Genomic DNA, 576,716 nt, shown 5'->3' with positions numbered 1-576,716 from the left:
GCCCTGAATGCCAGCGGCGTTACAGGCAAATCATAGTCATACTCTAATGATCCCGGGGGGAATTGGTTTTCGTTACAGTTGCACCATAAATAATAAATAGTAATAAAACCATAAATGAAACCATGTGACAAAGTTTCCTACCGTAGCCTTGTACTCAGCCTCATCTCCCTTGCTGATGCATCCAACTATGGCAGAATCATCCGAAAACTTCTGAAGATGACAAGACTCTGTGCAGTAGTTGAAGTCTGAGGTGTAAATGGTCAAGAGAAAGGGAGACAAGACAGTCCCCTGTGGAGCCCCAGTGCTGCTGATCACTTTGTCGGACACACAGTGTTGCAAGCACACGTACTGTGGTCTGCCAGTCAGGTAATCAAGAATCCATGACACCAGGGAAGCATCCACCTGCATCGCTGTCAGCTTCTCGAGAGAGAGAGAGATACTGATGTGATGGAATAATCTGTGAGGATGACACGCAGGAGTTTGTGACAATCACAAACCAATATGCCGGCATGGGACATTTCACTGAAGCTTCACACTGATTTCGGGTGGTTCTCTCCCAAGCCACCAGATGGTTTGCAACCTTTAGCTAATGATCGACTCTTTCAAAGACAACGATTAAGAATTAGCTTTATTTCTCACATGTGCGGTGAGATATCGAACCCCCCAGTGAAAGCTGTTGCTTTGCACCTTCGGCCAGCGCGATCCGAGGATTGTGCTCCGGCGGCCCATAAGTGTCGCCACATTTCTGTCGCCAGCATAGCACAGCTCACTAGCCCTAAACCGCCACATCTTTGGAACGTGGGGGAAACCGGAGCTCCCGGAGGAAACCCACGTAGTTGCAGGGAGAATGTACAAACCCCTGAGAGAAAAGCGGCGGGGATCAAACCCCGATCGGGGGTCACTGGCGTTGTTAAGTGATTGAGCTAACTGCCGCACGCCTCTGCCAGCACTATTCATTGCCGGAGAGTTCAAGGAACAGCTTACCCGATAGATTTGGTAAAACCATGAAACTCACGAGGTCCCTCGTTATGATCTTGCACCTTATTGCCTGCCTGCACTGCGCTTTCTCAGTAGCTGTAGCACTTTATTCTGCACTCTCTTACCACCCACCCGGCTCACGGACTGTTTGTCCCACTCCCGTCGGGGAATAATCCCACCCACCCGGCTCACGGACTGTTTGTCTCACTCCCATCGGGAAATAATCCCACCCACCCGGCTCACGGACTGTTTGTCCCATCGGGGAATAATCCCACCCACCCGGCTCACGGACTGTTTGTCCCACTCCCATCGGGAAATAATCCCACCCACCCGGCTCACGGACTGTTTGTCCCACTCCCATCGGGGAATAATCCCACCCACCCGGCTCACGGACTGTTTGTCCCACTCCCATCGGGGAATAATCCCACCCACCCGGCTCACGGACTGTTTGTCCCACTCCCATCGGGGAATAATTCCACCCACCCGTCTGACGGACTGTTTGTCCCAACGGGGAATGATCCCACCCACCCGGCTCACGGACTGTTTGTCCCACCGGGGAATAATCCCACCCACCCGGCTCACAGACTGTTTGTCCCGCTCCCATCGGGGAATAACCCCACCCACCCGGCTCACGGACTGTCTGGCCCACTCCCATCGGGGAATAATTCCACCCACCCGGCTCACGGACTGTCTGGCCCACTCCCATCGGGGAATAGTTCCACCCACCCGTCTCACGGACTGTTTGTTCCACCATCGGGGAATAATCCCACCCACCCGGCTCACGGGCTGTTTGTACCACTCCAATCGGGGAGGAGGCTGCCCTGCATCCACGCCTGGACCACCGGACACAAAGACAGTTCTATCCCCCCAAGCTGTTAGGCTGATCAACACATAGAACATAGAACAGGAACAGGCCCTTCGGCCCGTCATAATGCGCGGATCACCTCTTCCCATTAACCGACCCCACCACACACACACACCCGCCACCACTTTATCATTCCTGTTAGAGTCACCATACGAACACATGCTATAGCGTCACTATACGTACATACCATCAGTCTATGTATATAAGCTAATCTAATGTATTTATTTATTATTGTGTTCTTCATAGATCTGTTTGTCCCACCATCGGATGCATCGGGTCCAGAGTAACGAATCATGTTAACACACACAAAACTCAGCGGGTCGGGCAGCATCTATGGAGATGAATAAATAGCCGACGTTTTGGGCTGAGACCCTTCTTCAGGACTGGAACGGAGGGGGGAAGACGCCAGAATAAAAAGGCGGTGTGGGGGGAGGGAAAGAAGGACCAGTTAGATGGTGAATGGTGAATTATAAACACGAGATTCTGCAGATGCCAGAAATCCAGAGCGATGCGCACAAAGTGCTGGAAGAACTCGGCAGCTCAGGCAGCGTTTACGGCTGCGGTCCACGAACCCCTCGGTTAATGGGAGGGGCCCATAGCGTTAAAAATGTTGGTGGCCTCTGATCTATGGTGATCGGTGAAGTCAGGTGGTAGGAAAGGAAACGGGCTGGAGAAGAAGGAATGTGACGGGAGGGGAGAGTGGACCGTGGGTGAAGGGGAAAAGGAAGGACGAGGGGCATCAGAGGGAGGTGATAGGCAGGTGAGAGGCCAGAGTGGGAAATAGAGGAGGAGGGGAGGATTGGGGGTGAATACCGGAGGGAGAAATTGATGTTCATGTCATAATATCGGAGGGTACCTAGACGGAATATGAGGTGTTGTTCCTCCACCCGGAGAGACGCCATAACGTGACAGAGGAGGAAGTCATGGAACGACCTGTTGGAACGAGAATGGGGATAGGAATTAAAATGGTTGGCCACCAGGAAATTTCGCTGTTTGCAGACGGAGCAGAGGTGATCGACAAAAGTGGCTCCCCAGCTTACGTCGGGTCTCACCAGCATAGAGGAGCCTGCCCCGGGAGCACTGGGTACAGAGGCCGATCCCGACAGATTGGCAGGTGTAGTGTTGCCTCCTCCGGAGGGACGACTTGGGGCTCTGAATGGAAGCAAGAGGGGAGGTGAACGGGCCAGTGGAGCATTTCTGTCGCTGGCAGGGAGAAGTGCCGGGTGGAAGATTAGTGGGGAGGGACGAATGGACACGGGAATCGCAGAGGGAGCGATCCCTGTGGAAAGCGGGGGCGGGGTGTGGATTGTTGGGGAGATAAAGACGCGCCTGGTGGTAGAATTCCGGCTTGATTTCCAGCAATCATTTTGTTCTCTTCTGCCCTTGTGTACTGAAAAATGCCGACGAACAGCCTTGAATCTGGAATCCTCCCAGTTCTTTTCGCAATGGTCCTGGTGTCATCTGCCGGGCCAGCCTCCTGACATGCAACGGTCTCTAACCACTTTGATGCCCCTTCTCTGTCAAGTGTGGAGCTGGTCAATCTCCACGGTAGCCTCCCTCGCCTCTTTGGTAGCCCTCCTGTGTACCACTACTACCACTGGGTTCAAAGTAAATTCATTGTCAGATTCATGTAAATTCATGTCAGTACATACTACCTTGGGATTCGTCTTCTTGCAGAAATATTCAACTATATAGAATTATGCAAAAAAAAAGTTAAAATACGGGTACGGAGTAAATACGATCAGGGACTCGGCAGTGCCAGCTGAGAAAGGTTCCCAGTCCCTGAATGATTCAAGATGAATTGTCGTCGCCCACAATGTATGGGGGGGAGGGGATGTGACTAACTTATATTGAAAGGTGCGTGCGTCTGACGGCAGCGTCACTAGCAGGAGAAAACGCGACTATTTAAGGGGTCTGGGCTTAAAGTTTGCAGCTCTGAGTTCCTGCCAGACAGCGGGCGGACAGGCGGGAGAGCACAGACTGCGAGCCGGCCAGACACGGTGCAGACTCGGACAAAAAACATGCCTGCACTCGAGACATCGCTGAAGATGACCCTGGTGTGCGTGATCCTCTCTAGTCTAGTGCCCAGCCCGGCAGAGGCGTGGTACAAGCAGGCGACGGGACCCAGTTACTACTCGGTGGGGAGAGCTTCCGGACTCCTGTCCGGGATCCGCCGCTCACCCTACGTCCGCAGGTCGGAGGCAAGCGAAGCGGCAGACTCGGCGGAGAACAGCGTGATGTCGGAGCAGGCTGTTCAAGGCAGAGCGACGATGTTCGTCAAAAACATGGTGAGAAGCGGGAAAGGCGGGGAACGAGGGACGCAGGAGAGGTGTAATAATGAATCGAGAGAGAGGGAATGGGAGAGGAGAGGTAGAGAATGGGAGATAATAAGAAAGGAGGGGGAACGGGGAGAGAGAAAGAGGGGGATGAGAGAGTTGTGTAGAAGAGACAGGAATACTGGGGGAGACGCAGAGAGACTGGGGCAGAGCGATGGAATGAGAGAGAAAATGGCAAGAGGTAGAGAAGGAATGAGAAAGGAAGGTAGAGAGAGAAAGAGGTAGAGAGAAAATAATGAGGCAGAGATAGGGGAGAGTTAGAGAGAGATTGTGAGACGATGAGGGGGAATGAGAGAAGAGAGTGGGGAAAAGAGCGGGGCAGATAGCGAATGGGACGGAAAGAGGGAATGGGTGAGGTGGGGGACGATAGATCGCGAGTCAGGGAGTGAATGGGAGGGTCAGAGAAAAGGAGAAAAAATAAATATACGGACCAGATGTTCGGCATCTGCGGAGCGAGAAACGGTCCAGACTCGCCCACTCTTCATCGGATGAACGGGAAGCTGGGATGATCCCGGGAGAGCGGGAGAAGACAGAAATAAGGAGAGTGAGCAAAGAAAGTCGAAGGCATAGAGAGAGGGAGAGGGGGGAGGGGGCAGAGGGAGGGGGGGAGAGAGGTGGGGGGAGAGAGTAAAGGAGGGATAAGGAGACGGACAGAGACCTCAACGGGGGAAACCAACAGAGAGGGTGAAGGCCAGTCGAGGGTCGGAGGGGAATGAGGGGGATGAACAGGTGGAGACAATGTATGCAAGTACGCGAGAGGGCAAACTGAAAGCTGTCAATGTCCCACACACATCAAACCCACGCACACACCCACAATGCGCGGACACGAGGAGGTCATTCCTCCCACACACGCCACACTCACAGACCTCCAACAACACCCCCCCACCACCACCACCACCCTTCCACACAGACAGACCACACACAACGATTAGAGTAACACCGGCAAAATACCGAATCGGCAGTCCTGATGAAGGGTCTCGGTCCGAAACGTCGACTGTTTACTCCTTTCCACAGATGCAAGCTGACCTGCTGTGTTCCTCCAGCATTTTGTAGGTGCTACTCTGGATTTTCAGCGTCTGCAGAATCTGAGTTTACAACGATTAGAAAGAGAGAGAGAGAGAGAGACGGGAGTCTCAGAAATTCAAAATAACTTTATCAGTTACTTTAAAGACACATTATCCTAAGCTTGAGGGGCATTCCTAGACTATGGCGGTGTTTTCACCAAAGTAAATATTTTAACTGAATCTCTATATAAAATAGAGCAGATGTCACTGTTCCCTCTAAATTACGCCGTGCGCGACCGCACAGTAACAGAAATGCTCGCGCGCACATAGCCTTTAACTACGCAGCCGGAATTTGCTTTTATATAATGTTAATATAATTGCAAAATACCCCATAATTAATTATATATTACTGAATATAATCTATGTATTTTTCTAAATAATAAACCTACCACAAACCTTTACTTTGAAACATTTTAGAGCCTCAATGTATTTACATTGTCAGTGTTTCAAGTTAAGGTGTGTACATACATCTATTGATGCATCTGGACACATCTTCAGTGATGTGTTATAATACTGTTACAAATTATAACAATAAAAACAGAATGGAAGCTGGTAGCTGACGCCGTCTAGTCAAAACATTTTATTTTTGCCATTGTGCCTGTCAGTGGCTTTGATTGCCTGACAGACTTACTTGTGTTGTGATGTATGCTTTGTGTTTGTTTGATGTGAAAAAATTCTATATTCTGACTTTGTTGGTAAGTAATCTGTCAAAAAATCATAACCTAATAAGTATTTATACTATGCATATTACACAAAAAAAGCATTTAGCGTGCCACGCATTTTTCGGGCCATATAAAAATGTCCTACTTAGTACAATGGTCACACCGCTCAGCTGTAAAAAAAATAAAGAGAACTTTGGTAGACGCGGAGAGAGGATGTTGCCAATAGTCGGGGAGTCCAGGATCAGAGGGCACAGCAGAGGGACGTCCTTTACAACAGGGATGAGCAGGGATTTCTTTAGCCAATGGGTGGTGAATTCATGGAATCTGTTGCCACAGACGGCTGCGGTGGGCAAGTCATTGGGTATATTTAAAGCGGAGGTTGATAGGTTCTTGAATTGTAAGGTCGTTGTAGGTTACGCTGAGAAGGCAGGTGAATGGGGTTGAGAGGGATAATAGATCAGCCACGATAGAATGGCGGACTAGACGCGTTGGGCCGTCCGCTCATGTTTTTTGGTCTAAAATCTGGGAAACTATCCTTTGTTTTCCGCACATTCAGTGGGCTTTAGGACCACGCGAGAGCCCCTCAGTGCCAAGGGGGCTATCGGACTCGGAGCAGTGATAGCAAGTACTAAACTTATTTGCTGGTTAACATGAGTGTTCGGAATGCAGCTATAACGCATTTACATTAACTAACTCAAATATTTTGTATTTAAAGTGGCGGTCAACGTGATTGGACTCTTACCGAACTCAAAATATTCATTCTATCCCGCGACGCAAACCAACATAGGCGCCGTTCTCTCGTCTGGCGTGGAGTAAAGATCTGGGGTGCGAGAGCCGGGACGACACAGGGATAGGAAGGGAAAGGGAGCAGAGGGGGAGGAGGAGGGGTGGGTGGGGTTAAGGGCAGAGGCGTAGAAGGCAGATGGGTTAAAGATGAAAGGTGAAATATTTAGGGGGAACTTCTTCACTCATTGGATGGAACGAGCTGCCAGCGGAAGTGACGGATATGGGTTCGACTGTAGCACCCAAGAGAAGCTTGGATAAGCACACTGCATGGACGGGAGGGCTATGGAGGGATACAGTCCAGGCAAAATAATAGGTCGGAAGGGACTGGATGGGCCGGAAGGCCTGTTTCTTTAATGTAGTGTTCTATGACTCTATGGCTGGTTTGGAGAGGGTGCGAGCGAACCAAAAGGCGCTGAAGTGCAGTGGGGCGAGGGATTTCCAGAAATTTCCCGGGGATGAAAGGGCCCCAGATATGCCGCAGGGGGCGAGGGGTTTCGGATACGCGCAGACTCCGAGCAGGTTTGCAGAGCATCCCACCGTGAGGTGACCCCTATGGGGACACAATCTTCCGCAATTCCAGTCCCTGAAAATATCGCAAAACATCCGAAGGAAAGAGTTAATGAATTTCCTAGTTAAACTCGCTAGTTTAATAAATAACCTGCCGGTCTCTCGTGTATAACCCGCATTCAGTAATTTCTCCTGCGGACTGAGAAAGACTGGCCGATCTGAAACGTTAATGGTTTCACGCTCACAGGTGCTGCCCGATGTGGCGACCGGTTCGAGTGTGGTCCGATTTTATTTCTGGAATTCGGTATTCATCGCCAACTCCTCTTGCAGACTGGCTGTCCTGGGGCTAGAGGACCGTGACAGTGCGTGGGAGGGCAAACTCGCGTTTTGTTGCTCGAGTTATGTTTTGTCCCGCGTGGGCACGCCTTGTTGGCGACACCTGCGGGCGGCCCGCCAGCACACCCTCGGGTGTGTTGTTGGTTTGTTGCAAACACACAGTCCGCCGTAATAGTGTCGATGTACACGAGATAAATGCACTTCACACTGAGTGTACAGTTTGTCCTTCCGGTAGCGGCCGGGCTGAATCTCTTCTCCGTCTCTGTTGCAGGCCGTGTGTGTGAAAGACATCTCTCCCAGTCTGCAAACCTGCCAGCTTCTCCCAGACGGCCTCAACACTTTTCAGTGCAAGGCGGACGTTTTCCTTTCGCTGGACAGTCGAGAGTGTGCAAATGTCTGATCCGCCTCTCCACCAGGGCCACCAACTCCCCGAACCCCACCCGGCGCCGAATGTTTTTACTTTCAGAGGATTCAGACGACCAACCCCAGATATCACCGTAATTTCCATCTTGACGTCCAGTCAAACTCTTAAGTTAAAAAAAAACTTGTTTGTGACTGAGCGGTTGCTGAATGTTTTTTTTAATTGTCCATAAGTAAACACCCCACGGTATGTATGCAGAATCATTGTATAAATGGTATTAATATCTGTAATGGAACAAATTATTAAATTTCAGCCATAAAATACGCGAGTCTCCGACTATTTGCATTCCATCCTTTCGGAACCCCACAGATACTGTTTCAACTTTTTGGTATGTTACAGCCAGACAGTTCATGCCTAAACAAATCAACTTGAGAGAAAAAAAGTTGAAAAACGACTGGACATGTCTTAGCGCAACACTTTACAGCGCCCAGCCACAAGATTCCCGCCGCTGCCTGTACGTTCTCCTCGTGACCGCGTGGGTTTCCCCCGGGTGCTCCGGTTTCCTCCCGCGTTCCAAAGTCATACGGTTAGGATTAGTGAGTTGTGGACATTGCTGTATCGACGCCGGAAGCGTGGCGGTACTTGCGGGCTGCCCAACGTAATCCTCGGTGATTTGATTTGACGAAAACGACGCAGACCACAGTATGTTTCGACGTGCAAGTAAAGCGAATCATTAATATTTAGTCAGACTAGTACCACGGGCGCAGTTTCGGCACCCGGGTTTGAAGGCACAGTGGGAATGGTCGTAGAGGTAGCCGATGTCCTCTTTCCGCGGGTGTGATTGCGCAAATGTGAGTGAAAGAGAGACAGAGACTTAATCTGAACCAAATGGCAGCAAGCCATCAGACTCCTTAATAGCCAGAGACTAGACTGACATCTACATCGTTTATTATTACATTGTAATTTGTCCTCTACTGTGCCTGTTGTCTTGTTTATTATTTATTGTATTGCCCTGCACTGTTATGTGCACTTTATGTAGTCCTGTGTAGGTCTGTCGTCTAGTGTAGTTTTTGTGTTGTCTCACTTAGTCTAGTGTAGTTTTGTGTTGTTTCATGTAGCACCATGGTCCTGGAGGAACGTTGTTTCGTTTTTACTGTGTACCGTACCAGCAGTTGATGGTCGAAATGACAATAAAAAGCGACTTGACTTGACTTGAGATGGAGGATGAAGATAACTGACCAGATCTAAGACAGACGAGTTTCCTGAAGTCAGTAGAGTTCCGCACCGAGTCGGAACAGCGCAACGTGCTCAGGTGGGGAGTGAGGCGCTGTTCCTGGCGCCGGAAACGGAGACAGATAGGGGGGGATGGATTGCGCTGGGGGTTTCCACCAGCAGGCGACGGGAAGCGAGCGAGGTGCCTCACATAGCCGTTCCCCAGGCGGTGTTTGGTTCCTCCCGGCGCTGGAGGCCGTGGCGGCGATGGTGCTACTGGGGATAACGAGGTGTGTCGGTTGAAGTTTAATATTAACGGAGGAGCACAAGCGGTAACCGTACTCCTGGAAGGTTCCTCAATAACCCCGAGCGTGTCCACAGGAGAGTCAGATCATGACCATTCTTGCTGCACCGAACACTGACTTACCGTGCCCAGACCCTCTCCATTTTGTCTATCGTCCACACTCTCTCGACACAAACCGATTTTAAAAAGTGTACATCTCTGCATCAGTAACACAGACCAAGCGAACTTAACCAGAATTGCCGGGAGTTAACTACCTCGCAAACTGATTAAGTCGAGTGTTTCTACTTCGACCAGAAACAACTGCCATCAGATCAAGTTTACTGTCGTCTGGCTGTACACATATACAACCAAACGAAACGACGTCCCTGCGAACCACAGAGCCCCACAAAACATATATCGCACACAGCATTACCACAAATAAGTTAATAAAATATAATTTAAAACGCTTGTGAAGTGCGCAGCCCGGATAAACAAAAACAGGAGTCCTGACGAAGGGTCCCGGCCCGAAAAGTCGACGGTAGACGGTACCTGGCCTGCTGAGTTCCTCCAGCATTGTGTGTGTGTTGTTACAGGTAAACAGTAAACAGCCCGTTGTCCTAGCGACGACACCCCGGTGGTGACAGGATAGTCATTAATCCCACAGCCTGGTGGGAAGAAGCTGTTACTCAGTCTGGCAGTCCTAGTCCTGATGCTCCTGTACCTCCTTCCTGATGGTAGTGCGTCAAAGAGACGGCGGGGTGGGTGGTAGGGATCACTAAGGCTGCAAAACACCACCAAGTTGCCGAAATGTCCCACTTCTTACAACATGGGTGCAGAAAGCTCAAGATTCCAAACTCTGCCTTATTTTATTTATTATTATTATTATTAGTGTCTCTCTCTGTTAGATTATTTATTGCATTGAACTGCTGCTGCTAAGTTAACACATTTCACGTCACGCGCCGGTGAGAATAAACCCGATTGTGATTCTGATATTTATGTCTCGCGATATTTCCCCTAATATGCAGGGCGTGAATTGTTCTCAACACAAAATACTCTGCAGACGCTGGGATCAAAGCTACACTCACAACACGCTGGAGGAACTCAGCAGGTCGGGCAGCTGAGTTCCTCCAGCGTGTTGTGAGTGTGAATTGTTCTCAGCTTTGGCGATGACCAGCAGCCAGCGATAGTATCGTCTCTCACAGACACCGGATCTGCCGCTTCTGACCCCGTAGCTCTTTGCGTTTATAAAACACCCCAGATGTTCCCAAAGAACTTTACGCAAAAAATAGTGCAGAACCTTCGAGTGGGAGAGTTCATCAGCGGGTGGGGTGGGAGGGGGCAGCTCTTTCAGCCCAACCCATCCATCCCTGTCCGGTTGCCTGGGCTGCCCGCATTTTCCTGCGTTTGGTCCGCATCCTGTTCAACTCTTTCTCTCCACGTACGCCGGGGTGTTCGTTGCGACTCTCTGCAAGTCACCGCCTACTAACCTATTAATTACTTCTATTATAAACTCTCTACTCTACTAAATACTAAATACTGGGGTGTATGGGGTGTCAGTGAAGGGTAGCACCTCTGGTGGGGGAACATTTTCAAGGCGGTTAGTCCACCTTTGGTCCCCACCTGGCACTCAGCTCTCACTTGTGGCTCCCCGTAGCTGTTTGCATGCTACAGCGGCCACACCCCGGGCAACGGCTTTGACAGGCCGGCTAAACCAGGTGAGGGTAGCCGACGGGTCTCAAACCCTCGGTGTGATAGGGAGTTGCCTATCCCAGCATGTGAAGACAGACTCCGGCGGATTGAGCGGACGAGACCTATGGAAGGTCCAACGGTCAAGAAGGCGGTCTCTGCAAGCGTCGTGGAACGTGTAGAGCAGGACAAGACACAGAAGACGTCCTGGTCATCCACTGCGCCTAGTCCCATCTTCAGCCGTCTAGACTCTGTCTTGCTACTGGACCCAGATGAGAATTGGGAAGAGAGAGTGAGACTGACGCTGCGCAACTCTCCCTCACTTAAATCCAAATCACGCGCTAGTCTTGACACCATCAATAATGGTGTCGAGGTCCTCATCGACGTCAACGATGGACGAACAACAACAATAACTCTACTAAATCTAAATTGGGGGGAGAGTCTATGACAAGGGCGGCGCAGCCTCAGAAAAGAGTGACGCCGCTTTGGAACAGAGATGAGGAGGAATTTCTTCAACCCCAGGGCGATGAATCTGTGGAACTGATTACCACAGACGGCTGTGGGGCCAGTCTTTGAGTGTACTGTGGGTTCCGGTTAATTGGCTCAGGGTAAATCGAGGCAGCTGCTTATTTTGGACAACTCTTAAAGGACAAAAACTAACAGAGAAAACAGCCGGCATTCCTTTAGTGTATTCGCGGTTTTGTGCCGCTTAATTGGAACAGGAGTCCTGCCGAAGGATTTCGGCCCGAAACGTCGACTGTACTTTTTTTTCCCCATGGATGCTGCCTGGCCTGCTGAGTTCCTCCAGCATTTTGTGTGTGTTAGTTGGAACAGGAGATTGTTGCGGAACGGTTTCTAATCAGTGTCAGACACGTGCGCCTGTGTGGCCGTCAGACACTACATGTGCTTAGAGATTTTAAATACTGTCAATTGCGTGTCCAAAAAAGCAGTGTTTTTTTTTCACTGATAGTTGGCGAGAAATAAGCAGTAAGACAATTCAGAGCTGTTTGGTTCTCTGTAGTTTCAAGCGTTCAGCCTTGGAGATGCCGGAACCGGCTGCGAGTGAAAATGGAACGATTACAGAGTTTGAAGGTATCGACGATCATCTTGAAGGTGACAATGAAAATGAAGATTTGGATGATGCAATCATTGAAAGCATTGTATGAACGTAGTTCAATATCTACACCAGGTGTCTGCACTGATTTTGTTCATTTGCAATCAATCAAGAGAATGCCCTGCACACTGGATGAATTCCCCTAACGATAACAATTAAAACTAATACACAGGTTTACAGGACTGTAGTCAAATTGATAGTGTTCTAATTTGTTCTGTATTTTCATTTAAGTACATAATTTGTTGCTCAGTTAAGTGGGAGTCTGCCTTTTTAAACACACACACACACACACATATTTTTTTTAAAAATATTTTTCCATGAAACTTCAGCTAAATGTGGCAGCTGCTTAACTGGGATAAAATGCACAGGTCCCAATGAACAGGAATTTAAAGCAGAGGATGGGGAGAGGAAAAAACTAGTTAAGACCAAAGTTGGGCCCTTGAAGACAGAAACGGGTGAAATTATTATGGGGAACAAAGAAATGGCAGACGAGTTGAACGGGTACTTTGGATCTGTCTTCACTAGGAAAGACACAAACAATCTCCCAGATGTAATAGTGGCCGGAGGACCTAGGGTAACAGAGGAACTGAAGGAGATTCACATTAGGCAGAAAATGGTGTTGGATAGACTGATGGGACTGAAGGCTGATAAATCCCCAGTCCTGATAGTCTGCACCCCAGGGTACTTAAGGAGGTGGCTATAGAAATTGTGGACGCATTGGTAATCATTTTTCAATGTTCTATAGATTCAGGACCTGTTCCTGTGGATTGGAGGGTAACTAATGTAATCCCACTTTTTAAGAAAGGAGGGAGGGAGAAAACAGGGAATTATAGTCCAGTTAGCCTGACACCAGTGGTGGGGAAGATGCTGGAGTCAATTATAAAAGATGAAATAGCGACACATTTGGATAGCAATAGCAGGATAGGTCCGAGTCAGCATGGATTTACCAAGGAGAAATCATGCTTGACTAATCTTCTGGAATTTTTTGAGGATATAACTATGAGCCAGTGGATGTAGTGTACCTGGAATTTCAGAAAGCCTTTGATAAGGTCCCACATAGGAGGTTAGAGTGCAAAATTAGAGCAAATGGTATTGGGGGTAGGGTACTGACATGGATAGAAAATTGGTTGGCGGACAGGAAACAAAGAGTAGGGATTAAGGGGTCCCTTTCAGAACGGCAGGTAGTGACTAGTGGGGTACTGCAAGGCTCGGTGCTGGGACCACAACTATTTACAATATACATTAATGATTTAGATGAAGGGATTAAAAGTAACATTAGCAAATTTGCAGATGACACAAAGCTGGGTGGCAGTGTGAAATGTGAGGAGGATGTTATGAGAATGCAGGGTGACTTGGACAGGTTGGGTGAGTGGGCAGGTTAATGTGAATAAATGTGAGGTTATCCACTTTGGTGGCAAGAACAGGAAGGCAGATTACTATCTGAATGGTGTCAAGTTAGGAAAAGGGGAAGTACAATGAAATCTGGGTGTCCTTGCTCATCAGTCACTGAAAGTAAGCATGCAGGTACAGCAGGCAGTGAAGAAAGCTAATGGCATGCTGGCCTTCATAACAAGGGGAGTTGAGTATAGGAGCAAAGAGGTCCTTCTGCAGTTGTACAGGGCCCTGGTGAGACCACACCTGGAGTATTATGTGCAGTTTTGGTCTCCAAATTTGAGGAAGGACATTCTTGCTATTGAGGGAGTGCAGCGTAGGTTCACGAGGTTAATTCCCGGGATGGCAGGACTGTCATATGTTGAAAGATTGGAGCGACTGGGCTTGTATACACTCGAATTTAGAAGGATGAGAGGGGATCTGATTGAAACATATAAGATTATTAAGGGATTGGACATGCTAGAGGCAGGAAACATGTTCCCGATGTTGGGGGAGTCCAGAACCAGAGGCCGCAGTTTAAGTTTAAGAACAAGGGGTAGGCCATTTAGAACGGAGTTGAGGAAAAAAGAATTTCGCCCAGAGAGTTGTGGATCTGTGGAATGCTCTGCCTCAGAAGGCAGTGGAGGCCAATTCTCTGGATGCTTTCAAGAAAGAGTTAGATAGAGCTCTTAAAGATAGTGGAGTGAAGGGATATGGGGAGAAGGCAGGAACGGGGTACTGATTGTGAATGATCAGCCATGATCACAGTGAGTGGTGGTGCTGACTCGAAGGGCTGAATGGCCTACTCCTGCACCGATTGTCTATTGTCTATTGTCCTTGATTAGTGAGAGTGCCAAAGGCAGAAGAATGGCACTGAGAGGGAAAATAAATCAGCCATGACTCGATGGGCTGAATGGGCTAATTCTGTATGGTCTAAATTCCAGGACTCTCAGCATTACAACATATTCTGCATTTTGTTATTGCTTTCCTTTGCAGAGAGAGAGAAAAATTGAGAGATAGAGAGAGATTAGGTTTATTTTTCACATGCACAGTGAAATATTGAAACATAATGTGAAATGCATCGTTTGCATTAATGACCAATGCAGTCCAATGATGAGCTGGTAGTAGCCCCCAAGTGTTGCCATGTTTCTGGTGCCAACATAGCAAGCCCACAACTTACTAACCCTAAAAAAATCTACTCCTCAGTTTTTGGTTTCTCCAGTCTTGCCGAAGGTCTTCGGCCCAAAACATCGACTGCACTTTTTTCCATAGATGCTGAGTTCCTCCAGCATTTTGTGTGTGTTGCTCGGATTTCCAGCATCTGCAGATTTTCTCTTATTCGTGTTTTGAATGCTAAACCATGCATCTTTGTAATGCAGGAGGAAACCCACAGAGTAACTGGGAGAACATACGAACTCCTTACAGATGGCATGGGAATTGAACCCTGATCACTGGCATTATGCCAGACAGTACACTTTGTTTTCCCCAAATCTCAGCAGGGAAGGATAAAGTCAGGCAGAGTGAAACTGATAGGAGAATCGATAGTTAGGGGGATGGACAGGAGGTTCTATATCCACAAAAGAGGCGGTCAGATTGTGCATTGCCTCCTTGGTGCTAGGGTCCATGTTGACTCAGAGGGGCTGCAGAAGATTCCCAAGAAGGATGATGAGCAGTCAAAGGTCATGGTGCACATTGGCACTAATGACAAAGGTACAAAAGGCAAAGAGGTCCTGCACAGTGAGTATAGGGAGTTTGAGAAGAGGCTGAAGAGTGGGATATCCATGGTGGTGATCTCTCGATTACTCCCAGTACTGTGTGCTACCCAGAGCTCATTGGGACCACTTCTGGCAAAGGTATGAGCTGCACAAAAAGTTCAGGTTACACCTAAACACGAGGGGGGCCACTATCCTTGTGGGCAGGTTTGCTAGAACTGTTGTGGAGGGAGTAAACTAATTTGACAGGGGGATGGGAACCATGGTGATAGGGCTGAGGATGAGGCAGTTGGCATTCAGTTTAATGGAGTGTGTAGTGAGACTGTGAGGAGACCACACCTGGAGTATTGTGTGCAGTTTTGGTCCCCTAATCTGAGGAAAGACATTCTTGCCATAGAGGGAGTACAAAGAAGGTTCACCAGATTGATTCCTGGGATGGCCGGACTTTCATATGAGGAAAGACTGGATTGACTAGGCTTATACTCTCTGGAATTTAGAAGATTGAGGGAGGATCTTATAGAAACGTATAAAATTCTAAAGGGATTGGACAGGCTAGATGCAGGAAGATTGTTCCTGATGTTGGGGAAGTCCAGAACGAGGGGTCACAGTTTGAGGATAAAGGGGAAGCCTTTTAGGACCGAGATTAGGAAAAACTTCCTCACACAGAGAGTGGGGAACCTGTGGAATTCTCTGCCACAGGAAACAGTTGAGGCCAGGTCATTGGCTATATTTAAGAGGGAGTTAGATAAGGCCCTTGTGGCTAAAGGAATCAGGAGGTATGGAGAGAAGGCAGGTACAGGGTTCTGAGTTGGATGATCAGCCATGATCATACTGAATGGCGGTGCAGGCTCGAAGGGCTGAATAACCTACTCCTGCACCTATTTTCTATGTTTCTATGAAGGGCAGGCTGATGATAGGGAAAATTTTCAGTCAGTGGAGTGAGTTGAGGTGTAACATGGGGGCAAAATCAAAAAGGGTGAAGAATATGGGACTGGAGGTGTAATATTTGAATGCATGCAGTATATGGAAAAAGGTAGATGGTCTTGTAGTGCAGCCAGAGATTGGCAGGCGTGACATTCTGGGCATCACTGAGTCATGGTTGAAAAAAGATCATAGTTGGGAGTTAACATCCAAGGATTCACATTGTATCAAAAAGGCAGGCAGGTAGACAGAGGGTGGGGTGGCTCTGTTTGTAAAAAAATTAAAACAAGTCCTTAGCATGTAGAACCCTCGTGGGTAGAGTTAAGAAATGGCAAGGATAAAAAGATAGAATTCCTCTTGTCCTTACCTACCACCCCATCAGCCTCCACATCCAACACACTATCCTCCACAACTTCCGCCGTCTCCAAAAAAATCCTACCACTAAACGTATCTTTACCTCCCCCCCAGCCCCGCTTTCCACACGGATCACACCTTCCACAATTCCCTTGTCCATTCATCCCTCCCAGCACTTAACCCAACAAGTGGACTAAGTGCAACACCTGCCTATACACTTCGTCCTTCACCTCCACTCAGGGCTCAACATAGTCCTTCCAGGTGAGGCAACATCTCACCTGTGAACCTACTGGGATCATCTATTCTGTCCGGTGCTCCCAATGCAGCCCCCTCTACATTGGTGAGACCTGTTGTAAATCGGAGGATCACTTTGTTGAGCACCTCCACACCATCCGTCACAAGCTGGACTTCCTGGTGGCCAAACATTTTAATTCCGATTTGCATTCCCATTCCAACTGTGTTGGTCCAAGACCCCTTCTTGTGCCAAGGTGAGGTCACCATCAGGGTGGAACAACAGCACCTTATATTCAGTCTGCCTGAGTAGTCACCAACCTGATTGCATAAGTATTGATTTTTCCTGCCAGTAAACAAATTTCCTCCCTTCTCCGCTGTTCCCCACTCTGACTTTTTATCTCTTCTCACCTGCCTATCACTTTCCCTTTCTCCTACAGTCTACTCTCCTATCCAATCAGATTCCTTCTTTTCCAGCCCTTGACCTTTCCCACCCCCCTGGCTCCACCTATCACCTTTCCCCTCTTTCCCCTCCCCCCGCCTTTTTATTCTGACTTCTTCCCTCTTTCTTCTCAGTCCCGAAGGAGGGTCTTGTCCCAAAACGTCAACTATCATTTCATTTCCATATGCTGCCTGACCTGCTGAGTTCCTCCAGCATTTTGTGTTTGTTGCTTTGGATTTCTAGCGACTGCAGGCTTTCTAATATTTAAGGGTGAAAAGACCCTGATGGGAATTATATACAGGCCTCTGAACAGTAGCCAGGATGGGGGATATATATTACAATGGGAGATAGAAAATGCATATAAAGAAGGACAATGTTATGAAAGTCATGGGGGATTTCAATATGCAGGTAGAGTGGGAAAATTAGATTGGTGCTGTACCCAAGAGAGAGAATTTGTAGAGCACCTATGAGATGACTTTTTAGAACAGCTTGTGGTTGAACCCACAAGGGTAAAAGCAATTCTGGATTGGGTGTTGTTTAATGAACCAGATTTGATTAGGGAGCTTAAGGTAAAGGAACCCTTAGGAGCCTGTGACCATAATATGATAGAATTCATCCTGCAATTTGAAAGGCAGAAGATAAAGTTAGATGAATCAGTATTACAGTGGAGTAAAGGGAATTACAGATAGAGCAGCTGGTTGAAGTTGATTGGAAGGGGACACTAGCAGAACAGCAATGACTGGAGTTTCTGGCAGCTCTTTGGAAAACACGGGATAATACAGTTTATAAGAAGTATTTTAAAGGGAGGATAAGGCAACCGTGGCTGAGGTGGGAAGTCGAAGACAGCATAAAAGCAAAAAAAAGGGCATAATATAGCAAAAATTCGTTGAAAGTTAGAGGATTGGGAAGCTTTTGAAAATCAACAGAAAGCAAAAAGCCACAAGGAGAAAAAAGATGAAATATGAAGGTTAAGCTAGCCAATAACATAAAAAAAGGATACCAAGTTTACTCAGCTAGATAAAAAGGGAAATGAAAGTGAATATGGCACTGCTGGAAAATGATGTACGAAAGGTAATAATGGGGGATAAACAAAAGGCCAATAAACTTAATAAGTATTTTGTGTCAGTCTTCACAGTGGAACACTAGCAGTATGCCAGATATTCGAGAGTGTCAAGGGGCAGAAGTGACTACCATTGTTACTACTAAGGAAAAGGCACTTAGAAAACTCAAAGGTCTGAAGGTAGATAAGTCACCTGTTCCAGATGGACTACAACCCAGAGTTCTAAAAGAGGCATTAGTAATGATCTTTCAACGATTACTAGAGTCAGAAGGAAGAAAATTATAAGCTGGTTAGCCTGTCTTCAGTAGTTGGGAAGGTACTGGAGTCCATTATTAAGGATGAGGTTTTGGGGCACTTGGAGGATCATGGGAAAAATAGGCTGAAGTCAGCATGGCTTCCTCAAGGGAAAATCTTGCCTGAGAAATCTGTTGGAATTCTTTGAGGAGATAACAGGCAGGATAGAAAAGGAGAATTGGTAGATGTTGTGTACTTGGATTTTCAGAAGGCCTTTGACAAGGAGCCACTCATGAGGCTGCTAAGCAAAATGAGACCCCATGGTGTTACAGGAAAGATACTGGTATGGATAGATGATTGGCTGATTAGCAGGAGAAAAAGAGTGGGAATGAAGGGGTCCTATTCTGGTTGGCTTCTGGTGACTAATTGTGTTCTGCAGGGATCAGTATTGGAATGGATTGCTTTCACATTAAATGTCAGTGATAGGTGATGGAATTGATAGCTTTGTAGCCAATTTTACAAATGATACAAAGATAGGTGCAAGGGCAGGTAGTATTGAGGAAGTAGACAGACTTCAGGGAAAATGGACAAAGAGGCAAATGGAATATAATGTGGGGAAGTGTACAGTCATGCATTTTGGTAGAAGGAATAAAGGCATAGATTATTTTCCAAACAGGCAGAAAATTCAAAAATCAGATAGGCAAAGGGGATTGGCAGTTCTTATGCAGAAATCACTGAAGGTTAAATTGCAGGTTGAGTTGGGGATAAGGAAGGCAAATGCAATGTTAGCATTCATTTTCAAGAGGACTTGAATCTAAGAGCAAGGATGTAATGCTGAGGCTACATAAAGCACTGGTCAGACCACATTTGGAGTATTGTGAGCAGTTTGGGGCCCCTTATCTAAGAAAAGATGTTATGGCATTGGAGAGGGTCCAGAGGAGGTTCATGAGAATGATTCTGGGAATGAAGGAGTTAATGTATGAGGAGTGTTTGATGGCCTGGGCCTGTATTTGCTGGAATCTAGAAGAATGAGGGGTGAGAACTCATTGAAACCTATCGAACATTGAGGGGCCTAGGTAGAGTGGATGTGGTGGGGGAGTCAAGGACTGGAGGGCACAGCCTCAGAATAGAAGGATGTCAATTTAAAAATGAGATGAGGAGGAACTTCTTCAGTTAGAGGGTGGTGAATCTGTGGAATCCATTGCTGCAGACGGCTCTGAAGGCCAAATGATTGAATATATTTAAAGTGGAGGTTGATAGTTCTGGATTAATCAGGGTGTCAAAGGTTACAGGGAGAAGGCAGGAGAATGGGGTTGAGAGGGATAACAAATCAGCCATGATGGAATGGTGGAACGAACTTGATGGGCCAAATGGCCTAATTGCTCCTATGACTTATGGTCTAATACACTGATGTGATGAGATGATCTGTATGGATGGTACGCCAAAGATTTTCACTGTCCCTTGGTACACGTGACTATAATAAAATAATTTACCCGTCTAAATATCTTTTAAACCTGTATGGGGTTTCCAGTACATTGGGGTGGGGAGCAAGTTTAAAATGTTTCTTCTTTTAGGAGGTGCACATTGAACAAACTCACACTCAGCTTTTAATGTGCTTGATGTTGTTCCTGAATCTCTGCACAGTCTTGTACTGTTCCAACCAAATGATCCTCTGAGTTATCCACACTAGTCTCCTGGTCTCCATGCACACCACACTGGTCTCCTGATCTCCACCAACAATGGTCTCCCGGTCTCCATTTCTCCACACCACACTGATCTCCCGATCTCCACCCACACTGATCTCCCGATCTCCACACCACACTGGTCTCCATATCTCCACCCACACTGGTCTCCCGATCTCCACCCACTCTGGTCTCCCGGTCTCCACCCACACTGGTCTCCCGGTCTCCACTCATACTGATCGCCCGGTCTCCACCCACTCTGATCTCCCGGTCTCCTCCCACACTGGTCTCCATATCTCCACTCATACTGATCTCCCGATCTCCACCCACTCTGGTCTCCCGATCTCCACTCATACTGGTCTCCCGGTCTCCACCCACACTGGGTGGTGGTGGTGGGGCTTGACATGCTAGCTGGATACCCAGTGCTCACACCCCTTGGTCACAATAAGGCAGGGTCCTAAATGGAAAAGCACATCCCCAGAAGCAAAAATGATGCATTTCACTGTATGTGTAATAAATAAATCGGAATCTGAAAGTCCACATTTTACCGGATATCCACTGACCTTCGAGGAGGAGGATCGAATGTTTGATAATCACTGATGTATCTGAAGGAGGTGGATGAGAGAGCACAGTGCGAAGAAAACAAAAATGACTTTGAGAGACACAAGAGATTCTGCAGGTGCAGGAAATCCAGATTGACACACACAAAATGCTGGATGGACCCAGCAGGACAGGCAGCATCTATATCTACATATTTAAGTCCTTCACCCTTACAGGGGCAAAGGCCGCTGACAGCAGCTCTGTCTTGGGCCAGTCTTTCAAGTTGTCCCCACGTGTCACCCTTTGAAGACCCTTTCTCTCCTGGGGATGAGGACTTTGGAGCTTCTGCTGGTGTTTCTGTAGCTCTGGCTTTTCATGGGATGGGGCTGCTAAGCTCCTGGCCAGCTCTCCCCCGTCTAGGACCGAGTTAGGCAGCAAGTACGGAGGGGAATAAACAGTTGAGGTTTCGGGTCAAGACCCATCACCAGGACTGGAAAGGACAGGGAAGAAGTCAGAATGTGGTGGGGGAGGGGGTAAATAATAAGCTATAAGGTGATAGGTGAAGCCAGGAGGGTGGGGGAGCGAGCTGAGGAAGGAAGTCGGAAGGTGATAGGTGAAAAGGCAAAGGGCTGGAGAAGAAGGCGATTTCATCCTAAACACAAGAGACTCTGCAGATGCTGGAAAAACAGTAACACACACAAAATGCTGGAAGAACTCAGCAGGACAGGCAGCATTTATGGAGAGGAATTTTTTTTAAAAATCGGTTTCAGATGGAGACCCTTCATCGTGACTGTAAAGGAAAGGGGGAAGATGGCAGAATAAGAAGGGGTGGTGGGGGGATGGAGAGGAGTCCAAGCTGGAAGGTGATGGGTGCAGCCAGGTGAGGGGAAAGGTGTGTGTGTGTGTGGTGGGGTGATGAAGTGAGATGCTGGGAGGTGATAGGTGATAAAGATAAAGAGCTGAAGAAAAAGCAATCTGACAGAAGAGGAGTGGACCATTGGAGAAAAAGGAGGAGGAGGGGCACCAGGAGGAGATGATAGGCAGGTCAGGAGATGAGGTAAGAAGCCATAGTGGGCAATTGAAGAGGGAATGGGGAGGAGAAAAAACTACCGGAAGTTGGAGAAATCAACGACCCTTTACATCGGCGATACACCAATGGAAACGGCAAGCTGTTCAAACTCCTGTGAGCGCACATGGCAAACAACCCCTCATGGTCCCAGGACACATCCGACAGGGTCAGGAAAGCTCACCAATGCTTCTACTTTCTGAGGAGGCTGAAGAAAGTTGGAATTTGCACATCTATACTCACATCATTCTACAGATGCGCGGCAGAGAGCATCCCAACGAGTTGCATTACTGCTTGGTTCAGAAGCTGCACTGGAGAGGACAGGAAGGCTCTACAACAGGTAGTTAATACTGCAACACGGACACCAGCCTAACCTCCTTCAAGGACACACATACAGAAAGGTGCTGGAAAGGGCCAGTAACACCATAAAGGATCCCACCCACCCACCCTGCTCATGGACTGTTTGTCCCACTCCCATCAGGGAGCATCCACGTCAGGACCACCAGACTCAAAACAGTAACTTTCCCCAAGCAGTAAGGCTGATCAACACCTCCACCCACTAACTCCACCACTATTTTATTATTTCCTATTAGTCACCTTTATGGATATACAATCAATGTACAAGGGGTGATTGATAAGTTCGTGGCCTAAGGGAGAAGGAGTCAATTTTAGAAAACCTAGCAGATTTATTTTTCAACATAGTCCCCTCCTACATTTACACACTTAGTCCAGCGGTTGTGGAGCATACAGATCTTGGACTTCCAGAAAGTATCCACAGCAGGGGTGATTGATAAGTTCGTGGCCTAAGGTAGAAGGAGATGAGTTATACAGCTCTTGTTACATGCACATGCAGTTCAGGTTTGAAGTTTCTCCCTACCTCCTTCTATTTTAGGCTACGAACTTATCAATCACCCCTGCTGCGGACCACTTTCTGGAGGTCCAAGACACCAACTTCTACCAAGGGATCCGTATGCTCCACAACCGCTGGAATAAGTGTGTAAATGTAGGAAAAATAAATGTGCTAGGTTTTCTAAAATTGACTCCTTCTACCTTACGCCACGAACTTATCAATCACCCCTCGTATAATAGCTATCTTATGCATTCATATTTATTGTGCATTGATTATTATTATTGTGTTCTTTATCTTTTATGGTTGTTTTCCTGCTGCATCGGATCCAGAGTAACAGTTATTTCATTCCCCCTCTCCAAGATGAGTACCCTTTACCCAGAAGAGTTTCAGAATTTGGACTTTGGAATATATAATGAGACAGATTGGGATTGTCATCACACGTGTGTACTTAACAGTAAAACTTATTACATATCGCTAATATAATGAATATGTAATGTGTGCAGGGTAACAAAATCAGCATCGGGAGAATACCTGAATCAGATGTTAAAAAATTGTAGGCATTCAGTCTCCACTTACGATGCCGTGTTTTGATTAAAATATTACAGTACACTATATTTGTATTTTACGGTTTTTAGGTTTTATATAAGGTGGTGGGGTGGAGATACGTCTCTACCAAAAGAGATGCAAAGCAGTCCCTGGCTGCAGTAGCCTGCAGGTCACCCTCGGGCAAGGTGTAGCACCTGCTTAGCTTCCCCTCCAGTCCCCCGATCAGGCTCACGTGAAGCCATTGGTTGTATGAGTAGCTGGTGCATATTGCAAGTTCTGGTTATGTGGCCTTTGACGTCAGGCAGACAGTCTCTGAACAGTATTGATAATGGTAATGGCCTTCACGTGTGGTTTAGCTGCTAGGCCCAGCGGAACTGTTTCAACTGACAAGAGAAGGGACAAAGTTGGACCACAGTTGAAATCTGGAGCCCGGGTCCCTAAGGCAGTTTGATGTCGTTCACAACTTCACTCTAGCAACCTCTGCGACAACACTGGTGTCAAGCTGTATCGGCGCTTGCCCTTCCCTTGGACTACATCAGTGATGTGCAGAGGGGGAGCCCACTGCATGGGCAACAGCCGGTTCTTCAAATCTTCCCATCCAAGAGAGGACACAGTCCACCAGAGGCGCAAACCCATGATGCCCTGGGATTGACAGCTGACTACTAAAATGGCTAGGATCACCCGTCTTGTAAAGACACTCTCCAGAAGACGATGGGAAAACACTCCAGTAGAAACATTTTCCAAGAGCAATTATGGTCATAAGACCATGATTGCCCATGTCACATGGGGCACATAATGACCATGATGATAAAACAATCAGGATTGGAGACTCGTTCTGGGTGTTGGATTTTCATCAGCAATGATCTTCACAAACTCATCAATAAATTTCTCTACTGCTTCATATCAGCAGACGTTTAAACTTAAAAAATTTTAATATCTTAAATTAAGGTCATCCCTTTTTCTTAAATTTCTACAACCAGCCTGCTAGATATTCACAATTCCCTTCAATTTTCAGTTTGTCGTGATCGATCTTTGCGTGTTTCATGATCAGCATATTAAGCTGCATATGTTCACTCACTGATGAATCCACTCTTTCAATACACAATCGAGACCTTCACTTTTCACATCATGCAGTGCTTTTCTGTTTTTCATTATCGTCTGTTCATCAATTGCCTGTGGTGTGGAGAGACCTGCACACCGCCTGGGAACCTTCCCAGCACCTTGTGGAATTCCATGCCAGTGCTTGAAAAAATTTGGTTTTCAGATTTTGGAATTTTGGATAAGGGGTGCTCAACCTGTAATTGTGTACGGGAAATGACACTGAACACATTTGAATCTTGAGTCAGGTCAGAGGCTATAATCCTCGGCGGATTTTGAAGCGTTGCTCCTCCAACCTGAGAGAGGCTTCATCGTGGCGCAAGAGGAGGTCATGGACCGATGTGAGAGAGTATAGGAACTAAAACGGTTGGCCACCGGGAAGTTTTGCTTTTTGTGGATGGAGCGGAGGGACTCAACAAAGTGGTTGTCCAATCTATGTTGGGTCTCACAGATATAGAGGAGGCCGCATTAGGAATACTGGATATCATAGATGATCCCAAAAGATTCATGGGTGAAGTGTTGCCTTGTCTGGGAGGAAGGCTTGGGGTCCTGAATGGAGGTGGTGAACGGGCAAGTGTAGCATTTCTGCTGCACGCAGGGGTAACCACCAGGAGGGAGATCAGTGGGGAGGGATGAATGGATGAGTGAATCACAGAGGAAGTGATCCCTGCAGAAAGCAGAGAGTGGAATAGAGGTAAAGGTGTGTTTGGGGGTAGGGTCCTGTTGAAGATTGCGGAAGTTGCAGAGAATAATGCAGAGGGTTGTAAGTGAGAACAAGAGAAATTATATCCCTGTTGAGGTGGTGGGAAGTTGGGGTGAGTGTGGAGGTCCAGGGAATGGAGATGTGGGTGAGAGCAGCATCAATGGTGGAGGAAAGGAAACTCCGTTCTTTGAAGGAGGAGGACATCTCTGGTGTCCTGGAAAGGAAAGCTTCATCTTGATAACAGATGCAATGGAGATGAAGGAACTGAGAAAAGGGAACTGCATTTTTACAAGGGACGGTGTGGGAAGAGGTACTGTCCAGGTAGCCATGGGAATCAGTAGGTTTATAAACGTTGGTAGAAAGTCTGTCTCCAGAGATGGAGCCAGAGAGATCGAGAAAGGGGAGAGAGGTGCCAGAAATGAACCAAGTGAGTTTAAGGTCAGAGTGGAAGTTGGAGACGAGCTCAGTAAGCATGCATGAAGCAGCGCCAGTGCAGTTGTCAATGTAGTGAAGGAGGAGTTGAGGAGCATTGCCAGGGAAGGCTTGGAACATGGACTGTTCCATATAGCCAATGAAGAGGCAGGCATAGTCAGGGCCCATGGCTACTCCCTGAGTTCGGAGAATGTGGGAGGAGCTAGAAGAGAAGTTGTTGAAGGTGAGGACCAGTTCTGCCTGGTGGAGGGGAACTGGCTGGCTCTCTTGGGAGTGCTGTAAGGCCTTCTTGACGGGTGACAGATGCGTGTAGGCAGCGGACATCCACGGTGAAAATGAGGCGGTCAGGGCTAGGGAATCGAAAGTCGTTGAGGAGATCCAGCGCATAGGAAGTGTCACGGATGTGCGTGGGAAGGGACTGAACCGAGAGGGATAATATGGAGTCGCGATAAGGGGACGCGGGTTCAGCGGGGCAGGAGCAGGCCGAGACAAGGTGCCTACCTGGACAGTCAGGTTTATGATCTTGGGCAGTAGACAGAACTATGAGCACCACGGTGGCGTGGCGGCTAGCGTGATGCTATTACAGCTCGGGGCATCACAGTTTGGAGTTCAATCCCGGTGCCCTCCCCCGTGCAACACGTGGGCTTTCCCCTGGGTGCTCCGCTTTCCTCCCGCAGTCCAAAGACGTACCGGATAGATGAACTGGTCATTGTAAGTCGCCCCGTGATGAGGTTAGGGTTAAATCGAGGTTGCTGGTCAGTCACCTCGAAGGGCCGGAACAGCCAGCTGGTGCTGCCTCTCTAAATAAAATGTCTTGAGCTTACGATGGTGTGGGAGACCACGGCCTGACGGTCCTTTCCAAGCGGTAAGAGGAGGTGTCTGAGAGTTGTCGCCTGGCCTCAGCGAGGTCCGTCCATCACACTGCAACGGCACCCCCTTTGTCTGTGGGTTTGACGGTAAAGTTGGCAGTGATGCAGGGAGAGTGCAGGCTGGTGCAATCGGAGGGTTAAGGTTTGAAGAGGAGAGAGGAGTGAGGAAGTCTAGCTGGTTGATGTCTCGTCATCAATTAGAGATGATAAGATCCAGAGCTGGCAGAAAACCAAAACAGGGTGTTCAAGAGGAGGAGAATTGGGGACAGGAGAAAGGGGTCATCGATGTTGGGTGGGGAATACTTGCCAAAGCGGGCTCGGAGATGGATGAAGAGCCCAGTGTTGTGGAGCGTGCAGAGGTCAGTGAGGTGCGGTTAAAGGGAGACAAAGCCAAGGCCCTTGCTGAGGACAGAATGTTTCACCTCAGAGAGGGGAGGGTCGGAGGGGATGGTGAAGATACAGGAGGGATTAGCGCTGGGGTCAGAGAGTTGGTGGCACCAGAGGAGGGGGAGAGTTGGCATGTTCACGGAAGGAAGGGCGGGAGGAAGATGGCAGCTCTGAGCACCCAGCAGGTCGGGGAAGGGGAGCCCAAGGGCCCGGCACCAATGAGAAAGTTCTTGGCCTGAACGTGGAGCTGGAGGCCGCAGGGAATTCTCCATCAGTCAGTGTCCCAAGGATGTCGGAACCAGAGTAGGAGAAGGCGGAATCTATGGTCTGGAGGCATCAGATCGAATCGACGTTGACTACTCTCCTTCCACACCTTCTTCCTCCTTCCTTTCCAGTCCTGATGAAGGGTCTCGGCTCAAAGCATCAACTGTTGATTCAAGCCCTACGCCTTTGGAACGTGGGAGGAGAGCCACACGGGGAAAAAGTTCGCACTGCGGTGGGGATAGAACCGATCCGCGATCGCTGGGGTGTAGTGGCGTTACGCTACCGTGCCGAAAACAGAAGATTTTTGAAACAAAAGATTTCAAACCAGATCTTTCCAGAACAGTCAGAAACAAGACTTTATTGGACTTCAGTTTTTTTTCCTTTCCTAGGTATGCCAGGTTTGTATGATGAATGTTCATATGTTTTACTTAATTTAGCGTTACAGCTCGGTAACAGGTCGTTCTGGCCCATGAGCCCGTGCTGCCTAATTACACCCACGTGACCAATTACCTTACTGACCCGTATGTGGGAGGGAGCCCACATGGTCTCGAGGGGATTGTGGGAACTCCTTCCAGCAGTCGGAATTGGACACCGGCCACTGGCGCCATGGTCACTGCTACACTTCCGCGCCACCCATTCCTTTACTGTGAAACAGCAGACGTGGACAGGACACTGGGGCTTTTAACTGTGCTTTATTCCGAACATGGAACCAGTGCAACTTCCTTCTTGTTGAGGAACATCAAGGCAACAAAACGCATCAAAATGCAAAGCTTCATCAGAAATGTTTAAACAAAACTTTCCTCTTTTTTTAAAAAAGAAAACAATGCACAGCCAGTAGAAGCCGGGAGAGGCGTGGATGGAGAGACAGCTGCACTCCTGAACAGGCTCGGCCGGCCGCGGGATTGTACCGACCAGAGGAGCCTGGCTCTCGTGCGGCGTCGACTGCTAGTCCTGGTGGGCCGGTCCGTTTTACTCTCAGGCCAAATCTGAAGAAGCTTCATTGGGACTATTAACCTGCAGAAAAGTCAAGGGGACCCTCCCCTCTTGGTGTCTTGCATCCCTGCCCAGATCCTCGGGGACTGGAAGCAGAAATGGTGCCGATGGAGAGATTTAAAAATGTATTCACTTTCTTGGGACTGGATCGGGTCCTCAGGGCCTCCTCCTCGGAGGGAGGGTGCAGGTTTTAAATATCCTTCATAGTTGTTCAGCCCGGAGGTGGGGTGGGGAGTGTAATTGAAGCACAGAGATTTCAAAGCCCCATCGTTTCTCCTGCATGGCTTGCTTTTCCACAGCGTGTCCTGTGAACCGTTCACTCAGTGGGGCCTCTGACCTTCTGCCTCGCCCAGTGGTGCTGGTGGTGGGGGGAGTGACCGCCACCCTGGTGGACAGGGCGTCTGCGGATCAAAGCAGGGAGACGGCTTCCAGGTTCTCCTTCACGATGGTGTCGATCACCACCTGGAAGACCACCTGGATGTTGGAGGTGTCGGTGGCCGTGGTAAAGTGGTGGTACACCAGCTTGGCCGGGTTCCGGTTCAGCAACAGGAACTGACTGGCGATGTACCGGGCAGCTGAATCCACGTCGCAGTTGGCACCTGGGCGGGCGAGGGAGGGAGGCAGGAATAAAACCAGTCACTGGCAGCCAATCGAGACTTCCACTTCCCCCGCTGACCCAAACCCGGGAGGGGGAAGTTCCAGACCAGGGATTCCCAACCGTTTCTTTGCCATTGACCAATATAGACCCCAGGTCGGGAACCCCTGTTCTGCACTGAAGGCTGCTGCGGCAGAAACCAGGTCCACTGCTTGACCTGGTCACCTCACAACACTGCAGGTATTGGCCACCTGACTACACCAGGGGCCAACCTGGTGTGGACGGGCCAAATGTCCACACCAAATACAGGTAGAAGTGTAGAGTGCCAGGGTCCAAACACTGGGACGATGGGGATAGAAGATGCTGGAATCTGGAGCCCGAGGGACTCTGCAGGGCAGGTGGCATCCGTGGAGGGAAGTGGACAGTCGACCTTTAGGGTTGAGACAAATGAAAGGCCTCAACCCTAAGCGTTGACTGCCCACTTCCTCCCACAGACACCACCTCACCCCCTGAGTCCCACCAGCACTGTGCATGTTGCCACAGGCAAGTAGGACCAGCACAGTGAGGCAGCTCGGTCAGCATGGAAGAGAGGGGCCGAAGAGCCTGCTTTCAGTGCTGTACAGCTTTCTGCTAACTCCTGTCCAGGGGAGAGACGTGGCTTTGAGTGACGAGCGGTAGCCAGTGCATTTTGCAAAAATGGATGTGTTGTGTGATGTGAAGAGGAGACTGACATTTCTAACGTACAACATAAGCACCAGTATGTATAAGATGGGCTGAATGGCCTGCTCTTCTAGGTAATAACTGGCCAGTACTGGGAGCCTGGGAAGCTCTACACTGGCATCACCCATAGGTGAGGGTGTTTCACAAAGCCTACAGACTTGGCTAAATGATCGTTGTTGAAACCTCCCCTCCCATGCCGGTGTCTCTAACTCCCAAAGTCTCAAAGTCTGTGGAGACCCCAACCCTCGTGGTCCGGGTGACCCTAAAACACCGCAGTGGGCTGTGTCTCAAATAACGATGAGTCGGAATACAGGGAGGAGATACAGAGTCACGTGACACGGTGTCATGGCAACCTTACCCTCAACATCAACAGTACGTTGACCGGCGAGGGGGTGGGGTGCAGTGCACGTGCTCTTGTCTACGTCCGTATGAATAGTACACAAGCCAAACTTTTCACTGTATCTCGATACGTGTGACAATATAAACCAATAACCAATACCATCCTGATGAAGGGTCTCGGCCCGAAATGTCAACTGCACTCTTTTCCATCGATGCTGCCTGGCCTGCTGAGTTCCTCCAGCATCTCATGTGTGTTGCTTTGGATGTCCAGCATCTGCAGATTTTCTCTTGTTTGGGAAATATGGACTGATGCTGAGGTACTGACACCAGTGGGAGAGTTTTTTTTTTACAAGGGGGCACAGATACCAGGGAGGGGGCAATCATTTAAAAGGGGAGGAGGTTCTGGCAAGTGACTTTGGGTCTCTGAGACCGTCTCCACCAGGACATGAGCTGGATGGGTGAAAGGGGACACAGGTCACGAGGGGTAGCAAACACCTGCCCCCCCAGGCGAGGGGATGATCTGTCTGAAACAGCTCCTGGAAAGTGGATGTATTAGCTAAAGATCACGGAACCGAGGGCTGAGAACAGACCGTGACGAATTTGGGGAAGATTTTTTTAAAGATGCAAAGAGATTGTAGAGATTATTAGTCAGATGCACGACATAGCATCAAAACACAGTGAAATGCATTGTCTGTGTCAGGGACCGGCATGGTCCGAGGGTGTGCTGCGGGCAGCCCGGAAGCGTGCCCACATTTTGAGCGTCACACCTCACTAACCATGCAGAGTGGGAGGAAACGGGAGCACCCAGAGGAACCCCGCGAGCGGTCACGGGGAGGACGAGGAGAACTCTTTAGAGGCAGCAGTGGGAGTTGAACCCGGACCGCTGGCACTGTAACACATTGCGCTGTTGCGCGACCTCGCCACCCCGGCAGCTTAACATCTGCAGCTGAAAGGGGCGAGACAGAGGTCAGGGAGGCATGGATCGAGTGCATAGCCAGAGACACTTCCCCAGGGCGGAACTAGCCAACACAAGCGTGTTTAACCTCAGGTGTTTTGAGGAAAGTTTAGGCAGACAACCACATAAGAGTATTGATAATGGCTGGGGTCACCTGCCTTGTAAAGACACTGCCCAGAAGAAGGCAATGGCAAACAACTTCTGTAGAAAAATTTGCCAAGAACAATCATGGTCATGGAAAGACCGAGATCGCCCACGTCACACGACACGGCACTTAATGAAGGGACAAAGTGATTATCGAATCCTTGCTGGTTGGGTAAACCAGGTCTGCAAGGGTTAATGGCACGTTTGAATTGAATTGACTTTATTACTTACATACAGGAGGAGTAAAAATCTTTACGTTACATCTCCGACTAAATGTGCAATGTGGAAGAACTGGCTGCAGAATACGCCAGAATGCTTCGGACTGTGGCAGGCACTACAGCAATGCCAGTGCAATTGAAGGAGAATGCCATCCCTGCCCGCGCAGCGCTGGCCAATTGGACTGATTGGACTACACAGCCGGGGGTGGTAGCGAGCAGCTGAGATCTCTGAACTGATACCGCCGTCAATCCACCGAGGAGATAGACTGGAGAATTACACAAAACTGATGGCCGTTTTCCATCAAAATCCATTATCAATGCTTTTATATTCTTCCCCAGCAAACCGGCTGTGCTGTCCCGGATGTCACTGCTGGCCTCAATGTGGGTTTAAATGTTTTCAGCCACAAAGTGAGGAGAATGTGGAAACTGCTTTTCTAAACCATCCTGTGGACTTGTTCCTCATTATTTCAGCAAACTCTTCAACCCTCAGATCTCTGTGCTAGAATCATGGAGTTGTTCAGCACAGAAAGAGGCCCTTCGGCCCATTGAGCCCGTGCTGACCAGCAAGCAGCCTTTCCTACACGAGCCTCATTTTGTTCTCCCCAAACCCCTGACCTAACCACCTAGCTGGTGATTGTGCTGTCTGCCCGCATTGGATTTCCTCTGTAATGCCTGACGTGTTTACACTGCGTTTTTACTACTTCTCCCTTGCGCTGCCTCGTGCAACAAGATTATCTCAAACAGAAGATATTCTGCAGATGCTGTAAGTCGAGAGTGAAACACATGAAAAGCAGGAGGAACTCAGTAGGCCAAGCAGAACCAATTGAGAAGAATCTACGGTTCAGGCTGAGACCCTTCATCAGATGAACAGACAGAGGAGGAAGGGGAGAGAGGGGGCAGGGAGAGAGGGGGAGGGGAGAGAGGGGGTAGGGAGAGAGGGGGAGGGGAGAGGGGGGGTGGGGAGAGTGGGGAAGGGAGAGAGGAGGAAGGGGAGAGAGGGGGTAGGGAGAGAGGGGGAAGGGAGAGAGGGGAGGGGGAAGGGAGAGGGGGGAAGGGGAAGGGAGAAGGGGAAGGGGAAGCAAGAGAGGGGGAAGGGGAAGCGAGAGAGGGGAAGGGTAAGGGAGAGGGGGTAGGGGAAGCGAGAGGGGGGAAAGGGTAAGGGAGAGAGGGGGAGGGGAAGGGGAAGGGAGAGAGGGGAAGGGGAAGGGAGGGGGGAGGGGTAAGGGTAAGAGAGAGGGGGAAGGGGAAGGGAGAGAGGGGGAAGGGAAAGGGAGGGGGAGGGAAAGTGAGGGAGAGACAGAAAAGATAGAAAGAGATACAAAGGAGAGAGAACGACAGAGAAAAAGATAGTGAAACAGTGACGGAAAGATAGTGAGTGAGGGGGTAAGGGGGAGAGAGAGAGAGAGTGGGAGGGAGGGATAGAAAGAGGGAGATCAATAGAAAGATAAAAGCAGATGTGAAGGAGACCGAGAGGAAGAGGGAGAGATTGTGATTGCCAAGCACACCCACGTACCTCTGTATTGTGTGAAATACAGCCGCAGGTGTCTCCCCGAGTGCAGAATCTTCTCTTGAAACAAATCAATCTTATTCAGGAACAAAATCTAAACAAAGCATTTCATTATAAAAGCAAACATGTTAGCTTCTGATATCTCAAATAATATTAGGAATTAAATTAATCCCAGTCCCTAAATTCCACATTGCACACTGAATTGAGTTTTGTGGTTTGATGTTCTGGAATTTTATCATGAATAATTCAGTTCTTCACTGACATGACTCGTTAGCTTGAGAACGGGGGTGCGAGGGACCCCCTGACAGAGTCGTGGCTCTCCAATGTACAACATGAGGGGTGTAACAGGCTGACCCCAGGTGTGTCAGTAAGCAACCCATATCAGGGAACAAAATAAAACTTACTAAATGAATCTATTAACTGGACAATAACGTTAAGTAGAATTGTCAAGCATGGCAGAGCTGACCATTTGTCACCAGTTATTTTCTGCTTTTTAATTACAAATGTCAGATAGCGCTGGTAATGAGCAGAACTGAAATAATTAGAGGTCAGAGGTGGACAGGCTGAAAATAACTTTCACAATGAGAGGAGGTTTCAGAATAATTCCTTGGGCATGGGGGAGACTTCGCCAAGGCAACCAGCACTTTTCAAAACCTGCTTGTCTCGTTTCTCCTCCTCTCTATCCCCACCTTCCCGTTTTGCGGAACTTCCCGGCCCTCGCAAACCACCACCTTCCGCTTGCCATTCTCCGTTCAGACCATGGCTGCCGCCTTTGAATTGTCCCCTAACTCGTTCCCCTGGCGTTTCCTCACCTCGCCCTTCCCAGGGCCCAGCAATCCCCGACTCCATCCCCTCCGAGAGAGCACATCCACCCACTCAGTCCTTGGGAGCCCCACAGCACCGTGTTTCTTCGCCTCCCAGCAATACCTCCCTCTCTGTGGCACCATCGGCTGGCTGTACCTCTCACTGGATCCCTGCCCCTTTCAACCGACAGACTCAACTCTTGTTCTGGCCTTCTTTACGACACAGGAGCCCACTGAGTCCATGCTGGGTCACAGAGACATCGCAATTCTTTCGGTAACCTCCCCTGCCAATTAAGTAAGTGAAATTCTACAGTCATTACCCTTGGTAATGATGACAGATACCTGGGGATACGAATTGACAATGAACTGGACTGGTCAAAGAACACTGAGGCTGCCTACAAGAAGGGTCAGAGCCGTCTCTATTTCCTGAGGAGACTGAGGTCCTTTAACATCTGCCGGACGATGCTGAGGATGTTCTACGAGTCTGTGGTGGCCAGTGCGATCATGTTTGCTGTTGTGTGCTGGGGCAGCAGGCTGAGGGTAGCAGACACCAACAGAATCAACAAACTCATTCGTAAGGCCAGTGATTTTGTGGGGATGGAACTGGACTCTCTGACGGTGGTGTCTGAAAAGAGGATGCTGTCCAAGTTGCATGCCATCTTGGTCAATGTCTCTCATCCACTACATAATGTACTGAGTGGGCACAGGAGTACGTTCAGCCAGAGACTCATTCCTCCGAGATGCAACACAGAGCGTCATAGGAAGTCATTCCTGCCTGTGGCCATCAAACTTTACAACTCCTCCCTTGGAGGGTCAGACACTCTGAACCAATAGGCTGGTCCTGGACTTATTTCATAATTTACTGGCATAATTTACATATTACTATTTAACTACTTATGGTTCTATTACTATTTATTATTTATGGTGCAACTGTAACGAAAACCAATTTCCCCCGGGATCAATAAAGTATGACTATGACTATGGTGGAGGGTTACAGGAACTTATTAAGTAAGGGGTGCAGTCAGTTGTTGGTGAGACCATCACCCCGACTGGGGCACAGGCTGCCGACAGCGGCTCACCACGGTCCTCTATCCTGCGCCAGCCTTCTTAAGTTGCCCCCCAGCTGTAGCCCATCTTCTTGGCGTCAGCCTCAAGTCCGTGTCGCCAGGCGTTCTTTGCCCAGTCTCTCCAGCTTTCCCTGGGATTCCATGATAACGTTTCCCCCCGGTGATGTTGGTGCTTGGCTGACACAACGTAGATCCGTCCTGCTGATAACTTTGGGCCAGAGATCCGGAGGATTTTTCTCAGGCAGCTGTTGAGAAAGGCCTACACCTCCCTGATGACAGTCTCTGCCATCCTCCAAGTCCCCGCCCCGCACAGAACTGACTTCACGCTGGAGTCGGACAGTCAGATCTTAGTGAATTGCGACATTTCCCTGGAGCATCGGAGCTCTTGAGCTGGATGAAAGCTGGCTTAGCTTTGCCGGTCCTTTCCCTGACATTCGCATCGATGAGGCCCTGGCCATCAATGGCACTACCTAGGTAGGTGAAAGCCTTTATCTGCTCAACTGGACTTTCCCTCAGACCAATTTGACCAACGCAGGCTGAGTGATATTGAGGGCTTTCGTTTTCCCTTTGTGGATGTTAAGGCCATGGTCATGGTAGGGTAACACTATTACAGCCGGGTTCAGTTCCGCTGCTGTCTGTAAGGGGTTTGTACGCTCTCTCCGTGACCGTGTGTTTCCTCCGGGTGCTCCGGTTTCCTCCCACAGTCCAAAGGCGTACAGTTAAGGACAGGGTTAGTGAGTTGTGGGCATGCTTTGTTGCTGCTGAAAGTGTAGTGACAATTGTGGGCAGCTACCCAGCACATCTTTGCTGATTTGATTTGATGCAAATGGCGTATTTCGCTGCACGTTTCGATGTACGTGTGACAAGTAAAGATTATCTGATCCTGACGTCTCCTCACAGCCTCTTCCATCACCTATCCAGTTCCCTCACCATTCTGCCCACAAGTTACATCTCTCTCTTCTTGTCCTGCTCCCAGACCAGAGACGCTCCCCACCTACTCCCAGACCAGAGACGCTCCCTACTGGCTCCCAGACCAGAGACGCTCCCCACCTACTCCCAGACCAGAGACGCTCCCCACCTACTCTCAGACCAGACGGCTCCCCACTGACTCTCAGACCAGACAGTTCCCCACCTACTCCCAGACCAGAGACGCTCCCCACTGGCTCCCAGACCAGAGACAGCTCCCAGGTCAGAGACGCTCCCCACCTACTCCCAGACCAGACTGTTCCCCAGCTGCTCCCAGACTACAGATGGCTCCCCGCTGTATACCAGACCAGAGACGCTCCCCACTTGCATCTACTAGAGCAAACTCATACATTGGAAGGAGCATATGACACAGGCTGTGGACTACCACATCTTCTGTTTTACACAATAAACCACCTCACCACAGGTCTGAGGAGACATCAGGTCTGGACAAAAGGTGGCTCTTCTCCTGGCCCCAACATCCCCTCTCCCCTCCCCTCTCTTCTCTCCAGCTCAAAGATGTCCACGGAAACACACAGAGAAGTGTGATGATCAACACGACACGAGGACTGCGTTGGAAGCAGCCTGCGAGCGTCACCATGCCTCTGACACCAACAAGGCATCCCCACAACAGAACTGCAATCAGCCAAACACAGCAAAAAGTCACAGACTTCAGGTGAAAACCGTTTCCTACATCTCTGAAACACAAGAGATCCCGCAGATGCTGGAAGATAATAAACTACAGAGGACAATATCTCTGGAGGGAAATAACCCACTGAATTAAAGATTTAGAGATTAGAATTACTTGTCACATATACAGTACTGTGCAATAGTCTCAGGCACGTATATATAGCTAGGGTGCCTAAGACTTTTACACAGCACTGTATTTGTCAACCTGGAGCGGAGAGCAAGTGTGTAAATCTGGTGGGAGCAAAGGTTGTGGGGAACGGCGAGGGAGGCGTGCCGTGGGAGGGGTGTGAGACACCCAGCCCTGAGACACCGGGCAAGGTCATTTGATTCCAAACAATCATGTTACTGATCATTTCAGAATGTCTCTCACTCTCTCACCTCCCTCCCCTTTTTCCCAAACCAGGACTCCCCTCTCCCTGTCCCCCTTCCCACTCTCAGTCTACATTGGGACTCATATCGGAATCAGGTTTGTCTTCACTCACACACGTCATGAAATTTGCTTTTTCTCTTTGCGGCAGCAGTACAGTGCAAGGCATAAAATTACTAGGTATTACACAAAAGTCTGAGGCACCTGAGCTAAATACTGTATGTGCCTAGGACTTCCACACAGTCCTGTACCTGGTGGCCGATTAGGAAAAGGGGAGGTGCAATGAGACCTGGGTGTCATTGTACACCAGTCATTGAAAGTGGGCATGCAGGTACAGCAGGTGGTGAAAAAGGCGAATGGTGTGCTGGCATTTATAGCAAGAGGATTTGAGTACAGGAGCAGGGAGGTACTACTGCAGTTGTACAAGGCCGTGGTGAGACCACACCTGGAGTATTGTGTGCAGTTTTGGTCCCCTAATCTGAGGAAAGACATCCTTGCCATAGAGGGAGTACAAAGAAGGTTCACCAGATTGATTCCTGGGATGGGAGGACTTTCATATTATGAAAGACTGGATCAACTAGGCTTATACTCTCTGGAATTTAGAAGATTGAGGGGGGATCTGATTGAAACGTATAAAATTCTAAAGGAATTGGACAGGCTAGATGCAGGAAGATTGTTCCCGATGTTGGGGAAGTCCAGGACAAGGGGTCACAGTTTGAGGATAAAGGGGAAGCCTTTTAGGACCGAGATAAGGAAAAACTTCACACAGGGAGTGGTGAATCTGTGGAATTCTCTGCCACAGGAAACAGTTGAGGCCAGTTCATTGGCTACATTTAAGAGGGAGTTAGATAAGGCCCTTGTGGCTGAAGGGATCAGGGGGTATGGAGAGAAGGCAGGTACAGGGTTCTGAGTTGGATGATCTGCCATGATCATACTGAATGGCGGTGCAGGCTCGAAGGGCCAAATGGCATACTCCTGCACCTATTTTCTATGTTTCTGTGAAACATAACGTGAAATACTGTACGTCATAAATACAAAATAATCTGCAGACGCTGGGGTCAAAGCAACACTCACAACACGCTGGAGGAACTCAGCAGGTCAGGCAGCATCCATGGAAATGATGAGTCAACATTTCAGGCCAGAACCTGACGAAGGGTTCCAGCCCAAAACATTGACTCATCGTTTCCACAGATGCTGCCTGACCTGCTGAGTTCCTCCAGCGTGTTGTGAGTGATACTGTACGTCATTTGTGTCAATGACCAACACAGTCTGAGGATTATGCTGGGGGCAGCCCACAAGCGTTGCCACGCTTCCTGCGCCAATGTAGCATGCCCGCAACTTACTGTCCCACACCCTAACTGTACGTCTTTGGAGTGTGGGGGGCAGTCCGGGGCACTCGGAGGAAACCCACACGGGCACAGGGAACTCCTTACAGAGCACGGTGGGAACTGAGCCCAGTTCGCCGGTGCTGTGAAGCGTTACACTAGCCACCACAGTACCACGGCACCTACAGCTTTGGAGAGCAATCTCACTCATTCACCCACTCCCCTCTTCCTCTTCTCAATGAAAGGTCACCCACAGTTGCTCTCTCCACAGATGCTGCCTGGCCTGCTGAGTGTTTCCACATTGTCCTCTTTTCATTTATCGACCTGAGTTATTTGCATGGACGTGATCAATTTCTCATGAAGGTGACCTACCATGGAGGTGTTCCTGAAGAAGATGTTGTTGCAGATGGAGGAAAAGAGCCTCAAACTCTCCTGCAGCCGGTTCTGGAATGGAAGGAAGGTATAGAGAGAGAGAGGGAGGTTAGAGTCACATCACCAGAGTGTCTCCTGAACTCAGGCAGCCACACAGAGTCTTGCCTGGAGTTTACAGTCAGCCGTGGAAAACGGCTTCAGGAATGTACGTCACTTAATTGTATCCTGATAACAGAGACGGCTTTTAGTTCTGAAGAGTATTCTGAAATTAGGAAGAGAGATGAGAACATAGAACACCACAGCACAGTACAGGCCCTTTGGCCCATGATGTTGTGCCAGTCTTTCAACCTACACTAAGAATATTCTAATCTAGGGGTTCCCAACCTGGGGTGCAATGCACCCCTCAGTTAATGGGAGGGCTCCATGGCAAAAGGGTTGGGAACTCTGTTCTAATCCTACCCTCCTATAGAGCTGTGAATGAAGGTGAGGGACCTCTTCCTGTACAACCATCATATCATCATCACCATTATGTGCCGTCATATGACATCATTATGTGCTGTGTCATATGACATCATCATGTGCCGTGTCATATGACATCATTATGTGCTGTGTCATATGACATCATTATGTGCTGTGTCATATGAAGTGGGTGATCATGGTGTCATGACCATGATTGTTCTTGGGAAAATTTTCTACAGAAGTGGTTTGCCATTGTCTTCTTCTGGGCAGTGTCTTTACAAGACGGGTGACCCCATCCATTATTGATACTCGTCGGAGATTGTCTGCCTGGTGTCAGTGGTCGCATAACCAGGACTTGTGATCTGCACCAGCTGCTCATACAACCATCCACCATCTGATTCCACCTGATCCCATGGCTTCATGTCAACCTGATCGGGAGGTGAGGGGGGGCTAAGCAGGTGCTACACCCTGCCCGGGGGGGGGGGGGGGACCTGCAGACTAGAGGACGGAGGAATGCCTTACCCCTCCTTTGGTAGGGACGTAACTCCCTCGCATTACCAGTGATGCCAAAAAGCAGGGGCAGAGTAATTGGCAAAAGCAACAGAGGTAAAATATTTCTACCCGGGGGCCCCGGAACTCACTGCCCAAGGGAGCAGTAAACCCCCTCCACATTTAAACAGGACAACCAGCCATGACCTGCAGGGTTATAAGGAAAATAGCAGGTAAGCTAGCACAGACCAGATGGGCTGAATGGCCCTGTAAGATTAACTTTGTCATGTGACCGTACATGGAAATGCATAGCTTGTGTCAAATCAAATCAATTCAGTGAGGATTTTGCCGGGCACTGCCCGCAAGTGTTGCCAGGCTTCCGATGTCAATGTAGCACACCCTCAACCCACTAACCCTAACTTTGGACTGTGGGAGGAAACCCACACGGTCACAGGGAGAATGTACAAACTCCTTACGGACAGTGGCGGGAATCGAACCCCGACCTTTGCAACTGGCTCTGTGAAGTGTCGTACTAACCGCTCGGCTATTTAAATAGGGAGCATTTAAACACGGTTACGGAGCCAGAGCCGGGAAGGGCAGGATTAGACAGAGAGATCTCTCTCCAACAGCACGGGAAACGATGGGCTGAGCAGCCTCCTCTCAGCATCGTGAATTTTCTAATGATTCAACGATGACACAAAGCTGGGAGGAGTGGTGGGCAGCGAGGTGTATTGAAGCTGACTACAAAGAGCTGCAGGAAGGGGCGGACAGGTGGGAGATGAAATGTGACGGCGAGGAGTTCAAAGCGTTGCTGATGGGTGGGAAAAGCAAGCCGAGCGAGTCAACCCGATAAACAGGGTAGAGTAGAAGCGGTGCCAGAACAGGGAGACTGGAGCAGGCGGGTCGCAGGCGCAAAATCGGCATTTGAAGGAGAGACAGGAGACTGGAAGGCTTTGGCAAATCAGACAGCCTCAGTGCAGAGAGAGACAGTCAGCCTTTGGGGACTTCTCATTGGAAATGGACGTGTAAATTGGGCAGGGGGAGAATACGGGGGGTGGGGAAAGTCTGTGATAAGGTGGAAAAAATAAAATTAAAACAGCCCATTAAAACAGCGCATAATTGTGGGAAGAAAAGGGGCACACAGCAGAAATAGTTTGATTCGATATCAAACCCTGCAGGTTCCAATGTTCCTCCGCCACATCACTATACGCCTAAAGAAAACAGTACTTCCTCTGGCTAACACACACACAATGCCAGAGGAACCCTACAAAGGAACAAACAGTTGACGTTTTGGGCCGAAGCCCTTCACCAGGACTGGAGAGGGAGGGGGAAGAAGCCAGAATAAGTTGGGGGGAGGGGAAGCAGGACAAGCTGGCGGGTGAGGGGGAAGCTCGGTAGGTGTGGGTGGGGGAGGGGTGAAGTAAGAGGCTGGGAGGGGATAGGTGGCGAAGGTAAAGGGCTGAAGAAGGAGGAATCTGATTGGAGAGGACAATCGATCATGGGAGAAAGGGAAAGGAGGGGCACCACATGGAGGTGATGGGTAGGTGAGGAGGTAAAAGGGAGGTCAGAAAGGGGAATGGAAAAAGAGAGATAAGGGGGAGAGGCAGAAATCACCAGAAGTTAGAGATATCGATGTTCATGCCGTCAGGTTGGAGGCTACCCACTCGGAATATGAGGTGTTGCTCCTCCGCACCAGCACCCTTGGGTGCGTGTGACGGGTGCTATAGAAATTTAGGTTCACCCCTTTTCAAAAGCTCCTCTTTCAGATCAGCAGCTCAGCCGCTGTCGCCTGCGGGCACCTTCCAGGCCCCGTACCTGCCACTGGTCCAGTGGGACGACGAGGTGTTGAACAAATACAACAGGTCAGAGCCGGAGCGTGCTGCAGAATTAGAGCGAAAGGCGGCTGGGAATTCAGGGCTGCCCTCGCAATCTGAATGGAAGTCACATGCAGAGCAACCACCCAACGTATGCCGACTAGAAAGAGTAATCCTACACGGCCAACCATTTTAATTCCCCGCCCCATTCCCATCCCGACATGTCGGTCCCCGGCCTCCTCTTTTGCCCCGATGGGGCCACGCTCAGTGTGGAGAAGCAATACCTCATATCCTGTCTAGTCAGCCTCCAAACTGGTGGCAGGAACATCAATTTCTCCCTCCGGTAATTTACTTTCTTCTCTCTTCCCCCTTCTTCTATTCCCCTCGCTGGCCTCTTAATTCTTCACCCCCTCCGCCGGATGCCCCTCATCCTTCCCCTTCTCCTGAGGTCCACTCTCCTCCCCTATCAGATTCTTTCACCTCTGGCCCTTTAACCTTTCCCACCCACCTGGCTTCACCTATCGCCGTCCAGCTATCCTCCTTCCTCCCACCTATTCCGGCATCTTCCCCTTTCCTTTCCCGTGCTGAAGAAGGGTCTCGGCCCGAAACGACCACGCTTTATGCTTTTCCACAGATGCTGCCTGACCTGCTGAGTTCCTCCAGCATTTTGTGTGTGTTAATTCTGCCTGTGCAGGCAGTGGGCATACAGTCACAGAGCTGAATTACGGAAATACATAGGGCTGTATAATTTTTTGGCCTGCTTCTATGACCTTGTGATGGAACTGACAGATAAGGGGAGACAGGCCTCCCCCAAGCCAGAGGGACAGAAGCTGGGCACTGGGATGGGGGGGAAGAGACTGAACCCCAGTGGACAGACTGAACAGAGGGAGGAACTAATCACTAGAGCTCAAGAGCAGACACACCCAGCCCTGAGACACCGGGCAAGGTCATTTAATGCCAAACAAATGGTTTATCGATCATTACAGAATATCTCTCCGGTGCTTCCTGCTCCCTTCCCCTTTTCCCAACCATGATTCCCCTCTCCCTGCCCCCTTCCCACTCTCAGTCCACAATAGAGACCCAGATCGGAATCAGGTTTATCATCACTCACATATGTCATGAAATGTGTTTTTGTTGTGGCAGCAGTACAGTGCGATACATAAAATTACTGCAGTACTGTGCAAAAGTCTTACGCACCCTAACTATACATTAGTGTGCCATAGAATTTTGCACAGTAGCGTACATACAATAAGTTCACTTTGAACTTTGAACCAGGCTACAGGCAGATTCCTGACAAAGAACGTTACCACGGACGGCTCCTCCAGCAGCGTCATGTCGTATCCGCTCAAGGCTGCCACGAAGAGCACCGCTCTCACGTCCTCGAAGCAGCTAATCCATTTCCTCCGCTCCGTCCGCTGTCCCCCAACGTCGTACAGCCTGGAATCCGTAAGGACAAAGAGCGGTTACTGTCCCATCCCCGCCGGGAGTGGAGAAAGGGAGCTCCCTGGGTCAGAGGTCACCACCCCACGCAGCCTTGGGGGAACTATCACATGGGGCTATAAAACTTGGTAAGAAGTTTTAAGTTATAGGTGTGAACATCCCGACCTGATCCAACCATGTTAACGTCACGACCAAGCAAGCTCACCGACGGCTCCTACTTCCTCAGGCGGCTAAAGAAATTCAGCTTGTTCATGTTAACTCCTGACAAGTTTTACCAGTGCACAGACCACCCTTTTGTGTGCTCTTTCGTTCCCAATAACTCAACTGATCTCGATCTCCAGAAACCTCCCACAGCGCACTCTCATCGTCAGATTATGAATGGCCCAATTTGCAGACAGTAACTTAAATGCTTCCAGTAATTCAAATAAAATGCTTCATGGTTTTCATTAAGGACTAGATACAGTCTGTATGGCATGAGTTTAATCATGGGTAGTGTTACCGGCAGACTATTATTTAGATGGGGAGAGAATTCAAAATGCAGAGATGCAAAGTGACTTGGGAGTCCTCCAGCAGGATACCCTAAAGGTTAACCTCCAGGTTGAGTCACTGGTGAAGAAGCCAAATGCAATGTTGGCATTCATTTCTAGAGGTATTAGAATATAAGAGCAGGGATGTTGAGGTTTTATAAGGCATTCCTGAGACCACACCTGGAGTATTGTGTGCATTTTTGGGCTCCTTATCTTAGAAAGGATTATACTGACATTGGAGAGGGTTCAGAGAAGATTTGCGAGAATGATTCCAGGAATGAAGGGATTACCATATGAGGAATGTCTGGCAACTCTTGGGATGTATTCCCTGGAGCTCAGGAGAATGAGGGGGGATCTCATAGAAACATTCCAAATGTTAAAAGGCCTGAACAGATTAGATATGGCAAAATTATTTCCCATGGTAGGGAAGTATGGGACAAGGCACAACTTCAGGATTGAAGGACGTCCTTTTAGAACTGAGATGCGGAGAAATTACTTTAATCAGAGGGTGGTAAATCTGTGGAATTTGTTGCCACGAGCAGCTGTGGAGGCCAAATCATTGGGTGCATTTAAGGCAGAGATAGATGGGTTCTTGATTAGCCAGGACATCAAAGGGTATGGGGAGAAGGCAGGGGAATGGGGATGACTGGAAGAATTGGATCAGCCCATGATTGAATGGCGGGGCAGACTCGATGGGCTGAATGGCCTACTTCTGCTCCGGTATGGTCTTATTAGGGCAATAATTCAACAAGTGAAAGAATGGTAGGAGGTTCACGAACAATGACATTGGCAGTGGCAGATCAGCCACTCCAGTTTCCATCCCCCTCCTCCATCCCCCTCCTCCTCCAGCCATTGCACTGTACACACTTTAAACCACTTTTTATAATCCATGCTAGTATTTAAATATTTATTTCACTAGTTATGTTCTGGAAGACCATAATCTGTGCGGACTGGAAATAATACCTCTGCTTCGCTGACAATCAACACTGGTGCACCTCAGGGGGCTCTACTCTCTCTACACCATGACTGTGGCCAGGCACAGCTCAAATTCCATCTATAAATTTGCTGTTGATACAACCACTGTTGGTAGAATCTCAGATGGAGACGAGAGGGCGTACAGGTATACCAGCTAGCGGAGTGGTGCTGCAGCAACAACCTGGCACTCAAGGTCAGCAAGACCAAAGTGCTGATTGTGGACTTCAGGAAGAGTAAGATGAGGGAACACGAACCAATCCTCAAGGACGGATCAGAAGTGGAGAGTGAGCAGTTTCAAGATCTTGGGTGTCAATGTCTCTGAGGACCTAATGTGGTCCCAACATATCGATGTAGCGGCAATTTGAGGAGATTTGTTTTGTCATCTAAATCACCCAAAAACCTCTACAGATGTACTGTGGAGAGCATTTCTGCCTGGCTGCATCACCATCTAGTATGGTGGGGGGGCTGCCAAACACTATCGAAGTAAGCTGCAGGAAGTTGTAAAGTTAGTCAGCTCCATCACAGGCACAAGCCTCTGTAGAGTCCAGGACATCTTCAGGAGGTGATGCCTCAAAAAATGACATCCATTATTGAGGACCCCCAGCACCCAGGGCATGCCCCTTTCTCACTGTTACCATCAGGAGCCTGAGGGCACACACTCAGCGATTCAGGAACAGCTTCTTCCCCTCTGCCATCCGACTTCTGAATGGACATTGAACACATGAATACTACCTACTTTTGTTTTATTTGTTTTTGCACAACTTATTTAACTATTTAATATACACTGCTGTATACTTACTGTAATTCAGTTTTTTCCCCTATAGTATCATGTATAGCGTTGTACTGCGTCCACAAAGTTAACAAATTTCACAACATGTACTGGTGATATTAAACCTGATTCTGATTCTTTCTACACATTCTATTCCAGATCCATACTTTAACCTCCAACATTATTTTTTATGTTTCTTTGTTCTCTATAATTGTTGAATGTTGTTTTTGTGACATGTGAAATCTGTTGTTTTTGGGGCAGCCCTCCACTGGTCGGGGCTGCCCACAGATGTTGGATCCCAGCTGACTACACAATAGGCAAGCCAGAGTAATACCAGAATTAGGCCACTCGGCCCATCGAGTCTGCCCCACCATTTGATCGTGGCTGATCCATTTCCCTCTCAGTCCCATTCTCCTGCCTACTCCCCATAACCTTTAACGTCCTGACTTAGCAAGCATCTATAAACCTCTGCCTTAAATATACATAAAGATTGGCCTCCACAGCTACCTGTGGCAACAAATTCCACGGATTCACCATTGTCTGGCTAAACAAATTCCTCATCTCCGTTCTAAATGGTCATCTCTCTATTCTGAAGCTGTGTCTTCATATGATAAGCCTTTCATCCCTGGAATCATTCTCATGAACCTCTCCAATGTCAGCACATATTTCTCAGATGAGGGACCCAAAACTGCTCACAATAAGGCCTCACCAGCGCCTTATAAGCCCTCAGCATCACATCCTTATTTTATATTCCAGTCCTCTCAAAACAAATGCTAACATTGCATTTGCCTTCCTCACCACCAACGCAACCCGCAAGAGGACTCCCAAGTCCCTTTGCACCTTGGATTTTTGAATCTTCTCCCCATTTAGAAAATAGTCCATGCTTTTATCCCTTCCACCAAAGAGCGTGACCATACACTTCCTGACACTGCATTCCATCTGCCAATCCTCCTGATCGGTGTAAGTCCTTCTGTAGTCCCCGTTTCTGTCTAAGCCCCCGCTTCTCCAAATGATAAGTACGATGTGGAGAGCGAGCTGTTGCCCGTGCAGTAGGCGCCCCCTCTCCACGAAGCCGATGAATCGAAAGGAACGGCAGAGACCGATACGGTTTGGCACTGGCAGCGAAGCAGGAGTTGCCCGTCAGCGTTGAGCTCAACTTAGGGACTCCATCCAGCTCTGGAGTTTTCCTCGCGGTTCACTCCCGAAGCCTTTCCCGTGAGTGGGTACAGCCGCAAGGCAACGGAGGCAGGAGATCAGTTTTCCTTCTGCTAGATCAGCCGCCAGCCATGGCTGACCATCCCCACTTTCCCACATGAGGCAGCAGGACAATGCAATACATGTAAAGCTTTAAATTACAATAAGACACTGTACATATACAGTCCTGTGCAAAAGTCTTAGACACATGCTAGGGTGCCTAAGACTTTTTGCACAGTACTGTAGTAATTTTATGTACTGCACTGTACTGCTGCCATAAAAACAAAATCATGACATACGTGATTGATGATAAACCTGATTCCGATATGGGTCTCCATTGTGGACTGAGAGTGGGAAGGGACAGGAAAAGGAGAGGAAGTGGGAGAGATTCCGTAATGAGCGATGAACCAGTTGCTTGAAATCAAATGACCCTTGCCTGGCGTCCCAGGGCTGGGTGTGGCTGCACCCGTGGCAAATCCTGCCCCGGTATTCCTTCTCTGCCACCTGTCCCACACCCCTCCCGCAGTGCTCCACCCTCGCCATCCCCAAAATCCCTTTTGCTCCTGACAGATTCACAGAACTCGCTCCTCGCCTCATGGTGACAACTGCACACCTGTGCAAAAGTCTTAGGCACCCTAGCTACACATACTTGCCTAAAACTTCCACATACTGTGTGTGTGTTTATATATATATATATATATACACACACACACACTTTAAATTTAATTTATACATAAATTTTATGTATTTATATATTTAACTAAATATATATGTGTGCATGTACATATATATATAATTACATAAATAGAAATAGTACTGAGGTAGAGTTCGTGGACTGGTTCATTGTTCAGAAACCCTGATGGCTGTTCATTTTCTTGCAGTCATTCACAGAAGTGTGATAGAATCAATGAAAAATTGCACACAAAGGAAGACTGGAATGTCAGGTTAGGCCCAGACTGAACGCTGCGGAATTCCCTCTCGGAAATCTGGAAACTGCCTCCGGTATTGCCGGCTGCCACCCGAGCCATGCACATTCCACCACATCCTGAAACTGCGAGGACAACGACAGACGCCATCTGGAAGCAGCACAGAAGCCAGCTATTGCCGTTCATTACAGATACCCAGGGGAAATTTCCACTTCAGTCTGGGATGAGAATGAATCGAAAAGAAAGCTGTAATAATCAAAAGCCTATCGTGCTCATTAGCAGTGGATTGAGAGGAGGAGGAGTGCAGATTAATTTCCTGCTTTGTATAAACTCGCTTCACTTGGTGGCACACAATAACCTCTGTAATTAAAAGCTGAGTATTCCTTTCTCCCCGCAATCATGTAACTGGGATCAAAGCTAACACACTGACAAGCCGCTGCTGAAAGGAGCAACAGCACAGGAAAACGCTGCAGCACCCAGCTGATCTGCAGCGTCACAGGTCAATCGTTCTCACCTTCCACCCCAAGAGAGTCGCAAACAGGGGTTCCCAGCCTGGGGTCTACAGACCCCTGGTTAATGGTGGGGGTCCGTGTCATAGAAAAGGCTGGGAACTGCTAGCCGAAAGGCTGACAAAGCACTCTAACAGCAGGGCAGAAGAGAGGTCACGGGGAACCAGAGATTGAAGATAAGCTTTATTTGACACATGTACATTGAAACATACAGTGAAATGCACCGTTTGCGTCAAATCAACGGGGGGGGGGGGGACCGTGCTGGGCAGCCCGTAAATGTCGCCACACTCCCAGCACCAAACATCACGCCCACAACTTACTAGTCCTAACTGTCCCGATGAAGGATCTCGGCCTGAAACGTCGACCGTTTAGCCTTGTGCTGCCTGACCTGCCGAGCTCCCCCGGCATCTTCTCTGCGCGACCTGAACCGTACGTCTCTGTTCTGTGGGGGGAAGCTACGCGGTCACGGGGAGAATGTACAAACCCCTCAGAGAGCAGCAGGAATTGAACCCAGGCCGGTGATCGCTGGCGCTGAACAGCGGTGAGCTAACCAGTACACCAGCGTCCCGGGTCAGTAAGGTGGGTAATCCTCTGCGGGTCCGATCTTGTTAAGCAGTGACGCCATTTTTTGACGATCATTTGGCCCAGCCTGTCGGTGATGGTCCTCTGTTTAAACGCTCACGCTGGCTCCCATTTTAACCACCCAGTCCCTCTTTCTCATCAATCACCAATGCAACATCCCGAGATGGGGGTAGCACTTCTCTTTACAGCCCCCTAACACTGAGGCAATGTGGGAGCAACAGGCCATTCGCCCCTCGAGTCGGTTCTACCATCCACAGCTGACCCTTAATCTCAGCGTCATTTTCCTGCCACCGGGTGTGGCCGTTAGTACAATTGTTTTAAACGCCAGCTGTAAGAGCGAGTTCAATTCCAGCCACTGTTTCTAAGGAGGTTGTACGTTCCGCTCGTGACCGCGGGGGATTCCTCTGGCTGCTCCGGATTTCTCACGCATTCCAAAGACGTAAAGACAGGGTTAGTGAATTGTGGGTGTGCTATGTTGGCACTGGAAGTGTGACGATGCTAATGAGCTGCCCAGGTCAATCCTTGTTGGTTTGATCTGACACAAACAATGCACTTCACTGTATGTTTTGATGTAAATATGACAAATTAAAAAAAACTCGAGGCTAAAGACCTGCTTGACTAAATACCTTTCTTACGTCAACCCCACTATCCTGGGAGCTGATCTGGTAAACTTTTGCTCAACTTCTTCTGAGGTACAATCTTTCTATGGCAAACAGACCAAAACTGTACACCACATAGAAGAGATACAGGTCCATAAAACTATGAAGACTTAGGTGCAGAAGTAGGCCATTCAGCCCATCAAATTTTCCCTACCATTCCATTGTGGCTGATTTATTTTCCCTCTCAACCACGATTCTCCTGCCCTCTCTCCATGGCCTTTGATGTCCTTCCTGATCAAACATACCCAATGACTTTGCCTCCACAGCCGTCTGTGGCAACAAATTCCATAGATTCACCACCCTCTGGCTAAAGAAATTACCTCTCAGCTTAGTTCAAAAGGAACATCCTCTACTCTGAGGTTGCACCCTCTGGACCTAGACCCTCCACCCGCGCACCCCCCCCACCCCCGCTGGAAACATCCACATGTTGATCTTTGAACAGGAAAGACATGGATTGACTTTCCATGGAACCACGTACAAAACCCAGGTTGAGACTTGAGATGGGTGCTGGGGGGAGGCTACACCTTGAAGAGCAGTTGGTCAGATATACAACCTGTCCAAGACCGGAAGCAGCTGCAGAAGATCATGAACACGGTACAGCACATCACACAAACCAATCTTCAGTCCGTGGACTCACTTTACACCACACGCTGTCGGAGCAGTGCTGCCAGGATAATCAAGGACACGACCCACCCAGCCAACACACTTTTCGTCCCTCTTCCCTCCGGGAGAAGGTTCAGGAGCTTGAAGACTCGTACGGCCAGATTTGGGAACAGCTTCTTTCCAACTGTGATAAGACTGCTGAACGGATCCTGACCCGGATCTGGGCCGTACCCTCCAAATATCCGGACCTGCCTCTCGGTTTTTTTGCACTACCTCACTTTCCATTTTTCTATTTTCTATTTGTGATTTATAATTTAAATTTTTAATATTTACTATCGATTTGTAATCCAGGGAGCGGGAAGCGCAGAATCAAATATCGCTGTGATGATTGTACGCCCTAGTATCAATTGTTTGGCAACAATAAAGTATAAAGAATAAAGTACATGGCAGGTGGATGTACAAGATGTCACAGTGGGGTTAATTCATTCTAATCTCCCAGCTAATACTTTTCCCTCAGTCACATCTCCATGCGAGAGCAGCTGGTCATTATGAGATTGTGGTATATCAACTGCCAACTGTGTACCAGCTGAGGAACAGACATACCACGCTGGAGGAACTCAACAAGCCAGGCGGCATCTATGGAGGGGAAGAAACAGTCAACGTTTCAGGCCAAGACCCTCCATCAGGACTGGAAAGGAAGGGGGCAGACACCAGAATAAGAAGGTGACGAGGAGTACAAGCCGGCAGGTGATAGGTGGAAGAGGTAAGGGGATGAAGAAGGACTCTGACAGGAGAGGAGGGTGAACCATGGGGTAAAGGGAAGGAGGTGAGGAAGCAGATGAGGAGAAGGGGTGAGAGTGTAACAGCATCAGGAGTGGAAAAAGAGAAAGGGAAATTAGCATAAGTTCTCTGCCGCTGTGCACTCTGAAGGTTACTGGGAGGAGGGTTGTTGATTTTATAGTCAGTTTAACCGGGACCTCACTGATTGGTGGAGCAAGATTGAGGATCGAAGTGCCCACCCCTTGCTCCCGAACAGATCATAAGACCTAGGAGCAGAATTGGGCCATTGGGCCCATTGAGTCTGCTTTACCATTCCATCATGGCTGATACATTATCCCTCTCAACCCCATTCTCCTGCCTTCTCCTCATAGCCTTTGATGCCCTGATAAATCAACAACCTATCAACCTCCAATTTAAACATACCTAATGACTTGGCCTCCACAGCTGACTGTGGCATTGAATCCCACAGATTCATTGCCCTCTGGATAAAGAAATTCCTCCTCATCTCTGTTCTAAAGGGACGTCCTTCTACTCTGAATCTGTGCCCTCTGGCCCTAGATGTCCCCAGCACAGGAATTAATCTACTTGTGTAGGGGAAGCACTTAGAAGTGTACTCCATTGCTTGTGAAGCACTTTGGGGCACTGAAGTTGTGAAAGGCACTACCAAATGCAGCTTAATCCTTTCCACTTTCACCACACGGAAGGGGGGGTGGGTGGGGAGGAAGATATCTATCACCTCCCTCCAGGCAAACAAGGAGCTAATTCATTCTGTAGTATCCAGTAATGCCTCAGGAAGTCAGTGTCCATCATTAAGGACCTCCACCACCCAGGACATACCCTCTCCTCATTGTTACCATTGGGAAAGAGGTACAGGAGCCTGAAGGCACACACTCAACGATTCAGGAACAGCTTCTTCCCCTCTGCCACTGATTTCTGAATGGACGTTGAACCCATGACTACTACACCTTTATTATTATTATTTATTTCTATTTTTGCACTACTTATTTTAATATATATATATATATATATACTTACTGTAATTCAATTTCTTTCCTATATTTATCATGTATTGCATTGTTCTGCTGCCGCAATGTTAACAAATTTCAAGACATGCTGGTGATGTTAAACCTGATTCTGACCAAGATCCCACTCTGTTAGCTACGTTAAAAGGTGTACTGAAAAGGAATTGCAGATGAAAATGAAGGCATGTAAGGAGAGACAGATTATTCGATTAGATTGACGTCGTTCTGTGCAGTGATCTGGAATCTGAAAGTTAATTCCCGAATAAAAATGAGAAAACACAAATGACATCGTAAAGATCAAAATGATCCCAATCGGGACTTAAACGATTTATGCCATACATTAGTGATCCCCCTGGACTCTGCTTTGTTGCGTCAATAAATGCAACGTTAAAATGTACAGCAAACTAACAACGTAATGGCTATGGTTTTAACATTTAACGCTGAATTAACCTCGTCTGAGACCTTGCCTACTGTTTGGAACTTATCACAAGATAATATAGGAATATAGATAATTATGCATACAATAGACTTTGTTCATTCTTCTAAATTAGTTGCTTTAAGCACTGAAGAATAAGCAATTTATTGCTAAATACTAGAACTTTTACAAACTTGAGTTGGTAAATTCCTTAAAATTATTGAAGCATTTTAACACACATTGGCTTTCTGGGCTCAAGGGACATCTCTTGAACCAAGCTCTGTTGTCATCTCTCTCTGCAAACAGTAGTTTCAGCCGTATCGGCTTGTAATAGTTTAAAAGTCAAGGAGAGACGGCCTGAACATCAATTTCTCTAACTACTGATAGCTTCTAGACCCTCCCCTTCTCTCTTTTTTTCCATTTCCCATTCAGGCTCACCAGTTACCCCTTCCCTTGATACCACCCCCATTTTCCTTTCTCCTCCTCCTGGACCCCACTTCCTTTCCCTTTCTCCATGATTCATTGTCCTCTCCTATCAGAGTCCTTCTTCTTCAGCCCTTCCACCTATCACCTTCCAACTTCTTACTTCATCCCGCCTCCCCCATTCAGCCACTTGACTTCAGCTATCACCTACCAGCTTGCACCCCTTCCCTTCCCTTCCCTCCTCCTACCTTTCTTATTCTGTCGTCCTTTACAGTCCAGGTGAAGGGTCCCGGTCTAAAACATCGCCAATTTAGATAAATACTTATAGAAACATAGAAAACCTACAGCACAATACAGGCCTTTCAGCCCACAAAGCTGTGCAGAACATGTCCTTACCTTAGAACTACCTAGGCTTTACCCATAGCCCTCTATTTATCTAAGCTCCATGTAGCCATCCAGGAGTCTCAAAAGACCCTGGCAACACACATCAAAGTTGCTGGTGAACGCAGCAGGCCAGGCAGCATCTCTAGGAAGAGGTACAGTTGACGTTTCCGGCCGAGACCCTTCGTCAGGACTAACTGAAGGAAGAGCTAAAAGACCCTATCGTTTCTGCCTCCACCACCGTCGCCAGCAGCCCATTCCACACACTCACCACTCTCTGCGTAAAAAATTTACCCCTGACATCTCCTCTGTGCCTACTTCCAAACAACTTAAAACTGTGCCCTCTCATGTTAGCCATTTCAGCCCTGGGGAAAAAGCCTCTGACTATCCACACGATCAATGCCTCTCATTATCTTGTACACCTCTATCAGGCTTTATCAAATTTATTGATCCCAAAGGAAATTACAGTGTCATGGTAGTATTACAAGTGCACAGATGTATAAATATACAAATATTAAAAGATAAGTATGAAAGAATAAAAAAATAAGACAGTCAGACAGTCTAACAGGAGGGGTCATCACTTCCCCAGCTCTAGGTTGACTCATTATAGAGCCTAATGGCCGAGGGCAAGAATGGCATCTTTGGAGCAGCACAGTTGTCTTAGTCTGTGACTAAAAATGCTCCTCTGTTCAGCCAACATGGCATGCCGAGGGTGAGAAACATTGTCTGGGATTGCCAGGATTTAACGTAGGGTCCATTGTTCTACCACAGCCCCCAGTGTGTCCAGTTTGACTCCTATAACAGAGCCAGCCTTTCTAATCAGTTTATTGAGTATGTTGGCATCACCCGTGTTGACGCATTGCCTCAGCACATCACCATATGGAAGACTGCACTAGCGACAACAGACTGGTAGAACATATGAAAGAGAGGCCTGCATACTCCAAAGATACCTCAGTCCCCCCAGGAAGTAGAGTGACTCTGGCCCTTCTCATACACGGGCTGTGTTGGTGCTCCTCTCAAGTCTGTCATCCAGGTGGACCCCTAGGTACTTGTAGGTCCTCACCACTTTCACGTCCTCACCATCAATAGTAACTCTTACTCTTCCTAAAGTCCATCACCATCTCCTTTGTCTACTGATGTTGAGCTGCAGATGATTCAGCTTGCACCATTTGACAAAGTCCTCCACCAGGGCCCAATATTTATTCTCCTGACCTCCCTTTATACACCCAACTATTGCTGAGTCATTAGAGAATTTCTGCAGATGATATGACTCAGTGTTGTATCTAAAGTCTGAGGTATACAGGGTAAACAGGAAGGGAGTCAATACAGTCCCCTGTGGGGTCCCAGTGCTGCTTATAGCCATGTTTGACACACAACTCTGAAGCCGTGCAAACTGGTCTGTACCAGTCAGGTGGTCCAGTGTCCAAGATACAATGGAAGTGCCAACCTGCATTGAGCGGAGCTTTCCCCCCCAGCAATGAGGGCTGTATGGTATTGAAGGCGCTTGAGAAATCAAAAACATGATCCTCACAGTACTGCCGTGCCTATCCAAATGGGAGTAGGTTCTGTTCAGCAGGTAGATGACAGCATCCATAGGTATTCCCCTCCATAGATACTGCTTCACTTGCTGAGTTCAAAGTTCAAAGTAAATTTATTATCAAAGTACATATATATCACTATATACAACCCTTTTCTTGCGGGCATACTCAATAAGTCTACAGAATAATAACTGTCACACAAGAATGAAGGATTGCTCAACTAGGGCGTTCAACCAGAGTGTGAAAGACAACAAACTGAGCAAATATGAAAAGAAAGAAATAATAATAAACAAATAAATAAATAGAAAATAAATATTGAGAACATGAGTTGAAGAGTCCCTGAAAGTGAGTCAGCTGGTTGTGGGAACATCTCAATGATGGGGCAAGTGAAGTTGAGTGTAGTTATCCACCCCCCTCCCGGTCCAAGAGCCTGAGGGGTAGCGACAGTTCCCGATCCCGAGGCTCCTGCACCAACTTCTGCGTGTTTGTGAAGAGCGTGAACAGCATGGCCACGGTGAGCGGTGAAGTGGGCTTGAAGGGCTGAATGGCCTACTTCTAGCATCAGTGTGGTGTCAAAGGTTATGGGGAGAAGGCAGGAGAGTGGGGTTGAGAGGGATAATAAATCAGCCATGATGGGATGGCGGGGCAGACTCAATGGCCTAATTCTGCTCCTATGTTTGATTGTCTTATGGTCTAAGTTATACAGTACCTGGTAATCACCAAATAATACTGAGTTAATTGTTTCATGAATTGTTATAGTTGAAATGTTGTCTTGATATATTTCTGGCCAAAGGGCTTCATTATCTTTAATAAAAGAAAATACAAGTTGATATAAAGCCCATTTAGAGTGATCATCACTGGAAGCTTTTACATTAGGAGGGATTTAATGATACTTTACAACTCTTGTCAGTGATAAAGGAATATTTAAGTTATTCTCTCAGAGATATCTGTGATTCAGGCAATCTTCATCTCAGAAAAAAATATAATTGAGTTCCTCTTCTGACATGTCACCATTTCACACCAGTAAACCACTATCAATTTTGCCGGAATTGTTAATAATTTATCCATTTGAGATGTAATTGCCTTAACATCATGTGCTCTTTTTCATTTCAAACTACTAATTATTCCTTTGCACTTTCAGACAACACAATGAAAAACTATTCCAGGCTTGTTCACTGGAGAGTTTTACAACTTTTCAGACAGCAACTTATTTGTTCTGTTATGTACTAAGTGGCCACTTTATTAGGCACACCTACCTGTACACCTGCTCGTTAATGCGAATATCGAATCAGCCAATCACGTGGCAGCAACTTCATGCAGAAAAGCATGCAGGCATGGTCAAGAGGTTCAGCTGTTGTTCAGACCAAACATCACAATGGGGAAAATATGTGATCTACAATGCCTTGAAAAAGTACTCAGCCCCCAAACATAATTGAGATTTACAACCAGGGACTTTAATCAATTTAACTGAGAATTTTTATTCATGAATCACGTGCTCCCTTTTTTCCCCCACACTGCAGCCCAAAAAAAAAAAACAGGGAAAACTGTAAAGCATGAAAGACTAAAAATTCAAAACCTGAAATGTCAGCAGTTTGAAAGTATTCATCCTCCTTGGCTCAGTACTTAGTTGAACCACCTCGCACAGCTATTACAGCCAGTAGTCTACCTGGATAAGTCTCTATTAGCTTTGCACAACATGATAGAGCAAGATTTGCCCATTCTTCCTAGCTAAGTTGCTCAAGTTGTGCCAGGTTCGCTGGGGAGTGACAGTGGGCAGAAACCTTGAGGTCTTGCCGAAGATGTTCGATGGGGTTACGATCAGGACTCGGGACATCAATTTTCTTCATTTGAAGCCAGTCCGTGGTTGCTATGGCAGTAGGCTTTGGGTCATTGTCCTGCTGGAAGATGAATTCCTCCCCAGTTCAAGCTTTCCAGCAGAGGCTAGCAGTTTTTTTTAATATTAGAAATCTCCTTGTATTTAGGCAGCACTCATCCTCCCATCGATCCTGACCAGATTTCTGGTCCCTGCTGCTGAAAGGCATCTCCATAGCGTGATGCAAACTCCACCGTATTTACAGTGGGGATGGAGTGACACAGCTGATGTGAATTATTAGATTCATGCCACCTATACCGCTAGTGTTGAGGGCTAAAAGTTCCACTTCCGTCTCATCCGACCACAAGACCTTCTACTGCATCTTTAAGGTATCTCCTAAGTGACGCTTTGCAAGGTCTTCACAGGCAAGGATGTGCTTTTTTAGGTGGTACGTGTGGTGTGAATCTCATACTGCAGGCCAGCCAGGTAACACCGTCCCTCCTGTAGCATCAAAGACTGATGGGAAGCTGAATGTTGCTAACTACGTAGAGATCCTGGATAAAAACCTCATAGTCTCTGCCAGAACTCTTAAACTGGGGAGGAAGTCTGTCTTTCAACAGGACAATGACCCAAAGCACACTGCCAGAGCAAACATGGAGTGGCTTCAAATGGAGAAAATTGATGTCCTTGGGTGGCCCAGTCAGAATCCTCACCCTAACCTCTGGCAAGACTGCTGCCCACCGCCACTCCCTAACTAACCTGGAGGAATGGGCAAATCTTGCTCCATCACATTGTGCAAAGCTAGAAGAGACTTGCCCAAATACACTATTGACTATTGCAGCTGTGAGAGACAGGCAGGAGCTACGGGGAGGCAGTCACCCCCAGGCTGCAGGACAAGGAGGGGAAATTCACAGCCAGTGCGGAGTACACCTGTGGCTGTTCCCCTTGATAATTCGTATATAAGTTTAGATACTACTGAGAGGGACGAGCTACCAGGGGGCAGCCACAGTGACCAGGTCTCTGGCACCGAGTCTGGTGCTGTGGCTCAGAAGAGCAGAGAGGTGAAGAGGACTGCAGTGTTAATAGGAGATTCCTTAGTCAGAGGAACAGAGATGAGGTTCTACGGGTGCAATAGAGACACCCGGATGGTATGTTGCCTCCCTGGTGCCAGAATCAAGGACGTCTCAGATCGGGCCCATGGCATTCTCAAGGGTGTCAGTGAGCAGCCAGAAGTCTTGGAACATATTAGCACCAATGTTACAGGTGGACAAGATGAGGAGGTCCTGAAGGGAGATTTTAGGGAGCTGGGTAGAAAGCTGAAAAACAGAATCTCCAAAGTAGTAATCTCTGGATGGCTGCCTGTGCCACATGCCAGTGAGGGTAGGAATAGGATGACTTGGCAGGTGAATGTGTGGCTGAGGAACTGGTGCAGGGGATAGGGATTCAGATTTATTCATCATTGGGATCTCTTCTGGGGAAGATACGACCTGTACGAAGGGGACAGGTTACACCTTGTGAGCAGTTTGGCTAGAGTTGTTCAGGTGGGTTTAATCTAATTAGACAGGGAGATGGGAACCAGAATGATAGTGCTGAAGATGAGGTAGTTGGTTTACAAACAGAGGCGGTGTGTAGTGAGAATCCCAGCAAGGGGAGGCTGATAATAGGACAAAATTGCAGTCAATAGGATGAGTTGCAACATAAAAGGTGGACACAATCAAAAAGGGAGAATACAGGACTGAAGGTGTTATATCTCAATGTGCAAAGTTTCCAAAATAAGGTAGGTGAACTTGCAGCACAGTTGCAGATTGGCAGGTATGATGTTGTATGCATCACTGAATCATGGCTGAAAGAAGATTATAGCTGGGAGCTTAATGTCCAAGGATACACATTGTATCGAAAGGATGGCAGGAAGGCAGAGGGGGTGGAGTTGCTCTTTTAATAAAAAGTAAAATCATATCATTAGAAAGAGGTTACATGGGGTCGGAAGGTGTTGAATCATTGTGGACAGAGCTAAGGAACTGCAAGGGTAAAAAGACCCTGATGGGAGTTATATGCAGACCCCCAAACAGAAGTAAGGATGTGGTCCGCAAATTACAAAGGGAGATAGTAGAGGGCAATGTTACAATAGCCATGGGGGAATTTCTAGAGTGCCTAAAAGATGGCTTTTTAGAGCAGCTCGTGGTTGAGCCCACGAGGGGATCGGCTATTCTGGATTGGGTGTTGTGCAATGAGCCAGAAATGATTAGAGAGCTTAAGGTAAAAGAACCCTTAGGGGAAAATGATCATAATACGATTGAATTCACCCTGAATTTTGAGGAGAAAGTAGTCAGATGTATCAGTATTACAGTGGAGTAAACAGAATTATAGAGGCATGAAAGAAGAGATGGCCAGAATTGATTGGAAAAGAACACTGGCAAGGATGACGGCAGAGCAGGAATGGCTAAAATTTCTGGAAGCAATTTGAAAGGCACAGGATATATACATCCCAAAGAGGAAGAAGTATTCTAAGGAAAGAAGACACGACTGTGGCTAACAAGAGAAGTCAAAGCCAACAGAAAATCAAAGAGAGGGCATATAACAGAGCAAAAATTAGTGGGAAGTTAGAGGATTGGGAAGCTGTCAAATACCAATAGAAGGCAACTAAAAAGTCATTAAGAAGGTACGGATGGAATGAACAGGAAAGTAAGTTAGCCAATAATGTAAAGAAGTTTCTTCAGATACATGAAGTGTAAAAGAGAGGTGAGGGTGGATATCGGACCACTGGAAAATGATGCTGGAAAGGGCAAGATATTGGGACTGAGAGGAAAGTTGGATCGGCCAAGATGAAATGGCAGAGCGGACTCAATGGGCCAATTGGCCTAATTCTGTTCCTATATCTTATGGTCTATGGTCTAAGAGAGGATGGGGAGGGGGTAAAATTACTGGAGGTTAGAGAAATCGATGTTCATACTGTCAGGTTGGAGGCTACCCACAATCTGAGGTGTTACTCCTCAATGTGGCAAAAAGGCCGGCCATGGACCCTCATGTCGGAATGGGAAACAGAATCAAAGTGGGTGGCCACCAGGAGATCCCGGCTGTTGTGCGGATGGAGCAAAGGAGCTCGACGAAGCACTGGGGGAATTCTGTGGCAGCCGCCTGACCCACTGCGTCGCAACGGGCAGAGGAGCCAAGCAGCAGCGGCCCAGGCAACGCAGGTCACGTGTACCAAACGGCAGGAGGGTAGGGGAAAGAATGGAGGTGGATTTGATTGAAGGGCTCCAAGTGCACGCGTCTGATACGAAAGAATTCTGAGGGCGAGAGGGTGTGTGGGACTGGCTGGATTGTCCTAACACAGCCCAGCGGGGGCTCTGTCAGCTGAGAATACTCATTACTGCTGTAACCTCTTTGTGACTTGAATAGACTGTCAGCAAAGCTTTGCCCTGCCCATTCACACTTCAGAGTAATTTGAGGGATGGGTTATAGCCATAGAACACAAAAGCACAGAAAGAGGCCCTTCGGTCTATCTAGTCTGTGCTAAATTATTATTCTGCCTTCTTCCATCGACCTGCACCTCAATCATAGCCCTCCGTACCCCTCCCATCCACGTACCTATCCAAACTTCTCTTAAGCATTGAAATCGAACCTGCAACCACCACTTCCTCTAACAGCTAGTTCCACACTCGCACCACCCTCTGAGTGAAGAAGCTCCCCCTTCAAATAATTCCTCTGGGTGCTCTGGTTTCCTCCCACATTCCAAAGAGGCATGGGTGGGTAGTTTACTTGGTCAAATGGCTGTAACTGGTCTCGTTGAGCTGTCACTGTGCTGTATGCCTCAATAAGTAAATGAATTGTCAAGTCAGGCGGAGAAAGCAAGAAAGCTTAAACTGAGAACGAGTGGTCAGAACTGGACCACAGCAAGGGGCAGAACAGGTTTCTACCCTGACAGTTAAAACCTGAATGAAATGCATCACATTGTTCAGAGCACCCAAAGCCTGAAATGGTGACAATCCCTGCCTCTGTATTCTTTGAATTTGGCACAAGTAATTCCAGAATGTCAGAGATGTCCTCCTTCTCCAACGAATGGGGTTTCCCTTCCTCTACCATTGATGCTGCCTCCATCTGCAACTCTTCCATTTTCCGGACATCCGTGCTCATTCCATCTTCCCGCCACCCCTCACAGGGACAGAGTTCCTCCTGTCCTTACCTACCACCCCGTGAGCCTCCGCATCCAACACATCATCCTCTGCAACTACTGCCAACTTCAATGGGATCCATCACCAAACACAGCTTTATCTCCCCCCCTGTTCTCCGCTTTCCGCAGGGGTCGCTCTCTGTGTGACTCCCTTGTCCAATCGCCACTCCTCACTAATTTCCTTCCTGGCACTTACCCCCGCAAGTGGAAGAAGTGCAACACCTGCCCATTCACCTCCTCCCTCACCTCCATTCAAGGACCCAAACAGTCCTTCCAGGTGAGGCAACACTTCACCTGCAAAAATATGTTTGGGGTCATCAACTGTATCCAGTGGTCCTGATGTGGTCTGCACTGCATTGGTGAGATCCGGCGTAGACTGGGGGACTGCTTTGTTGAGCATCTTCGGGTTAGAATTAGACCATAAGATATAGGAGCAGAAGTAGGCTATTTGGCCCATCGAGTCTGCTTTGCTATTTGAACGTGGCTGATTTATTTTCCCTATCAACCCCATTCTCCAGTCTTCGCCCCATATCCTTTGTCACCCTTACTAATCAAAAATTATCAAATTCCGCTTTAAGTACACCGAGTGACTTGGCCTCCATAGCTGTCTGTGGCAATGAATTCCACAGATTCTCCAAACTCTGGCTAAAGAAATCCCTCCTCATCTCTGTTCTAAATGGATGCCCTTCTGTTCTGAGGCTGTGTCCTCTGGTCCTAGACTCTCCCACCAAAGGGAATATCCTCTCCACATCCACTCTATCAAGGCCTCTTAATATTCGATGTTTCAATGAGATCCTCCCTCATTCGTCTAAATTCCAACGAGTATGGGCCCAGAGCTATCAATTGCTCTTCATACATTAACTCTTTCATTCCTGAGATCATTCTCACGAATCTCCCCTGGACCCTCTCCAATGCCAGCACGTCCTTTCTTAGATAAGTGGCCCAAAATTGCTCACAATATTTCAAAAGCAGTCTGACCAATGTCTAATACAGCCTCAGCATTACATCCATGGTTTTATAGTCTAGTCCTCTGGAAATGAACGATAACATTGCATTTGCCTTCCTTATCGTCGAGTCAACCCTCAAGTTAACCTTCAGGGAATCCTGCACGGGGACTCTCAAATCCCTTTGCGCCTCAGATTTTTGGATTTTCTCCCCCTTTAGAAAACAGTCTCTCCTTTTATTCCTTCTACCAAAGTGTATGACCATACACTTGCCTACACTATATTCCATTTGCTAATTCTTTGCCCATCCTCCTAATTTGCTGGGCGGATAGCCCCTGAACATATTGAACAGCAGGGCCAGACTGAGGGGCCGAGTGGTCTGCTCCAGCTACCCACCACCCCCCCCTCGATTTCCTTGTTTTCCATCAGCAGTCAAGGGAGCACCAGGTGCACACTCACTGTGGCTGGAAACTCACAAATCTCATTCCGATGTAACAAGCATTTCTCACCGAAGGGTTTGCCAGCACCTGGAGGCTGATGGCCTGTCTAAATGACAAGCAACAAAGGAACTTAGCATTCAAATGAAAGCAAGAACCAGAAAGTGCCATTCCATCAGTGGCATGAATGAAATCACAGTTGACAATATTACTTCCTGGAGACAGTTAATAAACAGTCTATCAAATCATTCTTATCTGACAAGCTCCAGAGAATAAACTTCCCTGATGAAGCAGGTAAATATTTAAGGCCACTGCTTCTCCCTACCTCACAGAATGCCAGTCATCTCTCCGCTGCCAACCTTCCACTCTCTGTTTTCAATGCTTTGATGGACACATGACAAATAAAGCTAATCTTGCCAATGTATAAAATGAAAGCCAAAAGCGTTTGATGCTGGAAACCCAAAACAGAAACAGGAAAAATATGGAGATACCACTAAGATTGAAAGTCACAGGGAGAACTTCAAGGGGTGCTGCCAGAACCTGAGTTATAGGGAAAGGGTGAGTAGGTTAGCACTTTATTCCCTGGAGCGTAGGAGAATCAGAGGAGATTTGATATACAAAATTATGAGGGGTATAGATAGGGTAGATGCAAGCAGGCTTTTTCCACTGAGGTCGGGTGAGACTAGAACTAGAGGTCTTGGGTTAAGGGTCAAAAGTGAAGTATTTAAGGGGAGCTTCTTCACTCAGAGGATGAAATCTCATACTCAAGAGGTATGGCAATTGTCCCGTACGGACCACAAAGCAATCCAGCGGGTACTGAAAACTGCCCAACGGATTACCGGCACCCAATTGCCCACCATTGAAAACACCTACCATAAACGCTGCCTGGCAGGGCAAAAAGCATTATCAAGCATGCATCTTACCTTAACCAAGGACTGTTTACTCTCCTCCCATCCGGTAGGCGCTACAGGAGCCTCCGCTCCCGCACCAGCAGGCACAGGAAGAGCTTCTTCCCTGAGGCTGTGACCCTGCTGAACCTCACATCACAGCGCTAAGCAGTATTGCACCCATATTGGACTGTCTCAGTACTTTTATATTTGTGTGCTGTAGCACTTACTTTTTATTCACAGTTATTTTGTAAATAACACTATTCTTTTGGACTTCTGGTCAGACGCTAATTACATTTCATTGAATTTGTACCTGTACTCAGCACAATGACAATAAAGTTGAATCTAATCTAATCTAATCTAAATGAGCTGCCAGTGGAGATGGTGGATGTGGTTTTGATTGCAACATTTAAGTTTGGGTAAGTACATGGATTGGTGGGGTGTGGAGAACAATGGTCCAGCTGCAGGTTGATGGGACTAGGTAGAATAACAGATTAGCATGGGCCGTAAGGCCTGGTGGGCGGCAGGGGTCTAGAACTATATGAAAGACTGATCAGAAGCAGAAGGGATGAAACTTGAAACAGCACAGCTCTTGTCAGGAGAGGATAGCTGTCACCCTGTTTCTCCCCCCGGATGCTGCCCAACGTGGCCAGCTCCTCCCACATTTTCTGCTTTCATAGTGGCAGAGCTTAGACACAGTTAGGGACGAAAACTGGAATCCTGGTGTTGGATCTGAAACGTTAACCGTATTTCTCTTCCTGCAGATGCTGCCTGACCTGGTGTGTGTTTTCAGCATTCTCTGTTTCGTTTCAGATTTTCATCGTCTGCGACATTTTCATTTCAACGTTTCTCCTGGCCGTGGTTTGTGGAAGGGACAATGATTTGTCCTGCACACAAGGAAAGGTTTAAAGACTCTTCACAGGGCTCCTTGCCACAACACATTTGAGGAGTTTCTAGATCTCTGGAGCTTGAGGCTCCTGGAGATGAAGACAATGGCAAAAATTAACTCCGCACCCTGCATAACCTCTCCCCAAAACTCAACTCCCACAGCATCCTAGTACATCTCAAGCAACAAAAGTCAGGAAGTCAGACAGCACCTATGGGTGGGCATCAGCTGTCGATGTTTCGGGCTGAGATCCTTCATCGGGAGTGGAAAGGAAGGGGGAAGAAGCCAGAATAAGAAGGGGAGGGGGAAGGGAAGAAGTACAAGGTGGCGAGTGAGAAGGAAGGAGACTGGGTGGATGAGAGGGAGACAAGAGTGAAGAAGGAAGGTGAGAGGTGGACAAGGTAAAGGGCAGGAGAAGAAATCTGAGAGCAAGTGAGTGGACCATGGGAGAAAGGGAAGGGGAAGGGGCACCAGGTGAGGAGAAAAGAGAAGAGGCGAGCCAGAGTGAAGAATGGAAAAGAGGAGAAAGGGGAGGGGGCACAAATACCAGAAGTTGGAGAAATCAATGTTCATGCCATCAGTTTTGGAGGCAACCCTAATGAGTGCGTGGTGTTGCTCCTCCAACCCGAGGATGGCCTCACCGTGAGAGTGGAGAGACCGTGGAATGGGACAAACCTCTAACCTGTTTTAGTTCTGAGATGAGGAGGCACAAATTTGCAATACACTGCTGCAAAGACCAAAGTGCTGAGCAAACCTAAGGCGGTCGATAAACTTCTGGAAGCTGAAGGGTGTATGGGGAGATGGTGGGAGCATGGTACTGAGGCAGATGACTGGGCGCGGCTGTACTGAATGGAAGAGTCATAGAACACTACAGCACAGTCACAGGCCCTTTGGCCCATCTAGTCTGTGCCAAACTATTATGCTGCCTAATTCCATCGACTGGCATCCAGAACATAGCCCTCCATACCCCCCCCCAACATCCATATACCTATCCAAATTTCTCAAGTGTCGAAATGAAACTCAGATCCAAGGGACCACTGGCAATGTTCCCTGTGAGGAGTGTGCGGCGCGCACTCATCTTTCGCTACTATTGCACAAAGAATTTGCTTCTTGAGGATGAACTTTAGGACCCGGGGGAGCCGGGGAGCTCAGGAGCCACCGTCCTCGGCTGCTGCTGAGTCCTGAGTAAGCCAGTGTAAGTAGAAATTTGCAGAGAGTGAAATAAACATGATTTGAGAATTATCGATTCATTAATTTTAATCCATTAACGGCATCCGTCAGTGGAACAAAAATACTGCGGGTTCAGCAGCAGCCAAGGTCGGTGGTTCCCGGCTCCCCGGCTCCCCGGCTCCCCCGGGTCCTAAAGTTCATCCTCAAGAAGCAAATTCTTTGTGCAACAGTAGCAAAAGATGAGTGTGTGGCAAACACCTCAGAGGGAACATTGCTGGCTGGTCTGTTCCTATTTTCTGTTATGGAAGCCACAGTTCCCTTTACAATGAACCTTGGAGCCTTGTGCTGGAGAAGACCAACTCAGTCCAGCCCATCATCCCACTGCCAGCTTCAGGTGTCACAGTGAGTTAACCCATTCCTCCCTGCCCCTTCTCCACAGCCCTGCCAACCTGTTTCCTGGGCAAGTACTTGCCGATCCGTAATAAATTATGCCAGCTTTTCCAGAATGCCATTCAACACAAGGCAATGGAACAGCCATGTACGTGCTAATCCCTGATAAACCTTGCTACCTTTTCCAGGATACCAGTCAACATATCGCCGGCTGGTGGCTAGTGGCATCAGCGCCGGACTTCAGAGCGAAGGCTCCTGAGTTCGAATCCAGCCGGCTCCCTTGCACGCTTTCCATCCATGCCCGGTTGAGCGCCGAGCTAGCAACTCGGCCTCGTAAAAACAAGAAAGCCTGCTTTAAAAAAAGCCGTCGTGATGGCGTCCCGATGACTCCACTCGGAGTTAAGGGCTTTCTTCTTCATTCAACACAAGGCAGTGGATTGATTAGTCATGTACTTGCCAATCCACGCCAGCTTTTCCAGAATACCATACAATGGTTTCTCCCTAACCAGAGGACAGAATAAAATAAAATCACAGAGAAGGGAGGAAGAAAGCACAATCCCGCAGCTGAGGGTGATGTTGAACCAGAATCCACTAATTACTGCGAGGGAGATTTAGAAGTTTTCCCCAACAAAAGGACGATCCGAAAGGTGTGCGGCTAGACTGAATGGATCGTGACGGCAGGAATGAAGAACGGGCCAAATGCCCTGCTCCCTGTGACTCTGCAGCTAGCCTGTAATCAAGGTTTACGCTGGTCAGATAACCACAACCTTCATCTAGCACAGTAATTACCCCATCTGAAGGAAAACTGGCTGTTATCATTAACTATGCAAAAAGCAGAGAAGTACACTAGGGCGAAGATCACTGACCTTCAACAGACTCAATCATCACTGCCCTTTACTCAAATATACTTTACAATGGGAACTAATTTAGATGAAAATAAACGTTCCATCTGAGTAGGCTTCATCAATCACAGGTAATTATGCTCTATTAATGACTGGCTCTGTGACATGACAGGCTGACGTCCTTGGCTAGCTGACTAATATACGACACCACGAGGCAGTAAGCTGAAGACAGTGTACCCAGCTGTAGCACCCCTGTCCATCTCACGGAGATTACACTGAATGTCACACACGGTTAGGCTTCAACAGGTGAACTCGGTGACTTGAACTCCCCTGGCTGTTTCATGCAACACCTGATGTTATACTGTGGTAGACCAGAGGGAACAGAAACAGAGAGGCCACTTCATCAGGTCCATCTGCTCGTTAATGCAAATATCTAATCACCCAATTATGTGGCAGCAACTCAACTCATAAAAGCATGCAGACATGGTCAAGAGGTTCAGTTGCTGCTCAGACCAAACATCGGAGTGGGGGAAGAAATGTGCTCTAAGTGATTTGACAGTGGAATGATATTTGGTGCCAGATGGGGTGGTTTGAGTATCTCAGAAACCGTTGATCTCCTGGGATTCTTCCACGCTCAACAGTCTCTAAGTGTGGGGGGGGGGGGTTCCCAATTATTTTTACGTCACAGGCCCCTACCATTCACTGAGGGGCCCGTGGACTGCAGGTTTGGGAGCCATGCTCTAGAGTTTACAAAGAATGGTGTGATGAAATCGTTCGGTGAGCGTCAGAATAGGAGAGGTCAGAGGAGAAAGGCCAGACGGGTTCAAGCTCACAGGAAGACAACAGTAACTCAAGTAACCACAGGTTACAACAGTGGTTGTAGGAGAGCACAACAGTGGTTGAATGCACAACACGTCAAACCCTAGAGTGGACGGGCTACAGCAGCAGCAGACCATGAACATACACACAGTGGCCACTTTACTAGGTACAAGAGGTAGGTGATAAAGTGGTCAGAGTGTATATGTACTGTGACAATGGTGATTCTTTCCACACTGTCCAGGAACCACCATGTCACTTTAACAGAATATAACATCCAATTTTCCATTGTTAAGGTACTTGCCCCCCACCCCAAAAAAAAATTAAATTCAGCTGTTAAAACAATGTAAAGAGGGTCATGGTGTCTGAATTCCAGGCAGTGAACAGTTTAACCAAACCTCACAACGGATGTGGCCTCTCCATCGCGATCCTTTTCTGATATGAACAGGAACATCAAAATCCCTCTGTTCAGCCGGAACCGGATTTTGGACGACGAGCAGGATGCGTTTCCAGCGTTCAGGATCTGCACGGAACCGGAAGGAGCAATACCCCTCTCCAGGCTGTCACACGCTGACGCCCACTTCACCCAATACAAAAGAAGTTTCTCACGGCTAACACCCGCAGAGGGCTGTGGAGATGTACCCACCTACCCTGTGAAGTGAAGTCAGTGCAGAAGAGCTTCCAAGCCTAATGTGGAGACAATCCTATGGAGGTTGAAGCCTTTTTTAATTCCATGCAGAAACACAAAGAGATTCTGAAGATGTTGGAAATCCAGAACAGCACACACAGACAGAATACTGGAGGAACTCAGCAGGTCAGGCAGCATCTATGGAGAGGAATAAACAGTTAACGTTTCAGGCCGAAACCCTTCATCAGGACTCATCAGTTCCCATGAAAGGTCTCGGTCCGAAACACCGACTGTTTATTCCCCTCCCCAGATGCTGCCTGACTTGCGGAGTAATTCCATTCAGAGGATATTGTTGTTGTGTTGTTCATTACGGGGATGCTGTGTTGGCGACATTTGCACATCCTCAGGTGTGGTGGTTCTGAATGCAAACGATGCATTTTGCTGTATGTTCCGTATGATAAATAAACCTGAATCGTAATCTGATCATTAAACACAAGTTCAACGGCGCGTTACAAACCAGCTCATCTGTTCATTCCCCTTTGAACAAGGACACGGCCAGATACAGAGGTCGGTAGCCCGACCAGAGGCACGTCCATAGATCCCTCAAAGTTGCCGCGCAGGTTGATCGGCTGGTCAAGGTGGCGCACGGTGCATTGGCCTTCATAGTGGGCTCTGAGTTCAAGAGCCACGAGGTGTATTGCAGATTTATAAAATTCTGGTTAGACCAACCGGGAGTTTTCTGTTCATTTCTGGTTGCCTCGGTATAGGAAGGATGTGGAGGCAGCAGAGAGAGTTGGAGATTTACCACAGGATGCTGCCTGGATTGGAGGGCATGTCTGATGAGGATAGGTGGGGCTTCTCTCTTTTAGAGAGGAGGACGAGAGGCGCCTTGATGGAGGTGTACGGGATGATCGGAGCAAATGGCTATTTCAAGGGCCGGTTGGATGTTTTCTGATAGACAGGAAATGAAGAGGATGTTTCCTATGGTGGGGGAGTCCTGGGCCAGATGACACACCCTCAGAACAGAGAGATGTCCTTTTAGAACAGAGATGAGGAGGAATTTCTTTAGCCAGGGAGTGGTGAATCCGTGGAATTCACTGCCACAGGCGGCTATGGAGGCCAAGTCTTCATGTATATTCAATGCAGAGGTTGATAGATTCTATATTGATCAGGGCATGAAGGGATATGGGGAGAAAGCAGGAGATTGGGAATGAGAGGAAAAAATGGGATTAGCCTTGATGAAATGGTGGAGCAGACTCGATGGAACAAATGGCCTAATTCTGATCTTATATCTTATGGTCTTATGGCATAATTTTCAGGTGTTTGGAGGAAAATATAAGGGCATTGCCAGAGGAGGATTTTACACACCCTACCAGGGGGAGGTGGTGGAGGCAGTAATATTAGGGACACTTAACAGGCTTTTGGATGGGCGCATGGATGAAAGAAAAATACAGAGCTATGTGTGAGGGAAGGGTTAAATTGATCTTGGAGTAGGTTAGGGGTCAGCACAACATTGTGGGCCGAAGGGCCTGTGCTGCGCTTTACCGTTCTATGTTAATGTTTAATAAAACAGCCCACACCAGGCAATATCCTGCACTGCAGACTTCAGCTATGCCTGTGTTAGCTTATTGTATCGTGTGTTTAATCAGCGTCCTTGCACTGGTGATTTTTCCATTAAGGGAAGATGTTAATTCAACTGTAGTACTGCAGTTTTAATTGTCGGTTTCACAAACAATACATTCAGAGACATTGTAAACGCGTTCCAGTATTTCCTCTCTCTCCCCAGGGCTGTACACTTACGTACCAGCCCGACGTTATCCAGCGTGCATTCCACACACACGGCCCCAGCAGCACATCAGCTACTCGGACACTGGGCAGAGTCAGTCACCGACTGCAGGCCACTCACTCCGTTGCTGCCATTGCAGACCGCGCCCCCCCCCGGTCAGAGTTTTGCTTGTAATTGACTCAAATGCGTCACGCGCCATTACAAATGAAGAACAAGCTGATTTTTTTTGTGATTATAGCATCAAACACCTAACCTCCCGGCGCCTTTTAACCTGCTCCAGGACCAATCTAATCATTAGATTCTAACCCTTCCCTCCCACATAGCCCTGCATTTTTCCATCACTCGTGTGCACATCTAAGAGCCTCTTAAATGTCCCGAATGTACCTGCCTCCACCACCACCCCGGCAGTGTGTTCCACACACTCACCACTCTGATATCACCCCTATACGTCCCTCCAATCACCTTAAAATTATGCCCCCTCGAATTGGCCATTTTCGCCCTGGGGAAAGTCTCTGGCTGTCCACTCGATCTATGCCTCCTATCATCTTGTACACCTCCATTGAAATAACGCTCATCCTCCTCCACTCCAAAGAGAAAAGCCCTCGCTCACTCAACCTTTCCTCAAAAGATACACCCTCCATTCCTGATAAACCTGGCCAAACGTGACCTGATAGATTGGGAGGCAAGGAGAGGGTTAATGATCAAAATGTTTTTCTCAATCGTGGAGCATAGGTTTAAAACAAGTTTTACAGGGCATAAGGGGAAGTTCTTTGTGTGGACACAGAGAGTGGTTGATATTGGGAAATGCACTGATGGAAGAAGTGGTGGGATCAGGTATAATTACGTTTAAGACGCATTTAGACATACACTGCACAAATTGGGTGACTCCAAGCAGGGTTCCCCTCCCCCTCCGGTTGGGTGAGGGCTAGAACTCGAGGTCATGGGTTAAGGGTGAAAGGTGAAATGTCCAAGGGGAACCTGAGGGGGAGCTTCTTCACTCAGAGGGTGGCATGAAGTGCCACTGGAAGTGGCAGATACAGATTGAGAGAAGCTTGGATAGATGCGGGCAGGGCAGTAACCTGGCAGTTAGCGCAATCTCTTCACTGATCACCAATTGGGTTTCGATTCCCACCTCTGCCTGTAAGAAGTTGGCATGACCGTGTGGGTTTCCTCCCAGTGCTCCAGTTTCCTCCCACTCTCCAAAGACGTACGGGTCAGTCGTGGGCGTGTTACATTGGCACCGGAAGCGCGGCGACACTTGCGGGTTGCCCAGCGCCACCCTTGCCGATCTGATTTGACGCAGAGCGGCACAGGGCGCCTGCGACAAGTAAAGCTAATCTCTAAATGGATGAGAAGCGATCGGAGGGTCGCGGTCCGGGTGCGAGCGGATGGGACTAGCAGGGACGTGACGGATCAAAAGGCCTTTCTTCGCTTGTGCAGTCTGACTCTACGAGAAGCACTGAAGCGGAAACCTCTCTGCACACAGCAAGATCCCGCCGCAAGCGGTCGTGCGCGCCTCAGCGGACAACTCTCCCGCTGGGTTCGAACACCGTGACAGGTGCTGCGACAAACAGAAAGCTGCCTCTGTCGTAGGTGGGACATTCAATGAGAGGTGTGGAGAAGTAATTACAATTTTTATCTGAATGCTGGGATATTCTGAGAAAATAATGACGCTGGAAATGTGCAAATGAAGATAATTCAGAAACTACAAAGCAAGACTCACGTTCAAAAGGATCAACACGTCACCCGGTGACGGGGAGAAAAACTAAACTGAACGACACTTCAAACACATCACGCTGAACAGTGATGGCTAGAAATTCATTAGGGACTGGTTTGAGTGGACCACCAGTCACCAGGAGCCTTAGATATCGTTTATACTGAGCTCTGGGGAGTTCACAAGTGTCACAAAAGCCAACTAATAAATCTGGTCCCGGATTCACGGAGGTCCAGGGGGAGACGAGGAGAAGCTCGGCTCACGCTGAACAGGAGAGAGCCACAGACTCTGCCCGAACAGTATTCCATGCCCACAGCCTGCGTTTCCACAGGCCCTTCAGCTTCCTGACAGCAGTGCACATCTGAAGTGAAAAAAAAGGCTGTGTGTGGGACAGGGAGACTGCAGAGGAGTTGGGTGGTTGGGTGGGAGGGGGGTCGTGGTTAGATTTGGGGAGAGGAGTCAGGGGGTGGAAATGAGGGTAAAGGAGTTTGGGAGAGTGGGGGTGAGGGTAAAGGATTTTGGGAGAGTGGGGGCATGGAGAAGGGGTTTTGGGGGGAGGAGAGGAAATGGGGGGGAATGCCGGGAAGGGGCTTTGGGAGATTTGGAGGTACAGGGATGGAGTTCATGAGAAGACTTCAGTATTACATCTTCAAGCAGTTGGTGCTGAAGTAACAGGCAGGGGTGTCCCTGGGGGGTGACCACTGTGAACACCCACCCTCTGCACCCAGCTGGGCGAGACTCGTTCCCCCACCCCTTCACCCAAACTCACCCTGGGACTGAGAAACGGGTTCCCGCCACCCTACCGGCTGAACACCCGGGGGTGGGGGGGGGGCAGAACAACGCACTCACTGTGCCCCCCTCGGGTCCCCCGTGCTGCAAGCGGCTGTCCCGTGGATCACGTCTGCCCAATTTGCGCAAGGGTGGGCCCGGCGGCGGTGAACTGCGAGCTGGCGCTTACCGGATGACCAGGCTGCTGATCTTGAACTGGGTTTCGATCACACCGCTGGTGCGCAGGCGGACCCTCAGGATGTCTGTCTGCGTCGGCTTGTACTCGGGGGCAGTGATCCTGTTTATGTTGAGGAAGAAACTGCGGAAAGAAGAGAAGTGAGGTCTCACGAGAGTAGGGCACAATCCACGGACACAGACCCCGCTCCCTCGGCCCCTCTCTGACTACCCACCAGCAGGGCAAACCGCGCCCCCCCCCCCCCCCGCCATGGACTCTTCCTATCGGCCTGTTGTCCCGACATGTCCTCCTCTCTCCCACCCCACCACTCACAATGTTCTCTCACCCACCAACACAATCCACTTCCCCCGCCTTACTATCCGGTTCTGGTGAAGAGCCTCGGGCTGAAACGTTGACTGTCTGTTCATTTCCATGGGTGCTGCCCAACCCACTGAGTTCTTCCAGCACGTCAGACCATAAGATACAGGAGCAGAATTAGGCCATTAGCCCATCAGTCATACCCTGGGCTCTGAACTTGGTAAGCAGCCTCGTGTGTGGCACCTTGTCAAAGGCCTTTGAAAATCCAGCTCCAACACTTTCAACTGGTTCAATTTAATATCAGAAAATGTATATGGTATACAACCTGAGATTTTTACTCTTCACAGACTTCCAAGAAAAAATGAACGCCGAAGAATGAATGACAGAAGCATCAGAACTCCAAAGCCCTCCTGCCCCCCAACACAGCAGCTAAAGTACTGACCCCCCTTCCCCCACCATGCAAGGAGCAGCGTAGCAAACAGACCCTGATCTGGAGCCCATCAAAACCTGTATGATCTCTCGTCTCAGTGCTCCCCTTCGCCAATGTGACCTCCTCTCTCACTCCACCCTCTCATTCTATTCACTCCCGGCTTCCCTCGTCCACCAAATCCCACTTCCTTCTCCGGCCCCAAACACTGCCCCCTTGACCCCACACCAGCACCGAGGTCCCACTCACTGCTGGTTCCAGTACCCAGACGTTGCCCATGATCCTCCCCAGCCAAGGCAGGACTGAAGGGCGCTTCTCACCCACTCCCACAGTTTGCCACCCACCAATCCCCGGATGACAGGAATATTCTCAGAATCAGAGTTACGCCATTCAGCCCATCCAGTCTGTTCTGCCACTTCACCATGCTTGATTTATTAACCCTCTTAACTCCATTCTCTTGCTTTCTCTGCATAACCTTTCACTCTCTGATGAATCAGGAACCTATCAACCTCCACCTTAAACATACCCAACTGGCTTGGCCTGCACAGCCCACTGTGGCAATGAATTCCACAGATTCACCACCCTCTGGCTAAAGAAATTGTTCATCATCTCTGTTCTAAATGGATGTCCCTCTATTCAGAGGCTGTGCCCTCTGTTCCTATACTCCCCACGATAAGAGACATCCTCTTCACGGCCAGTCTCTCTAGGTCTTTCAATAAAAGATAAGTTTCAATAAGATCCCCCATCCCCGTTCTTCTGAACTCCAGTGAGTACAGGCCCAGAGCTATCACATGCTCCGCATACGTCAACCCTTGTACTCCTGGGATCATTCTCGCGAATCTCCTCCAGGACTCTCTCCAATGCTAGCACGTCTTTTCTTAATACCATTCACAATACCCCAAGTGTGCTCTGACCAGTGCCTTACAAAGCCTCAGCACCACATCCTTGCTTTTATATTCTAGTCCCCTGGAAATGAATGCTAACTTCACATCTGCCTTCCACACCGCCAACTCAACCTGCAAGTTAACCTTCGGGGGACCTTGCACAAGGAATCAGGTTTAACATCACTGGCATAATGTTGTGAGATTTGCAATTTTGCTGAAGTACAGAAGACTACTTAAAAGTAACATAAATACCCCCCCCCACCCACACACAAAGTGAATAAAAAGTAGTGCAAACAGAGCCAAGGTACTGAGGTAGTGTTCATGGCTCGGTTTATTGTCTATACAGAAATCTAAACCCTTTGGGCAGGAGACACAAAAGCCTGAAGGGACGTACCATCAGGCTCAAGGACAGATTCTACCCCGTGGTTATCAGACTCTTCAGCACACCCTCCTACAATAAGCCTCGCAGTCTACCTCGTTACGATCTTGTACTTTATCCTTTACCTCTCTGTACTTCTTCCTGCAACTTTTGCACTCTATCCTGCGTTGTTGTTGTCGTACCTTGCTCTACCCCAGTGAACAGTCCGCAGGAGAAGCCTTTCACCGTATCGGGGTACACATGATAACAAGAGGCCAATGGCAATGCACTGCCTCAGTTCAAGCAGGGCATAACCAGTCAGGTTGGAATGAAAGGGAAACATCTCCACGGTGTCACGTAAAACCTGTCCCCTTAAGGCCCTTTCGTGAATTCACCTGTCAGAGTGAATCAGCCGTCAAGCCTTTTCTTGCAATGCATTTGGCTCATGACATGCAACTGACGGTGCATTGATCCACACTGTAATTATTACATCAGCCCGCCACCTCGGGGGTGGTACCCAGGACCTTGAGCTTCTGTGTGGGGAGACAGAAGAATTAGCGCTTCTGGTTTCAAATTCGCCTGTCAAAACATCAGCTACCTGGTGCTTTTAAATTCTGCGTGATGATCAAGCAGCCCCTGGGCAAGAGGACGGTTTAGGTGCAAAGTGCCAGCTGTCAGCTCTATCCTTCAGCCAGACATGATGCCCTGTCACTTCAAGAGTTTTTTGAACTCATTATCAGGGGGGGAAGTCTCACCCGCTGAGGTCACTGTCCATTCAACGCCATGATGGCATTACTGGCTCAACCACTTTGTTAAACACGGGTTGGGGGGGGTGATATCAGGAAACAAGTTTGTGAAAACCCAGGCTCGTCCCGAAATATTGACTGTTCACTCCCCTCCATAGATGCTGCCTGACCTGCTGAGCTCCACCAGCACCTTGTGTGCGTTGCTCCAGGACCTTCGCCCCTTCGCCAGCTGCTGCCCACTCAGGGGCCACTTGCGTTTCCAAGGCGAAGGTGGATGCAGTTCAAGCACTGACCAGGAAGCAGGGTGGGCAAACAGAATCCAAGTGAGGAGCAGCCAGGGGTTTGTTGAAACAGAGAAGGAACCAGCCCCTTCACAGGAGCCAGCCTCCCCACCATTGAGAACATCTTCAAAGAGTGATGCCTCGAGAAGACAGGACCCTCACCGCCCAGGACATGACCTCGTCTCATAACAGCCATCAGGGAGAAGACGCACACTCAACACTTTCGGAACAGCTTCTGCCCCATCCATTATCAGGTTTCTGAACAGGCAATGGACCCATGAAAATTATTACCATACCAGCGCACACACGCAAAGTGCCGCAGGAACTCAGCGAGTCAGGCAGAGTCTGTGCAGGGGAATAAACAGGCGACGTTTCGGGCCAGAAGCCTTCATCAGAACTGGAAAGGAAGGGGGAAGGTCCCAGAATAGGAAGGTAGGGCGAGGGGAAGGAGACAAAGCTAGGTCGGTGGGGGAGAGGGGCTAATCACGGGACAGTTCACAAATTAACCTACCAACCGGCAAGTCTTTGGACTGTGGGAGGAGGAGACCCACGCGGTCACGGGGAGAACATACGAACTCCTTACGGGCAGCGGTGGGAATTGAACCCGGGTCGCTGGTACCGTAAAGTGCTGTGCTAACCACTACGCCACCATTCCACCCCTACGCTTTCCCATCAGCGCACCGACGGCGTCTCCTCTCACGGCGACGGAACATCTGCGAGTAAATTGCCGAGACTGGAGGACAACGCAACCCAGCCTTCAGCCACCCGAGCTACACCCTTTCCGGATCTACTTCCAACATACAGGCTCCTTAGACGCAGCTGACGCTGTGCAGCGATCTGCCAGCCGCGCCCGATCACCCTCCCCTTGTAGAATCCCACCCCCCAACCCCCGCCCGAGTGTTGGGAATTCCTTCCCAGCCCTGAATGCCTGTTAGGTCTGACAAGCTCTTCCTCTGGAAACACCGCAGCCATTTCAAGGCCTCCTCCTTGACCTAAATCCCTGCTCACTCATTCTGGCAGGGTTTTGGTGCAAGTCTCAGGTGTCTGCTGACCTGCGCTGACGTTCACTTTGTGTTTAACACTCTACCAACGGCCCCGGAGGCAATACAGCGCCGAGCTGGCCTCTCCGGGCCTTTGAGCTGCACCACGCCAGCAACTCTGCTTAACCCTAAGCTAATTAGGGGACAATTTACAATGACTAGTTAACCTACCCAGTTTGTCTTTGGACTGTGGGAGGAAACCAGAGCGCCCGGGGAAATCCCACGCACTCCACAGGGAGGACGTACAGAGGCTCCTTATAAAGCGTCGGGAATGACCTCTGACCTCCGACACCCCGGGCTGTAATAGTGCCCGCGCTACCATGGCAACATTTCTTTCTTAGTGAGTGACCTGATTGCACCAACAGCCGCCCTCCATCTTACACTGCAGACAGAAAATCAACCGAGACGTGGCTATTCTCCCCTGCTCCTCCGGGTCTTCCTGCGCACCCCCCCCCCCCACCTCCTCTTTCCCACAGCATTACAACTCTGCTGTGCTGGAAATGATGCATGCTGGGCTCCTTTGAAGTGGAGCTAATGAATAGAGATCAGATGTGCATCTCCTGTGAGTCAGCCTGCTCAGAATTCACCGGATGTGACAGATAATGGCCGTGCGTTCCGCATCCTCCCCCCACCCTTCGCTTCGGGGGGGGGTCCACGGTGATATCTGCAACTGTGGAGCCAGGGCTGCTGGTTGTGCTCGGGATAAACCGGGACATCATTATTACAGTTTATACATTCTCCGGTGTCTGCCCAACTGCGCTCACAGAACATTCCTAGTTGCCCTTAGGGTAGGAGAGGGTGAGCCCCTCACCTCAAACCACCTGACATACAGTACTGTGCCAGGGTGCCTAAGACTTTTGCACAGTACTCTAATTGCCAACGTGGAGCAGAGAGCGAGCTTGTATATCTGGTGGGGGCGGAGTGCCGCGGGAGGGGTTGGGACAGGTGGCAGCGAGGGAGTGCCAGGGGCGGATGGTGGCACACATGCAGACACACCCAGCCCTGAGACACCAGGGAAGGCCATTTGATTCCAAACAATTGGCTTATTGATCATTACAGAATGTCTCTCTGGTGCTCCCCTCTCCCTTCTTTTCCCAACCATGATTCCCTCTCCCTGTCCCCCTTCCCGCCCTCAGTCCACAATAGAGACCCATATCAGAGTCAGGTTTATCATCACTCACAGATGTCATGAAATTTTGTTTGTTTCCCCATCAGCACTACAGTGCAATACATAAAACTACAGCAGTACTGTGCAAAAGTCTTAGGCATCCGAGCTATCTGCATATACCCAAGACTTTTGCACAGTAACTATAGGAGCAGAAATAGGCCAATCGGCCCAGTGAGTCTGCGTCACAATTTCATCATGGCTGATTTATTATCCCTCTCAAGCCACTCTCCTGCCTTCTCCCCGTAACCTCTGATGGCCTCATTAATCAAGAACCTATCACCCTCGGCTTTAAATACACCCAGTGACCCTCCACAGACAGCTGAATTCTACAGATTCACCACCTTCCGGCTAAAGAAATGCCTCTTCATCTCTGTCCTTCTATTCTGAGGCTGTGCCCTCAGGTCCTGGACCCTCTTGGAAACATTCTCTCTGTCTGGGCTTTTCAATACTTGACAGGTGTCTGAGTTCTCCCTCATTCTTCTAAACTCTAGTGAGTACAGGCCCAGAATCATCAGAGGCTCCTCATATGTTAACCCCTTCATTCCTGGGGTCATTCTAGTGAACCTCCTCTGGACCCTCTCCAATGCCAGCACATCCTTTCTTAGGTAAGGAGTTCCAACACCGTTCACAATATTCCAAATGTCTAACCAATGCCTACTAAAGCCTCGCATTAGGGCTAGGGTTGACACTACATTCTTGTTTTTACATTCCAGTCCTCTCGAAATGAGTGCTAACTTCGCATTCGCCTTCCTCACCACTGATTCAACCTGCAAGTTAACCTTCAGGAAATCCTGCATGAAGACTCCCACATCCCTCTGTACCTCCAATTTCTGAATTCGCTCCCCGTTTAGAAAACAGTCTACACCGTTACTCCTTCTACCACACACTTCCCTACACTGTCCAAATCCGTCCAAGTCCTTCTGCAGACAGCCTGCATCCTCGACACTGTCTGACCCTCCACCACAACCAGCCAGGGGATTATTTAATGAATTGAATAATTAATCCAGATGACATCTGCCTGCTGGTGGATGCTGATTAGATTTATTCACTCAAATGCAGATTATATTATTAATCTCTGCGGTGTGGAACAGCTTCTGATTTCATGTCTGGCAGCTGAATTGTGCATGAGACCAACGGCCCAGTCGTGCCTTTCTCTGCGGTATCTGATGCTGCTTTCATATTACCCTTAGTTACCGGAGGTGGTGAGGGGAAATCTTTTCCACATTCCATATCACCGTCAGACTGGGATTTAGATTGATTAGTTTATCACACGTACAGGGAAATGGCGTTGCTGGCATGAACAGCCATCACAAGCTGAGGATGCGCGGGGGCGGGGGGGGGGGCCAGCCCGCGCGTTCCGGTTTGAACACAGCGTGCCCGCAGTGCTCAGCAGAACACAACAACGACAACGACAGGACAAGTCCCTTTCCTCCCACCCTCTCACACACACAGACAGTCCTCCAGCTGCAGGACAGGCCGGGGTTCTGGCCTCTGTCTGGCTCACGGACATCGACCTCCGACCTTCGCAGACAGGAGGAAGGTGCTTATTTCTTTAAGGAGCTGAAGGGTGAAGGGAAAGACTGAGAAAGCAGGAACGGGATACAGAATCCTGACAACCAGCCGAGGTCGTACTGACTGACAGCAGAGCCATGAAGGACAGAATGGTTTCCTTCTAGTATGTCTGTCACCTGCTTTGTACTTCATGATGAGGTGACCCTGTCTGTTGACGTGTAACAGTACATTGTGCCCACACCAGTAGCTATTGCTATTGTTGTAAGAAATACCTCTTAGAACGGTGATCAGTGAAGCACAGAGAGATCTCTATTTACCGACAAGTACCTTTATTGTTTAAACTAACAAGTACGTGAATTAATACACTAAATATCCTGTGTGCACACCAGCTAAGTATCCCTGACTCTCCTGAATAGTCAAAGAATAGCGAAGGTATTACCCGGGCAAAGGAGTTTATGCTGGCCAGGCGTTCCTCGTCGTCCGATTACTCGCCACGTGCTCAATGTGGGGTTGCTCATGCTTGTATCTGCGATGGTTATTCTTCAAAGTTACCACTGCCAGCACACACAAAGCACCCACTTTTATATCCATTCCTCATCAATTCAAATATCGCATTCCAGTGTCATTGGCCACAGGTCATGCGTGTCTGTCCTTTAACACCTTGTTATCGGCTCTGGTCCAAGCCAGCATCTATTTATTGCTCTTTTCCCATCAAGTAACAGTCGATAATTTATGGCTCTTTGTTCTCAATCAGCAAGGAACTCGGATCACTCCAGGCAAGCACCAGCCCCAACATTCACAAACCTGCATGTTATATCCAACCAAAGAACATCTCACAAATAACTTCTAATTTGGAAATGATCTCCAGTCCAGCAGATTACCCAAAGTATCATTGTGTCTGCTTTAAATCATTGATCAAGCCCAGCATCTCAAACTCACAAAATGGGAGAATAGAGTGTCTTCACAAAATGGCAGCCTCCATCCCCAAGCACGCGGCAAGAACAAAGACAATTAGTCTGTCTGTTTCCACTGTCCTCGATTCATTCAAGTTCACTGATTTGTAGAATGTGGTTCTTTCTGGCTGACACTATCCCACAAGCTTCTCAACTCTGAAGCTGAGAACTTGTTAACTCTGTTGGAGATCACTGATTTGCTGAACTTGATTCCTTTTGTTGTCTCGTTGAAGGGGGTAAATCCCTCAGCTTGCTCCACAGCCCGCAGCCCAGGGGAGGGGAGTGAAGAGTGAACGTAACAGCACAGCACAGGCTCTTCAGCTTGTGTCTGTCAAAGAGTTTCTTAAATGCCCCTATCATCACCCCGGCAGCAATTTCCCACCACTCTCTGTGTAAAAACAGCTTACCTCTGATCCCCACTAAACTTTCCTCCAATTAAAATGATACTACCCTCGTATTAGCCAGTTCCACCCTGGGAAAAATCTCTGGCTGTCCACTCGTTCTCTGCCTCCAATGATCTCTTTCACAGACATCACACATTGAATTGAATTGACTTAATTACTTCCATCCTTCATATAGATGAGGAGTAAAAATCTTCACATTACATCTCCGCCTAAATGTACAACGTGCAATTTATAGCAGTTTATAATGAATAGTATGTACAACAGGACAGTCAACATAACATAGAAATACAGTTGCCTCAGCATGAATTAATCAGTCCGATGGCCTGGTGGAAGAAGCTGTCCCGGAGTGTGTTAGTCCTGGTTTTTATGCTGCGCTACCATTTTCCCGGATGGTAGCAGCACATTTTCAATGTCCCGTTGGGATTTAATCCGGGATTTTATCAGCATTGAATCCATAGATTAAATCTGCTCTGGTAGATCACACTGCCAGGGACTGCAGTGTCCTTTAAGGCTGCATTTTGAGCTTCCAGTTTGAACACAAGCAGACACCCCTCAGTATTTATAAATTAATCACAGATCCACCTTGCCTGAGAAGCATTTCATAAATACAATAACTCATTTTACACTCGCCCTTAAGCACCAACTCACTTTAACCCAACCTGTCGGTTGCCCGCTGAAACCTACACGCAGGGTGTTAATCATAAGGTGACAATCACATTAATGAACACTTTTCATAGCTCGAGCTGTCACCATCTTTTGCTGCAAAAGAAAGCACTTCCCCTCTCCTCCCCCCCCCCCCCCCATCTCCCACTCTGTGCTGGCTGAACTTCTCATCGACACACTGTTTCCAACCTTAACTTCGACCAACTGTATAAAGTTGGAGGAAGACGTGTTCTGTTCCGGGCTGACTTCTCCCCACCCCTTGCCGACAATAATGTTATTATCAAAGTACATACACTCAGTGGCCACTTTATTAGGTACCCCTGTACACCTCGCTAATGCAAATATCTAATCAGCCAATCGTGTGGCAGCAATTCAATGCATAAAAGCATGCAGGCGTGGTCAAGAGGTTTAGTTGTTGTTCAGACCAAACATCAGAATGGGGAAGAAATGAGATCTAAGTGACTTTGACTCTGGAATGATTGTTGGTGCCAGACAGGGTGGTTTGAGTATCTCAGAAACCGCTGATCTGAGATTTTCATGCACAACCGTCTCTAGAATTTGCAGAGAACGGGGCAGGAAACACCTAGTGAGTGGCAGTTCTGTGGGCGAAAACAGCTTGTCAGTGAGAGAGGTCAGAGGTGAACGGCCAGACTGGTTCAGGCTGACAGGAAAGTCACAGTAACTCAAATATCCACACGTTACAACATCAGTGTGCAGAAGAGCTTCTCTGAACACACATGTTGAACCTTGAAGCAGGTGGGTTACAGCAGCAGAAAACCACGAACATACACTCAATGACCACTCTATTAGATCCCTCCTGTACCTAATAAAGTGGCCACTGAGTGCATATGTTTACCCTGAGATTCATTTTCTTGCAGGCATTTACAGGGTAAAAAAACAATAGAATTTTATAAAAGATTATACATAAACAGGCGCAGACTGACATACAACCCAAGTTCAAACTACATTTGCTATGAATGTGTCACTATTCACTACCTTGGGATTCATATCCTGGTTAGGCATCTACAGGAAAATAAAAAAATACAATAGAATTTATGGAAATCTATCTGTAAACAAGAACTAACTAGTGTGTAATAGAGGGTAACTTATACAAATAATATATGTTCAAAGGTTCATTTATTCTCAAAGTATACAACTCTGAAATTCTTCTTCTCCGGGTAGCCAGGAAACCCAGAAAGGCAGCACGATCATCAACCCCCGAATCCTCCCTCCCCCCACAGAAAAATGAACAAAACTGGAACAGGCACATCAACCCCACCCCCCAAAAAAACAAGAAAGATCAGGCGAAAAACACAGAATATAAAAAGCTATGAGACTGAAAAAAGAAGTCTATAGTCCAAGTCCACATCCAAAACGCAGAAAACCTGGGCAACACCCTCCAGGCCCAACCGCAGACTTTCCCCTCTCTGGTAGCAGAGACATCAAAAGTCACCAGCCAGCGCTCCCCCTCTGCACCCATGTCGATGTTCCTGTCTCCCTTGTCGCTTTAATTGGCGGCAAATGGAAGCTTTAATCAGCAAAATGGGAGTCGAACATCGGATCACGCCCTGTCCCACCGCGAGGTTCCCGCACTGCTGCCTCTGCCTCCCAAAATCCTCTCGGAGACTGCAGAGCTCTGGAGCACACAAACGATCTCCAAACAGCAAATCACAGGCTCCAACAGTTCCAGAATCACATCCAAGACGAAAACCAAACGTAAAGGACGTAAAAGAAGTGAAATATATCCAGGAGCTGTTGACCAAAGATAGCCTTATATGCAGATGCCATCTTGGCCGGAAAATTGCAGGTATTGTTACGGATACTTGCTTTATCCAGGGTAAACCGGAAAACGTATCCCATTCCCCGGATAAAATAAGAAAAGAGAAAATCTATCCTAGTAGCTGAAATAGTGTAATTTGTACTGGATCTTTATCTTGAAATAAAGATTAAACTTCTTTCAGCTTTATTACAAGATTACTTTTGTTTAACGTATGTACATTGGGTTGGCAGGGTGGAGATACGTCTCTATCAAAGAAGGTGCAAAGTGCTCCTTCCCTCCACTAGCCTGCAGGTCACCCTTCATCACCGTCCCGCATCACCAGGACTTGTGATATGCACCAGCTGCTCGTTCGACCTTCCTCCACCACCTCCCCCAAATCAGGGTCATGTGAAGCCATGGGAGCAGGTGGTGGAAGGTCATATGAGCAGCCGGTGCAAATCACAAGTCCTGGTGACGCGAACTCTGACACCAGGCAGACAATCTCTGAAGAGTATTGATAATGGCTTCCGGTTTAAGATGGCGCTGCTGAAGATTGGTGACAGTTTACCGGCAGATCATAAAGCAAGAAATACAACTAAATATTTTATTAATAACATTTTTTCTGTGGAAAACTGTGGTGAACGATCGCCGCAAACAGTGAAGAGGCAGATGAAGGTGAGCTGACCCAAGGGTTGAGGCGTGCAGGTGCAAGATGGAGTTGGAGCGAGTTGGAGCAAGAGGGATTCTGCGGGCTCAGTTCTTGTCTTGTATCACTCAGGAGCCTACCCACTCTCAGTACGACGGGTGCCAGGGCAGCTGGGCACAACTGTCAGTCCTAGTGCACTCTATGTGCTCAGACATGGTCATGACACACCTGGGGTAGCTGTTACTCAAGAGCTCTGATGGAGTCCGTTCCAGCCAATCAAAACCGCTCTTCCAAAGAACGACACACACAATGGAGGATTGAACTTCCCAGTCAGCAGGTCAGGCGGCATCTACGGAGGGGAGTAAACACTGGTACGACACAACATGGACTGGGGGACCACCTTGCTCTGTCCACCAAAAAAGGCGGAGTTTCCCCAGTGACTACCCACTTCCATTCAACGTCCCGCTCCCATTCTGACCCGTCGGTCCACAGCTTCCTCCACAGTCACGGTGAGGCCACTCTCAGATTGAGCAGCACCTCATATTCCGTCTGGGTTGCCTCCAACCTGATGGCATGAACATCATTTTAACTAACTTCTGATAATTCCCCCCCCCACTCCCCATCTCACTTTTCTCTCCCCGTTCTGCCTCCCCTCTTACCTCGTCCCCCCCCCCACCTGCCCATCAGCTTCCTCCGGCGCCCCTCCTCCTTCCTACTCTCCCATGGTCCACTCTCCTCTCCTATCAGATTCCTCCTTCTCCAGCCCTTTACCTCTTCCACCAATCACCTCCCAGCTTCTTACCTCATCTCCCCTCCCCATCCACCCGGTTTCACCTATCACCAGCCAGCTTGTTCTCCTTCCCCTCCACCCCCCCACCTTCTTATTCTGGCTTCTGCCCGCTTCCTTTCCAGTCCTGATGAAACGTCGACTGATTATTCCCCTCTAGAGATCCAGCATCTTGAGGACTCGAGTTATGGGGAAAGATTGAATAGGTTAGGATTTTATTCCCTGAGTAGATAACTAGACGGGCTGAAGGGCTATAGTGTTCTGTGTCTCTATTTTATTCTGTGGCTCCATTTGGTGTGTATTTCTCTGTTACTGCTGAATCTTGCGCTGATTCTTTCAAAGAACTGACTGCAGTTCTCAGCTTCAAGTGGGAATGTAGGCACGGGGGACTAAATAGAACCACAGAAACTCAGTTCCTTCGACGTATAGAGGATCCGATTTAAAAGACAGCAGAGGCGAGAGAGGATTGGGCATGAAGTAGAGAAGATGACAATGGCATGGTACAGGACAAGGTTCTCCGCGCCATTTGGATGCACTACGGAGCAGAGGCAGCGGCCTGAGCTTTGCTGCCTCTGTGTGGGAGCTGGACGAGCTGTCTGCCCAGGATTGACCGTTAGTTATATGATCCAGCCTGTCAAGCCACCGTTCATTCCAACAGAAAGCCTGGATCGAGACTGGGATGCAGTTGCAGCCCTGAATGCAGGAGCACGAGCACGCGTCTAAAAGACGCCTAAGCACAGGAGGTTCCGCAGACGCTGGAAATCTTCAGCGTAGCACGCGCGGAACGCTGGAGGAACCCTGCAGGTCAGGCAGCCCCTACGGTTGACGTTTGGGGCTGAGATTCCTGGAAAGGAAGGGGAGGAGAGAAAGCAGAATAAAAAGGTGGAGTGGGGGGAAGGAATCCAAGCTGGAAGGTGATAGGTGAGGCCTGGCCAGGGGGAAGGTGGGATGAAGCACGGAGGTGTTAGGTGGAAGAGGAAAAGGGTGGAGGACAGGACAGGAGAGTGGCCCATGGGAGAAGGGGGAGGGGATGAGCAAGTGAGGAGGGAAGGGTGAGGAGGAATGAGAAAAGGGTGAAGGAGGGGAGAGGGGTGAGGAATCACCGGAAGATGGAGAAATCAACGTTCAGGCCGTCAGGTCAGAGGTTACACAGACGGAATGTAAGGTGTTGCTCCTCCCTCCTGAGTGTGGCCTCATCTTGGTAGGAGGGGAGGCCATAGACGGCCTTGTTGAAATGGAACCTGAAAGTGATCTGGAAATAGGAAATCCCATCTTTAGTGGCAGATGGAGCGACGGCATTTTGCTAAAAATATCTGTTCTTCTGCTGGTATTTTTAACACACAGAGGCCTGGGAGATGTTACCAGCTTCCCAGTTTTCCTCTCTCCCACTTCCCCTCCCCACAACGTTCCATTATTTATCTTCAATACTTCTCCTCAGAGGGCAGAACAGCAGGAAGAGTCTGACGCCCAGCTCCAGTGACCCTGGGTTCGATCCAGCCCACGTGGAGTTTATGTGACTGACAACCCCCCCCTACAACTGGTGCTCCCCTTTCCTCTCACACCCCAGACACACGTGGGCTGCTGGTTAGTTAGTCACGGTAAACTACCCTGGTGTGGCTGGGCGGGTGGACATAACGGGGACAGAATAGGTCGCAAGGGGATAGCGGAGGGAATTAGAAATGATGGGCGTGCACCGGAGACAGCATCGGCTTGATGGGTGAATGGCCTTTGTTCGAACAAGATATGAAATATAATAGCCTTCGATCACCTGAGGAAGTTCTGAAGAGTTTCCCAGCCAATGAGGCACAGCATAGAATGCTGGTGCAGATTTAATTCAGATTCAGATTTACTTACCGCGTGTATTTCAAAGCATACGGTGAAATGTGTCACTGGCGTTAACAACCAATGCCCGCGCGAAACACTAAAGCACGCAGTGAAATGCATTGCCTTGCGCCAACACCCAACACACCTAATGATGTGCTGGGGACAGCCCAGCAAATGTCACCACGCATTCCAGCGACAACCCAACACCCCCACAAAGCTGAGCAGAACAACGTGAGTGGCAACAACCAAACAGGACAACAGCAAAACCAGACCTTCTCCCACCCACATAGACAGGCCTTCAACCACAGGCCAGGCCATCTCTGGTCAACCACGGGTGTCCCAGCTGTCCACGTGTTACGCATGGAGAGAAAGCTGCTGCCCATGCAGGTAACAGGCTCCCCCTCTCCACGCAGCTGATGAATCCAAAGGAATGGCAGAGACCGATAGATTGGCACCAGTGGCGTCACAGGAGTTGCCAGTCAGCGTCCAACTGACTGTAGGACTGCCTTAGGGACCCCAAGCTCAGGGTCTTTCTTTGGGGTTTACTCCCAAAGCCTTCCCCATGAGTGGGTGTAGCCACAAGGCAGCGTAGGTTTGAAATCAGAATTTTCCTTCCCCATGAGTGGGTGTAGCCACAAGGCAGTGGAGGTTTCAGATCAGAGGCTTCCTTCTCCTGGATGAGCTGCCGACCACGACTGATGAGCCCCATCTGCCCGAAGCGACTGGTTTTAAGGTGCCAGTGATCCGCCCTTGCCCTTCTCCAGTCAGTAGAATCGGTTCAGCCGAGCTTAGCAGCTAAGCCCCATGTGAAGGCCAGGAGATGGACTAGGATGTCAGCTTATTTGAGACACTCAACACTGGGAGCATTTAGTAGGTAGTGGGAGCTTGTCCCCACTACCACCCCAGCTATGAAAACCTCAAGCAACCAGAGGAACTGTTAAGACTGGCCAACGACTGGAGTTAAAAGCCTGCTCCCCCTCAGCTCACACGCAGGCAGTGTTCCTGATATAGCGCCAAGGCGTTACCAAACACAATCCGACACTGTGCCAAGAGGGCACAAGACTGGGTAACGAATTAGACAGGTGAGGGGGGGGGGGCTTACAGAGGGAATGAGTAGGTTACAGCGGGAGTCACGTTTGCTGGTGATCCACTGATTCTGTTATGATTATTATTCTATCGTGGAATTATTGAGAATGCCCGCAAGAAAATGAATCTCAGGGTTGTATGTGGTGACATACATGTACCTCAGCGACAAACTTACTTTGAACTTTGGCGGTCAGCGTATCATCACCAGTGGCCGAACCACAAGCCAGGTTCGAATCTGGCCTCCGTGCGGAGTCCGCACATTCTTCCCGAGGCGGCGCGAGTTTCTGCTGACTGCCGGTGCTCCATGCCCGCGATGCGACTGCAAGTGCGTTTTTCAGTGCACCCGACAATAAACTTGCCTTTGGGTTGACTCTCACGTCCCGAGAAACAGCAGGTCGGACTGACCGATTGTTAATGGCCACCAATGTGTGGGGGAGGTTTATTTTTAGTTTTTATTCTATCTCAGGGATACACCATGGTAACAGGCCCCTTCAGGCCCAGCGAGCCCGTGCCGCCCAATCACACCCGCGTAACCAATTAACCTACTAACCGGTACGAGTTTGATGGGGATGATAACGGGTTTCAGGTAGGACGAGGTAGTTGACCGTCAGTGCTGACTCAGCGGAACAAGCACCCCTTTCCTTGCCATGCACCGTAAGTCAGAATTGATCCCTGGCTTTGCCTCTAAAACTTGGTTCACCAAATTATTACCGTACGGAAACCACACCGCAGCGGACAAGAGGGTAGCTAAAACTACCCAGCACACCCTGCTCGTGGACAGTGTTATCCCACTCCTGTCAGGCAGGACCACCCGAATGGAGAACAGTTACTTTCCCCAAGCCGTCAGACTGATCAAACACCTCCACCCACCGCCGCTACATACACACCAGCCACAACCCCTCAGAAACTTTCACCCTCCCCATGCACGGCCACTTTACGCTCACACTCCATTCCTCATACCTACTCCGATACAGTCACCGTCCCACTGCGTTTCCACATGCCCTGCGGCTACCTGGACGAGCTCCTCCTGTCAAGAGTCTCTCTGTCCTTTTATCATTTCCTGTCAGTCACCTTATGTTCAGACACTCCTGCATCTAGTGTCACTTTATGTACATTCAATCAGTCGATGTACATAAGCTCATCGTACATATATAGAGCCACTCAGCCATACTCAACAGTTACTTGTACATTGTGTTTTGTAGGATTGCTTTTATGTTTTAATCGATTGTGTACTTTATGCTGCATCAGATCCGGAGAGAGTATCACTCAGCTCATCGTTACACTGGCGTACTGAAGAACAACAATGAACAGCCTTGAATCTTATTCCAACTCTTTGCCTTTTCCTGGTTAATAACGTCAGAGCTGCATTCCCTCGCTAGCTAATCAAATAATGTTGAAATCAAGTGTTGGGTCCACTTTGGAGCTGGAGGCTGGTTTTCAATTACAAAAGCCCTTGTGGGAAGTATATTGATGTAAGAAACAAAATTTTGTGGCCAGCAAGCAGGCAGCGATGAGTGAAAACCCCAAGAGTGCAAAATAACCTCAGACCAGGTAGGTTATTAAAATGCTTAAAATCATTTGACTTCAGATTACTAATGCCTTCAGGACGGCAGAGAGTGGAGTAATTTTTAAAGTTATGCCCATGTTTCATAAATGTACATTTTTAATAAAGACCTTGTCTGAAAACATTTGAGTTTGCATTTTTAAATAAAGATTTCACACACTTTGTGTCTTGCTCATTCGACTTTGATCCCCATCCTCAGTATGTGGGCTTACAAACAAGGCCAACTCCGAAAAGATACCCTGACACAGAAGGGAGCAGATGTGCACATCACCTCTGAAGGCCATTCCTGCCCTACACCGGAGGACTTAAAAAATTTATTTCAGGACAGAGCACAGTAAAGGGCTATTCCGACCCAACGAGCCCACCCATATGACCAATTAATCTACTAACCCGCATGTCTTTGGGCTGTGGAAGGAACTGGAGCACCTGGCGGAAGCCCATGAGGTCACCGGGAGAACGCACAAACTCCTTACAGACAGCGGAGGGAATTGAGCCTGGGTCGGTGGCGCTGTTATAGCGTTACACTAACCGCTATGCCACCGCGCCGCCCTAATGATCTGGAACATCAACCTCACCGTCAAAGAGGCTCAAAGGTTCATTTCTTACCACAGTATACAACTCTGAAACTCTTCTTCCCCAGATAGCCACGAAACCAAAAAAGAAAAGATGGCAGCAGGATCACCGGCCCCCACATTGCCCCTCCCCTGCACAAAAACATGAACAAAAATGGAAAAGGAACATCGACTCCCAAATCCCCCTCCCCTGCACACAAAAATGAGAAAGATCGGGTTAAAAACACAGAATAAAAAAAATTATAAGACTGAAAACAGTCTATAGTCTCAAGTCCATATTCAAAACGCAGAAAACCTGGCTAACATTCTCTGGGCACAGTGGCAGGTCTTTCCCTCTCTGGCAACAGAGCGATCCCCCAGCATTCAACAGGCAGTCTCTCCTCTCCAGCAGCAGAGCGATCCCACCAGTGATCAAAAGGCAGTCTCTCCTCTCCAGCAGCAGTCCAGTGCTACTCTGGGGGATTGCTACTCAGGCAGAGGAGACATCTTTTGGGAACTCAGGCAATTTGGACGACTTGCGGCTGGCATGGGCCGTCGGGCTGAATGGTTGGCTTCCATTGCTGACTCTCTATGATAAGTGCTTGTTGACTCTTAGAGGATTAAACAGCGCCTCCGGGCATTACAGTGAGGAAGTTGTTACCTATGCCCCAACCTTCATTTGCACAGTGAAATGTGTTGCTTGCATCAATGACTGACACGGTCCGAGGATGTGCTGGGGGCTGCCCGCGAATGTTGCGCTGCTTCTTGCCCACGGCTCACTAACCCTAACTCGTCCACCTCTGGAATGTGGGAGATAACTGGAGCACCCAGCTGTACAAACTCCTTACCAACAGTGATGAAATGGAACCTGGGTCACAGGCGTTGTAAAGTGTCACACTAACCACTACGCCACAGTGCCGCCCAGAAAAAGACTGTTCGTTATCGGCTGTGTCGTATTAGCTCAGCAATCATTATCTTTGACCATGATTATTGCTCTTGGCAAATTTTTCTACAGAAGTGGTTTGCCATTGCCTTCTTTACAAGTCGGGTGATCCCAGCCATTATCAATACTCTTCAACGATTGTCTGCCTGGCGTCAGCGGTCGCATAACCAGGGGTTGAGATATGCACCAGCAGCTCATACGACCATCCACCACCTGCCCCCATGGCTTCACGTGACCCTGATCGGTGGGCTAAGCAGGTGCTACACCTCGCCCAAGGGTGACCTGCAGGCTAGTGGAGGGAAGGAGCGCCTTTCACCTCCTTTGGTAGAGACGCATCTCCACCCCGCCACCCCCAAAAGAAGATAATTTGATTAAATATCAGCAATTTTCTTGCCTCGTGTCAGTACAATGGACAGTCCGAGGATGTGCTGGGTGAGCTCGCAAGTGAACCTATGCGTCCAGTGCTCACAGCTCACTCACCTTAATACTTCTGTCTTTGGAAGCGGGGAGGAGACTAGAGCGTCACTAAACACCCCCTCCCGACCCCAACCTTACTGCTCTGACATCTTCCCCCTTCCTTTCCAGTCCTGATGAAGGGTCTCAGCCCGAAATGTCGACTCCTTAGTCCCTCCATAGATGCTGAGTTCCTCCAGTAGTGTGTGTGTGTGTGTGTGTGTGTGTGTGAGAGAAAGAGAGAGACAGACAGACACGCTTAAGGTTTCCAGCATCTGCAGAACGTCTTGTGTTTATTAACACATCCCTGTTAGTTGGAGCCTCCTGTTTGTAAGATGGCTGCGACCTCCCAGAGCAATGGCTCTGTCACAATTGTTAAGACGTCAGCTGTAGAGAACTTGTAGTACCCTAAGATGCTGAAGAGAGTTTTATATAAACGCACCTATTTATGGATGACAGCATCGCCCAACACCCACTCAACTGTAGTTTGACTGCAAAGTGAGTCACCGTCTTTCTCAGGGAGATGATTTGTTACTGTTGCACTGGAACTTGGTTAGAACTCACTGCAACCCCGTTGCAGGCAGAGTCCCTGCATTTTGTCCACGTAATTAACTTCACAGGCACCAGTAGTCAACACGGAGGCATTTTTGGTTTGATCTGAGCTGTGAGCAAAACAAACCTAAATTACCATCATAACTTTTAAATTTTATTTATTGAGATACAGTGTGGGATGGGCCATTTCAGCCCTTCGAGCTGCACTGCCCACCAATCCATCCAATTTAACCCTAGCCAGATTACGGGACAGTTTACAAGGACCAATTAACCTACCGGTCTTTGGACTGTGGGAGGAGGAGACCCACGCGATCATGGGGAGAACGTACAAGCTCCTCACAGGCAGCGGTGGGAATTGAACCCGGGTCGCTGGTACTGTAGAGCGCTGTGCTAACCACTATGCCACCGTGCCACCTCATCACATCAACGTGGTCCAGACAATTCTGAGATACAAAGTCAAAGTAACTTTATTATCGAAGAATGCATGCGTCACTACACATCAGCTTGAGAATCATTTTCTTGCAGGAAAAATAAAGAAATAAAGTGGAATTTATGGAAAACACGACGTAAATAAAGACTGACAAGCAGTCAATGCTGCAAAGACAATCGTGCCAATAAAAAATAAACATCGTACGCGGGAACAGATGGAACTGGAACTTGCCCGGGCCGATGAGAATATTAAACAACATATTAATGTGAGCAGCTCCCCACAACGTACACATTTTATACATGCGTATTAAATTAGAGGGCTCTTAAAACATTTTGGGACTTGAGTTGTGTCTACCGGCTCACAGAACACGTCCAGCACCTGACAACACTGTTGCTGTCCCTGAGCTACTTTCATTGCTAAGACGTCATGCAGAGACATTTCCCACCCACTCTGAAGGTTGAACACGTAAGGGGATTTGCCCGGGGACCAGCGCGTTAGTGTCATCGCAAAGAAGGCACAACAGCACCTCTACTTTCTTAGAAGTTTGCGCAGAGTCGGCACGTCACCTAAAACTTTGACAGACTTCTATAAATGCAGAATGGAGAAGACCCTGACTGGTTGCATCATGACCTGGTATGGAAACACCATATAGTTGTGTATCTGTGCACTTGCAATGCTACTGTGACAATGTGATTTCCTTTGGGATCAATAAAGTATCTATCTTTCTACAGGAAGTGTTAGACACAGCCCAGCCCATCACAGGCAGAGCCCTCCCCAACATTGAGCGCATCTACAAGAATCGCAGCATCCGTCATCAAGGAACCCCACCATCCAGGCCATGCTCTCTTCTCACGGCTACCATCGGGCAGGAGGTACTAGAGCCTTAGATCCCACAGCAACAGGTTCAGGAACAGCTATTAACCCTTCAGCCATCAGGCTCTTGAACCAGCATGGGTAACTTCACTCACCTCAACTCTGAACTGATTCCACAACCTATGGACTCACTTTCAAGGACTTGACAACTCATGCTCTCAGTATTATTTATTGACTTAATTTTTTTTTTTGGTTTTGCAGTTTGTCTTCTTCTGTACACTGGTTGCTTGTCAGTCTTTGTGTGCAGATTTTCATTGATTCTATTGTCTTTCTTTGTTCTACTGTGAATGCCTGCTAGAAAATGAATTTCAAGGCAGCATTTGGTGATAAATATGTATTTTAGTGATAAATTTACTTTGAACTTTGCTGCAATGTCAAGGGCTTTGCGGGCAGAATGGTTGAGTGATGGTGCATTCAGAAGTGAGGGAATTGCACAGGATTAAGGGGCTTTATTTTTGGTTCCCACAAGATGGTAGTCATCATGGTTTAATTCCCACCGCCGACTCTAAGGAGTTTGCACATCCTCCCTGTCCGCGACCGTGCGAGGAGAGTGCGGGTGCTCCGGTTTCCTGCTACATCCTAAAGACATACATTTCGGGTTAGAGTCGGTGAGCTGTGGGCGGACTGTACTGGTGCTGGAAGTGTGGCGACACCGCAGACTGCAGCCAGCACATCCTCAGACCGTGCTGGTCGCTCGGGCAAATGGCACATTCAGAACCAGGCTTAATACACGGTGAAATTTGTTGCTTTGCAGCAGCAGTGCTCTGCAATACATAATAACAAAAACTGAACTCCAGTAAGAATATATATAATTGCCTGGCTGTGGACAAGGAGAGTCCGTGACAGTTCATTACCAATGTTGCTCATTTAGTTAAAGAGTGATATTTTTCCCTTCTTTTTTTAAACCCATTTATTTAAATGATTTGGATTGGACTGATTTGTTACTGTCACATAGAGTGAGGTACAGTGAAAACTTGTCTTGCGTACAATTTATACACAATTCACCCCATCGTTATGTTCCATATTGTATGTCGTAGGCAATCATGGTCTTTCCAGGACCATGATTGTTCTTGGCAAATTTTTCTTCAGAAGTGGTTTGCCATTGCCCTCTTCTGGGCAGTGACTTCACAAGATGGGTGACCCCAGACAGGCGCAAAAAAAAATTTAAGTGTACATGCGACAAATAAAGTTCAAGGTAAATTTATTATCAAGGTGCACATATGTCACCATATACAACTCGGAGATCCATTTTCTTGGGGGCATACTCAATAAATCTATAGAATAATAAGCATAAACTTGATCTTTAGATAAATTTTATTTTTACAATCCTTTCCCTTGGCTGCTTCACCTCAGGTCTTGGCAACATTGGGAAGTATTGGTGGAGAAAGAGAGAAGGAAAACCTGCCACTCCATAAATCTTTCAACAGGTGTCTGAGGTGACCTTGCGGTATCCCCAGATTCACCACTCGGGGGGGGGGGGGGGGGGTGTCCCAGAAACATATATACTACCAAATCATTGCAGGCGACCTTTGCCCTGGCAACAACTCCTTCAATGACCGACAATTCTTCACGACATCAGCCGATACATCAATGGAGTCCTGCCTTCCCTCCTCCACTGACTAGTCCCATGCTCAGAATCTGAATCAGAACCAGCATATGCTGGGAAATTTGTTGTTTTGTGGCAGTAATACATAGAAATAAGAACTATAAATTACAATAAGTAAATATAAAAAAGTAAATTAAATTAGTGCAAAAGAAAAGGGAGAAAAAGAAATACTGAGGTAGTGTTCATGGGTTCAACGTCCATTCAGAAATCAGATGGCAGAGGGGAAGAAGCTGTTCCTGAATCGTTGAGTGTGCCTTCAGGCTCCTGTACCACCTCCTGTTTCTGTGCTGTGTGACTGATACGGCTGACCACACGTCGATGGTTTGGCGCTCTGGCAGTGTAGAAGTTAGCAGGACGCTATTACAGCTCAGTGTGTTCTGGAGTTCAGAGTTCGATTCTGGTGCTATTCTGTAAGAAGTTTGTGCATCCTCCCTGTAGAATGTGTGTGTTTTTCCCCTGGGTGCTTCCCACCATCCAAAGACGACCTGGGGAGGTTAACTGGTCATTGTAAATCATCCCGGGATTAGGTTAGGGTTAATTGGGGTTGTGGGGTTGCTGGGGCAGCATATTTCACACTGTATGTTAAATAAATAACTTTTCATAGTACTGCTAGGCCCTTTATGTTCCTGCTCAGCAATTCCTCCTCCTCCTCACCCTTCCACACCTCCCTCTTCTCCCCATCTATTTATCATCCACCTGCCACCACCTCCCCACTCTACACCCCATCTCCTGCCCAGCGTAAAATGCCTGTCACCTTTCACCCCCCCCCCCCCATCCACCAATCACCTCCGGCCTCCTCCCCTCTCCACTGTCAGCCCCGAAACGCTGGCAATTTCCTTTCATCCCCAAGGATGCTGCTCGACCCGCTGTGTTCCCCCAGTAGACTGATCGATTGTCGCTCTCTTGTGTCTCCAGCTCCGAAACTGACCCAGATGAGGTGCGAGGTGTATTGGGGTGGGGTGTAGGTGAAACAATCGCAGACCCATGGCCCCCTCCCAGATCCTGGGCTCCCAGTGGCTGTATGCATACTACGTGACCAGTTGTGTGAGGTGTAAGGATCAAATCCTCAGTTATGTACCTCCACCTCTCCACATCCACCCTTCAGAAGATAAATCGTCATTTTTTTTTTCTGGGCGATACAGTCGTGGAGAGACAGAGCTGCTGCCTCTCAACAGCAGAGACCGGGGTTCAATCCTAACCCCAAGGTCCTATCTGCGTGGGGTTCACACATTTGCCCTGAGTGAGCGTACATCCTCCAGTTCACAGCAACGTGCAGATGCATCCAGTGGCTATTTTACCATGCGAAGCATGTGGCAGCAACTCAATGCACAAAAGCACACAGACATCTTTAATATCTCTCTTAAACAGTCCGCCGTCCCTGCAGGCTTCAAGGCAGTTCCCCACCATTTCAGCGGCCAAGAGCCCGACAGTAACTGGTCCAAATGATTACTGGCTATGGGCACTGGCTTCCACAATCATAAAGTGCTGTTAATGAATGGTGTAAAATCCCACCTCGGACCATTTCCCACTGACCCACCGCTCAAACCGGTCCACTCATGATGCCATAACCTCGGCCCTCCACTCCACCCCTGTTCCACCTAGAAAACGATGCCCCGCATGCCAAGATGTCACTCATCGACTTCAGCTCGGTGTTTAAACACGATTAGCCCTCAGAGCCTGTGGGGTGGGGGGGAGGGGGGGGGAGAGAGAGAAAACGATCCTCTCTGTGACCGGATCTCGGACTTCTGGACAGAAAGACCCCAGTCAGTCCGAGTTGGCAGCAACATCTCAAGCCCCATCGTGCTGAGCACTGATGTCCCCCAGGGTTGCTCAGATCCAGCTCACACCCCAGCATCAACTACACTGATACCACCACAGTGGCTGGCCTCATTAGCAACCGTGACAAGCTGGCATACAGAGAGGCAGGGAGGCTTATCAAATGGTGCGTGGGGATCTCACTGAAACCTATCACATGGTGAAAGGACTAGACAGGGCGGATGCGGAGAGGATGTTTCCTGTGGTGGAGATATCCAGAACTGGAGGATATACCCTCAAAATTGAGGGGAGACCCTTTAAAACAGAAGTAGGGGGGAGTTTTTTCAGCAAGAGAATAGTGAGTCTATGGAATACTTTGCCACAGACTGCGACGGAGACCGTCAGTGGGTATATTTAAGGTGGAAGTTGATCATTTGCTGATCGGTCAGGACATCAAAGGATACAGCGAGAAAGCAGGTTAAAGGGGTTGAGTGGGATCTGGGATCAGCCATCATAGAATAGCAGAGCAGACACCATGGGCTGAATGGCCTAATTCTGCTCCTGTGTCCTATGGTCTACCAACCTGAGTCTCAATCTGGACAAGGCTGAAGAGATGAGCGCGGACAAGGCTGAAGAGATGAGGAGCGCGGACAAGGCTGAAGAGACGAGGAGTGCGGACAAGGCTGAAGAGACGAGTGCGGACAAGGCTGAAGAGATGAGGAGTGCGGACAAGGCTGAAGAGACGAGTGTGGACAAGGCTGAAGAGGTGAGGAGTGTGGACTTCAGGAAAGGCGCAGGTCACCCACTCTCTGTTGCACATCAGTGGCTCTGCCGTGGAGAGAGTGAAGAGCACAAAGTCCCTTGGAGAGACAATCTAACCTGGACCCACAGCACCTCCTCACTGGTCAAGTGAAGGGATTAAAGGGCATTGGTAGAAAATGGGTGGCCAGCACTGACTCAGTGGGCCGAAGGGTTTGCCTCCAGGCTGTATCTCCTCAACAGCTCTGAGCTCCCATCCACCCGAGGCCCAGCTTACAGACAATCAGCTCACAGAACACCAATCACAGACATCAGCCTGCCCTCTGCGGACGCTGCTCCTGCATCGGTAAAAGAGCCAGCATAATCAAAGACCCCATCCACCCCGGGCAGTCCCCTCTCCCATCGGGCAGAAGATACAAAAGCCTTGCCCCTATGGTCAAGGACATTTCTGGTAGATTATTGAATGGTGCACTCCTGACCTCAACATCGACTTTATTATGATCCCGGTTACCGGCACTGCACTCTCTCTCTGCAGCTGTCACCCTCTATTCTGCATTGTTATTGTTATACCTTGTTCTCCCTCAATACACTGTGTAATGCATATGTGTTGGGTGGCAGGGTGGAGATGCGTCTCGACTGAAGAGGAGACAGGGTGCTCCTTCCCTCTGCTAGCCTGCAGGTCACCCTTGGGCGAGGTGTAGCACCCGCTTAGCCCCCGATCAGGGTGATGTGAAGCCGTGGAAGCAGCTGGTGCACATCACAAGTCCTGGTTATGTGACCACTGACACCAGGCAATCTCTGAAGAGTATTGATCACCCATCTTGCAAGAAGGCGGCAGCGATGACAAACCACTTCTGGAGAAAAATTTGCCAAGAACAATCATGGTCCTGGAAAGAAGTGATCGCTCACGTCATGCGACACGGCGCATGACGATGATGAGTGGTGTGTAAACTGTCCCTCACAAACCAGTAACAATAACAAACCAGTCTAATCCAAACCATTTAAATAAATGGGTTTATTAAAAAAAGGGAAAGATATGGCATTCGTAACTAAAAATGAGCAACACTGACAATAAACTGTCACGGACTCTCCTTGTCCACAGCCAGGCAGCTTGCGGAGTTACTCTGTGCTCTCTGCCTCTCTCCGGCAGAACAGGCTCTCCGATTAGAGCACCTCGCTCCCTCATTAGCTCTAATTGAGGCTGTCAGTGTGCCGGGACTCACTCACTCCGGAATGCCAGGAGACCTCTGGTTACGGCAGACCTGACCTTCTCGCTCCGCGACTGGGCCTTAATGTCAGCGACAGTAATTAGTGCTCTGCGTGTTAAAGAGAAAAGTAACGCTGACCTCGTTACGCAACAGCAATGAATACAAGCCGATTTCTGGAAATGTCACTCCCAGCCCTTTCCAGCTATTAACCAACTAGCTTCCTAGCACTCACCGTTAAGACACAGTAATTAGACGCATATCATTATTTTAAATCTTTCAGATCAGGACTTGTCACTCTACACAACCTCGCCTCCCTTCCTCTGCCCCATTCCCATCTAGGACCCTTGTCCACTAGTAAGGGGCGGCGCAGGCCCTTCGGCCCAACTAGTCCATGCTGGCCAAGATGCCCTTTTATGCTAGTCCCATTTGCCGGCATTTAACCTTGCAGACCTTTCCAATCCATGTACCAGTCTGAATATCTTCACCCTGCCCCAACCACCTCCTTTGTCAGCTCGCGATGTTAGTACCACATAACTTCTGATGGGAGGTGCCCCTCAGTTTCCTGTTAAATCTTTCAGCCCTCACCTATGCCCTCTATATTTTTGATTCCTTCTTTCCTGAGGAAAGAGAGAGAGAGAGAATTAGTCTCACTTGTCACACATACATTGAGACGTGCAGTGAAATGTGCCATTCTGCGTCAGACCAAATCAGCAAGAATCGTGCTGGTGACGTCACAGCGTGGCCCACAAATCAGTGACCCTAACCAGTACGTCTTTGGACCGTGGCAGGAAACCAGGTCACCCGGAGGAAACCCACGCGGTCAAAGGGGGAAGGTACAAACTCCTTACAGGCCCGGGGGGGGGGTACTGAACTCCGATCGGTGATCACTGATGCCTTATCCGCTACGCGGCTCTGAATGCAAGCGTTGTCGTGTCTACGAGCCTCATGATGTTACACTTGTATAAGATTAATGTCAATCTCCCCCACCTCAAGTGCCAGCCTGCCCAACCTCTCCCGGCAACGTGCCGGTAAGCCATCTTTGTTCCAGTTTATCTCACAGAGAGTGGTGGGTGTATGGAACACCCTGCCATTAAAATTCCTCTTTTTAATGCCTTTTTTTTTTTAAAATCCCCTTTTCAAGGTGGTTGGAGTTCTATCGAGGTCCTGATCTGCACCGGCACTCAAACTGCAGTTTGATTTTACAGCGGATGGGTTCCTGCTCCTGGAGCTCGGTGGCTGACTGCTTCCTGATATTCTCCGGGTGCAGGACGGAAGATGGCGCCTCGGGGGTGCGGTGCTGTGGACGACCGATTCCAGGCCGGTGTTGCTGACCGAGGTGTCGCGGGAGAAGGAACGTCGGGATTTCGCTGCGGAGCACGTATGGGCGGAGGTCTCTGTAATCCAGCGATCTCGCATTCTCTTGCTCTCTTTCTCTCAATGCTGGGGAGAGTTTGCTGCCGATTCTCGATTCGCAGAATCTCACGGCAGGTGGTAATATCCTAACAGTGACCGTCAGTCTCCCCCTTCACTGTGAAAATGGGCAATATCTCTCTGTAACACATATCAAAGTTGCTGGTGAACGCAGCAGGCCAGGCAGCATCTCTAGGAAGAGGTACAGTCGACGTTTCGGGCTGAGACCCTTCAGTTAGTCCTGACGAAGGGTCTCGGCCTGAAACGTCGACTGCACCTCTTCCTACAGATGCTGCCTGGCCTGCTGCGTTCACCAGCAACTTTGATGTGTGTTGCTTGAATTTCCAGCATCTGCAGAATTCCTGTTGTTTGATATCTCTATGTGCCTTGTTAGCGAGAGAGAGAGAGAGAGAGAGTCTGTGACATGTCGAACTGTCGGGTAAACAGTAGTTTAACTGACTGCAGATCTTGGTCTCTCTTTGGTGTTTTGCTGTTGCTTGGCGGGTGATGGACACTGACGCGTTTTGCTGAAACAGACGGGGGAGAGGTTGAGGCGTTAATGATTGCTGGGGCTTGCGTGGGGGGAGGGGGGTCTTTGGGGTTCTAACAGTCATTCTTTTGGAGTTCGGTTTCTCGTGGATTTCAGGTTGTGTACTGTACACGTTCTCCAACAACAAACGCAGTTTAACTCCACGCCACCTGCTAATCCGACACCCAGCTGCGTGTTAACGGTAACGAGGGTCAAGCTGAGGTCAGTGCTCAGCTCGCTGCTTACGAGGTTAACTTGTCTCTGCGCTGGACCGGGATGAGGCCCGCCACTAACGGGGCCCCTGGACCTGCTGCAGAGATGAACGGGCTTCGTGGCCGTGAACTCACTTTACTGTTTGCACGATTTGTTCTTTCTTTCCCCCACGTTGGGTGTTTGATGGTATTTTATTAAAAATAGGTTCTATTGGGCTTCTTTTCTTCGCAGCTGCCTGTAAGAAGATGAACCTCAGGGTTCTATATAGTATACATACTTTGATGATAAATGTACTTTGAATATACTGTACGTTGAAACATACAGTGAAACATACCATTAAGACACATTTGTGTTAACAGCAAACACACCTACTGACGTGCTGGGGGGGGCACACATCCTGGTGCCGACACAGCAAGCCCACAATGTTCCGCAGAACCACACAGAGAAGGACTCAAACAGCAACAACAACAGGACAAAAGGCGGCTCTTTTCCACCTTCTCAGAGACACACACACACACACACACACACACACACACACACACACACACACACACACACACACACACGTTGGCCTTTAACCACAGGACAGGCTGCCTCCAGGCCTCCAGTCCCTGGGCCCCCGAGGGGTGCATCAGAGGGATTTGGAAGGCAAGCCTCCCCCGCACAGCGGCGGAGAAAGAGTTAAGTACGCACAACATGGGGCTGAAATTGCGTGCACAGAGCCACTGACTCGACCCCTCACGGGACTCCGACTGCGAGTATATTGTGCAGCAACTGAGTGCAGGATATAATCTACATTTTGTGCTTCTTTAATGACCTTTTAAAGGGAAATTTTATTAAAAAAATTGTTTCAACATCTGCAATTATAATTAAATATCACTCACATCCTGAAAAAATAATAGTAATGTTCTGTATAAGGTGAGTCATTTTTTTTAAATTAAGCACTGAAAAGCAAAACGTTACACCTTTTCCTTTATGCTAGTGCTACAAGTGAGTACTCACGTCCGGTTATTAAATACCTTCCTCCAAGAGGACACAACCTTGTCCTAGGGTTTGGAGGCTGGCGTATCTCAATGACCCGGCTGGAGTCAGGGCTTTAGGCTTTTTCTCTTGGTAGGGTCAACCATGCCAAACAGGTCAAAGGGTAGAGGTCAGGCTAAGAGTGGTCCGCCAGTCCTCCAGGTTCAGGGGTTTAGCTCAGGGCTAACAACCTGACCTGTTGAACAAAACTGTTACAGAAACAGCAATGAAGAATCCTTCTACATCTGAGCGTGACAGTATTCCTGAGTCTCCACCCGGGACTTGTGTAACTGACAGTAGTGAAAACCGACAGGAAGTTACTGACATGATGAAGGAAGCCCTGAACACTGCCAGAGATGGGAGACCTTCATTGCTGCCCCGATCGCCAGCGGCGTACCGGACAGTAAACAGTAGCACATAAACACCTTGGTGTGAGACACGAGGCCAGCACTACACTACTGGCTGTTCTTGTCTTGTACGTGAGCACCTTGGTGTGAGAGACTAAAGATTAGCATCAAAACGTACAGTGAAAACGGGGGCCTTGTGTCAAATCAAATCAGTGAGGATTGTGCTGCGCTGCCCGCAAGTTTTGCCAAGTTTCCGGCACCCTCCGTTCACGAGCCGTAATTGTACGTTTTTGAAATGTGGAAGGAAAGCACAGCCCCTGGAGGTGATGGGGAAAGAGTGCCCAGAGCCCTTACCAGCAGTGGCAGGATTCGAACTCCAATCTTACAGCCAGTGCTGTAAAGCATTAGGCTAACTGCTTCGATGCTGTTAAGACTTTAAACTTTATCAGCACACTCCTTCCTTAAACACCACCCCGCATTGTTTGACAAGCATGAACAGAAGTCTTTGGAATGTGGGAGAAAACCAGAGCATTCGGTGGAAACTCAGCACAGTCACAGGGAGAACGTACAAAACACCAGACAGCCGGCGGTAGGAATCGAACCCTGATCTCACAGCTGGCACGGTAAAGTGTTGCGCTAACCGCTATGGTACTGTGCTACCCAGTGCCCAGCAGACCGGCTCCCGATCTGAGCGCGTCAGCTCCTGACACCCGATTTCTTCCCATGGCCTCCCAAGTCAGGAGCAGGGTGACACACCCTCCCCCTCACCGGGGTGAACGCTGTTCCAACAACTCCCTGCAACACGCTCAGCAGGCCAGGCAGCATCTGTGGAAAAGAGTACAGTCGATGCTTCAGGCCGAGACCCTTCAGCAGAACTGGTCCTGACGTTGTGTCTCAGCCCAGAATGGCAACCGTTTACTCTTTCCCAGAGATGCTGCCTGGCCTGCTGAGTTCCTCCAGCATTGTGTGTTTGTGTGTCTGTGTCTGTTGGTTGCTTGGATTTCCAGCATCTGCAGACTTCAAGATTCAGGATTATTTATTATCAAAGGATACAAACATGAGATTTGCTTGCTCACAGGTAGCCACAAAGAAAGAAACTCAGAAGACAAAAAATAATAGAAATAATAAAAAAAACAACACTTGAAGCGCAAGAGAAAGATTAAAAAACCCAAGTCATTCAAACAATTGAAACGAACAACCGCATTCGGTATCAAATCTGAATCCTCAGATCCGACCCCCGGAAAAGCCTGGAGTAGGCCCAAAGCCTCAGTATCAATTCATCATATTAGTGGGCAAGGAGCACAACAGCCAGGGCAGTCTGCAAAACCTCAGCACCATGGAGATGACCATCGTGGAGAGTGAGCGAAACAGGCTCGTCTCCGATCCCGACTCCCTGTCTTTTCACTCTATCTGCAATGCACCCTCTCAGGCCATTCCCCGAACTCTCCACGCCATCCCTCGCCCCTTCACTGTTTCCGGCGAAATTTTAACACAATTTACCTCAGAAAAGACATTTTAGCGATGTTTTCTTGCCTGATTTTCTCGTGTTTTGTGTTCAATACCATCTATATAGGGCCAAGCAGCCCAGTTGAATGGCGTCCTGTCCACCACTGTAATTACTTGTTTCCATCACCACCGGCACAGAGTTTGTGGTATGGATGGTGTACAAATGCACCTCGGTTACCAAATAGCACACTCTAAATCTGCCATCTACTGCCAAGGTCAGCATGTTGGTATTCATTTCGAGAGGACTAGAATATAAAAGCAAGAATGTAACGCTGAGGTTTTATAAAGCACTGGTGAGGCCTCACTTATGGTACTGTGAGCCGTTTTGGGCCCCTCATCTTAGAAAAGATGCGCTGGCATTGGAGAGAGTAAAGAGAAGGTTTACAAGAACGATCCCAGGAATGAAAGGGTTATTAGGGAGAGAGGGAGCCTGTGGTATGTCAAATACCGGGTGAACGAGCAGTCTATGGAGTACTGCAAGTCTGGGTATTTGTGTTGCTTTGCTGCATGGGTGAGTGCTCGGTGGCAGTGCCAATGCTTTTCTGCCAGTGGGGGGAGGGGGGTGGATTGTTGCTTGCTTCCGCTTAAGCGTGGGAGGGAGGGGAGCTGGGGGGAGGTCTTTGGGGTTCTAACATTTAACTGTTGCTCATTCTCTGGGGCACTCCTCTGTTTTCGTGGATGGTTGCGACGAAAAGGTATTTCAGGATGTATATTGTATACATTTCTCTGACATGAAATGTACCTTTGAAACATATGAGGAGCGTTTGATGGTTCTGGGCCTGTGCTCGCTGGAGTTTAGAAGAATGGGGTTGGGAGGGGAAAATCTTTCATTGAGACCTACTGAATACTGAAAGGCCTAGATAGAGTGGACATGGAGAGAATGCTTTCTATAGTGGGAGAGTCTAGGACTAGAGGGCACGGCCTCAGAATAGAAGGACGTACCCTTGGAGGAATCTCTTTAGCCAAAGGATGGTGAATCTGTGGAATTCACTACCACGCACAGCCGAGGAGGCCAAGTCACTGGGTATATTTAAAGCGGAGCCAGATAGGTAATGGATTAGTGAGGGCATCAAAGGTTACTGGGAGAAGGCAGAGAGTGGGGTTGAGGGGGCAAGTAAATCAGCCGTGATGGAATGGGCTAATTCTGCTCCTATGTCCCTGGGTCTCCAGGGCAACACACTACAGCCAGTTCACCCCCTCAGTCACACAGGGCGACAGGTGACTTGTTAAAGGAGCATAAGATGATAAGCAGGCCAGGGGCCTTTTCCTGGTACAAGAGGGCATAATTTTAAGGTAGATGGAGGAAATTACAGGGGGATGCAGAAGTTCATCTTGTTTTATAACACAGGGAGTGGTAGACGTGTGGAACACACTGCCAGTGGGGGTGGGAGAGACAGATACATTAGGTACAGTTACAAGACTCTTAGACAGGCACAAGGACGACAGAAAAATGGAGGGCTAAGGGCTAAAGTGGGAGCGAAACGTTAGATCCATCTTAAAAAGGTTGAAACAACACCGTTAGCGGGAGGGTTTCTACGGCGCCGTAAATGTTTCACGTTCTTACTAGTGAGCAGAGTCGTTCAGTTCAAACTCGTAGCCGCGCGCTGCCGCCAGCTTTACGTGTGGGTCGGCCCACAGGCAGCGGAGGGCGTGAGCGATGAACGGGAAGAGGGCGCAATCCTCATCAACGCACTGGCCGCACGATAGCACCGTCTGAGCGTGGATCTGGAAGACAAGGAGCAGAGCGGTCAGCACCTGCCAAGGACGGGTCACGGGTCTCAGAGCGGCGGCGAGGGGCCAGGACGCTGGCGGGGGGGGGGGGGCGGCGAGGGGAGGGAAGGAGGGCGGGGCACTCCAGATATCAACGTGTCAGTTGTCTTTGAGTACGAATCTCCAGTAAACAAGAAATCAGAGTCAATCAGGTTTATATAGTTATAGTCATACTTTATTGATCCCGGGGGAAATTGGTTTTCGTTACAGTTGCTCCATAAATAATAAACAGTAATAAAACCATAAATAGTTAAACAGTAATATGTAAATTATGCCAGTAAATTATGAAATAAGTCCAGGACCAGCCTATTGGCACAGGGTGTCTGACCCTCCAAGGGAGGAGTTGTAAAGTTTGATGGCCACAGGCAGGAATGACTTCCTATGATGCTCAGTGTTGCATCTCGGTGGAATGAGTCTCTGGCTGAATGTACTCCTGTGCCCAACCAGTACATTATGTAGTGGATGGGAGACATTGTCCAAGATGGCATGCAACTTAGACAGCATCCTCTTTTCAGACACCACCGTCAGAGAGTCCAGTTCCATCCCCACAACATCACTGGCCTTACGAATGAGTTTGTTGATTGTCAATGTACTCCTGCTGCACAGTAACTAATCTCACGACATCTGCGAGTGATATTAAACCTGATTCTGACAAATATTGTGAAAATTGCTGTTTTGCAGCAGCAGTACAGTGCAATACATAAAACTAAATTAGAATAAGAAATATTACACAAGTACTTTAAAAAGAGAGCAAAAATACTGAGGTAGCATTCACTGGTTCATTGTCAATTCAGAAACCTGATGGCGGAGGGGAAGAAGATGCCCCTGAGGTGCTGAGTGAGTGTCTTCACTCTCCTGAAACTCCCCCCTGAGGGTAGCAATGAGAAGGGGCCAATTCTGGGTGGTGGGGGTCTTTAATGATTGATGCTGCCTTTTTGAGGCATTGCGTTGTGAAGATGTCCTCAAGGCCGGGGACAGATTCAACAAATGTCCGGTTTGCTATCACGGACACACGCCATGAAATTTGTTGTTTTCCGGCAGTGGTACGTTTCTGGCCGAGACCCTTCATCTGGGCTGGAGAAAAAAAGCTGAGGAGTAGATTTAAAAGGCTGGAGCTCCAAGCGTCTCGGCCCGAAAGGTCGACTGTACTCTTTTTCCATGGATGCTGCCTGAGCTGTTGAGTTTCTCCAGCATTTTGTGTGTGTTGCTCGGATTTCCAGCATCTGCAGATTTTGTGTCTGTGATTGGATTATTACACTGCAAAGCCTCTTCCAGGGTTGCCAACAATGAAGACGTTTAAATCTTCTCTTCGACAGGAGTTCAGTGAAACCCTCTCCCACTGCTCCCCCTCTGGGATCTCTGCACCCCTCTGACTCTTCACTCCCTCTCCTCCCCCAACCTTTTAAATCTACTCATCTTTTTCTCTCCAGTCCTGCTGAAGGGTCTCCGCCCGAGACTTCGACTGTACCCTTTTCCATAGGTGCTGCCTGGTCTGCTGAGGTCCTCCAGCATTTTGTGGAAGAAAATGGTGAGAGTGGAAGGTTAAAGATAGCAACTTTATCATCCAGATACTTCCCCGAAGGAGGTACAGTCAAGGGTCAAAAGTGAACAAAGTTCAATGGGGGCGAGTGTAAAATCCTAGATCCACAGAACTTTACCATGGGAGAGCATGGGAGGAACAGGGATGTGTTGATAGAACTGGTCCCACAAACCAGGAACAACCTCCGGCGCTGGCGCAATGCTGCCACCTGCTGGCATCACACGTCCATACAGCTCACAGTCCATCCCACTGGAGCAGATAGCAAACACAAGAGATTCTGCCTGTGACGGAAATCTTGAGCGACACACACAGAATACCGGAGGAACTCAGCAGGTCAGGCAGCATCTTTGGAAGGGAGTAAACAGTCGACTTTTTGGACCTCGTCTCAGCCGAAATGTCGGCCATGTTATTCCCCTTCACAGACGCTGCCTGACTTGCTGAGGTCCTCCAAGCACTGTACGTGTTGGACCAGATTCCAAGGTACCCATCCGTACCTCTGTACTTGTGATCTGCACCAAGGCTTGTATCACTGCAGAAAGACAGCAGAACATGGATGGGAGAAAAATAGAGGCTCTATGGGAGGGAAGGGTTAGATTGCTCCTCGATCGGTTAAATGGTTGGCACACCATAGGTCAAAGGGCAAGTACTGAGCTGTGGCGTTCTATGCTCCAAACAGAGCTGATAGGTTGATGTAAATAATTTTACACCTTAACTGTTCCAAATCTGCCTCCTCCATAAGAACTGATCCACAATTCCCTCTTCATCTTTATCCAGTTTCTTTTCTTCAATCTTTATCTGCAACTTGCCACAGTGACTCCCAGTGGGAGGAAGCTTCTCCCTGGGCTACAGACCTTCTCCCGTGACAACAAGATACCGATAATTACATAGAACCTACAGCACACGACAGGCCTTTTAGCCCCTCGATACTGTGCTGACCTTTTCACCTACTCTAAAATCAATCTAATCCTTCCTTCCCACAGAACCCTCCAATTTTTCTTTCATCCATTTGGCGCCTGTCTTCTATTTTTCAGAGTATAACAAAGAGTCAGAGAGCAGAAACGGGCTCCTGAGCCTGTCTGGTCTGAGCTTAAATATTATTTAGCCTAGTTGCATCGACATGCACCCAGAAAATAGCCCTGCCATCCACGTACTTATCCAAATTTCCCTTAAATGTTGTAATCAAACCCGCATCCACCACTTCCGCTGGCAACTCGTTTCTTTGATTTTGGCATGTGCCTGCACGTGCGCGTGTCTGCGTGTCCATGCGTGTGTCGGTGATGACGGATTTTTCCGTGGAGGGAGAGGGGGAGGGGGGGAGGGGGGAAGGGGGGGAGGAGGAGGAGGGGTGCCACTCCCCACACAGACATTTTTCACGGTATTTTTCCCTTTGTTTTACGAGGTCGAGTTGCATTCTGGCACGGATGGAAAGCGTACTCGGGAGCGGACCCGACTGGTTTCGAACCTGGGATCTTCTGCTCCCGGGTCTGGCGCCGATGACATTGCGCCACCAGCCAGTCCAAGGCAACTCGTTTCACCCCGAGTGAAGAGGTTTCCCCTCAAGGCGCCCTTAAACATTTCACCTTTCACCCTTAGTCCATGACCTCTAGTTCTAGCGTCACCCAACCTCAGTGGAAAGAGCTTGCTTGTATTTACCCTATCCACAGTCCTCACAATTTTGTATACCTCTATTAATCTCCCTCATTCCTCTACACTCCAGGGAATGAAGTTCTAATTCAGCCTTCCCCATTTCTCAGGTTCTCAAGTCCCAGCCACACCCTTGTAAATATTCTCTGTATGCTTTCAATCTTACCTATATCGTTCTTGCACGTAGGTGACCAGACCTGCACATTAATTATCTCCCAAATAAATTTCAGTAAGACCCTATCGCTCAGATTCAGAATTGTTCACGTGTACAGAGTAGAATGCGTCTTTTACAACCAATACAATCTAAAGATGCACTGGGGGCAGCCCGTGGGTGCCACCACACATTCCAGCGCCAACGTAGCACACCCACGATGCTGGGCAGAACAACACAGAGCACAACAACGGGGAAGCAAGCCCCATTCCCCTCTCCCACCCATGCACACAGTCCTCCCAGTTTCCAGGCTTCAGCTGTCGATCACCTCTGGTTCCTCGTGGAAACTGTCTCCGTGATCCACCCCCAACGTTCCCCGTTGTTGTGTTGGGCCACAGTCCCAGACTCAACTTCACATTCACCGGGCAAACACAGAAGTTTAAACATTCTTCACACTCCGGGGGGAGAGGGAGAGACAGAGCTCTGGACTGATTGGGGTCTCCAAACACACCTCTGCCCCTCCAGAGGGCCCAGACATGGTTGTAACCATGGACGATCTCCGGGAGTGGAGTGTTTCTGCGACCTCGGATCACCTACGAGAAATATACTGGAGAGGGTCTGAGCCCAGTGGCCTGAGGGCCACTCTGCTGAGGAATCTCTGCGAGTCTACTGGGGAAGTCGAAGGCCCAGTGTCTGCCAGTCAACAGAGGTCCAACAGAGGTTGGAGGCCAAAATGGCTTGTCCTGGGATTGGAGGGCAGTGTATGTGCCTAGGTGAGTGTGAGGGAAGAATGGGGCTTGTTTTGCTAGATATATGTACATCCATACACACATCAGTATGCTCTTTATCGACTACAGTTTGGCATTCAATACCATCACCCCCTCAAAACTAATCAGTAAGCTTCAAGACCCTGACCTCAATACCTCCCCTGTGCAATTGGATCCTTGATTTCCTCTCTTGTAGACCCCAGGTCAGTTTGGATTGGCAACAACATTTCTTCCATGAACTCGATCGGCACAGACGTACCACAAGGCTGTGTGCTCAGTCCCCTGCTCTACTCGCTTTGTGTGGCTAAGCACAGCTCCAATGCCATATTCAAGTTTGCTGATGACTCCACTGTCCCACAGGCCAAATCAAAGGTGGTGATGAATCAGCATGTAGGAGGGAGACTGGAAATCTGGCTGAAGGATGCCACAACAACCTCTCACTCAATGTTGGCAAGACCAAGGAGCTGATGATTGACTTCAGGAGGAGGAAACCAGAGGTCCATGAGCCAGTCCTGATCAGAGGATCGGAGGTGGAGAGAGTCAGCCACTTTAAATTCCTCTGTTTTATAATTTCAGCGGAACGTCCTGGGCCCAGCAGGTAAAGGCAATTATGAAGAAAGCCCAGCAACACCTCCACTTCCATAGGAGTTTGTGGAGATTCGGCATGACATTAAAACTTCTATAGATGTGTAGTGAAGAGTATATTGACTGACTGCAGTAGAAACACCAATGCCCTTGAATGGAAAATCCTACAAAAGGTAGTGGATTTGGCCCAGTATATCACGGGTAAAGCCCTCCCAACCATTGAGCACATCTACATGAAACATTGCTGTAGAAAAGCAGCAACAATCATCAGAGATCCTCACCACCCAGGCCATGCTCTTTTCTCACTGCTACCATCGGGTAGAAGGTACCAGAGCCTTAAGTCTCACACCACCAGGTTCAAGAACAGTTACTACCCCTCAACCATCAGGCTCTTGAACAAAGGAGGAAAATTACATTCATCTACTGAGATGTTCCCACAACCAATGATCTCACTTTAAGGACTCTTTATCTCGTTATTTCAGGCTTTCATTATTTGTTGCTATTTATTTATATTTGCAATTCCACAGTTTGTTGTCTTCTATGCTCTTGCTCTTCCATTGATCCTGTTAAAGTTACTGTTCTATACATCTGCTGAGTATGCCCGCAGGAAAATGAATCTCGGGGTTGTATGTGGTGCCATGTAGATACTCTGATAATAAATTTTACTTTGAACTCTGATAATAAATTTACTTTGAACTTTGATAATAAATAATTTACTTTGAACTTCAGTCTGTTCTGTGCTGCTCTGTTGAACATTGTGGACATGCAATGCTGGCGTCAAAATGTGTGGCAATACTTGCGGGCTGCCCCCAGCGCATTCTGGTTAACACCATTGACTCATTCCACTCTATGTTTCATTTATATCTGATGAATAAATCTTAAACACAAGAGATCCTGCAGATGTGGAAATCCACAGTAACACACACACACACACAGACACAAGAGGAATTTCCCAGATCAGGAAGTATCTGTGGAGAGGAATAAACAGTTGACATTTCAGGCCAAGATCTTTCATCAGAATTTGAACCTGAGCTTCATGGTGAAAGAGAACTTCCGTTCATGAGGCCAGTCGGCTCAGCAGCTCTTTCGAAGGAGGATCTAATCTGCCCGCAACCTCTTCTATCTCATAGCTGTGGGAAGTGTTACCCAGCCCTTCGCAAAGCTCCCGTCAAGTCAGCCCCATTCAGGCCGCGTGTCCCAGATCAGCACAACTCAGCGTCGAACACACACCTCATTCACCCCCTCGCGGTGGGTCATCTCAAACCCACGGGCACCACATTCTCACCGTGTTTTTGGGGTTGGCCAGGTTGATCCGCAAGATGCCCATGCCTTGTAGCACGAACTTCATTGAACTGAGGAGGTTGTCTAGGACGGCAGGCTGGAGGGAGGAAGAAGAGACAAACCAGTGGTTAGCCATCAGATGTCAAAAAGACTGGAGAACGAGGCAACAAAAACTTTTAATTTCTTTGAACATCACCTGGAGTTTCACAGGAGTGGTCTGAATCCTACTAATAGGAAAGCCAACCACACACTGGTACCAGGTACAAGGTAAATGACTTATTCTACTTAATACCCATGATTATCCAAGATTTTCTCAGGGGGCTTGTCAACTTGAAATTATGTCGCTTTTTTTTTCACGTAGAGATACAACACAGGACATTATAGCCCAGTACAGGCTCTTCGGCTCATGGTGTTGTGCCTACCTTTCACCCTTCTCAAAGACTAATCTAACCCTTCCCTCTGACATCCGGTAGTCTTGCGAGACCATGGATCTGCGCCTGGAAAGTCTTCACTCTCCAGGGCGCAGGCCTGGCCAAGGTTGTATGGAAGACCAGCAGTTGCCCATGCTGCGAGTCTCCCCTCCCCACGACACCAATGTCGTCCAAGGGAAGGGCATCAGAACCCATATAGCTTGGCACCAGTGTCGTCGCAGAGCAATGTGTGATTAAGTGCCTTGCTCAAGGACACAACACGCTGCCTCGGCCGGGGCTCGAACTCACGACCTTCAGGTCGCCAGTCCAATGCCTTAACCACTTGGCCACGTGCCCACAGAGGGAGAGTTGTCTTCCCTCAGCCTCGGACGAGTTCTTTACGGCTCTCAGTTCCAATGGAAAGAGCATCAAGGTCTTGAAATGGAAATCAAATATCCAAATTCCTGGTGAAATCACACCTTGTCCCTTCCTTTACAGTCCTGATGAAAAGTCTCAGCCTGAGGCATCGACTGTTTATTCCTCCAGTACTCTTATGTGTCTTGCTCCTAACCCACTTTCACAGGAAAACTTCTCACTGTGGACTCTGTGATGATTGAAAAGCCAACTTCCACCAGTCTCGCGAAGTGAGCACTGAACCTCAGCATCCCGTCCAACTGTCTGGGAAAAGGGAGGTCAAGGGCCCAATTCTAGAGCAAGTTCATGGGATCGGGACCAGGCGGTAAACAAAGAACATACAAACATTCAGTGGCCACTTTACTAGGTACCTCCCGTACACAACAAAATGGCCATCGAGTATATATCCGTGGTCTTCTGCTGCTGCAGCTCCATCCCTGTCCAGGTTCGACGTGTTATGCATTCAGAGACACTTGGCTATTTGAGCTACTGTTCCCTTCCTGTCAACTTGAAGCAGTCTGGCCCTTCTCCTCTGATCTCATTAACAAGGTGCTTTCACCCACTGGACTTTGTTTTTTTGTTTTTCACACCACTCTCTGTCAACTCTGGAGCAGGGATTCCCAACCTGGGGTCTACCGACCCCCTGGATAATGGTATTGGTCAATGGTATAAAAGACATTGGAAACCCCTGCTCTAGAGACTTGCTGTGCATGAAAATCCCAGGAGACCGGCAGCTTCTGAGATACTCGAACCACCCCGTCTGGCACCGACAATTGTTCCACAGTCAACATCATATTTCTTCCCCATTCCTAACAGCTGAACTTCTTGACCATGTCTGCATGATTGAGTTGCTGCCACGTGACTGGCTGATTAGATACTTGCATCAATGAGCAAGTGTACAGGTGTCCTTATAATGTGGCCACTGACTATAAAATAGCACAGGTCCTTCACTCCCAGATCAATCCTACCCTTCCTTCCTAAACAGGCCCTTCACTCCTAGATCAATCCTACCCTTCCCTCACAAACAGGCCCTTCACTCCCAGATCAATCCTACCCTTCCCACCCAAACAAGCCCTTCACTCCCAGATCAATCCTACCCTTCCCACCCAAACAAGCCCTTCACTCCCAGATCAATCCTACCCTTCCCACCCAAACAAGCCCTTCACTCCCAGATCAATCCTACCCTTCCCATCCAAACAAGCCCTTCACTCCCAGATCAATCCTACCCTTCCCACCCAAACAAGCCCTTCACTCCCAGATCAATCCTACCTTTCCCACCCAAACAGCCCTCCATTTTTCTTTCATCTACGTACCTATCTAAGAGTTTCTTAAATGACGCTGCTGTATCTGACTCTGCCGCCACCCGGTTGGCAGCATAGTCCTGGTGACAACTCAGCACAACAGAATCCGCTGGAAGACTGTAAAAGGGAAAAGTAAGTACGGCCTCCCACCCTGTGCAGAGGCACAAAATTTGTATTCAAAGCCTCCAGCTCACAGAATTCAGTAATGCGAGGTTTTGTGATTGCAACAATACCAATCCATCTGTGACCTCTGAATGATAATACCATATTATCAGGTTGTTATAACTGGGACAATAATAGATTAAAGCGTCAGGGCCGCAACAAACCAACCCATTGTAAACAGAACAATCCCAATCTATTGTCGCCTCATGAAAGGCACAAAGCTCCCACGGCTGGAACCGACTGTCTGCCCTCAGCAATCAGCCCTTCATTTCTTCATGAACGGTACTGTCACCAGGATTTCGTGAACGGGGGCAACGCTCATCCTTAATGGCACGGTTAGCGTGACGCCAGCGATCCGGGTTCGATTCCTGCCAGGAGCTTTTTCACGCTCGCCCCGTGACCGCGTGGGCTTGGTAAGAGCCACTCCGGTTTCTCCTCACGGCCCAAACACGTACCAGTCGGCAGGTCAGTACCGGTCGGTACCGTGGACCAGCTGAGCTGTTACCGGGCTAGGGGGCATAACTTAAAGGTGATTGGGTGAAAGTAAAGAAGGGATGTCAGAGACAAGTTGTTTTTGCTCACTCACAGAGTGAGTGAAACACCCTGCCAGGGGAGGTGGTTCAGGCAGATAATTACTGATTGATTGAATGAGATACAATGCAGAATAGACTTTCTCAGCAATCCCCCGATTTAACCTGAGCCTAATCACAGGAAAATTTACAATGAGCATGTCCTTGGACTGTGGGAGAAAACGGGGAGAACGTACAGACTTCCTACGAGCAACGGTGGGAATTGAACCCAGGTCGCAGGTACTGTAAAGCGTCGTGCTAACCACTCCGCCAGGGTTCCACCCCACCATGCACATGATGACCGTAAAATGGAAGGGAAGTGTCAGATTGATCTTAGAGTACGTTAAAAGGTCAGCACAACATTGTGGGCCGAAGGGCCTGTACTGTGCTGTACTGTTCTACGTTGTATCTCTAAATTTAAAGAGTGGCATAACTTCAAACTGACAAATCCCCGAAAGAATCTCTATGACTATCATGCAAATTGATTAAAATAAACCGTTTGCCATGTAAGTAAATGCTTCACACTCCAGGTGGTGAACAGAAGCAGTAACAGGTAATGGATTGCCAGCGACACACACTAAATGCTGCAGAACTCAGCAGCATCCGTGCAAACGGATAAAGAGTCGACGTTTCGGGCTGAGACCCCTCGCCAGGACAGGAAAGGAAGGGGAGAAGTCAGATTAAGGTGGTTGGAGGGGGAGCGACGGGAGGAAGAAGGACAAGGTGGCAGGTGGTAGGTGAAAGCGGGAGAGGGGGAGGGGCTGAAGTAAAGAGCTGGGAAGTTGATTGCTGGAAGAGATAAACAGCTGGACAAGGGGGGCTGATAGGAGAGGACAGAAGACTGTGGAAGAAAGGGAAGGGGGAGGATCACCAGACGGAGGTGGGGCAGGTAAGGAGATAAGGTGAGAGAGGGGAAAGGGGGATGGGGACTGGTGAAGGATGAAGCTAGAGAAATTGATGTTTGGGTCATCAGGTTGGAGGCTATCCAGACGGAATACAAAGTGTTGCTCCTCCAACCCGAGTGCGGCCTCATGGCGACAGTAGAGGAGGACATGAACTGACATGTTGGAACGGGAATGGGAAGTAGAATGTGTATAGCCACTGGGAGATCCTGCTTTTCTGGCGGATGGAGCGTAGATGCTTGGCGAAGAAGCCTACCAATCTACACCAGGTCTCACTGATATACAGGAGGCCACACCGGGACCACCAGATACAGTAAATGACCCCAACAGACTTGCAGGTGAAGTGTCGCCTCACCTGGAAGGACTGTTTGGGGCCCTGAACGGTAGTGTGGGGAGAGGTCCAGGGGCGGGTGTGTAGCACTTGTTCCGCTTGCACGGATAAATACCTGGAGGGAGGTCAGTGGGGAGGGACAGGTTGACAAGGGACTGACAGCACTCGCCACCAATCTCCTTCCACAACAAGTTTCACAAGAGGAAGGGAGAAGGTGGATGAATCGTGACCAGGGTGGAAGGTGGCTGGCTGATCCACAGGGAGAGAAACATTCCCCCCGGTGGGGCCCTCCAGAACTTGCTTGAGAGAGCGGGCAGCACCCCTCCCTCACCCCCACCGAATGTGACTACCTCCGCTGACACACTGCTTGCTCAGTAATGTTACGGGTCAAAGGCCGACGGAGAGAAAACAAGTTGGTGTCCACACATTCCCACTTCATCGTGAAACATTAACTTCGAAACTCAAGTCCTCGTTACACTCCATAAACCTCCGCATCCGAAGGTCAGGGTTAACGAACCAGAAGGAAATCCACCTCACAGCAGTACAAACAAACAAAGTCCAGCAGCAAGCCACAAGATGTAGCGTCGGGGCCTGGAAACCGGAGAAAAATAAAATCTCTCTGGCTTGGAGAGGGGGAGAGGCGATGGAGGAACTGATGGGCGAGTCTCATTGGGCATGGCAAGCAGCCATTTGTAGCTCCCAGCTCACAGCAGTGAGATAGATCAGCTGGTAACAACAGCCTCACACTGCCAAGGAACTGACTCCGGACGTCGGGAAGGGGAAATCCAGGGAACAGACACCAGACCTCAGCGAGGGCTCAGCAGTGGGAAGAGGGAGCAGTTTCAAGTTTCTGGGTGTCAGCATCTCTGAACATCTATCCTGGGCCCAACATACTAATGCAGTTCTGAAGGAGACACCCCAGAGGCTCCATTCCAGTACAAGTTTGAGGAGATCTGGTGTGCCACTAAAGACTCGAGCAAACTTCTGCAGATGTGCGGTGGAGGTCAGCCTGACTGTTCGCATCACCGTCCGGTACAGTGGGCGGGCACTGCGCAGGATCGGAAAAAGTTGCGGAGCGTTGTAAACTCACACAACTCTATCGCGGGCCCCAGCTTCCCCAGGACGGAGGACTTGGTCAAAAGGCAATGTCTCAGGAAGGCAGTGTCCATCGTTAAGGATCTTCACCACCCAGGACCTGCCCTCGTCACATTGCTACCACTGAAGCCTGAGAGGACACACTCAGTGTTTTTAGGAGCAGCCTCTTTCCCTCCACCGTGATTTCTGTGAACACTACCTTGCTATTTTTCTCTCTCTTTGCACTATTTATATATTTCTATTGTAACATCATTTTTTTAATGTATTGCACTGTACTGCTGCTTCAAAACGTCGGATTTCACAACATACATCAGTGATAATAAACCTGATTCTGATTATTGTCACAGTTCACCATCACTGAAAACAAATACACGAGATTGCTCCCTGCAATATCCTTACAGACAAGGCTCTACTATAAATTACATCAGAATATATATATAAAAAAAATAAGACATGCTCTCTGATCCAGGCAGCATCCTGGCGAATCTCCTCTGCACCCTCCCTAAAGCTTCTGAATCCTTCCTATAATGAGGTGACTAGAATGGAACACAATATTCCAAGTGTGGTCTAACCAGTTTTATAGACCAGCAAAATTACCCTGTGGCTCAGGAACTCAATCTTAACCTTCTTAACCACCCTATCAACTTGTGTGGGGTTGGGGAGGTGGAGATACGTCTCTAGCAAAGGAGGTGTAAGGTGCTCCTTCCCTCCGCTAGCCTGCAGGTCACCCTTAGGGGAGGTGTAGCATCTGCCCAGCCCCCCCTGATCAGGGTCACGTGAAGCCATGGGCTCAGGTGATGGATGGTCATACGAGCAGCTGGTGCAGATCACAAGTCCTGGTTATGCAACCACTGACGCCAGGCAGACAATCTCTGAAGAGTATTGATAGTAGCTGGGGTCACCCATCTTGCAAAGACACTGCCCAGAAGAAGACAATGGCAAACCACTTCTGTAGAAAAATTTGCCAAGAACGTTCATGGTCATGGAAAGACATGATGGTCCACATTACCCAACATGGCACATAACAAATGATCAACTTGCCTGGCAACTTTGAGGGATCTGCAGATGCGAATCCCAAGATCCTTCTGTTCCGCCACACTGCCTAGAATCCGGCCATTAACCCTGTATTCGGCCATTAAGTTCAACCTTCCAAAAGAGAATCACTTCGCACTTCTCTGAATTGAACTCTATCTGCTGCTCCTCAGCCCAGATCTGTATCCAATCAAAATCCCTCCCTAACTCGATGAGCTGAAGGGCCTATTCCCACTCTATGCCGAGATGAACGGATGTTTGTCGAGGGCTAGGGGAGGATTGTGGCTTTAAATCAGCCCAGTGGCCTGTTCCTGATTCAATCTCCCTGTGTCGACTGGGAGGACATTAGGAATTGATTGGGGAGGGGGTGGGGAGGTGGCAGGAAAAAGAACTCTAGGTCGGGGGGGGGGGGTTACTGCACAGAAAGGGTCACACAGTTCTCAACACCCTTCCTGGGACGGCCCTGGCGCTCCGGATCCCGCTCAAGCTGACAAGGTGGGTACGGCGGCATATCGTGTGTTGGCCTTCGTTAGCTAGCAGACTGCGTTCAAGAGCCGAGAGGCCACTCTATAAAACCCTGGTGAGACCACACTTGGCATACTCACGGACGGTTCTGGTCGCCTCATTATAGGAAGGATGTGGAAGCTTTCGAGAGGGTGCAGCGATGGACCAGGACGTTGCCTCGATTAGAGAGCACATCTCTTGAGGAAAGGCTGAGCAATCTCTGGCTTTCCTCTTTGGAATGAAGGAGGATGAGGGGTGAATTGATACAGGTGTATGAAATGATAAAAGGCATTGATAGCGTGGACAGCCAGCGACTTCTTTCCATGAGAGGGCATATTGTTGAAGTGATTGAAGGGAATCATAGGCTGGGTGTCAGAGGTAGTGTTTTTTTTTTAAAACACAGAGTGGTGGGTGTGTGGATGGTCATAGAGGCTCATATGTTAGGACACTGAAGAGACTCTTAGATTGGTACAAGGTTGATAGACAAGTGGAGGCTATGAAGGAGGGATGCTTCAGTTTACTTCATTGTCGCCAAACAATTGATACGAGAGTGTACAATCATCACAGCGACATTTCATTCTGCGCCTCGTGCTCCCTGGAGTACAAATCGATAGTAAATAGTAAAAATTTAAATTATAAATCATAAATAGAAAATAGAAAAGGGAAAGTAAGGTAGTGCAAAACAAGAACCGGGTGGCATGGTGCAAAGATAATAACCTGTCCCTCAACGTCAGCGAGACAAAGGAATTGGTTGTTGACTTCAGAAGGAGTAGCGGACCGCACAACCCCATCTATGTTGGTGGTGCACAAGTGGAACAGGTCAAAAGCTTTAAGTTCTTCAGGGTCAATATCACAAATGACCTGACTTAGTCCAACCAAGCAGAGTTCACTGCCAAGAAGGCCCACCAGCGCCTTTACTTCCTGAGAAAGCTAAAGAAATTTGGCTTCAAGTATCCAGTTTGATCTTGGTATAGGGTAAAAGGTCAAGGGTCAGCACAACACTGTGGGCCGAAGTTGTCCTGCACTGTGCTGTAGTGTTCTGTGTTCTATGTTCAGTCCCAGTCTCCAAGGGTTGGCAGCTCCATGACAGGGACAGACCACCCAGGCCAACACCATCTCAGCCAGACACAACAGAGTGTCTGTTTTCATCCCGGCCGTAATGCAGGCAGTCAGGAGAACTGGATTAGTAAAGCTCTAATCCTGCCCTTCTCTGGCTGAACGCACAGCTGGCGAGGCAGGGATCAGCACAGCGTGACTGCACAAAGGCCGGGAGGTGGGACAAAGGGCCGCTGTTCCACACCGGTCAGCTGAGTGGCCGCACCCCAACCCAAACTACGCCAGGCAAAGCAGCCTACCAACTCGCACCGGCCGGAAACCGCGGAGATTTCTCAGCACAGAAAATCACCTACTCATTGACTTAATCCTGGGTGACAAGAGAGTTGACCGATAGTCCGTGCGCATTGCAACGTGCAGAAAGAAAGAGTCACTGCTTTCTAGCTCCAGAGTCCCTGGTTCCATTCCGAGCTCCACTGCTGTTTGTGTGGAGTTTGCACGCTCTCCGCTCTCTCTGTGACCATGTGGATCTCCCTTCGGTGCTCCAGTTAGACAGACACCATCTGCCTCACACACACACACCCTAGGGTGCCCAAGAGTTCTGCACAGTACTGTAGTAATTTTACATATTGCACTGCACTACTGCAGCAAAAAAACCTCACAAATTTCATGACGTATATGAGTGATGATAAATCTGATTCTGATACGGGTCTCTATTGTGGACTGAGAGTGGGAAGGGGGCAGGGAGAGGGGAGGGAGCGGGAAGCACCAGAGGGACATTTTCTGATGATCAATAAACAAAACTATTTGGAATCAAACGACCTTGCCTGACGCCTCAGGGCTGGGTGTGTCTGCACCCATGCCACTCCTCCGCCCCCCCCCGCCCCTGGCACTCCTCCTCTGCCACCTGTCCCTCACCCCTCCTGCGGCGCTCCACCCTCGCCATTCCCAACATCCTCTGCTCCAGCTAGATTTACAAACTCGCTCTGCACTCCACGTTGACAAATACAGCACTGTGCAAAAGTCTTAGGCACATTAGCTATACACATGTGCCTGGACTTTTGCACAGTACCGCATGTAAACAACAAAAAATCTAACTCTTCCCTCCTACACAGCATTATGTAAGACCCCACCCAGCCTCGACATTCCCTTTTCTCCCCTCTCCCACCGTACAAAAGCCTGAAGGCATGTACCATCATGCTCCAGGCCATCCCACTGTTATAAGACTCTTAAACAGACCTCATGTACGATAAGATGCACTCTTGACCTTACAATCTACCTTGTTATCATTATGCACTTTATGGCTTACCTGCACTGCAAATCTAAAAAGTTTCTTTCCCTTTGATCTGCCCTACACCCCTCTCTGTATTACTCCTGTCACGGTACAGCACACATCTTAAACCACTTTTTGTACTGCTGTTAATTGTATATTTTTTATCTATAGTGAAATGATTCTCAGAGAAATATAAGACCTAGATGGGATAAAAATTGGAGGTGTTAACATCAACAATATAAGATGTGCAGACGATACCACCCTAATAGCAAGTGCTGCAGAAGACCAACAAATCCTCCCAGACAAGGTAGTACAAACGAGTGCAGATTTTGGTCTAACCACCAATTGTAAAAAAAACCAAATGGATGGAAATATCAAAACAGCTGGATACTCCCAACTGCCAATTGTACATTGGTAACCAAGAGATTGAACAAAAGACCAGCTTTAATTACCTTGGTAACTTTATATCACAAGATGCTATAAGTAGAAATAAAAAGAATTGCCATTGCCAAAACCAACTTCCAAAAAATGAAACCCATTTTTACTAACAGACACATTTCTATGACAACAAGGCTTAGGTTCTAAAATATAACATCTGGCCAATCTTGCTGTATGCTTCCGAAACATGGACCATAACACCAGAACTCCAAAGAAACTTAGAAGCAACAGAAATGTGGTGTCTTAGAAGAAGGCTGAAAATATAATACAGAGATAGGGTAACTAATGAGATGGTACTCCAACCTGCCCATACAAAAAGATCTTTAATGAGAACAGTAAATGAGAGGAAACTTAAACTCCTGGGCCATGTCATCAGAAAGGGAGAAATAGAATGCCTTACATTACAAGGCCGTATGCCTGGGAAACGCAGAAGACGAAGGCAAAGAAGAAAATACATGGACACTGTGAAAGAACTAACAGATCTAAGTGTGCGAGATATCATTGACGCTGCGAAGGGTCGTTCGATGTGGAAAGCCATGATCACCCAAGTGTGTAACATGCAAGGCACACGAAGAAGAAATTAATTGTAAATACATGCTGGTATTTATGTATCACAGACACTCTGAACTTTCTGCACTGAGCGGGAATTGAACCTGGGTCTCCCACATGGCAGGCGAGAATTCTACCCCTAAACCTACCCCTAAGGGCTGAGGTAGAGGTGGGACAGACACTTGCTCTCCCAGGTGAGACAAGTCAAAAGCAAGTTACTCAGCACGTCAGTCAGCCTCAGTGTGAGAGGGACAGGGTTAACATTACAGGTCACAGACCTTTCGTCAGAACTGAAGGAACAAGACAGGATTTGGGGAGGAGTGGGGAGAGCAGAGGGAATTCTGGGATACGGTCCGATTGATAAACACGAGCGGCACTCAGCGACTGAGGTTCAATTCCCGCCACTGTCCGTAAGGAGTTCGTATGTTTACTCTGTGACCGCTTGTGCTTCCTCCCACATTCCAAAGATGTACGGGATAGGGTTAGTGAGCGGTGGGCACGCTATATTGGCGCTGGAAGCATGGTGAAACTTGCAAGCTGTCAACACAATCCTCGTACTGTGCTGGTTGCTGATGCAAACGATGCATTGTACTGTATGCTTCGATAAGCACGTGACAAATAAAGCTCATCATTTTTAATCTAAATTTTTCCACCCAACAAGCCTCTGTTCTCCAGGGCAAGCCCTGTCCCGTGGAACCGACCTTCTGCAGAATTTAACCCATCAGTTCCAGCTACTTGCAAAGACTCCCAAGAATGTTATTGGTTTGGGGACTGCCCCCATCACTGAAGTGTGGGTTCCCCAGTTACCCCTAACACTGAGGGGATTACAATCGACCAGATGGCATGCATGGTAGAGCCACTTCCTCGTGACCCCAGAGACCCCTGTTCAATCCCAGCCTTGGGAGCAGTTTGTATGGAATCTGCACGTCCTCTCTGTAACTGCACAGGACCCCACATCTGAAAGTCGTGCTGGTTGGCGGTTTCACTAAACCATCTGTAACTTTGTCAAAGGGTAGAATCTGGGGTTGGTAGGGGGCGGTGGGGAGAGAAAGGGAGGCAGAGGGGCAATGGACTAAAATCTGGGGAGAATAAGAAGCCAGAACTCATTAGGGGATCAGAGGTGGAGAGGGTCAGTAACTTTAAATTCCTTGGTGTTACCATGTCAGAGAATCCTGAGACCAGCGTGTAAATGCCATCGCACAAGAAGGCACAACAGCATCTCTACTTTCTTAGAAGTTTGCGTAGATTCAGCAAGTCACCTGAAACTCTGACAAAATTCCACAGAAGTTGAGATTATCCTGACCGGTTGCATCATGGCCTGGTGCAGAAACACCAATGCCCACTAACGGAAAACTCTACAGATACAGCCCAGTCCATCGCCTGCTATAGCCACCCAGGGAAGGTGGTGTCAGAGGCAGTGCGTGGCCCAACAAAGGGTGTAAATGATTCCCTTGGACATTTTTCTTGGGATTGCAAGACTCTGTTGGATATTGTTAATTTAGAACCCAGTGGAAAGACGGATGGCGGGGGAACTGTGTGGCCTCAGTTATCGGACAGACCAGGCCTTTGTGGCGTCACGTTCCCTGTAGAAGCCACCTGCAGAGGAGGCGCTGGAGGCGGTGTGGGAGGGAGCAGCGGCTCTGAAGTCCATGCTGGGTTGTGGCCTGGTCCCTTCCTTCGGTGCTGCCCTCTAGTGTTCGCTCACTGAAAGACAAGCTGGGCTGAGTTTGTCTGTGGCTACACTAGTGAGATGAGGAACTGCAGCGTACTTGTTCTTGCAGAAACATGGCTCAAGGTTAACAGCCTGTGCACCATCAATCTTTAGCCCATGCCACTCAGGGACTTGTGCTAATATTATTTTTTTTGACTATTTTTTTTCTGCTATTGACATCATATGTGCTTTGTGCTGTGTATGACTGTTGGTATGGTATTTTGAATTGGTATGGAGGAACACTGTTTAGTTTGGTTGTATGTGTATGGTTGAATGACAATTAAACGTGAACTTGAACTCTTCAACAGTGAGTGCAAAAGATCCACCGTACGGTAGGAACCACCAGCAGGATGGGTGAGTTACCGCTGGAACCCACGTTCAGTCCAGCCCCGGGTGCACACCCCTGTGCGCAGTCCGCTTGCTGTACAGGAAGTGAGTGGATCCTTCAGCAGAATTTCAGTAACTAGCCCAGGTAAACGAACTCTGGTATGCGTGTCACTGACATTCCAGGTTTGTGTACATTTCTGGGATGTCAGACAGATCGAAACAAAGACATTTCCTCCCTCCCAGAGCGCCACACACATACAGGTGTGATGAGAGGATTTGAGTTACAGGTGAAATTACGTCTTTGTGCAATGGTACAGGAGGCTGTACTTGCATTGTGTACAGTTTTAAGTCAGACAGTCTGGATTGCACTGGCTGGGCTGGTTCCTTAGAAGAACGAGGCCATTCAACCTGGGGCACGGGACAATCTACAGTGACCAATTAAACTACTAACCAGGACGACTTTGGACTGTGGGAGGAAACCGGAGCACCCAGAGGAAACCCACACAGTCACGAGGAGAACGTACAAACCCCTCACAGACGGCGCCAGCATTAAACTCCAAACTCCAATGCCCCAAGCCAATGGTGTCACGCTAACCCCTACACCACCGTGACATCCCCAGAGAGAACCTCCATGGTTCCTGCTGGTGGTGCGTTCAACATTACAGAGGATGCACAGCCCAGAAGCAGGCCATTCAGCCCAGCGAGCTCAGGCTAGTACTTACACACATCCCAAACTCTCAGAAACACTTTGTCCAAATTTCTGTCACACAACTACCCCCCCCCCCACCCAAAGCTGCCTTTAAAAGAAACTTCAGCATCTCTCCTTTCATGGCTAATGTCTGAACCAGGTTTATTGTCGCTTAATAAAGTGGCCACTCTGTTAGGTGCAGGAGTGGAGCCTGGTGGGATCTCTGCATTAGCATCTACTTCAAGGTTTGACCTGGTATGCAATCAGAGATGCTCTTCTGCACACCGCTGTTGTAACTTGTGGCTAGCTGAGTTACTGTCGCCTTCCTGTCAGCTTCAACCAGTCTGGCCACTGTCCTCTGACCTCTCTCATTATCAAGGTGGTTTTGCTCACAGAACTGGATGCTTTTTGATTTTCCACGCCATTCTCTGTAAACTCTAGAAACCGTTGTCATGAAAACCCCAGGAGATCAGCAGTTTCTGAGATACTCAAACCACCCCATTTGGCACCAACAATTATTCCATGGTCAATGTCACTAAGATCAGATTTCTTCCTCATTCTGATGTTTGGTCTGAACAACAACTGAACCTCTTGACCATGTCTGCATGCTTTTATGCATTGAGTGGTGAGCAGGTGTACAGGTATAAACATATTCAGTGGCCACTGAATATACATTTTCAGAAGGAGCAAATGTGAAGCAGGTTCAGCAGCAAAGCTCTCAAAGTAAGTTAAGCCAGTGAATAAAATCATCACGTTGTTGTCTTTGGAGTGAAGGAGGGTGAGAAGTGAGTTGGCAGAGGTGTGTAATATGACAGGCATTCACAGAGTGGACAGCCAGTGAAGTTTTCCCAGGGCAGAAACGGCTATCACGAGAGGGCGCAGATTTAAGGTGACTGGAAGAAAGGATGGGGGTGGGGGAGGTAGGTTTTTCTTTTATACACGGAGTGGAGGGCGCATGGAATGTGTTGCCAGCGGTGATGATAGAGGCAGGTACATTGAGAACATTTTTAAAAATTCTTAGATAGGCATATAAAATAAGGGCTATGTAGGAGGGAAAGGTTAGACACAGACTCTGCAGATGCTGGAAATCCAGGGTAACACATGAACAAAATGCTGGAGGAACTCAGCAAGCCAGCCAGCATCTATGGAAAGGAATAAGGAATTAACCTTTTTGCTGAGACCCTTCATCAGGACGGGAAAGGAAGTGGTGGTGGGGGAGCCAGAATAAAGTGGGAGGAGGGAAAGAAGTACGAGAAGGCTTAGATTGGTCAAAGAGTAGATTGAAGGGTCAATACAGAATCATGGGCTGAAGGATCTATACTGTACTGCCCTGTTTACTATGTGCTCAGTGCAAAAGTACTCCAAAGACATTTGGAACATCCTGAAAAGGATGAGAGAGGAACCATATAAATGCAAATGTGAGCTTACAAGTAGCCCACGGTGTGCTGTGCGGGGGGTAATAGGGTGGGGAGAAGCTCCCCTGCAGAGCTAGCACAAGCGTAAATGTCCGAATGGCCTCAACAGGTTTTTTTTAAACAGAACAAGAATTCCTCCTGGTGATCAGACCAACTTCTGTGCCTCAACCATCTCAGTTTAAAAAAAAATGTTGTAACACTCTGCCCAAACAGACTGCATTGAGGAAGATCTAAACAGAAGAGATTCTGTAGATGCTGGAAATCTAGAGTAACACACACAAAATGCTGGAGGAACTCAGCAGGTCAGGTAGATTCCATGGATGAGAATAGACAGTTGATGTTTTGGGCCAAGATTCTTCTTCGGGACTGGAAAAGGAAGGGGGTACAAGCCAGAATAAGGAGGTGGGGGAGGGAGGGGAAAACCTACAGCACAATACAGGCCCTTTGGCCCACAAATCTGTGCTGAACATGTCCCTACCTTAGAACTACCTAGGCTTTACACATAGCCCTCTATTTTTCTAAGCTCCACATAGCCATCCAGGAGTCTCTTAAAAGACCCTATCATTTTCGCCTCCACCACCGCCGCTGGCAGCCCATTCCACGCACTCACCACTCTCTGTAAAAAACATCTCTGTACCTACTTCCAAGCAACTTAAAACTGTGCCCTCTCGTGCTAGCCATTTCAGCCCTGGGAAAAGGCCTCGGACTATCCACACGATCAATGCCTCCCATTATCTTGTACACCTCTATCAGGTCAGCTCTCATCCTCCGGAAAAGAACACAAGCTGGCTGGTGATAGGTGAGACCAGGTGAGGGGAAGAGATATGTGGATGTGGGAGTGAAGTGAGAAGTCTCTTTGGGCTTTCCTCCCCACAACTCAGGGTCTTGGCCCGAAACACTGACTACTTACATACATCACAACGACGTTCCCACCACTGAGCACATCTACAAGGAGCACTGACACGAGAAAGCAGCGTCCGTTATTAAGGACCCCCACCATCCAGACCACGTTCTCTTCTCACTACTATCAGACAGGAGGTACAGGAGCCTTGGGTCCCACACCACCAGGTTCAGGAACAGTTATTACCCCTCAACCATCAGGCTCCTGAACCTGCTTGGATAACTTCACTCACCTGGACCGGCTACGCAACCTAGAGTCTCACTTTTAAGGATTCTACAACTCATGTTCTCAGAATTACTAATTTACTTTTTAAAAATTTATTATTCACACATTGCACATTGGTGGTTTGTCAGAATATGTTATGTATAGTTTTTCATAAATTCTATTGTTTTTCTTTATTTTCCTGCAAGAAAATGAATCTCACGGTAGTATACGGTGAGATAAGCATACTTTGATAACAAATTCACTCTGAATTTGGTCTGTTTCCCTCCTGACCTGCTGTCCCACCAGCATTCTGTGTGTGTTCCTCTCATGCAGATGCTCCTGGATGTTCTTCGTGCAAGCGTGGCAGCCAATTTGCACGTTCTAACAGGGACAGAGCTTTGAAAACTGTACCTCAAAGGGAGGAGAGCTGAACAGGAAAGTCTTCCATCCCTCAACAAGGGAAAGCGGAGCTCTCCACAGACGAGGTTAATTGCTCCCAGTCTGGTTCCAGCCGTGACAGGCTCTCAAATAATTCCTGGTATGCCTCAGGAATGCACCCAGGAAAAAGTCTGCACCCCTCCCTCCCAAGAGCGCCACTGTCCACTATCATCACTGCCTGCAGTCTCAGACTCCTCTCTTCAGCTTTAATTCTGATGCACTTCAGTGAATCGAAGAATAGAGATTACAGTTTAAAGGTCAGCTTACTGCTCACACACACATTGAAACAGAGTGAAATGTGTCATTTGCGCCGACATTCGAGGAATGCTGGGGGCAGCCGGCAAGGGTCGCCATGCTTCCTGCGCCAACACAGCCCACTCTCCAACTCTCACGTCTTGGTAGAAACCAGGGCACCCAGTGGAAATCTGTGTGGTCACGGGAGACCTCACAGACAACACTGGAAATTAATCTCCAATCCTCTGGTTGCTGGTGCTGAGAAGGTTACACTAACCACCACACCACCGTGCTGCCTTTCCACAGCGTCCCAGAGTCAAGATTCATGTCACTGGCGTATGTCGTGAAATTTGTTGTCTTTGTGGCAGCAGTACAGTGCAATACATAGTAACAGGAAAAAAAACTGAAATGCAGTAAATATATATTTATATATTAAAAAGTTAAATCAGTACAAAAGCTAAAAATTAGAAAAAAGTAGTGAGCGTGTTCATGGGTTCGATGTTCAGTCAGAAACCGAATGGCAGAGGGGAAGAAGCTGTTCCTGGATCGTTGAGTGTGTGTCTTCAGGCTCCTGTACCTCCTCCCTGATGGTAGCAATGAGAAGAGGGCCTGTCTTGGGTGATGGGGGTCCTTAATGATGGATGACGCCTTTTTGAGGCATTGCTCCTTGAAGATTTTATTTAAAGTCTGTGTGAATGAGTGTGTGCCTACAAGAACACACTGTATATATCCAAATTCCCCGTTGGGAAAACCTCCTGTTTTGTACTGCTGGGAAAACCAGCTTTGCTTATTTTTAGTTTTACGAATATAAATGGACTCAGATCACTTTGTCTCTTCTGTTTTCCTGAAGCTACCCCAGCATGGGACCACTCTCGGCCCACTGGCCTCACGGCTAAACCCCTCTGCTGCTCCTCACCCAACACAAAAGCCTTCTCTAAGCCTTGGAGATTCGTTTGCACATCCAAGATGCTTGTTAACTGTTGAAGGTCTCAGTCTCTGCTCCAAATTGCAACCACCCTCTGGATGAAATTCCTCACGCCCTCTTGAGTCGCGTTCTATGACTGTCTGGAGAAACAGGGACTGGAGGGGTATGGTCCAGACGCACATCTAAGGGACCAGGCAGGCTAATGGTCTGGCATGAACTCGATGGGCTGAAGGGCCTGCTTCTGTGCTGTGCTGTTCCGTGACTCTAATTCTGCCACTTGGATCCATGTCCTCCGCCACAAGGAAAACATTTCTGATCATCTGCCCTCCACGGGCCCCCACCCCACCCCTCAGCCTCCTCTGCTTGAAGGTGCCCCACCCTGGTGAATATCTACCATATTTTCTTCAGTGCAATGATGAGAAATGGATCACCCCAATCCCCCCCCCCCCCCCCGTGGGGAGATGTACAGACAGAAAAAGCACCTCTCAAACATGGCCAGCTGAAATAAACAACAACCTTCCACCCAAGGTGAATCCCATCCCACTGACTAACGACTAAGGCAGTCAGTCCTTCCCTACCACAGAGGACTGAACCACTGACAAACTTCGGCATAAGAAAAAAGCATAAATCTTTTGCAACATACACCAAATGCTGGTGGAACTCAGCAAGTTGTCTGGCACCTACGGAAGGGAATAAACCGTTGACATTTTGGCCCGAGACCCCCCTCCAGGAGTCCAGAGATTCTGCTTGACTTGCCGAGTTCCTCCAGCATTTTGTGTGTTGCTCAAGATTTTCGACATCTGCAGAATCTCTTGTGAGTATAAATGAGAATCAGTTTTCATCACTGGAATATATCATGAAATTTGTTATGCGGCAGCAGAAGGTTGCAACACATAATAAATTGTAGATTACAGAAAGTATATATATTAAGAAAATTAAATTAAATAGTGCAAAGAGAGAAAATATGTAGTGAGGTAGGGTTCATGCGTTCGATGTCCATTCAGGCATCAGATGGCAGAGGGGAAGAAGCTTTCTTGAATCGCTGACTGTCTGCCTTCAGGCTTCTGAACTTCTTTCCTGATGGTAGCAATGAGAAGAGGGCATGTCCTGTTGATGAGGTCCTTAATGATGGATGCTGCCTTTTCGAGACATCGCTCTTTGACGATATCCTGGCTGCTGGGGAGGCTAGCGCTCATGATGCAGCTGGCTGAGTTCACAACTTTCTGCAGCTTATTTCAATCTTTTATTCGTATAAATATTTAAAATCTTTCATCTGCACTCTTATTAAACTAGAAAGAGTGCCAAAAGAGCTACAGGGATGTTGCCAAGACTTGAGAGGACCTGGGTTACTGGGAGAGGTTGGTCAGGCTGGGACGTTATTGTTTGCGGTGTAGGAGACTTGGGGGGGGCAATCTCATCGAGATGGTGAGGAGCACGGATAGGTTGAATGCACGGCATTCTTCCCAGGGATAGAGGAAATCAGGAACTCGGCAGCATTGGGTTCAGATGAGAGGGGAAAGGAGGATTTAATAGGAATCCAAGGGGCAACTTATTCACCCAGAGGGTGGTCAATATACGGAACGAGCTGCCAGAGGTTGAGACGGCTGTGTTGAAGGGTACTTGGACGGGTTTTAAAGACCAAGATTAGAAGTTACCTTTGTCTGTCACATGTACGTACATAAAAATACAGTGACACACACCACTCACCTCAACGACCAACACAGCCCAAGCACGTACTGGGAGCAGCCCGCCAGTCTCGCTACACCTCTGGCGCCGACGCTGCACGCCCTCAAGCTTAACAACCCCAGGAAACCCGAGCAGCCTCAGGGAGACTCCCCTGAAAGCTCCTCACAGCCAGCGACAGGAATGGAAATGGGCCAAACGCAAGAAAGTGGGACAGGCTTAGATGGGGACCTTGGTCAGCACAGACCAGATGGGCTGATAGGCCTTGCTTGCCTGCTGTACAATGATAAACTCCAGTGTAAACGGAACACAACCAACACAAAGGAAAGCTCAGCCATTGAGAATCTACAGCATGAGCATTAGAACATAGAAATCCAGTGCACATTACAGGCCCTTCGGCCCACAATGTTGTGCTGACCATGTAACCTACTCTAGAAACCGCCTAGAATTTCCCTACTGCATAACCCTCTACTTTTCTCAGCTCCATGTACCTATCCCAAGAGTCTCTTAAAAGATCCTATTGTATCTGCCTCTACCACCTTCACCGGTAGTGCATTCCATACATCCACCACTCTCTGTGTGACAAATTTACCTCTGACATCCCCCCTGTACCCACTTCCAAGCACCTTAAAACTATGCCCCCTCGTGTTAGCCATTTCAGCCCCGGGAAAAAAAGCCTCTGGCTATCTACACGATCAATGCCTCTCAGCACCTTATACACCTCTGTCAGGTCACCTCTCATCTTCTGTCACTCCAAGGACAAGTTCACTCAACCTGTCCCCATAAGGTACGCTCTCCAATCCGGGCGACATCCTTGTAAATTTCCCCTGCACTCTCTCTACAGTATCCACATCCTTCCTGAAGTGAGGTAACCAGAACTGAACACAGTACTCCAGGTGGGGTCTTACATAGCTGTAACATTACTTCACAGCTCTGGAACTCAATCCCATGGTTGATGAAGGCCAACACACCATACGCCTGCTAAATATCACGTGTTTAGCAACACACACCAAATGCTGGAGGAACTCAGCAGGTCACACAGCACCTATGGAAATGAATGAACAGTCGACAGACCCTTCATGAGGGCGGAAAAAAGGGGAGAAGTCAGGGCAGGAGGGGAGGAAGTTGGTAGGCAACAGGTGAAACAGAGAGAGGGGAGGGGTGAAGTCAAGAGCTGGGAAGTTGATTGGCGAAGGAGGTAAAGAAAGAACTGGAGAAGGGGTAGTCTGATAGGCGGGGGCAGGAAACCAAGGCAAGGAGGAGAACCAGAGGGAGGTGATGGGCAGGTAAGGAGATAAGGTGAGGGGGGGAAACAAGAATGGGGACTAGTGAAGGGCGGGAGGGAGGGAGTTGTGGTTGGCAATTACCGGAAGTTAGAGAGATTAAACCAGCATTACTTAGTTCACCAACTCCTTCATCTGCAACTGACCGAAGGGATCCGAATGAGGTTTATCATCACTGACATGTGCCGTCTTGTGGCAGCAGTGCGGTACGTAACAACTATAAACTACAACAAGAGAGAAAAACTAAGTGAACAGGTAGTGTTCCCGGGTTCACTGCCCATTCAGAAATCGGACGGCAGAGGGGAAGAAGCTGCCCCTAAAGAGCTTGCACGCACCGCACGCCTTCCGGCGTCTGTACCACTTCTTGACGGCAGTAATGGGAAGGGGGCATGTCCTGGGTGGTGGGGGCCATTGACGATGGATGCTGCCATTTTGAGGTATCCCCTTTTGAAGATGTCCTTGACGGTGGTGCTCGTGAGGAAGCTGGCTGAGTTTGCAACTTTTCCACTCCTGTGTGGTGACCCCCCTCCCGTACTGGACGGGAGATGCAACCAGTTAGGATCTCTCCGTGATACTTTGGTGACATTCAGTACTACATCTCCTCAAACTACTTTGGAAGGAAACTGACATCAGACAGTAGCCCTGCCCTCTGCCTGAGGTATTTAAGCACCGGCTGAGTTGTACTCAGCTCTGTGGAACTGGATGGGCCCAGACCTGCTGGAAGTGTACAACGCTATGCTTCTGGCCGGCAGTATGTCTGAGTCCATGAGGAAGGGCATCATCACCCTCATCTACAAGCAGAAGGGGGAAAGGGAGGACATTAGAAATTGGAGACCCATCTCTCTCCTGAATGTGGATTACAAGATCCTGTTCAAGGCTATCGCCAACAGGGTCAAGTCTGCTGTGGGACAGGTGATCCACCCGGACCAAACCTGTGCCATACCAGGCAGGAAGATCTCAGACAGCCTCGCGCTGCTGAGGGACACCATCGCCTACATGCAGGACAGGGGGGTGGACGCCTGCCTGGTCAGCTTGGACCAGGAGAAAGCCTTCGACAGGATATCGCACACGTACATGGCGGACGTGCTCTCCAAAATGGGATTTGGAGAGGGAATCCGGAATTGGATTAGACTGCTCTACACAGACATCCGTAGTGCAGTCCAGGTCAACGGGTGGGAAACAGACAGCTTCCCCATCAGGTCTGGAGTCAGGCAGAGCTGTCCCCTCTCCCCTGTCTTGTTTATCTGCTGCATAGAACCCTTTGCGGAAGCCATCAGGAGGGATGAGGGCATAAGAGGGGTGACGCTGCCAGGCAGTGGAGGGACCCAAGTGAAAACCTCCCTGTACATGGACGACGTCACCGTCTTCTGCTCTGATCCGAGGTCAGTTCGCAGGTTGATTGGCATCTGCGAACAGTTCCAGCTGGCGTCGGGGGCCAGGGTCAACCGCATGAAGAGCGAAGCCATGCTCTTCGGCAAATGGACCGACCGATCCAGCGTCCCCTTCAACCATCAGGTCTGACCACGTGAAGGTGTTGGGGATCTGGTTCAGAGGGGCTGAGGCGTACAACAAGAACTGGCAGGAGTGGACTGCCAAGGTGAAACAGAAACTGGGACTGTGGGGAGGGCGCTCCCTGTCGATAACGGGCAAGAACCTGGTCATCAGGTGTGAGGTGCTCTCAGGGCTGCTGTACTTGGCGCAGGTCTGGCCCGTCCCCCGCTCCTACAGCTCGGAAATCACCCGGGCTGTCTTCAGATTCGTCTGGGGATCCAAGATGGAGCGGGTGAGACGGACCGTCATGCACAAGTCCCTGGACAACGGGGGCAAGAACGTCCCCAATGTTGCCCTCACCCTGATGGCCAGCTTCGTATGTGGCTGCATCAGGTTGTGTGTAGAGCCCACGTATGTGGGCGCCAAGTACCACTATGTGCCCAGGTTCTACTTGTCGCCCTGGCTACGAAGGATGGGTCTGGCCCCACTCCCGCGCAACGCCCCAGTCAGCTGGTCGTTGCCGGCATACCTGTCCTACGTAGCAAAGTTCTTCCAGGAGAACGCCTTTGATCACAGGGCCATCAGGCAGTGGTCGGCACGTAATGTCCTGCAGGCACTGCAGGAGAAGGACGTGATGGACACGGTGGGGTGGTTCCCTGAGCAGACCGTCCAGTTCATCTGGCAAAATGCCTCATCGCCAGATCTCACCAACAGGCACCAAGACCTCGCCTGGCTGGCGGTGAGAGGGGCCCTCCCAGTCAGAGCCCTCCTGTACGCCCGGAATGTCGTCTCCACACCCCACTGCCCACGGGAGGACCGCAGTGAGGAGGAGTCTGTGACCCACCTCATTGCACACTGCCAGTTCGCAAAGAGGGTGTGGAGGAGGATGGATGGGCTAGTGTCACGTTTTATCCCCAACAGCTGCGTAACAGAGGACTCTCTGATCTACGGGCTGTTCCCGGGGACACACATGGAGACCAACATCCGGTGCTGCTGGCAGATCATCAACTCGGTGAAAGACGCTCTTTGGTTGGCCCGAAACTTGATGATCTACCAGCACATGGAGACGTCTGTGGGAGAATGCTGCCGACTGGCACATTCTCGGCTGCAGGAGTACGTGCTGAGGGACGCACTGAAACTCGGTGCAGCCACCACAAGGGCCCGGTGGGGAAGGACCACAGTATAGGTTCCTCCACCCACGGGAGTGGGGGGGGGTCGGTGGGCGGGGAGTATACCCCTCAACAATGATATGGTAAGCTGAACTACTGGAGTGCCACGTGGGTGGCTATTAATACGGATATTTACTGAGTATAATGGAAACGTATGTAAAGGATGAAAAGTTATTGAATGGTTTATTGTATATTTTATTTTTGAATAAAGTATATTTTGAAATTTAAAAAAATTTAAGCATTTTAATTATTTAGGAAACAAAAGGCACAAGTAGAAAGGACAGTCTGCCAGACTTTGGTTGAGTCAACAGGCAGGCTCACAGACGAATGCTAAATAGGCTAATCCACATCGACTGGAGTAAACTGTCTGGGGGAATTTTTGGCTGCCAGTCCTTCCAAAATCCTTCATCAGAATCAGGTTTGTTATCTAAACGAGATGCCACCTCCTTGAACGAGGAAGATGGAATCTTCAGGGAAGCCAGAGGCAGTTTGAGCAAGTTTATTCCAGACGCTAGACAAGCTCTTCCTTAGCTCTGCAGAGTGGGTGTAAAAGCAGAACTGCTCCCAAGCGGGATTTTGGCGATGGTGAGAAATTTGTTGTTTTGTAGCAGCAGGAGTACGGAGAGATAAAAATTACCAGAAGATGACTCCACCCTGCTAGCTGCAAAATTGCACACCAACATCTGGGGCTTATTTCTTTTCCAAAAAAAGTTTATAACAGTGCACTTCACTGACTTCACCGAGCCTATCATTATGTTTGTGTACAAAGCGTCAACAACCCATCAACCCTTCAATCCCAATTATTTCGACAGCAGTAAATCTGGGCAGTTACGACACAGTGCAGACGGAGGTCACCATACCGCAGACTTTCTCCACACTGCTTTTGAGATTCTACCTATCGCCTGTTTCACAAAAGTGAAGGGCGGAGGTTTAAAGCAACCAGCAGAAGGATTAGGAAATTATATCCCCCATTGCGAGTGTCTGGGAGAGGCAGAAACACTTAGGTATCTTCTGTGCCTAATGAAGTGGCCAGTGAGTTTATGTTCATGATCTGCTGCTGTAGCCCGTCCACTTCAAGGTTCAATGTGTTGTGCGTTCAGAGATGCCCTTCTGCACACTACTGTTGTAACATGTGGTTATTTCAGTTACTGTCGCCTTCCTGTCAGCCTGAACCAGGCTCGCCATTTTCCTCTGACCTCTCTCATTAAGAAGGCATTTTTGCCCACATAACTGCTGCTCACTGGATTTTTTTTTTTTGTTTTTCCTGCACATGTTCTCTGTAAAATCTAGAGACTGGTGTGTGTGAAAATCCCCGGAGATCGGCAGTTTCTGGGATACTCAAACCACCCCATCTGGAACCAACAATCATCCCACGGTGAAAGTCACTTAGATCACATTTCTTACCCATTCTGACATTTGGTCCGAACAACAACTGAACCTGTTGATCGTGTCTGCATGCTTTTAGGCATTGAGTTGCTGCCACATCATTGGTTGATTAGATATTTGCATTAACAACTTGATGACTGCTGCATGCAGAACAGTACAGGCCATACAGCCCACAATGTTGTGCTGACCTTTTAACCTACCCCAAGATCAATTTAACCCTTCCCTACCACGTGGCCCTCCATTTTTCTTTGTGACCTTGGTCATGTGACCTTTCTACTCCCTTTCTCCACCAGAAGCCTCAGTAATTAAACTGTGGTTCTGTGCTTTGTAAACCCAAAACATTTTTAAAGACAATCTGCTCATAATATTTATTTACTGAGACCCAGTGCGGAATAGGTCCTTCCAGGCCTCAAAGTGGCGCTGCTAGGCACCCCACCCGATTTAATTCCAGCCTAATCACGGGACAATAACCAATTAACCTACCATCCAGTACAACTTTGGACTATGGGCGGAAACTGGAGCACCTGGAGGAAACCCACTTGGTCATGGGGAGAATGTACAAACTCCTTACGGTCTGCAGCAGGAAATGAACACAGCTCACTAGTAAAGTGTTGTACCAACCACTAAATCACAGCAAACAAACAATAAACTGCTTGGTTTAGCCAGTTTATACTAGGATTTCTTGACAGTATATTCCTCTTCTCATCCCCTTACAATCACAACATCAATACCTACAATGTCTTCTTCAAGATAACCAGCAACACACATCAAAGTTGCTGGTGAACGCAGCAGGCCAGGCAGCATCTCTAGGAAGAGGTGCAGTCGACGTTTCAGGCCGAGACCCTTCGTCAGGACTAACTGAAGGAAGAGTGAGTAAGAGATTTGAAAGTTGGAGGGGGAGGGGGAGATCCAAAATGATAGGAGAAGACAGGAGGGGGAGAGATGGAGCCAAGAGCTGGACAGGTGATTGGCAAAAGGGGATACGAGGGGATCATGGGACAGGAGATCTGGGAAGAAAGACAAGGGGGGTGGGGGGGAGAAACCCAGAGGATGGGCAACGGGTATATTCAGAGGGACAGAGGGAGAAAAAGGAGAGTGAGAGAAAGAATGTGTGTATAAAAATAAATAACAGATGGGGTACGAGGGGGAGGTGGGGCATTAGCGGACGTTAGAGAAGTCGATGTTCATGCCATCAGGTTGGAGGCTACCCAGACGGAATATAAGGTGTTGTTCCTCCAACCTGAGTGTGGCATTCAAGATAACGAGTTCACTTAATCCCACATTGAATCCAGTTTACTACCACGTTCTGAGTTCCAAGTGACTGAAAGTTCTTGAGCAACCTCCCATGTGGGACTTTGTCAAAGGCCTTGCTAAAGTCCATGTAGACAACATCCACTGCCTTGCCTCCATTAACTTTCCTGGTAACCTCCTTGAAAAAGAGCACTCCCCAGTGCCCCACCCTTCCACTGTGCAAGTCAATTATATATCCGGTAGGAGTGTAAACGAGAGGAAAACGGCGTATTACAAGGGCACGGAATGTGGTTGGACAGGTTCCCCGATTTCAGATCGATTGCACCACGGTTAATCCTTCCAGCAAAAATGTTCCCTCCCCTTCCCCTCGTTTCCCATTCGCCACTCTGGCCTCTTCCCAGCTGCCCCCTCCTCCTTCCCTTTCTCCCATCGTCCACTCTCCCTCTCCTGTCAGATTCTTTCTTCTCCAGCCCTTTATCTTTTCCACCCACCTGGCTTCACCCATTACCTTCCAGCTAGTCCTTCCCCTCCCCCCCCATCTTTTTATTCTGGCATCTTCCCTCTCCCTTTCCAGTGTCTTGGCTCGAAACACTGACTGTGTATTCATTTCCCTATGCGCTGCCTGACCTGCCGAGTTCCTCCAGCACTTTGTGTGTGACACATCAGTTAATGCCTTTAGTTTTCAGTAATTGAACCTTATTTTAGAGGAGAGGGCGTATTGAGGGAGAAAGGGAGGGGCAAGTCTTTCTTCCCCCCGCACAGTCAGCATCAAGGCGCAGACTGATTTGGGGAAACAAGGGGGTACGACAGAGTTGGAAGTTGGTACCTGCAAACAGTCAGCAGGCATCTTGGGTCATGTGTGGGGGGGGGGGTGTAATTACTTGCTAGATCTGATGGTATCCGAACCACGCAGCCTGCACTGTGCAGCCCTGCGCAGGAGACCCCCTTCCTCAACGTTTAATGAGCTACAGCAGGATGAAATGGGAAACCACAAACAATACAGATGTCTTTGCTAAAGCAGAGGAAATTAAGAAAAATGTGTTTCTAGTTGAGACTCCCCTATTCCGAATGGTTATGATTACAATCTGCCTAGCGGTATTTACCTCCAAAAGGACCCCAACCTCATCCTGGATTGGAGGCTCGCGTGTCTCAATGACCTGGAGAGCTGTGCTGGCTGGAGTCAGGGCCTCATGCTTTGACTCTCGGTAGGGTCACCCATACCAAACAGGTCAAAGGGGAGAGGCCTGACTAAGAGTGGTCCGCTGGTCCTCCAGGTTCCGGGTGAGGGAGAAGGGCTAACAACCTTGATTGGTCAAAAGAAATTGTTATGGAAACAGCAACGAAGAATCCTTCGAAACCTGTGTGCAATATGGACAGAAAGAGATGGGGGACCTTCATTGCTGCCCTGAACACCAGCAGTGTAATGCGCAGTAACTCACAGTATGAGAGGAATTAAGATAATGAGTCCTATATATTGGTTGTGTGTTAGCTGTTAAAGCAATACATTTCACCATATGTTTCAATGTAAACCCGATAAACTTGAACCTTGAAAATTCTTCAAATACTTCACAGTGCCAGGCCCTTCGGCCCATTGATACCATGCTGACCAACTTTACTATGTGTATCTATAGACGTTAGTCCCAGTTTACTCTCCCCACAGATTCATCGACTCACTCCCAGTTCTATCACGTACCTACACACTAGGGGACAACCGACAAGGGCAAATTAACCTGCCAACCTGCACATGTTTGGGATGTAGGAGGGAAATGAAACACCCAGAAGTCGTTATGGGACAACTTCATATGGAATATTGTGTTCAGTTCTGGTTGCCTTGTTATAGGAAGCTTTAGCGAAGTTGCGGAAGAGATTTACCAGCATGCTGCCTGGATTACTGTGTTAGGACGTATTCTGGAACTAGGGAATGTAGCAAATATTAATTTCAGCAGGAACCGATCTTCCGATCTGAATGTGGATTGCAGATGGAATTTACAAAGCAGGTCCCAGCTGTGGACTGGGGTAGACTGCAAACCAGAAAACACCTCACTGACCTGCAACTTAATACAAGATGTGAAGAGGCACAGACAGAGTGGACAGCCAGCAGCTTCTTCCCAGGACGGCAGAGGACATCCCTTTGAGGCAAGTGGAGGGAGGTACAGGAGAGATATCAGAGGTTTTTAAAAAAATATACACAGAAAGCAGCATGTGCTAGAATGCGCTATCAGGGTTGCTGGTACAGCCTGGTACATTAGGGGCATTTACGAGACTCTTAACTCAGTACATGAATGAAAGAAAAATGGAGGGATATGCAGACGTGTCAGATTGATTGTGGAGTATGTTAAAGGGTCAGCACAACATTGTGGGCCGAAGGGCCTGTACCTGGCTGTACTGTTCTAAGTTCACACAGACAGCAGCCAACGGCAGGACTGAACCAGGGCTGCCAGAGCTTTGAGCTAGCAGCTCCAGTGCGCCTCATCTCACAGCTTCCCATCTTTTCAATTCCTATTCCCGTTCTGACTTGTCGGTCCACGGCCTCCTCTTGTGCCATGATGAGACCTTCCTCAGGGCGGAGGAGCAACACCTCACACTCCACCTGGGTAGCGTCCAGCCTGACGGGTATGAAGATTGCATCCTCCTTCCGGTAAACAAATCTTCTCCTTCCCTTCCTTTACTCCCCACTCTGACCTTTCACTTCTTCTTACCTGCCTATTACTTCCCCCCTGGGTCCTCTCTCCTCTCCTCCACCCTTTCACCTTTCCCACCCACTTGGCATCCAGCTAGTCTCTTTCCCGCCCCCCCCCCAACTTTTTATTCTGGCATCTCCCCCCTTCCTTCTCAGTCCTGAAGAAGGGTCTTTGCCCGAAACGTTGACTATCTACCCATTTCCATAGATGCTGCCTGACCTGCTGAGTTCCTCCAGCATTTCCTGTGTGTTGCAGACTTTCTCCTGCTTAAAAGCTTCCCATCTACCCCTTGGATACGCAAGGCTCGATTCCTGAACAAAATTAAAAGCCAGGATTCCACAGAACACCACCTGGCTTGCCAGACTGACGAAGAGCTTTTCATTTCTACTAAGGATCCCTCAATACCTCAATTTCCCGATGAAACACTACCAATGCAAAGCCTGTGGTATAATCACACTTCCCATTTTTTCCCCAAATGAAGCAATTCCGATGCATCATGGTTAAGGATTATAAACACAAGAGGTTCTGCAGATACTGGAAATCCAGAGTGACACACACACACACGAGATACTGGAGGAACTCAGCAGGTCAGGCAGCATCTACGGAGGGGAATAAACAGTCGACGTTTTGGGCCGATATCAAGACTTTTTTTTTATATAAAGAAAGAGAAAAATCTGCAGATGCTGGAAATCTGAGCAAAACACACACACACACACAAAATGGCAGAAGAACTCAGCAGGCCAGGCAGCATCTATGGAAAAAAAAAGTACAGTCAACGTTTTGGGCCAAAACCCTTCAGCAGGACACAGATGCTGCCTGGCCTGCTGAGTTCCTCCGGCATTTTGTGTGTGTTACTCTGTGTTTTATATTTTATTTCACTTATTTTAACATTGTGCATAAACTGTACAGTCAATACGTAGAGTGAAATAAGTCATTTACACCAAACCTAATCAGCGAGAGTTGTGCTGGGCAGCCCGCAAGTGTCACCATGCTTCTGGCAAACATGACATTCCCACCACTCACAAACCCTAACCGTACACGACATTCCCACCACTCACAAACCCTAACCGTACACTGTTGGAACGTGGGAGGAAACCCACGCGGACACACGTGCGAATTACTCTACGACTCCAATGATGTGGCCACTTGCTTCCGCTCTTGTTATAGCAAAGTTATCAAGTTCTGCAGGATGTCACTGGGTTTTGCCTGCCAGGCAAGCAGAAGAAATTGGTTCCCCTTCTCCTTCATGACCCGGCTGGTGGCGTAGTGGCATCGGTGCCAGACTTCGGGATGAAAGGTCCCGAGTTCGAATCCAGCCGGCTCCCCTGCACACTTTCCATCCGTGCTGGGTTACGGTCTTTGGAAACTCACCCGGCAGAAGGCAATGGCAAACCACTGCTGTAACTTACCTCGTACGCGGTTCCCCACTGCGTCAGAGAGGCGTGGAGGGAAATCCTCCGCTAACCGGAGAAACTCCGGATGTGATGTACCTTTCCTTTCCTTCAGCTTTACTTCATTTATCAGTAATTCATGAAAGTCACAAATACAAGATGTGGGCTGAAAGGCCTGTACTGTGCTGTACTCTTCTATGTTCAATAGACAACTCTCAAATGGCTTCATGTCTCTCTGATAAAACTTCAGTTCTGAATTCAGGTCTTACTTTTATCATTTGCACGATTTTCTTTCTCTGTGCACTGGGTGTTTGATGGTCTTTTTTTAAAAAAACAGGTTCTCTAGGGTTTCTTTGTTCTGTGACTGCCTGTAAGGAGACAATTCTCAAGGTTGTATACTGTATATATACTTTGAACCTTGAAATGAGGGGCGCTCACATTTGAAAGGCTCGACATGGCAATGGGATTGGAGTTCTGATGGATAAATCACTGATGCGATTGCCTCCCAGCTTCAGGGTTCGGTAGATGAGCCACACTGTCCGCCGTGGAAAGACTAATCACCCCCACCCAAACACCACTGTGCGGCTCACAGACGCATTTCATAATTTGCAGTGTAAACAACTTACCTAAGAGGAGGGTGTTTTCTTGGCACCGTGCAATATTTTTTAATCAAAATAATCTTTATGCACAATAAAAATATTTACAAGAATAAAAAGTGTGCAATGCCTTTTCATTCTTTACATTCACAATGAATGCTTTCAGGACTGTTTGATTACATTCCTACAAATCAACAGCATAGCCAGCACGCACGTGGTCCTCCGGAAGATACACTTCTAGGGTAATTGAGGGGCTTTCTCACCCAACTTGGTCCCTCCCTGTCCAGTAGCAGAGGAATCCTACTCTGCGGCTCTCCCCATCGCGATGGCTGCACCTAGCTCCAGTGCGTCCCTGAGCAGCCTGGAACGTGCCAGTCAGCAGCGTTCCTCTGCGCTACGGACATCTCCATGTGCTAGCAGACCAGCGGGCGTCCCTGGGAACTGCCCGTGGATCAGAGGGTCCTACCCGGGGTGAACTGCGATGCAGGCCCTCTCATCTTCCTCCACAAACCCACAGTCTGCAAAGAGATGAGCTGCTGCCTCCCCCCCCCCCACCCAAAGCAGTCATCCCCGCGGGGGAGTTCCGCGCACGCGGGAAGGATGTGCCTGAGAGGGGCACTCTCACCGCCAGCCAGGCAAGGTCTCTGTGACCTGGCTTCCTTCTCAGCCTACGGGAATGCAGCCAAAGAAAACACAGATATTGCTAGTACCCAACCAGCACAACGCACTTTTTTTCCAAAAGGGTGGAAAGGACGTCCACTAAAATACCTGGCTGACAGTGAACAGTTGCTGTGCAGTTATCTGCACCCACTTTTAACTCTTACACAGATAACAGCAAGAATTAGCACCAAACCTGCCAAACACATTACCAGAAATAATGAAGGAATGACTACATTAATAGACCATTGGACACTGGAGCAAAATGGGGCCATTCGGCCCATCAAGTCTGCTCTGGCGTTCAATCAGGACTGATATTCCCCCCAACCCCATTCTCTGCCTTCTCCCCATAATCTTTGACGTCCTTACTAATCAAGAAGTTATCAATCCCTGTTGTAAATATACCCAGTGTCTTGGCCTCCACAGCTGTCTGTGGCAATGAATTCCACAGATTCACCACCCTCTGGCTAAAGAAATTCCTCCTCATCTCTGTTCCAAAGGGGTGTCCCAAGTATGCTGAGGCAGTGCCCTCCGATCCCAGACTCTCCCCACTATGGAAGAAGCGGTTAGCGAGACGCCGTTACAGCCTGGGGCAACGAAGTTCAGAGTTCAATCCCAGCATCCTCGGGGGAGTCCCTGTACATCCTCCCCGTGAGAAGCGCGGGTTTCCTCCGGGTGCTCTGGTTTCCTCCCACAGTCCAAAGGCACACTGGGTGGGTTAATTGGTCATTGTGAATAGGTTAGGGTTAAATCGGGGTTGTCGGGGGGGGGGTGACTCGGAGGGCCTATTCCGCGCTGTATCCCTAAGTAAATAAATTAACTATAGGAAACATTATGTCCGTTCTACCGCGGCCTTGTTTCAATGAGATCCCACCTCATCCCCAAGTACAGGCCCAAAGAATCAAAACACCCCTCATCCATTAACCCCTTCATGCCTGGAGTCATTCTCGTGAACCCTCTCTGGACCCCTTCCAAAGCCAGCCCATCTCTCCTTAAATACGGGATCCAAGACTGCTCACAACACCCTGAGTGCGGTCTGACCAACGCCTGACAAGCTCTTCAGCTTACAAGAACTAAAAGATCATTCTCATGCGCGTTATCTATTTTTTTTTATTTACTGTATTGAGATACGGCGCAGAATAGGCCTTTCCAACAGTGCGGATTTAATCTGTGCCCAGTCACAGGACAATTCACAACGACCAATTAACCTACCAACCCGTACGCCTTTGGACTGTGGGAGGAAACCAGAGCACCCGGAGGAAACCCACGCGGTCACGGGGAGAACATACAAACTCCTTTCAGGCAGTGGCGGGAATCGAACTCGAATCACCTGTACTGTATGACATTGTGCTAACCACTACACTACCATGCCGCCCCAATCGAGCAGGTATAACAGCCTGCCCAGGTGACTCTTTTACGTCCGGAAACTGAATAAAATATATTTGCAAGTTTACCCCATCAATCTTATAATGCAAAATGCCCACTCGTATATGACTTTATCTTTTTGTCATACCTTGAAACTGCTAAGTTCTTGCTCGGTAAATCCATGACTGTGAATGATCTTCATCTGCTTCACCAGTGTGCTCTTCCCGCTTTCCGCCGCCCCTGCAACACAAGGACACGGACATTAAACCGGAGGATGGGTAGCTCCGCCTTTCCCCGAGCTTGTTCAGCCTCTGGAAAGCCAATGTACCCCAGCCCCATCCTGCAACAGAAGAGCGCTTAACTTTGTCACACGCACATGGCAACACACAAACGTACAGTGAAATGCATCATTTTGCACCAACCACCAACGCAGTCCGAGGATTTGTAACCCGCAAATCTCGCCAACGTAGCATCCCATGGTTTATTAACCCCGACCGTGGTCTTTGCAATGTGGGAGGAAAACGGTGCACCCGGTCACGTACAAACTCCTTACCGATTACCAGTGGGAAATGACCCCTCATCGGTAATGGCCGGTGCTGTTAAGCTACGTGTTAACTGCTCCGTTGTCACCCATCCAAACAGGAAGGAAGCTCCCAAAATCTCCGCACGTACAAGTTTTACTTTTAGACCACAAGACATTGGAGGAGCAGGCCATTCGGCCCATCAAGTCTGCTCCACCATTTTATTGTGGCTGAACCATTTCCCTCTCAACCCCATTCTTCCCCGTATCCTTACCCACCCTGACTTATCAGAAATCTATCAACCTCCGCTTTAAATACACCCAATGTCCTGGCCTCCACAGCCGTCTGCGGCAACGAATTTCACAGATTCACCACCCTCTGGCTAAAGAAATTCCTCCTCATCGCCGTTCTAAATTGACACCCCTCTACTTGAAGTTGTGCCCTCTGGTCCTAGACTCCCCCACTACAAGAAACATTCTTTCCCCATCCACTCTATCTGGGCCTCTCAATATTCAAGAGGTTTCAATGAGAATCCCCCCGTCATTCTTCTAAATTTCAGTGAGTACAGGCCCAAAGCCATCAAACACTCCTCATATAAGATTTTCAATCCGGAATCATTTTTGTCAATCTCCTCAGAGCCCGCTCCAGTTTCAGCACATCCTTTCTTAGATAAGGGGCCCAAAACTGCTCACAATACTCCAAGTGAGGCCTCGCCAGGGCCTTTTAAAGCCTCAGAATTTCATCCTTGTGTTGAAGTGGTCGGTGAGGCGCTGGCACCGTTTAGAACTGCTGCAACCCGGGTTCGATCTGACCTCCGCTGCTGAGCTGATCCGATCCGTTTCGCTCTGTGACCATGTGGGTGGCCCCCGGGTACCACATCCCAAGGACATGGAGCTTGGCAAGTTAACAGTCTACTGTAAACTGCACTGAGTGTGTGCTGGATAGAATCTGATGGGGGTTCTGACGGGAACGTAGGGAGAATGCAAAAGGACTCGCGTATTGCATTCTTGATGGGGTTGTTTCTCCAGTCCAATGGAAGATTCATCACAGTACTCAAAATGTGAATTACACAGACACTATAGAAGAGTACAGGCCCTTCGGCCCACAATTTTATGATGACCTTTTAACCTACTCCAAGATCAATCTAACCCTTCCCTCCTACCTAGCCCTCTGTTTTTCTTCCATCAATTTGCCCTCCAAAATCAACCTAACCCTTCCTTCCTACACAGCCTCACACAAAACACTGGAGGAAGTCAGTAGACCAGGCAGCAGGTCTGAATGAAGTCCTGCTGAAGGGTCTCAGCCTGAAACGTCAACTGTACTTTCTTTTTCCCCCATAGATATTGCCTGGCCTACATCAGTTCATATTGGCCTTTCTCAGTTCTATATATTTTTTTTTAAATTTGTGTTCTCGCCCATTCCTTCCTGTTGCTGTGTTGCTGATTGGTGGGTGAGAAGAGGTGGGTGAGAAGAGTTTATTCGTTCCTCCAATTACTTTTAATTCATGCCCTCTCGTATTTGCCATTTCATTCCTGGGAGAAGGTCTCTAGCCGTCCACTTGATCTAAGCCTCCCATCACCTTGCACACCTTCATCAAGCCACCTCTCATCCTCTGCTCCAAAGAGAAAAGCTTCAGCTCACTCACCCTACCTTGATACATGCTCTCTAATCCAGGCAGCAGCCTGCACCCTCTCTAAAGCTTCCACATCTTCCCTACAACCAGACAATCAGAACTGAACATAATACTCTAAGTGTACGTTGGACTACAGGGTTTTGTAGAGCAGCAACATTACCTTGTGCATCTTGAACTCAATCCCCTGACTAATAAAGACCAACACACCATACATCTCCTTAACTATAAACCACATTAGTCATTCTCCCAGGTCACCTCCCTCCCCTCCCAATCTATCTGACTACCCTTGGGAATTCATCCCAATGATGTTATCCCACAACTGGGTAAAGGTACAGAGCTGCTGTTTCATCCTCAACAGATTGACACGGCACGGTAGCGCAGCTGTTGCTGGCGCTGTAAGATCAGGGTTCAATTCCCACCGCCGTACGCAAAGAGTTTGTACGTTCTCCCTGTGACCACGTGCTCCAGTTTCCTCCCACGTACAGGTTAGAGCTAGTAAGTTGTGTGCAGGATACGGTGGCACCGAAATGTGTGGTGACATTTGCGTTTCCTCAGATTGCGTTGGTTGTGGACGTAACTGATGCATTTCACTCAAAATTTTGTTGTCCCAACGGACACATGACATACAAAACTAATCTTTACGCGTCCAAAATTAGACCCTGCAAGGAGGGGAAGGTCAGCGGTAAATCTAGTGATGAATTTGGGAGGAATCTTCTTAGCAGAATGTGGTTGGCAAGTGAAACTTACATTAGACACAAAACCAAGATGGATGAAAGAGGAAACAATAGGAATTCTGCAGATGCTGGAAATTCAAGCAACACACATCAAAGTTGCTGGTGAACGCAGCAGGCCAGGCAGCATCTCTAGGAAGAGGTACAATCGACGTTTCAGGCCGAGACCCTTCGTCAAGACTAACTGAAGGAAGAGTTAGTAAGAGATTTGAAAGTGGGAGGGGGAGGGGGAGATCCAAAATGATGGGAGAAGACAGGAGGGGGAGGGATAGAGCCGAGAGCTGGACAGGTGATTGGCAAAGGGGATACGAGAGGATCATGGGACAGGAGGCCCAGGGAGAAAGACGGAGGGTTGGAACCAGAGGATGGGGGAGGAGGGGAGGAGGGGAGGAGGGGAGGAGGGGAGGAGGGGAGGAGGGGAGGAGGGGAGGAGGGGAGGAGGGGAGGAGGGGAGGAGGGGAGGAGGGGAGGAGGGGAGGAGGGGAGGAGGGGAGGAGGGGAGGAGGGGAGGAGGGGAGGAGGGGAGAGGGAATATGAGTGTATATAAATAAATAATGGATGGGGTACGAGGGGGAGGTGGGGCATTAGCGGAAGTTAGAGAAGTCAATGTTCATGCCATCAGGTTGGAGGCTACCCAGACGGAATATAAGGTGTTGTTCCTCCAACCTGAGTGTGGCTTCATCTTTACAGTAGAGGAGGCCGTGGATAGACATGTCGGAATGGGAATGGGATGTGGAATTAAAATGTGTGGCCACTGGGCGATCCTGCTTTCTCTGGCGGACAGAGCGTAGGTGTTCAGCAAAGCGCTCTCCCAGTCTGCGTCGGGTCTCGCCAATATATAGAAGGCCACATCGGGAGCACCGGACGCAGTATATCACCCCAGTCGACTCACAGGTAAAGTGTCGCCTCACCTGGAAGGACTGTCTGGGGCCCTGAATGGTGGTAAGGGAGGAAGTGTAAGGGCATGTGTAGCACTTGTTCCGCCAGGAGGGAGATCAGTGGGGAGGGATGGGGGGGACGAATGGCCAAGGGAGTCGCGTAGGGAGCGATCCCTGCGGAAAGCGGGGGGGGGGGGGAGGGAAAGATGTACTTAGTGGTGGGATCCCGTTGTCAGATAAAATGGAAGGAGAAGGGAACAGACGGTAATGTTGATAGGCTGAGCTAAAGCGGGACATAAAGAGACTTGCAAATGGATTACAACCACCAGCCAGTGGTCAGAATGTGTTTTTGTTTGGAAGGAGTTGTTCATTCATCATGTGCCATGTCACATGCTGACAGTGACCGTATCCAGTCACAGCAAATTACAGTGCGGTACGGTGGCGTAGTGGTCAGCACGACACTTTACAGCACCAGCGACCCAGGTTCAATTCCTGCAACTGCCTGCAAGGAGTTTGTGCGTTCTCCCTGTGTGGGTTTCCTTTGGGTGCTCTGGTTTCCTCCCACAGTCCAAAGACGTACTGGTCGGTAGGTTAATTGGTCAGTATAAATTGTCCTGTGATTAGGCTCAGGTTAAATCGGGCGTTGCTGGGTGGCGTGGCTCAAAGGGCCGGAAGGGCCTATTCCACGTTGTATCTCAATAAATAAAATATAGTTTATGAAAAACTCCAACCAATGTGCAAATGACACCACCAAAGCTCCCTCTCACGGGCAACCAAGGATAAAGCACAAACTCTGAGAGGTGAAGGTCAAGGGGCAGGTTCATGGAGAGAGCTGGAGCAACCTTGGAGGGGTTTAGCATAAACTGTACAAGGAATCCAGATAGAGCAGCTACTCAAACAGACCAACACCGTTTAGAGACTAGGCCTGGGGTAATCCTGGTTGAAACACTGTTTACAGACTGGGGGTTTGGGATAATCCTGGTTGAAACACCGTTTAGAGACTAGGCCTGGGGTAATCCTGGTTGAAACACTGTTTCGGAACTAGGCCTGGGGTAATCCTGGTTGAAACGCCATTTAGAGACTGGGAGTGTGGGGTAATCCTGGTTGAAACACTGTTTAGAGACTGGGGGTGTGGGGTAATCCTGGTTGGTGTGTCTTCTATGGAATCCAATAATGTTTTTATTTATTGAGATACAGTATGGAATAGGCCCTTCGAGCCACACTGCCCAGCAAACCCCCCCCTCCCCCCCAATTTAACCATAGCCTAATCACGGGACAATTTACAATGACCAATTATTCTACCAACCAGTCCATTTTTGGACTCTGGGAGGAAACTGGAGCACCCGGAGGAAACCCTCACGGTCAGGGGGAGAACGTACAAATGCCTTACAGGCAGCGGTGGGAATTGAACCCGGGTTGTGCTGACCACTATGCCACCCTGCTGATGAAGTCAAGGAAATGTATTCAATCCTTTATTAAGAAACTGGCAAAACTATAATAATTACTCAATGACAATAAAAGAGGACTGCTTGTCCTTATAATCTAATCTAAAAAAAACAAACAATCTGTCCTACTCCCTAATTCTAAACTAACCAGAACGACTCTAAACAGCATGAACACGTAATTAAATCTCTTCACTTCTACCACGCCCCTACCCACGTGCCTAACTACTAATAACAAACATAATGAAGGCGGAACACAACACAATGCGATCAAAAACAGGCGCATGCCTCCTATACCACAGTACCGCACACAAAATGCTGGAGGAACTCAGCAGCTCAGGCAGCATCTATGGAAATGAACAATCAGTCGACGTTTTGGGCAGAGTCCCTTTATCAGTCAAGCTGATTAAATATAGTTGCACGTGAAACAGCCACTTAGCCCTATTGTCTCTGATCTCATCCAGAATCCATTGCTTTGGGCTGTCCGAGTAAATTGAGATTGCTTAGCAGGCAATTAATGGATTAACATGAACACAAGAAAGTCTGCAGATGCTGGAAATCCAAAGCAACACACGCAAAAATTCCGGAGGAACTCAGCAAGTCAAACAGCACCTACGGAAATGAATAAGCAGTTAATGCCTGTGTGTTACTAATGGGTTAACACTTGAACCATTTCATTTTCTTCTTCTCCTCCTAAAAGTTTGTATTTTTTGGCATTTTTAATGCATTGAATTAAATACTGAATGACGAACTTTAAAGACAAATTTTGAGAGGAAGTGAAGTTTGAGTTGAGCGGCAAGACAGTGCCCCTCACAAGTTTCTCATTTAGTCCTATACCGTGTCAGTCATGCTTTTCACCATCACTGGTATTTACTGAATGTTTATCTGAGATACACACAATAGTCTCCCTTATTGCCTCATTTGATTATTCTAGTCAATGAGACAGAAAAGTCAGACGAAGCTGGTTGACTCAAATTAATAAGTAACAAGAGATTCTGCAGATGACCGAAATCCAGAGCAACATACAAAATGCAGGAAGAACTCAGCAGGTCAGGCACAAGCGGGACTTCCCGGGGGCCAAACATTTCAATTCCGATGTGTTGGTCAATGGCCTCCTCTGGTGCCAAGATGAGGCCACCCCGATCTTTTACCACTTCTCACCTGCCCATTACTTCCCTGGGGTGCCCCTCCTCCTTCCCTTTCGCCCATGATCCACTCTCCTCTCCTATCCGATTCCTCCTTCTCCAGCCCTTGACCTTTCCCACCCATCACCTTCCCCTCCCGACACCTTTCTATTCTGGCATCCTTTACAGCCCCGGAAAAGGGTCTCAGCCCGAAATATCAGCTTTCTATTCACTTCCGCAGATACTGCCTGACCTGCTGAGTTCCTACAGCATTTTGCGCGTTACTTCGGAATTCCAGTGTCGGCAGTTTACCAGAAAGCCAGCAGCCGTGGCGAGGGTCAGGCCGAGACCCTTCATCAAGTCCTTCCCCCTCACCTGGTCTCACTCATCACCCGCCAGCTTGCCCCCTTCCCCTCCCCCACCTTCTTATTCTGACTTCCACCCCCACCTCTCCAGTCCCGATGAAGGGTCCGGGCACGAAACGTGAACTATTTATTCCCCTCCATAGATGGTGCCTGACCGAGTTCCCCCAACATTTTGTGTGTTGACCCAAATTTATGTTTAGCGACTTGAAGAAACCGAGTCTTTATAATTGAAGGAAAGTTTTTAAACAACTTTCTAATCATAAACGATACACACAAACTCAAACATTGGCTACAATACAAAAGTTCTATTATCACCGTCGCCCTTATCACAATGGCAAGATCACCGCTAAATGACGAATGTTTCCACTGTCAATATTTTCCAATTCATTCACTCGACGGGAGGTCCTTTCCCCTGTTTAAATAATTGGGGTTGTGCATCAAACGACATACACGTCACCATATGACAACCCTGCGATTCATTTTCTTGCGGGCTTTTACAGGAAACACGATAGAATCAATTAAAGACCACGCCCAACAAGACGGAGCAACAGCCATTGCGCAAAAAAAATCACCTGCAAACACAATAAATAAATAAATAAGCAAGCAAGCAACAGATATGGAGAACATGAGACGAAGAGTCTTTTAAATTGTGGGAGAAATTCAGTGAAGTTCAAGAGCCCGACGATTGAGGGGTGATAACTCTCCTTGAACCTGACGGGGCGGGTCGGGTCCCGAGGCTCCTGTACCACCTTCCCGGTGGCAGCAGCGAGATACGAGCACAACCTGGAGGTGGAGAGGGGTCCCTGACGATAGAGGCCCCCTTTTTTTCCTGCGACAGTGCTCCGTGTAGGTGTGCTCAGTGGTGGAGAGGGCTTTGCTTCACGTACGCAAAAATACATGCAATAATTTCAGAAAGAATGCAAAGCGAGAAGGAGCGAGCTTTCAGTGGGAAAAAAATTCATTGGAAACCTCGCCTCAGCCACTCCAATGAAAACCAAATTGTGACGAGAGTCAAACCGTAACTATGTATATTGAACTAAAAATAGCAGGGTAAAAGTAATCTATAGCACTGCTGGCAACCAGGGTTCGCCCTACAGATTGGAACCAACAATCTTTTTACTGACCTAGCAGCAAAATTTTCACCACGTTCAACTCCTGTTTGGCATATTCATACAGAGCGCGGTCAATCTTGTCGCTGCGGAGCCGCGCCTGCCGCTCCTCGGCGCTGCTCTCCGAACCCAGGCACAGTCCCATTGCCGCCGACCATTTCTTCCCCAAGTGGAAGGCAGCGAGCTGAGGTGGAAATGCGAAGGAACGGGAAGCCGGCGAGAGGCGAATCTCTCCTGTGCCCCTGCACCCCACCCTCCCTGACTTCAGGAGCAGTCCCTCACTTCCCCGGACTCGCACGTGTCCTCATGTCGCCCCGTCGCGCATCAAAACTTTGTTCGTTTCTCCGCCCGCGCCTCCCGAAAGTTTAAACCGCTGGCGCCGTAGTTACACTAGGAAACATCCCTGGGTCACATTCAGAGGAAATGACGTCTGCCTGTGGAGGCTTCTCATTTTGGGAATGCTGAGGACTAGTTTGCAAAATAATGATTCTCAGTTTAAAAAATTGCCTGTCCTCTAGCTGGATACAAATCTACCTGATGCTGCGTCATTAAAACAGAAAACTCACTGCAGGACAGGCAGCCTCTGTGGAAAGGGAAACGGAGATAACTGTTCAGGCCAGTTCAGAGGAAGAGTCTCGGACCTTAAACACCGTCTGTTCGTATTTCTGTATATGTAGCCTGGCGTGCTGAGTGTTTCCAGCATTTTCAGGCATTTTCTAAATTTGAGTTTTCGAGCTTTTGCGATTTTATTTTGCTTTTTATTTACTGCACGAACGTCGTACAATCGATCTTGTAGTACTTTGGAAGCAAGCAGTCCAAAATAATTTACAGCCAAATATGATCATTGTGGTAGGAAAAGCAGCTGCCAATTTTCACGAAGCACACTCCCAAACACTATTGTGAGAATGTCTCAATAACTCTCAGTAAGGTACAAGGCAATTGCTCACTTTCAAAACAGTGGGATCTTCCAGCAAATGAAAAAGTACCAGTAAAAATGGCCGCAAGTGTCAATTCAATTTAAACTGTAGGAGGATGTCAAAATGCACCAGTAATTCCCTGCTGGACCCCATGCATAGTAGCTGGGATCGAGGACGGTGTATGAAGATACTGTTGCTGAACTTTTCAAGAAATCCCGTTATTTCAGCAGAAACACTTGTGGAAATAGTAAGAAATGTGAGATAGAGTACTGTGCCAATGTCTTAGGCAGCCTAGATTTAAAAAAAATATATTGATAGTATGGCCCAACATCATCGAGGATGTCTGGGATTAGTTGGAGAGAGAGAAACAAGTGAGACAGCCAAAGTTTGCAGAAGAACTGTAGCAAATTGTCCAAGATGCTTGGAACAATCCACCAGCTGACTTTGTTATTAGAACTGTAGGACATTGTACCTAAGAGAATTGATGTAGTTTTAAAGATCATACCAAATATTGATTTGATTTAGTTTTTTGCTGTTTACTGCTCTTTATAGTATTTTTTTCATACTTAGAAACATCTCATTTCATTACTTTTGAAAGCATCTTCACTTGACAGAATTTTTTACGTGTGTAAGACTTTTGCTCTGTACTGTATATCTTATGTACAGTGATTTTAAACAAAACCAAATGGTCAGATTGATGCAAGCTGTTCTTTGCAAGTGCATTTTCCTAAGCAGGCGGATCCATAAGCAAATGATCTTCAACACAGCATAAGATCCGCACCAAATATTTACACTAGTTAGATAGAAGGTACAAGAGCCTCAGGACTTGCACCACCAGGTTCAAGAACAATTACTACCTCTCAACCACCAGGCTCCCAAATTAAAGGGGTAACTACACTCACTTGCCCCGTCATTGAGATGTTTCTCACAACCACCGGTCTCACTTTAAGGACTTATTGCTATTTACCCTTATTTTCATTTGCAGTTTGTTGTCTTCTGCACTCTAGTTGATCTTTCATTGATCCTGTTATAGTTACTATTCTACAGATTTGCTGAGAATGCCCACAGGAAAGTGAATCTTGGGGTTGTATGTGGTGACATATTTGTACTTTAATAATAAAATTTACTCAGAATTTATTTTGAAGTATGTTCTTCCTGCACAAGAAAAACTCATTTAGGTCTACTGTCTTTCAACCTGTTTCAGATGCATTTATGTTACCTGTAGAACTGACATTCAAGACTTCATAAACAAAAAGGCAAGAATCAGTAGATATGTACTATTCATTTCAACCTATCATTCCCATTTTCTGAGATTACGGAGGGCAGAACAGTGTTTTAAATCCACTAGTATCCTATAGCCCAATATATATATACACACAGCTACAGTAAAGTTATATTTTAGACACGATGATATTTGACAGTGGAGAAACGAGGTATTATGGAATATTACCAGTTGTCTATCCAGTTTTCTTCTTCCTTTATACATTCTCCCCCATGTACTTCTGTTATGTTTTGTGACTCAAAAAACACCAAAAAACCCCTAATTGGATTGAAAACAAGAGAGCCGGAAGTGCAAGTCTAACTTCACTTTCACTTCAAGTGAGGCACACATGTGACATATACAACTCCTGTGTTTTTACATATAACCTGCAATGAATTATTTAAATGAACAAGAATGCTCAAATATATTTACAATATTACTGAAATATTAAATGCACAACAATTTCTATCCGCCCATCAACATCTCCCCTATCACCTACCTGCCTCTATCCCACCATTCACTATATACTGCTGTTCACTGGCGATCTTTCCCTCTCCTGTGTCAGTCCTGATGCGGGCTTTGACCCAAAACGGCAATGGTATCTTTTGCTTCCACAGATGCTGCAGACTTGCTGAGTTCTTCCAGCATTGTGCTTCTTTTTGTAGATTCCTGTAAAATCCGAATTTGGTGTAATATGGTATGGTGTAATATCATAAAAATTAGACTAAGTTACAGTAAGAAATATAAAAAAAAGTCCTGCAAAAAATGAGACAGTATTTATGATCCGTTCAGAAATCTGTTGGTGGAGAGAAAGCTGTTATTAAACACTGAGTGCATGTCTTAAGGCTTCTTTCTCTCCTGCTTGATGGCAGGAATGAGATGTGGGCACGCCCTGAATGATAAGGGTCCTTATTGAAGGATGCTGCTGCCATGTGCAGTTTCTTGGCTGAATCTTGATTTGTGTTTATAACGGACCGAAAATAGATATATAAAAAAAACTTTTAAATAGATACACAAGTTGCATGCAGCCCAAGTAACTGAAAGGGAGCTGGAAGAACAGCCCATCATAGTAAGAAGATTGAGTATTACTATTATAGTCAAAGTTAAATTAAATTTATTATCAAAGTACATGTATGTTACCATATACTTAACTTGAAATTCAATTTCTTGCAGGCATTTACAGGAAAATAAAGAAATACAATAGAATTTTGAGTTCAAGCCCCAGCCGAGGCAACGTGCTGTGTCCTTGAGCAAGGCACTTAATCACACATTGCTCTGCGACGACACCGGTGCCAAGCTGTGTGGGTCCTAATGCCCTTCTCTTGGACAACATCGGTGTCGTGGAGAGGGGAGACTTGCAGCATGGGCAACCGCTGGTCTTCCACACAACCTTGCCCAGGCCTGCGCCCTGGAGAATGAAGGCTTTCCAGGCGCAGATCCATGGTCTCGCAAGACTAACGGATGCCTTTACTTTACAATAGAATTTAAGAAAATTATACATAAAAAAGACTGTTAAAAAACCAATGAGCAAAATAAGACGAATTGTGCAAGTAAAAAACAAATACTGAGAATATGTGTTGTAGAGTCCTTGAAAGTGAGTATACGGGTTGTGGAATCAGTTCAGGGTTATGGTGAGTGAAGTTATACATGCCGGTGAAGACCCCAGACATACAAAGAATTTATGGAATAAGCCACGAATTTGAGGAGTCACAGATTTCTATTTGATCATCACACAGCCCTTCCATAGCACAGACTGGTTATCAGGGTTTATTCTTGCCCAATACAATATTAATGAATCCAATTACAGCAGTTATGCTGTAATTGTATGTAAAAACATGCTTCAATGTTGTCACCTAATTGCAGTGCTGAAGGGATTTTGCATTCTTGGGAGTTTCTGGTGAGGTGTTGAAATATCGTCCCATGAAGTATGAAGAACAGGTAAATTCTTCAGTATCCTGACCAATCCCTTCACTCAAAAGCAGAAAAATAGTTCAGTCGTTATTTGATCCCACATCCAAAGATCCTCCAAAGTTGCTGCACAAGTTGATATGATTGTTAAGAAAGTTGGCTTTCATTAGTCGGGAGTTTGAGTCAAGAGCCACGAGGTAATGTTGCAGCTCTGTAACTCTATAAAACTTTGGTTAGACCACTCTTGGGATATTGTGCTTAGTGCTGGTCGCCTCAATATAGGAAGAATGTCGAAGCTTTGGAGAGGGTGTAGGGGAGATTTACCAGGATGCCGCCTGGACTGGAGGTCATGTCTTATGAGAGGATAGGTTGAGCCAACTGGGGCTTTTTTCTTTGGAGCAAAGGAGGACGAGAGGTGATTTGGTAAGCGGCATGATTGAATGGACGACAGACTTTTCTCCCCAGGGTGAAAATTACTAATACAAGGAGTTATAATTTTAAGGTGATTGCAGGAAAGTAGAGGGGGGATATCAGAGATAGTATTTTCTTTTACACAGAGAGTGGAGGGTGCATGGAATGCTCTGGTGGGGGAAAGTATGTTAGGGACATTTAATACACTCTTAGGCACATGCATGAAAGAAAAATGGAGGGCTATGTAGGAGGGAAGGGTAGGTTATAAGTTTGGCAGAACATCATGGGCTGAGGGGCTTGTCCTGTTCCATTATCAGATTGTTTATGGAAGCTTGCTGTGCATAAACTAGCTGCCACAGTTCCCCCATCATAATAGTGACATTCAAAGTATTCTTAAACACCTGGTAAAATTGGTATATTTATCATGGGCAAATTTATTATTCTTTATTATTAATGACTTTACACTTTCAAGAAAAGTGGTTTTTATAATCTGGCTAAGAAAACTTACAAAACAGGAAACTAAATTCTCACAGAGAATTTGCACTAAGAGAAATGCAGAGAGTTAAGTCCAAAACAAGTCTACTTATTCTTTAATTAGTCATGTCCCCTTCCTTATCCCACAATGGAGAACGTACGTGACAATGGAAAATATGCATTAGAGTGCAGTCATTTTATAGTCCATTATTTGTTAGCCTGTTGGAGCTTTCTTCTGAATTCTTAACACAAATCTCCTGAGAGTTGTACTTTATAATAGCTTCCATTTTGCAGGAGGTGTTCAATGAAGCCCAAGCCAAATATTCATGGTTTCATGCAATTATATTTTCCTGAGCAGGGCAATCCACTGGTAAAAAGACTTATTATAGCAGTATGAACAAAGCAAGCCTTCGATTATGGTGCATTATTATCAGAGTTTGAAGTTAAATCACAGAAACAACTTAACTTATTTTGTGTAATTACCATTCAGAACTAAGACAACTCCCTATTTAAACATCAACTTTCCCTATCCCTGTGTCATCATCTTTTAATTACCATGATTCAGAGAGTAATAGAAATGCAGATCTGAATAGTGATAATAACTTATTGAAAAGAAAATCAGCTGAGTAAAACTTCCACACAAAAATTGTTTGAAATACAAAGGTTAATGAAAGGGGCACATGAAAGCAAATTAACAATAAACATTTACAATGATTTTTGAAGTCCACACTTCACTAATTCAGAAGCATACCAAATAAAACGAGTATTAGTTTTTATTTGTTGACTTCCAGCAATTTTTACCATTAGACAAGACATTTAATTCTTCACTGGTGTGAAGTGGACATTCAATTTAAAAGTTTTATGGTCACAGGTTTGTCAGGACATACATTCGTTAAAGATGTAACTTTTAGAAACAAACATGAAACAGAATACTTAAATTAATTCAAGCAAAATCACCATATTAAAAAGCAAACAAAAATAATGGTAAAACAAATTTACAAAACATCATAAAATATCACAGAAAAATATTTTCTCTAAGTATGGAACAAAGGAAAAAAATGAGCAAATATTAATTACTTCTGCTTGTGCAGAACACCTGATAACATAAATCAATAAAATACCCTAACATTATAACGTTACTGGTTCAGTTGCAAAGGTCATTCACTCTCAATGTTACTAATTATAGAAATCTGGACATTGAGGACATCTGGACATTATAGAAATCATGTACGTTTCAAATGAAAATAATTCCATAATTTCTACATAAATTATGAAATAATATTCCATAATTTACAGGTAAATTTCTAAGAAAGAAATTTATTTGAGCTGCTAACATGGTTAAGTGCTGGAATACAAACCAGATCTAAAGAAAAATGCATGAATTTGAAATGTTTGATTTTTAAATCCTGACTAAACAGAGCTAAGAAATAACAGATTTACTATCAGCCCATTGTATATACGGGTAATTATACTGGACAGTATGTATTACAGACCCCTTTGAAATACTATATGGTCCCTTGAAATAACAGTTACCTAAATGAATTTTGCCTCGGAATAATCAGAACTACCAAATATGCCAAGAGAAGAAGAATTACCAAGTCCATTAGTGCCAAGTTATTCTTCAAACCACTGAGGACTATTTGTTGTTGGGGATGTGGGTCAGTGGTGAAATGGCCACAAAAGTTCATAATCTTTATTAAATAAACTTGAGATTTAAACTTGCTTCCTGCACTATGTCTGAGGACCACAGGTTAATGTAGAGCCATAGAGCACTACAGCACCGAAACAAGCTATTCAGCTCATCTACTTCATGCCCAACTATTATTCTAACTCGTCCCATTGACCTGCCCTTCCATACATGTTCCAATCCAAATTTCTCTTAAATGTTGAAATCAAACCCACATCCACCACTGCCGCTGGCAGCTCGTTCCACACTCTCACCACCCTCATGTTCCAGTCTCACCCAACCACAGTGGAAAAAGCCTGCTTGCATTTACCCTATCGATATCCCTCATAATCTTGAATACCTCTATCAAACATCTCCTCATTCCCCTACACTCCACGGAATAAAGTCCTAACTCTATTCAACCTTTCCCTATAACTCAGGCCTCAAGTCTCAGCAACAGCCTTATTAATTTTCTCTGCACTCTTTCAACCTCATTGATCTCTGCAAATTAAATTGATACCATTGTTTAGTTAGTAAACACTAAAATAGTTTTAATTTTAATTGCACCTTAAATATCCTTATAAATAGAAAAGCAGCATGATACATAAATAAATCTAAATTACCACAAGTATGACAGATTTTTGAAAAGTCTACAATAGCAGATCTTTTACAGGTCAATTAAATGAAAATAGAATATGCAATTTTAAATTATATACTTAAAGATTTTACTGCACTGGACTGTAAACACACTCACTAACCATCTGGATATTTACAAGCAGCTGCTTTAGTACACCCAAATGTTCAGACCATTCCTTTGGTGCATCCCATAATTTTAAATTAAAACTATTATTAAAAGTTTTGCCAAGCAAACGCACTGCAAATCTAAAGCACTTAAATCTGGTAAACATAAAGAGAAAACAGTGCCGACATAAGATCATTCATTAAATTTAGTGTACTGATGTAAATGCCCATCCTGAATGCATGCTTCAGCATTGCATTACTGACAGTCTTTCTCATCCGGGATTTCCTTAATTTCTTCATCAGCTCTCTTCTTGATTGCCTCTATCGCAGCCAGCTCTTTAGCTTCTTTCTTTTGGTTCCTTGCCTCAAATTGTAACCTTAACACAGGAATGAAAGAAAATGTATTTAAAAATGGGAGCAGAGGTACTGAGCAATACTTACATAACACCAGTAATTACTCAAGAAATTAGCTTGCATTAAGGTTCTTAAAACTTGTGAATCTCATTAACCTTAAGACTCCAAAGCATTAGAGAATATTTAGACTGTCAGCACTCTTTCGTTAGCACTAAATGTTTATACATTTGATCTTGCTCGTTACCCTCACAAAAGTTTGTATGAAAATAAGGCTGATATTCTTCCCCCATTATTGTTGGCTGCATGTTCAGGATTGTAATACACCATCAGTAGTCACTTTATTAGTTACAACTGTACACCTGCTCGTTAATGATGTATCTAATTAGCCAATCATGAGGCAGCACTTCATGCATAACAGCATGCGGACATGCTCAAGAGGTTCAGTTGTTGTTCAGACTAAACTGTTGGTAGTAGAAAGTGTGGTTTGAGTATCTCAAAAACTGCTGTTCGAGCATTTTCTTGCACAACGTTCTCTAGAGTTTACAGAGAATGGTGCGACAAACATAAAACACCCAGTAAGCGGCAGTTCTGTGGGCTGAGGTCAGGGGAGAATGGCCAGACTGGTTCCAAGGTGACAGCAATTCAAATAACCACGTTACAACAGTTGGGTATAGAACAGCATTTCTGAATGCATATCACATCAAACCTTGAAGTGGATGGGCTACAGCAGCAGAAGACCATGAACATACACTCAGTGACTGCTTTATTAGGTATAGGAGGGACCTAATGAAGTGGCCACTGATTTTTATTTCCTACCTTTTTCCCACATTCCAGAAAGAACAGTAATTTAATTTCCATTTAGGATGGAGTACTTGCTGCTCACAATATTATTTACTGAGTATCAGAATACCAAACTGTGACTAGGTCATTAGTTTGAGGAGAAAGACTATAACCTGCAGGTAGGATACAGCTTCGAGTCAAATGCCACTTTAATTCATCCCATGTTCTCAAGCTGAGCTCCATTCCCTGTCTCGTATATTGAGCTACACCGGAACTGAACACTGGGCTTCCACACGTGCTGGCGGCTCAGAAAAAATCGTTGCCTCTGTAAAAGAGGGGTGAAGAGAACTCTATTCTCTCCAACATCTTCAGAAGTTTAATTCATTTGGGACAACATTGTGGACCGAACAGCCTGTTCCTGTGCTGTTTCTGAGTTCTAAAACCTTGTGTACCAAAAATGCTTCAAGCTGATTATACTGGATAAGCAGAACAAACATATTCATTAACAATAACAATATTCTTTATACTGAGGATCAAAGACTTAAAACTGAGAATTTCCACTTGAAGTAAAATGGTATAACAAAGGAAATGGGAAAGGAGAGTCTGCTTGGATTCACCTGTTCTTGATTATTCTTTGAACAATGTGGTCTGTGGTGAGGTCATTACCACTATGGATGGTTTTGAAGATGTTGCGTTGCTTTGGCTCCTGCAAGGAAATTAAACTATGAAATGAGGGAAAAAAGACTCAAAGAACAGGTCACAGAAACAATTTAAACCCTATATAATTAATAGTTTAACTAAAACTATCACTATTTATGATAAATGCATTCAGAATGTGGCATTGTTTCTTATTACCATTCACCTCAAGCTTTGCAGAACATGGCCTGAAACAACATTAAATGGGTCACATTTGAAATGATCTACTGATAGGTCAGAGCAAACTGAATTTCGTATGTGCATTATGTGTGTGGTCTTATTTGATGACATGCATTTGATTATAAGATTATGATCCGATGTGGAAAATGTTATCCCGTAAATCCATATGTACATGGTGATTTTGTCAACAGTCCAAAATAGCTAACGTGCTGCAGATGCCATCAAAACATGGCTGGGAACACCAGGAGAAAATAATTAAAAACTCTTTAAAATATGATTTCTTAGGCAACCATTTCTGGCAGCTTGTCAAAGTTGATAAGGAATATGTAAAAAAAAATCTGGCATTTGAGTTAATTTAAACATCAGCCTTCAACTGCAGAAAGTGAAAATGTCCATTTAACATCCAAGGTCTCAAGCAGGTCATTCAGGTAACAGGTTTGAGACTTCGGGTAAATGGATCTTTTTCACAGAGGGGAAACCTGATGGAAGTTTATAAAATTATGGAAGGCACAGACAGGATAGACAGACAGCGTACTTTCCTAGGGGCAAAATACTAGAATATAGCTTTAAGTTGAGAGTGGTAAAGTTTAAAAGAGATGTTCCCATTTTCCCACCCCTCCCACAAAGAGAGTGGTGGGTGCTTGAAACACATGGCTAGGAGGATGGCAGAGACAATGCAGTGATATTTCACAGGCACTTAGACAAGCACATGAACACGTTGAGAATGGAGGGATACAGATCATATGCAGGCAGATGGGACGATGCTAATTTGGCATAATGATTGACATGGACCATGGACTGAAGGGTCTGTTGCTATGTTCTAACACTTTTTATATTATCCTCACTTTATGCTGCAACACCCAATAGTAAATTCTAAAGTTGAATAAAGCAATCAGAGAGGGATATCACCTTAACTTTTAAAATGTCAGTACAGCTGTATTTGGGAACTGAACAAAGTAAGGGTTCTTCCACCCTTTCTGAATTGCCAAAAACCCTGCATGATATTGGGCACTGGATAAGGAGAAATTCAATTCAATTCAATTTTGGAACAAAATTGTCTTCTGTCCCAACCATAAATCTTCCGCACTCTGTGATGAGTTTTCAACAACTCATCAGTCAAATTTTTCTGAAACAGAATCAGATGCTCAGACCTCCCACATGTGCCCCAAATCTGACAGGCTGAGGATCTATATTAACTACAGGTGTTTGAGAAGTTTTTAAAAAATAAAATCATTTATTCAAGCATTCAAAGATATATTTATTTGTAGGTGAGTTTTGAATTTGCGGCATTTCAGTTCTGACACAAAATGAACAATTTGAGAGTTCAAATATAAACCGATTCCAATGAATGTAATGGACATTTTAAACTTACAGCATAGGGATCGGAGTTATCCTTATCAGCAATTACTTCTGTCTTTCCGTGACAGACCAAGTCAACCTGAAGAAAAAGGAGAATTTTCAGTCCACACTGATTAATCACATTTGCAGTGAAATGCCTGTTCCACACCCCCCCCCTTTAGCCCATTGGCAAACAGTTTACAGACCTCATTTATCATTTCACGACAAAAAATAAGTAATAACAGCAAAAGATTTAGATTTGATCTAGTGCTCAAGGCTCAAGCTTGTTGATGTCATTAATCTTTCTTCTACTCTCAATGTTAGAAAATCAAAATATTTTCAATTCCTTAAAGGTTAGAAGTTGGGTTAATCTTTCAGATCAGCTGTCTTGTGAATCTAAATGGACTTCAATAACATAAATTTCAAACCTAATGAAATGCCACTTGCATTAAATCTGTGGTGCAAAGCTTTGAAAATAATAAAGAGTTTACTTGTGCAAACTGATGGGAGAATCCAAATTGGACGTTGTCTGTTTTCACACAGCACAGCAACTAATGAGTGTAAGCAACCTAAATGAGAGCTGACGAAGTCAGCATGATATTTTAGCAAATTTACAGTACTGTGCAGAAGTCTTAGGCACATAAATATAGCTAAGGTGCACAAGACTTCTACACAGTACTGTATTTGTCAACGTGGAGCAGACAGCGAGTTTGTAAATCTGGTGGAGCAAAGGATATTGGTAATGGTGAAAGCAGAGCGCCTTGGGAAGAGTGTGGGGCAGAGAAGGAATGCTAGGGGTGGGGAGGTGGCACGCTGTGGGAAGAGTGTGAGACAGACACTCCTGTGCCTAGCATCACTGTATAAACATACAGTCAATGTATATAAGTTATCTTATGTACTTAATATTTATTGTGTTTTCTTGTGCTACATTGGATCTGGAGTGACAATTATTTTGTTCTTTACACTTGTATAAATGTCATTATTTGCAGCTTTGATAGCAGCAATAATGACATTTGTAGATCACTTATTGCACGCCCTCTAGTGGCTAATCAGTATTTCAACGATTAAATCCTCTGACATCCGATGGCGGGGAGGATACTGAAAAATTGGCCAAACGGCCTAATTTTGATCCGATATCTGATGGCCTTATTTCAGAAATATTAATATATCTCAATTCCATCTAGGATTGGATTTTCAGAGAGGACCTACTAGCCATCGTAACTTTGATGAGTTTGTAGAAAGGGAAGTATTAGGTGGACACTTATGCAGTCAAATTAAGATAGAGCATTTTTCAATATAAATAATCATACCTTGAAGTGATCCAGCAAATCCGCAGTCACAGAATAAGGAGCTCCGATCACTACTTCAGACACATACTAAAAGGAAAAAGAAACACAAAAATATGTAAATAAAATTTAGAACTTCTTCAATTGCTGAAATTTGATACTCAAATCTCTCTACTCACTCTGCAGGCCAGTACACTGAGAGTTCTTTCATGCACATTCATAATCGGATAATTCTTGCCTTTATATCGGTTGACTTCCTGCAAAAAGAAGACGTTTAATCATCATCATCATCATCATGTACTGCATCGTATGATATAGGCGATTGTGGCCTCACGACTATGATTGTTCTTGGCAAATTTTTCTACAAAAGTGGTTTGCCATTGCCTTCTTCTGAGCAGTGGCTCGACAAGATGGGTGACCCCAGTTATTATCAATACTGTTCAGAGGTTGTCTACGTAGCATCAGTGGTCGCATAACCAAGACTCGTGATATGCACCAGCTAGTCATATGACCGTCCACCACTGGCTCCCATGATCCTGATTGGGGTGGCTAAGCAGGTGCTACACCTCGCCCAAGGGTGACCTGCAGGCTAGAGGAGAGAAGGAGCACCTTACACCTCCTTTGGTACAGACGCTTCTCCACCCCGCCACCCGCAAGATGTTTAATAAAAAATATTAGTTCTCAAATTTGAAGCTTGGGCTGGATTCAACAAGCAAAATCAATTACTAATTCATGAGGCAGAAGGTAAGCATTTAGGTTACTAGCTGAGCAACAGTAGATAAAACATGATCAAAAAAGCCGAAGAAAGCTCCAGAGAAAAATGCGTTACAGCAAAACATGTGACAACACCCATAGTTCACTGACTTAATCCACATTACAATTCCTGCCTAATCATGCATACAGTTCCTTTCTAGTTAATGCGTTGGATAGTTAGTAGATCATTAAAACTCTATGTTAATACAGATTTTATAGTGCACTTTACTATGTATTTGCCTGGAGATGAACCTATCATTTTTCTCTACGGTTACAAGAGTTAATAAATAACTTCTACATTTAAAGTAGGGAAAATATTGAAATAACGTATTTAAATTTATAACAGAATAATCCTTTGAAGGGCAGCATATGATTACGCTACTTTGACTAAGAGGTGACACAACTGATGCACAATGAAATGAATGCATACACTGCAAAATTTATCCACATTCGTAGAAGTGTTTTTAGAAATTTATTATGGTTTTACTTGATGAATGACTTGGAAATATACTGTTTAAACACATATTTGAATTGAGGAAACTACTTACCTGATCAAAATGTAGACCAACAATAACATAAGGCCTATCTGCCAACTTGTAAACACTTTCCAGAAAATCTACGTGACCGATATCTTTTTAAGAATTGTAAAGGAATGTAAAATGGATAGAATTATTTTATGGTCTATATCTTAGGCGTGCTTTAACTCTGAATAAAATTAATTCTCAGTAAGGATACGGAACAAGTCAAATGCTCCTGCCACGTAGATTATGGTATCATTTGGTTGAGGTTCTTTTCCAGAAGCAAATTGAATAATTTTCTGAGATGTCTGTAAAAACTGAGATACTCCAGTCCATGGGCTGTGACCTTTTGGACCCTTTTAAAAAGAAAACCAGACTTATTAAACTTGCAGCGATAGGTAAAATTAATGTTAACTGATCAGACGTTTATTTTCCTTCATGATATGTTGGTAGGTGGGTAAGCAAAGCGATTTCTCAGCAGGTCACTGGGAAATGAGGAAGCAGATTGTAATGCAAATATTGTTCACTATATTACCCATTAACTCCAAAAGCAGGCAGGTGATGTGACAGCTCTTAGCTTCCACATCAACTAACTGATGTTCTAAGTTGACAAAAGTTAAAACCAAACAGGGTAATTTCAGACTGCTATAACTCTGGAATAAAATATCATGTAGCACAAAAAACTGTGGATAGATTTTAACTCAAAAGAAAACTGAAGAAAATTAAGCTTTTAATTTAACCAAAGGAAAGCTGATGAAGATAGAGTTATGAATGTGCTCCACAGGTTGAAAGTATTTATTCCAGCCCTTGTACATTCTAATGGAGTTTATATGAATTATTTCCAATTTGTAACAGACTAATATCACTGGAACAAGACTAAATGATAAAAGAAACTTTCTCCCCTCCGCAATGAATTAAATCTGCAATTTCTGCAATAACTTGATTGCAAATACCCAAAATCTGAAGCTTAAAATTCCCAAGACCCCACTTGTAGTGATTAAAGGGAGGAAACATTAAACAACTTTTGAAAAGTTGTATAGAATTCCAAAATCTATCAGTCTTGGACATTGTTACCCATGTTAATCTGGAGGATGAAGCAATGCTTTTAGACTAGAGTTTTGTATTGGGCAGCTAGATTAATGCAGTCAACAGTAAGCAAGATATTACATACTATGCCATAGTTGTAGCTGTAAATTGGCAGATAGTTTGGTAAAGTATTTTGTTTTAAAGCTGAAAAGATTTAACAAAACTATACATCAAATAAAACATAGTAACCTGCAGCTTTTATTTATTTATTTAAAGATACAGAGTGGAATAGGTTCTTCTGACCACAATCCCTGACAACCCCAATTAAATCCTAATCTAATCATGAGACAATTAACAATGACCAATGAACAGACATGAGGATTCTGCAGACGCTGGAAATCCAAAGCAACACACTCAAAATGCTGGAGGAACTCAGTAGGTCAGGCAACATCTACGGAAAGGAATAAACAGTCGATGTTTTGGGCTGAGACCTTCTTCAGGACTGGAAAGGAGGGGATAAAACGCCAGGATAAAAAGATGGGGGGGGGGCAGAGGGAAGAAGGACTAGCTAGAAGGTGATAGGTGAAGCCAGGTGGGTAGGAAAGGTAAAGGGCTGTAGATGAAGGAACCAGATAGGAGAGGAGAGTGGACCATTGGAGAAAGGGAAGGAGGGAGAGGCACCATAGTGAAATGATAGCCAAGTGAGAAGAGGCCAGAGTGGGGAACAGCAGAAGAGGGAGGAGGAGGGAAAAGCTTTTTTACCGGAAGGAGAAATTGATATTAATACCATCAGGTTGGAGGCTACCCAGACAGAATACAAGGTGCTGTTCTCTACCTTGAGGTCGGCCTCATTGTAGCAACAGAAGAGGCCATGGACCAATATGTAAGAACAGGAATGGGGATAGGAATTAAAATAGTTAGCAACAGGAAATTCTGCTTTTGGCAGGTGGAGTGGTGGTGCTCGACAAAGCGGTCCCCCAATTTACGATGGGTCTCACCAATGGAGAGAAGGCTGCATCGGGAGCACCAAACAGAATAGAGAACACCAGCAGATTCACAGGTGAAGTGTTGCCTCACCTGGAAGGAGTGTTTGGAGGTGAGGGAGGAGGTGTATGGGCAGACGTAGCACTTTGGGCTGCTTGCAGGGATAAGTGCCAGGAGAGACATTAGTGGGGAGGGATGAGTGGTCAAGTGAGTCATGGAGGGAGTGATCCCCGCGGAAAGCGGTGGAGGGGGTGGTGTGAGGTAAAGATATGTTTGGTGGTAGGATCCCACCAATTAACTCACCCAGTACTTTTTGGACTGTGGGAGGAAACTGGAGGACCTGGATAAAACACACGCATTCCACGGGGAGGATGTATAAAGATTCCTTACAAAACAGCACCAGAATTGAATTCTGAACTCTGAAGCCCTGAACTGTAATAGCATCAGGCCAACTCCTACGGTACTTTTAGGTAAATCAAGAATAGATTTTTCCATGAATGAGCAATTACAAAATAGTTTCTATCTGCACTTCATTCATCATGCACCCATGGAATTTTTGACTGAAGATTCCCACATCATTCCCAAAAGCCCAGTGACATGTTGAAGTAAGGATATTATTATGCAATTATTGGAATTATTTCCATAGATTATAAGGAAATACACTAGACTGGTAAGGCAGCAACGGTGCTGACTTCCTCCTCTTCATCTTCTGTTTGGGTCTTCCCTTTGGGCTATTTCTTGGATTAGCTCCACGACAAATGGTGATCATGCCTGATCCTACAGTTTGGTAACACAGTCACACCAAATGTCACCATAAATAGTTATCTAGGCTTTCATAGGTAGAATTCTTGACTATCAGTCCAGTATTACAATTGGGTTAATCTGCCATTATAGGATTTAAATGATCATTTTCATGGTACAAGTTCTTTTGTTATTTGTGGAGACATGCCAGCCCTAAGGACGCAACAATTAATTCAACAGTTTCAGATAACCAGCCCTTCCTGTTCGGCTACATACTCAACTGTGCTTTTCTCCTACTTCTATACCCACTAGAATATGACGCAGCGAGTAATTGTTAGATTAAGATCCTAAGAGGTTCATCTTTTTTTAGCACTGCCCAATTCCTTAAACTCATTTTGCAGAATCACATCCCCTTTCTATCTTTAATGCCATGAGGTGTAATTATATTATATCGATGCTTTCTAGAGTTCTGAGTTCAGTATGTCTATCAGTTCTCATTTATCCATAGAAAAGTCAGAAGCCAGAGAGGTAAGATGCCACTCTGGCCTCTTACCTCTTCTCACCCGTCTATCAGATCCACCCCTGGGTCCCCCTCCTCCTTCCCTTTCTCCTATGGTCCACTCTCCGCTCCTATCAAATTCCTTCCTCTTCAGCATTTTCCCTTTCCAACACAGCTTCACCCATTGCCTTTGAGCTCTCCTCCTCCTCCTCCTACCCACCACCATTTTATTCTGGCATCTTCCCTCTTCCTTTACAGTCCTGATAAAGGGTCTCGGTCCAAACGTCGATCCATAGATGCTGCCTGACCTGCTGGGTTCCTCCAGTATTGTGTGTGTAGCCATATACCTCGTTATGATCTTGCACTTTATTGTTTACCTGCACTGCACTCTCTCAGTAGCTTTTACACTTTATCCTGCATTGTTCTTGTTTTACCTTGTTCTACCTCAATGAACTGTAATGATTTGATCTGTATGAACAGTATGCAAGACAAGCTTTTCATTGTAATTTGGTAAATGTGATAATAACAAATACCAATATTAATATTGACTCTGCCTGATTACCCTGATCTTTTTAAGTGCAGTGTTGCATTTTTATAGTGGTTTGCAACATCTTTCCTTTGACAGATATTGAGCTAATTAGCCTGTAGTTTCCAGCTGTCTGGCTGCAGTTCTTTTTGAAAATTATAACCAATATGTCAATTATTTCACTAGTAGTTCCAGAGGCGACACAATTGGCAATTGCCTCTGATCTGGACCGACATCTACGTGCCGGGTGGCACCTAATCAATTAGCTTGTTTATTTCGGGTTTTTTCTTAAAGATGTGTTGGGTGCGTTCTGGCTACCGCTGTACTGCTGCATTCTTCGCGGCAATGTATCAGTCCGTGGCCCGGAGTGTGGGGACCACTGGTATAGACAGAGGAGGATGTAGGTGAAGAGGAGGCATTGTAATTTGAATAAGAAGGCCACCATTGCAGTTATGAAGGAGAATCAGAATCAGGTTTAATACCACTGGCATATGTTGTGAAATTAGTTATTTTGTGGCAGCATTTCATTGGAATACATAATAATAAAAAGTAAGAAATATATATATATTTCTTTTATATATATGATTTTCTTATATAAAATTAAATTAATAAGCAGTGCAAAAGGAGAACAAAAAAAGAAACTATAATGAGGCAGTGTTCATGGGTTGATTGTCCATCTGAAATCTCATAGTGGAGGGGAAATTTGTTCCTAAAGTGATGAGTGTGTGTCTTCAGGCTCCTGTACCTCTATAGTAGGTAGCAATGAGATGAGGGGATGTCCTGGGTGATGGGGTCCTTAATGATGGATGCTGCTTCCCCTTCCTGAAGTCCTTAATCAAGTCCTTGGTCTTACTGACATTGACAGCAAGGTTGTTACTGTGACTCCACTTAACCAGCTGATCTATATCACTATAGTTGTGTCATTGACATTGAGCTGTGCGTGTAGAGAGAGAGAGTAGAGCAGTGGCCTAAACACACATCTTTGAGGAGCACCAGCGTTGACTGTCAGAGAGAAGATGTTACTTCTGATCCACACTGACCGTGGTCTCCTGATTAGGAAGTCAAGGAACCAGTTGCAGAGGCAGGCACAGCCCAAGGTTTGGAGCTTGTTGTTTAGAACTGAGGGTATGATTGTGTTGAATGCTGAACTGTAGTCAATAAACAGCAGCCTGACCTAGGTATTGCTATTGATCCAAGGCTGAGTGGAGAGCCAGTGAGGTGGTATCTGCTGTAGAGCTACTGTGGTGATAGGCAAATTGCAGGGGCTCCAGGTCCTTGTTTAGGAGTTGGTTCTGGCCACAACCAACCTCTCAAAACACTTCATCACAGTAGGTGTGAGTGCAACTGGGCAATAGTCATTGAGGCAGCTCACCCTGCTCTACTTGGGCACTGGTATAATTATTGCCCTTCTGAAGCAGGTGAGAGATCAAAGATGTCCTTGTTCACTCCCGCCTGTCTTACAAGGCTCTACAGATGAGGCCATCTGGGTAGAGTTTAGAAATAAAAGAGAAGTGATCAGTTGGCTGGGGTATACTGCAAGCCTTTCAACAGTCAGCGGGAAATAGAGGAGCAGATATACAGAGAAATCCTAGAGAGGTGTAATAGCAACAGAGATATAATGGCAGGGGATTTTAACTTCTCAGCATCAACTGGGATTACCTCAGTGTGAAAGGTCTGGAGCAACAGAATTCTTAACGTTCATCCTGCAGGGAGTTTTGAGCCAAAAGTTCAAAGTACAATTTTTATTAGCAAGGTATGTATTAATTATACACCTTAAGATTTGTTTTGCTTACAGGCATCCACAAAGCAAGACACTTGAAGAATCTGATTAAAAAAAAGACCAAAACAACTGTGCAGAGAAAAATAAAGAAACACAACCATGCAACCAATAGAAGCAAGCAACAGCGTTCTGAACCAGACTGGGTCTTCAGATCCGCTTCCTGGAGCAGCAAGGGTAGGCCCAAGCCTCAGTCTCAGTAGCAAAGCAGCTGAACGGATAGCACGGGAGAGCGAGCGAAATCAGCCCGACCCTCACCTCCAGCCCTGACACTCGGGCTTTCCAGTCTATTTGGACCAAGCACTGGGTAGTGCCAGTGTGTAGGCAGTGCTACTAGTGAATAGGGCAGAACTGGATGTAATCCTAGTGAGTGAATCTGGGCAAGAAGTTGAAGAGTCTGTGGATGAGCATGTGGAGTACGTGACCATAACTCTGTAAGTTTCAGTGTAGTGTTTCCCCACAGTTCAGCTAAAGGAAATTCGCTCTTAAGGAATTCACAAATCAGTACCAAAATAATCTGGGGTATAGAATTAAAAAATCACTCTTAAGGAATTTATTTGGAAAAAAAAAAGTTTTCCAAAAATTAAACTCGTTTACCAAGGATAATGCTCACAGGTTGCAGTTTTATAGTGGGAGGCCACTTAAGGTATTTGTTTGGAAAGTGACAGGGCAGTCTATTTTATTGATCAGCTTAATATTCATTTCTAGTTAATTAAAACAACAATTCTTTCTCTTCTGGCTACAATACAATCAGAATTCCCTTGCCTATAATCTATGCACCGTGCGGCACTACTACTGAGAGAAAAAAAAACTTACTTCAGGAATGCATCTCCACTTGTAACATGGGATTCAATGGGAGGGATAAGATTCAAGATTCAAAAAACTTTATTGTCATTCTAACCGCACACCAGCTCTGCAGGGCAGAATGAGATAGCGTTTCCCAGGAGTAGTGCAATCATAACATAACAAACGCAAAAAAATAACATTCAGAAAAGGAAAGTCATAAGAATGCCATTCCTCTGTAATACACTGTAGCTAAGTGAAGCATTATGAGTGGTCTGGAAAACAAGGTCCTGAATTGGGGCAAGGCCAATTTCAATATCATAAGACAGGATTTAGGAGAAGTAGACTGGGAGCAGTTTGGAGTTATAGAGTCACAGGGCACTACAGGCCCTTCAGCCCATTTAGACTGTGCCAAACTGTTATTCTGTCTAGGCCTATTGACCCTCCTCAGCATCACAGTCCTCCATACCCCTCCCCCTCCCACCCATCTACTTAGACAGACTTCACTTAAATGTTGCAATCAAATCCAGATCCACCACTTTCACCAGCAGTAGCTTCTTGTAGTTAAACCTATCTCTGACAAGCAGGAGTCTTTTTGAAGTGAAATAATGAGAGTTTGGTACCAATGAATTCTTGTCAGGGTGAAGTATAACAAAGTCAAGTCCAGAAAATCCTACATGTCAAAGGACAACAAAGGTTGAAGAAACAAAGTATTGTACAGATATAAAGTATTGTGAATAGGTGAGGACCTTTGTGAGTATAGAGTATCTGGAGAAGGTATTTAAATAAAGAAATTAGGAGGCTAAGAGGGGGTTAAAATATCACCAGGAAATAAGATTTTAAAAACGTCTTTGGAATTTCCAAATATATTATTAACAAGATGATGTTTTTCAGGCAAACATCAGGGCCTAACAAGAACCAAAGGGAAAACTTGTGCATGGGTCCTAAGGAAAGGATATGGGTCAAGGGTCAAAGTTCAAAGTACACTTATTATCAACGTATGTACACCATAGACACACTGAGATTCGTTCTTCCACAGACAGCCACGAAACAAAGAAAAAGCTATGTTATAGTTACTGTTCTATAGATTTGCTCAGTGTGCACATATGAAAATGAATCTCAGGGTTGTATGTTGTAACATATATGTACTTTGATAATAAAGTTTATTTTGAACTTTGAGGGAAACATCAAACCACCCCACCAGTGGGCGCAAAAAAGCCCAAATCATGCCAACGGCAAAAAAAAAAGCGATAAACACAGAATATAAAACACAAAAGTCATTGAAAGAGTCCAGGCATATTCAGTTTCAGCTCAGTTCTATCTCAATCTAGCACTGCGTTGTTCGTTATCTGTGGCCGCCGCCATCAAAATCACAGAAAATAGCAACGAAGAAAGGAGGGACCAGAAATCAGAAGCACATCATAACATGAACTACAGGGTCTAATCCACAACCGCGTCGATTAAAAAGGATGTAAAAAAAAAAAGGAGGATGTATTTTATGTCTTAAAGATACTTCAATCCCTGGCCCCAGATGAGATGTAGTCCAGGCAACAACAGGAGGCAAAAGGGGAGATTGCCAGGGCCCTAAAATTTTTTAATCTCTGCAGGCAGTGGGTGGGGTGCCAGGTGACTGGAGGATATCTAACACAGTGTCTTAATTCAAAACAGACAGCTGGGACAAGCCTGATAATTAGAACTCACTGAGTCTAACATCAGTGGTAAGAAAGTTGGAAAGAAACTCTATGGGATAGGATTAATCTGTGCTTAGAAAAGCAGAGAATAGCTGGCCTGGTTTTATTTGTGCATGATCCTGTTATATTAATTTGATTTGAGATTTTTGGAGAAGTATGATATTATATTCACATGGGCAGATTAGTCGATGTGATCAGCAAGACCTTTCTCAAGGACTGATATAGAAGGCTGGTTCAAGAGATCAGAGCTCATGGGATCCAAGGCAAGTTGGTAACTTGTATTCCAAGCTGCCTTGGTAATAGGAGAAGGTGGAGAGTTGCTCTTGCTTTTGACATACCACAGGAATGAGTGTTGGGACATGTGCTGTTGTCATATGCATTAATTATCTGGAGATGAAAATAAATGATATAAGACAGCGGTTCCCAACCACCGGGCTGCAAAGCATGTGTTACCAGGCCGTGAGGAAACGATATGAGCCAGCTGCACCTTTCCTCATTCCCTGTCACGCACTGTTGAACTTGAACATAGGGTTGCCAACTGTCTCGTATTTGCTGGGACATCTCGTATATTGGGCTAAATTGGTTTGTCCCATACGGGACTGCCCTTGTCCCGTATTTCCCCCGCTAAGGTAGAGCGTTCCTATGAAACCTTTCATGCTGAAATGGCGTGAAGCAACGAAGAAACTACCATTAATTTATATGGGAAAAATTTTTGAGCGTTCCCAGACCCAGAAAATAACCTACCAAATCATTCCAAATAACACATAAAACCTAAAATAACACCAACATATAGTAAAAGCAGGAATGATACGATAAATACACAGCCTACATGAAGTAGAAATAATGTATGTACAGTGTAGTCGGGAAGATGAAGTCAAAACCGATTTGTGGGGGAAAAAAAATCGGCACGTATGCACATGCGCACACAGGTGCCTGTGCAAGGCTTCATGGCCATGGCAGTCTTTCTAGGGGTAAACACTGTCCGTATTATTTGACTGCTACTCTTGTCCCTTATCTGGGAGTGAGAAAGTTGGCAACTATAACTGTAAAAGACTGAGGTGAGTTTAACTTGACTTGAACACTACCCCTCCCCCCCGGTCGGCTGGTCCGCAAGAATATTGTCAATATTAAACCGGTCTGCGGTGCAAAAAAGGTTGGGGACCCCTGATATAAGAAGTAATTTTGTAGATGACACAAGAATTGGACTTACTGAGGAACAGAAGGACCTTGATGTACCACCCCAAAGATTCCTGAAGGTGGCAGCACAGATAGATGGAATAGTAAAGAGATGGAGGATACTTGCCTTCATCAGGGTGTAGAATATAAGGGAGGTATTGGTACAACTTTATAAAGCCACAGCCAGAATATTGTGTGCAGTTCTGGTCATCACATGGCCGGAAGGACATGAGAAGAGGAAATTTACCAGATGTAAACACAAGAACTTCTGCAGATGCTGGAAATTCTGAGGAACACACACAAAATGCTGGAGGAACTCAGCAGGTCAGGTAGCATCAACGGGGAAGAATAAACAACTGACATTTTGGGCTGAGGCCCTTCATCGGTCCTGAAGAAGAGTCTTGACCCGACATGTTGACTGCTTATTCCTCTGCATCGATGCTACCTGAGCTGCCGAGTTCCTCCAGTACTTAGTGTGTTTTTACCAGGATGTGCTGGCTGGGATGGAATATTTCCAATATAAGGAGACAGTGATTCTGCTGGGATATCTATGAGGAGCATAGCTAGAGCGCTTAGAGAGAAACTTTTCCCTACAATGGTGGCATCTAAAATCAGTGGGCATACAGTAGGTTTAAGAAAGGTGGGGGGTGCGAGGATCAGAGGAGATCCAAGGAATCTTTGTTTTCACCCTGAGGGTGGCTGATATCTAGAATGCATTGGGAGAAGCTGGTGGAGACAGTTAATAAGTGCCTGGATGATTAAACAGGGCATATAAATTGATGGCAAATGGGGTAAGCGTAGGTGATGATCAGCATGGACACCATGGGCAACAGGCCAGTTTCTATGCTACATTATGAGTGGCTACCAGAGGAAGTCATAGAGGTGGTAACAGTTACAATGTTTAAAGGACAATTTATGGGTGAATAGGAAAGCTTTAGAGCAGGGCTTCCCAACCTGGTGTGCACAGACTCCCTGCTTCATGGTATTGGTCCATGGCATAAAAGAGGCTGGGGACCCCTGACTTAGAGGGATATGAGCCAAAAACAGATAAATAGGATGAATTCAGATAGGCACCTTGGTCAACATAGACAAATCGGGCCAAAGAGACTGTTTACTGTTTACCTGATGTAAACAACTCTATGACTCTATACTTTGGAACCTGATTGGAATTGCATTATTGTGGACAACATCATTCCACATCATCTGATAGAGCAAAGTCCAATAAACTTCCCACACAGCAAGTCAGACTCATTACCTTATATTGGTGAATATGATGCAAAACAACAAATTTCATGGGACAAGCAAGAGAAAATTTTATGAGACATGTCAGTGATAGTAAACCTGATTCTGATTCAGTCTTCGTTTTAGGAAAAGAACTGTGTGACACAAAATCATGAAGAGAATATGAACTTATCCTAACATGTTGTACACAGACATAAAATAAATTTATGGGAAAACAATTTAACATTTTAAGCCAATATATCTATTGGTAATAATTAGTTATTTATATAATTTTGATTTAATTTGCAGTTAGTTTATTATAAATATTAAAAATCATATTTAGTCTGTTGTAGCATGAAGCAGAGACATGAAGAAGTATTTCATCTGATAAAATTCTGTCAGCATGTCACTTGTGAACAAGCCTTCTACAGCATCAAAAGGTGCTTCTTTATCTCCCGTACTTATTTTACTCATTTTTATTAAAGGTTTTCTTCCTTTCAATTATTGTTGAAGAACAATAATTTGTTCTTACATTGAAGAACAAAGAAACACTTTAAAAATGTAGTAACAACAATTTTTATTTGTAATTAACTCACTAACAAATATTTAAAAGATCCTTAAATTAATTAGACTTTACAGCATGAAAAGGGCACTATTTTGATTGTTTTAGGAGGCTTGGACATTTTCATGGTGATGGAATTTTTTTTAAAGTTTAGGAAAATGCATCCCCATTCTGATAATGATGATTTTTAAAATGTTATTTATATACACATACAAACACACACACACGCATAAATAAAGTGAACACACATGAAAAAATACTTGCAGGGAATAAGAAACAAAACATAACCCATACCTTGCCAAAATTGTCAGTGTGCTCCTGGTATTCTGTATTTTTTTCCTGCAGTAAAAGTCAGAGAATATAGTTATTTATTTAAAAATATATACCTTTATACTATTAAAGCTAATTTATAACACTTCAAAAAGCATTTTTTCACCCATTCCTGAAAAATTTTAGCAAAACAAAGCATTAATCCTACAAATGCTGCCCAACTGAGAACAACATCCATTTAAAATCTGATTATTGAGGAGGCAAATCAGTTCAAGGTCGGAACAGTCATTTCAGATTTAACTCAAGATTAAACTTCTGGGTATCAAATAATTTATCATGAAAGAATCGGCAGAAAAAATGGATTAATTTTAAAAGGGGAAGACAGGACTACAGAAAGCAGCAAAACAAAATGGAAGTTACTGTTTAAAAGTAATGTAGCCTGTCATAGAGTCAAGTTTATTTATTAACTTATTCCAAACACATAAACAATTGAATAATTTCTCAAATTCCAATATCTATGAGAAGATTTATAGTTATCTCAATTACAATAAAATCTCCAGCTGCATAGTAGGTGGCAACACTTTTTAACAACTGAATTCATAAAACTCTATCATGTATTGCCCAATATTCAAAATTGTACAGGTCACTGAATGAATCAACACTGCTTGTAACAGATGAAACAATAGCATCCCTGGTTCCTTAATATTGTCATAGGTGGGGGAGTGGGGTATAGAGGGGATAAACTCCACTACCTACTGAATGCTCCCCATGGTGTGTGTCTCAAATAGCCTCTGACAGCTGAGTCCAGCTGCTGGCCTTCATGTGTAGCTTAGCTACTAAGCCTGGCCGAACTCTTTCTGCTGACAGAAAGGGCGGTTACTGGTTCCTCAAAACCAGTTGCTTTGGGCAGATGGGGCTCATTAGCCATGGCTGGCAGCTCATCTAGGAGAAGGAAAACTCCTGAGCTCAAACCTACACTGCCTATACCCACGCACAGGGAAGGCTTCAGGAAGACATTCTGAGGAAAAATCCGGACCTGGAGTCCCTAAGGGAGTCCTAAGTTGAGTTCAACGCTGACTGGCATCCCCTCTGACGTCGCTGGTGCCAAACTACATTGGTCTCTGCCGTGCCTTTGGATTCATCAGCTGTGTGGAGAGGGGCAGCCTGCTGCCTGGGCAACAGCTTGCCCTGGCTTGCATATCACATAGACAGCAAGGATGCAATATCCATGGTTGACCCTGACCAACAGAGGGACTCAAATTAGCATCCCTCTTCCCTCCTCCTAAGTATAACTTGATCAGGTTTTCAGCTAGAACAAAGGAGGGGAAAGCCCAGAGTAACTTGGAAATAACCAGATAATACCGATAGAGAAGTGATAACATCTCGTTGAACACAATGAATGAATGGCTTTCCTCATATCAGTTTCTTGTTATCTCCAATTCACCCTTCATTTATCATTTTCTTCTTGAAATGGGTCAGGTGAAAACAGGACGTAGCATAATTTGATTTGCTCCCAGACCCATTGTAATTTTGTTGCACGAGTGTAGACCACTTTTTATAAAGCTGTTTACATTGTACATACGTTCTAGTATCTCTGTATTTATGCACATTTTATTCCATATCCGTACTTTAACCTGGAACTCATTTCTATATCATTCTTTATTCTTTATAATTGTTGTATGTTGTAGTTTTTTGTTGTCAAGACACGACAGCAAATTCCTAATACCTGTAAAAGTGTGTTGGATCCAGGGGAGTCAACACACTTGATAACCGTTATACCACCATCAAGAATGCTTAGCTTGCCATCCTATGCCTGCACTCCGGAAAGCCTGATCACCTGGCTATACTTCTACTTCCAACAACTAGGCAGAGACTAAAGACCGCAGCACCAGTGGGAAGGACCAAGAAGATAAGGTCAAGGGAGGTGGAGGAGCAGGACTACTTTGACTGGAAGATATTCAGGGATTCACCTTCAGATCTGAATGAATATGACACACACTTGTCACCGACTTCATCAAGACCTATGTGGGTGAGGGCCTTGGAGAACATACTGGACATACCCAAACCAAATGCCATGGATGAACCAGGAGATTTGTAGCCTGCTGAGGGCTAGATCTGTGGCATTCAAAGCAAGTGATATAGAACCTTACAAGAGTAGAAGTCCAGGTACAACCTAAGGAAGGCTGTTTTAAGAGTGAAGAAACAATTCTGATTGAAGTTACGAGTCGGAATTGAATGCACATCAGCTCTGGCAGTGTCTGCAGCCCATTACTTCCTACAAAGCAAAGCCCAACATCATGAATGACTGTGATGTTTCACTCCCAGATGAGCTCAATGTCTTTTATGCTAAACCTCTTTTATTGGTGCTTTGAAGGGGAGAATACAACTACACTTGTGTGACTCCCTGCAGCACCTAGTGACCCTGTGATCTCTGTTTCAGAGGTCGAAGTCAGAACAGCTTTCATGAGGGTGAACCTTTGCAAGGCGCGAGGCACTGAAGCTGTGCCCGGTAGGCCACTGAAAACCTGTGTCAACCAACTGGCTGGAATGTTCAAGGACATCTTCAATCTCACATTGTTGCAGTCAGAAGTTCCCATCTGCTTCAAAAGGACGACATTCACACCAGTACCCAAGAAGAGCAGGATTAGCTGCCTCAACAACTATCACCCAGATGCACTCACATCTACTTCAGCTGAAGTAAGGATCTGGACCCGCTGTGGATTTGCCTATTGCCACAATAGCGGATGCAATCTCACTGGATGCAATCCCACTGGTACAATCTCACTGGATCCCACAATCTCACTGGTGCAATCTCACACTGGATCTCACAATGTCACTGGTGCAATCTCACACTGAATCTCACTGGTGCAATCTCACTGGATCTCACAATCTCACTGGTGCAATCTCATTGGATCTCACAATCTCACTGGTGCAATCTCATTGGATCTCACAACCTCACTGGATCTCCACTCTGCCTTGGATCACCCGGACAATAGCAATACCTACATCAGGATGTTGTTTATTGATTACAGCTCAACGTTCAACACCATTGTAGGTTCGGTAGTAATCAACAAGCTGTGAAACCTGGGTCTGTGAAGATCCATCCTGGGCCCAACATACTGAAGCAATTACAAAGAAAGCACAACAGTGGCTATATTTCACTAGGAGCATGAAGGGACCTGGTATGTCATCAAGGGCTCTCGCATATTTCTACAAATGTGCCGTGGAGAGCATTCTAACTGGTTGTATCACCTTCTGGCAGGGAGGAGCTGCTGCTCATGATGGGAAAAAACTGCAGAAAGATGCAGCTCCATCACGAACACTAGCTTCCCCTGCATTGAGGATACCTTCACAAGGCCATGCTTTAAAAAGGCGGCATCGGTCTTTAAGGATCCCCGTCACCCAGGACAAGCCCTCTTCTTCACTGCTACCATCAAGGAGGAGGTAGAGGAGCCTGAAGACACACACTCAATGCTTTAAGAACAGCTTCTTCCCCACCACCATCAGATTTCTGAATGGACAATGAATCCATGCACACTACCTCACTACGTTTTTCTCTTTTTGTTTTGTCCCCCTTTAGTTCTGCTTATTTAACTTCATTTTACATATATATGATTCTTGGTGTAATTCATAGTTATTTTTACTATAAATTGCAATGTACTGCTACCAGGAAACAAATTTCACAACGTATGCAAGTGATATTAAACCTAATTCTGACAGCCACACTTTGCATCAGATTTTATTTAACTGAATAAAAGGAGTATTTGCTAAAATATTTATTAAACATTAAATTGGAACATTTTAAATTTTCTTATACATGAAAACATTGATGCAATTTTTACAATTTTATCCATATTTTATGCATGAGAGAAAATAAGAAACAGCTTAAGGCAAATGCGAGATTGAAAGGCATGGGGAAAAGATGGTGATGCAGAATGAAGACACAGATTAGATAAATAATAAACACAAGAGATTATGCAGATGCTGGAAATCCAAAGCAACTCACACAGAATGCTGGAGGAACTCAGCAGGTCAGGCAGCATCTACTGAAATGAACAAGCAGTTGATGCCTCGGGCCGAGATGCTTCTTCAGGACGGGAAAGGAAGAGAGAAGACTTCAAAATAAAAAGTGGGGGGGGAGGAAGGAGGATAGCTAGAAGGGAAGAATCTATCACCTTCTCACTTTCTAGCCATCTTCCTTACCCTCCCCCCCCTTTTTATTCTGGTGTCTTCCCCCTTCCTTTCCAGTCCTGCTGAATTTCTCCAGCATTTTGTGTGTGTGTTGCTTTAGATAAATAATATTTCTCCCCAGAAACATCCAATTAAAACAACTCTATTATTTACTATGTTCTTTAGTTTCACCACACAATTTAAATGTGCAAGGTCAAACTTAAAAACAGCTCAGATGAAATCAAATTTCTTCCTTTATCGGATTAAAAAATGAAATTACGTAGATTACTCACAATGTTGCTATGGTGAGCTTTAGTCAGAAGAAGCATTCGACCAACCAGATCAGTAGTAGAAACACCTTGTGTGCGTTTACATTCTCTGAAAAAGAAATCAGAATGTGTACTGTCATTCAGTTAACACTTATAAATTAAAGACTCCCTCAGCTTTATTTGCTGCTGAAACCCTCATGTTTGTTTGCTATCTCTATTATTGATTAATCCGACATCCTTCTAGCTGAATCCCTAAACATTATATTACACTGTAGCCCTGTTGTTTTAGTATAAATTGTTCCCCATAGCAACCAGCAAACACTGCACTGTTCTCGCTGGTGAACCGACACTGAACCCATGGATCCTACCTCAAATTCTTATTTTAGAGATAGAGAACAGAACAGGCTCTTCCAGCTCCACGAGCCACACCTCCCAGTAACTCACCCATTTAAGCCTAGCCTAGTCACAGGAAATACTTACAATGACCAATTAACCAACTGGCCAACCAGTACGTCTTTGGACTGTGGGAAGACGCTGGAGCATCTGGAGGGAACTGACGTAGTCACGAGGAGAACACACAAACTCCTTCTAGGCGGCTCCAGAAATGAACTTTGAACTTTAGCCCCGTACTGTAATGCATCACGCTGACTACTCGATGGCTTGATTGAGACCAAGCAACGATGTAGGAACAATAGATTTGTAACAAAATAGGAAATTAATTAGTACTGCTACCTGTATCTGCCTGCCTTCTTTACTTCTTCATATGTGTCCTTTCCATCAGCAGTCAGGGTAATGTCATCTACGAATCACATGTTAAAGGAAAATTATAAATTGCCACCAGACTGCAGGAAAGCAATATAACAAAATACTTCAAGAACTTGGCCTGAAAAATTAGTGGTTCTATCAAAGCCAGAACAATGTAAGTTGCTTCAAATATATTGATAAATTCGCTATCAATATTATATCATTTTAAACCCAAGGGAAATTGACTAATTTTGCTTCTGATTATTTAATACAACGTACCTCCATGGACACAGAAATCACAGTTGTATTTATCCAGAGTTTCAAGCGTCGTTACATATGGTGCTCCCTCGATGACCTCGTCCACCCACTTGATTGCACGGACCATCTTGTAACGTTCCTCCTCTGTAAATACAGGTGGACCCTTGTGCTTGGACACTTCCTCTGAAAACAGGCCAGGAAGCATTCAATTAATTAAATAAAAACATATCTTCCAAATCCAGTTATTACTGAATGAGCTTTAATATATTATGAAGGTCACACTTATGGTAAAGTGTAATACAAAATTGGCAAACAGCTCCTGATTTGAAAAAGTAAACTTAATTTTACAGCAATGGGTAGTTGCATCAGTGTTCTTGCACAAAGATTGAATAGAAATCCATCCACTGTTTTCTTCATATACTCTGCCTCTCCTCTGATCCCTGTTACTTTCACTTTCTCCCTGTTGGCATCTTGGCTGTTTACGTACAGGGCAGATTGAAAGGACAACATACCACTGGAGGATAAGCTTGAGTCATAGGGGGCACATGGCACAACTGGTAGAGCAGCTGCTTTACAGCTCCAAAGACACGGGTTCAATCCTGACCTCTGGTGCTGTGTGCGTAAACTTCTGCAAATTCTTCCTCTGACCGTGTGGGTTTCCTCGCATATCCCCAAACTGTGCAGGTTGCTAGGTTAACTGACTGTGTATGGCGGGAAGGGTACCATAAGGCCAACCCGTTATGAGAACCGTTGTTCCTTGTGGTACACTGGGCGGCAATCTTGTCATTCCTTTAGGGTTCACCTGTTTTTTATGAGGCTGAGTTACTAGCTTGACGCTGAAGCTAGCATGATGCAAAGCGAGCAAGGAGCCGGCCGGATTCGAAACTGGCACCACTCACCTCGAAATCTGGTGTGGATGCCATGACACCACCAGCCAGCAGGCAACATTATAAACATTATAACAATATACTGGGGAAAGACATTGAAGTACACACACTCAGCGGAATGACAAGGCTGTCTTTGTGTGTGTGTGTGTGTGTGTGTGTGTGTGTGTGTGTATGTGTGTGTGATTGTGTGTGTGTGTGTGTCTGAGTGTATGTCTGAGTGTGTGTGTGTCTGTGTCTGTGTGAGTGAGTGAGTGTGTGTGTGTGTTTACCACGTGCGCTCTATCACAAAGGAATTCACTGAAAGTTTTCTAGAAAAGCACGTGTTACATTACAAACTTTCTATACTTTAATCACAAAAAAAACTTCTTGATGGTACGATTAATAACAAAACCAGAGATAGTTTACATAGAAACATTAATTCAGATCTTTCGAATTTCATGAGCAAGTTTTCATTTCTCTTTTACATCGGTAGGAAGAGGGTTGTGATAGCTAAAGGCTGTTTGGGTGTGAAACTCCAGTTGCTCAAATGACAAAATCTGAGTAATGATATCTAACACATGACGAGTGACATGCTTTGTAACTTACCATCTGTATGTACTCCGACAATAAGATAATCCCCCATAGAACGGGCTTGTCTCAGCTGGTTGGAGTGCCCATAATGCACCATATCATAGCTGAAACACAGATAAATGCTTTACTGTAAACTTCAATCCACCAATGAAAGGTATACAAAGCAGTTTGTCATTTGCTGCTGCTTAAAGTTAAAATTGTACACAGGGAGCTCAAAACAGCTTCAAAATCACATATGCATAAGAGATTCAACAGAGGCTGGAAATCCTGAGTAACACACAAAATGCTGGAGGAATTCAGCAAGTTAGGCAGTATCTATGGTGGGGACTAAACAGGCGATATTTGCCTTCATCGTGACTGGAAAGGAGGGGAAGGAGTACAAGCTAGCAGGTGATAGGTGAAACCAGGTGAGGGGGAAAGTGAGTGGGGGGGTGATGAAGTAAGAAGCTGGGAGGTGATGGGTGGAAGATATAAAGGGCTAAAGGAGATGGAATCTAGCAGGGGAGGACAGCGGACCATGGAAGGAATGGAAGAAGAAGGTAGGTGATAGGCTGCTGAAGAATGGAGAAGGGGTGAGACTGTAACCAGAATGAGGAATGGAAAAAGAGAAGTTAGGGAAGAGGGAGAAATTACCAGAAGTTGAAAAATAAAATCAATGTTCATGTCATCAGGTTGGACGGAATATATGGTGTTTAGCATTGAGGACAAGATCTCAATAAAAGCTCATAAAATAGTTACTAAGTCAACAGCCACTTGGCTCAAAGGTGCTTATTCTAAGTGAGGCGACACTTCACCTGTCAGGATCGTCGACTGTATCTGGTGCTCCCAGCGCAGCCTCCTCTAAATCAAGGAGACTGGGGGACAGCCTTACCTGGCTGAGTTCAACTGGACCCAAGAGTTAAGCCCCAAGGAGTAGCAGCAACAGCAACCTCCCTGAATCTGCCACTCAAAGCCAAAATGTCACAGGAAAGGCAAAGGGTTAGAGCTTTGATTCTTCTGTGCTACTGAATGCCCCTGACTTTCAGGAATATTAATATTTCTGAACAAAAGTTTGAAGTAACATAATTTAAGAACACAAAATAAGTAAAAACATGAAAGCTTACAGAGAACTAGAAGTAATATTAACTTTCTACCTCACAGATGATCATTTACCATTGAAAAGACTGGGCCCACAGTTGCTGTTACAGGGACAAACTGGCACAAGAACATTCCCCAGCAAATTGCTAGTAAATTCATTGGCATGGGAGTCACAAAACTCTCCAGGACTCCTGTGGAACTTCAAGCAAAGCCAAGGGCATTGTATTCTTCTGCTGGTGTAGCTACATTTTGGCCTCTCTCTTTAAAGAATGTTTCAGAATGCGTCAACTTTTGCAAAGATTTGGCATGACATCTAAACCTTTGACAAACTTCTATAGATATGTGGTGGAGAGTATATTGACAGGCTCCTGTATCTCCTCCTGGATACAGAAACACCAATGCCCTTGAATGGAAAATGCTACAAAAAGTACTGCGTATGGCCTAGTCCATCACAGGTAAAGTCCTCCCCACCATCAAGCACATCTATTCAAAGAGTTATCGAGGAAAACAACATACATTATCAGAGACTCCCAGTGCCCAGGCCACGCTCTCTTCTCCCTGATGTCTCAGGACACACACCAGCAGGTTCTGGAACAGCTATTACCCCCTCAACCATCAGACCCTTGAATCAGAGGGGAGAACTTCACTCAACATCACTTCATCATTCAAATGTTCCCACAATCTATGGACTTACTTTCAAGGACTCTTCACATCATGTTCTTGGTATTTATTGCTTATTATTATTATTTTTTTCTTTTTGTATTTGCTCAGTTAGTTATCTTTTGTACATGAGTTGAACACCAAGTTGGTGTGGTCTTTCATTGACTTTATTATGGATTTACTGAGTATGCCTGCAAGAAAATGAATCTCAGGGTAGTATATAGTAATTTATATGTACTGTGATAATAAATTTACTTTGAACTTTGAATTAAAAGATCAATTTTCTTATAAAGACCACAAGGTCAACTTCTGTTGGCAAACTTTAATTGGTAAACCTGTAAATTCTCAACTGCTTAACAATGCTGAATTTTTTAAAATACAAATGTTGCTGTGTAATGAAAGGCATTTTACAAGTTCAGCTCAGTTTTGCTAATACTATGAGTGCTGTTCTTCGAGCTTACGGGCTTTGTTGGAACAATGTGGGAGGCTGAGGATAGATGTTGGGTGGAAGAATAAAGTGAGAATGAGAGACCGCTCAAGGGACTGAACGAATATGTTCTTCAAACTTAACAAACAATCTGTGTTTGATTTCTCTATGTAGGGGAAGTCGAGCATGAGAAACACAATAAAAATGCAGTTAAGCATCTGCCATATTTGCATGGGAAAGTGCCGTTGGAAGGGAATTGTTTGGTGGAGATGGAAGGGTAAACCAGAAGACAAACAGTCCTTCTGAACTTACTGAAGGGGAAAGATGAGGAAGTTGTTCCCAGTGGTGGCATCCTGTTGAAGGTGATATTGTGAGGTCTAATCCATTCAACGTGAACGTGAAGGCTCCAAGCCTCCACATCCTTCCTGTAATTCCATGACCAGAACTGCAACACAATACTCGAAATGTTGCCCAAACAAAGTTTTATCCAGCTGCAACATGACTTCCAGATTTTTACACTCAGTGTCCTGTTCAGTGTGCTGAATGCCTTCTTTACCTCCCTATCTACTAGTGTTGCCATTTTGAGGGAGTTATGGGCTTACACCTCTATACAAAAATACCCCTAGGGATCTGCCAGTGATATCATACTTCCCTCCAGCATTTGCCCTCACGTTTGTTCAGATTTAACTCCACCCATATTTTCAACCCTTTACTCTGCTGAATCCTTTGGCAACCTTCCTCACTCTCTGTAACTCTGCCAATTTTTGTGTAATCTGTAAACTTACTAATCAGCCCACCAACAATTTCATAGTCATAGTTATACTTTATTGATCCCGGGGGAAATTGGTTTTTGTTACAGTTGCACCATAAATAATTAAATAGTAATATGTAAATTATGCCAGGAAATAAGTCCAGGAACAGCCTATTGGCTCAGAGTGTCTGACCCTCCAAGGGTTTGGTTTAGATGGAAATTAATCTACATCAATCTTATTCAATTGCTTGTCTTTTTTTAAAGCAAATACAGGTTGAACATCACAAATCCGGAGTGATTGGGACCTCTGCAGTGCCGGATTAGTGATTTTGCCGAATTACAGTGATTAGGTTAGGATTAAATAATAAATGCCTCTAACCCACTTGATGATCACCTCACTCTTAGAAAATAAAGAAGAAAGTAATGACAAATGAAAAGCAGTTTTTTCACAAATTCCTGTACTGGTCTGTCAGAGTCAACTGTGCCCAGTAGCTGTTTCATAAGCAGGGAGTAATGTTTACCCTTCAAAGAGCATAACATATCATTGTCCAGGAGTTGAATTCATGACGTACAGGTAGGTGGCAGGTAGATACCGAAAACATTTTCTCTGCCAATAGCTCTGCTTTTGGATACGCAGAAAAGATATTGAAAGATCAGCATTATCTTACAATTTTTGTTGACCAACAGTCACATTGAACTCACTTCCGGAACAAAGTAATCTTCAAACAATTCCAATGTCATGTCAGTTGTAATCCATTCTTTTTTTGTTGACATGGTTAATGACTGGAAACTGCTACATAGCTTTGAAAGCTGCAGGACATAAACTTTTGCCAATGACTAACGACCTAGACCTGTGGGTTCCTGCAGCCCAACACAGTGACACAATCTTTTGATGCTTTATAACCTGTTGGTGATTCTGCATCCTCTGTAGTCAGTGTTCGTCATGGAGTATAATGCCAATATAAGGCAGTTTTGCCCGCATTGTAGACTTGCTCGAGAATTAAATTTTCATCAGAAGCTAACTTAGAGAACTAATCAACAAACTCAGCAGCTGATTCCTTATCTGCTGACCGGTTTTATGTCATGTTGCTGCTTGAAACACTGAAGCCCCCCTTCACTATAGTTGCACTCGTAATCCAGTGCTAGTTCTTCATGAAATAATTTCACTTGTTCCTTCACCATCTCCCCTGACAGTTCTCCACCTTCACTGACGTGGAGTTTAAACCACTTTATGAGAACTTTTATCTTCCATCTTTCATTGTTTTCCTTATACATCTGTTTTTTTAAATTCACTGTCATCAAAGAACTGGAGCAACTGTTCTTTTTGTTTCTTTATATCATAAACTGTGGAAGTCCCAAATGTTATACAAGTTCCATATGCTTTTCACAGACACACCACTGTTGATTTTTTTCAGAATTTCCACCATATCTCGTATAGATAATGTGTGGTGTTTGTGTTTTACACAACAAAAAGCACTTCCTTTATTCAATGAAGGCATGACTGGGGCTGCTAGTTAAGTGCAGGTTATAAAAATAAATGCAGAGTAACACAGAGGAACAACTTGCTTCTTTTAAAGACTGTGCCATCAGCTGATCCTGCTAACGGTGCCACTAAAAGAGGGGCAATGGGTTGGTATGGCGATGCGGGAAATTTGAAATTAGACTGGCAAAAATTATGTCTGAACCAGTGGTAGAACTGGATTACTGATTGCTGGATTTGAGGTGGTTGGCCTGTACTAACTTGGATCTTAAAGCAGGTCCTCAGAACATTTGGAGATAGGTCTCGACCAAAGGGGCTGCAAGGCCCTCGTTCCTCCCACTAGCCTGCAGACACTTGACAAGGTGTAACACCAGGTCAGCACCCCCTACCACCCCAAACAGGGTCACGTGACACCATGGGAGCAGGTGGTGATCGTGAGAGCAGCTGGTGCACATCACAAGTCCTGGCTACGCGACCACAGACAGCAAGCAGACAATCTCCCAGTGGCCACACATTTTAATTCCACATCCCATTCCCATCCTGATATGTCCATCCACGACCTCCTCTACTGTAAAGATGAAGCCACACTCAGGTTGGAGGAACAACACCTTATATCCCGTCTGGGTAGCCTCCAACCTGATGGCGTGAACATTGACTCCTCTAACTTCTGCTAATGCCCCACCTCCCCCTCGTACCCCATCCGTAATTTATTTATATACACACATTCTCTCTCTCTCTCTCTCCTTTTTCTCCCTCTGTCCCTCTGACTATACCCCTTGCCCATCCTCTGGGTTTTCCCCCCCCCTCCCACTCCCTGGGCCTCCTGTCCTATGATCCTCTCATATCCCCTTTGCCAATCACCTGTCCAGCTCTTGGCTCCATCCCTCCCCCTCCTGTCTTCTCCTATCATTTTGGATCTCCCCCTCCCACTTTCAAATCTCTTACTCACTCTTCCTTCAGTTAGTCCTGACGAAGGGTCTCGGCCTGAAACGTCGACTGTACCTCTTCCCAGAGATGCTGCCTGGCCTGCTGCGTTCACCAGCAACTTTGATGTGTGTTGCTTAAATCTCTGAAGAGTATTGATCATGGCACAGACACTGCCCAGAGGAAGGCAAAGGCAAACCACTTCATGATTGTCAAGAACAATCATGGTCATGGAAAAACCATGATCACCCACGTCATACAACATGGCACATAACGAACAGGCACAGACACTTAACTGTTTTGGGCACAATCAGTACATTTTTAGAAGGGGAAATATTTTCCCTATTATCATCTGACACCTGGCATATGAGCAATTTATTTGAGTTTACATACTGAAATAATTTTCTCGTGCATTCTACAGATTAGCTTTCTTTGTAGCCAACACAAATGATTACTAAAGCTACAATGATCATACTGCAAAACAACACTTCCTGTGACTTAATCATTCAGACCTCCACAGATAACAGTGAATTCTGGCTAATTGGGCCATCGGTTAACTGGGTAGACATTTATTTGGAACAACTCTCAAAGAACTAATCAAGGAAAATAGCCAGAATTCCCTTCATCTGTGTGGGGTCACTATGCCATTTAATTGGGACAGGAAACTGTGATCAAACAGTTTCTAACTAGCAACAGTTGCATGCGCTTGTGTGTCTGTTAGACACTATACTGTTCTTAGAGCAAACACTTTTTAAATAGCATCAGCTGTGTGTGTTTCAGTTCAAAATCAGTGATTTTTGTCACTGAAAGTGAGAAATAGTCAGTACGACAATTTTGATTTGTTTTGCTCATTGTGGTTTCAAGCATACACGCTCGGAGATGACAGAAATGGCAGCAAGTGAAAATGAAATGATTTCACTAGTTCAACAAGCTAAAAACTACAAAGAATCAGAATCAGATTCAACGTCACTGGCATATGTCGTGAAATTTGTTGTTTTATGGCAGCAGCACATTGCAATAATAAAAACCATAAATTACTATAAGTATATATAAAAAAAGGAGTTAAATTAGTGCAAAAAGAGAGGAAAAAGTACTGAAACAAGAGGAATTCTGCAGATGCTGGAAATTCAAGCAACACACATCAAAGTTGCTGGTGAACACAGCAGGCCAGGCAGCATCTCTAGGAAGAGGTACAGTCGACGTTTCAGGCTGGGACCCTTCGTCAGGACTAACTAAAGGAAGAGTTAGTAGCTTACTAACTCTTCCTTCAGTTAGTCCTGACGAAGGGTCCCAGCCTGAAACGTCGACTGTACCTCTTTCTGGAAAAAGTACTGAGGTAGTGTTCATTGTCCATTCAGAAATCTGAAGGCAGAAGGGAAGAAGCTGTTGCTACAACACTTGAACGTGTGACTTCAGGCTCCTGTATCTCCTTGACAGTTCAGGGTGATGGATGCCACTTTTTTGGGACTTCACCCTTATGAAGGTGTTCTGGGTGCTGGGGAGGCTACTGCCCAGATGGAGCCAGCTGAGTTTGCAGCCCTCTGCAGCTTTTCCGATCCTGTGCAGTGGCTCCGCTATTCCAGGCGGTGGTGCTCTCCACAGTACCTCTGTAGAAATCTGCCAGTGCCTTTGGTGACAAATTCTTCCAAGAATTTGAAGGTATCGAAAATCATCTTAAATTATACAATGAAAATGAAGATTTGGAGGATGCAGTCGTTGAAAGCATTGTATGAAGACAGTACCTTATCTGCACTAGGTGTCTGCACTGATTTTGTTCATTTACAACAAATCAAAATAACACAGCAGCGCACAGTGGATGAATTCCTCTGTTTATAACTATGAGGAACTACAGATTTATGGTACTGTAATAGTATTGTTAGTTTGTTCTGTATTTCATTAAAATACATAATTTGTTACTCAGTTAAGTGGGCTTTTTAATATGTTTTTAACTATTTCCATGAAACCTCAGCTAATTGGACCAAAATGTACACATCCCAGTATGTCCAAGATAACCAGAATCCACTGTATGTGATCCAAACTTGAAAGAATTGCTCTCACTCATCTCAGTATTTTTCATTACCAAATTTCTTTCCTCTTCTTAAAGTCACTCCACAGGTTACACATCAATAGCTGGTTTAATAGGTTAGGAATTACATCAAAAGATTATTTGACTATTATAACTGGGTTTAATACTATTTAAATAAAGTATCCACAGACATACACTACCAGTTGTGCTACTGAATGCTTTTCCTTGGCAATAGGGATGCTTTAGGCAGGTTGGTGACAGTGACCAATTGTGATGTTTTTTTCTGACAACTCACGAAGCTACTAGATATTTTAGGAGATATACTTCTTCCAGACCGTCTCCGTGGCTGTGGACTCACTTTCAGAGACTCTGCGGTTAATGTTTTTTTGTTTGCATGATTCGTTCTTTTTTTTTGCACAATGGGTCTTTGTCAGTGGGTTTTTTAAAATGGGTTCTATTGTGCTTTTTTGTTTTGTGGTTGCCTGCAAAAAGACGAATCTCAAGGTTGTATGCAGTATACATACTTTGATAATAAATGGAGTTTGGAGTTTGAACTTCAAATAAGGAGAAGACCAAGTTTGAATATGGGACTTTTCCAGCTGTTAAACTGAGTACAGCTGATAAACAGCCAATTCAATTAGTAACTCACTGCAAAAGGCCAAGGTACATGCAAAAGGCCAATAGGCTGGTCCTGGACTTATTTCCTGGCATAATTTACGTATCACTATTTAATTATTTATGGTTTTATATTGCTATATTTATACTCTATTCTTGGTTGGTGCAACTGTAATGAAAACCAATTTCCCTCGGGATCAATAAAGTATGACTATGACGTGGAAGACGTGTTATGGATAGGAATACTCCCTGCTCTACTCACAGATGAAAAGCTCCGCGAAAATATCCTTCTGGTTTCTCATTTTACAAAACATGGTTGTAGACTAATCTAACTGATCTGACAACATCACCTGAACCTTGTGCTTCATTTACAACACTGTACGCAATCATCTAGATTGAATTTAAGGAGATAAAAACTTTGATTTGGTTCATTTAAAAGCTGTGTTATAAATGTGAACCATCTGAACAAGTTTGGAAAGGTGACCACATTTAAACTAGGAAAATATTTTAGTTGTTTGTAACTCGAGTATGTGTTTGTTTTTATTTCTGCATCATTTAAAAAAGATCCTCTATTCGCTACATACAGTAAATGTCAGAATCAGAATTAAAATCACTGAAACATGTTGTGAAACTTGTTTTGTAGTAGCAGAACAGTGGAAGACAATATACTCTCTAAAAATTACAAAATAAATAAATCGTGCACAAAACAAATAATGAGATAGTAGTATTCATGGGTTCAGAAATCGATTGCAGAAGGGAAGACACTGTTCTTGAAATTTTGAGTTTGAGTCTTCAGGACCCTGTATTTCCTCCCCAACAGTAGTAATGTGGAGAAAGCATGTCCCAGATGGTGATGGATGTGCCTTCATAAGGCACTGCCCTTTGAAGATGTTCTTGATGGCGGGAAGGGCTGGGTCTGTGATAGAACTGGCTGAGTCTACAACCCCTGCAGCCTCTTGCACTACTGTGTATTGGATGCACAACTGTAATGCAACCAGCCAGGATGCTCTCTACCGTACATCTACAGTTTACTCCTAATGAAACAGAACTGCTGAGTACCGAATACTTTCTTTGTAATTGCATCAATATATTGGGCCCAGGATAGGTCCCCTGAGACGTTGACGTACAGGAACTTGAAGCTTTCACTCTTTCCACTGCTGACCCCTCAATGAGGACCATGGTGTATTCTCCAGACTTCCCCATCCTGCTGTCCACAATCAATCCCTTGGCCTTGCTGATGTTGAGTACAAAGTTGCTGTTGTGACACACCTCAACCAGATGCTCACTCTTGTACACTTTCTCTTCATCCTCTGAGATTCTGCCAACAAAAGAGGTGCCACTGGCGAATTTATGGATGGCCTTTTTTACTGTGCCAAGCCACACGGTCACGAGAACTCACACTGCCCACACATCACTCTTTACATCATGGCAAAGCAGTGGAAACTGAGCAGTTTCAAATTCCTGGGCTTGAATATCTTGCACAACCTCTCATGGTTCTGAAACAAGCACTACACAGTCAGGAAAGCTCACCAACGCCTCTGATGAGGCTGAAGAGAGCTGACTATGCATATCTCTATACACCAATGCACAGTGGACAGCATCCTAACAAGCTGCATCACTGCTTGGTACAGAAACTGCACTATGGCAGATAGGAAGGCTCTACAACGAGAAGTCAAAACTGCCCAACCACATCACTGGCAGCAGCCTATCTTCCATCAAAGACAGATATAAAGTAAGGTGCCAGCAAAGGACCAATAACATCGTGAAGGATCCCATCCACCCTGCTCATAGACTGTTTGACCCACTCCCATCAGGGCAAAAGCTACACTGTGTAGCATTCCCGCCTGGATCACTAGACTCAAAAAACAGTTACTTCCCCCAAGCAGTAAGAGTGATCAACCCCTCCACCCACTAACCCACCCCTCCACACCCCCAACCAACACTACTTTATAATTTCCTACCGTACACCTTATGTACAGACACTCCTGTGTCTAGTGTCACTTTATGGACATACATACAATCATTTATATAAGCAATCTGACATATACATATTTATTGTTTTTATATTATTAGGTTCTTTGTTTTTTTTGTGTTGCATCAGATCCAGAGTAACAATTGGTTTGTTCCCCTGTATAACTGTGTACTGGAAATGACATTAAACAATCTTAATTGTAGAGAGTAGAGCAGTGGACTGAGCACGTCCTTGAGGTGCATCTATGCTGAAGGTCACCGAGGTGAGGTGTTGTTACTGATCACACCTACTTTGATAAGGAAGTCAAGGATCCAGTTGCAGAGGCCCAGGATTTGAAGCTTCTCGATTAATACTGGTGGGATGATGGCACTGAATGCCGAGTTGTAGTTGATAAGTGGTATGTTTTGCTGCTCCAAAGCCAAGAGGGGAGCCAGTGATATTGTGTCTGCTGTCGGCTTTTTGTTGTGGTAGGCAAATAGCAGCAGGTCCTGACAGGAGTTAACTCTAACCACAACAGATCTCTCAAAGCACTTCATCACAGTAGACGTGAGTGCTACTGGGCAATAGTTTTAAGGCAGCTCACCATGCTCTTCTTAAGCATTGTTATAATCGATAGCCTTTTGAAGCAGGGGGTAACTTCTGACTGTACTAGTGAACATGTCCTTGAACACTCCAAACAGTTGGTTGGCACAGATTTTCAGCACCCTACCAGGTGCATCATTGGAGTCTGATGCCCTGCAAGGATTCACCTGCTGGAAGGATTCCCTGACATTGGCTTCTGAGACAGATCTTGGAGCTGTCAAATGCTGTGGGGATTGGCACGGGTGTAATGTTATTCTCCCTTTCAAAGGGTGCATAGAAGTCATTGAGCTCACCTGGGAGAAGATGCAAGACCATTATTTGTAAACATTTATCCATGACTTCAATAATATCTGAAGCTCAGAATAGGTATCTTCCTAATCTAAACACTTCCTAAAATGTTTTTTATATTGAGATACGGGAGGGAGGGAACGTCGACACAGACCATGAGAGGCCTGCGTCAGGCATTTTCATGCCTTACAAGGTGCATATTGGAAGTCTGTGTGGGGCGCCACTCCTCGCACAGACATTAGGGCAATAGGTGATTCAGTGCCTTGCTCAAGGACACAAACACGCTGCCACAGCCGAGGCTCAAACCAGCGACCTTCAGATCACTAGACGAATGCCTTAACCACTTGGCCACATGCCCAACACAAATCGAGATAAATGCAGATTTAAATGTTCCAATTGTAATTTGCACACATTCTTAGTCTACAGATTGTGTTAGAGCTGATGAAAACAAAAGGTGGTGCATGGAAGCTGTAAATGACCTTCCATTTATAGCTTCACTAATCACTTTTCCCTTAGTCACCATTCCCCAGCTGACACACAGTACACGGGTTTAACTGCAGGTGAGAGAATGCCTGATGTTAAAATTTAATGCAGGTAACTAAACCCAAGAGAAATTAAAAGACAAACATTTGCTGCCTGACTGACATAGCATCTCTCTACAAAGGGATCAGCTGATTCTTAAAATATAATTTTCTAATTGCTGTCAAGTAGTAGTATGGGGAAATCAATGACACATTGTTTTAACAATTTGAACCCAACATTCAGTACATACCAGCATTGAATAGATTATTTAGATGACTTGGTAATTCCACTGTGACTCTTCGCTTACTACAAACCGAGTTTACAGTACTTCTTCTGTTTCATTTATAACAGAGGTTCCAAGCCTTTTTTACGCCATGGGCCCCTATCATTAGCCGAGGGAACCCCCGATTTATAAAATAATTTATTTATAACATTGAACCCCACCATAGGGCCTTTTCTTTTAAAACTTCATGAATTCTGTTACAGCCTTTTTTTGGGGGGTTAGCACATATAGCAACTAACTTCTGCAACTGACTTCAGCCCCCAGTCTTCAGATTTGAATATGAATTGTGAACTAAACCCAAAATGCAACTCTGAACAAAGGGTTAGTAAGAACTGAGAACCAAGTTAATTGGAAGACGAGACAATGCTGATTTAAATTTGTTACTTGGGTGTCTGCAGTGTGGGTGCAAAGCAGGAGGTGTGAAGTTTGAGTGTAGTCAGAGAAAGCATTGTGGATGAATTGTAAATCTGGAATCGTCTTTTGATTTAGCACGTAAAATAGTGTAGCATTGGGTTCAGACCTTCGTCCTCCGAGAGGGTCTCCATCTGATGCCTGCTGTGTCTCATTCTGTCAAATAAAGAAACTGCTTCATATATCTACCAGTACTCCTCTCTGGTGTCCTTGTTCATGAAACAACAAATACTAGAGGACACGAGGAAGTCCAACTTATTAAATTGTGAGATGCAACAAAGCTAGCATCTGTAGAATCTGAAAACTGTTTTTTTCAAGTCACTGAAACACCAAGCAAGCATGAACACTTGCTCCTGACAAAGCCAGATATGAATCCAGCTTTTTGTATTCCCCAAGCCTTTCGCCTTATCTGATGAGTTTGTCACGATTCAAATTCAATATTCAACGTTCCCTCCCTCCCAAATTCAATAAATCAAATGGATCTTCTTCCTCAAAAAAAATTAATCAACTCTACACAAGTCTTGACCCCTCCTGTTTAAGGTGCCAATTTCTACAGAAGCAACAGGAAGGAAGAAGTTTTTCAATACTGTGCTCGATCATTATTTAGATGTAACATAGCATCACAAACCAGACATGCCTTTCCTTGTTCCGAGAGCAGGAACAGGCCGATGTTAGGCCTACTTAAGCGCCGAGCCAGATTGAAAAGGTGAGGGTTTCGGGGCCAAGGGATGTTCAGCTCGCTGCTCACAAGGTTAACTCGTCTCTGCACTGAACGAAGGCTGTAGCCTCCAACTGATTGGCTCCTGGACCAACTGCAGTGCTGACTGGCTTTGTGGCTGTGAACTCACTTCAGTGAGCTTCAGTTCTGAGTGTTATTTCCTTGTTTGCTCAATTTGTTCTTTTATTTTGCTCATTCAGGGTTTAGTGGTCTTTTGTAATAGTTTGTTATTGGCTGCCTGTAAGGAATTGAATCTCGAGATTGTTTATAATATACATACTTTGATAATAAATGTACTTTGAACTACAAAATGGACAGGCACATCGACCTCTAAATCCCTCCTCCTGCACCAAAAAAAGAGATCGGGTAAAAAAAAATGAATATAAGAACTTAAGACTGAAAAAAAAGTCTATACCCCAAAGTCCATATCCAAAACACAGAAAAGACCTGCACAACTCCCTCTTCAGTGGCAGGCTCTCTCCTCTCTGGTAGATCCAGCGTTCACTTTCTGCACTCGCTTCAATCTTCCTCACCGCTTTAATCGGCAAACAATTGGCGAAATGGACCCAAACATCGGCTTGCGCCCATCCTGCAGCCCACCCGCTACAAGGTTCGCTCACGCTGCCTCTGCCTCTTGGGATCCTCTCGGAGACTGCAGAGCGCTGGAGCACCCAAATGATCTCCAGTTTCTGCACTCGCCTTGATGTTTCATTCACTCTCGTCGCTTCAATTGGCAAAAAATGGAAGCTATAATCGGCAAAATGGTGTCAAACACCAGTTTGTGCACCATCCTCGGCCTTCTTGCCACAAGGCTCTGCTTCTCGGAAACTACAGAGCGCTGAAGCACCCAAACGATCTTTAAACAGCAAAACATGGGCTCCAACAGTTCCAGAATCACATTCAAGATGAGAAACAAACATAAAAGACATAAAAGAAGTGAAAAGGGTGGTTTCATGATCTATCCAGAAGATGGCGACCAAAGGAGCCTTGTATGTAGGTGGCATCTTGACCACAAACATAAGGTGCAATGCCTTAGTTGTGTTAAATAAAACTATCATTTTAATTGACAAAGACACTATGAGATAACAACTGCAATTGCAGCTTTGTAAAAAATCAATGATACTGTAGTCGCGCTGATACGCAACGAGTGAAAGCAACACACTGAGTAGAACAGGCTCTGGTTGATCTGTTTACCGTTTCAATCCGTGCGCGCTTAAGTGCCTGCTCCCAGCATCCCCTGCTGCTTGTGACGTCGGCTTCCGGGCCGAGGTCTGCCCCCCTCGGTTGCCGCTGGCTGCGGACTCGCCCGCGACTGCTGGAGCCGGTTCGCTTGCCGCGTGGGCGGGCCACAATACATAAAAGAATAACACAATGGGAATGTACAGCTCCATCTGAACCAAGATATTAACTTATCTATTTTAACTTTACTACTATATATATAAACTAGAATTTCAAGTTCCTCCAATGGCTTAGGTAGTTAAACAGTGAGTAATTTCACACATTTAATCTTTTTTATGCTGACCTAACCTCAGAGAGGTAGCATGAATAGCATGAGAGCAGATTTGAATGTTTTTGGTAAATACTGGTGTGTCACAGCCCTACTTCAGTTTGGCAGACTGCACTAACTAATTCCCTCAGGTGAGATCCACGGCAGGAGAAACTATATTTAAATAAGAAATTTTCAGCTGAAGGGCTGGTGCTGTGCTGTAGTGCTCTATGTTCTATCTGGAAAAGAGAGAAAAAAGTAAGAAAAAAATTGTCAGGAAAAGGGGGGAAAATATCACCAGTTTAAAAGAAGTTGAGATGTTCTCTGCTGGATTCCATACGTCATTCCTAGAACTTCTCTCTCAAATTATGAGATTTTTCACCGTTAGAAACTTGCAACACTAGAGGCCAATGTTATTTAAAAATGTAACTACTATAAAAGTTCATACTCTTAACCACATAATAGCTAAAATTCTAAGATGGGAAAGGATAGAAAAGTTAAAGAAAAACAATGTATCACGTAGAGCATCCTGACAGGCTGGTATGGGGCACCGATGGCTACTGCACAGAACAGAAAGAAGCTAAAATTTATCGGCTCCATCTTGGGTACTAGCCTCTGTAGTATCCCAGACATATTCAAGGAGAGGTGCCTCAGAAAGGCGGTGTCCATCACAGGACATGCTCTCTTCTCATTGCTACCATCAGGAAGGAGGTACAGAAGCCTGAAGGCACAGACTCTGCAATTTAGTAGCAGCTTCTTCCCCTCTGCCATTCGATTTCTAAGTGCACAATGAACACCTCACTTTTTAAAATTATTTCTGCTTTTGCACTATTTTAACATAACTAATATACATATAGTTGCCGTAATTCTTTTTTTTTTCTGTATTTACCAAGTATGGCATTGTACTGCTGCTAAATTAACAAATTTCATGACATATGCTAGTGATACCAAACCTGATTCTGAATAGGAGGCTTTGGACAGATACAAGGGTCTTGTCCTTCAATATCTATTATCGCATCATTCCTGTGAAAATATCTCACTCTCACCTTAGTGAACCTACCCTGTCCTGTTATCTTCCACCTTCTTCACCTAACCAATTATGTGTACAATCACTCTCCAAATCAAAGTTCAAAGTAAATGTATTATGTAAGCACATATACAGTACGTCACCCTGAGATTCATTTTCTTGCAGACATAATCAATGAATCTAGAGAACAGTAACCATAACAGAATCAATGAAAGACCGCACCAACCTGGGTGTTCAACCAGAATGCAGAAGACAACAAACTGTGCAAATAGAAAAATAATAAATAAATAAACAATAAATATTGAGACCATGAGATGAAGAATCCTTGGAAGTGAGTCTATAGGTTGTGGAAACATTTCAGGGATGGGGCAGGTGAAATTGAGCGAAGTTATCCTCCTTGGTTCAAAAGCCTGAAATACTTCAAACTAAACACTTTCTGAGGTCGCCATTACCCAAGCGGTTTATTCTGTAATGGAATAGAGCCACAAGAGGGGCAAGAGGTGTGCAACACCATCATAATGCATGTCATAGAATTACCAAGTACTTACAGTTCAGAGAAAAGCCATTCTGCACAACACATCCAAGCCAGCTTTCCTTCAGTAGCTAATATTCCCATACGGTAATAGGTTCCATTGCTGGGAAATTCAGATGAAACAGCAAACTGCAGAATAGTCTGCTGTCCCTGATGGCATAACAGAGAGCAATCGGCACTATTTTAGAGAACAACAGGTTGTTCTCCAGTGAGCCCCACGGCCAATATCTATCCCTCAACTACATTCTTAAAACATTCAATTCTCAAAATTGCCCAAAAACAAAATGCAATTTTGAGAATTGAAGGTTTTAAGAATGTAGTTTCCCTAACAGAAGCATAACAGAGAGCTCCTTTTTCTTCAATACGCCAATACATAAAAAAACCCAACTGCAATATGAAGTCGCAAACACGAGGAATTCTGCAGACACTGGAAATTCAAGCAACACACATCGAAGTTGCTGGTGAACGCAGCAGGCCAGGCAGCGTCTCTAGGAAGAGGTACAGTCCATGTTTCGGGCCGAGACCCTTCGTCAGGACTAACTGAAGGAAGAGTTAGTAAGAGATACGAAAGTGGGAGGGGGAGGGGGAGATCTTTGTACCTCTTCCTAGAGATGCTGCCTGGCCTGCTGCGTTCACCAGCAACTTTGATGTGTGTTGCAATTATGAAGTCATTTGTCTCGAAAGATAGTATATGCCCTTTCCATTGCAACATCTGAGTACATCCTGCTCAATACTTCCTTTGAAAGAAAAACATGTTATTTCAGCCAGATATGAATGGTATCAATTTCCTTCTCCAAAAAAGAACACAATTCATTAACATTTAATGCAGAAAAGTACACAATCCCTCAGTTAACAGAGGGATGAAATTCATTACATTTCTAATAAATCTCTTATGGATAGGAAGTGCAAGGTTTCACCCAGTTACATGTGGTTCCTACAGTTAGCTCAAGTAAACATTTAAAACAGTTTCTAAAAAAGACAGGAAATTTTACTTAATCACATTTGTTCCCAGAAATAATAAGGGAAAAGAGAGCATTGCTGAAGGTGGCCAAGGTACTGACGTGAACTCAAACACAGAACTTTTAGATTCAACTATTAAAGTGCTACTCCAAAATCACACCAAGCTTCCACATTCTCTCTGCCTACTACTAGAAATATATTTTTTAAACCAGCTCATTAATTAACAGGAAACATTATGCAAACTGAGAGCACTGGTGGCTGTTTGGCCCAGCAGGGTCACACCACATCCCACTTCCCAAGTCTATGATCACAGCCCTGAATGGTGAAGTTCAACTTTATTGTCATTCAACCGTACACATGTAGAACAACCTTCTTCCAGACCAGGGGTTCCCAACCTTTTTTATACCATGGACCAATACCATTAAGGGTCCGTAGATCTCAGGCTGGGAAAACCCTGCTCCAGGCCAATGTGCACAATATAACTTACTCAACACACAAGTCATACTACCACAAATAAGTTAACAGATAATAAGGCGCATATATGACACAAATTAAAAAGCAAACTGTACATTGCTACTGGTGCTCCATACATGCTGAGACCAGGCTGGTGGCAGGGACTTCAGTCGACTCATGGCCTGGACAAAGAAGCTGTTTCCCATCCTGACAGTCCTTGTCCTAATGCTACGGCACATCCTGCCTCAGAGTGTCACCTCAGAAGTGCTCAACAAGAGATAGTTGATGGAATAAAAGTTTTTTTTTAAACTAAACTTACAACTATGTTTAATAATTTGATCACGGCGCAAATACTGGTAGCGAGGTCTGCTTTTATTAGACCATTACTAATTGAGCCTCATCAAATACTTGCTGGACCGATCATAGGAGATTTAAGAGTAGATGGAACTGTAGTGTCTGCAGTCACATGTAGGTCCGATTAATTTAAATCCATGAGGCCTCTTTACTGGGGGTGAGGGGGAGGTTTTTCACACCTATTATCCCAAATGGTCAAAAGGCAAAAAGGGGAGAGTAGGGAAAGGGTAAGCATTGAAAGAGGAGAAAGGAATGAGCAGTTGAAAAGGAGGGAAAACAGTGCAAGTATTTAAAAGATGGGAAGGAGGAATGCAGTCTGAGACAAGTAGTTCGTGGGGAGGAATTGGCTACCGGACGAGCATTTCAAGTAGGGGAAAGAGAACAAGGACACATAGTTATGAGGGAGGTATCAATTCAAACATTTGCGAGGGAACAGTACTTTCAGATGAGCATTTAGAAGTGTGGGTGTGGCAGGGCAGGTGAATCTGGAACAGAATTTAGGGAGAAAATCCTGACAAGCATTCAAGAAGGTGAAGTTGTGACGAGCGTTTAAGGAGGTGGTAAATGTGAGAAGCATTCCAAGGTGTGGGAGAGAATGGGGGAAAGAATTGAAGGGGGGAGGTTTGAGAGGCATTTAAAGCGGGTGGGGGGAGATCGGGACAGGCATTTAAAGCGGGTGGGGGAGAGATCGGGACAGGCATTTAAAGCGGGTGGGGGAGATCGGGACAGGCATTTAAAGCGGGTGGGGGAGATCGGGACAGGCATTTAAAGCGGGTGGGGGAGAGATCGGGACAGGCATTTAAAGCGGGTGGGGGGAGATTGGGACACATTTTAACAGGAGTAATGGGGGGAGAGAGATCGGGACAAATTTAAAGCGGGTGGGGGGAGATCGGGACACATTTTAACAGGAGTAATGGGGGGAGAGATCGAGACAGACATTTAAAGCGGGTGGGGGAGATCGGGACACATTTTAACAGGAGTAATGGGGGGAGAGAGATCGGGACAGACATTTAAAGCGGGTGGGGGAGAACGGGACACATTTTAACAGGAGTAATGGGGGGAGAGATCGGGACAGACATTTAAAGCGGGTGGGGGGAGATCGGGACACATTTTAACAGGAGTAATGGGGGGAGAGAGATCGGGACAGGCATTTAAAGCGGGTGGGGGGAGATCGGGACACATTTTAACAGGAGTAATGGGGGGAGAGAGATCGGGACAGACATTTAAAGCGGGTGGGGGAGAGATTGGGACAGGCATTTAAAGCGGGTGGGGGGAGATCGGGACACATTTTAACAGGAGTAATGGGGGGAGAGAGATCGGGACAAATTTAAAGCGGGTGGGGGGAGATCGGGACACATTTTAACAGGAGTAATGGGGGGAGAGAGATCGGGACAGACATTTAAAGCGGGTGGGGGGAGATCGGGACACATTTTAACAGGAGTAATGGGGGGAGAGAGATCGGGACAGGCATTTAAAGCGGGTGGGGGGAGATCGGGACACATTTTAACAGGAGTAATGGGGGGAGAGAGATCGGGACAGACATTTAAAGCGGGTGGGGGGAGATCGGGACACATTTTAACAGGAGTAATGGGGGGAGAGAGATCGGGACAGACATTTAAAGCGGGTGGGGGAGAACGGGACACATTTTAACAGGAGTAATGGGGGGAGAGAGATCGGGACAGACATTTAAAGCGGGTGGGGGGAGATCGGGACACATTTTAACAGGAGTAATGGGGGGGGGAGAGAGAGAGATCGGGACAGACATTTAAAGCGGGTGGGGGGAGATCGGGACACATTTTAACAGGAGTAATGGGGGGGGGAGAGAGAGAGATCGGGACAGGCATTTAAAGCGGGTGGGGGGAGATCGGGACACATTTTAACAGGAGTAATGGGGGGAGAGAGATCGGGACAGGCATTTAAAGCGGGTGGGGGGAGATCGGGACACATTTTAACAGGAGTAATGGGGGGAGAGAGATCGGGACAGGCATTTAAAGCGGGTGGGGGGAGATCGGGACACATTTTAACAGGAGTAATGGGGGGAGAGAGATCGGGACAGGCATTTAAAGCGGGTGGGGGGAGATCGGGACACATTTTAACAGGAGTAATGGGGGGAGAGAGATCGGGACAGGCATTTAAAGCGGGTGGGGGGAGATCGGGACACATTTTAACAGGAGTAATGGGGGGAGAGAGATCGGGACAGGCATTTAAAGCGGGTGGGGGGAGATCGGGACACATTTTAACAGGAGTAATGGGGGGAGAGAGATCGGGACAGGCATTTAAAGCGGGTGGGGGGAGATCGGGACACATTTTAACAGGAGTAATGGGGGGAGAGAGATCGGGACAGACATTTAAAGCGGGTGGGGGGAGATCGGGACACATTTTAACAGGAGTAATGGGGGGAGAGAGATCGGGACAGGCATTTAAAGCAGGTGGGGGGAGATCGGGACACATTTTAACAGGAGTAATGGGGGGAGAGAGATCGGGACAGGCATTTAAAGCGGGTGGGGGGAGATCGGGACACATTTTATCAGGAGTAATGGGGGGAGAGAGATCGGGACAGGCATTTAAAGCGGGTGGGGGGAGATCGGGACACATTTTAACAGGAGTAATGGGGGGAGAGAGATCGGGACAGGCATTTAAAGCGGGTGGGGGGAGATCGGGACACATTTTAACAGGAGTAATGGGGGGAGAGAGATCGGGACAGGCATTTAAAGCGGGTGGGGGGAGATCGGGACACATTTTAACAGGAGTAATGGGGGGAGAGAGATCGGGACAGGCATTTAAAGCGGGTGGGGGGAGATCGGGACACATTTTAACAGGAGTAATGGGGGGAGAGAGATCGGGACAGACATTTAAAGCGGGTGGGGGGAGATCGGGACACATTTTAACAGGAGTAATGGGGGGAGAGAGATCGGGACAGGCATTTAAAGCAGGTGGGGGGAGATCGGGACACATTTTAACAGGAGTAATGGGGGGAGAGAGATCGGGACAGGCATTTAAAGCGGGTGGGGGGAGATCGGGACACATTTTGTCAGGAGTAATGGGGGGAGAGAGATCGGGACAGGCATTTAAAGCGGGTGGGGGGAGATCGGGACACATTTTGTCAGGAGTAATGGGGGGAGAGAGATCGGGACAGGTAAAGGACCGCGATGTAAACATCACACTCGGAGCCCGGCCTGGGCTGAGCGCTGACAAGGCCGACCGGAGGCCGCACAACCGCGCGGGGACCTGGGTGACGGGACGGGACGGATGCCGCCGGCCGCCTCTCACTCACCAGCCATCGCACCAGACCCTCACCATCCGCCTCCTCTTCTCGGGGGAGGCGCTGTCATGCGAGGCCACGCCGTTTCTGAACATGCCGCCGGACTCACTGACTCACGCAGCCGCCGAGGCTCCCGAAGCCGCAGGAAGACACGCCTCCCCCCGGCCCCGGCCCCGGGCCCGGCTCCTTCCTCCCCTCAGCCCCACTCGCACCACCCACTCTCGGCCAATCCGCGCTCGCCCCGCCGCCGGAAGTGACGCAGGCTGGGGGAGCGGCGAAGGCGGGTTTGCTGTGACGGCCCTCGACAGAGCGATAAGGCAAGCCGCAGTGTCAAAACTAAAGTGGGCGGTTGACTGATGGTGGAACCAGCCAATCAACAACTGGTACGTGCCGTCGGAGCGACCCCGCCCCTATAGCGTAATAAAAGTGATTGGTGAAGCTGACCAGTCGCCGGGAAGCTTCAAATCTGACGTCATAACAGGTAGGAGCGCGGTCATGATTGACTGACAACACAACTAACCAATCGTAGCGGCCATAACCTGGAGTTGGTTCCAACAGTTATGAATTGGACGAATGGCGTCAGGGAATCTGCTACGGGGGCGGGTTTGGGAGAGAGAATGGAATCCGCCAAATTCAAGAAAGTAAGTTCAATGTCCTTGTGGTTGTAAGTTGTCTTTAACATAAATATTCCACATAACCCCAGTTACCCGATGGTAATGTTTTTAACTTGATGGTAGCTCTTTCGGTTGGTTTTCATTCTATTTGATCTTAAATGAATACTCACCATCTCCAGCTTGTATTCTTAAGGCCTTGTTTGTAACCTGCATCTGGCAGCCACTGAGAGAGACGCTCAGTGCTCGCCTGCCGTTGCAAGTCGTAGCATTAAAGCATGGGTTCATAGCTGGCATCTCTAAAAGCGATGGGAAGGAATTGGTTGGATTGGGTAAAATGACCAGGAGGTACCTGACTGGAAGTTTTATTTTGCTCTTGAAAATCAATGAGTTGCTTCCATTACATCTTTTGGGATTGTTAGAATTTCCGTACTTTGGCCAGAGAAAATCCTGAGCAACATACAAAGTGCTGGAGGAACTCAGCAGATCAGACAGCGTCAATGGAGGGGCCGACACTTGCGGATTGTAGATCGAACCGTACGTTTCGATGTACATGTAACATATAAAGCTCATCTTTAATCTTGTTTGCTTTGCTCTTGCTCCTTATCCCAGACATCCCACCCTGCAAAAACTCATTTCAGGGAGGTAGCACCCCCGCCCCCCGCAACCCCATATCCCCTCCCCCGGTCGACCTCCAAGGGTGTATGTAATACAGTACTTTGTTTAGTGATTTTGTAAACCAAGTTGGGTACATGCAGAAAATGTGACTTTAAAATATGTACTTATATTATATTATCAATTTTATTCTATTACAACTCTAAGCAAGTCTACAGGGAGTTTGGTCTCATCACGTAGGACATCAATAGCATAGCTCCTTAGCAGCCAGCCAGCTATTTAAAATAACGTTAGCTATACCAATGAACGAATGACACCTGTTACACTCACCTCAACATGTCTTTTACATTTTAACCCACCATGGGCAATAGAAAAGTCACTGTTGCAAACAGCGCAGCGAGCAGCACTGTCATTATTTTTGAGGTCGACTGTAAAGCCCGCCCACAGAGAAAACTGATAGGTCTACTTAGCGGGGGTCCCCAACCTTTTTTGCACCGCGGACCGGTTTAATATTGACAACATTCTTGCGGACCGGCCAACCGGGGTGGGGTGTGTTAATCACGACCGGAATATATGTGATAAGGCAACTATAAGTCACTTATAAGTGGCTAATCCATTCAATTTCATTTCTAAAAGGGTTTATCTAACGAATTTAATATTAAACACACAGTGCATATTTTCCTCGCATGAATATAGTGATAAGTCAATTACAAATCAATAGCATCATAACATTTTAAGTAATGTTTGGATATTAAACACACAGCACTTATTTTCCTCGTATGAACATATAAAATCATTGCAATACACCAGTATCGCTGAATCAGTGGGAGCCCTGGGCTTGTTTCCCTGCAACAAGACGGTGCCATCGAGGGGTGATGGGAGACAGCGATACTCGAAGGGGGTTCCTTATGTCCAGTCTATTCCGCAATTGTGTTTTCGTTGCATTCATTGCAGAAAACCCCGCTTCGCAGAGAAATGTTGGAAATGGAAGCAACGTTTTCAGTGCTTTCGTGGCTATCTCAGGATATTCAGCCTTGACTTTGATCCAGAATGCCGGCAGAGATGTTATGTCAAACATACTTTACAGCCCACCGTCATTTACAAGCTTGAGGAGTTGATCTTCCTGCGCTGACATGGATGACGCGTGGGTAATGACCTCCCGTGCGTTCAAGTTCAACAGTGCGTGACAGGGAATGAGGAAAGGTGCAGCTGACTCATATCGTTTCATATCGCCAAATCATATTGTTCCCTTGCGGCCCGGTGGTTGGGGACCACTCTTAGCACGACCCATCAGGATGCTCGCTCTCCCGCCCCCTCTCCCTCTCAAAAAAATCGATTTCTGGGATATTGTGTATAATTTCCGGGTGTCAGGGAACCACTATCGATATGCGGGAGACTCCCGGATCTTCCGGGAGAGGTGGAATGTCTGTTATCCGCAGTTTAATTTGAACTTCTCCATTATGATGAAACATCTGTTGCTCCCTTTATTGATGCTGCCTGACCTGCTGACTATTTCTAGTATTGCCATTTTTATTTCCAGTCCCTTCGTTCCAACTATGAAATCATGTTTTTCCATATGACATATTTTAAATTAGTATGGTATTTTAAAGTTTTTAATCACATTGGCTGTATGGTATTAGGCTGAACGTAAATAAATGTTCTAGTTAAGGTTGTGATGTGGGAATTGTAAGAGAGATCAGAGTGGATGACGAGTTATAGCAAATTTTCTTTAGGGGTAACACACACAAAATGCTGGAGGAGCTCAGCAGGTCTGGCAGCATGCATGGAGAGGAATAAACTGTCGATGTTTTGGGCTGACTGCTTGGCTGCTGGTAACTAGTGGTGTTCTGCAGGGGTCAGTGTTGGGTGCCGGGATAGAGATAACAATTCTAGCAAGAGAGGTGTAAGGCATGCCTTCCCTCCATTAGCCTGTAGGTCACCCTTGGTCGAGGTGTAGCACCTGCTTAGCCTACCCCCCCCCCCAATCAGGGTGACGTGAAGTCATGGGGGCAGGTGGTGGATGGTCCTATGAGCAGCTGGTGCATATCACAAGTCCTGGTTATGTGACCACTGACACCAGGCAGACAATCTCTTAAGAGTGTTGATAATGGCTGGGGTCATCCATCTTGTAAAGATCCTGCCCAGAAGAAGGCAATGGTGAAGAACAACTATGGTCAAAACCATGATCACCCATGTCATATGACATGGCACATAATGATGATGTCATATGACACAGCACATAATGATGATGTTAGGTCTGCTGCTTTTTACATTGTACATCAATGATCTGGATGATAGAATAGATGGTTTTATGACCAAGTATGCAGACGATATGAAGATAAGCGGAGGGTTGAGGTAGCAGAGAGGCTGGAGAAAGATTTAGACAGATTAGGAGAATGGGAAAAGAAGTGGCAAATGAAATACCCTGTCAGAAAGTGAATGATCAAGCACTTTGGTAGAAAGAATAAAAACACAGACTATTTTCTAAATGGGGAGGAAATTCAAAAACCAAAGGTTCATTTTATTATCAAAGTATGTATGCAGAATACAACTCTGAGATTTGTCTTCTCCAGATAGCCATAGAGTACAGAAAACTTTAAGTAGTTGAAAGATGTCAACCCACCCCCGCGTGAACAGAAAAAGAAACAAAGACTTGCAAACCCCAACCAGCCCCAACGCCTCCCTCAAACAAAAGCTAACAGATTACCCAAGTCCCCAGCCCGCCAATCTGGAACAGGAAAGAATGGGCGAGAACACGAGAAAACCCTCGAACTGAAAGAGGCCAATACATACTACAGTCCAATCCAGAAATCTCAGAATTTCGATAAGCTCTTCAAGAGCATCAGGACCCAGTGGCCCTCCAATGGCAGTGACTCGAGCCGGTGGCCCCTGCAAGAATCACTTGCTTTCCTCTGCGTTTGCCTCAATGTTTCAATCTACCTTGATGCTTTAATTGGGGAGAAATGTACTGTGATCAGCTACATCTCTGAGCTTCTCCTCGTGGTAGCCCGTGCTTGCATTTCTCTCCTGGAGGCTTCTCGGGGACAGCAGAGCGCTAGCTCACTCGACCGAACTACAGACTGTAAGTCACAGGCTCCGACAGTCTCAAAAACAAAATTAAGATTAAAAAGAATAAGTAGAAGACATAGAAAAGCTGAAATGATTGACTCTCTCGGAGATACCATCGAAAATGCAAAGGGACTTGGGCGTCCTTGTGCAGGATTCCCTAAAGGTTAATTTGCACGTTGAGTTGGTGATGAGGAAGGCAAATGCAATGTTAGCATTCGTTTTTATTAGAGGACTAGCATATAAAAGCTAGGATGTAATACCTTAAAGAGCACAGGTGAGGCTTCCCCTGGATTATTGTGAGCAGTTTGATGTCCCTTGTTTGAGATAGGATGTGCTGTCAACAGAAAGGACTGAGAGGAGGTTCATGAGAATGACTCTGGGAATAAAAACTTATCGTCTGTGGAACGATTGATAGCTCTAGGCCTTTACTCACTGGAATTTACAAGGATGAGGAGGGATTCTCAGTGAAATCCACGGCATGTTGAAAGGCCTGGATGGAGTGGATGTGGATAGGATCTCCCGTTTGGTGGGGGAGTGTAGGACCAGGGAGCACAGCCTCAGAGTAGAGGGATGTCCATTTTGAGTGGAGATGGGGAGGAATTTCTTTAGCCAGAGGGAAGTGAATCTGTGGAATTTGTTGCCGCAAGTGGCTGGTGAGGCCAAGTCACTGGGTGTATTTAAGGTGGAAGTAGATAGGTTTTTGATTAGTCAGGGCATGAAAAGTTACAGGGGGAAGGCAGGAGAATGGGGTTAAGAGGGAAATGGATCAGCCATGATGAAATGTCAGAGCAGACCCGACGGGCCGAATGGCCTAATTATGTTCCATGTCTTATGCCCTTAATGGTCTGATGGCAGGTCTTGGCCTGAAATGTCGATTCTTTATTCCTCCTCATAGATGCTCCTGACCTGCTGAGTTCCTCCAACATAGTAACTCAGTTACTATAGGTCTCGAGCATCTGCAGAACCTCTTCTCTTCTTCATTAGGAATTCTAGTTAGCTCCATTTATTTCATTGTTCTGTGCCTTGCAGCAGGATATATAATTTTTTAAGGGATTCATAGCTGGTACAACATTCTGAAATGTTATGTTAAACTAGGAATGTTCCAATCTGACTTGATTACTTTGCATCTCTGTGTTGTTGATCAACGTTGTCTATTTTTTCCTGAAACATGAAAAGATGCATACTTCATATTGAATTCTCATCCAAAAGAATAATTTTTGAAAGTAATGTTGTGCAGTTAATGATTTAATTCCAATCAGTTCCTCTTAAGGTGTATTCTGGAGTTAGGGTATATGGCAAATATGAACTTCAGCAACCAGTCTTCAAACCTGAATATGGATTGTGGACTGAATTCAAAATGCAGCTCAGAACCGTAAATTGCAGATCAGGACACCCACTTAACTGATATATGTCTGCATATGCATGAATGCAATCGACACCCCATTGCATGGGTAGAACTCAGACGATAGCACTTAAGAGTAAATTGCAGACCAGGAGACATCCAATTGACTGAGATATCCTAATAGACATGAATGCAATGACCTCTCCATTGCATGAGTACCACTCAGATACCACAGTAATTAACAGTCATCTTGGGTGGGTTGTCAGGCAGCCTCTCTCTTGAGTGACTCCAAAGGCTTGTATGTGTGTGTGTCACCCAAATAAGATACTACTTTATATCTACCAACTGCGTTTCAGATTGAATTCATGCAAAAGAACAATTTTTGAAAGTAATAGTTGTGTAGTTTGTGACTTAATTCCACTCTGTTCCCTCTGTTTATTTCTTTATTCCAGGAATTGATCAGTAAGTTGTTGTACTTCTATTTTACAGACCAGAAAACAAAAGGTAAGGAGCTTATTTGATTTAATGTGGAATAAGTAGAATAGCTTTTTAGAAGTGTTACATAGCTGTAAGTGATAAATCTATATGCACCCATTTAAGAAATAACATTGTGGTTAAAATGCTAAAATCCATTTTGTGCAATGTTTTGTGGCATTGTAGCACAAAGCTTAAAGACCATTTTGCCAAACTCTCTATTTCTGTCATCAGGCAGGAGATACAAAAGCTTGAAAGCGTGTATCACCAGACTCGAGACCAGTTTCTACACCGCTTTTGCAAGAGCGGGAAGCGAGCATGTCATGGGTGGTGGGCATCTCTGATGATGGGTGCTGCTTTCCTACAATAACGCTTTGTGTAGATGTGGAGGGTGGGCTTTAACGGTGATGTATCCACTACATTTTGTAGGGTTTTATGTTCAAGGGTGTTTCCACACCAAGCTGTGATGCAGCCACTCAATATACTCCCTACTATGCATCTATAGAAGCTTGTCAAAGTTTTGGATGTCATGCCGAGTCGTCACAAACCCCAAAGGTAGAGGCGTTGCTGTGCTTTCTTCATAATGGTACTTACGTTTTGGGCCCAGGACAGATCCTCTGAAATGACAGCAACGAGGAATTTGAATGACCCTCTCTACTTCTGATAAGGACTGGCTGATGGACCTCTGGTTTCCTGCTCCTGAAGTCAATAATCAGCTGCTTGGTCTTACAGACATTGAGAGAGAGGTTGTTGTTGTGGCACCCCTCAGCCAGATTTTCAGTGTCCCTCCTGCATGCTGATTCATCACCATCACCGATTTGGCCTGTAGGACAGTGGAGTCATCAGCAAATTTGAATATGGCGTTGGAGCTGTGCTTAGCCACACAAAATGAGTAGAGCAGGGGGCTGAGCACACAGCCTTGTGGTGCACCTGTGCTGATGGGGATTGTCGAGGAGGTGTTGCCGATCTGAACTGGCTGGGGGAATATATGACACAAAATTCTGGAGAAACTCAGCAGATCAGGCAGCGTCTCATTTATTTACTGAGACACAGCGTGAAGTTGGCCCTTCTGAGCCATGCTGCCCAGCAATCACCCAATTTAACCCTAGCCCAATCACAGGACAATTTACAAAGACCAATTAACCTACCAACTGGCACGTCTTTGGATTGTGGGAGGAAACCAGAGCACCTGGTGGAAACCCATGCGGTCACGGGGAGAACGTACAAACTCCTTACAGGTGGTGTGGGTGTGCTTTTTGTGTGTGTTACTCTGGATTTCTTGTGTTTATGAATATTTATTGTTCTGTCAGAGATGGAATTCTCTCCCTGCAAGTAACGATTACTGTCGCGGGGAATAAGACTTTTAAAAATCCTTAACTACTTAATCTAACATTGTCTGTTTATTTGCAGTCAGTGGTGATGCTGTCATCATTATGTGTGAAATGATAAAGTTATTTGTTCTTGGTAAGTTTGCACAATAAGTAATTGTGTACAGAGAAATATTATACTTCATAGAATGTACTAGACTTTGGTCAAGATGCAATTAACATTATCAGAATCAGGTTTATTATCACTGGCACGTGTCATGAAATTTGTTAACTTAGCAGCAGTACAGTGCAACATGTGGTAATATAGGAAAAAATCAATTACAGTAAATATATATAAAATAGATTTAAAATGGTGCAAAAATAGTAATATTATGTATTTTTTAAAAAGTCGGGTGGTGTTCGTGGGTTCAAAGTCCATTTAGGAATTGGATGGCAGAGGGGAAGCAGCTGTTCCTGAATCACTGAGTGTGTGCCTTCAAGTTTGGTACTTCCTTCCTGACAATAACAATGAAAAGAGGGTATGCCCTGGTTGATGGGTGGGGGGAGGGTTGTTAATAATGGACGTCACCTTTCTGAAGCACCACTCCTTGAAGATGTCCTGGGTACGATGGTGGCTAGTACCCAAGATGGAGCTGACTAATTTTACAACTTCCTGTGGCTTCATTCGGTCCTGTGCAGTAGCCTCCGCCCCGCCCTATACCATACGGTGATGCAGCCTGTCAGAATGCTCTCTACAGTACACTTACAGAAGTTTTCGAGTGTTTTAGTTGACAAACCAAATCTTTTCAACTTCATGATGAAATACAGTTGGTGTCTTGCCTTCTTTATAGCTGCATCAATATGTTGGGACCAGGTTAGATCCTCAGAGATCTTGACACCCAGGAACTTGAAACTGCTCACTCTCTCCACTTCTGATCCCTCTATGAGGATTGATATGTGTTCCTTCGTCTCACCCTTCCTGAAGTCCACAATCAGCTCTTTCGTCTTACTGACGTCGAGTGCCAGGTTGTTGCTGCGGCACCACTCCACTAGTTGGCATATCTCACTCCTGTACAGCCTCTCGTCACCACCTGAGACTCTACCAACAATGGTTGTGTCATCAGCAAATTTATAGATGGTATTTGAGCTATGTCTGGCCACACAGTCAGGGGTATAGAGAGAGAGTAGAGCAGTGGGCTAAGCACACACCCCAAGGTGCACCAGTGTTGTTAGTCAGCGAGGAGGAGATATTATCACCAATCTGCACAGATTGTGCAGATTACTAAAGTAATTTGGTTTGGCTGAATGGAATGATTTAACCAAAAATATATGCCAATTTAAAGTGTCATAGGTTCGCAGAGCTCGAGAGCAGAGATATCGACCTTTCGATCCCACTCATTCTGGCCGATCAAGCGGTTCCTCACTTTGGAGTGACAAACTAGGAGAAGCACCTTGATAGATGTGGAGGCGTAGCTAGGATTCACAGCAGCGCCATGTTCTCGTGGTGGCAGTGGCCAGTGCTAGAGGATATCCGTTTACAGAGAGTGGGGGTAGTTTAGCGGAGATGTCAATGGTAGGGTTTTTGCACAGAAAGTGATGGGTGCCTGGAACACAGCACCGGAGTGGCGGTAGAGGCTCATACCATAAGGGAGTTTAAAAGCCTCTAAGACAGACACATGCAAGTATAGGCTGTGTAGGAGGGAAGGGTTAGATTGATTGTGGAGTATACACAACATCGGGGGCCAAAAAGCCCATACCATACTGTACTGTTCTATGTTTTAATCCCATTTGCCTGCATTTGTCCCATATCCCAAATATTTTTAAAAGGTTGTAACAGTACTTGCCTCTACCACCTCCCCGAGCAGCTCTATTTACCAGCACTCTGTGGAAAATCCTGCTTCTACAGGTCCCCTTTAAATATTTCCGTTCTCACCTTAGGGTTCCCCTACTGTGACTGTCTACTCCGTCTATACCCGTCATAATTTCATAAATCACTCTAAGGACACCCCTAAGTCTCCTTCATTCCAGAGAAAACAGTCCCAGCTTATCCAATATTTCCAGCTTCCGCTCCCTTCCTTTCCAAACTCGATGAAGGGTACTGGTCCAAAACATTGACTGTTTATTCTTCTCCATAGATGCTGCCTGACCTGCTGAGTTCCTCCAGTAAGTCCCATATAACTCCCAGCAGTATACTTACGAATTGTTTCTGCCCTCTCTCTAGCTGAGTCACAACCTTTCTGTAGCTGCCCTGTGTGGTTTAAACAATATTTTGTACAGGCAAGTAGAAACATTAAACATGCAGTTTAAAAGGTACAAACAAGAGGAAATCTGCAGATGCCGGAAATCCAAAGCCACACACACAAAGTGCTGGAGGAACTCAGCAGGCCCAGGCAGCATCGAAGGAAAAGAGTCAATTGTCGACGTTTCGGGTCGAGACCCTTCGGCAGGACTGGAGAAAAAAAGATGAGGAGTCAAGTCAAGTCACTTTTTATCATTGTTTCGACCATAACTGCTGGTACAGTACACAGTAAAAATGAGACAACGTTTTTCAGGACCCTGGTGCTACATGAAACAATACAAAAACTACACTGAACTACGTAAAACAACACAAAAACTACACTAGACTACAGACCTACCCAGGATTGCATAAAGTGGACGAAACAGTGCAGGCATTACAATAAATAATAAACAGGACAATAGGCACAGCAGAGGGCAGTAGGTTGGTAGTCCGATGGCTTGGGGGAAAAACTGTTACATAAATAAACAGCTGAACAGCGGTGTCTGGGATTCCGTCCGTTCTGTACTCCCGCCGAGTATTTCGTTGGAGTCGGATGTAGTCCAATTTGATGTCTATTGGAGAGCAGAATGGACGGGAGAGCCATTAGCGTTAGCGTTAGAGGGTGGCGGGAGGGGAGGGAGAAACACAAGGTGATGGGTGACACCAATGTGAACTGAAACCAGCCTTGGGTGTTACCCTTAGCCAGTGAGACCGTGGGTTCAAGGGGGGAAGCTTCTGCTGGCATTACACCAATACCAGCAACAACGTTCTGTGTTTAAATGGCCTTTTTCTTTACTTGTTTGTCCATGAGATGAGAATTAGGGTAAAAGTGGCCTTATGTTATTCACAGGCTTGTCCTGTCTTTTGGTTGATGTCTGTTCTTCCTTCCTTTGCTCTCTTTGTAATTTGAGAATTTTCTAAAAATCCTGATAACCTTTGCCATTCTAATGAAAGATCAGTTACTGAAATGGAAGTTTTGTTTCTCTCTCCAAAGATGTTGCTTGACCCGCTGAATTGCTTTCGCTGTGTTTATATCTGACATGTATATCCTCCTTTTTGATGTGTTGTCCGTCCCTATTTAATGGATAGCATGCTTGGCCATTTCAGAGGACAAATACAAACAGAGTGTGTCAAACGATGCAAAGCTGCCTTCCCAGTGAACCACAGGAATGTTTCTGCATTCTGGTAGTTTCACGCTGACATTGATAATAACAACTCTCTGCTTGACGTTTATTTCCAGTAAAATTCTGATAATCCACCAGTCAGTAATGCAGAAATCTGGGTGATTCAGTGTCTGACTGTCTGGGGCCTTGTTTTCCCTGAGTGCGCTTGAAGCCCACTGGGACCCTAAACACTCATTATTTCTAAACAAAGTGCTGGAGGAGCTCAGCAAGTCAGGCAGCATCTTTGGAGGGGAATATGCACTCAGCGTCTGGGGCCGAGATCCTTCATCAGGACCGGAAGGGAAGGGGGCAGCAGCCAGAATAAGAAGGCGGCAGGGGAGGGGAGCACAAGCGAAGGTTCTCTGCAAAAGGCAGGATCTCCTGATAACTTCTCATTCCCATTCTGACATGTCTGCTCATGGCCTCTGCTGCAATGATGAGGCCAAATTCAGGCTGGAGGACCAACACCCCATTCTGTCTGGGTAGTCTCCAACCTGATGGCATGAACATCGATTTCTCTTAAGTTCTTCCCCCTCCCAGCCCACTGCACCTCCCCACCCCTCTCCTTTTTCCATTCCCCATTCCAGTTCTCCTTTGAATACTTTTCTGTTCCTCTCGCATAGGCAACAAGGGTAGAAATGTAACTAGATACTATATTAATCTAAGCGTAACCTAATTGCTGCTGGGATCTTCTGCTCGAATCCTGTTTCTCTGTAACACGATGAATGTGTCCTTTCTGAAAATGTCAACATCACCCAGACACACAAGAAGAGGCTCCTGATTGCAACCCCACTCTTTGTGTCACTCTAGTCACCTCTCTAAAGGCCTTTGTTACTTCACTCTAGTCACCTCTCTAAAGGCCTTTGTTACTTCAGCCTTGCGTCCCTGGGTGACAGTAAATCAATCCAAGGGGAGTGAAATTTTCTTCCAGTTAAATATTACCAGTAACTCCCTTCATTTAATTTCCTCTCTGGTCAAGGTTGAATCAGAATGCTTAATATTTGATTTTGATGTCTTCTTTATCCCCACTATCTTGATCTTTACTACTCCACATTCCCTTTCTCCCGGCCTGACACTGCACATGTTCAATTAACTTTCCTTTGAAGCTTTTAGAGAAGATAGAACAGTACAGTACAGAAACAAGCCCCTCGGCCCAGAGTGTTGTGCCGAACCAAATAAATTAGTAGTCAAATTGCCAACAAAGCTAATCACTTATGCCTACACAATGTCCATATCTTTCAGTTTTCCTCGTATTTATGTGCCTGTCTAAATATCTCTTAAAATTCCCTGAAGTTTCTGCCTTTACCACCAGTCCAGGCATCGCCACTCTGCGTGTGTTTTTTAAAAAAAATCTACTTTGAAATGACCCCCTCTCACCTTAAGTGCATGTCCTCTGGTATTAGATATTTAAATATACTTCAGTTAAGCTTATATTTCATCTTAATTCTTCCAATATCGTACCCCATTCTTTCTCTCATAAGCCTTCAAAATGATGATCCTAGCTCCAATTGCTATGTTGGTCATAGTTCACTAGTGCAATTTTTTTTCATAATTCACATATTTCAAAATTTAAAGCAAATATATTATCAAAGTAGGTATCATTTTCTTGCAGGCATTTACAGGGAAAATAAATACAATAGAATTTTACGAGAAACTAACACAGCCGATGTGCGAAAGAAGGCAAACTGTGCAGATAAAAGTAATACGGAGAACATGAGTTGTAGCAAGTCCTTGAAAGTGAGTCTGAAGGTCATAGAATCTACAAAATTTAAGGTCTCATTTGCGGTATTCATTGTCTGTATCTATAGCCTTGTAAAACCATTGTAGAACACAGGACATGCAGTACAGTTCAGCACAGGAATGGGCTCTTCTGCTCACAGACTTGTGTGACTTCCAGTTCTAGTTTACGCTCACCTCACTTAGATCACTGTTCATTAGCTTAGGTCTTGGCCTGAAATTTCTTTGCACCTCTCCTCTTTTTAATCCATTTTTCGCCTTTCACTAAGATGCAGGTATTATCATAATATTCCCTCCGTGACTGTTTAAAATGGACTTTCTTGTTGTTTCTCTTCGATGAACAACCTTGTGATATAGTCTTAAAAGTGTAGTGTTTGTTGCAGTTTACAGATCTGAGTTTCCTCAGAAGTCATTGCTAATGTCTCTCGTCACCAGAGTTGAGGAAGATTTTTGTTCAATATCTGCATAAGTTCAGTGTGTATGTTGCAGCTATTTTTAATTTAAAAAAAATCTTTTCCCTGATTGCATTGTATCCAGAGGCGGCAGCTCGAACAGCCAGGCAGGCTTCCTCTGAAGACTCGAAGGCAGCGGAGATTGACCATTTTGAGAAGGTTTTGCCTCAGCTGGTATGTAAATGATACGTACTAAAGCTTGCAGACTCTCTGCTGCAGGGAAAACTTGAAGTACTGTCATTATTAAATGATACCTTGAGTGTAATGGACAAAAAGTGGAACTATCTCCACATACCATCTTGCTCCGTCTACCATTTAATCTTCAGCCCATGTCAACCTGCTTACTGAATAGTCAGATTTGTCCATTGTGAAGGAGAATGGGGCCATGTTTACCTCCCATGTAAATACAATTGGCACTTTCCCTTTGAGTAAAAGGAGCACATTCTTCATTCTACATCGAAGAAAGAGGGGAATCAAACTTCATAACAGAAATAGCTTTCAAAAGAGAAGCTTGCTATTCAGTAACTGTGGCTTTCTTCTTAAAACAACAGTAAAATTGCTCATCCAATAGAATGTGTTAACGTTTCACAAATTCTTTGTTTTTCAATTCAAGTTTAATTGTCGTTCAACCATACATCAATACCCACGAATACAGCCAAACGAGACCGTGTTACTATGGGGTCAAGGTGCAAAACGTAGTACCAATAGTCACACCCAGCACAAAGTTCGCTTATTACATACAACATGGCAAGCACATGTAAGATAATCAATAAGATACAGCCATGGTGGGGGGGGGGAGGGTTCTTTTTCACATTCAGTTTGGCAAAATGCACAAGGAAAATACAAATCACTGAATATTTCTTTGGCAGATGGCCTACCACTGTAAATCACAGTTTAGTCCTAACACAATCCATTGGCTCACAAACAGCTAATGGGAAGCAAAGTGTCGCAGTTGAAGGTTAGACAAATTCTTTCCCTTGTGACCGTATCCTAGTGTTTAATTTCCCGTATTTTCCATCAATTGTCCTTTGTCAGTAAGCTGCAGATGGAAATGTCATGATCAATCTGTGCTCTGTTTGCCCACCCACCTGTGTACCTACCTACTGACTCACTCTCAAGTAACTCACCCTGGAACAGCACTGCCCAGCAACCCACCTGTTTAACCCTCGCCAAATCACAGGACAATTTAAAATGACCAGTTAACCAGTGCATCTTGGGACTGTGGGAGGAAACTGGAGCACCCGGAGGAAACCCACGCGGTCACGGGGAGAACGTACAAACTCCTTACGGACAGCGCCGGGATTCGACGCTGAACTCTGACGCCTCAGACTGTAATTGCGCTATGGTAACCTCTAGGCCGCGGTGATTGAAAATAGTCAAAAGGAGCCAGTATCAGCTTCGTAGTGAGTTTCAGTGACCTGCTAATGAAATGATAGAGGGAACTTTAGTGACGTTTGTTTATCAGGAAATGTGCGAAGATGCCTCTCATGAAAATGAATAAACAGCCTTAAGGGGAATCATCTGCAGGCCCAGGACCAGAGCATATCTGCTCAGGAACGGGACCAGGTTCAGTGCGGAGAAATATGGGCCTCAGGTAGTTGCAGGTGTAATAACAATAAGGGATGCTATGGTAGCGTAGTGGTTAGTGTAACGCCTTACAGCACCTGCTGTAAGTTTGGGGTTCGATCCCATCTGCTGTCTGTAATGAATTTGTACGTTCTCCCCACGACTGCATGGATCTCCTCCGGGTGCTCCGGTTTCCTCCCACATTCCGGAGACCTACAGGTCAGGATTAGTGAGTCGTGGGCACAGCCATGTTGGGTGCCAGAAATACGGCGACACTTACGGGCCAGCACAATCCTTGCTGATTTGATGCAGACAAAGCGTTTCGCTGCATATTTCGATGGACTTGTGACAGATAGTATTTAATCGTTTGGTAAGTAAGATTAAGATTGAAGAACCAGCTTTGGAGCAAAAATATAATTCTGGAAAGTTTGATTCATGATTTAAATGTTCATATTGTTGCGTATGATTTCATATTTCAGCATATTTTCTGGAATTGCAGAGCTTGTTGATTTTTCCTTATTGTTTGGTATAATAATTGGCCGGCTGGTTGCGTAGAGGCATGGCGCTCCAGACTTCGAGGCAAGTGGTTCCAGGTTCAAATCCGGCCGGACCCTTGCACGCCTTCCATCCGTGCTGGGCTGGACATCGAGCTAGTAACTCGGCCTCTTTTTTAAAAAAAAAAGCAGACAAAAATGCTAAACCAGCAGGAAGGTTGCTGCCTGATGCAACACAAAGGACAAGAAGAACAACAACTATTACAATGTAGACTCAATGGCCACTTCATTAGGTACACCCATATGCCTGCACGTTAATGCAAATGTCTAATCAGCCAATCATGTGGCAACAACTCCACGTATAAAAGCATGCAGACCTGGTCAAGAGGTTCAGTTGTTGTTTAGATCAAATATCAGAATGGGGAAGAAATGTGATCTAAGTGACTTTGAATGTGGAATGGTTGTTGGTGCCAGACGGGGAGGTTTGAGTATCTCAAGAACTGCTGATGTCCTGGGATTTTCACACACAACCATCTCTAGAGTTTACAGACAATGGTGCAAAAACCAACAAATCTAGTGAACAGCAATTCTGTGGGTGAAAATGCCTTGAAAATGAGAGAGGTCAGAGGTGAATGACCAGATTGGTTCAAGCTGACAGGTAGGTGACAGTAACTCAACTAACCACGAATTAGATTATGAAGACACGCAGTCCCCTTTTATTGTCATTTAGTAATGCATGCATTAAGAAATGATACATTATTTCCTCCGGTGTGATATCACAAAACACAGGACAAACCAACACTGAAAAAACTGACAAAACCACATAATTATACATATAGTTACAAACAGTGTAACAATACCATAACTTGATGAAGAAGTCCATGAGCACAGTAAAGTTCAAAGTTTCTCAAATGTCCCACATCTCACGCAGACGGGAGAAGGAAGAAAAACTTTCCCTGCCATGCCGACCACAATCTGACTCTGAGTCATCCGAAAGCTTTGAGCTCTGATCAGCTCTCTGACACCGAGTACTGAGCGCCACCTCTGTCCGAACGACTCGACCTCCTTCTCGGTCGCCAAAAGCAGGCAAGGCCGGGGATTTTGAGGCCTACCCTCCGAAAGATTCCCGACCACACAGTAACGACAGCAGCGGACGGGCGTTTCAGAAATTTCTCCAGATGTTCCTCTGTGATTTCAGGTCCATTCTCCATCAAATCAGAATTGTCCACGGCCCCTATTTAACAGATACAACATTTTTCACCGGAGAGCTGCACACCCATGGTGCGCTGCCATCTTCTCCTCCCGCCTTACAACAACGGTGTGCAGAAGAGCGTCTCTGAACGTACGTGAACCTTGAAGTGGATGGGCTACGGCAGCAGTGGCTTCCACTCCTGTAGCCGATGAAGCAGCCACAGGGTGTATATTCTCTAAAACTGAGTGCCCGAGATGCTGCAGGCAAGTTTTCCATTGTTCTCGTGCCTCACCGTAGTTGTGCTCATGACAATGAACTCAACGTGGTTAGCTTCCAGTTGGAGCAGTTGGGTTCTGAGAACCCCATTACTGTAAGTAGATCAGAACAATGGAAAGGGTATGACAGTATAAACCTGAGAATATACAGTTACAGCTAGCAAGAAGTGTCCTTATTTGAAGCCCAGAGAGGACCTTTAAGTTTTTGCATTATCTGTGTGTTTAAAACAACACACATCAAAGTTGCTGGTGAACGCAGCAGGCCAGGCAGCATCTCTAGGAAGAGGTACAGTCGATGTTTTGGGCCGAGACCCTTCGTCAGGACTAACTGGGTTTCCTGACGAAGGGTCTCAGTCCGAAACGTCGACTGGACCTCTTCCTAGAGATGCTGCCTGGCCTGCTGCGTTCACCGGGAACTTTGATGTGTGTTTCCAGCATTTGCAGAATTCCTCGTGGCTGTGTGTTTAAAAGTTTGTTTTCACCAGTTGGTGAATGAATAATTAGAGAGCACACAGACTTACTAAAGAGTATAGAAGCTGAGATTTTCTTTCACAAGATCTATCATGAGTGTTTAATAATAAAGTCTGCCATTACTTAGAGATTGATTAGATGGTTAAGCAGTATGACATCACAGAATTAGAATACTTTGTCCTGTTGAGTACGTGAGTCAAAGAGTACTACAGCACAGAAGTACATCAGCCCATCCAGTCTGTGTCTGCCTCGTCCGATCGACCGGCACATGAACCATCACCCTACTTTATGCCGTGATTGCTATGAATCCTGGCCTGGTGCTGGTCCAATGCAGGTAACTACACCGGGATAAACTAATGTTTCTTCCCTCGTTTAGATTAGTTCCCGTAAACCCGCGAGGAGCTGAGTAGAACACATTCAAGCTGGCAGGCTTGATCCTTGAGCCACGCTGAGGAATTTCAGAATCAGGTTTTATTATCATGGATATACACTTGGCCACTGATTATGTACCTCCTGTACCTAATAAAGTGGTCACTGAGTGGACGTTCATGATCTTCTGCTGCTGTAGCCCATTCACTTCAAGGTTTGGCACGTTGTGCGTTTAAAGATGCTCCACTGCACGCCACTGGTATGTGTGGTTATCTGAATTCCTGTCAGCTGAAACTGGTCTGGTCTTTCACCTCTGACCGCTCTCATTAATAAAGCCTTTTCACCCACAGAACTGCTGCTCACTGGATGTTCTTTGTGCCATTCTCTGTCAACTTTAGAAACTGTTGAAAATCCCAGGAGGTCAGTTGTTTGAGATACTCAAACCACCCTGTCTGGCACCAACAGTCATTCCATGATCAAAGTCACTTGGATCACACTTCTTCCCCATTCTGATGTTTGGTCTGAACGACAACTGAACCTCTTGACCCTGTCTGCATGCTTTTATGCATTGAGTTGCTGCCTCATGACTGGCTGATTAGATATTTGCATTGATGAGAAGGTGTGCAGGTGTAAATATTACAGAGGCCACTCAGTATATGTCGTAAAATTTATTGTTTTGTGGCAGCAGTACAATGTAATACATAAAAATTACTATAAATTACAATATTTATTTATTATGTACTCTTAGTGCAAACAGGGAGTAAAATAGTGAGATAGTGTTTGTGGCTTCGAGGACCATTCAGAAATCTAATGGCAGTAGGGGAGAAGCCAAAACATTGATGGTGGGACTTCTGTACCTCCTCCCTGGTGTTAGGAATGAGAAGGGGGTATATCATAAGACCATAAGATAGAGGAGCAGGAGGCCATTCGGCCCATTGAGTCTGCTCTGCCATTCAATCATGGGCTGATCCAATTCTTCCCGTCGTTCCCACTCCCCTGCCTTCTCCCCATACCCTTTTATATCCTGGCTAATCAAGAACCTATCTATCTCTGCTTTAAATGCACCCAATGACTTGGCCTCCACAGCCGCTCGCGGCAACAAATTCCACGGATTTACAGCCCTCTAATATCACCGCATCTCTGTTCTAAATGAACGTCCTTCAATCCTCTTGTCCTAGACTACCCTACCATGGGAAAATAACTTTGCCATATCTAATCTGTTCAGGTCTTTTTAACATTTGGAATGTTTCTAGTGGATCCCACTTCCTTCCCCTGAACTCCAGGGAATACAGCCCAAGAGCTGCCAGACTTTCCTCATACGGTAACCCTCTCATTCCTGGAATCACTCTCGTGAATCTTCTGTGAACCCTGGAAGACGAGGCTCCCTTATGACGGACGCCACCTTCCTGAGGGTTCTCCGTTTGAATGGTGGGGCCCGTGACGGAGCTGGCTGTGTCTACACCCTGTTTTTTTGATCCTGTGCATACCACCCATACCAGACAGTTAAAATGCTCTCCACTGTACATCTCTATAAATTTGCTAGTCAATGGTGACAAACCAAATCTCCTCAAACTCCTAATGAAATACAACCATTGGCTTGTCTTCTTCATAATTGATTCAGTGTGTTGGGCCCAGGAAATGTATTCTGAGATGTTGACTCCCAGGAATTTGAAACTGCTCACCCTTTCCACTGCTGGTCCCTCGACGAGGACCACATTATGTATTCTAACCACAAAATAATCTGCAGATGCTGGGGTCAAAGCAACACTCACAACACGCTGGAGGAACTCAGCAGGTCGGGCAGCATCCGTGGAAACGATGAGTCGACGTTTCGGGCCGGAACCCTTCGTCAGGACTGTAGAGGGAAGGGGCAGAGGCCCTATAAAGAAGGTGGGGGGAGGTGGGAAGGAAAAGGCAGGTAGGTTCTAGGTGAAAAACCAGTAAGGGGAAAGATAAAGGGGTGGGGGAGGGGAAGCAGGGAGGTGATGAGCAGGAAAGGTGAAGAAAGAATAGGGGAAAACACAATGGGTAGTAGAAGGAGGCGGAACCAAGAGGGAGGTGATAGGCAGCTGGGGGAGGGGGCAGAGTGAAATACGGATAGGAGAAGGGAGGGGGAGGGAATTACCGGAAGTTGAAGAATTCGATGTTCATACCAAGCGGCTGGAGACTACCTAGACGGTATATGAGGTGTTGCTCCTCCAACCTGAGTTTAGCCTCATCATGGCAGTAGAGGAGGCCATGTATGGACATATCTGAATGGGAATGGGAAGCAGAGTTGAAGTGGGTGGCTACTGGGAGATCCTGCCTGTTGTGGCGGACGGAGCGGAGGTGCTCGACGAAGTGGTCCCCCAATCTGCGTCGGGTTTCACCGACAGCACTTGACCAGCTGATCTATCTCGCTCCTGTACCCCTCCTCAAACAGGGTGCTGCAGAAAGCTAGCGATTCCTGGAGCCGGAGCTCTCATCGTGCCTTCTACAGCGACATTAGATTTCGCTGGGGCTCCTCCACTTTGTTTCATGCACAAAACCTCACCCTGACTGTCACTGTTCCCTCTAAACTACATGGTACGTGGCTGCGCAATAACTGAAATGCTGCCGCGCACATAGCCATTGTTGCTGTGCAGCTGGAATTTTCTTAACATTTAACCATTTAAAGTGCTGTGTAGTTTTCAGACCGTATAAATAAATAGATAGATAGATTCCTGCTAAGAGCAATGGTTTGTCCATGCAGCTGTAAGAAAAAATTAGAGGGAACGTCGCATCAAAGCCAGCGATGATAGAATTTAAGGGAATTATTGGAACACATTGCACAAGGTTAGAATCAGAATCAGGTTTACTATCACCGACATGTTGTGAAATTGGTTGTTTTGTAGCAGCATTACAGTACAATACATAAAATATATGCTGGCCGGTGGTATAGTGGTGTCAGCATCTGACTGCGAGACGAATGGTCCTGGGTTCGAATCCGGCCAGCACACTTTCCATCCGTGCTGGTTGAGTGTCAAGCTAGCAACTTGGCCTCGTAAAAAAAAACAAATGCTAAAGAAGCGGCAAAGTCGCCACCCATTGTGCAGAGAGGAATGACAACATAAAGAATACTATATATATATATATAAGAAAGAGTGCTAGATAGATATATAATTAATTAAAGTAGTGCAAAAATAGTGTTCAAGAATGGGTTCATTGTCCATTCAGAAATCTGATGGCAAAGGGGAAGAAGCTGTTCCTAAAACATTAAGTGTGTATCTTCAGGCTCCTGTACCTCCTCCCTGTTAGTAGTAATAGTAGGTGATGAGGGTCCTTTTAGAGGCATCGTCTTTTGAAGATGTCTTCAATGTTGGGGGTGTTGTACTCATGACGGAGCAGGCTGAGGTTGTAACCCTCTGCAGCCTTTTCAGATCCTGTGCTGTCGAGACCTCTCCATACCAGATGGGGATGCTCCAGATATTAGATTAAACCACGAAACTCTGGGATTGAAGGTCACAGTGAGATCTGGATACCAGGTTTATCCACACTAGGGTAGCAAAGTTAAAAGTTCATCAAGTTTGAGGGTTGAACTGATCCGATGAGCAGGAATTTGTCAGAGTTTGACTACCCTGCAGTGGTGTATAGGAAGTACAATGCGTTCTTCTCTATTTACTTCCTCGCTGAACTGAAATGGTCCTCCTCGTGATTAAAATGAGTCCAACTTTCACTCTAATTAATTGAAAACATTTTCTTCTTTCAGCTGCTGGATTTCTAGGATCTGATGTTTCCAGCAGGCGGCGCTGATTCTACAGCACAGAAATACAGACAGCATGGAAACAAGGCCCCTTTTGGCCCACGCAAACCTTTACATCAAAACAAGATTGTCATACTGCGGAAACTACTATCACCACTTGTAGTACTGAGATGATCATTCTTCCTAGGTTAAATTTAACGTATATTTTATGTCATGTTTAATTATTCATGAATATTATTGCTCAAATCTATTTTCCCTTTGTATATTTTGAAGGAGCTATATTGTACCACAACAGAACAGAATGGGCATTCTTGTCTTTAAACTATAGAGTTTCAAACTGTCGTTCCCAGGTGGATCAACTTCTTTTAAATAAAGGTACTGTCTTAAGTCAGTGGGTTAGAAAAAGCTTTGAAGACCAGCCAAAATTCAAGAAACGCTAATTCATAGTGTGTTAAGCATTCAAAGACTTGAGAACTCAAAGTTCACAGTACATGAAACCATTAAAGCTGGAAAAGAAGACTAAGTAAATAATCTGGATATCAGTATTGTTGATTGCGTGCCTCTTGTAACCAGAACATGACGTACGTATATTAAAAGCAGAAGCTAATTGTTGTAATTTGTACTTGGCTCTGCTTTGGGTTTGAGCAACTTATCACCCATCCTGACCTTTTTTAATACACAAGGTTTCAAATGATCATTAAGTAAATCACCATTTTCTGAGTGTATTTCCTAATTAAATGAAAATTAGGAGGAACTTTGTGCAGTGGGGCACACTTTCCATCTAAAACCTCGCATCGTCAGATAAACAAATTTGGAGAACTTTTTGTGTGGGGAGTGAAAAGAATTGAAAGGGGTTTTGCATGTGTTAAAAGCACAGTGAAGATAAAGTAACAAAATGAACAAAATAATGGAAATAGAGGGATGGAAGACATTAATAATGGGTTTTACTTTGAGGGCCTGGAACACCTTGCAGAAATTCAGGGAACTATGGAGCTTACGAATGAGAAGCTTTAGTATTGGTGTTCTGAACCGGAGTGGAAAACTTCAGTCACCACTGCGACCTACAGACTCGCTTTCAAGAGCTCTTGACAACTCACATTCTCAGCATTAGTTTTATTCACAGTTTTTCTTTTGCGTAGCCTGTCTGTCTTTATGTACAACTTTTCATAAATTCTATTGTATTCTGACAGGCTGCATCACTGCTGTGGGTGTGGGGAGTGGGGTGCTACAGCACAGGACTAAAAGAAGCTACAGAAAGTTGTAACATTACTCAGCTCCACCAGGGGTTCTGGCCTCTGTCATACCCGAGTATTCTTCAAGGAGCGGTGCCTCAGAAAGGCAGCGCCGTTATTGAGGACCCCCATTACCCTGGGCATGTCCTTTTCCCATTGTTGCCATCAGGGAGGAGGTACAGGAGCCTGAAGGCTCACAGTCAACGATTCAGGGACAGCTTCTTCCCCTCTGCCGTACAATTCCCAAATGATCATTGAATCCCTTGAACACCATCTCACATTTTTTAATATATATTATTTTCTGTTTTGTACTATTTTTGATCTCACTATTTAATACACGTGTATATCCTTCCTATAATTGATTAACTTATTTTTTTATTTCTCTATATCATGTATTGCCCTGTACTCCTGCTGCTAAGTTAAGTTTCATGACACATGCCGGTGATAGTAAATCTGATTCTGCATTACTCTTTTCCTGTAAATGCTTGGGACGGAAATATTTTGGATTTTGGAATATTTGCAGGGGTTCCCAACATTTTTTATGCCACGGACCAATACATTAAACAAGGGGGGTCTATGGATCCCAGATTGGGAACCCCTGATACTAATGAGATGCCTCGGGATGGAACGCAAGTGTAAACCCAAAATCCATTTTCATTACATTTACAGCTTATACATATTCCCTGAGGGTTGTTTAATATTTTTAATAGCTATCACTACCTCGTGGGCATGTGGCCAAGTGGTTAAGGCATTGGACTAGCGACCTGAAGATCGTGAGTTCGAGCCCCAGCCGAGGCAATATTTGTTGTGTCCTTGAGCAAGGCAATTAACCACACATTGCTCTGCGACGACACAGGTTCCAAGCTGTATGGGTCCTAATGCCCTTCTCTTGGACAACACTGGTGTCGTGGAGAGGGGAGACTTGCAGCATGGGTAACTGCCAGTCTTCCATACAACCTTGCCCAGGCCTGCGCCCTGGAGAGTGAAGACTTTACAGGCGCAGATCCATGGTCTCGCAAGACTAACGGATGCCTTTATTTATCACTACCTCAGCCCCCAGATGGACAGTCACTGGCTGTCTGCGATCACCACCGTACCGGTCTCTGAACCTTTGTCATACACTTGCTCATCACGTGCACAGTATGTCTTGATGCAGCCATTCAGCTTGTTAGATTTTCATCTTGACAAACTTAACAATGATTTCCCCTGCTGCTTTGTGCTCAGTAGATTTCAAGGGCCTGGAATGACTTGCAGAAATTCAGGGAACTACAGAGATAATGAATGAGAAACTTTAATACTGGAGTTGTGAACCGGAGTGGATAACTTCAATCACCACTATGAGCTGCAGAGTTATTCTCAAGGACTCTTTACAACTCATGTTCTCAGCATCATTGTTCAGCAAATCTTTAAAACTTCTTAAATCTTTAAAAATTTAATGCTGTGCCTTTTAAGTTTCTGCACCTGTAAGATTCAAAGGTTCAAAAGGTTCATTTATTGTCAAAGTATGCAACTCTGAAATTCTCCTTCTCTAGGTAGCCACAAACCAAATAAAAAAACATCAACCTCTGAAACCCCCTCCCCCACATTAAAAAAATGAACAAAAACAGAACAGGAGCATTATCCCCAGATCCCCCTCCCTCCCTCAAAAAATACAAGAGGGATCATGTAAAAAACACACTATAAAAAGACTGAAGAAAAAGTCCAAGTCCAAGTCCACATCCAAAAACAAAATGCTGCAAACCTCGGTAACATTTTCTGGCACAGCAGCAGGACGCACTGCCTCCCTCTCTGGCACCAGCAATCAAAAGGCAGGCGGCCGGCGCTCACCCTCCACGCTCGCCTCGATATTTCAACCTCCCTCCATCACTTTAATTGGCAAGCAACGGTAGCTTTAATGAAATATCTTTATTGTCATTGCATAGTACAATTTGTCATGCACCAATACAGTGAAAATGAGTTTGCAACTCTCGTGCTCAATGCTATAAAACAAATGAACAATAAATAAAATCAAGTAACCAGCCAGTATAAGCGATGTCCAGCACAACTCAGATGCATGACAGTCATAAAACCAGGATTAAAGTGGCAATATAACAGATTTATGGATGATGCTTGATCGATTTGTTCAGAGCAATTATAGCTCTGGGAAAAAAGCTATTTTTCAGTCTGGAAGTGCGGGCATAGAAAATCTTATAACGTCTGCCGGATGGAAGAAGTTCAAACAGATGGTTGCATGGGTGTGCATTGTCCTTACAGATGCTTGTAGCTTTCCTGAGGCAGCGAGAGCTGTAGGTGTCCCCCAGGGCTGGGAGCTGTGTCCCGATGATCTCCTGTGCGCTAGAGATGACCCGCTGAAGTGTTTTCCTATCAGCTGCTGTACAACTGAGATACCACACAGAGATGCAGTATGTTAAGATGCTCTCTGTGGTGCAGCGGTAAAAGGTCAGCAGCATCTGTTCAGGTAGACCAGCTTTCTTCAGCATCCTGAGGAAAAACAAGCGTCGCAGCATTTTGCTTAAAAGGTGAAATGGAGTCAAACATCGGCTTACTGTAACCTCCTCACCCCATGGCCCGTGCTCGCTGCCTCCCACAATCTTCTTGGAGACAGGATCACCCAAACGATCTGCAAACTGCAAATCACAGACTCCACAACCGTTCCAGAAATACATTCAAGGTGAAAAGCAGACATAAAAGAAGCAAAATAATAGTTTTGTGGTCTACCCAGAAGATGTTGATTGTGGAAGCATTGTACACAGGTGCCATCTCGACCGAAATTTTCACAGTTACCTTAAATTTTCAGCTCATCGTGAAAGATCTTTGATTTTCCATGATCAGTATGCTGAAAGGCATATTTTCACTTCAACACTGACAAAAGTAGTCTTAATTTTTCATTTTATGCAGTTTTTAGAAATATTTTTCATGAACCTGGTTACTTACATATGTGAGGTCACCGCTCAGAACTGTCTGTGGTGCCCATCGCCCGGCAACTTTCCCAGCACCATTCGTGACGTCAGGTCAGTGCTCAAAAAAAATTCAGATTTGGATGGTTTTCAGATTTTGGAATTTCAAATAAGGGGTGCTCAACCTGTACGTGGTAACATACAGATGCATCAATAATAAATTTATTTTGAATTTGGTAAATTTTAAGGGATTTGCTGTTTTAGAAAAAACATCACTGCAATAGTTTTCTTTGTGCAATATGAGGATTCACTGAGATTTTGATCTTAAAATAGAATCCAGAAATAATTCTATCTCTCACTGTCAAGGATTTTACAACTTGTTCTCAATATTATTTATTTCTTATTATTTTCGTATTTGCAGTTTGTCTTTTGCACATTGGTTGTCAGACTTTGTAGTTTTTCATTGATTATATTGTATTTCTTTGTTCTTACTGTGAATGCCTTCAAGAAAATGAATCGCAGGGTAGTATATGGTGACACATATGCACTTAGATAATAAATTTACTTCAAATGTTGAAATTTATTAAGGTCCAAAAACTAAATAGTTGTAGGCCAGTTGCTGTGATGTTTAGGAGTAGAAAGGAGACACGAGAGACTGCAGATTTTGGAATCTGGATCAACAAATAATCTGCTGGAGGAAATCAGCACGTCGAGCGGCATCTGCGGGAGGAAGAAACAGCGACAATTCCTTTCCTTCTGTAGCTTGGCCTGCTGAGTTCCTCTAGTAGATAGCTGTGTCCATGAATCGCAGTTTTAATAGTTTTGTCAAATCTATTTGACATGTAACTAGCGGAGTAAGTAAACTGGAGGAGGAAGTGCATTTTGCTTTTCAGAAAATGATTTTTTTTAAACTAAAGACCTGTGCGGTTGGGAATAATATTGAAGAATGACTGGTGCACAAAGTGAAGATAACGAAGCAGTATAGTTGGAGTGGAATGGATGGGGGTTGGGTCTCAAATATTGCCAGCATGTTGAATTTCTTATAAACGCACATGAAATGTATCCAGATTGGGGGTTCACGGACCCCTCGGTTAATGGTGGGAGTCCATGGCATAAAAAAGGTTGGGGACCCCTGGTTTAGGTTCCTTGGTCTTACGAAGGTAGGTGTGAAATTAATTTTGAGATGGGGTAAAGCAACGGGTAGGTTACGTGCTGATGGAGGACAAAGTGAGAAGAATGGAGTCTTATTGTAAAATGCGGTGGCTCTGGTATTTGGGGTTCACTCACCATAGTGCAGGAGCAGCAATAAATTAATCTGATATCAAGTTACCTTCTGGAAGAATTCAGTGTTCCAGCATCTGAGGTCTCTTATGTCTCCATTAATCTAGAATGCCGGCCTTTTTTATGCTACAGTCTTTCGGAAATACAGTCTTGTTGCAATTGTATAGAGCTTTGATATAATTGTGTGCAGCTTTGAACTTCAGGAACAGTGCTTGTCAGAGATCGATAGAACACATTTCATTAGATTCCTTCTACAGTATTCTGAGGCTGTGCTGTACGATCCTAGACACACCCACTATTGCAGATCCAGTCTATCAATATTCAATAGGCTTCGGTGAGAATCCCCGCCTCATTCTTCTAAACTCCAGTGGCTACAGGCCCAGAGCCAACAAACACTCCTCAGACATTAACCCTTTCATTCTGGGATCATTCACATATACCACATCCCTTTCCAGTGCCAGCATATCCTTACCTAGATATGGGGCCCAAAATCACATGAATCACTTTTTCAATCACAGTATTAAGAAACTGACACCCGGGTAAGCGCTTCCAGTCTATTCAGTAAGTGATCCTATTCCCATCATTAACAAGTGCACTCTTTCCAGACAAAGGCACATTGTGACAAAGTTTTCAAGAATCATGACCACTTGTGTCAGTTGTGATCTTGTTGGAATTTCGTCAGCACCCTGTTAGAACTTAGCAATGCGGGAACAAACAGTGGTAAACGAGTAACAGAAATGCCTTTTGGACAAAATGTGCTTGTGGTTTTACATGAACGTAGGAGAGATTTCTCTTTGCATCCCATTCTGTTAGAGCAATGCCATACAAGGTACTTACTGATGTTGTTTGGAATTTTTTTTTGCTAACTTTATTATCATTTTACATACTTTAAAGTCACGTAATTTAGAAAACAGATTAGAACCACAATATATTGCAGCTGTTTATAAGCACAAAGGCTAGATTAGGTCTATCATGACAACAGGAATATCGGCATTCCATATTGAGTCATTACCTTCATATCTCAAAACTCAAGCCTTTCTGGATATGTGCATTACAGGAAACTTTTTATTCTCTAGAAGCAGTTAGCAGAAGGCTTTACAGCGCCAATGATTGGAAAATCGGGGCTCTGTTCACGCCGGTCTCTGTAAGGAATTTGTATGTTCATCCCATGACTGCGTGGGTTTCCTCCAGGTGTTTTGGTTTCCTCCCACATACGGGTTAGGGTTAGTACGTTGTGGGCATGCTATGTTGCCATCGGAAGCATAGCGACACTTCGAGCTGCCCTCAGCACAGCTCCAGACTCTGTTGGCTGTTGATGCAAATAATGCATTTCACTGTATGTTTCAATGCTTTGTCATCTATGTGACAAATAAAACTAATCTTGTACTTATAAATCTGAAAAAGTGCAGAATTATAAATTTCTACTACACACAACTCATTAGATCACTTGGTTTACTTAAAAATTAGGTAAGAAGAATTATTTGGAAGGCCCTACCAGTTTGAACTAAAGTGTCTAAAAAACAAGTTTACCAAGGCACTGCTGAGGATTTAATCTAAAGGATAGTCAGATGATATAAATAGACCAGTCGTTTTATCTAAAACTGTCCAAAGATGAAAAAAACAGCGGTGGATCTTTCAAAGCCACAAGGAATTCAGCAGACGCTGGAAATCTTGGACAACACACACAAAATGTTGGAGGAACTCAGTGTGTCAGGCAGCATCCATGGAGGGGAATGAATAGTTGATGTTTCGGGCCAAGGCCCTTCTTCAGTCCTGGAAAGGGAGGGGGCTGAAGCCAGAATAAGCAGGTGGGGAGGAAGGGGTAAGAGTAAGTGACAGGTAAAGCTGGGTGTGGGAGAAGGTCGGTGGGTGCGGGGGGGGGGATATGAAGGAAGAAGCTGGGAGGTGATAGGTGGAAGAGATAAAAGGGCTGAAGAAGAAGGAATCTGATAGGAAAGGAGAGTAGTCTACGGAAGAAAGGGAAGGAAGGACACTAGGGGGAGGTGAGGGGAAGAGACAGGGTAAGAAGGTGCCCCCATCAGCCAGTTAATTTGGTTTGTTTTTGTTGTTGAGAAATTAATATTGTTTGAAATAACTAAACTTTCTACTCCTTTTCAACTGGTAGTCTGAGGCCATGCTCTTCTCTTGCAGCTGCCATCAAGAAGGGGGTACGGGAGCCGGAAGTCTCTCAACCGTCTGGCTCTTGAGCCAAAGGGGATAACTTCACTCAACTTCTCTTCCCCATCATTAAAATATTCCCACAACCTATAGACTCACTTTCAAGGACTCATCATCTCATGTTCTCGATATTTATCATTTGTTTATTATTATTTTTCTTATTTTTGTATTTGCTCAGTTTGTTGTCTTTGGCACACTGGGTATACACCAAGTTGGTGTGGGCTTTTTCATTGATTCAATAATGGATTTATTGAGTATGCCTGCAAGAAAATGAGTCTCAGGGTTGTATATGCTGACATTATGTATTTTGATAATAAATTTACTTTGAACTTTGAACTAGTGCCCTGACATCTTTAACTTTTACTCCAAACAATCAAACAGGTTTTGGCTGTACAATTTATTTCAAGAATTACATACCCCTCAAGACACAACTTCCAGTTTCTAATGTCAAACTAGTTTGATGAGTAATCTGGTGTTGGAATAGATAATGACTAGTGATCTCATCACAAAGCAGTGGAAGAGCTCAACAGGTCAGGGAACATCTTGGAGAGAAATGGACAGTCGATGTTTTGGGTCAAGAGTCTAAATGAAACATCTCAATCCAAAATGTCACCTGTCCATTTCTCTCCATAGATGCTGCCTGACCTGCTGAGTTCCTCCAACACTTTTTTATGCTAAGTCCTATGGCCCAACTTGTCCTTGCTGATTATATTGCTCAGTGAGCTCACCCATTAGCCCATGTTTACCCTGTTATTTTAGCAGCCCTCCTTGGGGTAAAAGTCCATGTGCTTTCACCCTATCTACGCCCCTCGTGAGCATGTACCCCTCAGTCTCCTGCATTCCAGGGAATAAAACTGTCATCTGTACAACCTCTCCTTGTTACTCAGACCCTGAAATCCAGCAAAATATTTTCTGCACTCTTTCTAGTTTAATAATATCGTCCATATAAAAGGGTGTCCCAAACTGTGCCCAGGTGACTAGAGCATTGTCTTGTGTCTCCATCAGTAACCTAGTGTCAGACTAGATGATATCTAGTCACCTGTCAAACTTACTTATGGAGTGAGATTTAAGCTGTAACCTTTGGTCCCATAGAATTTTATCAGGACCCTGATAACAATCTATACTACAGCAACCGGTTTACCAACTTACCTGAGCAGCATTGATGGAAATGCAAGTTTAATATGTGGACCATAACAGGAATTTTATCCAGCTTCTGCTTCTGAAATATTCATAAATCTTCCCTAAAACTGCAACTTTCAATTTGACAGTGAATGTCATAGTCATAGAGCACTACAGCACAGAAACAGGCCCAATGTGCCAGACAACAGGAATTCTGCAGATGCTGGAAATTCAAGCAACACACATCAAAGTTGCTGGTGAACGCAGCAGGCCAGGCAGCATCTCTAGGAAGAGGTACAGTCGACTTTTCAGGACGAAGGGTCTCGGCCTGAAACGTTGACTGTACCTCTTCCTAGAGATGCTGCCTGGCCTGCTGCGTTCACCAATGTGCCAGAGCTGTTTTTTCATACGAACTTTTTAATTCAACTCAATCTTATTAACAGAGCCAAAGACTCCGTGTGGTTAACTGCAACACCCCCCTTTTCCACTAGGGGGCCACACACACCAGATTGGCAACCACAGTTTTAAAGGAATTAAATGAGATCTGATTATTATTTATATTATACCAGATGTATAGTTCTTGTCCACAAACCTTGCTTGGTGCTATTATATTTTGTTTGCAATATTATGTGGCTAGAGTTTCAATTACATTACAACGAACATTTTAGTGTGCACAGGTAATTGCAGCATCCTCTCTTGAATCTTCACCAGTATACATCTGCAATTGAAAATTTAGCCACAAGGTGGTCCTGTGGATCGACTTCCTGAAGTCTTTCTCAACCCCAGGGGTATATTGCATATGGTTCATCATACCAAAGGCACTTAACCAATTTGCCCCTGAATTACTCCAAAGGAAACATATTTAAAACAACAAATTAACCAAGGTACTTTTTTTTTGGCTGCAACATAGAACATAGACCAGTCCAGGCCTTTTGGCCCACAATGTTAAGACCATAAGAGGAGAAGTAGGCAATTTGGCCCATCAAGTCTGCCCCGCCATTCAATCATGGGCTGATCCAATTCTTCTAGTCATCCCCACTCCCCTGTCTTCTCCCCATACCATTTGATGCCCTGGCTAATCAAGAATCTATCTATCTCTGCCTTAAATGCACCCAATGACTTGGCCTCCACAGCCGCTCGTGGCAACAAATTTCACAGATTTACCACCCCCTGACTAAAGTAATTTCTCTGCATCTCTGTTCTTAATGGACGTCCTTCAATCCTGGCGTTGTGCCCTCTTGTCCTAGAATCCCCTACATGTGAAATAACGTTGCCATATCTAATCTGTTCAGGCCTTTTAAGATTCTGAATGTTTCTGTGAGATCCCCCCTCATTCTCCTGAACTCCAGGGAATACAGCCCAAGAGCTGCCAGACGTTCCTCATACAGTAACCCTTTCATTCCTGGAACCATTCTTGTGAATCTTCTCTGAACCCTCTCCAATGTCAGTACATCCTTTCACGTAATATTCCAAGTGTGGCCTTACTAGTGCCTTATACAGTTTCAACATCATATCCCTGCTCTTATATTCTATACCTGTAGAAACGAATGCCAACATTGCATTTGCCTTCTTCACAACCAGCTCAACCTGGAGGTTTACCTTTAGGGTATCTTGCACAAGGATTCCCAAGTCCCTTTGCATCTCTGCATTTTGAATTCTCTCCCCACCTGAGTAATAGTCTGCCCTTTTATTTCTTCCACCAAAGTGCATGACCATACACTTTCCAACATTGTATCTCATTTGCCACTTCTTTGTCCATTCCTCTAAACTATCTAAGTCTCTCTGCAGTCTCTCTGTTTCCTCAAGACTACCCGCTCCTCCACCTATCTTTGTATCATCGGCAAATTTAGCCATAAATCCATTTATACCGTAGTCCAAATCATTGACATACATTGTAAAAAGCAGCAGTCCCAACCCCAACCCCTGTGGAACTCCATGGATAACCAGCAGCCAGCCAGAATGGGATCCCTTTATTCCCACTCTTTGTTTTCTGCCGAGCAGCCAATGCTCCACCCACGCTAGCAACTTCTCTGCAATTCCATGGGCTCTATCTTGCTAAGCAGTCTCATGTACAGTACCTTGTCAAAGGCCTTCTGAAAATCCAAGGACGCCATGTCTACTGCATCTCCTTTGTCTGCCCTGCTCGTAATTTCCTCAACGAATTGCAGTAGATTTGTCAGGCAGGATTTTCCTTTCAGGAAACCATGCTGGCTTTGGCCTATCTTGTCATGTGCCTCCAGGTATTCTGTAATCTCATCCCTAACAATCGATTCTAACAATTTCCCAACCACTGATGTCAGGCTATCAGGTCTATAGTTTCCTTTCTGCTGCCTCCTTCCCTTCTTAAGTAGTGGAGTAACATTTGCAATTTTCCAGTCATCCAGTACAATGCCAAAATCTAACGATTCCTGATCATCATTAATGCCTCCGCAATCTCTCCAGCTACTTCCTTCAGAACCCAAGGGTGCATTCCATCAGCTCCAGGAGATTTATCTACGCTCAGACCATTAAGCTTCCTGGGCACCTTCTCAGTTGTAATTTTCACACACATACTTCACTTCCCTGACACTCTTGAATGTCCGGTATACTGCAGACGTCTTCCACTGTGAAGACTGATTCAAAATACACATTCAGTTCCTCTGCCATCCCTGCATCTCTCATTACAATATCTCCAGTGTCATTTTCTATTGGTCCAATATCTACCCTCAATTCTCTTTTACCCTTTATGTACTTAAAAAAAGCTTTTAGTATCTTCTTTGATATTAGTCGCCAGCTTCCTCTCATAATTCATCTTTTCCTTCCAAATGACCTTTTTAGTTTCCTTCTGCAAGTTTTTAAAAGCTTCCCAATCCTCTATCTTCCCACTAGCTCTGGCTTCCTTGTATGCCCTCTCTTTTGCTTTTATTTTGGCTCTGACTTCACTTGTCAGCCACGGTGGTGTCCTTCTTCTCTTTGAAATTTTCTTCTTATTTGGGATGTACTTGTACTTCCCTCATTTTTCGCAGAAACTCCAGCCATTGCTGCTCTGCTGTCCTTCCTGCAAATGTCCCTTTCTGGTCAACTTCAGCCAGTTCCCCTCTCATGCCATTGTAATTTCCTTTATTCCACTGAAATACTGACACACTGGATTTTATTTTTTTCCCTCTCAAGTTTCAATGTGAACTCGACCATTTTGTGATCACTGTTCCAGAAGCGTTCCTTCACCTTAAGCTCTCTTATCACCGCTGGATCATTGCACAACACCCAACTCAGCACAGCCAATCCCCTAGTGGGTTCAACAACAAGCTGTTCTAAAAAGCCATCCCTTAGATATTCTACGAATTCTCTCTCGAGGTCCAGTACTGACCTGGTTTTCCCAATCCACTTTCATGTTAAAATCCCCAACGATTATCATGACATTGCCTTTCTGACATGCCTTTTCTATCCCCTGCTGTAATTTGTAATCCACATCCCGGCTGCTGTTTGGAGGCCTGTATACAACTGCCATTAGGGTCCTTTTACCCTTGCCATTTCTTAACTCAACCCATAGAGACTCTACACCTTCCAATGATTTAATATTATTTCTTATACACAGAGCCACACCACCTCCTCTGCCTACTAACCTAACTTTCCAATATACCGTATATCCTTGGACATTCATCTCCCAATGGCAGCCATCCTTTAGCCAAGTTTCAGAGATAGCCACAACGTCATATTTGCCAATCTGTAGCTGAATTTCAAGATCGTCCATTTTATTCCTTATACTGCCTGCATTCAAATACAACACCCTTAGTCCAGTATTTGTTGCTTTTTATTTTAACTGCACCACACCTCTACTGCCCTGTAACTCACACCACTGGCTTTGATTAAGCCTCATCTCCTGCCTGTTCTTTCTATCATCTCTGTTGCACGCTGTATTTGATTTATTTCAGTTTTCCCCTTCCTCAGCCCTATCACTCTGGTTCCCATTCTCCTGCCAAGTTAGTTTAAACCCTCCCTAACAGCTCTATTAAATATGCCCACTAGGATATTCGACCCCTTTGGGTTCAGGTATAACCCGTCATTTTTGTACAGGTCCTACCTCCCCCAGAAGAGGCCCCAGTGATCAGGAATCTGAAGCCCTGCCCCCTACATCAGTCTCTCAGCCACACATTAACACGTCTGATCATGCTATTCTTGCACTCGCTAGCATGTGGCACAGGCAGCAACCCTGAGATTACTACCCTAGAGATCCTGCTTGTCAGCTTCCTACCTAACTCCCTGAATTCTCTCTTCAGGACCTCCTCCCTTTTTCTACCTATAACACTGGTACCAACGTGTACCAAGACTTCTGGCTGGTCGCCCTCTCCCTTCATGTCATGCCGACCTTTTAACCTACTCTAAGATTAATCTAACCCTTCTCTCCTACATAGCCCTCAATTTCTTTCATCTGCGTGCCCCTCTAAGAATCTCTTAAATGCCCCTAATGTATTTGCCTCTACCACCACCCCTGGCAGGGTGTTTCATGCACCTTCCACTCTGTGTAAAGAACTTATTCTCTGACATACTTTGTCCAATCAACTTAAAATTATGCCCTCTCCTGCTAGCTACTTCTGCCTGGGTAAAAGGTCTATGCTTCCTATCATCTTGTATACCTCTATCAAGATGCTCCTCATCCTCCCCCTCTCCCCAAAGAGAAAAGCCCCAGCTCGCTCAAACTTTCCTCAAAAGACACCTTGGCTAATCCTGGTAAATCTCCTCTGCACTCTCTCAAAGGCTTCCACATCCTTCCTGTAAAGAGTGGACAAGAACTGAACACAATATTCCAAGTGTGGTCTAGCCAAGGTTTTATGAAGTTGCAACATTACGACACAGCTCTTGAACTCAATCTCCTGGCTAATGAGGGCCAACACACCTTCTTATGCACCCTATCAACCTGCGGGGCAACTCGGAGGGACCTACAGATGTGAACCCCAAGATCCCCCTGTTCCTCGACACCGCAAAGAGTCCTGCCATTAACCCCTTCAAGTTCGACCTCCCGAAGTGAATCGCCTCACACTTCTCCGGATTGAACTCCATCTGCCAACAGCAGCAATTAATGGTTCTTAATAACTGCAAGGCCGTTGAAAAAAAATACAAGCTCTGGTGAGGATCGTCGCTGTGCCTCCTAGATGTGAAAGTATGCCGCCACATACACTGTTATGAGAATGTACCAGAGACGGCTAATTTGGATTAGAAAGTAGAGTGAAGCCCTCCGAAGCTAACGGGCTGCTTGCCGCTATTCTCCACACCTGTACTTTACAGATAGTGGCAGGTGCTTCGAGCGTGCTCGTCACTTCAAAGCGATGTGGGCAGTTGGAAGTAATTAGACCTCGGGGAAACAGAGAGCCAAGCTGCAAGACAATGGCGAGTGCCAGGAACTCGGGGCTACTGCAGGCACTTTGAAGTGCATTCAGCTAGACCAAAGTGGTGTTTGGTTTAGAAGAACACGTCAGGCATCAGTGAAAGGACCACACTCGTTGAGGGTGACGGAAGGAGTCCGTTTACTAATACGGAAGAGTGTCAAACCTCCTTTGGATAATAAGCACTTTATAATTATATACAAGGGTTCATACTCTGTACACAACTCTTTGTACCACCTGATTAAACAGCTCATAGTGTTTGATTTCAATGAATATTTTTATGAGGAAAAGGATGAAAGTCTATTCTCAATCTTTAAACCTTCTTTACCAAGCTCATTTTCTCCTTTCATTCATTCCCCTCTTCCTGCTGATTTTCATTTTTTTTTGTGCAAAGAATGGACAATTACTGATTGAAATGTAGCGCGCATCCCGGACTGAAACACACACGCAAACTCTACGCATCCCAAAGAGTACAATCAAATGCTCACCACTATGGTTATTAAGTTTAATTCCCGAATTTATATCAGTTTGAACTTAATACCACATTGGTGTTAAGTTCAACAAAATTAAGTAAGCCATAGAGTCGCAGCCTTTCGGCCCATCTAGTCCGTGCTGAACTATTATGCTGTCTAGACCCACCGACCTACACTCGGACTATAGCCCCCCACACGCTTTCAACATCCATGTACTGTGCCTATCGGAATTTCTCTTAAATGCTGAAATCGAACCTTAGGCTGGCAGCTCGTTCCACACTCCCTCACCACCCTCTGAGTGAAGAAACTCTCCATCAGGTTCTCCTGAGACATTTCATCTTTCACCCTGAGCCCATGACCTAGTCTCACCCAACCTCAGTAAAAAACAAAGGCCGCTCGTACTTACCCCGTCTGTACCCCCTCATGGTCTTGTATAAGGAATGAAACTCCGTGCAAAGATCTTCCTCTTCGCAAACGATGATCGCACAACTGGCTTTCGCCAAGACCTAAATCTTTTGGAATTATCAGGTGTGCGCACTTTTAGAATTCAATTGTGGGTTGGGAGAGAGGAATATATTTTAGTATATGATGTGGTTCTCACTTTCCAATCCCCCTCCCACTCCCACCGGTGTTGGAATTGAGTCCAATCACTCCCGTGTTCCCACCGGCTCCTTTCCTACTCCACCATCCGCCACACTTGACACCGGGTCCCGTACCTCATCTCAGTCACAAACCGACGCTTCAGCGTCTATTTTGCGCTTTTTATATATTTCTTACTGTAATTTATAGTTATTTATATGCTTTAATTTGCCGCAAAACATCAAAGTTCCCGAATACGCCAGTGGTAACAAACCTGGATGTAGACGCTTGCAATTTGCTGTAAGGCGGTTTGAGCTGAGCGAAGACCGTGAACAGTGGTTTATAAACGCAAATCTTTATTTTTCATTCTTTTACAAGATGGCGCCTCAGGCTCATCTTTTAGAAGGTTCATGGTTCATAGGGATGGTCTTGGGGATAGAGTGGGGAGTTAGAGGTCGGGTTGGGGTTTAGGGGCAGGGATGTGGAAGGAATTAACAATGGTTCCCAACCTTTTTTCTGCCTTGGACTCCTACCATTATACGAGGGGTCCGAGGATCCCAGGATTAGAGGGTAGACCGGAGTCTGATGTGCAGACACGGAAGGGCTGCCCCCAGCACACCCCTGGACATGTTGGTTGTTAACGCGAATAACACATTTGACACAGCCCTGATGAAAGATCTCGGCCGGAAAGGTCGACTGTTTTTTCATTTCCTCAGATGCTGCCTGGCCCACCTTTCGTGTGCGTCTCTCCAGCATCTGCAGAATCCCTTGCATTTCACTGCATGTTTGGATGTATACGTGCTACGTAAAGCGACAGTATCATTTTGGGGGGAAACACGGTATTATACACTTGCACAATTTTACAAAGGCCATGAACTTCCATCTCCATGAAATCATGTGGAGGGTGGTTCCCAGCACTGGAATTGACACTTACCATCCGCACGCACTCTAGTTATACAGCAACTATTAGTTTGTTATTACCTCTTCTTTTCATTCAAGGCAGGATAAAGAGAACAGAGCAGGTCAGCAGAGGAGTATAGTGGTTAGCGCAACGCTTTACAGTACAGTACCAGCGACTCGGGTTCAATTCCCGCTGCTGGCTGTGAGCAGTTTGTACGTTCTCCCCATGACCGCGTGGGTTTCCTCCCAGTTGGTAGGTTAATTGGTCATTGTAAACTGCCCTGTGACTAGGCTAGGGTTAAATTGGGGGTTGCTGGCTCAAAGGGCCAGAAGGGCCGATTCCACATTGTATTTATTGAGAAACTGCACACAAAAATAAATCAAGTAAAACACCATTCCGGGTGAAGAACTGGCTTTGAGCGGGAAGGTTAGACACATTGGGGGTGATAGACCATAAGCAAACAATCTGTGATATTCATGTCGACTTTGACAAAGGAATCTGCATTTCCTACTTGTACATTTGAACAGATGAAATACACTCAGTGGCCACTTTATTAGGTACACCTGTACGCCTGCTCGTTAATACAAATATCTAATCAGCCAATCGTGTGGCAGCAACTCAATGTATAAAAGCATGCAGACATGGTCAAGAGGTTCAGTTGTTGTTCAGATCCAACATCAGAATGGGGAAGGAATGTGATCTAAGTGACTTTGACCATGGAGTGATTATTGGTGCCAGATGGGTGGTTTGAGTATCTCAGAAACTGCTGATCTTCTGGGATTTTCACGCACAACAGTCTCTAGAGTTTAAAGAGAATGGTGCAAAATACAAAAAAAAACATCAACTGAGTGGTAGTTCTGTGGACGAAAATGCCTTATTAATGAGAGAGGTCAGAGGAGAATGGCCAGACTGGTTCAAGCTGACAGGAAGGCGACAGTAACTCAAGTAACCATGCGTAACAACACCAGTGTGCAGAAGAGCATCTCTGAATACACAACATGTTGAACCTTGAAGTGGGCAGGCTACAAGCAGCAGATCACAAGCATACACCCAGTGGCCACTTGATTAGATACAGGATGTACCTAATAAAGTGGCCACTGAGTGTATGGGCCCTCTGTTAAAAGAGAGAGAGAGAGAGTGTCTGTGAGTGTGTGTGTATATGGTGGTGGGGGGGGGGGGCGGGAATCAATTTTGCTCGGCTTGCCTTAGTCTAATTGCAATATAATTGCTCTTAGCTAGGTCTTCCTTATGTGTTTAAAGTTAGTTCACATATGGATGAGTGCCCTCGGATCTTCTGGGTTGGGAATTCTGTAACAATAGGATAATGAACTTACGGTGAATCCTTGAAAAATTCCCAGGATAGCTCAGCTGTAAGTTACACAGTGTGTTCTAAAAATAAGTCAGACTGTTCCACTAATGAAAAGCCATTCTGTAAAATTGCTCTCTGTTGCTGCAGGAATTTTTAGATACGTCTATTTGGCTAAGCCCGGGTCCCCAGCATATGAAATGCTCTTGTTCTTGTCTGAGCCGACAAAGCATCTCAGTTAAGTGCAGCTATCACATGAGAAGTGATTCCCCCAGACCCTCCAGTCATCAGAGCTCAACAGAGAATTCCTCATTCTGCTACGACTTCATTGTCTCTCTGTGTTAAGTATACCACACAGTACAGGCCCTTCAGCCCACAATGCTGTGCCGACCCTTTAACCCACACAAGATCAATCTAACCCTTCCCTCCCACATAGCCCTCCATTTTTCTATCATCCATGTGCATATCCAAGAGTTTCTTCAATGTCCCTAATGTATCACCCCTGGCAGGGCATTCCACGCACCTACCACTCTATATTAAAAAAAAACCTACCCCTGATATCTCCAATCACCTTAAAATTATATCACCTTGTATTAGCCATCTCCACGCTGGCAAAAAAGTCTCTGACTGTCCACTCTATCTGTGCATCTTGTACACCTCTACCGTCACCTCTCATCCTCCTTCCCTCTCAGCTCACTCATAAGAGCATTGCCACTCTGCTGCAAATTCATTTCCGCCCCACGCTGAACCATCATTTTTAAATCACAGCACGTAACAGAGCAGTCTGTCTGTGATGCTGGGGTGGGTGAGGGCAAAAACAGAAATTAGGAGATTTGGTCTGTCACCAAAGACACTGGCAACTTTCTACAGCTGTACCGTGGAGAGCATCCTAACTGGCTGCATCACTGTATAGTATGGGGGGAGTGGGGGAAGGCAGTGCACAGGATCGAAGGAAGCTGCAGAGAGTTGTAAACTCAGTCAGCTCCATCATGGGCACCAGCCTCCCCGGCACCCAGGACATCTTCAAGGAGTGATGTCTCAAAAAGGCAGCATCCATCATTAAGGACCCCCATCACCCCAGGACGTGCTACCAATAGGGAGGAGGTACAGGAGACTGAAGACACATAGTCAATGTTTCAGAATCAGCTTCTTCCCCCCTACCTTCAGATTTCTGAATGGACACTGAACCCATGAAAACTACCTCACGACATATTTAACACCGTAAATTTCAGTAAGTGTATATATACAAAGCTGGCCAAACCTGGTGCCAAATATGGCATTATAGTGGGAGGGGGGACCATTGATTTATGTTTCTGTGATTATCACCGCTAAGGTTGTGCAGGATGGATCCTCACCATAAGTCTTTTATCTCAACAGCCAAGATCTTCACAGAGTTGTTCACTGCTGATACTGATCGTAGCGTTCTTGTGGAACACGCCTGCAAAGATGTTGTTGCAGAATCGGGCTCTGGCCAGCTGTTGGGCAGCAGCAGTTGAAGAGAGACATGAAAGCTGGTGTCCTCCTGTTCTCAGCAGTATGTTGAATGAATTCACACCATGGGATCTGCTGTGTAGCTGTCCAGGCCCTGTTCGCAGACGTTCATACCAACCAGGGCACCTACCACATCATCTCCACCCCTCACTGGAACCCAGGATGGGAAAAATTCCAGATTATCCCAGGAACACTTCCATTCCACTTTGAAATAAAATACTTGAAAAGCAAGAAACATCAAAGTTTTCCCTTTTTAAAGGAACAGGTTGATCTTAACACTTAAGTATCAGTTTCTGGCATTTGATTTTTGTAATTTTATGCAAGTATTTGAAGAAAACAACAGAAGCATTCACAATCAGCTCCACTTGCACTCAATTTCGACTTTATTGTAAAACCCCCTGCTAATCTAGGAACAAATCTTTTACACGATTCATAAATTTAGATCATCTAAGTTCTTCAGAAAACAAGCAAAATAAAGGTGTTTTCATGGAGAAGCAATCGGTGTTATTTGACCTGCACTCTTCGAAGTTAATCAGTGCATCCTCTTCTTAACGTTTCCCTGTAGAGGGAACAAACGAGAATGAAATCAGGAGCCCCATGCTCTCTCTAAAACTTGCCTGAAAAGTTCACCATTTATTCAAACTCTGAATTCCCAGATCTGTAAACCACGTAAAATTAATTCACTAATTTATTTTGTTAACCCTAATATGAACCATAAATTTAAACTGGTGTGTGTAATTGGAAAAATTCTTATTCAACTATGTGTCTGGAAGCTTGATATTCCTGTTAACAGCCAATTTCTTCAAAGCATCAAATATTTTGACCAGACACCTCGCTGGTTTGGGATAATCCAAAAGCTGTAGAAAGGAACAACAAGTTCTTCTCAACATCACCACTAATTGCACCAATTTCCAAAACACTCCGTGCATGCAGTATGGAGACAATTTTCCTGTTTTGAACCTGAACTCCAGTGAGTGAAATCAGCACTCCTTTCTGAATCAGCTGGGCTGCAGACAGACGCACTACACGCACACCCCCAAGTTATGTGAATATTATTTCACTCCCCTGCCTCTGTTTTTTTTGGGTCTTGTGTACTGAGCAGCTGACAAGGGGACAGTTTGTGTGTGGTGAACTTGGCTTGGGGGGGGGGGGGCGGTGCAGGGAATGTTTGGTAGGCTGCTGGAGCTCACCGGGGATTGGAATCCTTCGCTCGGCCGACACACATACACATCTAAATCAATACACCGCCGTCAGAACAAAGTAGTTTGGGAACTCCTTACCATCCCAGCTACTTCAACAAAGCTGAGGATTAGAACTATGTACTCGCTGGCACCAGATGCGTTCTTGGTTAAAAAGGAATGGAAGTTATTACCACTTGTCATACAGTGGTGTGAAATCTCTATATTTGGTTCCATATTATTTTCCAAGTTGAGTTATATCTCTTTGTAGAAGTCAATGAGCGACGGAGATGATTGGATCGTGAAGTCTGAACCTCCTTGTTACATACCCCTGGTGTGTAGAGATTAGTAAACACACAAAGTGAGGCTCTGCAACCTGCAAGGCCTGAGGGACAGGGTGACTCCGGCAACCCTGGAGGAAAGAGAGCTGACAGGAAGAGATAGCCAAAACTCTCCGCTGAATATATCAACTGCAGCAGAATAAAACTGCACACGTACTTTGCAGGGACTAAACTTGATAATAAGGTGATTTTAAATAAAACTGCTTCATAAAATGATTTTAGGTTCAGCTGTTTCATAAAATGGATGAACACGACAAGGACTGGAGATGTGAATGCAAGTTCACAGAGATCTGGACAATCTCACAGTGAAAATTTGCAGATAATGTCTTTTTTTCTGAATCCTTGAAACCAGTCAAATCGAATCATATATTTTTAAATCAGTCCTGAAAATTATCGGGGGAGATGTCAGAGGGTAGGTTTTTTACACAGAGAGTGGTGGGTGTGTGGAACGTCCTGCCAGGGGTGGTGGTAGGGGCAGATACATTAGGGACATTTAAGAGACTCATAGATAAGCACATGGATGAAAGAAAATGGAATACTATAAATGGGAGGGAAGGGTTTGATTGATCTTGGGGTTAAAAGGTGAGCACAACATTGTGGGCCAAAGGGCTTGTACTGTGCTGTAGTGTTCTATGTTCTACAACATTCAACATTATATTTGTTACTTAAGTATCATTAAGTCTGAAATTACAACATCAGTGCCCTTATTAAATTAATAAAGATCTAAGATCTGCAAGGATTACTCAATTCAGACCGCAGAGCACACCTGCCCAAACTACAGGCAAGGTTAATGTGACCATTGCTGGAACTCCATCCTGATAAAGAGCCTTGGCCCAAAATATCAAATGTTTATTCATTTCCACAGATGCTGCCTGACCTGTTGAGTTCCTCCAACATTTTGTATGTGTGGCTCTAGATTTGCAGCATCTGCAGAATCTCTTGTGTTTATGATGTGACCACTGTAGTTTTTGTCTGTAAACGAGGCTGCTTGTCATCATCATACAGAAATCACCACCATGTTATGCCTGAAGCACGTGTTCTAGACTGTGGTGAGCCACAGGTTTGTGGAAAAGACTAGTTATCAAACATCTTACCTGCTGGCACACAGCTCTTTCCAAGGTACCCAGTAATAGAGTTAGGATGAGCTTGCAATCTGCCAACAAACCGTACAGCTGAAAACCCTCTGGCTCAGCATGATCTCCAATGGCCAAGTTCGACAGAGCCAAACCCAAACCTCAAACCTTCACTGCTGGCTTCATTTTAGTCAACTGTTCATTTAAGAGGCAATTATCTCGGCAGCTGTGTTTACTTTCCAAACCAATACAAAGAACTAAACCATGACTTCCATGGGCTCCTCAGACACTAATGATGTTGCTGGCTCTTGAAGACCTGAGTTATAGGGAAAGGTTGAATAGGTTCAGACTTTATTCCTTGGAGTTTAGGAGAATGTGGGGAGATTTAAGACTATAAAACATAGGAGCAGGATTAGGCCATTTGGCCCATCAAGTCTGCTCCACCATTCAATCATGGCTGATACTTTTTCCCCCTCCTTAGCCCCATCATTGGCCTTCTCCCCGTAACCTTTGATACCATGTCCAATCAAGAACCTATTAAGCTCTGCCTTAAATACATCCAACAACCTGGCCTGCACAGCCTCCTGTGGTACCACATTCCACAAATTCACCACCTTCTGGCTAAAGAAATTTCTCCACATCTCTGTTTTAAATGAATCCCCTCTATACTGAGGCTGTGTCCTCTTGTCCGAGGCTCCCCCACCATGGGAAACATCCTTACCACATCTACTCTGTCTAGGCCTTCAACATTCGAAAGGTTTCAATGAGATCCCCCCCTCCATCCTCCTAAAGTGCAGCAAGTACAGACCCAGGGCCATCAAACGTTCCTCCTGTGATAACCCTTTCATTCCCGGAATCATCCTTGTGAACCTCCTCTGAACCCTCTCCAATCCCAGCACATCTTTTCTTAGATGAGGAGCCCAGAACTGTTCACAATTCTCACGGTGAGGCCTCATCAGTGCTTTATAAAGCCTCAGCATCACATCCCTGCTCTTGTATTCTAGACCTCTTCAAATGAATGCTAACATGGCATTTGCCTTCCTCACCACCGACTCAACCTGCAAGTTAACCTTTGGGGTGTTCTGCACAAGGACTCCCAAGTCCCTTTGCCTCTAAGATTTTTGGATTTTCTCTCCATTTAGAAAATAGTCCGCTTGTTTATTTCTACTACCAAAGTGCACGACCATGCATTTTCCAACATTGCATTTCATTTGCCACTTTCTTGCCCTTCCCCCAATATGTCCTTTTGCAGACTTCCTGTTCCCTCAACACTACCTGCTCCTCCACCAATTTCCGTTATCATCTGCAAACTTGGCAACAAAGCTATCTATTCCATAATCTAAAATCGTTGATATACAGCATAAAAAGAAGCGATCCCAACACTGAGCTCTGTGGAACACCACTCGTCAATGACAGCCAACCAGAAATGGATCGCTTTATTCCCACACTGCCTCCTGCCAATTAGCCAATGCGCTAACCTTGCCAGTACGAATAGAAGTATGTCAATTTATGAGGGGTATAGACAGAGTAAATGCAAGCAGGTTTTTTTCTACTGAGGTTGGGTGAGACTACAACTAGAGGTCTTGGGTTAGGGGTCAAGAGTGAAATGTTTAAGAGGGTGGTGAGAGCGTGGGACGAGCTACCAGTGGGAGTGGCACACTGGTCTTCATAAATCAAAGTATTGGGTACAGGAGAGGGGATGTTATGTTGAAGCTGTATAGGACGTTGGGAAAGCCTAATTTGCAGTATTGTGTGCAGTTTTGGTCACCTACCTGCAAGAAAGATGCCAATAAGATTGAAAGAGTGTAGAGAAAATTTACAATGATGTTATCAGGACTTAGGGACCTGAGTTATAAGGGAAAATTGACTAGGTTGGGACCTTACTTCCTACAGCGTAGGAGAATGAGAGGAGATTTGACAGAAGTATACAAAATTATGAGGGGTTTAGGAAAGGTAAATGCAAGCAGGCTTTTTCCACTGAGACCAGAACTAAAGATCATAGGTTGAAGGTGATAGGTGAAATGGTTTAGGGGAACCTAAAGGGGAAATTCTTGGAGGGGTGGTGGGAGTGTGGAACGAGCTGCCATTGTAAGTGGTGGATGTGAGTTTGGTTTCATCATTTAGGAGAAAATTGGATGTGAACATGGAAGGGAGGGGTGTGGAGGGCTATGGTCCAGGTGTAGGTGATGGGACTAAACTGCATAATAGTTCAGCAGAGACCAGGTGGGCCAAAGGGCGTGTTTCTGTGCTGTAGTGTTCTAAGACTCTCTGACATGGAGATATTCCCATAGTATTGTGTAAGTCCAACATTGACTTTGGGGGTTGCTGGATAGTTAATGTATTGTGATTTGCTTTATGATAGCAAGGCAAGCAACAATTCCATAGAATAATAATTGAAAAGCAAACAAAAAAGATGTTGGAAATCAGAAATAAAAACAGAATGTGTTAGAAATACTCAACAAGTCTGGCAGCATCATTGGAGACAGAAAAGAGTTAATATTTTAGATCAATAGTCTTCATTCTCTGTCTCTCTCTACCTGAACTGCTGAGCATCCCCAGCATTTTCTATTTTTATTTCACAGAATAATTGCTGTACAGACGCCAGTCAGCCCACTGAAAGTGGGGGAAGGAAGTTGATTGGTGAGACTAGCTAAGGGGAAGGTGGGTGGGTGGGAGAAGGGGTATGAAGTGCGAAGGTGGAAGAGCTAAGGGTCTGAAGAAGGAGGAATCTGATAGGAGTGTGAAGTTGACCATGGGAGAAAGGGAAGGAGGCTGTGCACACTTTTATTCATGTATAGTACTGTGTAATGATTAATAAAACAATTGTTTGGAATCAAATGACCTTGCCTGGTGCCTCAGGGCTGGGTATGTCTGCACCCATGCCACTGTCCACTCCTGGCACTCGTTGTCTGCCACCTGTCCTACATCCTTCCTGCAGTACTTCCAACACCCTTGCCATTCTGAACATCCTTTGCTCCCACCAGATTTACAAACTCGCTCTCCGCTCAATGTTGATAAATACAGTACTGTGCAAAAGTCTTAGGCACCCTCGCTACATAAAAACTTTTGCACAGTACTGTACGTGAATGTGTGAGTGCACAGCCACACGATGATGTCAATACTAAAAAGCAAGGCAGCTGTCACTGGGTTTATTTAAAGCCGAAGTTGTTAGGCTCTTCATTAGTAAGGGCATCTAAAGATATGGGGAGCAGGCAGGAAAATGAGGTTCGGAGGGATAATACATCAGCTAATTTATTATCCCTCTGAACAGAGTAGACTTGATGGGCTGAATGGCCTAATTCTGCTCCTATGTCTTAAGGTCTTAAAGTGCTCCCCTGTGCTTTTTGTGTTATCTAAAAAGGTTTTGGGATTTCAGCATTACTGTACGAGAAGCCCCATTTACCTGGCAGCTTGAGCCATTTGGGAACTTTATTCGGGTCAGTGGGAACTGGCTTGGAACTTGCTGCGTTTGTTGTGGGTGCTCTCCTCATCTCGTCATCTTCCCCGCGGCTCGCAAGGGGCTGACACGCTGCTTCGGAAGTCAGTGAACTAGTAGAGGGGGTCGAACACCTGGGAATGCAGCTGAAGAAGAAAGAGAATGAACTTTCAGGAATTGCACACAACTTGGACACCACTTTCAGGCTTAAGAGTCCTTTCAGACCCATGCAGGGTTCTGAGAGAACCCAGTCACCATGAACAAAGGGGATTTGGTGACCCAGGAGGTAATTAGCTGATCAGAGAGCCTCAAAGCTACAGGGGTTAAATCAAACAGACAAAAGCCAGTACGCTAATCACACATTGCTTCCTGCTTGCCTTCATTGCTTCAGCTGCCCTGGTTTGTCTATCTGATCTGTCTTTACACCACATATGCAAGTCACCTGACAGCTGAGGGTATGTGACGGCCCTCTGTTAAAAAGACTTCCTGAGGAATCCAAGCAAGATATCCTGTGAGCAGACTACAGACTGCTCCTCAGTGTGACCTGTAATAGCACATTTTCTGCGGCTTGGTACTGTGAATCCTGATGTCTTGAGTGAGAAACCTTTCATTGCCACAGAGTCAACAGCAAAACAGGAAAATGCTGACTTCCAGTCTCTCCCTCCATCCTACGATCAGCTTCAAGATTCAAGATTGTTTATTGTCATTCTTCCATACACTAGTATAATGATGAACGAAACGATTTGTCATTCTGGATCCCATCCGGAACTGTTCACACAACTTATGGACTCACTTTCAAGGACTCTTGATATTTATTGCTTAATTAATATTAATTTTCTTTTGTATTTGCACAGTTTGTTATTTTTTTGCACATTGGTTGTTTGTATGTCTTGTTGGATGTGGTCCTTCATTAACTCAATTATGTTTCTTGGATTTACTGTGCTTGCCCGCAAGAAAACGAACCTAGGGTTGTATGTGGCGAGGTATATGGATTGAAGGTTCCATTCAATATCAGAGAATGTGTACAATATACAACCTGAAATTCTTACCCTCTGCAGACATCCTCAAAACAGAAGGGAGAATGAATAACAGAAAAAAACTTGAGAACCCCAAAGCCCCCTGCCCCCCTGCCACACACAGGCAGCAGCAAGCACCATCGACCCTCTCGCCACTTGGATCAGCAGAAAGCTTCAGCACTCAACACCCACCATGCAAGCAACAGCAAATATGTAATTTGGTAATAAATTTACTTTGAATTTTGATGCAGCACAAAAAACACAATAAGCATAAGGGACACAATAAATATAAATACATAAGATTAGCTTACATAGACTGTATGGACGTAAAGTGACACTGGTGTAGGAGTACCTGTATATGAGGTGACTCTGCTAGGAAGTGGTGTTTTACCATGGCCTGATGCAGGTGTGCATTCTGTGAAATTGCAGGGGCCAAACTACGTGCTTTGTCAGGAAAGAAGGGATGAAAATGGGCGGTACAATGGCATAGCGGTCAGCGTAGCTTCACCGGCAACCCAGATTCAATTCCCACCCACTGTCTCCAATGAGTTTGTGCGTTCTCCCCATGACCGTGTAGGTTTCCTCCTGATGCTCTGGTTTCCTCCCGATGCTCTGGTTTCCTCCCACATTCCAAAGACCTATGGGGTAGTGGGTAAACTGGTCACATGGGTGTAATTGGATGGTGTGGGCTCGTTGGGCCAGTACCACTAAATAAACAAATAAATAGAATTCTGGCTCACTTCTTTCTGATTACAGACAGATTAGTCTGCTGCTGTGAAGCAGGGCTGCACAGATTTCAAAAACCTGGAAGATATCACGTATTGTGAACTCTTCTAATTCCCAGCTGAAGCCACTGACAGCCAAATGGTGACAGCGAAGCTTAAAAGAGAAATCGACGGAAAAGCAATTTCATTTCTTGAGATGAGAAAGAATTTTTTTTCGGTTGGAGCAGCTGAGGGAATGAGTGACGAGCTGGCCCCTGGCCTCTGGCACAGCGCCTCACACCATTTGCTGGTGGACGTCCCTCGGGTCTTATGTATGTGAGGAATCGTTTCGTCACCAGTCTAGGCCACCTACAGATGGATCTCCAGCCTGTGCTCTGCACCACTACATCACGGGAAGGATAACCATACAGAAAATGCTAGCCCACTAACAGTACATTTAATTGATATCACCGCGACAAGCACTGGAAGTACATTCACCAAGGAAATAACAGAAATCTATTCTGTGTGCCTAGAATTTATTTTCTATTATCTTACAGTAACTTAAGCACACAGACAGTTCTGTGCAAAAGTCTTAGGCACTTACACAGTATTGCGCAAAAATCTTCCCTAAATTTTATATAAACTTTCTTTTCAATGTTTATTTTTTGTCTTTTGCATTAGTGTGTCAGTAGAAAAGATCAAATTTTAGATTTCCAAATATTCATTTTCCAAAAAGTTAAATGTTACAGAGAAATTCTTGTATTTCCTTAAAGAAAGTAAAGCTGCCGGGGAAGGAGCCTTTGAGTAGCCTATCGCTGTAGCAGGTGGGTAGGCCTCTCTGCCTCGTGTGGAATCCCTCTCTTCTGATGAATGTTGGTGATATCATAGGATGGTATCGTGGTTCTGCACTTACGGATTGGACTACTGTGTTTATAGACTGCAAACTTTTTTCAGACTTATGGTTTTTATATTCTGTTTTTTTTTAATGGTCTGTTCCTTTTCTATTTTGTTGTGCGGGGGGAGGGTTTTGCAGCTAACAGTGAAGCACGGCGGAGGTTCCCTGCGGGTTTAGGACTGCATTTCTGCAAATGGAGTTGGTGATCTGGTTAGACCATGGAATCCTCAATGTTGAGAAGTACAAGCAGGTTCTCATCCACCACTCAGTACCATCAGGGAGGCATCTGGTGGGAGGAGAAGCAGCGCGCCGTGCGCGCACAGCCCTCCAATGAAAAATGATATTGTATCTATCACATAGGGGCCATGGATAATTCTGATTTGATGAAGATGGATGTGAAAGTACAGAGGAACATCTGGAGAAATGCCTGAAATGCTCTTTCGCTGCTGTCGTTACAGCGCGGTCGGGAATCTTTCGGAGGGTAGGCCTCAAAATCCCCGGCTTTGCCTGCTGTTGGCGATCGAGAAGGCCGTCGAATCGTTCGGATAGTGATGGCGCTCAGTACTCGGTGTCGGAGAGCTGATCAGAGCTCGAAGTTTTCGGATGACTCACAGTTGGACTGTGGTCGGGTATGGCAGGGAGAGTTTTTCTTCCTTCTCCCGACTGTGTGAGATGTGAGACATTTGAGAGACTTTGAACTTTACTGTGCTCATGGACTTCTTCATCAAGTTATGGTATTGTTGCATTGTTGTAACTATATGTTATAATTATGTGGTTTTGTTAGTTTTTGTCAGTCTTAGTCTGTCCTGTGTTTTGTGATATCACACCGGAGAAAATATTGTATCATTTCTTAATGCATGCATTACTAAATGACAATAAAAGAGGACTGCGTGTCTTCATAATCTAATCTGATTGGTCCCGACTTCATTCTACAGCAGGACAATGACCCCAAACACACGGCCAAGGTCATAAAGAACTATCTTCAGTGAAAGGAGGAACAAGGAGTTCTGCAAAAGATGGTATGGCCTCCACAGAGCCCTGATCTCAACATCATCGAGGCTATCTGAGATTACCTGGAGAGACAGAAGCAAGGGTGACAGCCGAAGTTGCTTGGAACAACCACCAGCTGATTTTCTTACAGAACTGCACGACAGTGTACCTAAGAGAACTGATGCACTTTTATAGGCAAAGGATGGTCACACCAAATATTGATTTCTTTTAGTTGTTTTACTGTTTACTGCTTTTTATAATTTTTTTTGATATTTAGAAACATTTAATTTCATTATTTTTGAAAGCATTTTCGCTTTACAGAATTTTTTTACATGTGTCTAAGACTTTTGGACAGTACTGTATATTAGGTCTTTCCTGTTATCAAGTAACACTTAATACTACTGAGCTAATACGAAGCTAAGTACTCTTATTTTTGTTTCCAAGCACATTCCAATTCTTAACCAATATACAGTACTGTGAAAAAGTCTTAGGTATCCTCGCTATATATGTATATGAGCCTAAGACTTTTGCACAGTGGTGCATGTATAGGTCTGCTGGCTTGTGGTGTAGAATTATTATTTTTCTTGTAGTTTAACTTTCCTATGATTACTTGTATTTTTATATAATCACCTATATACATGTAATTATTCAGTGAATTTTCCAGTACAGTAATTACACTACAGTTGCCCCTGTATTTTTATAGAAACTTGTTAGTTTTTAGTATCAGCTGTCACAACAGTGGAACCTGGGGATTTTATAGGTTAATTGTTATCACCGGGATGTTTGTGATTATCTCTACACTGAGTATGAGCAACTGCAACTGCTTTTTCCTTTGTCTTTTGTTTTGTTCTTTTGGCTCCACTTTCTTGATCGTTTTCCACTCTTGTAACACTTAATAAAATGATTGTAAACAACAAGTTTTATGCTTCATTCCTGACTTCCAAAGAACCTTTGGATTACAAAAGCATCAGGATCCCACGTCTCTCCCAGCCAACCATTCAGCAAGATGTAATGACTCGAGGAGATGAGGTAGGTATATCTAGAAGTGCAACTCAAAACCAACAATCCCACTTCTACCACACTCCCCACCAACCAATGAAAGATTATTTGGAATACACAGAAAATGCTGGAGGAACTCAGCAGACCAGGCAGCATCTACAGAAAAAAGTTCAGTCAATGTTTTGTGGCAAGACACTTTAGCATTGTACTCATTGTATGGTCTCAGTAGATCCTGCAGACCACAGGGCTGTGGTTAGACAGAAAGTGATAATGCAAGTTTTCTTATCTAATGTACCCACAATGATGCCAAGGAATAGCAGCAAATCCTTTCAAAAGAAATGATGCCCATGCTGACCAAGGAAACTTATACTCATAACTGTTCTGTCTTTAGGTAGTCTCAGTCTCAGAAAATGAGCTGAAGAATTAACAAACAAGAGATTCTGCATATGCTGGAAATCCAGAGCAACAAGCGCAAAATGCTGGAGGAACTCAGCAGGTTAGGCAGCATCCATGGAACTGAACAAACAGTCAACATTTTGGACTCAGACCCTTCATCAGGACTGGAAAGGAAGGGGAAAGACGCAAGAATAAATTGGCTTGGGGAGGGGAAGGAGGACAAGGTAGAAAGTGATAGGTGAAGGGGTGGAGAAGGAGGAATCTGATAGAAGAAGAGAATGGACCATGAGAGAAGGGGAAGGAGGCGGGCACTGGGGGTATTTGATAGACAGGTGAGGAGAAGAGGCAAGAGGCCAGAGTGGTGAATAGAAGAAGAGGGAAGGGGGAAAGAGAAATCAATGTTCATGCCATCAGGTTGGAGGCCACCTAGATGGAATATGAAGTGTTGCTCCTCCACACTGAGAATGGCCTTATCATGGCAAAAGAGGAGGTAGATTGTTTAAGAATTAACATCTTTTTAAAGGAAGTTTTTTGGGTGTTTGGATTCAAATAATTAACAAAATACCATTTAGGCATATGTGCATTCCTGTGGAGGGCTTCTGGTCAAGGAACCCATTTAGAAAGTCTTGTGTTACCGACATTAGAAAGATTTTCTTCTTTGAAATGTGTATGATGTTTGCAGGCGTTGAAGGCACTCATAGTTGTTCTTGGAATCAGGAGTTAGAAGCGGAGAGCAGGAGACCATTCACCACGTTGTACCTGTGCCAGTCCTTTGAAAAGTTTATTCAGTCTGTGCCACTCCTTCCTACTTTCCCCAGAGCCCTGCCAATTTCTCCTTTCCAAGAGCACATACAGACTTCTTTCGAAAGTTGCTACATCTGCTTCCAAAGTACTTCAAGGCAGCACGCTGCAAATCATTTTCACTCACCATTTTTAAAAGTAGTCAAACTTTGATACTCACTCTAGACCCCGTTCCTGAGTTCCTGGACAAAAAAATAACTTTTCCTGATCCACCAAAACAACTCAATGTTTTTGAGCACCCCTCAAGGTCTCTATAAATCATATACTGAGCATTATTTTTTTTTTGTATTTGCACAGTCTGTCTTCTTTTGTACATTGGTTGTTTGTCAGTCCTTGATTCTATTGTATCTCTTTGTATTTACCGTGAATGCCTGCAAGACAATGAATTTCAGGGTAGAATATGGTGACATATTTAATTTGATAATAATAAATATACTTTGAGCTTTTTACATTTTCCCTCAACCCTCTTTCAAGAATCCTCAACCCAGCTTCCATTGCGGTCTGCCCCCAGCATGTCCTTGGGTGTGTTGGTTGTTCATGCAAACGACACATTTCACTACAAGTTTCGATGTAAATGGGGTAAATAAATCTGAAATCTAAATCTAGTTGAAATCACCTGGTTTCCTTGGCTGCCTAAGTCTAGGGAATACACACTCCAGTCCCGTCAAACCCATAAGATTGAGATGGCTCTCCCACCCCAAACCCCAGTTTGTGTGGATGCTGTGTAATCTGTTACCCTGTTACAACTCAGTGCCAAGGCATAATAGATAGCTCACTGCATATGATTAAAGCAATTATATTTATGAATCTTAACTTAACTAAAGGGTTAGTAAAGAAAAGAAAGAAAACAACAAAGAGGGTTCATTATAATTGAACAGTCAAGTGTGCACAAGTTGGAGCTTAACTCTTCCCAAAATTCATGTTCACCAACCCTCAGGCTATCTTGCTTCATCGAATCACGGTTCCCCACTAGGTCCAATCCAACAACTGATTCTCTCCAGCTCCTTCTCTCTTCATCTCCCGCCAAAGAAAGGAGCTGGCTCACACTCCAAAGCACCTGTTATCTCTAACCATAACCCGAACACTGCTTCTACGGAAAGACCATTACGTTAGCAGTGAAACCTTTCCCAGGGTGTTACATAGTTTTCCCACAAAAATTAAGTCCCTCATTACAGCTGCAACTCCAGTCCTGATGCAAGGTCTTGGCCCAAAATGTTGATGACCACTTTGCCTCCAGAGATCTGTCTTGCCCACTGAGTTCCTCCAGCAGCTTACTTGTTCCAGCTCGAGTAAAGCTGCTGCAGCCCTTCCATGACTACTCTCCCTAAGAGGTAGTGGCTAGGCTTGGTGCTTAAGCTCTTCCACTGAGTGAAGGGTCAGTAACGAGAAGATACAGAGTTGAAGTAATTGCAAAAGAACCAGAGGGTTAATGAAGGAAAATAAGTTTCACCAGTTTAGTTATAATCTGAATACATTCAGTATTGAAGAATGGAAACAGATTTAATAACTTTTAAATCAAGTCAGGTCAAGTTTATTGTCATTTTACTAAATACATGCATGCTGTCAAATGAGACAATATTTCTCTAACCCAGGGTGTAAAACACGGTAGAATACACAGCACATGTAACACATAATAACTTATGAAAGGAAGGATGAAATCTACAGATAGATTACACATAAATAAACAAACTAACTAAAGTGCATAAATTAAATATTGTAAGGTACAGAACAGATTAACCAGTTACACTTTGAATCCGACGTGGCAAGGAGTTGAGAAACCTTATGGCCCGAGGGAAGAAGCCGTTTCCCATCCTGACCGTTCTTGTTTTCATGCATTGGAGTCTCCTGCCTGATGGTAGAAAGGCAAAGGGGATGCTAGATGGATGGGTGGGATCCTTAATGATACTAAGGGCCCTGCGTATGGAACGCTCCTGATAAATATCCCCAGTGATGGTAGGGAGACCCCGATGATCCACTCAGCTGTACTCACAGTCTTTTGTCGGGACTTCCAGCCCGATGCTCGGCTGCTCCCAGACCAGATGGAGCTGCAACTTGTCAGGACGCTCTCAATGGTGCTCCTGTAAAACACAGTTAAGATGCGGGTGTGGGAGCCTCGTATGGAGACACTGCTGTGCATTCTTGTTCAAGGAGGTGATATTAAGGGACCATGTGAGGTCATCTGTGACGTGAGCTTGCAGGGACTTGGTGCACTTAACTCTCCATGGAGTATCCATGTATTTACAGAGGGGAATGGTTCATCTGCACCTTCCTGAAGTCCACAATAATTTCCTTGGTCTTTTCCACGTTCAGACTAAGGTTGTTCTTCTCACACCAGTCCGCCAGCTGCTCCACTTTCTCCCTGTACTCCAGCTCATCATTGTTCTCGGTGAGGCCAACTGCTGCTGTGTCGTCCACAAATCTGATGACATGGTCTTCCTCATCTCTGCCTTAGCCAGACAGCATCTACTCCCCTGGGGGTAGGGGTTCCTCGCCAGCACTTTGTTCTACGCATCAAACCGGGTGTAGAAGACATTCAACCTATTGTGGAGTGAGGCATCCTGGTCACTGACGCACACAGTAGACTTGTAGTCTGTGATCCTCTGAGTTCCCTGCCACATGAGCCTCATGTCTCTGGTATTGTGAAAGTGGTTGGGTATTCTCTGAGAATGCTCCCTCCCATTTTGCCTTCCTGAAGGAGTGGAGAAGCACCGTTTCTGCTTCCCTGGTGGCTGTCACATCTCCCAATCTAAAGGCAGCATCACAATCCCTCAATGGTGCGTGGACTTCTGCAGTAAGCCATGGCTTCTGATTTTCCCTCACCTGGATGTGTTTTGTGATGGTAACATCCTCAGTACAATGCAGCTGGTCACAGAATACACGTATTCCTCCATGTTAACGTGGTTGCCATTGGGAGCAGCCTCTCTGAACATCCTCCAGTTCGTGCTTTCAAAGCAGTCCTGCAGCACTGGGATTGCCCCTTCAGGCCAGGTTTTCACCACCTTTAAAACTGGCTTGACCCTTTTGATCAGTGGTTTGTATGCTGGAATTAGCATACAGACAAGTGGCCCTATGTGGGATCGAGGAAACAGCTTTACCTGCACATGGTATATTAGTATAAACCAGGTCTAATGTGTTTTCACCAACATGCTGGTGGAGTTTAGGCAGGACTGCTTTTAGGTTCGCATGGTTAAAATCCCCAGCGACAATGAAGATACCATCAGGGCGTTTGGTTTGAATGTCACTGATCGCACTGTAGAGATCACGCAGTGCCTCTCTGGCATTAGCAGGGAGGGGTATAAACAGGTATCAACACAACAAAAGTGAACTCCCTTGGTACATAAACCCGTCTATGTTTCACAAAAATGAACTCATCATCGGTGAACAGTGGGATGCCACTGCAAAATGGGAACTGGCTCAACACTAGAAGAGGTAAAATGTCTTTGAAAGATAAATCACAGAAAGCATTCCCTGCTACCACACCTAAAGTTCTTTCACTACTGCTTTTTGAAAGGGCCATTTTGCATTTGACGACGCAATTTTAATTTTTTTTAATTTGGAGATGAAGCACGGAATGAGCCGTGTTGCCCAGCAACCCACCTATTTGACATCAGCCTAATCACAGGACAATTTACAATGACCAACTAACCTACTAACCAGTACGTCTTTGGCCCGTGGGAGGAAGCCCGTGCAGTCACAGGGAGAACGTATAAAGTCTTTACAGACGGCGGTGGTTTGAACTCCAAAACGCCTCGCTGTATTAGCGTTGCACTAACTACTAAACTACTGTGGTGCCCCAATTTGGGTGAGGTAGTCAATCAAAGAATATTTTTAATCATACAACTTCAAAGTTCAAAGTAAATTTATAATCAAAGGACTCGTATGTCACCATATACAACCCTGAGATTTGTTTTCTTGTAGGCATACACATCAAATCTAAGAAACACAATAGAATCAATGAAAGACCGCGCCCAACAAGATGAACAAGCAATGTGCAAAAGACAAGCTATACAAATACAAAAAAATACATAAATAAGCAATAAATATTGATAACATGAGATGAAAGGTTGTTGAAAGTCAGTCTATAAGTTGTGGGAAAAATTCAGTGATGAGGCGAGTGAAGTTGAGTGAAGTTATTCCCTCTGGTTCAAGAGCCTGGTGGTTGAGGGGTGATAACTGTTCTTGAACCTGGTACTGTGGGACCTGCGGCTTCTGTACCTTTTTCCTGATGGCAACAATGAGAAGAGAGCATGCCCTGGGTGTTGAGGGACCCTGATGATGGATGCTGCTTTCCTGTGACAACACCCCGTGTAGATGTGCTCAATTGTGGGGAGGGCTTTACTCATGATGAATTGGGCCGTATCCACTAATTTTTGTAAGATTTTCCATTCAAAAGCATTGGTGTTTCCATAACAGGCCATGGAGCAACCAGTCAATATACTCTCCACTACGCAACTATAAAAGTTTATTTTGCAGTTATTATTTGACTTTGTCATTTTTGTCCATAATTGCAACATCTAAATTACATTTTCTTAGTGTCGTTATCTCCTTATTGTTTAAAATGATTAGGTAACCGTGGAAAAGGCAAACTGTTGAGGAAGACACCTGTGTTCATGAAGATCGTGTGCCAGAAAAATCAAGCAGCTGTTAAACATTACCTGTGCTCTCGGACTCGAACAATCGAATACCATCAGAACTAAATCACAACGTCTAAAAAAAGACCCTAAACATCTTGTAAAAATATTCATGCAACACCTTTTACGGTGAAACATCACCACTGTAGATAAATGAGTTTCAGCTTGTGCTTGGTGGTAAATTCCAGCTAGTTTGTACAGCAGTGCCCAGTTAGTAAAACAAAAGAACATTTATATATTAACAACAGTATCAGCAGTTTGCTGTGTGCTTGAATGACGAAGTCAAAACTGGTTACAACGTAGTAGTGCGATCACTTGAGTCGAGTATGATGTTCTCCCAAGAGGTTGTCCATTGGTGGGTCCTCAGGTGGCTGTAGAGAGAGTTCTGGAATCCACATTTCTGGTGCAGTGTGGGCAAACGAGATGGCTGTGGTTAGTGGTTGGGTCTTTTGGTTTCTCAGTCTCCCCTTTTAGAGTTCCTGCTTGCTGCCTGCGGCATACTGGATGCCAGTCCCATGTACCGCAGCTCCTTCTTGAACAGATGTCCTCCAGGTGTATCTGTCAAGTGCAATGCCTTCCTAGTTTTTAGGTGTAATGTTGAATGTCTTCAGGCTAATATTGATGTGACCTTTGAAGCACTTTTTGCCCACCAGGGGCTCGTTGACCTTCGCTCAACTGGGAGTGAAGGATGTGATAGTGGAGATGTGAGTTAGCCATCTGGATGATGTGACCTATCTATCGGAGTTGGTGTTGCTTTATCGCAGTTCATGCTGGCCTCCCTGGAATCATACTAGGAACAATAATCCATTGATTCACTTTCAACTGCTCAACACCGCACACTCTAATACATGGGACAGCAACGGCTGGATTTTGACATGATGTAACAGTCAGTGAAATGCCAGACAAGCTTTGACTTTATGGATGGAACCCATTAAGTCACAGTTTTTAGAAAAATAGTTTAAGAAAATGCAAAGAAACAGTATTTGATTGATTGGACCCCAATGACACATCTAGTAACTAATAATACTGTAACATACATCTCAATCTGTTACCACAGGAGCATGTGCTATTTCATCAGTGTCATTCATTTTGACGCAAAGAACAATTCATCTAATTGAATAACAGGTTAGATATTTGAGTAGGCCACTTTATGTCTGTTATTAAGAGTAACTACAAGAAATGATCCCCTGCTCTTTAGATATTCCATTTCCACAAGGCGGTTCGTTTACTGTGTCAGCTTTTAAGCCATCAATTTCCCACCAGAATACTCAGCCCCTTGCTCTGATGAGGAAGCATTATATGGTATTCAAAATCTGGTATATGATTTTCAATTTACTTTTTCCTTTCAACAGGGAGTTTATTTAGAGATACAGAACTTCTGGCCCAATGACCCTGACCACCCAATTACACCTATGTGACCGCAGAGGAGATTTACAAGGACGTTGTCTGGATTGTAGGGTGTGCCTTATGAAAATAGGTTGAGTGAACTTGGCCTTTTCTCCTTGGAGCGATGGAGGATGAGAGGTGACGTGATCGAGTGATTAAGATGATGAGGGGCATTGATCGTGTGGATAGCCAGAGGCTTTACTCCCAGGGCTGAAATGGCTAACATGAGGGGGCACAGTTTTAAGGTGCTTGGAAACAGGTACTGAGGGGATGACAGGGGTAAGTTTTTCCACACAGAGAGTGGTGGGTGTGTGGAATGCACTGCTAGCGGCAGTTGTGGAAGCGGATACAATAGGGTCTTTTAAGAGCCTCTTAGATAGGTACATGGAGCTTAGAAAAATAGAGGGCTATGTGCTAGGGAAATTCTAGGCAGTTTCTAGAGCAGGTTACATGGTCAGCAACCACATTGTGGGCCGAAGGACCTGTAATGTCTTGTGTTCTATGTACAGTGCCATCGTTAAAAAGGAAAAGTGACAGAGAAAGAGCATGGGGTAAGTATTATCCAAGCATAAGAAGAGTGGATGTAAAAATGAAAAGATGTGCCCAAGGAAGCCGTGACCAGATGCACATTAAAGCACACTTGTCAATCTCTTACCCAACTATTGCACTAAATAACTCACCAACAGACTGGGGCAGCTTGCTTCAAAAGCACAAGATGTATTGGAAAGGACACTGAACAGTTCAAATCTGTGAGATTTTAATTCCAGGGAGCTACTTCCACAAACAATCCTGCAATTACCTGTGGGTTAGCAAAAGATTATATCCAAATCTGACAGCACTGAAAATACGAACCTGGTTACAGCAAGGTCTGCCTGGGAGACAGAGGAGGGCGCCTTCACAAACTCTTCACATAAGTAGCAATCTAAATGTGGGAGAAACAGAGAGAATATTGCACAAATCAGCTTGTGATCAGAAATGGCTGCAACTCCTGAAAAGAGAGACTGACACGAAATTTTTTTGTGTATTTTTCCATGGAATCGTAAAAAGTTTACAAGGAGGTAGTGTACTGAAAAACATTTTCATGCTACTTAAGCTTGCTACTGTGACGTAATTCACCACAGGCAAAACCATCCCCACCATTGATCCCATTTACAAGGAGCGCTGCCACAAGAAAGCAGCATCTGGGCCACGGTCACTTCTCACTGCTGCCATCAGGCAGGAGGTACAGAAGCTCCTTCCCACAAGAGTAGGGGAGTAGGGGAGATGTTGATAGAGGTACACAAAATTATGAGGGATATAGATTTGGAACATACAAACAGGTTTTTTCCACTGAGTTTGGGTTGCGTACACCAGAACTAGGGGGTCATGGGTTAAGGGTGAAAGGTGAAATATTTAACGGGATCCTAAGGGTGAATTTCTTCACTCAGAGGGTAGAACGAACTGCCAGCAGAAATGGTGGATGGGGGTTCAATTTCGCCATTTAAGAGAAATTTGGATGAGTTCATGGGTGGGAGGGGCATGAAGGTCTATGGTACGGGTGCAGGTCGATGGGATCGATAGTTCGACATAGACCGGATGGGATGAAGGGTCTGTTTTTGTGTTGTAGTGTTCTATGACTCTCAGCCTTAGGCTGCATACCACCAGGTTCAAGAACATTTATTACCCTACAACCAACAGGTTCCTGAACCGGTTCCTCTTTTGGTTGTTTGTCAGTTTATGCATAGTTTTTCATAACATTCTATTGTATTTTCCTTTTGCCTGTAAATGCCTGCAAGAAAATGAGGTAGTAAAGATAACACACACTCTGTGGCCACTTTATTAGGTACACCTGTACACCTGCTGATTAATGGAAATGTCTAATCAGCCAGTTATGTGGCAGCAACTCAATGCATAAAAGCACGCAGACATGGTCAAGAGGTTCAGTTGTTGTTCAGACCAAACATCAAAATGGGGGAAGAAAGGTGATCTAAGTGACTCTGACCAGGGAATGATTGTTGGTGCCAGACAAGGTGGTTTGAGTATCTCAGAAACTGCTGAACTCCTGGGATTTTCATAAACAAAGTCCCTAGATTTTACAGAGAATGATACAAAAACAAAGGAACATTTCAGTGAACAGTAGTTCTGTGGCTGAAAATACTTGTTAATGAGCGAGGTCAGAGGAGAATGGCCAGACTGGTTCAAGCTGGCAGGAAGGTGACAGTAACTCAAATAACCACACATTACAACAGTGATGTACAGAAGAGCATCTCTGAACGCACATGTTGAACCTTGAAGTGGATGGGCTACAGCAGCAGAAGACAACAAACATACAGAAATATACACTTTAAAGTGGCCCCTGATGTACTTTGATGATAAATTTATGTTGAACTTTGGAAAAAGTGCTACACAAATAAATCCTTCCTCCGGCACAAGGTTATGGCCCCGAAGGGCACAGCTCAAGTGCACAAATGAGCAGTTTCTAAGTGTGATGCAAGTATTTGTCTCTATTATCCTCAAGGACAGTGAGATCTGGACTAAAACCAATCTATGAATGATGTGTAGGCCATTGCAACAATCAACTTGGAAACAACAAATTCCCATAAATACCAATGAAGTCACGGTCTTGGTTGTGTGGCCAAGAAATAAGCATCTACGGACTCTCTATCACACACAAACCCCAGGACAGGACATGGAGAGCAGACTGGAGTGTGCGCTAGAGACTGCAGTCAGGACAGGGAATGCTGACCTATTACTGGATGTCTAGGTGCTATACTCCTCCCTCTCTGTCCAGGTTGCAGTGAGTGATCCAGTCAGCGGAGAAGATCATTGGCTGTCAGCTACTGACATTGAAAGACCTGTTCATCGCCAGAGCAAAGAGCTGAGAAAATGACTGCTAACTCCACTCACCCTAGCAGTCACCTATTCACCAAATTGCCACCAGGGAGATGCTACAGGTCCATCATCACCAGGACTACACATCATCTCTGAAGCTTCTTTCCTGTAGCTTTCCAGGAAAGTAGTTCTCAATAAAACTCACTCAGGTCTAATACGCAAACTGTCTCTGCACAACATCTGTTAAATAGTCTCTCCTTGTTTGTTAATAATTATTGAGTCTGTTCATATTTATTTACAGTTTACAGTTCCTGATGTTTAAAGTTTACAGTTACCGTTCAATAGATAGACTTGCTAAGTATGCCCGCAGAAAAAGAATCTCAGGTTGTATGTGGTGACATGTATGTACTCTGATAATAAATGTTACTTTGAACTTGATTTATTTAAGATTGATTATTGACTTTTGTGCACATGATCGCTCTGCTAATTGTTGATTGCTCATGGCCATTTGCACTATTGTCTTGTAAATTATTGGTTGCTGTTGTGTTGTCTGTTACGGCGTTGTCCTGTGTTTTATGCTTGGCACCGAACCACAATCAATTCTGGTCAAAGATGACCTTGGAGTCAGGACAGCTGGTGTTTACAGGATTCCTTGTGAATGCGGAGCAGCGTGTATTGGCCAGGCGGGACACACGGTGGAAACACGCATCAAGGAACAGAAGAGGTGTATCCATTTGGGTTACCCAGAGAAACCACAACATTGTGTACACAATGACCACAGGATTGACTTTCATGGCGCAGAACTACTGTGCCGCGGCAATGGCTTTTACAACTGTCCGGTGAAGGAAGCCTTTGAAATAAGATGAGAGAATAAGAATTTCAATGAAGTCGAAGGACTCACTCTAAGTAGGTGCTGGAATACGATTTTAAACAAGGTGGGACAGTGGAAACCTGACTGGTTGAGGACTAACCAATCAGGAGGGTTGGACGACAGGAGTTGAATATATACACCACCGGACTAGACATGCCTAGGCATCATCCCTTATGAAGGTAGTGGAACCTGTCATTGAAATGGTGGTTAAAATCAACACCTTGGCCCAGCTGGAAGCTGGAGAAGAGTTAGTTTGTCATATACACCGAGAAAGTACTAGGTTCTTTTTCAATTTTGGTACTTTGCACATACCGGCAATAAAGTGATTCTGAAACTGAAAGGCAGCCTCTCATGTTCCACTTTTGGCAAAGATCAGCTGGCTCCAATAAGGGGCTGAAAGAGTAGCCTCCAGTCTGTTTAATACACTTTAGGCCACAGAAACAGCATGACAAATAAACTGCCAAGTCCATCTTTTGTTTTGTAGAAGTGAGTAGAGGCTTTGCACTAGGAGCAGGGTGTAATACCCTTTTCGATGTACTGAGAATCAACACTACGGACATTTAGAGCTCACAAAGACTGAGATTATCTAGAAATAAAGGAGTGACCCACCTCCTATTTTCTGATAGTTCATTCTTGCTAGGGTGGGTTGATAAACTCTTGATTAGTAAGGGCATCAACAGATACGGGGAGGAGGTAGTTGAGAGTGATATATCAGCCCTGACGGAATGGTGGAGCAGGCTCGATGGGAAGAATGGCCTAATTAACCTCCTATGTCTTCTGTGCTGGTTCTCTCTTTTATTATTCACCGTACATTTCACACAGCTACCCTGCCATTCACTTGCATGCAGGACAAGTAATAATACAATTCCCAAGCACACTCACCTGTCTATTCTTGTAACATTTTTCTTTTATCTCTTGCTCATTCCTCTCTTTTCATCACTAACTATATCCCAGTTCATCCTATGTCTACCTATCACTTGGTCAATTCTCTCTCTGAGAGAAGGGATAAGCCTTTAAAGCCCTGAAGTTCAAGGTGCGATATTGACACTACCTCATTATTATTTTTTATTATTTATTAGTTAGAGAAACAGTGCAGAACAGGCCCTTTCGGCCCAACAAGCCACGCTGTCCAGCAACCCACCTATTTAAACCTAACCTAATAACAGGGCAATTTACAATGACCAATTAACCTACCAACCGGTATGTCTTTGGACTGTGGGAGGAAACCCACACGGTCACAGGGAGAACAGACAGTCCTCTTACTGACGATCCCAGAATTGAACTCTGAACTCCGCCGTCCTGAGCTGAGTAGCATTGCACCATCCGCTATGCTATCGTGGCACCCCCACTGAGTAACCTCACTGACATGCCAGTCATTTGAGATCAGAGGGCCCAGCGCGCGCCGAGTCTGTGCTTACCACTACACTTGTCACTGCTGCAAATTCCAGCCCTTTGTGAATGACAGCAACTACTTTTAACCGTTACAAACCTTTCCATAATGGGCTGCATTCCCCAGCTGAAGCAGGTGGCAGACGAAGGCAGCTGAAAATAACAGTTTGACAGTAATTTCCTGCATCTTAGCTTGACTGTACTTAGCAGCTGAAGTCAACGATTAGATTTGCTTCAGTTTGTCATATGTACATTCACGAGAATGATCCCTGGAGTGAAAGGGTTAACCGATGAGTAGCATTTGATGGCCCTGGGTCTGCACTCAGTGGAGTTTAGAAGAATGAGGGGGAAATTTCATTGATACCTGACAAATATTGAAAGACCTGGATAGAGTGGATGTGGAGAGGATGTTTCCAATAGTGGGGAATCCAGGACCAGAGGGCACAGCCTCGGAATAGAAGGATGGAGATGAGGAGGAATTTCTTTAGCCAGAGGGTAGTGAATCTGTGGCATTCATTGCCACAGATGGCTGTGGAGGCCAAGTCATTGGGTATATTTAAAACAGAGGTTGACAGGAGCTCAACTGGCAAAGGTGTCAAAGATTACGGGCAGAAAGCAGGAGGATGGGGTTGAGATGGGTCACATGTCAGCTATGATGTACTTGATGGGCAAAATGGCTCAATTCTGCTCTTATGTCTGATGGCCTTAATTGAAACATCCAGTGAAATGAGTCATTTGCGTCAAATCAAATCAATGAGAATTGTGCTGGTCAGCCCACAAATGTCGCCACGCTTGCAGCGCCAACATAGCATGCTTACAACTTACTAATTCTATCCCGTACATCTTCGGAATGTGGGAGGAAACCAGAGGACCCAGAGGAAACCCACGGGATCGTGGGAAATATGTCTAAACTCCTTACAGAAAGCGGTGGGATTTGCACCCCGATCACTAACCAAAGGGTCCGTGAAAGCCAGACTGGGAACTCTGCTTTAGAGAGTTGCTAAAGTATACTGAAAGAATGGACTGTTCTTCATCAAGTTATGGTATTGCTTTGCACTACTGTAACTATATGTTATAATTATGTAGCTTTGTCAGTGTTAGTCTTTGGTCTGTCTTGTTTTCTGTGACATCATGCTGGAGAAACATTGTATCATTTCTTAATGCATGTATGCATTTCTAAATGACAATAAAAGAGGACTGAGTGTCCTCATAATCTAAAAAAAACAATGACCTGGAAGGCGGAAGAATAGTCATGGTACCACACACAAAATGCTGGAGGAATTCAGCAGGTCAGACAGCATCTGGGTGGCACGGACGCATAGTGACTAGCACAACATTTGACACTATCAGTGACTCAGGTTCAATTGCCACCGCTGCCTAAGGAGTTTGTATGTTCGTTTAGGTGCTCTGGTTTCCTCCCACGGTTAGTAGGTCTTGTGATTAGGCTAGGATTAAATTGGCAGACTGCTGGGCAGAGCAGCTCGAAGGGCCTATTCCATACTGTATCTCAATAAATAAGTAACTATATAAATATACCCTAGGGCAGGGAATAAACAGTTGACGTTTTCAGCCAAAACGTCAACAGTTTATTGCTCTCCATGGATGCTGCCTGACCTGCTGAGTTCCTCCAGCATTTTGTATGTGTTACTCTGGATTTCTAGCATCTGTAGAATTTCTGGTGTTTAGGACTTATCATAGTTTAACTGAGCTTGACCATTTGAATTCAACTATGCAAGTCAATCAACTGTTATTTAAGGATCTTATTTCCTACATGGCTGTTAATTCAAGTTGAACATTGATTAGTTAAGATTGTGGGCAGGAGGAGCAGAAATAGGAAATGGATTATTTTATATGAGGTCCATTACAAACACCAAAAAGGTAACAGGTGAAAGGATAATTATGCCACGACCAGAAGAAATGATACAACATATCCAGGGGCAGGAAAACAAAATCACTGAAACATTAACTCAAGGAAACCAAAATAAGTAAGACTGTGTTACTCACCCATTCTAACTTCAGAGCCAAAGTGGACAAGAGCTGCAGGAAATAGGTTTGCCTGAAGCAAAAAGAACAAAGAATTGTGATGTATCTTTACAGATGGCTGTCATTATGTCTTCACTCTTAAGTTAACTGAAACCCAACAACCCAGAGCACCAGTCATGAAGGAGCAGAAATGGATACTAAACAGATTTTCTCTCTCTTTACCGAAACCTGCCAGAACATTTGCAGATCAGTGTTAATGCTGTCCACAGATGCTGAGCTACCACCTTCCAAATTAAGCCGGAGTTAAAGATGAAAAAACAAACAGCACAAAGAAAAAAAAAAGGATCATTGATATCATAGTTTTGGGAAAACTAACTTGCCTTTAAATTCATTAAAACATCCTAAAATACCTTGCAACCAGTGCATGCAAGTTCTCACAGTGAATGAGTTAAATGCTACACCTTCTATGCTACTGTTTGAACTGTGCTAGAAATCTCTGCTATTTATCAAATGCTGTATAGCCAGCTGAATATTCACAACTTATAGACTCACCTTCAAGGACTCTACAACTTATGCTCTCAGTATTATTTATTTACTTTTTAAAAGTACTTGCACGATTAGTCTTTGTTTGCACATTGGTCGGTTGAAAGTGTTATTTATAGTTTTTTCACAGATTCTATCATTTATTTTCCTGTGAATGCCTGCAAGAAAATGAATCTCAGTACATGGTGAAATATATGTACTTAGATAATAAATTTACTTTGACCTTTGAATAGGTCAAAGTAAATTTTGACTTTACTTCTGAAAGATATACCTTAGCATCTCTGATTATCTTCATTTATTTGTCACATGTACATTGAAACATACAGTGAAACGTGTTGCAGGCGTCAATGACCAGCGCAGTCCAAATATGTGCTGGGGGCAGATTGCTTCCGGAGTCCACAACTCACTAACACTAACCCGTACGTCTCCGGAATGTGGAGCACCCGGAGGAAACCCACACAGGCAAGGGAAGAACAGACAAACTCCTTACAGTGGTGGGAACTGAAATCCACATGCTGATCGCTGGTGCAGTAAAGCATTGTGCTAACCACTACGCTAACATGCTGCCGTCTTGGTGACTAAAGTCAGCATTGTTCTATACTTGCAGCACGAATCACTCAGGCATTTAAATGTGATGAGGGGTGATATAAATGGAAGCATTATTTATTCAGACCAACCAGCTGATGACTCTCCCCCTCACCCCCTGCCCACCACTCCCCAGGCATGTCTGAGGCATCTATTCCAGGTCTGCCTTGGGCTGAGATCTAGAATTCAGGAAGAACAACTCATACATTATGTTATGGATGATATAACCCAGAGACACTGAGCAGAAACGATCAAAGCCTGGGTTGGCTGCTCACATCTGGTCCACTGACTTTATCCCTAGCATCCATGCACATGGATAGGCTGCACTGGTTTGCATTTATTTTCTGTGAGATTGAATGCAGGGTCCCGCTCATCACAAGTTACTCTGATAAAGCTACCGCTGAATGGTTTGTGCGAACAAGGGAGGGACTAGGAATAAATCCTGGGCCAAATTATCCTGGTGAATGGTGATGGTGGGGGTGGGTTTACAACATGAACTTTCCCGATGATCCAAAAGTCAGATGAGCTTCCATCAGCTGTAACTAAAGACGGCATGCAGAGGTCGCTCTGTGCTTTTCAGCTCCAAGCTTCACATTCTTTTGGGTAAAAAAGAGTTCTGAATCTTTCATGTGATAGGTTATATCAGTCTGATGATAATCTTATGAGCAACATTCCACAGCATCCTCGCCTTTGAATCACATACAAATTAATCAACAGTGTCAGCTCAGTGTCACAAACTTCCCCTTTCTTCAACACCACAAATCACTGAACTTCCTCATGGTCTGAATGTTTAGATTATTAGATGTCGGTTATTTTCGCTGTGTAAATCTTTGGAATGCCGGAATTAATGGGTGGACGGAGATAGGGGGTGCAGAGTGGGTGATGGTAGTGGTGATTGACAGGAGAAAAAGGCTGCATTTCTGTTTTTGCATGAGGCAAACTACAATTAATAACAAATTAAATTATTCTGCATTTTTAATAAATATTAATCTTACGTAGGTTAATTCTGAGTCTGGCAGACCTCCAACTCCCTCCTGCTCTATAGTCTATAGCAATTAAACCTGGTATGAAATCAGAATCAATCAACCTATGTATATAAACTATCTTATTTATTGTGTTTCATTATTATTGTGTTTTTTTGTGCTCCATCAGATCCGGCGTAACAATTATTTCATTCCCCTTTACACTTGTGCACTGGAAATGACATTAAACAATCCTGAATTCCGAAGACTTTGGCAATGCCTGCATTATTTTGGAATATTAAGTGTCCTCAGATAAGTGAAACAAACCAACAGGTAGCAATCAGGATCTCGATTGCTTACCCCCTCATTAAAGAGCATTTCCTGCCAATTAGTTCCCACGCGTTTGTTTTCTGCCCATTTGGCAGAGTGAAGCAGTACAGTGTGAGGCACGAAAAACACCATAATTATTGGCACATCAGTTCCCGTCATAAGCAAGAGCTCTGCATTGTGTGAGTCAGATGCTAGACGCAGCTTGGCACGACTCCTGTCGCACTAAATCTTGTGATTCTCAAAAAGAAAAGAAGAACTTAGGTTTACTCCAACCTGGTTCTTCTAACATCTGGTTTTAAAATAAAGGGACCCCAAAATCTACCCTACACAATCTCTCACCCTCTTGGTGTTGTTGTCAGTGATAAATCTAGTAACAAAAGGAAGCTGTCCGTTTGTAAGACAACTGCATCTTTGTTAGGAATTTAAACCAGGGAATAAATGTTTTGTGAAGTGACGATGGTGCTCCAGACAAAGTTGTCAGGCATAAAGGGCACGCAGAGAAAAGAATAGGTTAACTTACCCATTCTACCACTAATACACAGGATCATCCGTAATCGCTTCCGTTCCCAGACAGACACAAATAAGATTCCATTGAAATCTCACCAGCGAGTGAGACACTGGAAGGCCGTAAGCTGAGACAAGTGTTCAGAAGAGCCCAGAACAGTCAAGGAAACGTGCTTCTGTGTGAATCCCCTGCCACATCTCCTACTTACCAGAGACCTCTAGTTTCTTATCTCACTTAGTATTACAAATTTGGTTCCATTGTAGAATTAAAGACATACTTGCATTTATATAAACACAAGAGATTCTGCAGATGCTGTGAATTCAGAGCAACACACACACACACACACACACAATGCTGGAAACGCTCAGCAGGTCAGGCAGCATCTATGGAGAGGGATAAGCAGTCAATGTTTCAGGTTCATCAGGATCATAAGTCAAGCCAAGGTCCCAATAAAGGGTCTCGGGCCGAAATGTCAGCTGTTTATTCAAATGTCATAGTAAATTTATTATCAAAGTGCATATACGTCACCTTTTACTACCTTGGGATTGATTTCCTTGTGGGCATTCATAGTAAATACAAAAGAAACACAGTAGAATCGATGAAAAAGTGAATACAACAAAGACACCAAACTACCAATGTGTAAATACAAAATAAAAACAAACAAAATGATAATAATAAATAAATAAGCAATAAATATTGAGAAGATGAGATGAGGAATCCTAAAACATGAGGCGTAGGTTGTGGGAACATTTCAATGATGGGGCAAGTGAGGTTGGGTGAAGTTATCCCCCTTAGTTCCAGAGCCTGATGGTTGAGAGGTAATAACTGTTCCTGAACCTGGTGGTGTGAGTCCTGAGGCTCCTGTACCACCTTCCTGATGGCAGCAGCGAGAAGAGAAGAGAGCATGGCCTGGGTGATTGGGGGTGTCCCTGATGATGGATGCTACTTTACTGTGACAGCACTCTTTGTAGATGTGCAAGTCCGTAGGTTGTGGGGACAGTGTAGTGTTGGGGTGAATGGAGCTGAGTGAAGTTATCCCCTCCATAGACGCTGCCTGACCTGCTGAGTTCCTGCAGCATTTTGTGTGTGTTGGTCTGGACTTACACAAAGTTTATGTACCCATGTCAGAGCATTCGAAAACACTTCCGAGTGTAGCAAAGTACTTTCCAAGCACACTCACCATTGTAACAGAAAACTTCGAAGACACTTTTTGCATAGCAAGCTCTCATGTACAACATTCACCAGATCACCAGTAATGTTGCTTCACCAGAACATCAATAATGTTGTTTCAGAGTAAAATATTATTGAGGACAATATCTGATTGATTGAAAAAGTGCAGAAAGAATTTACAAGAAAATCTGCCAGGATCTGAGGACCTGAGTTATAAGGAAAGGTTGAATATGTTAGGATTTTATTCCCGAGAGTGTAGGAGAATGAGGGGAGATTTGATAGAGGTATACAAAATTATTTGGGATTTAAGTAAGGTAAATGCAAGCAGGATTTTTTCACTGAGGTAGGGTGAGACTAGATCCAGAGGAGATGGGTTAACTTTTTATTTTATTTATCTACTTTATTTAGCTATGTAATGCAGTGTAGACCCGGCCAGACCCTCGAGCCATGCTGCCCCAGGAATGCCACTACCCCGATTAACCCTAACCTAATCACAGGACAATTTATAATGGCTAATTAACCTTCCCAGCACATCTTTGGACTGTGGGAGGAAACCAGAACACCTGGGGAAAACCTATCCATTCCACAGGGAGGATGTACAGATTTTCCTTACAAAACGACGCCGGAATTGAACTATTGAATTCCAGAACACCCCGAGCTGTAATAGTGTCATGCTAGCTGCTGAGCTGGTGAAAGGTGAACATTTAAGTTCAGCCTGATGGGGTACTCCTTCACTGAGTGCAAGTGTGGAACGAGCTGCGAGCAAGAGAAGTTTGGATAAGTACATTGATGGGAATGGAATGAAGGGCTATAGTTCAGATGCAGGTCAACAGGACAAGGCAGATTAATAGTTTGCTGTGGACTAGATGGGCCGAATGGTCTGCTTGGAAAAAAACATAGAAGCCTACAGCATAACACAGGCCCTTCGGCCCACAATGCTGTGCTCAACATGTACTTACTTAAGAAGTTACCTAGGGTTATCCATAGCCCTCTATTTTTCTAAACTCTAGGGTACCTATCCAGGAGCCTTTTGAAAGTCCCTTTTGTATCCACCTCCACCACAGTCGCCAGGCACCCATCTCACGCACTCACCACTCTCTGAGTAAAAAACTTACCTCTGACATCTCCTCTGTAACTACTTCTAAGCATCTTAAAACTGTGCCCTCTCGTGTAAGCCATTTCAGCCCTGAGAAAAAGCCTCTGACTATCCACACGATCAATGTTTCTCATCATCTTATACACTTCTATCAGGTCACCTCTCATCCTCCGTCGCTCCAAGGAGAAAAGGCCAAGTTCACTCAATCTATTCTCATAAGGCATGCTCCCCAATACAGGCAACATCCTTGTAAATCTCCTCTGCACCACTTCTATAGTTTCCATATCCTTCCTGTAGTGAGGTGACCAGAACTGAGCACAGTACTCCAAGTAGGGTCTGACCAGGGTCCTATATTGCTGTAACATTACCTCTCAGCTCTTGTACTCAATCCTACAGTTGATGAAGGCCAATGCACCATATGCCTTTTTAACCACACAGTCAACCTGCGCAGCAGCTTTGAGTGTCCTATGGACTCGGACCCCAAGATCCCTCTGATCCTCCGCACTGCCAAGAGTCTTACCATTAATACTATGTTCTGCCATCACATTTGACCTACCAAAATGAACCACCTCACACTATCTGGGTTGAACTCCATCTGCAACTTCTCAGCCCAGTTCTGCATCCTATCAGTGTCCCGCTGTAACCTCTGACAGCCTTCCACACTTATCCACAACATCCCCAACCTTTGTGTCATCAGCAAATTTACCAATCCATCCCTCCACTTCCTCATCCAGGTCATTTATAAAAATCACGAAGCGAAGGGGTCCCAGAACAGATCCCTGAGGCACACCACTGGTCACCAACCTGCATGCAGAATATGAAACATCTACAACCACTCTTTGCCTTCTGTGGGCAAGCCAATTCTGGATCCACAAAGCAATATCCCCTTGGATCCCATGCCTCCTTACTTTCTCAATAAGCCTTGCATGGGGTAGCTTATCAAATGCCTTGCTGAAATCCATAAACACTACATCTACTGCTCTACCTTCATCAATGTGTTTAGTCACATCCTCAAAAAATTCAATCAGGCTCATTAGGCACAACCTGCCTTTGACAAAGCCGTGCTGACTATTCTTAATCATATTATGCCTCTCCAAATGTTCATAAGTCCTGCCTCTCAGGATCTTCTCCATCAACTTATCAACCACTGAAGTAAGACTCACCGGTTTATAATTTCCTGGGCTATCTCTACTCCCTTTCTTGAATGAGGGAACAACATCTGCAACCCTCCAATCTTCCGGAACCTCTTCTGTCCCCATTGATGATGTGAAGATCATCGCCAGAGGCTCAGCAATCTCTTTCCTCGCCTCCCACAGTAGCCTGGGGTATATATCATCTGGTCCCGGTGACTTATCCAACTTGATGCTTTCCAAAAGCTCCAGCACATCCTCTTTCTTAATGTCTATATGCTCAAGCTTTTCAGTCTGGTAAGTCATCCCTGAAATCGCCAAGGTCTTTTTCCGTAGTGAGTACTGAAGCAAAGTATTCATTAAGTAGCTCTGCTATCTCCTCCGGTTCCATACACACTTTTCCACTATCACACTTGATTGGTCCAATTCTCTTACATCTTATTCTCTTGCTCTTCACATACTTGTAGAATGCCTTGGAGTTTTCCTTAATCCTGCTCACCAAGGCCTTCTCATGGCCGTTTCTGACTCTCCTAATTTCATTCTTAAGCTCCTTCCTGCTAGCCTTATAATTTTCTAGATTTCTATAATTACCCAGTTTTTTGAACCTTTCGTAAGCTTTTCTTCTTGACTAGGTTTTCAACAGCCTTTATACACTATGGTTCCTGTACCTGACCATCTTTTCCCTGTCTCACTGGAACATACCTATGTGGAATGCTACACAAATATCCCCTGAATATTTGCCACATTTCTGCCGTACATTTCCCTGAGAACATCTGTTCCCAATTTACACTTCCAAGTTCCTGCCTGACAGCTTCATATTTCTCCTTACTCCAATTAAACGTTTTCCTAACTTGTCTGTTCCTATCCCTCTCCAATGCTATGGTAAAGGAGATAGAATTGTGATCATTATCTCCAAAATCTCTCCCACTGAGAGACCTGACACCTGACGAGGTTCATTTCCCAATACCAGATCAAGTATAGCCTCTCCGCTTGTAGACTTATCTACATACTGTGTCAGGAAACCTTCCTGAACATACCTAACAAACTGCACCCCATCTAAACCCCTTGCTCTAGGAAGCTGCCAATCAGTATTGGGAAAATTAAAATCCGCCATCATGCCAATCCTGTTATTATTGCACTGTTCCAGAATCTGTCTCCCTAACTGCACCTCGATGTCCCTGTTACCATTAGGTGGTTGATAAAAAACACTCAGTCGAGTTATTTACCCCTTCCTGTTTCTAACTTCCACCCACAGAGACTCAGTAGACAATCCCTCCATAACTTCCTCCTTTTCTGCAGCCATGACACTATTTCTGATCAGCAGTGCCACGCCTTCACCTCTTTTTTTTTGGCACGTGTCTGCGTGCGTGCGAGTTTGTGTGTGTGCGTGCGTGCGTCCGTGATGATGTCTTTTTCATGGCTTTTACAAAGCGCAGAGTGAGAGAGAGACTGTGTGGCGCGCCACTCCTCACACAGACATTTTCGCAGTATTTTTCCCTTTATTTTACCAGGTTGAGTTGCGATCTCGACTCTCAACCCAGCACGGATGGAAAGCGTACTCGGGAGCGGACCCGACTGGTTTCGAACCCGGGAACCTCCGCTCCCGGGTCTGGCGCCGATGTCATTGTGCCACCAGCCGGCCCCACCCTCTTGCCTCTTTTATCCTTTCTGAAACATCTAAAGCCTGGCACTTTCAGTAGCCATTCCTGCCCTAGCCATCCAAATCTCTGCAATGGCCACAACATCATTGCTCCAAGTACTGATCCACGCTCTAAGCTCATCCACTTTGTTCCTGATACTCCTTGCATTAAAATAAACACATCTCAAACCATCGGTCTGAGTGCATCCCTTCTCTATCACCTGCCTATCCTCCCTCTCACACTGTCTGCAAGCTTTCTCGATTAGTGAGCCAACCGCCCCTTCCTCCGTCTCTTCAGTTTGGTTCCCACCTCCCAGCAATTCTAGTTTAAACTCTCCCCAATAGCCTTAGCAACCTCCCTGCCAGGATATTGGTCCTGCTCAGATTCAAGTGCAACCCATCCTTTTTGTACAGGTCACGCCTGTCCCAAAAGAGGTCCCAATGATCCAGAAAATCTGAATCCCTGCCCCCTGATCCAAACCCTCAGCCACACATTTATCCTCCACTTCACTCTATTCCTATACTCGCTGTTGCGTAGCACAGGCAGTAATCCCGAGATTACTACCTTAGCAGTCCTGCTTCTCAACTTCCTTCCTAACTCCCTGTAGTCTGTTTTCAGGACCTCCTCCCTTTTCCTGCCTATGTCATTGGTACCAATATACACCACGACCTCTGGCTGTTCACCTTCTCACTTCAGGATATCGTGGACATGATCAGAAACAGCCCAGACCCTGGCATCTGGGAGGCAAACTACCATCTGTGTTTCTTTTTTGCATCCACAGAATCGCCTGTCTGACACCCTAACTATAGAGTCCCCTATCACTGCTGCCATCCTCTTCCTTTCTCTACCCTTCTGACCCACAGGGTCAGACACTGAGACAGAGGCATGGCCACTATTGCTTCCCCCAGGTAGGATCCGCCCCCCCCCCCCCAACAGCACTCAAACAGGAGTACTTATTGTTAAGGGGGACAGCCATAGTGGTACTCTCTAGTATCTGACTCCTGTCCTTCCCTGTCCTGACTGTTACCCACTTATCAGTCTCCCAAGGCCCCGGTGTGACTACTTGCCTGTAGCTCCTCTCTATCACCTCCTCACTTTCCCTGACCAGATGAACGTCATCGAGCTGCATCTCCAGTTCCCTAACCCGGTCCCTAAGGAACTGCAGCTCAACACAACTGGTGCAGATGTGGCCGTCCGGGAGGCTGGGAGTCTCCCAGACACCCCACATCCGACACCCAGTACAGAACACCGGCCTCACAGACATACTTCCTATTCCTATTCTTCACAAGTAACTTACCTCCCCTCGACCTGTTATTGCCGAAGCCCAGTTGAGACAAAGCCCTCTTACTCTGACTCACTCTCCTCTGGTGCCCGCTCTATAAAGCTGTCTTCTTTTTAAAATTTTTCCCTCCGGTCTAACTCGCTGATGTCCACACGCCTGCCTGGATCAAACTGCTGAAGAAAAACTACATTCCTTTTAAATTTTTCTCACTGGTCTAACTCGCTGACGTCCACACCCCTGCTCAGTTGTGTCTCAATCAAACCGCTGAAGGAAAAAAAACCATTTCTGTGCTGCAGTGCTCAATGATTTTTATGACACTAGGTATAATTACCTTTCTCATTAAAATAATGTCATGGGATCTCTTCTACACACCCCTAAATGTAGAGGGGTTTATGGTTAACAATCACACTGAAATGACCATAAGATGTAGGAACAGTATCAGGGCACTCGGCTTGTCGAGGCTGCTCTGCCATTCCATCCTGGCTGATTTATTATCTCTCTCAACCCCATTCTCCTGCCTTCTCCCCGTAACCTTTGACACCCTGACTAATCAAAAACCTATCAATCACCGCTTTAAATATACCCAACAGCCGGGCCTCAATAGCCGTCTGTTCCCAGAACATTACGGAGGGAGTGCTGTCCTGTTGCACACTTCAGATGAGTCCTTTCTGTTTGCTGAAGTGGATATTAAATAAAAAACCTGGCCCCTAATTTGAAGGGAAACAGAAGAGTTTCTACTGGTGGAATGCTGCCTACAATATAGAGCTGACCTGCAAGGAGGTATCTCCAATAAATGTTTATTAAAATTTGAATATTAAGACATAGATTAATTACATAGTTTAATTATCAATCGCACATGACTCGTGGAGTATGTAAGATGATAAGTGGGTAGCTAGCACCTTTATGTGACAAAGGATTGGAAGATGTTGAACTCTTGTAGATTAAAAAACTGCAAGGGTAAAAGGACCCTGATGGCAGTTATATAAAGGCATCCGTTAGTCTTGTGAGACCATGGAAAGTCTTCATTCTCCAGGGCGCAGGCCTGGGCAAGGTTATATGAAAGACCAGCAGTTGCCCATGCTGCAAGTCTCCCCTCTCCACGACACCAATGTTGTCCAAGGGAAGGGCATTAGGACCCATACAGCTTGGCACCAGTGTCGTCGCAGAGCAATGTGTGATTAAGTGCCTTGCTCAAGGACACAACACGTTCCCTTGGCTGGGGCTCGAACTCACGACCTTCAGGTCACTAGTCCAATGCCTTAACCACTTGGCCACGTGCCCACACAGTTATATACAGGCCTCCAAACAGTAGCTGGGATGTGGACCACAGATTACAACGGGAACGGGAAAAAGCATGTCAAAAGAGCAAAATTATGATAGTCATGGGAAATTTTAACATGCATTTTTGAATGCGTACGAGATGGCTTTTTGAAGTCGTTTTTCATTGAGCCTATTAAGGGATCAGCTATACTGGATTAGGTGCTATGTAATGAACTGGAGGCAATTAGTGAGCTTAAGGTAAAGGAACCCTTAGGAGACAGTGATTACAATATGATTGAGTTTAACTTGAAATGTGATAGGGAGAAAGTAAAGTTTGATGTAGTAGTATTTCAGTGGGATAAAGGAAATTACAGTGGTAAGAGAGAGAAGTTGGCCAAAGTAAAATGGAAGGAGATGCTGGCAGTAAGGACAGTAGAGCAGCAACGACTTGAGTTTCTGGGAAAAATGAGGAAGGTGCAGGATACATGTATTCAAAAAACAAAGGAATACTCAAATGGCAAAATATTACAACCACGGCTGACAAGGGAAGTTAAAGCTAGTATAACAGCAAAAGAGAGGACATACAACAAAGCAAAAATTAGCGGAAAGATAGAGGATTGGGAAGCTTTTAAAAACCTACAGAGAGCACTAAAAGAATCATTAGGAGGGAAAAGATGAAATATGAAAGCAAGCTAGCAAACAATATCAAGGTGGATTGAAAAAGCTTTTTCAAGTATATAAAAAATAAAAGAGAGATGAGAGTGGATATAGGACCGCTAGAAAATGAGGCCAGAGAAATAATAATGGGGTCAAGGAGATGACAGATGAATTAAATGAGTATTTTGCATCAGTCTTCACTGTGGAAGACCCAGGCAGTGTGCCAGATGTTGAAGGGTGTGAGGGAAGAGAAGTGAGTGCGATTACTATGGCAAGGGAGAAGGTGCTCTAAATGCTGAAAGACCTAAAGGTAAATAAGTCACCCAGATCAGATGAACTGCACCCTGGGGTTCAGAAAGAGGTAGCCATAGAGATGGTGGAGACATTAGTAATGATCTTTCAAGAATGGAGGGAGGAGGCAAAAAAGAAATTATAGTCCAGTTAGCCTGACCTCAGTGGTTGGGAAGATAATGGAGTCAATTTTTAAGGATGAGGTTATGAAGTACTTGGTGACACAGGACAAGATAGGACAAAGTCAGCATGGTCTCCTTAAGGAAAATCTTGTCTGACGAACCAGTTGGAATTCTTTGAGGAGATTGCAAGTAGGATAGATAAAGGAGATGCAGTGGATGTTGTATATTTGGATTTCAGAAGACCTTTGACAAGGTGCCACACATGAGACAGCTTACCAAGTTAAGAGCCTGCAGTAGTATAATAAAGTTACTAGCATGGTTAGGGCATTGGCTGATTGGTAGGGGGCAGCGAGTGGGAATAAAAGGATCCTTTTCTGGTTGGCTGCCAGTGACTAGTGGTGTTCCACAGGGGCTGGTGTTGGGAACATTTATTTTTATACTGTATATCAATGATTTAGATGATGGAATAGATGGCTTTGTTGCCAAGTTTGCAGATGATACAAAGATTGGTAGAGGGGCAGGTAGTGTTGAGGAAACAGGAAGGCTGCAGAAGAACTTAGACAGATTAGGAGAATGGGCAAGAAAGAGGCAAATGAAATACAATGTTGGAAAATGCATGGTCATGCACTTTGGAAGAAGAAATAAATGTGCGGACTATTTTCTAAACGGGGAGAAAATCCAAAATTTGCGATGGAAAGGGACTTTGGTGTCCTTATGCAGAACACCCTAAAGATTAACTTGCAGGTTGAGTCAGTGGTGAGGAAGGCAAATACCATGTTAGTATTCATTTCAAGAGGTCTTGAATACAAGAGCAGGGAAATCACGCTGAGGCTTTATAAGGCACTGTTGAGGTCTTAATTTGAGTTTTGTGAACAGTTTTGGGCTCCTTATCTAAGAAACGATGTGCTGTCATTGGAGAGGGTTCAGATGAGGTTCACAAGGTTGATTCCAGGAATGAAATGGTTATCACATGAGGAATGTTTGATGGCTCTGGGCCTGTACTCCCTGAAATTTAAAAGGATAAGGGGGATCTCATTGAAAGCTTTCGAACATTGAAAGGCCTAGATAGAGTAGATGTGGAAAGGATGTTTCCCATGGTGGGACAGTCTAGGACTAGAGGACGGGAACAGCCTCAGGATACAGGGGCATTCTTTTAAAACAGAGAAGCAGAGACGCTTCTTTAGCAAGAGGGTGATGAATTTGTGGAATTTGTTATCACATGCAGTTGTGGCGGCCAGGTCGTTGGGTGTACTTAAGGCAGTAATTGATAGGTTCTTGATTGGCTACAACATCAAAGGTTAAGGGGAGAAAGCTCGGGAGTGGGGCTGAGGAGGGGACAAAAGGATCAGCCATGATTGAATGGTGGAGCAGACTCGATGGGCCAAATGGCCTTAATCTGCTCCTATATCTTATGGTCTTTATCCCAGGGTGGTAATGGCTAATATGAGAGGGCATCATTTTAAGGTGATTTGTGGAACGTAAGGGGGTGGGGAGGCAGAAGTAGGTCTATTACACAGAGACTGGTGAGTGAATTTAACACACTGCCACAAGTGCCAGTAGAGGCACAGGCAGATACATTAGGGACATTTGAGAGGATCTTCAATAATGCAGTTCCCTCTCGATAACGGTCTGGAGTTTGGGTGTGGATCGTTATGGCAGCTGAACCATCAGCTTTCTGACTTGAGAGGAAAGGTGCTAGAGGGTGTGTTGTCACGAATGATGCGTTGCTGCAAATGACGTGTCATTATGAATCATGTGGCATTTCCACTGCTGTGAAAGCAGTGTGAAATTTTACTGGAATCTGAAGCCGAGTTAGAAATGTCAGGTACTGGCCTTATCGAGGCAATGAAGCCCGAGGGCGAGCACCAACTCGAGGCCTGGATGATTTAAGCACCAGGCCAGACTGAAACGTGTTGGGGTCGGAAACGAGAGACTGGCTGGTTCAGCTCGCTGCTCCATGGAGTTTGCCGGACTTGCTGGATTCTATGGATTTCTGGGTCGGCTGCAGTGATGCCTGGATTTGGGAACTTCAGTTCTGAATGCTGTTTGCTTGCGTTATTATTTGCACGATTTGTTTTTGTCCCTCTCTCTCTGCACATTCAGTGTTTGATAGTATTCTTATGTTTTTTACAGGTTCTTTGTTTCATGGCTGCCTGGAAGGACACAAATCTCAAGGTTGTATAAAGTATATATACTTTGATAATAAATGTACTTTGAACTTTGAAACTGCTTTCAGCAACCTGGTCCCGAAGCCCTAATTTGAAACTGAAATTGAAAATCATCTCCCAATACTGTTAGCTTGTTAAATTTTAACCCCTTAAGAGACAGCTTAATGCAACAGAATTCAGTCCGAAATGTGTCGCTCAGTATTGCTAACAGATCAATAAATCTGTACTAATTTTAACTGTAAGAGATATGAAGTTCTGAAGGGTCAGACAAAAGATCATTCTTCATTGGTTTCTGTTCAACCACAATGGAAGGTGAATTCATCACTTGTATTGAATCTGAGTTGGTTAAACTGAACCTATTATAAACACCACCCCCAATAAATTACAATGTAAATAACGATTTCTTCAATTCCTTGGTGTTTTCTCCCCCCTATTGAAATTAGATCAGGATCTTTAGAAGTTATGAATAGTAATCTGAGGGACATGAAAAGGCAGTCTACCTTTTCCAAAAGAAAGCGCAGTAGGGCTATTAAAAAAACTTCATGCTGTTTTAAAAGTTTCTTCCCCCAGTTAATCTCATCAGCCTTTATATTTATCCCCTCACCCCCTCTATCTATTACCACCCCCCCATCAATACACTGCACTGAAAACACTTAAAACCACTATTTATAATACTGTTTACGTTCTAAATACATGCAGGTATTTGTGTATTTAAGCACATTGTATTCCATATCCGTACTTTAACCTTTAACTTTATTTTTTTACCTTATCCTTTATAATAGAATGTTATTTTTTATTGCATGTCACATCCAGACTAACACTCCAGAGCAAATTCCTAATACATGTAAATGGCGAAAAGAACTGATCCGTGATCCTTGAAACATTTTGTAAGGATGAGTCCAGATGAACTCAGCAGCTGAAAGAAACTGGGGGCTTAGGCCCTGGCAGTACTGGTTAGAAGGTGGGGGGACTGGAATTACATCAATTATTTGATTTTATTGGATGTTGATAATTAAAGTAGGAAATGGAGATATGCGATTAAAATCATTTGAAGTGAAATGCAATAAGAACATTTGAGAATCACTCACCCAAGGCAGCAGAGAAGAGTGTGGTATGGGAAGAATTTAAAGGAATCCTTCTTAATGTATGTAAAAATCTCTAAAGCTCTCAAAAAGGTAAAGTGGATATATATTTCATAAATATTTCAAATGATCAAACACATCCTCAGTATTTTTTCTTCCCTCTCTTTTGTACATTACTTACTTAATTTAGTTTATATATATTTTTTTCATTGTAATTTATATTTTTATTACTAAGTATTGCAATGTACTGTTGGCGCTAAACAACAAATTTCACAACACACAGTACTGTGCAAAGGTCTTCGGCACGTATACGGTATATAGCTAAGGCGCCTGAGACTTTTGCACAGTACTGTATTTGTCACCATGGAGCAGAGAACAGGTTTGTAAATCTGGCAGGAGCAAAGGATGTTTGGAATGGCCAAGGGTGCAGATACACCCAGACCTGAGACATCGGGCAAGGTGACTTGATTCCAAACAATTGGTTTATTGATAATTACAGAATGTCTCTCTGGTGCTTCCCGCTCTCTCCTCTCTCCCCTCCCCTTTTCCCAACCATGATTCCCCTCTCACTGCCCCCTTCTCACTCTCAGTTCTCAATACAGACCCATAACAGAATCGGGTTTATCATCACTCACATATGTCATAAAATTTGTTTTTTATTGCAGCAGAGGAAAGTGCAACACATAAAATTACTACAGTACTGTGCAAAAATCTTAGGCACCCTAGCTATATGCATGTGCCCAAGACTTTTGCACAATACTGTATGTTGGCGATATAAACTGGGTTCTGATTCCGACATCCGGATGATCCCGTCTGTAATTCTGGGCAGCCTGAAACCTGACATAAATGACGCTGGTAATAAAGCAGGAGAGGGGAGCATATTATAGGAAACTCTTTCATCCAAGCACATTGTTGCAGGCTGACAAGTGTCACACAGCAGGTCACTTTCTGTTGCTTAGCAAATAATGAGATGATTTGTCTTACAAGACAGATATGGTTACAGGATTATGAAAATATAAATCACAATTTCACATGTGTGAATTTATAATTACTCAGCTGTGGAACACGGCTACTTCTGTTGGGTATTTTTAGGACGGGAGTTATTGCTGTAGAGTGGGGGACTACCTCCAGGTGACCCACGGTCAGAGTGACATGTTTGTCACTGGACCACCCTGCTGTCTCCAGGCATTTCAGTTAAAGTCACAGGCTTCCTGAGAACAAAATCGTGTCCAGGAGGTGTTGGCTTCCAGGGCAATCCTTTTGTCTTTCTTTCAAATACACATAAAATTCTGGAGTCAGAGTTTCAGATCCTGATGAAGGGTCCCAGCCTGAGACATCGGCTGTTTATTCCCCTCCGCAGGTGCTGCCTGACTTGCCAAATTCTTCAGGCATTTTGTGTGTGTTGCTCAAGATTTCCAGCATCTGCAGATCTTCAGAATCTCTTGTGTTTAGCTCTTCCATAATTATTTTATAAAGTGATATCACATTGAATACCTGCTTATATAAATCCAGTGGGGAAAAATGATACTAAAATATCTAAAGAAATTATTTTGATTAGCAGTGAATTTAGCTTAATCTGATTGCCACAATTAGATTCTGAGCAGACTAAAAGCAAGAAGGAACCTTTCCTTTTCTTTCAACATGCTTAGTGTGACTAGTAGATAACATGATAGTTTGCTTAGCATAAACTGACACAAAGTCAAGAGGGAGACTTATTCTTCATCCTTGGCGATGCTCAGAGCTGTGAGAGAGTGGATGACAGATAGACTACAGACCGTATGTACTTAAAAAATATAAAATGCTGGTAAAGAACTACCCCCAACAGTCTTTTTCTCCCCAGCATTTGACCTGTAATGTTAACTCTGTTTCTCTTTCCAGAATTGCAGCTGAACTTTATTTATTTATTGAGATACAGTGCGGAATAGGCTCTTCTCTTCCTTCGAGCCGGGCAGCCCAGCAATCCCCAATTTAACCCTAACATAATTACAGGACAATTTACTATGACCAATTAGCCTACCAACCAGTACATCTTTGGACTATGGAGGAAGCTGGAGCACCCGGAGGAAACCCATGCGGTCATGAGGAGAACATCCAAGCTTCTTACAGGGAGTAGCGGAAACTTGCTGAGTATTTCCAACATTTATGTTTTTCTTTTAGATTTCCAGCAGTTTCTTTGATTTTTGTTTTTGATGGTAAATTCTGTACCTTACTAGGTTTCTCAGTGTGCTCCTCTGACAGGTGCACTTAGAACTGATGTGGATATACAAATGCTCGGAGGGTTGGTGGTCATGATACAATTCATGCCAAAACACCGGGAGAATCGACAAAAAAATGCTTAAGGTTTCAAGACCTTACAATAAGCAGACACGGCATTAATTTATCTTTCTGTCTAAAGGGGCAGCACATGTTTGCATGATGAATCAGGACTGGGATTTCCCACGTGGACAGGTTACTAACATCCCACACACCCAAAAGACAATTTACAGAGATTGGGTATCAGCCAGTAAGCGGGCAGCCCTGGGGCTTTTGATGTTGACAGGAAGTATCCGTACAAATTGAGAACAGTTTCAAACAGTAAATACATGTCATCGGAGGATGAGAGCAGACATGCCTACTCAAGCCAGTGCTTAAGAAATTCCAACTGAGATTGTTATTCTCAGAAAGATTCTGACCTAAAGGACGATGGATGCCTATGTTACTACGGAGTAAGCTGTTGAATTGGTTTAGTTTTGCACTGGATATAAAGTGGAAAAGTAAAATATGCTCCTGGCTTAAACCTGGAAACACAGGAGAGATACCAGGTGTAGATGAAGCTCTGCATAAAGGCACATTCTATGATTTCTGTCTTTCAAATGAAACATTAAATCAAGGGCCCTATGTTCTCAGGTAAATCATTACTATTCTGAAGAGCATAGAACTTATCCTCTGACTTCTGGCCAACATATAAAATGGAAAGTGATATTGTACCTAATACAATAATTTGAATTGTACATTAATTGTACCTCATACAATAACTTGCACACACACACAAAAAAATCTATGAAGTCATCATGAATATTAACAATTCTACACATCATAACACCCACTTTCTCAACCCTGTCAAAAGATCTCTGCTTGAAAAACATTTTGTAAAGGTATTTAAAAAATGCATGGACTAAAAGCTCCATTACCTTTCTATGATGTAACCTTTAGATCTTCCTGTCCTGTGTCTCCCTGTAATTTCTCCCCACTGTACCTTGCTTGTAAACTGTTAGCGGAATTTAAAACCGCAACATTTTACCAGTCTTCAGCAATAGTTACTGAGTAGAGTTAAAAGGAAATAGAAAATGATACTGCTGAAGGAATGTTGTAATCTGATTTTACTTTGCTTCGATAATGTTAATGCGCTTCTGAAAAGGTTAAGCCTGCACATTAAAAATGCTACTGCCCAGTGTTAGTGTCATTTATTTAATCAATCTCTTTCCAAAATATCTTGCAAATCCTCCTGAGTAGGTAGAGCCCCAAATGTGGTGAAAGATTTCTTTCTTTCTTCTCCATTTGATGCTTATGGATTTGGGCTGTTTGTAATTAAAACCACTTGCTGCTGCTATCTTTGCTCTTTGCATGGCTCAGAGATCAAACAAAGCAGCAATTGCTAGACACCAGGTTTTAAAAAAACATGTAATGGTAAGGAATATTTCCAGCATGAATAAGACCCATTGATTGTATTTTAAATTAGTACGACAAATATAATGGCAGTGTCCACTGTGCATCCTTCCGTACCAAATCATTTAGTCAGGACAGCAAGTTTTGTTTTAATATATAAATAACTACAGGGCAAAGTCAGCCCCTTGATGTTCTCACCCACACCTAAAGTATGTGTGTTTCACTGACACGGTGAGCAATGGCCATCTTTCGCAGTTCTCCAACCACGCATATGTTTTCCATCAAACAACATCTGCATAGGAAAGCTTTACTGACGTTTTCTGAAGTTAAGTAGAGAAGACACTGTGTTCTAGTCTTCTGATTGGAAACCCTGCTTATAATTGTACAACCTGATGAAACAGCATCTGATGCTTAAATTTGCCAATCAGAAAAGCAAGAGCAAGGAGCAGAAAATTTGAATCTGCCTTTTGTATTACACGTCTTCATCCTTTGTCAACTGGCACCCACCACAGATTTGATGAAATTAGTATAAAGTAATCCTAGAATCAGGATATGGGCAGCATCTTCTTTGCTTTCAGCAGTTCATTACACTGGACTCCAAAACAAAACAGGAGACTGTAACCCAAACACCTATCAAACACTAAATCCATGACTTGAAAATACAGAGTGCAATTTAAAAATATGCAGATTACACACAGCTTGATAATATCTTAAACACTGGGGTGATAAGCAATAGACAGAAAAAGACAAAATGAATTGATGCATGTCAGCAGAAGTTAAATGAAGTGAACTAAAAGGGAAGTAGAGGAGATGTAATGTGAACTCAACAGTGCATTTTTAAGGAGGCTTAGTGATCTCTCAGGATGCATGCGTGCAAATCTTTGAAGATAGCAAACTAGGTAAGAAAATGGTTGTTAAATTTCACAAAACCCTGGACAGATCTCAGAGGAACCTGTTCAATTCTAAGCATCACACAAGAGGATGCCCATCAAAGTCTTAATGAAGGTAGGAAAAGTAATTTGCTACAATGGCAGGAACATGGGGCTTTCTTATACCTACACACAGAGATCATAAATGCTAGGATTTTTTTTACATCAGAAGAGCAGAGGAGTCTGATATGTTTTGATAGAATACAGAGACGTTGCTATTAAGGTGCTAAGGAGGGCCCACTGCAGCGGATCGAGAAAAGCTGCAGACAGCAGCAAATTCCGTCAGCTCCATCATGGGCACTAACCTCCCCAGCATCAACAACATCTTCAAAAGGTAGTATCTCAAAAAAGCAGCATCCATCGTTAAGGACCCCATCACCCAGGACATGCCCTCTTCTCATTACTACCATCACAGAAGAGGCACAGAAGCCTCAAGGCACACACTCGCTGTTTTTGGTGCAGCTCCTTTCCCATTGCCATCAGATTCCTGAACAGACAATGCGCCCATGAACACCACCTCAGTATTTTTTCTGTTTTTGCATCACTTAGATTTATATCTATCTATCTTTAGATAATTTATAGTATATTTTATAGCATTTTACTGCTGCTGCAAAACGAGAAATTTCATAACGTATGTCAGTGATCATAAACCCAATTCTGATTCTGACCACAGAAAGGTCACAGATCTAAAGCAATCAGCAAAAGTAACAAGAGAAAAGCCAGAAAATGCTTCCTTATTTGTCTCTATAGGAGTAAAAGGATAGTGGGAGCAGGTATCAACATTATTTTCATAAAAGGGAGTCGATGTGGAGAAAATTTGTTTGTAATTTAGGGGTGTCACGATTGCGTAGTGGTTAAGGCAACACTATTACATCTCGGGGTGTTCTGAAGTGTAACTCCAGCGTCGTTCTGTAAGGAGTCTCTGTACATCCACCCTGTGGAATGGGTGGGTTTTCCCGGGTGTTCCGGTTTCCTCCCACAGTCCAAAGGCGTACTGAGTAGGTTAAATGGTCATTGTAAATTGTCCTGTGATTAGGTTAGGGTTAATCAGAGCTGTGAGGTTGCTGACGTGGCGTTCGGAAGGGTCTGTGTATCTCTAAGTAAATAAGTAAAATATGGAGGAATGGAGAAACAACAGGAAAGTGAAATCAATTGGATAATTCTAGCTGGTGTTGGTATAGGTAGGAATGGTCTCCTCTGGAATTGTGTTGTTATTCAGCAGTAACACCACAGTCCTCATCCCAAACAGCAAAAGGGAGCATAACCCAACCACAGGCATCATTTTCCCACTTCCACTGAACTCACTTAAGAATAAATGATATGAATTTTTATTAAACCTAACATTGCTTTTATCTGACTAAGTGCTCAAGAATGGGAGTGATTATGAGAATGAACATCATCACAGATGCCGACAGCATCATATTTCTGGCACTAAAGTGGTATTTAACATTATATCCAAAGCCTGACAATGTGAAATATTGGAGTTTCACTAATCACTCAAATTAGCTCTGGAGAATTTTGCAACAATTTTCTCTTTTTAAAACTTTATCTATAAAATGAAATACTACAACCAAGTTTTAGTGGGGGTTTAAATCATATAATCTACCCTATTTGATAGTTCTAAATTTATGTTGCCTATAAGTTTAATCTAATAGTAAATACAATTCAGAAGGCTGAATAATAAATGCAGAGCGGAGAGTGCTGTGTCTGTGCAATTGCATATCAATTAAATAAAAACATGCACACAGGAAATGGCTTTAACTGGTGTGTGTGTGTGTGTGAGAGAGAGAGAGAGAGAGAGAGAGAGAGACAGAGACAGAGACAAAGACAATGTGCATGAGTAGACAACAGTCCATACGTAGTGCTAAGGGGAGTTATTGCTCTAAAAGAAATAGATCCGTACACTACAAAGAGTGTCCTAACTGGTTGTAAAGTGGCCTGGTATGGAAACGTCAATGCCCAGGAACAGAAAAGTCTACAGAAAGTGGTGGATACAGCCCAGTCTATCATAGATAAAGCCCTCCCCACCCATGAGTACATTTACAAGGAGTGCTGTCACAAGAAAGCAGCATCCGCCATTAAGGAGCCTCACCATCCAGGCTATGCTCACTTTATTCCATTAGACAGGAGATACAGGAGCCTTAGGTCCCACACCAAGTGGTTCAGGAACAGTCATTACCCGCCAACCATCAGGCTCGTGAACAGGCATGGATAACTTCAGTCACCCCAACTCTCAACTGATTGCACAACCTACAGACTCACTTTCATCTCATGTTCTCAATATTTTTTATTTGCACAATGTCTTCTTTTGCCCATAGGTTGTTTGTTAGTCTTTGTTTTTGTATAGTTTTTTTATAAATTCTATTGTATTTCTTCATTTTCCTTTAAATGTCTGCAAGGAAATGAATCTCAAGGTTGCAGATGGTAACATATCGTATACATACTTTGACTGATACCATCTCAATACAGTCCTACTTAACAAGGTTTTCGATCTGTAAGAGCATGAGGGGAATATTGAGATTTAACAGCAAATGTTTAAATAGAGTTGGAGTTTGAGGGCAAACAGGCCATCTTAAACCTCCATAAATTGTGTTATAGCTTGTTATGTAATAGTTAAAAGTATTAACATAGCCATAAACACACTGAGATTATTTGTGTTTATGGCAATATTGGGAGACAAAAGTTGGCCATTACACAGAGCTCCAAAAGAATCAGTCAAGAGCTTAACGTCTTCCAAATTATAGCATCTGCATCGACAGTATCTTCTAAATCAAACTGTCTCATTTGACAGGAATGTGATTAACAACATTCCAAAACAGCCCACTGACGACTCCCTAAGCAAAATACCAACACTTGAAGAAGTCAAGGAAGCCATCAAAACCTTGAAAAACAACAAGGCTGCTGGACTCAATGGAATACCAGCCGAGGTCTACAAAATTGGACGTAACCCGCTTCATTATCAACTGCATCAACTTCTCAAGATCTGGATAAATGAAGACGTACCAGCAGACTTTAGAGATTCAGCAATCGTTACCGTCCACAAAAGGAAAGGCCATCGATCCGAATGCGGAAACTATCGTGGAGTTTCCCTGTTAGCAACAGCAGGAAAGATCCTCACCCGCATCATCAACAACTGGCTCAAGCCTTTAGCTGAAGAGATCCTTCCGGAGACACAAGTCGGTTTTAGACCATCACGTGGAGCAGTCAACATGATCTTCACAATGTGACAGCAACAAGAAAAATGTTGTGAACAACTTCAACCTTTGTACATGGCATTTATTGACCTCACCAAAGCCTTTGACTCGGTATCAAGGGAACTCCGATGGGATGTCCTATCCACCTATGGATGCCCTGAAAAGTACATTCGAATCCTGAGACTCCTCCACGATGGCATGCTTGCCACAGTCATGGTCAGCAACAGTAACTGTGAGTCTTTTCAAGTTAGATCAGGAGTAAAATAGGGATGCGTGATTGCTCCAACTTTGTTCACCATCTTCATTGCAACAATCATCTGCATTATCAAGGACGACCTACCCCCAGGAATCGAAATTGTCTACAGAACAGATGGCAGACTTTTCAATCTTGCCCGTCTCAAATCCAAAACGAAGATATCCATGAGTTCCCTCATCGAGTTCCAATATGCAGATGACAACAGTGTTGCAGCTCTTTCAGAAAACCACCTACGACAGATTCTGACTGCCTTCAACCGTGCATACACGAAACTTGGACTTAACATCAATTCCAAGAAGACTCAGATCATCTATCAACCGTCACCAATTGAAACAAATCGTATAGAACTATCATTTCAACTTGGCGAAACAACCCTGGAAAACGTGGACCACTTTCCGTATCTTGGAAGTCACCTCTCCTCCAATGTCGACCTTAATGACGAGATCCAACATCGTCTTAAATGCGCTGGAACAGCTTTTGGACGTCTCCGAACAAGAGTCTTTCATGATCGTGACATCCGAGCAGACACCAAAATGTTAGTGTACAAAGCAGTGGTAATCCCAACGCTCCTGTATGCATCAGAAACCTGGACAACATACCGACGACATCTGAAGGCACTTGAAAAGTTCCATCAACGCTATCTTCCAAACATCTTAAATATCAGCTGGGAAGATAGAAGAATCAATGTCAGTGTGCTAAATGAAGCAAAAACAACGAGCATTGAAGCCTACGTCATCAAGAACCAACTAAGATGGAGCGGTCATGTTGTTCGGATGAAAAACGAATGTTTGCCGCAACAAATCTTCTACTCCCAGCTTAAAGAAGGCAAACATAAAAGAGGCGGACAACAGGAGAGATTCAAAGATGTCTTAAAAGCCAACATGAAGAAATGTAACATCGACATCAACAATTGGGAAACCAATGCCAAAGACAGGAAACTCTGGCAAGCCATCATCCGAGAAGGAACAGCAACTTTCCAAGCCAACAGATGTACAGAATTAGAAGAAAAGAGAAGAAAATGGAAAGAGAAGTAGCAACAACCAAAGCCCGATCTACCATCTGGAACTACCTGTCCTGAATGCGGAAGAACTTTCAAAGCCAAGATTGGACTCATAAGCCACTTGAGAGTCCATAAGTAGATCAACAGAACCAAGACCATCATCCTCGACCTTGAGGGATAGCCACGACGATTTCAGGATGGCATGGAAACTGTGGAATGGACGTTGAATCCAGAACTTACTGCTCATGAGGGAAGAGTGCTACCATTTATCTAAGCAACCTCTTCTTTCCCTCTGTCATCAGATTGCTTTAACCCACGAACAGTAACTCACGACTTTCGTCTTTTGCACTGTTCTTTAAAAAAATGTCTTACTGTAACTTACAGTTGTTTATTTTCTTATATTGCATTGTACTGCTGCCACAAAACATTAAACTTTATGAACTAAGTCAGAGAAAATTAATCTCATTTGGAGACAAAATAAACCACAGGTATTTTCCTTACAAAATATTGCATGAATTCTTAATATTTAATCACTTAAAACAATTAAAACCATCACTGCAGTAGTTTCAAGCCTCATCCGAAAAAAATATTGTTTACATGGTTTAACAACATCCACTTAGCTCTTGATTGTCCAAATTTAGGATCCAGTTTAGTTGCCTCCCTTGTTTACCAGGAGTTTAAATTTAAACCTGAGTTAAACTTATAAACTGAATTAAATGTGTCTGTCTGAAGGCCATTCAGATCTTACACGTACCACAATGCTTTTCTGCAAACTGAAATTATAGCACCTTGACTTTCTTAAAAGAAACAGCAAGTTTTATTTGCTTAAAACACAATAAATTTAAGGTGATATTTTTTCATACCGCATTATCATTGTTGTAAGGATTCATTTTGTCAAAGGAGATTGTGAAAAATAAATGCAGAGAGATAAACTACAAACCTTTTTACTGCAATCACCTCCTTCTACTTTCCTTTCTTCCATGGTCCACTTTCCTCTCCTATCAGATTCCTCCTTCCTCAGTCCTTTACCTTCTCCACCTATCACCTCCCAGCTTCTTACCTCACCTCCCTACCCCACCCACCCACATGGTCTCACCTTATCATCTGCCACCTAGCTCCCCCTCCCCCCTCCACCATCTTATTCTGGCATCTACCCTCTTCTGTTCCAGTCTTGATGAAGGGTCTTGGCCCCATACTTCAACTGTCTAGTCCCCTCCATAGAAGCTGCCTGACCCGCTGAGTTCCTCCAGCATTTTGTGTATTCCACATGAAAATCTTTTTCATATTAAGCAGGATTTACTGAGGTACCACTGGGTCTGCACCTAGGGTTGGTAGTGAGTTTCAAGTATCTGGGACCAGACCATGGGAGAAAAGAATACTAATCTCTATAATCTGTCAATTTGTTACATTTCAGCCTGGATTCTTTTGTTGTTGGTATGCAAATGCTTGCTCATCATTCCTGCTGAGAGCTTCCCAGTTGTTCTCTGGTATAGCACATTTTTGGCAAACGATCAGTTGCCAACAGGGGTTTTGTTCTCTGTCTGCACAACCCTGTATGATGTCTTGGCAAGCCAATCCACAGAGAATTCAAAAAGATTTGATGACTTGTTACATAGACCAACATGACAGTCACAAACAACTAAAACGAATGGTCAGTCAGAAACACGAGAATCTGCAGATGCTGGAAATCCACAGCAACACACACAAAGCAGGATTTGTGTGTCCTGCCTGAAACGTCAACTGTTTACTCTTTTCCGTAGATGCTGCCTGACCTGCTGAGTGGTCAAACAGACTGCTTTTGATTGATGTAGGTTGACAGAACAATTGAGAAAACTTCCCCTTCCTGGAACCTACCAGCCTTCTCCTTCCCACCCTCCCCCCACCTTCTTTATAGGGCCTCTGCCCCTTCCCTCTTCAGTCCTGACGAAAGGTTCCGGCCCGAAACGTTGACTGATCGTTTCCATGGATGCTGCCCGACCTGCTGAGTTCCTCCAGCGTGTTGTGAGTATTGCTTCCCCTTCTCAATTTGTGCAGTTTGGCTTGATTAGGTTCTATGCTCACCCAAATGATGAGATTTCTGACAATAAAATAACTTAGTGCAGAAAGACCTATCTGATTGGCCATGTCTGTGCTGGCCATTCTGTACATATTTTTCTTTTCCAGCACTTGGCCCATGGTTCTACATGCCATGCAGAGTTCCACCCGTAAGATCCTCAGCATCAACCTCTATTAAAACAATCCAAGCAGTAGGATCAGCAATATTTATGTATTTAATTGAGAAATCCTGCACGGTTACAGGCCATTCTGACCCAATGAGCCTGTGCTGACCAATCACACCTCATTCGTTTCATCACTCATGTATGAAATGGGTGATCATGGTCTTCCTCTCTACCCATGACCATGATTGTTCTTGGCAAGTTTTTCTACAGAAATGGTTTGCCATTGCCTTCTTCTGGGAAGTGTCCTTACAAGGCAGCTATTATCAATACCTTAGCTCGGGTGCCTAAGACTTTTGCACGGTACTGTAGTAATGTTATGTATTGCACTGTGCTGCTGCAAAAAAATAACAGATTTCATGACATATATGAGTGATGATAAACCTGATTCTGATCTGGGTCTCTATTGTGGACTGAGAGTGGGAAGGGGTCAGGGAGAGGGAAATCATAGTTGGGGAAAGGGGAAGGGAGAGGTGAGGGAGTGGGAAGCACCAGAGACATTCTGTGATGATCAATAAACAAATTGTTTGTAATCAAATCACCTTGTCTGATGTCTCAAGGCTGGGTGTGTCCGCACCTGTACCCCCCACTGCCACTGGCACTCCCTTTCTGCCACCTGTCCCACACCCCTCCCCTGGTGCTCTACCCTTGGCCATTCTCAACATCCTGTGCTCCCCCACCAGATTTACAAACTTACTGCTCCACAATGACAAACACAATGTGCAAAGGTGTGTATGCCAAATTTGCACATTTGCACAGTACTCTATACCGGTAAGTCATTGGGTTATGAAAGGAACTGTTTGCAAACTGAACTCTTTGTAAGTTGTAAATGAACTAAAAGTGAGAGAGGATAAAAGGCATAACGAGCAGACATGACCCGCTAGCTGGCCTCACTGACTCAGAGCGTGAGCCAGCGAGTCTGCTCAATGCTACCTGCTCTGCTCGGCTGCATCCAGCCCAATCGGGATGGCTCGAGAGAGAAAGCAGGTGGAAATATTCCACTCACACCCATCGCAGGATGCCTGCAGCCCTGCAGCAAACGGCAAATCCATCTCATCCATTCTGACGGTCTCCCAAATGGTGTACATAAACCGGGGGTTCGTAACCTGACAGGACCTGTACATCGCACAGTAAAGGGGGTTCGTAACCTGACAGGACCTGTACATCGCACAGTAAAGGGGGTTCGTAACCTGACAGGACCTGTACATCGCACAGTAAAGGGGGTTCGTAACGTGACAGGACCTGTACATCGCACAGTAAATGTCTTTCAGCCCATTACGTTGTGCCGACCTTTTAACCTACTCTAAGGTCAATCCAATGCTTCCTGCCACTTTCTGTTCATCCATGTGCCTCTTTAAGCATTCCTTAAATGTCCCTAATGTATCTGCCTCTACCACCATCCGTGGCAGGGATTTTCACACACCCATGTAAAAAAACTTCTCTCTGGCGTGCCCTCTATACTCTCCTCCAAACACCTTAAAATTATGCCCCCTCGTATTATGCTCACCTGACAATTTACAAGTATGCAATGTTTATAAAAATTGTACAGCAGTCCAATAAGTGGAAGAATTTGAACCTCTTTAAGATCAATGCAAAAGAGAATCTTAGGCGGGGGATATTGAGTCATAGAGTCACAGAATCAGAATCCAGGCATACGAGGGGTAATTGATAAGTTTGTGGCCTAAGGTAGAAGGAGATGAGTTATACAGCTCTCGTGCAGTTCTACTCTTTGAGTGATTATGCAGAAAGTTAATAACTCATCAGGAGTGACTGATGCGTTCGTGGCCTAAGGTAGGAGGAGATGAGTTATTAACTTCAAACTTTCTGCATAATCACTCAAAGAGTTGAACTGCATGAGAGCTGTATAACTCATCTCCTTCTACCTTAAGCCACGAACTTATCAATTCATCCCTGCTGTGGACACTTTCTGGAGGTCCAAGATCCGTATGCTCCACGACCACTGGACTATGGATGTGGAAGCATTGGAAAGGGTACAGAGGAGATTTACCAGGATGCTGCCTGGTTTAGAGAGTATGCATTATGATCAGAGATTAAGGGAGCTAGGGCTTTACTCTTTGGAGAGGAGGAGGATGAGGGGAGACATGACGGAGGTGTACAAGATAATAAGAGGAATAGATAGAGTGGATAGCCAGCGCCTCTTCCCCAGGGCACCACTGCTCAATACAAGAGGACATGGCTTTAAGGTAAGGGGTGGGAAGTTCAAGGAGGATATTAGAGGAAGGTTTTTCACTCAGAGAGTGGTTGGTGCGTGGAATGCACTGCCTGAGTCAGTGGTGGAGGCAGATACACTAGTGAAGTTTAAGAGACTACTAGACAGGTATATGGAGGAATCTAAGGTGGGGGCTTATATGGGAGGCAGGGTTTGAGGGTCGGCACAACATTGTGGGCCAAAGGGCCTGTACTGTGCTGTACTATTCTATGTTCTATGTTCTAAGTGTGTAAATGTAGGAGAGGTCTATGTTGAAAAATAAATGTGCGAGGTTTTCTAAAATTGACTCCTTCTACCTTAGGCCACAAACTTATCAATCACCCCCCCTACACCCCCTCCCCCCCGGTATGTCGTGAAATTTGTTAACTTTGCAGGAGAAGTATAATGAAATACATGATAGATAAATAAATATAGATGAAAAAACTGAATTACAGTAAGTATATATATGTTTATTCAATAATTAAGTTAAAATAAGCAGTGGAAAAAAAAACAAATGAAAAAGTATTGAGGTAGTGTTCATGTCCATTTAGGAATCGGATGGCAGAAGGGAAGCTGTTCCTGAATCGCTGAGTGTGTGCCTTCAGGCTTCTGCATCTCCTACCTGATGGTAACAGTGAGAAGAAAGTATAACCTGGGTGGTGGAGGTCCTTAATGATGGACACCACCTTCCTAAGGCACCACTCCTTGAAGATGTCTTGGATACTACAGAGGCTAGTACCCATGATGGAGCTGACTAATTTTACAAGTTTCTGCAACTTATTTCAATCTTGTGCAGTAGCCCCCTACCCCCCACACCAGACAGTGATGCAGCCAGTCAGAATGCTCCTCATGGTACATTTGTAGTTTTCAAGTGTTTTAGTTAACAAACCAAATCTTCCCAAAGTCCTAATAAGATATAGCCACTGTCCTGCCTTCTTTAGAACTGCATCAATATTTTGGGACCAGGTTAGGTCCTCAGAGATATTGACACCCAGGAACTTGAAACTGCCCACTCTCTCCACTTCTGATCCCTCTATGAAGATTGGTTTGCGTTTCATCACCTTACCCTCGTCCACAATCAGCTCTTTGGTCTTGCCGACACAGAGTACAGCACAGAAACAGGCCATTTGGCCCATCTAGTCTATGCTAAACAATTAATCTGCCTAGTCCTGTCAACCTGCATCCGATCAGAGCCCTTCATAACCTTCCCATCCATGTACCTATCCAAATTTTTCTTAAATGTTGCAATTGAACACACATCCACAACTTGTGCTGGTAGCTTGTTTCACACTTTCTCCACTCTCTGAGTGAAGAAGTTGCTCCTCATGTTCCCTTTTAACAAGAGGGCATACAAAGGAATTTAAATTTGCATATTTCTGGCTAGGCACCATAACGTACTTGTATGCCTGCTCAGTGCATCTTTAGTACACTTACAGGCGTTTATATGCCCGCTGGCCAGCAAATCTTCCCTGACTTGTGGATATTAAGGTTAATTTATGTGACTTCATACACAAACGGCTCAGCCTCATCCTAAAACAGTGCCTCAATTTCCAGAAAATTCTGTCAACACACAACCGTAGGTAGAATTTGTAAAGAAGTTTTGTTTGGTTAAAAAAGATGATCAAAAGAAACAAAGAGACAAGTGCTTCTGTAGGAGGGCCAGGATTTTGTTCCAAGCTGACAAGCCTGCCTGGCCAAGAGCCACGTTAATAACCGGCTTTCCTGCCTTTGCTTCCCTTTCCCCGATGCACCATCCAAACTGTGAACTCTGGCACGGTTTATATCAATATAATTCAGAAAACTGATGACAAACCAGACAGATTAAACTCCTGCTGACCAGAGGCCAATGCTCTCAGCCAGTTACTCCAAGGAGCACAATCCCTGTACAATAGAACTGTTATTAAAACTAAAGCAAATTTTCCTTAAAATTGCGCACTTGTTGGCCACCAGCAGCAGATCCCTACTCAGCTTTTCGGGATGGGTCATTTCTTACAGGTACCTTCTGGAAACTACGCCGTGGTAGCGCAGTGGTTAGCGGGATTGGAGTTTGGAGTTCTATCCCGGCATCCCCAAAGGAATCTCTGTACGTCCTCCCTATGGAATGTGGGGGTTTTCTCCAGGTGCTCTGGCTTCCTCCCACAGTCCAAAGGTGAATCAGGGTCATTGTAAATTGTGCTGTGATTAGGTGAGGGTTAAATTGGGGTTGTCCTGGGTTGCTGGATTGAAGGACTGGAAGGCCCCATTCTGTGTAGCATCGCAGGATAAATAAATAAGAAGTCAGAACCTTACTCTACACAGTACGCCTGAGTGATTTTTTTGAGGAAATCTCTTCTACTTCAATGCAACAACACACTTCTCAAGGCCTGACATTAGTATCTACTTGTTAAAGTTTCAGACAAACAAGATGAACATCGGAGACTGCTGATGCCAGAGTCTAGAACCCAACCACAACACTGGAGGAAGGCAAACACGAGGAACTCTGCGGACGCTGGAAGTTCAAGCAACACACACAAAAAGTTGCTGGTGAATGCAGCAGGCCAGGCAGCATCTCTAGGGAGGGGTACAGTCGACGTTTTGGGCCGAGACCCTTCGTCAGGACTAACTGAAAGAAGAGCTAGTAAGAGATTTGAAAGTGGGAGTGGGAGGGGGAGATCCAAAATGATAGGAGAAGACAGGAGGGGGAGGGATGGAGCCAAGAGCTGGACAGGTGATTGGCAAAAGGGATATGAGAGGATCATGGGATGGGAGGCCCAGGGAGAAAGAAAGGGTGGGGGGAACCCAGATGATGGGCAAGGGGTATAGTGAGAGGGACAGAGAGAGAAAAAAGAGAGGGAAGGGGGGGGGGAGAGCAAGCAAATAAATAAGGGATGGGGTACGAAGGGGAGGTGGGGCATTAACAGAAGTTAGAGAAGCCAATGCCCATTCTGATGTGTCTATCCACAGCCTCCTCTACTGTCAAGATGAAGCCACACTCAGGTTGGAGGAACAACACCTTATTTTCCGTCTGAGTAGCCTCCAACCTGATGGCATGAACATTGACTTCTCTAACTTCCATTAGTGCCCCACCTCCCCTTCGTACTCCATCCCTTATTTATTTATTTATCTATCTATCTTTCCTTCCACCCTTTTTTCTCTCTCTCTTTTTTCTCCTTCTGTCCCTCTCACTATACTCCTTGCCCATCCTCTGGGCTTCCCTCCCCCTTTCTTTCTCCCTCGGCTTTCCATCCCATGATCCTTTCCCTTCTCCAGCCTCGTATCTCTTTTGCCAATCAACTTTCCAGCTCTTGGCTCCATCCCTCCTCCTCCTGTCTTCTCCTATCATTTCGGATCTCCCCCTCCCTCTTTCAAATCTCTTAGTATCTCTTCTTTCAGTTAGTCCTGATGAAGGGTCTCGGGCCCAAACGTCAACTGTACCTCTTCCTATAGATGCTGCCTGGCCTGCTGCGTTCACAGGCATTTTTTGTGCGCGTTACTGGAAGAATGCAGTGGGTCAGGCAGCATCCACGGAGAGGAATAAAGAGCCAATGTTTCTGGCTGCAACCTTCATGATGGTGTGATTAAGGGTCACATTTCTTTAATCCTTTCTGCAAATGCTGCCTGACCTGCCAAGTTCCTCTCCAGCATTTTGTGTGATTTACTCTGGGTTTCCAGCATTTGCAGAATTCTTGTGTTTCAAAGAAGTTTTGGGCTGAGCACCTACATCAGGACTGAAGGGAAAAGAATGACTGTTAAAAGTACAGCAGGAGCTGTCAGGGTGTAGGGACAGGATAGAGGCTGGCAGAGCAGGAGTAAGGGATGACAGGCAGATGAGAAGCAGATGGTGGGTTGATGGAAAGAGGTGGAAGGGTGTGGCAGGTTCGAGGCTGGTGGGTGATCGGTGGAACCAGATGGGGAGGGGATGATAGCCTCGCCATCTAGGGAGGGTGTAGAAGGGTAGCCATGGGGGGGGGGGGTGCAGTCGGGCTGCAGGCATGGATGCTGTAGTCAGGGGGGTATGGTCAGAGGTAGGCGTGGTGATGGGATACTGTCAGGGTAATGGTGGCGATGAGGTACAGCCAGGATAGACATTGGGGGGTTGGTCAGGAATAGCTGTGAGGGTATAGACAGAGGTATCTGTGGGGGGTATAGTCACGGGTAGATGTGGGGGTATAGTCAAGGGTAGACGTGGGGGGTATAGTCAGGGGTAGATGTGGGGGGTATAGTTAGGGGTAGATGTGGGGGATATAGTCAGGGATAGATGTGAGGGGTACAGTCAGGGACATCTGGGTGAGGGTATAGCCATGGGTAGATGTGGGGGTTTAGTCAGGGGTAGACGTGGGGGTTTAGGGTTATATGGTGGAGGTATAGTCAGTGTTAGCTTGGGGCAAGAGTCAGGGGTAGGTGTGGGCAGTGTAGTCAGGGGTAGCTGTGGGGTTAGGATGTAGTTTTTTTTATTTCAAAATATACTTTATTCAAAAATAAAATTCTATACAATAAACCATTCAATAACTTTCCATCCTTTACATACGTTCTCATTATGGTGTGTACATACCCATACTTTTGGCCACCCACGTGGCACTCCAGTAGTTCAGCTTACCACATCATTGTTGAGGGGTATGCTCCCTGCCACCCGACCCCTCCCACTCCCATGGGTGGAGAAACCTAAACTGTGGTCCTTCCCCACCGGGCCCTTGCGGTGGCTGCACCAGGTTTCAGTGCGTCCCTCAGCACGTACTCCTGCAGCCGAGAATGTGCCAGTCGGCAGCATTCTCCCATGGACATCTCCATGTGCTGGTAGATCATCAAGTTTCGGGCTGACCAAAGAGCGTCTTTCACCGAGTTGATGATCTGCCAGCAGCACCGGATGTTGGTCTCCGTGTGCGTCCCCGGGAACAGCCCGTAGATCAGAGAGTCCTCTGTTACGCAGCTGCTGGGGATAAAACGTGACACTAGCCCGTCCATCCTCCTCCACACCCTCTTTGCGAATTGATAGTGTGCAAAGAGGTGGGTCACAGACTCCTCCTCACTGCGGTCCTCCCGTGGGCAGTGGGGTGCGGAGGCGACGTTCCGGGCATACAGGAGGGCTCTGACTGGGAGGGCCCCTCTCACCGCCAGCCAGGCGAGGTCTTGGTGCCTGTTGGTGAGATCTGGCGATGAGGCATTTTGCCAGATGAACTGGACAATCTGCTCAGGGAACCACCCCACTGTGTCCATCACATCCTTCTCCTGCAGTGCCTGCAGGACACTTCGTGCCGACCACTGCCTGATGGCCCTGTGGTCAAAGGCGTTCTCCTGGAAGAACTTTGCTACGTAGGACAGGTATGCCGGCAACGACCAGCTGACTGGGGCGTTGCGCGGGAGTGGGGCCAGACCCATCCTTCGTAGCCAGGGCGACAAGTAGAACCTGGGCACATAGTGGTACTTGGCGCCCACATACGTGGGCTCTACACACAACCTGATGCAGCCACATATGAAGCTGGCCATCAGGGTGAGGGCAACATTGGGGACGTTCTTGCCCCCGTTGTCCAGGGACTTGTGCATGACGGTCCGTCTCACCCGCTCCATCTTGGATCCCCAGACGAATTTGAAGACAGCCCGGGTGATTTCCGAGCTGTACGAGCGGGGGACGGGACAGACCTGCGCCAAGTACAGCAGCCCTGAGAGCACCTCACACCTGATGACCAGGTTCTTGCCCGTTATTGACAGGGAGCGCCCTCCCCACAGTCCCAGTTTCTGTTTCACCTTGGCAGTCCGCTCCTGCCAGTTCTTGTTGCACGCCTCAGCCCCTCCGAACCAGATCCCCAACACCTTCACATGGTCAGACCTGATGGTGAAGGGGATGCTGGATCGGTCGGGCCAGTTGCCGAAGAGTATGGCTTCGCTCTTCGTGCGGTTGACCCTGGCCCCCGACGCTAGCTCGAACTGTTCGCAGGTGCCAATCAACCTGCGAACTGACCTCGGATCAGAGCAGAAGACGGTGACGTCGTCCATGTACAGGGAGGTTTTCACTTGGGTCCCTCCACTGCCTGGCAGTGTCACCCCTCTTATGCTCTCATCCCTCCTGATGGCTTCCGCAAAGGGTTCTATGCAGCAGATAAACAAGACAGGGGAGAGAGGACAGCCTTGCCTGACTCCAGACCTGATGGGGAAGCTGTCTGTTTCCCACCCGTTGACCTGCACTGCACTACGGATGTCTGTGTAGAGCAGTCTAATCCAATTCCGGATTCCCTCCCCAAATCCCATTTTGGAGAGCACGTCCGCCATGTATGTGTGCGATATCCTGTCGAAGGCTTTCTCCTGGTCCAAGCTGACCAGGCAGGCGTCCACCCCCCTGTCCTGCACGTAGGCGATGGTGTCCCTCAGCAGCGCGAGGCTGTCTGAGATCTTCCTGCCCGGTACAGCACAGGTTTGGTCCAGGTGGATCACCTGTCCCACAGCAGACTTGACCCTGTTGGCGATAGCCTTGGACAGGATCTTGTAGTCCACATTCAGGAGAGAGATGGGTCTCCAATTTCTAATGTCCTCCCTTTCTCCCTTCTGCTTGTAGATGAGGGTGATGATGCCCTTCCTCATGGACTTTGATCTGATAAATGATAGAATTCCTTTCAACAAAACTTCTAAGTTTTCTGTTGATAAAACTGGCTTCAATTTGTCAAGGTTCCACATTAAGTTTGAAATGATACCATAATTTTTTTAAAGATTCAACAGAAAATTGGCTGAATTAAAATTCACCTTTCAGCAGAAATCAGAATTTCTTTCACCAAGTGATTGCAGGAGATCTGTCTCAACTCTATAACTAACCATGCCCTGCTGGTATGTCTCGAGCACTCTTCTGCCTTCCAAAACCTTTTAAGATGATTAGATGCACGTTATGCTACTGTGCCCCTGCGTGATCAGTTTGTTTATCATGCAGTAGAGGGGTCCTGACAGAAAAGTACAAAATTATGAGGGACATAGTTAGGCTAGACATTAAGAAATTTTTCCCCATAGCGGTGGTGCTTAAGACAAGGCGGCCAAGGTTTAAGGTGTAGGAGATTTAGGGGAAACTGAGGAAGAATTTTTTTTTCATCCAGGAGGTGTTTGCAATCTGGAACACTGTCCTTTAGAAGGTAATGGAAGTAGGTATACTCATGACATATACAAAGCATCTGGTCGAGTATCTGAATCACCAAGGTACAGTCGGCTGGAGGCCAAGTGCAGATGAATAGGATTAGCATCGATAGGTACTTGATGACCAGCAGAGACATGGGAGGCTGAAGGCCAGTTCTTGTGCTGAATGACGTGCTGATTACCTGGCTCCACCTCATGTGATAGATGGCACCAAACTGCCAAAACGGGAGGTGTCCTCCCCTTATTTCAACAGAAGAATATCAGGTCTCAGCCTTGACTCCATGGGAACATTCTCATCCAAGAGTCAGAACATCTAGGGTTCCCGCCCCACTCCAGAGATATGGATATGTAATCCAGAAAGACAGAGACCATATAAATCATTAGACATAGGAGCAGAACCAGGCCATTCAGCCCATTGAGTCTGCTCTGCCATTCCATCCTGGCTGATTTACTATCCCTCTCAATCCCATTCTCCTGCCTTTTCTCCGTAACCTTTGTCACCCTGATTAATCAAGAACCTATTAATCTCTGCTTTAAATATACCCAATGATTTGGCCTGCACAGCAGTCTGTGGCAATTAATTCCACAGATTCACCACCTTCTGGTTAAAGAAATTTCTCCTCAACTCTGTTCTAAATGGACCTTCCTCTATTCTGAAGCTGTGCTCTCTGTTCCTAGACTCCTCCTCTCCACATCCACTCTATCTCGGCCTTTCAATATTCCGTAAATTTCAATGAGATTCCCTACCCCCCCCCCCATTCTTCTAAACTCTAGCAAGTACAGGCCTAGAGCCATCAAATGCTCCTCACATGTTAACCCTTTCATTCACGGAATTATTCTCATGAACCTCCTGAGGACCTTCTCCAGTGCCAGCACATTTTTTCTTAGATAAGGGATTCACAATACTCCAAGTGTGGTCTGACCAATGCCTTTTAAAGCCTCAGCATCACATCCTCACCCTTATATCCTAATCTTCTTGAAATGAATACAAGCACTGCATTTGCCTTCCTTATCATCAACCCAATTTGCTAGTTAACCTTCAGGGAATCCTGCATGAGGACTCCCAAGTCCCTTTGCACCTCAGATTTTTAAATTTTCTCCCCATTTAGAAAATAATCTATATCTTTGTTCGTTCTACCAAAGTGCATGACCATACACTTCCCTACACTAGATTCCATCTGCCACTTCTTTGCCCATTCTCCCAATCTGTCCAAGTCCTTCTGCAGACTCCCTGCCCCTCCATCTATCTTTGTACCATCCACAAACTTGGTCACAAAGTCCCCAATTCCGTCATTGACATATTACACGGAAAGAATCAGTCCCAACACCGACCCATACGGAACACCACTAGACACCGGCAGCCAACCAGAAAAGGATTCCTTTATTCCAACACTGCTTCCTGCCAGTCAGCCAATCTTCCATGCATGCTAGAACCTTACCAGTAATACCAGGGGCTCTTATCTTGTTAAACAGCCTCATGTCTAGCACTTTGTCAAAGGCCCTCCGAAAATCTAAGCAAACAACATCCACTGAATCTCCTTTGTCTATCCTGTTACTTCCTCAAAGAACTCCAACAGATTTGTCTGGCAAGATTTTCCCTTAAGGAAACCATGCTGATTTTGCCCTATTTTATCATCAGAATCAGAATCAGGTTTATTATCACTGGCATATGTCATGAAATTTGTTAACTTAGCAGCAGTTCAATGCAATACATAACATAGAAGAAGAAAAAAAATAATAATAAATAAGTAAATCAATTGCAGTATAATTGAATAGAATAAAATCAATCAAGTAGATTAAAAATTGTGCAAAAAACAGAAATAATATTATGGCGATAAGCAAATTGCAATGGGTCTTGGGCCTTGCTTGGGCAGGAGTTCAGTGTAGTCATGACCAACCTCTCAAAGCACTTCATCACTTCTCAAAGCACTTCATGTGCCTCCAAGTACCTCAAGACCTCATCCTTAATAATGGACTCGAACATCTTCCCAACCACTGAAATTAGGCTAACTGACCTATAATTTCCTTTCTTCTGCCTCTCACACTTCTTAAAGAGTGGAGTGACACTTCCAATTTTCCAGTTCTCTGGACCAATATCAAAATCATGTGATTCTTGAAAGATACCTACTAATGCCTCCACATATCTCTTCAGTTACCTCTTTCTGAATCCTGAGGGGTTGTCCATTTGGTCCAGGTGACTTATCTACCCTCAGACCTTTCAGTTTCCTAAGCATTTTCTCTTTAGTAATAGCAACTACACTCACTTCTGCCCCCTGACACTCTCGAATCTCTGACATTCTGCTAGTGTTGTCCACAGTGAAGACTGATGCAAAATACTTATTACTATATATATATATATATATATATACAGACCCGCCGTTTCTCTGTCCAGCATTACTACCTTTCCAGAGTCATTTTCCAGTAGTCCATTAACTCTCGCCTCTCTTTTACTCTTTACATATCTGAAAAATACTTTTGGTATCCTCTTTCATATTATTGGTTAACTTATCCACATATCTCATTGTTTCTCTTCTTATGATTTCTTAGTTGCCTTCTTTTGGCTTTTAAAAGCTTCCCAATCCTCTATATTCCCAGTAATTTTTGCTGTCTCTGACATACCTTGTCACCCACAGTTGTCTCATCCTCTCTTTAAAATACTTGTTCCTCTTTGGGATACGTCTATCCTGCGCGTTCCGAATTGCTCCCAGAAACACCAGCCATTGCTGTTCTGCCGTTATCCCTGCTTCCAATCAACTTTGGCCATCTCTCTGTAATTCTCTTCCTCCACTGTAATAATGATATATCTGAACTTAGTTTTAGAAGGAGTAGTGCACTTTTGAATGGAGTCCTTTGCTTCTTTTGATAGAATTAAAAGTTTCTATTGCAGCAATGCTAAAGAATGCAGCCCAATATTAATCACCCAACCAATACCACTGAAAAAAGACAGATTACCTGGACCTTATCTCAGGGCTTTTAATGGAACCCTATTTTGCTTTAATTGACTGCTACTTTTCCTACAATGTATGGTTTTTGAAGTTTTGGAAAAGACAGAGGAGGAGTAAAAGAGGGGGTGGAGTTGCACTACTAATCAGGGACAATATCACAGCTGCACTCAGGGGGGACATAATGGAGATACATAATGGGACACCGAGTCCATCTGGGTGGAAACTCAGGAATAGGAAGGGTGCAATCACACTGATGGGATTGTATTACAGACCCCCACAGCCACCAGGATATTGAGGAACAGATATGTAATCAGATTAAGGAAATGTGTAAAAATAATAGGGTTGTTTTAATGCAGGATTACAACTTCCCTAATATAAAACAGGACCTTCTGAGTGTAAGAGGTTTAGGTTGGACTGAGTTTGTTAAGTGTATCCAAGAAGGTTTCTTAAATCAATATGTTGACAGTCCAATGAGAGGAGGGGCTGTACTGGACCTGGTGTTGGGTAATGAGCCTGGCCTGGTGACTGACCTATCAGTGGGTGAACAGTTAGGGATCAGTGACTATAACTCCCTAACTTTCAGAATAGCTATAGATAAGAATAGGTATGGTCCTTGCGGATCAGTTTTAAATTGGAGTAGGGCAAATTACGAGGGCATTAGGCAGGAACTAAGAAGCATTAATTGTGAACGCCTTTTCTCTGGCAAGTCCACATCAGACATGTGGAGGGTGCTTAAAGATCAATTGCACAGAGTACAGGAAAGGAATGTTCCTGTTAGAAGGAAGGACATGAATGGAACCTTGGATGTCCAGAGAGGTGATGAATTTAGTCAAGAAGAAAAAAGGAAAAGAATGTAAAGCTTCGGATGTTAAGATCAAAGGAAGCACATGAGGATTATAAAGAAGCCAGAAAAGAACTGAAGAAGGGAATTAGGAAGTAGGATTAAAGTGAATTCCAAGGCATTCTATACATACATCAAGAGGATAACCAGGGAGAGGGTGGGACCACTCAAGGATAAAGGAAGGAACATTTGCTTGAATGCAGAGAATGTGAGTGAGGTATTAATGAGTACTTTGCTTCAGTATTTACCAAGGAAAAGGAGTGGAGGACCAGGAGATCACTGCTATGTATACATATGTCAGAGCACTTACAGGTCAAGGAGGAGGAAATACTGGGCCTCCTAATGAGTATTAAGGTGGATAAGTCCCCAGGGCCTGATGGGCTTTACACCAGGAGGCAAGAGGCAAGATTACCAGGTCCCTGATCAGTACCTTTGTGTCCTTTCTGTCACAGGCAAGGTCCTAGAGGACTGGTGAGTAGCTAATGTTGTACCACATTTAAGAAGGGAACAAGGGAAAATGTTGTTGTTATCATTCAGAAAAGATAAAAATGCAGATTAGCTTTAGTTGTCACAGGAACATCAATACGTACGGTGAAATATGTTTTAATTTTAGAGATCCGGAACGGAACAGGCCCCTCCAGCCTAACAAGCTGCGCTGCCCACAACACACCCATTCAACACTCGCCTAATAATAGGACAATTTACAACGACCAATCAACCGGTACGTCTTTGGAATGTAGCTGGAAACCGGAAACTCATACGGTCATGGGGAGAGGGCACAAACTTCTTACGGACAGCAGCAGGAACTTAATCCCGATCTTACAGCAGGCATTGTAGATCGATTGCACTACCGTTCAGATTCAAAAATAAAATAGCATCGATTCAAAACACTTCGATGTTTTTAACTAAAAATGAAGAGACGGTGCTCCACAACGACTCTGTTGGCTGTAAAAGCCTTTGGTAATTCTAAAAGCCAGAAAGGAAACAAATAATTACATGTTTGCTCATTTATCCTAATTTTATACCTTTAGTACTTAAAGATTTGTAGCTAGATTTTTTTTCGATAGGAAATATGCAGACTGTTCACTGAAGGATTAAACAAAGGTCTTGGAGTAATTTACAGGATTTCACGTTGAGTTTTATGTCAATAACCAAGTCGAAACATCAAGGCATACTTAGCCCTTTGATTCATTGCTATTTGTTTCATGAGATGACAGTGAGTTTACTCTTCTCTGAAGGATACAAGATAGAAACAACTCCTGTGTTAGTGAGAAATGCTGACAGATGTTCCTGATACACAGTATATGTACTTGGAATAAACACAGCTGAAGACCAGGATGAAGATGTTAGACTTCCCATTAACTCGCCTGCCAATTCAAGTTCGATAAAAAGCCCAGCACATTTTACTTGGAATCATTTGGTAGCTACTTCATTTTAAATGAATCCCCAGTTGATGATTGAATATTTAAATATTTATTTGAACTTTAAGGCCAACACTTATAAACTTATTACAATGAAACTCAGATAATTCTCAGGTCTCTGGGCTATCTGGTTTATTGGATGTTATTCCCAGCACACTTCAGTTTTATAGAGAGATTAGCTTTGTTCGCTACATATGCATTGAAACAGCGAAACATACAGAGAAATGTGTCATTGCGTCAACGACCAACACAGTCTCAGGATGTGTTGGGAGCAGCCCGAAGTGTCACCACAATTCCTGTGCCAACACAGCAAAGTTCAAAGTAAATTTATTATCAGACTGCATATATGTCACCATATACAACCCTGAGATTCATTTCCTTGTGCGCATTTACAGTAAGTACAAGAAACACAATTGAGTCAATAGTACAAACAATCAGTGCAAAAAGACTACAAACTGCAAATACAAAAATAAAACAAAATCATAATAATAATAACTAAATAAGCAATAAATAAATATCAAGAACAAGAGATGACGAGTCCTTGAAAGTGAGTCCATAAACTGTGGGAACAATCAGAGATGGGACGAGTGAAGTTATCCCCTCTGGTTCAGCAGCCTGATGATTGAGGGTAATAACTGTTCCTGAACCTGGTAGTGTGGGTCCTGAAGCTCCTGTTCGTTCTTTCTGATGGCAGCAGCGGCAAGGGAGCGTTGCCTGGATGGTGGGGCCCTTGACGATGGATGCTGCTTTCCTGCGACAGTGCTCCGTGTGGATGTGCTCAGTGATGAGGAGAGTTTTACTGGTGATGGACTGGGCCACATCCATTACTTTTCATAGTCTTTTCCATTCAAAGGCAGTGAGGTTTCCATACCAGGCCTGAGGCAACCAGTAAATATACTCTCTGCCACACAACTTTGTCAAAGTTTTAGAGGACATGCTAAATTTTCGCAAACTTTCAAGGAAGTAGAGGCGCTGACAACAGGAATTCTGCAGATGCTGGAAATTCAAGCAACACACATCAAAGTTGCTGGTGAACGCAGCAGGCCAAGCAGCATCTGTAGGAAGAGGTGCAGTCGACGTTTCAGGCCGAGACCCTTCGTCAGGACTAACTGAAGGAAGAGTGAGTAAGGGATTTGAAAGTTGGAGGGGGAGGGGGAGATCCAAAATGATAGGAGAAGACAGGAGGGGGAGGGATGGAGCCAGGAGCTGGCCAGGTGATTGGCAAAAGGGATACGAGAGGATCATGGGGCAGGAGGTCCAGGAAGAAAGACAAGTGGGGGACGACCCAGAGGATGGGCAAGAGGTATATTCAGAGGGACAGAGGGACAGAGGGAGAAAAAGGAGAGCGAGAGAAAGAATGCGTGCATAAAAATAAGTAACAGATGGGGTACGAGGGGGAGGTGGGGCCTTAGCGGAAGTTAGAGAAGCGCTGCCGTGCTTTTTTCGTAATTGCGCTTATGTGCTTGGCTCAGGACAGATCCTCTGAAATGGCAACACTGAGGAAATTAAAGTTGCTGACCCCCTCTACCTCTGATCCCCCGATGAGAACTGGTTTCCTCCTCCTGAAGTCAATAATCATCTCCTCAGTCTTGCTGACATTGAGCGAGAGGTTATGGTTGTGGCACCACTTAGCCAGATTTTCAATCTGGCATGCCCACAACTCAGTAACCCTAACCCTAACCATCGGGCTTTGGAATGTGGGAGGAAACTGGAGCACTCAGAGGAAACCCACATGGCCATGGGGGGAACAAACAAACTCCTTTCGGACAGTGGCGGGAATTGGACCCCGATCGGTGATCACAGGCACTGTAAAGTGATTGCACTAACCAGTATGTTAACTTGCTGCCAATATTAGGTAGTATATTGAACTTCCATGTTGCATTGTAAAGTACATTTTCCTGTGAACTTGGCAAGTTTAAACGGACTTGGAAACATGCAAGTACTTCAGATTCAGATTCCTGCAGCAAACCCGGACACAACATTGACTCCTGCTGTTCAGGACCCAATTCCAACTCTGGCCCACACATATAGTCCACAGTCTGCAACCTGGTCTCACTCACATTTTCAATCCCTGACTATGGACACAGGCATCACTTGAACTCCAAACTAACGAATGAGACAGGTGAGGAACTATCGCCATTCCCAACCAACCAGAGGCCAGGCTATTAGAGTTTTCTGGGATAAACAGCAGACTCAAAATCTAAACGTATTGTTCCTGGCTCAGATACTCCTCAAAGACACTAGTGTGTGTCCTCAACAATTCCAGAATTATACAAAAATCACAGAATTCTGAAAAGGGCTTAACAGGGTAGGATGCTGGCAAGATACTTTCCCTAACTTGGTAAGCAGCTTGGTCTTCGTGGTTGACATGAACTGGTTGGGTCAAAGCACCTGTATCTATGACCCTATAATTTATATATCCTAGAACAAAAAAAAATCATTACAAATCCATTTAGAAAAGGAAAATTTTCTTTTTAAAATGATGCAAGTTGTTGGATTTATCTCAGTAGAAGGGCTGTGGAGGCAAGTCATCTGTTCATTCAAAACTAAGATCAATAAATTTAGGTATATTAGAGAAATATGCAGATAGGAAAATGGTTTTAAGGTCACCGATCACCATTGATTATCAATGGTCCTTTTGAAAGGTATGGTAGGATCAATGTCCTAATCCTGCTCCTTTTTCTCCTTATGTTTTTATGGCAACAGGCTGATATACACACCAAATTAAAGGAGAGTGCAATTCTGGCCATACAAACCAAGTAAACTGCTAGCTCAGCATACTGAAGAACATTAATCTGCAAACTACTGCGGATTTAGAACCTTTAGCATGGTCTAGCAATCTGCTTTCAGTTAAGTGGTTGTATCATGAATTTTATGGTACTTTAATATTCCCTGGCAAGTTTGATTGGTGGATTAAATGAACTGCTATATTTTTAAGTATTTTCATAAACAGCTTCTACAAAACATTAAAGCTATAAGACCATGGGACACAGAAGCAGAATTAGGTCATTTGGCCCATCGAGTCTGCTCTGCCATTCCATCATGGCTGATTTATTATCCCTGTCAACCCCACTCTCCTGCCTTCTCCCCATACCTTTTGACGCCCTTACTAATCAAAAAACCTCTACTTTAAATATACCCAATGACTTGGCCTCCACAGCCGCTTGGTGGCAATGAATTCCACAGATTCACCCCCTCTGGCTAATTCTCACAATCAAAAAATAAAGTCAAACCTTAATTTGTTCTGCCCAGGTAGCTCTGTGTTTTGTGTAACGTTTGTGATTTAACAGCTAAAATCGGTCACACTGCTGATTCCTGATGGATGTACAACAGCATTTGTCAAGATAATGTGATACCTGGAATAAGCTTTTGACTTGGAAACTGCAACTACCTGGCAAAAAAGTACCTTCAGAAATCTAGTTTCCTTACAAATCATGGGGGAGAAGATATACAGCTTCCCTAAAGGGGAGGTTGAAACACTGCAGATGGAATTTTCGCGATAACTCAATCAGAACTATTAGTGTAGCACAGCAGTGTAGTGCTTATCACAACACTTAACAGTATCAGTTATTGTTATTGTTCCTTTCTGCACCTTGTGGCGCCTCGGGCGGCAACTTGGCCCTTTCTTTAGCATTTTTGTCTGTTTTATTTTACGAAGCCGGCCGGATTTGAACCTGGGATCACTTGCCTCGTAGTCTGATGCAGATGCCACTTCACCACCAGCCAGCTTTACAGTACCAGTGACCTGGGTTCAATTCCTGCCACTGTCTGTAAGGAGTTTGTACAATCCTCACCCCGTGACTGCGTGGGTTTCCTGCGGGTGCTCTGGTAAAGATGTACCAGTTGGTAGGTTAATTTGTCATTGTAAATTGTCCCATGATTAGGCTCAGGTTAAATTGGGGGTTGCTGGACAGTACGGTTGGCTCAAAGGGCCTGATCCATGGTGTATCTCAATAAAATATTAACTCCCTATTTCCCTATCTATTTCTTCACATAGTTGATACAATGGCTTACTTCTCATAGTGTTAAACTTCTGCTTCAGATTTCAATTGTTTAAAATATTTTTTCTCCCTGTAAGGGAGAATGTAAAGAAGTAAAATAGGGACAAAATAGTTAAACTTCTTTAGTGTTTCTTTCCCTCCTCATGAAACATAGCAATAGTTAACTACAGTCAAGGGGCAAGTGACTTGGAATGGGGATTAGACATAAACTTGCCAGTTAACATCTTGTTTCAGTGTATGAGAAGACATCATTTGTTTCAGAAAGAGAAATCCACTGACTGCTTTGACAATCATACAACTTACTGAATGCAGTAGTTCAAAGTTCAAAGTAAATTTATTATCAAAGTACATGTGTCACCATATACAACCCTGAGATTTGTTTTCTTGTGGGCAATCACAGTAAGTCCATAATAGAATAATAATCATAACGGAATCAATGAAAGTTATATCCCATTAGAACAACTCTGGGTGTTAAATTTGACATTTTGTAAACTGATTGACATGTTCACTGAAGTCAGTGAGGAGAAAATACTGTTGAGTATGAACAATATCCTTTCCTCCTCATCTTCTAAAATAGTTTTACAAAAGACTGATTGTCTTCTGCAAACATTTAGCAATGCAAATAGATTTCTATTTGGCTTCACATATTCAAAATGATGGAGGAACTCAGGAGGTCAGGCAGCACCTATGGAAATGAATAAGCAGTCAACTCTTCAGGCAGACACCCTTCTTCAGGACTGGAAAGGAAGGTGGATGGAGGGGAATGAGTACAGACTGGAAGGTGATAGTGAAGCCAGCTGAATGGGAGAAGCGATGAAGTGAGAAAGTGGGAGGTGATAGGTGGAATAGGCTGGTGAAGAAGGAATCTTATAGGAGAGGAGAGTGGATCACTGGAGAAAGGGAAGGAGGAGGGGCACCAGGGAGAGAAGACAGTCAGGCAAGAAAAGAACAGGTAAGAGTGAGAAATGCAAGAAGAGGAAAGGGGAAGGGGAAAAATTACTGGAAGTTAGAGATGTTGATGTTCATGCTAACGTTCCGTTTGGTGGGGAAGGCAGGAATTAGTAGTCTTTCAAACAAAACTATGAATAGTCCACTCAGAAGAAAGAGAGATACTGAAATGTCAACATTTTTGTTCTAAATTCAGGTTTAAGGTGATAAATAGAGCATTATCTGAGCTGAGTGGAACCTCTTGACAAAATACAGTAGATGGAAAGAGATTTCCCAAGTACGCACATAAGCATAAAGTTTAAAAAAAATATAAAAAAACAAAATTTATTATTTCATTAGATTTCATGTCAAGCAAGAATTGACCCATTGTTTATTTAAATGGCTCAGTGTAGTTAATTGTTCACCTTATGTGTGATTTTTTTGTGGATTCTATTATATTTCTTTGTTTTCCTGTGGGTGCTCACAAGGAAATGAATCTCAAGATTATATACATTGATAATAAATTTAATTTGAATTTTAAAATATTGGTTTGCTATATGACGATAAAAATCAGTCTCTGATAGACAACTGTGAGATAATAGAAAATAATTAATGTTTATACTAATCTCCTCTTCGATTGTTTAGAGAAATTTACCAATGTTTGAATTTGAGTAGTGGCAGGGCAGGTCTTATCCATCCCACCAGCTCTATTTGGTCCCATAATTGTATCAGGTCTCACCGGTGCTGTAGGGTGATATACTGTAGTGATTCTCACAACGTCCATCAGGGGTATTGGCTACAGATGACTTTACCACTCATCCAAATCTTACCTGGGTGCTGATGCCAGGAATGTGCTGCCTGGTGTCGTGGTAGAGGCAAATACATTCGAGGCTTTTAAGAGATGTTTGGATAGACACAGGGATATAAGGAAGATAGAAGGATATGGACAGTGTGTAGGTAGGAGGAATTAATATTTGGGTGTTTTTTTGATTTGCTTTTTACTAGTTCGGCACAGCTATGGGCCAAAAATGGCCTGTTCCTGTGCTGTTCCTATGTTCATCCTACACAGCAAAAAGTAGAAATGGTATTTCTGTTCTGCCAAACTGGAGGAAGAAGAGGTCACCATGAGAACCTCTGACTTTATCAAAAGTTTTCAAGTCTTCTTTGGCTTATTATCCTGGAAACTCATGGTTTTCCACCAGACAAATTCAGGAAGCATCTGTAACTCGTGAACACAATATAAATTGAATGCGTGATCATGGCTTATAGGACCTCCAATACCCACATGTGGCACGTAGGAAACGGGAAAGTGGTAGAGGCCTGACATCACTAGAAAGTACAAGTTAGGTTAAAGTGGCAGTGTTATGCCCCACTGGAACCAACATGGGGCTAGGTAATGTACACTCTCATCATTAGTAATGAGCAATACCTTGTGCTTAAACTACAGCAGTCACAGATTAAGTTCAATATTATGCTAGGTCAATTGCTGATTTGAAATCTGAGGCCAATAGGCTTGTGCTTGGGTTTTGATGGCTGAAGAACTTGTCACTATTTCCATTGTCCTATATGCCCTGCATCTATTTTTATTTAGAGATACAGCACAGAAATGGGTCCTTCCGGCCCAACGATACCACACCACCCAATTACACCCATGTTCAAAGTCCAAAATAATTTCATTATGTCACTGTATATAACCCTGACATTCATTTACTTGCAGCCAATGTGCAAATCACAATAAACTATGCAAATAATAATAATAAATATGTAAATAAGCAATAAATATTCAGAACATGAGATGAGTCCTTGAAAATGAGTCCGTATGTTGTGGAAGTTATTCCCTTTGGTTCAAGAGCCTGATGGCTGAGGGGTAATAACTATTCTTCAATGTGGTGGTGTGAGTGCTGAGGCTCCTGTACCTCTTCCTGATGTGATCAATTTACCTACCAATGTATGTACATCTTTAGAAGGGGGAGGGAGAGAAACCAGAGAACCCAGAGGAAACGGAGATCGCAGGGAGAACATATAAACTTCTTACAGACAACGGCAGAATTGAACCCAGGCTGCTGGCGCTATAGTAGCGTTACACTAATTGCTCCGCTACTGCATTGCCCCTGAACTAGAATGGGCTTTCATCCAGATCTGAATGCTATTTCAAGCCCTTAACAATTTTCCACTGCGGAAGCCCCATGATAAAGTCATCTCATGAACAATAGTGGAAAAAGAGCTTAAACCATGATCTCTCATCACAGATCCCAAAATGAAGCTCAAACTACTGAACCCACGATACGGCGATTCATGTGACGTAGGTTTAAAACAGGGCTTCACAAGCTTTTTTCTGCCATAGACCAAATCCATTAAGCAAGGGAATCGCCTGGTTTAAAAACATTCATTCACCTTAGAATCAGGTTTAATATTACTGGCATGTGTCGTGTGTGTGTGTGTATATATATATATATACACACACACACTATATAGCTAAATAAGTAGAGCAAAAAATAGGAAATAAAAATGTAGTGAGGTAGTGTTCATGGGTTCAATGTCCATTCAGAAGTTGGATGGCAGAGGCGAAAAAGTTGTTCCTGAATCGTTGAGAGTATGCCTTCGAACCAAAAAAAAAGCAGTTCAACCTTTAAAACTACCAAGTGAAGCATGTAGAAATATCATTTGTCGTGAAGATTTGTGATGAAAGATTATGCGAGCCCAACTTGTGGCTAGTGAGGGCATTGTTTTATTTCCATTTATTTAGAGATACATTACAGTGACAGGCCCTTCCGGCTCAATGAGCTTGCACGGGTCAATTATACCCATGTGACCAATGAACCTACAAACCCGTACAACTTTGGAATATGGTAGGGCACCAGAGCAGCCAGAGGAAACCCATTAGGATCGCCTGACATTGGGTATTCTATTGCTGGCATGCTTGCTGAAAAATGAAGGGAAATACATCTCAGCGGTGGAACACAGCCCAGTGAAAATACGGCATCCCTCTACATTAGCTTACCTCTCCAGGGATCTCAGCTACTGTACAAAATTATGTGTGCTTCCCATCAACCCTTTTTCATCCCATCACCCAGATGTTTTTAAGTAGGAAACTACTATGTGCCCAGCACCCAGCATGGATTTTTTCTGCATGCCAGCCACAAATCTAAATTCAGCTACCAAGCAGTACATATTTATACAACATTTTCTTAAGTACCTTAAGTAGACACTTACATATATGGATGACAACAGCACCATAAGTTCTCCAAATAGTTGCCATTGGCAAGCCTTTCACTTAAAGAAATATTTTAAAGCAGTGGCAAATGTTATAACCTTAATGTGTATGTCATAAGGAAAACGAAATTTTAAATCTTCTCCAGGTTTAAATGCTTATGCATAACGATCACCACAATACACCATCTAATGGCTTCTAAGAATTTTGATGAATACCAAGTTATCCTCTTCCAATTATCAAGCAGAATAATTAACATTCTGAAAGATAATCAAGAACACAGCACTGAGTTCTTAACAGATTTCAGTTCAAAGTCCTCCACTTTTTCATTCTTCTAATGCCGCCACTGAACGTTGTCAATCACCATCTGGGCAAACACATCAAAGGCTTGGGGACAGCCTGGAGGGGTCAGAGAAAATTCATGGCAGAACCTCGGACTCCCACAGAAGGAAGCCCTGAGAATAACAGTTGCCCTATGTAGACAAAATTAACGATTGCAACTGAACACTTCAAAAGGCTCCTGCATTGGCAAATGCATTCATTCACAGAGAAAATTGTACACAGTTGGGTCACTTTATTGGCAGACTATACGCAGACATTAGTTGACTGCTCAATGCACTGAATGGCACAAAGAGCATTCCAATCAAACTTTTCCATCTGAAGGCAGAAATTAAAGCAGTTAGGATGGGAAAATGCCTTCCATCTCATGATTCAAACTGATTAAGGCACCACAGGTCTGTTATGAATTTAATGGGTAATCTAATGGGAAGTTGGCTCTTCAGTGGAATGTTGGAAGCCTGCTTCTCTATTGTGCTTCTTGAGATGCTACCCAACACATTATCCGCAGAGCCCCAAAACAAAACTGGTAACTGTATTAAAAAAAAACTTATAAGCTTAGTTTAAAACAGCTTTTCTTTTTCAACTAATAGATGATCAATCATCTAATTTTGGGTGAAAAAAAGGTGTAAGTGTGGTATGTTGGCGTTACGGATAGCATAACACCTCACAGTGCCAGCGAACAGTGCTCAATTTCAGCCGCTGTCTGTAAGGAATCTATACATTATCCCCGTGACTTGAGTGGGTTTCCTCCATGTGTTCCAGTTTCTTTCCACATTCCAGAGACCAACAGGTGAGGATTAGTGCATTGTGGGCATTCTATGTTGGCACTGGAAGTATGGCAATGTCTGCGGGCTGCCTCGAGCACATCCTCACACTGTGTTGGTCATTGATACAAACAGTGCATTTCACTGCATGTTTCAATGTACATGTGACAAATAAAGCCAATCTTTAATATTGATCTCTTAAAGTGCACAAATTGCTGCAATTTAGAGAGTCTGAGTAATGTGATAACACAGTGTGGGGAAGGGGATAAAATGGGGCCTTCAGTTTGTCTTGTCAAAACAAAATGCTGAATTCTGACAGTGCAACCACACTAGCAGAGCTCTGTATGAATTCTGTGCTTAAAGGAAAGATATCAATAAGATTGAAAAAGTCAAAGAAAATTTACAAATACGTTGCCAGCACCTGAGGACAGAGTTATGGGGTAAAGCTGAAGTTAAGACTTTATTTCCTGAAACGTAGGAGAATGAGGGGAGATTTGATAGAGGTATATAAAATGATGAGGGGGTATAGATAGAGTAAATGCAAGCAACACACATCAAAGTTGCTGGTGAACGCAGCAGGCCAAGCAGCATCTGTAGGAAGAGGTGCAGTCGACGTTTCGGGCCGAGACCCTTCGTCAGGACTAACTGAAGGAAGAGTGAGTAAGGGATTTGAAAGTTGGAGGGGGAGGGGGAGATCCAAAATGATAGGAGAAGACAGAAGGGGGAGGGATAGAGCCAAGAGCTGGACAGGTGATAGGCAAAAGGGGATACGAGAGGATCATGGGACAGGAGGTCCGGGAAGAAAGACAAGAGGGTAAATGCAAGCAGTCTTTTTCCACAGAGCAACACATACAAAATGCTGGAGGAACCTAACTGGTCAGGCAGCATCTACAAAAAGGGTAAATAGTTGATGTTCCATCTTTCCCCCTTCCTTTCCAGTCCTGTTGAAGGGTCTTGGCCCGAAATGTCGACTGCTTACTCTTTTCCATAGATACTGCCTGACCTGCTGAGTTCCTCCAGCATTTTAGTGTGTTGCTCTGGGTTTCCAGCATCTGCAGATCTTCTTTTTTATCCACCAGGATTGGGGAAAGAATAGAACTACAAGTCACGGATTAGAAAAATTGAAATATTTTAGGGGAATTTGTGGGAGTACTTCTTTACTCAGAAGGTCATGCGAGTGTGGAATGATCTGCCAACAAAGTGGTGCATGTGGGTTCAGTTGCAACACTTTTGTTTGGATGAGTACAGGGACGGGAGGGATATGGAGGGCTATGGGTTTGGCACAGACTAGATGGGCCTGTTTCTGTGCTGTAGTGCTCTATGACTCTATGACCCTAAAAGATAGCAGCTTGATCATAACCTTCTAACTCAAATGAAAATGGTACAACTGATATAAACTGATGCTCAACTTGGAATCACTTGTCCTGTTAAAGTGTCTCAGCCCAAAATGTTAACTATTTATTTCTTTCCATAGTTGCTGTCTAACCAGCTGAGTTCTTCCAGCATTTTGTGTGTGTCACTCAACTTGGTAGTGTGATCCATAAGACACTGGAGGATGTACTGCACGAGCAGAATCGTTTCATTTGGCCCATTGAGCCTGCATCATGGCTGATCCAATTTTCCTCTCAGCCCCATTCTCCTGCCTTCTCCCTGTATCCCTTTATGCCCTGTCCGATCCAGAATCTACCAACCTCTGCCTTAAATATGCACGAAGACTTGGCCTCCACAGCTGCCTGTGGCAAAGGATTCCACAGATTCACCACCCTCTGGCTAAAGAAATTCCTCACCTCTGTTCTAAGAGGGCGCTCCACTATTCTGAGGCTGTGTCATCTCACTCTGTATGGTCAGGGGTTTTATCCAACACCAATCAACGAGCTTCTCCTAAATGGTTAATTTTAGCTGGCCTGCTGGGTGTAACACCAAGCAGGATAAGAAAATAAAGAAAACTTTAAGGCTATACTTCAGTACGCAAAAAGTTTTGTACTGACATACTTACAAAGCAGGGAAATGGTGCAAAGTCTGCATATTTTAAGTTCAAAGTAAATTTATTGTCAAAATACGTACATGTTCCACAAACTACGTTGAGATTCATTTTCTTGCAGACATGCAGGGGAAAAAAGAAATACAATAGAATTTTAAACAAAGAATGACAAACACAAATGTACAAAAGAAGATAAACTGCAAATAAAAGTAACTGAGATCATGAGTTGTAAGGAGTCCTTGAAAGTGAGTTTGTGAGTCATAGAGGCAATTCAGAGTAGTGATGAGTGAAGTTATCCATGTCAGTTTGAGAGCCTGATGGTTGAAGGGTAATAACTGTTCCTGAACCTAGTGGTGTGAGACCCAAGGCTCCTGTAGCTCCTGCCTGATGGGAGATGGGAGGAGTGAGAAGAGAGCATGGACTGGATGGTGGGGTTATTTGATGACGGATGCTGCTTTCTTGCGACAGATGTCCATGTAAATGTACTAAATGGAGGGCAAAGCTTGTCTGTGATGGGCTGAGTTGCATCAAACATTTTTATAGCCCTTCCAGGAGTTTCCATACCAGACTATGATGTAACCAGTTAGGATATTCTCCACTGTGTATCTATAAAAGCTTATCAAAGTTTTTGACGACAAGTCAAATCTACACAAACTTTTAGAGAACAACAACAACAACAAACAACTTTTAGAGATGCTGTTGTGCCTTCTTTGTGATGACACTAATGTACTGGTCCTAGGATAGATTCTATGTTATGTTGACACCAAGGAATTTAAAGTTACTGCACTTCTTCACCTCTAACCCCCTAATGAGGACTGGCTCTTAGACATCCAGTTTCTTCCTCCTGCAGGCTTTCAATCTGCCTCTTGTATGCCGATTTGTCACCATCTTTGATTTGGCCAAGAACAGTGGTGTGTCGTCAGCAAACTTAAATATAGCATCTGAGCTGCACTTAGCCTTACTATCCTAAGTACGATGTGAGTAGAGTAGAGGACTAAGCATATAGCCTATGGTGCACCTGCGTTGATGGTGAGTGTGGAGGGGATGTTGTTGCCAATCTGAACTGACTACAAGCGGAGAAATCAAAGATCCAGTTGCACAAGAAGGTAACGAGGCGTAGATCTTAGAGATGCAATGTGTTCCTTGGAGATGACAGTGTTGAATGCTGAGCTGTAGTCAAAGAAGAGCATCCTGACATATACATCTTCATTGTCCAGGTATTCTAGAGCTGAGTGAAAAGCCAAAGAAATAGTTATCTGCTGTTGACCTGTTGTCATGGTAGGCAAATTGGAGTGGATCCAGTTCACTCCTCAGGCAGGAGTTGATATGCTTCATGACCATGGTAGATGTAAGTGCTACTGGATGATTGACTAATAGGATCATCTTCAACTGCTGGTTCCAATCAATAAACATCAGGACAACATATTTTAGGTCAACAGTTGAGTAATGTTAAATGTCCATAATGATCTTGACCCCAATGCTATTTACTTGTTGTAACCTTGTACACATCCTGAATACAGTCAAGAACTAGTCTCAAATAAAATAATAAAAAACGTAAGATTTTTTAAAAAGCTTCGCTTTATTTGTCATATGTACATTGAAACATACAGTGAAGTGTGCTGTTTGTGTCATGGACTTGTGTTAAGTCCAAGGATTGTGCTGGAGGTGACCCGCAAGAGTCGTCATGCTTCAGGCATCAATATAGCATGCCCACAACTCGCTAATCCTAAACGTACGTCTTTGGAACGTGGGAGGAAACTGGAGCACCTGGAGGAAATCCAAACAATCACAGGAAGAACATACAAACTCCTTACAAACAGCAGCAGGAATTGAATCTAGATTGGTGATCACAAGTGCTGTAAAGTAATTTCACTAATGGCTTCACTACTTTTCACAACTGGAGCACATCTTAAATCATTTTGCACTCAATGAAATCTTTGCTTTACATTTGGAAATACATATTATCAAGTGGAATTAGCAAAGCTTTTAAAATAGTACATATTACAGGATATATTAAAAAAGAGGGAATTTGGGGTAAGAAAGATGTGACAGGTGGGCACCAGGAAAAGAGGAGGCACCGTTACAGTTTTGTTATTTCTGTTACAGTGGATTCTGATTAAATGGGACATATTGGGACTAATACATTTTGGCTCAATTAAATGGTTGCCCAATTTGCTTTAGTTATATGGAAATAGTTAAAAAGGTATAAAAAGAGATAATCTACAATTTAAATGGGTAACAAACTATGTATTTAAATGAAATACAGAACAAATTAGACCACTACCAATACAACTACAGTACTATAAAACTCTGTATTAGTTCCTAGTAGTTATCGACAGAGGAATTCATCCAGTGTACACTGCCATATTCTTTTGATTGTCTATAAATGAACAAAATCATTGCAGATACCTAGTGCAGATAATGGACTGCCTTCAAACAATGCTTTCAATGATTGCATCCTCCAAATCTTCATTTTCACTTTAACATTCAAGATGATTGTCAATATCTTCAAATTTTTCATAGTTCCTAACTTGTCGAAGTAGTGAAGTAATTTCATTTTCCTTCCCAGCCATTTCTGGCATCTCCAAGCCTGAATGCTTGAAACTGCAGTGAACAAAACAGTTCTGAATTGTCTTACGGCTTATTACTTGCTAACTGTAAGTGAGAAAATCACTAACTTTTGACCACAAGCACACGCAGCTGATGCCATTTAAAAACTGTTTGCTGTAAGCATGGTGTAGTGTCTAATGGCCACGCAAGGACATGTGACTGATGCTAGTTGGATACTTTTCAGTAACAGTCTCCTGGCCCAATTAAGCAGCATAGCGTCCCAAATAAACAAAGGTAATCCTGACTATTTTCTCAATTAGTTTTTGTTCTTTAAGAATTGGCTCCCCAATTAACTGGAATCTCACTATATTTGTGAAAATACTCCAGGCTTCCCTCAAGCCACAGGTAAAAAATATAGATTTAGATCAAGGATTTATAAATATGACTTAGAATGTGCAAACAGCAAGTAAATGAGCACTAAGAAATTCTGAAGCACACTCAGTAGCCACTTTATTAGGTACACCTGCTCGTTAATGCAAATATCAAATCAGCCAATCATGTGGCAGTAACTCAATGCATAAAAGTATGTAGACATGGTCAAGATGTTCAGTTGTTCTTCAGACCAAACATCAGAACGGGGAAGAAATGTGATCTGTAACTTTAACCATGAACTAATTGTTGGTGCCAGACAGGGCGGTTTGAGTATCTCGGAAACTGCAGATCTCCTGGGATTTTCATGCACAACAATCTCTAGAGTTTACAGAGAATGGTGAGAAAAATAAACAAAAAAAAACAAAAACACGAGGAATCCTGCAGATGCTGGAAATTCAAGCAATACACATCAAAGTTGTTGGTGAACGCAGCAGGCCAGGCAGCATCTCTAGGAAGAGGTACAGTCAACGTTTCGGGACGAAGGGTCTCGGCGTGAAACGAAGACTGTACCTCTTCTTACAGATGCTGCCTGGCCTGCTGCATTCACCAGCAACTTTTATGTGTGTTGCTAAAAAAAAAACCAGTGATGTCAGTTCTGTGGGTGAAAACGCCTAGTTAATGAGAGAGGACAGAGGAGAATGGCCAAACTGGTTCAAGCTAACAGTAACTCATGCGTTTGAAGTGGGTGGGCTATAGCAGCAGGAGACAACAAGCATACACCCTGTGGCCACTTTGTTAGGTATAGGGTGTACCTAATAAAGTGGCCACTGAGCGTTCATGTATGTTCATGTAATAACAATGCCAATACTCGAACGCTGTAACTACACCCGGAAAAGAGATGCATATTCTTAACTCTACCTGTGGAAGGCCTGGTGCTATTGAAGCATAAACTTAAGATAGGGAATATAGAAGTTGAACAGGAAAAGGTATTTTGCAGTGTAAAGCAGAGAGAGCTGTTCAAATGTCTTCCTAGCCAAATAATGCAGCAATGAATGGAGAATCAACAGGACAAGGTGAAGAAAACACAGAAATTGGTAAGCACAGCTGGACTGTGGAAGGGTTGGCTGTCATGTTTAGCCTGGTCAATGTCAAATTGGTCCTGAAAATACAGCCGTGTGCAAAAATGCGAGCTGGTGGTAACCTGAGGAGAGCTAAGGTACCAGTGACCCCTGTTTCCATCCAGGGGGTCAGTGTGGACATGGTGGAGGATTACAAGTACCTGGGGATACGAATTGACAATAAACTGGACTGGTCAACGAACACTGAGGCTGCCTACAAGAAGGGTCAGAGCCATCTCTATTTCCTGAAGAGACGGAGGTCCTTTAACATCTGCCGGACGATGCTGAGGATGTTCTACGAGTCTGTGGTGGCCAGCGCTATCATGTTTGCTGTTGTGTGCTGGGGCAGCAGGCTGAGGGTGGCAGACACCAACAGAATCAACAAACTCATTTGTAAGGCCAGTGATGTTATGGGGATGGAAATGGACTCTCTGATGGTGGTGTCTGAAAAGGGGATGCTGTCTAAGTTGCATGTCATCTTGGTCAATGTCTCCCATCCACTACATAATGTACTGGGTGGGCACAGGAGTACATTCAGCCAGAGACTCATTCCACCGAGATGCAGCACAGAGCGTCATAGGAAGTCATTCCTGCCTGTGGCCGTCAAACTTTACAACTCCTCTCTTGGAGGGTCAGACATCCTGAGCCAATAGGCTGGTCCTGGACTTATTTCATAATTTACTGGCATAATTTACATATTACTATTTAACTATTTATGGTTCTATTTATTATTTATGGAGCAACTGTAACGAAAACCAATTTCCCCCGGGATTAATAAAGTATGACTATGACTAAATCTGAGGCACAGAGCTAGGGTGCATCAGATTTTTGCACAGTACTGCGTTTGTCTATGTGGAGGGGGGAGCAAGTTCGTAAATCTGGCAGGAGAAAAGGATGTTGGGAATGGTGAGGGTGGGTGCCAAGGGAGTGTTGTGGGACAGGTGGCACGGAAGGTGTGCCATGGGTGAGGGGTGGCACGGGTGCTGATACACCTAACCTTGAGACACCAGGCAAGGTCATTTGATTCCAAACAATTAGTCTATTGATCATTACAAAATGTCTCTCCGGTAATTCCCATTCCCTCCCCTCTCCCTTCCCTTTTTCCCAACCATGATTCCCCTCTCCCTGCCCCCTTCCCACTCTCAGCCCACAAAAGAGACTCATATATCAGAATCAGGTTTATCATCACTCACATATGTCATGAAATGTATTTTCTTTTTGTTGCAGTATAATGCAAAAAGTCTTAGGCACATATATATAGCTAGGATGCCCTAAGACTTTTGCACAGTACTGTATAACAAGTTATTTTTGTGTAATCAGAAGTGACTAACAGCATTAGAATACATCACTGGTATTTCAAAAAGTAATGGGTCATTTGTTTTCAAATTGACAGCTATACCAACTACAATCAAACCAAAACAAGAAACTTTATTGACAGTCTGCAAACCTAGCAGAGGGTAATGATAAAAGGACTCTATCTAAGGCTTGGAGTTTAGAAGAGGCCTTCCTTTCCTTAAAGAAACAAGTACTTGAATAGCACTATGCTTATTTTAGCCAAAGCACCGCCTTGTAATTCATGAATGGATGCATACTGCTTGAGCAATAAACCATGCCTTTTACAAACAGTGCAGCCACATGTGTTTGTAAGTTTATTTTTGTTTCTTCTCAAGTAATCTGATGGATTAAATCAGCATTTGAAATTACTATCATCTTGTTTGCCCAGAGCAAACATACTTTTGGTATTGCTGTACATCAATGGAGAGTTTTGCTCTTCAGCCAAATAAGCGAACTGATTTGAAGTCTTTTATATAATTGCATGTCTGTACCAAAAATAAAAACAAATGTTACTTCTTTCTAGTGTGTGTGTGTGTGTGTGTGTTTTTTTACACCTCCCAGCTCTAGAGTTACAATGTACGTATATTCTGTAGAATATTAAGAAGACTACAAATTAGAATGCTGATGACTTTGGTGTACAGGATCTCCAAATTTAAACATACAAATCAGTGTTGACTTCATCTGAGCGTTGCTAAATCACACTGATGCATGTTTTCAGCTGTATAATCGACAAGAATGTGACATTTGGAAGTGAGCGTCAACACGGAGGAGACCAAGGGCAGCTGGATGTCAAAGATAACAGAATAAAGAGCTATTCTGATGTCCTTCACTCACATCTGTCAACTTCCTATTCCTGTCCCATTAAAAAGCTCTAGCTTTCTTCCTCCTAACCTGAAGCCATTAATTTCGTTTTTACATCAAGGCAGCAGATTGTCAGACTGGGCCAGAAAACATCAAGCTACCATCAGATAAACAAGTCTATTATTGGCAGGGGTGATCAAAGCACTGCATATCACTAGGTTTGCCAATTCTCCTTAGCTTTCTAGCTCAGAAAATCAAACACAGATGAAACCTCATATATCCTCAAAGTGGAATTGGTATCAACTCCCTTTAAAAAAAATTCTATTGTTCTTTTTTTTAGAAAAAGGAGCATGATGAAAATATCATTAAACTTTTGGATCAACCTTAAAGCAAATTAAATTCAACAGCACCACAAAAATCACTGCATTTGGAACCACCACTTGTTGGAATCAAGCGCAGATTGTTCCCATCACACTGCAAGAATCCAACTGCAAGTAAATAGCTAGGAACCACTGACGTCATGGAGAAGGTGGCCTTCTGGCAAGGAATAGAAATCAAAATGATGCTGCTGGCCTGCACAATGTTACAGGTCTGAATCGAAGTCATACACATGCAACTATATGGTAAATACTATGCACCACTGTGCCGTATGCATTTTAATTTTGTGTACACTGTTGGCAACTAATGCATCACTGCATTTGTAACATGTAAAATTAGTTTCTTGCTTTCACATTCTCCTCTGTAGGAAATGAGGCTTCAGCCTTGAGAAATTAAACCTTCAGTTAGTTCAACAGTAATTAGCATTTATGCATAGTTAAAATTGGGGGCAACACTCCAGTGTAGCAGTTAGCGTAATGCCATTATAGCACCAGCGACCTGAGTTCAATTCCCGCCACTATCAGAAAGGAGTCTGTATGTTCACCCGGTAACCACATGGGTTTTGAAAGTTCAAAGTAAACTTTTTTATTAACGTACATATAATACAGTATGTCACCATATCCAACGCTGAGATTCATTTTCTTATGGGCATACTCAATAAATCCAACAACCATAATAGAATCAATGAAAGACTGCACCAACCGGGTGAACAACCCAGTGTGAAAAAAGCAAACTGTGCAAATACAAAAAGAATGGGGAGAAAAAGCACTAAATATCGAGAACATGAGATGAAGAATCCTTGAAAGTGAGCTCATAGGTTGTGGGAACATTTAGTGATGGGGCGAGTGAAGTTGAGTGAAGTTATCCCCTCTGATTCAAGAGCCTGATGGTTGAGTGTTATAACTGTTCCTGATCCAGGTGGTGATGAGTTGTGAGGCTCCTGTACCTTCTTCCTGATGGCAGCAGCGAGAAGAGAGCACGGCGTGGGTGATGGGGATCACCGATGATAGTTGTTACTTTGCTGTAGACGTGCTCAGTGGTAGGGAGGGCTTTACCCATGATGGACAGGATCATATCCACTACTTTTTGTAGGATTTTCCTTTGAAGAGCATTTCCATACCAGGCTCTGAAACAACCAGACAACATGTTCTACAACACACACCTATAGAAGATTGCCCAAGTTCTGGATGTCATGCCAAATCTTTACAAAATCTGGTTTCCTCCCACATTCCAAAGACAGAAAGGCTAGGAGGTTAATCGGTGCAATTAGGCAGTGTGGGTTTGTGCGTCACAATATAATAAGTTATGGTTTTATCGTCCCAAAGAATAGCTTTTTAAATTTTTGTTACTGTGCTGTGTCTCTGGAGTGGCGGGTGGAGATATGTCTCCACCAAAGGAGGTGTAAGTCACTCTGCTAGCCTGCAGGTCACCCTTGGGCAAGGCGTAGCACCTGCGTAGCCCCCGGATCAGGGTCACGTGAAGCCATGGGAGCAGGTGGTGGATGGTTGTATGAGCAGCTGGTGCATATCACAAGTCCTGGTTATGTGACCACTGACGCGAGGCAGACAATCTCTGAAAAGAGTATTGATAATGGCTGGGGTCACCCGTCTTGTAAAGACACTGTCCGGAAGAAGACAATGGCAAACCACTTCTGTAGAAAAATTTGCCAAGAACAATCATGGTCATACAACACAGCACATAATAATAATGATGATGCTGTATTTCTAAATAAAAACAATAAAACGTGTGATTATTTTGGACTATAAAATCCTAACTTACCATATAGGATCCTCGTGTAAAAGGCCTTGAGGAACTGGTTTACAGGAAAATTGCAAAGATGTGCTAAAGTGATATAGTAATAATGGGAGCCATTATCTATCCAACCAGCGATGAATATAGAACATAGAAAACCTACAGCACAATACAGGCCCTTCGGCCCACAATGCTGTGCCAAGCATCTACTTACTTTAGAAATTACCTAGGGTTACCCATAGCCCTCTATTTTTCTAAGCTCCATGTACCTATTCAGGAGCCTCTTAAAAGACCCTATCGTATCCACCTTCACCACAGTCACCGGCAGCCCATTCCACGCACTCACCACTCTCTGCGTAAAAAAACTTACCTCTGATATCTTCTCTGTACCTACTTCCAAGCACCTTAAAACAGTGTCCTCTTGTGTTAGCCATCTCAGCCCTGGGAAAAAGCCTCTGACTATCCACACGATCAATGCCTCTCATCATCTTATACACCTCTATCAGGTCACCTCTCATCCTCCGTCGCTCCAAGGAGAAAAGGCCAAGTTCACTCAACCTATTCTCATAAGACATGCTCCCCAATCCAGGCAACATCCTTGTAAATCTCCTCTGCACCCTTTCTATAGTTTCCACATCCATCCTGTAGTGAGGTGAGCAGAACTGAGCACAGTACTCCAAGTGTGGTCTGACCAGGGTCCTATATAGGTCTAACATTACCTCTCAGCTCTTGAACTCAATCCCATGGTTGATGGAGGCCAATGCACTGTATGCCTTTTTAACCACACAGTCAACCTACGCAGCAGCTTTGAGTGTCCTATAGACTCAGACCACAAGATCCCTCTGATCCTCCACACTGCCAAGAGCCTTACCATTAACACTATATTCTGCCATCATACTTGACCTAACAAAATGAACCATCTCACACTTATCTGGGTTGAACTCCATCTGCCACTTGTCAGCCCAGTTTTTCATCCTATCGAAGTCCCACTATAACCTCTGACAGCCCTCCACACTGTCCAAAACACCCCGAACCTTTGTGTCATCAGCAAATTTACTAACCCATCCCTCCGCTTCCTCATCCAGGTCATTTATAAAAATTACGAAGAGAAGGGATCCCAGAACAGATCCCTGAGGCACACCAACCTGTCTACAACCACTCTTTGTCTTCTGTGTGCAAGCCAGTTCTGGATCCACAAAGCAATGTCCCCTTGGATCCCATGCCTCCTTACTTTCTCAATAAGCCTTGCATGGGGTAGCTTATCAAATGCCTTGCTGAAATCCATAAACACATCTACTGCCCTACCTTCATCAATGTGTTTAGTCACATCCTCAAAAAATTCAATCAAGCCTCTCCTATCCCCATTGATGATGCAAAGGTCATTGCCAGAGGCTCAGCAATCTCCTCCCTCGCTTCCCACAGTAGTCTGGGGTATATCTCGTATGGTCCCGGTGACTTATCCAACTTGCTGCTTTCCAAAAGCTCCAGCACATCCTCTTTCTTAATGTATATATACTCAAGCTTTTCAGTCTGCTGTAAGTCATCCCTACAATCACCAAGATCCTTTCCCGTAGTGAATACTGAAACAAAGTATTCATTAAGTACCTCTGCTATCTCCTCTAGTTCCATTCATACTTTTCCACTGTCATACTCGATTGGTCCTATTCTCTCATGTCTTATCCTCTTGCTCTTCACATACTTGTAGAATGCATTGGGGTTTTCCTTCATCCTGCTCGTCAAGGCCTTCTCATGGCCCCTTCTGGTTCTCCTAATTTCATTCTTAAGCTCCTTCCTGCTAGCCTTATAATTTTCTAGATCTTTATTGTTACCTATTTTTGTTTTTTGAACCTTTCGTAAGCTTTTCTTTTTTTCTTGACTAGATGTTCAACAGCCTTTATACACCATGGTTCCTGTACCCTACTATCCTTTCCCTGTCTCACTGGAACGTACTTATGCAGAACTCCATGCAAATATCCCCTGAACATTTGCCACATTTTTCCTGTAATTTCCCTGAGAACATCTGTTCTAATTTATGCTTCCATGTTCCTGCCTGATAGCTTCATATTTCCCCGTACTCCAGTTAAACGCTTTCCTAACTTGTCTGTTCCTATCCCTCTCCAATGCTATGGTAAAGGAGATAGAATTGTGATCATCATCTCCAAACCGCTTTCCCATTGAGAGACCTGACACCTGACCAGGTTCATTTCCCAATACCAGATCAAGTACAGCCTCTCCTCTTGGAGGTTTATCTACATACTGTGTCAGGAAACCTTCCTGAACACACCTAACAAACTCCACCCCATCTAAACCCCTCGCTCTAGGGAGATGCCAATCAATAGTTGAGAAATTAAAATCTCTACCACAACAACCTTATTATTACATCTTTACAGAATCTGTCTCCCTATCTGCTCCTCGATATCCCTGTTACTATTGGGCGGTCTACAAAAAACACCCAGTAGAGTATTGACCCTTTCCTGTTCCTAACTTCCACCCACAGAGACTCCGTAGACAATCCCTCCATGACTTCCTCCTTTTCTGCAGCCGTGACACTATCTCTGATCAACAGTGCCACGCCCCCACCTCTTTTGTTTCCCTCCCTGTCCTTTCTGAAACATCTAAAGCCTGGCACTTGAAGTAACCATTCCTGTCCCTGAGCCATCCAAGTCTCTGTAATGGCCACAACATCATATCTCCAATTTCCACGTTCTAAGCTCATCTGCTTTGTTCCTGATGCTTCTTGCATTATAGGGAACGAGTTTTTCAGGTGTGTTCAGGAGAACTTCCTTGAGTTTTACTGATGATCAAATAGATGTAGAGTGAAAGAGAGCAGGAAAAATGGATCTAGGACATTGACACAAGAGCTCATGTTATTACAGAAATTTCGGAAGGACAGAAAGAGAGGAAATGAAAGGAAAAACAGACCAACATAAAAGACTGACAGGAAACATAAAAGGAAATCCAAAAATATTCCTTAGGCCTGTGAACAAGAATAGGATTGTAAGAGGCGACACTTGGTCATTCAGAAATCAAGGAGGAAATTTCCGCATGGAGGCAGAGGACATGCTGGAGTACTGAAGGAGAACTTTCCATCAGTCTTCCGCACAGAATGGGATGATGAAGTCTTGGCAAAATAATACGCAACTTAAATCCCCGATGACTAAATTTTGATGAAGCAGTATCAGAAAATGCACTGTACACATAGTGCATAACCACCTGTTCCAGATGGGATGGGATGTAATGTAGAAAACTGCAAAGACCCTAGTCATAAACTTACAAACATGCTGCAAGTCAGAGGTGCACCTGAACACTGGGAAATATGAATTCTTACAACCTGGCTCAAAAGAACGGTATTGGGATAAATCCATTAACCACAGACCAGTTCTGTTGAAGCTCAGTGGTTTTGGAGGCAGGAGGAGAAGATGGCAGCGCGACGCAGTGAGCGCAGCTCTCCGGTGAAATGATATCATATTTGTTAAATAGGGTACCATGCACAATTCTGATTTGATGGAGACAGACGTGAGAAGGCACAGAGGAACATCTGGAAATTTCTGAAATGCCCGGTTCGCTGCCGCTGCTACTGTGCGATCAAGAATCTCTGGAGGGAAGGCCCCAGAATCCCTGGCTTTGCCTGCTGCTGGCGACCGAGGCTGAGGTTGAACCGTTTGGCAGCGATGGCGCTCGGTACTCGGTGTCGGAGGGCTGATCGGAGCTTGAAGTTTTCGGATGACTCAGAGTTGGACTGTGGTCAGGCATGGCAGGGAGAGTTTTCTTCCTTCTCCCGTCTGCGTGAGATGTGGGACTTCCGAGAGACTTTGACCCTTTTTACTGCGCCATGGCCTGTTCTTCATCAAGTTATGGTATTGTTGCACTGTTGTAACTCTATGTTATAATTATGTGGTTTTTGTTAGTTTTTCAGTCTTGGTCTGTCCTGTGTTTTGTGATATCACACTGGCGGAATATTGTATCATTTCTTAATGCGTGCATTACTAAATGACAATAAAAGAGGACTGCGTGTCCTTATAATCTAAATCTAACTTATGAGGAACAAAAACAGAGATAGATGCAGCTCTATAAAACCCTGGTTGCACCACATTTGGAATATTGTGTTTAGTTCTGTTTTTTCCATTATAGGAAGAGTGTGGTAGATTGAGGGGTGGGGGGGGGATTTATTTATTTAATTAGAGGTACAGCATGGAATAGGCCCTTCTGGCCCAGTGAGCCGTGCCACCCAGCAAACCACCAATTTAACCCGAGCCTGATCACAGGACAATTTACAATGACCGATTAACCCACCAACTGGTACACCTTTGGACTGTGGGAGGAAACCAGAGCACCCGGAGGAAACCCACACGTACATGGGAAGGAATGTACAAACAGAAGACACTGGAATTGAACTCCAACATCCTGAGATGTAATAGCATCATGCTAACTGCTATGCTACTGTGGCAACGGAATGCTGAATGGATCAGAAAGCATGCAAAGGGCTTTTCTCTTTGGAGTGGAGGAGGATGAGGGATGACTTGATAGGGGAGTACAAGTTGATAAGAGGCACTGGTTGAAAGGACAGCCAGACATTTTCTCAGGGCAGAAATGGCTAATACAAGGGTGTATAATTTTAAGGTGATGGGAAGGGGAATGCCAGAAGCAATTTTTTTTTTTTTTTTTTTTACACAGAGGGTGGAAGGTGCGTTGAACGCCCTGCCAGAGGTGGTGGTAGAGATAGACACAATAGGGACATTTAAGAGACTCCTAGATAGGCAAAATAAAGGGCTATGTAGGAGGGAAGGGTTAGATTGATCTTATAGTAGGTTAAAAGGTTGGCATAACATTGTGGACCAAAAGGCCCGTAGTTTGCTGTACTCTTCTACGTTCTAGAATTAGAAAACACCTGGACAAGTGTAGACTGATTAGAGAAGGCTGACAAACGTTTGTTCAAGGCAAATTTCATCTTATAGAGTTGATAGACTTTTTTGTCACTAAGGGCCAATAAGGGATACACGGTTGATGTAGTATACATGTATGAACCTCCAATTGGCATTTAATAAGATGCAAGTGTTACTTTTTGGCAGAAAGAACGAGAAGAGGCAATATAAACCCGATACAATTCTGCATGAAGTAAAACCACACAGATAAAGGGTAATATTGGCAGATTTTTTGTGTCGAGGTAAGTGGCAATATATTAACAGTAGACAGAATTCTCAGTTTTATAAATGGAGGCATAGAGCACAGGAGCAAGTAAGTCGAAGTGAACCAGGTTGCGGGGATGGGGGTGAAGTGGAGAGTAGCAAAACAGATTTATCAAGTTAATACCATTGACAAAGAACTTAACTCATATGGATAAATTGGAGAAGTTGTTATTTTTCTTCTTGGCTCAGACAGACTGCAAAACAATTGGTAGAAATATTTAAAATCATGAAGGCAATTAGCAGAGGGGTTAAGAACTAAGGATTAAAGATTAGCTTTAATTATGTTCATTAAAACATCAAAACATACAGTGAAATTAGTTCTGTTGCGTCAAATCAAATCAACAAGGATTGTGCTGGGCAGCCCGCAAGTGTCACCATGCTACTGACGGCAACATAGCATGCCTCCCATTCACGAACCCTAACCGTACGTCCTTGGAATGCAGGAGGAAAGTGAAGGAAACCCATGTGGTCATGGGAAGAAAGTACACACTCCTTACAGGCAGTTGCAGGAGCTGAACCCCAAACAGCGATCGCTGGTATTGTAAAGCAGAGCGCTCCAGAACTGACATAGTAAAAGCTATGTAGTGAGTGCTTAGGGTCTTAAATGCATGGACAGAAAGAACAATAGAAGTGCTTTCAATTACAGGATGCCAAAGGAATACATATGTCCCTAAAAGCAAATAATTTGCTGGTCTATATGGGGGGGGGGCAGGAGTGCAATTAACTAGATTACTCCTACACAAAACAGGTACAAACTCAACAGACTGAATGGTTTCCTTACTTACTGTGCTGTTCATCTGATGATGATTTCATGATGTGTGTTTAGAGCAAGAATGAGGAGGATGAGGAATTTCTTCAGCCAGAGGGTGGTGAATCTGTGGAATTCATTCGTACAGGCAGCTGTGAAGGCCAAGTCACTGGGTATACCTAAAAGTGGAGCTGGACAGGTTCTTGGTTAGTAAGGGTGTCAGAGGTTATGCAGGAGAATGGGGTTGAGAGGGATAAATAAGTCAGCCATTGTGGAATGGCGGAGGAGACTAGATGGGTCAAATGGCTTAATTTTGTTCCTATGTCTTATGGTCTAAGAAAAGTGGATTATCAGCCCGATTTACATCATTTCTGTGCAGACTGCATATGTAAAGGTTGTAACAATGCAGCCTATGCAGGGTTAACCTGTAAATTTCCACACTTAAGCACGTCCACACATTCCAGATGCTGTTGTTCATTTTATCTGGTAATAATGGAGTGCGTAGTCATTATGGGCACAGGAAACTCTATACCACTATCTAAACAAAATTTGATCATTTGAAAATATTTACAGCTGTTATACATAAACCGGGAACAATTTTGTACATTTGTTTCACACAGGAATTAAACATCTGAGTGAGAACAAATCCAAACACAATAAATCTAATTACAAGGATTTTGGTGGTTAATTTAATAGTCTGTTACTTTGAAATTAAACGATAGGAGGAGTTTACAGGCAGCGTAAACAAGGATAGCTCAGTGGTACATATCTAATTCACCTGCAGACCTTCAAAAGGAGACCAAATATAAGCTGAAGTCAACAAGGTCTGAAGAAAAAAACTGGCCAGAGTGTCACCAACTTTGTATGTGGAAGCTTTAGGGAGGGTACAGAGGAAATTTACCAGGCTGTTGCTTGGTCTCGAGGTCACGTCTTATGAAGATAGCGTGAGGGAGCTAAATCTTCTCTTTGGAGCGAAGGAGGATGAGAGGTAACATGTCAAAGGGAAAAAAGATGATGAGAGGCGTAGACAGAGTGGACAGCCAAAGACTTTTCCCTAGGACGGAAATAGCCAATACAAGGGCGCTGTAGCAGTTAACTTTAAAAAACAAACCAAAACTGCTGAGAGACTGAGTGAAGAACTTGACACTGTATGACGCGCTTCCAAATTACTGAGTTCCAAGTTGAAAAAAGTACTTTTGACCCTTTATTATGAAACCAGTAAAGACGAATGATCTTATATAGTGAAATCATCAGAATCAGAGAAATAAGTGAAGTTAGCGAAATGAGAGTAATTAGCATTCCCAAATTAGTGGTCAACAAAAAATATCTGAACCCTGCTCAGTCTCTAGGACATATGCAAGGAGGCGTTTTCCACTGAGGTTGGGTGAGACTACAACTAGAGGTCATGGGTGAAGGGTGGAAGGTAAAATGTTTCAGGGGAACGTGAGGGGGAACTTCTTCACTCAGAGGGTGGTGAGAGTGCATAAAGATGTCATTGCAAGCAGTGGATGCATGTCTGATTTCAACATCTAAGAGAGATTTGGATAGGTACATGGATGGGAGGGCTATGGTCTGGGTGCAGGACAATGGGACTAGGCAGATTAATGGCTTGGCATGGACTAGATGAGCTGAAAGGCCTGTTTCTATTCTGTAGTGTTCTATGACTCTACAATGCTCCAACAGGCTTTCAGAAGCACACTAAGATCCAGGTCTACAATGTGTTTGCCATTCTTATGAAATTTAAACGGATTCATTGAGATTGCTGCTCGAGTTCCTCCAGCAAATGTATTTTGTTGCTCCCGATTCCAGCAGCTGTGGTCTTCTGTGTCTCCTAATTGATAGGAAGGATACCAAAATGATACCTCGAGATGATGTTTTGCATCAAGTGGGCAGCAAATGTCATCAGTGTTGAGGCAAAAATCCTCACCAGCCAAAACCAATGGAGCCGACAATCACAGGGAGAAGTCACATAGGAGTTTGAGGAAACACCAGATTCACAACTGGAATAAACAAATGTGATGTCACAAGCTGGGAGGAATATGTCATTATCAGTCTCAGAGGAGCCACATCCTTCATTAGGTGGAAGTCTACTTCAAACAGCAACACTTCTTTAAAAAGCAAACCCAAAGAAGAGTAAAAGAAAGCTCTTTTGAAGCTCACTTGAAGGCCAGTGATTTGGACATGGGATGAAGGACATCCAGAGTCCAGGCCTCTGTTCTATGGTCAAAGGATAGTGACAAGGACAGCTGACGGAGGGCTGCCCCAGGGTGTCGAGCTGCCCCAGGTCAGTGGGTCCTGGGACTGGATGCCCGTGCAAACTAGAGACACTAGAAGTAACAAGGGCCAGTCAGTTGGTGAGCCCATCATTGGGGGTCCTATCATTGGCTAATGTGATGGTCAATACTGAAGATCAAAGTCCGAAGATCGATCTGAAGTCCAGAAGTCAAAGCCTGATGGCTGAAGCCTGGAGACTGGGGACCCAGAGGCCTGTCCTGAATTTGGAGGACTGTCTATGTGTCTGTGCAGGTGGGTGGGAGGGAGGAAAGGTGCTTGTTTTGTCACCTGCTGTTCTGCTGAGCACTGGGCATGCTACTTTGGCACGAATGTGTGGCTACACTTGCTGCCCCCAGCACACTCTAGGAACTGTAGGCTGTAACTGCCATACGCACGTGATGAATAAATCTGAATCTCTTTTCTGCATAGGTGTGAGCTGAAATGCTCACATGTCCTACAGGGAAGTAGATAAGGGGTGGTGTAGTCTATGATTTTCAAGTCACATCAGGACCCCGTAAGTAAATTTGTAGTTGGGGTCATTCTCCAATCTAACTATCGCTGTTGCTGATGAAACAACAGAGCACTGAATGGGGTCGAAGCATGCAAGAGAGAAAACAGGCAGCAGTGCCCGTCAGTGGGGAGAACCATCTGTTTTACCCGAGGACAGTAGCAACCTACAGAAGTTAGCTTGAAGTTCCATATTACATCAGTGAGACCAGACATATTTCCGAGTATAAAAATGGCCAGAATTCTTGAGATAACGTACATTGAATGAATATTATGACTGATTCACTGTCAATAGTTAGTTCAAGTTCAAATTTAGTTATCATTCAACCATACATGAAAAAAGCCAAACAAAACAATGTTCCTCCTAACAAACCTTCTATTTTTTTTTACAGATACGCAGACCAACCATCGTTCTGAGCAGTTTTTTTTTACATGGCCTGAAAACTACACGGCACTTTAAAGGAAAATATAAGCTGTGTGGCAACAAACGCTATGTGCGTGGGAGCACTTCAGTGACTGCACAGCCGTACATCCGCGCAGCGTAGAGGGAGCAATGGCTCCTCAGGGGCCAAGATGCAAAACATATTACCAACAATACACAGCACACTGCAAATAGGACATAGCATAAATAGCAATTATGGTTATGATTTCAGAAAAGCATACAATCACAAAAAAAAATATAGCCCAAGTCTCTGAGTGGCACAACTGAAAATCGTCTGGTCCAGCTTGTTCTTCCACTGAGCTAACACTGGAAGGGAGCACCGAGCAAACACAGGAGAGCAGCACTGAGTGAACATCGGAGGGCAGCGCCCAAGCGAGCATCGGAAGGCAGCGCCGAGCGAACACTGGACAGCAGCGCCCAGTGAACACCAGAGGGCAGCGCCCAATGAACATTGGAGGGCAGCGCAGAGTGAATATCGGAGGGCAGCGCAGAGTGAACAGCGGAGGGCAGCACCAAACGAACATCGGAGAGCAACGCCAAGCAAACATCGAAGAGCAGTGCCAAGTGAACATCGGAGGACAGCACTGACTGGATGGGCCAGTTCATTGGCTATATTTAAGAGGGAGTTAGATATGGCCCTTGTGGCTAAAGGGATCAGGGGGTATGGAGAGAACGCAGGTACAGGGTTTTGAGTTGGATGATCAGCCATGATCGTACTGAGTTGGATGATCAGCCATGATCGTACTGAATGGTGGTGCAGGCTCGAACTCCTGCACCTATCTTCTATGTTTCCATGTTTCCACGCCAGCACTAACAGTAGAGGCCCACGCTCCCTCTCCTAGGCAGCTACAACAGGCTACTGCATCCAGAACAGCTTCCCCACCATCGGTATCTCCAATGAACAGATTTGCAATATTCCACATTACCAATGTCCAACAGGGTCTCGTGATCCCAATAAAAACTATCGAGATAATCACTTGCTAGGTGTTAGGTGGGTTAACAAATAAAAAGGTAATTGGGAAGTCTCAAAATTGGACAGCTTCATTAAGATGGGAAAAGTAATAGAACTAAATTGTTTAGGGTAAAACCAATCAAAAGAACAATTATTTAATTTAGTTTTCTATTATTAAACCAACTATGGCAGAGAGGAAGGTACTGAAGTTGCTAGTGTGTTTGATTTCTTTAATCAGATGTTCTAGGGTGCTTGGGGATGACAGCAAAATGTTCCTATTTTTTATATTTAGGGATACAGAACAGTAAAAGGCCCATCTAGTCCAATGAGTCAACACCGCAGAATTACACCTATGTGACCAACTAACCTATTAACCATGGGAGTGTGGGAGGAAACTGATCTCCTGGAGAAAACATACGTAGTCACAGTGAGAATATACAAACTTCTTACAGACAGTTCGTGTATATTCAGCTTGTTTTTCAAAGTTCAAAGTCAATTTATTATCAAAGTATGTATATGTCACCATATACAACCCCGAGATTCACTTTGCTGCGGGTATACTCAGCAAACCTATAGAATAGTAACTATAACAGGATCAATGAAAGATCAACCAGAGTGCAGAAGACGAAAAACTGTGCAAATGCAAATATAAATAAATAGCAATAAGTAACGAGAATACAAAATAACAAGAGAAAGTGTCCTTAAAGTGACATTATTGATTGTGGAGACACTTTGATGGATAAGCAAGCAAGCGAGTGTTAAGAGTTTTATTTTTGCGTGGGCACAATGGAGTTAGGGAATATGGGGCAATGCTTTCATGGAATCATAGGCTTTCACAGACATAGAAACTTTAGAGCCACGTAGATCTCTTTAAGGAACTATCTACAACTCCTGACTCTAATCAATGGAATCCAGGTATGTCATAAACCCCATGATGCAAAACTCAGCGCATGATATTCCCATTGCCCCATTTCTGTTCCGTCTGGCTGCTTGCAAAGCCGACTACCCAGGCTCAAGGTTGTCAGCAATTTTGGGAATTCCCAGGATAGCTTACCTCATTACATTTAGAATCAGAATAGGGTTTACTATCACTGTCTTGCATGATGTGAAACCTGTTGTTGTGCAGCAGCAGTATTATGCAAAGACATAAAGTTACTATAAATTATAAAGTCAATGAATACTTAAAAAAGGAATTATGAGGTATTGTTTGCGGGTTCACGTACTGTTCAGAGATCTGATGGCAGAGGGGAAGAACCTGTTGAGAGTGTGCCTTCAGGCTCCTGTACCTCCTCTCCGATGCTGGTAACAAGAACAAGGCATGTCTCAGGTGTGAGGGTCCTCCAGTGATGGATGCCACCTGCTTCAACCACTACCTCTTGATGATGTCCTTGATGGTTGGGGGGGGGGGGGTGGTGTGTTCGTGATGGAGCTGCAGAGTTTACAACCCTCTGCGGACTTTTGTGTCCTATTTATTGGAGGCTCCATGCCAGGCTATGATGTAACCAGTCAGAATGTACTCCACTGTGTATCTGTGGCATTAGGCCGATGACATTAGGCAGAAAAATATGATGAACCACAGGAAAAAGAGATTAGTGTAGGAAGGAGGCTTACTGCCAGCAAAGGTGTTTCTAAATGACAAAGCGGGCACAAGGGGTCAAATGGTTTGACCCTGTTGTTTTTTTTAAGTGTTCTTGCAATCAAGGGGGATGGCAGACATCAGAGAGCCATAACCTCTCCAACACTGCCGTCCACATTGGTCCCCAGTTCTTGCCCAATGCTGCACTTAGAACCGGGGTTCTAAATGTTTGGCAAGGGTCCATCACACTAGTAGGTAAAAGTCTCTCTCAAACAATAACTGTGATTCCAAAGGGCCTTTTTCAAGAGCTCTACAGGAACAAGATGGCATTAAGTTATTTGAATTGCCATCCCTGCCACTGCCTCTCTCCCAGATTTTATTATTGTTAGAGATGGACATGTAAGTGTGATCTTTAGGGACTCACAGCTAAACCAGGTAATGCAAAGTACCATGCTTATGGAGGTTTTACACCACTTACAGCAACATAATTTCTTGACTTAGACCATAAGAGATAGGAGCAAAATTAGGCCATCGAGTCCGTTCTGCCATTCCATAACGGCTAATTTATTACCTCTTTCAAAACTATTCTCCAGTCTTCTTGCCGTAACCTTTGACAGTCTTACTAATCAAGAACCTATCACCCTCCCGTTTTAAATATACTCATTGATATACTCGTCACAGCTGTCTGTGGCAATGAATTCCACTGATTCACCACCCTCTGGCTAAAGAAATTTATCCTCATCTCTGTTCTAAAGGGACGTCCTTCTATTCTGAGGCTGTGCCATCTGGTCCAATTGCCAACAACGAACGTTGTATAAACATATTAAACTTTAATCTGAAAGGCATTAATGAATATTTCTGAATTGAGCCCTTTTCAATCATCCATAAATATTGAAAATCAAAATACCGTAGATACTAGACAACTAAGATTGAAAACTCTGGATATCTTCTAACAAAAGGCATTGACTTGAAACACTATCGCTGCTTCTGATTTCACAAATGTTGCCTGACCTGTGTTTGTTAGAATTCTGATTGTGGGAGCTGTAGAGGTTATCAGTAAGATAGACAGAGTGACTGTAAAGGTGGCAAGCTGAGAGGACAGTTCAAGGTTCATTTATTATCAAAGTATGTATATGTCACCATAAACTGCCCTGAAATTCATTTTCTGGCAGGCATTCATAGTAGAACAAAGTACAATCCAATGAATAAAAACTGAACACAGGGGCTGACAACCATCGTGCAAAAGAAAACAAACTGTGCAAATACAAAAAATAATAAATCAAAAATATATGCACCCCTGTGCAAAAGACTTAGCCACATATACTGTATGTATAGCTAGGGTGCCTAAGACTTTTGCACAGTACTGCATTTGTCAGTGTGGAGCAGAGAGCAAGTTTGTAAATCTGGCTGGAGCCAACAAAGAATGCTGTATAAAGATATTTAACTTTAATCGGTTGGGGATGGCGAGGATGGAGCACCAAGGGAAAGGTTTGGGACTAGTGCCAGAGAAGGAGTGCCAGGGGTGGGGTGGTGTGGGTGCAGACACACCCAGCCCTGGGACACCAGGCAAGGTAATTTGATTCCAAACAACTGATTTCTTGATCATTAGAAAATGTCTCTCTGATGCTTCCCACTCTGTCTCCTCTCCCTTCCCCTTTTCCCAACCATGATTCCCCTTTCCCTGCCCCTTCCCACTCTCAGTCCATAATAGAGACCCACATCGGAATCAGGTTTATCATCACTCACATATGTCATGAAATTTGTTTTCTTTGTTGGCAGCAGCAGTACAACACAATATACAACATGACTGCAGTGCTGTGCAAAACTCTCAAGAACTCTAGCTATAATTATGTGCTTATGTCTTGTGCACGGTACTGTCTATAGATAGATAATTCTGGGATCATGAGTTGTAGAGTCCTTGTAAATGTGTCCGTAGGTTGTGAAGTCAGCTCAGAATTGAGGTGAGTAAGGTTATCTATGAAGGGTAATAACTGTTCCTGAACCTGGTGATGTGGGACCAAAGGCTCCTGCACCTCCATCTTGATGGAAGGAGCATGAAGAGCACATGGGCCGGACAGACAGCAAGCAATGATGAAGTTCTATATATTTTAAGACAGCAAGTACACAGTTTATAGTTTGGGCTGGCCAACAATCCCAGTCATCTACACTGTTAATAAGGTGTTGAACACTGTAAGATAAGTGCACATTTTCTCATCAATATATACACACAGTCTCATAATATTATCAGTGCAACTCCCATCCTAATAGAATGGCATGCTGGTCTTTCATTGATTCTGTCATGGTTATTATTCTACAGAGTTATTGAGTATGCCTGCAAGGAAATGAATCTTGCTGTTGTATCTGGTGGCATATATGTACTCTGATAATAAATTTACTTTAAACTTTGAAGATCTGAATGGCTGGCTAAATCAAATATACAGAAAGCTACAGCCATGTACAAAACAGCTGGCTCTCTGCCAGGCAAATGGCTCAAATGTATAAGATGTATTCAAAGAATTATGGATCGCCAGGGGTAACCCTAAGGGAGTAACCTCATCCAGAAGTTCCGATGACACTATAAATGGGAAAACCTTGAATGGTAACCTCAGGAATAAAAACACCTCTGAAAATTGCCCCAGGCTGTCTATTTTTAATATACACCGTTCACAAAGTAGGTTTAGTCGTTTCTTTTTAATGAAAGCAGCCAGCACCAGTTCCACAATAGATGCCAACAGCTATTCTGACCCTTGTCCCCGGAGCTCAAGAATGCAAAGACCCAGAATTATTCACTAGAAATTCAAGTAGTGACATTCAATAGTTGCCCATCTTGTAATTTTAATGAATACATAACTAAATAGTGCAGCGTAAGACAAATACTAATTTTGTACAATAGGTGTCTTTTTTTAAAGGTTTCTTTAAATAATTTAACTGTGCAAAACAATGTCTTAAAAATGATGATAAGCAAGAGGGGGAACAGGGAGACATAAACTCTCTAAGGCTGCGATGGAATGAGTGACTGAAACATATTTTAATGTGGTAAATGGTTAACATGTACTTTGTTTCTGGTACACATCAAGATCAAAAAGCTGGTATTTACATGTTCAGATGCCTAAAGAATACCTTTCTCTCTGAGACTGTTGTAATTTGTGAGTACAAGTTTAGTATTTACCATGATTGCTCGTGTCTGTTTTGATCACTCATTCTGTTTTAAGTGTTTCCGTGTGGCAAGTGCCCATCTACAAAGGAGGTTCAGACACCAAAACATGCGCATGAGATAAAACTACCTTGTGATGTTAAACCTTCTTTAAAAAAAAATCCTGATTGCAGCTGGACAGAAAGAACAATCTGCTATATTTATAAATTGCACCAACATCAGAGGCAGGAAGCAGAGAATTGATGTTAGCCTCTCATTAAAGAACATTTCAAAGGAGGCTCTCCAGACTCTCAGCATAGCTGTCAGGTAAAAAAGAAGATCCCACTGTGTAATTTGTTTTCACTGCACGGCTTAAATCATTCAATGATTCATTTATTATTTTTCCATGCACTACAATAGTTTGAACATAGTACAGATCTTCTGATCCATCCAGCCTGTTTCTAACAACTGTGATAATGTTTATATTCCAATATACACACTGCCTATTTCATCTAAAACCTTGAGGCTCTTCCAGGAAATTATTACAAGCTAGGTTTAAAATTCCAAGCCATTTTGCTGTGCCATCTTATCATGTGACAAGTATTCCCTTTGCTGGAGAACTCCACCTTCTTTTTAACTCTCTCATTAAAGTTTTTCCTGTTAAATGTGTCCCTGAATGGCTTTAGCTCTTGTTTCAACCTCTCCCCTTGTACCCAAAACACCTTCAATGATCACACGGGCCAGTTTGATGTATCTGAATAACTTCACTCACCACAACTCTGACCAAGTCTACAACCCACAGCCTCACAAGGACTCTACACCTCGTGTCTTCAGTATTATTACTCAGTAGGTCTTGGCCCAAAACGTCGACTGTTTAAAAATGATGCCGCTTGACCTGCTGAGTTCCTCCAGTACTTTGTGCGTGTTACTTAGTATTAACGGTTTTTTATTTGCACAACTTGTCTTATTTTGTATATAGGTTGCTTGTCAGTCTTTGCTTACATATAGATCTTCATAAATTCTTTTACTTTATTACTTTACGGAATAAAATTGCATAAACATATAAACACCAGAATGTATTTACAATCTATTAATTTCCAAAGGGCATTTTTCTTTTTATTATACAGAGAGCAAAACTGCTCAGTTATTCAAGGACTAGCCAAGGTTCAACTGACCTTTAACATAACTTCAAAAAAAAAGCACTATGAAAAGATGAAAACAAAAATCGCTATAAATAGTCAATAGAACATGCAGCATCCATGGAGAGAGAAACAGTTAACATTTCTAACAAAATTCACCTCAGTTCTTATTGACCGGAAACTTTAAATCTGTTTCATTCTCTATGGATATTTCCTGAAGGGATGAGTATTATCGTCATTCCTCAGAAGTTTGCGAAGATTCGGCATGATATCTAAAACTTTGACAAATTTATGTAGATGTATGGTGGAGAGCGTATTGGCTAGTTGCATCACAGACTGGTATGGAAACATCAATGCCCTTGAATGGAAAATCCTACAATAAATAGTGGATACGGCCCGGTCCATCATGGGTAAAGCCCTCACAACCACTGAACATGTCTGCATGGAGAGTTGCTGCTGGAAAGCAGCATTCACCATCAAGGACCCCCACCACCCAGGTCATGCTCTCTTCTTGCTGCTGCCAACAGAAAAATGGCACAGGAGCCTCAGGAACCACACCAACAGTTTCATCAAGAGTTATTACCCCTCAAACATCAGGCTCTTGAACCAATTGAACCAGAGGGAATAACTTCCCTTGCCCCATCACTGAACTGTTCCCAAAACCTGTGGACTCACTTTCAAGGACTCTTCATCTCATGTTCTTGATATCTATTGCTTAGTTATTTATTATTATTATTTCTTTTTTATTTATACAGCTTGCTGTTTTTTGCACATTGGTTGTTTGTCCGTCCTGTTGGGTGCGTTCTTTCATCAAGTCTATTATGTTTCTCGGTTTTACTGAGTATACCTGTAAGACGACGAATCTCAGGGTTGTATATGGTGACACGTACAGAATGTACTTTGATAATAAATTCATTTGAACTTAGAATCATCCTGTTTTTATTTGACACAATCCCCTGTTTTTCAATTGTTTCCCTCTGAAATTAATTCCTACTATGATGATTTTTTTAAAACATGCTCTGATTAATCTGCATTATTGTTTTCACAGATTTGTGCGGCTGGCCTCCCAGGTCCCTATACCTCAACTCCAAATACTTCCAAGAAATATATTATGTTCCCCTTCCCATTATTACAAAGTATTCTCTTATATTTACTTAAATTGCCTTATTTGCAGATTCTATACCTAATTTGTAAGTTCACGACTACCTATATACACTCAATGGTCACTTTATTAGGCACACCTGCTCGTTAATACAAGTATCTAATCAGCCAATCATGTGGCAGCAACTCAGTGTATAAAAGCATGCAGACATGGTCAAGAGGGTCAGTTGTTGTTGTTCAGACTAAACATCAGAATGGGTAAGAAGTGTGATCTAGGTGACTTTGACCGTGGAATGATTGTTGGTGCCAGACAGGGTGGTTTGAGTACCTCAGAAACTGCTGATCTCGCGGGATTATCACATACAACAGTCTCTAGAATTTATAGAGAACGGGGTGAGAAACAGAAAAAAAATCACGTGAGTGGCAGTTCAGTGGGCAAAAACACCTTGTTAATGAGTGAGGTCAGAGGAGAATGGCCAGACTGGTTAAAGCTGACAAGAAGCTGACAGTAACTCAAATAACCATGTGTTGCTACAGTGGTGTGCAAAAAAGCATCTGTGAACAAAAAACACATTGGACACTGAAGTGGATGGGCAACAGCAGCAAAAGACCATGAACATGAACATGCACTCAGTATGTATATATTGTGTCACAGTATAAACTTTAAAACTGTGCTTCCATCTGTAGAAACCAAAAGATGCAAAATCATATTCTCAGTGCAGATCCTCCTTACTTCATAACTTCTGCACCCTGACTAATTAATGTTAACCAGATGCATTCTGTTCTGCTACCTTGCTAACTATTCTGCCCTTTCTCCCACATATTCTGATAGTTGTCATGACTCTTATCATGCAGTATTCTATCAAAATACTTTGGGATTTCCGAAGGGTTGTAAAATACTTCATATAAATCCTAGTTTTTTATGTTACTTCATAATTACTGTAACTATTTGTAAATGAAAAGGGAAAACCTGTTGATGAATCTTTATGTTGTTGCATACAACTTTTGAACAGCTCGCTGTAAACACGTATGCTTTATAGTTTTTGAAACAAAATAGAATGTCCATAATATATAAAATAAATGAACAATGGAGCCTTCTGTGACCCTTACTAGTGAAAGAAGGCAAGGTATCTGAAACCCTACCCACATCATGGTGTCTGACATTATGATTCTATTCATGTGGGCAGCCTTAAACAGTAGATGGGTGGAGGCAAATACTTAAATCCTAATGCATGACAGATGATATAGGGTGGATCTAAAAGTCCATGGTAATTAATACACACCTTTGGAATATGTAGAACCTATACTTTGTTGTAAACACTAAACCATTATTATCTGGGCATCTGTAAAATATCTTCAAAATAAACCCCAATGCTGTTTTTATGGAATGGCGAGCCATTCTTTAAAGTTCCAAACCACTCAGAAATGTAACCCTCAAATAACACATTTTTGTTTTTAACATGAATGCATAATTAAACCTTCATGCAGAGAGAGGGAAAAAAAAAGGATTACACTTGGATAAAAAACAACATTTGTTTGCCAGCCAATGTTAAAGTTTTATATATCGCCTAAAGAGCTGAACTCCTGAACACGAGGAGCAGTTATACTTTATACAAGTCACAGCAGCTTAAATACACACTCATTGGCCTCTTTATTATGCACCTCCTGTACCCAATAACGTGGCCGCTGAGTGTAATGTTTGTGGTCTTCTGCAGCTGTAGCCCATCCACTTCAAGGTTCAACATGTGTGTTCAGAGATGCTTTTCTGCACACCACTGTTGTAATGTGAGGTTATTTGAGTTACTGTCGCCTTCCTGTCAGCTTGAACCAGTCTGGCCATTCTCCTCTAACCGCTCTCATTAACAAACTGTTTTTGCCCGCAAAACTGCTACTCACTCGATGCGTTTTTGTTTTATCACACCATTCCTGGTAAACTCCAGAGAATGTCGACACGGATGTACACTTAGTGGCCACTTTATTAGGTGCAGGTGATGCCTAATGAAGTGGCCACTGAGTATGTTCTGAAATACACAATTTTCTCTGAAGTTGCTGAAAAGTTCAGCAATATGCTGGTTTATAAAATGTGATGATTTTGTTGACAAGTGTGGCTTGCCCAATGTTTCAAAGGTACTCAAGTACCTTTCCGATTGTGCAAATGCATGAAATATTACATATAAGACCATAAGACCAAGGAGCAGAAGTAGGCCATTCGGCCCATCGAGTCTGCTCTGCCATTATCATGAGCTGATCCATTTTATCCTATTTAGTCCCACTGCCCCACCTCCTCACCATAACCTTTGATGCCCTGGCTACTCAGATACCTATCAATCACTGCCTTAAATACACCCAATGACTTGGCCTCCACTGCTGCCCGTGGCAACAAATTCCAGAGATTCACCACCCTCTGGCTAAAAAAATTTCTTCGCATTTCTGTTCTGAAAGGGCGCCCTTCAATCCTGAAGTCATGCCCTCTCGTACTAGACTCCCCCATCATGGGAAACAACTTTGCCACATCCACTCTGTCCATGCCTTTTAACATTCGAAATGTTTCTATGAGGTCTCCCCTCATTCTTCTAAACTCCAAGGAATACAGTCCAAGAGCGGACAAACGTTCCTCATATGTTAACCCTCTCATTTCTGGAATCATTCTAGTGAATCTTCTCTGTACCCTCTCCAACGTCAGCACATCCTTTCTTAAATAAGGAGACCAAAACTGCCCACAGTACTCCAAGTGAGGTCTCACCAGCGCCTTATAGAGCCTCAACATCACATCCCTGCTCCTATACTCTATTCCTCTAGAAATGAATGCCAACATTGCATTCACCTTCTTCACTACCGACTCAACCTGGAGGTTAACTTTAAGGGAATCCTGTACGAGGACTCCCAAGTCCCGTTGCATCTCAGAACTTTGAATTCTTTCCCCATTTAAATAATAGCCTGCCCGTTTATTTTTTCTGCCAAAGTGCATAACCATACACTTTCCAACATTGCACTTCATTTGCAACTTCTCTGCCCATTCTTCCAATCTATCCAAGTCTCTCTGCAGACTCTCCGTTTCCTCAGCACTACCGGCCCCTCCACCTATCTTCGTATCGTCAGCAAACTTAGCCACAAAGCCATCTATTCCATAATCCAAATCGTTGATGTACAATGTAAAAAGAAGCGGCCAAAAGAACTGATCCCTGCGGAACACCACTGGTAACCGGCAGCCAACCAGAACAGGATCCCTTTATTCCCACTCTCTGTTTCCTGCCAATCAGCCAACGCTCTATCCACGTATGTAACTTCCCTGTAATTCCATGGGCTCTTATCTTGTTAAGCAGCCTCATGTGTGGCACCTTGTCAAAGGCCTTCTGAAAATCCAAATATACAACATCCACTGCATCTCCCTTGTCTAGCCTACTGGTAATTTCCTCAAAAAATTGTAATAGGTTTGTCAGGCAGGATTTTCCTTTAAGGAATCCATGCTGAGTTCTGCCTATCTTGTCATATGCCTCCAGGTACTCTGTAACATCATCCTTGACAATCGACTCCAACAACTTCCCAACCACCGACGTCAAGCTAACAGGTCTATAATTTCCTTTTTGCTTCCTTGCCCCCTTCTTAAATAGCGGAGTGACATTTGCAATCTTCCAGTCTTCCGGAACCATAGCAGAATCTATCGACTTTTGAAAGATCATCGCTAATGCCTCCGCAATCTCCACAGCTACTTCCTTCAGAACACGAGGGTGCATTCCATCTGGTCCGGGAGATTTATTGACCTTTAGCCTATTCAGCTTCCTGAGTACTTTTCTCTGTCGTAATTGTGACTGCGCACACTTCTCTTCCCTGCCACTCTTGAGTGTCCGGTATCCTGCTGTCTTCCTCAGTGAAGACGGATGCAAAATACTTGTTCAGTTCCTCTGCCATCTCCTCATCTCCCATTACAATTTCTCCAGTATCATTTTCTATCGGTCCTATATCTACTCTCACCTGTCTTTTACTCTTTATATACTTGAAAAAGCTCTTTGATATTATTTGCTAGTTTCCTTTCATAGTTCATCTTTTCTCTCTAATGACCTTCTTGGTTTCCTTTTGTAAGGTTTTAAAGACTTCCCAATCCTCTGTCTTCCCACTAATTTTTGCTTCCTTGTATGCCCTCTCCTTAGCTTTAACTTTGGCTTTGACTTCTCTTGTCAACCACGGTTGCATCCTTTTTCCACTCGAAAATTTCTTCTTTTTTGGAATATACCTGTCTTGCACATTCCTCATTTCTCGCATAAACTCCAGCCACTGCTGCTCTGCCGTCTTTCCCGCCAGTGTCTCTTTCCAGTCAACTTTGGCCAGTTCCTCTCTCATGCCACTGTAGTTTCCTTTACTCCACTGAAACACCAACACATCAGATTTCAGCTTCTCTTTTGCTAATTTCACAGTGAACTCAATCATGTTATGATCACTGCCTCCTAAGGGTTCTTTCACCTCAATCTCTCCAATCACCTCCGGTTCATTACACAATACCCAATCCCGTACAGCCGATCCCCTAGTGGGCTCAACAACAAGCTGTTCTAAAAAGCCATCTCGGAGACATTCTACAAATTCTCTCTCTTGAGATCCAGTGCCGACCTGATTTTTCCAATCTACTCGCACGTTAAAATCCCCCACAATTATCATAACACTGCCCTTCTGACAAGCCTTTTCTATTTCCAGTTGTAATTTGTAGTCCACATCCCTGCAGCTGTTTGGAGGCCTATAAATACTGCCATCAGAGTCCTTTTACCCCTGCTATTCCTCAGCTCAACCCATAAAGATTCTGCACCTTCTGATCCTATATCACCTCTTTCTAATGATTTAATATCATTTCTTACCAATAAAGCCACGCCTCCCCCTCTGCCTACCTTCCTATCCTTCCGATACACCGTGTATCCTTGGACGTTCAGCTCCCAGAGACATGCATCCTTTAGCCAGGTCTCAGTGATGGCCACAATATCGTACCTGCCAATCTGTAGCTGTACAACAAGATCATCCACCTTATTTCTTATGCTGTGTGCACTTAAGTACAACACCTTAAGACCAGTATTTGATACTTTTTGCTTTGATTTCACTGCAACTTTATTGCACTGCAACTCATCCCAATGGTTACACATTTGCCCCATCACCTGCCTGTCTTTCCTGACATCTTTACTGCTCACTATCTTAGATTTATTTCTGTTTTCTGTTTTCCCCTTCCTCCGCTCTATCATTCCAGTTCCCATATAATTATACAGACCCGTAATTACAGATAATTGCAAAAGATAGCTAGTCCTTAAATACATCTTAAAAAGTCGATCCTCCAATTGGCTGTTAAAAGTAATTTTATGCCAAAGCTTATCCTATTTTGCCAGACTTTCAGCAAACTAATTTCAAAATACAAGATCCTATATTTACTGATGTCAGAAAAAAACCTATTTGCTTGTCAAAGACATACCAATCATTCCCAAAATCGACTTAAAGTATTCCAAGTCCTCAAGCATTTCACTGGATATAAAAGTTTCCAATTGTTGAAGAATTCAAGTGTTGAACATAACACAATGGTATTTGAAACAAGGACATTTTGCCCCCATATGATCTAAGTTAGATGGTTTCTTTACCGACAATGGTAAATGGACAATGCTTTCTGCTAATTCTGTGTGATTGTCCTGGATGTTTCATCAGGGTATTTGGCAAAATTTCTAATAGTATGCAATTTTTGCAAATATTCAGCTAAAATGATTTCTCCAATAAATGTTTCACCTCATGCTCATTCTTTCAAATAAGGAGCCAAACATATTGATGCACGACGGCAGCTATATGTCATTCGGAATTTGAGAAGATTTGGTTTGTCACCAAAAACACTTGCAAATTTCTACAGATGTACCGTGGAGAGCATTCTAACTGGTTGCATCACCGCCTGGTACGGTGGGTGGAGGGGGGAAGTGGGTGCTACTGCACAGGATCGAAAGAAGCTGCAGGGAGTTGTGAACTCAGTCAGCTCCATCATGGGCACTGGCCTCCACGGTATCCAGGTCATCTTCAAGGAGTGATACCTCAAAAAGGCAGTGTCCATCATTAAGGACCCCCATCACCCAGGTCAAGCCTTGTTCTCATTGCAGCTACAAGTACATGAAACCTGCTCTAGGAATTTAAAAACAATATTCTACCCAAAATGACATCTTTAATTAGCCTGACCAAAACATGACAATTCGCAGACAAATAGTGATGAATCTACATAACAAGAAGTACAATGTGATCTAGTACTCCCAGCGTGATTAGAGCATAAGATGGTAAGATATAGGAGCGGAATTAGGCTATCTGGCTCATGGCTGATCCATGGTTATTAATTATAACCATTTCAGATGGGGCAGTTAACTCTGGCCAGAATGGAAACTCAATCCAATGCCTACAAAATGTAGCTATACACAATGTTGTGTGATTACACGCCAGCAAGGGAAACACTGTAAAACGATTTGCTACTAATTTAGCAAAATATATTTCAATTGAAAGGCATCATTATTGAAAGCAGTTAATATAGACTTAGTTGCAATGGTTGCTTCACAGCTGGTATGGAAACACCAATGCTCAGGGATCAAAAAGTCTACAACCCAGTCCATCAAGGGCAGAGCCCTCCTCCCCTTGAGCACATTTACATGGAGCTCTGCCATAGGAAAGCAGCATTCATCACCAAGGACCCCCACCATCCAGGCCGTATGCCTTCTTCTTACTACTACCATCAGGCAGGAGGTTCAGAAGTCTTAGGTCCCACACCACCAGGTTCAGGAGCAGTTATTACCCTACAACCATTGGGCTCCCGAACTGGAAGTTTTACTTCACTCATCACTGCTCTGATCTGATTATAAGACTTACTTTCATGGACTCTAGAACTCATGTTTTCAGTATTTATTTTTCTTTGAACAATCTGTCTTCATTTGCACATTAGTTGTTTGTCAGCATTTATGAGTAGTTTTTTTTTGTAAATCCTATTTTTTTAAATTTCTCTGTAAATTCCTGCAAGAAAATTAATCTCAGGGTTGTATGTGGTAACATATATGTATTTTGATAATAAATTTACTTTGAACTTTGAGTAATTTGCAGAGGAATAAATGTATTAATTATAATTACTACTTTCTGCTGCATGAGCCCTATAAAAAGGCAACATAATACTGACAATATCAATGCAAGAGTCAGGTGGCTCATCATTAATGAAAAATCACAGCCTGTTCTGTAGACTTTTTCCTTGTATGGACAGTTGTATCATACGACTGTGAAGCTGTTGGTAATCTTGAAAGGCTTCTACGCTCATCATAAGTGGGTGCCAATAATTACAAAAGCAACTAGGCACATAGCCTTACTAATCAAACTCTTCTGAGTCATACACTTCAAAGCCAGTACAGAGCAACGACCAAACAAAAGATCAGATGTGCGTTGCAAGTATCAAAAACATTACTGCTGAGGACCTGATTAAAAATTAGCGAAAGCCTGGAACACAGCAAATCTTCAGACATCACGGCTCAGAGTTGAAGTAGAGAACAGCAATATTAAAGAGCAGGTTGGCATCCACAGTTATTATACCCACCCTTCCATATCTTGAGCTAATTAAGACATTCTGAATCATCTTTCAAATTGAAAACACAAGTATTTAGAGTTTAACCACTTTCATTACGAATCTCTAATTAGATTTCTGTTATTAATTATGCATAATTCTTTATACAATACAACCATTAAAAGGGAACTTGAGTTTCTTTGATGCAATGTCAACACAATAAGATTGTTCATCATTATTAAGTCCTCCAGCTGGTTTCCAGAAAATTAATTTAAAAAAGTTTCCAGACACATCATTCATGTTTTAATTTTCAGCTAAAATCAAAGTATTGAATAGCAACATTTTTGCAACAAGGTGGAAAATAAAACATAATAAGATGGAATTAAGGATGGTGATGAATTGGCATACAAGAGGGAGATTGAAAGCCTGGTTCACTGGTGCTACAATAATTACCTCTCACTCAATATCAGCAAAACCAAAGATTTTGGTTATCTGATTATCGACTACAGAAGGAAGAAGCTGGAGGTCCACGTGCCAGTCCTTATAGAGGTGCCAAGAATCAGTAACTTTGAATTCCTTGGTGTTAACATATCAGAGGATCTGTCCTGAGATCAGCTCAAAAGTATCATCACAAATAAGGCATGACAGCACCTCTATTTTCTTAGAATTTTGCATGGATTTGGCCTGTCACCAAAAACTCTTGACAAGTGGACAGTGGAGTATTCTAACTGCATGTGGCCTGGTATGAAAACTCCAATGCCCACAAATGAAAAAGACTACTGTACGTGTTGGATACAGCCTGGTCCATCACAAGCAAACCTTTCCCCACCACTGAGTACATGTACATGGAGTGCTGCCATAAGAAAGCAATATCTATCATCAGAGAATCCAGGCCATACTCTCTATCACTACTACCATTAGTCAGGAGATACAGAAGCCTTAGGGCCCACGTCACCTCAAACTTCATCATAACAAGTTTAATAGCCATTCACCTAAATATTCTCTCTCTTAAATATTCTTCTACCCCTGCTCCTCCATCCCAAGATAATAAACTGGCCTCCAATGCTATGTACATTGAACAATTTCCAAGCACAAGATCTCTCTCCAAAGCCATGAGTTCAGAATTGCTTTTGATCATAGTTCATTAGCATAGCCCAAACCAAGGTGGTGAAAAAGCATTTTAAATATACGATAAAACATATGAACATTATTTTAGAAAAACATTTACAGTTGACTTTCACTCAGCTCTATATTAAATCTGCAGGAAATGTACTGGTGGAAAGTGTCAATGGACATACCTGGAACAATGTGACTGCTGGATCACTCAGAAGCTCTTTAGGTGGTGTTTTAACTGGAAAAAAATGGAGAGCTCTGAGAATAATGCAAAACCTCAATAAATTAATTGAACTCATTAATATTATCATATAGATTTTATTCTCAAGGCATCCACCCTATCAATTTCAAATCTATTCTCAAATAAATTTGTTATGATTTTAAAATAGTTAATAAACTATTAACTTAAGAAGTTTTAACTCCTGCTGGAGGAACTTGGAGGGTTAAGTAGCATTTGTGGGAGGAAAGGGCCTGGTTGAAACACTGTTGTAACCCCCGGATTACTCTCTAACATTATCGTAGAAGTGATCATTTATGATACTCTTACATGTGACCTGAACTTCACTGGCAAGCCCCACATTTATGAGTTATACCCATTGCCTTTGAGACGGTGCCACTTTGAATCATAGCAGATGCTGTGATGAAGTACTTCTTAGGCCATTAGAAATGGAGTTTCAGAAATTTAACCTGGCAATGATGAAGGGATAAGACCATAACACATGGGAACAGAATTAGGCAATACAGCCCATTGAGTCTGCTCTGGCATTCCCACATGGCTGATTTATCTTCCCTCTCAACCTCATTCTCCTGCCTTCTCTCCTAACGTTTGACACCCTCACCAATCAGAACCTCCACTTTGAATATACCAATTACTTGGCCTCATACCCAACGACTCAGGCTAATAACCAAAGATTGTCAGAGTATGCCTTACAAGTACTGTTTAACATCGAGGATCTTTCTGGTAGATCATCACCCATATGATAGCAACTCCACTGTGATTTTTTGGTATTACAATCTTCTATACTGTGATGATTCAATAATGTTTATTTCCCCAAAAGAGCTGAATTCAAAACCATGGCTGAATAACTTTCTTCTGTCAAATAATTATCAATCATTTGTTTTCCATTGCAAGCACCCACGATGGCCTCATTTCAGAATAACCATTGGGAAATTCTCACTATTGTAAGTATTTTAACTAACGATTTGCTGGTCTTTTCAGTGTTTTTAGTGGTGAAGATATTTATTATTGCTAAATGAGCGGGCAGAACACAGGCCATTCATCTTCCACACTCACTAACAATGCAACTCTGCCTCTATCCTTGATTTTTCTTAATTTAGTGAAAAGGCACAGAATAGATCTTTCTGGCCTTTCGAGCCACGCCACCAGCAATTCCCAAACTAACCCCTGCCAAACCATGTGACAATTTACCGTCGCAAACAAGAGAAAATCTGCAGATGCTGGAAATCCGAGCAACACACACAAAATGCTGGAGGAGATCAGCAGGCCAGGCAGTGTCTACAGAAAAAAGAACAGTTGATGTTTCAGGCCCAAAACCCTTCAGCAGGACAATTTACAATGACCAATCAACCTACTAACCGGTAGGTATGTCTTTGAACTGTGGGATGAAACCGGAGCTCCCGGAGGAAACCAACGCATTCCACGGGGAGGATGCACAAACCCTTTACAGAGGATGCCAGGACTGGACCCCGAACTCTGTTGCCCTGGGCTGTAACAGCATTGCGCTAACCGCTATGTTGTCATGGCGATCCCGTGTGGTTGCGTGTCATGCCAGTTGGCTCTGTGGTCAGCTTGCCAGCAATCATCAGGACAGCGCTGCAGTTTTGCAAGGAGAAGCCCATGACATCGGTGTGCAATGTTCATAGGTTTCAGAGGCTGCAGCTGAAGCAAATGTAGCACCTGACTGCCCCTGCTGTCACGACGAATCCACTCGCAGATCAGAAGAGCAAAACCTCATCTCTCATCTGGATGACCTCCAACCTGATGGCATAAACATCAATATCTCTAACTTCTGGTAACTTTTCCCCCTTTCCTTTCTCTCTTTTTCCATTCCCCGTCTGGCTCCCCTCTTACCCCTTTTCAGCTCCTCACTCCCCCATCATCTCTACCTGGTGCCCCTCCTCCTTCCTTTTTCTCCAGCCCTTTACTTCCTCCACCTATCACCTCCCACCTTCTTACCTCATCCCACCTCCCTCACCCACCCATCTTCCTCCTGATTTTACCTATCTCCTTCCAGCTTGTATGCCCCCCCCCCCACCATCTTCTTATGTTGGCTTCTTCCTCTTTCCTTTCCAGTACTGATGAAGGGTCTTGGCCCAAAAGTTTGACTGTTTATGTTTATCCCTCTCCAACATGCTGAGTTCCTCCAGCATTTTGTGTGTGTTACAACACTGGCTCTGTTGAGCATCAAGTGTCGCACTGGTGTGCAGGTGACGGCTACAAGGGAGCCTTCAAACGTGACTGAAAATATCAGTGGTCATGTATCGTGAAAGCAAAATATCTTCTTTGTGAATGGCTCTTGGAAGTGGCTGAGATTGCAAATTTGGCCTGCCTACAAGAAACTTGTGCACCATTAGATTACCGTAGGTCACAACATTTGATCTCTTCCAGTTTTGGACTACAAGGAGAGAAGCAGTCAAGTGGTTCACTGCAGGAGAGAAACTGTTAATCCTCGGTGCTCTTCAGATGACCTGTTTTTAAACCACATTAACATGGCGAGTAACCAAAATGAGGTCAGTCCTGAAACCCACTCAATTCTAACTGGTGAAGCACTCTGACCAAATAAATGGAAACAATTATAAAAGTAAGCTTCAGCACCGCATACGGAGTCAAACTGAGGTAACGTTCAAAAAGTTTAAATGACTGCTTAAAAATGATAAATAGTTTGACTTTCGTTATAGTGATACAGCACGGAGCTGGCCCTTCCAGCCAGATAGCCCCAGCACTTTGATAAAACCTCATCTGATCATGGGACACTTTACAACAACCAACTGACCCATCTGGTACGTCTTTGGATGGTGAGAGGAAACTTGAACACCCGGGGAAAACCCAAACATTCCATGGGGGAGAAGTACAGAGGCTCCTCTCAGAAAGGCGACGGATCTGAATTCTGGGACACGCCAAGCTGTAATAGCGTTGTGCTAACCATTATGCTACCTTGGCATCCAGAACAGCCCCAAATTACTCATGGCTAAAAGACAAATAACTTACTGGAATAAGGTTTTGCCAGTACATAGATACTATCCTTCAATAACCCTTCTTTAACCATCGACCTTTCAGCTGAGCTTGAAAACAAAACCAGATAGTTCTATTTAAATGGAGCGCTTTATGCACATTAAAAAGGATTGTGCAGTCTCATTTTTACTGTAAAATAATTTTATGATTTAGTTTCATTCTACAAACCAGTTTCCTCAAGTCCAATGAGTGATCTCTATTTGAGAAAGATTTACTTCAGTATCATCCTTTAAGATCCACTACCAAAAATCTCATGCATTATCATTTTGAAGAATTTTCTTTAGAGAGTACATTAATCAGTTTGGTTGCAATCTGGCAACTGAAATCTATGATTTAACACAAGAGATTCTGCAGGTGCTGGAAACCCAGAGCAACACACACAGCATGCTGGAGGAACTCAGCAGGTCAGGCAGCATCTATGGAAATGAATAAACAGTCAGCGTTTCAAAAAGTCAAAGTACTTGTGGTCCAGCTTTCATCCGAAGCTTCTTTGTCATGGGGTTTCAAAACAATCACTGTTCATTTCCATTAATGCTGTCCAGTTGAGTTCCTCCAGCATTTTGTGTACGTTGCTTTGAAATCTATGACAAATGTGCATCCTCCCAAATAAAACTATCCTAGGTGCGAAGAGCCCATGGACTCAGCTGCACTTATTTTACTTACATAAATAAAATGAAATGTCTGGGTCCTTCAGATGCATCTTCACAAATTCCATCAGTGCTCCAACTGTTGGAGAAATACAAAATTAAGTAGTTTTACCAACAATGATCTCAGGAGATACTTGAATTTACAGTTATCAATTACCATTGAAATAGCAAATTACCAATGAATCTCAGAGAAAAACTTCTACAAGACCTGTAGAAACATACATGGAACAGGTCCACTGGTACCTCATGTGCTTTGGCCTTTTGACAAGCAGTCATGTTCAGCCCCACAGTTTGGCCACATAACTAGGATCCTCATGGTCCAGTTCCATCAGCACACTTTATCATGGGATCTGCTTACACTTTTAGGACATTATTTCAAATGCTTAGATTTGTATAAGATATGTTTTTCTTTCTCTCTCTCTCTCTCTTTCTCCCCCTCAGTTACTGAAGAACGGAGGGTACATGTGTATGCTCACCCTCTACCAGTACATCACCAAGGCCTGGACTGATGAGAACATCCCACAGCAATGGAGAAATGCAAACATCGTTGTCACAAGGGTGACAAGGCCATCTGCGACAATAGTAGGGGCATATCCCTCCTTTCTGTTGCTGGAAAGGTCCTGGCTAAGATGATGCTTCAGAGACTCATCAGCAACATCACCGAGTCAATGCTGCCTGAATCGCAGTGTGGATTTAGGAAGAACAGGAGCACGATCGGCATGATCTTCACAGCCCGGCAGCTTCAGGACCTGTTTATGGCCTTTGTCGACCTCTCCAAAGCATTCGACACTGTGCAAAGAGAGCTGTTATGGGATGTCCTCCTTAGGTTTGGCTGTCCCAATAAATTTGTTAACATCCTCCACCAGTTCCACGATGGGATGACTGCTCAGGTGACCATAGGAGGACAAGAGTCTGAGCCCTTCCTTGTACGCACAGGGGTGAGGCAGGGGTGTGTGCTAGAGCCAGTGCTCTTTAACATCTTCCTCTTGTGTCTTACCAAGCTTCTCCACAATGAGATTGAAGTCAGCAGCGGTGTGGCAGTGGATGTCAGATTAGATGGCAACCCCTTTGACATCAGGAGGCTCCACGCAACCACCAAACTCCATAGAGAGTGGGTCCTGGAGCTGCAGTATGCAGACAACTGTGCTCTTGTGGCCCATACTCCAGAGGATCTTCAGACTGTCCTTGCTGTGGGGGTGAGAGCATACAGCAAGATGGGGCTGACTGTCAATACCACCAAGACAGAAGTGGTTTGCCAATGGAGTACCAGTGTCCCACCCACTCTACCTGCCTTCACTATTGGTGATGAAAAGCTGTCAGTAGTGTCATCTTTCAAATATCTGGGGAGCATTCTCTCTGAGGATAGCGGCGTTGACAACGACATCCAGAGCCACATTAAACAGGCATCAGCTGCCTTTGGGAGACTTCAGCGTAGTCTTTCAGAACAGGAGCCTTCATCCCTCCACAAAAGTCTCCGTATACCAAGCGGTCTGTGTCACCACCCTCCTTTATAGCTGTGAAGCTTGGGTAATCTACAGCCATCACATCAAGTCCTTGGAGCGCTTCCATATAAGCTGCCCCCAGCGCATCCTGGGAATTACCTGGTGTGAGTGGGTGCCTCACACTGAAATACTTGTAAAGAGCAACTGCAGGAGTATTGAGGCCATGATCACCCAGCGTCAGCTGCAGTGGCTGGGGCACGTGATAAGGATGCCCCCATGTCGGCTACCCCGCAGAGTGTTATACGGCCAGCTACATCATGGTCGACGCTCAGCTGGAGGGCTGAAGAAGCGCTATAAGGATCAGATGAAGAATGCTTTAAGGAAGTTCAAGGTCAGACACGAGGACCTGGAGGAGGTTGCTGCTGACTGTACCACTTAGTGACAGCTGTGTAGGGACGGGGTTCGTATCCTGGAGATGGAAAAAACAACCAGAAGACAGCAGAAGAGGGCCAGGAGAAATGCAGCCATGGTTGCCACCACTGCCAACACTACCAGATATACATGTCCCACCTGAAATAGAGCTTGTGGGTCCAGGATAGGACTGTATAGTCATCAAAGATCTCACCATGAAAGGAGTGGACGTCGTCATCGGATTTCGATGGACAACTGAAGGGGGGGGGCGGAGGGAGGGAGAGAGAGAGAGAGAGAGTGAGTGTGCGCGTGTGTGTGTATATGTATGTGTATTTATTTAGAGATACAGTGCAGAACAGGCCCTTTCACCATAAATGAGCCACACCACCAAGCAAGCCACCTATTTAACCCTTGTCCAATCACGGATTATTTACAATAACCAATTAACCTACTAACTGGTGTGTCTTTGGTGTGTGGGTGGAAACCAGAGCACCAGGAGGAAACCCATGCAGTTGACGGGGAGAACATCCAAACTTCTTATGGATGGCAACGGAATTGAACTTCAAACTCTGGAACGCCCCGAGCTCCAGTAGGTTAATAGTATATAAGCTTCTGTCAAAAATCCCTTTGTTTTCTTTCAAGTACTGAAGGAAAGTCTAACCAGCAGTTCAACCATCACTTACTTTTGGCGTGAATTCATAATATTCAGTCAATTATTTTAAAATACTAAACTGAAAAATGCAACATAATTAGGAACTATGATTGCACCAACAGAGGCTGCGCTTAGAACCTCAAATGAAGCTGGAAACAAGGACGTTTTGTTCTCTCAGAATAATAACAATGTGGGATTAAGTTACATACAGACCCACGATTACACCATTACATTCTTTGTCAAGCTGCAGCTGAAAGAAGTCAACCTTCCACTTCTTGTGGCTGCGAGTTACCCGGAATATCAGCTCGTGTGTAAATACTTAAATGTAAAATTAACGATGCGGCCAGCTGCCACACTGGGTCAGATCATCAACCATACACTTTCAATATAGCACCATCTGTTAAGCTGGTTGGGAGGAAAAGTTTCAATGAGAGAGGAGGGTACTCAGCTGCTGACGGGCGTGTTAAATCTGCACTTCACTAGCAAACTCATTCAGAAAATATGGGGATAATTGACATGGAGATGATCAAGTTACTTTGGTGTAACAGGAGATTTTCTTTGTAGGTTTAGACAAATTATTATCGTGACCTAAAGCAAATTTTCAACCACGTCATTTGTTCCTGATACCCAAATAATGTAAAAAAAAAACCCTTCATTCTCCACCATTCAGCTCAATAATCAACAGTTTTCAATTAATTATTACGGTATCAATGTTGTGGGAAGTTAGGATGGATTATCTTCAAAAACCTGCTCAAAATGAAGCATTAACTTCAATGAAATCCAGAAGTAAGCAATAGGGTTGAGTGCAAGTATTCCAGAACAGACACCCAGTGGCCACTTTATTACTTGTATATTAATGGTCTTATTAATCTGCACTATTGCTTTCAGAGATTTGTACACCTGGCCTCTCAGGTCCCTATACCTCAACTCCAAATATTTCCAAGAAATATATTGTTTTCTCCTTCCCATTATTACAAAGTATCCTCCTATACTTAATTATATTGACTTACTTGCTGATTCTATACCTAATTTGTAAGTTCATGACTGTCCATATACACTCAATGGTCACTTTACCAGGTACACTTGCTCATTAATACAAATATCTAATCATGTGGCAGCAACTCAATGCATAAAAGCATGCAGACCTGGTGAAGAGGTTCAGTTGTTGTTCTGACCAAACATCAGAATGGGGAAGAAATGTGATCTCAGTGACTTTGACTGTGGAATGGTTGCTGGTGCCATACAGGGTGGTTTGAGTTTCTCACAAACTGATCTCCTGGGATTTTCATGCATAACCGTCTCTAGAGCTTACAGAGAATGTGTGAAAAACAAAAAAAAATCCAGTAAGCGGCAGTTCAGTGGGCAAAAACATCTTGTTAATGAGAGAGGTCAGAGGAGAATGGCCAGACTGGTTCAAGCTGACAGGAAGGCGACAGTAACTCAAATAACCACACATTACAACAGTGGTGTGCAGAAGAGCATCTCTGAACACATTAAACCTTTAAGTGATGGGCTACAGCAGCACAGGACCATGCAGAAACTCACAGTGGCCACTTTATTAGGCACAGGAGGTACTTAATAAAGTGGCCACTGAGTGGAGAAGACTACAGCATAGTACAGACCCTTTGGCCCACAAAGTTATACTGACTCTTCTAGCCTCTCCCTCCTACGTAGCTCTCCATTTATTCTATCATCCATGTGTCTATCTAAGAGGTTGTTAAATGTCCCTAATGTATCTGCCATGACCACCACCCTGGCAGTGCATTCCGCACGCCCACCACTCTCTGTGTAACTTACTTTATTTTATTTTGTTTTTATTTAGAGATACAGCACAGTAATAAGCCTTCCTGCTCAACAAGCCTGTACTGCCCAATTACACCCATCTGACCAATTAACCCATACATTACTGGAAGGAGGGAGGAAACCGGAGCTGGAGCACCCTTTAGAATTACACACGATGGCAGAGAGATCATACAGACTGCTTACAGAGTGGCGGAAACTGAAACCGGATCACTGGTACTGTAAGAGCGTTACAGTAAGAGCTATGCTCCTGTGCCGTCCCCATTCTGGAGCATGAGATTACAAAACATCAGCATGGTTCAATGACAGTGTTATAAGCCAAGTTAGAAAGTTGCCGCTCCGATCGTGTGCACACAGTTTAGGCTGACGCTCTGAAGCAAGCTGCAAATCAGTCCCTTGCTTCATAAGACAGAAAAGTAAGTCACAATCAGGTGGCCATCAGAAATCTGCTCAACGATTTAGCCGGAGTTTCAAAGTAGCAAACTGATACCATTGTACCAGCAACAGAAGGATTCAGGCCTTTGATGGCTGGGCGTAAGAAGCAGCAGCTGCATGTTTCCAGGCCAGTATCAAGTGCAACAATGAGAAATGCTATAGTGAGAGAGACATTGCCTTTTGGCTCCAAGAGACAGCTGAGGGATTCAGACATCAGAGGCAGGTGTGGCACAATGCACAGAACACCCTATTGGTTTCTGACCAGTGTGCATCCCTCCGCTTTCTACACCATACTTGTCATCTGTTCACTGATCCCACTACTGTCAGTTGTGTGGAAAATTATCAGCACGTGCATTACTTTATAAATGAGTATATGTCCAAACCTGGTCGTCAAGTGCCTTAGAGCATCTCCAGGTTCAAAAGTTCAAAGTTCAAGTAAATTTATTATCAAACTACATATATGTCACCATAAACAACCCTGTGGTTCGTTTTCCTGCAGGCATTCACAGAACAAAGAAATACAACAGTATCAATGAAAAACTACACACAAAGACTGACAAACAACATGAAAAAAAGAAAAACTGCAAATACAAAAAAAAGTTCAAAGTATGTTTATTATCAAAGTATGTACAAGTTATACAACCTTGTGATTTGTCTCCTTACAGGCAGTCACAAAGCAAGAAACCCGAACGAACCCATAAAAAAAGACTAACAAACACCCCATGTGCAGAGAGAAAAATAAAACACAAATTGTGCAAAGAAAAAGGCAGGCAACAGCATTCAGAACGAACGTGAGTCCGTAGAGATGAAGCCCGGAGCACACTCATAGCCTCAGCCACAGTTCATCACACAGCGAAGCAAAAAGTCGTGGAGCTCGCAGACACGAAGCCCGGAACAGCCGGAGCAAGCCCACAGCCTTAGTGCCGCGGAGTGCGAAGTAAATGCTGTGGAGCAATGAGTAGAACTGGCCCGGCCCAAAGAATAAAAACAAGCAATAAATAAATAAATAAATAAATAAATGAAAAATACTAAGAACATTAGCTGCAGAGTCTTTGAAAATGAGTTTATAGGTTGTGGAATCAGTGCAGTGTTAAGGTTAATGAAGTCATCCATGCTGGTTCAGGGAGCCTGATGGTTAGAGGGTAATATGAAGGTGTGAAGTTACTATGTAAGTGTATGCTTAATTAAAACTATTTTCCCTTCATGACGCATCTTTTAACTTTAGCTGTTGCTAACATCAATGAATTCCATTTTAAAACCATGTTTGAAAAACAAATTTATGCACAGCTGCTTCAAGATTATTTATGTTTCAGCACATATAATGCTGTATTTTTCTCATTATATTTTCAACCGAGTGGTATATAATAATCCAATTCAACATTAAAAATGCAACAGGAGAAGGGAAACATCTAAGGAATTTTTAACAACCATTGCTGGAAGTCTCTAATAAAATCCATCCAATACAACAAGAGAGGGATAGACTTCAAAGGCAAGTGGAAGTTCACAAAATGTCTGACCCTTGATTTAATCATTTTAACACTTAACAACATCCATAAGCTTACACAGTTTCTTTCACATTATATGATGATGTGTATACTTATGTTAGCAACGCTGCAACTATATAAGCTAAATTCATAATATACTGTATATTTTTGGAAATAACATTGAAAATTAAATTTAAGCACAGTTTATGCCAAGTGTTAATGCAGAATCTAAAGGGTTAAGAGGTTATTTGCCATTACTGCTACAATGCCTGGCAGCTCATTGACAAAAAAAGCACCGTTTGGTACAGTATTTACCCTTTGTTTTTAAAAAAGGAGAAATTCCAGACGTTCTTCCTCAAATACAACTGCCAGTATTGGCACACAGAAAAGCTGTTCTTGTAGCAACTTCAGAGAGCTCAACAAGTACATACAAGTTGCATAAATGAAATATTTCATTCAAATGTCCATATCAAAACAAAACCTAATTGGACATTGTTGACAAAAAAAAACACAATTCCTTCTCAACGTGAGAACATTGTTGTTGGTGTTTAGCTCATTTTAGGACATGCAGGAACTACAACTGGACTAAGACACAAGAGGTACTGCAGGATGCTGGAAATCTAGAGCAATACACAGAATGTGCTGGAGAAGCTCGACTGGACTAAAGTCTCTTACAAATATGCAAAGTTGCTACTTGGACCTTTTCCACACGATTTAAGCTGCACTTTAACAGTACAAAAATTCTTCCACAAAAATATTGCCTTAGTTAAAAATATATATTGTGCTCAGTGAAGTCGTACTCAGTCCACTCAAACAGCTCAGCTGACTTCTAAACAAACTTGTCAAATCACAGCTTTGACTCTTTTATTCACTATTCAACACAAATGAAATGTACTTATTTATTATTTAGCGATACAGCATGGTAACAGGCCCTTCTGACCCAATGAGCCTGCGCCACCCGATTACATCCATATGACTAATTAACCAACTCACCCATACGTCTTTGGAATGTGGGAGGAAACCAGAATACTCGGGGGAAACAAACATGGTCACGGGGCAAACGTACAAATTCCTTACAGACAATGGTAGAATTGAACCCGGGTTGTAGGCGCTGTAATAGTGTTTCACTAACCACCACACTACCACGCTAGCCTAAAATTTTCTCAAAAAATCTAACAGAATACATGAAAGAGCCTCCATTTCTACCTTACATAACATTTGCAGCGAAAAAGGCTACTTGGCCCGAAAATCTAGTGCGTCAGGCAGAAACCTTGCCATTTCTTTGCCATTTTGCGTCTGTTTTTACGAGACCAAGCTGCCCAAGTTGTTAGCTCGAAGCTCAACCCAGTATGAATGGAAAGCATGCAAGGAGGCGGCTGGATTCAAACCTGGGACCATTCGGCTCGAAGTCCAGTGCAGATGCCACCTCACCACCAGCCAGCTTTTGTGCTTTTAGCCAGCTTCTTTAACTATAGAACACAGGACATAGAACAGTACAGCACAGGAACAGGCCCTTCGGATCACAGGGTTTTGCCAAACCAAATAAATTAGCAATCAAATGGCCAACTTAATTATTCCCTTCTGCCTACACTATGTCCTTTTCCTTCCAACTACTTGTTTTAACTAAACCCTGTGGTACCAAGATCCTCCTTCTATCGTATAGAAGTCTAAATGAGAGTTACAGATCGGAAGTGTAAATACTGTAAGTTGCTTTACAATGAAGAGCAAGAATAAGGGAAAATGATCACAACTGGAAAAAGTGATGTTTAAAAATGAGATCTGGAGGCTTGTTTTCACGCAATAATTGCAAAGAACACAGAATTAGGGGCAAAAATTCCGTAGTCATCTGGATGCTAAATTGGCAAGCTGGGTGATCACAGTATCTTTAAGGAGAGATCCAGTAATCTAAGTTGTAATTATTTTGTGATTCCCTCTCTTGATTTGAAAGTGCCCAAAACTATACTTGAACAAATGCTATTTTGAAACTGGAGATAGGGGTGGAAATTAAAAAAGAGAGGAAATAAAAGAGAAACAGGACTTGATTACTTCATTACAAAGTATTTTCACTTCTCTTGTTCATTTGCAGTCTAAATATCTATAATTTAAATTGTCAGATACAGTGGATTCCCGTTAATTGGGACATGTGGGAGTTCATTATTAAGGATGAGGTCTCAGGGTACTTGGAGCACAGGATAAGATAGGCTGTAGTCAGCATGGTTTCCTCAAGGGAAAATTTTACCTGACAAGGGAGAATCAGTTAATGTTGTGTACATGGATTTTCAGAAGGCCTTTGACAAGGTGCCACACATGAGGCTGCTTAATAAGCTATGAGCTATGGTATTACAGGGAAAATTCTAGAATGGATAAAGCAGTGGCTGATTGGCAGGAGGCAAATTGTGAGAATAAAGGGAGCCTTTTCTGGTTGGCTGTCGGTGACTAGTGGTGTTCCACAGGGGTTTCTGTTGGACTGATTCTTTTTATATTATGTATCAATCATTTGGATGACTGAATTGATGGCTTTGTTGCAAAGTTTGCAGCTGATATGAAGATAGGTAGAGGGGCAGGAAGTTTTGTGGAAGTAGAGAGGCTACAGAAGGACTTCGACAGATTAGGACAATGGGCAAAGAAATAGCAGAGGAATACAGTGTTGGAAAGTGTACGGTCATGCACTTTGGTAGAAGAAATGAAAGGGTTGATTCTTTCCTAAATGGAGAGGAAATACAAAAATCTGAGGCACAACAGGACTTGGGAGTCCTTGTGCAGGATTCCCTGAAGGTTAATTTGCAGGCTGAGTCTGTGGTTCATTTCAAGAGGACTAGAATATAAAAACGAGGATGTATTGTTGAGACTTTATAAATCACTAGTGGGGCCTTACTTGGAGTATTGCAAGTAGCTTTAGGCCCCTCATCTTAGTAAGGAGGTGCTGATAATAGAGAGGATTCAAAGAAGGTTTATGGAAATAATTCCAGGATTGAATGGCTTGTCAAATGAAGAGTGTCTGATGGCTCTGGGCCTGTATTCACTTGAATTCAGAAGAATGAGAGGTGACCTCATTGAAACCTATCGAATGGTGAAAGGTCTTGATAGAGTGGATGTGGAGAGGATGTTTCCTGTGGTGGGAGAGTCTAAGACCAGAGGGGTGTACTTTTAAAATGCAGATGAGGAGGAATTTATTTAGCCAGAGTAGTGAATCTGTGTAATTCTTTGCCACAGGCAACTGTGGAAGTCAACTTTTTATGTATTTTTAAGGCAGAGGTTGATAGATTCTTGATTGTTCAGGGCATGAAGGGATACGGGGAGAAGGCAGGAGACTGGGGTTGAGAGGAAAACTGGGTCAGCCACGATGAAATGATGGAGCAGACTCAATGGACCAACTGGCCTAATTCTGCTCCTGTATCTTATGGTCTTATATTATGGTTAGTACATTTTGACCCAATTAACTGTCTACCCCAGTTAGCTAAAGTTACATGGAAATAGTTAAGAAGGCATAAAAAAGAAACTACTGTTTAGTGGAGGAACAAATTATGTATTATTATGAAATACAGAACAAATTAGAACACTGCCAATTCTACTACAGTGCTATAAAACTGTGTATTAGTTTCTAATCTTCTCCGTGGATTGTCACCTTGTCGTGGTGGAGAGGCTTATGTGGTCCTGTGATCTCGAGAGCGATGCCGTCTGGAGCTATGCTCCCAGTAGGGGCACCCATGGCGGTAAGGTCGAGGGTGAGGTCCCTGACAAAGAACAATCCAACCAAGACCTCAACGGTGGAACAGGCGGACGAAGTTACTTCCAACTCAACGGCTGTGAAGGTGGATGAAGGCTGCATCAAATCCATCAGCTCCAATCGTCGTGGTTTCCATGCCACTGGAATCAGTTGGTTGATTTGTGAAGTGTTGTGTGCTTCTTGGAGTGCAACATCAAGTACACATTAAACAAATACACGCACAGGCATCTTCGCTCTATGGGCCACTTCTTCAGAATGAAGACCATCATCCTCGACCCCAAGGGATAGCCACGATGACGATTAGTTTCTAATAGATACTGACAGGGGAATTCATCCAGTGTACGCTGATGTGTTCTTTGATTTCACAGTAAATGAACAAGATCAGTGCAACATCTAGTGCAGATAATGGACTGCCTTCATACAATGCTATCAACGATTACATTCTCCAAATCTTCATTTCAAGATTATTGCTAATACCTTCAAGTTCTTCATAGTTTGTAATTTGGTACATTTTCACTCTCGATTGTTTCTGAATGCTTGAAAGCACAGTGAGCAAAACAGTTCTGAATTTCTTGTCAACTGTCAGTGACGAAAATCACTGCTTTTTGAACACATACACATGTAACTGACCCTATTTAAAAACTGTTTGCTCCAATCATGGTGTAGTGCCCAACAGCCACACAAATGCACACAGTTGACACTAGTCAGAAACTGTTCAAGCAAGTCTCCTGTCCCAATTATGCGGTATAGCGTCCCAAATAAATGGAGGGAATCAATGCTATTTTCTGAATTAGTTTTTGTTCTTTAAAAGTTATCCCAAATAAGCGGCTACCCCAATTAACCACTGACCCAACTAACTGCGATAAATACATTCTACATTACAAGCCTGAAGGAAAAATGCTATATAAACTCTTAGTTGCATGCTGGTTCAAAATAAACCCACAATGTCTCTTTGTAACCTTGCAACAAAATATATACAATATTATGCCAGGATATCTTATCCTCTGATTTTCCTTCTGAACCTAAACAATTTATATATTTGGCACAAGAACTGGAGCTGTTTGTACATTCTAGGATTTGGTTCATCAAGGAGCCTCACCATCTAGGCCATGCTTTCCTCTCATAGCTGCCATCAGGAAAAAGGTACAGGAGCCTCAAGACTTACACCACCAGATTCAGGAACACTTATTACCCCTCAATCATCAGGCTCTTGAACCAGAGAGGATAACTTCACTTGCTCTGTCACTACAACTTAAGAAATTCACTTTCACAGACTCTTCATTTCATGTTCTCGATATTTACTGCCTATTTATTTATTATTATTATTAATTTTTCTCTTTTGTATTTGCACAATTTGGGTGCAGTCTTTCATTGATTCCATTATGTTTCTTGGATTTACTGTGTATGGCCGCAAGAAAACAAATCTCAGGATTGTATATGGTGACATATATGTGCTTTGATAATAATTTTATTTTGACCTTTTGTTGTGGTTACATCAGAGGTTAACTGCAAAAAATCTGGACTATAATTCAAATTTACCTACTTTTGGTGTTCAAGAAAGCAGATTGAATGGCAGGATCGAAAACATTCGTGCAAGTGTTGAATGACCACAAGAGTGTGGATAGCTAGCTTCATTTTAACAGCCATTCTGCTCTTAGCAACAAGCAGCACTTTTTCTAGTGGGACACACCACAGCTGAAACCAGGCAGGAAGGGTGGAATCACTGGGTTCTGTACTTGTGGGTCTGGAGTAGCTGAAATGCTTCTCCCATTCTTACTGATAAATTGGCTCCACCAAACACCCAGCAATCAGACCATAGGACGTACGGTAGGAGCAGAATTAGACCATTCGACCCATTCAGTCAGCCATGATTGAATGGTGCACACTGGATGGGCGCAATGGTCTAATTCTGCTCCTACAGGATGACTTATAGAACCTGTTCCACCATTCCATCTTGGCTGATTTATTTTCCCTCCCAACCCCATTCTCCTCTCATCTCCCCATAAACTTTGACACATTTACTAATCAAGAGCCTATCATACTCCACTTTAAATATACCCAATGGCCTGGCCTCCACAGTCATCTCTGCCAATGCATTCCACACATTCACCATTTTCTGGCTAAAGAAATTCCTCCTCATCTCTGCTCTAAAGAGACATAATCTATTCTAAGACTGTGCCTGCTGGTCCTAGACTTTCCCACTGTAGGAGACATCTACTCTCATGTCCACTTTATCTAGCCCTTTCAATACTTGGCAATTTCAATGAGATCCTCCTCCATTCTTCTAAACCCCAGTGAGTACAGGCCCAGGGCCATCAAATACTCCTCATATGTTAATTCTTTCATTTCCAGGATCATTCTCGTAAACCTTTTCTGAACCCTCTCTAATGCCAGCACATCCTAAGATAGGGGGCCCAAAACTGCTCACAAGACTCCAAATATGGTCTGACCATGCCTTATAAAGTCTTAGTCTGTCTGCCCCTCCATCATTGTTTAACCATCCTGGACCAGAGGGGATGTCTTATGAGGAAAAGTTGAACAAGCTTGTGCTTTTCTCTTTGGAGTGGAGAAGAGTGAGAGGTGATTTGAGGGAGGCATACAAGATGAAAAGACAGATATAGAGTGGAAAGCCAAAGTCTTTTTCCCAGGGTGGAAATGTCCAATATGGGGGCCATATTTAGGGTGTATGGAGGAGAGTATAGGGGGAGATGTGAAAGGTGGTTTTTTTCTGTGTTTTAGGTGCTTTCAATGCACTGCCAGGAGTGGTGTAGAGCCAGACACACTGGGAACATTTAAGACGTTCTTAGATAGATAGAAAGATGAAAGATAAATGGAGGGCTATGTGGGAGGGAAGAGTTAGGTTGAATTAGAGTAGCTTAAAGAGCTGGCACAACATCGTGTACCATTCTATGTTCTATTACTTGTGCCCTTCCCCTCCACAAGGGCCAGGAGGAACACATACATTACTTTCTTACGCTTTGATATTCTGATGCATGTTTCCCCATTAAGGCATCTTATCAGACAGACTGTTTGTGGCAACAGCCCCTACATAAAGTCTTAAATTTCACAAGATACCAACCACCTTTCTCAAGCACACAATATTACCCCATGTTCCCTGAACTGCAACATCACCCAACTTTATCTTGCAGACCCTCTCTCCCCTGTGCACAACTCAATTCCAAGGCCACACAGTTTATCAGGTGGCTAATAAACTCACTTTCTGAACAGTAGCACAATTTACACATGAAGCATTTTTCACAGCTAACCTCAATGATAGGTGGCAGGGAGGATATACATCTCTACCGAAGGGGGTGTAAGGGACTCCCTCCCTCTGCTGGCCTGCAGGTCACCCTTGGGCAATGTGTAACCTTCTCCCTTCCTCCCCCCAATCAGGGTCACGTGAAGCCATGATATGCTGGTGCATATCATAAGTCCTAGTTATGTGACCACTGACGCCAGGCAGAAGATCTCTGAAGATTATTGATAATGGTAGGGGTCACCCGTCTTATAAGGACACTGCCTACAAGAAGGCAATGGCAAATCACTTCTGTAGAAAAGTTTGCCAAGAACATTTATGGTCATGAAAAGATCATGACTGCCCGCATCATACAACAGTACATAACAAATGAACGGTCCTCAATGAGTACATTGAAGCTAAAGTTACCTCACTGGTTCAGACTAGTCACTTCAGAATATTGCTCTACAAATGTATCACCAATAAGCTAGTGGAAGCAATCAAGCTGATGAACAAGCAATGTAAAATTAGACAAACTTGATTCCAGGAAAATAGAAGATGGTTTGGCAGCTTTTAGCTAAACATCTCCACAAGACTCCTTCAGTTTGATGCACACATTCAAATGATTTTAAAGAGCCCCAAGACTCAAGTTATGACTGCTTAAGGAATCTATAAACTTACAGATATGAAAATAATTTTCCAGTCGTTTTCTCCATCGCAGAGGCATTCTGTGGATGAATACTTCAAGTGTTGCCAATCCTCTGCATTTATGATAAAGCTATAGCAAATTGCCTTTGTTCCAAAAAGACTCTTCTGGAAAGTGCTAAAACTTCATGCCATCTTAAAAATGTCATCCCCAAGATAGCTAATCGATCAACTATTCTAGTTAGCCTCTCATCCCCTCTATCTATTACATCAGTCACTGCAAGGCACTGCACTGTAAACACTTTAAACTACTCTTTACAATGTTGTTTACATGGTATATACATTAGATTAGATTATGAGAACACTCAGTCCTCTTTTATTGTCATTTAGAAATGCATACATGCATTTATGCACATTTGCATATGCATTTATGCACATTTTATTCCATATCTGTACTTCTAACTTTATTTTTATACAATTCCTTGTTCCTTATAATTGTTGAATGTTGTTTTGCACATTGCGTCAAGTCACACCAGAAAATTCCTAACACATGTAAATGTATATGGCTAATAAAACTGATCCTTAACATGCTTTAAATGGTCAATGTTATGTTTAAAGCTCTTTGTGATAGGCGTTTAAAGTTAGGAAAATAAAGCAGTTTTAGAATTGCTGCTTCTTCCCTAGTTTCAAGGGAAAAACACAAAAGTATGAACACAGATAAACATTACTTTTGGCCCAAGTTAAGGATTGATATCAAAGTGATGACATAAAGTTTTATATCAGTAGCAGATATAAGCATGGTTTTCAAAGTAAATTTCTTATCAAAGTACATATATGTCACCATATACAATGCTCAGATTAATTTTCTTGGGGCATACCCAATAGATCTATAGAATAATAACCATAACAGAATCAATGAAAGACTGCCCAACTAGGGCATTCAACCAGAGTGCAGAAGACAACAAATGGTGCAAATACAAAAATAAGAAATAACAATAAAAATTAAGCAATAAATATTAAGAACATGAGATAAAGAGTCCTTTAAAGTGATCCATAGATTGTGGGAACATTTCAGTGATAGGGCGAGTGAAATTGAGTGAAGCTATCCCCTTTAGTTCCATGTCAGCAAAAACTTAATCTCTAGTTGGCACAAAGCAAATAGGAGTCAGTTAAGTCTACGTAAATTTGTTATCAAAGTATGTATATGTGACCATATACTACCTAGAGATCCATCTTCTTGCAGGCATTTACAGGAAAATAAAGAAATACAACAGAATTTTAGAAACTATAATATGAAGACTAATGACCAATGTGCAAAAGACAAATTGTATAAATAAAAAATCCTGAGAACATGAGTTGTAGAGTCTTTGAAAGTGAGTGCGTCAGTTGTGTAGCCTTAGAGGTGTTTGCAGATTAGTAGTACAAAACAATATAGAGCAGACTTAGAAAGTCTGACATAAAAGCACAAAATACTTGATAGATCAGGTTGAAGCTGTAGAAGAGAAAGAAATTTGATGAATTTTGCCAAAAAAATCATGGATTTGAAGTGTTAACTCTGTTTTTTCCTCTCCACAGACCCCACCTTATCTATTGAGTACTTCTAGCAATCTCCGCTTATACTTTCAAAGAAGGGAACTTGGTTTCACTGCATCACAAATTTATTAAAAAGTACTGATGATTTTGGACATTTCTCCACCCTAAAATAAGAAGCTCTATTCCTGAAAAATGCTTAAATTTTATTTGTTATTTTACCTGCATTTCAGGTGGGTCAGTTCTGGTAGACAAAGGCCTGATTCAGCATTTTCTCCCAAGGTGCCAGAGCCTAAAATATCAACGTTAGGCAATGGGGCAGTCTGGTTGTAACTGTTCAAGTGATCCTGAGGCAAATGGTTTAGTGGAAGTCCCAAGTGTCTGGCACTTGAGCCCGTTAGTTAGGGTATAAGGTATAGCAACAAAGTGGATTTGCAACCAAAGTTCTGGACCCTGATCCAGGGACAGCAGATCGAAGTCCTTTGTGACAGCTTAAAACATTCAGTACGTCAGGCCGCTATTTACTGAGTACATCTCAGTGTTTAGGGCATATGCTGGAGATATGTTATATAGCAACTATTAATTTCAACAGCAACCAGTCCTCAGATCTAAATGTGGATTGTAGATTCAATTTAAAAGGCAGCTCAGAACAATGATCTTTCTAGAGCTACAGACTGAGGTCGATTCCAAATCAGGAAACATCTCATTCACCTGCGATGTCTGCATATGCATGAATGCAGCTCAGAGACAGTGGTGATTAACACGCAATTTGGGTGTGTTGGTGCAAAGATCTAGGTGCTTGAAAATTATGTGCAACTCAGGAAACACTATGAATGGATTGTAACTATAGAAATTGTCCTGTTGGCACCTTTGATCTTTAACATATAAAAATGTGATGTAATGTTGGGTCAGGGAGCCTCTCCCCAAATTGACTACAAATGCTGTTAGCTTGCATGTGCCCAATGAAGACTTTTACATCATCAGATGTTGTGTCTCTGATGACTTTCGTTGACAGTCACAACACTGGCATTCAAAACCATTGTCTCCTCAGTACTAACCATGGTTAAGGCATTGGACTAGCAACCTGAAGGTCGTGAGTTCAAGCCTTGGCTGTGGCAACGTATTGTGTCCTTGAGCAAGGCACTTAATCACACATTGCTCTGCGACAACACTGGTGCCAAGCTGTATGGGTCCTAATGCCCTTCCCTTGGACAACGTTAGTGTCGTGGAGAGGGGAGACTTGCAGCATGGGCAACTGCTGGTCTTCCATACAACCTTGCCCAGGCCTGCGCCCTGGAGAGTGAAGACTTTCCGGGCGCAGATCCATTGTCTCGCAAGACTAACGGATGCCTTTACTCACCAACAAACTTCAAAACTTGGGCTTCTGTACATTCTTCTGCATCTGAATCATTGACTTCCTTATCGGGAGACCACAGTTACTGCAGATCGATAATAATATCTCTTCCTCATTGACAATCAACAGAGGCTCACCTCACGGGTACATGTTTAGCCCAATGCTCTCTCTACATCTGTGACTGCGTGGTTAGGTACAGCTCAAACGCCACTGATAAATTCTCTGATGCCACATTTGTTTCTGGCAGAATCTCAGATGCTGATGAAGAGGCATACAGGAGTGAGACAGATCACCTGGTTGAATGGTGTTGTAACAACAGCTTCACACTCAATGTCAGCAGTGATTGATGACTTCAAGGAGGGGAAGATGAGAGAATCCACACCAGCCCTCACTGAGAAATCAGTAGTTGCTGGTATGAATTTGGAGGCAATTCAACGCAGCAGAACTGAAGCGAGGCAAGCAGAGGAGTTGCAGATTCAAGGCGGAGTTCAGGCCCAAAAGTGAGGAAAGACCCAGGGTTTGATCAATTTCAGTGCTGAGCGAATTGGAAAGGGTTGGTACAGGCTGAATTCAGGCAGCGGGACTTAGGCCTGAGAGCACATCAAACCAGCAGGGCCCAGGTCTAAGATTCAGGAACAACCCGAAGTTTGTACAATTTAAATGCCGGGCCAGATTGAAAAGATCAGGGTGCCAGGGGCAGGCTGCTCCATGAGGTTTTCTCATCTCTGCACTGAACTGAGGCTGTGGCCTGGACTTACTTTCATGATCTTCAGTTCTGACCTGTTCACTTTTGTTTGTATGAGTTGTTTTTCCTCTCTCTGGGCATCGGGTGTTTGACAATCTTCTTTTAGTTTAATGGGTTCTATTGGGTTTCTTTGTTTTGTGGCTGCCTGTAAGGAGGTGAATCTCAAGGTTATATAAATATACATACCGTAAATTCCGGTGTATAAGCCGAGAATTTGGCCCTAAATTTTAGGGGTTGGCTTATACAGAGGGTGCCAACTTTGGAAAAACGAATACACGGAAGACAGGTCGTATTTATTGGCTGTTTTTGAGTCAAGTACAAAAGAAAATACAAATGCTTATGAAAGCTACACAAAAGAAAAGATCTACAAAACACATTCTGCTTCTCAATTTGTTTACTTTCCCGCTGGAGTGAATGACTGTTTTCCAGACATCATCCATTCATTCCACTGTCGACACATGAATTCTTTGAATGGTTTGCTTAAACTCATATCTAGGGGCTGGAGCACGGATGTCAAACCACCGGGGATGACTGCGATGTCTGTATTTTCAGCTTTCAGTGCTGCTTTTGTCTCACCTGACAAGTGCACTTTGAACATGTCCTGGACAAGCAGCGACTTTTCCTTCCTGAAATCTTCGGGACGTCGACGCCACACCCCTTTAACCCACTTCAAGCAACCCGCTTCGTCCATCCAGCCGCGTTCTTGAATATAAACAACACCCCACGGGAATTTTTCTTTCTTTGGGAATGTCTTCCTCTTAGAAATCACCATCGGTGGTAGTTTGGTCCCATCAGCCATACACGTTAACACGACAGTAAAATGTTGCTTCTCGTGTCCAGTTGTTTTGACAAGGACTGTTTTCTCCCCCTTCTGACAGTGCAGTTGCCAGCAAAATCAAGTAACATTGGTGTCTCGTCCATGTTACCAATCAGTGAGAGCGGGTAAGAATGAGTTTTTCGATGCTTGATTACAAATGAGTAGAAGGCCGTAATCTTATTCTCAAGCTCGCTCGGCAACTTCTGAGCAATCTTTGTTTTTTGTCTCAACACAAGATCACATCTATTCATAAATCGAGTGCACCAACATTGCGTAGCTTTGAAATTTTCGCTGACCTCATGGTGTTTTACAACCCATTTCAACGCTTGAACTCGAATCATTTCTCTGATAACAATGTATCCAGACGATCGCTGATGATTCACCCACTCTAAAACTTTTTCTTCCAGTTCTGGCCACTGACATGTTTTCCCGCGGTTTGCACAGTTCGCCTTTGGCATTTCCCTCAGCGTGTCCTCTGTCTTTCTCCACTCTCTCACTTGTTTCTCATTTACACTACGCTCCTTAGCAGCTGCAGAATTATTCGTTCCTTTAGCAAAATCAACAACCTTCAGCTTGAAGCCAGCATCATATCGCATTCGTTTTAATCTTTTGTACATGGTGGTCGCAAACTCAATACTGAGTACACGTACTGATCCTGCCACCCCGTGTTATGTTTTAACGAGATTACAATGGGTGCTAAATGGTTTCACGGGGGTTACATTTCAGAGGATTCTTTACCATTGGGAACCTAATCCAAAACTTCCCTCCCTGATTTATTTATTAAGAATTCGCCTATAATGCTCTACAATGTGTAGGCCTATTTTCTTAGCAGGTACTGGTTCACAAAATTTCTAGGTTCTGGATCCGGCAAAGCTGAGTACTGGCATGTGAGATCTTGTGATCTTTTCTGGCTAAATCAAAAACCTCTACAAAAGGGGTCGGCTTATACAAAGGTAACGTGAAAAAGTCATTTTTTTAACCTTGAAAATGGGGGGGGGGGGGGTCAGCCTATACACCAGAATTTACGGTACTTCGATAATAACTGTACTTTGAACAGTAGTGGAAAGGGTGAGAAGCTTCAAGATCTAGCAGTCAACATCTCAGAAGATCTATTCTGGGCCCAACACATTAATGCAATCAAGAAGGCAGCACATCAGTGGCTCTGCTTCACTATGAGTTTGAGAAAATTTGATATGTCACCAGAGGCTCTTGCAAACAAGATAAAGAGTTCTTAAAGTGAGACCATCGGTGGTGGAATCACCAGAATGAGTGTATGCCCATTAGTTCAAGAGGGAAGTAACTGCTCTTGAACCTGGTAGTGAGAGTCTTGAGGCTCTTGTAACTTCCACCTGGTGGTAGCAGCGAGAAAAAAGCATGGTCTTGATGGTGAGGATCTCTGATGACTGGTACTGCTTTTCTACGACAACGTTTTATGTAGATGTGCTCAATGGTTGGGAGGGTTTTACCTGTGATGTACAGGGCCAAATCCACTACATTTTGCAGTATTTTCTGCTCAAAGGCAATAGCATAACAGGCCATAATAGAGCCAATCAGCATACTTTCCACCACACTTCTATAGAAGTTTGCCAAGGTTTCTGATGACAAGCCGACTCTCCACAGACTCCTGAGGAAGTAGAAGCATCGTCACGCTTTCCTTGCAATTATATTTATATGACGGGTCTAAGACAAGTCCTTGGAGATAGTGACACCCAGGAATTTAAAGTTACTGATCCTTGCTATCTCTGATGATCACTGGCTCATGGACCTCTGGTTTCCATCTCCTGAACTGTACAATCAGTTTCTTGCTGAGTGAGAGGTTGTTGTTATGACACCACTCAGCCAGATTTTCAATATCGCTCCAGTATGCGGATTCATCACCACCTTCGATACGGCCCACAACAGTGGTGTCATCAGCAAACGTGTCTATGTTCGTGTATGGAACCTAGTGTGGGAGCTCCAAAGAACAGAAATGCAAGATGCTGCAGAGAGTTGTAGACACAGCCAGCTCCATAACGGGATCAACCTTCCCCACCATCAAAGGCATCTTCAATAGTCAGTACCTCAAAAAGACAGCATATTGATCATTAAGGGACCCTCACCACCCTCCAACGTGCCCTCTTCTCATTACTAACACCAGGGAGGAGGCACAAGTGCCTGAAGACACACACTCAATGTTTAAGGAACAGATACATTGCTTATAAAAATATCACCACCTTCCCTTGGAAGTTTTCATGTTTTATTGTTTTACAACATTGAATCACAATGGATTTTATTTGGCTTTTTTGACACTGATCAACAGAAAAGGACTCTTTTGTGTCAAAGTAAAAACAGATCTCTACAAAGTGATCTAAATTAATTACAGATAAAAAAAGAAAATAATTGACTGCACAAGTATTCACCCCCTTCAAATCAGTATTCAGTAGATGCATCTTTGGCAACAAATACAGCCTTGAGTCTATGTGGATAGGTTTCTATCAGCTTTGCACATCTGGGCACTGTAATTTTTCCCCATTCTTCTTTACAAAACTGCTCAAGCTGTCGGATTGCAAGGGGATTGTGAGTGAACAGCGCTTTTTAAGTCCAGCCACAAATTCTCAATTGGACTGAGGTCTGGACTTTGACATGGCCACTCCAGGACACGAACTTTGTTTTTAAGCTATTCCTGTGTAGCTTTGGCTTTATGCTTGGGGTCATTGTGTTGCTGGAAAACAAATCTCCCAAGTTTCAGTTCTGCGGCAGACTGCATCAGATTTTCCTCCTGGATTTCCCTGTGTTTGCTGCATTCATTTTAACCTTTACCTTCGCAAGCCTTCCAGGTCCTACTGCAGTGAAGCATCTCCACAGCATGATGCAGCCACCACCATGCATCATGGTAGGGATGGTGTGTTTTTGATGATGTGTGGTGTTTGGTCTGATGGCGAAAAAGCTCAATTTTGATTTCAGCAGGCCATAGAACCTTCTTCCAGTTGACTTCAGAGTCTCCCACATGCCTTCTGGCAAACTCTAGCTGAGATTTCATGTGAGTTTTTTTCAACAGTGGCTTTCTCTTTGCCACTCTCCCATAAAGCTGTGATGAAGACCCAGGCAACAGTGGTTGTATGCAAAGTCTCTCCCATCTCAGCCACTGAAGCTTGTAACTCCTCTGGAGTTGTCATAGGTCTCATGGTGGCCTCTCTCACTAGTCCCCTTCTTGCACAGTCACTCAGTTTTTGAGGTCGCCCTGCTGAAGGCAAGATTTACAGCTGTGTCATTTTCTTTCTCTATCTTGACTGACTTAACTGTATTCCAAGGGATAATCAGTGACTTGGAAATTTTCTTGTATCCATCTCCTGACTTACGCTTTTCAATAACCTTTTCGTGGAGTTGCTTGGAGTGTTCTTTTCTCATCATGGTGTAGTTTTGTCCAGGCTACTGACTCACCAGCAGTTGGATGTGTACTTTTACTATACTCAATTGAAACACCTTGACTGCACACAGGTCTCCAAAAACAGATCTCCATTTAACTAATTATGTGACTTCTAAAACAAATTGGCTGCACCAGTGATCTGGTGTGTCATATTAAAGGGGGTGAATATTTAAGCAATCAATTACTTTGTGTTTTATATTTGTGATTAATTTCGATCACTTTGTAGAGATCTGTTTTCACTTTGACACAAAAGAGTCTTTTTCTGTTGATCGGTGTCAAAAAAGCCAAATTAAATCTACTGTGATTCAATGTTGTAAGACAATAAAACATAAAAACTTCCAAGGTGGGGTGAAAACTTTTTATAGGCACTGTACTTCCCCTCTGCCACCAGATTCCTGAATGGTCCATGAACCCCTCACTATTCCTCTTTAGCACTATTTATTTTTGTGATTCATAGCAATTTTTATGCCACAAAACAACAAATTTCACAACATACATGAATGATAATAAACCTAATTCTGATTCTGATCATTTAAATTGAAATAATTAAATAAAGTCTGGAATTTAAGTAACAACTATCCTCAGTAACGGTAAAATGACTGGGATGTGCTGACCACTTGCCATACCTTGGGAGCCAGCTCTCAGTGAAGGCAGACATCAGTGATGATGTTCACTGTCATCTTTAATGTGCCTATATTATAATACTAATAATTTGGACTATTGAAGAAAATGACATTTGAGGATCAAGTTCTCAGAACAAGCACAAAACATGTTGTCTGCTGTGCAGTAGTGTTCCCTGCCCTCCTTTACGCTTCTGAGACATACAACTGGCATCTCAATTAACTTGAAGATACCGCCAATGTTGTTTCTGCAAAACTTTCCAAGTTCAGTGCAAGGACAAATGAACCAACATCAGTGTCCTTTTATCGGCCAACATGCCCAGCACTGACACCCTACCTACACACAGTTACATCGGACAGACCACATTGTTGTTCATGTTTGATAGTAGACTCCTGATTCAAATGCTATAATCCAAATTGTTAAGGGAAGAGATGTTCAGACAGAGAAAGGTAAGAATTCATGATTGAGGAAATGCAGTGTGCAATGGTGTGGCTAGTGTCTCACAGTTTCAGCAACTCAGGTTGAATCCAGACCACTGGTGATCTCTGTACGGAGTTTGCACATTCTCCTTAAGATGATGTGGGTTTTGTCTGGGTACTCTAGATTCCTCCCACATCCCAAAGATTATAGGAGAATTATTCACCGTACTGGATTCAGAGGGAAATGGGGATGGGCAGCTAATAATGCCAGTGATGTCCATACCCTGCGAATGAACAAACAAACAAATAGAAGGGAGGCTGAAAATCTGGCTGAGGTGCCATAACCACAGCCTCTTACTCAATGTCAGAAAGACCAAGGAGCTGATTATTGACTTCAGGAAGAGGAAACCAGAGGTCCACAAGCCAGTCCTCATCGAAGGATCAGTGGCAGAGAGGGTCAGCAACTTTAAATTCCTCGGTGTTGTTATTTCAGAGGACCTGTCCTGGGCCCATCACGTAAATGCAATAATGAAGAAAGCACAGCAGCACTTCTACTTCCTTAGGAGTTTGCGGAAATTCAGTATGACAAGCAAAACTTCGATAAGTTTCTGCAGGTACGTAGTGGAGAGTATATTGACTGGTTGCATCACAGCCTGGTATGGAAATACCACAGCCCTTGAACAGAAAATCCTACCAAGAATTGTGAGTACAGCCCAGTCCATCACAGGTAAAGCACCTCCCCCCACCACTGAGTGCACCCAGTGCCCTTGAATGGAAAATCCCATAAAATGTAGCGGATATTGCCAAGTGCATCACAGGTGAAGCCCTCCTCACCACTGAGGTCATCTACATGAAATACTGTCACAGCAAAGCAGCATCCATCATCATGACCCCCCACCACCCAGGACATGCTCCCTTCTCACTGCTGCCTTCAGTAAGGAGGTACAGGGACCTCAGGGCTCGCACCACAAGGCTTATGAACAGTAATTACCCCTCAACCATTAGGCTCTTGACCAAAGAAGATAACTTCACTTGCCCCATCATTGAAATGTTTTGACAACCTATAGACTCACTTTCAAGGACTCTGCATCTCACGTTCTTGATACTTATTGCTTATTTATTTATTATTATTACTATTTATCTATTTTTTGTATTTGCACAATTTGCTGTTTTCTGCACTCTGGTTCAACACCCAAGTTGGACAGTCTTTTATTGATTCTGTTATGGTTATTATTCTATAGGTTTGTTGAGTATGCCCACAAGAAAATGAATCTCAGGGTTGTATATGTACTTTGATAATAAATTACTTTGAACTTTGAGGATTTTGGATATGAAGTGAGGAGCCAGATTTGATGTGGGTCTAAAGCTCTGGAGACAGGGAATGAGGTATGTTGAACATGGCACAGACTTTTGCAATAATGGAACTAGCACATGTCTGTACCTTGCGATGTGAACCAATAGAAGACAGATTAAACTTCTTTCCAACATGCAGAATTAGCCCACATGGATATGCATCATAACCAAACTAGAACAAAGCATTATAAATAATTCACCTGTTTCAAGAGGTCTGAAGAAACCCTGTAAGACGTGTCTGTCAGGAAACTGCACTCTCAATACAACCTGTTAGTTCAAAGATAAAAAAAAATGAAATCAAAGTAAAAATGATTTATTTAGCAACATGAAAGAAAAAAAGATTTGAGTAATACTGTGGCATTTTTCTGTAAGCTTTTGATCCAAGTCACTATCTTGATGTTTTCATGTATTTGAGGTACTCCCATGCAGTCCTTTATATGTGAATAAGCCAGTGCAATTCAGATCTGTCACTCTATTCAAAGCAATGATCAAAGTGTGGTTGGTTTTCAATCAGGGAAGAACCCCAACTAATTCCCCAGACCTGGTCGAGAGCAGTTTTCAAAACCAGGCTGACAAACAAAACATTTCAAAGTTGCACAGCGATTCATGTCAAACAGGCAAAGATAAAGACAATGCAGCTCCTGCTCATCTCTCCAACCCTATGTTTTGGCCAATGTGTGTCCTTAAAGTCAACGAAGGAAGGCTGTAGAATAGACTAGTGAAGGACAGTGCTAAGGAGATAGGTCATAAGACAATAATCCTTAAAAGAATAAAAATAAGGAAATTACTAAGAGGAACACATTTTTTTAGATACATTTTCCTGATGAAGGGTCTTGGTTCAAAACATAGGCTCTTTATTCCTCGCTATGGATGCTGCTTAACCCGTTGAGTTCCTGCAGTATCTTGTGTGTGTTGTTCTGGAATTCCAGCATCTGCAGAGTCTCTCGTGTACGTATATTTTAGCTTTTTTTGTGCATTTAGTGATTGAGACACAGCAAAGAGTGTAAAAAAATACAGCCACAGTAAGTTTACTTAAACACGCACTTTACATAAAAGATAATTTTCTCCCTTTCTCCAGATTTGATGTCTTTAATCCACAAATTAATGGGAGACCCCCAGGGTAATGATACTCTAATATTGCCAATCTTTTAACTTCTAACAAAGATCAACTTTAGTTTGGATGCAATATTTAAAACATCATTCTAAATTCATGTCTGCTTGCAACTTTAAATTGCATACTGTTCCTAAAATTATTTAATTTTACCAAATTATTGAACTACTGTGAATGTTTTTATATGAGGATTAAACATGTTTTGCAAATATGATTAGTCGCAGTGGCTTATCCACAACCTTCAGCAGAAAACTTCAAAGTAATTTAGCAAAGGGTCTGGAATATCAGTGGAACGTTACAACTGATACCATTTCAATCTGGCCTGAAGCATTCCACAAAGAACGTTCTCCATAATATCAAACAGACTGGACCGTGTATAACCATGCTTAAACATAGAACCAACAATTCTATTTTTAACCAGATGTTTGCTTTAGTACATTTTAAACTTCATTATTTAATCACCTTTGACAGAGTATACTCGATTCATCTATTTGGTAACAGGATAAAATTGTCAATATTACCATTCAAATACTGTTACTGAGCTTGGATAAATCAATGGTTCAGCTTCTTTCAGCAACTTCAACACTGATAAAACAAAGTGGCTGAGAGGAACAAAAGCTTTTGTTAAGGGCAAAACTAATGTGATCGTCCAAGGAAGATGGGATCACTTAAAAATTACGGTTATATGAAAGAAATAGCAAAAGCACTTCATAATTTTTTTTAAAAGAAAATGTGACTGTATGACAAGATAAAGTGAGATGAACAGACAATGCTGCCACAATTTCCCTATGCATTCTGCATTTGGTTATGTAATCGGGACTAAAAGGTGCCAGGTAGTATATATCACAATGCAATGTTTTAAAATAGAATCCATAGCACATGGTGACAGTGCAGTTTTCACAAAAATATCCATTGGTCAAAAAGCTCTTTCGTTGTGCTGGGGAAGTTACGATGTCATGATGATATACAAGATTTTCTTCTTTGGGGACTGCATTGAAGTTGCCAGCATAAATATTCCACTGGGAGGAAAAGGAATAAAACTTATTTCTATGGTAAATTGCTACCTGCAAGGAGTTGAATTCAAACTGACTAGAAGAATGAATGTATGATCCTTAATATGAATTTGCACTAAAAGGATATTAGAATATGAATCGCTTCACTCCAATGATGCTCTACTAAGTTTGTCAGTCATTTACATGGTGTGGCATTATCTGGCAAGATCAATATTAATTCCTTTTTAAAAAACTAACCCTCAATTAATGGTAGTTATTTACAGCAATGAGATACTACCTTCCTTCAGAAAACAGGACATTCACCAACCTTAGGATAACGTTCCGTCTTTTCCTTCATTTGAGATTCTCTCATAGATTTTGTTAATAATGGAGCCTCTTCATAAAATTGCCTAAGTAAATGGAAGCAATGAAAATCATATTAAGAAATACATTAATATTTACTCTCTCTTGTTAAGATTCAGGCAGCACAGAAAGGAGATTTTAACATGCCAACACGCTGGAGGAACTCAGCAGGTCGGGCAGCATCCATAGAACCGAACAGTCAACATTTCGGGCCGAGACCCTTCATCAGGACTGTAGAGGGAAGGGGCAGAGGCCCTATAAAGAAGGTGGGGGGAGGGTGGGAAGGAGAAGGCTGGTAGGTTCCAGGTGAAAAACCAGTAAGGGGAAAGATAAAGGGGTGGGGGAGGGGAGGCAGGGAGGTGATAGGCAGGAAAGGTGAAGAAGGAATAGCGGAAAACACAATGGGTAGTAGAATGAGGGAGATGAGGTGATAGGCAGCTGGGGGAGGGAGCAGAGTGACATAGGGATAGGGGAAGGGAGGGGGAGGGAATTACCGGAAGTTAGAGAATTCAATGTTCATGCCAAGGGGCTGGAGACTACCCAGACAGTATATGAGGTGTTGCTCCTCCAACTTGAGTTTGGCCTCATCATGGCAGTAGATGAAGCCATGTATGGATATATCCAAATGGGAATGTGAAGCAGAGTTGAAGTGGGTGGCAACCGGGAGATCCTGTCTGTTGTGGCGGATGGAGCAGAGGTGCTCGACGAAGCAGTACCCCAATCTGCGTCGGGTTTCACCGATGTAGAAGAGGCTCCAGCTGCCTATCACCTCCCTCATGGTTCCGCCTCCTTCTACTACCCATTGCGCTTTCCCCTATTCCTTCTTCACCTTTCCTGCCTATCCCCTCCCTGCCTTCCCCCCCACCCCTTGATCTTTCCCCTTACTGGTTTTTCACAGTCTTCTCCTTCCCACCCTCCTCCCACCTTCTTTCTTCCCCCTCCCCTTCAGTCCTGACGAAGGGTCTCGGCCCGAAACGTTGACTGTTCGTTTCCACGGGTGCTGCCCGACCTGCTGAGATCCTCCAGCATGTTGTGCATGTTGCTTTGACCCCAGCGTCTGCAGAGTATTTTGTGTTTAACATGCCAGTCTGGTCCCAACTATACCTCTTCTATAAGTAAGCGCTCAGAGAAAGAAATTTCTATTTTTGGGATACAATTATGCACACAGTAGAAAACTAAAAATAGTCATTGCAATTTTGAATGTATTGATATTAAAGTCATATGTTCATTCAGAAATCATATATCAACCTCAATCAATATTTTGGGACCAGCATCTCAAGCTAAGAAGTGGCTTTGATCTCTTATATGTTGAAAATGTTGCAATGATGAAACAATACGTTCTGGATATGTCTATTGAATGTAATGCATTTTATCTCTCCTTTCATCTACTAAGGTTGTTGAAAGTTAATGAACAGTTCAAACCTGGACTGCTTCTCGTTGTCCTATTGACCTGTGTGCACCTAATGCACAACTACAACTTCTACAATGGGATAGATTTTTTCAGATCTAAATCTGAGTATTTGCGGCTTATTATCCGTCCAAACGCTGACAGAAATAGTGCAGATACACTCTTTTAAACATTTAAGCAACACAAACATGCTCACTCAGAATATAAAACTGTTTGATGGAGCCCAAGATCAGCCTTTGTACCGTTGATGAATACTACTGTAAAGTTAACTTAAAGTGTTTCTCTCAGTAACACAATCTTGTGTCAAAGAAAAATTCTTTTATAGTTCATTAAAGTCATGCTGTTCAAATATTGGGATGCCAGGCCTAATCTTTTCAGCAGTGCATGCGATCAATCATAATCATCAAAGGTGATTTCCATTTCACATCTAATCTCTGAGACGCAATTTGGAACTGCCTAAATATTATGGCATTCTAGAGCAGGGCACAGAATAAAATCACAGACACAAAATGCTGAGGAAACCAGTGGGTCAGGAATCATCCATGAGGGGAATGAACAGTTGACATTTTGGGTTTGAGCTCTTCATCAGGTCTCACCGCTGAAGGGTCTCAGCCTGAAACATATGGTTTACCTGGATTCTGCTGTATTTAATTTCCTGTAATTGACTGCAAATAAATGAATATCAAGGTAGTATATGGTGACATACACATATTTTGATAATAAATTACTTTGAAACATCAGCTGTTCATTTCCCTCCACAGATGCCGCCTGACCTGCTGAGTTCCTCCAGCATTAAGAATTGCTTAAAAATTCTATCATCTGCAGAATCTTTTGTGTCTGCATATAATAGAACCAGAGATTCCTTTGGGTGAACTCTAATATACAGTAACTGAGAAGCTGGTGATATTTATATATCGGTAACAGATACTCAGAACGAGTTACTTTTTGGACCTAATCAAAATGTTCAAATTATATAAAAGCAAAGCACAACTTATTATACAGGTAAGTATTGCATTGATCTACTGGGAACAATGAGAAAATGACTGAAAATTGTTGGGTGAACGATTAGCTTTTGTTGTACTGCAGATCTTGGCTTTTATTAGGCTCTTTGCTATTGCATGCTTGATGAGTGGAGGGCGCTGATGCATTTCTTGCTGAAATAAATGGAGGAAGGGGAGGGACATTGCTTGTGCGTGGGAGTGGGAATGAGGAGGCTTTAGGATTCTAACGTTTTTACTGTCACTCATTCTTTGGGGCACTCTTCTGTTTTTGTGGATGTCTGCGAAGAACAAGAGTTTCAGGATGTACAGAGTATTGTATACATTTCCTTGACATTAAATGAAACTATCGAACTATTGAATTTTTCTTCTTTTGATGAATAAATAATGGCAGGATACCAGGAATATTGCCAGTGCTCCCCTTCCAAATGGTGCCATCTCAGAGGGCAGACAAGACCTCATCTGATAATTTGGCTGACAGTGCAACGAAGAGGCACCTCTACAGCAGGGTTTGAAACCACTCAACCTTCGAATTCAGAGACAAGAGCGCAATACCACAACACAGTTAAGGCTAACAACATGATTAATTCAGATCAGCACTGGTGTGGCAGACTATAATTTATGGAAGCTTGTTGGTGATGAGCTTAGTCAGCATTGTCTGAAGGATCATTTTCACTGGTAACAAGCTGTATGTGCTTGGTGGGTGGGAAGAGGAAGTCAAAGTCAAGTTTATTGTCATACTCACATGTAAGCAGAGATGCAATGAAAAACTTACTTGCAGCAGCATCACAGCCACATAGCATCTTATAAGCAGCATTTACAAGAAAAACATAATACAAACATAAATTATATGACTTTTTTTTTACATGAAACAGAAATATAATTAAAACAAAAAAAATTACCATTTTAGTGCAAAGTGATCATAGTAGTCACAGTGTCACTGAACTGTGGTAGTGACTAGGGTTTTGCTGGTTGGCACAAGAACTGTATGGTTTGAAGGGAAGTAGTTGTTCTTGAACCTAGTTGTGTTGGACTTTAGGCTTTTGTTTCTCATCCCCAATGGTAGCTATGAAAAGATGGTCTGGTCTGGATGGTGGGATCTATAGTCCCTTTTCTTCTGCTGTTTACATCAATTAGGGCTGAAACTAAAATTGCTTGCTCCAGGCTTCTCTTTGAGTAGATTTGGTCAATCTCATCTCCTAGCCACCTCCTCCAATTCTGATTGGGAACCACATGTACAATCCATAATGCTGGTGCTTGGCATTATGTAGTGACAAAACACGTTTATTCCTCATACTAGATTGTTAAAATTCAGTGGGCTGGATCACTCTGATTACTGGCTAATCGTTCTGTAGATGAGCAATAGTTAGCTGCAGATCACTTATCCGTATCTCTCTCATATTTCTGCAAACGCTTACAACAGTGCTGAAATGTGGTATGCACATGAGGTAAGATGCTGGCATACCTGACTTCTCATTCCATCCCTGGAATAGTACATAGATGGAACAATTTGCACAACCCCATTAAAATTAATGTTTTGAATTAACTCATACAAGGCCTCTACTGCCATGATGAGGCTAAACTCTGGTTGGAGGAGCAACACCTCATATACCGTCTAGGTAGTCTCCAGCCCTTGGTATGAACATAGAATTCTCCAACTTCTGGTAATTCCCTCCCCCTCCCTTCCCCTATCTCTATTTCACTCTGCCCCCTCCCCCAGCTTCCTATCACCTCCCTCATGGTTCCACCTCCTTCTACTACCCATTCTGCTTTCCCTTATTCCTTCTTCACCTTTCCTGCCTATCCCCTCCCTCACCCCTTTATCTTTCCCCTTACTGGTTTTTCACCTGGCACCTACCAGCCTTCTCCTTCCCACCCTCCCCCCACCTTCTTTATAGGGCCTCTGCCCCTTCCCACTTCAGTCCTGATGAAGGGTTCCGGCCCGAAACATTGACTGATTGTTTCCATGGATGCTGCTCGACCTGCTGAGTTCCTCCAGTGTGTTGTGAGGTTGAATGAATGTACATGTCCTTATCAAAATTTATTTGCATTTTATGACATCTCCAAAATATTTAGCACAAGATGCCAGAAGGCAGTCTGTAGGCAGAGCGCTAACTTCCACCCGCTGCAGCTTGCTCCACTTCCAGCATTAGCTCCAGTTAGGATGGCAGCAGGTCATGGGAGCTAGGGAGTTTGGGAAAGAAAACAGCGATGTCTTAAACAGTGTCATAGAGCACTACATCATAGAAACGGGCCCTTCATCCCATCTAGTCCATGCCAAACTATTAGTCTGCCTAATTCCTAAAGTCTGCTGGACCACAATCCTTCCATACCCTTCCCATCCATGTATCTATCCAAATTTCTCTTATGCAATGGACCCCACATTGAAACTCATTCCACACTTGCACCACTCTCTGAATGAAGTTGTTCCCCACCTAGGTTCTCCTGAAATATTTCACTTTTCATCCTTAACATCTAGTTCTAGTCCCACCCAACCTCAATGGAAAAAGCCTCCTTGCATTTACCCTGTCTATACCTCTCCTAATTTTGTATACCTCTATCAGATCTCTCCTCATTCTCCTACCCTCCAGGTAAAGTCCTAACCTATTTAACCTTTCTCTATAACTTAGGTTCTCAAGTTCCGACAACATCCTTGTAAAATATTTCAGTGACATATTGACATTATGAAAGAATGCTGGCAGTGTTGAGATGCGTGAAATCAGAAAAATCCCTGCGGCCTGAACAGATATGTTCTAGGTGGTGTGGGAAGGCAGAGATAAAATTGCAGGGACCCTGTCAGAGATTTTGGTATTGGAAGACTGGACAGTAGATAACGCTGTGCCTGTACTTAAGAAGGATTATAAAGACAGGCTAACAAACTGCAAACCACTTGACCATAGATGTCCTCCACACTTGTAGATATCCTACAATGAAACTTGTGTGATCTGGTCCATTTCATGGTCATTAATCCCAACAATGGGAACTTGTTATGCACTGATACCAATTAGCTGATGATTTCTTCATGTTCTGCAGCAACCAAACTTCAAAAGTACTCAATGCACTTTGAGGGATTCTAAAATGGTGCATGATGTGTACTCTATTCCACAAACTACATGGGAAAACAGGAAAATACAAGGGCAGTGAATGGGCATAAAAAGAACTCTCCGAAATTAAGAAAAATCAAATGCAACAGCCTGTTGTATTGCAAGAAAAATAGCAACTGCAGAAACAGAAAGAAAGGTGGCAAAACTCAACAGATCAGGCAGCATTTGTGGTGAGAAAAACAAAGTTTGACATTTCAGGTTCACGACCTTCTAATCAGAAAGATTATATGGGGTGCGTGATTTTATAATTGTATTAAGTAATTAGCTGTTGTAAACTACATTTATACATGTTGGCCATTTGACTTTTCTTTTAAGAGAAGCTCTTTGAAGGGATCTATAAAGCTGCATAAAAATGAATCATGGGGTAATATATGGTGACGTTTTATGTACTTTGAACTGAGTTTAAAAATCCTGAAATCTCAGCTTTTACATATTTCAGTTTGAAAACACTGAACAGTTGAATGAGCTTGATTTGAGATTATGCATCACAGGGATATCAATGGAGTTAGAAATTACAGGTGGCTAAGGTAATGATCTTTTCACACAAAAACATTGTGGACTTCCACCATCTAACAATTGGTAAAAGAATGAAGTGAAGAAAATTTCTGGATATTGAAAATATTTGCTCATTCCTCCTTCATCAAAATCCTAGTAGAAATCACAAGAGTAAAAGATTACAATGACCACATTTTCGATCATCTGATATTTATTTGGCTCTTGATAAAAATAGCAAATTGATTCAGAGGAGAAGATTGTCCTTTGAGGGGAGATGGAGTAGAATTGACTACACTCACAGGAGTTCGGAGGAATGAGAAATGAGGATTTACTGAATCCTAAAAGGCGCTTATAAGATGTCGGGGTGTCCTGGTGGGGGGGGAGGGGGGAGGGTATAGGGTGTAGGAAGGGGCTTGCTTGACCGTTGTTGTGTCTGTTTTGTTGTATGTTTGCTGCATATTGTTCTGCTAAACACTGTCGATGTACTACGGTGGCGCTGGAAGGATGAGGAGATATAGCTGCTCCCAGCACATCCTCAGACTGTGCAAATGATGCATTTCACTGCATGTTTCGATGTACATGTGACTAATAAATCTAATCTTGAATCTTGAACACTTACAGTCTCCTCAGCCTAAATAGTACAAAAAGGGTATTATTTCGCTGTAGGAGGTCTGCCACTAAGGATTGTCAATCTATAGAATTCTCTGTCTCAAAAGGCTGTGAGTGCTCAGTAATTGAGTATAGTCAAAGCCAAGACTGATGAAATTTTGGTGAACAAGGGAATGGGAGGAGATGGGAATCAGAAAAATAGACAAAGTATGGGATTAACCATGATGATACAGAATGGCAGAGTGCAGAAGGCTAGAAGGGGTTTCTGGTCTTCTTACATATTAAACTCAATAATGACTGTTAAAAATCACTGCCCTGTAGCAAGTACAATTCACAAACTCTTTTGTAGTTCTCATCCTGTTTAATCTTCCCTGTTTACATAGCACAACAGAATGCTGATATGCATGTAATTAATGTAAACTCTGTTTACAACTTCAGTCTGGCTGAGATGTTTTCCAACCTTGGGAAATGTGCAAAATGAACCCCAGAATAACATGAGACTGAAATCCAGCAACAGACTTTGTGTTAAATATTAACAGCCATCACAGGTTCAGGGTAAATACTCTTCTGAAAGCCAGTATGATAATATTACTATCTTTTTTTAAATTTTATTTATCACAGTACTGAGCAAGTCTTAGGCATATATATATATATATATATATATATATAGCTAGGGCGCCTAAGACTTTTGCACAGCACTGTAGTAAAATAAAAACAAATTTCACGACATATGTGAGTGATGATAAATCTGATTCTGATATGGGTCTATATTGTGGACTGAGAGTGGGAAGGAGCAGGGAGAGGGGAATCATGGTTGGGAAAAGGGGGAAGGGAGAGATAGGAGCAAGAAGCAACAGAGACATTCTGCAATGATCAATAAACCAATTACTTGGATCAAACAACCTTGCCTGGTGTCTCAGAGCTGGGTGGTGCCAAATTGTTCCTGAAAATACAGTACTGTGCAAAAGTCTTAGGCACATATTTATAGCTAGGATGTCAAAGTCTTTTGCACAGTACTGTAGTTGTCAATATGGAGCAGACAGCGAGTTTGTAGATCTGGCACAAGCAAAGAATGTTGGGAATGACGAGGGTGGAGCACCATGGGAAGAGTGTGGGACAGTTGGCAGAGACGGAGTGTCAGGGGTGGGGGGGGGGGGGAGGGTTGGCATGGGTCCAGATAGACCAAGCCCTGAGACAATAGGCAAGTTCATTTGATTCCAAATAATTGGTTTATCAATCATTACGGAATGTCTCTTTGGTGCTTCCCACTCCCTCCCCTTTCCCTTCCTCTTTTTCCAACCATGATTCCCCTCTCCTTGCCCCCTTCCTACTCTCAGTCCACAATAGAGACCCATATCAGAATAAGATTTATCATCACACATATTTGTCATGAAATTTGATAATTTTGTGGCAGTACAGTGCAATACATAAAATTATTACAGTACTGTACAAAGGTCTTAGCCACCCTAACTATATACTGTATTGTTATATTTCCACAATTTTCTTTTGCTCATGGATGTTTATCTGTCTTTGTGTGTAATTTTTCATTAATTCCATTGTGCTTTTTTCTATCTACTGTGAATGCCAGCAAGAAACTGAATCAGTTAAGTATATGGTGACATATATGTACTTTGATAATAAATTTACTTTGAACTTTGAGTTACAGCACAGTAACAGGCCCAATGAGCCCACATTGCCTGATTACACCCATGTGACCAATTAATCTGCTGAACGTCTCACAGTTATTTTCCAATGAAGAGTGTGTCATTTTTACACCTGAAATTAATTAAGCACAGAAGGTGAGTCTTTCAATTGTTTCACTATTGCATTGTCCTCCTCATTGGATGAATATCTGAGCAATGTTATCTGAAGGGGCTTTTACTTTTACGCAAGGTACAATTGCTTTGCCTGCACAACAGTGTAGATAGTAGGTAGGCAAAGAAAGGATTACCTTTCACTTTTTAGTTGAGCAAACCGTTTTCTAACATCATCGACTGTTACTTGAAAGAATTCATCAGGTAGTTCTTCAAAATCAGGTGCCTCTTGGCTTTTGTTATCCAAATGGTAAACAAGTGCCTCTCTGTCAATGGGCTTGAAAGAAAAAGAAACAAGTTCAGTGAAATCCTAACTACAATGGTGGAGGTGAAATGGTATCACCCTTCAATCTCTGCAGATTCAGTAGAGGAAGCAGGTATAAATATTATTAATTTACATGAAAATTAGGCTGGCTGCCATAACTTCATTTTTTAACAACAGACTTACACTTGAAGGATTGCTACTTAATCTATGTATCATATTAGATCAAGCACTCTCAATCACAGAAGGCTCAACTGAGGATGTACTTATTGAGGTAGTTGGTAAAATTCCATCTTCCGCAGAACATACTGGTGCAATTCTACATTGCCATCATGGAGAGCATCCTCATATCCACCGTTACTGTCTGGTCTGGTGCAGCACCCTCTCACAATACACAAAAACTACAGCAAATTGTCAAGTCAGCAGAAGAGGTCATTGGCTGCAGTTTACCATCACTGCAGGAATTCTGTGTATCCAGGACAAAGAAGCGGGCACAGACACTACCCACCCGGCAAACTGCCTTTTCCAAAAGCTCCCTTCTGGAAAACACTATAAGGCTATTACAACAAAAACTTCACACCATCTTAAAAATTTCAACCTCCTGGCATTTAATCTGACCAACCATTCTAGTTAGCCCAACCCCAACCCCTCCCATACCTATTTACCCATCACTACACTACACTGTAAACACTTTAAATCACCTTCTATAATGCTGTTTACATTGTAAATATTTGTATTTTTTATGCATTTAAGCACATTTTATTCCATATCAGTATTCTAACCTCTAACTTTATTTTTTACATAATTCTTTTTTCCTTGTAATTGTCGACTGTTGCTTTTCATTTCATGTCGCACCCTGACCAACACATCACAGCAAGTTTCTAATGCATGTAAATGTACGGTATTTGACCATAAAGCTGATCCTGGATAAACCCACAACCAACTCCAGAAAGCTGGGTACATGATTTGGGTTGATATTTCTGTGCAATATTGAGGGAGAGGGGAGTCATTCCATTTCCTAGGAGATATTAAACCCAAATACTTTCTGTGCTAAGGTGGGCGATGAGGAATAGAAATCTCCTAAACCTTCCCAATATCCATAATGCATGCAACACCACTAAAAGTGTGTGAACACGCTGTGTCCATACAACAGAATTTCTCATGCTGCAAGTGACTTTTCTTCAAAATGTATTCATGGGCTTTGACTACTGAGATTATGAAAGATGTTAAGCATGTTAAGTCTGTGTGGCTAGGCATAGCTCAAATACCATCTACAAATTTGCTGACGATACAACCATTGTTGGCAGAATCTCAGGTGGTGACAAGAGGGCATACAGGAGTGAGATATGCCAACTAGTGGAATGGTGCCGCAGCAACAACCTGGCACTCAATGTCAGTAAGATGAAAGAGCTGATTGTGGGCTTCAGGAAGGGTGAGATGAAGGAACACATACCAATCCTCATAGAGGGATCAGAAGTGGAGAGAGTGAGCAGCTTCAAGTTCCTCAGTGTCAAGACCTCTGAGGATCTAACCTGGTCCCAACATATTGATGTAGTCATGAAGAAGGCAAGACAGCAGCTATACTTTATTAGGAGTTTGAGGAGATTTGACATGTCAACAAATACACTCAAAAACTTCTATAGTTGTACCATGGAGAGCATTCTGACAGGCTGCATCACTGTCTGGTATGGAGGGGCTACTGTACAGGGCCGAAAAAACTGCAGAAGGTTGTAAATCTAGTCAGCTCCATCTTGGGTACTAGCCTACAACGTACCCAGGACATCCTTAGGGAGCGGTGTCTCAGAAAGGCAGCATCCATTATTAAGGACCTCCAACACTCAGGGCATGTCCTTTTCTCACTGCTACCATCAGGTAGGAGATACAGAAGCCTGAAGGCACACACTGAGCGAGTCAGGAACAGCTTCTTTCCCTCTGCCATCTGATTCCTAAATGGACATTGAAGCTTTGGACACTACCTCAATTTTTTTAAATATGCAGTATTTCTGTTTTTGCACATTAAAAAAAAATCTATTCAATATACATAATTGATTTACTTGTTTATTTATTATGTTTTATTTTATTTATTATTATTATTACTTTCCTCTCTCTCTGCTAGATTATGTATTGCATTGAACTGCTGCTGCTAAGTTAACAAATTTCACGTCACATGCCGGTGATAATAAACCTGATTCTGATTCTGATTCAGCAGTACATGGTTAAAACGTCAAATATTCACCCTTGGTTTCATTTACACTGCTTGATATTCCTTTCAACTTTTAAACTACCTTTGCTTTCCTTTCAAGTTTCTGATATCTGCATTTATACCTACTTTTCTTTCACTCACAATTCAAAGTTCAAATTCCAAATCGGGAAAAATCATCGAAATTTGAAGATTCACTGTGAAATTACTAAAACAAAGGAGCCATGTCAGAATACTTCAAAATAACTAAATTCAACTTGTCAGTATTGAACTCTTTCAATGTTGTGGTATTCAAATTAAATGTTACCAGAGGAATAACATTACATAAGAATCAGACACCCGGATGATAATGTCAAGCCAGCCTTTGTACCGTACACTACGCTATTTACCACGTAATTCACAGAACTCATTTTTGGATTTGTTACTTGAGATGCTGAAATGTACAAGCCCTGAGGAAGGGTCTTCAACATGAAATTTTAACACTCTTTCTCTCCAGAGATGCTGCCTGACCTATCCGAGTATCCATGTGTCACCCCCCTCACCAGGATCTACCCATCACGTGCCAGCTCTTGCTTCACACCTTCCCTCCACCTTCCTTATCGAGGTGAAGGGTCTCAATCTGAAATGACGACCAACCATTTCTCTCCAGAGATGCTGCCTGACCCACTGAGCTTCTTGTTTGTCGCTCCAGACTTCTAGCATCGGCAGTCTCTTGCGTCTCCTATGTCACTTCCACCAATCACCTCCCAGCTTCTGATATCATTCCACCTCTGCTCCCTCCCTCATCTGCTTGTTTCCCCACTCATCTGGATCCGCGGACCACCTGCCAGCGCTTGCTCCTTTCCCTCTACCTTTTTATATTAACTACCTCCCTTTCCTTGCAATCCAGATGGAGGATCTCAGCTAAAATCTCAAGAATCAGGTTTAATGTCACTGGCACACATTATGAAATTTGTTGACTTTGCAGCAGCAATACATAATAGATAAAATTGTGGATTGCAGTATGTATAGTTAAATTAAATAACTCATGAAAAATAGAAAATTAAAAAGTAGTGAGATAGTGTTCATGGGTTCAATCAGATGGCAGATGGCAGATGGGAAGGAGCTGTTCCTGAACCGTTGAGTGTGTGCCTTCAGGCTCCTGTACCTCCTTCCTGATGGTAGGAATGAGAAGAAGGCACGACCTGGGTTACAGGGGTCCTTAATGAAGGACAACACTTTTTTGAGGCAATTCTCCTTGAAGATGTTCCATATTCCAGGGAGGATAGTGCCCATGACGGAAATGACTAATTTACTCCTTTTACAACTCTCTGAGGCCTGTTTTGATTTTGTGCAGTAGCACACCCACCCCATACCAGACGATGATGCAGCCAGTTAGAATGCTGTCCATTTCAATTATCCATTTCCCTAAATGGCACTTGACCCACTGAGCTCCTCCAGCATTTTGCGCATTGCTGCTAAGTACCTCCATTAACCTTCGCTTCATTGCTTTCACATTATTTTCCTTGTTTAAGTTACAAATTGCTTTGTTTGCTGGAACTCAATGGAATAAATAAAACATTTACTTTCAAAAATGGGAGCGTAGTGGTTAGCACAATACTTTACAGTACCAGCAACCCAGGTTCAATTCCCGCCACTGCCTGTAAGGAGTTTGTATGTTCTCCGCGCGGGTTTCCTCCGGGTGCTCTGGTTTCCTCCCATAGTCTGAAGACCTACTGGTCGGGGGTGGGGGGGGGGGGTTTGCTGGCTGTAAGGACTTATTCCACGCTGTATTTCAATAAATAAATAAACAGAAATCAATAAATAAACAGACTTGTCTGCTCATCTAAGTTCCCATTTCCAGCTGAAAGCAATTTTCAAGTGCACTTAAATATAATCGCAGTTTTTATGGATACTTAAAAATGCCATATGCCAATCAGTGGATAGGCATGTTTTGATTTTTTTTTTTTAAACAGATGTATTAATCTGTCTGGGCACGAGCAGCTAAAATTCTCTCAGCAGACCCTCATTGTAGATGAGTCTGACTAGGTCTCACCTGACAAATAATCAGAATGATTTTACCTTGCACTGTTCCAAACATTACACAAAAACACAGAGCCAATGTTATGATTTGAAAAACGTCAAGGCTCACACAGAGTGGTGGGTGTGTGGAAAGTGCTGCCAGGGGTGGTGGTAGAGATAGATACAATAGTGGTATGTAAGAGACTCTGTCCTGATGAAGGGCCTCGGCCCGAAACATCAACTATACCGCCTGGCCTGCTGAGTTCCTCCAGCATTTTGTGTGTGTTGCTAAGAGATTCCTGGATAGGCACATGGATGATAGAAAAATGGAGGGCTATGTAGGAGGGAAAGGTTAGTTTGATCTTAAAGGTCGGCACAACATCAATGTTAAAAGCTTGGCACAGCATAAAGAGTCAAAGGGCCTGTACTGTGCTATAACATTCTAAGTTCTATGTCTGTCAAGCTTTTTTGTTACAACAGTAGTCATAGTCATACTTTATTGATCCCAGGGGAAACTGGTTTTCGTTACAGTTGCACCATAAATAATAAATAGTAATAAAACCATAAATAGTTAAATAGTTATATGTAAATTATTTATGCAGGAAATAAGTCCAGGACCAGCCTATTGGCTCAGGGTGTCTGACCATCCAAGGGAGGAGTTGTAAAGTTTGATGGCCACAGGCAGGAATGACTTCCTATGACGCTCTGTGTCGCATCTCGGTGGAATGAGTCTCTGGCTGAATGTACTCCTGTGCCCACCCAGTACATTATGTAGGGGATGGGAGACATTGACCAAGATGGCATGCAACTTGGACAGCATCCTCTTTTCAGACACCACCGTCAGAGAGAGTTTGTTTTGAAGTATCACATTGCAGTCAGTACTTTCAAGTGTTACATTTTTGAATTATTGGGGCAAATTCAAATCAATTTATATATTCAGAGATAAATAAACTCCACACATCATTGAGCTAAAATCTCAAATCTAAATAGAATTGAGCTGGAAGCATCTCAAATAAAACTTAATTGAAAATGAATCCTGATTTGGAATTAATCCCCGCAATATCCCTGAGATAGCTTCAAGATTATTTATCACGTGCACATCAAAATATACTGTGAAATTTGCATTTACAACCAATACACCTGAGAGTGTGCTGGGTGTTGTGTTTTTAATATTGCAGTAATATTTAAGGGGGGGAGGGGCCTGCCATGCCCTTTTCAGGGCAGCTCGTCCACCTTTGGTCCCCACCTGGCACTCAGCTCTCAACTGTGGCTCCAAGCAGCTGTAATATCGGCAGCGGCCACACCCCGGTAAACCGTCTCGGCAGACGGGCCAAACCGGGTGAGGGTGGCCGACGGGTCTTCGACCCTCGGTGAGGTAGGGGATCTGCCTATCCCAGCGTGTGAAGTCTAGCCCTAGCGGACTGAGTGGAGGAGACCAAATACTGGTCCAACAGTCAGGAAGGCAGGCCCAGCAGGTGTTGTGGAGCGCTAAGAGTACGACAAGACACTTAGACGTCCTGGTCATCCACCGCAGCAGGAGAGGTCTCCAGCCATAATGGTTGTCCGTGCCACTGGATCAAGGTCTCTTCTGCCGAGAGAGTGGGATTGTCCCTGTGCAACGGCTGCTCCACTTCAAACTCCATCACGCACAGGTTTCTAAAGTGTCTTCTTCGGATCCAAAGGACTACCAATAATATTTAAGTAACCCAGTGTATATATATTGGCTGATTAAGCATTCTTGTTCATCTAGATAATTCATTACAGGTTATATGTATAAATACGTGAATTGCATACACTATGACACTACCACGTGATAAGTGCTTCCCTCGGCTAAAGTAAATACCAAGTTAGACTCACATTTGGACACCTGTGCCTTCTTTTGAATTAGTTTAATATATTGAAGCTACAAAACATAACATTGCGGGCAGCCGGCGAGTGTTGCCACACACTCTGATGTCAACAGAACACAGAAGACAACGAGTAATAAAAAAAATGGAGAAACACATTCCGTTCTTGATGTTCTTTTCTTTTTTGTTGTTGGTGCCACTCTCTTTTTGCACTACTTCATGTAATTTTTTAAAACTATTTTTACTGTAATTCTCGCTTTTTATGTACTGCACAGCATCGCTGCCGCAAAACAAAAAAAAACGCATGATATATCAGAGATATTAAACCTGATTCTGATTCCCCTTAGTAAGAGCATCTAGAAATAGTTGGCAAAGTTTCAGAATAAGCAACCGCCAATTTCAGACAGAAGTGAGGAGGAATTTCATCTCTTAAAGATCTGTGGATCTTGGATGGAGACTGACAGATATTAAAACCATAAGGAAGGGATGTACAGACAGAGAGTGGAAAAGTGATATTGTGGCCAACACTGGATCGACTGCACTCCTGAAAGGCAGAGCAGGCTCAAAGGACAGATTGGCCTGTTTCTGTATCTCTTTTGCTTGATATTTGCATTATCGTATCCCAATATTATAGGCTGAACTTGAAGATGCTGCATACCATGCAAACCAGACAGTACCTACCTTCAAATATTCTTTTGCTGTGGATGCTTCAGAGCTCTCCAACTTCAGTGGCCGAATATCATCGGGCTTCTATAAAAGATGAAAGAACAAGATTACAGAATCATCAGCAATACCTACATTCGTTATTTGGACATGCTTTAGAAGTTAAATTCAAACAGATAAACAGGCCTGGGTGGTGCAACTTTAAGAGGAAATTTAGCAGAGAAGATTATAGTACAGTGGGTTAAAATCAGCTTAATTATAGTTTTTCTTGATGAGTAAGGTGTGTCTACATTCCACAGCTCTCCAAAGGCATACCAGTCTCATAATTCTGTGCCTCCTCAAAGCAAGCCAGTGTCTTCATGGTAGTATATTTAGAAGAGACATCATAACTAGGACCATCAATGTAATTCTTTTTATAGACAAAAAAAAATGATTACTAGTGCTTAGGAACCACAGTTGAATAAGTTGTCTTGCCAATAACATAATCCTGAATGAACTCTTGAAGGGAAGACAAACAAACTGGAATTAAAGATCTTAATGTAAGAGTCCCAAGGCTTTGAAACTGTTTTCAAACCAATAGTGAAGGTCTTGAGGGATGGCTTGGGCCAGGGATGGCACTTGGACAAATATGAGCTTGGAGCAGAGTCTCTGAACTCTGTCATGGACTGTGAAAGGAAGAGGGTTAGGCATGAGGCATCCCATGAAAAGCCAAAGCTACAGAAACGTCAACAGAGGCTGCGAAGGCCTCATCTCTGGGAGCATGAGAGGGAGGATCTTCGAAGATGTGCCATACCTGGGGACAACTTGAAAGAATAGCCCAGAACAGAGAGCTCTGGTGAGCTGCTGTCGGCAGGGGTGATGGACTACGAAGAATAAGAAGCAGAGTCTGTGGTACAATTCCAGTAAACCCCCATTCATTAGTCTCATGCCGGCACAAACTCTCTTTCCTTCACAAAAAGCCTCAGTGCCAGGAAACTTCAAATAAATGTTTAAACACAAAATTGAAGGTTGCATCGGTATGTTCTAAAACTTTAAGGACAACTTTTTAATTTCACAAAATACCAGCTCGTTTTAATCTCTTGTTTACTGAATATGGATCACGGTGATTTAGTGCTCAAAGTAAAAGATGCCCTGGTTTAAAATAAAAGATAGAACATTGGCATTAATTATTTAGACATTGTTAGAATTAAGTACAATTCAATGGGCTTCAGGTCAATGCATTAAATACCTGGGCATTAAAACAAGTTTTTAAAATATCCCTAAAGAGCAGTCAAGAAGGCACAGCAGCACCAACATTTTACGAGGAGATTGAGGTGTGCAAGTCTCTCTGCCGCCCATTCTACCAACTTCCTCCAGCAGCACCATCACGTGTCCTGTACGGCTGCATCATTATGTGGTATGGAAGCTGCAAGGCATCAGACTGCAAGACCCCCCAGGGGATAGTAAAAATGCTGAGACAATCACCAGGGTTTCCCTCACTCCTATTTGTGACATTCACTTGGAATATTGTATACAAAGGGCCCAAAGCATTGTTGAGGATCCCTGCCACCCATCCCACCATCTCTTTGACCCACTACCATCGGGAAGGAGGTACATGATCACCAGGACTAGGACTGCCAGACTGGGTAACAGCTTCTTCCCTCAGGCTGTGAGACTAATGACTATCCTGATACTACCAAAGTCTCGCCACTAGGACAGCAATCTGATTACTGTTTATCTGTGTGCTGCACTACATGCATTTTGTATTATATTTATTAACTTTGTGGTAATACTTTGGCTTATGTGCTATGTGTGATATATGTATTGTGGGCATACTGTGGTCTGGAGCAACATTGCTTTGTTTGGTTGTATACATCGAAGTTCAAAGTACATTTATTATCGAAGTATGTATACTATGTACAGCCTTGAAATTTGTCTCCTTACAGGCAGCCACAAAACAAAAAAAAACAATATAGCCCATTTTAAAAAACAGTAATACACCCAATGTGCAGAAGAAAAAAATCATACAAGCAATAATAGTAAGCAAATAACACTCGAAACTGATTGTCACGAAAGTGAGCTCAGAGCCACGAAGCTGGTCGTCACTGCAGCCGATCTAGAAGCCCATTAGTTGCAGTCCACAGCCTCAGTTCAGCACAGAGGCGAGTAAGTCTCACGGAGCAGCAAGTTGAATACTGGCCTGTTCATCACCTCTGGCCCTGACACACTGACCTTTTCAATCCGGCCAGGTGCTTAAATCAGCAAACCTCGGGCTGCTCCTCACTCTTGAACCCAGGCCCAGCTGCCTCATCTCCGCTCGCCTTGCCTCGATTCTGCCGCACTGAATCGCCTCCACGTCTGCTCCAGCAAAGGGCAAACATTGCCTCAATCCCTGCTCCTGGGCCTGGGCCGTGCTGCCTCGATCTGGCCTGTACCTGCTACACCACAACCATCCTTCACCTTCTAGTTCACACCACAAAAGTGCCAGGTCATACCAGTGGATCAAAAGCTCAACTCCGAAAGGCAAGTTACAGATTCCAAGAAAAGCTGTGATTAATACAGTAATTTATAGTTTTGTTTGCTACCAGCAAAGTGTCACAGTGCTTCACCAGAGCCATCTTAAACAGTCAGATGACAATAAACTTGAACTTGAGAAAAATTGTAACAGATCAAATCTCAGCACAGGAACTGTTGCTACTCAGAGCGGAGAAGGGCGACATTTGAGAACTACAGTAGCTTGCTGCTCACAAGGTTAGAACTCACTACTAATCCCCAATTGTCCAGGGAGACGTGGTGGTGAACCACTGCAGCCTTTGTGATGAGTGTGCACTGGCAATGCTGTTGGCTGTGGGGTTTCGGGATTTAGATCAAGCATTAATGAAAGAACGGCAAGACTGGATGGTGTGTAACTTGGAGGAAAGCCTGTAGGTGGGCAGTGCACTGGCGTGGTGATTAGTCATAGAGTAACAGAAAAGTAAAGCACAGAAACAGGCCTTTCGGCCCATCTAGTTTGTGCCAAACCATTTAAACTGCCTGGTCCCATTGACCAACACCCAGACCATAAGCCCTCCATATCCCTACTATCCATGTACCTATCCAAACTTCAGCTAAACACTGAAATTGAGCTTACATGTTCTACTTATGCTGGCAGCTCATTCCACACTCTCACGATCCGTTGAGTGAGGAAGTTTCCCCTTGTGTTCCCCTTAAACTTTTCACCTTTCACCCTTAACCCATGATGTCTAGTTGTAGTCCCACCCAACCTCAGTGGAAAAAGCCTGTCTGTATTTGCCCTATCTATACCTCTCGTAATTTTCTATACTATCAAATCTCTTCTCAGTCTTTTACGTTCCAAGGAATAAAGTCCGTACCTATTCAATGTTTCCTTATAACTCAGGTCCTCCAATCCTGGCAACATCCTTGTAAATTTTCTCTGTCCTGCTGCCATAAAGCTTCAGCACCCCATGTTCAATCCCGACCTCGGGTGCTGTCTGAATGTCTAAATGACTTTGCAGGTTTCCCCGTGGTGCTCTGCTTCCCTCCTACATTCCAAACCCATGCTGGGAGCTACATTGGCAACTGTAAATGGGCCCTAGTGTGAGTTGGCAGCAGGAGAACCGGGTGTGTGTGTGTGTGTGTCCACGAGCAACAGTATGATTATAGGGAAGAAAGAGCAGAGTCAAATGTCTATGTGGGAGGGAATAGGATACAGAAAGATAAATCAAAAGCCTGCATCTGTACTAAGGGTCCATTAGCAGATTATTTATTGTTCCAGATTCCGGCATCTGCAATCCACTATGCCAGCATAAGGATAAATATCATAATCTATACTGAGTCTCCAAAGCAACTACAGTGGATTCCAGTTAACTGGGACTCATTGGGACCAGTACATTTTGGCCCAATTATGAAGCTGCTCCAATTAGCCAAAGTTTCATGGAAATAGTGAAAAAGGCATAAAAAAGACAAATTAACGTTTATCTGAGTAACAAGTCATGTATTTAAATGAAATACAGAATCAATTAGAACATTGCCAATACTATTACAAACTGTGTATTAGTTCCTAATAGTTATCGACGGAGGAATTCATCCAGTGTACGCTGCTGAGTTCTTTTGATTGACTATAAATGGACAAAATCAGTGCAGACACCTAGCACAGATAATGGACTGCCTTCAAAATACAAAACAAATTGATCAAAAGTCATTGCTTTTTGGTCCAAAAGGATAACGTAACACAAGCACACGCAATTGGTGCTATTTAAAAACTGTTCGCTCTACCCATATTTTAGTGTCTAACTGGCACACAAGTGCAAGCAACTGACACTAGTTAGAAAATTTTCAGCAACGGTCTCCTGTTCCAATTAAGAGGCAGTGTGTCCCAAATAAATGAAAGGCGTCCCAGCTATTTTCTTGATTAGTTTTTGTTTTTTCAGAGTTGTCCCAAATAAGTGGCTATACCGATTAACCAATAGGTCAATTAACCGGAATCAAATGAATTCTCTTGCTCACACTTTAATGTAAGTAATATACTATAACTCCAAATTTTTAATTTTATCTGTTACCATATTTACCTCCTTGTAAAAAGATGACCAAAGCTGAATATAGCCCTCTTAGTGTGATCTGACTGATTTAGTGCAATTTCAAATCCAAATCAACGAAGTAATTTTATTATCAAAATATATATATGCCACCAGATACTACCCTGAGCTTCATTTTCTGGTGGGTATTTACAGGAAAATAAAGAAATACAACGCGATTTACAAAAAGCTACACATAAGCAAAGACTGATAATCAACAAGTGTGCAAAAGAAGACCAGAAGACATAGGAGAAATTGGCCCATTGAGCCTGCTCCTCAAATAAAAAAATAATACTGAGAATATGAGTTGTGGAGTCCGTGAGAGTGAGCCTGTAGGTTGTGGAATCAGCTCAGAGTTGTGGTGATTGATGTTATCCACGCCAGTTCAGGAGCCTGATGGTTGTAGAGTAATAATTGTTCCTGAACCTGGTGGTGTGAGACCCACAAGGAATAGTTATTACCCTACAGTTATTACAGGATTCAGTTTATCGTTCATCTGCTGCTTTGGCTGTACATCACAGGATTTTATTAGGTATTTTGCTTGCTTTGTTATCTTGCCTGGATATTGTCGTACCCAAATTTATTCCCAAACTATTAGTCTTGATGCAATTCCCTTGCCTAAACTACAAAAAAATCCACAATTAACAGACAAGACTTCTTATCCTAGTGACCTGGGGCTCACCAACCAACCTGGGACCAGTGTCCAAGCTGAGGATCATTGGTCTTTTTAAAAATAATATCTAGATTTCATGTTGATGACAGATTATAAACATAAAGAACACATAGTGTTAATTGATCAAACTTATGTTGGAACTTCCCTTCAACACGGAAAAAATAAGAAAGAAACTTTCAACTGTTCTTTTCCTATGATCTATGCAATTATGATCAAGGAAATTTGCCATAAATTACCAACTTCTAACAAACTAATAGCGCACCAAACCCGTGTAAGACATACACTCACATACCCACACTAAAGCTACTGCCGCTGATCATGGCCATGTACATGTGGGAACACATACAAAATCCTAGCTTTGAAATTAGTTTCTTGCATACAAATTGCTTAACAGTTATCTCAGACTGTTCTTCCTACCTTTAAACCATGCATACTCCGCACAGTTAATAGATTCTGGCACTCCCATACTTTACACGGCAGGTGAAGTCTATTTATTTTTGGTCACATGTATTAGGGGCCCACACCTACACTTAATGAGTCAAGTTTTAAATACTCCGATTTTATTTCTAGAAGAATAGAAATGCCTGAATGCGTTATTTCAACATGCAGAATACCTAGCTCAAATAGAAATTACCTTACTGCATCATTCTTAACTTTTCTCATTGAAAGTGGGCATGCAGGTACAGCAGGCGGTGAAAAAGGTGAATGGTATGCTGGCATTTATAGCAAGAGGATTCGAGTACAGGAGCAGGGAGGTACTAATGCAGTTGTACAAGGCCTTGGTGAGACCACACCTGGAGTATTGTGTGTAGTTTTGGTCCCCTAATCTGAGGAAAGACATCCTTGCCATAGGGGGAGTTCAAAGAAGGTTCACCAGATTGATTCCTGGGATGGCAGGACTTTCATATGATGAAAGATTGGATGAACTAGGCTTATACTCGTTGGAATTTAGAAGATTGAGGGGGGATCTTTTTGAAACGTATAAAATCCTAAAGGGATTGGACAGGCTAGATGCAGGAAGATTGTTCCCGATGTTGGGGAAGTCCAGAACGAGGGGTCACAGTTTGAGGATAAAGGGGAAGCCTTTTAGGACCGAGATTAGGAAAAACTTCTTCACACAGAGAGTGGTGAATCTGTGGAATTCTCTGCCACAGGAAACAGTTGAGGCCAGTTCATTGGCTATATTTAAGAGGGCGGTAGATATGGCCCTTGTGGCTAAAGGGATCAGGGGGTATGGAGGGAAGGCTGGTACAGGGTTCTGAGTTGGATGATCAGCCATGATCATACTGAATGGCAGTGAAGGGCCGAATGGCCTACTCCTACACCTATTTTCTATGTTTCTCATACGATAAGATGGACTCCTGACCTCATAATCTATCTCATCTTGTCCTTGCACTTCATTGTTCACCTGCACTTTCTCTGTAACTATTATACTACATTCTGCTTTCTTGAATTGTTTTTCCCTCTAACTACCTCAAGGCACTGATGTGATGAAATTATTCGTAGGAATAGCATTTTTCACCATGAATGGCTCAGTATACAATCAGTGGTCACTTTACAAGGTACACTTGTACATTAATGCAAATATCTAATCAGCCAATCATGTGGCAGCAACTCAATGCACAAAAGCATGCAGACATGGTCAAGCGGTTCAGTTGTTATTTGGACCAAACATCAAAATGGGGAAGAAATGTGACTTTGAGTGTGGAAAGATCGTTGGTGTCAGATGGAGTGGTTTGAGTATCTCAGAGACTGCTGATCCCTTGGGTTTTTCATGTACAACAGTTTAAGCCATGGACCAATACCATTAAACAAGGGGTCTGTGGACCCAGGTTGGGAACCACTGCTCTAGAGTTTACAGAGAATGATGCGAGAAACAAAAAAAAAAAAAAAGCACCCAGTGAGCGATAGTTCTGTGGGAGAAAGCATCTTGTTAATGAGAGACGTCAGAGGAGAATGGCCAGACTGGTTCAATCTGACAGGAAGGTGACAGTAAACTCAAATGAACTTGTGTTACCGCAGTGGTGTGCAGAAGAGCATCTATGAATGCACAAAAAGTCAAATCTTGAACGGGATGGGCTACAGCAGCAGAAGACCAAAACCATACACTCAATAGCTATTTTATTAGGTACAGGATGCACCTAATAAAGTGGCCACTGAGTATAAACCGGCCCTAAAAACATGACTCTTCTAACTAGAACACAAAATCCCTTTTGCAGGAAAGAGATCAGAGGGCATAGTCTTCTCCATTTATAAAATGCTAGCCCACCTATTCAGCTACAGCTAATAAGCATTTGCTTGCAGTAGTAAGCTTCTGCCTCTGAGGTGAGGAGTTTAATACTTTAAAGATGATGTTATTAATAACAATGCAATCACTTTCAATTATATCCACACGGTCACTGATGAAGACAAGAAATATCAAGGGGTCAAACTTGCTTTACAGGGGCACACGCTTAATTGTTACAAGAAGCCATAGTTTCATTTATCATGTGCAATGCTTGTGGTCTCGGAACATGTGGCTTTGAAGTTCTGAAGTCAGTAATGTTTTCTATTCCTTAACCCTCACCTTCATCTAAATAAAACCTATTCAACTTCAGTGAATACAGGTACAGTACCTCTCTAAAGCAGCGTGTAAACAAGTTACACCTGCACTGACTCATAATAAAGTTAATTTTGAAAAAATGAATTTTATTTTAACTTTCATAATACACAATGCTGTTTACTTGATAAACTTGTCCTCTGGGTACACCTGGTGTTGAGTCACTTTCAGCCTCTCATTTCATGAACTTTCAGACAGCCTTCCAGGGGATAGCATATACGGTTGCTGTCCACTTGCAAATTTTGTCCACTTGCAAATTTTGTTCAATTTCTCTGTAATCCTTCAGCTGTTACATTACATGAATGGTCATCTAACTTAACATCTCAAATGAACCATAAGATATTTTGATTAGGGCAGCATGGTAGTGTAGTGGTTAGCACAACGCTTTACAGTACAGGCCACCAGGGTTCAATTCCCGTTGCTGCCTGTAAGGAGTTTATAAGTTCTCCCTGTGATGATGTTAATTTCCAATTTCCTCCAGGTGCTCTGCTTTCCCCCACAATCCAAAGATGTGCCAGTTGGTAGGTTAATTGGTCATTGTAAATTGTCCCGTGATCGGACTAGGATTTAATCGGGGGATTTCTGGGCAGCGTGGCTTGAAGGACCAGAAGAACCTATTCTGCATTGTAGATAGATAGATAGATAGATGGAAAGACAGTACAAATCACAGGACTTTCCAAAGAGAGCATCTCCCCAGGCCAATTCCCCTTCTTGCTGCTAACCCAGTACATCACTGGTAAAACCTTCTTAACAATTGAGCACATCTACATAAGATGGAGAAAAGCAGCATCCATCATCAAAGATCCTCACCACCCAGGCCATGCATTTTTCTCGTTGCTGCCATCAGGTAGAAGGTACAAGTGCCTCAGGACTCACACCACCAGGTTCAAGAACTGTAATAACCCTCAGACATCAGGCCCTTGAACAAAAAGGGATAACTACACTCATTTAAGGACTCTTATTTTGTTATTTTATGCTCATTATTTATTATCTGCATTTGCACAGTTTGTTCACAGTTTACAGTTACTGTTCTATAGATTCGCTAAGTATGCCGACAGTAAAAAAAAATCTTAGGATTGTATGTGGTGATTTGCATGTACTCTGGAAATAAATTTTACTTTGAATTTTTAACTGTCTTTCAGCAAACTGTAATGAAAGTAATATCAAGTAGTTCCTTAAATCCCTTAGAGACCTATCTATTACTGTGCTAGCGGTTCGTAGGTATAGTTTTGGGGACAACTCGGGATATTAGGGGACAGATTAAACTTTAGGGATAGGGTTGAGAGGGAAATTAGAGATCGGGGCAGTCAATGAAGAGTCTGAGCAGGAGCTGGTGTTCTGAGTGTCTGCCAGAGCACTTTACAGTTGAACATCAGTGATCCCAGGGGTCGGGTCGGGGCAGCGGACTAGCCATCCCCAGGCTGACAAGCTTCGGGTTGAGTGGGAGTCCCGAAGGTCGGCGAACCCCTCCCCAGGTCACTGGGATCAGAGGTCCATGCAAGTCTGGAAGTCAAAGTCCAAAGGTCAAGCCTGTAATAGCTGAGTCCAGGGGTCGATACCCAGACATCAGCAAAGTACAGAGGGCAAAGACAAAGGTCGAGCTCTAGAGCTCGTCTCGTCTGGAAGTGTCACGAGGGCTGGTGAACCCAAGGTCAGCAGGGGGTTGGAGTCCATGCGAGCCAGGAAGGGCAAACCCATGATCACAAGTCTGGGGGCTGATATGCAGAGGCTGGTGAAGTGTGAAGCTGGAGGCCTGATGTCTGTGAGTTTGACAGCTCGGAGCCAAGGACTGGAGGTGCAGAGGTTACCTGTCCTGGGGCTGGAGGCCTGTCTGTGTGTAAGGGGGAAGCTGGGTGGGAAGGGGTTGTTTTGTTACTGTTGTTATTTGTGTCGTTCTACTGAACATTGTGGGCATGCTACGTTGGTGCTGGGATGTGTAGCAACACTTGCAGAAAGCCCTCAGCATATCCTTAGGAGTGTTGGATGTTAATGCCAATGACACATCTCACAGTACATTCCGATACACAAGGTTCAAAGTAAATTTATTATTGAATTACATATATGTCACCATATTCAACCCTGAGATTCATTTTCTCAAAGCATAACTCAATAAATCCATAGAATAATAACTGTAACAGAATTAATGAAAGACCGCACACCAACTGGGTGTTCAACCACTGTGCAAAAGACAACAAACTGCAAACACAAAAAGAAAGATATAATTATAATAAGTACATAAACAATACATATTGAGAACATGAGATGAAGAGCAAGGTGTGAGAAACAAAAAGCATCCAGTGAGCAGCAGTTCTGTGGGCGAAAATGTGTTGTTAATGAGAGAGGTCAGCGGAGAACGGCCAGACTGGTTCAAGCCGACAGGAAGGTGACAGTAACTCAAATAACCACACGTTACAACAGTGGTGTGCAGAACAGCATCTCTGAATAGACATGTTGAATCTTGAAGTGGATGGGCTACAGCAGCAGAAGACCACAATAGGTTCCACTCCTGTACCTAATAAAGTTGTCATCCAGTGTAGAAATTAAAAATGTTACAGACGCTGTCATTCTACAGCAGGGCATCCCAATCATTTATGTTATATGCTGTCTGTGATGGCCAGTGCGATCATGTTTGCTGTTGTGTGCTGGGGCAGCAGGCTGAGGGTAGCAGACACCAACAGAATCAACAAACTCATTCGTAAGGCCAGTGATGTTGTGGGGATGGAACTGGACTTTCTGATGGTGGTGTCTGAAAAGAGGATGCTGTCCAAGTTGCATGCCATCTTGGTCAATGTCTCCCATCCACTACATAATGTACTGGTTGGGCACAGGAGTACATTCAGCCAGAGACTCATTCCACTGAGATGCAACACAGAGTGTCATAGGAAGTCATTCCTGCCTGTGGCCATCAAACTTTACAACTCCTCCCTTGGAGGGTCAGACACCCTGAGCCAATAGGCTGGTCCTGGACTTATTTCCTGGCATAACTTACATATTACTATTTAATTATTTATGGTTTTATTACTATTTACGGTACAACTGTAACGAAAACCAATTTCCCCCAGGATCAATAAAAATGACTATGACTATACCATGGACAGATACGTTCAAACCCTGTATAACGCTATCCTGCAAAATGCTGATTCATTACAATGCGGTTATTCAATTCTTTAATGAAGTTTTTAAAGATGACAAAAATTCATTCTAAACAACACAAACTTCTCAAGAGTGGCTGTCAATACAGTAAACATTCAATCAGCCAATGAGAGCACTTTACATACGCTCTGAGCCACTCACAGCCAATCACGTATTAGTTCATGCTCTGCCTCCCCGCACGTGTAAACGTTCTTGCTCCCTCGCCAACTGATTCCATTTTTTTCTCCCGTAATGTCTGGAAAACGGCCTGCAACTTCCAGTGAGGGTAATACATCTAAAATGTCTAGGGAAAGCATTAGCATGGATGTGAAACTGCAAGTGATACAGCGTTAGGAAGCAGGTGAGTGTCCGGTTGATGTTGGGGCCCCTTTGAAATTGGCTACATCGACGATCAGAACGACCCTGACTGGGAGTGAAGCAATATGGCAAAGAGGGGTGTTCTCGGCATGACTTCCTGCTACCGAGAACTGTATCATGAGAGGAAACTTAAGAAAAGGAAGTCAAATCCCAAGTCTACTTGAAAAAGAAGCCAAAGTTAGAGGAGCCTGGTCCCTCCGCTAAGACGTAAGCGCCTCTTGCTTCCCTCTGCTGCTGCCGCGAAGTGTTGCTGCTCCATTGACGTACAGGTCAGGCTACTTGAGTGTTTGCTATCCACAAATTACAGTGTAGACATAAAATTTATGATTTTTTAATCAAACACACATGTCCATTTACATAATGTTATAATGACCCCGCTTAGTGCTGATTTACAGAGCCCTCCACCTTCGAGGGACACATCCTTAGCATTAAGTGGGGACTGAGTGTACCATGAAGCAAGGGTCCATGGATCACAGGTCAGGATCCCGTTCTAGTGAGACGTAAATCTCATCTGTATCATATCCATCATTTTGTTGGGATGACAGAAGTTCAACAGGTTTTACTGTTGTGAGTTCGTGTGACAATTGCTCAATGTAATTTTTCTGGTTATATCACCCTTCCAAATGACTTTGCTGTTTTATCCTTGGTCTGTCCTGAATACTTCTTAGTTTACTGGCAACTTATCTTAAACCAAAGGGTTTATCAGTTTCCCACTGAAGGGTCTCATCCCAAAATGTTGACTGTTTATTCCCCTCCATAGATGCTACCTGAACTGCTGAGTTCCTCCATCATTTTGTGTGGGTTGCTCTTGATTTCCCGCCTCTGCAGAATCTCTTGTGTAAATCACTTTGGCATTTTTGATCAAATAATCTTACTCCTGTGTACTTGGGGCTTCTGAATCACAAAGGTATCCCATAAAAGCTCAACTCTTCTCTTTTAGGATATTTGCTGGGTATTTTCCCTTCTTGGAAAGAAGTACTTCTCCACCTTACACTTGGAAGATAACATAAGAATGAAACCATAGGTGCTCAAAATCTGAATTAATAAAAATTGCTGAAAATACTTAGTGGGTCAGGAAACATCTGAGAAGAAAGAACTAGAACTATCATTACCACTCCCAGAGTGTGGGGCATATTCCTCCTTACCCTCAACACAGAAGTGATTATAATGCACATTGGTTCCTTCTGTGATTGGTAACCCACATTTCCCTTTCTGTTTTACTAAGTGTCATGTGATCATCATTTTTCTGTCATTTTAAGATTATAGTCAGGTTGTTCAGAGCTGATCCACAGGTGGGGAAGGGGAAGGGAAGAGGGAGCTGCTATTGGGGAGAATGTGTCAAACTTTGAATTAGGTTCACTTACAAACAGTTTGTTATCCTACTTTTTTAAAAAAAATTATAAACAGAGCACCTGATATGTAATAAATCGAAAATCAAAACGCTGCAGATTCTAGAAATCTCATATGAAAGCAGAAAATGCTGAAATACTCTGGCAGAGCAGCATCAGTGGGGAGAGTTCTCAGTTGACACTTCAAAGTTATGAAAGGATATCATCCTTAAGCATTAATTCTGTTTCTCTCTCCACAGACACGTATTTCTAACACCGTTTTATGTGGTAATGTGCTTGGGATCACAGGCTATATACTGAACCCAACTTTACAAACAATGACCACTACGATAAACAAAACAGTCATCTTAGATTTTTACAAGCTGTTGGTGAATAAAGTGTAGCTTATTAAACATATGAATTATTTATGCTGCTTTTATTAGACTGCACAACAGAAATTGGAAAAGAAAGAAAAATAAATCACTGTAGAGGTTTATTAATTACTCTTCCCTTCCCTCTTTTCCCATTCTGGCTCTCCCCTCATCCCCGCATCACCTCCCTCTGGTGCTCCTCTTCCATCACTTTCTCCATTGGTCCACTCTCCTCTCCTATCAGATTCCTTCTTCAGCCCTTTACCTCTTCCACCTATCATCTCCCAGCTTCTTACTTCACCCACTTACCTTCCCCCACAGCTGGTCTCACCTCACTTGCCAGCTTCCCTTCCCTCCTCATTCTTATTCTGGCTTCTTCCTCCTTCCTGTCCAATCCAATCCTGATGAAGGATCTTAGCTGAAAACATTGTTTATTCCTTTTCATAAATGCTGCATGATCTGCTGAACTCCTCCAACATTTTGTATGCGTTGATATTAATTACTGTAACTCCTCATGGAACCAACTTTATTCCCCTATTAAATATCCACCATTCTCCATCAGCACAGATGCACCACAAGGCTTTGTACTTAACTCCTTGCTCTACTCACTTTATACTTATGACTGTGAGGCTAAGTACGGCTCCAACGCCATATTTAAGTTTGCTGATGACACTATTGTCATAGGCTGAATCAAAGGTGGTGACAAATCAGCATATAGGAGAGAGACTGAAAATCTGGCTGAGTGGTGCCACAACAATAACCTCTCACTCAATGTCAGCAAGACCAGAGAGCTCATTATTGACTTCAGGAGGAGCAAACCAGATGTCCACGAGCCTCTGTAAATCTAGTCAGCTCCATCTTGAGCACTAGCCTACAAAGTACCCAGGACATCTTTAGGGAGCGGTGTCTCAGAAAGGCAGCGTCCATTACTAAGGACCTCCAGCACACAGGGCATGCTCTTTTCTCACTGTTACCATTAGGAGGTACAAAAGCCTGAAGGCACACACTTAGCGATTCAGGTACAGCTGCTTCCCCTCTGCCATCCTATTCCTAAATGGACTTTGAAGCTTTGGACACTACCTCACTTTTTTTTAAAGATACAGTACTTCTGTTTTTGCACATTTTTTAATAATCTACTCAATATACGTAATTGATTTACTTGCTTATTTATTATTTTTCCCCCTCTCTCTGCTACATTATGTATTGCATTGAACTGCTGCTGCTAAGTTAACAAACTTCACGTCAGATGCCGGTGATAATAAACCTGATTCTGATTCAGTCTTCATCAGGGGATGGGAAGTGGAGAAGGTCAGCGACATTAAGTTCCTCAGTGTTATTATTCCGGAGGATCTGTCCTGGGTCCAGTATGTAAGCGCCATTACGAAAAAAGCACGGTAGCGCCTCTTAGAACTTCTTAGAAGTTTGCAAAGATTCAGCATGTCATCTAAAACTCTAACAAACTTCTATGCAGTAGACTGGTTGCATCACGGGCTGGTATGGAAACACCAATACCCTTGATCGGAAAGAAGAACAAAAGGTGGTGGATTTGGGCCAGTCCATCACAGGTAAAGCCCTCCCCACCATTGAGCACATTACAAGAGGCGCTGTCACAGGAAAGCAGCATCCATTATCAAGGACCCCCACCATCCAGGCCACGTTCTCTTCTCGCTTCTGCCATCAGGAAGGTGGTACAGGAGCCTCAGATCCCACACTACCAGGCATAGGAGCAGTTATTACCCCTCAGCCATCAGGCTCTTGAACCAGAGAGGATGACTTCCATCACCCCAACCCTGAACTGATTCTATAACCTACGGACTCACTTTTAAAAACACTATATCCCATTTTCTGATCATTACATTGATTTCTTTTGGTATTTGCACAGCTTATTGTCTTTTGTACATTGATGTTTGTCCGACTCTCTCATGGATGGTTTTTCATTGATTCTATTGTGTTCCTGTTTACTGTGAACACCCGCAAGAAAATGGATCTCGGGGTTGTGTAAGGTGATATACGTGTACTTTGTTAATAAATTTACTTTGGACTACACAGCACAGCAACATTATTTATAATTTGTAAATAAATTATATAAACAAGAAAAGACAAAAAAACAAACTAAGAGAATCCTACGTTCTTTGGTCACGATCTTTCACCACTGTCACTGAACACGGGGAATCTGTATCATAACCGAGATTAGGTTCCTAATGAGATGGAAATTTAGCAACTACTTCTTAACACGAAGACTTCAGTAGTGCTTTGAACTGTGCATATCTGTATCACTATTTGAGTCACGTATGCACCAAGTGAACTGTCTAAACTTTAGCAACTCCATTTAGGGCAAACAAGTTTGATATGGGAAGCAAAAATATGCTTGCATGCTTTCTCTTCTGAATTTGGCAGAGGAATGACGCTTCACCGCACTTTCAGCATTGCTTAATGCAACAATCTGAGGAGAATGCAAGAGGAGGAGGAAACAACAATAACATTTGTTACTAATTAAAAATGAACATACAGCATATTCATTGTTATTTTTTAAAAAACTACCGGTCACCATTTTTTCCAAAAAAAAGTTACTTTTGTTTTGGTTTCAGTAAAGCTCTTTTACATCACAAGCTCAATTATGGCATTTCTACCAGAAGATCAAAGGAAGGTCTGGAATGCAGCCAGCAGTCGCATTACAATCAAAGTAATATTTTAATAAAGAACGATATACAAAAGGGTTCACTGCAGATCATCCGAGACATTTTCTATTCTAACCTCCTCCTCAAAAAGTTTGCTTCCCGTTTTCAGCAGTCTGCCTCTCAGGATGCAATCTGAGCACTTTAATCGGCCAAATTAATGCCCAGTCTTATGCATTTATAAATGGTAAACCCATTTAAACTTCTATAGACATGTAGTGGAGAGTCTACTGACTGGCTGCATCACATCCTGGTATGGAAACAACAATGGCCTTGAACAGAAACTCCTACAAAAAGTAGTGGATACGGCTCAGTCCATCATGGGTAAAGCCCTCCACACCACTGATAATATCTACACGAATCTCTCTCACAGGCAAGCAGCATCCATCATCAAGGACCCCCACCACTCAGGTCATGCTCTCTTCTCGCTGCTGCCGTCAGGAAGAAGGTACAGGAGCCTCAGGGCTCGCACCATCAGGTTCGGGAACAGTTACCTCCCTCTCAACCATCAGGCTCTTGAACCAAAGGGGGTAACTTCACTCGCTCCATCATTGAAATGTTCCCACAACCTATGCACTCACTTCATCTCATGTTCTTGATATTTATTGCTTATTTCATTACTATTTCCTTCTTTTTGTATTTACACAATTTGTTGCCTTTTGCACACTGATTGAATGCCCAAGTTGGTGCAGTCTTTCACTGATTCTATTATGATTATTATTCTATTATGGATTTACAGTGTACGCCCACAAGAAAATGAATCTCGGGGTTGTATATAGTGACATATATGTGCCTTAATAATAAACAATTTAAAATTTGAACCCTTCAGCGAGTGTTAGTGAATTACTGTAATATAATGTGCAATTGACATCCCACAGTGGAAGGACATAGTTTCCATCTGCCTGCATATATTGGTAAGGATGCAGTAATTACTTCACTTCGTTTGATTTAGACATTTTGTTTGAAATCCACTTAACTCAGGACTGCAAAACTTTATTATTAATAGTACAGGATAAAGCTATACAAAGCAAAAGTTCCATTAATCTGGTTAGATTTTAACATTAGTCAAGCTGTGGCAAACCCTTTTGAAAGTGTGTGTGCGAATTGGGATAATATTCTAAATTATTCTCTCTCATGCCATGGTAACTTTGGGCAGAGATCATCATTGATTAGTAACAATAATCATGGACTTGGTTAAAGAAAAAGGGATGAGCTTTGTTGCTTATTTACGTGTATTCACTGTTTTAATATTAATAAAAGTACAACAGAGACAGATTGAAATAAATGAGGCATTTTAGAAAACCTGTTCAAAATAAATTAATATTAATATTTTATACAAGCATTGAAAAATAACGTCATTTCTAAATACTAGTGTTACTGTAACCTGCTACTAGCCAAACACTGATGTGTACACCGGGTCGATGAGGATTTCAAAACGTATCATCCAACATCACATGTCCTAACAACCATCTAACCGGCACCAAGCCAGTGTGAGATGTTTCCTGGGAAACATCTCACTGCTCTCAGGTTGTAAAATAATCAATCACTGATTCATTTGGCAGTAAAGATAATCATTATGTATTTTATTTATGAGTGGGGTTTAAAGATTCAAGAGGGGTCACTGCATGCTGCGTGCAAACAAAATTTACGTGAGTGCCACCCTGGGCACTTGTGCCATAGGTATGCCACCCCAACTAGTAAAATGGTTTCTCTTCCAAATGATTATTCTTGAAAATTCAAGTACATCAGTATTGGGTAGCTCAAATTGCCACCCACTACTTACTCGTGTCCACACTGCACCAGAATTTATGGATCTCGGACCGGCCTCTACAGCCTCAAGGACCCACCAATAGACAACTCGTTAGGAGAACATCATACTCGACTCGAGTGACTGCACCACTACAATTTTAAGCAACCTGCAGCGTTTAAAGGCACTGCGGTCAATCACGTAGACCGAACAGTGATTCAAACTGAAGAATTCATGCAGGTAGCAAATCAGAAAGTAAATGGAGTATACAACAAATTTTAATAGTTTTTCATAAGGTGAAATAAACAAAATAACATAGATGAGGTTTCAATGTTCTTAAAACTTTTCACTTTAAAGAAATATTTAATTTTCAAATATTATTCAGGGAATAACATTCTACATTTATAAAATTAACACATCCAACATCGAAGATGTTGCCAGGTGAAACTATACAAGACAATCTACACTGTACAATCAGCACCAAACAGATATCTCAAGGTTAACATCAGTTTAGTATGGTTTTGACATTGAACACTCCTTCAATTTCATCCTAACAAATACAGGTTGCTGGTGCTGTAAAGTGATTGTGCTAACCACTACAATACCATTCAACTTCTGTTCTATCTTACAGAATCTGCACTCTCATCTCTCCTCATGCACAACAGTGGAGTTGTCCAGTAGCTAAGTCAGAGATGATAACCAAATGCAGAGACTAAAATTAGTCAAAAATCTATAATAATCAGGAGTAAAGTATTTTAACTCATCTCGTGCAAATACTGAAACTGATTATACAAGCCAAGGCAGTGACACCTATGAAACAACAGACACAAAATGCTGGAGGAACTCAGCAGGCCAGGCCGCATCAATGGAAAAGGGTAAACAGTAGGCGCTTTGGGCCAAGACCCTTCATCAGGGTTGGAGAAAGTACATGAGAAGTCAGAGTAAGAAGGTGGAGGGAGGGAGGGAGGAAGAAATACCAGATAGTAGGTGATAGGTGAAACTGGGAGAGGGGGAGGAACTGAGATGTTGGTTGGTGAAAGAGACAAAGAGAAGGAGAGGGGGGAATCTGATAGGAGAGGACAGAAGAAAGGGAAGGGGGAGGAGCACCGGGGAAGGGAGGTGATGGGCAGGTAAGGAGATAAGGTGAGAGAGGGAAATGGGAATGGGGAATAGTGAAGGAAAGGGGTGTGGCATTACCGGAAGTTCAAGAAATCGATGTTCATGCCGTCAGGTTGGAGGTTACCCAGAAGGAATATAAGGTGTTGCTCCTCCAACCTGAGTGTGGCCTTATCGCGGCAGTACAGCAGGCCATGCACTGACATGTTAGAGTGGGAAGTAGAATTAAAATGGGTGGCCACTGGGAGATCCCACTTGTTCTGTCAGACAGAGAGTAGGTGCTCAGCGAAGCAGTCTCCCAATCTATGTCTGGTCTCACCAATACACAGGAGCCATACCAGAAGCAACCAGATGCAGTAGATGACTCCAACAGACTCACAGGTGAAGTATCGCCTCACCTGGAAGGACTGTTTGGGGCCCTGAATGGTAGTTGAGGAAGGAGGTGTAGGGGCAGACTCGCACTTGTTCCACTTGCAAAGTGCCAGGAGGGAGAGCACCGGGGAGGGATGAACGGACAAGGGAGGCAGGTAGGGTGTAATCCCTGCGGAAAGCAGAAAGTGGTGGTGGGGGGAGGAAAAGTTGTATTTGGTGGTGGGATCTCGTTGGAGATGGCGGAAGTTATGGAGAATTATGCACTGGATGCAGAGGCTGGAGGGGTGGTAGGTAAGGACAAGAGGAACTCTATCTCTGGTGGAGTGCTGGGAGGATGGGGTGAGAGCAGACGTGCACAAAATGGAAGAGATGCAAATGAGGGCTGCATTGATGGTGGAGGAAGGGAAGCCCTTTTTTTGAAGGACATCTCTGCAGTTCTGGAATGAAAAGCCTCATCCTGAGAGCAGATGCAGCAGAGATGGAGGAATTGAGAGAAAGGGAAGACATTTTTACAAGTAACAGGGAGGGAAGAGGCATAGTCCAGGTAGCTGTGAGAATCAGTGGGTTTATAAAAGATATCAGTAGATAAGTTGTCTACCTTTGACTCCCTTTTTGTTGATGTTTTAAAGATCAGCTTTATTTCAGTGAAATGACTTGTCCATTTAACAACACAATTAAAAATGAAGTTTCACATGGAGATACAGCATAGAATAAACCACTCTGCCCAGCAACCCACCTATTTAACACTAGCCTAATCACTGAGCAATTTACAATGACCATTTAACGTACTAACCAGTAGGTCTTTGGATTGTGGGAGGAAACCAGAGCACCCGGACGAATGCCATGGGTCATGGGGAGAGCATACAAACTCCTTACAGGCAGCTGTGACTCCAGACTACAAGCATTATAATCTGGGAAATTTTGGCTCTGATCTGCAGCTAGCCCAGCAAAACTACCTTAGAATAATTAAAGTTAGACATCAAAGGCTTGTTGGTTCGGTCTGTTAAACATCCATGGCAGAAGAAAGCACAGTACATATTTTGTTCAATTTTTGATTGCAAACCACACACTATCAAAACTGCGTGAAAAATATACTAGCTTTCATTTTGAATTATTAATCAACTATAACTTTGAAGTACAAAACCCTGATTTAGCACAAGTAGCAAGAAATGGGAGGGGAAAAAAAAATCTGGTGCAAACGTTTTCCAAGCTAGATCCGTAATAACTGATCTTCAACATTGGCTACAAACATTCACGAGCAAAGACTGCACGTCTGCAATCTGAGTTCAAGCAATTAGATCTCATTACATTAAAATGAAAGCCATAATTGTTTAGCAGACCTATGGGTTGATAGATCTGTGTGGTGCACCACAATGGATAAAAGTCATGCCAATAATGACACGAGTCATTCTCTGTGAATTGGTCAATCTCAGTCAACAGAAGTAATGCAGAAAGGCAACAGCTGTGTGCCAAGGGTAGATTAATAAAAAGGGAAAAATGTAATTAAGAGTTGTTGAGGCAGAACCATGAACTTCCCAATGGAAGACTAGAGAAGTTTGGGTAAAACATGAAGAAATGTGCTTGAACAAAGCTTTTCAGTATTGTTTAAAAACTGAACATTTAGCATGAACACAAGATATCCTGCGGATGCTGGAAATCCAGAGTGACACACACAATATGCTGGAAGAACTCAGCAGGTCAAGAATAAAGAGCCAATGTTTTGGGCCAAGAGACTTCATAGGTCTAATTCCTCTCCATAGATGCTGCCTGACCTGCTGAGTTCCTCCAGCATATTGTGTGCATTACTCTGAAAACTTAGCATATAATGCATAAAGTTTACAAAATCACTAAAGATTCAAAGAATCAAAATACTTTATTGTCATTCTAACCGTACATCAGTTCTGCTGACTCAAGGCCGATCATTTTTTAATGAGCCATACAAGAATATCCGAAATAAAGTTCTAAATTAATCCTTCCCATGCACAAACACTCCCTGAGCAGCTTTGAGTAGTTTTTTTTTGCTCGTATATACTCATCTATCATAATGTTGCTCTAATTAAATTCAGAACCTGGAGGGTTAAAGGGTGGCATTCTGATTTATAGCTTGCTAAACAATTGGCTCAAGTTACATAATTGTGAATACTATTATTTCAAATGCATGCTGCAAAAAATGAACAAGTTGTTCAGGTGCTCCTTTTCACAATGATTAATCAAAAGTATTATCTACAATTGAAGCCTTTTGAACTGTTCACCAATCAGAAAAGTGGATAGAAGGGAAATTATTTTTGTGTTAATATTAACATCATTGTGAAAGGTTTCTTTCAGCTTTTCAAATTAATGCAAACTATAAAGACTCACAGAGTGGAGTTTTAGAGAAGCTTTTTCACTAATTTATGAAAATGATGCATTATGGTTTGGTGTGGCAATCCAAATGTACAGGGATGTAAGAAGCTGAGGGGAGTACTGCCCAATACATTATGGGCACATCCCTCCTCACCACCGGTAGAATCTGCAGGAGATATTGCCTCAAAAGATCCCCAACAGGGCCATGCCAGGTTTCACAGCTACCATCAGACAGGAGGCACAGAAGCCTGAAGTGCCATGCTACCAGATTCAAGAACAACTCCTGCCCTTCAACCATTCAGTTCTCAAATCAACCAGCAAACCCAAGAGTTTAGCATCACTATGACCACTTTGCACTAAAATGCTCTAATTGTGCTCTTTCTTGTAAAAAAAAATCACGTAGTATTTATGTTTATATTTATATTTTTCTTCCTAATGTCACTTGTCTAATGCTATGTGTCTGTGATGCTGCTGCAAGTAACTTTTTCACTGCACCTGAATGTATATGCCCTTGTGCATTTGACAGTAAACTGAATGGATTGAAAAGGCCAGATGTCGAGAGCGGAGGCGAGGGTCAAGCTGGCTCTGCTCACTGCTCTGTGATGTTTACTCCGCTCTCCGCAGTGCTGAGGCTGAGGGTGTGGCGTGCTCTGGCTACTTCAGGCTTACTTTGCTCTGCTATGTGTGATGAAATGAGGCTGAGGCTACAGGCTTGCTCCGGCTGCTGCAGGCTTCATGTCTATGGACTCACTTTCGTCCTGAATACTGCTGCTCACTTTTACTGTTTGCACGATGTGTGCTTTTTTCCCCTCTCTCTGCGCATTGGACGCTGGTTAGTCTTTTTTTAATGGGTTACTTCAGGTTGCCCGTTTTGTGGCTGCCTGTAAGGAGGTGAACCTCAAGTTTGTACAATTTATATGTACTTTGATAAAAAATGTACTTTGAACTTTGAGTTTGAAACCCAAATCTCAGCTTCCATACTAATTTTGTTCTTGCAATAAATCTGCGCAGATTAATATCAATAACCTCGAACTAAACTCTGGCTAGGGAAAGTAAGAAAATTAAGATTTAAGCATTTGGGAATTGTAGCATATTAATTATTCCATAGGGCCAAGCTGAAATGCAAATTTCAATCCCACAACAGATGAGCAGTGAACTAGCAAAAATTCAGAGATTGCTACAAGATCATGAAACAACTGTATTGAAATGAAAATATATCCGTTTCTATCATGTTGTTCTTGAAACAAAATGCATCATTGCTCACCAGTCTGGTGTTTGCAAGAAAAAGCTGCTACCAAAGAACTGCCTCACAATCCACTCTGTTCAAGGCCCATCAATTAAATTAAGATTTAATTAACATAAACAAATCTGCTGGCATATCAGTTCACATGTGTGCTGTATTATTGGTAAGAAGTAGCAGGCAGGCAATCAACTATCAGGCTATATAGTGTGTAAAATGTAAACAGTTAAATACCAGTTGCCATTATCTTGACTACCTGAACCTGTCAAATACAATATGGTTTAGATTAATATCAGATTAATTCAAATTAATATTATGCCTTCTTTGAAGCAATATGAATCCACCTAATCAGAGCTACAATTAGAATTTGGGAAATCACTGTCAACATTATGGCTTGTTATAGCAGAGTTTAAAGCAATGGCAGATTGTAATTGGGCAAGTGATAACAGTAGCAAAATAATATGTTAGGCTTGGATTAAATAGTCTTGAACCTTCATTTCAACCACAGGTTTACAAATCTGATAACTTAGTATCCTATTACACAACAATGAATGATGTATAGTACAGTGAGACTAAGAGACTAACTTAAAAAATTTTGACAGATGAATTTCATCAGAAATTTTAGTGCCAGGTTTCCCACTCATTGATCAAACATACCAACTCCTGATTTCTTTTCTAGAACCACTTCTGACTTTTCATTTGCTTTTGTATAGATGTTTTAGAGATGGAGTGTTTGAAAAGTGTATATGATAATACTTTAAAAGCTTATGTACATAACCTCTGACCTTACAAACAGGCTACCATTAGAGAAAGAATACACACTGGACCAAAGAAAACTGTTCATGAAATTTATGGTGCGATGCAGTGGATAAAGTCATGGGAGTCCCTGAAAACTGTTTAACTAAGAATAAACATGATGTGTGACATGAAGTAGTGCCGAGAAGCCTTGCAATTAACCAAAGGGTCGGTGAACCCCTGCATTAAAGATCTCTTCTGCTCTCCTTTTCTGTTGATAATTATTGTCTGTTCATATATTCATCCTTGATTATTGATGGTTGCACATGTGATTGTTCTGCTAATTGTTGATCGCTCATGGCTGCTTGGACTATGGTCTTGTAAACTGTTGGTTGCTGTTGTGTTGTCTGTTATGCTGTTGTCCCATGTTTTATGTTTGGCACGAAAACACAATCAATTCTGATAGGTTTCACATACTGGCAATAAAATAATTCTGATTGTGATATTTTTTTCTTACAAACCCTGTGTTCAATTATCTCAAACAAAGTCCCAATATTTATACATTTTACCTTAGAGAAACATTATGCTTTGGTACACAAGTATAGATTAGTAATGTATGACTAAACCAATGATGTCATTTTATATTTTCACTTATATTCATTGATTTTATATTTTATTAATCTTATATTTTCAACTCTACAGTCCCACAAATGCTACAGAAAGCACAATTGAACTGTGAGTCATAGTTGTATCATGATCTGCCATCAGATTGCTGAACAGTCAATGAACCCATGATCACTACCTCATGATTTTGCTCTTTTTGCACTACTTAATGATGTCTAATAATTATTATTGTAATAATTATAATATTGGAATAATTATTGTAACTTATAGACCAAGACGGTAGTATAGCGGTTAGCTTAACACTAATAAAGTGCCAGCAACCCGGGTTGACTTCCTGCCGCTGTCTGTAAGGAGTTTGTATGTTCTCCCTGTGACTGTCCGGGTTTTTGTTTACTTATTTATTGAGATACAGCATGGAGTAGGCCCTTCCAGCCCAGCAATCCCCCGATTTAACCCGAGACTAATCACGGGACAATTTACAATGACCAATTAACCTACCAACTGGTACGTCTTTGGATTGTGGGAGGAAACCGGAGCACCCGGAGGAAAGCCACACAGTCATGGGGAGAACGTACAAACTCCTCACACAAATCGGCAGAAATTGAACCTGGACCACTGGTATTGTAAACCATTGTGCTAACCACGACACTACTGTGACACCCTTCCTCCAGGTGCACTAGTTACCATAAGGCATAGCAGCAGAATTAGGCCATTTGGCCCATCGAGTCTGCTCTGCCATTTTATCATGGCTGATCCATTTTCCCTCTCAGCCCCAATCTCCTGCCTTCTCCCCATATCCTTCATGACCTGACTATCAAGAATCTATCAATCTCTGCCTTAAATGTACATACAGACTTGGCCTCCACAGCTGCCTGTGGCAATGAATTCCACAGGTTCACCTGTCTGGCTAAAGAAATTCCTCCTCATCTCCATTCTAAAAGGATGCCCTCTATTCTGGTCTTAGTCTCTCCCGCCATAGGAAACATCCTCTCCATGTACACTCTATCAAGTTTTTTCACCATTCGATAGGTTTCAATGAGGTCACCCCTCATTCTTCTGAACTGCAGTGGATTCCAAACGCTCAAACGCTCTTCATATGACAAGCTGTTCAAACCTGGAATCATTTTTGTGAACCCCTTTTGAACCCTCTCCAGTTTCAGCACATCATTTCTAAGATAAACTGCTCACAATACTTCAAGTGACACCTCACCAGTGCTTTATAAAGTCTCAACATTACATCCTTGCTTTTGTATATTCTAGTCCTTTTGAAATGAATGCTAACATTGCATTTGCCTTCCTCATCACAGACTCAACCTGCAAATTAACCTTTAGGGAATCCTGCACAAGTATTCCCATGTTCCTTTGCACTTCAGTTTTTTTGCATTTTCTCTCTATTTAGAAAATAGTCGACGCTTTCATTTCTTCTACCAAGGTGCATGACCATACACTGCCTGACACTGTATTTCATTTGCCTGTTCTCCCCCCCATTCCAAAGATGTACGGGTTAGAAGGTTAATTGGTCACATGGGTGTAATTGGGTGGTGTGGACTCTTTGGGCCAGAAGGGCCTGTTACCATGCTGTATCCCTGAATAAATAAGTTATAGTAATATTTTTAAATTAGTTATTGCACTGTACTGATGTGCAAAGAAACAAATTTCATGACATATGTCAGTGATAATAAAACTGATTCTTGAAAATTTCTTGTTTAGTTTACAGAGAGCATTGGAAGGATCAGGAACAACAGAATCACTGTTCTCTGAAGAAAACCTCAAAAATTCAAGACAAGAACCACAGTATCCAGCAGTGCCTGACAGTGTAAGTTTCGGACTACTTTGGATCTAACTGATAATCGAGTGCTGTGCCTGAAGCTAGAAAGGGACGTGCTCGTGGAAAAGCTTTCCCTCCTGCAGCCAATTGTACTAGGATTGCATTAAATTGTGATGCCCTAGTGACTTAGCAGTAATTTCAAATCAGTCAATTAGGACTTTGGTATTAACGCTTTAAATAGAACTGTAGACTTTTGCCTTGGCTGCGATCTGCGGTCAACTTTCAGAGATTTCTTTTTGCAAACAATCCATCACACTGAAATTTACTGTTAATGTACTAATCCCATATAGGTTACCAGCACAGGTTTTGCACGAGATCAGCTCCACTTGAACTGCAATTAGAGGGAGTTATAATCTGTCAAGCAAACCACTTGACTACACTTAAGAAGCAAAAGAGCAAAACTGAAAATTATATAGGAACCTTAAGAAGGTCTAATTCCCTGAATGCCCTTTGCAACCTTCAACGTGTGCACACTCTCAATTAGTAACTAGAAGAATAGCACTCACGTAACTTCCCCTGTGGGGATGCTGCTCGCAGAAGATGATTTTGGAAATTCTTCAGAAAAGCCGCCCAAACAGGATTAAAATCAAACAACTAAAGATCCAGAAGTTTCTAGAGAACTTAAACTCCATTCCAAATTTTTTTGTTTGTTTTCTCTTTCAATTAGAACGTAGAAAAACACACTCAGAGGTACCTCCTGTACCTAATAAAGTGGCCACTGAGTTCATGATCTTCTGCTGCTGTAGCCCATCCACTTCCAGGTTCAACGTGTCGTGCATTCAGAGATGCTCTTCTGTACACTGTTGTTGTAACACGAGGTTACTTGAGTTACTGTCACCTTCCTGTCAACTTCAACCAGTCTGTCATTCTCCTCTGACTTCTCTCATTAATGAAGCATTTTCACCCACAGATCTGCCATTCAGTAGATGATTTTTGCTTTTCATCCCATTCTCTATTAACTCTAGAGACTGTTAAGCGTGAAAATCCTAGATCAACAGTTTCTGAGATACTCAAAGCACCCCATCTGGCACCAACAACCATTTCACAATCAAAGTCATTTAGGTCACATTTCTTCCCCATTCTTATGTTTGGTCTGAACAACAAATGAACCTCTTGGTCATGTCTGCATGCTTTTATGCGTTGAGCTGCTGTCACATGTTTGGCTGATTAGATATTTGCATTAGTGAACAGGTGTACAAGTGTACACTGAGTATATATCCAAGATACAACCCATAATGTATGCTCAGCAGTTTTAGCCAGCCACTTCCAATTTTCAAATGCTACTTCTAAATTCATAGAGCACCTTAATTCAATTCAAAATTGTTTAATGTCACTTCCAGTGTACAAATGTAAAGGAGAATGAAATAATTGTTAGTCCAGATCTGAAGTAACACAAAAAACCACAATTACATAAAGTACACAACAATAAAATATGCAGTAACTATAATTACACAAGATCTTATATATACAATATCTTTTTGTGTGTGTGTGTGTGTGTGTATAGAGATTGATTGTATGTCCATTAAGTGACACTACGTACAGGAGCCTCTGTACATAAGGTGACTCTGACAGGAAATGATAAAATGGTGGTGGTTGGGTTAGTGGATGGAGGTGTTGAATAGCCTTACTAGTTGGGGAAAGAAACTGTACCAGTCTGGTAACCCCGGTATGGATGCTATGTAACCACTTCCCTGATGGGAATGCAACAAAACAAATAACTTTATGAATCAAAATACTGAGTGATCAGACTTTGCACCATTGCTTAAGGTACATCTATCAGCAGGACACTACAGCCCTATGTTGCCCTACAAGAGTTAGAACAGTCAATCGGTGGCATACAGTGAATCCTCTGAACTATCTTTGCAAAGCTGCATTTCAATTAACCCTAATAAACCTCTCGAAAATCAACCCACCACAATCCATCAATGTTAAAACAATGTCAATTTGCTCAAATTATTCCAGATTGTTTGAAGTCACATTATGTATAAACTAATTCCAGTTGGTACATTTGAAATGGGGAAAGAGTGGAGTTTACTTTCTTCAATCCACTTTTGTATTAACATGACTTGAACCTACAGCTGAGTTTGCAGAATAATGTCAAAATGTCCTGTTTGTTCACTGATCACAGTCACAACTACATTCCATGCACTGCTTTAAATATATAATTGGCAACTTTTAATATATTATTTATGCCACTCAATTTTTCAGAGTTGAACAATCTAATGTTTTTCTTCCCACCCCAAATCAATCACTGACTGGTGATAATGGTAAAGTTACAATAGAAGCCTTAGGTTGCTGAACTGATGTTACAACCTGTGGACTCACTTTCAAGGGCTCTACAACTCAGGTTCTCAGTACAGGTTGAGCACCCCTTACCTGAAATGTTTGGGGCTGGAAGTGTTTTGGATTTTGTATTTTGGAATAATTTCATCTATATACTAGATATCTTGGGGATAGGACCCAAGTTTAAACATGAAATCCATTTACAATACATATACAGCTTATATATACACAGCCTGAAGTTAGTTTTGTATAATATGTTGAATAATTTTGTGCATGAAACAGTAATATGCACATTGAACCACCAGAAAGATGGCCACCCAGGTGGACAGTCAGTGGCTGTTCGGCATCACCATTGTTCCCAACTCTGAATTTATGTGCTACCGATAAGTAGAACTGTCCACGGTATGTAGAGACCTCCACATTCCTCTCCTTCTCCAGTCTTGTATCCCCTTTGCCAATCAACCTTCCAGCTCTTAGCACCATCCCTCCTCCTCCTGTCTTCTCCTATCATTTCGGATCTCCCCTCCCACTTTCAAATCTCTTACTATCCCTTCTTTCAGTTAGTCCTGACGAAGGGTCTCGGCCCGAAACGTCGACTGCATCTCTTCCTAGAGATGCTGCCTGGCTGCTGCGTTCACCAGCATTTTGTGTATGTTGCTTGGATTTCCAGCATCTGCAGATTTCTTCGTGTTTGAGACCTCCACATTGCCTGGGAACTGTTCCAGCGCTTTGTGGAATTTTCCATTTGTGGTGTCATGTGGAGCTCAAAAAATTTTGGATTTTGGATTTTCAGATAAGGAATGTTCAACCTGTATTATTTATTTACTTATTATTCCTCCCCCCCCCCCCACACTTTTTATTTACGCAGTCTGACTTCTTTTGCACATTGATTGTCAGTCTTTGAGGGTAGTTTTTCATTGACTCTACTGTATTTCTCTGTTCTACTGTGAATTACCTCTAGAAAGTGAATCTCAGGGTGAGATCAATGTACTTCGATAATAAGTTTACTTTGACCTTCTGAACCTGATCCCAATGCATGGAAAGAAAGTTTGATTGATCCAAAATTAATGAATGAGTTTGTGATGGCGAAAAGACAAAGAGGGGACAAAATATCCCGGGGAAAGATGGAAGCATGAACAGAGTCTATGAGGATTCCAATTTTTATATGTTTTACAGCAAAAATGGGTCGCTAGTTTTGCGAGCTGCAAAACCAACATTTTTTTCCAGCAAGGTCACAAAGTTAAAAGATAAAAGCATTGTATGCCAAAAGAAATTGACTGCTTTGGAATACAGAAAAAAAATCCATGAATTATTCAGTCTACACTTTTAGAATTAACGTAACCTGGAATATATTGCCATGTAGAAAAGATTCATAATAGTATATAAAATTCATACTTCATAGATTCATCATTCAAAGATACAATACTCATGATAAGATTCATAATATGTTACCTGGAATATATTTATAAGTAGAAAAGATTCATTATACTGACGATGCTACAGCAGGGGTTCCCAACCTGGGGCCCACCCACCCCTCAGTTAATGGTAAGGGTCCATGGCATAAGGAAGGTAGGGAACCCCTATTCTATACATACTTAGATCAGTGCTCCAATGCAATTTGAATATTTAAAAATCTATTTTGCAATTCTTCTAATGTTTGGTTTCATACACATTTCAAAACTCAGTAAAATAAAAATACTTCCTAATTTTAAGGGCTGAAGACAGGGTTATAAGACCATAAGACCACAAGACAAAGGAGCAGAAGTCGGCCATTCAGCCCATCGAGTCTGCTCCGCCATCTTATCATGAGCTGATCCATTCTCCCATTTAGTCCCACTCCCCCGCCTTCTCACCATAAGCTTTGATGCCCTGGCTACTCAGATACCTATCAATCTCTGTCTTAAATACACCCAATGACTTGGCCTCCACTGCTGCCCGTGGCAACAAATTCCATAGATTCACCACCCTCTGACTAAAATAATTTCTTCACATTTCTGTTCTGAATGGGCGCCCTTCCATCCTTAAGTCATGCCCTCTTGTACCAGACTCTCCCATCATGGGAAACAACTTTGCCACATTCACTCTGTCCATGAGATATGGGTTAGTCTCATAAGATATAAGCATCTTCTCTTACACCATTGCCTTCCAACACAACAGCCCAAGCCTAGGTGACCTGATTCACCAGAGTATTCTGCACGGTACGGTGAGAGAGCATAGAACACTACAGGACAGGACGGGTTCTCTTCTTGAACAATGGAACAGCATTAGCTGCTCACCAGTCCTCCGGGACATCACCCGTGGCGAGAGAGGACACAAAGCTATTGGTCAAGGTCCCAGCAGTCTCTTCACTTGCCTCTCTTTATATCCTCAGGTATCCCACCAGGCCCTGGGGACTTATCTAGCTTAATGCTTTAAAGAGACTCAGTACAACCTTCTATTTTAATTCAAAATGTTCTAGCATTTTTCAATACTCTCGGCACTGATCTCCCTATCCTCCACGTCCTTTTCCTTGGTAAATTCTGATGTAAAGTACCTCACCCACATTCTTCACATCCAAGCTAATGTTCCCCCTTTTATCTGTGAGTGGCCCCTAGTTATTCTCTTGCATCCAATGTATATATAAAACACTTTGGGATTCTCTTTAATCATACTTTCCAAAGACTTCATGCCCCTCTTAGTTTTCTTAATCCCCTTGAGTTCTTTTGTGATCTACTTCTATATGATACTGACTTCCCTTCAGACTGCTAGGTATCTTCCAGTATGTCACAACTTAAACATTTCTGACTTTTGAATCTAAGTAATATAATTTGTTAAAACATCTCATGGATCATAACACATAAAAGATTCCAGTGGAAAAAAATCAGGTCTTTATCATGCTGTTCTAAAACCTGTAATTAATTCTGGATCCAAAGCCGTAAATTTAGCAATTGGTGAGCCAGACCAGGATTTAGAAAACTGTTCACTTGTGGTTTCAAAACAACTGCACATGATTATAAATACATGATTCACACTTATGATATCTTTAGCAAAAATGCAAAAGACAATGTGGTATTCAGAAAATAGGATGAATGTGATACCACCTAAAGAATGATATCAGAAAATTAAATTCAGAGAATCCCTTCTTCAGTTACATTTCACAATGGCATGAACCAAATCTCAGAGTGTTCACTTTTCATTCAACTGTAGTCTGTATGAACAGCGACTAGTGTAGTCTGCTAATCATGTAGAATAACTCCTACCAATGAGTCATATTTTGATACTGCTTTTGACCCTAAGATTTGCTTACAAGGCCAAAAGAATAGCTTTTCTGCCACTTTTCACACCTGCACAAAACAAAGAACTCTTCATAGCTTTTATAAAATTCAGATTTTGCTTTCAGGTTTAAAAACCAAAATGTCTCTAGCAAAGGAAATTCAGGCACCACTACTCGGCTCCAGATCCAAGTTAAGCACAATCAAAAAATAAAAGAATTCAGGCAAAAGATTATTAATTGTGTTAACCATTTGCCTTTTCCCTCACCATTGATGCAGCTCATTTTGGGGCAGGTTTTCTACATTTTCAGTTTTAACGTTATATATCCAGCATCTGCAGTACTTTATTAGCTATCAAACCTACAACAACAATATTTCTACTAAGAAACTATCAAAGAAACACCACAGTTACAATTGATGAGTTCAAAATAGTTAGCTGAGGAGTGAGGTCAAAAGAATGCCATTTAAGTGAATTCACAGCGAAAGCATGAGTGACTGGGAGTGGAAGATGGTGCTTCGATTGAAAGGTGGATTAATTCTGCGCCTCTGGCGATGTCTGGAAAAAGATGATGCATAAATCATTGCAAATTCAGTGGAATGCTTCACAATGAAAAGAGTCGTGATATTCAAGTCAAAGATTCAAAGGGCTCAAAATGAGAAAAAAACTGAATAAATATTGGTATTACATTGAAGAATTACTATTAGCCTAAAAGAGTATTAAGGGATGTGTAATACTAGATTTAATTTCCAAAAAAGGTTCAGGATGAAAAATTCTTATAAAAATAACACAACAAAAACCTTATTTGAGAAAGAACAAAATGATTTAAATAGTAAAACGTCTGCTGGAATTAAGAGAATCCCTTGATAACTCTGAAGTAAAATTGAGCCACCCAAAACACAGATTGAACCATATTACGCATCACAAACAGAAGTGTGAGCAGACATTTCAAGCTTTTGTGCCTACTTCACCATTCAATCAGATATCGTCCGACCATCTACCTCAGCTCTAGTTCTTAGACTAACACAATACTCTTGGATTCTCTTAATACCTAGAAATCTATCCATTGTTGTCTTTAATATTCTAAAGGATTGTGTTTCTTGCACAGTGAATCCCAAAGATTCACCACATACTGAGTGAACAAATTCCTGTTCATTCCTGTCCAGCACTCCAGCCTGGGAAATATCACATCTGTACCCAAAAATCTAAAGTAAAGGTCCCCAAAAACAGAGTTAATATTACGCCTCAATAAATCCAGAGCATAGCTGTAATGATCCGATTTCAGAAAACATAAAGAAAGATCAGTGAGTTCATCTGAGAATCAATTAAGGATAGCAGTTTTATCATTTTCATGGGACATGACATTGCAATAAGACCACAACTTAATGCCCTTTCCAAACTGTTTTTAAAGAAGTGGCAGTCAGCCTTGTCTGCATAAACATGAGCCATTCTAACTGGAACATGTAATAACCAGTCAGCCCAACTATTCAGTAATGGTAACTACTGGTCAACTGTCCCGGTACTTCTTGTGGATGCTTGCTTTTAAAAAATTCCTGTAGTTGCACTTTCTTCACTTATTGGGAAAAAAAATATGGGTCATTACACTAATAGTCAAAATTTTAAGAGTCAAATAGTAATTGAAGTACAAGGAAATAAAGGAAAAGCAGATAACAGATGGAAAGTAGGCCATCTGGTTTAAGTTGGCGTTGGTGAAGCACAGTGATGACTTGCAGGTAGCAAGCAAAACAAAAAATTACTGTATTAATCACACTTTTTCTCAGATATGATCACTGCAATCAATAACTCTAACTTCCCTTTCGGAGTTGATCTTCTGAACTGCCTGTACAAGCAGGCATTTCTGTGGTGTGAACTGAAGTCTCGAAGCTGCAGTACAGGCCAACTCAAGGCAGCTTGGTCTGGGCATGAGAACGTGAAATGAGCCAATGTTTGACCACTGGAGGCAACTGGACACAGCAGAACAGAGGCGAGGCAAGCAGAGGCAGACCCAAGACTGAGGAAGGATCCGTGGTTTGATCAATTTAAGCGGTGGGCCGAATTGGAAAGGTCAGATACGGGCCGAATCGAGACGATGGGACCCGTGGCAGAGAGCGTATCAATGTGGCAGGGCCCAGGTCCAGCGATTGGACGATTTAAGTGCCAGGCCAGACTGAAGAGGTCAGGACATTGGAGCCAGGGGAAAGCGATGGGCCAGTTCAACCCGCTGCTCCACAAGGTTTACTCATCTCTGCCTGAACTAACGGGCTCCTAGACTCCTGATGACTGGCTTCGTGGCCGCGGACTCACTTTCGTAAACTTTAGTTCTGAATGTTATTTGCTTGTTTTTAGTGTTTGCACAATTTTTTTTCCCTCCACATTGGGTGTTTGACAGTCTTTTTTTAAAATGACTTCTATAGGGTTTCTTTATTTTAAGGTCGCCTGTAAGGAGGCAAACCTCAAGGTTGTATATAATACAAATATTTTGATAATGAATGCTCTTTGAACTTTGACAACACACACAATTACCTGATACAAGTGTAAACATTAAGACAAATTCTTATTGTGCCAGGAAGTTCAGTGTAAATCCAAGCAAAAATTCCAAACCACTCACATCACATATTGCACCATCCCACTAACCCTCGGCTTTCACTTTAGCACAAAGCATTGATGCAAATGGAACCAGTGATGATCCATTAATCCTCTGTTTGTAAATGCCTGGGTAGAGATCTGCAAGAGAAAGCTCTTGCCTGCCACCGGAAGTGGCCGTCTTCTCTCCATTTGCTTAAACTTGTGCTATGATGAAAAGAAAAGGCTATGCTCAATTCCTTGACTGTTAAAGCAGGAACCACAGTTCATCCTACAAACCTGGATGAAGATCCATTCTTCTTGCCATCAATCTCAGACAAAATTAGAAAAACTCTCCAAAGTACTCAGTGAGGTCTGGACTTGGCATTCATATCGTAACTTTTATGATAGTGTGTAGTGAAAATTAAGTCCCTAAAGAGCAAGGAGAAGCACTAATGTGCCTTGCAACAGTTATAAAGCAGTACAGCATAGAAACAGGCCCTTCAGCCCATAGTGTTTATGCCAACATGCATCATTCCACTTGCCTTCATTATAATCATAGTGTTATACAGTCAGGGACACGTTCTTCCACCCAACTCATACGTACTGACCAAGTTGTCCATCACCGCTACTCCCATTTGCTTACACTTTGCCCATTTCACACTCTAAACCAAGGGTTTCCAAACAGGCGTCTATGGACCCCTCGATTAATGGTAGAGGTTCACGACATAAAAACCCCTGCTTTAAACATTTCCTATCCGAGTACCTCTTTGGAATGTTGTAATTATACTTGCTCCCTACCTCTTTTGCACCCTTTCAAGCTTAGTGACAACTTTCCCATACCTCACTGACTTGAAACGCACACAATGCTCCTAAAGTACAGTTTCACCAATGTCTTGTGCAACTATAACATGAAGCTCCATACTTCCTTTGGCAGCTTGTTCCATAAATCCTCTCCCCACTATGTCAGAAACTTGGCCCTCAGGTCCCTTTAAATCTTGGGCCTGTTATCGCAAACCCATATCCTCTGCTCCTTGCCTTGCGAAAAGAAAGCAACCATTCACCATATCAGTGTCCCTCATGATTTTGTAAAGTTCTCTGTGGTCACCACTCAGCACTTCACACCAGGGAGAAAAGCCCCAGTCTAGCCAGTCTCTTACAACTCAAACCCTCCAATCAAAACATCCGTATGAATCTCTTTTGTGCCCTTTCAAGCTTAGTGACAATTTTCCCATACTTCACTGACTTGAAACGCACACAATGCTCCTAAAGTACAGTCTCACCAACGTCCTGTGCGAATATAACATGATGTTCCAACTCTTGTACTTCAGTGCCCTGACTGACGACAGCTAGTGTGTCAAACATTTTCCTCACCAGCCTGTCTACCTGTGTTGCCACGGGCATGGACCTAGAGGTTAACACCCAACTCTCTCCAAGAACCTATCATTTTCTGTGTAAGTCTTGCCCTGCTTTACCTTCCCAAAATACAACATTTCACACTTACCCATGTTAAATTCCATCTGCCATTCCTTGGCCCACTTTCCTGTTGATCCTGATCGAGTTGTAATTGCACATAGCATCTGTATCTACTATATCAACAACCTTGGTGTCATCCACAAATTGACTCACTATACTAATTAGATTATCACCCAACTAGTTCATGCAGATGACCAACGACATTGATCCCTGTGGTGCACCATAGTCACCAGCCTCCAAGCTGATGAACGATTCTCCACTACTACCGTCTCACGCCTATCACCAACCCAATTTTGTATCCAGCTGGCTAGCTCAACATGGATCCCATGTAATCTGACTTTCCAGACCAGCCTACCATGTAGGCAGATGTCAAAAGCAATACTAAAGTTCATGTACTGTAGATAACGTTTAATGTGCTATCCTCACTAATTCTCTTGCTTGCCTCTTCAAAATATCCAGTCAAATTCATGAGACTATTTCCCATGCAAAAGGCCTAGCTGACTACCCCCAAACAGTCTTTGTCTTTTCAAAAGCAGATAGACCTTGTCTCTCAGAACCGCCTCCACAGCATTCCCACCACTGATAATAGGTTCTCTGATCTGTAGTGCCCTAGCTTGTCCTTGTAGCCCTTCTTAAATAAGACACAACTTCAGACATGGTCCAGTTTTCTGGTATCTCACCCACGGTGACGGTGACACAAAAATCACTGCCAGGGCTCCAATTTTGTCCCTGCCTTCACATAATATCCTAGGCTTTGTTAAATATACTTCACATGACATTATTACCGAGCTACAATGCAAACATTTCCCTGTTGGCACGCACAAGCATTATAAAAATGTTGAATGTCCCCTCACGTTAATTGCAACTCAAGAAAATTAATGCTTTTGTAACCCAGTTTTTTTTGTTAAATAATTACAACACTTTCCCCTTCTTTCCCAAAGGTCACACACAGTAGGTCATCGTGGCACAGGTGGCAGCCACTGTCCAGTAGCTCAAACGGATACTGTGTGTGTATGAGCCTCAGGCAAGGATAATCTGTGCATGACTGCAGAGGGCACCACAGTCAAGCCCGACCTTCCTCATGCCCTTTGTACAGGCATGCACTATTCAGCAGGGGTCACTGCACACCAATCAGAAGTAGCATTTCTTTCCAACCCCTCAAATGCCAAAGCCAAGTATAACCCTCCCTTCTGTCTTTCAAAGCTTCGATTCTGCAAATCAGGAGACCAAGATCAAACTTTGAAAATTAGCTACTCAGATTAAGCAGCAGAGCCATAGATCTAAAGGGGAAATTAAATCCATGAATATCATCTCTGGTATTTACGGCACATTTGAACAAAGTTTGTTTGTAACTTCAGGATTCGAGTTTTGGAAATCAAATTCCTGCTAGCTTTTAATATTCCTTCATGGTATTTGGACATCAATGGCAATTACATTTACTGCTCATCCAAATTTCCTCAAACTGATCAAGCTTGTTAACCCATTATAGAAGATAGCAAAGAGGCAACCATATTGCTTTAAACCTGGAATCATCTACAAAACAAACCAGTCAGTCTGTCAAAAATCTCACTTATGTAACAGTCCTGATTCTTATAAACTATGGGATTGTAGACTTTGCTAGCCAGAAACACAAGAAAATTTGCAGATGCTGGAAATCCAAGGCAATGTACACAAAATGCTGAAGGAACTCAGCAGCCCAGGCAGCACTCATGGAAAAGAGTAAACAGTCGATGTTTTGGGCCGAGACCCTTCGCCAGCACTGGAAAAAAAGACGAAAAGTTAAAGCAAGAAGGTGGGGGGGAAGGGAGGAAAAAGTACAAGGTGGTAGGTGATGGGTAAAACGGGGTAAGGGAGAGGGGATGAAATAAAGAGCTGGTAAGTTGATTGATGAAAGAGATAAAGGGCTGGAGAAGGGGGAATCTGATAGCAGAGGACAGAAGACTGTGGAAGAAAAAGAAGTGGGAGGAGCACCAGAGGGAGGTGATGGCCAGGTAAGGAGAGAAGGTGTGAGAGGAGAACAGAAATGGGGGATGGTGAAGGAGGGGACAATATTCTTATTCTTTCTTTTCCCTTCTGTTCTAGTCCTGATGAAGGGCCTTAGCCCATAACATTGACTGTTTATTTTTTTCCACAGATGCTGCCTGACCTGAGGGTGGGTGGGTGGGTGGGTGGGTGTGGGTGTGTGTGTGTGTGTGTGTGTGTGTGTGTGTGTGTGTTTTGCTTGCTAGCTAGTCAGTCAGGTCTCCCCTGCTAATCCCTGAATGAACAGCTGCTGGAAATTTCAGCAATAAACAATAGCCTTACAGGGCCATAAGACACAGAAGCAGCATTAGGCTATTCAGCCCATCAAGTCTGCTCTGCCATTCCGTCATGGCTGATTTATTATCCCCCTCAAACCCATTCTCCTGCCTTCCCCCTGTAACCTTTAACACCCCTACTAATCAAGAATCTATCAACCTCTGCTTTAAATATACCCAAAGACTTGGCCTCTCATCGAAACATAAGAGTGAAATGCATCATTTGCACCAAATCAAATCAGCAAGGATTGTGCTGGGCAGCATGCAAGTGTTGCCAGGCTTCCAGCAAAACAGGATGCCCACAACTCATTAACCCCTTAACTGTACGAATTTGGAATGTGGGAGGAAACCGGAACCTGCAGGAAACCCATGCACTCATGGGTAGAACGTACAAACAAACCCCTTACAGACAACGATGGGAATCGAACGCCAGTCTAACAGCTGTTATGTCAAGCATTGCACGAGAGCACTTACTGTAAGTCAGCCACATGTGGACTGGAGTCACATACAGATCTAACCTGGGAACGATGACAAATTCCCTCCACGAAGTACATTCCTGAACCAGCAGATTTTCAAAGTGACCAAGCTTCTTAATGAATATTTATTTTAATTCCTCATATTTAAATTCCCCAGTTGCCATGCTTCCAATTCATGTCACCAGTTCAAACAGCCTAGCTTCTGGGCACTAATCACGCAACTTAATTTCAGTGGTATTGTAGTCTTCCACTCGGCATTTGTTTGCCACATGTAGTTAAGATATGAATAACGTGTCAAGGAACTGAATGTTATGCCAGACCTCTGCCCATCTCTGGGTTGGAAACCACAAATCTTTCCTTTGTTATTCCTAGATTTGTACTCCTGGGCTGTTATTTTTTAAAAACTTTTATTGAGATACTGCACGGAATAGGCCTTCCGACCCTTCGAGCTGTGCCATCCAGCAATCTCTGGTTTAACCCTAGCGGAATCAAGGGAAAATTTACAACGACCAATTAACTTGCCAACTGGTACGTCTTTGGACTGTGGGAGGAAACCGGAGCACCCGGAGGAAACCATGTGGTCATGGGGAGGACGTACAGAGACTCCTTAAAGAACGGTGCCAGAATTGAACTCCAAACTTCATAATGCCTCGAGCTAACCATTATGCTACTGTGGTGCCTACTCTGAACTTCAAGCGGCCCATAACATAACTCTGAACAAGTCAGTTTAATCCATCAACTATCCTTGCTGACTAACCATGACATCCAGCTGAGCTAGGTTTAAAATTCCTGGCCTTATCTTCAAGCCCCTCACAAAGTTGTCTCCCCTCCACATCTCTGTATTCTCTCTAGCCCTAACATCTTCCAAGAGAAGGTGGATGCACAGGCAAAGGCACTGAATATTTGTCTTCCTTTATTTAGTTATGTTACAATTACACAAATCATCAGTTAATCCTCAGTTGGAGCACTGAGCAGTTCTGGTCACACTCTGGGAAGGCTGTGAATCACTGGAGTGGATCCGGAGAAGGTTCGTCTGGATGCTGCCTGTGGTGAAGCATTTTTAGCTAAGAGGAGAGACCAGAAAGGCTGTATTTTCCTCGGAGTAGAGAAGCCTGGAAGGGCACCTGATTGAGCTATACAAAATTAAAGATTGGGTTGGGCGGCAGGGTGGAGTTACTTCTCTACCAAAGGAGGTATAGGGTGCTCCTTCCCTCCACTACCCTGTTGGTCACCCTTGGGCGAGGTGTAGCACCTGCTTTGCTCACCACCCCCCCCCCACCCATGACCATGAAGCCATGGGAGCAGGTGGTTGATGGTCGTATGAGTAGCTGGTGCATATCACAAGTGCTGGTTATGTAACCACTGACACCAAGCAGGCAATCTCTAAAAAGTTTTGATAATGGCTGGGGTCACCTGTCTTGTAAAGACACTACCCAGAAGGAGGCAATGGCAAACCAATTCTGTGGAAAAATTTGCCAAAAGCAATCATGGTTATGGAGATTGTGATTGCCCACATCATACAACATGGCACACAATGATGATGATGATGAAAGATTAGGTAGACTGTAGGAAACATTTCCTCATAGCAGAGGAGTTAACAAACAGAAGGTGATGTTGGCCGCATTATAAGGAAGGATCCCACCCACTCTGCTTACCTCACTCCCATCAGTGAAGGGACCATACAACACCTACACCAGGACCACCAGACTCAAAAACAGTTACTTCCCCCAAGCTGTCAGGCTGATCAACACCCCCACCTATTAACCCAACCCTCCACCACTGCAAGCACATCAGCCTAGAGTCACTTTACGGCCATGCAATCAGTCTATGTACAAAACTGTGCAAAAATCTTGGGCATAAATATGTAGCTGGGGTGTCTAAGACTACTAGTCAACATGGAGTGGAGGGCAAGTTTGTAAATCTGGCAGGAGCAAAGTTTGTTGGGAATGGCACGGATGGAGTGCTGCGGGACAGGTGTGGAACAGCTGGCAGAGGAGTGCCAGGCGTGGGGGGGGGGGGTGGCATGGGGGCAGCATGCACACTCAGTCTTGAGACACCAGGCAAGGTGATTTGACTCCAAACAATTGGTTTACTGATCATTACAGAATGTCTCTCTGGTGCTTTTCATTCGCTCTCCTTTCTTCCCCTTTTCCCAACCGTGATTCCCCTCTCCCTGCCTCTTCCCACTCTCAGTCCACAACAGAGACCAACATTAGGATCCTGTTACCCTGGCTGTATATATGTGCCTAAAACTTTAGCACAGTCCTATATGTAAGCTAATCATATAGATTAGCCACAGTCAAACACTTATTTGTACAATGTGCTTTATATGATTACTTATATACTTACTGCATTTTTTATGCTGTATCTGATTCGGACAAACAAGGACTTTGTTCTCCTTTACACTCGTATACTGAAGATTGACAATAAATAATTTTGAATATTGAAGTTTGAGATTCGAAAGAGATCTGAGAAAGAACGCTTTTTCATTCAGAGCGTGGATGAAAGCTGAAACAGACTGGTTGATGAGGTTGTGATGGCAGAGAATCTCACAACATTTAAGCAATATCTTAGATGAGCACTCAAAACACCACGGGACAGAAGGTTATGAGGGCAGAAAATAAGAATGGTACGTAGTGTAAGATTGGTTGGTCTCCTGGTGGGCTGAAAGGCTTGCTTCTTTGACTCTGCAACTTTAGAACTGCACTCCTCCAAAGTAGGGTTTTAAGTATCCTTGCTTTTAATCAGTCCATGAAAAGTGGCTGTATCTGCAGGTGCTAATGTCCTTTGCTCTGGGATGTTCTTCACAAATCTCTCTGCTTAATTTATTCTAAAACACAAGAGAATTTGCAGATGCTGGAAATCTAGAGTAACACACACACAATGCTGGGGAAACTCAGCAGGCTAGGCAGCATCTGTGGAGAGGAATAAAGTGCCAACGTTTCAGGTCGAACCCCTTCATCAGAGCTGGAAAGGCAGAGGGAAAAAGTCAGGATAAGAAGCTGGGGGAGGGCAAGGAGGACAAGATGGGAAATGATATGTGAAATCAGGTAAAGAGGAATTTAGGTAGGTGGAATGAAGTGAGAAGCTGGGAGCTGACAGGCGGAAAACATGAAGGGCTGAAGAAAGGATCTGATAGGAGAGGAGAGTGGACCATTGAAGAAAGGGAAGGAGGAGGGACACAAGAGGGGGGTGATAGACAAGTGAGGAGAAGAGAAGGGGTAATAACGGATCCAGAATGTGAAATAGAAATAAAAGGGAAAAGGGGAGAAATTGTTGGAAATTGGAAAAATCTATATTCATGAGGTCAGGTTGGAGGCCACCCAGACATAATTTATTCCCTTCTTTAACTTACCTCACTGAGCAAGCTTTTAGTCAGCTTAGAATCAATAAAAAATATTGTGATTTGTTTTGGCCTAATTGTGACCTTCTTAAAAGCTGACTTTTTTGCTGAGGCATGTGAAATCCGGGATTTCTTCCCAGCAGCATTCTGGCGTTTAATTTAACATTGCTCCTGAATGTTGCGATGTTGCGTTAGGTTAAAGGTACCACATCAATGGAAGCAGTTCATGATTGTAACTGGAGACGGCTTGACTCCTTAAAGCAGGGCTAGCTGGACAGAAAACCAACATTTGGAACAAACATTGATGAAAAAACATTTAATTGGAACTCAGCATTAGGGCCATTTCAGAGACAAGGCAAGTCAAAAGGAAATGACTGAAACTAAATGCTAGTTTAAAGAGCCCGAGGTTCAAAGAGGAAGGAAAAGCTGGGGATGCCAAAAACAAATATAACTATATAATCAAACTTGTTAGAACAGACAATATCTGCAAAGAAAAAGAATTTCTGTTGGAACTGAAGATGTTTGGACTTATATACTAACTGCAATAATCAAAGACTCTGCTACAATTGAAGTACCTTTAAGGTTTAGAACCTGGCTTGTTACTCTGAATTAAGGAAGCAGAAGAAACTGGCCAATGTTACATGCGCTGTGAACAGAAGTTTTCAAATAAAGTATCTAACTTCTTACCTTTGGGGATGATTGGATAGTTTTCGATTTCTTTGGATGTGGTGGACCAGCCAAACTAGAAGAGACTGTTGCTGCCTTTGATGGCTCATTGGAGGTAAACTGATGTTTGGATTTTTCTAATTGGCCTGATTGTAGACCAGCCGGTGGGGCTACAGCTAGGACAGAACTTTGATTTTGCTCTTGAAACAGGACACTGGAGTCATCAGAACACTTTGGTGGGACAGCTGGCTCAGGAACATCCGGCTCTTCTGTATCATAACTTGGTTTTATTGATGGCTCTGATCTGATCTCTTCAGCTGGCAATTTCTTTCCATCTTCTTTCCTTTGGCAAGTGTCTTCAACCTCCGGACTTGGTTTTTCCATCAAGTCTTTTTGCTCTGCAAGTACTTCCGTAGTTCCATTTGAGTTAATTTCTGTGATCAACCCATTGGTGCCAGATTCATCCATAGACTGAGCAGTGTCCAACTGAGCTACAGATACATCAACGGCCTCAGTCAGCACGGTGTTGGGTTTTCTCACTGGCTGTTCGTCAGATACGGTTGCCAAATCCGCAAGCTCAGTTTGTCCATCCACAATGGATTTCTTCAGAACATACCTTCGCATAAGGATAAAACAGATTTAAAATCCAAACACATATACAGGAATGGTCATCAGATGAATGGCTTATTTCATGATATATTCTCCAAATTAACTAACATTGCAGGGAAAAGAGAGGCACTTTTCAAAAAGCTGGACATTAAGGCATTTGAAGCAGCTCTACTCAGCCAAGAAGTATTTACTTAAAAACACTACTGCTGAAATAAAGCAGTATTATTTAACATTAACACACATACTCAAGATATGTACTAAGGGTTTAATGGATTTATGGCTAAATTTGCCAATCATACAAAGATAGGTGGAGGAGCAGGTAGTGTTGAGCAAACAGAGAGCCTACAGAGAGACTCAGATAGTTTAGGAGAATGGGCAAAGAAGTGGCAAATGAAATACAACATGGAAAGTGTACGGTCATGCACTTTGGTGGAAGACATAAACGGGCAGACTATTATTCAGATGAGGAGAGAATTCAAAATGCAAATGCAAAGGACTGGATCCTTGTGCAGGATATCCTAAAGGTTAACCTCCAGGTTGAGTCAGTGGTGAAGAAGGCGAATGCAACGTTGGCGTTCATTTCTAGAGGTATAGAATATAAGAGCAGGGATGTGAAGTTGAGGCTCTATAAGGCACTCGTGAGACAACACTTGGGAGTATTGTGTGCAGTTTTGGGCTCTTTATTTTACAAAAGATATACTGACATTGGAGAGGGTTCAGAGAAGATTCATCAGAATGATTTCAGGAATGCGAGGGTTACCGTATGAGGAACGTCTGGTAGCTTTTGGGCTATATTCCCTGGAGTTCAGGAGAATGAGAGGGGATCTCATAGAAACATTTCAAATGTTAAAAGACCTGAACAGATTAGATCTGGCAAAGTTATTTCCCCTGATATGGGAGTCTAGGACAAGAGGGCACGACTTCAGGTTTGAAGGATGTCCATTTAGAACAGAGATGCGGAGAAATTACTTTAGTCAGAGGGTGGTAATTTGTTGCCATGAGCAGCTGTGGAGGCCAAGTCATTGGGTGTATTTAAGGCAGAGATAGATAGGTTCCTGATTAGCCAGGGCATCAAAGGGTATGGGGAGAAGGCAGAGAAGTGGGGATGACTGGAAGAATTGGATCAGCCCATGATTATATGGCGGAGCAGACTCAATGGCCCGAATGGCCTACTTCTGCTCCTATATCTTATGGTCTTGTAATTAACCTCTGTTAATAAAAGTGAGGCAGTTACTGATGCCCAAAAGAAATCGAGAAATTCTGCAGGTGCTAGAACCAGAGTCACAAACACAAAATGCTGGAGGAACTCAGCAGGTCAGACAGCATCTATGGAAAGGAATAAAAAGTCGACATTTCAGGGTGAGACCCCTCATCAGGACTGTTTTTTGAAACTTATTTTTAAAAAACTACTCAAACAAAACATGTCTCTGGCACAGAATTTCCCCCATTAAACTCGATTAGCCACCAGTGGCTCAATGCAATCAGAGCCCCCAAATTAAAAGGTTGTGGGATGAACACCTCATAATCACTCAGCACACAATCTACTCTGAATCATCGGTGTAATTCTGATTAAATGATATGTGGCCAGAGGCTCTGGAATGAAATCTTAAACTTGGGTTTTAAAATCCTTCAGACACTGGTCAATGAGTTCTCTCAACATGCTGACCAGCATTCCTACTGTAATCGACATTGTGAAAAATAGATCAACAGGCTATTCTGCACAATGCTATTTGTGGCATCTTCCTATGTTTAAAATTATAGCCATGCTTCAAAAATAACAATCACTGCAGTCACCAATTCAAAGTAGCTGATAAGTTTCTATAAAAAAGTTCTTTTCATCGTTTCCACTTCATGCATACCAGGGACACAACTCTTCCAATGACCTCAAATGAGTGTCAGAAAGAAAGGTGCTGCAGTAACGAATAAATACAAAATAAAGATGTTGCAAAACTCTCCAAAAGTGGAAAATTAACAAACATGGCTTGTTAAAGAATGTCAGAAAAATCAAGAACGGTTACAATCAGTGGTTTTCAAGAACAGGAGTTCCTGAACCATTATGTACAACGCTCACTCGGTCGATATCTCCCAGATAGATCATGAGACCATACATTTCATTTCTTTTATCTTTTACATTTGTTTTTCATCTTAAATGTGATTCTGGAACTGTTGGAGCTTGTGATTTGCAGTTTGGAGATCATTAGGGTGTTGCAGCGCCCTGCAGTCTCTGAGGGGATTCTGGGAGGCAGAGGTAACATGCGGGAAACTCACTGCGAGAAGGCTGCAGACCAACGTTTGACTCCATTTCACTGATTAAAGTAACGAAGGAGATTGGAATGCCGTCTGCCTGCCCTTTTATCACTGGTGGGATCGCTCTGCTACGGAGAGGGAGAATGGTGTCCAGGTTTTCTGCAGTTTGGATGTGGACTTAGACTGTGGACCTTTTCTCAGTTTTATAGTTTTTTTTATATTCTGTGTTTTTCACCTGATCTTTCTCGTTCTTTTGTGTGCGGGGGAGGGGGATTTGGAGATTGATGTGCCTGTTCCATTTTTGTTCATTTTTTTGTGTGGGGAGGAGGGAATTAGGGGTTGATGATTGTGCTGCCGTTCTTGGTCTTGTGGCTATATGGAGAAGAAGAATAACAGAGTTCCATACTTTGATAATAAATGGACCTTTGAACCATTGACTGCATGGACTATTTATAATGTTCTTCCTGGTGTGTGCTGTTGATATCTTCTGCAACTGCTTCATCAGACCACTGGAAAAGTTTATCAACATGTAGTCCAACAATGCTCAGGAACACAATGACACCGGCTTGAGCATGAATGAGAAGAATAGCTTTGGTTGTCATATGTATATTGAAAAACAGTGAAATGTGTCATTTGCATCAACAACCAACTCAGTCTGAGGACATGTTGGGGCAGCCCGCAAGTGCTGTCGTGCTCCCAGCACCAACATAGCATGTAACTTATTAATGCTAACTTGTAGGTCTTTGGAATGTGGGAGGAAACCGGAGCACTCAGAGGAAACCTACTCAGTCATAGAGAAAATGTACAAACTCCTTCCAGACAGTGATTGAATTGAAGCAGTCACTGGTGCTGTAATAGAGTTACACTAACTACTACTGTACCATGCCATCTGAATGACAACAGATTGCCTCTGGGTGCTCCAGTCACCACCTAAGCCCCAAAGATGTGGCATGGATGTTCAGTAGATTCACAGTGGATTCACAGTGGAGAGTATCCTAACTGGTTGCATCACGGCCTGGTACGGAAACACCAATGCCCAGGAATGGAAAGGCTACAGAAAGTGGCAGATATGGCTCAGTCCATCGCAGGCAAAGCCCTTCCCACTACTGAACACATCTACAAGGAGCACTGCCACAGGAAAGCAGAATCCATCATCGATGTCCCCACCATCCAGGTCATGCTACTACTATTGGGAAGGACGTACAGCAGCTTCAGGTCCCACATCACCAGGTTCAGGAACAGTTGTTACCCTACAACCATCAGGCTTCTGAACTATTGTGGATAACTTCACTCACCTCAACTCCGAACTGATTCCATAACCTAAAGACTCACTTTCAAGGACTCTACAACGTATGTCCCGAATATTATGATTTTTTAATTTACACATATTGTCTTCTTTTGCACATTGGCTATTTGCCAGTCTTTGTTTATGTAAAGTTTTTCCTTAAATCTATTTATTTATTTATTTTCCTGTGAATGCCTGCAAGAAAATGAATCTCAAAACAGCATATGGTTGGTTGGTTGGTAGGTATTCATCTGTCTCAAAGGACCATGGGAGATGATGGGAGATCACAAGCCTGGGCAGAAGGTATGGAGAAGGTTTCCTGAGATGCCCAGTCATCAAGATCACCTCCTCAGCCTCACCAGCGTAGTCCAAAGGAAAGCTTACGAAGCTTGGCTGCAGTAGCTATGGGAAGGATGCTCGATAATGTCCAGCTGCCTGAGGGGCTCCATTCCGGATTTGCTGTCTGGGTTTCCCACATCTCTCCTGAGGCTGCCCACAAGGCAGTGTGGCTATTTACCCATCGCTGGGAATCTGGTTCACAAGCAACAGGGCTTGTCCACGCATCGGTGGGCCTGCGTGCTATATATGCAGGGGGCCAGACCTTCTCGCTGTCCTCTGTTGCTCAGCCTGAGTCCGAAAGGAGTTCAGTTTCCGTGTGTCGCCAGTGAGGAGGCACAACATGAGGCTTGCTTCTGAAGAGGCCATGTACTGGCAGGGAGAGACTTAATACATTCACATCTCCTTTTCACAAGACTGCTAGCCAGCGGTGGAAGTTGAAAGTGAGAGCGACAAGCACAACCCACTACACTACCACAACAACCATTTTGACACAGTATATGGTGACTTATACGTAATTTGATACATATTTACTTTGAGTTTTAGACTTTGATGAGATGTGCAGCTTGTTAGACAGGCAGAATGGGGTGGGAGTTAATAGAAATTGTGGAGATTAGTATGAGCACATGATGACTGGTGCAGCTCTGGTGGGCTGAATGACCCATTTCTTTGCTCTGTGACTTGAAGTCCCATTGGTTAATGTCTTCTTGCAGCATAGTCTATGTGCATTGCTGGGATCATCCTCATGAACTTTCTCTGAACTACTTTCAATGAAATGGTATCTTTCCTTAAATAAGGAGACCCCAACTGTTCACAGTACTTTAAGAGTGATGTCATTAGTTCCATCTAGCGTAACAGAAATATTTTCCTGGTTTAATATTTCAAGGCGGTTGGAGTAAGGACTGACATTCAATTAGCCTTCCTATTACATGCTGCACTTGTGTGCTAACTTTCGATGTTTCATGCAAAATGACCACCAACACCCTTTGTACTGTAATTTTCTGCAATTTTTCTCATATTCTAAAAATATAGTGCTTTTGTTCTTCCTTTCAAAATGATCAGTTCCAAACTTTTTGCCCACTGACTTAAGCAATCAATCAGCATTAGGGCTTAATTAGGCCCCAGGAAGAAATTTCTCCAAAGTGTTTCTATCCCCTTTAAAATTCACCTTTCCACCTATTTTTAACACAAGAGATGCTGCAGGTGTTGGAAATCTTGAGAAGCACACACAAAATGCTGGAGAAACTCGGCAGGTCAGGCAGCATCCACGGAGAGGAATAAACAGTAGATGTTTTAGCCAAGACTCTTCACCCAATGAATGGTCTGAGCCCAAAATGTCAGCTGTTTATTCCTCTCCATAGATGTTGCCTGATCTGCTGAGTTATACATACTATCATATATTTGCTTCCTTCTACCAAGTCATTAAAGTGTATACTAAGCTGATAAAAAGTATTCACACCCCTTGGAAGTTTTCATGTTTTATTGTTTTACAACATTGAATCACAGTGGATTTAATTTGGCTTTATTAACACTGATCAAAGAAGTCAGAAAAGACACTTTCGTGTCAAAATGAAAACACATTTCTACAAATTGGTCTAAATTTATTACAATTATTAAACACAAAATAAGTCAGTATTTGGTAGATGCACCTTTGGCAGCAATTACAGCCTTGAGTCTATGTGGATAGGTCTCTATCAGCTTTGCACATCTGGACACTGCAATTTTGCCCCATTCTTCTCTACGAAACTGCTCAAGCTCTGTCAGATTGCATGGGGATCGTGAGTGAACAGCCCTTTTCAAGTCCAGCCACAAATACTCAATTGGATTGAAGTCTGACTTGGTCACTCCAGGACATGAACTTTGTTGTTTTTAAGCCATTCTTGTGTAGCTTTGGCTTTAAGCTTGGGGCCTTTGTCTTGCTGGAAAACAAATCTCCCAGGAGTCAGTTCTCTTACAGGGAAATCCTGATGCATTCTGCATTTTGCTGCATTCATTTTACCCTCTACCTTCACAAGCATCCCCACAGCATGAACCAACTACCACTGTGCTTCATGGTAGGGATGGCGTGTTTTTGATGATGTGCGGTGTTTGGCTTACTTAGCATTTAGACTGATGACCAAAAAGCTCAATCTTGGTTTCATCGGACCATAGAACCTTCTTCCAGCTGATTTCAGAGTCTCCCACATACCTTCATATGAGATTTTTTTTCAACAGTGGCTTTCTCTTTGCCACTTTCCCATAAAGCTGCAACTGGTGAAGCAACCGAACAACAGTTGTTGTATGCACAGTCTCTCCCATCTCAGCACTGAAGCTTGTAACTCCTCCAGAGTTGTCCTAGGTCTCATGGTGGCCTCCCACACTAGTCCCTTTCTTGCACGGTCACTGTGATTTTCTGCATGGCCTACTCTAGGCAGATTTACAGCTGTGCCATATCCTTTCCATTTCTCGATGATGGACTTGACTGTACTCCACGGGATATTCAGCGACTTGGATACAAGAAAGTTTCCATCTCCTGACTTGAGCTTTTCAATAACCTTTTTTTAGAGTTGCTGGGGGTGTTCTTTTGTCTTCACTGTATAGTTTTTGCCAGGATACTGGCTCACCAGCAGTTGGGACATTCCAGATACAGGTGTATTTTTACTACAATCAGTTGAAACACCTTGACTGCACACGGGCGATCTCCATTTAACTAATCGCGTGACTACTAAAACCAATTGGCTGCACCAGTGATGATTTGGTGTGTCACATTAAAGGGGTGAATATGACTACAATCAATTATTTTGTATTTTATATTTCTAATTAATTTAGATCACTTTGTAGAGATCTGTTTTCACTTTGACACAAAAGAGATGTTTTTCTGTTGATCAGTGTCAAAAAAGGCCAAATTAAATCCATTGTGATTCAATGTTGTAAGACAATAAAACATGCAAACCTCCAAGGGAGCTGAATACTTTTTATAGGCATTGCATATTGCAAACCAGTACCATCTCGTGGTACTCTGCCAGTCACTGACTGCCAGCCTGTAAATGAACCTTTTGACCCTACTTGGTGTTTCTAGGCAGTCAATCAATCTATCTCTGACAATATACTGCCTCTAAACTTAACCTTCCGTAAGTTTGAATGCATCCTTAGGCTCCCCAATCCATTATAGCCACTATTTTCTTGAAAACAAAGAAACTTGACATGAACTTGACAAACTTGAATAAACTTTTATATTTCTTATTGTAAGTTGCACTCATTTTTTTTTGATTGCACTGTACTGCTGCCACAAAACAAAAAACTTCACAACATATGTCAGTAAACCCAATTCTGATTCTTTAGTGATGGCAATAGTATTTAATTCCTCCCTGCATTATTTTAATGGCTCATTCATAAGCATTAGAGAAAAAAAATTGTTCATCACACTGCCTCTCCAGGCACACTTTTAGTCCAAATCGTTTCTACCAAGGTGGGGTTTTAACATGCTTATTTGTGACTGAAAAGACCAGCACAGCAGTTGATCACTTCAGCAATTATCTTTGAAGGCAATCTTGGTTAAATTTGAGAAGTTTCTTCATTTGCAGAGATTCAGGAAACTTTAAGAAATGCTAGTTTTAAAAAAAAGGAAAATAAAGCATTGGACTGTCAAACAAGAACTAATGATGAAGTCTATTTAGGTAAGATGCATTATGTTTTATCGAGATGGGTACATTTTGGGAAAACCAAGGTACCAAAGAATGAAAGAGGCATTATGGTTGAAAGACATTTCCTGAGTAAAGTTCACAAGTACTGAAGAGAGCACAATATGAAGAGTCAAGGAAGGTAATGATGAAAAAAAGCAGAATTTCAGTGTCTTTACAGCTCAAGTTTCTCTTCCAGCTGAGGTGGCTTCCAACCCCACAGCATATGAACCAAGCAAGCAATTATAACACAAAAGGTATCATCAATTTTGTACACATAAGAGGAAAAAAAGTAAAGAAAAGGCAAAAAAACAGAAGTTTCAGAACACTCGCCTTATTCACTTTATAAGAATTAAGGCTGGAACATAAATTAGGATGTGCACCCGAATTCAGTGACAATATTCCAGAGTCAGAACAGACTGAATGACTGAAATACAACAAAAACAAGACCAAACTGCAGTGGTTTCAGTTTACTATTACTTGTACATGAAGCAGTTTTAATCAGAAATGACTGAAAACATATCCAGCCTGCAAAAAAACCCAAATAAGCCCAGCAAACTGCAGAAGGAAGTTGATCAAGGGAAATAATTTATATATTATTACAAGAAACACAACTCAGGCTGCATAGGACAGAGAGTTCTGGATAAACAATACATGTACTAAGTTCTTGCTTACAAAACCGAGTTCAAATCTTCATCTGCGAAGGAAGGAGACTAATAAATAGATACCTGCATCCGACTACAAGAACTGACTGAATAACATAAAAATATAGAGAATTTAAAACTTGGCTGAATGAAAAAAGGTGGTCAACTTGTTGAGGGCAGGCAAGAAGGAAACCTTGTGAAGAAAAACGTATCATTCCTGTGGAATACATGATAGAATTGTAAACACCCTGCAGCAAAACTTGGGAGTTTGATTTCTTTCCAAGACATATAACACAACCTTTTTGAGAAAGCTTACATTTATATTAAATGTAAGTTTACGTTAAGGAGCCCTGCATACGCAGGATTCTTTAGCACTGACAAGGATCCCTCCCACCCGTTCCACAATCTCTTTGACCTCCGACCATCAGTCAGAAGGTACTGTAGCATTAGGACTGGAACTGTTAAGATGGGAAACAGCTTCTTCCTCCAGGCCGTAAGACTACTGAACTCCCTGCCACCATCCAGGTCTCATCACTTATAAAGCGCCAGTAGCGTTAGAGTATTTACTTTTTGACATGAGTCGTAAATGCACCTTATGTCTAAATGTCAATCTTCTGAAATATGTTTTATTTGTTAACTTATTTGTGGTAATATAACTATGTTTTGTGTGTCAGTTACATGTACTGTATTTTACACCTTGGTTTGGAGTAACATTGCTTTGTTTAGCAGTATACATGTATATGGTTGAATGACAATAAACTTGAACTTATTAGAAATCACACAAAAGATTATTTAATCTATATTCAAAAATATATTTTAGTCACACCATACATATATATACATACACATATACACACACACACACATATATATATATATATATACACACACACACACACACACACACACACACACACATACATAATAAGTAAAGGCATCCATTAGTCTTGCGAGACCATGGACCATGGATCTGCCCCTGGAAAGTCTTCACTCTCCAGGGCGCAGGCCTGGTCAAGGTTGTATGGAAGACCGGCAGTTGCCCATGCTGCAAGTCTCCCCTCTCCATGACACCAATGTTGTCCAAGGGGAGGGCATTAGGACCCATACAGCTTGGCACCAGTGTCGTCGCAGAGCAATGTGTGATTAAGTGCTAGCTCAAGGACACAAAACGTTCCCTCAGCTGGGGCTCGAACTCACAACCTTCAGGTCGCTAGTCCAATGCATAACATATAACATAATATAATATATATATTTATAACATAAACTCATTGGCCACTATTGGGTACACCTGCTCATTAATGCAAACATCTAAACAGCCAATCACGTGGCAGCAACTTAATGCATAAAATCATGTAGACATGGTCAAGAGGTTCAGTTATTGTTCATACAAAAACATCTGAATGGGGAAGAAATGTGATTCAAGTGACTTTGATCATGAGATGATTGTTGGTGCCAGAATGGTCAGAAATTGCTAATCTCCTGGGATTTTTACACACAACAGAGAATGATGCAAAAACCAAAAAACATCCAGTGAGCAGTAGTTCTGTGCGTGAAAATGCCTTGTTCATGAGAAAGATCAGAGGAGAATGCCCAGACTGGTTCAAGCTGACAGAAAGACAACAGGAACTCAAAATAACCACAGGTTACAACTGTAGTGGGTAGAAGAGCATCTTTGAATGGGCAACAGGTTGAGCAGAAGACAACACTCCTTTCCCTAATAAAGTGGCCATTGAGTGTACAAATCAATGCTTGTGCACCCATCTAGTCCCAATTTCCTGAGTTCAGCCCATATCCCACTCAGCCCTGCCCCTTCACGTACCTATCCAAATGCTTCTGAAATGATCCCGTTATTCCTGCCTCAACCTACTTCACTATTCACCAGCTTCGGCATGAAAAAGTTGAACCCTAAGTCCCTTTTAAATCTGTCCCCTCTCACCCTAAATCTATGTCCCCTAGTTTTGGACTCCTCCACCTGGGGAAAAGTCTGCTACCACCCACCTTATCTATGCCTCTCCTAATTTGAAATCCTTCTATAAGGTCACACCCTAATTCTCCTACGGTCCAAGGAATCAAAATTCATCCTGGTCAGTCTCTCCCTATAACTCAGGCCCTCGCTGTGAAAGCTTTTCTGCACTCATTTCAGTTTAACCATGTATTTCCTATAACAGGTGACAAAATCTGTACACAGTACTCCAAGTGTGGGCTCACCAATGACTTGTACAACTGCACCATAATGTCCCATCTCCTATACTCAATGGCCTGATTGTTGAAGGCTGGTGTGCTAAATAATTTTCATCATCCTGTCTACCTGTCACACCACTATCAACAAACTCTTCTGGTACTTCTCGGTCTCTTCCATTACACTCCCTAGTGCCCTACCATTCATGGTAAAAGTCTTATGCTGGTTTGACTTTCCAAAATGAATCACCTCCCACTTCTCTATATTGAGACTCATTTGACACGCCTCAGTCCACTTGCCTAACTGATCAAGATCCCCCTGTATTCTACCATAACCTTTTTCATTATCAGCACTTAACTTTGTGTTATCCACAAACTTATTGATCGAGCTTGGTGCATTCACATCAAAATTATTTATAAGAAAGATAATTTATACAGATAACAAATAACAAGGGTCCCAACACCAAACCCCGTGGCACACCGGAAGTCGCTGGCCTCCATTCCGAGAAACACCCTTTAACCAAAAGCCTCTGCTTTCTACCTCCACATCAACTTTGAATCAACCTGACTAGGTCTGCCTGGATTTCATGGGACCTAACCAAGCTACAATGCAAGAACCTTGTCAAAGGCATTGCTAAATCTAAATAGACAACATCCACTATCCTACCCTTATCTACCTTTTCAGTTACCTCTTCAAAAGAAAAACTTTAAAAGGTTTGTCAAACACAAATTTCCACACAGAAAGCCATGCCTACTCCTCAATTCAGTAAGATTTCTTGCCCTGAAAGACTGGACAATCTGCTGAATTCATTGCTGTAAACACAACTACAAAATTCTATTTTGCTGCCACACATCAATTGTAAATGTCCATTGACAAGTGCTGACATTTCAGAGTTATATTACTAGTTACACAACCCAGTGATCAAATACTATTTTTGCAATTCATACAAATTAATTCAATTAATCAAGTAATTTGAAGTCTATCCCTTGGGGAAAAAAAAATAAACTGACTGAATAAATCTCAATAGAATGAGCTAGCCTACCCGATTCATCACTAATTCACGTCAGTTTATCTGGTGACCTTGTAACAAAAGTGCCAGGAAACATATGCAGTCATATAATGTGCCTATCACCACTTTTAACATAACCTGTGGAATAAATGCACCCATTCCGGCTCCCGCACATCATAAGATTAAACTTTTTTTTACGCTATTTGATTTGGTTTGCATTAGAAATCAACATATCATTACTAGTTCAGAAATTACATTCAACTATGAAATTATAGCAAAAAGTAAATTTGATGCTTCCAAGAACTTGTACTGAACATTTAATTGCATTCCACCTGCCATCTGAAGTGTATAATCCTTTCCAAGACTGTCAACTATCAGGGTTTTTCCTTTAATAAATACCACATGATGATATGAAACAGCAAAATGAGGATTACGCAAAAACATATGTAATCAATTACTACTTTTCAAAATAGGTTAGTTTACTTGAAGCACATCATGAGAACAAGTTTCATTTAAGAGTACGCCTTGCTTCCCCATACCTTATTGACTGAGACAGCACTAGCCTTCATTAGATGTATACCATTTCACTTATAAACACACTTTGCTACTAGCTACACAACATCCTCAAGTAATCAAAATGTTTTTGCATTTTTTTATTCTTTATTGCATGCCATTACTCAACACAGTTACCCTTGGGTTGTACAAAAATCTAACTGCTCATATCAAGTTCTTTTAAAAGATAATATGGGTCATCACCTGCCTCTACACCTCTTCTCTCACTACCATTCAGACCTCCAAACAGTCCTTCCAGGTGAGGCGACATTTCACCTGCGAGTCTGCTGGTGTCATCTACTGTAGCTGGTGCTCCTAGTGTGGCCTCCTATGTATCGGTGAGACCTGACCTAGACTGGGAGACCAGTTTGTCAAGCACCTTTGCTTCACCCAACTCAAAAAGTGGGATTTCCCAGTGGCCATTTCAATTTTACTCCCTATCCCCATTCCAGCATGTCAGTCTATGGCCTCTTCCACTGCCATGATGAGGCCACACTTGGGTTGAAGGAGCAACACCTTATATTCCGTCTGGGTAGCCTCCAGCCTGATAGCATGAACATCAATTTCATGAACTTCCAGTAGTTGCCCCCCGCCCCTGACTTCACCATTCCCCATTCCTGTTTCCCTCTCTCACCTTACCTCCTTACCTGCCCATCACCTCCCCTCTGGTGCTCTTCCCCCCCTCCCTTTCTTCCATGGTCTTCTGTCCTCTATCAGTCTCCTCCTCCTCCAACCCCTTATCTCCTTCACCAATCAACTTCCCAGCTCTTTACTTCACCTCCCTCCCTCTTCTGATTTCACCTATGACCTGCCACCTTGCACTTCTTCCTGCCCTTCCCACACCTTCTTACTCTGATCTCTCTTCCTTTCCAGTCCTGATAAAGGGTCTCAGCCCGAAACGTCGACTGTTTACTCTTTTCAAGAGATGCTGCCTGGCCTGCTGAGTTCCTCCAGCATTTTGTGTGTGTTAATATAGGTCATATCATGTCAAGAATTTAATACGTATCTGATAGTTTCTTTTTTAAACCAACTATCTTGTTAACTTTGCTTACTACAGTGCATTTTAATTTCACCCAGTAGCTGCTCAAGAATACTCCTTATGTACAGAGTTAGTTGGAGCATTTTAATACTAGTTAGAAAACTGTAAGGTTCATAGAACTACACTTCAAAAGCACTTCACAGACTCAGATAAATTATTACTTTGCCTGGCTGTAATTCTGGAAGCTATTAAATGAGGAAAATGGAAAGTGTAAACATAGAACACTACAGCACAGTACAGGCCCTTCGGCCCACAATGTTGTTCCGACCTTTTAACCAACTCCAAGATCAATCTAATGCTTCCGTCCCACATACCATTCCGTTTTTTATTATAAACAAACAGCACAATTTCAAAGTTCACCATCACAGCCCATTGACTGCCACCTTTCATATAGGCTCTCTAATAACGCAAACTGCCGGGAACCAGCAGATTTACCTGAAAGCAGAGGGAAAAACAAAATAACAGAATCAGAATGATGTCTCATTCAAGGATCTCTGCCTGAAATACTGTTCTCTTTTGAAGCAACCTTGCCAGGCATTTGAAGCATTTTCTCATCTGCAGACTTGAGAGACACAGATTGCATGCAGATAGATGTTGAGATCAAACTGGCATTGTGGGCTGGAAGGGCCAAGACCATTACTGTCGTTTTCTATGTACTTCGCAGCCTGGTAAGGAAACACTGCTGCCTTGAATGGGAAATCCAACAAAGAGTAGAGGATACGGCCCAGCCATCACAGGTCAATCCCTCCCCACCGTGGAGCACATCTACACAAAACATTATCGCAGAAAAGCAGCATCCGTCATCCAGGGCCCCAATCACCCAGGACATAGAAACACAGAAAACCTACAGCACAATACAGGCCCTTCGGCCCACAATGCTGTGCCGAACTTGTACTTACTTTAGCAATTACCTAGGGTTACCCATAGCCTCTATTTTTCTGAGCTCCATGTACCTATCCAGGAGCCTCTTAAAAGACCCTATCGTATCCGCCTCCACCACCGTTGCCGGCAGCCCATTCCACGCACTCACCACTCTCTGTGTAAAAAAATTACCCCTAACATCTCCTCTGTATCTACTCCCCCAGCACCTTAAAACTATGCCCTCTCATGTTAGCCATTTCAGCCCTGGGAGAAAGCTTCTGACTATCCACACAATCAATGACTCTTCATCATCTTAAACACCTCTATCAGGTCACCTCTCATACTCCGTCACTTCAAGGAGAAAAGGCCAAGTTCACTCAACCTATTCTCATAAGGCATGCTTCCCGATCCAGGCAACATCCTTGTAAATCTCCTCTGCACCCTTTCTATAGTTTCCACATCCTTCCTGTAATGAGGCGCCCAGAACTGAGCACAGTACTCCAAGTGGGGTCTGACCAGGGTCCTATATTGCTGTAATATTACCGACATACTGTCTTCTCACTGTTGCCATCAGGAAGAAGGTACAGAAGCCTCTGGACTCTTGCCACCAGGTTTAGGAACAGTTATTACCCCTCAACCATCAGGCTCCCGAACCAAAGGGGATAACTTAACCCGCTCCAGCGTTGAAATGTTCACACCATCTATGGACTCACTTTCAAGGACTCTTCACCAGATGTTCTTGGTATTTATTATTTCTTTCTTTCTTTTTGTATTTGCACAGTTTGGTATCATTTGCACATTGGATGAATGCCCAAGTTGGCTCCGAATTTCATTCTGGTTATTATTCCATTACTGTATTGGATTTATTGAGTATGCCTGCAAGAAATGAATCTCTGGATTGTATATGAGACCTATATATGCCTTGATCATAAATTTACTTTGAACTCGTGCTTCTCCCCTGTCCCCATCATATTCTTCTCCATGGTTTTAAGGTTCTTGTGTTTGACAGAAAACATCCTGACCTTTGAATTTTTTTTTAATATAAATAGTGTCTTGGCTTAAATCACAAACCAGAAGATGGCAGAATTAATAATGCAGTCACTGAAATGCAACTGCTCAAGTAAACTTGTCTTACCTAATTATGGCACTACCACCAGTGAGTCCAATTGATTTTAGGGTTGTTTTCCTTAATGCAGATTCTCCAGCTATCTGAAACAGATACAGAATGAAAGTATATACACACTTACAATACGTAAATAAATTATTTATTTGTGATACGTAACTAACTCATTCTACATAACTTGCATAAAAGTTAAGCTGAAGGCCACCAGACTGAACAGCTTTGCGTGATGATCTCTCCACACTCCTCTTCTCACACCTCTCCACTGACATTTGCCATCAGCTGGTGTACAGGACCACTGACTGAAAACCCTGTGCCCTAAACCTTCACTCTGCTTAAGGACATAGTAGCCAGTTATTGACATATAGGGACAGCACAACCAGGCCCAGAGGCTCAGGTACAAATTTGACTATCACTGGAGAATGATCAGGAATGACAACTCCATTAAATTTGCCATTGCTGTTTGATCAGCTGAGCATTCTTGACATTTTCTCCTTATATTTCAGATTCCTTGTATTTTGGCTTTAAGTACTTTCCTTAGAGAGAAGAGAGGAAATCTGGGACTTGACCCTTAAAAAGATAGCTTACATACGGCAAGCAGATTTTTTTTGTAGGAAAAGGTTATCGTAGAACCGAGTCAGGCAAATTGGGTATATTTAAAGTGCAAATTGGTAGGTTCTTGATTAGTCAGGGTGTCAAAGGTTACAGGAGAAGGGAGGAGAATGGATTTGATAGGGATAATAAATCAGCCATGATGGCATGCTGGAACAGACTCAATAGGCTGAATGGCCTAACTCTGCTCCTATGTCTTATGGTCTAAATTAAGTTGAGACATAATAGTCATGGTTTAACGGCATAAAACAATGAGAACAGACTTGAAAGGCTGACTGATTAACTCCTTATGAAGTCAAACTATTATTATGATCTAATAATGACCAAGTTCATTGTAACAGAAACAACAATCAACACAATAGTAAATTCCTCTCAAAGCATGAGTCTGAGTCAGAATGGGAGACTACACAACAAGTTCAGCCTCAACGGTCAAGAATGGGAATGGAATTGATTCCATCCGGTTTCATGGGAAAGGAATTTCTCCTTCTCTGCTGAAATGTCAAACGTATAATGTTTCACAGTCATATTTAAGCAATGATTCAACATCATTTGATGAATCAGCACACCATCACCTTGACCACCTATAATGTTAACAGCCATGCCTCAGAGGTCTTAGAACCCAATTATAAAGCCCAGTTTGAAATGTAGCGTGAAGCATTTTTCCCTATAAATCATTTCCTTCTGGATCAAGCTATTACTGTACTTCTAAGTACACCGACAGGAATTTAATGTTATATTGATTATTATTTCAATTAACTTTAGATCACTTCTGCTGCAATAACAGTGACAGGTTAAAGGTGTTGCAATCCCTTCCAAGTAGCTGCCGTAAGACCTGGTGAAGCTCTCCATTTGCTTGATAAAGTATCACCAACAGAGGAATGTCATTGAAATATAAAGCAATGTCAAATACTCATATGCTTGTACCTGTTGACTATGTTGCTTGTTCTTCCATGTGTAAATTATTCAAGCATTTTCATACAGTATTTGCTTACAAAATAACTCAAGTTGACATATCCAATTCAAAACAAAACACTTCTCAAATAGTTCAAAGCATCAGTTAATAGGAAGTAATCTTAAAAAGATATGTCAAGAGCAGCAAAATTTTCGGAATTAAACCAGTGCTAGAAAAATATTTTACTTGGCTAGAGGATTTTTTCTGAACTTGCCTATATTAGCTGTTGCCTTGCCAAAAATTGTTCCTTGAACTTTTAATCAGAACTTAAAATGGGCAAGAAAATATTTGCCGTGTAGATGAGTAAGAATGAGTTGGACAAAGTTGATCTGCCTCGTAAATATTGTGGCTGCTAAAGCAGGTCAAAGACTGGAGACTCCAGCAGCAAATGGTTCACCTTCATAGTCCCCATCATCTTCAACCATCTAGCAAAGGTGTGGACTACTCACCACATATATGGGCAAGTATAGTTTTACAGCATTAAGAAGTTCATCACCAAATGAGACCAACAGCTCTTTGACTGGCACCTAGTCTAATAGCCTGCATGTATATTTCTTCCAGCATCAGAAACCAGTCCTACAGTTCGCAGCATCTACAACGTACACTGCAGCAATTTGCCAACGCATCGTATAACACCCTCCTAAACCCTCAACTTCAATCACCATGAGGAAAATGGCAGTGGGTGTATGAAAAAAAACGCCATTTACTCCTAAACTCAACTGATATGGCCTCAATTGAAGATTCTTTGAGAGTCACCTCCATCACTATTGCAATAATTGTTTGTTCATTATGTGTTGTGTCTTTCCATAACCATTATTGTCCTTTGCAAATTTTTCCACAGAAGTGATTTGACATTGCCTTCTTCTGGACAGTATCTTCACAAGATGGGTGACCCCAGCCATTATCAATACTCTTTAAAAATTGTCTCCCTGGCATCAGTGGTCACATAACCAGGACTTGTGATATGCAGCAGCTGCTCGTACAACCATTCACCACCTGCCCCCATGGCTTCATGTGACCCTGATCGGGGAGGGGGGGGCTAAGCAGGTGCTACAACTTGCACGAGTGTGACCTGCAGACCTCCTTTAATAGAGACGTATCTCCACCCTGCCACCCATACTGAACTCTGATCATTGCAATAATAGTCTTAATTAATCTTACAATGTCACCTCCTCTTTTACATCCACACACGGTACCCTATCACACCTATACCCCAGAATGGTGAGTTTTCAATCCTGGCTCTTTGTCAACCACGTCTCCATGATACCACATTCTCAGGATGACATTCCCAGCATCATATTTCCTAGCAATAATCAATGTTCCAGGTCATCTGCCTTACTGCTTGCATTCAATGTAATTTTAACTTTCTTATTCTTTATGTGCCTTACCACACCTGTATTTGCTCTGCCAAATAGACTGGCTTAATTTTTCTCCTACCTATTCGATATTGGGGCGGCGTGGTAACATAGCAGTTAGCGTGATTCAGTGCCAGCGACCGGAAGATCAGAGTTCAATCCCTTCTGCTGTATCTAAGGAGTTTGTACGCACTTCTCATGATTGCAATGGGTGCTCTGGCTTCCTCCCACATTCCAAAGACGTACGTACAGTTCAGGGTCAGTAAATAGTGGGCATGCAGTATTGTTGCTGGAAGCGTGGCGACACTTGCGAGCTGCCCCCAGCACATCGTGGGGACGCTGGGGTGGTACGGCTTGAAGGGACAACTCTGCATTGTTTTGCTAAATAAATAAATATCTCAGCTGTGTCGGCTAATGACACAAATTATGCATTTCACTGTGTTTGGATGCATTAGATTGGGGTGCAGAATTGTTATTTTTCTTGCATTTTACATGTAGTTAAGTTTCCTATGATTGCTTGTATTTTAAGATAATCACATATATACATGTAATTATTCAGTGTATTTTCCAGTAATTATGGTACAGTTGCTTCTATAGTCGTGTAGAAACTTTTTCGTTTTTAGTAGCAGGAGTCACACTATTCTCTAGGTTAATTGTTATCAGTGGAATTTGTGATACCTCCAATCTGAGTGTGAGTCCTTTGATTTCCAGAAAACCCTTAGATCACAAAAGCAACAGGAGCCAACAGATGTTTTGATGTACTGTATATGTGACAAATTAAGCTTGTCGTGGTAAGAGTGGGCTCCTTCACCTCTGCCCCTCTGACCATCAACACAGGTGTCCCTCAGGCTGTGTCCTAAGTCCCCTCCTTTACTCCCTGTATACTCATGACTGTGTCACCACCCACAGCTCCAATTTGCTAATGATACTACATTGATTGGCCTTAACTCAAATAATAACAAGGCTGTCTACAGACAAGAAGTCATCACCCTGACACAGTGGTGTCAAGAAAACCTCTCCCTCAATGTCGCAAAATCAAAGGAGCTGGTAGTGGACTACAGGAGGAATGGAGACAGGCTAATCCCTATTGACATCAATGGATCTGAGGTTGAGAGGGTGAACAGCTTCAAGTTCCTCGACATACACATCACTGAAGATCTCACTGTGGTCTGTACATACCAGCTGTACAGTGTAAAAGGCACATCAGCGCCTCTTTCACCTCAGATGGTTGAAGAAGCTTGGTATGAGTCTCCAAATCCTAAGGACTTTCTACAGGGGCACAATTGAGAGCATCCTGACCGGCTACATCACTACCTAGTATGGAAACTGTACTTTCCTCAATCGCAGGACTCTGCTGAGAGTGGTGCAAACAGACCAGCACATCTGTCGATATGAACTTCCCACTATACAGGAAATTTACAGAGAGAGGTGCGTTTAAAGTGCCCAAAGGATCAATGGGGACCTGAGTAGTCCCAACCACAAACTGTTCCAGCTGCTACCATCTGGGAAACTATAGCACAGCAATAAAAGCCAGGACCAACAGGCTCCGGGACAGCTTCTTCCACCAGGCCATTAGAATGATTAATTCACACTGATATAATTGTATTTCTATGCTCTATTGACTGTCCTGTTGAACATATTATAAATTATACATTGCACATTTAGACAGAGATGTAATATAAAGATCTTTACTCATGTATGTGAAGGATATAAGAAATAAAGTCAATTCAATATTTCTCTGACGTCCCTCCCATCCGCTGTACATCTACTCTGTATCCCAGTCTCCTGCTAAACCAATTTAAACCTTCCCGATAAGCTCTAGCAAACCACCCATATCAAAATCCCTGAGGGGAGGCTTTGCCGGAGAAGGTCTAACTAGTATGACAGGGAAATGGGAAATATGGACACTTCCTCACAACCACCCGGGGCCCAAGGAAAACAACTCCTGCTTTTCCACATCTATATAACTCTAAGACCCACATCCACAGAATCGTTATGGTGAATCTCATCTGCCCAAGATACAGGAAGAATAAAAAAAAATCTACTGCCCTCAGCAGGAAACATACAACTGAATAAATTATAAAGAGACAAACACTTAAACAATGTGATAGTGAAGAAAGAAAAGAAATTTACTTCACTTGGACTTACGCATTCACTTCCACTTACGCATTCACTTCAAAATGATAGGCTTACATTTGTTCATTGATTGTGAAAGAGAATCATGTCTACCGTCACCTAAAGGAATTTCTTTTGAATATTTCTGATGCCTCAATATTGGCCTTGAGATTTCTGCCTTGGTATAAATGGAGAGTTTAATATTGTTCTGACAGACAGATAAGCAGTGTCTGAACATGGAACACAACTTCAAGGAGTAACATTTCTTTGTTGGATGAATAGGGTTTAGATCTTGGACAGATGCTTAAGGTGCCAGAACTGTACCTAATACAGGTCTATTGAATGAGCCACAGAAGCTGTGTAGAACAGCTCCAGACAGAGAATTGTTTACATTGGCCAAAACCTTTTGAGTTGTTTGGCCTTGAACCTTTCTTAATTTGAGCTCAAAAGGGATGAAGGAAGAACGGATTCTGCAACAATCAAACCCAGCCAGGATTCATCCCTCAAGCAACACAACAAAAACATCTTTAATCTTTTATCTTGAGTACTTAGGACTTTGCTGTCTTTCAAACTGTTTTCTCAATTTGGCTTAAAACCAACAAGTTCACTGACTCCGAAATGCCTCAGGACCAGAACATGAAAGCCAAAAGCAAAGGCAAGTCCTTCTCTCTCAGAACCATTGCAATATATGAGACAGGAACTTCAAAGCCCAGGTGACACCTTCTATGCTAGCTACAGCTCAACACTAGGATGTCCCAAAGTATCTACACTGAGGCTCTCCTATCTACATACAGACAGTGGATTCCAGTTAATTGGGCCATCAGTTATTCAGAGCAGCTACTTATATGGGACAACTCTTAAGGAACAAAAATGAATTGAGAAAATAGCCAGGATTCCTTCATTTATTTAAGACACTGTACTACTTAATTGAGGTAGGAGACTATTGCCAAAAATATTGTCAATAATGTTAGTAGCATGCACCTGCGTGGCTGTTGGATACTACACGGTGCTTCTAGAGAACAGTCTTTAAATAGCACCAGTTACTTGTGTTTGTATTCAAAAATCAGTGATTTTTGTTACTGATAGTTGGCAAGAAGTAAGCAGTAAGACAATTCTGAACTGCATTGCTCACTGTGGGTTCAAGCATTCAAGCTTGGGGATAACAGAAATGGTCAAGTATGAAAACGAAATGATTTTACTACCTCAATGTTAGGTGTACACAGAATTTGAAGGTGTCGACAATCATCACGAATGTTAGGATGAAAGTGAAGATTTGGAGGATGCAATTGTTGACAGCATTGTATGAAAACAGACCATTATCTGCAGTACCTGTCTATGCTGATTTTGTTCATTTACAGACAAAAGAACCTGACGCAGATTAATTCCTTCATCAATAAGTATTATTTTTATAGGAGCGGAGTAGTATTCCTAGTGTTCTAATTCCTTTTGTATTTCATTTAAATAGGTAATTTTCTACTGTTTTTAAAATACCTTTTTAACTATTTCCATGACACTTTGGCCAGACGCTTAATTGAGCCAAAATGTATTGGACCTGGTGCATCCCAATTAACCAGAATCCACTGAAATCTATCTATTGGTGTGTGTGTGTGTGTGTGTGTGTGTGTGTGTGTGTGTGTGTGTGTGTGTGTGTGTGATATATATAGTTATCTACAAAGATAAATTGGTATGTGTTAATTATTGATTATTAGTCAATTATTAATTAGAGTCCCACACTGACAAGTGACTAGTCAGTACTATGACTAGTTTCCAGTCACCAGCCAATAGGCTGGTCCTGGACTTATGTCATAATTTACATATTACTATTTAACTATTTATGGTTCTATTACTATTTATTATTTATGGAGCAACTGTAACAAAAACCAATTTCCCCCGGGATTAATAAAGTATGACTACTATGACTAGTCTCACACAACCAACAGGAATTCTGCAGATGCTGGAAATTCGAGCAACACACATCAAAGTTGCTGGTGATTTTCTAAACTTCTTCTGTGTAGGCATCACCGGAAGAGGCTTCGCAGTAGTGAATTTAAAAACGCAAACAACAGGAATTCTGCAGATGCGTTCACCAGCAACTTTGATGTATGACTAGTCTTACACTGTTTAAAGGTTTTTCTTGATACTTTTATCATTACAAAAAAAAATTCAAAGAGCAATTTTCAAAGAACTTGTTATCATTACAAAAAAGAAAATTCTTAAGTCCGAGTGAAGGTAGACTTACCCATTTTTTCTTTTTTCCCTGTAACACTGTTTGAAATTATTATTTTTGTAATTAAATATTTTGAGACAGGGATAGTGACAGTTTGGAAAATAAACAAAAATCTGTAAATATTAGAAATAAAACAAAATGTGAAAAACTCAGCAGGTTAGACAGTATTTATGGAAAGAGAAGCAGTTAACTTTTCAGTGGAAATCAAGGAAACCCTGCAGGTGATGGAAATCTAAAATTTAAAAAAAAACAGAACAAAAAAGGAAAATGGCCAGCATATATTCAACTTCAGTTGTGAATTGTTTCTCTTGCCCCAGAAACAGCCTAACCTGCTGAAAAGCTTACAAAAAAATAGTGGATATAGCTCAGTCCATTACAAGTAAACCCCTCTCCACAACTGGGCATATTTACAAAGAGTACTGTTGCAGCAAAGCAGCATCCATCATTAAGGACCCCAAACCCCACCATCCTAACATTGCTCTCTTCTTCACTACTAAATAGCTAGACTACACCCAGGTGATTGTCATTTAACCAATCATGTGACTTCTAAAACCAATCGGCTGCACCAGTGTTGGTTTGCTGTGTCATATTACAGGGGTGAATATTTATGCAATCAATTATTTTGTGTTTTATATTTGTAATTAATTTAGATCACTTTGTTATAAAAAAGATCTGTTTTCACTGACACGAAAGGGTCTTATTTTCTGTTGATCAATGTCAAAAAAAGTCAAAATAAATCCACTGTGATTCAATATTGGAAAACAATAAAACCTGAAAACTTCCAAGGGAGTGAATACTTTTTATAGGTACTAAATATATTTTTTTTCTGTTTTTATTTTAGTTAACTTTTCAGGTCTGGGGTAACATCATCAAAACAAAAAGTGACTCATGAAGCTGGTAAAATTTCTTCATACATCTAATTATCCAGCAATAATTTCTTAAAACGATTTTTGAATAATCCAGTGCACAACCCAGATGCAGCAGATGCAGGCCCACCAGGAAGATAGTAAGAAATGTATACATCCCTGAGTTGCACTTGGGTTTATCCCCCTGCACCTGTAAGGTACAACTCGGTAGAGATCAACTCAAACTACTTTGAAACAAAATTGAAGATTTTTTGCACTCATTTTGTTCTGGTACTTTTGCAGCAAAAAGGGAAAAAAAAAATTACATCTCCCAAAGTTCTTTCCACTGTATGTTCTCAACATTCAAGAACTATAACAGCATTCTTCTTTCATCCGGGAAAAAACCTACCTGCAGGAAAGATAATCAATAAGATTGAAATAGTACAGAGAAAATTTATAAGGATGTTGCCTGGACTTGAAGTTATCAGGAAAGGTTAAACAAGTCAGGATTTCAATCCCTGGAATGTAGAAGATTGAGGGGAGATTTGATAAATGTATACAAAATTATGAGGGGTATAGATAGGGTAAGCGCAAACAGGCTGACGTTAGTTGAGACTAGAACTAGAGGTCATGGGTTAAGAATGAAGGGTGAAATGTTTAAGGAGAACCTGAGGGGGATCTTCTTCACAAAGGGTGGTGAGAGTGTGGAACACGCTGCCAGTGCATATGGTGGATACGGGTTCAGGTTCAATTTCAAGAGTTAAGAGAAATCTTGACAGGTACATGGATGGGGGGCCTATGGTCTGCGTGCAAGTCGATGAGAACAGGCAGATCAATGGATTTGCACAGACTGGATGGGCCAAGGGGCCTGTTTTTGTGCTGCAGTGATCTATGAGTTTAGATTACGGTCACCTGAACAACAATTTTAATACACTCTCATATGCCTATTTATAACGAGGACAGCCTTTTAATAAAAACTGTACCAAGGGCAGGATTATGCATGCCTAGAATTTTTCGTCAAACTTCCAATTCTTGACAAAGATGCCGAGATTGGAAAACTCTGGTGAATTGCTCATGTTTCTTCACATGACCTTGCCTGGGTTACTCAAATAGTATTAAGAGTAAAAGCTACCAACCCTGGAGTACGTTAACTCCTAATATATTATGAAACAGATTCAAGTTGTCTAAGTGGTGGGGGCACAGACTCTCACAATTAAGCAGTATTTAGCAGTGTACCTGAGTCAGTAAGGCACAGAAACGCACTTAAATCCGATGAATTACAGTCAGAGGTTCAGAGAGGATCTCAGAAGTACCTTCTTCACCCCGAGAGTGGAGAGTACCTGCAACATACCGCCAGAGAGGCTGCGGAAGCAGAATCACTTACAGCGTTTAAGAAGATTCTAACAAGTACTTGATAGTCCGGGTGGTAGGGTGGAGATATACCTTTACTAAAGGAGGTGTAAGGTGCTCTTTCCCTCCGCTAGTGTGCAGGTCACCCTTGTGCAAGGTATAACACCTGCTTAGCGCCCCCCCCCCCCACACCCGATCAGGGTCACATGAAGCCAAGGGAGTAGGTGGTGGATGGTCGTATGAGCGGCTGGTGCCTATCACAAGTCCCGGTTATGTGACCACTGACAACCAGGCAGAAGACTATTAATACTGGCTGTGGGTCATCTGTTTTGTAAAGACACTGCCCAGAAGAAAGCAATGGTAAACCACTTCTGTAGAAAAACTTGCCAAGAACAATCACGGTCACGGATAGCGAAAAGAGTAAGAATAACAGATGGAAAGGCAGATTAAAGACAGATGGAAGAGTATAATTGCCCACGTCATGTGACTCGGCACATAATGATGATGGTGATAACTTGATAGTCAGAAAGGACATGGAGGACTGAAAGGACAATTTCTATGCTGCATAACTTCATAACGACAAATTCTTGGTGAATGCGTTCTTTGTTCCTTCCATCAGAACAACTATAACTGCAGGAAACTGAATCTGGAAACTCTACAACAATTGGACCATTTGTAAAGGTAAGGTTAGGCTGAACAAATTGTCACAATAATTTGATAATTTGTAGACAGTAGCTGATTAATAAAAGGCAGGGCTTTCTTCTCTTTGCTTACCTCATCTCTCATATAAACACAGACAGGAGTAGCTTCCAACAGCTGCTGTTCAGTAATCCTAGCAAAACAGGAAAAAACTGTCAACATTTGGTCTTGTACAGAGCAAAAATATTTATCACCTTGGTGCAGGGAGCACTCGCAATCAAAATATAAAGCAAAGGCAATAAAAATATCATGAACCCTTAAGTCTTTTGACTGCTTTCTTCAGAGGTCAATACCACACAGATTTTAATTTGATCCACAGAGGAATACCTTGGGTAATCCAGTTGCAACTGCTAACATGTAACTATAAACAGCTGTTAACATCTCCACACTCAAGGCACACTCCAGATGTGTATCCATCTGCCACAAGCCCAAAGGTGTTGACAGTAAAAATACCATAGATGGGGGCTATAGCACTTCTGTGGTGTCACTCTCTGTGCCAACATTAAAGTGAATCAAACCTCACCTGGCTTTGAATAAGGTGCTCTTTTGATCATTTTAGCACCATCTGTGGCCAAAGAGTCTGGTTGAAAACTGTTGACAACATTGGTTTTAATTAAATGCTGTGCAAATCCAACAAGCTTTTAAAGACAGAGCTAGTCACTGAATTTCACTTTCATCTACATCTCTGTCAACTGTTAAGAAAATCATAAAAGGTATATATATGTCCATCAAGGCAGCATACCAAATCTTCTTCGAAAAAAAATTCTTAATTTACCAATGTTACGTGATTATTTGTGTTGGATTAGGATGTAGATATGTCATTTTTCTTATAGTTGAACTTTCTTAGCTTTCTTGTTTTTTTTAAGATAATCACCGACATTTAATTGTTCAGTGAATTTTCCAGTAATCGTGGTATAGTTACTTCTGTATTTTTATAGAAGCTTCTTAGTTTTTCTGCAGCAGGTGCCACGCCACTTGAATCTGGCCAGTTTATCAGCCAATTCATATCACTGGAATGCTGTTATCTTTTTTGTTAGAGCTGTTATTTTTGTAGAAGGTGATAATGAATTCTTTGCTCTCTCGGCTCTCCTTTGCTCATTATTTGTTCTTTTAACACTTTAAAAAACAACCGTAAGCAGCAAATTTTATGCCTCATTCTGAACTTCCAAAGGACCTCTGCATCACCATGATCCAACACAGAACAAAAGCACTATTTCTCCAATCTGACAGACAAAGTTTATATTGAAAGCTCTGAATAATAACTTTCCAAACTATACAGATGATGCACTTTCTCAGGACAAAGCAGCAAAAGATTATTGAAGACTAAAAACTGAAGATAAGAATAAAAGCAGATAAGCAGTGAAATGCAAACATTGTTTTTGTATTTTCTGATGGCATTACTGCAAAAGTTGTAACACACAGCAGAATCTGAATTAAGTTGATTATCTCTAACATGTCATAAAATTTGTTGTTCTGTGGCAGTAGCACAGTGTGACATATTTAAAAAGATTACTATATAGTAAGAAATCTGATAAATGAGTAGTGGAAAATGAGAGCAAATAGCGCAGAAGGCACAAAGCACTGAAGGAATCAGCAGGTCTGACAGCATTTATAGTGGGGAATAAACAATTGACATTTTGGGCTGAGACCCTTCATCAGGACTGGAAAGGAAGGTGGGAGAAGCCAGAATAAGGAGGTGAGGGGGAGGTGAAGGTGTACAAGCTGGCAGGTGATAGGTAAGACCAGGTGAGCGGGAAGGTGGGTGGGTGGGGGAGGTGAATGAAGTAAGAAGCTGGGAGGCGATTGCTGCAAAAGGTAAAGGGCTGAAGAAGGAATCTGATAGGGGAGGAGAGTGGACCACAGAGGTGAGTGTGATGAATATGTGTGTTAACACAAATAGATATTGATAAGTCACGCAAACAAAACTTCCTGTCAAGAGGAGGCATTTGACTAAAAATTGTTCAATGTCAATGCCTTTTGTTACTTTTGCCAAAAATGATTGCATGGCACGATCCCCACCACTGATTTTAAATTCCTAGCAACTGAAACCAAGAACCAAAAAGACAAACAGAAAACAGACAGATTCCAAAACCACAGTCCAAAAAAAGACTGGATAATTAATCTAAAAATGCAACTGAGAGTCTTTCACAATAACTAGCGTGATGCTATTACAGCATGGGCATCGAAGTTTGGAGTTGAATTCTGGCACAGTCTGTAAGGGGTTTGTACATTCTCCCCATGACTGCATGGGTTTCTTCCAGGTGCTCTGATTTCCTAGTAGTGAGTAGGGTAATCGGTCACTGTAAAATGTCCTGTGCTTAGACGCGGATTAATTAGGCGGATGGCCTGGCAGCGCACAGTGTCTCTAAATAAATAAATGTTCTAGAAAAATAGACAGTGCATTATTTTACAAAGAAAACTACACAATTTTTCCAATTAAAATTATATTTAATTTAATACAATGGTAGTTTACAACAAACTGAAGGAAAATGATCTCCCTACTCAGAATCTTAACGCATGCCCTTTATTCATGCTTCAGTGATGCCTGTAAGTGTTGCTTTATTGGTCACTACACATTAGTTGTATGACTGGAAACTCCTTCCTGTAATGTTATGTAATCTTCCTCGAGTGTCATGGAAAAAATAAGTCATAAACGAGATCATAGAAGTACAAATACATCTAAAATAGGTCTTACAGAATCAGAATCAAAATCAGGTTTAATATCTCTGGCATATGTCAGATCTGTTGACTTTGAGGCAGCAGTACAATGCAATACGTAATAATAGAAAAAAAAACTGCCTACTTTACAAGACGACTTAGGGAATTTCATTGGTTCCTTGTTCCCAAATAATTTTACTGTGCATAAATTAGCATTTTTCCAGACAGTAAGTTTTAGACCACAAGACCTAGGAGCAGAATTAGGCCATTCAGCCCATCAAATCTGCTCTGCCATTCCATCATGGCTGATTTATTATCCCTCTCAACCTCATGCCCCTGCCGCCTACCTGTAAACTTTGACTTCCTGATTAATCAAGAACCTATCAATGTTCACCTTAAATATACCCAATGACTTGGCCTCCATAGCCATCTGTGACAATGAATTCCACAGATTCACTACCCTCTAGCTAAGGAAGTTCCTCCTCATCTCTGTTCTAAATGGACATCCCTCTATTCCGACTCCCCCACTACAGGAAACGTTCTCTCCACATCCACTCCATCTAGATCTTTCAATATTCATTAGGTTTCAGTGAGATCCTCCCTTATTCTTCTAAACTCCAGTGAGTACAGGCCCAGAGCCATCAAAAAACCTCAGCATTATATCCTTGCTTTTACATTCTAGTCCTCTTGAAATGAATGCTAACATTACATCTGCCTTCCTCACTACCAACTCAACCTGCAAGTTAACCCTTAGGGGATCCTGCACGAGGACTCCCAAGTCCCTTTGTACCTCTAATTTTTAAATTTTCTCCTCATTTAGTAAATAGTCTATTCTTTCTACCAAAGTGTATGACCATACACTTCCCGACACTGTATTCCATCTGCTCCCTCTTTGCCTGTTCTCCTAATCTGTCCAAGTCCTTCTTTAGACACTCTGCTTCCACAATGGTGCCTGCCCCTCCACCCATCTTCGCATTGTCCACAAACTTTGCAACAAAGCCATCAATTCCAGTATGCAAAATCATTGACATATAACATGCAAAGAAGCGGTCACAAAACTGACCTCTGCAAAACACCACGAGTCATTGATGGCCATCCAGAAAAGGCTCCCTTTATTCCCATTCTTTGCCTCCTGCCAATCAGCCAGTCTTCTATCCATACTGGTATCTTCCCTGTAATACTATGGGCTCTCATCTTGCTAAGCAACCTCATGTGTGCCACCTTGTTAAAGGCCTTCTGAAAATCCAAACAAATAACATCCACTGACCCTCCTTTGTCTATCCTGTTATATCCTCAAATAATTCCAACAGATTTGTCAGGCAAGATTTCCCCTTTAGAAAGCCTTGCTGACTTTGGCCTATTTTATCATGTACCTCTAAGTACCCTGAAGCCTCATCCTTAATAATAGACTCCAATATCTTTCCAATCTCTGAAGTCAGGCTAACTGGCCACAATTTCCTTTCTTTTGCCTCCCACCCAACTTCAAGAGCGGAGTAACATTTACAATTTTCCAGTTCTCCAAAACAATGCCAGAATCTATTGATTCTTGAAAGATAATTCCTAATGTCTCCACAAAATCTCTCCAGCTACCTCTTTCAGAACCTTGGGGGGTGGGGGGAGCAGTCCATCTGGTCCTGTTGACTTATCTACCCTTCAGATTTTCCAGCTTCTCATGCACCTTCTCCTCGGTAATAGCAACAACACTCACCTCTGCCCCCTGAAACTCTTGCACTTCTGCAATTCCGCTAGTGTCCTCAACATGAAGACTGACTCAAAATACTTACTAATTTCCTCTACTATTTCTTTGTCCACTCTCGGCTCTCCTTCATTCTTTATATATCTGAGAAAACATTTGGTATCATTTTTTATACTATTGGCTAGCTTACCTTCATATTTCATCTTATCCTTCTTTATGACTTTTTAGTTGCCTCCTGTTGGTTTTAAAAAGCTTCCTAATCCTTTTAACTTTCCACTAAATCTTGCTCAATTAGATGCCCTCTTTGGTTTTTATGTTGGTATTGACTTCTCTTGTCTGCCACGGTTACCTCATCCTCTCTTTAAAATACTTTTTCATCTTTGGGCTGTACCTTTCCTGCACCTTCCGAATTGCTCCCAGAAACTCTAGCCATTGCTGTTCTGCCATCATCCCTACTACTGTCCCTTCCCAATCAACTTTGGCCAGCTCTTCGCTCTCATGCCTCTGTAATTCCCTTTACTCCACTATAATATTGATACATACAATTTTAGCTTCTGCTTCTCAAACCGCAGGGTGAATTCTGTCATATTGTGATCACTGTCCCCTCAGGGTTCCTTTACCTTGAGCTCCCTAATCAAATCTGGTTCATGACATAACACAACACACAATCCAGAATTGCCATTTCCCTAGAGGGATCGACCACAAGCTGCTCTAAAAACCCATCTCATAGGCATTCTACAAATTCTCTCTCTTAGAATCCAGCACCAACCCGATTGTCCCAATTTACCTGCATATTGAAACCCCCCATGACCACTGCAACATTGCCCTTTTTTTAAATGCCTTTTCTATTTCCTGTTGTAATTTGTAGCCCACATTATGCTACTGTTCGGAGGCTTGTATATAACACCTATCAGGGTCTTTTCACCCTTGGAGTTTCGTAACTCTACCTACAAGGATCTTACATCTTCCGATCCTATGTCACTTCTTTCTAAAGATTTGATTTGTTTTTTTTTAACCAACAAAGGCATCTCACCCCCTCTGCGTAATCTGCTTGTCCTTGCAATACAATGGGTATCCTTGGATGGTAAGCTCTCAGCTATAATCCTCTTTCAACCACGATTCAGTGATGCCCACAACATCATACCTGCCTATCTCTAAATGCGCTACAAGATCATCGGCCTTATTCCGCACAGCATGTGCATTCGAATATAACACGATTTCCAGCTGATCAACACATTTCACTGAAAAATAACTTGTTCAGACCACTTTATATTAAGTGAAGAAGTCACTTTAAGCCCCAGGAGTTCCCAACCTGGAATCCATGGACCCTTCCGCTAATGGTAGGGGGTCCATGGCATAAAAAAGGTTAGGAACCTCTGCTTTAGGCGATCAGAATTGCTTTGCATGCAATAAGCATGAGAAATGCACACTAAACAAAAACTAATGAATAATTTACTCTTAGAGAAAATATCTGAGATATTCTGATGTAATAATGCAGATTTTCTCATCCTGGAAAATGTAGGTGAACAAAATAACAGTATCACCTCAATGCATCATAATACACAGGAGGAAAGGAAAACAATTAGGAAGTGTTAACCCAAGAATTTTTTGGCGTATGTTGTTGTTGGTAAAATACAGTACTGTAACAGACTATGATATAAACATCTGACTCCTTCATTACTTTTTTTTATATGTTTTACTTTAGAGATACAGTGTGGAACAGGCCCTTCTGGCCCAACAAGCCACACCACCCAGTAACCCATTTATTTAACTCCTAGTCTAATCACAGGACAATTTACAATGACCAGTACATCTCTGGACTGTGGGAGGAAACAGAACACTCAGAGGAAACCATTGCAGTCAGGGGAAGAACATACAGACTTCTCACAGGGAAAGCTGGAATTGAACCCTGAACAACGCTCCGAGCTGTAGTAATGTCACACTAACCTCTAGGCTACTGTGGCGCCCCAACGACCTTGTACAACCCATTAGCTTCAAAAATAAAACTTAATGGAGATAAAATGCACAACACATCTACACCAAAAAGTACATCACATGCATTCTTTTCAAAACACCAAGGAGCAGTAAATGGGGACATTTACTCCTTTGCCAGGTTGTCTGTCTTCGCCATCTACTACTGGGAATGCCTCACAAATACTTACCTTACTGTAACCTAACCCAAGCTCCTTTTGCAAAGCAAGGTTCAACGCTTAACATGTTGACTTGTCAGCATGCAAGACTCATGCCCAGACACTTGTAAATCAGCACGGCACTAGATGAAATTAATGGAGTTCTATTTTTACATCTTTTCAAATGTACAATAATGTAGAATTAAATCCATTTAAATTACCCACACTTCAAAAGAGCGCCTGCCAAATAGGTCCAATTAGATAAATAGTACCACACCTTCAAGTGGACAGCCCCGTATGTCTGTGAACACATTGTTTCATCACTTCAATAAGACGAAACATTCGGCATATGGTGAAAAATGACTGCTAAACCTTTGAGCAAGCCACAAAAAGTGGTATCACACAGTGCTACAGGAATCTTAATAACCAACACACACACGCAAGATCAAAAACATGAAACATGACACATTCTGCAAGACCACAATATAATGTGTCAATAATAAATTATATAAATAGTGCCATTTCTTAGAGTTAATTAGAAAAACATTAATTTCACCTGTATAAATACTAGAATCCTCACAAGTTTCTGCATAACAGGAAGATTGTGGGCAAAGGCTAGAATTTTACAAATGCCTAACTAGCTTTTGAATACATTTGTGTAACCAAAAAAAAGCACATTATTTGTGATGTGAACTTCAATTTTAAAACATCAACATATCATTTGCCATTTACAGATCTACATGTTAATTGATTACTCTGTCTAATATTTTGCAGGTAGGTGTATGCACTAAATATTCATGAGGTACCATAATGGTAAATTCTCCTCAAATGAAGGGATATTCTTATGCCCTGGGAGGGAAGCAATGCCCAAGAACATCAGAAATTCGTGCCACACAATCAAAGTTCTGATTTACATTTGGTGCAAAAGTTCTGAATTCCCTTAAGCAACCAAAGGGAAGAACTTTTTCAGATGTAGATTTTTTAGATTTAGAGATACAGCGCAGTAACAGGTCCTTCCGGCCCAACAAACCCACACTCTTCAATTACACCCACACAACCAATTTACCGACTGACCCATACGTCTTTGGAGTGTGGGGGAACCCAGTGAAAATTCAAGCTGTCACGGGGAGAATGCACAAACTCCTTACAGGCAATGGTGGAATTGAACTTGCGTCTCACTGGTGCTATTAAAGCATCACGCTGTTACACTTGAAAAGAAAGCCAAACAAAAATGACAATGCAAGATACTTCTGGCAAAAAAGTTCAAAGTAAATTTATTATCAAAGTACGTACAGTATACATCACCATATGCCAGTCTGAGATTCATTTCCTGCCGGACGTTCACAGTAAATACAAAGAAACACTATAGAATCAATGAAAAACCAAGATGGACAAACAACCAATATGCAAGACAACAAGCTGTACAAATACAAAAAGAAAAAACAAAAAAAAAATAAATAAGCAATAAGCATGAGATGAAGAGTCTTTGAAAGCGAGTCCATTGGTTGTGGGAACAGTTCAGTGATGGTTCAAGAGCCTGATGGGTGAGAGGTAGCTGGTGATGTGAGTCCTGAGGCTCCTGTATCTTCTTCCTGATGGCAGCAGCAAGAACAGGTACACAAATGACAAATTAAACAAAGTACAAAAGATAAGAGTGGGGATAAATTCTTCTATATTATTACTCTATGTAAATGTAAAAACTAAAAATATTATCAGAGCAACTAAAAATAGATTGTGTAATTTCATGTATTAATATCAGTTTCTCATCACATATGCTAATGGTCAAGAACTCAGAGCATAGAATAGAACAGCCCACAACGGCTGCACTGAACATGATGCTGAATTAAGCTACATCTCTTCTGCATGTGCAATAAACCACATCCTTCGATTCCCTGCCCATTCCTGTGTCTAACTATCTCTTAAACACCACAATCATATCTACTACCTTGGCTACCTGTTCCAGGTGCCTATCACTTGTGTTAAAAAATTGCTTTGCACTTCTCCTTTAAACTTTCTCACTCTCATGTTACATGCATGTCCTCGATTATTTGACAGTTCTACCCTGGGGAAAAAATCTGACTACCTAATTTATCTCTGCCCCTCATAATTTTACAAACTTTTTTCAGGTCCCCAACACTCCAAAGAAGACAACCCAAGTTTAAACTCATCATCATTATCATTATGTGCCGTGTTCTATGACCTGGGAGATCAGCATCTTCCATCTGCCTTCCCATCTTTTTCGCCATCCATGACCATGATTGTTCTTGGCAAATTTTTCTCCAGCAGTGGTTTATCATTGCCTTCTTCTGGGCAGCGTCTTTACAAGATGGGTGACCCCAGCCATTATCAATACCCTTCAGAGATTGTCTGCCTGGCATCAGTGGTCACACAACCAGGACTTGTGATGTGCACCAGCTGCTCATATGACCATCCACCACCTACTCCCATGGCTTCACGTGACCCTGATTTTGGGGGGGGGAGGGGGCAGCTAAGCAGGTGCTACACCTTGTCCAAGGGTGACCTGCAGGCCAGCGGAGGGAGAAAGTGCCTTACACCTCCTTTGGTAGACACTCATTTCCACCCTGCCACCTTCTCCCCCAAATAGCCTTCCATTTTTCTCTCATCCATGTGCCTATCTAAGAATCTCATAAATGCCTCTAATGCATCTGTCTTTACCACCACCCCTGGCAGCATGTTCCATGCACCCACCCATGTCTCTATATAGCTCACAATGTCTAATCCAGGTAGCATCTGGTTAAAACACTTCTGCACCCTTTCTAAAGCCTCCATATCCTTCTTGTAATAAGTATCAATGCACATTATCAGGGAAATATATCATTATCAGGGAAATGGTTTTTGTAGCCAAATATTTCTGGTCACATACTCATATACATGAGAATTGCCCAGGTTTTGCTGTATACAAATATGAGCTACTGCATTATCTCAGAAGTTTCAAATGGAACTGAATATTGTGCAATCATAAACAAACATACCCAATTCTGGAGTACAAGCCCACCCGAACACCAATTGTCCACCTCCTGAGAACTGACCCACTGAGTTTCTCCAGAGTTTTGTGTGCATGCCCAATTCTAACCTTACAATGTAGGGAAGATCAATATGGGCATCGGAAGTTTGGAGAGGAGGGCACTACAAGCAGGTCCATTGCTCGAGGATCAAAGGCAGGAGTGGGTTGCGGCAGTGTAATAAAGCACTGACCAGTGGCCAATCCAGACATCGGAAGTTTGGAGAGGAGGGGACTTCCAGCAAGTCAACGGCCCAAGGAAAAAGGGCAGGAGTGGGTTGCAGCAGGTGTAATAGAGCTTTGACCAGCGGCAAATTGGCATTTGGGATTGATTTGTAAGACCAAATTAAAAGCAGGCAGGGCAAGCACAGCAGCCATCATCTGAGTGGACATACACAGAGTGGCGATCTTAAGGCTTTAGCTCTTCAAGGCTTCACTCAGAGACAGCAAAGGAAAGAAAAGCTCAATTTTTTTCTTTCTCTTCTTTATATCTGCTGAGCAAAGACAATAGAGATGCCAGGCAGGATAGCGCAATGCTCCTCTTGTGGGATGAGGGAAGGCAGGGAGACCTCCAGTATCCCTGTCCACTATAACTGTGAGAAGTGCATCCAGCTGCAACTTCTAACAAACCGCATGCATTAAGGAGTTGAAGCTGGAACTGGATAAAGTCCAGATCATTCGGGAGGCTGAGATAGGACATATGGAGAGGTAATTACACCCAAGGTGCAGAACACAGGAAACTGGGTGACAGTCAGGAAGGGGAAAGGGGTTAAGGAGCCAGTGCAGAGTACCCCTGTGGCCATCCCCCTCAACAACAGGTATATCACTTAGGATACTGTTGGGGGGATGACTTATCAGAGGAAAGTCACAGTGGTCGGGTCTCTGGCACTGGGCCTGCCTCTCTGACTCATAAGGGAAGGGGGAAGAAGAGGCACTCTGTGGTGATGGGGAATTTGTTAATTATGGGAATGGACAGAAAGTTCTGTGGGCAAGAATGAGATTCCCAGATGGTATGTTGCCTCCCAGGTGCCAGGGTCTGAGAGATCTCGGATCAAGTCCTCAGCATTCTGAAGTGGGAGGGTGAACAGCCAGAAGTTGTGGTCCATTTAGGTACCAATGGCATGGGTAGGACAGATGATGAGGTTCTGCATAGGGAGTTCAGGGAGATAGATGCTAAGTTAAAGGGCAGGGCCTCCATGGCTGTGATCTCTGAATTGCTACCCGTGCCACATGCCAGTAAGGCTAGAACTAGGAAGATTATACAGATTAATACATGGCTAAGGGGTGGATGTAGGAGGAAGGACCTAATACTTTTGGATCATTGGTCTCTGTACAGAAGGGATGTCTTGCACCTGAAATGGAGGGGGATTAATATCCTAGCGGGAATGTTTTTTAATGCTTCACACTGGGGTTTAAACTAGAGCTGCAGGGGGATGGGAACCAGACTGCTTCAACAGCTACTGGAGGCAGATGTTGGTAAGACCTCAGAAAAAGTTAGGAATCTAAAGGTTCAGTATGGTGTGACAAAATTGAGAAGAGTGAATAAAGGCCTTCAGTATTCCTGTCCACTATAACTGCGAGAAGTGCATCCAGCTGCAGCATCCAACAAACCGCATTAAGGAGTTGTATCTGAACGCACACAGTTTGCAGAATAAGGAGAATGAGCTTGCAGCACAGTTGCAGATTAGCAGGTCTGATGTTCTGGATGTCACTGAATTGTGGCTGAAAAATTACAGGTGGGAGCTTAATGTCCAAGGATACTCTTTGTATCGAAAGGATAGACAGTAAGGCAAAGGAGATTGCGCTGCTCTATTGGTAAAAGATGAAATCAAATCATTACAAAGATGACATAGGATTGGAAGGTGTTGAATCATTGTGGATAGAGCTAAGGAACGGCAAGAGTAAAAAGACCCTGATGGGAGTTGTATACAGTCCCAAAACAGTATTAAGGATGTGCCCTACAAATTACAATAGGAGATGGAAAATGCATGCCAAAAGGGCAATGTTACAATAGTCATGGGAGACTTCAATATGCAGGCAGACTGGGAAAATCAGGTTGGTGTGGGATTACAGGAGGGGGGAACTTCTAGAGTGGCTATGAGATGGCTTTTTAGAGCAGCTTGCAGTTGAACCCACTAGAGGATCAGCCATTCTAGATTGGGTGTTGTGCAATGAACCAGAATTGATTAGAGAGCTTAAGGTAAAAGAACCCTTAGGGGCAAGTGATCATAACATGATTGAATTCACCCTAAATTTTGAGGAGGAGAAGCTTGTCAATGTATCAGTATTACAATGGAGTAAAGGGAATTACGGAGACATGATAGAGGAGTTGGCCAGAATTGATTGTAAAAGAATACTGGCAGGGATGACAGTAGAGCAGCAATGGCTGGAGTTTCTGGAAGCAATTTGGAAGGCACAAAATTATATACATCACAAAGAGAAAGAAGAATTAATTCTAAAGGAAAAATGACACAATCGTGGCTAACAAGAGAATTCAAAGCCAACATAAAAGCTAGAGGGCACATAATAGAGCAAAAATTAGTGGTAAATTACAGGACTGGAAAGTTTTTAAAAACCAACAGAAGGCAAGTAAAAACATCATTAAGAAGATAAAGATGGAATATGAAAGTAAGCTAGTCAATAATATTAAAGAGATCACCAAAAACTTCTTCAGATACATAAAGTGTCAAAGACAGGCAAGAGTGGACATCGAACCGCTAGAAAACGATGCTGGAGAGGTAGTAATGGAGCAGAAGGAAATGCTGAACAAAATGAATAAGTATTTTGTATCAGTCTTCACTGTGGAAGACACAAGCTGGAAGTTCCAGGCCTCATGAAATATGTGAAGTTACCATAACTAGTCAGAAGGTTCTTGGGAAACAGAAAGGTCTGAAGGTAGATACATCACCTGGACCAGGTGGTGTACACCCCAGGGTTCTGAAAGAGGTGGCTGAAGAGATCGTGGTTATTAGTCATAATTTTTCAAGAATCCTAGATTCTGGAATGGTTTCAGAAGACTGGAAAATTGCAAATGTCACTCCACTCTTCAAGAAGGGAGAGAGGCAGAAGAAAGGAAAACTATAAGCCAGTTAGTCTGACCTCAGTGGTTCGGAAGATATTGGAGTCGATTACTAAGGATAAAGTCTCAGGGTTCTTGAGGCACTTGTTAAAATAAGCCATAGTCAGCATGGTTTCCTCAAGGGAAAATCTTGCCTGACAAACCTGATGGAATTCACTGAAGAAAGAACAAGCAGCATAGACAGAGGAGAATCATTTGATGTTGTGTACTTCGATTTTCAGAAGGTCTTTGTTAACGTGATACACATGAGGCTGCTTAACAAGCTACAAGTCCATGGTATTACAGAAAAGATTCTAGCATGGATAAAGCAGTGGCTGATGAGCAGGAGGCAAAGAGTGGGAATAAAGGGAGGTTTTTCTGGCTGGCTGCTGGAGATTAGTAGTGTTCCACAGGGGTCAGTGTTGGGACTGATCCTTTTTATATGTCAATGATTTGGATGATGGAACTGATGGCTTTGTTGCAAAGTTTGCAGATGATATGAAGATAGGTGGAGGGCAGGTAGTTTTGAGGAAGGAGAAAGGAATTAGACAAATTAGCAGAATGGGAAAAGAAATTGCAGATGGATTACAGTGTCAGAAAGTGTATGGTCATGTACTTTGGAAGAAGAAATGAAAGGGTTGACTCTTTTCTAAATAGAGAGAAAATATGAAAAAATTAAGGTGCCAAGGGACTTGGGAGTCCTTGTGCAGGATTTCCTAAAGGATAATTTGCAGATTGAGTCTGTGGTGAGGAAGACAAATGCAATATTAGCATTCATTTCAACAGGACTAGAATATAAAAGCAAGGTTGCAAGGTTGAGACTTTATAAAGCACCAGTAGGCCTCACTTGGAGTATTATGAGCAGGTCTAGACCCCTTATCTTAGAAAAGATGTGTTGAAACTGGAGAGGGTTCAAAGGAGGTTAACAAAAATGATTACAGGATTGAACGGCTTATCAAATGAAGACCATTTGATGGCTTTGGGCTTGGATTCACTGGAATTCAGAAGAATGGGGGAGGGGTGGTGACCTCAATAAAACCTATTGAATGGCGAACGGCCTTGATGGAGTGGATGTGGAGAGGATGTTTCCTATGATGGGAAAGTCTAAGACCAGAGGACACAGCCTCAGAATAGAGGGATGTCCTTTTATAATGAAGATGAGGAGGAACTTCTTCAGTGAGGGAATGGGTGAATCTGTGGAATTCTTTGCCACAGGCAGCTGTGGATGCCAAGTCTCTATGTATATTTAAGACAGAGGTTGGTTAGGGCATGAAGGAATATGGGGAGAAGGCAGGAGACTGGGGCTGAGAAGAAAATTTGGACCAGCCGTGATAAAATGGCGGAACAGAGGCAATGGGCCAAATGGCCTAATTCTTCTCCTATAACTTGGGTCTAGTCATGACCATACAATAATGCCTTGAGAATGTCCTGAAGTCGAGTGGAATGATCTGCAAGAACAGAACCTTTATGGTTATACAACTCCAGCAGTTACAGAATTTTATCCTCAAGCCTTGGCACTGATTTTTTCCTTCCTTGGCCTACAATTACATCATCAGCTGATCCTTAAGCAACATCACTTCATTTGGACTGTGATAAACTGAGGGAGAAAATATTGATTTCATCCCACCAGTTTCTAAAGATCTATTTTCACAAACTATGTAGGAGTATATCAGTTGCTGACTTGTGCAAAATGAACTATTGTATCTACCAACTTATGACAACTTTCTTTATGCTATCAAACATGGGAAAAAATGTTTTTTAATGCAAAACTGGTAAGCAGGATGATATAATTTAGTTTAATAAAGAGCAAGAAATCTTTATTTTTTTTTTAACACAATGAAGGAATATTGCATTAAACACCATTCTACCAGCTTTACTTTAGAACCATAGAACATTACAGCACAGAAACAGGCCTTTGATCGAAGCTTCGAGGGTTACCCATCCAGTGAATGTTAATGGGTTGAGATAAAGACAAAACTATGAATAAAAGTAGCCATCTGAAGCATTACTAATATGTACTCTCAAACTCCATCCATTTCCAAGGCCAAACCAATGTCTACTTGCATCAGGATTCCAAGTCCCTTTATATTTCTTCCCATTCCATATTGGTGTCAGCAATATGTTCAATAAGCTCAAGAATGATACAAACATTATTACAGACTGGGAAGTTTATTTATTTATTTTATTTATTGAGATACTGCATGGGGCCGCTCCACCTAGCAACCCCCAATTTAACCCTAACCTAATCACTGGCCAATTTACAATGACCAATTAACTGACCAACTAGTACGTCTTTGGGCTGTGGGAGGGAACCAGAGCACCTGGGCAAAACCCATCTGTTCACGGAGAGAACACACAAACTCCTTACAGGCAATGGCAGGAATTGAACCCGGGTCACTGGTACTATAAAGCATTCTGCAATTCACCACACTACCATGCCACCTTTCTTCAAACAAATCATCTGCTCAAGATGTGGAAGATTTTGAAATTGGAAACAAGTACATTTCAGTTTTTTTTAAGAGTTGGTTGTTGTATTAACTAGAGGAAGACAAACCTGTCCTTCTAAACAGCAACCAATTATAGAAACATGGAGGCCAAAGGTTTTCTTATTGAGAATGAAGATCCAAGAAAGACAAATAGCTTGAGTAAATTCAACATCCATATTTTGAAAAAATATGCGAATAATTCTAACCCCTAGTACCAAAGGCACTGCATTTCCTACCAGCCATAAGCTTAATTAGAGGTCTACAACGTAAATAAATATTCTTCCCATTCAATGATAATGCCTTACTTAGGGGTGTAGCAATGCCATTTTTCTTTGAAGAAATAAAGCTTCAAAGTTGAATTTCTACTAAAGTTGAATTGATACTAAAATAATCTGGCTTTGAAGCCTATCCCGTGCCACTTCACCACTTCCCAGTTCTCATTTTATTTACCGCAGTTTCATTTTAATTTTAAATTTGTTTATCACACCTCGAATGTTGTAATTACTTCAATATCAACTATAATTTGCAACAGTAGTATGCTGAAATATTTATAGAAATCCAGGTTATATTTCTTGAAAGCAGGACACACAAAATGCTAGAGCAACTCAGCAGCATCTATGGCAATGAATATATAGTCAACATTTTTGGACCGAGGCCCTCCTTCAGGACTGAGAAGGAAGGACGGAGATGCGAAAAGGGAAAGGGAAAGGGAAAGGGAAAGGGAAAGGGAAAGGGAAAGGGAAAGGGAAGGGAAAGCAGCTAGCTGGAAGGTAATAAGTGACGCCAGGTCAGTAGGAAAGTTCATGGGCTAGAGAAGAAGGAACTTGGTAGGAGAGGAGAATGGACCATAGGAGAAAGGGAATGAGCGGGGGATCCAGGAGGAAGCAGCAGGCAACTCACACAAAATGCTGGAGGAACTCAGCAGGCCAGGCAGCATCTGTGGAAAAATATAGAGTCGATGCTTCAGGCCGAGACCCTTCAACAGTGTCCTGCTGAGTTCCTCCAGAATTTTGTATGTGTTGCTTGGATTTCCAACATCTGCGGCTTTTCTCTTGCTTGGGAAATAATAGGCAAGTGAGAAGTAAAATGTTAGAAAGGGGAATGGGGGGGGGGGGGGTGTGGTCAGGATTTATTTACCAGAAGGAGAAATTGATATTCATGCCATTAGATTGGAGGCTACCAGGCCAAATATAAGGTGTTGCTCATCCAACCTGAGAGTGGCCTCATCATGGTACAAGAGGAGGCCAAGGACCAACATGTTGGGCCAGGAATGGGAATCGGAATTAAAATGTTTGGCCACCGGGAAATCCCACTTGTGGTGGATGAAGTGGAAGTTTGTTAAAACAGAAGACACAGTTTCAGCTAGTGAACAAACATGATTAACTTCCAGGCAATGTTGCAGTGTCCACAATTTTACTGAGTGTGTAACATTATTTTATTCTAAGAATTTAACAAATCAAAGATTAATGAAATTCAGATACTTTAAAGAAACTCAGCAGATTTTTAGTGGCAACTTGGCAAAAAAAAAGACCTCAAATTCTGACAACTAAAATTATCCCTAAGTGTTATCACTTTGAAGCAAATTTGAGGGACCATGGATAAAGTGAGTCCTGAAGAAGGGTCTCACCCCAAAACGTCAAATGTTTATTCATTTCCATAGATATTGCCTGGCCTACTCAGTTTCTCCAGAATTGCATGTGTTCCTCTGGATTTGCAGAATCTCTTGTGTTTATGATAAAGTAATGAGCATTTTGCAACTGTTGCACAAACCTACTAAAGTTAACACAGTTCCCTAGCTGGCAATTCAGTCCCTCATCCCAGGTTCTGAACAAGGCTGATACAGAGCAAACTGCAGCTTTAAAGCTGTAGTAGTGGTGTAGTGGTTAAATCACTGGAATGACAACTACAGGCTTGGGCATTGGTCCAGTGACACAAGTTCAAATCCCACTACAGCACCTGGGGAATTTACACTAACAAACAATAGTATAGCACAGTACAGGTCCTTCGGCACATTTTAAGGGTGGCATGGCAGCACAGTGTTTAACGTAACACTACTGCAGCATCAGCAGTAAGATAGGGGCTTCAATTCCTCTGCTGCTTGTAAAGAGTTTGAACATTCTCCCTGTGAACGCATCGGTATCCGTTGGGTGCTCCAGTTTCCTTCCACATTCGAAAGATGTACGGGACAGGGCTACTGAGTTGTGGACATGCTATGTTAGAATTGGAAGTGTGGGCTGCCCAGCACAGTCTTCACTGATATTACACCAACAACACATTTTACTGTATGTTTTGATTTACATGTGACAAATGAAAGTAATCTTTAAAAAGTCTAATTTAAAATCTTATGCTTGTTGCCAATGTTCCAGATTGAGTGAAACATGTTGCGGTAATTAAGAACTGAAGGTCCTGCACATCTTTATTGTTATAGAACATATTTTTAGTTACAAATAAAATCTAACTGCAGAACTACAGACCTCGCTTAATCTTGAAAAAGCTTGCTTTTAAAAAGAACAGACAGTTACGCCACAAAAACAGAAAGTGCTAGAAAACCTCAGCAAGTCATGTGGTATCTGTGGAAAGACAGCCAACATTGTGCCTGTGGTCCCTTGTCAGAAACCAGTATCTGAACTTCTTTTAATTTTCAGTCTATCGTGCTAAGTTCGCTGGCTCTACTGAACAACCATAAGGGTTCTGAACCGGCATGAATAACTTCACCCACCTCAACTCTGAACTGACTCCACAACCCATAGTCTCACTTTCAAAGACTCTACAACTCATGTTCTCAATATAATTTATTTGGTTGTTTATTTATTTAGCAGAATTTCTCTTCTTTTATACATTGGTTGTTTACCTGTCTTTGTTTATGTGAAGTTTTTCATAAATTCTATTGTATTCCTATATTTTTCTGTGAATGCCTGAAAGAAAATGGACATCAAGGTAGCCCCTAAATCTCCGGCTTTGCCTGCTGCTGGCGACCGAGGCTGAGGTCGAAGCGTTCGGATAGAGATGGTGCTCAGTACTCGGTGTCGGAGGGCTGATCAGAGCTCGAAGTTTTCGGACAACTCAGAGTCGTACTGTGGTCGGGCATGGCAGGGAGAGTTTTCTTCCTTCTCCCACCTGCGTGAGATGTGGGACTTTCGAGAGACTTTGAACCTTTTTACTGTGCCATGGCCTGTTCTTCATCAAGTTATGGTATTGTTGCACTGTTGTAACTATATGTTATAATTATGTGGTTTTTGTTAGTTTTTCAGTCTTGGTCTGCCCTGTTTTTCTGTGATATCACACCGGAGGAATATTGTATCATTTCTTAATGCATGCATTACTAAATGTCAATAAAAGAGGACTCTGTGTCCTCATAATCTAATCTAATCTATATGATAACCACCTTGATGTCCATTTTCTTGCAGGCATTCACAGAAAAATAAAGGAATACAATAGAATTTATGAAAAACTTTGATACTTTGATCTTCCAAGAGGACCACAACCTTGTCGTAGCGTTTGGAGGCTTGCGTGCCTCAATGACACGGACAGCTATGTTGGAAGGAATCAGAGCTACGTGCTTTGACTCCATGCCAAACAGGTCAAAGGGTAGAGGCAAGACTAAGAGTGGTGCACTGGTCCTCCAGGTTCAGGGGTTCAGCTCAGGGCTAACAACTCTGACTGGTTAAAAAAAAAGCTGTTATGGGAAAAGCACTGAAGAATCCTATATCTGTGTGCAACGGTATTCCTGCGTCTCCACCCAGGATTTGCATGACTGACAGCAGTGAAAAGCGAGAGGAAGCTCCTGGCATGATAATGGAAGCCCTGAACAGCGCCAAGATCAAGACCAAAACTGGCTTTGATAAGAACAGACAGAGATAGAGGACCTTCATTGCTGCCCTAAATGCCAGCACCATAACAGACAGTAACTATAGGCACTTTGATAATAATTTTGCTTTGTTTCACTTTATTAATGAGAATTCAACAGTTAATTCTGTGTAGGCCAAGATGCACTTGTTGAATACTTTAAACTACACTTTGAAGGATAGACAAGAAGATGCTGTTGGCTGAAATAGCCACCATTTCATCTGCTCTCATTCTTTACAAATTAAGCATAATTAAAAGCAGATACAGCTTAATCCTTCATAAGAGTATCGGGTATCTGAAAGAAATGGAGTAAACATCAATGTTATGGAAAAATCGGGTAAGTAAATCATAAAGTGGCAGCAGATATTAATTATCTCCATTATATATTTCTTACAAAGCCTTTTGTGACCAAGAAACAGTACAATTAGTATTTTTCTGGCAGTTTACATAAAGGTGATTGCTAAAAAAAATTAGTACGTCAAAAAAAGCAATGAGCCTCAGTTCCATTGTTGCTTATGGTAATTAACTGAACTCTTCCCAATTAGGAGAAGGTGTACGGATAAATATCAGAACACAATTTAAAAATGGAATGTCTGTGTGTTTTTCATAATAAATCAGGATTAACAGTGAATATTCACATATCCAACGTTAAAGATGTTGAAATACTGTTGTATGAAACCATAATACAGAAAGAGACAAAACGATACACTAAACTGAGAAATGTACAAAAAATGTTGTATATTTTTTCTTCATTATTTCTTTTTCCTTTTCATTTCTATCAAGACAACTCGCAAACAAAAAAAACTCAATATTCTTAGAAGCAATAGCTTAGTTAAAATTCCGAAAGGAACAAAGAACCAAAAAAACAATAAAATTGTTCCTCCTATATACCCTTGGGGAAAAAAATGGGCAAGCTCTCGGACGTTTTGCAAGACTACCACAGGCATAATTTGCATTACAAATCACACTGATTCGTGTACAACTGACACTGAATCTTCTCTCGTAAATTCCACTTTAACAGGCTACCACTTCTCTGGACAACAAGAAAACTGAAAGCAGCAGAAGAAGCATATAGAATTAAATGATTGACTTAACATGCTCAGTAAGAGCCCAGATTTCTACCAAGTTATCTCTCTTCTCAATTGCCTGGTTCCCTTGATCGCATAAGTCTATTCTTATATTTTTTTCCATATTTTCACTTTTCTTTGTCTCCTACCTTGTCTCCCTTTCCCTTCACCATTTACACCTCGGACTTCAACTACTGCACAGAGTCTTGTCATCTTCAGAAGTTTTCGGATGACTCCGCCATAGTTGGATGCATCAGCAAGGGAGATGAGGCTGAGTACAGGGCTACGGTAGGAAACTTCGTCACATGGTGTGAGCAGAATTATCTGCAGCTTAATGTGAAAAAGACTAAGGAGCTGGTGGTAGACCTGAGGAGAGCTAAGGTACCGGTGACCCCTGTTTCCATCCAGGGGGTCAGTGTGGACATGGTGGAGGATTACAAATACCTGGGAATACGAATTGACAATCAACTGGACTGGTCAAAGAACACTGAGGCTGTCTACAAGAAGGGTCAGAGCCGTCTCTATTTCCTGAGGAGACTGAGGTCCTTTAACATCTGCCGGACGATGCTGAGGATGTTCTACGAGTCTGTGGTGGCCAGTGCTATCATGTTTGCTGTTGTGGGCTGGGGCAGCAGACTGAGGGTAGCAGACACCAACAGAATCAACAAACTCATTCGTAAGGCCAGTGATGTTGTGGGGATGGAACTGGACTCTCTCACGGTGGTGTCTGAAAAGAGGATGCTGTCCAAGTTGTATGCCATCTTGGACAATGTCTCCCATCCACTACATAATGTACTGGTTGGGCACAGGAGTACATTCAGCCAGAGACTCATTCCACCGAAATGCAACACAGAGCGTCATAGGAAGTCATTCCTGCCTGTGGCCATCAAACTTTACAACTCCTCCCTTGGAGAGTCAGACACCCTGAGCCAATAGGCTGGTCCTGGACTTATTTCCTGGCACAATTTACATAGTCACATATTACTACTTAACTATTTATGGTTTTATTACTATTTATTAGTTATGGTGCAACTGTAACGAAAACCAATTTCCCCCGGGATCAATAAAGTATGACTATGACTATGGCTATGACTTTCTGACCTTCTCCTTACTGAGTCTGCAATCCCACAGAAGGGGCCTCCATTTCATTCCACCAAGTTCAAAACAAAATTGGAGTTCAACAAACTTCTTCCTCAAACTTCATCTCCAAGATGACTGCTATTGCTGGGAGTCACCTTGTGCATTGGATTTGTTTCCCCTCAAGTTAGACATTTCTTACAAAAATATTTAAGTAATTTTCCTTATATATTGGAGGCTGACCTGTTAGATACTATTATGAGTATGAACCCTTCAACGAAGGGTTCTATTGGAAGAATTTATAATTTATTATTACAATGGAATAAGCATCCTTTATTTAAGATTAAACAAGGTTGGGAAAAGGAATTCAATTTGACTTTTATGACGTTGGATTGGACGTGGATTCTGAAGTTGGTTAACTCTTCTTCGATCTGCGCTAATCATTCATGATTCAATTTAAAATTGTACATTGTTACCATTTGACGAAGGAGAGACTCTCTAAAATATTTCCTAATGTTGATAGTTATGTAGTTATGGTGATAGATGTAAAACTGAGACAGCTATCACTGACACACATGTTTTGGTCTTGTTCTATACTGGAACAGTTCTGGAAGTCAGTTTTTTCGACAATTTCTAAAGCACTTGAAATTAATTTACAACCTAACAAATTAACTGTGCTCTTTGGAATAATTCCTCAAAGTATCTGTGGTATCTCTGTGTCTGACCAACACGTTATTGCATTTATTACATTGATAGCTAGGAGGGCCATTTTGTTGAAGTGGAAGGATACATCAGCTCCCACTTTGTCACAATGGTTCTCTCAAGTGATGCTATGTCTTAGTTTGGAGAAAATTAGAAGTCAAACCTTTGAACCTATATTTGATTTTGAGAAAAGATGGGGTTCATTTGCTCGTTATTATCATTTGAGTTAATTGATAGATTTCCTCCACGATCTAATTATAAATTTTTGGTATATAGTTTTTTTTTGCTGGTGGTTTGATGTTTATCTTTAGAAGCTTTTTGTATGACGCATAGCTCCGGGTTGTACACCTAATGGGTTTTTTTTCCCCACTTTTCCTGCTTAGTAGGGTTTTTTTATTATCACCAAAAATTTTTTAATCCTTAAAATAATGTTTTTTTTTCCTTGAGACATTGTAAGAGTTGTTTACTTCGATGTACTCGTGTTATTTTTGAATAATATAATAATAAGATTTGAAAAGAAAAGGATTTGTTTCCCTTCTCCGAAGGTCACAATTTATCCAGATTCCTACATATGGCCTCTGACCATTCCAATTTCTATCCATCATGAATGTTCATAAAATATTTTAATTTTTCTATTCTTTCCACCCAATTTCACTTAATCCTTCTCTACCATGAAGAGGCTACACTCAGGTTGGAAGAACAATAACTCATATTCTGTCTGGGTAGCCTCCAATCTGACGCCATGAACGATGACTTCTCTAACTTCTAGTAATTTTTCTCTCCTCCCCTTCTCTTTCTGTCCATTCCTCTTCTCCTCACCTGCCTATCCCCCTTTCTTCTATCAGATTCCTTTTTCTTCAGTCCTTCCACATACCCCCTCCCAGCTTCTCACTTGATCTCCTGGTCTCATCTTCCAGCTTGTACTCCTCCACCCTCTCATCTTTTTTTTTTAAATTCTGGTTGCTCCCTCTTCTTTTCTAGTATTGCCGAAGGGTCTTCACCCAAAATGTCAACTGTATATGTTTCTCCATAGATGTTGCCCAAATTGCTGAATTCCTCCAGCATTTTGTGTGTGTTAGTTTTTTGATTTTAGTAGGTTTATGCTTACTGAGTTCCTTTGAAGTTTTAAAGTTAAGCTACCAAGCATAGTGTCAGCTTCAGGATGAAATATAGCTCCAATTGTGCTACAAATAGACACCAAACTGTTGACATCTGAAACTAGATGCTAATCAAGACCAGTGTCAATATCATATCAACACCATAAAAAGTATTGGTATGGTACTTGTCATCACGACATAATTTTCAGAGTTCCTCTACATGTTGTTGAATATTGGGTTCACAAACTCTGAAGAAAATCAGCAAATTGGATCAGAGTTCGGTTATCTAGCAATCTACCCAAAACGGTAGTAACTCAATGCAAGTGAACCTCGACAATGATGAAAGACAAAAATGTCTTTTACTAGCTTGGTTCCACCGGTTGTAAAAATTATCTGCCTTTTCATTACTTCTTTTCCAGAAGAACTTCACGGAGTGCATGAAGTTTTAAATCTTTAATACAGTACACAGTTCATTATTTTGATTCAAAATAAGGAATTTTAAAAGGATATCCAAAGCAAAAAAGAATTAGACAGCTGGCAACGCCATATTATTAAATCCTTGAAACCCTGTTCATAAAGCATTAAATTGAAAACAGGTGGAAACTAACATTTTTGTCATACAGTATATCTTCCTTTATTGAATGGGAAAAATAGGCACAATACACACCAATAGTAAACACACACAGTGGCCACTTTATTATCTTCATGGTCTTCTGCTGCTGTAGTCCATCCACTTCAAGGTTTGATGTGTTGTGCACTCAGACATGCTCTTCTGCACACCACTGTTGTAACACTTGATTATCTGAGTTACTGTCACTTCCAATCAGTGTGAACCAGTCTGGCCATTCTCCTCTGACTTCTCTCATTAACAAGGTGTTTTCGCCCACAAAGTGCTGCTCAGTGGTTTCTTTTTGCACCATTCTCGTTAAAATTTAGAGACTGTTGTGCATGAAAACCCAGGAGATCAGCAGTTTCTGAGATACTCCAACCATCCCATCTGACGCCAACACTTATTCTGATGTTTGGTCTGAACAACAACTGAACCTCTTGACCATGTCTGTTTGCTTTTATGTATTGAGTTGCTGCCACATGATGGGCTGACAAGATATTTACATTAACAAGCAGGTGTACATAATAAAGTGGTCACTGCATGTATATTGTTAACTAGAAACTTGCCATCTTTAATCTACAGCTTTCTGTCATGGAATAGAATTTTTTAAGCATGCTTGCCATTTTTGTCTACTCAATTCACCAAAATTTAAAGTCCTGAATAAACATGATAAATGTACCTCTGTCCCTCACAAAGCAGGAAAGTAGCCCCAAGCCACAAATGCTGCATACTGTACAAGCAAATAGTCAAACTACAAACTCACAGCTACAATTAATCAATATTAACCTCAATCAATAATCATGTCACCAGCATCAAACTTAAATTACAGTTTTCAATTTAAACCCAAAGTAGAATCTATAAAATAGTTTATTTTTCTCCTTCTCTGCACTACTTTCAGTAAAAGACCAAGACAACTGCACCGCTCCAAAGAGCACCTAATGAGGTTATTCTTACCCTCAACCATAAGGCTCTATAATGAGTTAACATATAGCCAGGGAAGTAATGATCCCCCCCTGCTGTTAGACTGTTTAAAATAACTTATTTTTATTTATTCTTCTTACTTCTCTTCTAATATTGTATATCTGTGAACTTGTAATGCTACTGTAACACTGCAATTTCCTTTGGGGTCAATAAAGTATCTACCCATCCATCCTGTATTTCTCTTGTTCATTCACCATCATTAAAGACCCCCATCACCCATGACATGCTCTTTTCTTATTGCTATCATCAGAGAGGAGTGACAGGAGATGGAAGACACATACCCAACATTTTAGGAACAGCTTCTTCCTCTCTGCCATCAGATTTCTGAACGGACTTTGAGCCCACCCATGAACAATACCTCACTATCTGTGCTTTCTTTTTGCACTACATAATTAATTATTTATATATAAATATTTCTTACTGTAATTTATAATTTTATATGTATTACATTATGCAAACTTCATGACATATGTCAGTGATATTCTGATTCATTTGAGACGAGAAACTTGCTAAGATCAGATGGCAGTGCAAGGAAATGAAACACTTTATACTGATCTTGAATGTAGAAAAAAGCCTTTGGCATAGAATATGCCGGGATAAAAAAAACTTTTTACTCTTAACTCAAATAGTACTTATTAATTTCTATATGAGAAAGTGAATCTTTTCAAGATCCAGATAAGTTTCCATTTAACTGTTCTGGTTATTTTAGAGGCACACCTATGCAAAGTAACTTTACAAAGTAATTCATTCTAAAGAACATGAAATTAAAGTTCACTAAACCTTCTTCCTCCAAACTGAAAAATGAGAATTGAAGTAAATTGGGCCTATTACAGCCACACTTTAATACGTATGCTTCTGCTAACAAAGTAGTTAAAATAGCTTTCTCCAAAATCTTTCTATTCTGATCTTATATAACTAATCATCTACATTCCAGAAGCAGCCAGTATTACAAAGTACTGCTCCTGGTTGAACTGCTGGATGAAGGTATATAACACTGATACGCACAAAAAAAACAACTACCTCACAAAGATTTGCTAAAGTTGGAAAAGCATTAGTGTGTACTACAGGGATACTTTGCCTATTTTATTTATTTAACTAAGATACAGCATGGAGTAGGCTCTTCCAGCCCTTTGAGCTGTGCCACCCGGAAACCCTTGATTTAACTCTAGCCTAATCATGGAACAATTCACAGTGATCAATTAGCCTACCAACCGGTGCATCTTTAGACTCTGGGAGGAAACTGGAGCACCTGGAGGAAACTCATGCGGTCATGGGTGAACGTACAAACTCCTTACAGGCAGCACCCAGAATTGAACCTGGGTTGCTGGTACTATAAAGCACTAACCACTACGCTACCGCACTGTCCTTTCTTCATTTAGTAAAGGAATATAGATATCAAAAAATTTAGCTTGCATGTGTTTTCTATTTTGTGTTTTCAATGAACTGTCTTCTACCTGCTCTAGCAGACATGGGACAGGGTATGGATTTTCTCCGCAGCAATGCTTTCATCACTCCTTAAGCACAATAAGCCCCTTGAAGTTAATGATAAGGATGTGGTTAAAAACCACAAGATTTCGAAGACTTCCTTTTCAATAACTTCTAACCAACCTTACAGGCCTTGAATACTTCCTGCATCTCATATTTTAAGGTGCGTGATTGAATTAACTTTTTCCTCTTAAAACTACACTTAAGCATTCTGCATCCCAAATTTTTAACATCAGATGGAATACCTGCAGCATTGCAGATTACCCAATGTTCCCAATTGAAGTTCAAGATTCACGATTCAAGATTGTTTATTGTCATTCTTCAGTACTCAAGTACAAAGGAAAAATAAATGATTGTTACTCCAGATCAGATGCAGCATTAAAAAAACACAATAATCATAAGAAAACTCAATAAATACAAGTATGAAAGCAATCCTATTAAACACAATGTACAAGTAACTATAAAGTGGCAATAGATGGGGGGGGGTTGGAGATGAAGGGTGCTGAGGAGCTGTGGAGAGGATTGGATGATGTGTATGTCATGGGGTGGTGGGATGGGTTAATGGGTGGAGGTGTTGATCAGCCTGACGGCTTGGGAGAAGTAACTGTCTGGTAGTCCTGGTGTGGATGCTGCATGGCCTTTTCCCTGTTGGGAATGGGACATACAGTCCACAAGCAGAGTGGATGCGATCCTTCAAGATATTGCTGGCCTTTTTCCAGCACCTATTCATACATACGTTCTTGATGGTGGGTAGGTTGCTGTGATGCGCTGGGCAGTTTTAATGACCTGCTGTAGAGACCTACTGTCTGTCGAAGTGCATTTTCCGTACCACACAGTGGTACACTGGTGATGTTGAACAACCAAACACGTTAATACAGTGATGGGGATTGCGATTGATACATCTCCACAAAAACCCATTCCAGGGTCAACTGAACCTTACACAAGGTTCAGAGACACACACGAGGTCAGAGTGGGGAAAAGAAGGGGGGGGGGGCATTTTTTTTAAACCAGAAGTTGAAATTAGAATATAAGGTGTTGTGCCTCCATCCTGATGGTGGCCTTGTTGTGACACAAGAGGAGGCCAAGGACTGCCATGTCGAAACGGGAATAGGAATTGGAGAAGAAGGGGAAGATCAGATCTTCATACAATATTTCAGATGGAGACTTGTTAAGGTCTGACATGATTAAACAATGTAATTAACCTACTCAGATCCTTTTGCAACAAAGCGCAACAGACTAAAATAAAACAGCAATTGCTAGAACATTCAGGCCAGGCACCTCCTCTACATAGTAATACAAAAACATCCTCGTTTTTAATTTTTTTTAATAAAATTTCTCGATGTTTGCTTTGAGAAATCGGTAAATCTGATCAACCCAGGGTGCACGAACTCCAGGCAAAAATAACAATACTGCAATCTGCATGCTAATAAAGACTGATAAACACAAGTTGCTTGCTTCACCAGCATGTTGATCTTCAGTAATACATGTACAAGTTCTTCACAACATCACATCTTTCAATCTCCTATTATTTAGAAAACCTTGCCTTCCTATTTTCTCTGCCAGTGGATGAACTTATATTTTTCTGCATTATATTCCATCTGCATTTGCTTTGCCCATTCACAGAGGCTATCCACATCTCTCTGAACTTTATATGACTCTCACAGCACACAGTGACATCTCACTTTGAATCAAAAGGAAAAGGACTAAAGTTTAAAGTGGCTCAGAAAAAGTGAGAAAACTCAGCAACTTGCAGGAGAGGTCAAAAAAGTGTAGTAATTATACGGTGTGGTGGACACAACTCCTTTTGAATTTTACGTTACCTCTAAAACAGGTGCTCCCAACCTGGGTCCATGGTCCCCTTACTTAGTGGTATTGGTCCATGGCATAAAAAAGGTTGGGAACCCCTCTCTAAAAAATGTTTAAATACCAATGGTCAGTAAAACATGGAATATGGCAAAAAAAAAAGGTATCTTCCAAGTTTAAAATTCAGCCCGGAATTCTGAACAAAAATTTATATTTTTACCAATATGTTTATCATCCTAAGGAAGAATCTGGTAGTTCAAGTACAGAAGTACACTTTTAATCAAGAACACAATGATTTGAAACAAGGTATTTTCTCCATCACTACAAGGAATGCTAGGATGAGGAATGAATCGTAAAATCAAGTTAGAAACTATTAAACCTTCACAGCAAATATAAAGGTGCAGGAAAACACTTCTGTAGTTGAGCGTGGTCAAAATAAAAGAATTCACCTGGTCTGAGGAAAGTGATGAAGAAGATCCCACAGCGTCAATCCAGATGGAAAGAGATGTTGAAGCCTGGACCCATCTTCCAGCTGCAAAGCAATACGAACCTAAGACAAATCAGTAACAAAGATGTCAAATACTAATTATATCAAAATATACAAGTAATCCATTATGATTTTGATTCAAACTTTATGTCAAGAGAATTATAGACTACAGGGGAACATTTTTTCTCCTTTCTTAATTCTGGGTTAAAAGTTATAGAGTAACACACACAAAATGCTGAAAGAACTCAGCAGGCCAGGCAGCATCTATGGAGGGGAATAAATATCAACGTTAAGTGCCAAGACCCCTAATTGGGAATGGAAAAGGAAGGGAGGGGAAGAAGTGAAAATAAGAAAGCGGAGGGTGAGGAAGGAGTGCAAGTTAGGTGATAGAGGATGGTGCTGGAGTCTTGAGTCTTGGGCAAGGTTTAATTGATGTGGTTTGTGGATTGGACTCTATAGTCATGTTATGATGTGTTTCTGGTTTCTCCTTGTTTTTGGTTGCTATTTTGTGTGATTTTGATCAGGGCAGACTGGGCCTTGTGGCCAGCAGTCAACGAATGTCACCGCACTAAATTGAATTGAACTGAATTAAACTGAACTAGGCTATTTCAATGTATCTGTGGTTTGACGTTTTATATTCTGTGTTTTTTCACTCGTTTTTGCCATTTGCACGATTTGTTGTTTTGTTTGTGCATTGGGTGTTTGAAGTTTTCTTTGAATGGGTTCCGTGGTGTTTCTTTGTTTCATGGCTGTCTGTGGGAAATCTCAAGGTAATATTCCAAATACATAACTGGATAATAAATACATTTTGAATCTATGAAGTCAAGTGAGGGGGAAGGGAATGAAGTGAAAAGCTGGGAGGTGACAGGTGGAAAAGGCAGAGCTGAAGAAGAAAGAAGACACATGGAACAAGGTGGTGGTGGAGACAAGTTCTCCAGAAGGACATGCAACTGTGGTGGCGACTCTGGGTAAGCACATGCTTGAAGGGTCAACACATGGTCAAAGGGTCAGAGATCAGTGGAGATCACAGAGGGGAAGTAGTGAGAAAGGGTGTCACCAAAATTAAAGCAAAACCAATCCATGTAGGATTGGTATAAATTGCTTTTTGGGAGGGGCAGACACGGTGGGCCAAAGGGCCCTATTTTGTGCTGGGTCTATGTATGTCTGGCTGAACATAATTTTAATTTCTGTACAGTAACAATCAGGAAGTTTCTGGAAAAAGCATTTGGAACAACAAGACCTGAAGTTCCGGAGCTGGGAACAATTGCTCATGATGACAAATGCACAACACTTTGAGCACATGATCCTTAGAAATCGATGTGGTTGGTTATAAAACTAACAAATTAAACAGATCCAGCTCAAAAAAAAACATTCAACAGCCTTTGCTTATCCTCTACCACAAAGAATATTATGTGCTATGTGTCCCTAGACATCCTGACCTGGAAGACATCACCATTCTTTTATAAAGTAAGACTATCAGATTAACTTTACTTGTCACATACAGTGAAATGAGTCATTTGCATCCGTGCCCAACACAGTCCGTGGATGTGCTGGAGCAGCCCGCAAGTGTTGCCAAGCTTCCAGCACCAACAGAGCATGCCCACAACTTACTACCCGTAGCCTTTGAAATGTGGGAGGAAACCGGAACACAAGGAGGAAACCCACGCAGTCACCGTGAGAATGTACAAACTCCTTTCAGACAGTGAACCCTGATCGTTCGTGCTGTAAAGCGCTACACTAACTGCGACATTACTGTCCCACCCCTTTACCACCTTTGGGTGTAAGTCCTTCAGCAAGACTGCAGTAGGTTAAGGAAGCAAATTCATCGCAATTGGCAAATAATACTGGCCTTGCCATTGATGCCCACATTCCAAAAACTAAATCCAATAATTTGTAAGGTTCAGCTTCAAAAACAGATATTTTACTTATCAGTTAAAACGTACCTTCATCCAAACAACTTCCCAATGATTAAAGACAGTGAAGCCAACTATTCCTAATTAAAACGATTAAACCATTTTAAATTAAATTTGATGAGAAACAAATACTACTTGTTCTAAGAAGCTGTGTCACACTTTACGTTTCCTACAGCGGGTATCTACAACAAACCCAGAACACTGCTGACAATCTACTGCAAACAGATGTGGGGTGAAAATGTTTACGGAAGCCAGAAATTACAGTGTGTCCAGGGCTATTAATACCAAGTTGTTTTTGAAATAAGCACTATTTATGGAAGAGAGTGATTCATGCAACAACAATAAAGAATGTTCTTAACTAGTCCCCAGTCTCTCAGAAAATACCCTAATATATCAAAGGCCATTAGGCTTGGGAGTTCTTTCATGTGGTTGTAACAATGTTTCAGAGCTGAGCTCACACGAGACAGGTTTAAGATTTGAAGACACATGTGAAGCCCTCAATCCAGCTCTGACATCTATTATAACCCTGCAGTAATATACCACTGGGTCATAAAGCACAATATAATTCCTGGAAAAAACCAGTTCAAATTGATCGTGATTCAACTGCACACATGTATACAGCTAAACAAAACATCATTCTTCTGGGCCCAAGGCACAAAACACAGTACATATATCGCATTCAGTACATAATATTCACAAAATATTTTTAAATATTCGGTGTATATACAAGCAACTGAACTTTACTTGAAATTCTTGATTCAATTAGTCAAAGTCTAAGTAAATTTAGTGTCTATGTCATCATATCCTACCTTGAGATTTATTTCCTTGCAGTCATTTACAGGAAAATAAAGTAATACAATAGAATTTATGAAAAATGATACATCAAGACTGACAAACAACCAATGTGCACAAGACAACAAATTGTGCAAATAAAAAATAATGCAGAGAACGAGTTACAAAATCCGTGAAAGCAAGCCTGTAGACTGTGGAATCAGCTTGGAGTTGTGGTGAGTGAAGTTATTCACGCCGGTTCAGGAGCTTGATGGTTGTAGGGTAATAACTGTTCCTCAACCTGGCGGTGTGGGACCCAAGGCTTCTGCACTCCTGGCTCAATGGTAGTAGCAAGAAGACAGCATGGCCTAGATGGTAGGGTACTTAATGATGAGGCTGCTTTCTTGAGACAGCACTCCTTGTTAATGTGCTTAATGTGGGGAGGACTTTGCCATAATTCTACAACTTATTCGCTGCAGCAGAATTTTTCTCTTTACATAGTTTACTTGGTGTACTTTTATCAGACTCTTCTTTCTCCTGCTATTTAAATGTCACATTCTGCCTTTAATTTTCAGGGAAAAAAGTCACTCTTCGCCCGTTAGAACTGCACGTTTGATTACTTGGATGGCAGGTAAACAAGATATAGAAACCTAATTAGCACAATAATACATTCCAGAGACCCATTAAAATATCTTAAAACACAACAATCTCAATGTTCAAAGTACATTTATTATCAAAGTACGTATGCAGTATACAATGTTGAGATTCGCCCTCTCAAAGCTAGTCACAAAACAAAGAAACATCATGGAACATCAAACCCTCCCAAAACATGCAAAAAAAAGTGCAAAAAATGAGTGAAAAATACAGAATACAAAACACCAAGGGTCCAGGCATACTCAGTTCAGTTCAATTTAGCACTGTGCCGTACATAATCTGCAGGCTGCCCAACATCGCACATAATAGCAACAAAAAAAAGGAGCAATCAGAAACCAGAAACACATCATAACATAAACTACAGAGTCTAATCCGCAAACTGTATCGATTAAGCCTAGCCCAAGACCCAGGACCACCCTCCAACAGCACCGAGGAAGAGAGTGACACTATTCTAACGCAGGGGCCTTGCTCCAGTCGCAGCAAGCAAGAGGGAAACAGAGACCATCACATGCAGACACCTCTCTCTGGCAGCAGCGAGTGAGAGGCTGGTAGACAGCACTGAATACCCGCTCGCCTCGATGATTTTGAATTTCCTCGACACTTTAAACAGCGAGACCAGTGAGAAATGGAGTCAATCATGGACTCATGCCCCATCTCCAGGCCTTCTTGGTCTCAAGCACACACACTTCGCTCAAAATCTCCCCGAACACCCTCAGTCGCTCAATCGGCCTGAAAACACACCACCAAAGCATAGATCACAGGTTCCAACAGTAGCAGAACCACACTTGAATGAAAAAAAATGTTGTTTCGTGAACTGTCCGGAGGATGTCGCCCTTGGTCATGTTATTCGTTGTCAGCAGCTTCTTCGGGCAATCTGTTGGAGAAGTGGGCTGAGAAAGAGTGGATGGAACTTAATCCTGATAAACGCAAGATAACCATAATGCAATTTAAGAATAACAATGAGGCTAGGACCTTTGACATGAATGAGTTCAGATGGAGTACTGAGGAACTTGGCATACAAGTTTAAAAATCTTTGAAAGTGATAGCACACATAGATAATATAGTTTAGAAGACATACTGGATACTAATCTCCAATTGGTAGGATACTGCATACAAGTGCATGGTAGTTATGCTCCATTTATAAAACATTGGCCAGACCTCATCTAGAGAACTGCATACTGTTCTGGTTATCACAATAAGGAAAAAATGGGATAGCACTGGAGAGAGTATTAGTAGTGCTATCACTCAAGTCGAGTATAGTGTGGGATGTCCATTGGTGGGTCCTCAGGTGTCTGTAGAGGCAGATCCAGGATCCACAAATTCTGGTGCAGTGTGGACAAGAGTAATTGGTGGTTATGGTTAGTAGTTGAGTCTTTTGGTTGTTCATTCTCTCCTTTTGCAGCTGCCGCTTGTTCTCTGCAACACAGCAGAGGTCTAAGAGGGCACAGAAGAGATTAACCAGGATGTTGTCTGGAATAGAGGACTTCAGTACTGAGGAGCGAGCAACCAGGCCCATTTTCCTCGAGAGTGATGGAGATTTACAGGAGACACGATTTGAGTTATATAAAATTATAAGGAGAATAAATAAGTGAGACGACAAGATACTTTTCTCTATATCAGAGATAAATAAAACTAGAGGACACAGAATACAGGTAAGAGGCATAAGATGCAGAGGGGATCTAATGAAGGCTTTTTTACTCAGAGAGGGGGTGTACATAGAATGCACTGTCAGTGATGGAAGCAGTGTCAGTTGACAACAGTTAAGAACTGTCTGGACAAGCACTTCAATGGGGCAAGTGCTGGAAAGTGAGGTTGATACAGATAGGTGCTGACAACTGCCATTCTGTATGACTCTCTGACCCTACAACTAATTTTTGCAATTTCACAGATGAAGTGCATTAATTTATTTGCATGTTACAACAAAGGAGCATCTGATCGGAAGAATTAGAACAAATTTGAAAGCACTCAAAGCTTTCCCAAACCTACATGTTGACAAGACCTTACATTATTTGTTGATCCTGATACTTACATGAAAAGAGGTTCTTCAGAAATCAAGAATAAGGCATAAAACTTATCGCTTATGTTCATCTGATTAAGTTTCTCCAGAGTAGAAAATGAAGAAAGAGGCGTTGAGAGAACAAAGAAAATTTTATAAAGTTATGATTGTCTTATACTCAGAAAAACAGAAGGTCCAGCAATAATAGTTAACCTATAAAGTAGCCAGATTCAAGTGCCATGATGTCTGCCACTGAAAACTAAGAAGCTTCTGGAAAAGTTCAGAAAAAATCTGTACTGTAATTACAGGAAAATTCACTGAACAACTGCATGTTGGACAATCCACATCAGGGATTTGTAAAAAGAGCTACCTTTTAATCAGGGTGGCAATCGAGGTTTAAAAGGTAGAGTTCTGTGGTAGTTTCTCTGAGCTGAGGAGCAACCAATCAGCAAGAGGCAGTATGTAAAAACGGCTATCTCTCAGTCAGGTCCGTGTTCAAGATTAAAAACCAGAGCTTCAAGCCAGTTTTCTCTGAGTTGGACAATCCTCGTCAGGGATCGAGAGAGCCACCTTTAATCAGGACGGTAATCGAGGTTTTAAAGGCAAAGTTCCACAGCAGTTTCTCTGAATCACTAAGAGGGATTCACTAGAAAGGGCAATCAGAGCAGCCATTCTTTTGGAGTGTGCCAGTCTTTAAAGTGGCTTTGGCTCATCAGGCTTGGGTGAGGTGGATTGTCTGTTAAGTTACTCTCTCTTTGTTCTTATTTGTTCATTCCCCATCTGTTAGGGCATAGTAATTTAGTGAGAATGGCTCCAGGGTCAGTGTTTTGTGTTGTGTGTGGGATGTGAGAAGTCTGGGAGATCCAGTCTCCCAGATAAAGACATCTGCACCAGGCGCACCGAGTTGCAGCTCCTGAGAGAACATATTAAGGAAATGAAGCAGCAGCTTGATGACCTTCGACTCATACAGGAGTATGAAGAGGTGATAGGCAGGAGCTACGGAGAGATAGTCACCCCTGGGTAGCGGTAGATAAGTAAATGGGTGACTGTCAGGAGAAGGAAGGGAAATGCACAGCCAATAGCTGTTCCCCTCAAAGTATACAACTTTACATACTATTGAGAGGACGAGCTACCAGGGGGCAGCCACAGTGACTGGGTCTCTGGCACCGAGTCTGGTGCTGTGGCTCAGAAGAGCAGAGAGGTGAAGAGGACTGCAGTGTTAATAGGAGATTCCTTAGTCAGAGGAAAAGAGATGAGGTTCTGTGGGTGCAATAGAGACACCTGGATGGTATGTTGCCTCCCTGGTGCCAGAATCAAGGATGTCTCAGATCGGGCCCATGGCATTCTCAAGGGTGTCAGTGAGCAGCCAGAAGTCTTGGAACATATTAGCACCAATGATACAGGTAAAATCGAGGCGAAAAGACTGCAACTAGCGGGGCACTGTCTACGCCACCCCGAGCTACCTGCCAGCCTAGTCATCATATGGGAGCCCAAGCATGGGAGGATGAACCCTGGGCACCCTCCCAAGACTATGGTCAGCACGCTCCTAGAAGACAGCGGCATGGCTAACGTAGATTAACTGCACACACTGATGAGGGAGAGGGAGAAGTGGAGAGTCTGTCATCATGCCCGACGCCAGCCCCCTAGGCCTGAGTCGACGTAGTAGTAGTATATAGGTAGACAAGGTGAGGAGGTCCTGAAGAGAGATTTTAGGGAACTAGGTAGAAAGCTAAAAAACAGGATCTCCAAAGTAGTAATCTCTGGATGGCTGTCTGTGCCACATGCCAGTGAGGGTAGGAATAGGATGATTTGACAGGTGAACGTGTGGCTGAGGAACTGGTGCAGGGGATAGGGATTCAGATTTATTTATCATTGGGATCACTTCTGGGGAAGATACGACCTGTAGAACAGGGACAGGTTATCCGAGGGGGTCCAATCTCCCTGCAAGCAGGTTGGCTAAAGTTGTTCGGGTGGGTTTAAACTAATTTGTCAGGACGATGGGAACTGGAGTAATAGTGCTGAAGATGAAGCAGTTGGTTTACAAACAGAAGCAATATATAGTGAGACTTCCCGCAAGGAGAGGCTGATGATGGGGCAAAATTGCAGTCAACAGGATGAGTTGCAACATAAAAGGTGGACAAAATTGAAAAAGATGAATATTGGACTGAAGGTGTTATACTTGAATCCCTGCAGTACACAGAATAAGGTCTATGAACTTGTAGCACACTTACAGATTGGCATGTATAATGTTGTAGGCATCACTGAATCATAGTTGAAAAAAGATATTAGCTGGGAGCTTACTGTCCAAGGACACACATTGTATCGAAAGGATGGCAGAAAAGCATTGCTCTTTTGGTAAAAAAAAATGAAGTCAAATCACTTGAAAGAGGTGACATAGGGTTGGAAGATGTTGAATCATTGTGGATAGAGCTAAGGAACTGAAAGGATAAAAAGGCGTTGATGAGAGTTATATTCAGACGCCCATACAGAAGTAAGGATGTGGTCTACAAATTACAACACGAGGTGGAAAATACTTCCCAAAAAGGCAATGTTACAATAGTGATAGGGGATTTCAATATGCAGGTAGATTGGGAAAAACAGGTTGGTGCTGGATCCCAAGAGTGGGAATTTGTAGAATGCCTATGAAATGGCTTTTTAGAGCAGATTATGGTTGAGCCCACTTGGGGATCAGCTATTCTGGATTAGGTGTCGTGCAATAAACCAGAATTGATTGGAGAGCTTGAAGGAGAACAACTCTTTGGGGCAATTGATTATAATATGATCGCATTCACCCTGAAATTTGAGAAGGAGAAGCTAAAGTCAGATGTATTAGTATTACAGTGGAGTAAAGGAGAGATACCAAATGAACTTCATGAAGACCCTGGAGAGACTTGTTCTGGAGCTGCTCTGGCCTATGGTCAGGCCACACTTAGATCCCCTCCAGTTCGCCTATCTGTTCTGGGACCTCTACTTTTCATGATTCTTATTAACGACCTGGATGTGGCGGTAGAAGGGTTGGTTGGCAAGTTTGCAGACGACACAAAGGTTGGTGGTGTTGTAGATAGTGTAGAGGATTGTCAAAGATTGCAGAGAGACATTGATAGGATGCAGAAGTGGGCTGAGAAGTGGCAGATGGAGTTCAACCCGGAGAAGTGTGAGATGGTATACTTTGGAAGGACAAACTCCAAGGCAGAGTACAAAGTAAATGGCAGGATACTTGGTAGTGCGGAGGAGCAGAGGGATCTCAGGGTACATGTCCACAGATCCCTGAAAGTGCCTCACAGGTGGATAGGGTAGTTAAGAAAGCTTATGGGGTGTTAGCTTTCATAAGTCGAGGGATAGAGTTTAAGAGTCGCGATGTAATGATGCAGCTCTATAAAACTCTGGTTAGGCCACACTTGGAGTACTGTGTCCAGTTCTGGTCACCTCACTATAGGAAGGATGTGGAAGCATTGGAAAGAGTACAGAGGAGATTTACCAGGATGCTGCCTGGTTTAGAAAGTATGCATTATGATCAGAGATTAAGGGAGCTAAGGCTTTACTCTTTGGAGAGAAGGAGGATGAGAGGAGACATGATAGAGGTGTACAAGATAATAAGAGGAATAGATAGAGTGGATAGCCAGCGCCTCTTCCCCAGGGCACCACTGCACAATACAAGAGGACATGGCTTTAAGGTAAGGGGTGGGAAGTTCAAGGGGGATATTAGAGGAAGGTTTTTTACTCAGAGAGTGGTTGGTGCGTGGAATGCACTGCCTGAGTCAGTGGTGGAGGCAGATACACTAGTGAAGTTAAAGAGACTACTAGACAGGTATATGGAGGAATCTAAGGTGGGGGCTTATATGGGAGGCAGGGTTTGAGGGTCAGCACAACATTGTGGGCCAAAGGGCCTGTACTGTGCTGTACTATTCTATGTTCTATGTTCTACCAGCCTCGACTAGGAGTTGAGGATGCCATCCTCTTCCTACCGAACCTGGACAAGCCAGCGAGCACTGTGAGGGTCATGTTTTTTGACTTCTCCGGTGCGTTCAACACCATTCACCCTGCTCTGCTGGGGGAGAAGCTGACAGCGATGCAGGTGGAAGCTTCCCTGGTATCATGGATTCTTGATTACCTGACTGGCAGACCACAGTACGTGTGCTTGCAACACTGTGTGTCCGACAGAGTGATCAGCAGCACTGGGGCTCCACAGGGGACTGTCTTGTCTCCCTTTCTCTTCATCATTTACACCTCAGACTTCAACTACTGCACAGAGTCTTGTCATCTTCAGAAGTTTTCGGATGACTCTGGCATAGTTGGATGCATCAGCAAGGGAGATGAGGCTGAGTACAGGGCTACGGTAGGAAACTTTGTCACAAGGTGTGAGCAGAATTATCTGCAGCTTAATGTGAAAAAGACTAAGGAGCTGGTGGTGGACCTGAGGAGAGCTAAGGTACCGGTAACCCTTGTTTCCATCCAGGGGGTCAGTGTGGACATGGTGGAGGATTACAAATACCCGAGGATACGAATTGACAATAAACTGGACTGGTCAAGAACACTGAGGCTGTCTACAAGAAGGGTCAGCGCGGTCTCTATTTCCTGAGGAGACTGAGGTTCTTTAACATCTGCCGGACGAGGCTGAGGATGTTCTATGAGTCTGTGGTGGCCAGTGCTATCATGTTTGCTGTTGTGTGCTGGGGCAGCAGGCTGAGGGTAGCAGACACCAACAGAATCAACAAACTCATTCCTAAGGCCAGTGATGTTGTGGGGATGGAACTGGACTCTCTCACGGTGGTGTCTGAAAAGAGGATGCTGTCTAAGTTGCATGCCATCTTGGTCAATGTCTCCCATCCACTACACAATGTACTGAGTGGGCACAGGAGTACATTCAGCTAGAGACTCATTCCACCGAGATGCAACACAGAGCGTCACAGGAAGTCATTTCTGCCTGTGGCCATCAAACTTTACAACTCCTCCCTTGGAGGGTCAGACACCCTGAGCCGATAGGCTGGTCCTGGACTTATTTCATAACTTACTGGCATAACTTACATATTACTATTTAATTATTTATGGTTCTATTACTATTTATTAGTTATGGTGCAACTGTAACGAATTCCAATTTCTCCCGGGATCAATAAAGTATGACTATGACTATGACTATGAACATATGAGCCAGCTTTTCAGAAGTCATTGAGATTACACTGGACAAGACCTTCACATGACAAGTCTTTGGTATCAGTGAAGACATTAAGCTCTGTGACTGCAGTGAATGGCCATTCTGACCTTTACTTTTGGTGCTGTAACACTGCAGATAAATTGGAATAAAATACTTTAAGCATCTCATGGATTCAGTGCAAGAAGCACACCAAGCCATGTAAATGAACAACACACTGGCAAAGAAAAACTTGGCTTTTCACAGGGATTCCCAACCTTTCTCATACCATGGACCCCTATCATTAACCAACTCCTGCTCTGGAGTATTTAACAGGAATTTGGTAGTTCTCTAAGTTACTTGCTTATGAACACAGATGAGGTGCAAAATAAAATGATTTACATGACTTGAGAAAAAGTGAGTTGTCCACTGCTGGGTAATATAAATAGATCAACCAGTGGTAACAAAAATAATTTGGGAAAGGCTAAACACATGTATCTAATTCAACAGTCTATCATCATTTTCCTAATTTCAGTCATTCAACAGTACTCCACTTAAATTATATATATTTTTTGGAGCACTCTCATTTTTTTTCTCGGTAAGCTCCAGGCCAAAATAGAGAGTTTTTCTCACCAAATAAGTGTTTTACAACTACTAACTCTAAGGTTCCTCCAGATGATAAAATACACCGATATACTACAGCACAGACTGTGTACAAGAATTACTCAACACTGAACCCTTCATCAAATGCTAATCCATACTGATATTTTCAGAAACACAGTTAATAATGGAATCCCTAGATCCTCCCACATGTCTGAACCTTACAAGTGAGATCATTGAAACAGGTTAGAATTTAAAGTACTTTAAGATCAGTAAGTTACAGCGAGAACAAGTTCAAGGAATCATTCCTTATACAGGAGTACCCCGCTTTTCGAACATTCACCTTACGAAACCTGTTATGAAAGACCTACATTAGTTACCTGTTTTCGCTAACAGGAGGTGTTTTCACTGTTACGAAAAAAGGCAGCGTGCGAAAAAAAATCAGCACCGCCCCGAGCAGCCGCTCCTCCTCCGGATTCGGAACTGTATTCTCGCCGGCATTGCTTAAACACGTGCCTGTGAGCAGCCGTTAGCAAGATGAGTTCTAAGGTATGGGAAAAGCCTAGAAGAGCTCATAAGGGTGTTACATGTAGCGTAAAACAAGACGCAATTAAGCGTTTCGAGCGTGGTGAACGAAGTAAGGACAAGGTGAGTCTGGCTTGTGGAAGTTGACGAAGATGATGTTCAAGAGGTTTTGGCATCCCATGACCAAGAACTGCTAGATGAAAAGCTGATGCAATTGGAAGAGAAAAGGATAACAATCAAAACTGAATGCAGAAGCGAACGAACCGAAAGTGAAATTGTCCAGGAACTGAATGTGAAGCAACTGCATAAGATTTTTGCTGCAATGATAAAGTATGACTTTAATTTTGAAAGGGTACGTCGGTTTAGGGCATATTTGCAAGATGGTTTGAGGCTTACAAAGAACTGTATGATAGAAAAATACGCGAGGCTAAGCAGTCAAGCAAGCCTTCCACATCAGCCACAGCAGACGACGAACCTCGACCTTCGACATCGAGGCAGGCAGACATAGAAGAAGATGACCTGCCTCCCTGATGGAAACAGACGACAATGAGATGACACCCCAGTGTCCCACCACCCCAACCTCTGGGCCGCAGACCGATACATTGCCGCGGAGAATGCAGCGGTAGCCAGGTTGTGGAGAACGCAGCGGTAGCCGGGACGCACGCAGCACACCTTTAAGAAAAAAGCCCAAATAAACAAGCTAATTCATTAGGTGCCATGCGGCACATAAATGTTGGCCCAGGTCAGAGGCGATTGTCGATTGCATCGCCTCAGATCTGGGCTGACATTTATGTGCCGGGCGGCACCTAATTAATTAGCTTGTATATTTCGGCTTTTTTCTTAAAGATGTGCTGGGTGCTTCCTGGCTACCGCTGGACCCCTGCATTCTTCGCGGATCAGTATCGGTTTGCTGCCCGGAGGGTGGGGGCCACTGCACCACCCCAACCTCCGACAACTCAGCCTAACACACCATCATCAGTATGCTCGGCACTGTCTTCCCAATTCCGTTAAGTGATACTACACTGTACATACATTATCTATACCTTATATTGGCTGTGTATTTTTATGTGTTATTTGGTATGATTTGGCAGCTTCATAGCTTAAAGGTTACTGGAGAGAGCGTTTCTGCCGAGAGCGCTTGCGTGAGATTTTCGTTACGGAGAACAGTGCAGCAATGATTGTAGAGAATTATTTCTACTTTATATAGGCTGTGTATTTATCATATCGTTCCAGCTTTTACTATATGTTACTGTTATTTTAGGTTTTATATGTTATTTGGCATGATTTGGTAGGTTATTTTTGGGTCTGCGAACGCTCAAAAATTTTTCCCATATAAATAAATGGTAACTGCTCCTTCGCTTTACGACATTCCGGCTTACGAACCGTTTCATGGGAACGCTCTACCTTCAGATGGCAGGGGAAACCTGTATAAAAAATGCCTCCTTTCAATTTGCACCGAAATGATAAAAAGAAAACTATTCACATCAAAACAATACACACAAAACGCTGGAGGAACTCAGCAGGTACAGCAACATCTGTGGAAATGAACAAACAGTTGATGTTTCGGGCCGAGACCCTTCATGTTATTTTGCATGTTATTTCCTCCGAAAGCATTGGGAAGCAAAACAAGCAAAACTTGGAATACTATAGTGGAAAAAGGGAAATAAAACTTGTAAAAGACATACTGACCTGCCAGGAGAAGTGACATAAATCAAAGCATACACACAAGAGATTCTGCAGATGCTGGAAATCCTGTGTAACACACACGAAATATTGGAGGATCTCAGCAGGTCAGGCAGCATCTGTGGAAATGAACAAATAGTTAACGTTTCATGCTGAGACCATTCTCCAGGTCCAGGTTCTGATGAAAGGTCATGAGCCGAAACGTCAACTGTTTATTCCTCTCCATAAATCAAACGATGCCGTATTATTCTGTGTGATACTGCACTACACTGCCAGGTAAACCAAATGAAGAGGGAAAAAAAGAGTAACATGGTACACATTAAATCTCTTACTAGCTCTTCTTTCAGTTAGTCCTGACGAAGGGTCTCGGCCCAAAACGTCGACTGTACCTCTTCCTAGAGATGCTGCCTGGCCTGCTGCGTTCACCAGCAACTTTGATGTGTGTTGCTTGAAATTCCAGCATCTGCAGATTTCCTTGTATACACATTAAATGTCCTTATTTCCTACTCCTGATCTTATACTCGGTCTACATTGTTCAACCTAATTTGCAGGGCATCTCTGAAAAGAATCACATCCCATTCTTGAAACAGTTACAAGATGTCTTGCATTAATATTCTCCCAAAATGTATATTTGATGCACTTTTTGACATAATCCAGACATAACAGCGTTTACAGGTTCTTTTTATTTCATAATATGAAAACCATATGGAAGTGAGGACTTACACCATAAAACAATTGTCAATGGCTACATTTAACATCGATAAATGGGTGGCTGCGGTTAAACTGATATAAATATAACAAAGTCTAACCAAAACATGCTTTACAATATTAAATAGCATTTGCAAAGTGAACAGAATTTACCTGCTTTCACATACTTAGAAACTCAGTGCCCACAAGAAGAAATCAGTCAGGAAATGACACTGATGTTCTGGAAAAATCTTCTGATATTTTTGACGAAATTAAATGTTAAGCTAATAGGAAGTCAAGTTGAGTAAAATTAAAGAAATTTCCAATCATTTGGCTTAACTGTTAAACTTCAAGTACGCTCTCTATCGTCATCTCACACTACACACAAACAAGCTATAATAAAAAAGATATTTTCTATACAAGGCATAGAAAATGCTCGCAGAAGGACAACACATACAGGAAGCAAAATTCCTACATTATGTAAAACATCAGCAATTACATTTAAACAGACAATTCTGCTTGAAATAATTTCTTTTGCCTGCATGAAGTCAACCATCCAAATGCAATGTGAACATTCATTTCGAGAAGACTAGAATGCAAGAGCAAGTCTGTAGCGCTGAAGCTTTATAAATCATTGGTCAGACCGCACTTAGAGTATTGTGAGCAGTTTGGGCCCCTTATCCAAGAAAAGATGCGTTGGCATTGGAGAGGAGATTCACAACAATGATTTCAGGAATGAAAAGGTTAACGTACAGTACTGTGCAAAAGTCATAGGCATATGCAAATATGTATGAGTGTAATGGTTGTATTATAATATTGCACAATATTGTAATAATTTTATGTCTTGCACTGTACTGCTATCGCAAAAAAAAAAGGAAATTTTATGACCTATGTGAGTGACGATAAACCTGATTCTGATATGGGTCTCTCTTGTGGTCTGAGTGTGGGAAGGGGGACAGGGAGAGGGAATCATGGTTGGGAAAAGGGGAAGGGAGAGGGTAGGTAGTGGGAAGCACCAGAGAGACATTCTGTAATGATCAAGTATCCTTGCCTGGAGTCTCAGTGCTGGGAGTGTCTGCACCCGCATCATCTCCCACCCCTGGCACTCTTTCTCTGCCATCTGGTCCAGACCTATCCTACAGCGCTCACCCGCACTATTCCCAACACCCTTTGCTCCTGAAGATTTATAAGTTCATTGTCTGCTCCATGTTGACAAATACAGTTCAATGCAAAAGTCTTGGGCACCCCAGCGATATATATATATACACACACACACATATATATATGCCTAAGACTGTTGCACAGTATTGTATAAAAGGTATTTGATGGCCTCTGGGCTTGCACTCGCTGGAATTTAGAAGAATGGGGGGGGGGGGAATCTCATTAAAATCTACCAATTATTGAAAGGCCTAGATAGAGTGAACGTGGAGAGCACGTTTCCTCTAGTGTAGAACCAGAGGAAACAGCCTCAGCAGAGAAGGACATCCCTTTAGAGGAGGAACTTCTTTAGCCAGAGGGGAGCGAATCTGTGGAATTCAGACGGCCGTGAAGGCTAAATCACTGGGTATATTTAAAGCAGAGGTTGGTAGGTTCTTGAACAGCAAAGGCATCAAAGGTTACGGGAAGAAGGCAAGAGAATGGTTTGAGAAGGATAATAAGTCAACCATGGTGGAACAGCAGAGCAGATTCGATGGACCAAATGACCTAATTCTGCTGTATGTCTTATGCCAAGGATTACAGAGTCAACATCTCAGGCACAGACCCTTCATCAGAACTTGAAAGGAAGGGGGAAGAAGCCAGAATAAGGTGGGGTGAGGGAAGGAGTACTAGCTGAAAGGTGATAGGTGAAGGCAGGAGATGGTAAGTAGGTGGGTGGGGCGGGGATGAAGTGAGAAGCTTGGTGGTGACGGGTAGAACAGATACAAGATCATCTCAACAAACACTGCACCCACTACCCTGAGCTTCCAGTCAGCTCTTTAATTCTCTGCCTCTCTCTCACTCCATCCTCAACTCTAAAACTTTATTTTTATCATTCCAAATATGTCCACAGAACAGCACGAGGCACATTACTGGACTCACATCTCCTACTAGTCTCAGATTTGAGGACTTTTAACCAAAATTTCTATTTTTATTTAATTGTCCCGTCCATTTATCTTTAGGAATACAGCATTTACAACTCAAAAAGTTTTGTTACTGTGTACTATGATTCTGATTTGGATTCCATTCGTCATAACTTATTCTGACTTTCATGCTAACTCAGAGGCATCCTAAAATACTGTATGTTTATCCCTAACTCCTTTAAATTTCCAACGTGGAACTTTAATTGTCTGTTTGTCAATAGATGCTATCAGACCTGCTAAACATCTCTAGCATTGTATATTTTGTTTCCAGATCTACAGCATCGACAGAATTGGATATTAACTCATGACATCCAGCTAGCTGAGTAGCTTTAAATATTGTTGTGTTCAGAAAACCATGAAACACAAAATATTTTTAAAGTAATTCCAATAAATAATAACTGGAAAAAAGGTAGAAGGCAAAACATTAAAATTTAGAATCTGTATTTTAAAATTCCTCAAAAGCTAACCTGAAGAATTTATATTTAACTATTTTTTCCAATTAAACTCAGATGAGTTGAAGATGAGCTCAGAAAGTAAACCTGTGGTATGCTCTGCCACAGACTGTGGTGGAGGCCAAGTCCATGCGTATAAGGCGGAAGTTGATCATTTCCTGATCGGTCAGGGCATCAAAGGATATGACAAGAAGGCAGGCGTATGGGATTGAGTGGGATCTGGGATCAGCCATGATGGAATGGCGGAGCAGACTCAATGGGCTGAATGGCCTAGTTTTGCTCCTATGCCTTATGGTCCTATGAGTATTGTTTACTACTAAGCAAATATGACTTAGTTATATACAATTAAAAGTTTAAAATACTAAGACTAAGATAGGTGAGAGCAGATGAGAGGAAGATACCACCTGCCAGATTGTACCTCTTCCCCATTCCCTGCGCACCACCCCCCACATCTTATCCTGGGCTTTTGCTGCTTTCTTTTCCTGTCCTGATGAAGGATTTCGGGCCAAAACATCAATTTTCCCCCCATACATAAACGCTGCCTGACTTGCCGAGTTTCTCCAGCATTTGTTTGTGTGTGTTGCTCAAGATTTCCAGCATCTGCAAAATCTATTGTGTTAAACATTAAACGTAACAGCCACAAATTTGTGGTGGATGTCCACCATCCGGGACGATACCCATTCATTCCTCAGCTCCCTAGTAAGGAACTCCCAGCTGAGGTGTAGCAGAAATCTGACGTCATTCTTAATGTTTACGTTCTAACAATCTGATTTCAGCCAAATCTTCAAAGATGAGCAATTCACTCATCACTTATACTCAAACCTACAAAGACAATTATTAAACTCTTGTTTGCTAAGCTGCATTAACAAGAATGAAATTGTCTATTAATAACATGCTTTAAAAGAAAATTAAATCATATATTTGGAAACCACAACAAACACACTGAAATAATGGAAAAAATTGGACAACCAACTCAGAAAACCAACAGTGAATGACTACAGCATCTCTTTCACAAGATTATAACAGCAGAAAAAGTGCAGGATCCTTCATAATGTCATAACGACTGCTAGGCACGTCAATCAAAAATATTGTAAAAATACAGTACTGTGCAAAAATCTTAGGCGTAGGTAAAAAAAAATTCTGAAAAGTAAATATCAAAACCTTTACCATAAAGAGCAGTAAACTGTAAAAATCTAAATCAAGTCAATATTTGGTGTGATCACCCTTTGCCTTCAAAACTGCATCAACTCTCGAGTACATTATCGTCTAGTTTCATTAGAAATAGTAGTAACAACACATCTTCAAGAAGCGGTGCCTCCGAAAGGCGACATCCCTTATTAAGGACCCCCACCACCCAGGACATGCCCTCTTCTCATAGATAGATATATAGATATAGATACATATGTGTGTGTGTGTGTGCGCGTGTGTATCTCTCTCTCTCTCTCTCTATATATATATATATATATATAAGATCGATATGTATTTACTGTCATTGATTTACTTTTTTTTTCTCTTTTCAATACATTAACAGATTTCACATCACATGCTGGTGATAATAACCCTGATTCTGATTCTGAAAATCGGCTGGTAGGTTGTTCTAAGCATCTAGGAGAACTTGTCACAGTTCTTCTGCAGATTTTGGCTGTCTCTCCAGGTAATCCCAGACACCCTTGACGATGTTGAGATCAGGGCTCTGTGGAGGCCATACTAGCTGAAACCATATAAAAAACCCAGGGTGCCTAAGACTTTTGCACAGCACTGTAAATTCTCACAAAGGTAAGCAATGCTGTGTAATCTTGAAGCTACCACATTGTCAACACTCATTTTGCAGAGTTTGTGATTCATTTTTTTTCTGGGATCTGAACTTTGCTGGTAATTATTGCCCATACATAACTGCCCTCAGGAAGTCAGTAATGAGCTGACAGTGAACAAGGCTGAAATTCAGTTGTTGGGCAAAGATTTTCAGGAATTTGATCCAAAACAGTAATAAACCAGTGATCTACTTACAAATTAGAATTGTGTGTTACTGGAGGAACTCCCCACAGTGCATCTGCTGAAATTTACAAGTGTCTTTGGTGACGCACTAAGTATCCTCTTCTTAGAGATGCTGCCTGGCCTGCTGCGTTCACCAGCAACTTTGATGTGTGTTGCATGAAATATAGCCGCTGTCATGTTATAAATTACACTGAGAAATAAGTAGCGCAAAAAGAAGGCAAAAATAATGTGGCAATGTTCATGAGTTCATGGATCGTTCGGGAATCTGATGCTGGAGGGGAAAAAGCTGTTCCTAAAATTGTGAGTGCGTGCCTTTTGGCTCCTGTACCTCCTCCTTAATGCAATGAAAAGAGGGCACGTCCTGGGTGATGGGGTTTCTTAATGATGGATGCTGCCTTTTTGAGCCATCACCTTTTGAAGATGTTCAATATGCATCCACTACTCCAGTAATTCTTGGAAATCACATGGACTCAACCAAATTGATTGAAGACTGTCTCCTCTCAAAGTTCAAAGTAAATGTATTATCAAAGTATGTATATGTCACCATTTTACTAGAGGGCATTCACAATAGGTACAAAGAAACACGATGGAATCAATCAAAAACTATACCTGATTAAGGACAAACAATCAATGCGCAATGTGTCAGATAGAAGAAAGCCATTGGTTTTATTCATTCTGCACTTATAAATGAAGATGTCTGCAAATGCTTCAACCTTGTCTTTAGCACTCATGTGCTAGACCCCACCATCATTAAGGACAGGGCTATTCTTGGAGGATGCTCCCATTTGTTATTTCTTTTAAAGATTTAAAGATAAAGGTTAAAGATCTTTATTTGTCACATGTACATCGAAACATACACTGAAATGTGTCATTTACGTCAATAACAAACATGGGGATGTGCTGGGGTCAGTGCCAACAACTTACTAACTCTAACCAGTATGTGTTTGGACTGTGGGAGGAAGCCCACGTAGTCACGGGGAGAATGTCCATACTCCTTGCAGACAGCAGCGGAATCGAACCCGGATCACTGCCACTGTTAGAGTGTTACGCCAGCCATAATGCTACAACGCCATACCAAATGGCAGTCTGCTACCATTCACAGTTAGACTTGGCAACAGTATGGTACTTTGCTTTGGCAACCTTCAGAGTGCCAAGTTTACACTACCTGTAGAACTAAAATATTGACCTCGGATGGTTTTTTCCACCCTATACAGATGTCATCTCCAAATACAGTGCTGGGACATGGGAAGCATCTTACATCATTTCCTTTTCTCCTCTAAGCCCCCTCTCACCTGGATTTACCCATCACCCAGCAGCTTGAGCTCCTCCCCCTCCAACCACTATTTTATTTTGATTTCTGCCCTCTTTCTTTCCTGTCCTAAGAAGAGTGTTGACTGTTAATTTCCCTCCACAGATTCTGCCTGACGAGCATTTTGCATACGTTACTCCAGACTTCCGCCATCTGCAGTCTCCTGTGGTCTGGAAATCCAGTTTATTTACCTTGTTTCAGCACTCTTAAACCATAAGACTTTGGAGCAGAATTAGGCAATTTGGCCCACTGAGTCTGTCCTGCCATTCTATCATGGTTAATTTATTATCCCTCTCAACACCATTTTCCTGTAACCTTTAACACATTTACAAATCAAAGACCCAGCAAATTCCACTTTAAATATATCCAACAAATCCTGCTCCTCATACAAAATAATTGCTACTCCTTGTGTCCAAGCCCATCTACAATTAAAGATCAGGTTAATATTTAGACAGCGCTACAGTGCAGAAAACATTGGGTCAACAAACAGATGTGACTTAGCTCCCATTTTAAATTTTCCGTTTTGCAGAATAACGATAAAGTCATAAACCCTGTGGACATATGTAAATGTATAACGCTGTAATTATTCCATTCTGCTATTAGTCTAGCTGGAATCTGTAACATAAGTGATGAAGGGAGGTTTTGTTATAAAACTGGAAATGAGAAGCTGTGAGTAAAGATGTTCCCATTGTCCAAGAATTTCAAACACAGGAAGTGATATTACAGATTCTTTCCGCTTAACTCACTACTCGTTTGCAATACATTATCAACTGCGGCAGATATTAAACTCTGACATTTCATGGTCTAACAACAGGAGTTGGCCACAAAAACTGCTAGAATGTTACAAAAAATTAACTGGCTTCTTGGCACTCTTCAGAGAAAAGAGCCTAATGCTTCCACCCAGCCAAAGTTCAAAGTAAATTTATTATCAAAGTACATATATTTCACCATATACAACAGATACTCATTTTCTTGCAGGCAAACTCAATCAATTCAGTAACCTAAATAAAATAAAGACCACACCAAAAGGGCAGACAACCAGTGCAAATACAAAAAGAAAAGAGAAATTATAGAAATAAATAAATAAGCAATAAATGTGGAGAAATGAGATGAAGAGTCCTTGAAAGTGAGTCCATAGGCTGTGGGAACATTTCAACAATGGGGCAAGTTATTGAGTGAAGTTATCCCCCTTGGTTCAAGAGCCTGATGGTTGAGGGGTAGTAACTGTTTGTGTACTTGGTGGTGTGAGTCCTGAGACACTTGTACCTTCTTCCTGATGGCAGCAGCGAGAAGACAGCATGACCTGGGTGGTGGGCCAGATCCATAGGTAGTTCTAACAAACTGTACAGGTGATCTTACTTTCATTCATACATGGTCTTAGAGAATGAGAGCATTCCAAAATGCAAGCTTAGCCAAATTAGTGTTTTGATGACTATAATGTAGGAATAGTAATGGCCAATTTCTCCACAGCAAATTCCCACAATCTGTCTAAGTAACGTTAATTGACAGATGAATCACTTATCAGGATGTTGTTCATGTCACAGGCAAACACACAGAAAAGCCACTTTTTGCAGCAGCAGTAGCTGAGTAAATTATAAAATAAATACAAAACATTAACATAAATTATACATAGCTTGTGCAAAATAATGATAATGATAGGCAGCAAAAGAGAGGGCGAGAGTGAACACAACAAGATAGTCTTGTTCAGGATTGTGTTCAGGATTTACAGGTTGGTTCAAGAACCTGATGGCAATGGGGAAGGACCTGTAGATGAATGCTGCCTTCCTGAAACATCAGCTCTTGCAGATGTCCTCAATGGTAGAGAGATGTACCCCTGATAGAACTGTACGGGTCCACCACTCTCTTGTATTCTTCTACAATGGAGCTTCCATACCGGGGCACAGTGCAACCAGTCAGAAGCATGTCAGAGTCTCCAAATGATATGCCAAATCTCCTTAATCCTCCAAAAAGCAGAGACACTGGTATGCCTTCTTCATGGTACAAATATGTGCTAGTCCCAAGAAAGCTCCTTCTGAGATGCTGACACCCAGACACTGAAAGCTGCTCACCCTTTCCACTGCAGAAACTTCAATGACGACTGATGTATGCTCACCTGACTTCTTTCCTAAACTCACGTCAGTTTCTTGGCCTTGCTGATTCTGAGCACAAGGGTTGCTGTTACTCCTTGACCAGCTGACCCATCTCACTCCTGCATGCCATCTACATACTGGCCCTTCTCAAAATAGATCCATGGGATCTTACCATGCTGTAAAATAAATTAACCCTTGGCTTAACTTCTCAACAGAAGAATGAAAAACAGGACCTCTAACAATGCAACATTTAAAGCACACAGGAGTGTCATGGGTCCAGGCTCTGATATGGTACTTGAACCCATAACCTTCTGTCCTGTATGAAAGCACTACTGGGCCTCAACTGATCTTGTCAGAGATGCCCGCATCAAAAGTAAAACTTTAAGAGGATTGACTAATGATTTTCGCAGCTGAATGTTTTTCTATAGCACATCCTTCTAAATTCAGACAATTTGAAGAATTTTGTCTCTCACTTTAATTACCTGTACACTCCTATTGTGCTGTACAATATTGAATTATTGCACATTTTTAAAATTTGAAATCAAGTCACATAAGATTTATATTCACAAAATACACTATGAAAATGTTACATACAAAAAGATTATAAATATATCAAAAAGATTAAAATTGCATCAAAATTTAGCTGTCAAGATAGCAAAACTGCATAACTTTAAAGAACATGAGGATTAAATTAACTGAACAATGTAGTTCAGTCTCTTACATCCCTGTTAATAGCTCTGTTGCCCACCACCCAAATCAAACTACAGGAGCTGGCGACTTACAAGCATTAAAAGAGGCTTGTTTTCTTCTCAGCAGAAGTGTCCAATCCAATAAGGTTTTTATATGCAACTGGCACTAATACACAGAAATTATAAACATCAAACTCTACATACCTAGATTACCTGCAACATTTTGGCATTGCCTGCACAAAAAAATTATTCTACGTTGCCTCTCTGTCTCCCAATGTATTTCACTCTAAGGCAACAATGAAAAGGATGGTTTCATTTATCTAAACTACTATCACTCATTATGTTAAAGCAGGTTAAGTATTGTTGATATTCAGTATCAAGGATGGAAGGTGGAGTCAAGAATCTTGACCACCTTTCAAACACTCTACAACTCATGCTCTTAGTATTATTTATATTTTAATTTGCACAATATTTTCTTTTGAGCTTTATATGTACACTTATGTATAATTGTTCATAAGTTCTATTCTTATTCTTTATTTTCCTGTAAATGCCTGCAAGAAAAGTGCATGTAATTGCTATTACTAAGGAGAAGTGCTTGGGAAGCTGAAAGGTCTGAAGGTAGATAAGTCACCTAAACCAGATGGATCGAGGCACAACTGCGCAGGCACGTGGACATCAGTGAGTTAGACCGGCAGGAAGAATTTAAAAAGAAGGCAGCTTTATAGAGCGGGCGTCTGAGTAGAGGGCTTTGGCTCAACAGGGCTTCACGATAATGGGTCGAGGCAAGGTAAGTTACTTGTGAAGAATAGGAATAGGAATTATGTCTGTGAGGCCAGTGTTCTGTACTGGGTGTCAGATGTGGGGTGTCCAAGGGACTCCCAGCCTCCCGGACGGCCACATCTGCACCAGGTGCATCGAGCTGCAGCTCCTTAGGGAAAGCGTTAGGGAACTGGAGATGCACTCGATGACGTTCATCTGGTCAGGGAAAGTGAGGAGGTGATAGAGAGGAGCTACAGGCAAGTAGTCACACCGGGGCCTTGGGAGACAGATAAATGGGTAACAGTCAGGAGAGGGAAGGGCAAGAGTCAAATACTAGAGAGTACCCCTGTGGCTGTCTCCCTTAACAATAAGTACTCCTGTTTGAGTACTGTTGGGCGGGGGGAACCTACCTGGGGGAAGCAATAGTGGCCGCACTTCTGGTACAGAGTCTGGCCCTGTGGCTCAGAAGGGTAGGGAAAGGAAGAGGATGGCAGCAGTGATAGGGGACTCTATAGTTAGGGGCTCAAACTGGCGATTCTGTGGACGCAGGAAAGAAACACGGTTGGTAGTTTGCCTCCCAGGTGCCAGGGTCTGGGATGTTTCTGATCGTGTCCACAATATCCTGAAGTGGGAAGGTGAGCAGCCAGAGGTCGTGGTACATATTGGTACCAATGACACAGGTAGGAAAAGGGAGAAGGTCCTGAAAACAGACTACAGGGAGTTAGGAAGGAAGTTGAGAAGCAGGACCTCAAAGGTAGTAATCTCAGGATTACTGCCTGTGCTACGTGACAGTGAGTACAGGAATAGAGTGAGGTGGAGGATAAATGTGTGGCTGAGGGATTGGAACAGGGGGCAGGAATTCAGATTTCTGAATCATTGGGACCTCTTTTGGGGCAAACGTGACCTGTACCAAAAGGACGGGTTGCACTTGAATCCCAGGGGGACCAATATCCTGGCAGGGAGGTTTGCTAAGGCTGTTGGGAAGAGTTTACACTAGAATTGCTGGGGGGGTGGGAACCAAACTGAAGAGACTGAAAAAGGGACAGTTGGCTCACAAATCAAAAAAGCTTGTAGACAGTGTGAGAGGGAGGATAGGCAGGTGACAGAGAAAATATACACTCAAACTGATGGCTTAAGATGTGTCCATTTTAATGCAAGGAGTATCATGAACAAAGTGGTTGACCTTAAGAGCGTGGGTCAGTACTTGGAGCTGTGATGTTGTGGCCATTACAGAGACATGGATGGCTCAGGGGCAGGAATGGCTACTTAGAGTGCCAGACTTTAGATGTTTCAGAAAGGACAGGAAGGGAAGCAAAAGAGGTGGGGGCATGGCACTGCTGATCAGAGACAGTGTCATGGCTGCAGAAAAGGAGGAAGTCTACTGAGACTCTGTGGGTGGAAGTCAGGAACAGGAAAGGGGTCAATAACTCTACTGGGTGTCTTTTTACAGACCACCCAAAAGTAACAGGGACATCGAGGAGCAGATAGGGAGACAGATTCTGGAAAGATGTAATAATAACAGGGTTGTCATGGTGGGAGATTTTAATTTCCCAAACATTGATCGGCATCTCCCTAGGGCAAGGGGCTTAGATGAGGTGGAGTTTGTTAGGTGTGTTCAGGAAGGTTTCCTGACACAATATGTAGATGAGCCTCCAAGAGGAGAGGCTATACTTGATCTGGTATTGGGAAATGAACCTAGTCAGGTGTCAGGTAGTAGACAGCATTTTGGAGACAGTGATCACAATTCTATCTCCTTTACCATAGCAATGGAGAGGGATAGGAACAGACAAGTTAGGAAAGCGTTTAATTGAAGTAAGGAGAAATATGAAGCTGTCAGGCAGGAACTTGGAAGCATAAATTGAGAAAAGATGTTCTCAGGGAAATGTACAGCAGAAATGCGGCAAATGTTCAGGGGATATTTGCGTGGTGTTCTGCATAGGTACGTTCCAATGAGACAGGGGAAGGTGGGGTACAGGAACCATGGTGTACAAAGTCTGCTGAAAATCAAAAGAAAAGCTTACAAAATGTTCAAAAAGCTAGGTAGTGATGGAGATCTAGAAAATTATAAGGCTACTATGGGAGACGAGGGAGGAGATTGCTGAGCCTCTGGCAATGATATTTGCATCATCAATGGGAATGGGAGAGGTTCCGGAGAATTGGAGGGTTGCAGATATTGTTCCCTTATTCAAGAAAGGAAGTAGAGACAGCCCAGGAAATTATAAACCAGTAATTGGTAAGTTGATGGAGAAGATTCTGAGACGCAGGATCTATGAACATTTGGAGAGGCATAATATGATTAAGAGTAGTCAGCATGGCTTTGTCAAAGGCAGGTCGTGCCTTATGAACCTGACTGAATTTTTTGAGGATGTATCTAAACACATTGATGAAGGTAGAGCAGTAGATGTAGTGTATATGGATTTTAGCAAGGCATTTGATAAGGTACCCCATGCAAGGCTTATTGAGGAAGTAAGGAGGCATGGGATCCAAGGGCGCCTTGCTTTGAGGATCCAGAATTGGCTTGCCCACAGAAGGCAAAGAGTAGTTGTAGATGGGTCATATTCTGCATGGAGGTTGGTGACCAGTGGTGTGCCTCAGGGATATGTTCTGGGGCCCCTTCTCTTCATGATTTTTATAAATGACCTGGATGAGGAAGTGGAGGAATGGGTTAGTAAATTTGCTGATGACACAAAGGTTCGGGGTATTGTGGATAGTGTGGAGGGCTGTCAGAGGTTACAACAGGACATCAATAGGATACAAAACTGGGCTGAGAAGTTGCAGATGGAGTTCAACCCAGATAAACGTGAGGTGGTTCATTTTGGTAGGTCAAATATGATGGCAGAATATAGTATTAATGGTAAGATTCTTGGCAGTGTGGAGGATAAGAGGGATCTTGGGGTCCGTGTCCATAGGACACTCAAAGCTGCTGCACAGGTTGACTCGATGATTAGGAAAGCATACGGTAAACTGGCCTTCATCAACCGTGGGAGGCTATGTTACAGCTATATAGGACCCTGGTCAGAACCCACTTGGAGTACTATGCTCAGTTCTGGTCACCTCACTACAGGAAGGATGTGGAAACTATAGAAAGGGTGCAGAGGAGAGTTACAAGGATGTTGCCTGGATTGGGGAGCATGCCTTACGAGAATAGGCTGAGTGAACTTGGCCTTTTCTCCTTGGAGCGACAGAGGATGAGGGGTGACCTGGTAGAGGTGTATAAGATGATGAGAGGTGTTGATCGTGTGGATAGTCAGAGACTTTTTCCCAGGGCTGAAATGGCTAACATGAGAGGGCACAGTTTTAAGGTACAGAGGGGGATAAGTTTTTTTTACACAGAGAGTGGTGAGTGCATGGAATAGGCTGCCGGTGACTGTGATGGAGGCGGATACAATAGGGTTTTTTAAGAGACTCTTGGATAGGTACATGGAGCTTTGAAACATAGAGGGGTATGGGTAACCCTAAGTAATTTCTAAACTAAGTACATGTTCGGCACAGCATCGTGGGCCAAAGGGCCTGTATTGTGTTGCAAGTTTTCTATGTTTCTATGACTACACCCAAGGGTTCAGAAACAGTTTGCTGAAGAGAATGTGGAGGCATTTGTATTGATCTTTCAAGAATCACTAGATTCTGGAATGGTTCCAGAGGACTAGAAAATTGCAAATGTCACTTCACTTTTCAAGAAGGGAGAGAGGCAAAAGAGAGGAAACTATGGGCCAGTTAGCCTGACTTCCGTGGCTGGGAAGATGTTGGAGTCCATTACTAAAGATGAGGTTTCAGGGGACTTGGAGGCTCATGGTTTCTTTAAGGGAAAATCTTGCCTGACAAATCTATTTAAATTCTTTGAGGAAATAACAGGCAGGTTTGACAAAGGAGAGTCAGTGGATGTTGTTTACTTGGACTTTCAGGAGGCCTTTGACAAGGTGCCGCACACGAGGCTGCTTGACAAATTAAGAGCCCATGGTATCACAGGAAAGATACTAGCATGGATAGCATCGGCTGACCAGCATGAGACAAAGAGTGTGAATAAATGGGGCATTTTCTGGTTGGCTGCCTGTGATTAGTGGTGTTCCACAGGGGTCAGTGCTGGGACTGCTTTTTCTCATGGTATGTGGCATTCATGAAAACTCTGATCTCAAAACTCCACTGTCTTGCAGCTAAACCCACTCATGGGGAAGGCTGCGGGAGTAAACCCCAAGGAAGAATCCAGAGCTGAAGTCCCTGAGACAGTCCAGGATCAAGTTCAACTCTGACTGGCAACTCCTGTGACGCCACTGGAATCAGTCTCGGCCATTTATTTGGATTTATCAGCTGCGAGTACAGGGGGTGCCTGTTGCATGGGCAACAGCTTGCTCTCCATACTCTACTGCACTGGCAGTCTGCCTTTGTATTGCTGGAGGATTGCTCTGCTACCGGAGAGGGAACACTGCCTTTTGATCGCTGGGAGATTGATTACTCTACCACTGGAAAGGGGAAACTTCCTTTTGTTCACTGGTGGGATCACTCGCTGCTGGAAAGGGCAAGGCTTGCCGCTGTGTCTGGAGAATGTTACCCAGGTTTACTATGTTTTGGATATAGACTTGGACAATAGATCTTTTTCCCCAGTCTTGTGGTTTTTTTATATTCTGTGTTTTTCGCCTGATCGTCTCGTATTTTTTTGTGTGCAGGGGTGGGACATTTGGAGGTCAGATATGCTGTTCCATTTTTGTTCATTTTTTTGTGTGGGGAGGAGGGATTTGGGGGCTGATGATCGTGCTGCCGTTCTTTTTTTTCTTGCTTTTGTGGCTCTCTGGAGAAAAAGAATTTCAGAGTTGTATCCTTTGATAATAAATGAACCTTTGAAGCACAACTCCCAATGCCATACTTAAGTTGACCAATTACACTCCTGTCATTGGCCAAATCAAAGGTGGTGATGAATTAGCAAATAGATTGAAAGCTTGGCTAACTGGTGCCACAAAAACAACCTCTCACTCAAAGTCAGCAAGATAAGGAGCTGATTATTAACTTCAAGATGAGGAAACCGCAGGTCCAGGAGCCAATCTTCATTGGTGGCGCAAAGGGTCAACAATTTTAAATTCCTCAGTGTTACAATTTCAGAGGATCTGAACTGGGTCCAGCCATTATGAAAAAAGCATAGCAGCATCTCTACTTTCTTAGAGATTTGCAAAGATTCAGCAACTCATCTAAAACTTTGACAGACTTCTATAGATGCGTGGTGGTTGCACCATGGCCTGGTATGGAAACACCAATGCCCTTGAAACAGAAAACCCCACAAAATGTAGTGGATATATGTCCCAGTCGATAACAGGTAAAGCCTTCCCCGCCATTAAGCTCATCGACACGGAGGCCAATCACAGGAAAGCACCATCCATCATTAAGGACCCCTACCATCCAGGCGATGCTCCCTTCTCACTGCTGTCATCAGGAATGTACAGGAGCCTCAGGACCTGTCCCATCAGTTTCAGGCACAGTTGTTAACCCTCAACCATCAGGCTCTTGAACCACAGAGGATAACTTCAAGCAACTTCACTTGCTCCGTTACTGAACTATTCCCACAAGCTATGAACTCCCAAGTCAAGCACCCTACATCTCATGTTCTCAATATTTATTGCTTATTTATTTATTAATATGAACTTTTTCCTCTTCATGTGTTTTCACTGTTCGTTGTCTTATGCATATTAGATGAGGGAAGCCATTCTTTAAATCTATTATGTTTCTTGCATTTACTATGAATACCCGCAAGAAAAAGAATCTCAGGGTTGTATATGTACTTGGCTAATAAAGTTAGTTTGAACTTTGAATGATTTGTATGGAATTGATGGCGTTATGGCCAAGTTTACGAACGATGTGAAGTTAAGTGAAGGACAAGGTAGGGTTGAGGAAGCAGGAAGTCTGCAGAAAGACTTGGACAGTTTGGGAGAGTGGGCAAAGATGCGGCAGATGGAGTATAGTACAGAGAAGTGTGTGGACAGCTCCATCTTGTGCACTAGCCTACAAAGTACCCAGGACATCTTTAGGAAGCGGTGTCTCAGAAAGCCAGCGTCCATTATTAAAGACCTCCGGCACCCAGGGCTCGCCCTTTTCTCACTGTTACCATCAGGTAGGAGGTACAGAAGCCTGAAGGCACACACTCAGTGATTCAGGAACAGCTTCTTCCCTTCTGCCATCTGATTCCTAAATGGACTTTGAAGCTTTGGACACTACCTCAATTTTTTAATATACAGTATTTCTGTTTTTGCACATTTTTTAATAATCTATTCAATATACGTAATTGACTTACTTGTTTATTTATTATTGTTTTATTTTTATTTCACTTTCTTTGCTAGATTATGTATCACATTGAACTGCTGCTGCTAAGTTAACAAATTTCACATCACATGCTGGTGATAATAAACCTGATTCTGACTCCATTTGGATAGAAGGAATAAAGGTGTACATAGTTTTCTAAACCAGAGAAAATTCAAAAACCCGAGGTGGAAAGGGACTTGGGAGTCCCCATGCAGAATTCCCTAAAGGTTAACTTGCAGGCTGTGTCGGTGGTAAGGAAGGCCAATGTTAGCATTCATTTTAAGGGGACTAGAAAATAAAAGCGAGGATGTAATGCTGAGGTTTATAAAGTATTGGTCAGACTGCACTTGGAGAATTGAGAGTAATTTTGGCCCCTTATCCTAAAGATGTGCTGACATTGAAGCGAGTCCAGAGGAGATTTACGAGAATGGCTCCAGGAATGAAAGGGTTAATGGACGACTTTGGGTTTGTACTTGCTGGAGTTCAGAAGAATGGGTGGGTGGGGGAAATCTCACTGAAACCTACCAAATAGTGAAAAGCCTAGATAGAGTGAATTTGGAGAGAAGGTTTCCTAGAGTGGGTATGTCTAGGACCAGAGAACACAGCCTCAGGATAGAGGAATGTCCATTTAGAACAGAGATGAAGAGGAACTTCTTCGGCCAGAGGTGAATCTGTGGAATCAATTGCCACTGACTGCTGTGGAGGCCACGTCACTGGGTATATTTAAAGCTGCAGTTGACAGGTTCTTGATTAGTAAGGGCATCAAAGGTTATGGGGAAAGGGCAGGGGAATGGGGTTGAGGGGGATAATAAACCAACCATGATGGAATGATGGAACAGACTCGATAAACTGAATGGCCTAATTCTGCCCCTATTTCTTATAATCTGAGAAAATGAATCTCAAAGTGGTATAACGTGACATATGCAGTATGCACTTTGATAATAAATTTACTTTTGCTTTGAAGAACACCAGTTAAAAAATGTGTGGTTAAGGTTTTCTAAGGTCAGATTCAAGAATCTGATTATTAACCCACCCTTACACACAATACTCATAATGGGATGCAAAGGCTTAGTAGTTGAATAAATTAAAATATGGGAAATGTGACCCCAAAAGGCAAAACATTCACAATGCAACTGGAAGCCCAATTTAAAATCAAACTGCAGTAACTCGTTCTTGATGCCTCCACCCATCTCCCAGTTACCAGGGACTTCCCTACCAAATCATGCCAAATAACACATAAGACCTAAATTAACAGTAACATATAGTAAAAGCAGAAATATGATAAATACACAGCCTATATAAAGTAGAAATACTTTTCCACAATCATGACTGCACTGTTCTCCGTAGCGAAAATCTCACGCAAGCGCTGTTGGCAAAAACACGGCGCAAGTGTTCTCCAGTAACCTTTAAGCTATGAAGCTGCCAAATCATACCAAATAACACGTAAAAATACACAGCCTATATAAAGTAGAAATAACGTATGTATAGTGTAGTATCACTTACTGGAATTGGTTCAGTGCCGAGCACACTGATGATGGTGTGTTAGACTGAGTCGTCGCAGTTTGGGTGGTGCAGTGATGCCCCCACCCTCCAGGCTGCCGAGCGATACATTGCTGCGAAGAATGCAGGGGTCCTGCGGTAGCCAGGAGGCACATAGCACATCTTTGAGAAAAAAGCCGAAATAAACATGTTAATTAATTAGGTGCTGCCCAGCACGTAATTGTCAGCCCAGATCAGTGCCGACTTCTGATCGCATCATCTCTGATCTGAGCCAACAATTACGTGTCGGGTGGCACCTAATTAATTAGCATGTTTATTTCGGCTTTTTTCTTAAAGATGTGCAGTGTGCCTCCTGGCTACCGCTGCATTCTCCGTGAATCGGTATCTGTCTGCAGTCTGGGGGTTGGGGTGGCGGGACACTGAGGTGTCATCTCGTCGTCTGTTTCCATTAGAGCAGGCAGCTCATCTTCTCCTATGACTGCCCGCCTCGATGTCAAAGGTCGAGGTTCGTCGTCTGCTGTAGCTGATGTGGAAGGCTAGCTTGACTGCTGAGCCTTGCGCATTTTTCTATCATACAGTTCTTTGTAAGGACTCAAACCATCTTGCAAATATCCCCTAAACCTACGTACCCTTTCAAAATTAAAGTCGTACTTTATCATTGCAGCGAAAATCTCACACAGTTGCTTCACGTTCAGTTGCTACTGCATTCAGTTTCGATTGTTATCCTTTCTTCTTCCAATTGCATCAGCTCTTCATCTATCAGTTCTTGGTCATGGGATGCCAAAACCTCTTCAACATCATGTTTGTCAGCTTCCACAAGCCAAACTCACTTTGTCCTTACTTCGTTCACCACGATCGAAACGCTTAATTATGTCTAGTTTTATGCTAAGTGTAACACCCTTACGAGCTCTTTTAGGCTTTTCCGATACCATAGAACTCATCTTGCAAACGGTTGCTCACAGGCACGTGTTTAAGCAATGCTGGCTAGAATGCCGTTCCCGTGGAGAGTGGCTGCTCAGGGCGCGTGCTGATTTTTTCGCGCGCTGCTTTTTTTTCGTAACAGTGAAAACACCTTCTGAAAGCAAAAACTGGGAACGAATGCAGGTCTTTCGTAACAGTGAGGTTTTGTAAAGCGAACGTTCGAAAAGCGGGGGACACCTGTCCTTAGATGCACGCAGCATAAAGAATAAGGTGGATAACCTTGTCATACAGCTACAGATTGGCAGGTATGATATTGTGGCCATCACTGAGACGTGGCTAAAGGATGCATGTCTCTGGGAGCTGAACGTCCAAGGATACACGGTGTATCGGAAGGATAGGCAGGTAGGCAGAGCGGGTGGCATGGCTTTATTGGTAAGAAATGATTTCAAATCATTAGAAAGAGGTGACATAGGATCAGAAGGTGCAGAATCTTTATGGGTTGAGCTAAGAAATCGCAGGGTTAAAAGAAAGCCACCAAACAGCTGCAGTGATGTGGACTACAAATTACAACAGGAAATAGAAAAGGCTTGTTAGAAGGGCAGTGTTCTGATAATTGTGGGGGATTTTAATATGCGAGTGGATTGGGAAAATCAGGTCGGCACTGGATCTCAAGAGAGAGAATTTGTAGAATGTCCACAAGATGGCTTTTTAGAACAGCTTGTTGTTGAGCCCACTAGGGGATCAGCTGTACTGGATTGGGTGTTGTGTAATGAACTGGAGGTGATTAGAGAGATTGAGGTGAAGGAACCCTCAGGAGGCAGTGATCATAACATGATTGAGTTCGCTGTGAAATTTGAAAAAGAGAAGCCGAAATCCGATGTGTCAGTATTTCAGTGGAGTAAAGGAAATTACAGTGGCATGATAGAGGAACTGGCCAAAGTTGACTGGAAAGGGACACTAGTGGAAAGGACAGCAGAGCAGCAGTGGCTGGAGTTTATGCGAGAAGTGAGGAAAGTGCAAGACAGATATATTCCAAAAAAGAAGAAATTTTTGAATGGAAAAAGGATGCAACCATGGCTGAGAAGAAAAGTCAAAGCCAAAGTTAAAGCAAAGGAGAGGGCATACAAGGAAGCAAAAATTAGTGGGAAGACAGAGGATTGCAAAGTTTTTAAAAGCTTACAAAAGGAAACTAAGATGGTCGTTAAGAGGGAAAAGATGAACTATGAAAGGAAGCTAGCAAATAGTATCAAAGAGAATACTAAAAGTTTTTTCAAGTATATAAAGAGTAAAAGACAGGTGAGTGTAAATATAGGACCGATAGAAAATGATGCTGGAGAAACTGCAATGGGAGATAAGGAGATGGCGGAGGAACTGAACGAGTATTTTGCATCAGTCTTCACTGAGGAAGACATCAGCAGTATACCGGACACTCAAAGGTGGCAGGGAAGAGAAGTGTGCGCAGTCACAATTACGACAGAGAAAGTACTCAGGAAGCTGAATAGGCTAAAGGTCGATAAATCTCCTGGACCAGATGGAATGCACCCTCGTGTTCTGAAGGAAGTAGCTGTGGAGATAGCGGAGACAGTAGCAATGATCTTTCAAAAGTCGATAGATCCTGGCATGGTTCTAGAGGACTGGAAGATTGCAAATGTCACTCCGCTACTTAAGAAGGGGGCAAGGAAGCAAGAAGGAAATTATAGACCTGTTAGCTTGACATCGGTGGTTGGGAAGTTGTTGGAGTCGATTGTCAAGGATGAGGTACAGAGTACCTGGAGGCAGATGACAAGATAGGCAGAACTCAGCATGGTTTCCTTAAAGGAAAATCCTGCCTGACAAACCTATTACAATTTTTTGAGGAAATTACAAGTAGTCTAGACAAGGGAGATGCAATGAATGTCGTATATTTGGATTTTCAGAAGGCCTTTGGCAAGGTGCCACACATGAGGGTGCTTAACAAGATAAGAGCCCATGGAATTACGGGAAAGTTACATACGTGGATACAGCGTTGGCTGATTGGCAGGAAACAGAGAGTGGGAATAAAGGAATCCTATTCTGGTTGGCTGCCGGTTACCAGTGGTGTTCCACAGAGGTCCGTGTTGGGGCCGCTTCTTTTTACATTGTACATCAACAATTTGGATTATGGAATAGATGGCTTTGTGGCTAAGTTTGCTGATGATACAAAGATAGGTGGAGGGGCCGGTAGTGCTGAGGAAACAGAGAAACTGCAGAGAGACTTAGATAGATTGGAAGAATGGGCAAAGAAGTGGCAAATGAAATACAATGTTGGAAAGTGTATGGTTATGCACTTTGGCAGAAGAAATTATCGGGCAGATTATTATTTAAATGGGGAGAGAATTCAAAGTTCTGAGATGCAACGGGACTTGGGAGTCCTCGTGCAGGATACCCTTGTCAACCTCCAGGTTGAGTCGGTGGTGAAGAAGGTGAATGCAATGTTGGTACTCATTTCTAGGGGAATAGAGTATAGGAGCAGGGATGTGATGTTGAGGCTCTATAAGGCGCTGGTAAGACCTCACTTGGAGTACTGTGGGCAGTTTTGGTCTCCTTATTTAAGAAAGGATGTGCTGACGTTGGAGAGGGTACAGAGAAGATTCACTAGAATGATTCCGGGAATGAGAGGGTTAACATATGAGGAACGTTTGTCCGCTCTTGGACTATATTCCTTGGAGTTTAGAAAAATGAGGGGGGACCTCATAGAAACATTTCGAATGTTGAAAGGCACGGACAGAGTGGATGTGGCAAAGTTGTCTCCCATGATGGGGGAGTCTAGTACGAGAGGGCATGACTTAAGGACTGAAGGGCGCCCATTCAGAACAGAGATGCAAAGAAATTTTTTTAGCCAGAGGGTGGTGGATCTATGGAATTTGTTGCCACGGGTGGCAGTGGAGGCCAAGTCATTGGGTGTATTTAAGACAGAGATTGATAGGTACCTGAGTAGTCAGGGCATCAAAGGTTATGGTGAGATGGCGGGAGAGTGGGACTAACTGGGAGAATGGATCAGCTCATGATAAAATGGCGGAGCAGACTCAATGGGCCGAATGGCCGACTTCCGCTCCCTTGTCTTATGGTCTTATGTTTATGCTGCCTACTTTATTCTGTCTGTACTACTGGCGGCACCACAAATGTATGAAAGCTAGACTTAGCAACATAAATGCAAAGGAGATTTCCAGACTCCTGGAATTCAAATTAAAGGCCATATAAAAATGACTACAGAGAAAGACTTTCATCTCGTTGGTTTTGGGTACATTTGAACTAAGATCTGAGTGTTGAATATGTCCATGTGATAAATCATGCTGTTGAGTCATTCACACATGCTGCATGCACAAGAAGATTTAATCGCAGAAGCGCACTTCATTTGCTTTTAAGCTGCATTGGAATTTTACACCTCGATTGCCTCATTTAAAGCGTGATAATCTTGCTGTTTATTCCACTTTATTTCCTTTCAATTCACAAATCCCAATGACAAATTTAAAAAAAAGAAAGAGCAATCATAAAACTACTATAGGATTTGAATTATTAGTCAAAAAGTCCTTTTAAAAATTTGAAGTGAGACGCTCCTAGAGATAGTGTATTTAATTACTATACTTCAGTGAAAGGCTTCGTTTACTGTAACAGCCACGAGATACGATTCAACTAAAATAATTTAATGCTAATTGGATGGCTCAATGATGTTTAAAAAAATAAACTTGGCAAATGCAGAGAAAACCAGAAAATGAACATCTTGTGCAATACACACAAAAGGCTGGAGGAATTCAGCAGGTAAAGCAGCATCTCTGAAGATGAATGTTTTTCACCCTCTGCATGCCACCTTGGCTGAACAGAGGAGTAAAAGACAAAGACAACTGCGCTGCTCCAAAGAGCGCTATATGAGGTCATTCTTACCCTCGGCCATTAGGTTCTGTAATGAGTCAACCTATAGCTGGGCAAGTGATGACCCCCTCCTGTTAGACTGCTTGAGGTAACTTATTTTTCATTCTTTCTTACTTTTCTTTTTTATATATGTACCTGTGCTCTTGTAATATTTCTACTGTGACACTGTAATTTCCTTTAGTATCTATCTTATCTAGCTAGACAGTCGATGTTTTGGGCCGAGACCCTTCATCAGGACTCAGTGCAAAACAATGACTGCTAATTCATCTCCATTGATGCTGCCTTTCCTGCTGAGTTTTTCCAAGCGTTTCTATGTATTGTTCTGGATTTCCAGCATTGGCAGAATCTTCTGTGTTAATGGAGATCTTGTTTATGAATTTAAGAGTTAAAATATTTTACATTTATAATTCTGTTTGTTCTTGGTACTGAGAGGCTATTATTCTTTTTGTTCAAAGTTCTAATATTCAAAGTAAGTTTATTATTAAGGTACATATACGTCACCATATACTACCCTGAGATTCAACTTCTTGTGGGCATTCACAATAGAACAAATAAATACAATAGAGTCAATGAAAAAATACACAGAAAGACTGGCAACCAATGTGTAAAAGACAAACTGCGCAAATACAAAAAAAAACCACACGTAATAATAATAAATCAATAGATAATAATACTAAGAATATGAATTGGAGTGTCATATGTTGTGGAATCAGTTCAGTATTATTATTTACTCTGATAGATAGAAATACTTTATTGATCCCGAGGGAAACTGGGTTTTGTTACAGTTGCACCAACCAATAGAGTATAAATATAGCAATATAAAACCATAAATAATTAAATAATAGTATGTAAATTATGCCAGATGGAAATAAGTCCAGAACCAGCCTATTGGCTCAGGGTGTCTGACCCTCCAAGGGAGGAGATGTAAAGTTTGATGGCCACAGGCAGGAATGACTTCTTATGACGCTCAGTGTTGCATCTTGGTGGAATGAGTCTCCGACTGAACGCACTCCTGTGCACATTATGTAGTGGATGGGAGACATTGTCCAAGATGGCATGCAACTTGGACAGCATCCTCCTTTCAGACACTACTCTGGATCTGGAGCCTGAGGGCTGAAGGGTAATAACTGTTCCTGAACCTCCTTCCTGATAGTAGCAGTGAGAAGAGAGCATGGGCTGGATGGCGGACGTGATTGATGACAGGACGCTGCTTTCTTGTGGTAGCACTACCTGTAGATGTGCTCAGTAGTGGGGACGGCTTTTCCTGCAATGATTTGAGCTGTATCCACAACTTTTTGTCGCCTTTTTCATTTTTGGGCATTGGTCTATCTGCACCAATGATACTACCTGCAGCAAAATCCTTCAGAGTCAGTGATGAACTGCTTCCAACTTCATTTTGGTGGCTTCCGAGGTGGCTGGTGCAGCCAACAGATTTTTCTGTAAATAAGGCATGTGGTGAAGAAGTTGCTAGGGGACAGTGGTTACATACCATGAGAGACACAAGAGACTACAGATGCAGGAATGTGGAGCAAAAGAAAAATCGAACTGGTGGAGTTACTCAGTGGATCTCAGAAAGAAAACAGACAGTCAACGTTTCAGGTCAAGGTCTTTCATCTGGACTGGTATGAAAGGTATGTTTGCCTTCTACCATTTTTGCTTGGATTCCACCTGCTCCTGAAAGATCAAGCTTCTCAGTGCCATACTGAATGCTCCTTCCTGTTTCTCATGGGTCAGAGGTTCTCACAAGTCAATGAATAGTTTCCAAAGTTTCTTTCAGAATGTCCTTCAACTGCTTCTGTCCATCTACTATTGCCATGAGAGTGTTTAGGCTTGACTGCTTGTTTTGTGTCGGGCCCAGACCAATGAAAACAGCCAAGCATAATTAGAGTATCAACCCTTGGGACGTTAAGACTCTGATAAGATGCAAATGTTGGCAAGCTTTTCCTGCCAGTCGATTGCAAAGGTATAATTGAGACTTCTAAAGTGCCTCATATATGTGATCCATGTCTAAACACACAAGAGTGAGAATCATTCTTTATCTCTAAACAGTCTTTTCCTCAGATGACTAGATGCTATGGTGAGATCTGTCTCATATCAGCCTTCAATGAGATATGACCCCCAAGATAAGGGGCAGTAGGATCAGAATGATGGAGAAATATTTTTTCTGGGGTCATTCAGTCTCAAGCCCAATCTTTCATAACCAAGTCAATTACTTGGAGCTCAGTTTCCAAGCAGGTGCATAGTCAAGCATTATCTACATATTTTGATTCAATGATCAAGAATGGCATGCTCAAGGCTCTGCAGGAACAATGACATAGGTGAACAGTGCCCACTTGTCCTGCAGGTTAACTCTACTCCAGTTAAGTTTTATTTTGCGGAAGGGGTACAACAATATGGACAGGAGAAAAGATTGAGAAAAGTGGTGGGGCAATGTCTAAATTTAAAAGATTGTTGCTTCAAGATCCAAAACTAATAAGATGATGCCAAACCTCTGGGCTAAAACTCGGTATAGAACTGAGGTGCTGCACTGTAGGAGATGCCACCTCTTCAGTAAAACATTATCCAAGTCTCTAGCTACTTCCAGAAAATGATAGCATAACAAAGTCAGGGGATACTCATGATGCCTGGCCAGTATCTATCCCTCAATAAATATTACTAAAATAGATCATCTTCACTTTATCACATTTTTGCTTACATGAACTTATTATGTAAATTCTCTGTCATGTTTCCAATAGTAAAAATGCAACAACATTTAAAAGGCATTAGTTCTGGAAAACCCTGAAGGATTTTCTCTTTATCATCTTTTTAAATGAAATTCTAAACTGTAATTACATCTTAAACTCTGGCTCTAATTTTATGTATGCAGATTGCAATTTCCTCCCCATTATTTGAAAATACAGTGGATCCCAGTTAATTGGGGCAGCCGCTTATTTGAGACAACTCTTAAAGAACAAAAACAAATCGAGAAAATTGCCCAGATTCGCTTCATTTATTGGGACTCTATGTCACTTAATTGGGGCAGGAGGAGACTCGTTGAACGGGTTTTAACTAGTGTCGGCCATGTGCATTTCTGTGGCTATAATGTGTTAATGTAAAACAGTTTTTAAATAGCAGCAGTTGAGTGCGTCTGTGTTCAAAAAAAACAGTCAATATGTCACAGATAGTTGGTGACAAAATAAGCAGTAAGACAATTCCAAACTGCTTGTCTCACTGCGGTTTCAAGCATTCAATTGTGGAGATGTCAGAAATGGCTGTGTTTGAAAAGGAAATTATTTCACTACTTCACCAAGTTAGGAACTATTAAGACTTAAGGTATCTATCAACAATTACCTTGAATGTTACAATAAAAAGGAAGATTTGGAAGATGCAATCGTCAATAAAATTATATGAAGGCAGTCCATTATCTGTCTTAAGTTTCCACACTGATTTGGTTCATTGCGTACACTGCAGGAATTCCTCTGTTGATAATTTTTCAGAAATAATACAGTTTTATAGTACTGTAGTAAGTATTGATAGTACTCTGTTCTGTGTCTCATCTAAATACATAATTTGTTACTGAATTAAACAGTAGTTTGTCTTTTTTTTATACCTTTTTAACTTCTTCCATGAAAAGTTAACTAATAAGAGTAGCCGCTTCACTGGGCCAAAATATACTGGTCCTGATGTCTCAGTTTAACCGGAATCCACCAAAATATCTGGTTCCCTTGCTCTATGCTCTGATTATTATCTTCTGCTCTATAAAATGTTAAAAGTTTCAGTTTAAAAACTTTAACCTTCCCCTTTGTAGCCTGTAAGGACCCTTCAACGTGCCAAGCCAGTTTGATAACAATCACTGATGTCAGACATCTTTTATTCTTTACACCTAATGACTGACAGCATCAGGCATCATTAAAGTATGTTTATCACAAAGATTGCTAGATCTTTACGGTCATCATTGTTTGAGGTCGAGAGAGAAAGCAGCTCTTCCACTGCTGACTGCAAAATCCTGAGCCAGCTATCAAATTTTACCTGGCATCAAATCAGCAAATGTGGTTGATTACAGATTCCACTTTCCAAGAACTGCTGGACGAGACCACAATTCTTTGAACTGCTAGGAAGTTCTTTAATCACTCCTGGCTGCAGATAAGATTAATTTTCAGGTTGGAGCCGCTACCTTTTAATAGCCAGAGAACAAGCCAAAACAAAGTTTCATAAGCCACATCTAGCACAGAGCATCATGCCAGAGAAGAATGTTGATGGTCTGCACTGCTTGCAAGTCATCAGCCCATTTAGATTGGCAACTCAAGAAAATGGTGTCACAGTTGGAAAATTGGAATGGTTGCATAACAAATTCTGGAACACCGCTAAGGTTCCAAGTTCTCTGCTATGATTGTTTTTGAATACAGTTGCAGGTCAAACCTGCAGGGAGCAACAGCTCATGTAAGTTAGAGTGCTGGTCACTTCTACTGATCAAGTATTTCAGTGCACACAATTACCATTTTTCTTTCTTCAGGCTCCTGAATGTATTTAGTTCCCTTAATGAGTCAAAACCCAGTGTCTACAAATCCACTGGAGGCTGAAGACGACCTGTCCTGGGGCTAGAGGACTGTGTATGCATAGGTGGGTGGGGTTGAGAGAGGGAGGAACGAGGCCTGTTTTGCTGTTCCAGTTCAAGATGGCGCTGGTGAACTACAGTGACAACTTGCTGGCAGCAAACACAACTATTCATCACTCACATCTTTTCTCATAAATGATCATTAGCCTATAATTTCTTTTTGGGGTTGAGCTTTTGAACTGTCCGTATGATCTGGCATTTTTGAGGTGTGAGCTGAAGTCTTGAAGGTGCAGGACAGTTGCGGCATAGCGTGTACGGGCTGAATGGAGGTGCTGGAACCCAGGCCCCAGAGCAGGGAACCAGCCAATCACTGGCTGCTAGAGTGGACTTGAAGGTGACTCAAAGTGACACAATGGAGGCTAGGCAAAGTCAAGTTGGCGGGACCGGGCCCAAGAGTGAGGAACAAGCCAATGTTTGAACGATAAACGCCAGGCTGAATTCCAAAGGTAGGGTATCAGCTAAATCAAGGCAGCGGTTCCAGGCACAAGAGTGTATCGAAGCGGTGAGGGACAGGCTGGTGTTCAGCTCACTGGTTACGTGTCTCTGCACTGAAAGGAGGCTGTGGCCTGCAACTAACGGGTTCTTGGATCAGCTGTGACTGGAATCGTGGCTATGGACTCACTTTCGCAAACTTCAATTCTGAATGTTATTTGGGTACTTTTATTGTTTGCACAATTTGTTTCTTTCCCCTGCACAGTGGGTGTTTGGCGGTCTTTTTTAATGGGTTCCATTGGGTTTCTTTGTTTGTGGCTGCCTGTAAGGAGACAAAGCTCAAGGTTGTACATAATATATATACTTTGATAATAAATGCACTTTATGTTCTGTTCTGTCGTGTTGTGTTGTTCTGCAGAACATGGTGGGCATGCTATGTTGACACCAGATTGTACGTAGCACTTGCCCCCAGCCCATCTTTGGATGTATTCGTTGTTAACGCAAACAATACACTTCTCTGTCTGTTTCAATATAAGTGTGATAAAACTAATCAGAATCTGAATCTTTTTTCTCTCATTTTGCAGAAATACATGGGTGTCCTTCATTTTTAGTAGCTTGTACTCAACAAATGGATTGATGGACAGGCGAAGGATAAGGAAAGATTGGAAAAAAACCCTAAAAATATTATTTACTTAGTTTGTGATCATTGATATATATATATCAGTGAGATAAGTTTTTGTTTGCATCATAATAAAATCATTGTTCTCAATAATCAGCCAGTTGCCATTTCCAACCAAAGGATGACAATTCTAGGCAGCAGAGGAATTCAGGTTAAGGACTCACTGAACATTGAAACTGCTCTAATGAGTGGAACCAGAGGCTCATGGCCACTAAGAAATAGCCTGTAGAGTGAACCTGAACAGCCTCTCTTAAATGGCTCTAGCTTAAATGCCCAAGCCTACCGCAAAGTTGGGAGGGAAAAGTGCCAAACCCAAACAAAAGCTGATTAAAGGACTGGGTCAGAACTGGAAAGAAGCTGATGACTGGGTCTAAGATATTCATTGTTTTACTCCAAGTCTCTGTATCAAAGCTGTTAGGATTCTGTTCAGCAATCCAGGACTGAGTGTGTTCACAAGGATACACTATGTCCCAAATATGGTGGGACAGTTCAGGAGAAAGAGAATCCCCAAAGAACTGGTGATTGTGATGGCCATTTTCTTACAGAACCTTTTCAGAAGGTACTGATAACGTCAATATTACATGTCAAATTCATTCTACTTAACACTGAACAAGTAAGGATGACACAACCAACATGGGAGCAGCACTTCAACCATATATCAATGCGATCATTATGTTCCATATTTTTTTTAAGAAAAACTATTTTAATTGATTTGTCATTGCTGGTTTTTTCAATAAATTGAAAAGTTATCCATGTTGTTTAGTAATAACTTCTCACAAAGCTCCTTCCAAAAGCATGGTTCTGAACATATCTTGGCATTTATGATAGCTGATGTTAATTTTTCAAACTCAGTTATGAACCAAGTTCTCAAGATAGCAATACCAATCTGCAACACACACAAAAATGCTGGTGAACGCAGCAGACCAGGCAGCATCTCTAGGAAGAGGTACAGTCGACGTTTCGGGCCGAGACTCTTCGTCAGGACTAACTGAAAGAAGAGCTTGTAAGAGATTTGAAAATGGGAGGGGGAGGGGGAGGGGGAGTTCCGAAATGTTAGGAGAAGACAGGAGGGGTAGGGATGGAGCTAAGAGCTGGAAAGCTCTTCGTCATTCCAGGACGAAGGAGATGTCTTTGTTTTTTAAAGAAAGGGGGTTCCTTTCCTTCACCATCAACTCTGCTCTCAAACACATCTCTCCCATTTCACGCACATCTGCTCTCACCCCATCCTCCCACCACCCCACTAGGAATAGGGTTCCCTTGTCCTCACCTACCACCCCACCAGCCTCCAGGTCCAACATATAATTCTCCGTAACCTCCACCACCTCCAACGGGATCCCACCACTAAGCACATCTTCCACCCCCGCCCCCCCGCTTTCTGCAGGGATTGCTCCCTAAGCAACTCCCTTGTCCATTCGTCCCCCCCATCCCTTCCCACCAATCTCCCTCCCGGCACTTATCCTTGTAAGCGGAACAAGTGCTACACATGCCCTTACACTTCCTCCGTCACTACCATTCAGGGCCCCAGACAGTCCTTCCAGGTGAGGCAACACTTCACCTGTGAATTGGCTGGGGTGATATACTGCATCCGGTGCTCCCGATGCTGCCTTCTATATATTGGAAAGACCCAATGCAGGCTGGGAGACCATTTCGCTGAACACCTACGCTCCGTCTGCCAGAGAAAGCAGGATCTCCCAGTGGCCACACTTTTTACTTCCACGTCCCATTCCCATTCTGGTATGTCTATCCACGGCCTCCACTACTATCAAGATGAAGCCACACTCAGGTTGGAGGAACAACACCTTATATTCCATCTGGGTGGCCTCCAACCTGATGGCATGAACATCGACTTCTCTAACTTCCATTAATGCCTCACCTGTCCTTTGTACCCCATCTGCTACTTATTTATTTATTTATTTAAAAATTCTCTCTCTTTTTTCTCCCTCTATCCCTCTCACTATACTCCTTGCCCATCCTCTGGGCTTTCCTCCCCCTTTCTTTCTCCCTAGGCCTCCCATCCCATGATCCTCTCCCTTCTCCAGCCTCATATCCCTTTTGCCAATCACCTGTCCAGCTCTTGGCTCCAATCCTCCCCCTCCTGTCTTCTCCTATCATTTCGGATCTCCCCTTCCCCCTCCCACTTTGAAATCTCTTACTAGCTTTTCTTTCAGTTAGTCCTGACGGAGGGTCTCGGCCCGAAACATCGATTGTACCTCTTCCTATAGATGCTGCCAGGCCTGCTGCATTCACCAGCATTTTTTGTGTGTGCTGCTTGAATTTCCAGCATCTGCAGATTTCCCCGTGTTTGCATTTTTAAATACCAATGTGCACCAAGATATGAAAATGAATAAGAGCAACCCTCCAATAAAAACCCAACAACTGATAAACCTCTGTAAGACAGATTATTAACTGTAAGACACTCAGTGATATTCTTCATGACTACATTTAATTGGGCTTAATATATCTAATAATACACATATATGATATGCATCAATGTGACATTAGTAAAAGTGGATCACATCTGTTATCTTGTAGTGGACACAGCCCAGTCCATTACAGCAAAAATCCTCCCCACCATTGAGCACATCTACAAGGACGCTGCCACAAGGAAGCAGCATCCATCATCAAGGAACCCCATACAGGCCATGCTCTCTTCTCACTAAGACTATCAGGCTGGAGGTACAGGAGCCTTAGGTCCCACACCACCAACCAGGTTCAGGAACAGTTATTACCCTATAACCATCAGGCTTCTGAACCAGCATGGATGACATCACTCACCTCAACTCTGAACTGATTCCACAACTTATAGGCTCACCTTTGAGGACTCTACAACACATGCTCTCAACATTTACTTATCTTTTGTATCTGTACAGTTTGTCTTATTTTGAACATTGGTTGTTTGTCAGCGTTTGTGAGTATTTTTCATTGATTCTATTGAATTTCTTTGTTCTACTGTAAATATCCTGAAGAAAATGAATATACACACTTTGATAATAAATTTACTTTGAACTTCGTTAGTAATTGGTACTAAACTGCTCTTTATTTTTGCAAGCAATATTTATTGAACTCCTTGAAATTAATACGGTTAAGTGTCCTGTTTTCAACAAGGTGCTTTTGGCCAAAAATTAGTTTTCCTTGGAAACACAGCTTCCAAGAATGGAATATGACACAACAGAACAGCCCTACCAGATTCCAGTCATTGGATGCAATCATCTTTTTTCGTTCCGTACATGAAACAAAGGTTCACACAGAGATGTGTCATCAAGTAATGCACTTCAGTTGTGGAATTCATCTGGCTTTGGAGCATGTCCAACATCCAGCATCTCTAAACGAGCATTGATGTGGGAGCAACCACAATTTTCCTTTCCTTTATTTCTGCAGTTATTTTCACTGTTCAAGAAGAACTGTGAAAAGTTAAATCCCCAGCATTTCTCCCTAATCCTTCCATGGCAGTCAAACTTCATTCTTTACAAACTTTTCTATTGTCCCTTTGAACCGCTCAATCTCCCAAACAAGTTCCTGAACTGGGAAACTATATTTGTACGCCACCTGCTTTCAGCATATCCAGTGAGCAAACTTCAGGCCATTTAATATAGCCCATTGTGTTCAGGGGGTCTCTGCAAGTTGACTCCTTACCATCCACAGATAGATATTCCATCTTTTAAACCTCCTCAATTGAAATGCAACAATAATTATTAATTCAAACCATAAACTGCAATCGTCTGAATTGTTAAGGAATATGTGCAAAATGATTCATATACAGTGTTGAAAACCTAGAAAAGGCACCTAAACAACTATTTACAGTTATTCACTGCTCTAAGTCTGTGGGGCAGGAACTCATCAAATGCACTCAAGGTTCATAGGTGGTGGGTCAAACTACATCAGGCTTTAATTACTACTTAATCACCATATATTAAAACAAGGATGAAAATCTACTTGTCCCAAAGGTGCTGCAATCCCTTGAAATGATAAGGGGAATTAATAGCATCCAAGCCGGAAATAACCAAACGCACAATCATAATAGGATCACCTACAAGTTAGTAGCAAAATCAGGAAGCCCATTAATTTCTACATGAAATGTAATGGAAATCTGGAGCTCTTGCTATCCTACGAGCTATCAACTCTGCATCAATTAGAACTTAATCGCACTAAGATCTTTATTAATTTAGAGTATCAAGAGATATAAAACTAAAGTTAATAGAACTGGTTTGATGGTTTAAATAACACACATAAAAAATGCTGGTGAACGCAGCAGGCCAGGCAACATCTATAGGAAGAGGTACAGTCGACGGTTCGGGCCGAGACCCTTCGTCAGGACTAACTGAAAGAAGAGATAGTAAGAGATTTGAAAGTGGAAGGGGGAGGGGGAGGTCCGAAGTGATAGGAAAAGACAGGAGGGGGAGGGATGGAGCCAAGAGTTGGACAGTTGATTGGCAAAAGGGATATGAGAGGATCATGGGACAGGAGGCCTAGGGAGAAAGAAAGGGGGAGGGGAAAACACAAAGGATGGGCAAGGAGTATAGCGAGAGGACAGAGGAAAAAAGAGAGAGAGAATAAATAAATAGATAGATAGATAAATAAATAAATAAAGGATAGGGTGCAAAGGGGAGGTGGGGCATTAACAGAAGTTTGAGAAGTCAATGTTCATGCCATCAGGTTGGAGACTACCCAGACAGAATATAAGCTGTTGTTCTTCCAACCTGAGTGTGGCTTCATCTTGACAGTAGAGGAGGCCGTGGATAGACATATCAGAATGGGAATGGGACGTGGAATTAAAATATGTAGCCACAGGGAGATCCTGCTTTCTCTGGCGTACAAGCCTCCTGATGGCATGAACATTGACTTCTCTAACTTACGTTAATGCCCCACCTCCCCTTTGTACCCCATCCGTTATTTATTTTTTAAAATTTTTTTCTCTCTCCTTCTCTCCTTTTTCTCCCTCTGACTATACTTCTTGCCCATCCTCTGGGCTTCCCCCCTCCCCCCCCGTCTTTCTCTCTAGGCCTCCCATCCCATGATCCTCTCATATCCCTTTTGCCAATCAACTTTCCAGTTCTTAGTTCCACCCCTCCCCCTCCTGTCTTCTCCTATCATTTTGGATCTCCCCCTTCCCCTCCTACTTTCAAATCTCTTACTATCTCTTCTTTCAGTTAGTCCTGACGAAGGGTCTCGGCCCGAAACATCGACTGTACCTCTTCCTAGAGATGCTGCCTGGCCTGCTGCGTTCACCAGCAATTTTTTATGTGTGTTGCTTGAAATTCCAGAATCTGCAGGTTTCCTCGTGTTTGATGGTTTAAACAGTTCTGTTTCTCTTGGGTGAGAACTAACATAGTAACTACTGCCTCCCCCCATCCCAATAAAGCTCTGCAGCTTAATAGCCCACACAAACTGCTGGAGGAACTCAGCAGGTCATGCAGCATCTATGGAAGAGAATGTAACTGAATCAATCAGACACAACACAAAAGCCAAACTCATGTATAGCTTACAATGCAAGTGAAATTGATTCCTATTGTCTAACCAGCTCATGAAAAAGTATCAGAAAAAAAAGTAACATTCAAAATATTATCAATATCTGAAACACTCTAATTCCTTCATCAAGGCAATGCTGACACTTCTTAAATAGATTTAAATGTTTCTGAAAACATTACTATGGTTTGTTCAGTAACTAGCACGCCTTGCCTGCAAGTCAAGAAATTGTTCTGACATTTACTATAAAAGTACAAATTCACAGAAAAATAATGCAATTGTATAAAAACAACAGCTCCTGAAATATATCTTGCCATGTACTAAATACAATGAATAATATTCATGCATAAGATTCTGATTGTCTTTTTAAAAAATCTTTCACAGATCTTGCCTTCCAGGCTCAATTTCCAATTCTATGAGGATATACCAATATTGCTTACAGTCCTGGGAGACTGCTTCGTCAAGCACCTCCGCTCCATCCACCAAAAGCAGAATTTTCTGGTGGCCAAACTTTTAAATTCCAATTCCCATTCCATTTCTGACATGTCAGTCCATGGCCTCCTCATGTACCCACACCATTGGCCCACTCTCCTCTCCTATCAGATTCCTTCCTCTCTAGCCCTTGACCTTTCCTAGCCATCTGGCTTCACCTATCACATTCCAGCTATTCTCCTTTGTTTCCCCCCCCCACACCTTTTTATTCTGGCATCTTCCCCTTCTTTTTCAATCTTAAAGAAGGGTCTCGGCCAAAAATGTTGACTGTTTATCAATTTCCATAGATGCTGTCTGACCTTTTTGTGAATGTTGCTCTGTCTTTACTCTGTTGCTGAAAAACGTTAATGGCAATTAAGTGATTTTGCACTACCAACATGAGATGACCATGAATATATAAAAAAGAAGGTATCACACCAGAACTTAGTGAAGCTGGTATTAAGACAATTGTTAAGACAGTGCAAACAACAGGAATTCTGCAGATGCTGGAAATTCAAGCAACACACATCAAAGTTGCGGGTGAACGCAGCAGGCCAGGCAGCATCTGTAGGAAGAGGTGCAGTCGACGTTTCAGGCCGAGACCCTTCGTCAGGACTAACTGAAGGAAGAGTGAGTAAGGGTGTCGACGTTTCAGGCCCTTACTCACTCTTCCTTCAGTTAGTCCTGACGAAGGGTCTCGGCCTGAAACATCGACTGCACCTCTTCCTACAGATGCTGCCTGGCCTGCTGCATTCACCAGCAACTTTGATGTGTGTCGTTAAGACAGTGGTACAGTTTACTATCAAAGAATACTGTGTCAAATAACTTGCTGGTCTCCTTGGCATCAGCATCTTAAAGAGAACATTACTACTTCACTGAAGTAGTTTATAAAATTATTCATTTAATGCAAGAATAAAATTTATAAAATTGAGCAAGTCATGCCTAAGGCCAAAGCACAATGGAGCAATAGCAAATATTTCAAAAGCTAACAGAAACAAAAAATAAAAACAGAAAATAGTGAAAGCAATCAGTAGATCAGGCAGCATCTGTGAAGAAAGAAGCAGAGATGTGTTTTAGCTCAATAACTTTTGTTCAGAAAGGCTCTGAAAGGTTATTATGAAAAGCATTAACGGCATTTCACTCGCCACAGATACCTCCTGAGATACCTGGGAATATCCACAATCTTCTGTTTTCATTTCATATTTCCAGCATCTGTAGCTTTTACTGACTTTCAAGAAACAAAAATAACCTGACTACATTTTCAATTACAACTGCCACTACTGAAGGTCAAAGCATGAATTTTGTTGTTTGATTCGGTATCCAAAATTAGCAACCCTACCTTGCTCTCTGCTCCACCAACACGTTGACGTGTAGCTGTAACCATCTCCAATTTAGCATTGTTAGGTACATTAGCAAACCTCCACTGCTGTGATAAATCCAAAAGTGTTCTCTGGAACCTACAAAAACAAATCATCAAGGTTCTCCATAAGCAAAATATGTGAAAATGCAATCAGGAAACAGGTCATGTGAACCAAGTTAACATTTCATATCAATGAGCTTTCATCAGATGACTCTCCACAAAAGGATACGCTCAGTATTTCCATCATTTTCTGCTTTAACACAAAACTCAACTTCAGGCACCTTTCAATAAATAACCCTCAAAGATTTCAAGCCCCACATAACTTAGGAGAATAATTGCTCGATTCACAGCCACAGGGAATGTAATATTTACCTTTAACAATCCACAGCCCTCAATATTTACTTGGATCTTTTAAATATGGAAAAACCTTAATATCAAGGAATCCATCTAATGTTTTAAGGATATATTACACTGTTCAGTTTTAAATTTCAATGATATGGAGAAATGGGAAAAACATACTATTCTGCCTGTCCAATTCCAAATAGCTGTATCTCAAGAAATAAATAAGTACATTTGAGAGTGGGAAGGCATTTCCAAGAGGGGCAGAAAGATGATTTCATGAAGAGTAGAAGCACATTTGTATTGCATGCAGCATAATTGCGAGAGACAGTGAGAGGGTTGAAAAATACTGCTGGTGCCTCTGCTTGCAGAGTCTAGTCCACATATACAACATGCTTGGCATGGCTTTCATTCACAAAGAAAAAGATTTTATTTCATTAATCTATCAGTGAATCATGTCAATTTACAAGAATTTTATTAAACCACATAAATTTTATTATACCTGCAAAACCGAAGAAATTTTTACTTTCATCATTTTTTCTGTAAACCTGAAAAACTACAATAAACCATTTTAACAAAAATAGTTAAGAGGAAGATCAACACAACAGCATATATGCAACGAGTTTATCCCAAGTTCAGATGGTGAAAATTTAACACTCTACTGGACAATTTAAATAAGAACAGAATTTATTCAGCACATCAGGGGTATGGGGAAGAAACAGAGATAATGGTTCAGGGTGATAACGTTGCCTCAGATCTAGGGAACGAGGCAAATTTCAACAATGGATCTACCATTGACCTGCTTGTGCATCTCAGGGCACAAGTGCACTTCAAGTGATGGCAAATGACGTCACAGGAGATCGTGAAGGAATGTGAATAACCGGGAGACAAACGGCTGATGCTCAGAGATAGGGTCATGGTCCAGAGGCAAATAAGAGAAGATGTCAGACAGCTGGTGAACTCCTGTAGGAGATTAACTTACCACACAACAAAAGCACTGCCATTGCCAGTAGGCTTGATGACAACATGAAGGTTGAGACTGGTCAACCTGAGCATAACTCATGAATGGAGAAGTGGGGGGGAGGGGGGGAATGAGTAGGAATGAGAAAGTTTAGAACAAGAAAGGGCAGTATTAAAATCAAATGGCCACTATTATGCTAACAGTCAATGATGAATCTCCAAGTTAATCATTACAGTCAGAGTCATAGAACAATACAGTACAGAAAAAGGGCCTTCGGTCCACTTCATCCATGCCAAACTATTATTCTGCGTAGTTATAGTCCTCCATACCCCTCCCATTTGTACAAGGCCATAATACAAAGCATCAGAATTAGGCTCTTTGACCCATCGAGTCTGCTCCACCATTCCATTATGGCTGAGTTATAACCACTCTCAATCCCATTCTCCTGCCTTCTCCACATAACCTTTGATGCCCTTACTAACCAAGGACCGACCAACCTCCACTTTAAATATAACCAGTGACTTGGCCTCCATGGCCATCCACAGATCCTCCACCTTCTGGTAAAATAAAGTCCCCTTCATCTCATACTTATCCAAATGTCTCTTAAATGTTGTAATCAAACCCACATCCACCACTCCCACTGGCAGCCCATTCAACATTCACACCACCCTGAGTTTCAGGTTTTTCTTAAGTATTTCATCTAACAGTTAATCTAAATCATTATCTCTGAGTGGTGGGGTGGAGGCACATCTCTACCTTCCCTCTGTCAGCCTGCAGGTCACACTTGGGGGGGGCAGCACCTGCTTAGCCCCCTGATCCAGGTCACATAAAGCTATGGGAGCAGGTGGTGGATGGCCCTATGAGCAGCTGGTCACAAGTCCTGGTTATGCGACCAGCGACACCAGCCGGACAATCTCTGAAGAGTATTGATAATGGCTGGAGTCATCCCTCTTGTAAAGACACTGTCCAGAAGAAGGCAATGGCAAACCACTTCTATTAAACTTTGCCAAGAACAATCATGGCTGAGACCATAATCGCCTACGTCACATGACATGGCACAAAACAATGATGACGATGATATTTCTCTCACATTCAGATGCTGTTTTGCAGGATTGTGTGCTTTTATTTCAGATTCCCAGCATTTGCAAGTTTTTTTTTACTTATAACAACCTAAATGTCTATACCACCTGTACTTCATTATGGAAATGTGTTGAAGAACACTAAAAAGATAACTCAAGAGCTAACACCTTAGAATCAGGAAAGCACAGAATTCAAACTGCAAGATAGGTTCAAGAAGAGTTACTATCCCTCGACCATCAAGTTCTTGAACAAAAATGGATAACTACACTTACTTGCCCATCCATTGAGATCTTCCCACACCAATGATCTCACTTCAAGGATTCTTTATCTTGTTGTTTCATGTTCTCATTACTTATTTCTATTTATTTATAATTGCCTTGTTGTATTCTGCACTCTGGTTGATCTTTCATTGATCCTGTTATAGTTACTATTCTATAGATTTGCTGAGTTTGTCTGCAGGAAAATGGACTCAGGGCTGTTTATTGTGACATATATGTACTTTGATAATAAAATTTACTTTAAAATTTGATTTACTGAACAGATACTGCTAATCTTCGGAGCATTTATGTAGGATAATAACATTTAAAATCAACAGTGTTCCAAATAAAACTAATTATTCTGGTACAATGCGAATTCTGTGCTTAATCTAATCAGAGTCTCTAAGATCAAATGATCTAATCATCAAGTAATAAAGGCCTCAAATGAGGGAGAATTAAGCTGCTTTTGATTAGCAATAGTTGAGTATCGCACATGTTCAGGAATTCCAAGTACCAATAGAGAAATTATTTTGCATGGAGCTCATTGAAATACATTATTTGACTGTGGTAATCAGTGCTGTAAATTATTAAAAGTTGCTTCACATCTGCTACCAAATGCAAAGTCTGGACACACAGATGAACAATGTTTAATACTGGACTTGCAGAACCTATGTAGCACAGTTTCCAGCAATTCCAAAGTATGACAGTGAAACAGATGTAGCTCTGTAAAACATGAAACTTCTGACAGGCCAAAACTAAAGGATTTCAAGTGAAAACATAATTTATACTAAAGGATTAAATATGCTTGTTCTTGAAGTTAATTAATTTACACACTTATGTTAATGGATTGGATTTTTGCATTTATGGACTGTAGATGTTTTCACATTTACATTTTTTATATTGTTATTCGCTCATTCCTTTTCCATTTTGTTGTGTGAGGGGAGAGGGTTTGGGGGTTGCTGTTCTGGTTGCATTCTGTTAATTTTTTTTGTACGAAGAGGGGTTGTTTGGGGATCTCTGTTCTTGCTCTGTTTTGTGCAGGGTGGAGGGGAGATTTGGGGTCAATGTTCTTGCTCCGTTTTGTGTGGAGGGACTGGGGTTTGTGTGTGGGGGGGTTGATGTTTCTCTTTGAATGACTTTTATGTTCTTTCTTCGTTTCATGGCTATCTAGCGATATCTAGAAGACAAATCTCAGAGTTGTGCACGGACACACACTTTGATAACAAATGAACCTTTGAACTTTTTTGAACTTTGAACAAGATTGACCTAGACTTAGGGACCCTGAGAACCTTGAGTTTAAATATGTCTGACTCCAAATATTATAAAACAAAGGTATAGCTCCATAGAAATATAAAAGATCAGTGCCCCTCCACAAAGAAGTGAAAAACTTAAAACAAAAACAGACTACTTTTTAAAAAAAAGATTCTTACTTGAGGGTATATTCTTCAGGATCAAAATTTTGCTTTCTGCACACCTCTTCTAAAACCTAAAACACAAAAACAAAATGACAAACATTGCATTGAACTATGGAGAAATAAATCACCTGGCTATAAATCACTGCTATGATGAAAAATTCTCATTTTAGACATTTATTCTGATTAAGGAATCAGATTTATATAATGAATGAAAATTAGTATACGTGTCTATCGTGTCTTACAACGACAGATTTGTGCAGCTCTTCTAGATCATGGGTTCCCAACCCTTTTTATGCCATGTTCCCATACCATTAACCGAGGTTCCGTGGACCCCAGGTTGGGAACCCCTGTTCTAGATGACGTGAACTACACGGAGAAATGAGTGCAGAAGGATTTTTAAAGTGGAAAAGCTGTCGCACTGTGGCAGTTCCACACACTCGACCTCGGAAGTCCGGGTCCAGTGGTATGAGCGTTGATCACAACTGGAGTCTTCCTTGGTTGCAGTGGATGACATGACTTTGTCTGTGCCTCGTCATGCCCTTCGCTCTCCGTGGAGCTTTGCAGAACCGCCTTCCTGCCCGCTGGATCTCACTGTTGATCTCTCCCGCCCAATCCGCCGAAACTGATTTCACATGACAGGACAGGTTCGTCCCTGTCTCACTGAGGAACGGGACCTTAACTGGTAGAGCCCGCCTGTTGAAGCAGGGTACCGGATGTGGCCGCTGTCACATGCACACAGCTACTTAGAGCCACAGGTGAGAGGTGAGAGTCTGGTGGGGATCAAAGGTGTGTGAGCTGCACTAGAATGGACACAACAAGCCCCTCCACCAAAGGTGCTACCCCTTCCTGGACACCCCAAGAGAAGTTATGTAGCCAACCTTGTTTAAAACTTAGCCAAATTACCCCTCTCAGGATGACAACAAAAAAATAGTCCATGAACCTTTGTCACACTAAGCCAGATACTACAACTATAATGATTTAAACAGTGTATCATCCAATATTTTTATGTACATTCGCTAAATTATTTCTACTTATGTATATTTTTAATTGCTTTTTCCTGCCTTTCATTTGTGAAGTCTGCATCATCCTATTTTGAGGGGAATTCCACCCCTCCAAAATTAGAGAAGTACTTAATAAAACTGCTCTAAGATACCCAATACTGTAACAGCAGCGTAAGTGGAAATCATAAATGTGTGTGGCTCAAGATTTCCAGCATTTGCAGAACTGCTTGTGTTTATTGTGGAATCATTGCCTATTTTACTGAAACAATGTAAAGCAGTCCTTCAGCAACACTTGTTTCAACCTCATCAAAGTAATTGACAAAATGGTCACCTTGGTCAGTCTGCTGGAGGAAAATCCCATTAAGCTGGAAAGAGTGCAGAGCAGATTTACATGGATATTGCCAGGACTGAGTTATGCAGAGAGCTAGTACAGGCTGGGATATTACTCTTTGGAGCACAGTACACTGAGGTTATATTACAGAAGTGTATAAAATTATGGGGGCACATAGATAGGGTAATTGACAGTTTTTTGCCCAGAGATGAAAATTAAGAACTAGAGGAAATTGTTTTCAGGTGAGAAAACAGAATGAGAATCAGGTTTATTATCATTTGTAATTTGTAATCCTGTAATTTGTTGTTTTGTAGCAGCAGTACAGTATATACTATAAATTACGATCTATCTATATATATATATATATATATATATATATATATATATATATATATATATATATAGTGCAAAAAAATCAGTTTAATAGGGACTCAGGGGACAACTTTATCAGTGAGAGGGTGGTCTTTATGTACAATAAATTGCTAGAGGAAATGGTCGAGGCAAGCACATCTACAGCAGCACAGTAACGTTGTGGTTAGCAGTACAGGTGACCCAGGTTCAATTGCCCCTGCTATCTGTAAGGAGTTTGTAAGTTCTCCTCTGGGTGCTCCGGTTTCCTCCCACAGTCCAAAGACATACTGGTTGGTAGGCTAATTGGTCATTGGAAATTGTCTCACGATTAGGCTAGGATTAAATCGGGGGGTTGCTGGGCAGTGTGACTAAAAGGCCAGAAGGGCCTGTTCCGCGCTGTATCTCAATAAATTAATGAATACACAGTGTTTTAAGACACTTAGACAGGTAATTGGTAGGAAAGGTTTAAAGAGACAGGAGTCAAATGCTGGCAAAAGGGAGTATTTTAGTAGGGACTGTTGGTCAATAGGGACCAGATGGGCCAAAGGGCCTGATGCTGTGCTGAGCAACTCCATGACTAATATCAGGTCCAATATGTTCAGCAAAAAAGATAAAGATTAGCTTTGCCAAGTATGCATCGAAATCTACAGTGAAATCCATTGTTTGCGTCAAATCAATCAGCGAGGATTGAGCCTGGCAGCCACAAGTGCCACCAGGCTTCCATCACCAACATAGCATGCCCATGACCTACTAACCATAACTGCAATGTCTTTGGACTGTGGGAAGAAACTGGCATACCCAGAAGAAGCCCACAAGGTTGCAGGGAGAATATACAATTTTTTTAAACAGACAGGAGGAAATTGAACCCCAATTGTACAGCAGGTGGAGTAAAGTGATACTGCAAACCACTATGCTACTGTGCCGATCTTGAGACTGAAAGTTTCAGTCAAGCGTGAGTTTGTACTGGTTGGTCTAACTTCTGAGAATCTTTGTCCAGGACATGCAACTACAAACTGGCAGATGAAGTTACTTAATTTCTCATCATTTTCTGCCACAGCACCAGATGCCATACAATGACAACAGTTCAGAAGTATAAAACAAATTGCATAAATGCAAGTTGTTCTTTCAGCTTTGACAACTAGATCAGAGCCAAAAGAGAACAAAAATCTGTCAGTCTCCAACTGCAGTGGTAGACTTGATAACACTTCGAAATGTTGTACCTTATGGAACATTTAATCCAACAGATAGAATTCTCTAATCAACAGATAGAATTATAACTGGACAAACTTCAATATAGGGCACAGCAGTACTAATCATAAGAAATAAATTCCTAAATGTGTCAGCTTCAAGCAACAGTAGTGTTCTCGCCTCTCCCGAACCAAGTGATGTAGATTCAAGATTTAGTCCATGCTTTTTGTACACATCTTTCGTTACAGAAAATTAAGAGGTCATCTCACTGAAATGTTTCAATCTCGATAAGGTGTACACAGAAAAACTACACTCTCAGGTGGAGAGTTCAAAAAATGTTACGTAAGGTTGAAGTCAGAAAGCATTTCCTCACAATAGATAACTTTATTTGTTTATTGAAATACAGTACAGGTGTCTCTCTCTTTCGATGATGTCGTACGATGTTACCAATGTTCTGCATTTATGGATTTGGACTATGGACAATGGACTTTTTAGGTCTTATGGTTTTTATATTCTGTGTTTTCGCCCATTCTTTTTTGTTTTATTTTTGTGCAGGGAAGGGGTTTAAGGGGTTGATGTTTTGTAGCATTTTAAGTTCTTTTGTGTGGGGAGGGAGATTTGGGGGGGGGTCAATCTTCTTGTTGCATTTGATGATCATGCTGACGCTCTTTTTGGTGTGGGGGTGGGTTTACTGTTTCTCTTTGAACTGACTTCCACTGTTTCTGTTTTGTGGCTATTTGGAGAAGATGAACCTCAGAGATATATACTGCATTCATACTTTGATAATAAATTAACTTTTGAACAGGCCCTTCCAGCCCTTTCAGCCACACTGCCTAGCAATTCCCCAATTTAATTCTAGCCTAATTACAGGAGAATTTACAATGACTAATTAACCTACCAACCAGTACATCTTTGGACTGTGGGATGAAACCGGAGCACCCAATGGAAACTCATGAGCTCACAAAGAAAACTTACAAACTCCTTATAGACAGATGATCACTGCTCCCTAAAATACATCTGAGACCCAGTTAACTGTAAACATCAAAACTGAGTGATAAATGGTATGCGAAGTCTAGTAGTTATAGAAATAAAAACAGGTAGTTGAAGTCAAGATACAGATCAGATATGAACTAATTAAAAGGTTGAGGTCCACAGAAACAAGTCCCTTGGATCCTCACCAATCTTTTTACCCACTTACACCAAGCCCAACTGGCCATCTTTCTAAGCCTTATCTATTTATGTGCTTGTCTAAGTGTCTCCTAAATATAATTGTATCTGAATCTGCTAATTCCTCTGGCAACATGTTCCAAATGTTAGTCATTCTCAGAGTTAAAAAAATTAAAAATTACCCTTAAGATCCTCTTCAAATCAAAGGGATGAGGAATGACCTCATTGAAACCTATTTAATGTTGAAACACTTCAATAAAATGGATGTGCAGAGGACGTTTCCTGTGGTGAGGAGTCTGAGATCAGAGGACACAACCTCAAAATAGAGGAGCATCCTTTTAGAATGGAGATGAGGAAGAATTTCTTGAGCCAGGGAGTGGAGAATTCATTGTCACACAGCCTGCCATGGAGGCAAAGTCATTGGGTATATTTAAGGCAGAGGCTGAGAGATTCTTGATTAGTCAGGGCATGAGCAGATACAGGGAACACACATCAAAGTTGCTAGTGAACGCAGCAGGCCAAGCAGCATCTGTAGGAAGAGGTGCAGTCGACGTTTCAGGCCGAGACCCTTCGTCAGGACTAACTGAAGGAAGAGTGAGTAAGGGATTTGAAAGTTGGAGGGGGAGGGGGAGATCCAAACTGATAGGAGAAGACAGGAGGGGGAGGGATAGAGCCAAGAGCTGGACAGGTGATAGGCAAAAGGGGATACGAGAGGATCATGGGACAGGAGGTCCGGGAAGAAAGACACGGGGGGGGGGGGGGGACCCAGAGGATGGGCGAGAGGTATATTCAGAGGGACAGAGGGAGAAAAAGGAGAGTGAGAGAAAGAATGTGTGCATAAAAATAAGTAACAGATGGGGTACGAGGGGGAGGTGGGGCCTTAGCGGAAGTTAGAGAAGTCGATGTTCATGCCATCAGGTTGGAGGCTACAAATTTGGAGCAGATACAGAGAGAAGGCAAGAGATTGGGGCTGAGAGGGAAAATGGATCAGCCACAATGAAGTGGCAGAGCATTCTCAATTGGCGGCCTAATTCTGCTCCTGTATCTTATGATCTTATGATCTAGATCCACTAATTCTCACATTTAAAACTATGCTCTCTTGTGTGCTATCTTTACCATGAGAGAAAGATACCCATAATATCTGCCCTCTCTACACCAATAGATTTGCAGCTTAAGGAAAGGTAAAATTGGTGAAGATATTGATTAGCAAAGTAGGCTCAAAGGGTTGCATGGCTGATTGCTTCGATTGGATGCTTAGTTTGACAATTCTCAAAAAACACATTAGGGAGTGCTCAGTGAATGAAGCAACATTTTATCCTCAGCAAATTCCAAGACAATAATTCAACCAGTCCCACTTTGTAGTGATCTCTGAACAAATTAGTTGTACTTGACAAGGGGTGGCAAACCAAAGTGGGAAAACCCATTTACTGTATATCGACATGCCCTCTTCGTGTTAGAAGGAGCTACACGAGCCATTTACCGTAGTTTGTATCTGATCTGTATCTTGACTTCAACAGCATATTAACATGCACTCTTCACGTTAGGAAGTACTCAATGTTTTAAGAGCAGCTTCTCTCCCGTCTGCCATCAGATTTGTGAACAGTCTATGAAGACCACCTCGCATTCTCTTTTGCATTATTCATTTTTTTGTAAGTTGTAGTAATTATATGGCTTTACGCTTCACTACTGCCGCAAAACAACAAATTTCACAATATCTGTCAGTGACAATCAACCTGATACTGTTATATTGAGTTGCAGCTGTCTGGGTTTATTCAGTCAAAAGGTTTATACAATTGTATTTTTGCCGGAGACTCGCACACGTGTAAATAGTGGAAGATTTAGTGCCCGCACTGACAGTGCTGCCCCCATGTGTGAGGGGCACTCTGACTCAGTTGAATCAGCTCCAGTTGGCGGGCCCTACTTCAGGGAGGCGGTCCCTCAGACCTCGAGTTTAGGGGGTGGGGGCAGAGGCCAGGCCTTCTCCTCATCGCTCACCTGTAGCAGCGGGGTGCCAGCCGCCACCTTCACCTGCTGCCGCCGCCCGTTCGGGGCCAGCACCGTTACCGTAGTCACCCCACTCGCCGCCATCGCAGTGACGCAGCCCCCTGCCTGTTCAAAACACAACTTTATTGGTAGGGCACCGGTGTGCGCAGGCGCGCTGGGACACGTCCCGCTGCGCGCTCTCGGGGCGGGGAGGGCGCTGCCGCCCGGTCCTCCAATCACAGGAGCACAGTCAACCCAATCGATAGGCAATCAGTGCAACTAATCAATGCAGCAAACTCAGTCCGGCCGATCAAAGCAAACCTTCAACGCAGAACGAGCAGAGCAAGCCCCCCAACTTCATTCTGCCTTCTGCCCCCCTGATGAAGGCTCTCAGCCTGAAACGTCGACTCCTTATTCCCCTCCATGGATGCTGCCCGACTTGCCGAGTTCCTGCAGCGTTTTGTGTGTGTTGCTCAAGATTAACAGCACCTGCAGAATCTCTTGCGTGTTTGTGCATTTTATTTTTGCAGGTATTTATGCGTATTTTCTTCCATATGTGTATTTAACCACTACTTTTAATGTTCTTTATTCTGCATCATTATTGACTGTTGTTGCACGTTGCCCCTACACACCACAGCAAATTCCTAATACATGTCAATGTATATGGCGAATAAAGATGATCCTTGATAAAGTTGATCCTCTATATATAGGGAGCCAATCATTACTTTCTCTTTTTATTTAGCCAACAGACAATAACTGCAATTATACCAGCATATCAAAGCAATGAACCGTGCAGCAATTAATAGCATAGCACCTTCAGCACAACAAAACATTGGCGCAATAATCAAAACCAGATTCTGTACAGAAGTTGAGAGAGAAGAACAGAAGCCTAATTGTGGAGCTAGATATTATGGAGAAGAGAGATGAACATCCTTTGAGCTGGAATTGCAGATCTCAGAGCTAAGGAAGGAAGCCATTTTCCCTTGAGTGGGTATAGCCACAAGGCAGCGGAGGTTTGAGATCCGAACTTTCCTTCTCCTAGATGAGCTGCCAGTCACGGCTGACAAGACCTATCTATCTGAAGGTACCAGCAACTCGACTTGGCCCCTTCTCCTGTCAGTAGAAACGGTGCCACCAGGCTTAGTAGCTAAGCTACACGTGACGGCCAGGAGCTGGACTTGGTTGTCAAGGCTATTTGAGGCGCACGCCATTGGGAGCATTTAATAGGTTGTGGGAGCTTGTTCCCATTACCACCCCCGGCTATAACAACCTTAAGGACACATAATAAACCAAAATCAATATCAATCTCTACATCAGGCCCTACCATTTTATGTACCTTCTATGTTTCAATAAAATTACCCCTCATTAGCGTCCAAAGAATATGGATCTAATTTCTTTAGCTGCTTATGACAAGGCAATTCTCTTGTCCCAAAGTTAGCTTCATGGATGTCTTTTGGCTGCCGAAAATGCCAATATTATCAACCTTACTTCCAAAGCTGCATGTGGTTCTGCAGGTGTGGCCTTGCCAGTATGATGTATGAATACCTCCCTCTTTTTAAACTCCAACACCCTTGCAAGAGAGGCCAAAGTGCTAATAAAACAGATGCTGGGGTCTGGAGCAAAAACACAAACTTCGAGAGGAACTCAGCGGGCCAGGCAGAGTTTCTCTCACACAGGGCTTCTTAACTTGGGGTCTATGGACCCCTGGGAGGGGAGGTGTCGGCGAGTAGACTCCAGGGTCTGAGAACTTGGGGAAAAAACTTACAACTTTCTTTTCACTAACCTGTAACTGAAATTTAGAATTCCCTTCAGTTATGAAAGTTAGCAACAAACTACAGTAGTATTAGCCATACCTGTGACTTTGCCACCAATAGAAAGTACAGGTATTTTCATATCGCATTACAGTTGTTACAAATACCCCAAAATATTGTTACACCACACTCATAACTACTTCAAATTTACAGTAGATATTAGACCTGCAGCTAAGCAACAACCACCTTCACACTGATATGACTTTAAAAAATTAAAATTTAATTTTAACTTGCCTATATTTTAATGTATAGTCTTGTTATGCATTGCTCTTTCATTGATTCAATTATGTTTCTTGGATTTATACATTATAATTGGTTTCTTTTGTAATGCTACGTATTTTATTTTATATATTTAAATATATTATTCTGAGAATAATGGCTTCACCAGACAGCCAAAGGGGTCCATGACATGAAAAAAGAGCTCCTTAGCTAGCAATTTGTTTAATACCAATGTGCTATTTGCATTCTGATGACTCTCTGTGTAAAAAAGCCTGCCCTACACATTTCCTTTAAACTGTTCCCTCTCACCTAAAGCTATGCCCTCTAGTATTAAAGCTGTGACCTCTAGCCTCTACCCTACTCCCTAAACACTAATAACTGCATGACCAGATTTACTGCACCTGCCTGTTAACGGCTTGTGATTTGGGCACGAATAAACCAAAGTAACCCACACAAAATGCTGGAGGCACTCAGCAGGTTGGGCAGAGTCTACGGAGAGGAATAAAGAATGGTCGTTTCCCGCCGAGACCCTTCACCCGGACAGGAAAACCAACATCCTTCTGTATTTTCCAAGCTCAGGAAAGTCTGCAGATGCTGGAGATCCAAAACAACACACACAGAATGCGGGAGGAACTGAGCTAGTCAGGCAGCATCTATGGAAAAGAGTAAACAGTCGACTTTTTGGCTTCTGAAGAAGGGTCTCAGCCTGAAACATTGACTACTTACTCTTTTCCATAGCTGCTGCCTGATCTGCTGAGTTCCACCAGCATGCTATATGTGTCCTTTGTGTATTTAGCTCATCTGCAATCTTTTCCCGTTTATATAACAGTTTGCCTTTAAATTTCCCCTTCTGAAGTGCATGGCTTCTCCATTGGCCAAATTACCACTGCACTGCCCTGTGTTAAGTGTATTGCACAAGTTCTTGAAACAGAGAGAAAAAAACAGCGATCTAGAGAAAGCTTTGTTAGATTTCAGCAATGTATTGAAATCCACACTGCTGCAGAAGGTGTTAATGCAACGGGCTTAAGGTGGCAGACGTAATCAATCATACTTATTTTCACTAACAGGATCTCCACAGGTGACAGTTTCTGTTTTCTTTAAGACCAGGTTAAATGTGTTTATTGCATGTTATAAGAAGCAATTACACTCAAACTTCATAAACTAATTTGTGTCCATATCACTCAATTTATTAAAGAGTTGGCTGTCATAATTAAGTAATCCTACCTGATTTCAAGATAAAATTTGAAGTTGTCAGTCTAAACAGACATCACTTATGGCTAACAAACGATAATACAGTTTATTGTTGATGAAAGATCCGATTCAGAATCAAATTTATTATCGCCGACGTACACCTTGTAATTTGTCCTGAAGGACAGTCCAAAACATCGACTGTTTGTTCATTTCTGTAGATGCTGCCTGGCCTGCTGAGTTCCTCCTGCATTTAGTGTGTGTTGCTTTGGATTTCCAGCATCTGCAGGCTTTCCCATGTTTGATGATCTGCAGCAGCAGTACAGTGTGATACATAAAAGGTACTATATGTTTGTAGTGCAATTATCGAGTTGAGTATGATATCCTCCTGAAGGGTTATTTCCTTTGCTGGGAATGCCTGTGTGTGACTTTAATGTGGGGAGGTGGTGCACAGGCCATTGACAGATCTGTGTCAGGGCCCAGTGGCATGGAGTGCAAGATGACTGAGGACCCTTCACTGCCTCAACCTTCCTCTGCCTTCACTGCTGTTGTGATGTGTCATCATCTTCCACCAGCTCCACTGCTGAGGTCTTGGTTGGATCGCTCTTTATCTGGAACCCCTCCCTTTGACCTTACCATCATGGAACCTCCCCTTTGACCTTACCACCATGGTGCCCATACCAGGTATCATTCATACCATTAAGAAAGTCCTTGACTTCAAGTATCTCGGGTCAAGAATGATGAGTTCGGAGAAGGACATAAAGATACGTAAGGTGCTGGTGTGGAGGGCTATGAATGACATGAAGGAAATCTGGAAGTCGAACCTGACCGGAGGGCTTAAAAAGAGGAATTTCATAGCAGTCATAGAGACCATTCTCACGTATGGATGCGAGATGTGGACACTCACCAAGACTATGCGAAAGTCTCTAGATGGTTGCTATACACGAATGCACCGGATGGCTCCTGATGTGAGTTGGCAACAGCACATGACGAACGTCGAGCTCTATGACGACCTACCGATGCTCTCCACTAAAATCGAGGCAAGAAGACTGCAACTAGCAGGGCACTGTCTACGCCACCCCGAGCTACCTGCCAGTCTAGTCATCATATGGGAGCCCAAGCACGGGAGGATGAACCCTGGGCGCCCTCCCAAGACTATGGTCAGCATGCTCCTAGAAGACAGCGGGGCGGCTAATGTGGATGAACTGAACACACTGATGAGGGAGAGGGAGAAGTGGAGAGTCCGTCATTGTGCCTGACACCGGCCCCCTAGGCCTGAGTCGACGTGGTAGTCGACCGTACCAGGAACTGAGCTCCAAACGACATCCCCTCATGATCACAGAAATGCACAAAGCCATGCCAACTATCCCTAATCAGTCCCTGTCTATCCAAATAATCGTATATCCGGTTCCTTAGAATACCTTCCAATAACTTTCCCACTACTGATGACAGGCTCGCCAGCCTATCATTTCCTAGTTTACTTTTAGATCATTTCCTAAAAAGCAGAACAACATTAGCTATCCTCCAATCCTCCAGTACCTCATTGTCACTAAGGATGATTTAAAAATCTGTGCTAGGGCCCCTGCAATTTCTGCACTTGCCTCCCACAGGGTCTGAGGGAGCATCTTGTCAGGCCCTGGGGATCTATCCACCCTAATCTGCCTCAAGACAGCAAACACCTCCTTCTCCGTAATCTGTATAGGGTCCAGGACTTCACGCTGCTTTGTCTCATTCCTATAGACTCTGTGCCCAGCTCCTGTGTAAATATAGATGAAAAAAAAATCCATTTAGGATCTCCCCCATCTCTGTTGGCTCTACACATAGATGACCATTCCCACAACAGCTCGCCTCTTCTCACCCCTTGGCTTCCGGGTCTCAGAGCCAGACTCAGTGCCAGAGACCTGACCACTGTAAATTTCCTCTGCTGGGTCATTCCACACCCGCCCCCCAACAATGTTATTGAGGAGGACAGCCACAAGGGTACCATGCACTGGCTCCTTAACCCCTTTCCCCTTCCTGACTGTCACCCAGTCTCCTGTGTCCTGCACCTTGGGTGCAACTACCTCTCTGTATGTCCTAGTGATCACCCCCTTCGTCTCCGGAATGATCCAGAATTCATCCAGTTCCAGCTCCAACTCCTTAACGCAGATTTTTAGAAGCGGCAGCTGAATGCACTTCTCATAGGTGTAGTCATCAGGGACACTGGAGGTCTCCGTCCCTTCCCATATCCCGCAAGAGGAGCATTCCACTACCCTGCCTAGTATCCCCACTGTTTTAACAGTGCAAATATAAAGAAGGGAAACAATAAATAAACTGGGGATAAAAACTTAATTCTTACATATACTTCATATTGTAATTAATAGTTTTTTTATAATTATATATTGCAATGTGCTGCTGCTGCAAAACAACAAATTTCACAACGTACGTCAGTGATATTAAACCTGATTCTGATTCTGAATCTGATCAGTAGAGTGGGAGACAAGTAAACTGCTGTAAGTTGCAATGAACTTGAGACAGGGATGGATTGGTTATATCAGAAGGAGGAAGATCTGTGCCTATAAGGTGCTTTATAAATCCCTTTCCAGATTGGTTTAAGTTTCAAAAATATACTTTATCCATAATATACATATGTGAATACAATTGGTTGCTGTCCTTGTCTGCCGTAATGCATCATCAATTCAGTACTCTGGTCGTGCGTCAGCATCGGGCACTTAAACAATGCTTCTGTGGGTCAGTTACACAGGACTCAGTCAGGTTCAGGTTCGGTCTCAGATTAATTTCTTTATCTCATGTACATTGAAACATACAGTGAAATGCGTCAGTTCCGTTAGTCTTGCGAGACCATGGACCTGCGCCTCGAAAGTCTTCACTCTCCAGGGCGCAGGCCTGGACAAGGTTGTACGGAAGACCAGCAGTTGCCCATGCTGCAAGCCTCCCCTCTCCACGACACCAATGTTGTCCAAGGGAAGGGCATTAGGACCCATACAGCTTGGAACCCGTGTCGTCGCAGAGCAATGTGTGATTAAGTGCCTTGCTCAAGGACACACACGCTGCCTCAGCTGGGGCTTGAACTCATAACCTTCAGGTCACTAGTCCAATGCCTTATCCACCTGGCCATGTGCCCAAACGCGTCAGTTCCATTAATATCCATTACAACCTAACTATGTGCTGGGAACAGCCCGCAATTGTTGCACACATTCCGGCACCAACCAAACATGCACACAGCTTACTAACCCTAACCATATGTCTTTGGACTGTGGGATGAAATCAGAACACCCGGAGGAAACCCACACAGACAGGCCGAGAACATACAAACTCCTTACAGGCAGCAGTGGCAAATGAGCGCTGAACGCTGCTTATTGGAGCTGTTTAGCGTCACACTAAACACTACACTATTTTTTTAATATACATCGTTGGGTACTGATGGCACATCACAGAGTCCTCCGTTATCCTGCTGCTCAGAAGGAGCCTCAACAAAAAGGTCAATGCATCCCTTTTGAGCACATCTACATAGAACATTGTCACAAGAAAGCAGCATCCATTGTCAAGGACCCCCACCATCCAGGACATGCTCTCTTCCCACTGCTGCCATCAGGAAGAAGGTCCAGAAACCTTAGCTCCCACTTCACTTGGTTCAGGAACAGTTAATTACTAATGTCACTCACCTTAGCTCTAAACTGATTCCACAACCTACAGACTCACTTCCACTCACTCTACACTCACGTTCTTGATATTATTAATTCCCTCTTTTAAAAGCTTTTAAAAAACTATTTGCATGATTTGTCTTCTTTTGCATGTTGGTTGCTTGCCGGCCTTTGTTTATGTAGAGTTTTAATAAATTATAAAGTGTTTCTTTATTTCCCTGCAAATGCCTGTATGAAAATGAATCTCGGGGTGGTATACATACCTCGATCATAAACTTACTTCGAGCTTTGAACTTTTTAATGGAATGGCCAAAGAAACGAGGTGTCGCAGTGTTTCTAGGGACAAGAACTTCAAAGATCTCAGCAAACTTCAGTGTTTATTAGTCTGAAGCTACTTTGTTGTTTGTTCAAGGCTAACTGCTCTTATCATCTTTTTATGGTCTGTTTGATGACAATTAGTGCAATCAAATTAAACACAGGAAGCACAAATATTCTTTGTTGATGCATTAAATACATTGCATGAGTTCTCAATCAATAGGAAAGTGCACAGATGAACTGATCTAAGAAAGCTTTGTTGGATTCATCTTATTGCAGGCAGGAAAACAAGCATCTCGGGTATTGTACTCGAGATGCGCAAATGTAGATTGTACCTCAAGGTGTCAAAGCAATGAACAGAAAGTGAAGGACATGATTAGAACTATCCAAGCAACACACACAAAACGCTGTCTCGATCCTGTGAGTTCGCCCCTCCATACCAGATGGTGATGCAACCAGTTAGAATGCTCTCCACAGTACCGTATGTGCGTGGAAATTTGCGAGAGTCTTTGGTGTTATAGCAAATCTCCTCAAACTCCCGATGAAATATAGCTACTGCCATGCCTTCTTGTTAATGGTGTCAATATGTGGGGCCCAGAGAAGGGGAGAAGGCAGGAAAATGGGGTTGAGAAGGATAATAAATCAGCCATGATTGAATCAGCCATGACTTAATGGGCAGAATGGCCTAATTCTGCTACTATGTCTTATGGAAGCATGGTGACACTTGTGGGCTGACCCCAGCCACACTGAGGCTACAGGGTTCCCTCAGCAGACGGGATTTATTTTTGATATCCCCTATTAATATCAACCACTCTGCAAACATTTGTAAGGTTTGTACTGTAAGGAGCAGCTTGGAGAAATGCATGTACTGTACATAGAAAATTGAAGATGAAATATAAGTAACATTTTAATTTATGTGGTACATATGTTGTAGTTCAAAGGATGTCAAAAAGAGTGATCAATGTCGAAAAGGTTTCAATTACCTAACAGTTTCAATTGCAAGATATTTAAACATTTCTTAAAAAAAAGTAAATGAAGAATATTCATAACTGTAGAACAAAATATACTGAGGAGGTCAGCATCTGTAGAGGTGAAAGTGAGCATCGATGTTTCAGGGCAAGACCCAGCATCAGAATAAAGCCTTTCATCTCCACACTTCCTGCTTGACCCACTTTCAAGCTAAAGGTTAGTTTTATCTGTCACATGGACATCGAAACGTACATTGTTTATGTCGGGGATGCGCTGGAAACAGCCCACAAGAGCCGCCTCCCTACCAGCACCAACATAGCGTGGCCGCAGCTTTCTAAGCCTAACACGTACACCTTTGGAATGTGGGAGGAAACTGGAGCACCTGGAGGAGACCCTCGCGGTCGTGGAGAGAACGCACAACCTCCTTACAGCCAGTGGTGGGAATCGAACCCCGATCACCGGCGCTGTAAAAGATTATGCTTCGCAACAGTATTCTCGAGAGCCAGTGAGCCTGCTGGCATTCATTACACAGGTATGTTTAGGAAGGGTATCCGCACCACAAGGTCACTGAAGGAATCCATTCCTGCCGTCAGAATTGTTCTGCTTCCTCGCCAGGGGTTTAACCCTTTAAAGGCACTCACAGCACTGGTGTTTCCATACCAGGCCGTAATGCAACCAGTTAATATACTCTCCACCACACATCTATAGAAGTTTGTCACAGTTTGACAAACTTTGTGGGCTTGTTGGGCCAGAAGGGCCATATCCAAACAACTAATGATGTAGCCTCTTCTGCTCGGAGAGAGAATGTAAAATCGTTCTCCTCTGTATCAGTCAGTGCGGACAACAAACTAACACACTGTCGTTAATGACAGTATTTATATGAGGGTAAATGTAAGAAGCCTATTCCATCGTGGTTAGGTGAGACTAGAATCAGAGGTGATAGATTAGGAGTGAAAGGTGAAATGTTTAAGGGAAACTGGGATGGGGGGAGCTTCTTCACTCAAAGCATGGCGTGAGTGTGGACCTAGCTGCTAACAGAAGTGGTGGAATCGGGTTTGATTGCAACATTTAAGAGCAGTTTGGATAAGTATATGGACAGGAGGGGTACGGAGGGCTTCAGTTATGTTCTGGGTGCAGGTCAGCGGAACTAGGCAGAATAATAGTTCGGCAGGGACTAGATGAGCCAAAGGACCTGTTTTTGTGCTGTGGTACTCTTTGACTCTATCTGACTCTATGACACCGCATTCTGTTGAAGAATTCTGTAAATCAAGTGCCTGCTCACTGCAGTCTCTGGTATTAAAGCTGCATTGCTTCTCCTTTGTGCATGGGGTTTGGAAGCTCGCCAGTGGCACCCTGCACCTGTTTCTGATGATGAGACCGTCTGCATCTAATGACTGCATTTCTTGCCTATTCTCTTTGATGTAACCCAATCTGCACATTTCCATATTATGGGATTTTGAGGCTTATAAAACCACATTTGAAGCACGTGCAAATCAAAAATAACCGGGGAAGGAGGTCACTGGAAGGAGAAAGGTCGCATTTGCAATTGCATATGCAAAATACGTCCAGTAATGAGCAGATTTAAACCACAACAATGGAAGTGCTGAAAGAATGACGCGTAGAAAATGATTACCATTCAGTACCCTGCATTGGTTACAATCCACAAGAATAGAATTATGTGGACACAATTTGAAAAGAATAAGGAGAGTAAATACAAGAGGCGACGCTCTCTTCTCGCTGCTGCCATTGGGAAGGAGGTACAGGAGCCTTAGTCCCACACCACCAGGTTCAGGAACAGTTATTTCCCCTCAATCATCAGGCTCCTGAACCAGAAGGGATAACTTCACTCAGCTCCACTCGCCCCAACACTGAATTGGACTTGCTCTCAATGGGTCTTCATCACATGCCCTTGTACGGAGAATTCTATAAAAAGTAGTGGATACAGCCCAGTCCAACACGGGTAAAGCCCTCCCCACCATTGAGCACATCGACACGGCGTGTTGTTGCAGGAAAGCGGCATCCATCATGAAGTAACCCACCATCCAGGCCACGCTCTCTTCTCACTGCTGCCGTCAGGAAGGAGGTACAGGAGCCTCAGGACCCACACCACAAGATTCAGGAACAGTTATTACCCCTCGACCTTCAGACTCTCGAACCAGAGAAGATAACTTCACTCACCCCAGCACTGAAACGATTCCATAACCTATGGACTCACTTTCAAGGACTCTATAACTCATGTTCTCAATATTTATTTATTATTATTAGTTTGTTCTTTTTCTCTTTTTGTATTTGCACAGTTTGTTGTCTTTTGTGTGCGTTTTTTTCATCGATTCTTTTGTGTTTCTTTGTATTTTCTTGAGGTTACCCACAGGAAAATGAATCTCAGGGTTGGATATGATGGCATAAATGGATAATAGATTTACTTTGAACTTTGAAATAGATTCCAATCTGCCTGAGAGATGGAATATTATTGATGCTGATCTTCATCCCTGACTATTATTTATACCATGACTTACCACAATTAACCTTTGTTTGGGCATCCACTCAATTTCACTATCTGTTGAGTTTTTGTTTGCCTTCTGGTTGCAATTATCTTGCGACACTGGGAATTTATGATATCTGAAGTAGTGTCCTAAATTCCTTATCAATACGGTTTGCTGGAGACGCCTCTTAAGACTATAAGACATAGAAGCAGAATTAGGCCATTCTGCCCATTGAGTCAGCTCTGCCATTCCATCACGGCTGATTTACTATCCCTCTCAACCCCATTCTCCTGTCTCCTCCCTGTAACCTTTGACGTCCTTACTAATCACGAACCTATCAACCTCTGCTTTAAACATACATGACCTCCGCAGCAGCCCGTAGCAATGAATTCCACAGACTCACCACTCTCTAGCTAAAGAAATTCCTCATCTTCTCTGTTTTATTCTGAGGCTGTGTCCTTTGGTCCTAGAACCTCCCACTACTCGAAACATCCCCTCCATATCCACTCTATCTCGGCCTTTCAATATTCGACAGATTTCAATGAGATCCTCCCTCATTCTTTCAAACATCAGAAAGTACAGGCCCAGAGCCATCAAATGTTCCTCATGCATTAACCGTTTTGTTCTGGGATCATACTCGTGAACCCTCTCTGTATTGTCTTCAATGATAGATCATCCTTTCTTAGATATGGGGCCCAAATCTGCTGACAATACTCCAAATGTATTCTGACCAAGGCCTTATGAAGTCTCAAATTGCATCCTCACTGAGTCCAGAGAGGCAGTATGGCAAAGAGGTAAATTATCTCGAGATCTCTTGCTATTCAGGATCTAATACATTATGACGAGCTAACAGGGGTTTTGTGAGTTCTCAGATCACTGGCAAATCTGTGAGGCGCACATTTGCTCAGATCCAAGGAGGAGAAAGTTCTGCCTTGTTGGGAACTCCCTCCTTCAGCACCACCATGACACACTTTGTCGAGCTGCCACTGTACTGCTGCAGCGACCCTGGCTCAGTCGACCTCTGGGACCAATGTCCCCTCTAATTATTTTTACAGCTGCGCGGGCCAACCATTGCTTGGAGCAGGAGAGTTTTACACGGCCTGAAAACCGTGTGGCACTTTGATTGAACATTATATAAATAAAGCATATTATACAGGGTTGAGTGGGATCTGGGATGAGCTATGCTGGAATGGCAGAGCAGGGTCAGTGGGCTGAATGGCCTAATTCTGCTCCTATGTCTTATGGTCTTAAAAGAAAATTCCCATTGCGCGGCAACGAAGGCTACAGGCGCGGGAGCATTTCAGTTACTGCGCGGCCGTGCACCTGCGCAGCTTAGAGGACTGTCTCTGAGGTGTTTGCACCCTCACCTGGAGGCCTCGTGGTTTTCCTCTGGGCTCTTCCGCATCCCGAGCAGGCAGGTCGGTAGATTAGCTAGCCACCGTCTGTTGCCAGTTAGTGTGTAGGTTAGAGCTGGAATCTTGGGTGAGTTAATGGAAAGGTAGAGGGAAAGAAAATGGATTGACGCAAGTCAATAAGGGGTAGGCCATTTAGAACAGAGTTGAGGAAAAACTTTTTCACCCAGAGAGTGGTGGATATATGGAATGCTCTGCCCCAGAAGGCTCTGGATACTTTCAAGAAAGAGATGGATAGAGCTCTTAAAGATAGCGGAATCAAAAGTTATGGGGATAAGGCAGGAACTGGATACTGATTGTGGATGATCAGCCATGATCACAGTGAATGGTGGTGCTGGCTCGAATGGCCTACTCCTGCACCTATTGTCTATTGTTTATTGTCTAAGTGATTGTACAAACTCAAAGTGCCAAGGGGCCTGTTTCCAACGCATGTGACTCGATGACTCTTTCTAATCAGACCTTACTTTCTCGGGTATTTATTCCCTGATTCCCTCTCAACGTTTCCACAGGAGGGCGCCGCGGTAGTCTGGTGGTTAGCGGGACACCATTACACCTCGGGCCGTCCCAGAGTTTGAAGTTCAGTTCCGGTGCCATCTGTGAGGAGTCTCTACGTCCTCCCTGTGGACTGTGTGGGTTTCCTCCAGGTGCTCCGATTTCCTCCCACAGTCCAAAGACGTACCAGGTAGGTTGATTGGCCATAGTAAAGTGTCCCGTGACTAGGTTAGGGTTAATTGGGATTGTTGGGAGTTACTGAGGCAGCGTGCCTCAAAAGGACGGGAGGGCCTACTCCACACTGTATCGCTAAATAAATAAATATGGCGTAGGAAACAGTTACAGCCCATCGAAATGTTGACACACAGTCAACACCCATCAGTGCTGGTTCACAGTGCAATCCCATTCCCCTGTAATCAATACTCCTCGCACTCCCATCAACTCCCTCCCAAGTTCCACCATCACCTGTTGTACACAGTAGGGCAAACTAGCCCAACAACCTACACATCCATGGCTCCATTGCCATCTCAGAAGCAAATGAGCGCATCGCTTTACAGCGCCAATGATTACCGACGGGTGTTCAACACGCTTCGCTGTCTGTAAGGAGTCTATACGTTCTCGCCGTGACCGTGTGGGTTTCCTCCGGATGCTCTGGTTTCCTCCCACATTCCAAATACTTACACAGTTAGAGTTAGTGAGTTGTGGCCAGGCTATTTTGGCATTGGAAGCATGATAATTGTAGGCCTCGCTTATTTAGACCATAAGACCATAAGATATAGGAGCAGAATTAGGCCATTCAGCCCATCAAGTCTGTGGAAATTTGAGCCCAGTGAAGCAGTGGAGGCTACCTCAGTAAATATATTTAAGACAAGGTTGGATAGATTTTTGCATAGTAGGGGAATTAAAGTCTATGGGGAAAAGGCAGGTAGGTGGAGATGAGTCCGTGGTCGGATCAGCCATGATCTTATGTCCTTAAGTCTGCTCCGCTACTTTATCATGGCCGATCCAATTTCACACAAGCGATACACTTCACTGTATGTTTCAATGTACGTGTGACAAATAAAGATACTTTTTTTTCAATGCAACACATACAAGATGCCGGAGGAACTCAGCAGGCCAGGCAGCATCTATGGAAGTGAATAAACAGTCAGTGTTTTGGGCTGAGACCCTTCTTCAGTTCTGGAAAGGAATGGGGAAGACGACAAAATATAAGGGTTAGGGGAGGGGAAAGAAGCTGGCTAGCTGGAAGGTGCTGAGCGATGCCAGATGGGCAGGAAAGGTAAAGGGCTGGAGAGGAAGGAATCTGACAGGAGAGGAGATGGACCATAGAAGAAAGGGAAGGAGGAGGGGACCCAGGGGGATGGATAGGCAGGTGAGAAGAGGCGAGGCCAGAGTAGGGAACAGAAGAAGAGGGGAGGAGGAGGGAAATTTTTTCATTGGGAGGAGAAATCGATGTTCATGCCTTCAAGTTAGAGGCTATCCAGACAGAACACAATGTGTTGCTCCTCCACCCAAAGATGGCCCCATCTTGGCACAAGAGAAGGCCGTGGACCATTCTCTTCTTGTCAACAGAATAGAATAGATTTGATCAGTTTATTGCCTTACACACCAGGGGGCAATGAAATTTCTTGTTTATGCACACAGTCCACGTGGTAGCAATGGATACGGCAATCCGAATAACAGATGGACAGAACAGTGCAAAGATTACAGTGAAGTCTGAAATGCAAAAGGAAATGATGAAATGTTAGTAATGTCAAGACAGTAGTGCTTCTCTGTGTAACGGAGGAGGATCAGAGGTGACTTGATTGGCGTGCACAAGATGTTTCGAGGCATAGATAGAGCAAACAGGCAGCACCTTTTTCCCAGGTCACCAACAGCCAATACAAAGGATCACAATATAAAGATAGGTCAGAGATAGATCTTTTACAGGGAGTGGTAGGTGAGTGGAACTTGCTGCCAGGGGAGGTGGTAAAGGCAGATACATTAAGGACATTTAAGATACTCTTAGATAGGCACGTGGATGATAGAAAGAAGGGAGGGCTACGTAGGAGGGAAGGGTTAGATTGATCTTGAAGCAGGTTAAAGGGTCGGCACAACATGAAGGGCTGAAAGGCCTATACTGTGCTGTACCGTTCAATGTTCGAATGGAATAAGTGAGAGAGGCAGGTTTGAGAGTCTGAGACATGGCAGCTCCACTGGGTGTGACGGGCAATTGGTTCAGAAGTCTGACTCCAGGTGGTGCCAACTCTGTGCCACCCATATTGGAATGGCTGCGGACGAGACGCCAGGTGAAGATCGATCCAAACCCAGCTCGCGAACTGCCCCTCCCGGGCCACACTTGCTATATGAAATGACAACAAAGTGGGGGAGAAACTCCTCCTGGATCTGGTGATCCGGACTTTCAGGCTCCTGTGTCTTCGAGGTGACCGCCAATTTATCTCCCAGAAGGTAGAAGGGAGAACAGGGTAGCGGGCGTCCTTGACGATACTGCCTGTGTAAATTCTGCTGAACGTGGTGGGCGGGCTACGTCGGAGCCAGAAGACTTGTGGCTACCCACTTGTGGTTGTGTTGGTTGTTAACACAAATGACACATTCCACTGTATGTTTCGATGTACATGTGATAAGTAAGTCTGAATCTGAGTCTAAATCAGAGGTCCATAGTTAGATTTGCTGCCTCCTTGCACCAGGAGGCTCTAACAGCATGGAAAATGCAAAGTCAAATCCCTACTTGTAATTGCACTCAGCCATGTCAGCAACTCTTCTTGGTGCTATTGCGTTGTGAGGTGGTCAATGACTACAGATTTGCAAGAAAAGGATTACCTTTGGTCTTGATAACGTGCCGTGTGGGGTTCCTAACGCACATGTCGGCTGACACAATACCTCAGATAATTCTAACCACCCTCTGTTGCCAATGGTGGACACGCAGTTGCAGTTTTGAAATCTGATCTCACCTACGAAGAACTACCATTTTGTGTGCTACTGTCTGAGAAGGTTGTAAGCAATCCCAAGGAAAGCTCAATGCCTTCAGGAGAGGGTGAGAAAAAAGTGAGGCAGAGATCTGACTAAATGTCGGCACCCAGGTCTCCCTTCCTTATTCAAGCAGATCTCACTGTCAGATGTGCAAGAAGAATTGAAATGCTAAATTTGAAATCGCATTTCGATTTCTTTAGTGAGGCCAGGTGGTGAAAGATGTTGGCTGAATGTAATATCAGCGAGCTTTTCAAAAATTTTACTTTAAGTTGGAGATAATAGTTGGCTCTTTTAACAGTTTGGTTGTCTCATGAAAATGCTGATGGAATTTTGAAAATAAAGAATAGGAAACTATTAGAAAGGACACAGATGCAAAGTAACAAAATTTTCCCTCTCCACAGACACTGCCTGGTCTCCTGAGTATTCCAGTGGTTTCAGTTTTTATTGCAGATTGCAGTATTTGGGGTATATAGAGTCATAGAAAAGTACAGTGCAGAAACAGGCCCTTCAACCCCTTTAGTCCATGCCTAACCATTTAAACTGCATAGTTCCATTGACCTGCACCCAATCCATAGCCATCCATACCCTTACAATCCTGTACCTATCCGAACTTCTCTTAAATGTTGAAATTGAGCTTGCATGCAACACATGCGCTGGCAGCTTGTTCCACATTCTCATGACCCTCAGAGTGAAGAAGTTTCACCTCCTATTCTCCTTAAAATTTTCTCCTTTCACCCTTAACCCATGACCTCTAGTTGTTGTTCCACTCAACCTTAGTGGAAAAAGCCTGCTTGCATTTACCCTATCTATACCCCTCATAATTTTGTACACCTCTGTCAAATCTCCTCTCAATCTTCTACGTTCTAAGGAATAAAGTTTTAAACTATTCACCCTGAGCCGATAGGCTGGTCCTGGACTTATTTCCTGGCATAATTTACATATTACTATTTAATTATTTATCATTTTATTACTATTTAATTATTTATGGTGCAACTGTAATGAAAACCAATTTCCCTCGGGGTCAATAAAGTATGACTATGGTTCTTCTCCTCCATCTCTTTCTCCCATGGTCTAGCGTCCTCTCCGATCAGATTCCTTCCTCTACTGCCCTTTACTTCTTTCACCTATCACCTCCCAGTTTCTTACTTCACCCTCCTTCTCCCCCGCCTTCACCCTCATCTGGTCTCCCCTATCACCTTCCAGCTTGTAGACCTTCCCCTCCCCTACCTGCTCATTGTGGTTTCTCCTCCTTACCTTTCCAGCCTGATGAAGGATCTCGGCCAGAAAAGTCGACTGTTTATACCCCTTCATAGATGCCGCCCGACCAGCCGAGCTCCCGCAGCATTTTGTGTGTGCTGCTCAAGATATTCAGCATCTGCAGAATCTCTGGCGTTTATGATTTGTACTCCCTCCCTCAATTCTGTTGGATGTGGAGCTTCTGCATTTAGCCCCAGTGACAATCACAGGAATGTTAATAGATTACCATATTTAGATGAAATGTGACTTGGGGGGAGCTCTCATCCGGTGGTTTTCCCGGGAGCTTATGCCCTTGATCTTTTCTGGTGAACATTCCTATTGCTCGCCCCTCAATGAAACAGACTATCTGCTTATCAGGTTGGATTTGTTGATTGCAGTGAAATCTCTTGACTGACTGACTGGCCTGCTAAGTTCCTCCAGCATTTTGTGTGTATTTCTTGACTGAATGAAGCTGGTCGCATCACTGTCTGGTGTGGAGGCATCAATGCACCGGATCAGAAAATTCTGCAGAGGGGTTGGAGATTCAGACAGCTCCATCACGGGCACTAACCTCCCCACCATCGAGAATATCTTCAAAAGATGATGCCTCAAGAAGACAACGTCCATTATCAAGGACCCTCACCACCCAGAACATGTCCTAGCAGCTGGGAAAAGGTACAGGGGCCTGAAGATACACACTCAACATTTTAGGAGCGGTTTCTTCCCCTCCTCCAACAGATTTCTGAACGGACAACGAACCCATGGATACCACCTCCCTATTTCACTCTTCATTTAAAAATATCGCTTATTGTAACATAGTCATAGTCACACTTTTTTGATCCCGAGGGAAATTGGTTTTCATTACAGTTGCACCAACCAAGAATAGAGTATAAATAAAGCAATATAAAACCATAAATAATTAAATAGTAATATGTAAATGCCAGGAAATAAGTCCAGGACCAGCCTATTGGCTCAGGATGTCTGACCCTCCAAGGGAGGAGTTGTAAAGTTTGGTGGCCACAGGCAAGAATGACTTCCTATGACGCTCTGTGCTGCATCTCGGTGGAACGAGTCTCTGGCTGAATGTACTCCTGTGCCCAACCAGTACATTATGTAGTGGATGGGAGGCATTTAAAGAAAAACTATTGCACTGTGGTGCTGATGCAAAACAACAAACTTCACAACACAGTTCAGTGATAATAAACGATCCTGAGCTCTCAGAATAAGTAATAATCATGTTAATAATTTATTCTTTAGGCAGATGGGTCTCCTCAGCCGTCCAGCTCACCTAGGGAAAGGACAGTCGTAATCTCAAATCTCCGCTACCTTGCAGATATACACACCCATGGGGAAGGCTTCAGGAGTAAACCCTGAGGAAAAATCCCGAGCTGGAGTCCCTAAGACAGTCCTACATTGATTTCAACACTGACTGGCCACTCCTGCGACGCCGCTAGTGCCAATGGTATTGGTCTCTGCCGTTCCTTTGCATTCCTCATCTGCGAGGAGAAGGGGAGCCTGCTACATGGGCAACATCCTGCTCTCCATATCTTACTGCCCTGACTTGTATATCAGACAGACAGCTGGGATGCAACATCCATGGCCGAACCCAGCCAACCAAGGGCCTCAAAATAAATACAATGAGTATGGAACAGCAGAACGGTGCAAAGATTCTGCGAAGTTAGTTATGAGCAGAAATTGCAGTGCACGGTTCACGCTGGGGGCTTTAGAGAGGTGGATAGGGTGCCAAGCAAATGGGTTGTCATGTCCTGAGTGGTGCTGAGCGTTTCTGGGCCCGAAATCGGCCAAGCAAATCGAGATTATTCCACCAGATTCCACACTTGTGCCTTGTGGATTGTGGGAAGCTTCAGGATGGTTGGGAAGTGAGTCACTCACCACAGGAGACTCTATCCTACCCTTGAAGCCGCACTATTTCTGTGGTCAGTTCTCACCTTGGAGTAAGAAGCCTGTGAGTTCAGGGTCCTCCCTGGAGAGTTGAGCGTGAAACCTCAGTTCCAGTACAGAGAGGGCATGGCACAACTGATAGTCCCAGCTTTCAGACGTGCTCCCAAAACTGATAGTCCCAGCTTTCAAATGTGCTCCCAAACAGTTATGATGCACAAAGTAAAGTGCTCTGTAACTCCCTTACTGGTCATAGGGTCATAGAACACTACAGCAGAGAGACAGTCCTTGATCCCACTGGTCCGTGACAAACTATTAATCTGCCTACTCTCATCGACTTGCACCTGGACCCTACACACTCCTCACATCCATATACCCACCCAGGTTTCTCAAATGTCGAAGTCAAACCCACGCCCCCAAACCAGAATTAAAATCAGGTTCAATATCACTGGCATTGGTCATGAAATGTGGCAGCAGTACATCACAATAAACAATAATAATAATAATAAAATATAATAAGAAATATGTTTTAAAAATTAAGTTAAATAGGTAGGGCAAAAAGAGAGCAATGAAATTGAGGTAGTGTACGTGGGTTCAACGTCCAGTTAGAAATCTGGTGCCGGAAGAGAAGAATCTGTTCCTGAAACGTTGAGTGTGTGTCTTTGGGATCCTGTACCTCGTCCTTGATGGTAGCAAAGAGAGGAGGGCACGTCCTGTGCGATGGGGGCCTCATAAAGGCAACATCCATCATTAAGGATGCAAAGTCACAACAAGACAAATTGTAAGGCCAAGAGTCCATCTAGTCATACTATGGGACCATTTGGTAGTCTCATAAGAGGGATAGAATCTGCCTTTCAGTCTGATGGTACTTTCAAACTTCTGTATCTTCTGCTCAGTGGGAGGGGGGCAAGAGAGAATGTTTGAGGTGGGTGGAGTCTTTGATTATTCTGATTGTTCTACCAAGGCAGGGAGAAAGGTAGGACGAGTCCGTGGAGGGTAGGCTGGTTTCCGTTGTGCGTTGAGCTGGGTCCGTGACTCTTTGCAGTTTCTTGTGGTCATGGTCAGAATTGTTGCCATACCGAGCCATCCGGTGATGCATCTGGTTTTCTACGAAGCTTTAATAAAAATTGGCAAGGGTCAAAGTAGACCTGCCAAATTCGTGTCGCCTCCTGACGAAGCTGGTGAGCTTCCTTGACTGTGGGGCATGGTTGGACCAGAACCAGGCAGGCTATTTGTGATGTTCACACACTTTCAACCACAACTCTCGATCTCAGCCACTGTTGACGTAGACAGGAGCATATGCACCACCACCCCTTCCTGAAGTCAACGATCAGCCTTTTGGCATTTTGGATGTACCAGATCCTACAGCACCACCTTAACGCTGAGTTTCCTAAGCACCGTAGTTCCCTTAACCAGTGCTGCGAAAACATCATTTCAGTGCAAATTGACTGATGTGTGCTCCTATGTCTAAGGACTGCACTGTATCGACCCATTGTCAGTTACAGGGTTCCTTGGAGATGAAAGACACCATTAGGTGCCTTAAGTGTAAATCTGCATTATGTCATGGTCTATGGCTAATGTCATAGCTGTTGTTGTTCCTCTCTGCGCCTTGTGACGCATCAGGCAGTGACCTTGCTGTTGCTTTGGCATTTGTCTGTATTTATTTTATGAGGGCGAGTTGCTAGCTTGACGCTCAACCCAGCACGGATGGAAAGCGTGCAAGGAGCTGGCTGGATTCGAACCCCAGATCACTCGCCTCGAGGTCTGGTGCGAATGCCACTACACCACCGTCTGGCTGTCGTAGGTGTAATTCTGCTCTATTCCTGAAGGAGGCGGTCCTTTGACAATAGGTTGTAAGATCATAAACCCATCAACATAAGAGCAGAATTAGGCCACTTGACCCATTGAGTCCGCTCCCTCTCAACCCCATTTTTCCTGCCTTCTCCCCGTAACCTTTGATGCCCCAACTAATCAAGAATCTATCAACCTCCACTTTAAATATACTCAATGACTTGGCCTCCACAGCCGTCTGTGGCAATGAATTCCACAGATTCCCCATCCCCTGGCTAAATAAATTCCTCCTCATCTCTGTTCTGAGGGGGCGCCCTTCTATTCCGAGGCTGTGCCCTCTGGCCCTAGACTCCCCAACTATAGCAAACATCTTCTCCATGTCCACTCAATTTAGGCCTTTCAATATTATCAAATATCAAGGTTTCAATGAGCTTCCCCCTCATTCTTCTAACCTCCAGAAGAGTACAAGCCCAAAGACGACAAATTATGTGCTTACAAACTTCATATCAAGGAATTCTCCCACAGCAATCTCACTCCTGAGAACTTATGGTGAGAATTGGATTTATGCAACATGACTGGACCTTTGACATTGGGTCTGGATAATGTTTAGGACTGAGTCTTGAACAGTGGAATACAGATGGGACAGATTATTAGAGGGTGTCACTGTAAGTTGTGTTACTGTTTAAACACTAGTGATCTGAAGGTCATGAGTTCGAGCCTCAGCTGAGGCAACGTGTTGTGTCCTTGAGCAAGGCACTTAACCACATATTGCTCTGCAACGACACTGGTGCCAAGCTGTATCGGTCCTAGTGCCCTTCCCTTGGACAACATCGGTGGCATGGAGAGGGGAGACTTGCAGCATGGGCAACTGCCGGTCTTCCATACAACCTTGCCCAGGCCTGCGCCCTGGAAACCTTCCAAGGTGTAAATCCATGGTCTCACAAGACTAACGGATGCCTATAAAAATATTTAAACACTGTTAGTTTTCCTTGTTGGACACGGTGTTCTTATGGTTCACGTGTATCTAGCGTCCTAACACTTATCTAATACTGTACCAGTCCTGGCATAGGGTCTCAGCCCAAAACGTCGATTGTTGGTCGCCACATACGCTGCCTGATTTGCTGAATCCCTCCGGCCTTCTGCGTGTCACCACAGAGAAGGGACTATGGCTCTTCCGCAGTTTGGACAACAGACTGGAGGCGATCGTGACCTGCATCAGCAAATACTCTATTATTGTAATTTATAGTATTTGCATACATGGCTCTGTACCGCTGCCGCTCAACAACAAATTTTACAACATACATTGGTGATAATAATAAAAACAAATTTTGCTTCTGGTAGATTCTTCAAAGTGGCTGGTAGCCACGTGGGTGGCGGTGGTAACGTCGCGTCGCGCTGCTTCCCGGGATCGGTCCCGTGTATCTGCAGAACGTGTCACACTCTCAGTGAATCCATTTTGTTTCTCCATCTGTCAGTGATTTAGCCGGAGAGCATTGGGGTGGATTCTTGTGTGCGCGATGAAACAGGAGACGGTAATAGATGAGTGACAGCTCTCACCTCCTGGGGTTACCACGTGTCCAAACCCATTTAAACATCTGTTTGAAGTTTCCAATTAATAACATGACATGCCAAGGGACCTCATATCACTTTCCAAAGTTTTCCAGTTAGAACAATCACCATCTTCATAATTTCGGATGAGAATCGGTTCTGACTGGGACTGTAATGTTACATTAACGGGGTTACCTGTCCCACACTACGTGGTTGCTGCTACTTTTAAGAATCTATGTGCAATGTATACCTCACTTTTGTCGATATACCAGAGTCATTGTTAATTTCCTGTAACGTCAGTACTTCAAAATTATGGTTGTAAAGCAGTAAACGCATTCCTTAAAAAAGAACTTGCAGCCAGCTTTGTAAAAGGACTTCACGTTTCCATCTGAAAATACGTAGGTCTTCTCAACTTATTAAAAGCCCGTAAATACCCTCACCAGCACTAGGTAAACCATTTTAGGGAAGGGGTACGTTGTACCTATTTAAAATATCAAGCATATTTATCTGATGAATCTGTGGATTATTCCGTTTAAATCCTGCTTATAGTTGGACCACTTTGATCTAATATAACAGATCCCATTTAAGATGCGCTCTGACAAGATCAAATACATGTTAAATAAACGCTCCCGTGAAAAAACAGAGTTGGTCTTATCAGAGCTCTGCTGTACCACTTTGAGGTCAGTTGTGTTGAAGACAGGCTCTGTCGGGAGGCTTTTGAAGTGGCTATTGTAGTCTAATAGTATTTTCCAACAGCTGTGCTTTACGTTCTTGAAACCTTCTGTCTAATCCCCGAACTGACCTGTCGTACATAGCTACCAGTTTTAATTTGGATACTTCAGAACTGCGATATTTGTCCTGAAATAAGACGACTTAATGATGTTTACACTGGGAAAAGAGAAGCTAACAAGATTAAAAACGACACAATTGTTCGGCGGATTTCTTCATTTTTCCCTTTCCTTTTATGAAGTCACTGCCTTTTATGCCATTGCCGGGGGGTGGGTGGGTAGGGGTGTCTATATTTCATTTGTGAACGTAGACAACATGGAACAGCTCATTTCCAACGGTGCGCTACATCGCGGCTCACCCTAATCATATTCGTACGGCTCTCCACACTTCCCAGCAAGCTGGATTGCCAGAGGTGATTGAGTGTGAAAACACAGGCTAATTGTAACGCTGCCTTTGCACAATGGTCAACTGTACCACCCACGTTATTACTTTCTGACTAACCACAACTTCCATTTAGAGAGCACTCCGAATTAAGTGATAGGTTAAGTTAGCAGGAGAGCTGGTCTGTGCACATCAATACTCACAGCCTTCTACACAGTTGAGAGCACCCCAACCCGGCTGTGTGGTACAAAGTTCAAAGTAAATTTATTATCAAAGTACAAATATGTCACTATATACTTTCCTGCAGATATTCACAAAGTACAATAGAATCAATGAAAAACTTAGCACAAACAAAGACAATGTACAAAACTGAGCAAATTCAATAAAAAGAACAAGTTGTTCAATAAAGAGAACAATACTGAGAACAAGTTGTAGGGATCTTGAAGGTGCGTCCGTCGGTTGTGGAATCAGTTCAGAGTTGAGGTGAGTGAAGTTGTCCACCCTGGTTCACAAGCCTGAAGGGTTGAGGAGGAATAACTGTTCCTGAGCCTGGGTGGTGTGGGACCTAAGGCTCTTGCACCTCCCTCCTGCTGGCAGCATTGAGAAGAGCGGTGGGGGTCATTGATGATGGATGGTGCTTTCCTGCTTGTAGACGTGCCCAATGCTGGGGGAGGGCTTTGCCTGCGACATGAGGAAGGCTCTACAACGGGTAGTCAAAACGGTCCAACACATCACCAGCACCAGCACCAGTCCATTGGTTGTGGAATCAGTTCAGAGTTGAGGAGAGTGAAGTTGTCCACTCTGGTTCATAAGCCTGAAGGGTTGAGGAGGAATAACTGTTCCTGAGCCTTGGTGGTGTGGGAGCTAAGGCTCTTGCACCTCTTGCACCATCAAGGACATATATACATAAAGGTGCTGGAAGCAGGCCAGCAATATCATGAAGGATCCAACCCTCCCAGTTCATGGACTGTTTGTCCTACATAGCCTATGCACCAGGG

General features: G+C 43.6%; 5 protein-coding genes across 9 annotated transcripts; 2 read left to right on the top strand and 3 right to left on the bottom strand.

Moving 5' to 3' along the window:
• The first annotated feature begins 3,763 nt into the window (after positions 1 to 3,763).
• npb (neuropeptide B) lies at positions 3,764 to 8,218 on the top strand. The gene is made up of 2 exons (XM_072242034.1): positions 3,764 to 4,131; positions 7,806 to 8,218. The coding sequence occupies exons 1-2, from the start codon at positions 3,865 to 3,867 to the stop codon at positions 7,932 to 7,934; spliced, it is 396 nt and encodes a 131-aa protein (XP_072098135.1). The 5' UTR covers positions 3,764 to 3,864; the 3' UTR covers positions 7,935 to 8,218.
• A 19,072-nt stretch (positions 8,219 to 27,290) lies between these two features.
• gnav1 (guanine nucleotide binding protein (G protein) alpha v1) lies at positions 27,291 to 149,293 on the bottom strand. Its single transcript, XM_072242078.1, has 9 exons — positions 148,903 to 149,293; positions 141,233 to 141,324; positions 109,260 to 109,352; positions 103,082 to 103,242; positions 70,958 to 71,086; positions 42,080 to 42,209; positions 38,011 to 38,082; positions 32,430 to 32,517; positions 27,291 to 28,544 (listed from the first exon to the last, which is right to left on the bottom strand). Exons 1-9 carry the CDS (start codon positions 149,030 to 149,032, stop codon positions 28,354 to 28,356), a joined length of 1,086 nt encoding a protein of 361 aa, XP_072098179.1. The 5' UTR covers positions 149,033 to 149,293; the 3' UTR covers positions 27,291 to 28,353.
• A 5,320-nt stretch (positions 149,294 to 154,613) lies between these two features.
• pcyt2 (phosphate cytidylyltransferase 2, ethanolamine) lies at positions 154,614 to 201,337 on the bottom strand. The gene is made up of 13 exons (XM_072242241.1): positions 201,147 to 201,337; positions 180,340 to 180,428; positions 178,889 to 179,050; positions 178,598 to 178,664; positions 177,890 to 177,974; positions 173,451 to 173,495; positions 162,388 to 162,526; positions 162,201 to 162,283; positions 161,079 to 161,156; positions 160,924 to 160,989; positions 159,648 to 159,713; positions 158,017 to 158,105; positions 154,614 to 156,642 (listed from the first exon to the last, which is right to left on the bottom strand). The coding sequence occupies exons 1-13, from the start codon at positions 201,227 to 201,229 to the stop codon at positions 156,522 to 156,524; spliced, it is 1,173 nt and encodes a 390-aa protein (XP_072098342.1). The 5' UTR covers positions 201,230 to 201,337; the 3' UTR covers positions 154,614 to 156,521.
• A 138-nt stretch (positions 201,338 to 201,475) lies between these two features.
• Positions 201,476 to 222,886, top strand: cenpx (centromere protein X). Of its 3 annotated transcripts, XM_072242063.1 has the most exons (6): positions 201,679 to 201,775; positions 203,315 to 203,508; positions 207,224 to 207,275; positions 208,656 to 208,709; positions 214,268 to 214,356; positions 222,277 to 222,886. In XM_072242063.1, exons 2-6 carry the CDS (start codon positions 203,494 to 203,496, stop codon positions 222,289 to 222,291), a joined length of 225 nt encoding a protein of 74 aa, XP_072098164.1. In that variant the 5' UTR covers positions 201,679 to 201,775; positions 203,315 to 203,493; the 3' UTR covers positions 222,292 to 222,886. The 3 variants fall into 3 exon arrangements, with proteins under 3 accessions (XP_072098163.1, XP_072098164.1, XP_072098162.1); XM_072242062.1 differs by lacking the exons at positions 201,679 to 201,775; positions 203,315 to 203,508 and adding an exon at positions 201,476 to 201,517; XM_072242061.1 differs by lacking the exon at positions 203,315 to 203,508 and having other exon boundaries at positions 201,682 to 201,775.
• An 18,556-nt stretch (positions 222,887 to 241,442) lies between these two features.
• On the bottom strand, positions 241,443 to 552,772 carry aspscr1 (ASPSCR1 tether for SLC2A4, UBX domain containing). 3 transcript variants are annotated; one of them, XM_072242323.1, is made up of 17 exons: positions 552,644 to 552,772; positions 546,626 to 546,681; positions 542,538 to 542,655; positions 493,560 to 493,660; positions 465,469 to 465,526; positions 455,254 to 455,327; positions 439,720 to 440,314; positions 397,651 to 397,719; positions 390,797 to 390,936; positions 382,197 to 382,278; positions 379,966 to 380,032; positions 355,706 to 355,768; positions 351,975 to 352,027; positions 266,009 to 266,060; positions 259,786 to 259,855; positions 247,083 to 247,261; positions 241,443 to 241,646 (listed from the first exon to the last, which is right to left on the bottom strand). In XM_072242323.1, the coding sequence occupies exons 1-17, from the start codon at positions 552,734 to 552,736 to the stop codon at positions 241,636 to 241,638; spliced, it is 1,881 nt and encodes a 626-aa protein (XP_072098424.1). In that variant the 5' UTR covers positions 552,737 to 552,772; the 3' UTR covers positions 241,443 to 241,635. The 3 variants fall into 3 exon arrangements, with proteins under 3 accessions (XP_072098424.1, XP_072098425.1, XP_072098426.1); XM_072242324.1 differs by lacking the exon at positions 247,083 to 247,261; XM_072242325.1 differs by lacking the exons at positions 542,538 to 542,655; positions 546,626 to 546,681; positions 552,644 to 552,772 and adding an exon at positions 495,541 to 495,629.
• Between the last annotated feature and the right edge of the window lie 23,944 nt (positions 552,773 to 576,716).

The sequence above is a fragment of the Mobula birostris genome, chromosome 24 (genome assembly GCF_030028105.1).
Source record: "Mobula birostris isolate sMobBir1 chromosome 24, sMobBir1.hap1, whole genome shotgun sequence".
NCBI classification, from domain to species: domain Eukaryota; kingdom Metazoa; phylum Chordata; class Chondrichthyes; order Myliobatiformes; family Myliobatidae; genus Mobula; species Mobula birostris.
This window is presented reverse-complemented; position numbering and strand designations above follow the sequence as displayed.

Coding starts and splice junctions, on each gene's coding strand:
- pcyt2 (XM_072242241.1), bottom strand. CDS start 201,229: ATGTTCAGAAACGGCGTGGCCTCGCATGACAGCGCCTCCCCCGAGAAG. Junction 179,051..180,339: donor TGTCGGAGTACATACAGATG/GTAAGTTACAAA, acceptor GCCTGTTTTCAG/AGGAAGTGTCCAAGCACAAG. Junction 159,714..160,923: donor ATTTGCTGGATCACTTCAAG/GTATGATTATTT, acceptor CTTTTTCTTCAG/GTTGACTTGGTCTGTCACGG.
- cenpx (XM_072242061.1), top strand. CDS start 201,695: ATGAATTGGACGAATGGCGTCAGGGAATCTGCTACGGGGGCGGGTTTG. Junction 207,276..208,655: donor TACAGACCAGAAAACAAAAG/GTAAGGAGCTTA, acceptor GTTTATTTGCAG/TCAGTGGTGATGCTGTCATC. Junction 208,710..214,267: donor GATAAAGTTATTTGTTCTTG/GTAAGTTTGCAC, acceptor CATTGTATCCAG/AGGCGGCAGCTCGAACAGCC.
- aspscr1 (XM_072242323.1), bottom strand. CDS start 552,736: ATGGCGGCGAGTGGGGTGACTACGGTAACGGTGCTGGCCCCGAACGGG. Junction 493,661..542,537: donor TTGGTGGAGCAGAGAGCAAG/GTAGGGTTGCTA, acceptor GATTTGTCTTAG/GTTCGTATTGCTTTGCAGCT. Junction 440,315..455,253: donor GGTGGTAGTGCCATAATTAG/GTAAGACAAGTT, acceptor CCTTATGCGAAG/GTATGTTCTGAAGAAATCCA.
- npb (XM_072242034.1), top strand. CDS start 3,865: ATGCCTGCACTCGAGACATCGCTGAAGATGACCCTGGTGTGCGTGATC. Junction 4,132..7,805: donor CGATGTTCGTCAAAAACATG/GTGAGAAGCGGG, acceptor TCTCTGTTGCAG/GCCGTGTGTGTGAAAGACAT.
- gnav1 (XM_072242078.1), bottom strand. CDS start 149,032: ATGGGACTGTGCCTGGGTTCGGAGAGCAGCGCCGAGGAGCGGCAGGCG. Junction 103,243..109,259: donor TGGCCAACCCCAAAAACACG/GTGAGAATGTGG, acceptor CTTGTCTTCCAG/ATCCACGCTCAGACGGTGCT. Junction 38,083..42,079: donor TGCTGGAGGAGCCGTCCGTG/GTAACGTTCTTT, acceptor CTTCCATTCCAG/AACCGGCTGCAGGAGAGTTT.